At 35.1% G+C, this 509,956-nt stretch overlaps 12 protein-coding genes, 2 long non-coding RNA genes and 4 other non-coding genes across 37 annotated transcripts; 6 read left to right on the forward strand and 12 right to left on the reverse strand.

Annotated features, from left to right (window-relative positions):
* Positions 1-47,058: 47,058 nt before the first annotated feature.
* On the forward strand, positions 47,059-159,508 carry LOC128922086 (uncharacterized). Its single transcript, XR_008471356.1, has 3 exons — positions 47,059-47,084; positions 156,662-157,013; positions 157,071-159,508. It is a non-coding gene; the product is annotated as an uncharacterized LOC128922086 (long non-coding RNA).
* LOC105214666 (paxillin homolog 1) lies at positions 110,498-275,768 on the reverse strand. The gene is made up of 5 exons (XM_011188217.3): positions 275,626-275,768; positions 270,353-270,950; positions 123,630-124,000; positions 123,422-123,547; positions 110,498-114,646 (listed from the first exon to the last, which is right to left on the reverse strand). The coding sequence occupies exons 2-5, from the start codon at positions 270,827-270,829 to the stop codon at positions 114,316-114,318; spliced, it is 1,305 nt and encodes a 434-aa protein (XP_011186519.2). The 5' UTR covers positions 270,830-270,950; positions 275,626-275,768; the 3' UTR covers positions 110,498-114,315.
* Positions 125,991-126,062, forward strand: Trnat-cgu (transfer RNA threonine (anticodon CGU)). Its single transcript has one exon. It is a non-coding gene; the product is annotated as a tRNA-Thr (tRNA).
* Trnap-cgg (transfer RNA proline (anticodon CGG)) lies at positions 127,580-127,651 on the reverse strand. The gene has a single exon. It is a non-coding gene; the product is annotated as a tRNA-Pro (tRNA).
* Positions 128,372-128,443, forward strand: Trnat-cgu (transfer RNA threonine (anticodon CGU)). Its single transcript has one exon. It is a non-coding gene; the product is annotated as a tRNA-Thr (tRNA).
* LOC128922085 (uncharacterized) lies at positions 164,227-243,239 on the reverse strand. 2 transcript variants are annotated; one of them, XR_008471354.1, is made up of 3 exons: positions 241,262-243,237; positions 234,905-235,443; positions 164,227-170,504 (listed from the first exon to the last, which is right to left on the reverse strand). It is a non-coding gene; the product is annotated as an uncharacterized LOC128922085 (long non-coding RNA). The 2 variants fall into 2 exon arrangements; XR_008471355.1 differs by lacking the exon at positions 164,227-170,504 and adding an exon at positions 191,427-191,573 and having other exon boundaries at positions 241,262-243,239.
* On the reverse strand, positions 256,173-257,805 carry LOC105214665 (UV excision repair protein RAD23 homolog B). The gene has a single exon (XM_011188216.3). The coding sequence runs from the start codon at positions 257,545-257,547 to the stop codon at positions 256,609-256,611; it is 939 nt and encodes a 312-aa protein (XP_011186518.1). The 5' UTR covers positions 257,548-257,805; the 3' UTR covers positions 256,173-256,608.
* LOC105214664 (histidine--tRNA ligase, cytoplasmic) lies at positions 271,212-275,779 on the reverse strand. Of its 2 annotated transcripts, none has more exons than XM_011188215.3 (5): positions 275,626-275,779; positions 272,830-273,042; positions 272,333-272,761; positions 271,665-272,267; positions 271,212-271,590 (listed from the first exon to the last, which is right to left on the reverse strand). In XM_011188215.3, the coding sequence occupies exons 1-5, from the start codon at positions 275,716-275,718 to the stop codon at positions 271,387-271,389; spliced, it is 1,542 nt and encodes a 513-aa protein (XP_011186517.2). In that variant the 5' UTR covers positions 275,719-275,779; the 3' UTR covers positions 271,212-271,386. The 2 variants fall into 2 exon arrangements, with proteins under 2 accessions (XP_011186517.2, XP_054087543.1); XM_054231568.1 differs by lacking the exon at positions 275,626-275,779 and adding an exon at positions 273,118-273,437.
* Positions 275,740-279,385, reverse strand: LOC105214667 (protein SPT2 homolog). Its single transcript, XM_011188218.3, has 5 exons — positions 279,136-279,385; positions 278,468-278,818; positions 277,301-278,390; positions 277,108-277,231; positions 275,740-277,044 (listed from the first exon to the last, which is right to left on the reverse strand). Exons 1-5 carry the CDS (start codon positions 279,193-279,195, stop codon positions 276,873-276,875), a joined length of 1,797 nt encoding a protein of 598 aa, XP_011186520.2. The 5' UTR covers positions 279,196-279,385; the 3' UTR covers positions 275,740-276,872.
* A 523-nt stretch (positions 279,386-279,908) lies between these two features.
* On the forward strand, positions 279,909-282,764 carry LOC105214672 (LIM domain-containing protein jub). Its single transcript, XM_011188223.3, has 7 exons — positions 279,909-281,179; positions 281,247-281,637; positions 281,696-281,836; positions 281,908-282,077; positions 282,134-282,196; positions 282,255-282,420; positions 282,477-282,764. The coding sequence occupies exons 1-7, from the start codon at positions 280,181-280,183 to the stop codon at positions 282,725-282,727; spliced, it is 2,181 nt and encodes a 726-aa protein (XP_011186525.2). The 5' UTR covers positions 279,909-280,180; the 3' UTR covers positions 282,728-282,764.
* A 482-nt stretch (positions 282,765-283,246) lies between these two features.
* LOC105214671 (nuclear pore complex protein Nup93-1) lies at positions 283,247-287,810 on the reverse strand. Its single transcript, XM_054231570.1, has 13 exons — positions 287,652-287,810; positions 287,430-287,594; positions 287,189-287,369; positions 286,942-287,121; positions 286,625-286,872; positions 286,326-286,559; positions 286,019-286,160; positions 285,586-285,946; positions 285,269-285,515; positions 285,074-285,197; positions 284,875-285,001; positions 284,501-284,805; positions 283,247-283,470 (listed from the first exon to the last, which is right to left on the reverse strand). The coding sequence occupies exons 2-13, from the start codon at positions 287,588-287,590 to the stop codon at positions 283,351-283,353; spliced, it is 2,430 nt and encodes an 809-aa protein (XP_054087545.1). The 5' UTR covers positions 287,591-287,594; positions 287,652-287,810; the 3' UTR covers positions 283,247-283,350.
* Positions 287,811-288,710: 900 nt separating this feature from the next.
* On the reverse strand, positions 288,711-291,900 carry LOC105214669 (PP2C-like domain-containing protein CG9801). The gene is made up of 3 exons (XM_011188221.3): positions 291,742-291,900; positions 291,547-291,665; positions 288,711-291,484 (listed from the first exon to the last, which is right to left on the reverse strand). The coding sequence occupies exon 3, from the start codon at positions 291,264-291,266 to the stop codon at positions 288,762-288,764; it is 2,505 nt and encodes an 834-aa protein (XP_011186523.1). The 5' UTR covers positions 291,267-291,484; positions 291,547-291,665; positions 291,742-291,900; the 3' UTR covers positions 288,711-288,761.
* A 476-nt stretch (positions 291,901-292,376) lies between these two features.
* Positions 292,377-298,367, forward strand: LOC105214668 (dosage compensation regulator). 2 transcript variants are annotated; one of them, XM_011188219.3, is made up of 5 exons: positions 292,377-292,595; positions 292,669-293,158; positions 294,989-295,310; positions 295,378-296,601; positions 296,676-298,367. In XM_011188219.3, exons 1-5 carry the CDS (start codon positions 292,517-292,519, stop codon positions 298,257-298,259), a joined length of 3,699 nt encoding a protein of 1,232 aa, XP_011186521.1. In that variant the 5' UTR covers positions 292,377-292,516; the 3' UTR covers positions 298,260-298,367. The 2 variants fall into 2 exon arrangements, with proteins under 2 accessions (XP_011186521.1, XP_011186522.1); XM_011188220.3 differs by lacking the exon at positions 292,377-292,595 and adding an exon at positions 293,762-293,863 and having other exon boundaries at positions 293,141-293,158.
* An 894-nt stretch (positions 298,368-299,261) lies between these two features.
* Positions 299,262-432,028, forward strand: LOC105214673 (E3 ubiquitin-protein ligase highwire). 2 transcript variants are annotated; one of them, XM_054231833.1, is made up of 32 exons: positions 299,262-299,729; positions 300,316-301,312; positions 301,368-301,751; positions 301,817-302,264; positions 302,332-302,926; positions 302,987-303,712; positions 303,781-303,920; positions 304,000-304,529; positions 304,592-304,728; positions 304,794-304,963; positions 305,040-305,777; positions 305,860-306,105; positions 308,942-309,069; positions 309,136-309,591; positions 309,656-309,988; positions 310,061-311,020; positions 311,078-311,679; positions 311,785-311,932; positions 311,994-312,096; positions 313,310-313,445; positions 420,990-421,103; positions 421,209-421,317; positions 422,461-425,395; positions 425,459-425,782; positions 426,061-426,227; positions 426,294-427,763; positions 427,965-428,349; positions 428,414-429,444; positions 429,513-429,854; positions 430,048-430,512; positions 430,577-430,770; positions 430,830-432,028. In XM_054231833.1, exons 1-32 carry the CDS (start codon positions 299,659-299,661, stop codon positions 431,311-431,313), a joined length of 16,068 nt encoding a protein of 5,355 aa, XP_054087808.1. In that variant the 5' UTR covers positions 299,262-299,658; the 3' UTR covers positions 431,314-432,028. The 2 variants fall into 2 exon arrangements, with proteins under 2 accessions (XP_054087808.1, XP_054087809.1); XM_054231834.1 differs by having other exon boundaries at positions 309,139-309,591.
* LOC105214674 (uncharacterized) lies at positions 313,469-334,241 on the reverse strand. Of its 3 annotated transcripts, none has more exons than XM_011188228.3 (7): positions 334,177-334,241; positions 317,453-317,906; positions 316,872-317,081; positions 316,620-316,787; positions 315,030-315,189; positions 314,556-314,687; positions 313,469-314,481 (listed from the first exon to the last, which is right to left on the reverse strand). In XM_011188228.3, the coding sequence occupies exons 2-7, from the start codon at positions 317,828-317,830 to the stop codon at positions 313,925-313,927; spliced, it is 1,605 nt and encodes a 534-aa protein (XP_011186530.1). In that variant the 5' UTR covers positions 317,831-317,906; positions 334,177-334,241; the 3' UTR covers positions 313,469-313,924. The 3 variants fall into 3 exon arrangements, with proteins under 3 accessions (XP_011186530.1, XP_011186529.1, XP_054087811.1); XM_011188227.3 differs by having other exon boundaries at positions 334,046-334,188; XM_054231836.1 differs by lacking the exon at positions 334,177-334,241 and adding an exon at positions 332,853-333,584.
* Positions 344,322-387,110, reverse strand: LOC105214675 (uncharacterized). The gene is made up of 7 exons (XM_054231835.1): positions 385,264-387,110; positions 350,751-351,033; positions 350,540-350,682; positions 349,895-350,080; positions 349,728-349,831; positions 348,373-349,661; positions 344,322-346,161 (listed from the first exon to the last, which is right to left on the reverse strand). The coding sequence occupies exons 1-7, from the start codon at positions 386,011-386,013 to the stop codon at positions 345,617-345,619; spliced, it is 3,300 nt and encodes a 1,099-aa protein (XP_054087810.1). The 5' UTR covers positions 386,014-387,110; the 3' UTR covers positions 344,322-345,616.
* A 7,476-nt stretch (positions 432,029-439,504) lies between the features above and the next one.
* Positions 439,505-464,901, reverse strand: LOC105216182 (troponin I). 14 transcript variants are annotated; one of them, XM_011190554.3, is made up of 11 exons: positions 464,749-464,901; positions 459,396-459,438; positions 458,668-458,919; positions 458,338-458,466; positions 458,139-458,262; positions 450,812-450,912; positions 445,563-445,606; positions 445,232-445,373; positions 444,206-444,248; positions 442,086-442,127; positions 439,505-439,951 (listed from the first exon to the last, which is right to left on the reverse strand). In XM_011190554.3, coding segments are annotated over exons 2-10 (852 nt in total). In that variant the 5' UTR covers positions 459,411-459,438; positions 464,749-464,901; the 3' UTR covers positions 439,505-439,951; positions 442,086-442,125. The 14 variants fall into 14 exon arrangements, with proteins under 14 accessions (XP_011188856.1, XP_054086904.1, XP_054086909.1 ...); XM_054230929.1 differs by lacking the exons at positions 444,206-444,248; positions 450,812-450,912 and adding an exon at positions 457,324-457,424 and having other exon boundaries at positions 464,749-464,898; XM_054230934.1 differs by lacking the exons at positions 450,812-450,912; positions 458,668-458,919 and adding an exon at positions 451,955-452,055 and having other exon boundaries at positions 464,749-464,897.
* A 32,531-nt stretch (positions 464,902-497,432) lies between these two features.
* Trnae-cuc (transfer RNA glutamic acid (anticodon CUC)) lies at positions 497,433-497,504 on the reverse strand. The gene has a single exon. It is a non-coding gene; the product is annotated as a tRNA-Glu (tRNA).
* Positions 497,505-509,956: the final 12,452 nt, after the last annotated feature.

The raw sequence follows: 509,956 nt of genomic DNA on the forward strand, positions 1-509,956 counted from the left end.
CCTTTTTTTCTTCTTGACTGGGGCATAGTTACCGCTTACGCGGTATTATTATTTCTCGTTTTGGCAGTTTGGCGCCAATTGATAATGTCAAGTGAAGCCAGGTGCTTCTCCACCTGGTCCTTCCATCGGAGTGGAAGTCTCTCTCTTCCTCGGCTTCCATCAGCGAACTGCATCGAACACTTTCAGAGCTGGGGCGCTTTCGTTCATTCGAACAACATTCCGTCGTCTACGGTATTCGCGGTTGCCAATGTTTAAGGGACCATAAATCTTCCACAAAACCTTTCTCTCGGAAACACCTAGTGCCGTCTCATCGGATGTTGACATCGTCCACGCTTCTGCACCATAAAGAACGGTCGGAAATGATGAGGGACTTGTAGAGTTTGGCACCGTTTCCTTTTCGATAAATTTGTGGTCGAAGATCCATCAAATTCTGGAAAGGTAAATTGTCGAAAATATCTATAAATTAATGGAAATCGTCGAGTTCGACCGAATTTCTTTTTATTAGGCTCTATATTTGGAAATATCGGCCCCGTTCTATGATATTTCCAATAAATACTTGAAGAAGGGCTACAAAATATATAGAGTATATGGGGTTACAGCTCTCTCAGAATATCATTTGAATCCCACGGACACAAATATTTAAGTGAATTGCTTGCAGCCACTGAATAAGATGATCCAGAGCTCTGTTAGTACTTTTAAGTACCCTTAAACGAGGGCTGCTATTTATATTTCTGGCCTAATAATGAAAATAGGAATATTTATCAAAGAAAATGGTTTTATTGTTTTTCAAATATTTTCCATCAAGATTTATACACTATTGCATGCGCGAAATGCAGAGGCATGCCTCTATCTGAAGGTATGTTACATGACGGTCTTGCATTATCAGTTCATGTACGGCATCGATGTTTTCTTGCACAACGGCTGGTTTTGGACGACCTTCACGGAATTCGTCTTTGAGCGAGCGTCAGCCACGATTGAATTCGTTGTACCAGTTTTTCACAGTGTTATAGGATGGTGCCATACAAAGATTTTAGTTCATCGATGCACTCTTGTCGCGATAATCCAAGTCGAAAGTTGTGAAAAATTATCGCACGAAAATGTTCACCAGTTAATTCCATTTTTTGGCCGAAATGAATTTTTTAATTCCCTGTTAATAAAACAATTAACGATTAAATGACAAAACGTTCTGAGTGGTGTTATGCTAAAAAATGTCAAACTTTCCAATGGAAATGTCAGAATGCACCTGGCAACACTTAGTGTTGCCTAGGCCAGAACTATACATAGCAGCCCTCGTACAGTGCCGTGTATTTTTTTGGATATCATTATTGAAGATATCTGATTAAATTTATCTCAAATACTTAACAAATGACGCAACTTCCTAGATATCTTCCAACTAGAATAGGAATAACAAATCCTCTTATATTTTCTAAGTAATAAATTGCCTAGACTAAGCTGAAACATATCTTCTTCTTGGAATGCCGAATATCATGGCGAACTGAATTAGTATTTCCTTTTAGGCTTTTCACTATATAAATAACATCCGACCAACTACTTTTCCATTTATGAATAAAAACTATCCACGAGAGCCCATCTCAAGATAATCGCTGTTTCTTGTAAAATCCTATATTCTCTCCATCTAACTATAAAGATAAATATTCAGAATATCATACCCCGATTTTGGACTAACCTGATCATGATCATCTTTTTGGTTGAATTGAGATAGACAAATCATTTTATCCAAAAGATATATAATTTTTACTGGATGAGATCGTCTAAGAAGAAATTTCCTAGATTTTATTATTAATGGGTTTATTATATGGGAATTGGACTTTATTTTATTTTATTATAAATAATTTATATTTTTTTATTTTATTATAAATAATTTATTTTATTTTTATTTTTCAATAAATTTAACCGTTGCATTAATTTCACGAAAATAATCATTGTGAAATAGTAAATACATTTAAAATGCAAAATATATGTGATTTGATGATTGTTGTTTTTAAGTGTGTTTTGTTCATATTTAATCGGCGCAATATTTAAATAATTAATTGTCCCTCCGTTGCAGCCACTCCACTCGTGCCACAGCGATAATTATTTGCGCGTTGTGTGGCATATTATCTGTTTATGGCAGTAAATATTGCACAATAATCACAAATGCGCACACAAATACATAAATTAATGTGAATTGTTTTTGCGGCTATTGTTGCCATTTTATAACTGTTTATGGCTGTTAGTTGTCAATAAAATTATTATCAAACACTACTAACCAAATATTCATTGGCGGAGAAGGCAGCAACGGCAACACAAAAGCAAAATTAATTCAATTGCCACATTAAATGCATGTAATTAAAATGAGCGCTGTAAAAGTCAGTGTTTGTGTTTGAAAAATTAATTTTGTTATAAATTTAATACCGTTTGAGTAGACAAAAATAAATTAAAATGGCTTTCTGAGCAGCCTTGCCGAATTCCCACAGTACTTAGCCAATATTTTCTTACAATTTGTCGTTTATGGCTTAAGTAGAGGACTTCCTTGCCTCTCTTGTGTGAAAATTTCTAGTTGCTTGGCAATCAACCACTTGAGCAGCGAAAATGTTTCATTCTCTTCATTAAGAGTGCGGTGAAGTGAGTACATAAAAATCCATTAAATCCTTTTTTACTTCAAATCGAATATCCGGCGCTTAAGCTATACGCTCACACTCTTAATTTCAGCGCAGCAACAATTAAACTTGACACCTCCGAGGAAGCTAACAGTTCTCAAATACCACTACTTAAGCTCTTATGCTTTTGTTGCTACAGTTGTGCTTCAAGTCTCGCATATCCTTTACCAACACTTCTACTTACTCACAACCCTTCAGCAAGACTTATTCCCCATCTATAGTTGAGTTCAAAATTTTCGTACTTCTTGCATAAATTATGAGCTTCTTAAAATATCTGCTTCATACTCATCTATTCTCTCTTACCATCTCTCTCTTCATTTCTGTCTTTATACCACACTTACTTCATCAACTTTTGTTTGTTTTTGGAAAAATTGAATCCTTCCACTGTCTCATCAGTTCACACACATATTGCCGCTTCTCACCATAATCAACCATTTTACTCATACTCCAACCCTTCATCGACCTCCTCAGGCGTGTTTTCTTACTAGTGCTGCTCAGCTTTGACTTGCCAGCTTCTTTTGCTCCTCCTTTCCTGAACTTCGCATCCGAACACTTTTAGCTTTTCATATTCTTGCAACATGTGTCGGCAATAATTGACTTTACTTGACTTAAGTGGCAAATTGAAATACCATGTTCGTTACTTATTTCATATCTTCGGGCAACAAAACGGCAGCCGCTTGAGTCGATATCCTTTCGGCAGCGCTTAATGGATGTTATGGAGAAATTTATTAAACTTATTTGAAGGCTATTTAAATTAAATATAAGAAAATTCTAATAGTATTTAATTTTGACTAAAGTTTAGTTTATTAATTGTTTAAATAAAAAAAAAAAACAAAATAAACTCTTCACAATACCATAGCCTCGCACGGCCATACTTCAGCTCCATATTTCTCTTACACCATATTCCTTTTTCTGATCTCTCGTCTCGATCTTCTCGTACAGCTTCAGGACTCACTAATAAAATGACTGTGATGGAAAAATTGTACAGTTGTACAGCAACAAAAGTTGCTTATTTTCACAAAAATTGGTTTAATATCATAATTTTGAGAAAATCCGAAAATTTTAAAATCCAACCAGATTCACATCCACAAATTGCAATAATATACTAAATTTTTCGAATATCTTTATGAAATTTTCGGTGTTATGAAGCTTATCACTTCTAGTTTTTAAAACTTTAAATTTTAACATTTGTTCCAAGTTCAAGAAAGTAGTCAAAAATGCAATAGTATGGAACTTAAACACTTTCAATCTCCGCACTTTATTGCCCCTAGTTCTGTAGAAATTATAGTTACGGGTCTTAAAATGGTACAAAACGGTAGCTGAGAGAATCTACAATGAAACTAAACTAAACCTTGTTTTTTACGTTTTTTTAGAAATTTTATGAAATTTCAGGTAAAACCTAAAATATCAATTTTTTTTTACTATAATAAAGACCAAGTTTGATATTAATTGACCACATGAAAATGTAAGCAATCGAGCTTAATCTCACTTGATAATTACATTGAACTCACATGACCCATCGCTTGTCTCCTAACCAGACTTCACTTGACCTTCTAAAGTATTTAAACAATTCAGCATAACCTCACGTGAATTTAATTTCGATCCTTTACTTATTTCCACCGCTTTACATTAAACCCTCAAAATACAAACAATTTTAGTCTAATATTTTGTGGAAATATAAACAAACTTGAACTCACGTGACCCCTCAAAACAAATTTGATAGCACGTGGCCCCTCAAAATATAAACAAACCTGACAACACGTGATCACTAAAATGTAAACAAACGCAATCGGGGTCAATGACCTTAACCGCGGTTTGTTTACCTTTTGTTCGAGGTCAATGACCTTTGGCTAGGGTTTGTTTACCTTTTGTTCGAGGTCAATGACCTTTGCCTAGGGTTTGTTTACCTTTTGGTCGAGGTCAATGACCTTTGGCCGGTGTTTGTTTACTTTTTGGTCGAGGTCAATGACCTTTGGTCGGGGTTTGTTTACCTTTTGATCGAGGTTAATGACCTTTGGCCGGGGTTTGTTTACATTTCGGTTGAGGTCAGTGACCTTGGTTGGAGTTTGTTTACATTTTGGTTGAGGTCAATTTCCTTTGGCCAGGGTTTGTTTACTTTTTGGTTGAGGTCAATGACATTTTGTCGGAGTTTGTTTACATTTTTTGGGGTAACATGGGAGGTCACCTGGGGTAAAGTTAGTTTTATTTTTGAGGAGTCTCATGAGGTTAGATTTATTAAAATTTTATGCCCATTATTTATTTTCTAAGGTTAGATTTTACGTGCAGTCAAACTGTTCTTTATAGTAGTAATAAAAAGTTAAAAAACAAACATTTTGAAATATCTTAATCTATATAAAATTTTGCAAAATTTCATTAAAAAAAGATTCAGTTTATTTCTATAGTAGATTCTCTCAGCTACCGTTTGGTACCACTTTAAGACCCGTAGCTTTAATTTCTACAGAGTTCTGGGCAACGAAGCTACGAGATTGAAATTGCTTAAATTCCATTATACTGCAAATTTGATTACTTTCGTGAAAGAAAACAAATGGTGAAATTATAACTATTAAAAACAATAAGTAATAAGCTTCATAACACTGAAAATTGCATAAAGATATTCGAAAAATTGTGTATATTATAGCAATTTGTATGAAAGGCGTAGATTAGGCTGAATTTTAAAATTTTCAATTTTTCTCGAAATTTTGATTTTAAATAAATCTGTGTGTAAAAAGCAATAGACTTAAAAAGGCACTTACATCAAAAGATTAATATTATTTGGGCTACTAGGGTTGCCAAGCAACAGAAATGGCAATAAAATGGACAGTCGATAGCCGGTTGTCAGGTTACAAAATTCAAGTTAATATGCAATTTTTTCCGAGTATTTAATAAAATACCCGGGATATGTAAGAAATGTCTTTGAATATTTGTTCATATTAAATTATTGTTGCATACAACATACCTATGCATATTATTGAGATATGTTGCATGTAAAGCAAAAAAATATGTCAGCATTTGTGAAATGCCCTTCAGCTGATGGAGATGGGAGTGATGTGGGAGGAAATCTCGACATTGCTAAGTACATTTCCGAGATGTTTATTGTGCATACATACATATGTGTATGAAAATATGTGGATGTATGTATATATACTGCTGGACACTGGTCAAAGCAATTGACAAATTACTTAAATGCCACACGAAGTTATGAACGTTACTAAGTTATTGTCATGTTGACAATTCAAAGGCAGCAAATCAGGCACAAACACATTTGGAGTGTGGCATATGTGAGGAATAAAGCTGGAGGGGTGTTGCAAGTAGCAATTGCACGCCTACATTTCTCAAATCGACAGTTTGTGCCACATATGTGTGCCCGCTGGCGCTGCTTTGTTGCAAGGGAAAAATCGCTTTCAGCAATTTCTCATAAAAATGTTGCCATGACAGGGAACAGCAGACACACACAAACACACTGCTGTTGCATGAATATGTGGCACTTATGAAGGTAGTCGTTGAAAAAAATCACGTATACTTTGCTGTTTGCGTCTTACGCTTACATTCTTGCTGCTTAGCAGTTGGCAAGAAGTTTGATTTGATTTGTGGCATGCAACTTTGCCGACAGTCATATCAACATAATATTTTTTTCTACTTTTCTTTTGTACTTTGCTTAGCACGTTCATTACGATTTGCTATGCTTGCTTTGTTTTCGACATATCCGTGCAACACTTTCGCCAATTGCCGCAAATACGCACGTTTGTTACGCAAGTTGCAAGTTGCTGTTTGTACGTTGCAAGTTCTTTTGCCGCTACTAAAATGATTTGATAGTTATGACGTGTTTGCTTTCAGCAAGATTAAAAAACTTTTCTTTTTCCAGCACGCCACACTACCGTTGTGGCACATGTGGCACGAACCAGCTACTTGCGTAGCACTTAAAATATATGTATATAACTTGCAACATGCATATATTATGTGTGCACATTAATCCCCATTTAAGTACGCGTCATTCGCCACACCTTCCGGCTAAATACCCCGTAAATAATCGATCCCCATTGAGTCATTAAATGACTTTGCCTGGCTGGCGGTCGGTCAGCAGTGGCTGTGTCATCATAATTTAAAATCTCGCAAAAGGCAATATACACATGTGCTTGGATATTACACTTACAGTTATGCAATCTCATATATGTATGTCTGTACTATATATGTATGAATATGTCCTTACGGCTAATGGCTGAAAATCACATTTAAGTTCATAACTACCAACGCGCTCGCTCATAAAGCAATTATCTGCATGCGGTTAGCGGTCAGCAGTGGTCAGCAACGCTTAAATCCCGGCTAACGGTGGTTCACTTGCATCACACATCCCTGCGCTTGGCAGCGAGCAGCTTACAGTAACGAGCCAAGCATAGTTCCGAGTGTTGCAAGCTGGAGATAAGCTCGAAAGGATAACCATTTTCGCAGATATGTGTGTAAATAATAAAAAAAAAAACAAAATAAAATAAAAGTCTGCAAAAGGCAAACAGGAATGCCCTCAAATATGCAAAAATTCCAGCCGACCGTAAATCACACATATATATATATACACTCACTACATATTATAGTTTATCCCTTTATTAATTACTGTGGCCCACACTTTTGATTTGATTTAGTCCTTTTAATTGAAACTATTACTGTTACCGGATTTCTGGATAGCTACTCGTAATCTATTTTGGGTTCTTACGGGAAATGCAAGAAAATAATTAAATTGTTGGATTTAACTTTTACACTTGAATTCCAAATACGAATGACATTAGGGGAACATTTTCGTTAAATTTTACAAAGATATATCGAGTTTTGACAGATATATACGGTATAAAGCTAACCACTATGGTGGGATGTACATATTTGGACTTCAGGAAGATATTAAAAATTTTCGAGTTTTCAAAATCTTATCATACTAAGAACAACATCCCCAGCTATTTTTATTGACATAAATCATCTATTTACCCGTATACATATACGATATTAACTCAACCAGAAAGACAAGTTATCCGATTTATGGTTAGTGCGCAAAATCTACAAATCGAGTTTAACCATTTTAAAATTATAATCGTCAAGAGAGTTATTTGTGGTAAATTTCTTTCCTCATGCCTTGTCAAAGTTTGAATTACTCGTATCTAGTGAAAAAGATGGATATATTTAATGAAAAGTTCTATCGAATGAAATATGGCCGTGGTCTTAATTAAGTCTTTAATCATCGTAAATATAATCCTGAGATTGATCGATTCATTGTTTTTTTTTAATATTCACACCATCTTTTACTGCCTAAATGTAGTTTCTAAGAGCAAGTTTAAGTAATATGTCTAAATGGTCCACCGAACCGATTTGATGAAACCTGGTTATTTTGATAAATATAATGAGACCATATTTCATTTTTATACTCTCGCAACAAAGTTGCTAAAGAGAGTATTAAAGTTTTGTTCACATAACAATTGTTTGTGTCATCCAGTAATTATAGAGTTAGATATAGGGTTATATAAAAATGATCACGATGACGAGTAGAGTGGAAATCAGCTTGTCTCTCCGTCTGTCTGTCCGTACAAGCGATAACTTGAGTAAAAATTGAGAAAATAGGCAAAATCGGTCCACTGCCACGCCCACAAATTAGCGAACCGAAAACATATAAAGTGTCATAACTAAGACATAAATAAAGTTATAAAAGTAAAATTTTGTACAAAGGATCGCATTAGGGGGGGGGGGCATATTTGGATGCATTTTTTTTTGAGGAAGTGGGCCCACAAATATGTTTATTGTATATATCTCACAAACCAATAAATCTATATGAACCAAATTTATGTAGTTGTTTCCCTTACGTACTCCATCACACACCATTAAAATAGTGGAAATCGGATATTAACCACGCCCACCTCCCATACAAAGGTTATGTTTAAAATTACTAAAAGAGATTTACCTCACTAACGAAAAAGGTCAGAAACACTAAATTTCACATAAGAATTGACAGAAGCTGAACTCAGATTAAAAAAAAAAAATGGAAAATGGGCGTGGCGTCGCCCACTTATGGGTCAAAAACCATATCTGAGAATCTACTCGACCGATTTAAATGAAATTCGGTACATAATATTTTCTTGACACCCTGATAGCACGAATGGAAAATGGGCGAAATCGGTTCACAACCACAGCTACTTCTCATATAACGAAATTTTGTATTCTATCTGATTCCATCACTTTTTAATATATAGTGTACCTTCGTGGTTCAGAAATTACCTCAGCCCTCATATACTATATATTATTCTATTGGATTTAAGTAGGTCAAATTGTGTGTGTGTCGGTTGTACCCGAACTTACTTGTTTTACTATATTTTTTTATTGTTTATAAACAACGGTTGTTTGAAACAAACCCTATTGGTTAAGAAGCCTCAACAATTAGAAAACAGTTATTAGCAAAATTTAAAATTTATTAGAAATTTTGAGATTATAAAAACTGTGTGTCATATAGAATGAAAATGTCGGAAAGTTCTTGTTCGTGGAGTTAATGTCTATGCATAAGTTTTATAGAACGATCTTCCCTTTGACAAGTTTTTTGTTGTGTTATTCGTGAGATAGAAAAAAATTGATGTAAAAATAAACAAGTATTCAGGATACCAGCGAATATAGATTTTAGATTCTCTTTTTTTACCATCTGTGCACATCCATGGAGATCCTTTTGTCTTTGCTTGACAATTTATACATATATTTCAAAACCAATCTAGAAATATAAATTCGTTGGTATTTCATTTATTAATTTTATTGGCGAATGACGTATAAATATATCAACATTATAACTGTCCAAATTTCTAAATTCAATATTTTTAAGAGATTATATGAATTGATCAGTACTTGATACAGTTTGGACCGATATTGGCTAAAGAGAAATCAGTAACAACATTTCTTTATTTTTTATTGTTTTAATACTACTAGTATTTGACAGTGCATCCCCTCTAATTAGTGGAAAATATGCAGCCCTACAAAATTTAGAGCGCTTGTGAAGAGCTCGTTAGACTTTATGAATGCTTTTTCATGGTGGAATTACTCATGGATATTTGACATTACCTACCGAAAGTAACAAATATTGAAAACTGTATTTTATTCCAAGATTTTACTTCTGAGAATCTGAGAATTTCAACTCACGTTGCTTTGAGTAGTAGTCGCGCCTAAACACATTTCACTGAAATTACCAAACTCTTTCCATAAAGTATTTAATTTAGATTTATGCAACTGCCTCTTGCACTCATTTGCTGACTCACTAGTGCTATATGTTCAGTCATACATAAATATTTTCTGTTCACAATATACATAAGTATGTACTAACCATACATTTCGGCTTCCGTTGCGGCACATTTCGCACACTGATAATTTCCTGCATTCGACTGATAACATTTAATTTAATGCCCGAGGTCAGAAATATTCCATTTGTTATTGGATTAACTGTGGCAAGCAAAGTTTTTTTGTACTTAAAACTCACGCCGCAGTGTTGATATGGAGTTGTTGGATGGCGAGCATTTTAAAGAGATTTGTTGGCAGGATAACACGAACTGAAATAATTGTTCTATAAGCAAAACGTAGCTAGAAAAACACACTTATACATATATCGTGGTGTTTCGTATATGTATGTTACAAAAGTATACTCGCAATTTTAATATAGCTTCTCCTTTGCTCTCCAACCCTCCAGAGTTGACTTTTGAATGTCTTATTCTGCGCCTATTTAACATGAAAATTCATTTTTAGCGCTATCCATCTAAAAATTTCGCATACAAATGGTCATATTGTTGCGCCAGAGCAAATTTTCGGTCGCATGTTGCATGCCACATAACCGACGGTCAACTACAGCAAATAAAATTTTACAAAAAGAACGTCGCACAGCCTTCTTCTCGTGCAATAAAACGCATGAAAAATCTATTTGGTTATATATCGCATTCGTAAGGCCAGCTGTTGCCTCGCTGGTCAGTTTGAGTTTGTCGTCCGATAGGGGTCACTACTTGCCTCAGCGGAAGGCCAGACGAGTGCAAATGTTTCTTTTGCCTATATTAATCCTGCCAAAGAGAAAAAAACAAGAGCAAAGTGGGATGTGAAGTTGAAATTTGCATGAGTTGTGATGCTGTCATTGCTGCCACACCCACCAGCGGTCCATATAAACACACACTCACACATAGCAATGTAGCCATAAACCAGCGACGTGTTGCTTTCCGCCGTTTGCTGTGCACACCGCGTTCGGTTGATGGCCAGTTGGTGGCAATAAATTTAGCACGAGAAAAAATCACGGGCTACAAAATGCCCATAAGGGATTAACTGTAAATCGTTTTTTATGCTACCCACACACACACGCTTCGCATGCCGGCGGTAAATTGTCGGCGTACCAGCAAGTCAACCAGTCAACCGGCCAATTGCTACACATTCCTCGCTCTGCATATTCATATACATATGTAGGTACATATATCCTGTGGATCCTGGCATTTAGCTTTTGCACCGCTCTCCCCGCTTTTTGTCGATGATTTGTATTTAGCCGCTGTCACTTTGCCTCCTTTTTATTTTGCATTATTTATTGTTGTTGTTGTTGTTGTTAGCTTGTAAATTGTTACAAAACTCGTTTAACTCGTTGAAGTTGGCTTTGGCGACACACGTCCTTACATCAGCTCAGCATGTGTATCCTTCTCGCTGGAGTCGTGTATGTAAATTGTTTTCAAGCGCTACCGAATATCATCCGTTGGCAGTAAGCAGCAATAACCAACACTCCGTCGGAAATTTACTGACCCATGTCCAGTTCTTGTTTTGTTTATGTTTTGCTTGGACACAAATGTAGTTTTGCGTGGTTGTTTATGTTTTAAGGTAGCTATTTGCTTACTAGATATGTGATATGATATGCTCTAGATATGTGGTTAACCGGTAGCCCCGGGCGTATGAGTGATTGTGATTTTTAATGATTTCGTAATTGTTTTAGACGAAAATGATTAAGGCTTGGTGCTCATATTTTGAATACTTCTTTAATGGATTTATGCTATATTTGTTATTAAATATTAAGGAGCCCATGTATATGGCAGTAGAAATATTTTGTTATGAAGTTATGTAAATGCAAAGAATTGTGCTTTTCGAGTATTAAATATTCAACGTTTTTCATTATCGAATATCGAAGATGTCTGTGATTGAAAGTGCGTAAACATTCCATACATTAAAAGGAAATAAACACTTCATCTACTATGCGTATATTGACAGCGTTGAACGGACTACCATAAATGCTGTTTCAAAAGGCTTCAAAGAATATGTTCCAAGGTTGCCACTTGATTTAAATAAGTTGAACTATTTCGATATCAATATACAGTTGTCCACAATAAATAGGAGTGCGCTCATGAAGAAATCGATCTTTTCTTTATATTTTCTATAATGAAAATGATTTTTATTTAAATTTTTTTACACAATATAATCACTAATGATGTTCTAATATTTTCACAGTCCATTTGTTGCAATTAAACATAATAAAAATTTTTTATCGCGACTTTTGTAAAATAAACTCAAAAACTAGTAAAACACTTTCAAAGCTTTATAGAATAATTAAATAATTAATATTTCATTAAATAGCTTCAAATTTTTAATAGAGATCTACCCGTCCGGGGCATAGAGTCTATAAGATCCAGCCAACGTTTGAATGATCATCCTTCCCAAACCTCCTTCACTACCAGTGACAAATCTCTCAAATTGAATTGTTTCCGTTAAGTAACACTGTTTTTGATATCGGTCCTCATGTTTTCAATGAAGTTGAGATCAAGAGACTAAATAGTCTTGCCCGTAAACTCAACTGCGTGGACACCTAACCATTTATTTACCCACTCTATGATATGTTAAGGAAACTGTGGAACGGCATCTCAAACTCACTGCGTACCGCTGCAGCCGAAACAATTGGTTTTCGGCAACGACAAAAAACAAGCTGGTACGATGAGGAGTGCCGTCTCGCAGCGGAGAGAAAACAGACTGCCTACCTCGCAACATTGCAAACGACCACAACACGTGCGGGATGGGATAGATACCGAGAGCTGAAGAGGGAAGCGAGACGCATTTGCAGACAAAAAAAGAAAGAGGCCGAAATGCGTGAGTACGAAGAGCTTGAGAAGCTGGCAGACAGAGGGAATGCTCGAAAATTTTATGAAAAAATGAAGCGACTTAACGAAGGTTTCAAGACCGGAGCATCCTCATGTAGAGACCAAGGTGGTAATCTGGTAACCGATGTCCAGGGCATACTGGGATTATGGAGGGAACACTTCTCCGACCTGCTGAATGGCAGTGAGAGTACAACACCAGGAGATGGCGAACCCGATCCCCCAATCGATGACGATGGAACAGATGTTCCATTACCCGACCATGAAGAAATTCGAATAGCAATTACCCGCTTGAAGAACAACAAAGCAGCGGGCCGATAGATTACCGGCAGAACTATTCAAATACGGCGGCGAAGAACTGATAAGGTGCATGCATCAGCTTCTTTGCAGAATATGGTCGGAAGAAAGCATGCCTGACGATTGGAATCTCAGTGTGCTCTGCCCAATCCATAAAAAGGGAGATCCCACAATCTGCGCCAATTACCGTGGGATCAGCCTCCTAAATATCGCATACAAGGTTCTATCGAGCGTATTGTGTGAAAGACTAAAGCCCACCGTCAACAAACTGATTGGACCTTATCAGTGTGGCTTTAGACCTGGAATATCGACAACTGACCAGATATTCACCATGCGCCAAATCTTGGAAAAGACCCGAGAAAAGAGGATCGACACACACCACCTTTTTGTCGATTTTAAAGCTGCTTTCGACAGCACGAAAAGGAGTTGTCTTTACGCCGCGATGTCTGAATTTGGTATCCCCGCAAAACTAATACGGCTGTGTAAATTGACGTTGAGCAACACCAAAAGCTCCGTCATGATTGGGAAGGACCTCTCCGAGCCGTTCGATACCAAACGAGGTTTCAGACAAGGTGACTCACTATCGTGCGACTTCTTTAACCTGATGCTGGAAAAAATTATAAGAGCTGCAGAGCTAAACCGAGAAGGTACAATCTTCTACAAGAGTGTACAGCTCCTGGCGTACGCCGATGATATTGATATCATCGGAAGCAACAACCGCGCCGTTTGTTCTGCTTTTTCCCGCATGGATAAGGAGGCGAAGCGAATGGGTCTGGAGGTGAATGAGGACAAGACGAAATATCTCCTGTCATCAAACAAACAGTCGGCGCATTCGCGTCTTGGCTCCCACGTCACTGTTGACAGTCATAACTTCGAGGTCGTAGATAATTTCGTATACCTGGGAACCAGCATCAACAACACGAACAATGTCAGCCTCGAAATCCAGCGCAGAATAACTCTTGCCAACAGGTGCTACTTTGGACTGAGTAGGCAATTGAACAGTAAAGTCCTCTCTCGACGAACCAAAATCAAGCTCTACAAGTCGCTTATCATTCCCGTCCTGCTTTACGGTGCAGAAGCTTGGACGATGTCAACATCAGATGAGACGACACTAGGAGTTTTCGAGAGGAAAATTTTGCGCAAGATTTATGGTCCTCAGAACATTGGCAACGGCGAATACCGCAGACGATGGAACGGTGAGCTGTACGAGTTATACGACGACATTGACATAGTTCAGCGAATAAAAAGACAGCGGCTACGCTGGCTAGGTCATGTTGTCCGAATGGACGAAAACACTCCAGCCCTGAAAGTGTTCGATGCAGTACCCGCCGGAGGAAGCCGAGGAAGGGGAAGGCCTCCACTCCGTTGGAGGGACCAGGTGGAGAGCGACCTGGTTACACTTGGGATCTCCAACTGGCGCCGAACTGCGAAGGAGAGAGACAGGTGGCGCACTATCGTCGATTCGGCTATAACCGGCTAAACGGTTGCAACGCCAATCACATACATACATGATATGTTAATTAATAATGTTGGTGTACTATGAGGGACATGGTAGCAATACTTTTTCTAATATTTTGATATATTCATCAAGCTTTTTTGTGTATAAGGCCTTCTGCAGATGGTTTAAAATAGTGACTAACTCCCGTCTCCCGGGCGATGTCACGAGATGCCACATGCCGGTCTAACTCGATGTTTTCCATGATTTGATCGGTATTCGTCGTCACAGGTCTTCCGCCGGCTGGCTTATCCATGGTGTCGTTTTCACCCGCTCTGAGTCGTCGAAACCATTCCTCCCGCAGCTCGAAGTGATAGATCCCCCAAAACACCATTAATCTCACGGAACGTTTCTCTAGCGGATTTGACTTTAACGAAGGAAAACTTTAAATTAACGCGAATTTCGGCGTTAGTAAACTCCATGTTTACACGTCTACGAGTATAACTGTTGAACGCAATATTCAAAAATCGTGCATAGCGTCGTTTTGTAGGTTAAACCTAAATATTAAAATTAAATCATATCCCCAGTAGAAATCAACACAAGCAAGTTAAACAAAATTTTGTTCAAATACATATCACTAAACCATAACAACTATCAGATTACTATACCAAAAACCCCAAACAGTAGCTATAACAGCAGGAAAATAGTAATTTCAGCAAAGGATAAACACAGAAAAAGAATAAATTTGAATTACAAGTGAGGCGTTAGACAGCAAAGGAACAGTTAAAGTTATACTAACATACATATATATTACAACAATTGCAACAAAACCAAAGAACCAAAAACTGATAGCCCCCAAATGTTGTTTGTGCTAAGGCGGAAGGACACTCACACTCGCCGCTTGTGGTGTAAATGGCAAACAAACCATAAATGCTTAATTCAATCATCTTTGTTTCAACACTGTTTACAGTTCAGGCTACTCAGTACACACTTACTGCTTTTGGTGGATGAGTGTATGTGTCGTTGTATTGCGAGTGTTCGGACTGTTTGACTGGTTAATATGCGGGTTGAATTACCCATGAATAGGGTGGCGGACGGGCTTTACAGTCCACACATATGTAACGGCGCCTTTGATTGCTTTCACACTCAATCAGATAAGAACTTTAAATGGCGAAAGAAAGTTGGCATGTGCCTGAGCAATACTCACATATGTATCATACAACTGTTGGACTGTGAAAATATCAGTTGGTACGTCATTTATGCGGGTTTTACTACATATTTTCACATATCTACTCATATGTAGGTTTATAAATTTGTGCGAGATTTCGCCACAGTGCTTCTTATGAATGCTTCCAATGCAGGCCACAACGTATCGATGTCTGGCATAATTTCACTGTTTTAACCACATTTATTTATCGGTTCAAAGAACATCGAGCACTGACTGCCGCAATGTGGCAATGTCAGTAATGAGACTTTGTCGTGTTCTTGCTTACCACCAGTAGCGGGGAGCAAGGCGTATAAATTGGTTGAAATTTTAATTGAGTCAATTGTATGCGGAGTATGCAAGAATGTGCACAGTTCAACGATGAAGCAAATAGAAATTCAGGCATTTTATTAAAGACCAGAAATGGAGTGGTTTAATTAAGGCTAACGTTACTACGAACATAATGGTTTATATGTAATCAATAATGGCAAGCCTTTGAGAAGCCATTCTCTAACCCTTTGTTGGCCATTATGTAGCGAGTTATCTCAATTAAACTTGTGTGCAACAAATTAGTTACAGATTAGTGGTTCGCATGTCTGAACAGCACTGAAGTTTGGCTCGCGTTGAGGTGTATGTAGCTCCGCGTTGTGCGCTTACTAACAGGGTTGCATTCAAGCTTTAGAAAAGGGGAGCGCGATTAGGGATACCAATTTTTATATCTCGTAGCACAAAAAAATTTATTTTTTGAGTACTTTAACTCTTCAGTATATGTAAGTTCTCTAAGATTCCTCATTTCTAGACTAGACTAGACAGCGTTCCAGAAAATTATTTAAGTCATGTTTTTTGCCGATACAACATCAGCCGCAACAAAAATTCCCGAATTATTTGTACTTGTCACGATTATCATGATCAAGTACGACTGACTCCCAAATCTACCGAGGCGAAATTAATATTTTTTCTTACTTGGTTTTGAGTGTAACCAGAGATATCCAAAGAGTATAAATGGAACAAACGTAGAAGATTAGGGTTCAGTATGTTCCGAAAGATAGAGAGTCTTGTAACATATCTTCGTGCTTAATAGGCGTTACATATATAGGTTTCGTCCCGGGAAATATACCCTAAAAAAGAAGGTACTCAAATTGGTATAAAAAAATTAAAATGGGCCTGGCTCCGCCCCATGAGTCAAAAACCATATCGCCGAAACTACTCGGCCGATATCAATGAAATTTGGTTTATGTTATTTTCCTTGTATCCCAATGTTATGTTGTGAAAATAGGCCAAATCAGTTAACAACCACGCCTACTTCCTATATGCCAGAACTTTGAAGTCGATCTGAATCGATTACTTTACATGATATAAAGCAGGCACTATTGAACATATTGGAACAGAACTTTGCATAACTGCTGCACTTATAGTGTGGCATCGCTCTTCTAAAAATCGTCGAAATTTGACCATAAGTTTTCAAGACCCCATATATCGAATTAGGACCTCAGTTCTTTTATTTTTTTTCCCGAAAATTTAGATAAGTCTCTCAGATATTTCGATTGAATTGCGAGAGTATAAAATGTTCGGTTACAATCGAACTTAGCCCTTCCTAACATGTTAATATAACAAATAAAATATTTGGAACAAACTTTTTATTGTGTTATAAATATACCTTTAATGAGAGATTACTGAAATTTTTAGTGAAAAACATTAAAAACTATGCCTTTGTGGCGTCATTTCCGGCGAGCCCTCGGAAAAAAGTAACATAGTAACATGAGTCTTTTAAGTTATTTCTCTAATAGTTTTCTAAAATTTCAAAGAAAGGTTGAGCAGTTCTCGAGGAAACTTGACAACGAACTTTGAAAATACAGTTTTAGAAAAACGCATTCAAAGTTGTAAGTGACAGTCCAGCTACCCTTGAGCCACCAATTACTTCAGACTCTACATTCAAAACTATTGCTCGGAACGATCTGAAGTTTAAAGACAATATTCTAGAGATGTTACAGAATTTAATAATAAAACCGATTTTCTGAGATCGTGAAACAAATTTTACGCCTTAAGTCTTCTAAACTTTTCCTAAAATCCGCACCTGTACTTCCTTCACAAAATTTCCATCCCTCCGCAGTCGCGATTAAATCAGTTAAAAGCGCCAATTCCAAACTACTTGTTAAGCTTATTTATGTCTTCTGCCCAAATTGGAACGCACTTCATACCCACACCATTCCACACATGAGTCCACACAACTATCGCATATTGTGCTAAAGACAAAGGCCCGTTAGTCGTGGCGCAACCCTTTTCTGTCTGACACGTCTATTCAGGCGCAAAGCATTAAATCGCATACAACACATTTGTTTTGTCAGCTGTAACAGCGGCGATTCACTTCCGCCGCTCCTTCCCCCGCACACACTACCCATGAGCAAACTTTCGAAACGAGGCACTGATAACATCTCACCACCTACACGCAAACCATCGCGCTCCACCAACTGGCGCAGCCTTACAAAGTCACCAATGCAACATGCTTTCGCAATTGTGGCATTTCTTGTACTTCGAGCGTTTATTATCTTGCGACCAGCGTCACAAACTTTGGGCGAGCATAAGAAAAGCAAATTTGTTGCATTCAACGAACATAAAGGTTACTTGTAACCATTCTCACATGTTTACTCCATGAAATGGGGGTACCGTATGTGCCCGACCGACCGGTTGAGATGAATTGTTGTTGTGGACTGAAAACTTCTTAATCGACAGCAGCAGTGAACCCGCACGTCTTGGAGAGTGTGTGCAGTGTAACTGTTGTTTACATTTCGGTCGAGCGGCCGAAAGAGTTGTAAGCTGCTTAAATTTGTACAGCCCACTCTTTCTTCATTTGCTCTTTTCATTTGCGAGTAAACGTCTTGATTTTGCGTTCAGAAAGTTTGCGCCACATTTGCTTCCAACTTGCGGTGTGCTTTTACCCGCTGTCACACTTGATTTAGTGCTCTCTGACCTCAGTTTAAACATAAACAGTTTCGGCTAAGAAATCTCAGCCTCAGTCGAAACTTTGTCAAGATGCTGCTGGTTAGAACGTGTACACAAAATCGGACTTTAAAGTAACGGCAAGTGGTTGGTCATCTTATTGCGTGCGAACGCTTTTATGTGGCGTAAATTTGTAAGAGTTTTTGCTGACTCTCACATGAAAACCCAATAAACCATTCAGCGATGGAAGTTATTAGGCCTGAATGGCGGGATTCACTTAAAATAGTGAAATACGATTTCCTTGGTGACCTTGGGCTGATGATCAATAAGCAGGAACCCTCCAAAATGTCATATTGAATATATTGAGAGTAAGTCGTCTCAGGCCAAACTATCAATATCATTATGCTTTGCACGCTTCCCTCGATCCCATAAAAGTGGAACGACCCGGTGCTACACTGTCATACTTTCTACCGCTGTGGACCTCGAATAAGGCGGTATTTAATGACCAGTACCTGTGTAATTTCGAGATTCTTATGGCTCAAAGAGGATAGTAAGAGGTCTATCGATACACTTGCTCGCTGCAATGGTAGGAGATCTTAATAGACCTTCATGCCATTTTCGCGGATTCTTTGACAATGTTTGAGGGCTTTGTGTTCCATGTCTAGGAGTTTGCGATACAAAGAATTGGCGATTTCACCTGTCCAAGTGAGAACCCTTGTAGCTCTTGTCGCAAAATCAGCTTTTTAATCTAACCTAACTTAGTATTTCTGACCTAGGAGCCAGTAAATACTGATAAGGATACCTAAAGAGCGGAAAGGTTTAGTTGTGAAACCTAGGCCTCTACCGTAGGTCATAACCTACTTGTTTGTTTTTTCGAACTTCTTGGACACTTTGGTGAAATTGGTAAATTTTCCACTTTTCTCTCGTACAATTCTAAATTTAACGAACTCAATAATCCAAAGGTTTCCCGGAAAGTTTTCAACTTTTCGCAGACTTTTCTAGACTCTTCTGGTGTGTCTAGATCTTCAGAGTCCATCCATTTCTCACTTATAAATGGCCTCTTTCTAGACTAGACCAATTAAGAATAAACTTGGATGTATACATAAGTATACTCAACGAGATATTACTATGGTCACTGGGATTACTTTGTAACCTTATGGCTCACTGGGTAATGTGTTATAATGACTTCGTTACCACAAGTCGAAGTATACCCATACTTCAAAGGCTACCATATATTTGTGACTCATTTGAAAAAGGAAGTTTTTAGTCAAAAAAGACATAAATGGGATTATGATCTTATCACATGGAGAGCAGACAAATACCAAAATTGTTAAGGGCACAAAATAAATACATTTTATGGATGTATGTCCTGTACAAAAACACCTTCGGAGAAAATTGTTTAGACCAAAAGACAAATAAGCGGCTCCACACATAGTCTCACTGCTGCTCCGTCAAGATTTATTTCTTAAGTTTCACAGCAAGCAGATACCGAGGGAGTTTGTGTCCACTAATTTATAGAGGTGGAAAGGGTTATCAGCACAGACCAACTAATATTTACCCTGCAGCACACACTAACCACCACTACAAACACAACAAAAACCAAACTATTGAACTAACAACTTCCTCGTAAGTCGAAGAAGTCATAGTAAAATTTTCAATAAGTTTTTGTCCTCAAACATGTATGAAGCGGTATGTGCCTTGCTCTTGCTTAAGAATATTAAAATCAAGCATTAGCTACTCACGCCGGTTTTTGTGCTTGCTTTAATTAAGAGCGGATTAGTTGGACATGGGTTCACTATGGCCAACTTGTGTGTCTTACCAACTCCATCTTACTTACTATAGATGTATATTTTAAGAAGATTTCTAGCCGCACTTTTAGTGTTGCAAGCACTCACTCCGCCCTCTACCACTCACTCTCTCCCGTTTTGTCGCTGATTTGCATCTGTGGTTTTTGGCATTAAATGAACTTTGCGCATTTATTTTCCTTCGACCACAAACCGGCGCTCTGCAGTTGCTTTAAGCGCCTTTGTCGTCGTCGTTATCGGCGTAATGTTCGATTCCGATGTAGACATTTGCCGTTATCCATAATTTCTATTGCTTTCTCCCGTCCTCAATCACCGCCGTTGTGACTGCTGAAAACACTTTTCCGTGTCATTCGCTGCCAACCAGAGAATCTCATTAAATTTTAATGTTTTTCATTTTCTTGTAAAGTACTCGTCAGATTGAATGAAGTGCGGGAGATGAGTGAGTAGGAAGAGTGTGCGTTTCGTGTAGATCAAAGATTATAATGTCGATTTTTCTTATCAAATCACCGGCTGAAATCCGCTGGTTGTTCATTTTCACTGATTCTCTTCTTTTTCATTTTTGATGTTGGTTGAAAATGTGTTTTTTAATGACATGCGGAAGTTTCTTGGCGTTTTCTTGATTCAATCAACTTTCAAATGGTTGTACTTAAATTTTTGCTGAGACGTTGGAGTCGTTTTATTACATTACAGCACTAAACTACCAACTTTTGAGGACTAACTTTTTGAAAATATCGGTGGAATACATAGGCCTTGTAATAGGAAGATGCACAAAGGTCAAAATGCTGTATAAAATTGATTAATATAAAGTTAGTATCACGGTATCATAACCTGATAGCTCGGTTTTTCAAGATTTTGATGATATTTCTGATTACATCTCATAGCTTCTTCTATGATACTGATATTCCTTCACATTCTAATTAATAAAGTTGGATTGTAGAAACGTATATATGTATGTCTAATTAATATCACCACACCTTATGCGAAAATTGTTAGGGCTGTTTCAAAACGAATTCGAGATCAGCTTGTGTTTCACATGATTTTTTTTGGCTCAGTTCGGACTAATTAAGATTAAATCGAAATTTACTGAAATTATATGGTTTTCCAAATTCATTAGGATATGCTTTGAGACTTGTATGAGAAATCAGGTTAGATATTGCGATTTCTAGCCTTGAAATGTTCCAAGAACATACAACTTTTTGTTTTAGGTTTTTTCGTTGTGTGACTAAATTGGTATTTGTGAAAACGAGTTTAGATTTCATTCAAATATTCATTGACTTGAAACATTTCAAGGTAAACAAGCCCTTCGGAGCCTCAGTTTCTAAGCTATGATGTGTTTGGTACTAATGTGTTTACTGATAATATCATCTAGTTTCGTGCCTTTTTGTATGGTTACAACTTTTTTTGGGGTATTGGACCAAACTAATTTTTTCCTGAGCTTCAGGCATATGATCTTCGAAAACAGGTTTTTTTCAAATAATTATTAGTAATTATAGGATAAAGTTACTGAAAAAAACAAAATATGAATATTTGAAATTTACATTTTCCTCTTAATTTAATGGTGTATAAAATATAATTTTTTATACATATACAGTGGAACTTCCATAACTCAAACTTCTATAACTTGAAGTTATCCATAACTCGAACTCTTTAACTGGCAATAGAAGTCAAATTTCATAAAAATTTCCTTCCAGAAATCGAACTGTTCGACCAGGGCATAATACAAAAAATAAAATTTTACTATCGAAGCAGAATTTTAAAGAAGTCCCTATATTCTTATGGAGGCGAACAAAAAATATGATATTACACTTATAGATTTCATAAATCGTGTAACAAAGGCATGAGATACAGATGCCAAAAACCAAACAATATCAAAGTGCAGCAAACAAAATTGCAGAATACTTGTTTTAATGTATTTAAATAAAACTTTTTGCGTAATAAATAAATAAAACAGGGCATAAAATAAAATTTCTATAACTCGAAGTCTCTCTAACTCGTGGATTATGGTGTTTCGAGTTATAGAAGTTCCACCGTATATCAAAAAGATTGGCGGGAAAATTCAGTAATTAACAATAATTAAAAAAGCCTTTTTTCGAACTTCGAAACCAAATCCAGACGAGTGTTGAACAGTGTTATACAGTAGAAACTCGTTTATCCGGCCCGCAGTTATAAGGATTCGCGATTATTCGGATTACCAACCGCGACCAATTTATATGTACCAGAGATCCACATTGAGTACTAATGAAATTAGTGCACTCATGTCTGATGACGAAATCGTAGAAAACATTTTGCAGATAAATGAACAGCAGGAAATGCAAGAAGATGAAACAGAAGAAAACATAAACGTGGAAAATGATACAGGACCGTCACATGATGTAGCATTTCATGCCCTGGAAACAGCTCTCTAGTGGTTTGAAAAACAAACAGAGAGTGATACTGTGAGTTTACTACAACTGAAGCGGATTCGTGATATAGCAGCAATGAAGAGAAACAGTTGCTTACGTCAAATGACAATTACCAAATATTTTAAACCAAATTAATCTTATTACCTACCTACTTATTTCATGATTACCAAATGCAAAATATTGTAAACAAATTATTCGTACATACGTACCTAAATATTTTATTTCATGATTCATGCTGCAGTTTAATATTATGTATGTAATGTAATCTTAGAAAATATATACATACATACATAAGAAAGTGTTCATTTCTTAATAAACATTGATTTTCGTTGATATCTATTTGTTTTTCTTCATACATTCGATTATCCGGATTTTCGATTATCCGAATGCCTATCGACAACAATTAGTCCGGTTAATCGAGTTTCTACTGTACATACATTGAATGTCAAAATGCCCTGTGATGATTAAAAAGTTGAAAATTGTGAATTTTTTAAGCTAGGCGTTCTTTTGAGATACTTCATTCTCTCAACACTAGTGTTTCGGTTTTCTGATAACTTCCTTCTCTCTTAAAAATATCCACTGTAATATATAGTCTGATTAAATTAATTACTAATGTCCAATCAAGTATATCTTAAGTGCTCACAAACAATTTTAAAATCCGTTCCATTCACATTTACTTAATTTATTTCTATATTTCCGAGTTTCTTCAATGGTAACATTTCCAGGTGAGTGGCATTTGTTTACCAACTTATCGCATAACATAAATTCTCACTGAACAGCACAACCTACTCACACACACGCACACTAACGCACTTATCTATATTAACAAAACAAACCGTTAACTCCTGCAATACACCAGCACACACACACTCGGCCTGCTAAGTCTGACCAGCGCTTCGGGCCGTCGGTGCGCACGCTTTGGTCAGTGATTTATGCAATGCCTCCACAACTGGCCATAAATATGCCAAAACTGCTCGGTTTGTGGAATGGCACTTGAGCGCCACTGTTGGCTCACGTTGTTTGCGCAAGCAGTAGCCATATAGCAGTAACACCTGCCGGAGCTGCTGCACAACAACAACACACACACTGCTATACTTATAACATAAGCATTTAAGTAAAATGTTAAGTAAAGGTAGGCGAGCGAGCGAGCGAGTGAGTGAGTGTGCAAATAGATGGAGTGGTCCCAAAGGAGCAACTGACGACCACAAAAAGATCAAGCATGGCAAATATTTAACCCATAAAATACAGGGTTAGCCACCAGCATGGTTGTGGTATGTGTGAGCTTCAAGCTTGCAATTTCGTATGCAGACAACTCAATTAATTTGAGTTGTTTTCATTTCCTTTTTTGCTTAGAGTTTTTGCCAAAACCAACTGACCAACTCACCGCTAACGCTTATTTACAATTATGTGCATGTGTTTATTGTTGTTATTGCTGTATCACTTTAATGTGCAATTTCTTCGCTGTACTAGCAAGTATATAACGGTAATGCGCTCATAACAAAAACTTTCGCTATCAAGAAGTTTTTCTTTATCCTTTTAATGGCGCTTATTGATATGCTAGCGCTCTTTTAAGTCTGTTCTTTTCATTACAACCAGCTGAGATATGTTGTTGTTGTTGATTATATGTTGGCGAAGCGTAGCCAATGTGGAGTGTGCCATTCCAATTCATTTAACACGCGCAAATCCTGTGGCATCAACACGCGCTATTATCATTATCCTTCTGAAGATGAATGAACATGAGGTATTTGTTGGAGGAGAGAGTGAGAGGGATAATCAAGAGAGTAGTATAATTTGAAATGCTGCAGCTGAGCATGATATTGTGGGAATCTTGTTGGGATAACTATAAAATATAAAAAGAAAAAATGAAATATTTATAATCATCAAGTTGTCATGAGTTGGCAAAAAGGATAGTTTCTTTAGTAAATAAAAATGATTTTGTGTTTTTCATTTATACCAACAGAGTCGCAATTTTTGTACCCAAGTTTGAGCTTGCATAGAGAAATTTATAGTTTTGTCACTTTGTTGAATTAGTTGAAAGTTCCAAGCATTTGGACCCATTATAGAGATTCTCTCCATAAAGAAAGAGCTTTCAGCGTTTTATGTATGTATATTGTATACGACAGAACGATTGTTAAATATTGGTCTGATTTCGACCTTCTATGGTCTGTACATAGTATGAATATCAGGTCCTCAAGAATAGTGGCTTAATGGTGACTCTAATACTTGGATACTAGGTATTGGAAGGGAAGCACTAGACTCTTTACTCAATTTCTGTTCATCTAAATTTGATCATATTTTTGAAAGTGTTTGACGTTCGTTGAAACACAATTGAATAATTGAAAAATTGAAAATCGATGAGATTGATCTGGGCTACTGGTGCTTAATTCAGGAACAATAGTTTCAACAAGCATTCCGAAACATATGTAAATATGAATCTGAAGACTAAAGAACAACGACAATTTACAATATTAATTGGCACTGTAATTTGGGGGTAATGGTCATTTTTATACTCTCGCAACAAAAGTTGCTAAGAGAGTATTATAGTTTTGTTCACATAAGTTGTTGTGTTTTTAAGTCATAAAACTAAACGAGTTAGATATAGGGTTATATATATCAAAATGATATTTTGATGAAACTTGGAACGCACGTTCCTTGGGTGAGAGGGTTGCTTTCGAAAATGGGCAAAATCGGACCACTGCCACGCCCACAAAATGGCGAAAACGCGAAAAGTGTCATAACTAAGCCATAAATATAGTTATAAAAGTAAAATTTGGAACAGAAGATCGCACTAGGAAGGGGCATATTTGGATGTAATCTTTTTGGGAAAGTGGGCGTGGCCCCGCCCCCAAATCGGTTATTTGTATATATCTCGCAAACCAATAAAGCTATATAAACCAAACTTTCTGCAGTCAATTCCTTTAGGTACTCCATCACACACCATGAAATTAGTTGAAATCGGATAATAACCACGCCCATCTCCCATACAAAGGTTAGGTTGAAAATTACTAAAAGTGAGTTAACTCAGTAACGAAAAACGCCAGAAACACTAAATTTTACAGAAGAAATGGCAGATGGAAGCTGCACTCAGATTTTTTTACAAAATGAAAAATGGGCGTGGAATCGCCCTCTTATGGGTCAAAAACCATATCTCAGGAACTACTCGACCGATTTAAATGAAACTTGGTTTGTAATAGTTTCCTTACATCCCAATGATATGTTGTGAAAATAGGCCAAATCGCTTCACAACAGCGCCTACTTCCTATATACCAGAACTTTGAAGACCATCTGAATCGTTAACTTTACAATATATAAAGTAAGCACTAGTGAAGATATCGATGCAGAACTTTGCACAAATACTACGTTTATAGTGTGGCAGCCCCATTCTAAAAATCGCCGAAATCGGACCATAGGTTGTCAAGGCCCCATGTATTGAATACGAGGACCTCGGTGCTTCTAACCTAATATTATGGTTTCCAACTTTCAATGGACTTTATACAATATATATAACGCATATGTGTGTCAAATTGTGTATTATATTAATAAAATTAAATATGTAAATTGCGAGAGTATAAAATGTTCGGTTACACCCGAACTTAGCCCTTCCTTACTTGTTATATTTCTCTTCCTTTTCTTACCTATTGCTCTTAATAAGTTTAAGCTCTCTATAAATTTATCAGATTTTCCGCTGGGACTATAGTTGTTCAATTTTATCTGTCTTTTACGTCAAACAGTTTCTATATTTTTCTACCCGAGTTTTATAAGGACCATAATGGTGTCAATTTTTAAATTGTGGGGATTAAACCGAAGCCTTGAAGATACTAATTTCGTAAAGATGAAGCTTTGAGTATTAACAAATCAAATGTTTTCAAAACCAAAACTATGTTAATAGTTGTCTAGGTAACGTGACTTGAAGGTTTGGTATAACTACTTCCTAATTTAAACACTATCCCGACAAGTGGTAATATCTCTTCTAGAAGATAGTCATTGGAATCTTTCGTTTTGTGGAATTTTTAGAAAGTAGTAAACACTACTGGGCAGTATTTTAGTCAATATAAGTTCGCTATGACATCATGGCGCTCAATAAAACCCTACAAAAGTTACTTGCCGGCAGTGATCACTGATTGCAAGCTATTTCAGTTATTTTGTGTAAATTATTTGGTATGTCTTTCAGCTTTTCCATCAGTCCCACGACTTTACATTTCGAGTTAGATTCATTGTTTATTCAAATGGATTGGGATTAGGATTGAACACCGATAACATAGTCACACAAAAAAAAAACCGAGAAACGAGTTTCAAGCAATTCCGCTGAATTTTCAAAACTCCTCCGGATCTACCATTTTGAATTTTGAAACCCGACACCGGGTTCGTACTCTGTGACCCTGAGCACCCTCAAGTAGCGAGTTTCAAGAGATGAATTAAAAACAAGTCAGGAAGGGCTAAGTTCGGGTGTAACAGAACATTTTATACTCTCGCAATTTATTTATTTAACTTTATTTATATTATATAAACCATAATATTAGGTTAGAAGCACCGAGAAGTCCTCGTGTTCGATATATGGGGCCTTAAAAACCCATGGTCAGATTTCGGATATTTTTAGAATAAGGTATACATAGTGAGACCTCTAGGTCAGTACCAAACATTTTTTTTGTGTGACTGTATAATCGTCAAAAGTCCTCAATTTAGTATATTAAGGAATCTGTCTGCGTTTTTTCAAATCCTTCAGATCCAATACGCAATATTATAACCTCTACATTTACAGTACAACTTACCAAAGCAAAAACGATGACAACTATTTTTATGAAACAATTCCAAGTAGCTCATTACCGCATTTGTCGCCGATGGCCAATACACACTAACTATATACGAAGAGTCCATCGCTTTAGCGCGCTTATGGTAGTTACAACCTCATTAAACGATTTGCAACTTTCGTAGAACAAATGCGTGTAACAGAGACTCGGACCGTGTGCAGGAAGCTTATAAAAGTTCCAGGAAGTAAACAAACAAGAGCCGTTAATTTCTTTTTATGAACCAGCTGGGAAACATTTGCTGCAGCCAATTCGCACGCAACTTAAGACGGAAAAAATATCAAAACAAAAAAATCCAAAGGAAAAATGTAGTTAGCGACCCAAAAAATACCGTAAGATAAAAATCATCAACCCCACTTGGTGCTGGCCCGCCGGCACCCACATCCACCCGAAGCAGAGCAACAAATGCTGTAATCAGCAGTTAACAAAATAGATAATCCTTGGAAAAAAAATTAACGAGATAGTAAAGGGACAGTCTAACGAGCAATTAGATTTCATTCCATGTCGGGGAATTAATTGTCTTTCCTGCTTGCTAATGTGCTTCGGCCGTGTGGTCGCACGAAGGCGCTGCTGATGCTTATTTGAAACAGCTTGTGTTTGCTGATTCATTGACAATTGTCCAATTGTTATGGCCTCCATTCGTTCCTGAAGCCGGCCAATTAAATACATAGTGGGGGTATAGAGCTGTAGACACTGTGTATGGTATGAGTGCGTCTTCTTGGACTGTAGGAATGTTGGGGCCTAGTTAATTTTCTCTCTACTTGGCCAACTAATTTCGGCTACAACTGTTGCAATAATGTGCAACTTCACGCCAATTGACAACGTAAGCACCTTCTTGAGTTTCGTGGCAATTAAAGTCAACGACCACAGGCGTTCCTTTTGGTCTACACTTAGGTACGGATGTAGTCATAGTCATATGATTCGTGATTAATTCTTTATTGGAAAACGTGTTCGCCTGTGAATGGTTTGGGTGGCCCCAGTTTAGTAAAACTTCCAGAAGAGGGTTGGGTCCGCTATTGAAATAAAAGTGATGACATCTTTTTAGTATTTATGTTTCTTCTTAAGTTTTGTGTACTTCATCTGTTCTAGATCTACATATGTATGTGAATTTCATAATCTATCTGATGTACAATTGAAATCATTTGACTTCTGCCACTTCATTCCGATTTGTCAACTGTCAACCATCTGCCAACTGTCATCACAGACATTCACAGATTATTGGCACTCCAAATCAAAAAGTTCGGTAACTACTAAGCCAGATTGAATTCCATATGTCTAGATCTTCTGTTCTAATATGAAATAATTTTCAAAACATCTTTAATTGAGCCATCTCAGCTTTCCGAAAATTCCAGTCGAATTCTATTAGAGTATAGTATAGTAAAATGATGTCAACCGATTCTTTACGGATATATGTATATTCAGTGTCACTGCTCTACATCTTGTCATGGCCATTCCTATTGAAAAAACAAGCAAGGAAAGCTAAGTTCGGTTGTGACCGAACGTGTACGATATGTAGGGGCCTTGAAAACCTATGGTCCGATTTCGGCGATTTTTAGAAAGGGGCTACCACAACATAAATGCAGTATTTAACCCTGGACGGTCATCCTTTTTTTTTGTACATTAACGTCATCAACAATTTTGTTGAAAATATCTTTTTTTAATTAAGTGAAAATATTTCGATTATCATTATGCCATCTGAATATAACTATATTAACTATAAACAAAGTTCAATAAATATGTGACCCTAAAAATGTATACAATATGTCACGAGACTCCTCAAAACATTGAAAAAATATAAAAAATTCCGGCGAAAGGTTGTGGACCCAGACTAAAACACCATAATAAACAAGTAAGGAAGGGCTATGTTTGGTTGTAACCGAACATTTTATACTCTCGCAATTTATTTATTTAACTTTATTAATATTATATAATACACAATTTGACCCACATATTCGTCATATATATTGTATAAAGTCCATGGAAAGTTGGAAACCATAATATTAGGTTAGAAGCACCGAGGTCCTCGTGTTCGATATATGGGGCCTTAAAAACCTATGGTCCGATTTCGGCGATTTTTAGAATGGGGCTGCCACGCTATTAACATAGTATTTGTGCAAAGTTCTGTTCCGATATCTTCACTAGTACTAGCTTTATATATTGTAAAGTAAACTATTCAGACCGACTTCAGAGTTCTGGTATATGGGAAGTAGGCGTGGTTGTGAACCGATTTAGACTATTTTCATAACATATCATTGGGAAGGTAGGAAGATATTATGAGTCGAATTTCATTGAAATTGGTCGAGTAGTTTCGGAGATAGGGTTTTTGACCTATAAGTGGGCGGAACCACGCCCATTTAAAATTTTGTATACCATTTTGAGTGCACCTCTTCTGCACCTTCTTTATAATAAAATTTAAGGTTTCTGTTGATTTTCCTTACTGAATTAAAGCATTTTTAGTAGTTTTTAACATAACCTATGTATGGGAGGTGGGTGTGGTTATATTCCAATTTCCTCCATTTTTGGACTGTATAAGGTAGTTCCTAAAATAAACGACTCTAGAAAGTTTCCTTGATATAGCTTTAGTAGTTTGTGAGATATGTATAAAAAACTTAGTAGAGGGCGGGGCCACGCCCACTTCCCCAAAAAAATTACATCCACATATGCCCCTTCATAGTGCGATCCTTCATACCAAATTTAACTTCCATAGCTTTATTTATAGCTTAGTTATGGCAATTTATATGTTTTCGGTTTTCGACATTTTGTGGGCGCGGCAGTGATTTCATTTTCGAATTTAACCTTCTTACGGACAGACGGACTGACAGACAGGCATCCGGGTTTGAACTTCACCCTGATCCCTGATTGGTATATATAACCCTATATCTAACTCGTTTACTTTTGGGTCTTGCAAACAACCGTTATGTGGACAAAACTACTATCGTAGCAATTTTGTTGCAAGAGTATAATAATAGTAAGCAGGCTGTTTTAAGACAATTCAGTTCGAGACATATTACATTCTATGTTTCGCTTTTTAAGAATCAGCTTCAATAGGACTCAAGGAAGAGTCAAGAGTATAATGAACAAACCGCTTACTCTATCATACATACCCTCTATGTTGCTAATGAGAATTACACGTCCTATATCCACTATCTAGTACTAACTCAAGTATGTTTCAAATTTTTTTTGAATAATTAACAGTTAGAATTAATGCAGAAAAATTTACATAAATTGGCGACTTAAAAACTTTTTAGACATTACAACATGGTCGCGCATGTACCATACTTGCATGAGAGCAAAGATAGCAAAACTCCCCAACCTCGTAGAAAGAGCCAACACGCTACTTTTAATTATATTCTTATTTTACTGGGGAGTCTTAGACAACACACAATTTAAATACAACAATGTTTTCAACACTAATTATGCCAGTAACACCCACGACAAGGGGCGCGTGAGTGCAGGATATATCTCTAGAAAGAAGCTCATGGACGAAGCAGTTAAAATTCCACTTGGCATCAATACCACCACAGAGGTAAAGTGAGTTTTTATGAGTGCCACGCGAATACAGTTTGACATATAGATATTAAGGATATATGTATGTGTTTTATTTATATATACGAGGATGGTTGGATAGGTTAGACTCAGAAGCCCAATATACAGAAATAAATCTACTTTCGTCAAAAACCATTCTGCCACTCATGTAATGTTATCGAAGCCCCATGCTCCATCTAGGAACTATGGGAAAATATATGTATGAAATGGTATTAAATGATAACAGAATAAAACAGTCGTTTGGGGGCCTTTTACGAACCACCACTTCCAAATTAACCCCCGATTGTAGCTTTTGAATTTCGGAACCTTATTTAGAGGAAAGTGACCGGCCAAGGGTCTGTATATTATAGTTTAGGATCCGTGATCATTGAAATGTGTTCCGACAAAGGATAACAGATATTAATCGACAGGAAACAGATACAAACTTCTATAGTCTAGAGCTCATTCAACTCCAATGTATCTGGAATAGGTGATACTGAAGCACAGAAACAAAAAGTTTACAATTTTCGTTCCTAACAACATCAGTACGTATTGAATATCGGATCGTCGAGCATTTCTTGACAAATTTTGAACACTAGGACGAGGGTTCACCGAGTTTCTTGGTATCAGGTTAGGTTTGTAAGCAGATCTCTGCAAAAACAGAAGATCTCACTTAGACAGCCTGGCGCTGTCCATTGTGGTACCAATAAAACTCCCTGTGGATCAAAGGCCTTTAAGATTTAGCAAAACTCTTGGAATCCGTTACAAATTTCTTAAGACGGCTAATATTGATTCTAGCCAATTCGCTAGGATCGCCGAAAAAGGCCTTCCGAGGTGTTTGAACCTCAGTCTGGCAAAAGCTGGACAATGTAGAAGGAAATGCTTAGATGATTCCATTTCGACTTCCTCCATACAGCTTTGGCAACTTGCATCTGCCACGATCCCAAGTCTCACCGCATGGGTACCCAATGACAATGTCCAATAAGTACTCAACCCATGATGGCGCTGAGATAGACCTTGCCCAGAGAAAGCAGTTGAAAGGACCGCTTACACTCCACAGAGGGCCAAACGGACCTCGCCACTGCACAAGTACTGGTAGTTGACCAGCGTTTGACGAGCTCATGCGTAGTCTGCATGTCCAGCGCTCTTTCGCAGGTGGACCATGGATTACCAATGCGCTCCTATTCCGACGTCAATGTAGCAAATTTGTCCGCTATACAGTTACCAACGATCCGCGGTGACCGGATACCCACCCTAGTCGGATCGCAAAATAGCTGGAAGCTATTGATAAGGATCTAAGGCACTCCTTAACTAGCACAGAGCGTACTGTCATCGTTTCCAATGTCAGTATTTCCGCCCTGCTGTCGGAGTGAATACATACCTCTCTAAAAGAGGTCACCATACGAAGCAGTGCGTCCACTGCTACTGTGATCGCAGCGACCTCTGCTTGGAAGACACTACAGTGGCCAGGTAGCCTAAAGCTGGTATTGATAGAGAGCTTTCTGCAGAAAACTCCCCTTCCCACCTTTCCCCTTAGCATCGATCCGCTAGCTCACTTTGTATATATTACAAAGTTTCTACACATTCCTCCTACTACTTACAGTTACAAATACGGTTAAATCTGCGAAATAACAATCCTTCTCCGGATAAAATCGGGGTATATTTCGGTAAAGAAAAAACCGGATATTGTAGGAATTCTGCTAAAGGTTAAACTCTTACTCATCCAGACCGAAACCCGACATACTAAACCATTCCCTATATGGCGGTAAAACATCTTTGCATGTCCAATGAAATCTAAATCTTTCTTCCTAAGATCCCATCCCATCGATACAGCTCGTTTCTTGAATCTCTCTTTAGATGACCTTGATGAAAAATAAATTGCTCTTTCCTTCCAAGTAGGATCTAGACCCTCGAGTTATCGAACACTCCTCGTATATTCACTACAATTAGTATGTATTTAAGTCTCTATATAAAAGTTGAAACTGTTCGGCAGAGATTGTCGCTGCTGGGATTAACATGCATAAAAATAAGTTAAAAGTTGTGCTGATGAGCAGCAGCAGAGAAAAAACAGCAGCAACAATAAAACTGAACTCACAGGAACAACAACTTGAAGACAACAGAACAGCACACGTAGAGGAGAAGATTACACCAAATACGAGCAGCACACAACACTAATACGAAATTGGTGTCACCACACAAACGACTATTTCCGTTTCCTATGCACGTTCCATCAGCTCAAAACCGGTGAAGAGTTAAACGAGAGACGCACTCGAGTTGGGAGTGAGGCGGCAGAGACAGAGACATGTCGGAAGAGTTCATGTTAATCAAGTTATGATAATTATTTGTAACAAATTTGTGGGACTAACTGGATGGTGGCACGTGGTTTGCTGAGTTTGAAGGATGGGGTTGCCAGAGTTCTACACAATTAAGTATGTATAAGCGCTGCTGATAAGCACCGAGCGCAAGGCTTTAAAGTGTCTAAATTAACATGCAAAACAGCTATGTGTTGGCCGGAGGAAGGGGTTGCTGCGACACAAACAGGACATCGGCCCACAAATAGACAGGCGACAAACAACCAATCTGCTCCTCAGCACCGAACAGGATGTGTAGTGAGTTCCAGTAATTTCATCGAAACGCAAGTCATTTTACATTTAAACAATTAAAATTTAAACTGGCGTTAAATTAAGCAGACATTAATGTTGTGCATGCAAGCGTTGAGTGTAAAATGAGTGGAAGGGATATGTTTATCTTGTCATTCACTCGATAGTTAAATTTTGATAACCCGCTTCCGTTTTCTTTGCCTGTCGCCTGCGCCAGTCAGTTGGAAAGAAAACTTTCGGGACAAATTCAGTTTCATTTCGTTTCGTTTTGTTTCAAATGTAACTGAGAAACTTTTTCTTATCACTCAGCAGAGTCTAGCAAACTTAGTAGTAGTTTTGTGAGCATACTTAACTGTCTAATATTCTTCGTTGCATATTAAATTATTTATGAAACAAGGTTACCGTAATGGACACCTTACTTGTTTGAGTTGCCGAATTTGCTTGTGATACTCGTCGGGGGAATATTTATAGCGCACAGTGTTCATTTTCGGAAAAGCTTAGTAATATATGTATGTTTTATGTATTTCCAAAATAATAAAATAATAAAATAATGAAACTCTGGACCAGACACTTTATCCTAAAATTTCATAATTTTATTTACATAATATTATATTTAAAGGTAGTCTTATTATCCTCAAAGTTTTACAACAGAGTATCCCAACTTCTTTTGTTCTTCGCTCTAGAAGATATAATAAGTTTAGATATTCTAGGCGAGGTTAAACCCCTAACCGAGAAGCTGTGGTCTTGGAAAGCGGTCATCGAGTAAACTGTAGATGGTATATAATATACCCTTCTAAGCATATTCCATCATTGTAAAGTAGAGATAAAGTAGTTGATTCCGCTTCATCGTCATAATTCTCCGAAATAATTGAGTCGGAACAAATTTAGATAGGGTTCCAACTTGGACTAAGTCTGAATTTAAATATTGAAGGGAAATATTGCTCTGTCAGAAGACCAATTGTTACAAAATTTTTCTAGAATTGTTTTTCAAAACTAAATCTAAATCTTACTATTCTTATTAAACAAACACGAATGTAGAATATTCTATGTAGATATAATACTCGTACCAATCATATGATTTTAAATTATTTTTTTCTGTAGTCATGTGATATTAACAAAGTCAGAACCTATTTATAATATACGATAAATAGTAAATATCTTCGAGTCTTTCGGTAGTAATAACCGATATTATGCAGTCTTCTATGATGTAGTATTAGAGAACTTTTGTAGTCTTGGAATTTTTGCTTTTATCTCCTTCTATATGTATGTAATTAGCGTTGAACCGTTTAGCCGCCTCTCTTTCCTTCGCTGCTCGGCGCCAGTTGGAGATTTCAAGTGTAACCAGGTCGCTCTCCACCTGGTCCCTCCAACGGATCGTCTATATCTCAGTTCAAATTTTGTCCTTTCGAAATCTTTCTTATTAGTCTTAAGTATTTATTTATTTATTTATTTACAAGAATATTGAAGCTATAACTAAATTATAGAACAATATATTAAGTTAAAGCTATGGCATCTGGGGCCTTAAGCTAATATGTATGTGAGGATATATAGTAGTGCAGTTAATTTAGGTGGGATGGAACATGTTAGCGTGAGTGAAAGATGTGAAGGAATAGTAAGTTCATAATTTATTATATAGGTTACAAAACTTTAAATAATTTATTAGTGTTATTAAGTTTTTAGTTGAGGGGTTTTTGAGTAGGTTTGAGGGTGTTGGATCTGGGAGTGACAGTCGGTAGATATCGAAGAATGTGCATGAATCAAGGATGTGTTGGGTACTAATTGTCTGACTATTGCAAAAGTTACATATGTTGGACAGGTTTTTGTCAATTAAGTGTTTATGTGTGAGATTATTGTGTCCTAGTCTTAGTCTTATAATTTTTGTTTGGTCTTTTCTAGTCAGAGAGGTTGTATTAATTTTTAAGTAGTCGTTGACTGTCTTGGAGTTTTGTGATATATTTGAGTACCATTGTGAAGTATTGTTGTTATAGTTTTGGTCTTTTTGGAGGAAGTGAGATTTTAAGAAACATTTTATGTCTGAGAAGAGTAGGTTGGGTGTAATAGTGAGTGGTGCGTTTAGGGCATTTTTAGCTGCCATGTCAGCACATTCGTTGCCGGTTATCTGTACGTGACCTGGGATCCAAATTAATTTTAACTTATTTGGTTTCTCTAGTAGATATCTACGAATTGAGTTGGAGTAAAAGTTTTGGTTGTTAACATTTTTTATCGAGTCAATAGAAGAGAGGGAATCGGTGCAGATTGCGAATTTTCCTGGTAGTTTTGTGGCGTATTTGATAGCTTCGTGAATGGCTATTAGTTCGGCAGAGAAATTTGAGCTGTAAATGGGTAGGTGTGAGATTCTAATAATTTTTTGTTTGTTTACGATTATGCTGTAACTGACTTTGACGTTGATTTTTGAGCCGTCCGTGTATATGAATTTGAAATTTGGGAGTTTTTCTATAATTGCGTAAAATTGCTTTCTATATACTAGTGGAGGGGTATCGTTTTTTTTTAAATGAGCTAGATTTGTGTCTATTGTTGAGTAATCCAGTTTCCAGTGCGGAACTTTAGAGTTTATAGAAGGTTTAAAGTTTAATGGGATATCGAATTGTTTAGCCAAATTTGTTATCCTATTTAGGCAGGATGGTGTTTTGTTGATTTTTTTTGGGGGGATTTTGGATAGGAGCGCGGGAAGGGGGGATTGGTCGTTAATTATGACTGATTTTATAAGTTTCGATGTTATAAAATCTCTATTGATGTTCAACGGTAGGATATCGGCCTCGGAGTATAGGGATATGATTGGAGTTGTTTTGAAAGCGCCAAGGGCAGTGCGTATACTAGAGTTGATGGTTGAATTCAGTTTTCTTATAGTCGATTTTGGCGCGTATGCGTACAGGTATATGCCGTAGTTAATTTTTGATATAATCAACGCTTTTACTGCTAATAGTAATGACACTGTGTTGCAATTGTATTTGGTGCTTGCGAGGCATTTAATGATGTCGAGTCGTTTTTTAAGCGCGGAAACTAGGTAGTCGATGTGACTATTCCATTTATATCTTTTATTAAATATAAGTCCGAGTATTTTTAGGTTGTCAACAGAACTTATGTTGATGTTGTTGCAGAGGGTGTTAACCTGGCAGTTATGTTTTTTACATATGTGGATATGTTTGCATTTTGGTAGTGATAATTGGGCTCCTGAATATTGGGACCAGTTGCTAATGTCGTTATGTAGGTTGCTGAGATCTAGCGGGGTGTTTTTTGATCTATTCATTTTTTTTATAATAATGAAGTCGTCGGCGTATGCAAGAAAGTTTATATCCTTGTGAAGAGAAATGATGTTACTAAGCTTATTGTACGCAATGAGGAAGAGTATAACGGATAATGGTGATCCCTGAGGGATACCATTCTGTAGGGGATATTGTTGAGAGTAGTGGGAATTTATTTTTATTTTGATGGTTCTATTGGTCATAAAGTTCTTTATGTATCGGAAAATTTTTGGACCGATATTCCAGAGTCTAAGTTGATCCAAAATGGAGTGTAATCCCACTTTGTCAAAAGCTTTGGAGAAATCTAGAGAGACGATTGATATATGTTTTTTGGCTGAGAGAGATTGAGTGATCTGATAGTCTAGATATACTAGAGAATCAGACACTGATTTTCCCTTCCTGAAGCCCATCTGGTGACTATGTATGAGTTTGTCTGTGGTGACAAACCACCATAATCTATTGGCGATGATCTTATCTAGTACTTTTGAGCAGCATGGGTTAAGAGAAATAGGTCGGTACGATTTAATTAGAGTTTTATCAAGTTCTGGTTTTAGTAAGGGGATTACCATACTATTTTTATATATCTGAGGTAAGTATTGGTTGAATATATTGAGAAGAGTAAGGAGTCGGTGTTTTACGGTTTTTGGTAAGTGTTGTAACATTTGGTAGGATATGCGGTCATGACCGGGTGTTTTGCCTTTTAGTCTATTTAGTGCAATGTCTAACTCCAAATAGCTGATTTTTTCTTCGATGAAGGAAGCAGATTTGCTTGGTATTAGGGTGAAGGTCTCTTTGAGGGTGACTTGTTTACATTGCTGAAATGTTGAAGAAAAGTTACTGTTTTGAGCGTCTTTCGACCAAGATAGTCCAAACATATTCGCAATTTCCGTTTTATCTGTGGTTGTATTTCCGTTTAAGAGATGCGTATCGATACAATGAATTGACGATCTGGGTTTTAATCCGCAGAAGGAGCGAATGGTTGCCCATACTTTTCCTGGTTGTGTGAGAGGGTTAATAGTTGAGGTGAATTGACTAATAGACTCAGTTTTTGCTAGTTTTAGGTTTCGCCTAAATTTTGCTTGAGCCTTTTTATATTGTATTATATTGTCGTTCGTGATGTTTCTTTTTAGTTTATTCCAATGGTGATTTTTCAATATTTTTAATTCTTGTAGTGTATTATTCCACCACGGGACTGTGTATTTTCTTTTGATTGATGTTTGGGGTATGGATTCGTTGGCAGATTGAAGTAAAATCCTGTGTATGTTTGCGGTTTCTTTGTTGATATTTGAGCTAACCGGTCTGTTGTTGCTGAAATGGCTTGCTAGGAGCTGAAACTGCGTCCAGTTTGCTTTATTTATATTGAAATTTGGGCGGTTAGGGGCTATTTCAGTGTTACTGTCGGAGAAGAGAGATATTATTATAGGGAAATGGTCACTCCCAAAGAGCTGCGACTCTGTTTTCCAATGGCTTTGAATGGCGATGATTGGAGATGCGATTGATAGGTCGATATGTGTGAATGTGTGGTGGGTGGTGAAGTGAGTTGGCGAACCGTCGTTTAGGAGTGTTAGTAACGATTGTGTTATGAATTTAGATATCATTTTCCCCTTTTTATTATTGTTTTTGGCGCCCCAACTAGTGTGATGTGCATTAACGTCACCCGTAATTAGTACAGGTAATCTAGATTGTGGAATTAAGTTTTCAAGGCTATTGTAAGTAAATGGTGTTTTGGGTGGAATGTACGTGGAGTTGATTAAGAATTTCATCTTAGATTGAATGATAACGTTCGTAACATCAAAGTTGTTAATTGTAGAGTTGATATGTTTATGTTGCAGAGAGTTGTGAATAAGAAGAGCGGAGCCACCGAACGCGTTTCGTGTGGGTCCAGATGTATATAAACTGTAGTTGATAGGTATCGGTATATTTTGTTCGTTTTGTATGTGTGTTTCTTGGAGAGAAACTATTTTCGGAGTGTGTGATTTTAACAGTAGTTGTAAGTCGATGTAGTTGTTTGTGTAACCTTTTATATTCCATTGGAGTATGGTAAGTGGCATGTTAGTAGATTATATTAAATACTAAGTAAATATAATAGTAATATAATGAGCAGATATATGATAATATAAAGAAAAGGAAAAAATGAGGGAAATGTTGTAAGAACATTTACTCTTCCATAATGAGACTGTCAAAGTCATCACTATCATCTGAGTTAGAGTTGTTTGTATCTTGTTTATGATTGATCATTTTTAGTTTGTTTTTGCCTATTTGTTCTTTAGCTTTAGCTTTTAGTTGCTTGATAGTACGGTTTGAGGTTGATTTAGGGAATATTTTGATTTTCGTTTCTGTCAGTTGTGAAGACTCGTACTGTTTATTTGATGTTGAAGGGCGATTTATTAGCTCATTAGTGTTGTTGTTTCCTTGGCTGGAGCATTGCTTTGTGTGAGTGGTATTTGTACTTATCTTACTGCGAACCGTTGTTGGAGCGTAAATGGGTTGCGTCGAAGAGCGTTGAGTAGGTAGAGAGGAATTGTTGCTGTGGGGCTGCTTGTTTTGAGAATTGTTGGTTGTCGTGAGAGTTGATGCTAAGAGTTCGTCGCTTGAGCTGTACACCGTAGGTGTTCGTAGAGTACTTGAAAATGTAATAGATTGATGATGCTGTTGTTTGTATATAGTGTGGGCAGTTTTGTAGTCCACTTTTTGCAGTATTTTGATAGCCTGAATTTCTTTTTGCTTAATGAATATAGGGCAGCTTCTAAAGTAAGGTGAGTGGTCGGTGCTGCTGGTACTGTTTTCTCTGCAGTTATTGCAGGCGGATGGGTAATTGCATTTTTCAGCCGAGTCAGATGATGTATGACACCTTTGCGAGCAGTTTGAGCATAGCGCTTGGTTTTTGCAGTGTTTGGTGAGATGTCCGTAGCGGTGACAATTTTTGCACCGTAGAGGGAGGGGTATATAAGGTCGGATGCGTATTTTTTCATAACCAATAGAGATTGAGTCAGGCAGTGAGAGCGTTGCAAATGTAATAATTATTAGGCCGGTTTCGACGAGAGTTGAGCTATTATTGTTATCTTTTCGCATAATTTTTCGCACTTCACTCACGTTTTGATCTTTAAGTTCATCTAGGATTTCGTTTTCGGGTATTCCGCGGAGGTCGTTGCAGTAGACAACACCTTTGGTGAAATTTAGATTTGAGTGCATTATTATATGTACTTGTATATAAGGGGATAAATTTTTTAGTTTTTTAAGTTTCTGTGCTTGTTTTGTATTGTTCTTTGTTTTAATGAGAATATCACCACTTCTGAGTTTTTTACACATGTCGACTTGACCGCATGTACCGTCGATTACTTTTTTTATAAGGAATGGAGAAACACTAGTTAAGGTTAAGTCACTATTTATTCTTTTCATTACTAAGAATTTAGGTCCAGGAGAATTTATTTCCGTAATGTTTTGGGGGTGGAGCGGGGGAGCCCCGTCCATGTCAGGTGGATCGTTCATTGGAATAGGTTTTTTCACCAGTTCGCGATGAGAGTATTAATTGTATTAATTACTTAATTCAACTTTAGTAGATTATTACAACTTTGCGCTTAGACGGTTTGATAACGAACTTACTCGCGAGAGAGCTGTAGTCGAACTGTAGTCTTAAGTATTCTGATACATATATTGGAAACTACTTGATGGAAACTTCTTTCCTTGTTCCTTTTGAACATTCCTTAAAGGCATTGTCAATTATTCTAGGTGGGATACTGTGAAAATTTCAAATCCTTCCGGGGGTTTCTATCAACGACATTTTATGATTTTCGAACCAGTGGTTAACAAAAAGATAGACCTTTTCTTCTTTAGTTTGAAGAATATTCAAAAAAAAACTTCCACTCTAAAAAAGTCCACGGTGGAAACCAGGCGAGGAAAACATCTATCCAAAAACAATGTCTATTCTCCTAAATTTTCGATTGTATTCATATGTTTGAAAATTATCACAGAGATAGACGTATTAGAAATAGTATCAACCCTAAAATTCAGCTTACTTCAGCTTACCAATTGAAATTAACCCAAATGTATGTTTAAGTCTCTTTAAACCCACTTCTGATGTGGGGTCTAGCTTCCGAAAACTCGCATCAAGGAGAGTTTCAGATGAATGTTAACAATTCTTAATATCTTTAAGGACTTTGAATTCTACTTAGGTATTCAGAAACGTATAGGAAATGGTGGTTATCTATAGAAATGAAGAATTCGGTCAGAAGATGCTTTGAACTAAGCGACAAACGATAAATCTTCGTAGCAGAAATGTGGATTTACATTGTAGTAGATTCCACAAAGAAGAAACTATGGGGGTTCTATAAGAAGAAGTTGTTGTTTTCATATTTTTACGTCCCCAGTCTTCCAGAAGAATTTAAGGACAAAATATACCTTTTTTACCCACTGTACACCAACGCTAATAGTAAATTTACTTTGACACTTTCTGAAGACTTATTACTTTACTATTTTTGTCTTCTTATTTACTTGTGGCACTCAAAGATAAGTTAGCAATTTAGCTGCGGCTGTGGCATATTTGAATTGAAATTAACGCCGCAAACCAAAGCTTGATGGCGGCATAAAGAAACCAAAATTTGACTTTTCAACCCCGCAAGTGTCGCAGTCGCACTGAAGCCGCAGCGCACACTGTATGTCATTTAAGATAGTTGATAGTTTACAAAAGTTTCACGCCATAAAACTTTACCTTTACGCCCACGCACACATTGACAATTAAAGAAATTAAGTTGCCACTTAAGCGAGCTGTCAGTTTGACAGGCAGACATCTTGTTTAATGTTTGCATTATCAACAGTCTAACACCTTGGCTTGCCTCCCTCACGCGCCCATAAATGTGAAGCTAGCTATTTGTGGATCACATATGTCTAGTATGTGTTGTTGGTTTTGTTGTTGTTTTTGGCATCGTGGCAGGATATGTACCTGCCACATTATAAATGCCACTCATAATTAAATCAAATGTTTGCCTGCCTCCGCAACGATAGCGCACAACGAGTTGACTCGCTTTCATTTGCTCAAACTCGCTCGGCAAGGTAAAGTTGGCTGTCAGCTGCGTCGCGTGAAAAGCTGGCATTCATTTCGCAAAGCGGAAAACTATACACAACGCGGATTCCGCACACCCGATACCAAGCACGACACGCTGGCAATCAAACAAAAAACTATTCTTCGTACTCACATAATCGAGCCGTGATCCTTTGGGACTTCTATGCATTAATAAGCACTATCGCAAGTATATAAGCATATCAGTGACTCTATGGAAATATGCTCTCATTTCACGCACTCACATCTCTAAAACTTTATTCATTTCAAATTGTGGCATTATTATTGTATTTCACTGGTTGTTTGCTGTTTGGTATCATTATCGCTTGTGGCACGACAGCACCGTTATGCCAAAGTGATGAGTTTATAAACACATATATTATGTATATACATATATAATACCTCTACCTCTCATGCCCACTCATTAATACCCAGCATCCTTTCGTGTCGCCTCGGGCTTGCCATGCCAATTGTACATTAGTCAAACATTAAGTGAGTTTTGTTGAAATTCATTTCGTAATTTTTGGCGGCGCACTTCAGCTGCTTAACTATTTAATAAGCACAGCTATCTATCTGATAATAAACATATTTAGTTAAGTATGCTTATAAGCTTATGTTTAAGCTGCCATGCAAGCATATTTAATTAAACATAGAGGAGTATATTTAAGAGTACACGCTTTTTGCTAGTGTTTAGCTAATGAGGATTATCTAGATGATATAAATATGTGGCATCTTAAAAATAAGCCATATTTAAATATTTAATTTATTTAATGTAATTGTAATATATTTAAGAGCAATTAGACAGTATAAAGAGAATCAAAGATTGAATATGCAAAGTTCCCGGTACCATTTCCAAGAAGCCATGCGTATGATTCATGCATTTCACACACCGGTAAAGATATTAGAAAAATCCAAAAATGACTGTAATTTGTTGAGATATTGTCAAGGAAATAATATTTTCTTTACATTATTGTTCATCTGTGGCAAAAATACTATATACATAGTAATGCGATTTTCTAACTTTTGAATAAACTCAGAAACGACTGTGCCGATTTCAAAAATTCTTTCACCATTGGAAAGTTACATTTCCCCTGAGTAACATAGGCTATATTTATTGCTAGAATCTCAACTTTCTGGAAATAGTTCCCAGATGAGGGTATCAAAAAGACTGAGTGATGGAGAATCTTAATCTGAAACTGAAATACGTCTTGCAAGTCATTCTGTAGCGGTTTGAAGAACAAAATATGAGAAATATACAAGCTCGCACCAGGGAGTCGAACTCTGAGCGTTCCCAACGCCTTCATAATCAAAGAGAAAGACAACAGACATCAAAGATTAGAGGTCCGTAATCAAGTTTTAGCTCATTACAAATAAAATATAATTTCATATTCGAAATTTACTAAAATAAATTTTAATTTAACTTTTTTTTAAATGAACCCACACAAGAAAGGCAAAATTACATTCATATCTATGGGAGAGTGTGTAAAAACTTATAACTTTTGAAATGTTTGTTTAAAACCGTGCGAAGCCATAGCGGTCTGCTAGCTTTGAATATAATGTAGCGAAAATTAGTTAAATCCATTCAGGAATATCTACCTTTATACATAAAATTCTTCTCTGTGTGTGTAAAAAATTGTGTTGGAAATTTTTTTTTGGGAAATGTTTTATAAGTGGATGTCGCTACTGTCGGTGTACCAACCTTCAATTCGTTTGTAGATTAAAGCTAATTAATTTATTATGTGTGTTTCATTTCAAACTTTGTTTGATATCCTAATAGCTTGATTATCATGCAGGACGACGGCTGTCGGATCCGCTAGTATTTCGTTATTTTAGTAAAACAAAATATCGTGGAAACATGTTATTGAATATAGACCTTCCTCTAGCCCCAATATAGTGATGAAATCAATCCCGGCCTGTTCTGTTCTCGCATTTTCGATGATTTTCTTGACTTGACCTAATATACGTATATACTGTAGTGATTTTTGATATTTAGAATGGTTTTGATATAAATATCTCGGACATGAAATGAAATGTAAAGATTAAATTAAGTCAGTCTATGGCTAATTGTGCTAATTAATGTGACACCTATTTCCCCAACTCATGATATATTTTAACGTGACCGCTAACTTACTAAAGTCAACATACCTGACCGGAATCGGACTTCACGTCACCTCTGAAATTGTAAACAAAAATGATCTAACTAGAACATATAAAATGTAGACAATATCGTGAAAATCCACCTCAAAATTATAAGAAAAATGTAAAGAAGTTGAACCTTACATAACGTCTAAAAATGTCGACAATCTTGACGAAACTTTACCCACCAAAATGTAGATAATCCTGACCTAATGTGAACCCATAATCTATCGAAAAAGTTCAATATATAAATATGTGAACTAAAAATACAATACAGACTTCATATGACCGCAAAAAATTTAAACAAACCCGACATCATGTAACCTTTCAAAATGTGAACAATCTTAACGTCACGTGACTCCGCAAAACATTAAACTCGAAAAAATATAAAAAAATCACGGCCAAAGGTTATGGACCTCAACTTAAATGCTATAATAAAAAAAAATTAACATACAACACAATATCAGGACTTTCTAAATATTTTAATAAAAAAGGAAAACAATGAAAACAATCTTTAAAGAAAATGAAAATGACTAGAAATTTATTTATTAACATTTTCGATAAATAGGCGAGGTTTGGACGAAATGTGTACCAACATGTATGATAACCTCGTTCTTTTATGTGGTGTCCAAAACAAAAAAAATGTAAGCTATTAACCAAAAATAATTGTTCAATAAACCCATAAACATCATTGAAATCACTGATCCTTACATACTGCTATCCACATATTTACAACCGCCAAAAAAGCAAAAGCTCATATGCAACCACACTAGCCAGGGTATTTCCATAAATGTATGGGTGAAAAGCAATCGCGTAGAACATTTAACAAAAACAAAACATAACCAAAAATAGATCAACGAATTGGCGTCGTAAAAGCTTTGGCCTTCCCAAAGCGGCGGATGCGATAACCATAGCCAAATGTGGCAATGACCATGCATTGATTTCCGCCTTGACCGACGAAGGCTATAAAATATGACTGCCGACTGCACACAGATACATGGATTGGATACAGATATATTCATAGTGTGTTTTTGTTGTGTGCCATCAAAAGTCGGCTGTACGCCGGCTGGTAGGCCACACTATGCTGGGAAATCGCGATTTTCATGGACGCCGTCATGCCCTCTGGGACCATTAAATGGGAAATCTGGACATTTGCAATTTATGAGTAGGCAAACATAGCGGCCAGATAGAGCGGGAGTGATAGTATTTAAATATTTGATGTTGGTCGGGGGTACTGGCTGAGGTAAATGGATGAGGCTTTCGCTTGGCACTCGCATTTCCGGTCCACTCCGCCGATGCGTGCAATTGGAAGTAACCGAATTTTTGTGATTTTTGTTTATAAAAAGAGACGAGTATTTGTCTTCTGCGCTTTTATTGTCATCTATTATTGAATGAATGTAAAAATTTATAGAAACGCGCATGAATGAACAATATGATATGTGAGAGGGTTTGAGGCATGCCACGCGAAGTTGGTTGACGTTGCAACGCAGCTGTCGCATATTACGAGGATTCTCTGTTTTTTTGCGCTCACCATTATTTACTCTTGCAATTTTCACATATTTTTGCATTTTTAATTTCGCCGACAACATTTCCATGCAATTTCCTTTGCGTCAATATGAAGAATATGGAAAAAATAAAACTTGAAAAAAAAAATGTTCTTCATATGTAAGGTGGCAGTTGGCGCTTTGGTCATTGACTCTTCAGTACATAAATATAAAAATGCTAAAAAATACCAGAAAATATACCAGCAGCTCTGCAAGCCAAGGCGAGTCTCTAAGGAGCTCAACAAGTGCGTTCAAATAAAAAAAATCCTACCAAGCGCATAAATAGAACCCAAGAAGTAAGAAGCGGTGTGGGCGAGTAATTGGAAGATGCAAATCCCGGAAATATTTAACAGCACATAGCTCTGCTGACGGCGAGCGGAAATAACAAAATAAGCAAATTGTCTGGCAAAATAAAAATTACTTCCGTGTGTATGAAAGCACTGAAAGCAAAGTTCGAAAAAATGGGCAAAATCTACACAGAAAATTGTAAAAAAAAATTCTGCCGAAGAAGCTCTTCTGTAAGTACTTTTTAAATATGAACTCCTCCTGCGCCATTAAAGAAGAATTTCATGCAAATAAATCACAGCCAGCAAAAGCCTAACGCCTGCTTCAGCGTTTGATTTCCTCCCGCTATCCTTAAAATCGATAAACTAAAGGACACAGGAGCTCAACTGTAGCTCCTGCTTCTCATCTTGCGACCTGTTGATTTGTCACTTTTAATGGCTGCGTGAAAAAAACACAAAAAGGACAAATTTTTATGGTCCTTTTTCCAATCGCCAGCCGTCAAGTCAGTGTGCGTGGTGGGAGGGGTTGGCGCGATAAATTATGCAGGATTAAATGGGTATTAAGAAACACACAAATTTTATTCAATATTTTAACGGCAATTTTTCTACAATTTTTTTTTTTTGAGATGGTGGGAGGTAAATATTTGCTTCGAATAATTTTCTGTAATGAATTATGATAATTGTGGGCCAAATAATTTATTGCGCTATTAGACGCTTGTTTTACTTCGATATAAATTATGCTAATAAAATTCATTGATGATCTACGTGGTGTTTGGGTTTAAAAAAATGGGTCAAATGATTTATTTATGAGATGCGGTCGAATAATACGACGGACAATCGACTTAAAGTAATTTATTTATTTTTATTTTAAATCATAGAATCTCTTAATAATAATAACAATAATATGTAACGTTTTTAACTTATTATAAAAAATCATTATATTTAATTAATTTGTATACACATTTTTTAACTTTTTTTTTTTAATTTATAATTTCAGATATAAACAAATTGACTAAATTGGGGTAAGTAACATTTTTATAATTTTTATTTACACAAGATTACAATTTTTTTTATTTTTTAAAGACAATTAATTAAGAATCGTCTTTAAGGCGTTAGGGGTAGTCAGAGACACGAAAAAACTACAATTTTCAGTAATTTTTTTTTGCTATTAAATCATGTTATTTTCAGAAGTAATTATATGGCATTTTACACATTGTTTTGACTTGAAGTCACGAAGATTTGAAATAAAAAAATTATTATTTCCTAAGCTGTTTGTGTTGATCCAGTTCCAAAAAAAGATCCTTGCGTTAACAATCATAAGTTCTTGTAGAAATCTAGATCATCTAAAATCAATTGGATAAGAAAAATTTGTTTTATAAATAGATAATACTGGGCCGGATCGAAGCTGTTTTCTTTTTTTTTTTCAAAATTAGAAAAATTTGACTTCAGGACATTTTTTTCTAGATTTTCGGGAAAAAAATCGCCAGTTAATTGGTCTTAAAAATCGAAATGTTTGAAAAAAAAAACTTCCATAAGGCCCAGGATAATAACGTATTCTAAAAGCTGTAGAAATGTCATTAAAATCTACTGAGCGGTTATCGAGTTACAGTTGTCACCAGTTCAAAAAAATGTTTTGAGAAAAACGCATTTAAAGTTTCACACTAGCGTGTTGGACTGCCCGAGCGCTCTTTGTTACTTGTCGAATAACTCGAACAGTAATTATCGCATCAACTTCATATTTTCAGAGAATATTTTTAAGATATTACACTTACTGAAAACCCTGACTACCCCTAGCCCCCTAACTGAAAGCCAAAACTGAGACAATCGTCTCAATTTATACAATTAAACAAAAAATGTACGCTAGTTGTATTATAGAACAAGATTTCAGGCCCATATTTGAATTTAGGTTCGGTGAAAATTATCAGATAGTAGTGTAAGCTTCTTAGAATTCATTAAAACCAGTATATAGTATATTAGATGAAGAGATGACAACTAATATTACACGTGGCTTATGTCTTTATATACTATCAATTTGATGTACTATCAATTTGTGTCAAACCGTCAATTATATTATGGTAATTATGGCTAAAAAATATATGTACATATACAGTGGAACCTCTCTTGGACGGACCTTCACCTTCAAACGATTTTTGTCCGCTTAAGGTGTGTGCTCTTCTCGGCAAAATCTTTTTAAATTTGAGATAGCAATCAAAGCTGTTTCGTTTGAGAAAATTGCATTACTTTCTTCGGTGATAACTTCAGATTCTGTAATATTATCATCAGCAATTTTTAAATTTTCTTTGATTACAAAATCCAACACGAAGTCTGTCTGGGTTTTTGATAATGAATAAATTGAAAAGTCAACGTTGCTAATGACAAATCGTCTTCGAGCTCCAATTCAGGTGTTAGAATGATATTCTTGTGAAATCCTGCTTTTTAAAAGCAATTTTTTTCCGTTTCCGGTTGTTTATTAGTCAAGACTTCTTTCATAAAATTTATGGCTTCTAAAACAGCCATACTGTACTCTACTCCAAGATATCTTCAACCAGAACATTTGAAATGTTGAATAATTTCTTGATCCAAAGACTGACACATTAAAGTCGTGTTACTAGGTAAAAAAAATTATCTTCACCCTTTTGAAACTTATCTCGTGAGGGTAAGAAATTTGAGTCAGCCCTACAAATGTTTTGGTTGGATTTCTTATGAAAAAATAACCCCTTTGTCCGTTGAAAAGAAGTTCGCGTCTTTCCCCTCTTAGTGAATATTTTTTGACCAATGTAATATTAAGTAATTGTCCGCGACCGCCCAAGAGAGGGTAATTGTTCTAAAAGTTTAACTTAAAACTTGGTGTATGAAAAAATGCTCGCTCAAGGGGGGTGTCCGTCTAAGAGAGATGTCGGTTAGGAGAGATTTCTCTGTAACTGATTTCGCAAGTCGAAATGCGCTAGCTTAACGCTACCTCTCCCTGTTTTACTTTCAAAACTTTTATCGCCAAATGGTGACATAGAATTCCGTTAAATCCTTCAAGGTTGTTTAAATTTTATTTATACAGTGTCCAATTACGTTGAGCATTTCTAACTACTAGTTCATTGAGATTTGTGGAAGAAGAAAACACTGTTCAAAGATTTTCCAAAAATGTTTGATTTAATTTTATAATTAGACGCTGAAGTTTTGTTGTCCTTTTTTTCGACCTTGATGAAACCATGCTTCTGTTTTTAGGACTTAAGTCCTACTGAAGTCCTTATCAAATAATTTTTGTCCAATTTATTTATTTGTCTTTTTAAATACTATACTATTTTAATATTTGATAAATAAACTGATTATTATATGATTAGCGTGATTTGATAATGGTGATCTTAATATCAAGAAAAGGACGACTGGTTGAAAATACTTGGCCTCTTATTTTGAGTTTTGTCATCTTTAATAATGTTTGACTAACCTGTTTTAGTTTTTTCAAATTTATTTCTAATAATCCTGCACTGAATTCTCAAATATTGTAAGAAATTAATTTATTAATATATATTACTGAGGCTGAAATAATCCAATTTAAATTTAAATCGCCAATTTTTATTGTAATTTATTATTATTGTAAAAGTTGAGAGATACACAAAAGCTTTTGCAAAACAATTCAATTAAATTTCAAGCACTAAAAGGCTTCCTTTATCATTGCGATAAATACGAAATTATTTTTTCTAATGACATCGAAACCATTTAAACGACTTTGATGTGCGAAATTCTGCAATAAAAAAGCAGAACAAAAACAACAATAATAAGCAAAATGTATGAATGCGCATAGCTATTTACAAGGATATCCATTTTGAGAGACTCACTTACACATAAACATAGAGTCATAATGCGGCTCTAATTTCCAATTAAATATTATTCATTTTTACACTTGATATCCACACTTGTATATATTTCTATATACATATGTATGTTCATTGTCATATTTGTCACATTTATTTCGACTACCCTTAAGGACATACATACAATGCTAAGTAATGAGTAGTAGCTTTGGCTTTGTTAAGCCAAATAAGCATTTACATGTGTACCAACGCCATGATATTGCCAATTCATGTGCAAAAATCCCAGCGCTTTTGTAAAATACTTTCATACATACGAGTATCTATTCAATATGTCAGTATGTATGTGTCAGGGTTTGTTGAACAATGTGCAAATAGAGTCATTTGTAGCTAAGTATGTTTGCCCGGCCCAAAAATTGCTTTGGTTTCCAATTATATTTGTGGTTTTGTGGCTGAGCGATGGTTGGTATTGGCAAATTCAGTTAAATAGAACATAAAAACGCTTACAGCTCATTGACGAACGCTGGAATGCCACACAAGTAAGACATGCCTGGTGTGTGATATCGAGCAGTAAGGATATGTAAATGAATTCATGAGCACACACGACCGCCCGGCCGCCCGCCTATCGACACAAGCTACTGCAACAATTGGGGAGTATCATTATCCACATCCATACATATATGAGAGAGAGTGTATGAACGTGTTTACAAATGTGTCTTTTTGTGTTATTTTTCTGGTTTATTGGGCTAATTCAATAACCAACAAAGCCAGAAATGACTACCACAAAAACAGTGAAGCAACAGCAACAACAAATATATCCAACAACATAAAACCGAATATCCTTGAATACCGTTGAAGCAAACACATATTGGCTGTATGTGTCTATATGTGTGTGATATATAGTATGTTAGTGTAACGCTATCAGCAACCGGCAAACCAACAACAATCAAGTATTCACCACCGGAAGGGGCGAAAGCGTTTAGGCTAAGCAGGAGATATGAATATTTTTGCTATCCACACATGTATATGTATCCATACCTCTACCTCGGTGTGTGTTAGTTCGCCCCACAGGATATCCGTAGTATTTAGATCAACGAACACGACAGGACAGGCCAAGCAGGCGAGCAAGCGATGAATGAAGAGACACATTACGTATGAAAAATCTTCGACCATTTATTCATGAATGACTGCGCCAAAAATACTCAATCCATGCGTGCTTTTGTGTGTATTCAGTCAGTCAGTCTTTGCATGTATGCAGGAGATTCTATTTTCATACACATACGCGCTTGTTAGACAGTTCACACTCAATCAGATAACTTTGTTGTGGTGTTGCAAGCGGAAGGAATTTCATGCCGGTGTGAATGAATAGCCTTGCAAGGGTCCACTGTAATAGATAAAGCGTTGCATAGACCAAACAGGTAGTCCATAAGCTGTAAGGTGAGTGGGATACTTGTAAAATCGCAAACAACAGATAATACTTCTTGAAAGTTCTGGAGTGAACAGAATCTTGATCTAAAATGTGGCTTTGAATCAATAAAATAATAGAGTATTCTTTAGTTCGTACCAACCAGAATTGATATCTTTTTAAATGATAGAAACTGTGATCTCGGAAATCAGTAATTGTTTTTGGTCGATTCTTTTTCTATAAGTTATCTCCCTCATTATTTGAGATATCCACTTTCAAATCTTACCTATCCTAATAGCGTTATCGGTATATAAGTGAATCGTTAGTGAAAGATATAAACCGTTTCGCAAGACTCAAGTCTACATAACTGGAAAGGGCCCTGCTTTTTATCGGATCAAGGAATGATAGGTCGACAGCATTCCTACAATTAGTTTCGTTGACTTTTGAAGGATAGTTTTTCAGCCGTTGCACAAACATCAAAATCCGATGTAACTAATTTTTGGGATAGGGTTGCCACATATAGGTACTAGTATTATACGAGTATATGCTAAATTTCGTCGAGCATTTTTTATTGAAACTTAACCTATCTAGTATACTGGCATGATTCTGCCAGTTGGCATTGTTGTAGTTAGATTTTTGTCTTTCTGTTTTCCAATTAAAAAGTATGTAAATGACCCAATATATTATTTTCCAAATTCTAATATATATTTCATATAATGTTTTTCGAGACTTATCACATTTCTTGGAGTTCTGAAAGGGGATATGGTAATAATATTTCTGTTGAATTTCATTAGGTGGTTTAGGGTATATAAATTTTAACCTCAGGAGATGTTGATACGTATCTATTTTTCGAAAGTTTTTAATGCTCTTATGATCATAACCTCTGTATGTTTTATTTGAACTCTCTATATTTTTGACCATTTTGAATATGGTAATGGTTCGATGAAAAAAAAAGTTTCGTCAAAATATGTCAAATTTAGTTCTAGTTATATTTTGCATGAATGGGTCAAGGGTCGAAGTGACAGATTTGACAAAATCAGTTGTTGTTTTTGTTGTTGTAGCGGTTACCCAGGCCTGCCTGAAACGACAAGCCTTGCCTAATTGTCATCGAAGTCATCTAACGGGAGGCCCATGAAACGAGCTTTTTCGATGGGGTCGGACCAAAGGGAAAGGGGTGTTAGATGAGTAGGGTTAAGGGGGCATGCAAAGAGGTGGTTCGTGTCATGCGGGCAGTCTTTGCATGCAGGACATATGTTGAGTATGTCAGGGTAGGTAGGAGTTTAGTCTGCTACAATATCCAGTGGGCAAAGGTCCCTCTAGTTTCGCGAGGCAACTCGAGCTCTGTGTCTGCAACGGTGGGTGTTGTTTCTCCAAGTACGCCATTCACTGGGAGGGAGTAAATGGTATCTATAGTTAGTCCTGTCGGTATAGTATTTTAAGTCGTCGACCTATTTTAGGAAGGTGCTCTTGAATTCTCTGGGAGGCGGCTTGGTCGGACTAAATCAGTCGTCCAGTTCTGTTCATATAACTATTTAAAGTGTTATAAAAACGTTAGGTGGATACACATATTAGACGCTTGGACTAGCTCTTAAGAGTACAAATAAAACAAATATATTTACAAATTTAAATAAAAAATAAATATTAAATAATTTTTTCTGAAAAATAGACCAAATCAATAACCATACACCATCAACCACATGTGATAAAATACAGCATACCCACATATTCGCATAACAACTCACCACAAATGTGCCGTTATCTAACCACTGTCATCGCGCTTTTGTAGTCAAACACCTGCATGCGCCTTACCACCTTTCCGCATCCCCGTTCCAACCAGGAGACTAACCATAAACGACGATACACAGACTAATCGACTGCTCGTTAACCAACCACCTTCCCCACCAGCCTCATAGACTCACTCACACCACGCTATTTTGGCCTACTTGCACTGTGTGCTTCACAGCGTCCTTATTGCTAAATGGTTTCAACGTGAGTTTATAACTTTATCAGCATAACGACTCCATTATCCTGTCTGTTCGGCTGTTATGCTATTTAAGGATATATCGCTACACTAACCGAAGCAAGGCGCTGCATGAGAATTCCTTTGTTCCTACCTCCCCTTATGCTGAGATGAGTGGATGAATGGCTGGTTGGTTGGCCTGTTTTTGTGGCATTTAAAAATAACTTTAATGGGAAATGTATCGATCATATTTTTGCAAAAGGCAAACGCAAGTCACACACACACACAGCTCTAGTGTATCTCTGCCTCGGAGCTTAGGCAGGCTCGTTTGCAGGAGGCGATGATCCAAACAGGCAGATAAGACGAAACGACAAGCGTAGACAAACCAGAAAAGAAAGGATATCACTTGCTGTTGCCATATATCTCTTCCCCCATATTCTCTTAATGCACGAAGCAAAGGATAAGTGTTAAGAAAACGAGGGCGTTCTAAGCCCATGGATGGCACAAGCCGTGTGAGTGAGGGAAAAATTTTTAACACAAGCATATTAAATGTGTTTGCACACGACAAAAGGATATTAAGACACTTTATAGACGTTTTCACTTCATTAGTTTTGATTTAAAGTAGCCGAGAGCCGTGCGTCGTGTGCCGTGTCGGTGTAAGTGAGTGAGTAGTCAGCTATGTGCCGTTCGAGATATTCAATTTTTAAATAAGATTTTGCAATTTCCACGCCAATTCTCAAATTCGCCTAATGTAATTAAGTTAATGCACTTGACTGGCTGCTGTGCGAAATATGGAAATGGCAAATTATATTTAATACGCAGCTGTGGCCATTTAGTCTGTTGAGATGTGGGAAAATAAGAATTTTAAAGTAGAAGATGTGAAATTGCGAGAATAAAAGAAGAGGTTTTGAAAATAACGAGTGTTAAAAAATAAAGAAATGGAAAATATAGATTGAATGGCAATGTTCAATTCATTCATAGTATAAGGTGACTAATATCCTCCGATGGGGACCGTCAAATATTGGTTCAATTTTCATTTCATTCGAATCGGTCGAGTAGTTCCTGAGATATGGTTTTTGACCCATAAGTGGGCGATGCCACTCCCATTTTCCATTTTGTAAAAAAAATCTGAGTGCAGCTTCCTTCTGCTATTATTTCTGTGAAATTTAGTGTTTCTGACGTTATTCGTTAGTGAGTTAACCCACTTTAGTAATTTTCAAACTAAACTTTGTATGGGAGGTGGGCGTGGTTATTATCCGATTTCAACTATTTTTATGATGTGTGGTAGGGTACCTTCCTAGTTCGATCCTTTATTCCAAATTTTATTATTATTATAATATTACTATAAAATAATATACTATTATAACTTTATTTATAGCGTAGTTATGACACTTTATAGGTTTTTGGTTTTCGCCATTTTGTGGGCGTGTCAACGTGTTCCAAGTTTCGTTGAGATATCTCAATTTTTACTCAAGTTATCCGTTGCACGGACAGATGGACGGACGGACGGACAGACAGACATCCGGATTTCAACTCGTCTCGTCATCCTGATCATTTTGGTATATATAACCCTATATCTAACTCGTTTAGTTTTATGACTTACTAATATGGTACGTACCAATAGTTCGAAACTCGAGAATTGGATTTCGAAAATTCTCAAAATGTATCGAAACTTCCTGATATAATCCCAAGATCTTTCAAAGTTGATTGAATATCGAAATGTTATGAAACCGAGATGCATGTGAGATTTACGCACTTGAAACTAGCACTTCAGTAGTCTGTAATGGTTATAAGACACTACGTCAGAATTGAAATTGAGTAGTATATTTTTTAAATTAAGAGATGACAGATTTCTAGAGTTAGGTGTCACTTTTGGTTTCTCCTTTCAATCACAGTAGCGAGTCTAGAGTATACATATCCAGGTCCTGGTTTTTTTTTCACAGCCTGAAGAACAAAATGGGTTCAACGATTATATATGTAGTATTCACAGATATATATGTGTATACTTTACTTTTATACATTAAAATTCCCGGAAATGCTCGCTAAATATTAAAATTAAGTTGGCCTCAAGGCGCGAATACGTTTCGCTATTAAAAAGTCACTTCAGCGTCATTGAAAGTGATCAAGTAGGATTCACAGTTTGTAAAATAACATTTATTGGCTTAAGTAATGCTTAAAAGCCAACAAAAACACGAACAACAACAACGACAAAACTGACAAAGAACTTAGAGGGGAGAATAAACAAAATTTTCCGTTTACAACACGCGCACAAAACCAAAGTCAAAAGGACAAACTGCCGCTCAGCGAAGAATAGCTCGGGGCGTTGCTGTCCTTTCTTACTTTGCAAAAAAAAAAAACAGCAAAGTAAGAAAAGAAAGCGGTCCATGCTGGCGCACGACGACCGTCAAAGTGAACAAATCACACCCCATTATTCCCAAATGCCGCACAAAAAGATTGCGGCCCACACCACCACCACCAGCCATCCAAACTGAGAATCTTCAGCAGCGAGGAAAGGAACTGGCTTTGTAACAATGCGAAGAAGAGGCAGTCGAGAAGGGCGGCTGTAAGAAAAATACCGCTACGTCACTTTTTCACACAGATTTTCAGCGGCTTATCGCGACTTCATTTGAATATTGCGCCGTTTTTTTTCTTCTTCCTTGCGTACCATTCGGTCGGTGTCTTTCGATGGGGGCTGACGCTCCTTAAGGATTTTTTATGCATTTGTTAATGTTGTAACGGAGATTTGTGTCGAGTATCTTTTAAATAAATGAAAATGGCAATAACAAAAACAATAATAATAATATGAGTGTAGGCGGAAGAAGAGAAGGAAGGAGGGGTGTTATACATGCCGCTATGTCAAAGGAGGTGTACAACAAGCAGTAAACAAGCAACATAATAACAATAATGAAAAGCTATTATGACGCTATGAAAGTCGAAAGCGCTCGCTGTTAGCCCGATGGCATGGCAAGGACCTGCTGCCGACGCGCAGTGAAAAATTATGGGCATTGAAGACGCTGGCGCTGTTATAAGCTACTATTAGGCGCATTACAAGCACTTTTAAGCCGCTGATCTAATTCTTTGGCGATTTTATTTCGGGATTTGCTGCGCATTAGTTACGCCACTTGTGTCCCATTTCTTAGTTAATCCTTATTTTATTTTATGCGTAAGCTGGGAACTTAATTTTACTAACTGGTTTATTTGGAAGTACATAATTGTTGGAATTTTCATGGGAGAATATTTAAATGATGGTCGGGCTCACGATTATATATGTAATATATAGCGAAATACAACAGAACTAGCTGAAAGTAAGAAAATCTGAGAGAAGATTCCACAGGAGATAGGATCAAAATCAAAACTTCTAAAGAACATCGAGCGAGGGAACATTAGAAGACAAACCTATAATTGAGGTCTGAAAGAATTTCTGTAATTTCTCGCATCATAAAAATATCGAAAGCTCTAAGGCGCTATTTGCTGAAACATAGAATGAAAGCCTGTCGGCATGGAATAACTAAAAAACCCTTTTATATTTTTGACTTGGAAAATGACATCAAAAATTCATTAGCCATTGGCCATCGTCTGCGATATGCGCAAAATGTTTCTCTCGAAAACTCCTAATGTCGTCTCATCGAATGTTGACATCGTCCACGCTTCTGCACCACAAAGCGGGACGGGAATGATAAACGTCTTGTGGATTCTAATTTTGGTTCGTCGAGAGAGGACTTTCGCTGGATTTCGAGACTGACATTGTTGGCGTTGTTGAAGCTGGTTCCCAAGTAGACGACATTATCTACGACTCCAAAGCTATGGTTGTCAACTGTGACGTGGGAACCAAGACGCCAGTGCGTTGACTGTTTGTTTGATGACAGGAGATATTTCGTCTCGTCCTCATTCTACTCCAGACCCATTCGCTTCACTTCCTTATCCAGTCTGGAAAAAGCAGAACTAATGGCGCGGTTGTTGCGTACGCCGATTTATAAATTCTAAGTTTTATGTTCAATAAATTTTTTTGTTTTGTTGATTCCGTTCCGTTAATTTTGATGTCAAAGATGGGAACGCTATGGACGTCATATAAATAACGGAATTTCCGAATTGCTGCTGAATCGCTACAAAATCCCAACAAAATCAATATATTTCTGAAGCGAATGGCTACTGCTGGTTTCTGGCTGGACAACTTCAAGGGAAAACTATCGAGGTCGAAACGCGATTAAGAAGGGTTTTCTATGGGTTTGGTGAGGTTGGCAAGTAATTATCTACTATGAGCTGAACCCCAGCGGCCAAACTCTTTATGTGCTGTTAACAATTGGACGGAAGGAATTGTCCAAAAGCTGCAAATTTAGGCCAATAGGAATGAAATTTAGTTAAATCAGGTCCATCAGTCATGTCATATAAATTAATAGTTTACGGACGAGCGTTTCTAGGAGAGTAACATATTAAAATTATCTTCCAAATGACTACAAGTCATCGAAAATAATGGACCTAAATCGGATCACTTTAACTATGCTCACTAAAACCTCCAATTTAATCAAATAATAATTAAATCCAGATCTTTATTCTATTTGCTTTAACATATTTTATTCAAAGTAATACTCTGTGATTGTTATTTATCTAAAGTAAAAATAAAATACGAATCACAATTAAACCCCTTCTATTCTCTATCCCCCGACACAAAAAGTTAAACACTTGAACCTTAACCGCTAAAATAAAGCAAAAGAACAATGCAAACAACAGCTGAATTCCATCATTTGGATGTAGGAACTTCTACAAATGTACGCCATAAAAAATTCAAAGGACTTACTCGCAAGAGTTACCAGAAACAAGCAAACAGGAAGAGGAACTGGAACAGGAAAAGGAAGCTGTGACTTCACGCGAAAAGTAGCAAAAAAAGAAACAAAGGCGATGAAAGAAAACAAAAGAAGAAGTAAAATTCAACTGGAGAACTAACAAACATTAAAATATTTATATCCGTGCACTCCACAGCAAGCAAACGAAATGAAACTAAAAAATGTGACTAAGGAGCAAAAGCAAAAAAAAAAAACAAAAAAAAATCAGCCAAAAACAAAGACGCGAGCAAAACAAATTAGACAACTTAATTATGAATGAAGTGGAAAAGTGGGAAAGTGCGGAAAAGCGCTCATGAAATAAGGAAAACGTTTATACTCCAGCTGTCGTACGTCGGTCACGGAGTGCTGCCAATAACAAAACAAAAACAACCAAAAGCAAATAAAATACAATAATACCAAAAACAATGTTTCGCAGCCAATTGCCAGCAAAACGAAAGCTAAGCAGGATGTCTATAATAATGAGGTTAATACCGACACAAACAAAAACAACAAGAAAAGAAAGCAAACGAATTATTTACTTGCTTAAGTGGCTTTTGTCGCGTCCTTTCGCCAGCAAGAGTTGGAGTTTCCTTATTTATTTATTCTTTTTAATTTCATTTGGAGCTTTTGTTTTTGCTTACGCGTCTTTGACAAACACAGCGAGAATATAAAACAGATTATCAGCCGTCTTAGCGGTACTGACTGTGCTGGCGCTTAACCCCTTCTCTGCCTTCGCATTAGCACATTTGTGTATGAAATTAGGCATAAAAGTCTGCCTTCGAAGTTTAATTGAACGTCTATTCGGCGCATTTTACTTGGTGGAACAATAAAAATTACTCAATACATATATAGATAGGCGGGGAGAGGAGGTAACTTCCGAGAAAGGCTAGAACAAATGAAATTTTCCAATTACTCTGATGCTTATTAAAAACTTTTTAATTTCAATGCGCGCTGAGAAGACAATGGAAAATGTTTTCTGCTATTGTTTTCGGTCTAAGTGCTAGTTCTGGTTTTGTTGTAGACAAACCACAGACTTGATCTTGTACAATGAAGGGCTACTAGGTAAAAATAATGATGAAAATACTGGTACAAAATCTATATCGCAAATCACTTGAAAGTCTTTCGAAAAAAGAGATATATGTATTCAGTTATATGAAATAATGTCTAGTTATACTAATAAATATCTAATGTTATATGCCTTCCAAATAATTTCTATTTGGATTATCATTTCCATGAAATGTATTTGTGAAGATGTTACTCTTGAATTGTCAACAAAATGTAAATAAATTGGTATAAGAAATCTTAAATTTGTGGACAATGCTAGATTTTTCTATAGCGTATGAAATTTCTATACATTTTAAATAGTTTTTCTAAGATCATTCAGAAATATTTAACAAAATGATACCTCTTCATTCACTGTAATTATCTTATAATAACCACAATTTAGTTGAGCTCACCTAATATGTTGAGCGGTTACTTTATTCTTAACATTTTGCCTTAGCGATGGTACACTTATTTTGAAGAGGGAGGTCCTCTTTACTTCTTTCATTCTTCAACTGGTTTTAAATAGGCGTTGGTTCATCTTGGATTATAAATTTCTGTGGGAGAGTCGATATGTATATAGTATAATGCGGTATTTACAAGTTCTTCAAACTTTCAAGCACCATCGTTATCGGTTATCTATAATTTTTTCGTTGCGATAATTGTAGGTAAAAGCATAAGGTTTTTATTCGAACAAATATTTTTTTCTAATAAGAAATTTAAGACAGAGGCAAAGAGTTATCTAGAAGGATACTGCATATAAATTATTTAGTCCAAAAGTAAATTCATATCTAAGGTTATAACGAGAGAACATATTTTAAATATATTCACAACTCGCTTATAATTTTTTAAGAACCGTAAACAAAAAGGTTGAAGTAAATTCAGATATTACTTAGACCAAACTCAGGACAGTGATCAAAAATGTTTAACCCTTTCATGCCCAATGTTGTCTATAGGTACTTATCGGCTTATAATTCTTGTTATTTAAATGTTTTTTACCAGCGGTTTTTTTCAATTATGTAGACTTATGTGTTGTACAAGCTTAAGTGCCTTGGAGACGATCAAATAATTGCGTCAAACACTTTAAGTGTGTTGGTGTCGTCGGCTCTCGTCGGCTACACGTACGCTACACCGACCTGTTGTCGGCTCTGTTTGATGAAAATCAAAAATTTTTGATATTTCTATTTGACGGACGATAATTTGATCGTCTCCACTCATGTTTGACAAGCATAAGCTCATTTGTAGGGAAAATTTCAAGCTGAGAACACATAGAAAAGTGAAGTGAAGCGAAACGGAAAAAATAAAATAAAATAAAATAAAATTAAATTAAATTAAATTAAAAAAAATAAATAAAACAAAAAAAAAAATAAAAAAATAAAATAAAAAAAAATAAAACGAGTAAGGAAGGGCTAAGTTCGGGTATAACCGAACATTTTATACTCTCGCAATTTATTTATTTAACTTAATTAATATTATATAATACACAATTTGACCCACATATTCGTCATATATATTGTATAAAGTCCATTGAAAGTTGGAAACCCTAATATTAGGTTAGAAGCACCGAGGGCCTCATGTTCGATTAATGGGGCCTTGAAAACCTATGGTCCGATTTCGGTGATTTTTAGAAATGGGCTGCCACACTATAAATACAGTATTTGTGCAAAGTTTTGCACCGATATCTTCACTAGTGCTTACTTTATATATTGTAAAGTAAACGATTCAGATCATCTTCTAAGTTCTGGTATATAGGAAGTAAGCGTGGTTGTGAAGCGATTTGGCCAATTTTCACAACTTATTATTGGGAGGTAAGGAAACTATTACAAAACCAAGTTTCATTGAAATCGGTCGAGTAGTTCCAGAGATATGGTTTTTGACCCATAAGTGGGCGACGCCACGCCCATTTTCCATTTTGTAATAAAATCTGAGTGCAGCTTCCATCTGCCATTTCTTATGTGAAATTTAGTGTTTCTGACGTTTTTCGTTAGTGAGTTAACGCACTTTTAGTAATTTTCAACCTAACTTTTGTATGGGAGGTGGGCGTGGTTATTATCCGATTTCTTTCATTGGACTGTATAAGGAAACGGTTAAAAGAAACTACTGCAGAAAGTTTGGTTTATATAGCTTTATTGGTTTGCAAGATATATACAAAAAACCTTTTTGGGGGCGGGGTCACGCCCACTTTTCCAAAAAAATTACATTCAAATGTGCCCCTCCCTAATGCGATCCTATGTTCCAAATTTTATTTTCATAACTTTATTTATGGCTTAGTTATTGCACTTTATGTGTTTTCGGTTTTCGCCATTTTGTGGGCGTGGCAGTGGTCCGATTTTGCTCATTTTCGAAAGCAACCTTCCTATGGTGCCAAGAAATAAGTGTGCTAAGTTTCATCAAGATATCTTAATTTTTACTCAAGTTACAGCTTGCACAGACGGACGGACAGACAGAAATTCGGATTTGAACTCCACTCTTCACCCTGATCACTTTGGTATATATAACCCTATATATAACCCTATATCTAACTCGTTTAGTTTTGGGTGTTACAAACAACCGTTATGTGAACAAAACTATAATACTCTATTTAGCAACATTTGTTGCGAGAGTATAAAAATCAGTCACTGAAAAAGTGTTTAGTTTATTTACAATAATTAAAATGTAGGCCTATAGGCAACATTCTGTAACTAATGAACTAGGATTTCCTAGGACTTGGAAATTTTTATCACTTCATATTTGAGTTAAGACTATACATACATATATCTGTACTAAAAAAATAAACTTTTGAAAAAAAAAACATTTTAATTCGGGCATGAGTGGATTAAGAGGAGAGCTACAGCTTCTTTATTATGCAAACAATCCATAGTTTACTTCTAAAATTACCTATAAACCTATTTGATTTAATGTATTTGCTACTTGGCTTGGTTTTTTTTTTTTATTTTAATTGATATTAATCGAAACTTTTTATCCTCTCCACTGACTCAATTACCACCATTGTTCCATTATTAATTCATTCGTGGTGAATACAGGTGTTTATAACATTAAAATAAAGCTTTATTTGAGTTTTTCTTCAGTTTTAACTTTAATAAATGCCCAATTATTAATAAAATACTTAAAATGTGAAATATTTTGTCTGAAAAATTCTTTCAAATGTCTTTCCTTATTTCCCAATCGCTACATATGAGAGATATTTTATATTAAAGATAAATAAAAACATTGCATTTAGAAAAATTAATTCTGAAGTAATACTTGAGAATTAAAACAAGCCATTACATTTCATGTGAAACGTAATTCATTAATATTTAGAGAATAAAGTTTAAACACAATTTCACAATAAATATTAGTTGTAACCGTAAAAGTTTGCTGCTTTAATTTTGCCATTTTTTCGTATGTCTCCCTAAAATTACATATTTTCAGTACATAAAACTCCCACTTAGCGTTTTATATATACTTGTATTCTCTAACATTATTATCAACAGCTCATGTACAATTATGTACAACAACAGAGATACCAACATAAGTACATTTAGTTGGGCGGAGCCTCGTTTTACGAATGGCAACGCCTACACGGTGCTTTGTTGTTGCTGAAGCCAAAGTGTAACACGAGTACCTAATAAAAGCTTTCAAGCGAAGGCGGAGCTTTTGCATGCTCTTCCATTTACATAGATACATTTATAGGAGTGCCTTTCTAATTGTGGCGACATACAAAATTTGTAGGAGGGTATAATTTATGTGTTAGAAATCATATATATATATATAAACATATACATATATAATGAGGGAATAATGGGTAAAATTTAGAAAAAAACAAAAAATATAATTTCTATGGGTGTGCTTGACAAAGAAGTTTAGAATATATGGTATGCGTGTATACCATCCTTTTATATAACAACACACATATATTGTAGATGTATGAATGTATAAGTATACAAAAATAATACTTGTTCTAACTTGAGTATTTTTCTTAATATGTATTCACAAAGGAAGGATAGGATAACATTCATTATTTCGTTCTTTTGAGCTTGCTCCTTCATAGTTGCGTATACGCCCTGTTGAGCAAAGAAGTATGAAAATAAATGGCTCTTCTGTGACAATTCTGCTTGTAAAAGGCACTTAATTTAAAACTTGGGACATATTTAAATTTGTCAAAGGAGCATTTATTAATATTAATTTTATTTCTGAAATTATTTGAAATTGTGAATGCTTAGCTTAAATAATTGTGTCTCTTTCATATATCGTTGTTGAAAGAAATATGTTGTGGTATTTGTAATATTTAGTCAACAAATCACAATTAATGTGACTACCTCAGAGAGTTTATGTTTTGTATGCTAAAGCTTAGAATTTCTGAATGTTATGTTATGATTATACATACATATATGTATGTATTAGTGAATAAGTAAGGGAATGTGGAGCGGTTTCGTCATAAAATTAAGAATACATAAATCTTTGACCTCTGACCTTTGGAGATTTTCTGAAATATGCAAGACTTTGAATATCTGGCTTTGTTTCAAATCTTAATGGTAATCTGTTATAACAATTTTTTAACTTGCAGTATGTACAAATATAAATTTTTATATATTTGCTTAAATTATTCATTCTAAATATTAATAAATAATTGTTTTCATTAAAAATATGACAAAATTCAAATGAACGTTTTGTGAAGATTTTATTGAAATTGGCCATATCACCAGCGTATTTTAATTATAAAACTGAACAATGTATGATTCTGATATAAGGTTAATCGAAATTGGAAAAATACAACCATGAAAGCTGGTAAATGCAAATCTTCAAGACATTTCGAAAGCATATTTTTGTCAAACCACTTGAACTACTTTAACTACTACTTTAAAGAGGTCTAACGTCTTAAATACTTCTTAAGGGAGTCATCCCATTTGACGGCCTGTTTTTTATTGATTTTTTTTTTAATTTTCTTTTCCTACGACCAGTAAATAGATAGAGCCTTAATTTTAATTTCATTTATTAACATATACATATTTGACAGTATAGATATAAATTGTAAGCTAAAAATATTGCGTAGAACATGAGAACACACCCGCTTCCAAAAAATGTGCTCACACTTCCTCCACGATTGTCTTATCGGAAACAAACAAAATTAGCGTCGTTTTAATCTTTAAGCTTAAATGCATGGAACGCACTACGATCAAGTGAATATGACAAAAATTGGACTTTTCTTATTAGGTCTACAACTTTGATTCCGATAGATGTTTCTAGGGTCAAGCACTGGTCGATTAAATCGATTAACCCAACAAAATATTTGTAGAGATCTGTTTGCATCCCAAACTTATTCTCAACTGAAAATGTCACTTTTTGAGCCGAATTCTCGACATTTGCGGGAAATTTTGTTTTTCTTTTTTAATTCCAAGAAAAGTGCGGTTGAGGTTCATGGACATTTGTAACCATTTTTATACAAAAAAAAACTTGAATTTAATATATTTTTTGCTATAAAAAATGAATTTTTTGGATTTTTTTATTTAATAATGCTGAGTGCACCCAACAAATTTCAAGTCATTCAGTCAAGCCGTTTTTGAGTTACGATGGAGGAAAGTTTGAGAAACACACTTTTGAGAAAACCGTGTTCAAAGTTTTCAATTGCTAACTGAGCTCTTCGGACAGCAACTTCTCTAACTGCTGTATCTTTAACCCAACTTCGAATTTCTAGACATGTTATGAAAGCAATTTGTGATTAAACATTTTTTTTTGAGCCAATCACATGGGATGACCCCTTAAACATTTTTAAACCAAAATTTTCTCCAACGTTTTATATTTAAGGTCTAGAAAATAGTTCTGAGGAACAATTTTATTAACAAAATGTCGGAGAGTTCCACCGTCTTTACCAAAAAAAAATATGGTCACGAAAAACAAACGTAAAAAAGTCGTCCCCGTAATGGTAGCAAAGAAAATTATATGCCCATATTTTATGACAAACCAAAGAATAGACTCTGTTGGATAGTTTATAAATCGCTAACTTGCTATAAAATCTCATTTTCACTAAGCATTTCACAATGTTTAAGTAATGATGGATATTTTGCAGAATATTTGAATAGTAGACCTATATCGTAAGATTTTACGAAGACATTCAATGAATTTATCGAAACATACAGTTACATGCAACCATTATATGTACAAAGTAAATCTTATATAGATAATTTAAATTTGTAGTTATTTAAAAGACATATATTTCAAAGTTCTAAGAAAGCATCACTATTATTCCGCCATATATTTTATTTTTCCAACACATGCATTTAAATATTTTAAATAAATAAATCCAATTGTCACAAAACTTGCACGTGCACTAGTAACAACAATGTCAAAACAATTCAAAGATACTCGCACACAAGAATCTTCAAGACTCAGACAACCATAATAAAGCGACTATGACAGCAATGACTGACTGCAAATGTCTGCAACCAACATGAATGATTTAATAAACAAATAAAGCAAATAAACACATCCATTAAATATGAGCATACATATATACATATATACTTGTGTAGACCTATGCTTAAAAGACTAACATACATACGCAATACAGTTACCCACATGTGAACTAAAGACTTGCAAGTCACATTGTGACTTAAACGCCACAAGAACAAGAACAAAAGCGCTTAGGCCGACCACAAGATGCTTCCGCAATCAAGTGAGACTGCATCATTCTTAAACTCAAACAACAAACTTACAATGCACACTTACAAACATACTTACAACCTTACATGCCAGCATAAGAAGAGGCATACATTTATAGTAAAGAAGACAACTAGCAAAACAAATATTGCCGACTTCACTTCACTTGGCCAAGAATAATCGGAATGTCAGACTTGAGTGAGTGAAGTACTGCAGTAAACAGAGAATCCTTATAACATACATATGTACATCTATACATATCATAGAATACATATGTATGTGCTATGATGACTTACAGGCAGATTCTTGATGACATCGTCATCGTCTTGTTGATGTCTTCTTCCGTTCGTACAAGATTCTGCTGTTGCATAACGCCTCCAACTGTTGCACAGGAATCAAATGATTTGTTAATGCCTCAACATATACATATGTATGTATTTATATGCTTGGCACTTCAAGCAATCCAAGAAACCTTACGAAAGTAATGTGACTTAGACCTCTTGTTATTTACATAAATGATTTGAGTTTACTGTGATACCGATTATGTCCTGTATATGAGGTGTTTATTACGGTAAATGACAATTGAGAAGATGAAATGGTTCGCATTGTGGAATTCCAAATGTTAGTTTACAGTTCCTGGTATAACGATGTAATTTTACGATTTCTCTTATGAAATGTAAAATATTTTTGAACATATACATATATACAGTTAAACATCCATTACTCGAACTTCTATAACTTGAAGTACTCCATAAATCGACCTCTTGAACTGGCAATGGAACTCAAATTTCATATAAATTACGTTCCATAACTAGCAGTCTGTTTAAATCGAAGTGGATTTTTTTGTAGATTATGGTGATTCGAGTAAGGAATGTTGAATTGTATTTATTGTCGGAACCTTTCACTAGTCAATTGGTGTAATAAAAATGTAACTGAAGAAACCGTAGAAGAAACCTCGGTGTTGGTCTAATAAATTTCGGGGTTAATCTATTGAATCAGTTATTTCGTGATGAGCATAACTATTAGAAACATTGTGTGTTGAGCTTATGTACTAGGATCAATCAATGGATGGATAGTAAAGAATAGGTAAATGGATTTATTTAGTCATTTCGATTATTTTTATATGGGAGCAGTATGTGAATATAGCAGTATATATTAAGTATACTCTGAAAATTTTCTCTATTTTCTTTCCCGCTGCAGTTCTTCCACTCTCTATAGAGATAGGAGCGACCAAACTTCGAAAAATACTTTTTTTTTTATAACTAGAACTTCTATAACTCGAAGTTCTGGATAACTTGAACTCTTGAATTGGCAATAGAAGTCAAATTTATACAAATTACCTTCCGTAACTCGGAAGTCTCTCTAACTCGAAGCTTTTTTGTGGATTATGTGAGTTCGAGTTAGTGAAGTACAACTCTATTTTCCGACTGAACTGCTATACCATGAATGACTTCTAAGGACAGTCTTTTGCGAAACCGTAGGCTTATAGTTGGATGCTTTGATGTTTAATTTCTATTCTGGGTTCATTTTAATTCCGGCTAGTTTACCCATGTGACGATCTGTTTTTTAGTGAATTTTTAGAATTTTATTCTACGACCAGTAAATAGATAAAGGTTAATTTAAATTTAAATTATGTCTATTTACATTTATTAACATGTATTGCGACAGTATAAATGAAAACATACTCCCACCTCAAAAAAAAATGTACTCGCACTTCTTCCCCCGATTCCGGCTGATTGACTTATCGAAAACAAAAAAAAAATAAATTTCATCCGTAAGTTTAAATGCATGGTACGCACTACGATCAAGTGAATATACCAAAAATTAAACTTTTGCTAGACATTTGAAAAAAAAAAAATGCATTTTGCTATCAAAAAAAATCGAAGGTTTTTGATTAACAATACATGTTCTCCAACAAATTTCAAGTCATTCGGTCAAGTCGTTTTTGAAATACGATGGAAGCAGAATTTTGAGAAAAACGCTTTCAGTGTTTCCAGCAGCCAACTGAGCGCTTCGAACGATTCGAACTAACGATTCGTCTAACTGTTGTATCTTTAAAACGACTTCGAATTTCTAAAAATCACTTTACTACAATATTCTAGATGATTAAGATAGAAAAACAAATTTTTGAGTCCATCAGGGTGGATGACCCCCTATGGTGTGAGATCCAAGGTGTTTTTGACTTGACCGGACAAAAAGGAAATAGTTAAAAAATGAAAGTTTATCTTTACTTATCTTCTTTCAAAAGCAGGAGAGTAAAAAAAGTGTTGAGATGATTCTTACAAGTCTTTCTAAGGGCATACAACTGACTGCCATAAATATTTTTAATCTTAAATGACCTTAAAGCAGTCCCGTTAATTCTAATTTATTTATACGATGAAAGATTTTAAAAAATATATGCGTAGAAGACAATATTCCACAAATGATAGAAATTCTACTTTGTCAAGATACTAGAGTAGTGTTCTGAAAAAATTCAACATTAAGTGTCTGCAGTTATTTCAGTATATCTAGGATAGTACAATACGAGCCTGGACGTGGTTTAAAAGTTTAATTAACACACTTCGGAAAATGAGATTTTAACAGTTGAAGCAGCCGTATTGTTGATCTAAACGGATTCAATATAAATATATTAGAAATAAAGTGAGCACGGGTAGTGACTTACTCACACAAGCATTCACAGTGATACCTACAGTGACTTATTTGTATTTCCTTTACAAAATCAAATTATTATAAACATTTTGAACTTGAAGTATTGAGTAAATGAATTAGTCAATCCACAATACTATTGTACAAATTTGAAATTTATATATTGAAGTATTAAAATCCATATACGTATGTTAATCCTACATTTAATTAAAGAAACGCTAACTAACGTAATTGTCTTTTGCAACGAAGCGCATAATAACAAATAAATAACATTTATCTAAGCAACCCCTTCACCGCTTCACCCTCAGTCATATATACCAGTTCGTGTGCCACAATTATACATGCGCGTGTAGAAGAACATAATGCAAATGAGACCACTGAAATCGGTGGTGGATTTTTAATTGTCAAAGCATTGATTGTGAAAATGAAAATGTTGCTCGCGTCGCATTAACCCCTTCGGCGTGTGGCAAAGCAGATCATTGTATGCCCCAAGCGACCTGTGTGCTCTATACATACAAACATACATATGTATGGCGCTAAGCAGAGTTGTGTAAGTCAGATTAAGCTGATTGCGAGGTAGGCTAGTAATCTCCTTTGGAAAATCTCTGCCATGCGACGCAAATTAATGTAGAAATAAAAGCGCTGGAAAAACAGGTTGGATTGCTTTCGCTGGCAGTCAGCGCTGGTGGTGGTGGCAGCCTTCCTTCTTCTTCTTCGTTTTTTCGGATTACATTAAATTTCAAAAGCCACATGATGACTCTCTGGGGTACAATAAAAATCGAATTAATAAGGAAATTCAGGTTAAATGAACGCTAGAAATGTCGCTTTAGCTGGCGGCATGGAAATGTTGCACCATGAAGAGTGGTGGAGCATACCAAGGATTAATCATTTGTATAATTTTTTTTTTCTTTTTTTCTAAATGTTATTAATTTGAAGAATCATACGAAATTATCTAATAAATGTTTTAATAAAATGTGACATTAAATTGCTTCAGTAGCACCTTCTATTTCAGTTTATGTCCTTTTGTTGGGTCAGCTTGTGGGTAATTAAAAGATTTGAGTGTTTCTGACACTTGTACGCCACAGGTGCGCACTATGAGGTCCTTAGTATCTCACACAAGCCAATGCTGTGACCAATGATAGTATTTTCATGTATGTACATATATTTATACATACCTATAAACAGTGGAGGATCCAGAAAAATTTTTGGGGGGAGGAAAATGTGGAAACAGCGAACTTCAGGCAAGCATTTTCAGAATGCTCTCGAAGCTTTAGAAGCAGTGAACAAAACGTCTTTTGGGAATGTTTTCAAGATTTTACGCATATTGGCGTTATTGCCTGTTTTAATAGCATCACCGGAAAGAAGTTTTTCAAGTTTAAAGAGAATTAAAACCTACTTACGAAATACGACAGGTCAAGTTAGTCTTAATGGTCTAGCATCAATGAATATTCATAGGGATATTGGCAGTTGATGAAATATTAGAAGAATTCTTTCAAAAACCAAGGAAAATATAAAATGGAATGTGATATCCCGTGTAATCCTCACAGTACTGAGCTTGTAAAAATGTAGAGAAAGTTCAAATTATATGAATAACAACAAAAATCTTGTAACTTATTATTTATTTGATGTGATAACCTCATTCCAAACCCATATTAATAAACATATATTTTTCTCTGAGTTTAGGGGGTGTTTTAGCACCCCCCGTGGATCCGCCACTGCCTATAAACATATACAGTTACACAAATAATATCTATGCATATACATATGAATATTCACAGATGTGCAGAAATGTGGTTGCAAACATCCTCCATGGAGAGATAAATGTTCTTAATATAAGTAAATTATGACAAATGTCCTTGACAGCCACTCAAACCGCTGTCAAAGAGACTAAGGTTTGAATAAAGGAGAATTTATATAAAGGGTTTATCAAGCCGAACGTTTGAATAATTGAAATAAATAAAATTTAATCATAATCTACTAATTGCGTATGGTGTCACATATGCTTAAGATAGCTGGGTTATTTTGTAAGCTGCAATTCTTTGATTTAAGTAAAATTTATTTAGTCTATATTTCCCATTTACATGTTTATTCTAATAAAACCGATCTTTCTTTTATATACCGGGTTCCCAAAAAATGAACTTAACGATTACTACTGATAATATAAAGGTTTCTCACAATATTCCATAAGTTTTTTGATATCATATCAAAAGGTTTAAGTTTCCAAAATTAATAGGTTCAAACTGGGACTCGTTTCATAGGAAGGAATAAGTGGAGATTTCGAAATTATTCATTATCGAAATTATTATATTATATTTATTTGAAATAATATAAAAAAAAAATTAATATGTACCAAATATTGAAGTGAGACACACGACAGAGACTACTATGCTTAAAGGGTTAGGTGGGTTTCAGCGGTTGAAAACGAAAAGGTATTTTTTACTTTTTTTTTTTAATATACGTAATATATTTCATTTAAATACATATTTGAAATGTATTTTTTGATTTTTTTTTATTGAAAAATTCTAGTTAATGAACGAAGGAAAAAAGAAAATATTAAAATTTAAAATTTTTGACAGAATTGAAACAAAGAAACGTTTTTTTGGTTTGTCTCTTTAAACAAAATCGCTAACTTTTCGATAAATCATGTCCAACGACTTCAAAAATTGAGTTCTGAGATAAACGCATTTAAAGTTTTTACATTAAAAATGACGTGGCTTGAAGGGCGGAACTTCCAAAGCGTCTATATATTAGAATTTTACTCGGATCTATTTGATATTTTTGGATAATATTTTAAACATATCGTACTATTTCATATGACAAAACAAATTTTGAAACCCACTTAACCCCTCAATATAAAGAAATTTGTGTTTTGCTGATTTCCCTTCCTCGGCTTCCTCCGGCGGGTACTGCATCGAACACTTTCAGGGCTGGAGTGTTTTCGTCCATTCGGACAACATGACCTAGCCAGCGTAGCCGCTGTCTTTTTATTCGCTGAACTATGTCAATGTCGTCGTATAACTCGTACAGCTCATCGTTCCATCGTCTGCGGTATTCGCCGTTGCCAATGTTCTGAGGACCATAAATCTTGCGCAAAATTTTCCTCTCGAAAACTCCTAGTGTCGTCTCATCTGATGTTGACACCGTCCAAGCTTCTGCACCGTAAAGCAGGACGGGAATGATAAGCGACTTGTAGAGCTTGATTTTGGTTCGTCGAGAGAGGACTTTACTGTTCAATTGCCTACTCAGTCCAAAGTAGCACCTGTTGGCAAGAGTTATTCTGCGCTGGATTTCGAGGCTGACATTGTTCGTGTTGTTGATGCTGGTTCCCAGGTATACGAAATTATCTACGACTTCGAAGTTATGACTGTCAACAGTGACGTGGGAGCCAAGACGCGAATGCGCCGACTGTTTGTTTGATGACAGGAGATATTTCGTCTTGTCCTCATTCACCTCCAGACCCATTCGCTTCGCCTCCTTATCCATGTGGGAAAAAGCAGAACAAACGGCGCGGGTGTTGTTTCCAATGATATCGATATCATCGGCGTACGCCAGTAGCTGTACACTCTTGTAGAAGATTGTACCTTCTCTATTTAGCTCTGCAGCTCTTATAATTTTCTCCAGCATCAAGTTAAAGAAGTCACACGATAGTGAGTCACCTTGTCTGAAACCTCGTTTGGTATCGAACGGCTCGGAGAGGTCCTTCCCAATCATGACGGAGCTTTTGGTGTTGCTCAACGTCAATTTACACAGCCGTATTAGTTTTGCGGGGATACCAAATTCAGACATCGCGGCGTAAAGGCAGCTCCTTTTCGTGCTGTCGAAAGCAGCTTTAAAGGTGGTGTGTGTCGATTCTCTTTCCACGGGTCTTCTCCAAAATTTGGCGCATGGTGAATATCTGGTCAGTTGTCGATTTTCCAGGTCTAAAGCCACACTGATAAGGTCCAATCAGTTTGTTGACGGTGGGCTTTAGTCTCACAGTACGCTCGATAGAACCTTGTATGCGATATTTAGGAGGCTGATCCCACGGTAATTGGCGCAGATTGTGGGATTTCCCTTTTTATGGATTGGGCAGAGCACACTGAGATTCCAATCGTCAGGCATGCTTTCTTCCGACCATATTCTGCAAAGAAGCTGATGCATGCACCTTATCAGTTCTTCGCCGCCGTATTTGAATAGTTCTGCCGGTAATCTATCGGCCCCCGCTGCTAAAATTAGTATCTTGGCTATTCCTCGCTAAGTTTTGTCACATTAACTAACATTTGCAAAAATTCGAGCTTACTTTTCATAATTCGATTCCACAATTTCAAAACACTACGTTAATATGCTCGAAGCACTAAGTACCTTAATTTCAAGCTTTTTTCGAGGGTCTAGCAATTATATAGTCCTTCTGCTTTTAAGCTACATCTTGCAACACCATTTTAGTATTATATGTATATCTAACACAGATCTATTTTATATATAAGGTGATTATACTTTATATCAACTCTTGTGCTGTTTAATTCCATAACATTTTTAAAGTCATCCTAAAACTAATGTTTCAATAATACCCCGATCTTCACGATACTTGAGCGAACCGCCCTAATCTGCGTATGCACTTATATAAATGTTTATGTGTGTGTGTGTGTGTGTGTATGTGACATAGATAAATGGGTGATATCGTGTTGAAGATGCGACACTAAATCCGTGCCCAAATTGATGTGAGCTTTTCCGAGCTTAGTCTCTTTTGAATATTTGTATGTATATATGGATATGACAGCTGTAACTAACAGCAACAAATGAGTTTACACATTCAAACATGCGTACATATAGAGTAAAACAAATTAGCCATTTAACACAGCAGCAACAACGACAACAATTGCAACAAAAACTACAATAACACATAATATGACGATACAAATGACCATAACACGATAACATGTTATGTTATGTTGCAGCAAGTGTTGCCAAAAAACACCGAATTCGTGTTGTTGTTGTTGTTATTGCTGGCATAACTGCTGTTTTGGCTTGTGTTATTACAAATTTGCAAGGCTCGTTAAGTGGCAAAGGCTGTGTAGCCGTTTGCTCTCGTTGTTGTTGTTGTTGTTACTATGCTCTGTCTCTCTGGTCAACATCTGCGTAATTATTCAATTCAATTAATCCCTTTTACGCCTTCATCGCCTTGCCCCTTTCAATACACACACACTCATTCGAAGGTCCTTTGCGCTACTACTGCTGCTCATTCAGCTTTAATTCTTCTCTCGATGTCACTTTGCAATATCACGCTGTAACATAGTCATCTACTTGTCTGCCTTGCTAACTGGTTGGATAACTGTCATTCGGGTCGGTTGTTGACTGCCAGTAGCCATGTCCATCTCCGTTTCCGCTTCCGGTTATGAGTGTAGTCTGCAATGTGAGTAAAATGTGAGAGTTGGAGACTGAAAGCTAAAAGTTAAGACTTTGTTTTTACTGTTCCATTCATCTCGTAAAAGTGATGTCTGTATTAAATTTTGATGAAACCCTGTAATGTTTTCAATTTGTGATAATACTAATCAAATTTTAAAACACTGACGAAATAAAAACAGAAGAAAATAGTCCAAAACATTAAAATTTTGTAGAACCGACCTTCAGATACCTCGTAAGATTTTAAAATTAATATATATAGGTGTAAATGATGTCATGTAATCTCATGATCCGGTTTCGACAACTTTCAGATTCTCGTATTTTATACCATAGTAAAAAAGCTTAAGAATTTCAAAATATTTTATTCATATTTCAAAGAAGTAATAATCACAATCCCTCCTATTTACACCCTGACAGTGTCTATATAAGTTGAATGCTAATAACTAACTCAAATAAAGTCTTCGAAATATTATATGTAGAGTTCTCTGAAGTATATTGAACACGATATCTGATAGTTACCACTTGAAATGCATTCTAAAGCTACCTTCTGACATCCATTTGTCAGCTGGTATATAGCACCCTTTTGGCAACAGCCATCTAGCTTTGATCTGACAACCGTTTGACTGCTGGCATTTGACATTCATCCAATGGTCATTTGAACTCTCATCTCACATTGTCATTCGCGTTTGACATTTGCCATTTAACTTCCATCTGACATAAGTTCAATATTTAAAAAATGGACTTGTATGAGAGCTTCGTTTGACAGCTGCCATCTGACATTTATATTTTGTTGATATTGAGTGGCAACTTGAATCTAGCAAAGATCTTTTAAATTATAATACCAAAAGTTTAGGTTAGGGTCTAAGTTTGATCCCTAAAAAGAGACCGCTAAAGAGCGTGCTTGGTACATCCAGAAGATGTTTATAGTTGGGCGATTTGATCTCTGATTTCCATTCTGGTTGATTGAACCGGATGCCTAAAGGTGTCAGATGTGCTTTTATTGGATCTGTTTTTGGTATTGAAATGAAATGTAGGATCGATCAGCTTGCATGTGAGACTATAACTACAATCTCATCAGATTGCGATAAGCTGGTGTCCTACTATCCTACTGCTTCAGCACATGTGTGACTGCAAGATTCTTCTGGCCTATCCTTTGGAGCGCAGGTATCTACTGAACAATTTGTTCTTATTTTGGAAATTTTCGAATCCTTAATGAACACTCCTCAATGGGCCTACATACCGTGAGACTTACCATCCTGCCGGATGAAATTATCAAAGTTGGATGGAAGAAGGTGGGATTGAGACATCTAAACATTTTCTCATTCCCCGTCCAGCTTTTGCTATACTGAGGCTGAAACATCATGGTAGCACGAACTAACTTCGGCTAACCGGTTGAACTGACTCAAATACATATTAATCGCCTCAAACAAATTTGTAAAAGGCTCAAATCGCTTTGTCGTCTTTTGAGGAGTTATAGCATTCATTTGCGGCATCACAAAGCCCCAGCAACTTTAGCAATCTAAGTGGGATTTCTTGTGGCTTTAACATAACCTAACATAACCCATTGGGTTTTTCAAAAGCAACATATAAAACAGACTGACTTTAATATGTATAATCGGGAGACTCTTACGACAATTACCAGTTAAAACTAAGGAAAGGTAAATGTTATTGAGAATATAGATCTAACCAGATCTTTTATGATATATTAGAAAAAAATACAGAAGTAAAAGATTCAACGACTCAAGTTTTCTGAAACTTTTTTGAGTTCCAACATAAATAGAAATATAATACAATCATATTTTATGTCATACTTGAACATTTGTTCTAATACTCTTCCTTATTTCTATTTATTTATTAAATCATAGACAATTTCATATTTCACTTTTCGGAACTTAGAACGGTTATGCGAGTTTGTAAACAGTTGTTTAATAATTTCATTTTAATTCACTTTTAAATATCCGCTCACATTTCACATCCGTTTCCGGTTGTCCCTTGTCAACTTTACGCCAAAAAGTCCCAACTCAAATAAGCCACCAACAAGGTTTGAGGAACTTACTACATAAGTAATTGTATCAATGTACATATGTATGTATCTGTGTATGTTCACTCATTCAATTACACACTTTGTCTCCTGGTCAAACATTACTTGCTAACGGAAATAAAGGAAAGCACACTTTTTGGGTAAAACAACTGTCAGTTTCCTTACAAGTATGATAACTGATTAAGTAGCTTTCATAGAAAAACTATTCAAAAATGCTTTGAGAGTGTGTATGTCTCTGTGTGAGTTGATTTCAGCAAATGTTTGTTTGTTTTGAGTCGTTGCCTTATCATTTCCGCAATAAATTTAATTTTAGTTCACTTTTCTATCAAAAATAACACACCACAATTCATATGATACGCACGTCTTTATGTGAAATAAAAAAACAAATCTGAAAACAAGCAATTCACCACCGCACCACCACAGCAGACACACATCGTAAATCAAAAATAAATAATATAACAAATAGAAAATGCCTTCCATATCCTCAGTGCAGAGCAAACAAGACATCGAAATACAAAACGCTGCTTGGTGTAATGGCGCATGAATAACAAAAAGGATATCAGGCGCACACTCATACATACTTACATACTTTCATATTTGAATATCCTTTGAGTCCCAGCACACATCTCCTTAAGTCTCTATCGAGCGGCTAGCGCAAGCTGCGTCAAGCGTCCAAATACGTGCCACAAAAGCATGCAAATGTGACTACATTAGCTATTTCAACAACAACCACAGCGCTTATGCAGAAAAAATAGCAACACAAAATTTCACTGAAAACCGCAATAAACTCATTTTTTATCTTTTGCATTTTTTAAACGTATTCCCCTCACGCCCTTACTGCCAGCACACTCGAGCTTCCAGCTGATTCGTGCGCCCGTTAACCTTTGACTTGCCACATAGCCCAACGCTCAATGCAATGTCTCAGCAAACTTTGTAATTTATATATTCTTTTCTCGGAATTTTCGCACGATTTTGACTCTTGTTTGCATTCGAATCGTTTGTCATTATTTAAATTCCACTGTGACATTTATCGCAGGCATGCGAGCATCTTAAATGATATTATCAGCTGTCATGTCTTCATATCACTGGCAGTATTTCTCTGCCTTCTTGCATTCGCATTCAAATGCTCAACAAAAGCACTCATATGTGGATATACTCTATTTAGCCTATCAGCGAAGGGTGTTCTAACATGACTATGCCTACTAGGTTGCGTCCAGGGGGTAGATTAAATTAAATAGCTACTTCAACAGATCCAGTGGTGATAAATGATGTGTAGCGGTTATGCTAAAAAGGTGCACGTATCAGTTCATACATATATACATACCATATGAGTTAAGGTGGAATTCATAATAGAAATATTCATTCTTGTACTATAGTATTATTTACTATTTAAAGCATGATACATGAGATAAATACTATTTTTATTTAGTTTCAAACACCTGTATACACACAAATATTTGTGCGTTTTCCAAAATTCTACATGATTGAATTACTCTATATTATATTTTCTTTATATCTCCTCCGAGATATTCGACACAAAATCAAACTATGAGTAGACTTTGTACTTACTCGATAAGATAAATTATAGTTTCTCCTTTATAGTTTTTCACTTAACGGTATTTCGTCCCTCAATAACATTTTCGAAAATATTCCAAAATATAACTTCGTTGCCTGCAAAACCATTGTTCATATTCACATAAATTAATGTAAAATCAAAATTTCGAGAAAAATTGAGATTTTTAAATTCAATCTGACCAGTATTTTTTAAACAAATTACTGTAATTTACTCAATTTATCGTAAATCTTTATGAAATTTTTAGCGTAAATAAGCTTATCATAATAAGTTTTTAGAACTTGAACTTTCAGCATTTGTTTCCTTTCACGAAAGTAGTCAAAAAAGCAATAGTATGTAGAATAAAGGATTTCAATTTCAGCGCTCCATTCCCCATTGCTTCATAAAAATAAAATCTACGGGTCTTATAGTGGTACCAAACGGTAGCTGAGAGAACGTACTATAGAACTAGACTAAATCTTATTTTTAGGCCATTTTTGGAAAATTTGCACAATTTTAATATGTTTCAGGAAGTTTCTAAAATTTAATTTTTTGATACTAGAATAAAGACCCAGCCTGACCGCCTAAAAAATGTAATCAAACCTGTCCTCGCATTCCCTCAATATTTAAACAAACCTTACTTCACGTGATCGCCCCAAATGTAAACAACGCGTATATAAACGAAACTTCTCAGCATTTACATAATTCTGATCTCGTATGGCCCATCAAAATATAAACAAACCTGACCCCTCATAAAGTAAGCACTTTCGACTCCCTCTAAAAATATCATAATGTAGACAACCCCTTCTAGTTGAACATTCAAAATTAAAAGGGCGATTAGGCCAAATGTAAATAAATTTGACCTCACCCCTACGATCTATAATCTAAACCAAACTAACCCCATGAGAATTCTCGAAATGTAAACAAACTTTACCCCAGGTGATCTCACATGTTAAAATAACCCTGGGCAAAGGTCATTAACCTTGGCCAAAAGGTAAACAAACCCTGGCCAAAGGTCATTGACCTCCACCAAAAGGTAAACAAACACTGACCAAAGGTCATTGACTTCGACCAAAAGTAAACAAACCCCGGCCAAAGGTCATTGACCTCGGTTAAGTTTGTTTACATTTTGGAGATCACATGATGTCAGGTTTTGAGGGATCACGTGTATCCAGGTTTGTTTACATTTTGTGCGGTCATGTGAAGTAAAGTTTCTTTAAATTTTAATGAGGTCAGGAGGAGTTTACATTTGGGGTTCAAGTTTGTTCTCATTATAAGAGATAAGGTTTGTCCGAATTTTTTTTAAATTTTCAGGAGTTGAGTGAGCTTAGTTTTGTTTATATTTTAGTGGGTTTCGAAAAGTCTGGTTTGTTTAAATTAGTAGGGGCTGGTTTGTTTAAATTTTGGAAGACACGTGCTGCCAGGTTTGTTTACATATTGAAGGAGACGTGAGGGTTAAGCTTGTTTACATTTTAGTGTGGAAGCGACAGGTTATGTGGGTTCAAGGTAAGGTGAAGCTCGATTGTTTATATCTAAACTTAGTATATATATTAGGAACATAAAAATACAATTTTAAAAATTTCCTAAATTTTTTAAAATATTTCGAAAAATGTAGTAAAAACAGAATTTAGTTTATTTATATGGTAGATTCTCTTAGCAAGCGTCTGCTACAACTTTCAGTCAAGTAGCTTATATTTCTACAGAGTTAGAAGCAATAGAGCACCGATATTGAAATTGTTTAAATTCCATACTACAGCATTTTTGAATACCTTGTGAAAATGAGATAATGCTAAAGTTTGAAGTTTTAAAAACTATAAGCGATAAGCTTTGCAACACTGAAAATTTCATAAAGATATTGGACAAATTGAGTATATTATAGTAATTTGTATAAAAGATGTTTATCAGCCTGAATTTCAAAATTTTCGATTTTTTCGCAATTTTGATTTCAAATTAATCGATGTGAAAATAAACAATGCTTTTGCGGCCAAGAAAGCTATATTTTGGAAAATTTCGAAAATTTTACTGTTATTAGTTAGTTTCTGTTCAGGGAATAGCATAAGCAAAACTGAATTGGAAATTCTGAATTATTATATAATTGCTTGAAAAACCTATTCTTAAGTATATTAGAGTTAGGGGGAAGTAACGATTTTAACCATTTTGGGTAATTTTACACAAATTTAATTTTCTTAATTTCTATAGAATACGTGAAAGATTTCATAAAAAGAAACAAAAACCGATTTGATCTTCCCTTTTGTTTATGAGATTATCTAGATATAATAAGTCGCGGGATTTATTTTATGAAACATCGTCTAATGACCTGTAAAATCAACTCGATTAAATTTTTCCCAGTTCCGATTGCTTTATGTCTAGCCAAGTTTGTTGTAGCGATTTTCATATTTATCGAATGTAGAATTATTCCTTCTTCGTTCTTCATACAATTTTCATCCCGCTAGTCCGCTACTTTATTAATAAAGAAGCAAATATACATTATACAAAAATCCGCTTGTGTGGCACGTAGAGCAATTTCAAATATTTATGAGTCTATATGGCGATTTAGTAGACTAACTGCATGCCATGGTACAATGGTAACAGCTGGTCCAAGACAATTGCGAAAATGCGAAGCGGCATGTGGAAGGGTGGGAGGCAGTGTGGCTTGTAATAAGTGTTAAAAATATGCCGTTATGAAACTTACTTACTTGTAACGAGAAACAAGAAACAGAAGGTGGTTATATTTGATATATGAACCGATTGTCAATAACACTTACAAGGAATGCGAAACAGAAACACACGCCCGAAGGCATGCAGTACCGGGTGGTAATAATTTTATCGGCGCTGTGAGAGTAATCAGTAGAAGTCATTATTCATAATGAAGGCATTTTTGCAATATTAAAAAAAAACAGAATGCGCGAAATGTGCCTTGCTTTCAACAACTCTTACATGGCGATAAAGAGTGAGAGAGAGCGGTGGAACGGAAGCGCAAGCGGAAGGGTGCGTACACTGGAGTACGATTTGCGACGATCAAAAATGCAATAAAAATGAAATTGTGAAATAAAATGTTTTGCGCGCGAAATGTATTTCTTTATGGCCTGTGAAATTAGTATTTATGGATGGCGAGAAGATGATTTGCAGCGTCGCCACGCGAAATGCCGAAAATCAACGAAGAGAAGGAAGTCAGGTGATGGGAAACAGTTCGCCGATAACGGCGCTGCTCAACTTTTTGTGCTATGATAACACGTGCCAACATGAACGCGACCAGCGCCGCCGCAAAACAACAACAAGCAATTGAAGAATGCTCCCCCTTCTCCAAAAGTGAACTGCGGATATTAGCGGAGATAACAACGGTACCTGTAATGATAGCAATAAAATTGAATTATGTCTTTGAACACAACAAATAACATGAATATTTTGTATGATTTCGCCGCGTGACGGAGGCCATCGGTGCCGAAAAAAACTTTGCCAAAAGTTGTAAACATGTACGCGGCAGAACATTTTAATATTCATAATGTGCGCTGGAGACTCAATTACGTTAGATATGATATAGGTATTACTTGTCTAAATGGCACACTGCGGGTTAATGCGCCAAATGGGCCATTTGGCTTTTACAGCTTTGCTTTTCATAATATCCCAAGTACAAATAACCATTTTCACAACTAATTGAAGATGAACTCGCCATAAAATGACCGAACTTTAAGCGAACTCGCAATTAATTTGCATTTTAAAATATCCTGGAGAGTGACTGGGAAAGGGTTAATAAAGGTGGTTGTTAAAAAGTATCGAAATAAAGTAACAGATTGCAATAATTGCAAATTTTAGTGAAAAGTATGTATAGCGTATCGCGTCGCACAGTAGAATAGTAAAGGCAATTGTGTGGATGAAATATTTTTTGGTTTATATGCGGGGCAATTCAACAAGACGTCAGCATACAAAAAAATCGAACATTTTGGGAAACCTGTTTTACTTCTCAACATAGTCTCATTTTAGTTGATATACTTTACCCAGTGAGGCTCGGTGAATTCCAGGAAAAAGTGGACATAATCTTTCCTGGCTATAAGACAGATTTCGCCTGAGCAGATTGATCAGGTCGCCGTTTCGACTGTTTCTTGAGCTCTGATTCGTACCAATGGATCCATGTTTTAATAGTTACGAAACGATGCAGAAAATCCGTCAAGGATCATCAAAAACTACCTAATATTTAATACAGGACCCTCTGAGATGCTTATCTCATGCAAGGGAGGATCTAAATTTGATTGTCGGTCCTGCTATACTATCTAATTTTAAGATGACAAAAGACCAAAAGGCTGTACTGAATCAGTTTTAAAAAATAACTCGTACTGCCGGCTCTACTGGCCTTACCGTCGCCCATTACTAATTCCAGCATAGTCTTTAACTGCCAGAAGTCACTAAGCTCATTGAAGACAAGTCCCCATCGACTTGATCTGGGTTTCGGAACAATTTCGACAACGTAAAAGCAGACGAGTTGGCAAAGGCAGGAGCTTTTCGAAACGAATCCGAAGCAGGGTTAATACGATGTCCGCTAAGATCGATCAGGAGAGAGCTCAATTTACAATTTCAACAATTAGCAACTAACAGATGAAAACGTACGAAGCAAATTAACTAAACAGATATGGTAAAAATATGTCAAGAAAATAAGTAAGGAAAGGCTAAGTTCGGGTGCAACCGTACATTTTATACTCTCGCAATTTATTGATATATGATATGAGAACTAGTTACACTATTAATAGAAAAATATTTCCTCTAAATTAAATTAAGATACCTGAGAGATTTACCGAAATTTTCGGTGAAAAATTACCATGGGGTACTGTATTCTTCATATTCGATAATCGGGGCTTTGAAAAATTATAGGTCGATTTCGACAATTTTTTCACAAGTGATGCCACAGATCATATACAGTATTTGTGTAATGTTTTATTTCGGTATCTTCATTGGTTCCTTATATATATATATGTATTATAAAGTGAAGGAATAAGATGCAGTTCAAAATTGAGTTACATGGGAAGTTGTCGTGTTTATGAACCGATTTCATCCATTTTCCACACGTGACAGGATGTCAAAAAAATATTATATACCGAATTTCATTCGAATCGGTCGAGTAGTTCCTGAGATATGGTTTTCTACACAGAAGTGGGCGATGCCAAGCCCATTTTCCATTTTATACAAAAATCTGAGTGCAGCATCCTTCTGCAATATTTTCTTTAAAATTTAGTATTTCTGACGTTTTTCGTTAGAGAGATAACCCACTTTTAGTAATTTTCAACCTAACCTTTGTAGGAGGTGGTCGTGGTTATTATCCGATTTCAACTAATTCCATGGTGTGTGGTGGGGTACGTAAGAAAACCGACTGCAGAAAATTTGGTTTATATAGCTTTATTGGTTTGTGAGATATATACAAATAACCGATGGGGGCCGGTTTTCGCCATTTTGTGGGCGTGGCAGTGGTCCGATTTTGTCCATTTTCGAGTTCCATCAAGATATCTCTATTTTTACTCAAGTTATCCGTTGCACGCACGGACGGATGGAGAGACAGACATTCGGATTTTGACTCGTCTCGTCACCCTGAGCATTTTGATACATATAACCCTATATCTACAACCGTTATGTGAACAAAACTATAATACTCTCTTAGCAACTTTTGTTGCGAGAGTCATATCGATAGGAATGTCTGTTTTGTCGTTCTTTAATCAAGAAACGTCCTTATTTGATAGATTTAGACTTTCTGATAAATTCTCACTATTCTCGGAACTGTACTCTTTATGCCACTAATGCATTTAGGGTTCAATTCTCGGTCTTGTCAGGAAGACGGATATAGACCGATAAAGCTTAGAATTAATAGGAAACTTTAATACGAATACGAAATCTAAAAAAAAAAACACTTCATTCTATTCTTTTAACGACCGACATAAAAATAGATTCTATATGTACTTAATTGCAGTCATATTTTTTTGTCGAAATTTTCTCCCCCTCAACCACTGTGCAGCTCTAAAGATACGGTATTACCGACTTAAAAGTTTTGTTTTCGAAATAAGAAGCAGTCACAAATACTTCATAGAAGAGTTACTTTCTCAAATTGCCATTAAGCAAATGGCGCGATTTCTTTTTTATTTTATTTTAAATTCGGTTAATTTAGTTCAAGAGCTGCTTAAAAGAGACTTATTTCCTGCGACGCAGCAGCCGGCAGTGCGTTTGGCATACTTAATGACATTCGCAGCTACTTAGGCATATAAAAGAGAGGCAAGAAAAAAGTGCCCGGAAAAAGGATTGTCTTACGAAACCAAAGGGTTATGGAGACACGTTCCGCACGCATTTAAAAAATTAATGAAAATAAATTGTTGTTTTTTCCACATCAGCGCGCTAATGTGGGGGTTGTTGAAGACAACACGACTCAGAAGTGCATTAGACACATTTCTCTACTTATTATAATAGGAATTTGAAAAATAAAGTAAGAATCAGAAAAGAAATGAGAAAAAAGAGCATCAAATAAATCACATTTCCAGCGACGCGGCGAGTTCTTAAATAACCGCAGTTGGTCGGACAGTTGAAAAGCTTCAAAAGTAATTTCCATAATTAATTTCACTGCTTTCCGCGCATTTTAGCGCATTTCCATAATTCAAGCGGTGAAATTTAAGAGAAAAAGTGGAAAAAAGACGATGCAGCAGAGACCAAGCGAACACAGAGCAAACAGCGCGCATCCATTAATAATCAATTTAATTTTTTCTTAATAGCAAAGAAAAATTATGCAAAAAAATGGAAAATCAGCGCCGAGTGACGGCAATACCCCATCTACCGTGCAACCAAAGCGCGCAACAGCCGCGAAAGCCTTTCAAGGGTGGCAAGCAAATCGCGGCGCTTTAATTAACCGCAATTATGTGGGGGCGCAAGCAGCATTAAAAAGTAGCAACAAAATCAACAAAAAAATTGAGAAAATAGAAAAAATATGCTCGAAACGAAAAAATCCTCCAAACAACCCTTGAGATTTTTTCCTACTTTTTTACAATTTTCCGCTTTCCTTTTTTTAATCCAACGCAACGCGAGTCAATAAAACGCCAAAGTCAAATTGTGTGCTTATGGGTTGCCAGAAGCGCTATTCTTCACTCATCTTCATTCAGCCCATTGTGTAATTGTGCGTCGGCTGTTGATGGAACATCAGTCGTTGCACATGGACGTGGGTCGGTGGTTGGTCCGCACAAATCTCGAAATGATTTACCGTGTCTAATCGCCAACTGTAGTGGCTTTAGAGTATTTGCTAAACGGGCGAGTTTGCTTTGAGTTTTTTTGTTGTCTTTGACTGCAACTGACACTGTTTGCATTTATTTACATTTCCTGAACTTTTTTTCTGGAACTCTTGGAAAGTATTTATAAAAAGATATTCTCACGCAATATAATAAGTTTTTAGTGTTTTGTTTTGCTTGTAATTGAAAATTTTTTCGTATTCTAACTGATACTGTAGCTGCACGCCAGTCGTCCGTTCGTACTGTAAACAAAAGAATGATGCTTTATAGCTTCAAATACATTTTGCGTCTTGATTATTACTCAATCAGAAATACCTCCAACAATTTTGTTGTCTATTGGCTTCGATCGTTTACTATATTCACTGGGCAAGATAAGCTAGGATAACTGTGCTATTATTCAGACCTTATTGAGTTTTTGAGTCGGGGTTCGAGTCGCCTATTTATTCTCAGAAATAATGAGGTTCTACCTTCTATAGCTCAAGTAAACTCTGTACATCAGACACCACCAAAAGTAATATTCGGGCTTGGAAATATTTTGCAAGAACCTTCGCCTTCTGTCAGTCCTTCATACGTCTTACTTTCTTCTCTTTCGTTTGATAAAGACGGCTGATTTCCATTTTCAACCCTCGATACCCTTCCCTTATAGCACCAATTTGTATATTTCACATTTTTTAACCAACTAGCAGATCGCTTCGGCTTCGCACGGGTTTAAGCAAACATTTCAAAAGTTTTAAGTTTTTACAAAGACAAGATGTGTTTGTACTTTCCCGTTTCTTGCGTGGGTTCATTTAAAAAAAAGTAAAATGATGAAAATTCGAAAACGAAATTATATTATATTTGTAATGAGCGACAACTTGATTACGACCTCTAGTCTTTAGCGATGCGAAGAGAATGACTTGCAAAACGATTTTCAATTTCAGAATAACATTCTCCATTACGGAGCATTTTTGATACCTTCACCTGGGACCTATTTCCAGAAAGTTAAGATTCTAGCAATAAATATAGCCTATGTTACTCGGGGTGAATGTAGCTTTCCAATGGTGAAAGAATTTATGAAATCGGCACAGTAGTTTTCGGGTTTATTCATTACAAACATACATACAAATCTTTCCTCTTTATAATAGTAGTATAGATTACTATTCGGAAGACAATTTCACTTCAACCAGTCAATTTCACTTCTCCTTTGTCCTGAAAACTCCCCACCAAAGCATCGTAGTTCATTCCGATAATTTGGTCGAGCCATTTCTATATGCGCATTCTAATCAAAACTCAGTTGAAATACGATAATTTTTAGACTTTCTTCAATATACGTGAATATAGTTCCGTCTACAGTTGGATTTATTTCTCTTCCCGCTAGAATGCTAGTAGATCCAGTAGTTTTGTTCCCTATTCACAAAGAAGGGAAAGTCAAAAAGGATGTACGGAAATGGTTTCGGTCTCTTCCAAGCAACTACTCTCAACAGATGGTAAGACCTTTGATTTTACATATGGCTGATTTTACAACTTGCAAAGTACAAACCTTGTTCTAGCGATTTACATTGCCCCAAAGAGCCCAAAAAGTGCTGTCAGACTCAAGTAAAAGAAAAATTTAGGTATATATCTGTATATCCGGACCAGTTCACATTCTTCTGATAATGAAACTGAAGTGCCTTTCTAGTAATCTTGTCAGCCTTAAAATTTTCTCACATACCTTAACTACTGTTGAGCCCACGGTATTTCAACTGAAGGTTGGTAACATTACCCTTTCATCGAAATGGATAGACATTTCTCTGAAAAAGGCTTGAGTAACAGAACAAGAAATGTACTGGTACCTAAGTTGGCCAGTACTTTTATGAAACCTAAACGAATGATTAAAAACAATCAGACCCGATAGCCGACTTTATTTACTGGCTTGCTGCTTGAGGAACAGAGAATAATTTTTGAACATTCTATTAATATTTGCCACGAGAGACGGCTGTAAATAAGGAAGGTCCTGATGTATGAGTCTACAAGTATCCTTAATATAACATACAATACACAACATCGTCATCAGAGAAATTGTGTTTATATAAATATCGATCACACAAAGAATACGAAATAGCTTGTCTTCAACGAGCACCGTAAAGAATCCCAATATGTGTTCAGGGATATTAATATAGATGTTAGGGTTGTACAAGTTATAGTTTTTAATTTAGTTTTCCTATAAAAGTGTATACAGAGTTCCTGTCTAGTTCCAACAGTTCCCTCGTGCTTAAAATTTGCTCGCTTTAGCGGCACAGAGACACGAACCCCCATATATAAATATGTATGTATGTTCTATATGCAAATTGTATCATATGCCAGATTTTCATGATTAATGACTGCACATACAAACATACAGACATATGTACAAGCTGTTCGCCACGCCGCCATATCACGCGTAATTCACATTCATAAGCGACAAATGTAGGCGGACACGAGAGCACAATTGCCGGGCCCTGTCATCAGGTGCATTTAATTGCGCGTATTTCGCTTAACAATCTCTACGCTTCGGCGGTGTTGACTTTACTGTGGTTGTTGTTGTTGTTGCTGCGAATTGGTGTATGGTATGATCGTAATGCATCTAATTGGCATAATGCGATTGCACATAAATACATAAATTACGCTGGCAAAGGATTAATTATGTAATTTGAAGGGTGGGAGGGGAGAGAGCCTGCACATATGTAAGGAATTTCTGGCGCTCGCGAGTGCAGCTTACAAATGAGAGGAGTGAGCGCCGGTTTGGCCTAAAAGGTTAAATCACTAATTTATGTCGTCTTATAATGACAATTAACGCTGATTTATGATAAGGTATTGTAATAACTCGCGGACATTCATTAAGGAAATTTATGGAGAATTACATTTAATGGTTGAGTGTATGTGTTATTACAGAAGAAAATTATATAAAGATCTTTTAGAGTTGAATGATTTGAGTGGTCTGTAGAAGAGAATATACTTTTTTTAAATAAAAGTTTATATCAAAGCTATATACTTATATGCGGCAAAAAGCTTTTGCCCTTATTTTGACATCGCACCGATCCAATGAATTCTAAAGCCTTGACGGCCGACAAGCGATGTTTTGGGAACTTTGGATGACCTTCACAGGTAAAGAGCCATTCAGCGGACTCCCGATTGAATCAGGTGTAATGATGTATCCTCGTTTTATCAATTCAAATCGAGCAAGAAACGCTTTTTTAATTTCGTAATTGATTTTCTTTTGATCGATGTTCATAACACTCGGCAAAAAGAACGATGAAGTTCACTTTTTTTCAGTCTCACATAATGTGAGATATATCTTTTTTTTAAGTTTTTTCGTAAATAAATTTTTTTCATTTTTGTGAAGGAATATCCTTGTATAACTTCCCAGGCATATCCTCATAACCTCAAATTACACACTTATTATAATTTAAGCATTTCAACCTCAACAATAAAATGAAATGCATATGCATTTACGCAGTTTTCTCCTTTCCAACGGCATTCATATCCACACTATCATTCCGCAATGAAAACGGTATGCGGCCGTAAAGCCTTACATCTGAAATGCCAACAATTGTGGTTGTTGTTGTATATAAAAAATGATAAGAAAATCCCATTTACACAATATGAATATTCACAAGTGTAAATGACTCGTGCAATGATACCGAAAGACACGAATCTCATCGCGTCTACCACCAACAAGCAACACAATTGCCAGCCAACTGCATGGACAGCCGACAGGATATCTTGCCGCCCCGAATACGGATATGCCAACCAGAGCCAGGGCTGCACACTGGATTGCTGTCATTAAAAATGTTGACAAACATCAACAAAAGGTGTAACGGTAAACACAAAAGCCATTTAACGGCATATCTTCATGCAAATAATAACTTCCTTTGATTGTGGCGCATTGTTGTTGTTGCCGTTGATACGCATGGTATTTTTTAAATATTTTTTTTGTTATCTTAACTGTCACTTTTAAGTTTGTCTGGATCATAATTGCTGGTTTAATGACTGCCGTTGCGAATGTGTTAATGTTGCTGGTCGGTTATTTTCAGTTATTTTATTTAAAGTATCATATTATTTTAAGTTTTTCGGGTGGATTGGAAATTAAATATATGTACATATATCGTCCCCTCAGTATAACAATAGCGTATAATTTTTTTTGGGTTTTGAGAAAATCGAGTTTAAAGTTTTTGTCAAATCAGAAATGAAGGAAATTTTTGAACAAGAAATTATACACCATTTTTTCCAATGACATTTTGACCAGACATAGAATCAATGATGGAGATTCTAAATATGCAATAAAAAAATGAGCACATACGCTATTGTTATATTGAGGGGACGATATGATGTATTTTAATAAATATGCAATTTGGTATATTTCAGACTTTTTAGTTTCATACAGACCCATTTTTTGACGAATTCAAAAATCTTAGATTCTTTCAAATTATAACCTCAAAGTATTTTAAACAGCATGTAGCTAGAACACAAAACATTCAATAAAATCGTATTCACTGGAGGGAGTATTTTAAACGTGTATGGCATATATTTCGGATTTTTCTCCGAAAAAAATAACCAAAAATGTTCAGCAGTCCGATCGAACAATCCCTCTTATTGTCGAATAGTTTGTCGATAAAGCTCCAAAAATGGAAATTCTAATATGAAATTATAAACACGAAATTAATAAAAAAAACCTTGCATGAGGGTCATTCTCATCATTCATGCTATCCGTCAATTGGAGGAACCTACCAACTCCCGAAGGAACAGTGATTCCATGGCAGCTATATGTACGTTCAATTGCCATTTTCATTACTTTTTCCCTTTGGGAGGGACCCCGAAATTAAAAAAATGGCACTGTATGGAACTAGGATCAATTAATAATTAAGGGGTTAGGTGGGTTTCAGAGGTTGAAAACAAAGACATTTTTACAATTTTGTTTTAATATATACAATTATATATTAAATTTAATCAATTAATCTATGAAAAATACTTCTTTAAATATTTTGTGAAATTCCTATTGACAAATTCCGAAAACTCAGCCGTTGGCAACTCATTTCAAAAAATTTTCGCAATATATTGGCTCGAAAAAAAAATAGTTGTAAAAAAAATTAAAAAAATCCTTCGTTCATTAACTCGATAATGTTATTCCAAAGATGTGTGCAAAATGTGAACGAAATCGTTTCATAACTTTTCGAGATATCGTGTCCGTCGACTTGAAAAACACCTTAAGACCAAGTTCAGATATAAACTGACTGGCATGGCCTGATGGGCGAAACTTCCAAAAGGTCTATCTCTTGAATTTTACTCCGATTGATTTGATATTTTTGGATAATATTTTAAACGTATTTTACTATTGTATTAAAAAAAATGAAATTTTGAAACCCACCTAACTCCTTAAGATTATTAACATCACATGAAGAAAATTCTGATCGAAAATCGTTGAGAATATTATTAGAATAGATTTTCTTTTTTCTCGGTTAACGAAATTCAATTATAAGCTACGAAGGACGCACTGTCAAGTCGAATAAACTCCCTGAAGAAACTAAAATCAGTACAAAACATGTAAGGAAGGGCTAAGTTCGGTTGTGACCGAACATTTTATACTCTCCCTATTTTTTTATTTAATTTTATTAATATAACACACAATTTGGCCCACATATTCGTCATAAATGTGGGAATCCTAATAATAGGAGCTAGGTGAAGTTATAGCCCGATTTAACCCTTTTTTGGTCTGGAAACATATTATTATAAGAAATATATTCGTTATGAATTTCTTCAAAATATCTTAGAGAAAATATCTGAGATACTTACCTACATTTTCGGTAAAATGAATATTAGAAGCACTGAGGTCCTTATGTTCGATATATGGTGCCTTGAAAACCTATGGTCCGATTTCGGCGATTTTTAGAAAGGGTGTGCCTCACCATAAATGCAGTATTTACACAAAGTTCTTATAAAGTAAACGATTGATTCAGATGGACTTCAAAGTTCTTGTATATAGGAAGTAGGCGTGGTTGAACCAATTTGGTCTATTTTTGCAACATATCATTGGGATGCAAAGAAAATTTGTCAAACCGAATTTCTCTGAAATTGGTCGAGTAGTTTCGGAGATATGGTTTTTTTACCCATACGTTTATTGAGATTTATAAATAGAATAATAATATAATGCTTCCTTCATATATCTACAAAGTTCTTAAACTATTTCTCTACAGTGTTCGTCGCACATATTCTTTAATTATAATTAAGAACTTATATTAAAGAATGCATGTACGAGTATGAAGGCTTAGTTATAACACTGATTATCACATCAGTGAACGATACAAAATTGTCTATTCCTCCTCTTAATTGAGCAGTATTATGCAAAGGAATATTTTAACACCATTTATCCGTTAAAAATCTTCACAATTATAATTACAACCATTTAAAAATCATATAAAATCACACATATACATATGTACTATGTATCTGCATTTGAGTGTAAAAATCTCGCACCAAATTTTGTACGATTTTATAAATTAGCTCTCATTTGTACATGTGTGGTTGAGTCCATAATTTGCTTGCCAGAGCGCCATTCACACTCACTCAAGCACCACTTGATGGCACCAATGCCTAACCTAAGCACACACAACTCAATTGCTTGGCCGCCGTCATCAGACCTTCCGACGTCCTTAAGTGCCCATTTGCTGGCATACAATCCACTTACACTTATGCCTGTGAATATGTAAGCTGCATACACATAATTGGCGTTCAAGTGTGTGTTTTTGGTAATTTAATTTGAATTTGCATGCGTCCTTCTCACACGCACCACCACCCGTCCAACCCAACCCCACCCACTGATGCTCTTACTGAATGGCATCAATTTGCAAACCAGCAGCCCCAGAAGTGCCAAATGTAGACCGAGACCCTTTTCAAGGTGCAACGCCAAATGGAACCCAAAAACGGTAATTAAACTTTTTATGCCTTGTCTTCGGCGAAGAAGGTGTAATTGTGTAGAAGTCAGTTAAATTTTATGCATTTAATTTCCCTCAATGAATGTGTTGGGTCCGTTATCAAGGTGCTTGCTTCTGATTTTAATATTTTGATAAATTTTATGATTTCATATATGATTTTAATGACGCAGTATGTGACGTAATAAAATATTTATTCTCATATATGTATTCATAAAAAGTACTTAACTGTATGGATTTAGTCAGAATGAGAAATTATTACGTCATTCAATCTATGCACGCTCATGTCATAATTACAGTTAATGAGCTGATTATGTCATTTAGGCGGCAGAAGTGAATTTAGTCTGGTCATAATAGGGCATTATACCTTTTTATTCTTTATTCTAATTTTACGAATAATTCTTTATTGCAAATGCCAAACAAAAAAAATACCGCATACATAGGTAAATTATATCGGGTGTCCACCTATAGTAATTGGGTTTTGAGGTTAGAAACGATTTTTATTATTAATCCTGAGAGTTTGTTACTACTATATGAATATCCAGCTTTATTACAATTTAAGTCCTGCTGTATTTCGAAAAATTTAAAGTAGTTTATCTATTATCTTTGGATTCAAAATTCTGATATTCTATTTTAATGGAAATCAAATTTTCTATTGTACATATACTATTGAAAACCCATTATTCGATAATTAAAGGTTTAGAGCCCTTGAAAACGGCCTAATTTCTATAACTTATTAGAATATTATTCTCAAACGACAGATTGGTAAACCGATTCTTGACCGAATAAATTAGCACCAGAAAGAAAACAGTGTACTACTTTTTGTCTGATTTTGTGGGGGGTATGCTCTACATAAGATTTTTTGTTCCTCAAAGGAGTACTATATTTATCGATATATAACTTGTTAATAAGATTTTCTAAGTGATTTCGATGTTAAGATAGTCAAGCGTTAATACCTCTTTCGAGAACTCCTTCTTAATAGATTTGATAGATCACCGAAAAGCTGCAAAATTCACAAAAAATATTATTTAATCTAATCACTGTCTCCATAGTCAGTTAGTACTTCTTCACCACCACATTTGCACGGCACAGCAGAGTCCCTGATGCTTTCCTGCTTTTTATGTACGTCCGTTACTTCTTCTCGTTACCCGTTCATCGCTCATTCTTCAATTCAATCGTTTGTCGTTAATTAGAAAGATTTAAATGTATCTCCTGCTAGAAGTTTAAGGAGTCGCTCCGTCAAAAATTTAGTACTTTCTGATGAACACTCTACCGGTTAGACAGCAAATCAAAATTTTCGAATACCTTGATTTGGTATATTTTTTCTTTCTTCGAAAAATTTCGTTTCATTCTATTTTTAGAGATCTCGGTATACATATGTATAGGAAAGTAGGTAAAATTTTGTTTGGTGTATCGTTGACCAAATCCATGTAATAATACAATGAAATCTATTTGATTAACTTAAAAAAAAACAATTAGTTTTTAGTTTTTTTTGTGAAACAATAACTCCAAACACAAAATATTTTATGAACTGAAAAAATATAAATATAGGAGGATAATATGGACCAGGTAGTTGTAGGGCTCCCAATATGCCTTTTATCATACGCTGACAATATTTGGGATGATTTTGATGGACAAGATTGCTAGCTGAATAATTAAAATGGTCCATTTCCTTTTCAAGGATATCAAAAAATGTATTTACATAATATTTTGTGAAACCTCGTGCTTTTGCCAATGAAGTTCCCGTTGGAGAGCGAAACGCCAAATTTGGGTTCTTCTTTAAAAACAAACCCATCCAATGGATGCATAATATTATTTTTTTCTGCCAGTTGATAGGCTAAGTACTTAATATCCATAGTCCATATTTGCCCCTACCGTTGTAGTCCATAGTAGACTCATTGCCATAAATACGCTTTCCCATGAATACATTCATAGATCCCCTTAAAAGTCTGTCTTATTTCATACCAAGGCACACGTTTAATAAATAATTATAATGGTAAATTTAACAAATTAATTTTAATTAAATTTATTGGATTTTTAATCAGCCTTCAGTCAACCAAACATAAGCTTAAATAGTACGCGGTATATGAGCAATTCTTGCTTTATATAATGACATGCTCTACATTGTTTTTTTTGTATTATGTTAATTATATATGTAAGTTTACGTCATTTATATGTGTATTATTGTGCATGTAGTTATGTATATTATTGTTAGCCATTCACTCGCTTGCCATCACTGTCAATTGCACGCTTCCATAATCAAAGCAACACGAACAACAACAAGCGAACGGCGCGCATTCGAACAGGAAAATGAGGGCTGTTAATTCGATTAATTACAATAATCAACAGCATGTCCGAACAGCCCAAACTCCGCCTATTGGTCAACACCCTCGCACAGGCAGCCAACATACATACTGTGGAGAACGAAGGTAATCATTTGTCAGCCTACAGGCAACAAATATCCATACAAATACATATATGTATATATTTAAGTGAAGTTAAATCGAATATTAGTGAGCTTATAAATACACTCATATGTATTGTATATAATGACATATGCAGATATAGGTTTATACATCCTTTTGTGGCCGCCAACAGCAATAGCCTCAAGAAGTAAGAAATGCATATACTCGTATGTGCGTTTCATGAAGTAGCCCAAGGCAAGCACAATAACTAATCAACCGCATCTTCCAGCTTGAGCCAAGGATAAATCTAGTAAATAGCTATAACGAATACAGAAACACGGACAAGAACTACAACAATAACAACACTAAAGAAATGTACAAAAGGCGTCGAAACAATCGAAGTGTAATGACAATGATAGATTTCCTAATATCTGTCATGTTAATGGGTAAATAAAGAAAAATTAACGAAAATAAGCAGGAAAATGGGCTAAACTATGGCAGACGGTCAGTTTGGGTGGCGGTTACACTACAATTAAGAAAAGAAGTAAGGTAATGCTAAATTCAGCCAGAAGCGTAGTTGTATATTTTTACAAAGTGATAGAAATATTATTAAATATTTCAAGAGGGTTTAAAATAAAACAGAATATTCGCTTAAGTTCTTAAAACGTGGCGAATTCAAAGAAAGCTAGCATTCGAAATCAGTATTTGTTAGGACTCGAACTTATGATCCGTTTATATCCACTTTGGTATCAAAAATATATACCTAGTTTCCCCAAATCATTTAACTTATTGTCTTGCATATCCACAATAAAGTCAATCCTTCCGGGTATGAGTGTACTCGTTTTGCAAAGTCTAAAGAAAAATTATAGTTTTTGGAGTCAAGTGAGGGTCTAAGGGATCTGGTTTAACGGAGTGTCCATTGCCTAATTTATGTATTCGAAGTCAAAGTTGAGTCAAACCAAATGTCTGTGATATAATTCCAATCCAAAAGAAGAAAATACCCTCAAACTCGTTATATATAAGCTAGAGAAAAATATGAACCGATTTCCTCAGTATTTGATCTCATATATTCAGAATTAATTTTGTCATATTCTCAGATTCTGGTTGTCCCATATAGGACGAAAGCGATAGATTGAAAATCATAATTTTTGGCTATATAATATGATATGGATAATAAGATATTAGACTGACTTGATATCTTATTAGGAATGGAATATACATTCAATTTATAAGTGGAAGGAAAGTTTTGTGGCCTTAACAATAGACCGATTAAGTGTATTTAAATGTTTAAACTAATTAAGACAACTGAAGAAATGTGGTCCAATATATTAGATATGTGGTTGTATCGAAGAATGGATGAACAATCAACCATTGCGTTGAAATTTTTTCGAATTGTTGATATTAATGAAATTAAAACAAAATTGATTATTTTTCGTGATGTTAGAAAAAATGCACAAAACCAATGTACTTCGTACAACATGTACCATGGGTATAAATAATATATGTTATATATAAAGCAGTTGTAAATATAATATAAAGATGCAATCGTTTACAGATTGCAAAACGATTGAGCTTCCTTAGTTAATGAGGGGAAGTAACAAAGAAACGTTGCAGAAAATGAAAATCTAATAAAAGCTGTATTCTTATATATGTATGTACTTATGTACACTCAAAAAATTGTATATATTCCTTAAATATCGCCCTTTGGGTCAACTCTCACGCAGTAGTTGTAGGCTGAAGACAACCAACTTTTCAATCTGCCGGCGCAGCACGAACTGCAGGACGAACAGGACGAACAGTACGACTAAACGAAAACAATCAAGTTAATTTGGCGCCCCGTCAAACGTTTGAAGCCCTGCAGCAGATAAATTAAGTCATTAGTTAGCTCGATGCTTGTCAGTGCTATTGATGATGTTATTGTTGTTGTTGTTGTTGGAAGAACTTTTTGTGTACTGTTGTTATTTGTAGCCAAAACGCGACACACAATGAAGAACTCCAGCGACAATGGAGTGAGGAGCAGAGGGAGAGATCCTTTGGAGCGACAGCCAAAGTGGAAAATAAATTGGTGAACGTTTGTTTTGAGATTAACCGCGATTAGTGTATGTAAAGCGCAAATGTTTGCCAGCTGTGTGAGTGCCAACAATAACAAATGCGGCTGCCACCAAAAAACAGCGCCAACAACAAATTAGCAAAGTTGACTACGAGGTATGGGGAGAGGAAATTTTATCCTCGCAAGTAAATGTTGGCGCTTTGATAAGCTTCAAATTCGTGGCAGGCGAAAGTAAGGTTTATGCTTTATGTCCTGTGCTTAGGTGAGATTGGCGCAGAAAAATGGCAAATGCGAGAATAATCGTTTTGGATTAGAAGTTTTCTTCGCCGTTTTCATGTTTACGAGTGTGCACACAGTGAGAGAATGGAGGAAATTAAGTGGTATTAATAAACACGCGAAGGCGCTGCGTCTACCCACTAGGGTGATTAGGTCGCATTTGCTTTTCGCATTAGTCCTTTCGAATGTGTAGAAGTCCTTTTACCGAAGTGTGAGCACATTTCTCTTACTTATTTTAATAAAACGATATATGTATATGTATGCGTGAGCTAAATAAAGACTACCAATCCGTTCTTCAGTTCGAGAAGTCCTACGAAGGTGTTCCCATAATAACAATTTCGTCCGATTTATATATGCTGTACTCAACTTAGACGGTTGAAGAAATCTGAAGAAGAGATATAAATATATTTGATAATTATAATATATGAGACTGACATTGCCGTTAAAAATATATTAAGCGTCAGGGTTCAACGTAGAAGCATCCAACACATCTAGTCTGATGTTGCCAGTTCGTACGAAGTTAAGTAAAGTGCATTTAATACTTGATTCTCAAGTTAAGTCAATATTCCAGGAACCTAGGTACACATCTGGCTCATTTTACACGATAACGATTTTGGATCTCAATGATTCTGGAGAAATAAGAATGAAATTAGTGCACCTGCAGGAATAAAGTACGCTCGGTCGAATCAAGAGCTATACAAACACATCTAATAACCAAGAAGCTAAATATATATTCCGAAACAAGGAAGGTATAGATGCCAGAAAACACGAAGGAAAACTCAGGCACCAGAAGACATACTTGGTAGCTAAAAATTTTAATGAAATACTGCAGTGTTTAATGGGGAGAAAAAAAATTACAAGCGGGCTTGCTGGTTAGTATTCCCTATAATAATACTGTTAAGAAACTTCGAGAATTTCTGAAAAGTATTCTCTAAGAATCATGACAAATTACTCGATACTGAATTTTAAGTTTGAATCCCACATGAAACAAAGTCCGGACTTTGCTCCTATGTCACCAAATATGACTTTGTCTATCTCGAAACATATGTAAATGCGCTCCAGAAAATTCATGAAAATAGGTTAAGATCATAGAAGACAAATCGCATAGGAAATAAATTTTATTTCAAAGGTCAGACGTCAGTTTGAAATACACATTTCGTTTAAGATTTTGAAACCTATCTATATATATACTGTATATAAATATACACATTTTCATGAAGGGATAAAGAAGAGGAACCCATCAGAATTTATAGAAGAAATGAAAAGTTTAAACCTCTTCCCCCTTAGATCTATGAAAAGATCCTGAAAGATCGTGTGTCGCCGCGGTTTATACATATTCCACCTTATTTCCTCAATTTAGTTCACTATTTCTGTTTCTCTTCTAATACTAATTTCAGTCTATATCTGGTCAACTCATACCTCTATAACAATTAATCCTCAAGCATATCTAAAATTCACCCTAACCATAAAACAAAACTTTTCGCTAAAATCTTTCGACGGTTTGATTGATTTCTAAGTAAAATTATCTTTATAACATTTCAGTTGCATGTGGCGAGTTTTATGCCGCACTAAACTTTTCAGCAAATTTGTATGCAAGACCAGAGTAACGGACAATTAATTGCCACAACGCAATCGGAATTAAACTAATCAAACTCGGCTGCAAAGAAATTAACTCGCAAGCTGATTGTAAGTAAAACTAATGAGTTGAAGGGCTGTTGACGAACTGCCTGACAGTTTTGTGGGAGGGGAGGACCAATAAATGCAATACAGTTCACTGCACTCGGTAGTTGTACATATGTATAAGTGAGTGTGTGTTTTCACTGTCGCGGCGACCAACTAAATTGATGACGTTTGCAAATTTGGCTGCCAACATTAGGTTGTCTGAATCAGATAGCAATAACAACAATAGCAGCGCATAACACCAAGAAATGTAACAATAGCTTACAACAACAAATGAAATTCACCCACAATCAAATATTTATCCAGGAAATTCATCCTCGATGCGAACACGTGGGCAAAGAGAGTCGACAAAATGTTATTGTATGAGTTTGCTAAAGGAAAGAGAGCGCAAGAGAGCAGGGTATGAGAGTACACCCACTTGCTTGTCCTCCTGCTGTTGTGGGAAAAGACAAAGCAAACGTGGTCGCTGCTTTCTCCGAACTTTCTTAGCTGCAACTTCTTACCCCACAGCCTTTCTTATTAGTGGCGCATATTCTTATTGGAAGCCCGTCATTCTTACTGGAAATGTGCGGAACTCCTACAGCGTTGAATCCGTAGCTGCGCATATCCTTTGTAGTTGAAACATATAAACTCCACCTCATTTGTTGGTTTTATTCGTGACGACAAAGTGGGGGGTAAGTGGGCGTTGACATTTTCACGCTGTTGAGTTTAATTGAGGCGCGAATGCCGTGACTGGAAAACATTTGGCCACTCCTTCGTAGGGATTTCCTTAACGGTGGGAAATTGTCGCGGCAAGTGTGTGGCAGTGTGGTGTTTTTTTTTTGTGGATTATGTTAAGGGGTCCTACTAATTTAGAATTTTGCTTTTCTATCATTTAACATCGACTTTACTAATTTAAGAGGTTGACAACAAAAGAATATTGTAAATTATTATTACAAAATAATGTTAGAAAGCTTTGTCGAAAATTCTGTCTGAAATTCATATAGTCAGATCTGCTTCTTCCAACTTGAACTCGCTAATAATTCATATTTTATAGAATATGTTTAGATCCTCCTTATAAATCGGTATGAAAACAGGAGCAAGAATTAAGGACCGCATTCGAAAAAGAACTCGTAGCCCGTGCAATTTTTGTAGGTGTAATAGTTATTTTAAAATCTTTAATTGGAAATATTAACATTCAGTATGTTATGCTGCTATGCTATTTTGGAGACTACAATCCACTTTATTGGAAATATATTTCCTTTACTTAAGTTCCCTTTTATCAAGATTATTCAATTTAATATCTAAGGTTTATAGGTCGGGAGGACAAGTTCTATACTGTATTGATACCAATCCAAAGAACTTTTAAGATAATGCGATGTTAAATCTATCTAATAAAGTACTTAGCCACTATATGAATATATTCTAATAAAAGGAAGTACTACTTTCTTCCATCAATTTCTCAGTTTATAACGCCAGCAGTTCCCAAGTAATATTTTTTTCTGTAAATATGATTTTCTCCAAATCATACTTTATGATTTCATAAAGGGTTTTCAATAGGGACACCATTTCTCTTCAGTAAGGTTTGCCATTTCATCATGGAAAGATATACGACCCAACAACGTGTCGAAATTATTGAAATTTACTACCAAAATTCGGAGTCAGTGGCATCAAATTTAAGAGTGCTACGTCCAATTTATAGTCGGCTCATTTCTGGCTGAATGGCTTTGTCAATAAGCAAAATATTCGGTATTGATCAGGCAGCAATCCACGCGTACTCCACGAGTCACAATTGCATCCCGGTTTGGTGCGGTTTATGGGCCGTCGACGTCATTGGGCCGTACTTCTTGCGTAATGATCAAGACCGGCACATTACTCTGAATGGAAATCACTACTGCTCAGTGATAACCGAATATTTTTGGCCCGAATTGTATAATATGGACTTGGACAATATGTGTTTCCAACAGGATGGCCTCACAAGCCACACAGCGAATGACACAATTGATTTATTGAAAACCAAATCTGGTGAACGTGTCATCTCACGAAATGGCATAGTCAATATGCCTCGGTCGTGTGATTTGAGTCAGTTAGAATATTTCCTGGGCTACAAGTCTAGTGACAATTAATGAACTTCGTACGAATATAGAACGTGAAATTGCAGTAGTATCGGCCGATTCGTGCTTGAAAACCGAATTGGGTTCAGGGTTTGGACTTCTGCAAGCGTGCCGTGGTGGCCATGTAAACGTAATCGATTTCCATACTTTTGTAGCGCTCTTATTGAAAACCCCTTTATTTCAAATCATATTCTCTACCATTTACTCTTAACATCGACTTTTCTAATTGTGACGTAATAAGTTTTTAAATCTGTTTAAAATTACAAACAGTAGAACAATAGAAATAATTAGCTTTAGATATGCATATATATGCATATCATCATCATCATGGGGATAATCAACAAATAGTATACTAAATTAACCAATTCTAATTTCCTTGATTTGGTCTCCCAAAAGTACATCTCAATTGTACAATTGTAGAAATCTTTCCCATTCATACTTTTCCGGAGAGTATATTGTATAGGGAGATTATCGTTTCACTCGGGGATAAGTAGGAGCAATATTCTAATGATGTGATATAGAAAAGTTGTCATACTTAACACAGCTCCTGTGGTTCTATTTACGTGGTACTCATTACTAAAAATATTCGTCCAATCAAATATATTAAAACGGCTTTCGTAAAATTATTTTATAGTAAATATTTAGATTTCGTAGTTAGACCATAATTTGTCAATTATGTTTATAATTTAATAAGAGTTTATTGCAGTAGAAATTTAAGCTGTACAGAATTGAATTGAAATTATGACTATGGTAAATGATAAGTCTAATAGTACGAATTATTCAATAATATATCATCGAAGAAGATTGCTATGCAAATATTTTTTTACTTCGAGACAAATTTGTTTTACAAAACATAACTCTTCCTATAAACCTTCCATTTCTACTTCTAAAACGACTCAGTCTCAAGCGATTATTTCAAAACCTAACCGACCAAAGTTGTACTACTCATATTTCAACAAAATTTCATCAAAGGCATTCCACGACGATGCAAATGCCACAAGTTGTTCGCTCTAATTGTCGTGCAGCAACATTTGCGCATAAATAACGGTAAATAACAAAAATCAACAACAACAATAATGAAATGAGGAAAATGACAACAGCAATTATAACTTGCTGCCGCAACAGCAGCTTTTCAAGCAGCTGAGAATTTCGAATATTTGCATAATTAAAAGTGATGAAAGAGGTGAAAATTTCAAAAATTCTCAACCACGCCGCTTCTAACTGCGCTGCTGCTTAATTTATTTAATTAAATTCAAAGTAGAATTTGTCAAGTGTGCCTTTGATATTTTAAACGCGACGCCATTGAGGGGTTGGACGAGACATTGAGTGACTTTGTCTCCTCAGCATCTTTGTTGTGATGAATTTCATTTTATAATTGCTTGCAATTGTAACAACAATCCGCATATTTATGAAACTTTACATAAATGCTAATGACAACAACAACCACAATAACAACTTGAAAAAAGGGTAGTGGGCAGCTGTGCTTCAACAGTTGTGGCTTCGGCAGCGAGTGGAGAAACCGGAAATGACATATTCGAAACTGGTCTGGCCTCCTCGTGCTTGTTGGCAACTAAACAGTGTCGCCAGCAACTGTTGTTGGTTGTCGAAATCCTAAAATATTAGTCACCGAAGCTTTTCGAGACGGACTGAGTGAAGCAGCGCCTTCTGCGATTGCTGACTGATTGGCTTAATAAATTGCCAAGCAAAATTTTGTTGTATATAAATATCACAATAAGTTTGGCGGAGCGAAGGGAGAGAGCGAGGTTGGCGGTTGCGCCGGCTGTCAATTGTTGTCAGTCAATCAGCCGCGCAATGTTGCGTTTCCGTTTGGTGAGTGTCGAACAACGTTGAATATTGCGTATCGCTGACAACTGTTAAACAGCGTTGTTGTTGTTGCCTCCGCATTTATTGACAGCATAATTGTTGTTGTTGACTTTTGTTTTGACAATCATTAATCACGTGTCATAGCCGCTTAATATCTTTTGTTACAGCTGGCAACCTGTTTTTATTGTGGCTTTTTATGCGCTGTTTGTTATTGTTATTGTTTGCTGACAATTGAGCCGATTAAAAATGTCACCAATGTCAGCAGACATCATTTTTCTCGGCCAATCAATGGCGGTACTCATTGCGGAGGAACAAACGCCACCGCTCGACAGCGCTTTAAATGGAATTTAGCATTAAGTCCACATACAGTGGGTCGATAGAGAATTATATAGAGATGACAATGCTAGATATACCTAAATTCAACAAACTTAATATTTATATGAGTATTCATGAGATTTTGAGATTACAAATTATAATATGAGACAACTAGTCTCTAAAAAGCTTGTAAAGTCTAAAATGTGTTTTTATATCGGTATTTTCCCACAATTTCAAAGCTCCCGTAAATCAAGAAATATGATGCCAATGTATTAAGAAAAAATAACCATTCTGTGTCCATTTTCATGTTTTACAACGTTAGCCTGAAGTTAAATCATTGTTCGATAACTCATTGACATATTTTTTTCTTGAAACAAATTTTTCATCAGCAAAATCATTCACTTTATGAGATGCACAAAAACCTTCAAACCAAGATCCTGTCCAAGATCTTCCGCCTGGTTATCATCGATGTATGTGACCTTGCGTTGTCCTGACGGAACACAACTCTTCTACTATTGGCCAAAGCAGCCGTCCTTGCCGTCAATCCTGGCTTGGCCGCCGTTTGTGGGGTCTAACCGCTATTCGACATGTCTTGCTTGACATTGTCGTGAGTCTCTTTTCAACTGCAGTAACAAACCACTTAAGAAACGCTTTGGTTTTGTTGTGATTCAGCAGCGATCCGATTATAATTCGGACCATGATGTTTTTTTTTCAAAAAAAAATTGTGAAATATATCGTATGAATAGATCTAACGAATGAATAGATACTGGAACAAGTAGGGATGCAATCGAACATTATATACTCTCGCAATTTATTGCTATAGTTTTATTAAGATATCACACAATTTGGCCCATGTGTTGGCATAAAGTCCAATAGAATAACGAAAATCATCATACAAGATTTATAAGGGCTGAGGTAATTCCTGAATCAATTTCACTAATTTTCACCACCAACATTTACTTTTATAAGAAAAAAGACCTCTGAATTACATTAATTTATTTGAGGGATTTACCGATATTTTCGGTGAAAAATTACCCTTATGCACTCAGTTCTTCTTGTTCGATATCCGGGGTCTTGAAAAGTTATTGTCCGATTTCTGGAATTTTTTCACAAGTAGTGCCACAGATGATATACAGTATTTGTGCAAAGTTTTTTCACGCTATCTTAATTGAGATTGAATTCAAAATTAAGTTATAAGGAAAGTAGTCGTGGTTGTGTACCGATTTCACCCATTTTAAACACGTGTCATCAGGATGTCAAGAAAATGTTATATACCGAATTTCATTGAAATCGGGCGAACAGTTCTTGAGATGTGGTTTTTGACCCATAAATGGGCGACGCCACGCCCATTTTCCATTTTGTAAATCTGAGTGCAGTTTCCATCTGCCATTTCTCATGTAAAATTTAGTGTTTCTGATGTTATTGGTTAGTGAGTTAACGCACTTTTAGTAATTTTCAACCTAACCTTTGTATGGGAGATGGGCGTGGTTACTATCTGATTTATTTAATTTTTGGACTGTAAGTAAGAAGTAGCCAAAATAAACGACTGCAGAAAGTTTGGTTTATATAGCTTTATTGGTTTTCGAGATATATACATACAAAAACCTATTTGGAGCCGGGGCCACACCTACTTCCCCAAAAAAATTACACCCAAATATGCACCTCCCTAATGTGATCCTCTGTACTAAATTTTACTTTCATAGCTTTATTTATGGCTTAGTTATGACGCTTGACGCGTGGCAATGGTCCGATTTCGCCAAGGAATATGTGTTCCAAGTTTCATGAAGATATCTCAATTTTTACTCAAGTTGTCACTTGCACGGACAGACGGACAGACATCCGGATTTGAACTCTACTCGTCATCCTGATCATTTCGATATACATAACCCTATATCTAAGACTTTTATTTCTGGATGGCACAAACAACCGTTATGTGAACAAAACTATGATACTCTCTTTAGCAACTTTGTTGCGAGAGTATAAAAACATTACACTGAATTGTTACTAAGTTACAGTGAACAATGACCACTGACAATGAAGAACGGCTCGAACCAGCGGAAATGCTAATCTCATCCATTTAGACCACCCTACGCAGGGTAACCCTTAAGAACGTTCCTGAGAGTTGAAAAAGAAACCATAGCTCTAACAAAGAAAGGAGGAGATTAAAATAATAGGGGCGAGGTACTCGATGCCCAAAACATAAATGACTGATTTTATATACTTTTATATCCATGAGTACAATATAGCTCTATCTCCAAACATTCTATCAGATTCATTTTGCTAGAGGAAAAGTGGAAGTTTCTGGCGGTGATGTCTACAGTACATATAGTATTTAGTCTATTAAAAAGAAATCCATGATTTGTGTCATTCAATTGATGGTTTTATTTAGCATAGTTAGTATGATCCGGTCTAATATGTACCGTTTTTTCCGATAACTCGTTGACATATTTACTCTTCTTCCAATTACCAAAAAACAGAGTCGAGTCGAGTTTCGCCAGCTTCTCTTGAAATACATTTTTCATTAGGAAAACCATTCGGTATATGAGAGACACAAAAACCTCCATACCAAGATCTCGGCCGCTTCTGGCGGGTTATCATTGATATGTGTGACTTCGCGTTGTTAACATTGTTAACAGCACACGATTCTTTCACTATTGGCCGAAGCTATCTGCATCTCGGCGATTGTTTTCTTCAGGCGGTCCAATTGTTTATAGTACATGACCCAATTAATACTTTGGCGTTGGCTAACAACTCATCGTAGATAATTCTTTGCCAACACGACCACTTAGACAAACTATCATATTCGACCACAACACTTTTCGCTTAACACTTAAGAAACGAGTTGATTTTGTTGCGCATATGGTAAATCGGACCATAAGGTTCGTTTCGAAGAAAAATTGTGAAATATATCGTATTCTCTCTACATAATGTTATAATACTAACGATATATAGCTTTATCTGATCACACTTATGAGTACACTTATAGAATACACTTATATTCTCTAAGCGAAAATAATAAATTAAACTCAATGATTAATGGAATTTCATATTTTGTCAGAAAAAATCGGTCAACATCAGTATGTTTTTATGTATGTATGAAAACTCAAATATAGAAGTGGGTTTTCAATCAGGGATGAACAAAAATAAGTATTTATGTCTACGGTGTAATCTGCTTAGGGCTGTTAAGAGTTTTTTTGTTGCATCTTTCGATATTCACTCAATTTCATTCACGGAAGAGATTTCAATTCGTATGATTAATGAAAATTGTAAGTCATTTTAAAAACAAAGGAAAGTTTTACCACTACTTGGAATATACATAAACTTTGGTCTGTATTTGAAAATGACGTCAACGCATTTGCCGTTCCTTATTTTGACAAAACCACAAAACTTCTATCTATTCTATTCAAACTTAAATATGTCTATAAACAAAAATATAAAAATAATCTTTATTGCGCCGCCGTCAGTGGCGTTCAATTTTAAGTTTTCTCGTAAGAATAAATTGCGAATTTCTATTACAATTCGATAAGATCTATTCAATAACGTTGACATGTCGAAAAATAGAAAATGGGAAATTAGAAATAGAAAGGCATGAAACTTATTGGAAAACTATCCTAAATCGTTGTCATACAACATATAGTAAATGAGTGTGTGCGTCACTCAGCCGCCTGCCAAAGCCATAATAATAAAAGTCATTTTAACAGCTCCTTCGGCGCATTCACCACGCCTGATGCCGAGCCGAAAGTTTCAGCTAAAAACAATCGCTGATGAGACCGTTGTTTTTGTTGCTGTTGGCTGCGGTTACCATAGATTACAACAGCATTCAATATTGTTTAATATTGTAACTCATGCCACTGATACACTTTATGATAAAGTTGTTTCAGCTACGTTCATTCATTATTACTTTAGGCCAAAGATCTACAAAGTCTATCTGTACCATATATGAGCTCTCGCATATGTGTGTAGTGATATGTGCAATTTCTAATCGCCTCAAGCCGTTGTACAAGTTTTCCACTTCACCACCCGTCCGACCAAACACTTCAGTCAGCATTTGTTGGTGGCGCACGAGTTTGCTTCGTCAATTTTCGCGCTTCAAGGAAAATTTCTGTTTCCCCTCACTTCGCTTCGCACTTCACTCACACACTCATACACAATTTCCCAGTGGCATTACTATAACTTCTTATCAGCGTTTTTCTTTTATTACACTTATTGTTGTTGTTGTTACTTTTTGTTCGCATTTATTATTGCTGTTCGGGCAGAATCGGCGCTTTATGCGCGTCGGTTGCCTTTGTTTTGCTTCGAATGGCGCGCAATAAAGATGCCATCGGTCTTGCGGGTCTTCTCTTTGTTAACTTTATCTCCACCCCTTTTCTGTGGGAGGGACACAAGGGTGTTTACTTTGTTTTTCGCCTTGGCTTGGTGCCATAATCAACATTATGCTTATGAAAATGTCATTTCATTGCTCTTATCAATGAAGCTCTTTTAATGAATTCAATATAAATAGTAATGTGGTTTTGTTTTTGTTCGTAGGTACTAACTGTGCCCATTTGATAAATAACTTTTTGAATAAGAAAACATGAGATACAAGAATATTTGGGTGGATATCAAATTTGCTTTACTATATGCAAACCTTAAAACACTTTTAAACGTTTGATGAATCTCATGAGAAGCTATATTATGTCAGAATCTTCTTTCATTCCTTCATTCAAAGCCTTTACCTCTGGTCCAAAAAGCCAAGATAAAATATGTCAACCGTTAAGAATTTCCGAATTGACCTAATATTTACTGCAGTTAGTCCAACAGAGAGAAATTGGCTAGCAAATGGCGCTTGATTGCTATAGGACTTTAATCCAATGATCTTAATCGAAACAAAGTAAAATAATTTGTTCTCAAATGACAGTCTAAAGACCGTTTATATTGCCGTATCTCAAAATAATGTTGATGGAGTACTGTTCAGATTATGGTTATGAACTGTTCAATGCTTATTATGAATCCGCGCTACTGGCTCCCTAGGCTTTCTGTCGTAGAGTATAAGAGGCTTTTGTTTAATGCGGTTCTAAACCAATTACAGGAAAACCTGATATCTGTTCTGTTAGAAATATTTGTATTCTTTCCAGCAAACATTCATTAGATGACCCCAACTTGTTCTACGCCTTTTAATACTCCGTCATACATACAGTGCTCCGTAGCTAAATTCTCAGTAATCCTTCGTAGTGAAGAGGTCCCATTAAGTCTACAAAAAACAGTAGGCGTTTTAAATACCATATATTAGTAGTATCTTTCTTCTCATATCATCAACCGATTTTTTAATTTGATCTCTCGACATCTAAAATACTGTTACCTTGTTGTATTCAAATTTTCTTGATTTAGTTGAAACTACAACTACCCGGTAGAGATTACTCCAATGACTAATGACGATACATAAATGCCACTTAATTTTTTGTTAAGATCAATACTGTCTCATGGCAAATCATAAATTTACATCGATCGATCAGCATAAAGATGTGACAGCCTTCTCTATCTTGTTTTGCTACCTAGTTAATGACTATTCTCATATTAATTCACGCTTGGCGCTGTCCACCCGAAAAGAAATTCCAAAAATATAATTCAGAATGTTCCAAAAGATCCTGATACACATACACATAGATATGTATTTTCCCAAATTTCCTAGGTGGGGCACAGGGCCACATAAGATGTTATAAAAACATAAATTTTGAATGCTTTAAACTGCTTGATTTATTCTCTTCATTCTTTAAAATGAGTTTTCTAACTTAATTCGGGCCGATAATAAGGCGTAGGGGCCTGCTACACCTTCAATATGTATCGTGATATTTGGATCGCGATCTATATTGAATATTGATGGATTACTTCGTGACTGCTAGACGTTCAATATATATTACGTCAATATTTATACGATGTTGTTAGTGTTTTCATAAGAAAAAATATTTAAAAAATTTATTTGTTTATTTTTTCGTACATTTTTTCATAAAATTTCGGAAGAAAACCTAAGAAAATCATGTCTGGCTATTGTTTTTGCTCTCACAGCAATTCCTTATATGTATCTAATATTTGGACGTTATCAAAAACCCTTTGGCAGATGAGTTGGATAGCTCTGGCAAAGATTCTATTGTAAACAGTATAATTCATGTTCATTTATTAGAATAAAGTTAATTTTAAAATTTTGGCACTGTTGTATTTCACCAATTCGGACTTGTAAATCACAAAATATGCTACACATTTAATATTTATCTCGCGATCCACGATCCGCGATCTGGATTTCAAAATATTTAAATATTTTGTGATATGGAGCGTGATCCATCAATATTGCATGCTAAACGTTCAATAAATATCGCGATACAGGAAGTATCACGATAAATACTGAACGTGTAGCAGGCGCCATAGGAATATGTTCGTATAGTACACTTGATTCGTTTTGTTGTTATACAAAAACACAGAAAATTCCATATTAATGGGAATGGTTATTATCATTCGAAGGAACATTATTTGGCATTTATTTTTAAAGGATAATTTTTCTAATGTTGGTCCCGGCTATATCTCAGATAGTCCATAGGTTGAGTCCAATTTTCGGTGACTCGTTCGATCATTTCGACTGTTAACTGGCGAATGAGACGCGAGATGTTTTGCATCGAAGCGGGATTGTCCGCATAGATTTTAGTCTTTACATATCCCCACTGGAAAAAGTCTAACGGTGTGATATCACACGATCTTTGTGACCAATCAACCTGTCCAAAACGTGAAATTATCTGCTCACTGAAGTGTTCTCTCCATAAATCCATTGATTGATGCGATGTGAGGAAATGTGGCGCCGTCTTGTTGAAACCAAATGTCGATGAGATCATGAGTCTCAATTTCAGGCTTCAAATAGTCGGTAAACATGGCGCGATAAAGGTCGCCATTGACGGTTACATTCTCATCGGCATAATTTTTGAAGAAATATGGACAGATGATTCCACCGGCTCTCGACTCTACATTCTTAGCTACGGCTGCTAATTTTTCTTCACTACGTGGACTATTTGGTCGAATATTACCCAATAATGAATGCTGGGTCTCAAAATGGATGATGGTGTTCCGAATAGTACGCTCAGAAGGCCAATTATGTTGATCATAAGATGAGCGAAGCGCGTGAAACACATTCTTCACAGAATACTAATTTTCGTAATAAAATTGTTCAGGCGTAAGTGTTTCCATGATGAAATGCCAAACAATACTGAACAAAAATAACATGACAGCTTGACACGACTCACGAGTGATCTGTCAAGAAAAAGCTATTGAAAAAAGTATCTCTACTTAGATCTCCCGTTACTTATAAAATGTTTCCTAAATTTATTTCTATAAATTTCCGCTGCCAGAATTTGAAAAACTCAATATACCTAAAAAGATTCCACGAAGACTAATTTCTACAACACACATATGCATTTTTAATATTCCAGAGAGCTTGTGCTCCTTAAAGTAGGCAACAATTATTAATACTCACGCTCTCATTTATATGTAGACATCTGTTTTGAAAAAACGATGTATATATGATCTAATTGATCCAAGGGAAATTGCCATTATATAAGCCCAATTTTTTCATATTAGAAATCAACATTTGTAGTTTATACCGATGAATAAATGTCAAGTTCCAGGGTCAAATTATGAAAGATTTCCATAATGAAATAAAACGCATTGCATTACATCCATATTTTCTTTTTTTAATAATGATGTTTTTTTATTAATATCTTAGTATTTTTTTTTCATAATATTGTGTATTATTTATATATTTTCTAAGTATTAATTTGTTCATCGTCTGCATTGTATTTTTCATTTTCTTTTTGTTTTTTTTTTGTTTTTCTTCACTTGCTACAACTCAATATTCACCGTTATCAATATCAGTTTTATGTAATATTTTGATTTTTGATTGGATTTCCTTAGAATTCTTTTAGCTTTTATGCTCTTCTTACTTAATTACACAATAATAATAATATATGTATGTATGGATGTAGTAGTTGGAGAGTAGTTACACACTCGAGCGGCTACAAAATACTCTCGAATTTTTTTACAGTTTTATATTTGATTTTTTATTGTAATTGTTGTATATTTTACTGCGCACTTCACTAACTTTGGTTTTAACTGGCTTTCGCTGTGGCTCACAGCTCACAGCTGCGCTTTAAATATATGCAATTTACAGTTACAGTTTAATAAAAATTTGCATACTCTTTGTAGCTTTGTGTGTGTGTGTTTCTTGGACTTTTTGAGTGTTTTTTCATTAGAGTGTTTCTGAGATTTGCTTGGAGTCATTACTTTCTTGTGGCTTGGCGATTATTGCTGAAACTGAGTTTATACTATTTGATTTTTGTTGGTTTATTTTAAGCTATAACTGTTTTGTAATTTTTTTTATTTTTTTCATAATCTGAAAAGTATATAGTCCACTCTTCGGCTGTTCCGTAGCACACCCACACAAATAAATCTGCGCCTACAATATATTGAGATTTCTTGTTCTTTCTTTACAATTCCTGTTATTATTCGCATATATTGCTAGTTTTTTATGTTTAAAATTTCTTTACAGTTATTCATACGGCATATATATTATGAAGTAATTAATTAATTATATTTTGAAAAATACAACAAAGAACTGTAATATGTATGTATGTATGTATTGTAGTTTTGCTCTTCGCTACTGTCACATAACTTTCGCTCATACTCATTTATAATTAATATTATAATTTTATATTTTTCATAAATTATACACACACTTATAGCATAAATATTTAAAAATAGTTGTTTCTTCTTCCATATTAATATTCGCACACATGACAGTTCGTTTTCATTCATCTTTATGTATGAATGTTTTGTATTGTGTAATTGTTGTTGTTTGTTTTTTTTTTGTTTTGTTCTCAAACTATGCTCGCATACAATTTATTTAGCCTCACACTAAACTAAACTTAAAAAATAATCAACAATTCATTTGCAATTCCTCGCTTCACATAACATTCGTACACAATGCAAAAGTAGGCGTGAAAGTTTTTTTTTTATAGCAAAATTTCAGTGTTATTTATATAATTGTTTATATAATAGTTAATAAATCATATGGTCTCATACCAGCCGTGCTTAATTTATGTTTTATATACAGTTGAATTTTTAAATATTTTTTGTTTTTTTTTTCATTTTCTTGTAATACTTAATAATAGAAAACAGCTCACTTAGCCTTTAAACAATATAATTTAACTTAAATTAGTTATTGAATATTATTATTTTTTGTATAAATAAATTTACAAATTTAATTGTAAATCAACTAAGCTTGAGTCGATACAGTTCGGTGGGGATGACTAAAAAACAACATTTTGTTTGCATTTTCATATACATATGCAGTTGTGAGATTAGATTGGATATTTTTTATTAACTTAGTAACAAACTGAACGATTTCTAGAAATCTGATAAGTGATATAGTGAAATTGGAGTTGCCGATGGAAATTAATAATTTTTTTTTTTAATAAAACGCTTTAAGTTTAAATTAACTAAATATCGATGAGTCCACGATCAAAAAATCTTCTAGTTTATTTTTTTTTTTTAATTTCTTATAAAAGTAGTTCGAGCTTGCATAAGCAACATGTTGCTAGGAAAAAGTTTTGCCAGAAATAAAATTACTGAATTGTTAAATAACAAAAAAATGTTGTTGCTTAATAAAAATGTTTAGCAAAATTGTTGTTGATATATTGAAAATGTTGCGCAACATTGTTGCTTACATTAATGAAAATGTTGCGCAACATTGTTGCTTATATTATTGAAAATGTTATGCAACATTGTGGTTTATATTCTTAAAAACGTTGCTTATATCTTGGAAAGCGTGCAAAATTGTTGCTTATATTATCGAAAATATTGTGCAACATTGTTGCTGGAAAACATATTTAAAGTGCTGTTGCCAGAAAAAAAATTACTGAATGGTTGCAGAACGAAAATGTTGCGAATATTTTTTGCTAGTATTATTGAAAATGCTGCGCAGCATTATTACTGGAAAAATTAATTAAATTGCTGTTGCAGAAATAATATAACTAATTTGTTGCAAAATGCGATAATGTTGCGAAACATTGCTGCTTATATTTATTATCGAAAATTTATACTTCATTGTTGCTGCTACCAAATATTTAAAGTGTTTTTGTCAGAAATAAAATTACTAAAATGTTGCAAAACTCCGTTGCTTTTATTATCGAAAATATTGCACAGCATTGTTGCTGGAAAGAATATGTATAGTGCTGTTGCTAGAAATAAAATTACTTAATTATTGCAACACGAAATGTTGAGCAACTTTATTGCTTATATTGTTGATAATGTTGTGCAACATTGTTGTTGGGAAAAAATATTTATAGCGCTGTTGCCAGAAATAATATTACTGAATAGTTGCAAAACGAAAATGTTGCGAAACATTGTTGCTAGTATTATTGGCAATGTTGCGCAACACTGTTGCTGGAAAATATATTTAAAATGCTGTTGCCAGAAATAAATTTACTGAATGGTAGCAGAACGAAAATGTTGCGACTTATTTTGCTCGTATTATTGAAAATGTTGCGCAGCATTGTTGCTGGGAACAAATATTTAAATTGCTGTTGCTATAAATGAAATTACTGAATTATTGAAGAACAAAAAATTTTGTTAAACATTGCTGCTTATATTTACTATCGAAAATGTTGCCCAGCATTGTTACTGGAAACAAATGTTTAAAGTGCTGTTGCCAGAAATAAAATTACTAACTTTTTGCAGAAACTAAAATGTTACGAAACATTACTGTTTATATTATCGAAAATGTTGTGCAACATTGTAGCTGAGCAAAATATTTGTAGTACTGTTGCCAAAAATAAAATTGCTGAAATATTGCGAAACATTGTTGCTACTATTAATGAAAATGTTGTGCAACATTGTTACTGGAAAAAATAATTAAAAATTCAGAAATAGAATCACTGAATTATTTCATAACACAAAAATGTTGCGAAACTTTGTTGCTTATATTATTAAAAATGTTTCAGTGAACCTAGTATAATAAAAGGCATACATATGTTTTATACAATAATGTTGTGTAGGAAAATCATGTGCAACATTTGTCTAACAATATTGAATGAGCTAAATATTTTATTGTGAATTTTTTGCAAGAATAACAAAAATACTAGGACAATAAAAAATAAAAATAATTTAAAATTCAAATAAATTAAAAAATCAGAAAATAAAAAATAGAAAAATTAAAAAAAAAAATGTAAACCAAAATATAGAAGTTGAATTCTAAAACGATACTCAAAAAAGTTTTTTTTTAATGATATAAACTAAAAAAATAATTAATTTTAAAATTTTAATTTATTTTAAAATATTTTTGGCACACTTTTCTCTTATTCATCAAACAATTTTGTCCAAAAGAAATTTCTTTAACACTTTCTGGTTTCTCAAAATCTCCAATCTCACATTGCACTAACAAATATTTTTGCAAACTCCATGTTAAAGCACACCGAATATTTTCCATTTTGCTGCTGTTTCTTTTTCAAATTATATTAATGTAATACATATGCAATATTAAAACTAACAATAATAGCTAAATTATATTTTAAATTAAAATTAAATATTGTCCTGCTAAGTATTTAACTTAAAAACTAAATTCTTTGCTAAGCACACTTTCCACTTCATGCTACATAACGGTTAAAAGGAAAGTGTGCGCGTTAAATAATAACTGAGTCAATAAAATTACAAACACACACACACACACATGTCTCAACAACCACGCATAGTCAGCACATACACACACACCACTTACATGTGTACTCGTATGTATGTGGCATTAAATTATACTTTTTAGCTATGTCGCTTCACAACTTCACTGATTTCTGCTGCTTTTGACACAACCGCCCGCCCGTCCACCCACACCATTCAGTCAATTTATGTCGTAGTATTTTCTTTGGTAGCTTTTACAGCCGCCGTCCACACCAACGCCGCCAGGGCCACCGAGACCGCCGATACCAACACCGGGTCCTCCGCTACCGCTGCTGCCACCACCGCCACCAACACCATTCAAACCATTGTTATAATAGCACCCACTGACGCTGGTGGCTCCGACGTTGGCACCGATGCCGACGCTGCTGCCGCCGCCACTGCCACCGCCGGCAATCATGGCCAAAGCTTTATTTTAGCTAGACGCGCCCAGCGAGTTCTTCATATGCGCTGCTGCGGCCGCCTGCACGCCGAACGGTGAACCGCCTGGGCCGGTTTGTGGACCGTTGTTGTTGTTGTGATCACCCGGTGTACGCGGTCCGTTCTGCACCACACTGCCCGGCCCACCGGGACTACCGCCGCCCATCAAGCCACCCGCACCGGTCGGTGAGCCCTGTCCAATGGCGCTGGCATGTCGCTTCAACATCGGATGATTGGCCATTGAGGCGAAGACGAGCCGTTCCTCATAGTCATATTCGCAGAGAATCTTATTCTCGCACAGGTAGAAACGATCGCCAACACAGAATCTGCAAAGAGAGGAAAGAAAGAGAGTCAGTTAAGTGTATCTAAAGAGTAGCTGTACAAAGAAAAAGTTTTTTTTTTGTTTTTACGCAAAGTTAAATGTCGTCAGTGAAGGATACAATCCTTCCACTCGCTTGACTCGCAAATCGAGGGCAATCAAGCCCGCAAAGTCAAGTCATAGCCGCCGTTTGTCATGTCATATGCGAGAGTGGTTTAGAACAAAGCGATGACACTCTTGTCTGTAGCAATAAGTACTGTTATGTGTGCACTTTGTAATTTTCTCCTTCGCTTCCTTTCAACGTCAGACAATTCTCTGCATTTTACCTTCGTTGACAATTGTCTTTCATTCATTGAGTTGACAGTTTTCGATGTCTGTACGTATACGAATAGGTTGTAGTGAATGCAAATGGCCTTAATTTTATTTCAATTATTAAGAAGAGATTGTAAAGATGACACACGAGTTCAACTGGTTCTGCTAACATCCTTTGTCATACAAAAGTCATTCATATGGAAACTCGGAATTTATTTGTGTCTTTCTTCTCAACTTGAGAGTCTCATGTTTTTTGTTGCTTCATAATAACTATATTCTTATGATATAAATAATAGGTAAGGATGCTAATGTCGGTCGAAGCTCAAAATTAGATATTCTTACAATTTATTAGGAAAGTGGACATGTTAATTCCATATACTTTGGTAGCTGTTGAAATCATATCCGTAGTGCCGCTAGAGCCTAGTGGCTTTAGAATTAGTTCCTAATAACTGACTTATATGCTTGTATATGGACTAAATAGATACAATTTAATAAAAAGGAGTAGGAGTGGTTGTTCAGATTTAGATTGATCAGATTAATCGAGCGGTTTAGGAGTTTATTGTTTGAAAAATAGCCAATACCTTGATCCTTATTCAATATATTGAATTTATGACAATTAATATCATTTCTATTATAAATGTCACTATGTTGAAGGAAGATGTAGTTCTGTTATAATTTTACTTTTTACAAAATTATGTTGGAACAGTCAGTGTTCACTTTGCAAAATTTTTACAATCCTCTTATTTTTACCAATTAGTCTACATTTCTCTAAAGGGATCAAGTGCATCTAGTTTCAGGATACTCTTAACTTTAGTTTACTAAAATTTACACATCTTTTCGTCTATTATTAATGAGAATTTGATAAATAGCTTTATTTATCAGTTTTCTCAAACTTTCCTCGAATATTCGTAAAGCGAAAGATTTGTAGTATCAAAAGCTTAAGTTGATAGCGAATCTGTCCAATTTTTTGTTGTTTTGTATTAGTACTTTATAATTAGATTTATATAGTGTAAGTTCCATTATTTTTGAAGATTCTAATCTCTCTGAGGAAAAATATCGCATAATGAAAGATTAAATATAAATATTGTTTATATGTCACTGCATAAATCATGTGTTGCCTATGGAATCGGCGTATTTTAGAATTTTGCTTTATGTTCCGGAGAGCTATTAGAGATCTCATTATATAACTGGTGTTCGAGGGATGCTAATAAATATTATTTCGGCGTTTTATGTGGTTCCTACGAGTAGAAATTTATAAATTCTTTTTATTCATGAATTTTTTAAATGTATTTTTTTATGTTACTAGTCGTTCCTTGAGGTCTCATTGAGTAGATGGTATTCGAGGGATCTCAATAAATAGCTTGTCATCGTCTTTAGTGTTTTGTTTTAAGTCATTATGGCTATAGCTTCTTAATTTGTGTCCTTCTATTCTCTTTGGAACGATGTAATATATGTGGTAATATGAAGACTGAAAGAACACGTATAGATAAACTAGAACAGCGAGTGGTTATAGCTTATGTGTCGTCGAATGTTTTTGAGTTCATTTACAGTCTTGAAGAGAGTTAGATTCCTAACATAATAAAAAGTGAGAAGCGTCGAAGCATTATCTGTTTAGACATTTAAGTATGGAGATTGAGGAAGTTGAAAAGTACAAAAAGTCAATTGTGGGGATCTCATTATTTCTCAAAAAAAATGTTTAAAAATTCTTAAATTAATGTGTTTTAAAATATTGTACATACATTGTTTGCAACAACAAATATTGAAGCACCATCAGTTAAATCAGCGCAGCTTACAAAGGAATTACAAAAATGTGTGCATACAGGCACCAAAAACAACACAAAGAAACCATGGACCACACCAAAAAGGGTGCACCGCCATGATTTATGCAACATTTTCACCAACCAACTGCCCACTCGCACATTTATTTCGACAATGCCACACAGCAAAGTACAGCGATCGACAGTTTATTTGCAGATAACAAAAATGAAGGCGACAAGCAACTGCTGCTGTTACAACACAACAACAATAACAACAAATCACTGGTTAAACGAAAAGTTTGGCAGAAAAAAATTCATGTTTATCTTGCAAAAACAACAACATATGAAAAATCGCTTCAAACAGTTACGAAAAAAGGTAACAACATCAACTAGCGCAGCACCTGCACCTGTGCCACGGGAAAAAAAACTGAGAGAGAGGTGCTACTCATGGTACCACTGATAAGCACACACATCTGAGTGAGCGTATGGGTGTGTTCATAAGCCAACATATCACTGCTCACACCGCGCAGCTGTCAGTGTATAATCGCCGGCAGCGTCTGATGAATGTCGCTTGTCGCCCGCCTACCACGACTAACGGCACTATTTCGTTTTTTTTTTTGTTTTGCTGCTAGACCCGGTATGTTGCTGTTGGGGGCTTTGAAACCAATCTGTGATTTTTAACTCTGCGTCGATGGAAAAAAATCAAACAAAAATAGTGCGCCGAAAAGTAGAGCTGGAAAAAATGTCATAAATTTCAACAACAAAAAATCCAAGCTGAGTGGGTGTATCCAGGCAGAATACCACAAAAATGCAAACAGTTCAGTTGACAAGCAGCGAGGGTCGCAGGGGTACTCCATACATAGTTGTGGCATGTGGCATGTGGCACATACAAATGGTAAACGGTAAATGTTTTGCGACAGAAGCTGCGGGCACTTCCGGGCAACACTGACTGAGCTTTGCTTCCACTGGAGACCAAAGACTCCAAACAACACCAGAACTCCAACAGGCAGTCGCACCAACAATCAACCAATGGCCACATACAAAAAATATTTTCATAAAAAAATATAACAAAAACAATGCCAAACAACAGCGACAATTCTCGGACATTCATATCAACACATCAACGAGCGCCAATATCGATGACGACAGGAAATTATGCAAACTTTATGCTGAAGGCACCAAAAGGCATAAAAAAATTAAAAAAGAAAAAAACTTTTATGAAAAATTAACAGTAAAAACAATGGCTGCAAGCACGCGTTTACTTCCTTTTTTCTCTCGATTTTAATTTCAATTTTCTTTTTGCGCCTCAGTGTTTTTTATTGTTTCACTTGTAGTGCTGCAACTGAAGACCCGCATGTTAAATTAACACAAACGTTACATTTCCGCTTGAACAAAAGCCACAGAAATTTTTCCACCGAACGCAGCAAGAAAAAAGCAACAGCATCGGAATTATATTCACAACACAAATATGGCGATCGGCCGGCGGCTGTCAACGCCACTGTAAAGTGGCCGCGTCTCTCACGCGTGAGCGCTGTGCTGTGGTTGAGTGACAGTTCGTGGTGGAGTATATGTTGGGGGAGGAGGGGCAGGCAGTGTAAATTGCATGGCTCAATGATTTTTTGGCAATTGAATTAATTTTTAAAAAATTTATTAGCCGCCACCCTACAGCGGAGTGAAGTGAAGTGAAGTGCGTGAATTGTAAATTAATAGCGAATTGTATGGAAAAGCTACGGAAATTAATTGAAATTGACACTAGGACTTAATAATTTTTAAAGTACAGCATTTTATGGAATTGTAGCTAGGATGTTATGTATGATTTTATTGATATTCCAGAATAGCAAAACGCTCAATGTTCGTAGAAGGAAAAATTCTTAGAGAAGTGAGAAAGGTGTTGTGAATGATATATTTAGTGATTCTTCTATTATTTTTAAGCAATCAAATCACTTTAGAAGATAGAAAATATCCTTGAACAATAAAACAAATCAGACAAAAAGAAGTTTTAATTGATAAAATGTCCACTTCCACTCCATTGATTTTAGGGAATTGACGAAAGCGACTTTTAGAAGGTTTATTTTATAAGCCTAACTGAATCTTGTATCATTTCGAGACACTTGACTAAGGTTGTTCTCCAATTTGAAGTGTGCTGATTGATATTAATGAGCAATGAATTTATAAGAAGATTTTCCAAAGCAGTTATTCGCTCAGAAGTTTTCCATTGCTTTTTAATAGTTGAATGTATTTAAAAAACTCGGCTTTTGGACTGATCCAAGGAACTTTTACTCTCCATTTTTAGCACAAACACTGTTTACTACTTTCAGAGTTGCTTCCGGGTTGTTTCATTCTGATTAAACCTTTCTTTCATCAATTTTAAAATAATTACATCCAACTTGAATTAAATTTTCTATTCCCTACATAATCTATATAAATATCCTTGAATGCCTGACAAGTGTTCGTCGAATTTAACGCTTTCTGTGATAGATTGTATAGTACCCAGCGTTTCTAAGAGCGGTCACCACACCATAAGTTTTGTAGTAGGACCAAATTCTCAAAAGAAACAAATATAAATTTCACAGCAAAGCGAACAGCCGATTCCTGATGAACCCAGTAAACGTTTAGAAGAGATAACTACGGACGAAAATATAAAAAATTCCACAAATAGATTTTGAATCAACATAAAATGAAGTTGATCGACTTTACTAATATTCTACAGAGGCCAAGAAACGTGTTGGACATATCGTTCCTGATATTTTGGATATTTCAGAGCTCCGCGGTGCGAGCTCACAATCAATACAATGTATAGTTTCACAAATCAATGAAAATGATGTCAAAATTGCAGCAATTGATCTTCGCTTCCCCATCCATCGTAATCTCAAGATCTAACCCCAAGTTGGTTTTTCTTTAACTCAGTCCTCAAGAAAAAGCTCGCTGGAAAGAGATTTAGCAGCAATGAAGAGGTAATCGCCGAGACTGAGATCCATTTTGTATGAAAAGACAAATCGTATTTCAAAAATATGGGGAAAGCTGTTAAAAGGGATCTATCAACCCCAATTGCAATTTTGTCTAAAAAACTAATTTCAAAATCAAGCCTTTTAGACCATAATACACATAACTTTGCAAAGCCATACATATTTCGCCTATCATTAAACAATTCCCGGAGAAGTGAAAAGTGAAGTAAAATTTCGTATGCATTACATTTTCGCCTCTACCCGGTGCAATTCCCCAAACAAAAAGCGGCGAATTGAAAAAGAAATCATAACGGATTGATGCACGCAGAACAATGGCCTAAAACGTTTGTAGACGCAATTGGCAATTTAAATATTTTATTTAGTGGAAAAATTGGAAAATGCATTTTAAAAATGCGCCTCAACATTTCACAACAATGTGGCCAAACAATTGAGGCCAGTAGCGGCCTACGCTTGAACCTCTCTGTGTGTGTGTTTTGGGTATGAAGAGGGGAACATGTGTATATGTAAGTTCCCTCTCGGCGCCTATTGTGGCTCTCGCCACAGTGAAGAAAATCATATTAATAATGCATGCAATAACGGCATATTGTTTTTATTTTGTAAGCGAAAAATACGCCTCAACAACAAAAACAACACACACATACAAAATGCTTAACAAAAGGGTTATGCGCGCGTATAATCAATGAATATAAAGGAATGTGGCCCACACAAAAAAGAAGAAGAAATATGGTTGCGCCCAAAAATATGCCTCACACAACACAATTGAAACGGAAATGGAGCTGCGGCGGCACACGACGGCCATGAATTGCAAATAGGGAAAAATCAAATTTAACTTGCGAGGCAACAATTGTTGGTAGTTGTTGTTGTAATGGTGGTGTAGTGCAACAAATACACTGACATGTCGACAGATGTGTGAGTTGATTTGTTATATATGTGTGTGTGTGCGCTTGTGGTTATAATACTGTCCGTCTGTTGGTATTTACAAGCTTCGCAGCAGCATTCGAAGTCTCTTGAGTGACATTTCAAGAATTGGCCAAATGCTATAAATTCGGCGATTTTCCATTAGTGCACCCCTGTTGATGCTGGGAATGCAAAATTGCCACAGAAGCCAAGCTGATTGACAATAAAAAGTAATATAAATACAAATAATAAAGAAAGAAAGGCATCGAAGGCATGCTTAGCCCCGCCAACGCAGAAGACAACCCTTTGCTGTTGCATTATAAATATGCTTATGCAACAAACATGCATATTGTTGCTGCCACAATACACAAAACAACAATAAACACATAAAACGGTAAATAGTAAGCATCCCAATAAGCAAACGAGCGAAAGTCAACGAGCTAAGCCCTTTTTCGCACACAAGAAGCGTTCATATTGTTTTTGTTGTTTTTATTATTGTTGTTCTCTGCATTTGCCGCTGATTTGTATTCGCTTATTGTATATTTTGCATTTATTTGCCACACTTATGTACATATTCATGTGTGTATGTCATCCTTTCTTTCCTTTTTCATTCGCATTTTTATTGCCCCATTTATTATTATTGTTGTTGTGTTGTTGGTAGTGTCGATTGCAATTTTGTTATAATAAAATTTAAACAGCCATTTTGGGTATTATTTGATGCGAGATTAAAAAGAGATTTACTTTTGGCACTTGAGGGCAACCAGAAAGCGGGGATAAACAACAAAAAGCACCGCAAGGTGGAGAGCATTGTAGTTGTATGTGGGTGTGAATGGTAAAAAGGGTTGCTTTTTTGCACTCTTTGGTGGGAGATATTTATGGCTTAGTATCGATAATTGATCATTGAAATAAATTTTTAATAAAGCAAACTACTTAACACGCCATAAAAATGGACATAAGTGTGCAAATTTAATGTAAAGTAGGTTAGTAAATGGTGGTTGGAAATGGGGTGGAAGGCAGAAAAAATGGAACAGTTTTTTTTCATTGTTTCTTTTTTTAATATTCACTCAAATGTCTGCTTTATTTTTATAATGCTCGCCTCTAGAGTTTTTTTTCATCGAAATCATTTGAACAGATGACCAAACAGAAATTTTTTTTTTGAAATTTTGAAATTAATTAATTTTAATTTTTAAATTAAATAATTTCATTTGAAAATAATTTTCGTAATTTTTAGGTACTGTATTTTAATATTTGTTTAATTTTTAATTTCAAAATAGTTTTAGTTTTAATTTTCATTGACTTCATACTAGATCGGATGTTTTTTTTTTTAGATTTTTCCTGTACAGCCACATATTCTAGAACAAATTAATTGTATAATGAAAATTTGAGGTTAGGTTCATCCTTTATCTTTTATTACAAGAATATCAAAATATACATTGACTAACGGTACTCTTACCCATGCATGAGATTAATAGCGTTCGCAACAAAAACAAACAATTCTATTTTGTTCCCAATTCTTTTCTTCTATCTATCTTAAATTTTATTTTTAGTTTACTTATGTCAAATTCTAATTTCACAGGCGATTATATATTCATAGTTATCCTGTGAACTTGGAAATTAGTGTAATTTTTCAAAGGTTGAAAATCAACATTTTTCGAAGTTCTTGAGATTATTGATTTCAAAAATGATTTTTATAGAATATAAGCGTCTACAAATCAATTCAATTCCTTAAGCTAAGATTTTGTGGTATGGGAAACATTTATCAAAGATAATCATTGAGGAATATATAGAACTAATTCTATTTATTTGCGAAAATAAGCTCTATATTTCAAATTAAAATCTCACCATTTCAGCGCTGTTACCGCGTTACAATTTTGTCAGATCAGTCAAATTTTTCCTGATTATGCAAAAAATTTCCGAAAGATTGAGGTATTCTTCCACTTTAACAAAAATTAAAAACATGTTCATGAACTCTTCTCAGTAAATTAAGTCTGATCTAGTTAAATTTGACAATATTTGTCGAGAACTCAATCATAAAATCATTTGAATTTGTGCAAACATTGCTTCAAAACTCAATTGAAACTCGTCTACAGTAACAGTCAACCGTCTTAGTGCCTAAAAATAAACTAAGGCTCAACCCACACCGGCTAAGTCCAGACGTATTTTCTTATCTGACACGAAAACTGTCCATTGCTTCATATGTGACAACCCTCGCCAAACAAGACGAGACAAATGCATGTTCTTTTGCTTTGGGTTAGAGCAAATACGTTTTTGTGTCTTATTAGTCAAAGACGTTTTTGACTAATCCGGTATGGGTTGAGCCTAAATCTAGCAAAATTTAATGTGTCAAGGTTAAATAGAATAGAACTTGAAGTCTTCTTTCACCAAGTTTAATTCCAGTTCCCTCACATCACTTTGCTAAATTGACAATGTGAAGGTTTCTTCTTCAATATAATCCATCACACAACTCCTTCCTATTATCTTTGTTTTTAATACTAGGAAATGCCTCTGAGAGAATTCAATATCACGTTTCAAATCAAATTCCCATGTAGACAAACGTTTCGTAAATAAATTTTAGGAATATAAAAACTGATCGATCTTTATGAAATGTGTTTTTGTCGTAGATTTGGTTCAGGATCATAATTTTTTTGATAGTTGAATTGCTTTGAATTAAATTACTAAACTCAAATGTTTCATTCCATGAGTTTCATATTAACGAGAGGGACTTAACTATTCTGATAAAATTTTTCACAACCCACATAAAGCTTCAATGCTTAGTACATCTCTTATTTCATTAAAAAATAATATTTTAGGTCACAATTTCCAAATATTATCTAATAAACCCAAACTTACCTGTGATTACATTGCTGACAAGCGAAACATTCCAAGTGATAGACATTTGTGCGCGCTCGCATGACCATCTCGAAGGCCGGAATGACTTTACTGCAGGCTGCACAATAGCCAGTGTTGCCAAATAATCTAAAAGCACAACATTCCATTAATATTATAAACAAAATCATATAAGAAATAAGTGTAAACCATTGCCAACGAGCACACATACCTCAAGTAATCGCGTTTACACAACATCAGATTGCCTTTGGTGTAGAGCGTAGAGCCCACCTCACCGAGACGGCAATCACAACAACCACATTTGAGGCAATCCTCATGCCACAGCATATCCAGGGCGCGCAACAAATAACGGTCCTGTATATGTTTGCCACAACCGGCGCACAACTGACTGCCATTGCCGTTGTTATTGTTGTTGGCATTGCTATTCGCATTGCCGACAGCGCTAACGGTGGTGAGGCCATTGTTGTTGCCATTCGGATTACCAATATTGGGATTGCCATTGCCGTTGTTGGGATTTTGCGCGCTCTGTGGATTGTTTGGACCCATGTTGGGTTCCGTTTTGGTGATGTCCATAGTCATCATCTGCAAGAGGAAAAAAGAAAAGAATGGATGGAAGAGTTATAGCAAAATAGAAAAATAATTAAAAATGACATGAAAAGGGATACTTAGTCTAATAATTAATGGGTTAAGGTTTTAGCGCATGCATGAGTGGCTAATCTAAAGCGAAATAAATCTGTGCGGCATTCTTCCAGCAACGCTAAAAAGTTTGTAGCGTCCTGATAAAAAAATTTAAATAAATAAATTGGTGCAAAAGATTTATCACCGCATCAAAAGTGAGCGCATAGCGTAGTTGTTGTTGTTGTTGTTGTTACTTTTCAGTTTTTAATCTATGATTATAAGCTTCTTTTATTTATTTGCATTTTGTTGCTGTTTAAGTTTTACGCCTAATAAATTAGCCGAGCTGATACTTTGCATTGCACCAAGGCTGGCGTGTCGCTGTCATGATCCCACGCATTTTTCGTGGAGCCACTGCAGATATCTCTTTGAAAAAGTCATCATTGAATTAATTGCCACCACTTGACCGCACTTTGCAGGCGCGCAATTGAGAAGGGTTGTTATCAACGGCATCGCCAGCAAGGTGTTCATGGTGGAAATGGTAGTGAGAGCTCTCTATGAGATTTTTTCTTTTAAAGACGAAAATTAAAACAGAGAGTTGAGCATAGTTTGAGGTTAGGCAGCGCACGTGACAAGTCGTCATATTATAATGGAAGAAAGGAGTTTACAATTTAAAAATGAGTTCTAGATGACTAAGTGAAAGGGTTAAAGTTTGGAATAAAAAAATCGCAGTAACCATATTCCAATAGTTAAATCCAGATATTCTTACGAAAAATTCTTGATAATAAATTCTTTACGATTTTTCTATTTTTTCATGCTATTTCCATCAACAACACATTGCATAGACATCTCGAACGTCAAAATCCCCAAAACTAGAAATATTAATTAATAATTGATCTGGCTTTTCAAGTGACCCAATTAAAACGCACAATCTGGGGAAAAATTTTTAAATATTTATTACTACATAAAATGCAGGCTTCAGAAGAACTTCACCTATTCTATAATTCTCTCCTAACTATATAATTTTCAAACTATATTTCTAAAATTTAAGCCCAAACTGAACGAAATTCATAAAAAAAAATCCCTGTATACAGCTTAAAATTTATTTTTTCTTTTATTTTTCCCTTCACCAAACTATTAATTATGGTTCCGCACAAAAAATGTTTCAAACACGACCAACAGACGCCCACTTGTTTTCCTGTTCTTCTATTTTTCTTTTCTTTTTGTTTGTGTTTGGCAGCAGATTTGCTCACTTTGAAATCCGCTCGCGCGCAACAAGGATATTTTGTTGCCAAAGGTTAGTCACTCATACATTCAACCACTATAATACGCGCTTTATGGCAAGAAGTGACCGGACAACAACATAAAGAAACCCAAAAAATAAAAATAAATACCAAAACAATAAACTAGAAAAATCCTACAAACACAACAACTGCTCTTTGTTATTGTACTTATGTTGAAATTGTATAGCAACAATTGCATTTATTTCCAATAACAACAACAACCCTCTCCTGAGTCTAGTTTTACTATTTTTTACTGCTTCTATGAAAAAAAGACATAAATGAAGGAACCTATTTCACAACGAATACGGCGAGCAAACCACGACTGTGCTGTGAATATTTGCCAAAATCGCACAGCTACATGCTTCATATTTGTGAAAGTCCAACGGTAGAATTATTGTTGCAGTTTTGGTTGTTTAGTTTCTTGTCGCATTTTTCCTATTTTGTTGTTTTCATGTTTGTTTGCGGATTTTCACTTTGCATTCTTCTTTTTGCCCTCAAATTGTTTGTTCTTCTTCAATACATTTCTCTTTCAAAACTGTAACAACAATTCGAATGCCTCCAAGGTTCTTAATGCATCGTAGCACAGTTTTATATAACAAATCGCAAGGATCTGTTTAGGATTAGTTAATGAAAATTCTATTGAGATTAGCTTAATGCAAGGATACGTTCAATTCGTCCCTTTAGCTCAGTGGTAGAGCACTGGTCTCGTAAACCAGGGGTCGTGAGTTCAACCCTCACAGGGGGCAATTAAAAGCGTTAAATGCGCTAATAAATCTTTTAATTTTGAAAGTAATGCAAGGAAATTAAGGATTATTAGATGTGTGAACATTTGTAAATATTCATAATTTTATAAAAAACAAATCTATGTGGTTTGTTCTACATGTATTTACAAATGGGTATAAGAAGCTGCTGATAATTAATTGTAGCTTTTTAACTTGATAAGTGATTGTAATGGTAGAAAAAATAGTTCCGTGCGCATGATCACCATTTAATAATAAAAAAATAATAATTTCCTTTTTTCTTTTAAATTTCATTTTTCGTTAATTTAGCACAATAATATTTAAGAAGAGCTTAGGAAATTAAATTAGTTATGGCTTAAATAATAAACAAATTCATTTCATTAAACGAAAAAAGTGGCAGAAATTAATAAATCTATGAAATAGTGGAATGTGGTATTGGCTATACGAATATTATACATTTCTATTCACGAGCGATTTTTGCAATTTTTTAAATAAATAATTGAGTATATAATTAGTATAAATTTAAAATAACAAATTAATTTCTCTAGCAAAAAAAAAATCTCCTTAAGTAATTCCTAGAAATATTTACAAGTATCTAACCCAATTACACGATAAATTCTTAGAAAACTATGGAAATTTTCCTCGAAAAAATATCCTTAATTAGTTAAAAAGGTCGTGTGGATTTATTAAATTAGTGTAATTCTCAGACAACCCCTGAATTAAGTCAATTAGCAGCTTTACCAAACTACTTCGTACACAAACGATATAGTGAAATTCCTAAATACGGATAGTGGTCCTTATAAAGGGACTGCCCCCATAGCTAAAAACACTGCGACAGTATTTGTCCGATATGAGGAATTTCACTGTATTATTTGATAAACTCAAATAGGTAAAGGCTTTCTGGTCAGAACTGTGTATTTAAATAAACCACAATTAACAGGAAAGTCTACTCTATCCTTCTACTTATTTTTAAATCAAATTAACGAAATTGAAAAAACAAATAAATTCTTAATCATAACTGAACATTTTTTATGCAGTTTACATATGCTTGACAATGATTATTCCTAGAAATATTTGTTAACAATGACATAATAAGCAATGAAATTAGAATAATCATGGAAGGTAATCTCTGACTGCCTCATAGCACAATGCGTCGACAAAGCAGTGCATCCAGTATTCTTACTTATCTATAAACACATATAAACAAAATTATAGCGCCTTCTATGCAATACAAAATCAACCGTCACACAACTGTAGCATACTTTGCTGCGCATGATTTAATGCAACGTTCTAATCTCAATTGGGACTGTATTACCGACAACAACGGCCTCGAACTTGATGCGATAAACCATGGACAAATGATTTTTAATGCCACAGCTTGGGTTCACTGACTTCAAATGAGGTGAGGGACGACAGAAAATTAATCATTGACTCTTCAATTAGTAACTTAACTCAATAACTGAGAATTATGAATATTCAAAATGAAAAAAACATAATTTTTGCTTGTAGTTAAGCAACCGCGAGGGCTTGTTCGGGAATTGAACCCGAGACCTCTCGCACCCGAAGCGAGAATCATACCACTAGACCAACAAGCCGTTGTCACGTCGATCGCCAAAAGCCGCAATTCAGAGCTGCCAAGACCTCAAGTGAGCCGATAAATGTGTGAAAGTGATAAAGCAACGAGAACAAAGAACCCTCAAAGTATACATACACAATGTATTGTTGTTGGTGGTTGCTGAACTGCCGGAGCATGTGCAAAACAAAAGCAATGCAGCGCAATGGAAGCGCAGCTATTTTTAGCACCGCGGTGCGCGGTCAAATTGCGAAATGAGAATTTAAAAATAAATAACTAAATAAAATTCGCAAACTAAGGGAGCGATAAGAAAGTGGAGTGCGGAGAGAGAGCAGCAAAGCGGCTGATGAGATGAGTCAGTGTAGTGTGTAGACTTTCAATGATTTTTTGCACGCATATGTTTGTATGTATGTTCTCTACAGCCTAAATTAGCAAATTAGCGGGCTCATTTTGCTTTCTTTTTTTTAGTTCTTTACACACATTGTACAATCCCTCACTTGCTATCACTTGCTTTAACTGAACTGCTTTACCATTTTATTTTATTCAATTCTCCACTTTTTGCTTTCTTTGTTATTCTCGCTGGCCTCATTTAACGTTCTGCGGCAGCGCACATGTTTATAGAATACACATCGTATGCTAGATAAGAACAACATTCGCGCGCAACAACAATGCGCATATCAGCACGAATGAGACAGCGTGTGTGTGGTGTTGTTGTTCGGCATGTGTCGGCTGTAGTGTGTGAGCCTCTTTAGCTCAGTGGTAGAGCACTGGTCTCGTAAACCAGGGGTCGTGAGTTCAAACCTCACAGGAGGCAGGGAAACAAAATTTAATTTTATTGGATTTTTTAAATGAAGAAATTAAGAATATTAGGGAGGAGTATATTAAAGAAATTAATATTAATTAATGAAAGTTGGGAATTGTTTGTGGGCATGAGTTAGAAAAAATCGCATGCTAGAAATTTTGTGCTAGATTTGTATATCATGCTAATTATACATATTTAAAGAATTTTATTGGAGTGGAGAGGTAATTTGGTGTAAGTTTTTCTCATTCAGTTAAATATTAGTGCAATATTAGGCATTTTTTGAAAATGTTCAATTTTCTAATATATCAGAAGAAATACTTAAAGCATTAAAAAAAAACAATAATTAAATATATTAAAATAAAGAATTTTTGTAAGGATTAGTATCTTTAGCGCTTTTAACCCATAATTTAGGCTTCTAAAATTAACATTTTTGTAAAACATGGTTTATAACTGCAAATTTATAAACCGAATTATATAAAACGGAAATATTGCTATTTTATGCTTTTTTCTCATGAAATAGTAATCAAGATCTTGTATTGAAGTATTCTTGAAAGGTTCTTTGATACCAAAAATATAGAATAGTAAAGAAGACATATACAATAGTAAAGAATAGAAGTTTCGAAAGAGAGTGATTTGTGATCTTCAGCTGACTAATATTCAGTATTTAATGCAAAGCAAAAGGTTAATTGCCACTAAATAACATAATGAGAGGATAGTTAGGAGGTTTTCTGATGCTCAGAAAAGCTGTTTATAAAATATTACCACTGGTTGTTGTACCGATGTATTAACCGAATAAGCAATTAGGTTTCAAATAAACTGAATTTTGGTTGAGCATTTCCGCTCTTTATCGATCACCACCATTCCAATGAAAAGGGAAATAAAATAAGGTATATCCAAATTTCTTTAGCTTTTTGAAATAATTAATTTCCTGAATTTGTAGATCTGAGATTTTTAACCTAACTCATAATGTTAGAATAGAGAAGGGGTGAAAGAAAATTATGATAAAAATATTTAGAATTTATTTGCAGAGCGGCCCAGTTATTATTATTAATATTAAGCCATGGGTTTTCTATAATGTACTGCTTCAAGCTGATGTCGGACAAATATCTGGAGAAGTATAGAGTTTTTGAAGTTACATAAACTAGCGATATTGGTAGGGAAAGAGCAGTTATAGAAATTAAGAGGGAATCATGGTAGTTACAAATGCATGTGCAAATGTGAAAAATTTAAATTACTTTGACAAAAATTAGGGTTATTTCCCGTTTTCATAAAAAATTGTATACCTTTTTTTAAGTCGGTCGAAGATATATACTATTTTTTTGAAACCATAATTGTATCAACTCAAATTAAAAATTAAAAATGGGATACTTAATAGTGATTGTTTTTGAAGAAATAATATTTTTAAATAAAATAAGTTTGCAATTTATATAATTTAAATTTAATTTAAGTAATAAATAATTTAACCAAATTTAAAAAACAAATAATTTACATTTTTTTAAATTAAGTTAAATTTAAATTAAACAAGTAAATTAAAAAATATATATTTTTATAATAAATAATTTAACTAAATATAAATAATAAATAAATACAATTTTTTTAAATTTAATTTAAATTTAATTTATTTATTTGTGATTTAAATTTGGTTAAATTATTTATTGTTTAAAATTTAAATTTAATTTAATTATTAGGAATATAGTTAATGTATGAAGAGTAAAAGAAATGCTCAGAATAATAACAATAATTGTTTCAACAACACTGTTTCATATATCGCCGCTCCACTGTAGCACTTAAAAGCCACTAACTGCAGCTGTAGCTTCTAATGACATTTTAAATGCCTCAAAACTTATTGCCGCACAAACAAAGAAAGTTTAAATGCTTAAATTAAATTTAATCTATATTTTTCTACATTACAATTTTTGTTTGTCTTTAAATGTTAATGACTGACTATGAATGATAAGGGCTGGGGCTTTAAAACGAATTTATTATCGAAAAAAATTAATGCAAATGTACATTTATAAATTGCACATTACTAATCTTTGGAAGTTACTGGGTTTTGTATAGCAAATCCCCAAAAAGCAGCGTGGCTACATTTCTAATCAAGTAGAATTGAACGGCGTGTGTGTCGAGTGAATGGGCAGAAATGTACCATGCTTGTTTAGTACAAACACTTGTTTTTTTTTTGTTAACATTACCGGTTTCGTTTCACACCTGTCAGTTCATTAGCGGCACCGCAGCACACCGCTGGAGCTTTTAAAAATGTCTTTAATGCTCTAATTAGGGGAGTAGCCGACAAGCAATGAATTTTGCGCGCTTTGCAAGAACGCGCAGCCCATTTGGGTATTCGATCAGTGAGTGGCGACAAGCGCGCGCGCACCACTTATGTATGGCTTACATATGTACACGGCGCATAGTTACACACATGCCAACAACAAAAGCGCGCGACTCATAACTGACTAATTAACTTAACCATTTTGGACGATTTATGAGACGTGCGACGACGGTGCGGAGGGTGTTCGTGTGTGCTTGAGTTTGTTAGAAGGCGACCATACGAGTGAGTGATGAAGTGGCAAGGTGGCGATTCGAGTGAATTTAGTGCCAAAGTTGTACATTTTAATGGTTAGTAAACATTGCACAAAGTGATACTAGGTGAGTTAGTGCAGCGGCTAGTAGTGTTGTTGTAAATTGTTTTAGTGCGCGTTTTGAGGTTGTTATTATCTTTTTGTTTGAAATCAAAGAAAATAAAAACATATTATTGGTGACGTAGGTAGCGCTAATGGGCAATTAAGCGCTGAAAGTACAGCAGACTAGCTCTAATTATATTAGAAATATATATCTAGCTGATGATCTATCTAAAACGGCAATTAAATTTAATGGTTTGCAGTTTTGCGTAAATCACAAAGATCTCATTTTTCAAATTTAACACAAATAATTGACCAAAAATCATTAATTAATTGCTCGTTCTACACGCTTTGGGCACTGATTCTTATTCATTAATTTGCGCAGCATTTTTTTTCGCCACTTGAAACTCAATTAAAGTCTATGACTTTGAGGTAAATGATCTGGCTTGCGCGCTTGACAGCCGCCATGTTTGTGCGCTGGCGGAATTCGGCGCGCGCATTTATCGCTGCGCTGATTTTAGCGCTGATAGCGTTGCGCATTTTACGCGCCTTTAAAGTGTCGGAGAAAACAAAAAAAAAAAAATAAACAAATCAAAATGTACAGCTGTCAAATAGGCGCGCGCACCCACAGTCTACATCTATCTACACAGAGTGTGACAAGCGAGGCGCCACACAGTGGCGTAAAATGGAAAATGTTGCCAAAAACAAAGCACACACACTTTGGGCAACCGCTGTGTAATAAAGTAATAAAGTTGCTACAACAACAACAACAGATACTTTGTAGCAACATTTCGATTTCCTTTCGCTAACGCGCAACTTTTTGCTTTCATGGAGTTTGCGAAAAATACGCGCGGCATTCCAATGTGTGGCACACGATGCACTTGCAACACGAAAAGTGCAATAACAACATTTCTTTATCGCATACTTTTTGCAGTTTTTATTTGGAATTTGAGCACTGATAACGCGAACACACATTCTATGACTTGAACACCCTCCCACACAAGTAGTTGGGTATGCAAAGCGCTGTGTTGTAGCATACTTTTTGGCGTGCAACATATTAAACGTGTAACTTTAGGTCTCCATAACGCATATATTTGAACTTTATCCTTCGTTCCTACATTTACCGCAGGGCACCAGCTGCAGTTGCACTATCTCCCAATATTGATGGGTGTTTATTGTTGCGGTTTTTCTGGCGGATAAAGTTTCTTTTGCGGTTGGTGTGAAGCATATTTATAGGGTTCGTAGAATAAAGTAGTAAATGGTTAAAACAATACTTTAAAAGTGAATTATTTCCAAAATTGTTGGCGTAGTTTTTACTAAAGTATACTTCAAATAGTCAGCGGCCTCCAATCTCAAGTATATTGAAACCTTCTCTCATGGAAATTAATTTCCAATATGGCTTTGTATTCAAGTTTTACTTCGTTTGTGTATTTCTGTTTATTTTTTGGTTTCGAAAATAGTTAGAAAATATTTTCACCTTTTATCTGTCCTTAAATAGCTAACTTTTTAAAAGTGACCAATCGAACAAACAAGACGCTTAAAGCTGATGCATTGATATAGGAAAGTGGAAAAATAATAATAAATAATTTTCAAACTTTAAGGAGGGATCCTTATATAAGTCTAATCAATCCAATGTAATCTCTTATATTTAATTTCGATTTTTTGAATTCTAAAGGATTACTTTGGAAAAGAGAACAGACAAACTTTGTTACCTTGGTTATATCTTTTAAGGAATTCTATATTTCTTTTTACTGACTTTTGGAGCTTCACATTCACAATAGTTAAATCAGTTGTCCAGATACCGAATAAAAGAAAATTTTCAATAATTATAGAGTCTTATAACCCTTTCACACAGCCAACTTAATTGATCAATTAAAATTTTGATTGAGAAACCAGTTTTTGCCCTTCACACTGACGGCTACTTGAGAACCGATCAGCTGTTCTACATTTTTGTTTTTGCTTTTCATAAGAAGTTGGTAAGTTTCATCAGCTGATTAATATTTTTAGCAGCGACATCTACAGTAGCTTTTTATATAAAAAAATTCAGCCAATCGCAGACATTTGCATTTGAGTTGCATTTGATTTTCAGGTCGATTCAATTAAAAATAAATGTAGTAGATTTTATTTTGAATGGTAAATCGATCTTAATAAGCGTTTTAATCGAGCAGAGGCCGGTTAATTGATCAATTAGCTCCTGTCTAAAAACCGCTATTAGGTCTTAAAGCATATTATTCAAATACTGCTGGGCTTTAACCACTTTTTTCGTATAGAGACCGTACTCTGCATTAGGTCTATTGAAGATTCCGGTGTTCTGAGCAACATTCTTCATGACCAACTGAAAGTAAATACTTTACAGATGGTGGTTTTACCTATATAATTGCCAAAATTAGGTCAATGCGTGGAAATTGAGTGCTCGACTTCCACTAAAACAATTCAATTCAATTCGGCAGTTTTGCTCTAAATTTATACTACAATTTAATTTTAACAATAAATCCATTGTTTATATTTATTTAATTTCAATAAATCTGTAACAAAATAGTAAATCACTCAATCGCTTAAATAAATAACTCACTCAAACATGCAACAAACAATGCATAAATATCGCCAACAACGCCAACAATTAATTTCAATGCCAATGGATGACTAAACTACTATCGAATAGCGAATGCTAAACATCAAAACAATGCCGGCGAATGCGGGCAACAGCGACAGACAAATTCAAAAATCCATAAATTTCCGCATAAATGGAAAGTAAATTGATTAGAAATTTACAAGCGTAGAAAAATTCCAAAAATAAAGCGCGCGCGAGCAGAGAATATTCACTTTTTATTGTTATGTAAATCGGCGCACAGCAACACACATCCATCATACATGAATATATAAAAGCACATGTGTCGCTTTGTATGGACGATTATGTCCAAATTGAGTGGATGACCTAGCGTTGCAGGTGTGCTTGCTGTTAGTAGCACATTGCCCACATGAACGTTGTTGGAGCTGTTGTTGGAACTGAGGTGGAGGATATGATTTCATGAATATTTTTAAATTTCCATTTCAACGGCGAAATTGAAAACAAAAGGCCGCATTTGGTGGTAGTGGTAGTGGCAACAGTGGCGGGGAGTAATGAAAAGCAGGGTCGCTTCCAAAATCTCATGTGAGGCTATTTGGGTTTATAATATTTATATAAATTTGTGAAAAGGCGTTGCATTTTCGTGGAACAAGAAAGTCCTTTCAAAAATACCGAAACTGTTTATACAAAGCTCCAAAATTCGATCCGATTTTTAATTTATTGATCCCCTTCAACTATAGGCTTATGAAAAAGTTTTATGGAGGCTACTTGCTTCGGTAATTTTTTTTTTTAATGAGAAACAAAGCTTTCACCACAGTGTCACTTCATTAAGATTGGGAAAAGAAACCAGAGGAAAACCATGAAAGCTCTGGTGAAAGCTCAGGAATACACATTTTCGCTCTGGGAGTAAAAATAAAGGATCCATAAATCCCTCGTAAGGACCTTCTTGATAAGTGGAAATTTTGGATATATTTTAGCAGAAACTGACCTATATTCTTTGACCTAGATTTTTTTTAATTTTTTGCGGGTGCTGGACAACCTATAATCATTTTTGAAAATAACTGGATGGGTAACACCTTCTTCGTCAGATCTTTTATAAGGACCGTTGAGTTATTTTGCAAATATCGGTCTTCTTAGTCTGAATTAAAAAAATTCACGATCCTATCACACATCCCTCGCACGCACCATAATTTTATATGAACTCACAGATATGCTAAACTCTTGACCAATTTTGGCCACACGCGACTAAACTCGTTTGGCGGCTCAGGGTGTGGAACAGCCAAATTGGCCGCTTGGCGGAATGCGTTGATGTTTATGGAATTGAATTTTTGGAAAGTGATGGCTTGTGAGCGCTGAAACACCAGAATGAGTGAACGCCTGAACGGAAGGGCGAGCGCGACTACTACTGCCCAATTGGTGCTAGGAGTCTAGGAGGATGATGGCATGAAGTTTCGCTGCCATATCGAGTTACAAACGATTTCCGCCGCGTTAAATTTACATAAAGTGATTTGATTTGATTTTGATTGAATTTTTATGAGGCGCACACAATTGCTGCCGCCGCCGCCAAATGCACATTACGAGTGCGAGCGGGCGGCTGACGGACGGTGGACATGATTTGGTGTATTTTGGTGGCAGTCGAGTCAATACAATGAACTAACTGTTGCCACGGATGGACGACAACGCTTGGTAAACAATGCGCGCAATTCGTTGGAGGCGGATGCGTCACTGCTATACAGAGAGTCCATGGCTAGGTCTGGTCAACAAAAGTAAAGGAAATAAAATCGAAATGCCTAAATAGCCATTTGCAACAGACTGACCCGAATGACTGACTGACTTTCAATACCGAAATGTTTGTTAACGGCGCTATTTTGTATATTGCTGCGAATTTTCATTGGCATCGAATGCGCAATTATGGATTAACGAGGCAATGCTTAAATATACCATTTGCCTTGCTGTACTATTGGCATATAAACTTATCTGCTAGGCACACAATATTCAATATTATTGCGCTCGTTTTGTATTTTAAGCATTCGAAATTGTGACAGTTTTGGAAATTTTAGCGCATAATTTACGCAACACCGCACACTCGGTCATCAGTGTAACGGAAATATTTTTATTTTTCATTTATGTCAGTGTTGTAATGGATATTGTTGATGGTGGTATACCCTTTCGTGTGTGACATAAACAGTAGCATTTCCTTGTTGGTATTTGAGGTTATGGTGGATGTGGATTTTATGATTCTAGTTTGTTGAAGTGAGTGTTTCGGGATTTGTGACTAAAAAAATAACATGTAAATGTAATAATTGAATCCGAAGTTCCTCAGTACTTTTTCTGTTTTTATAAATTTTTAAATGTCAGCTGTTGAAATTCTTTCTGTAGCTGAGCAGTTTGAGAACTGGACGCTTAAAAATCTCTTGCCTTTCTAGATTCGCCAAATTCCGCTCGTATGCGGACTGCAACCCACTAGACCCACACACCTGAACTTAGTTCCTTCATACTTTTGGAAATTACAAGAAAAAATACTGATTATATCTACTTTTTTACTAGAATTGGAGAAGAATCTACGTAGGTAAGCACACAATGTAATGATTTTTTTTCAAAGATGCCTGATGTTTATTATTATATAAATAAGGAGAATTTTCCAAGAATTTATAGAACCAATAAACCAGCCCTCAAACAGCAATGTTTTGAGGTCCTATGAGATATTATTTATTTAAAGTAATGAATGCTCTCGTAGATAAAATGTTATTAGTGATATATATATGCCATCGAGGCTTTTTTTTCCATATTGAAGAATTTAAACAGAGGAAAATTTTTTTGAGCTTAGCAATAATATTTTTAATAATCTAATTATTTGAAAGGCAATATGCCATTACTATTTCATGAAATTATGAGAATTATTTATGTCATGTCCAAAAGAGATATATATATATCTAATATGACCAAATATATATTCGGAGAATTTCTTTTTACCTGGTTTAATCGATCCACGAGCTCATTTGCATATACATTTTAAAATAGTATTTAATGAATCTAATCTGTCTCTTTTCTCTTTTAGTATAGATACTCTCAAACAACGGATCGTAGTGACTGAATCATGTTATACTAATAAAAGGCATAAAACAGTCAAACAACTACAGCAAGCGATTTTCAGTATTTTATTTACGCAAACGACAGCTGAGCGCTTTAATTGGAAATTAATATTTTTTAATTGCTTAGAAAAAACCACATAAATCTTAATTTCTTTGAGTTTAATTCAATTATTTTAATTTATGAAAATACTTTAGCTTTTATGAACAGTACAATTTGCGCTATAATCGTTACGCTTGTCGAACCATATGACTTATATGTACAAAAGATATATGGATATATATCTTATATAGAAATATACGTAGACTGGCCATAATTAACCCTTAATTGCTTGAAGTCAAATGGAAAATAGAAACAGCAACAACAATAACCACAATCACAACAAAAAACAATTAGCTACTCAATTAAAGTGACAGCAGGTGGTCGGCCGTTGGACACTAAACGCTGGACGCCAAACGCTGAACGGCAATTGGTGACTGCCATTCGACATTCGCCAATTTTAAAATGCCAAAAACGAAGTGAACAACTACTCAAGCCAATAGCCAACCAACTGTCCAAAATTGTCTGTGTGCAGTTAAGAGACGACCAAATGGCTTTAGCTGCCATTAACTGTCATTAACCAATTTTAATCGCTTAAATAGCAAAAACAACAATAATTACAATAACAGTAATAGTAACAATAGCAAGAAAATATCGTCGGCACAAAGCATAAATAAAGTGAATGCGATTGCAATGATTTGTATGCCCCGGAATCGCTCATCCGCTCGCTTGCCACAAATGAGCCGCCAATCAAATTATTTATGTATGCATCCGTCGTGACTCCACCGATTGCTGGCCGGTTGGCAGCACTGCCTAGTAACTGTTGTTGCGCCTATTTAGTGCTTCGCATTTATATTTTATTGGCTGACATTAATTTTAGACTTTAGACTCGATTTGCTTTCGACGCTTGACATATGGTGAACCGCGAATTGTCAAACGTCGAGGCTGACATTCGTATCATTCAAGCACTCTTTGGATCCCGCCATTATTATGCGTTTTATTCAAAAATCCCGGATTTTTACCTAATCCGAATGATTTTCCTCGAATAACCCCAAAACCAGTGGACCGATAGGGGCACTTAAGGGGTCTATGGAAAGAGGAACGCTTGCTGTACGTTCCTACCAATTTTTAACTGGATCCATCCAATATTTTGCGTTTTATTAAAAAATCCCGGATTTTTTACCTAATCCGAATGATTTTCCTCGAATAACCCCCAAACCAGTGGACCGATAGGGGCATTTGAGGGGTCTATGGAAAGAGGAACGCTTGCTGCACGTTCCTACCAATTTTTAACTGGATCCATCCATTATTTTGCGTTTTATTCGAAAATCCCGGATTTTTTACCTAATCCGAATGATTTTCCTCGAATAACCCCCAAACCAGTGGACCGATAGGGGCATTTGAGGGGTCTATGGAAAGAGGGACGCTTGCTGCACGTTCCTACCAATTTTTAACTGGATCCATCCATTATTTTGCGTTTTATTCAAAAATCCCGGATTTTTTACCTAATCCGAATGATTTTCCTCGAATAACCGCCAAACCAGTGGACCGATAGGGGCATTTGAGGGGTCTATGGAAAGAGGGACGCTTGCTGCACGTTCCTACCAATTTTTAACTGGATCCATCCATTATTTTGCGTTTTATTCGAAAATCCCGGATTTTTTACCTAATCCGAATGATTTTCCTCGAATAACCCCCAAACCAGTGGACCGATAGGGGCATTTGAGGGGTCTATGGAAAGAGGAACGCTTGCTGCACGTTCCTACCAATTTTTAACTGGATCCATCCATTATTGCGCGTTTTATTCGAAAATCCCGGATTTTTTACCTAATCCGAATGATTTTCCTCGAATACCCCCAAACCAGTGGACCGATAGGGGCATTTGAGGGGTCTATGGAAAGAGGAACGCTTGCTGCACGTTCCTACCAATTTTTCACTGGATCCATCCAATATTTTGCGTTTTATTCAAAAATCCCGGATTTTTTACCTAATCCGAATGATTTTCCTCGAATAACCCCCAAACCAGTGGACCGATAGGGGCATTTGAGGGGTCTATAGAAAGAGGGACGCTTGCTGCACGTTCCTACCAATTTTTAACTGGATCCATCCATTATTTTGCGTTTTATTCAAAAATCCCGGATTTTTTACCTAATCCGAATGATTTTCCTCGAATAACCCCCAAACCAGTGGACCGATAGGGGCATTTGAGGGGTCTATGGAAAGAGGAACGCTTGCTGCACGTTCCTACCAATTTTTAACTGGATCCATCCATTATTGCGCGTTTTATTCGAAAATCCCGGATTTTTTACCTAATCCGAATGATTTTCCTCGAATAACCCCCAAACCAGTGGACCGATAGGGGCATTTGAGGGGTCTATGGAAAGAGGAACGCTTGCTGCACGTTCCTACCAATTTTTAACTGGATCCATCCATTATTTTGCGTTTTATTCGAAAATCCCGGATTTTTTACCTAATCCGAATGATTTTCCTCGAATAACCCCCAAACCAGTGGACCGATAGGGGCATTTGAGGGGTCTATGGAAAGAGGAACGCTTGCTGCACGTTCCTACCAATTTTTAACTGGATCCATCCATTATTTTGCGTTTTATTCAAAAATCCCGGATTTTTTACCTAATCCGAATGATTTTCCTCGAATAACCCCCAAACCAGTGGACCGATAGGGGCATTTGAGGGGTCTATGGAAAGAGGAACGCTTGCTGCACGTTCCTACCAATTTTTAACTGGATCCATCCATTATTGCGCGTTTTATTCGAAAATCCCGGATTTTTTACCTAAGCCGAATGATTTTCCTCGAATAACCCCCAAACCAGTGGACCGATAGGGGCATTTGAGGGGTCTATGGAAAGAGGGACGCTTGCTGCACGTTCCTACCAATTTTTAACTGGATCCATCCATTATTTTGCGTTTTATTCGAAAATCCCGGATTTTTTACCTAATCCGAATGATTTTCCTCGAATAACCCCCAAACCAGTGGACCGATAGGGGCATTTGAGGGGTCTATGGAAAGAGGAACGCTTGCTGCACGTTCCTACCAATTTTTAACTGGATCCATCCATTATTGCGCGTTTTATTCGAAAATCTCGGATTTTTTACCTAATCCGAATGATTTTCCTCGAATAACCCCCAAACCAGTGGACCGATAGGGGCATTTGAGGGGTCTATGGAAAGAGGAACGCTTGCTGCACGTTCCTACCAATTTTTAACTGGATCCATCCATTATTGCGCGTTTTATTCAAAAATCCCGGATTTTTTACCTAATCCGAATGATTTTCCTCGAATAACCCCCAAACCAGTGGACCGATAGGGGCATTTGAGGGGTCTATGGAAAGAGGGACGCTTGCTGCACGTTCCTACCAATTTTTAACTGGATCCATCCATTATTTTGCGTTTTATTCAAAAATCCTAATCCGAATGATTTTCCTCGAATAACCCCCAAACCAAAGGACCGATAGGGGCATTTGAGGGGTCTATGGGAAGAGGAACGCTTGCTGCACGTTCCTACCAATTTTTAACTGGATCCATCCATTATTTGGCGTTTTATTCGAAAATCCCGGATTTTTTACCTAATCCGTATGATTTTCCTCGAATAAGACCCTGTCGGTCCACTGGTTTGGGGGTTATTCGAGGAAAATCATTCGGATTAGGTAAAAAATCCGAGATTTTTCAATAAAACGCAAAATAATGGATGGATCCAGTTAAAAATTGGTAGGAACGTGCAGTAAGCGTTCCTCTTTCCATACACCCCCCAAATGCCCCTATCGGTCCACTGGTTTGAGGGTTTTTCGAGGAAAATCATACGGATTAGGTAAAAAATCCGGGATTTTCGAATAAAACGCCAAATAATGGATGGATCCAGTTAAAAATTGGTAGGAACGTGCAGCAAGCGTTCCTCTTTCCATATACCCCTCAAATGACCCCGTCGGTCCACTGGTTTGGGGGTTATTCGAGGAAAATCATTCGGATTAGGTAAAAAATCCGGGATTTTCGAATAAAACGCCATATAATGGATGGATCCAGTTAAAAATTGGTAGGAACGTGCAGTAAGCGTTCCTCTTTCCATAGACCCCTCAAATGCCCCTATCGGTCCACTGGTTTCGGAGTTATTCGAGGAAAATCATTCGGATTAGGTAAAAAATCCGGGATTTTCGAATAAAACGCAAAATAATGGATGGATCCAGTTAAAAATTGGTAGGAACGTGCAGCAAGCGTTCCTCTTTCCATATACCCCTCAAATGATCCTGTCTGTCCACTGGTTTGGGGGTTATTCGAGGAAAATCATTCGGATTAGGTAAAAAATCCGGGATTTTCGAATAAAACGCAAAATAATGGATGGATCCAGTTAAAAATTGGTAGGAACGTGCAGTAAGCGTTCCTCTTTCCATAGACCCCTCAAATGCCCCTATCGGTCCACTGGTTTCGGGGTTATTCGAGGAAAATCATTCGGATTAGGTAAAAAATCCGGGATTTTCGAATAAAACGTAACATAATGGATGGATCCAGTTAAAAATTGGTAGGAACGTGCAGCAAGCGTTCCTCTTTCCATATACCCCTCAAATGACCCTGTCGGTCCACTGGTTTGGGGGTTATTCGAGGAAAATCATTCGGATTAGGTAAAAAATCCCGGATTTTCGAATAAAACGCAAAATAATGGATGGATCCAGTTAAAAATTGGTAGGAACGTGCAGAAAGCGTTCCTCTTTCCATACGACCCTGAAATACATCTATTGGTCCACCGGTTTAGGGGTTTTTCGAGGAAAATCATTCGGATTAGGTAAAAAATTCGGGATTTTTGAATAAAACGCAAAATAATGGATGGATCCAGTTAAAAATTGGTAGGAACATGCAGCAAGCGTTCCTCTTTCCATATACCCCTCAAATGACCCTGTCGGTCCACTGGTTTGGGGGTTATTCGAGGAAAATCATTCGGATTAGGTAAAAAATCCCGGATTTTCGAATAAAACGCCAAATAATGGATGGATCCAGTTAAAAATTGGTAGGAACGTGCAGAAAGCGTTCCTCTTTCCATACGACCCTGAAATACATCTATTGGTCCACCGGTTTAGGGGTTTTTCGAGGAAAATCATTCGGATTAGGTAAAAAATTCGGGATTTTTGAATAAAACGCAAAATAATGGATGGATCCAGTTAAAAATTGGTAGGAACATGCAGCAAGCGTTCCTCTTTCCATAGACCCCTCAAATGTCCCTATCGGTCCACTGGTTTGGGGGTTATTCGAGGAAAATCATTCGGATTAGGTAAAAAATCCGGGATTTTCGAATAAAACGTAAAATAATGGATGGCTCCAGTTAAAAATTGGTAGGAACGTGCAGCAAGCGTTCCTCTTTCCATATACCCCTCAAATGACCCTGTCGGTCCACTGGTTTGGGGGTTATTCGAGGAAAACCATTCGGATTAGGTAAAAAATCCCGGATTTTCGAATAAAACGCAAAATAATGGATGGATCTAGTTAAAAATTGGTAGGAACGTGCAGAAAGCGTTCCTCTTTCCATACGACCCTGAAATACATCTATTGGTCCACCGGTTTAGGGGTTTTTCGAGGAAAATCATTCGGATTAGGTAAAAAATTCGGGATTTTTGAATAAAACGCAAAATAATGTATGGATCCAGTTAAAAATTATTAGGAACATGCAGCAAGGGTTCCTCTTTCCATAGACCCCTCAAATGTCCCTATCGGTCCACTGGTTTGGGGGTTATTCGAGGAAAATCATTCGGATTAGGTAAAAAATCCGGGATTTTCGAATAAAACGTAAAATAATGGATGGATCCAGTTAAAAATTGGTAGGAACGTGCAGCAAGCGTTCCTCTTTCCATATACCCCTCAAATGACCCTGTCGGTCCACTGGTTTGGGGCTTATTCAAGGAAAATCATTCGGATTAGGTAAAAAATCCCGGATTTTCGAATAAAACGCAAAATAATGGATGGATCCAGTCCAAAATTGGTTGGTACGTGCAGCAAGCGTCCCTCATTCCATACACACCTGAAATACCTCTATCGGTCCACTGGTTTGGGGGTTCTTCAAGGAAAATCATTCGGATTAGGTAAAAATCCGGGATTTTTGAATAAAACGCAAAATAATGGATGGATCCAGTCCAAAATTGGTTGGTACGTGCAGCAAAAGTCCCTCTTTCCATACATCCCTCAAATATTCCTATCGGTCCACTGGTTTGGGGGTTATTCGAGGAAAATCATTCGGATTAGGTAAAAAATCCGGGATTTTTGAATAAAACGCAAAATAATGAATGTATCCAGTTAAAAATTGGTCCCTCAAATGACCGAATTGGTGGATTTATTAAAAAAAAAACCCGAATTCCTCAATGTATGCAATGGCGAGTAATGCATTCTTATCGGTGAGTATATGTGATGTGCTGCAGAAATTTTGCAATCCCAGATATCTACTAGTGGCCCATAATCGAGCTGTAGTGGTCTTGTCGACGGTTTTCCTTGAATAACTACCAGACCTGTGGACCGACTGATTTAGTACAAGATCTAATGTGTGTTTTGGACTTCTGTCCGTCCTCAATAGTAACGAGTGTGAAACGCTCAAGCACATTTGCAGTCATCATCATTAGTCAACCAGAGGAAGGCAATGAAACGCTCGAAAAATGCAACTCATGCAAGTCTTTTAAGCTTCGCACATTCTCTTGCGCAGCGATTCTGGCACACAGCTGTCATTAAGCTATTTAACCGCAGTAATGATTACAATTGCCGGCAACGGTTGTTGTTGTTGTTGTTGCAAAGAGCAGTGATGGCATTTAAAAGCTGAAAAATTGCATACGAAACCGTTTAACGAGCCACTGTAGCACAAAACTACACACGCAAGCGCACAAATACATACATATTTATCACTCTGTATATATATATATCTCCATAAGTATGTGCAACGTTATTAAATCAGCGGCTTGATTGCATTAGCGGCGCAACGCGGCATACTGTGGTGGCGCTGTGCGGTTGCTGTTGCAGCGATTTTAGTGATCATTAGCGCATGCATTGGCTTTACGAGTGGCAACTAAAAGCTGTCGGCTGTCGATATTTGCTTTTGTTGTTTTTTTCACAGTTGTTTTTTTTTTTTTTTTTGGTTTTATAACTGCCGCTATTTGCCTTTCGTTTCATTTGCGCTCGTAGCAGTTGAGCCGATAGAACTGTTAGTGCCGTAGTTGTTCTTCTTGTTGTTGCCGTTGCTAGTCTCGTGAGTTGTTGCACCTTTTGGCATTTGTGTGGCAATTGTCAGTAAATTTATAATTGAACAAACGCGATTTTGACAGATTTCAAAGATAATAGTGCAAACGCGCGATACATTGCGCGAGCGCCGCTCTACAGCTAAACGCGAACTTTATTGACAGCCAAGCGGCCGACACAAAAGACACCAATGAAAAAATGAGTATAAACTCTGGAGTGGCAGTAATCAACACCCCGCAATGTGTGGTGGCACAAAGTAAACAAAAGAGAAACGCGCTGATTGGCAAATACAATAAGCGCGCGCTCCACACAACTCAGCGCGCGCCGCGCAACTTCTACAACCACTGCGGCGCGCAACTCCAGTAAGCGCCTTGACGCGCCGCGCACCGCACGCCATCTATCGGCGCACCGCGTCACCTTGCTCACACCGCTCCACACTAAATCATAATCATGTGTAATATTTTCAATAAGAGGCAATTATCGTGAGACAGTAAGCGGCACAGCGCGCGGCATGGTGCTGCGCGGCAACTTCCGCGAATCGCCGCCAAGCGCTGAGAAACGCTGCTGGTTGTCAGCGCATAGACGCCAGCTGGCGCTGCTGCCATTGCTACTGTAGTTGCTACTGTAGTTGCAGCTGGGAAGCAAAACTAGTGGCGTGACAAGTAACTGGTTTCCAACACAAGCGCGCGCAAATACAGTTATGCCACATGTAAGTATGTATGACGCGCCGCCAACAATAATTCGGTTAATTGCCATGCCTGTTGCTGCCAATGTTGTTAAAAGCGCTTCTGTAAATATTGACTGACTGTCTTCGACAGCACATAAAACGTAACAAATGCAACAATGTTGCAGACTTGCTGAAGAAAGCGTTTTCCCAGCGCTCAAGCGCTAATGACAAATTGTTACACTACGCCTTGAATAACTATTTGACTTTCCCTCACTTTTTCATGTGGAACATATTTTTTTTTATCAATTATTATTCCGCGCATTACGCATGCCAGTCATGCGACATGCGCTCAGTTGCCACTTGTCGCCGTGGCATAATTAATTTCGCATTTGTTGCATGCGAATTTATGCGCGTTTTATTTAAAATGCATATCAAAATGAAATTAATAAAATAAATCAATGCAAAAGCAGTTGTACACACACAGTAGTAATAGCAATTGCTTCAACAACAACAACAACAACAGCTGTCAACAACATATGCGTCCAAAGTCGGGCACTTTGCAGTTTGCGCGCACTGTGGGTATGTTTGTACGTGCCGCATCGCGGGCGCACGTAGCATCGCAAGCGCGAAAATCACATCGCCACTTTATTACAAAAATATGTTGCATATATTCACGTTTACACTGCTGCGCGCCTGTACAGCCGTATTTATGTGCTCAAAAATGTCGTTTGAATAGCCAAATCACAGCTCAGTCGCAGCTTTCGATATGTCAGCGGCCATCGCGCGACTTGTAAAGGAATTGTTGTGCTTCAGTTGGTATTTTCAATTTTTGTAAATAATTTCTCATTTCCATATTAAATTTCAAATTTCCTTGGCTACTCCTTTTTAAGTCTATTGGTTCTTTAACCTCTTAACATCCAGGAATCCACCAGATCGTAACGACTGATTTTTCGATTCACGACGATACTTTTCAGCAAACCACTTGGACCTCGGCTCCTGTTAAAAAGGTCCTTCGAACTGCTTTCCCTCAGCAAGGTCCATCTCGGCGCGATCTTTTCTTGTGCTGACTGTACATTGTCCGATAGGTACGCATGCGTTGAGACTATGGATTCTGACAGATGCAAGTTGCCAAAGCAGTTTGGAGGAAGGTGAGGTGGAATAATCTAAGCATTTCCTCCTCCAATGTCCAGCTTTTGCCAGACTGAGGTTGAAACACCATGGAAGGCTCATTTTCGGCGAACCTAGCGAATTGTCTAGAATAGACATGAGCCGGCTATCAAGTAATTAGAAGTTCCAAGCGCTTTGCAGAATCATACGGATATTTTTGATCCATTAGGAGTTTATTAGAATTGCAAAGGACAGCGCTCAAAACTGTCGAAGTAAGATCTTCCTGCATACGCAAAGATCTGACTACTAACCAAACCTAACCTGTTATCACAAACAGCTACAACTGGTATTGGAGCTTGAAAGGCTTTATTTGTAACATTTACTGATATTCATTAGTTCACGTGATCTCTTCTTTGAAAAATGTAATAAAATGGAATATCAAAAGAAAATCACTTAACCTTATGTAAGTATCTTAGACCGGAAATGAATCACATTATGGATATCCAGACAAGAACTAACAAACACGGTTAGATTTAAGAACACTATTTGGAAAACATTTTATGGCATTATAACTATGAAAATTAGACCTTAGGGCGTCTCACCCGTTTATTTGATATCGAAGTTCGTTTTTAGAACTAAGAAAAGGTCTTGGGAAAGACTTAAACTCTTAAAGCAAAAACAGGGAACCCCGGACAGCTAATAAAAGTTCTGATACTAACAGTCGATGGGTGTTTTCGTGTTTCGGGGTTCAAACCACGAACCAAAGATCGATAGGGAGACGGATGCTATGTAGGTTGAAGGTCGTAGAGGTTGAGGTTAGAGGTCGCTCTATTAAATTTTCTACTTATCGAGAGTTAACTTAAAATGGATTCGAGATCATCGAGAAATGTGAAGGCTTGTTTTTGATAAGTAAATAAGATAACAGAGTAAATAAGATAACAAGCCTGTAAGTAAATAAGTACCATAAACGTGCCCAGTGTGTCACCCACATCAACGACCTCACATTGACAGTTACAAAACATCCGCTTTGCATGCCAGAAATTATGCAAAATAAATTAACAACCAATTAGCGGGGGACTCAAATTATGCATAACTGCACACTTCGCTTGATATATGTATGTATGTATATTTTTATGACGGTACATATTATAAATTTTCAACACGATTTTGTACACTTCATTGCCAGCTGTGCTGACAGTTTTTGTTCAGGTGTTGATAATGTGTTTAATGCAAGCGCTTTAATAATAGATTTTAATTGCAGATAACGGTCAATATCGTGATAGATACGAAATTAATCAGCGCTATTTTACAGTTATACGCGGAACTAGTTTTGTGAGTAAACTAACGGCACTAATAAGAATCGAAAATATGGAAAACGTTTTATCGTTTTAGGTTAGAGGGGTTAGAGAAGAAACTACAATGGATCAACTTCAAATGGGTTTCTGCGAACAGTTTGGAAACCACAGTACCTGATTTTCCACATAAAATTTTACTAAACTAAAATATTACAATAAAAATTCATTAAACGAAAAACGATGGCGCCTAGTTCAATGACAGCGTTGCAATTGCAATATTCCGCCAGCATTTTAAACCCGCCTGACAAGTGCAACGCACGTGTTGCATGAATTTTCACACATTTTCAACGCAGCACTTTCTCACACACACGCACACATTGAAATAAAGACCCTTCAAAATTTAAAACTCAACAAACAGTGGAGGCCCACGCAAAATTGTTGCAAGTGTCATATGCGGTAAACATGCAACACAGGCGACGGAACGTCAACGCGTAATGTGTGTAAAATAATTAAAACGGCACACTCAGCCCACGCATTTGCAGAGGCAGGCATAGTATGTGGCAATGCGTTTTTTTTCCAGTGCCACACTCAGCGCTAACGAAAATACGACACCACAACGCGGTAAATGCCACATTTGCCACGCGCATACACACATGCAACAAACAGAGTAGCACCTTTAATGCGCCAGCAAACACAACCCACACAACGCCCACACACACACACAGACCCCCACTCGGTACTGAAAACACTTGCCACACAAATTCCACAAATTCCGGCGATGCGCCACACCAATCAACATGCCACGCTGAGGCAGCTGTTGCAACGGCCGCTGTGGCAGCGACGCGCAATTTCGGCAGCAAATCGTGTTTTCCGCCATCAACATTACAGCGTAACGGTACAACAACAACACACATTTGATGTTGCCAACAGACTGACGCCTACAATGCAACAACGACAACGATCGCTGTGTGCTGTAGTGCGCCTGCTGTTGACGTTTGTCATATGAAACTCACCACTAATTAGTGTCATTACACACGCTCCATATGACGTTGCGACAATTTTCCATTACCAACACCCAAAGTGCCAGCAACAGCAACAGCAACAGCATGAGACAGCAGCAACAGTGCGAGCTGGCTGGAGCAGAGACAAACCTCGGTTTGAAAAACCAAAAATCAGAGGCCACACCAACAGCACAACACTTTCACCAATGTTGCTGCCGCCACCAACGCCAACACGACACAGCCATCGGATGCCTTGTAGTCATAATCACCGTTCGCAACCAAAGAGCAGCCGTCATTTGCAGGCAAGCAGGCCCTGGCAATGCGCGCTGATCACCGTCTGCTTTGCCGACATTTCGTTGTGAAACCCTATACTTTTAGGCGCATTGCAAAAACATTCGTATGCTAAATGACGCTGGCGTTGGCATTTGTGGTGGCATTTTTGGCGTTCGGCCGTGGTTTGAGCGCCGGTAAATGCATGTGGCCAAGCTGTTGTCATAGACAAATTCAATTCGAGCCGTCACAAATGTGATAGGATTTGTGTCCGTCCGGCGCTCGTAAATTGGTGCGAAAAATTACGCTTTGCAAACACCTACATGGATACATGCATACATAAAAGAACATATGATTATGTGGATATGCAGCGTTGTATGGTGAGAGCATTGTAAATTGAGCGAGGGAAATCAACTCTGTTTTTTCTGTGCTTTGATCAAAATTTAACAGGATTGTATTTCTATGCAAAACGGGGTATTAGAATTTAATGTGCCGCCAATATACGGGAATTTGGATTGAAAATTTAAGAGGATCTTTAACCAGGTTTCAAAGAAATATTAAAAAAATATAGAGTAAATAAAGATCACCAGTTGCAGTTATTCATTATAAAAAGAATGTTGATAAATATGTATTGTTAAAATAAATCGATAAATGTATATCGAAAAATTTCGAAATTTATTTAATTTATATTTTAGTTATAATTTTTAATTTCGAGTTAATTTAATTTTCGTAATTATCGATAAATGGTTAAAATAAATCGATAAATGTATATCGAAAAATATCGAAATTTATTTTTAAATGTATCGAATTTATATATATTTCATTATTTGATTAATTTCAATTTGTTATTTATCGATAAATATTGTAAAAATAAATCGATAAATCTATATCGAAAGATATCGAAATTTATTAAGTTTGCAAAGAGTAATTTTTTTTCTGTGATACGATAGTGTGATAAATAGAAAAAATTTTAAAACGTAGTCAAATTAATAAGATTCGATTGAAGAATGTCGATTATCCGATATTCTTTGTGTGGTTATAAAAAGGGAACATATAATGTCAGATATGGTAGATATGAGTCAAAAATACGTAATTTTTGTTCTAAACGGACTTCTTCTAAGACTAATGCTTACGATACTATTATACTACATTAAGCTGTCTCACTTGCTGTAATGAGAAGGTAGCTATGGTATGGAGGAGATCTCACTCGAATTTGTCTCAAGTTCGAAGATTCAGAATACTAAATATCCTAATATGGGAGTAATTTTTGGAAAAATTCAATAAATCTAGTCTGATTGGCTCCAAAATTCTATAAACAGGGGAAGTCCGAGGCCTGAACTTTAGTTTTTGTTTTCAAGTCAAACCTTGAGAATCCTATAAGATGGCTTATATTCTTAACAGATACAGACAGATAGTCTAGACTTATATCTATGATTTCACTCATCATTCTCTATATTATATAAAAATAGAAAAACCTATAAATCAAGGAAACGGAACAGTCCCTACATCTCTGAAAAGCAGAATTTAATCTGGGTTTTGAGATTCAGATATGGAGATGTTCAATGACAGCAGTCAAATCATTAAATTTAAAAGAAATTATTAAGAACTTTCAACAACTTTCGCTTTCTTTTCCCCACCACAGTGCTCATTTAACCACTATGTGCCCAATCCAAGCTACATGGACCTATGCCACGAACAGCTAGCGATGCATGATAACTCGACATGAACCAAACTCGATAATTATGCCTTAATGATTAAATTAAATAAAAACTCGTTAAATTATTTACTAAACACTCGCAACAAAATAAAAACTATATATACACCCTTCATGGTTTCGAATTAATTACCACCTTCTTCAAGAAGAAAACCAACAACTCGAAGGCGTACATTGCAGACAAACGACGTTGTAAAAGTGCCCACTCATTACTCAACTGGCACAAAGTTAAATAAAAACAAGCCAACAGTCAGCCAGCCAGTCAAAGGCCAATCATCAATCTTAGCAGGGATCCCTTTCATTCATAAAACATGACATAAAATTACACCTGGCTTGGTCGCAGTAAGCCAGCGCAAGGGTGTCTCCGGCGATTTGTGGCCGACGTACGGACGGACGGACAACAGCACGTTAGGTACTCATTGGCAATTACCACATAAAAAGTTATGAGCACACTCTCACGCCTACTTCCATCGACTAATTTTGGTAGCAAATGCTACTAAGTAACTGTGTGACCCCTTCAGAAATGATTCTTCGTCTATGTGTGTGAAACTATGCGACAATTTTCTAGTAAAATCCTGCACGAAACGGATTTAAAAGTAACAAACTTCCGTTAAAAATAGCGTGCAATATGGCAATTTTACCGGTCACTTTAATTGTATGCCGTCCAAAGGGGGTGTCGGGGTAAAAGTTTCGCAAGTTCGACCAAATTACAGGTTGATTGCAAGACGCTCAATCGAGGTAGCGCAGTTAAAAAGGGTTTAAAGGAGTCAACGACGAACGGTCTCAATGCGACAGCAGGCGTACGAGTCATAACGACGGCGCAAAACGGTATAATTAAGGGTTACATGCGCTGATGGAATTACCGTAAGGAAGACGAGTGGTTTAAGTGAGGGCATGAGCGGTAAATTAGGTACAACTATATATATGTAAGTATGGGAGTAGCGTGCGGTTAAGCGAGTGTCGCTAGTTAACGAACTAAACTGTGAAAGAATTAAATGAGAGCAATCCAAGTAGGTGGAAGAGAGAGAGGGGCACAACTAATGAATAGCTGGGTATGAGTGGCATGTGTATGACGGGTTTAAGTAGTATTATTAAAATAATGAAGTGTACACGGCAAATCGGAATATTGATTACAGTTAATGAGACACAACTACCGCACAGGTATTCTTATAAACAGGTGTATACGGTTTTGGGCAGCAAAATAGGGAAGTTTATATGAAATGGTAATATTATTGAGAGAGAATGTAGATAGTATTGATTATTCCAATATTCGAGATTTTTGGCAGAGCTCTTTAAAAAGTATAGATTCTAATATCGGTCTTAAAATAGCAATGGAAAATACCCGAAAATTCGAAGTAAGCTCTTTTATTGCACACCACTGTGATTTTAAAGTCATCCATCTATGTTGGTACTCTCGTTTTACTAAAATTTTTAAGAATCACTAAAGACTAAGACTCGGAATAGACGGTACTCAACAAAAATCATTTGCATATATGCGACTTTGACGCATTCCTTCCAGCTCTAACGGTAAATGCGAATTATGAGTAGAAACGCAAGCCAGTTCTCGAGCAACAGACTAAGCTACTATAATAAGTTAGACTGAGGTAGCTGGCATTTGTAAATGTCGAGTTCGACGGAAACGGAAATACAAACGCAAAGCACGCAGCCGTCATCGTCAGTCAAATGGGCGCGTACAGAAATCTACAACCGGACTTCAGTTTCAAGCAGTTGTGTAAACATTTAAATTGCATTTCATTTAAATTATAAGCACGAGTGGAAGACTTAGAGACGGTGGCAGGGATTTCGAGGTGAAGAAAGGATTTGAGGCAAATAAATTATGGGAAGAGTGAAAAGACTAGAGAAAGAGAGAGAAATGCTACAAGAATTAAAGCAAAAATATTATAATAATAAAAATGTTCAGCCCGTGAATTGTGAATGTGTGCTTTCGTATGAGAAGGTAAGTGCCACATTTGCATATTGGACATGTGCTTGGGCAGTTGAACCGAGAGTGAGTCAAGTGCTGTGTAGGCAAGCAATAAAATGTAATTTAAAAACAAATATGTAAGGCTTCAGTGAAAACAATTAAATAAAAACTACAAGTGGAATAAAAAAACAAACAAACGACAACAAGAAAGCAAGCAAATATAATAAATAAAGGAGAACAGCATTGGGAGGAGTGAGAAAATTGAAGAAAAAAATTATATGCAAATGGCCAACAATTAAAGAGAGAAACGTGAGTCAAACGCAGCTTAGTTGAAAACCTAGCTGCTGGCTCACCTTGTGTGGCAACAACAGGCAGGCAGTAAATATTGAAGGAGGAGGGAGGAAAAAAAGCAAGAAAACAATTTGAAAGAATAGACCACATAATTCATTTTTAATTTTTTTCGGTATATTTTCTGCCGTTTTGCTTTGCGTTTGTTGTTTTAAATATGCAAACAACGTCCAGTTCTGCTGACAAATGTCATACTAATGGCGCCTCAAACGTGTAATGCTTCTTGCATAACAACTACTTGGACTTTTTCATATTTTATTCTTGGTTTATATTTTTTCATGCGCGCCATTGTTGCCATTGCACCCACTGAACACTCATTACGGCCAATTTGCCGCTGACAGTGAAACCTGCTAAAAATCTTATGTTGCTGGGGTGAGACACTTCAAGTTTTGAAACAATATATGTGGGTACATCGTATGAAGGTAAATATAAAAAGAATAGAAAATTGTTTTACTATTAAATAACATTCAGTAAGGAGCCCTTAACCACTAACTACAAAAACTCACAATAAACAAAAATTGTTTTAACGTTACCTTGGTTGTGAAACTGTTTAGGTTTGAGAATAAAAAGTTATACTTTGCCTTATATGAACCGTCTTATAAAGTCGACAAATGTTGTCATTTCAAAATTTAAAGGTCAAAGACAAAAATAAGATTATAGGTTTCGGAAAAATATAATATAATAACATATGATAACTGAAGAATAGAATATAGTCGAGCCAATAAGATCGGTTTTCAAATAATATGGGCGACTGTCAGTTATTCTGTCTATAGAAGTCACATAAAAGATGCCCGAACTGATAAATTTGTTATGAATTTTTGTAAATGGATAATCTTCCAAAGAAAAGATAATCAAACTACCAAAGAACTGATGATCAAACTTACAATTTACAGACGATAAGTTCTGTTAAACAAGATTTATAGCAAAATCAAAAATCTTTTTAAAATAATAAAGCTATACATATAGAAATTGGATGGATGGATTGTTCTAAAACAACATAGAGTTTATAATAAATGGAAATCAACTCTCGAAGGAAGAGCTTATGTATCATATTGAGAGAATATGTTCGGAAGATTACGTATAATATTACTAAAATAAACGACAAATTACTGTAAGAAGTAAATTCCCTTTTTAAGTAATGAAAGTTGGTAGTTCTGCTAAACACTTAGTCATCTGATCGTTTATGGTTCTCTCAGCCAAGACGTGAAATTATCAAATTATAAAAAGGTTTAAAGTCATAAGTTAGCTTCCAGTGTTGTAATCGTTAGCTAAAGAAACGACAATTCTAAGAATTAATGTGTGTTCCGTGTTGATTCAAAAGACAACAGTCATCCCCCACATGGTTTTGTAATGGATAATTACTTGCATTTTTAAACAATCTAATCAATGAGTTGCAGCGGTACTCGCCTTAATTGTAACGTAAGGTACATATGGTTGAAAGCTGACTGCCAACAAGATCAACAACAACAAGAACAATATATTCTTAAAAAAAAAGAGGATCACATAATCTGGAAAAATCATTTTTAGAGAAAAATGAATTTGGTGCTGTGGTCTACTGGTAAGATACTATATTGAAAGCCAATTGAAAAATGGAAAAAATCATCTAAGATTTCTTTTTCGTTCAATATTTGAAACAGGAAGGCACATATTGTTCAACAATTTATGCCAGATCTTTATGAAATAACTGTAAATCAAACAATTTTAGCAAATCTAATATAAAAAGTATGTAATAAAGGGATGAAAAGGAAATCTTAGATACAACAACAACAAGGGAATGTGCTATAATTGCGCAAGAATGCAATAAGGCACAAGCAAACACACAGCGCCACATGTGTTGCCGCTTCATAACTCAACAAAAACATACTTCCGTTTGTCGAAAATATTTGTACAACTACAACACATACATACACATACCTACATGTGTGTGTGAATATACAAATACAATTGTAATAAAAAAAGTTAAACTGCAAAATTTATTACTATTTGGTGTGGAAAGTAATAAAGCAGCAAACAATAACAAGCGCTAAAAAATCGAAAAAAAGGAAAAGAAGAGTGGAAGTGCGAAATAAAGCACAAAGGCACTTATGAGCACATGTATGTATGTGTATGTGTGAGTATTATTACACTAGCGCAAATTGAGCGCAAACGAAGGAGATTTATATTATTCTGCCCATTTTTTTCGCAGCTTACAACCTTTGAGCACTTGTGTGTGTGTGTGTGTGTGTGTGTCTGTATATGATTGGGTGCTGGTATGTTTTTCGTGGTTGTGTTGGCGTGCGACATGTGTCGTTGATTGGTATTTATGGGTGTTTAAGTGCTCTCATTCAGCACTCATATTGTTAGTGCTAAATTGCACTTATGCGAATAGTAGTTCATTGGTTTGTTGTTGTTCAGCAATTCACATGCAATTGACAGCAGTAAATGTCAAGCGCTCCACACAGCTAGCTGAAATATAGAAATTTATATGTATGTAGGCATGTTTGTATGCGTGTGTGCCGTCATAGTTTATCCCTGCCGCACTTGAAGCGAAGCCAACTTCAACTGCTACTACAACTTTGAAGTGCCTTTCAGCGTACAAGCTTTTTAGTATTTGCCAAAGCTTCATGCAGCAGCGAGTGTGACTGATGTTGGCAAATAAACGCGGTAGCACACAGGCGGACGGATGATTTTCATTTAGATATATATGTATGTAGGTATATAAGTATGTATGTATGTATCTTTATATATATGTATGTCAAAGTACACATGTACCCACATATCGACAACATTTGGTGTCAGCTTGCAACACGCCACTAAAGTGTCTACCTTTCTCCCCCACTCTTCGATAGTCAGCAGCTTAAAATTCAAGCTTACGTACCAATACATACATATGTACGTATATATGTATATTTATTTACTAACGTTTGTCAGTTTGCTTGCCTCATAGCTGTCTAAGCGCGCTGTGTGTGATTTCTATACAATCCCTACTATGCTATTGGCTCTGGCCCCACTGTCAATTCCACGCCACTTAACGATTTCTATTCGACTGTCAAGCACTTGAGCGTACATACATACATAATATATATATGTATATATATATATATGTATGTATGTATGTATATTTATATACCAAAAGGTAGCTCGGTGTGTGCAATGCACAAATCGCTGCGAATCAACGCATTTCGCATTAGTTTCAATTCAATACAATGCTGCTAGCTAGTATTGTTGCTATTGATATTTACGGCTTTAGCTGCCGTTGTTGCAGTGGTTGTTGTTGTTGTTGTTGTTGTTGCCACACACTCATGTTTTACACATCATTGGAATTTTTATTAAGTTGTTTGCAATATGTTGCTGCTGCCACGCTACCGCTGACTGCTGCATGACTGATATAACAATGAAGTTTAGTGCGCGGAAAAAGGAAAAGCATAAAAAACATAAAAAACAGCACAAAAAAAGCGACAAACAACAACAAATCTTATGTGCGCCACTGTCAACAACTGGGCTGTTTTGTATGCCACATTTCCTTTCGCAAATAAATAAATGTGCGTATATCTTCCGTTTATTCGCCAAGTGTGTTGTTGTTGCTATTGTTAAGCTACCGCTTTGTCACAGCCATTGTCGTCTTATTTTTCTGCGTAAACAATTACGACAAATTGCGCTTTTATGGAGTTCAAGCTCGGTTGCAAAGCATGTGTGTGGCAACATCAGCAGCAGCAACAACAACAACAACAACAAGCACACGCACTAACTCTGTTAGAGATAGGATAACTCAGGTCTAAGGTTGATCCCGATTTTGAGCAAGAATGTTAGAGAGATCTTTGAAGTTTCACTGATGATGAATAAAAAAGGCCTCGAACCAGCTCGTGGTATGATGAGATGGGCTTGGGAACGATAACTCGGTTTTGAGGGTATTGGAACTTTATAATATAAATCCAGTCCCCTATTTGTCTCCATATTTAGTATCAAAAACGCGGCACTAATCCCAGTCGGCGCTTGCCTTCAGACCAAAACTGATTTTTGGGAATCTTACGTATAGCACCCGGTGAACCAGGCGAAGCACATGCAATCTACCATTCAAAGAGTCATTTTCGCATTCTCTCCATGTCAATATGATATACTGCCATCTTAAGTTTGAAAATCTACACTTGATCTATCGTACTTAGAGGTGCTAGATCTACTTCATCTATCACTCCTAGAGGCTCCAGAGGATCAGCTGTCTTAACCTGGTTAGATAAATTAACGCTGATTTAGATACATTTCCCAGGGATTTTTAATAACATCGGTCATTTGGTCTGACTGACTTCCTAAAGTTCTATGTATAGACCCTGCTCTGGCTTTCTAAACCTTCGAGCTCTGATCTGTGCTCCACTTTAATTATTTCCTATTTTTTTCAGGTTAAAACCAGAGATCCCGAGAGTGAAGTCCCGAGTTTTCCCAAAAGCTCATCTCATCTCTAACTAACACACATGACCAACAGCCTCCAAACAATCCCATTGTCTGCATTTCAGGCATACGAGTCAGCGCTGCTTAAATACTTAAGACAACTGTTGTTCACTGACCCACCGTGTGACAGCTGCTGTTCGCGGCGAGAGTATTTGACAGAGTAAACTTGTCAGAATTAACTTTACATTGATGTGACAAAGTAAAAAGGCGAGGATGTGGAAAAACAACTGCAAATACATACGCACTATAAAAGTTCGCACAACAACACTACCACTACAACAACAACAACTACTTCCACTACAGGTATTTGTATTCGGTATTTCTATTTGTACAACTCAATTCTCTAAGCGGTAATTTCAGACAGTTAGACGCACTTTTTTCAGACACAACAACCGCCGATTCCAGCGGGTGCTATTGACACCGGCATTGATATGCGCTACGCGTCGCTATGTGGCCAAGTGATAAACAGATGTACATCCAGTTGCAGCTGTTGTCGCTGATATTTAGTTAGTTGCACGTTTCCGTGAATAAATCCTACTTGAGGTTGATATAAACACCAATAAGGTTGCGGTTAATTAGTTAACAGCAAGCAAGAAATGGAGAAGAGTCATAGTCGCTTTCCGGATTTGGTGCACTGCTGGTGTTCTCAGCGCATATTAATTGAGTAAACATAAATGTTGTTTAAAATTTAAATGAGTTTCGAACTTTTTGGGATCTGTTACTAACTTAACCGAGTTTTTATGAAGAATCTCGAAGATAGAAAATTATCAGAGGTTGCTTCTGAACAAAGAAAGCAAGGAGTTTACTCTGAGGTTATTACAAATCGTTCTTAACATTTTTTTATGAACTTGTGAAACAGTTATGAGTTTTAGTGGACAACCAAGTCTAAAGGCGGTTTTCTTTAATTTAATTGCTGTTTTTAACTGTATTTTTTATATTTTTGGATCTATTACTAAATCAACGAGTTTGTAAATATAAAGAATGGAGAGGAAAGAAATTATTAGAGGCTACGTCTGAACAAAGAAAGTAAGGACAGAGTAATTAGAAATCGTTCTTAAAATTTTTTATGAACTTGTGGAACTAGACAACCAAGTCTAAAGGTGAGTACACGCCTCTCTCCATTCCTCTCCATTCTTTATATTTACAAACTCATTGATTTAGGAATAGAATCAATTCAAAGATATGTCAAACTTTAAGGCTTTGAAATATTATTTTTCATCCCATCTGTCGTCGTTTTTGAAAATGAGTACAGGTAGATTTCATATTTATCAAACTTCGGACATTTTCAGATCTATCTTTACCTAAGATATGAATGATAAGAACCTTTCGTTTTACAACTACAATACTATGTAAGAGAATACTATGTACAACTGAGAGACGAGTTCTGATTGATTCTGATTCTGAAGCTATTAAAAACGATTTTATAACAAAGGTGCTGAAACTCTGATCTTATAAATCAAGATTAGCAATCCATTGAGTAACTCAGAAGAGGTACGACCTATTGGTAGATAAACATGTGAAGAGAATGTAAGCTAAAATCTTAAAGAAAAAGATATCCTACATAACCTATATATAGATCTAAGCTTTGTAAGAAAATGAAAGAGACATCCTACAGACCCTTTATATAGATTTAAGCTTGGTAGTAAGTGCGAATCCCAGTTGCATTGTTTAAATCAAGTTTGCGTAGAATAAATTAGACTAAACAATTCCTATAGGTAGTAGGGAACTTCATCCGAAGAATCAGTAGTAAATAATTATATATCAACATATTTCTAACCTCACTTTCAGACTCAAATATAATCTTCAACAATTTTTTGTAAAGGTTTGCCCAGAGAGTGCATTTACTGGGCGTTGCAAACACAGCTACTGAGAAAAGATTGACATAAATATCACCACGAACCAACTAAATTACAATAAGACTACACAAATAGCTGAATATATTTAGCAAACCGCAAAAAAACTTAAATGAAATCACATTAGTTCGCTGTGCTTATGAATGAGAGAGATCATTTGGATTTCTACCCGTAATTAGGCACGTTTTGCAAATTGAAGATCGCGACAATAAACTATGCTAACAAGTTTAACACTCCCCAATAAGCCAATAAATGCCAATTAAAAATCACAACCGTACAAAAAACAACAGCCAACAAAACGTCACGTCTACCAATATAACAACAAAAACAAAGTTTTAAGTTTATTTACAACAAATAGAAGCAAGTTTTTAGAGCGCTTTGTGGCGCATTGAATGCAAAAGTCATGTCAATTGAGCAGCTGCGCAGCGGCAACAAGGCGCGACATTTACATATTTAAGCCGTACAATAATTAAACAAATAATTAAATATGGTTGAGGCGACAACAAATATTAAAAACACCAACTAGTGGCATTTTGAGTTGTCGTGAAAAGCAATTAACGCGCAGCCACTTGGTGCACAGACAGGGAGAGAGGCATTGTAGAGAGGAGGGGGAAAATACAAAATAAATATATTTAAACGAGTTAGTTGGTAGCGATTTGTGTAAATATTAGTAGTAACTGTCTAAACATGTAAATTCGCTTATGTCGAGCGCTAGGCACTTACTGCATAAATAATAGTATGAGCTGTACATTGTTGTTGACTATTATAGTTAATGTACATAAATCACTTGAAAGTACGTGGAGATAAGTTGGTAAATATATTACATCCCTGTTTGCTTTAATAATTATCAAATACAACTCTGTATACTAAACCAAAATTTTCAAAAATGGAAATAAACTATTTTTGTTTAGAAAAAATATCAAAAGTAATAAATTAGATACAAAAAAACAATTTACTTCGCCTTTTTTGTATATATTTTTATTTATAAAAAAATATTGGTATGATAAAAAATTTTTGAAATTTGTTGCATAGTGTCACTGAAAAAATTTAAATGTAAGCTTATTCGACGAGTTAAACGAAATTTATTTACTATCACTTATTAAAAATTAAAGACTTTTTAAGAATTTTAATTTAAAAAATTTTAATTCAAAAAAATATAATTATTGCAATTTTTGTGTAGCTCCAATAAAAAAATATTTCGAGAAAAATAATAAAATTAGAAAAATATAACTGAATTAATTTTTCTAACAGTAAGAAGTGTTTAAATTAATATTAGAAAAATAAAAAAAAAATGTAGATGCTTTTTTAACAGTACCGGAAATGTGAAACGAAAACGGAGAAAATTTAAAATGATGAAAAAATTAATTCATTATTTTTGATAACACTAAAAAACGCTTAAGTTGACATTAGAAATTTTAGAAAATACATTCAGAAATTATTTATAACTCTACAAAATTAAGCGATTTTGAAAACAAAAATATTTAAAAAAATTCTGTTTTTGAATGAAAAGATATGCATAAAATAATTTGTTTACTGGGTTATTTTCAACAACTACATAAATAACAATAAATACATACATACATATGTATGTATATAATAAATTCACTTATTAACATATTTACAAATATAGTATGACTAATGATAAATATGCATATACATATTTATGATTTACCTACATTTGTATATGTATGTATGATGCGTAATTATTTTTGCCGTCTGTTTGCTTAGCAATCTTGACGTACCCCTCATGCGGCAAGTATTAATTACCGATTCGCAAATAATAAATACAATAAATGCCAATAGGCAATCATTATTAACAAATATCAAATTAAATGGCAATGCTTATTGCGAAAAAACTGTGTGGTAATTGCAAAAATTAAATAAAAAAATATAAAAATAAAAAATAAAATAAAAATAAAAGACTGTATCAAGAAAACAGTCGCGCTAATGACAACAGACCTCAATTGGAATTACAGAAGTTGCTACATAAACATTGAGAAATGAAATGATTAGTGAAACAAAAATGCAATTATAGAATAATGAGAGTCTGAAATGAAAATCATTAATATTAATCGAAAAAATAAAAAAAAATTATATGAAAATCGGGTCTTGAGATGAAGCTGTAAGTTTCAAGCTATTGCTAATAATTTATAAAAAAAATATAAAAGTATATATAATATTTTAAAAATATGTATGTGCACAGGCACCTTTTCATACATATTAACAGAAAAATGCTGATACAATTAAGTTAATAATTAGGCTTATGCCAAATGCGGTCACACATATCAAATTTAATTAACAGCTGTAATGCATCTAAATTGGCTGTCAAGACGCAGCCGTAACCGTGAGTAAGCACAGCATGCGAAATTAAAATTGCACGATTAAGGCATATTGAAAATTCGAATAATTTGAAATTGAATGAATTCAAGAATTGTCGGTGTTCAGACTATTTTTAAGACAAAGACTAGTAAAGCAATGAGGTCATAAGACCATAAATAATATAGATTATTTACAATAAATTAATTACTATAAACTTATATTTTTTCTGTTGTCCAGGAAAAGTCGCTAATGAAATTCGAAAGTTGTTTCTCGTTGAATTTATATTCTTGGCGACCACCTTATCGAAACCAGATTTTTAGCCAAGTTCTTCGTACCGGCATAAGAAAATCATAAATCTCCTTAACTGTTCGAAAGCTGTTTATGGCTTATAAGACCCTATATCTGTGCGGGAAATAAATCAAGAACGCCTTTGAGAAGGGATAATACTCACATTCTTAACTTTTAGTTTGAGTTTTTACGACAATAAGAATACATTTCTAAACCATTCCGGATGGTCAGAAGTCCATGAGTTCTATGTGGTATAAAATTTGTTATTATAATATCGGTGACACCATCTGATTCTGAAGTATGAATATGGCGCTGAGGGGTATTGGTTATAAGTGATTACTTCTTTAACATGAAGCGAAGTTGGAAACATGATCTGACAAAAACTGTCCACTTTCTAATCCTTGATATAGAAGATTCCATAAGGTGATGTACCTCGTTTAGTAGATGGTTCTTCCGACTTAACAAACCATAATTTTGATAGTAATAGATAGAAATCAATTAAGTCAGCTGTTTCAATAATTCTAATCAACAAATAAAAGATGACGGACCCAGTTTTGCATCCGAAGTAACTATCCAGTAAATAACATCTCAAAGAGACTGAACTCAACTGGATTTTGAGATATAAATTAACTACTTACTAGTCTAGAAGTCTAACATCTTCAATTCGATAATTATTTTTTGTTTTGTGTGAGACGATATGTTTAGCGATGGTTTCTCAGGAGATTCTCCAACATTTGAGAATAGATGAAAGTTCTAATTATCTTAAAATTCTCAAATATATTAATAATGATTTCCTGGGGTCCCCGGCAACCATTATTGCTATAAGGTCACCCAAATTACACCGCCCTCTCACAAACAAATAACTGTAAATACATATGTACATATATTTCTCATTAAAGCGAATTACTGTTTACAGCATAGAATGCATGTTGATCAAACACTTCACACAAGAAGTTAATAAGAAGAGACCGACTTTAGAAAACTATAATTAAATCAAACTGTATATAGTGGCATACAACTAAATATAAACAAACAAACATACATACATACATACATACATGCATACATACATACATACATACATATGTATGTAAGAGAGCGCACACAAGTGTTTTGCACTAATTAGTGTATTTTTCAAGCGAGATGTCGGATGTCGGTTTTGATTTGATATGAATGCAGAGCAAAAATAATCATAAAAAAATCGCCTGCCAATTGTGGCAATAAGCAGCAGCAGCGGCGGCGGCCAACCGGTTGCATGAACAGTGAATGTTGCTGAACGCCGTGTCCGTGGACATTCACCGCCGTTGGCCGTTACTAACTACTCTAGTAGCCGACACTCTACAACTAACTTGACCGCAAGCACACAATTAATTAAGTTTCAACTGCTATCTTTCAATTAAAAACCAAATAGAATCACCATTATTAGTGCTGGTGGTGATTGTGACTGATACCCGAGTTGGTCACCATTACGTCGGGTAGGCAGGCAGTACAGCCAATGCCACCAATTTGCGAGCCGTGGAGCCGTTAATGTGCACCGATAAGCACCGATTGCAAAAGAAAGCGGCAATAACTCAAATGGACATGTGAACACCATGGACATACAGACAAGCATATATATACATACATATATAGAGATATACTTATGCACATATAAGTAGCGTACTAGCTGCGCCACGCCTAGCGCAATTTGCTTCGGTCACTTCCATATTTCCCTACATGTTGAACGACAGCTGGCCATAAGCGGCATTCGTATGCTACAAATATGCTTTGATTATGCCTCAGCATTCCAGTGATGCGCATTTATTTAATTATTAAGTAGCGCATATCCTGAAGCCACCCATACATAAGCACGTACGTTCGCTCTGTGTGTGTGTGTGTGAGTGAGTATGGTAGGCGAGTTCAAGGGAAATCGCATGATTATAGTGTCTTTAATATGTGTGTATGTGTTGTGCGCGGTGTCTTGAAGTGTCTGCAATTGCCGTTTGTTGCTGGTGTTAATAACGGTAGTATTTACATGGCACTTGAGGCGCGCATACCAACATACATACATACTCACATATATATTATTACAATTTTGCTCAAACCCCTCAAGTCACAAATCGCAAATCGCAAATCAATCAGTGCGATCGGTGCACCGGTTTTAATTATGATTTGTGTGCGCTCGGATTGATTAGTATTGCAACAGCACTGGTTGTTGTTGTTGCTGTTGTGCCAGTGCGCTGTCAATAAGCACGCCTGCGCCTTGCTTGTCCGCTACTACTGGTGGCCACATGCCATTCGCCTTATATCGACAGTCTCGAGAAAATTTTTAAGAGGTGCGGCCATGCCCATTTTGCGGCCGGACGAGCGCAGAAATTAGTTGTAATCGTCACCAATTAGTGCAGGCGATTTTCATTCGATAATCCATTTTTGTCATATCTCAAATATATACATTAGCGCATGCTGCTACTCCAATGAATTGCCGTGTAAAAAGTTAAAAATCACTTAATTACACTTAAAAGGATGTGCTTCATGTATGCATATGTACATATGTATGATATTTATATACATATATATTTGCATTTTGTTTTGAATTTCAAAAAGCTAAAGATGCATTAGGCAGTTAATTAGTAGAAAATGAGCGTAGACATAAGCGAACGCAAGCAAATTAAAAAACAATTTTCGATTCAGGCTATAATACAAATACAGTAGGCAAGTGTTTATTTAATTAGAATTTAATGTGACCACATGGGGTGTCGACTAGAATAGCTAACAAAGTCATCGCTTAAATTTAGAGATCACACGAAAAAAATCATAGAACAGCGAATGAAATCGTCTAGTTCATTAGCAAATATGAAAAAAAGAAAACAAAAGGCATCAATGTCTACTCCAAAATCTCAAATTTTTTACCTTAGATAAAATTTGTATTCAAGTACGAATACGGCTTGGTATTAGAGTGAATTTTTAAGTCGTAATAACTTCAAGTTCAACGAAACAATCACCTTACATACATATCTATTAACAATTGATAATGAAAAAAAAATAATTTTTTTTTTTTCGTTAACAAAACCTTTTTTCTCATAAGAAAACTATCATAGAAACAAAGCAAACACTTGAGAAACCTATAAGACTCCATAGTATTGGATTCCATACTTAAAACAGTCATATATTCCAGGAAAATGTAATATGTTGGGAACTAATGTGGGAACTCAACTAAGATGCAAAACATTCACACTGTAACCACGACAGATGAGTTTATAAATCCGAAACCAGCCAGATTATAATACGGTCGAGAACTATCAACATGGTATCATTTCACAAAACTTTTTGGAGAATGTTTTCTGTCGATACAACAAACAACAACTACTACAAAAACAACATTGGAAAGTAATAAGGGCAATTACGAGAAAGACTTCAAATGGAAAGTATAGAAAAAGGCAAAGAATGCAACTATACAGCCCCAAAAAACAAATAAAAGAAAATCGATTATCGCCCCCCAATTAACAACGGGGGGACAAATTTTTCGTATTCATCATCACTAACATAGATACTTCTCCTCTAAATCTATCAGGCTCAGTAAGAGAATGGTTAAAGACTCTTAAACATCAAGAACTTAAACTCATAAAATTAGGAATCTTTTATTTTATCCCCAATTCAAACATTTAGCGAATCAATACAATATATTCCTTTAAAATCCTTTCTAATGAAAATCCATATAATTGTCATAGTTTTATTAAACAGTGTTTGGTAATGTCTTGAGTTCATTACCCACATCGATAAAAAACAGAAAATATATATGGCAACCGATCATCTCTGGTGTGAATCTTCATTGAAACAAAAACGAAAATCTTAGTTAAAAACAAGAAATAACGTTAACTTCGGCTGTACCGGAGCTAATATACCCTTCATAGGTGCATTTCTTGTAGTAACTATGTGTTTAAGCAAATTTAAAGACGTAAGAAAAAGTAAGTAAAAAACAAGCCCTTGATTCCGATCGTTCAGTTTGTATGGCAGCTATATGCTATAGTGAACCGATCTGAACAATTTTTTCGGAGATTAAATTATTTCTATGAACAATAACTCACACCAAATTTCGTGAAGATATGTAGTAGAATGCGGAAGTTGTCCATACAAGCCCTTGATTCCGATCGTTCAGTTTGTATGGCAGCTATATGCTGTAGTGAACCGATCTGAACAATTTTTTCGGAGATTAAATTATTTCAATGAGCAATAACTCACACCAAATTTCGTGAAGATATGTAGTAGAATGCGGAAGTTTTCCATACAAGCCCTTGATTCCGATCGTTCAGTTTGTATGGCAGCTATATTATATAGTGGTCCGATATCGGCAGTTCCGACAAATGAGCAGCTTCTTGAAGAAAAAATAATATCTGCAAAATTTCAAAACGATATCTTAACAAGTAAGGAAGGGCTAAGTTCGGGTGCAACCGAACATTTTATACTCTCGCAATTTATATATTTAACTTTATTTATATTTTATAATACACAATTTGATCCACATATTCGTCATATATATTGTATAAAGTCCATTGAAAGTTGGAAACCATAATATTAGGTTAGAAGCACCGAGGTCCTGATGTTCGATTAATGGGGCCTTGAAAACCTATGGTCCGATTTCGGCGATTTTTAGAATGCGGCTGCCACACTATAAAGGTAGTACAGACGGACAGACAGACATTCGGATTTTAACTCGTCTCGTCACCCTGATCATTTTGATATATTTAACCCTATATCTAACTCGTTTAGTTTTATGACTCACAAACAACCGTTATGTGAACAAAACTATAATACTCTCTTAGCAACTTTTGTTGCGAGAGTATAAAAACTCGAATATCGTACCCCAATCAACAACGGATAACAATTTTTCGTCTTCATCGTCAACATCATCGATACATCGCAATCGAACATTCAGAATATCAGTAAGAAAGAGGGAGATATACATACCTATGTATGTAGTTTTATCCGGAAAGCATATAAGAAATAGAAGAGAGACGCTTAGTCATTAAAAATTCACAAAACTATAGATCCTTTATTTTATATCTCAACTCCAACATTTAGTGAATCACCACGAGTTAGTTCCCTGAAAAATTCTTTCTTACGAAAAAATATTTCGGTAATGTCTAGAGTTCATTGTCTACCCAATGTCTTAAAAAACAAGAAACCTTGATCTAACAATATATATGATTCAAGATGATCTCTGGTGTGAGTCTTCTCCAAACCAAAAAAAAAATAAAATCTTAGTTTGAAGCAAAAAGTTAAGGCCTCTACCCTTATGGAGGTGTATTAAAATCAGTAAGAGCATGCCCACCAGATTTAGCAAAGGAACTCTTCCGAAACCCTAGTGAAAACTAAGCACAGCTGAACACTGAATAACCAAATGAGAGATCACCTAAGATACACACCACAAACTACGCGAGAAACTCGTCCGAACCTATATGAAGTTTAAAAACCTTTTATAAATTGAAGCCTAAGTAGGAACTAATATATTTCCGAAGGAGTAAATTATATGCGCCGTGTCCTTGTCCACATTGCGGCAGGTTGCACGTTCTCAGGATTGTGGCAAACAGTTGCATATGTAATTACAAAAGTTATTGACTTTGCGGTTTCATTTGTGCAACGCGATGATGAAAATGCAGTTAAACGCATTTAAAAAGCAATCACAGTGCACAAATATATGCACGGCTGAGAGCATACGGAGTAATCATTACCATTATTTAAATATTAAATAATGAGAATTATGTGAAAAGAGAGCAAAGGTGCGCTGGTTGCCGAAAGTCCAACGGTGGTGACAGTGCATTTTTTCAAAGAAGAGTTCATAGTGGCGACAGTGAGGTATGGTGAGTGAGTGCATAAATATGCGCACAGCAATGCGGCACAGATTGCTGTGCATTCGATTTCAATGCGGCGGCGGCGGCATGAATCGCATTTGTTGCATGAACCGATTGCATGAACCATGTTTGTGTGGCATGCATTTAACGCAAGAATTATTATCAGCACTTTACACTGTATTTACTTCATTTTAATAAAATTTCATGTGATTTACACTGGAGGGAAGCGAGGCGAGATGTAGCGCGTAGTGAATTCGAGCGCGAATGCCGCAAAAAAAGTGTGCATTCAACATACAAACAACAATGTTGCAACATGAACGCAGAATGGACGCGCGGACGACCTCGGTGCCGGCGCTGGACGCTTTGCTGGGCACCTAGCAGCGGCTACAACCAAAGTGGGATAATGCGTGAGTTAAGGCTGAGGCAAGTGAGGATGATTGTTGGGGTCCTTCGAAATGCACAATTGCTCATTCGAATGGAAATTATTTACTTACAGTCGTGTTGCATGATGTTGATTTACAGTGTAGCCGACACTTGTGCAACATGCACACACACACACACATGTGTTTATTTGTATTTACATTTGCATAGCGGTGGTTGTGTGTGTGCGTGTATGCGGTTTATGCGTCAGTTTATTAATATCCTTTCATTCAGGTGCACTCGAGTGTACATTCTACCTTGTATGCATTTTATACTTGTTGTTGTTGTTTGCAATATTTTTTTTCGCATTTAAAGCAGCAGTAATTGTCATATGCCATGTGTTGTTGTTGTGCGCTTTGTTTGCTTTTGTAATTTTTTGCACATACACAATGTTTTTCTTATTATTAATTTTTATATATAATTTTTCGCAAATTTAATTTCACATTTGTTTGCTTATTTGTTTGCCATTTTTCGCTTCACATTTCGGCGCTGTTCGGTTGTTTTTCTCGCCATTCTATGTAAATGAGTCACATATTTGTAGGCGTCTGTGCCGGTTATGGCCGATTGCAGGCGTATAAACGCATTCACAGTTGTTTGTTGGTGTTGTTGTATGTTTGTTTGTTTGTATTTGCATGACCACAAGTGTTTAATAATTTCCACTTAACTAAGCGTAAAATCTGTTGTTTGCAAATGAAGCAAACCGAAATGTTGATTTCATTCGCATTTCACCTGATACATATGCACATAGACACAGTTCTACATACTTCCATGTGTAAGTGAAAATAGCAAACGGGAAAGTCAGAACATTATTTTATAAAAATATTGTATTATATACAAATTAGTTTTGTACTAAATTTCAGAAATGTGAATTTTCTAAAGCTAACCTAATGAATACTATCATCGAACTAGTACAAAAGCCACTTATCATCCCCATTTGAAATATTTTATACCGAAATCGAGTTGGAACGATAAGAAAGAAGCCTTAATGGATAGCGAAGCAGCTGAAGTATTGGCAAGTATGCCACCCATAGACATCCAGGGTGACGAATTCGCAAGATTAAGCGAATTATCAGAACCAACAGAAATAAGAAAGAGAGAAATAAGAGCACAACAATGTGGCAAAAGCGGTGGCAAACCTCAACCAAAGGACGGTGGACACACAGACTTATCCCTGACATTCATTCATGGATAAATAGACAGCATGACTTATCCCTGACATCCATTCATGGATAAATAGACAGCATGGGGACCTGAATTTCCATCTGACACAAATATTAAGTGGACATGGGTGCTTTAGAAGCTATCTCCATAAATTATATCACGACTCTGAACACGTATTTTTTCACTGCCCTCGATTTTTGAACGTAAGGGACAGGTTAGAAACTGCACTTGGTGGTAGTTTTTCGGTGGAAAACTTGACTGTCAGTCCGTGCCATAGAGGAGACTTAAGAATGTCTTGTCACTCCCACGAAGTAATACTTAATCTGGTGGTTCCGTGGGAGCGTCTTGAGTTGGGAGTAGGTTAGGTTTAGCGGATTAAAGTTCCGCACTCCGGCTTTCGATGTTTCCCCCTACTATACAAAAAAAAAAAAAAGTTCTACATACTTCCAGATGTAAGTAAAAATAGCAAAAAGTGGAGCCAGAGTATTTTGTTTATATACTGTATTATAATAATAAATTTTGTACTCAATTTAAGAAAATGTGAATTTTCTAAAGCTAACCTAACGAATACTATCATCGAACTAGTACAAAAGCCACCTGTCGTCACCATTTGAAACATTTGAAAAAAAATATACCGAAATCGAGTTGGAACGATAAGAAAGAAGCTTTAATGGATAAAAAATGCAAAAAATTCCTTTCCTATGACACCAAAAATATTAATTGTCTTACATTGTCTTTACCTATGTAAACTCATCGGCCTCAAAGCCAGAATAATGTTTTTGGAATGTACTTCATATCATTTATTTTTAAGTAGATAATCTACACATAACAGCAGATCCCAGTGATGGGCTGAAAATATTGATCCTATATAGTTAAAAAAGGTATTATGTTTCAAGATTTTTAGGTTAGATAAGGTTTGATACCAAAAAGTAGAAAATATGTGAGAAAACTTCATAGTTACTTTAATGAAGATGAGACATAAATATGTAAGAATTTTTACACCGTTCTCCAGGCTTAATAAGAAAATTGTTGGAATCCATTGATACAAAAAATACTATCATCTCGCTGGAAAGAGCCCTAGTATTCAAAGGATCTCTATTTTATCGGAAAATCACAAAATACAGAGAATAATGGAAAGATAAAAGAAGTCACTATAATGAAAATATGAAATCGTTGCTCTATTATATAATATCTGGCTAGCTTTACTCCAAAGTTCACTACGTCTGCAGCTTTAGATTGCAGTAGTAATAGATCGACATTATTTGGTAGTAAACTTCATAATCAGTTTTAATAAAATATCAGGAACTGTAGTTCTAGAGAAGTAGAAGAAGAAGTAGTAGAAATATTAGCAGGTCTAAAACATATTTCTAAAATAGTAATGTAAGAAACATTACTTTCACAAAGTGAATCCGTTGTTGCATGTATGAACGGCATTGCCTTGAAAAAAAAGAGCCAAAAATACAGGAATTCACTCGAAAATGAAAGGAGTCTTCGAAATTGTGCTTTCAATTTCATTAACTAAAAAATGTATATTGAACATGGCAGATCTCACTATAAAAAAAATTCTCTCAGAGAAAGAAGAACATAATTAGAAGATAATCAAGAAATCTAGACTAACAGAGGCTTACTATTTATAGTAAGTATTTTAATGAGAAGAATTATATTTATGCAATAGTGTTTAGAATAATAGACCTGATTTTGTTCTGAAATTTTCAACAGTTCGATAAAATCGTCACTCTTTTTCTGACTACTAGTGAATATATAACTTACCGCCAAAGCAGTTTCAACCATTTACAAATCTGAATTATATAGCTTTTTAGTTGTGAATAAAGTGTTCCCAATTGCTCTTAAGACTTACAACTTTTACATCAGATTTCTCAACCGCATAATGATATTGAGAGAATGAATATTGAATATTTGCTTACCTGTAAAGAGAAAAATTTAAAAAAAATTATTAGAAAATTAGTAAAAAAAATTGTTTAATTCATAGATTTCCAATTATAATATAAAACTAGTTTTGCTTAACTATAAGTACATATATACTTTGATTCCCCAAATAATATAGTAAATCTGAGCACCCATTTAGAATTCTCAAATTATGCACAATTGCGTTTTCGAAACATGACAATCAGTAAACTCACAACCGAATAATGCGCTGTAACACAAAAAGAGTCTAATTTGAAATTTCACAAAAGGGAATGCAAATTTTTACGGTGCTAATTGGCGAACATATTGACAAAAGAATGCACGAGGAGTTGTGTATGAATATTCAGTTGGTATTTCGGTGTTTCGTAATTACCGAGGCATTGTAGAATTGCTAATTGCGGCCATAATAATAATTGATCATTAAACAAAGTGACTGCAGTCAGTCGGTTAACAAACAAATAATCAACACTTTATCATATTATTGATGGCAATTGAAACACCTTTTGGGCCTTCATGAATAAATACATTGCAAAATGGTTGTCTATGTATGTGTAATAAGTGTCTTGGAACCAAATAGAATAAAATAATAATAATTTAGCACCTAATTATGTAAGTTATTATAAAATGATAAGAAATTACTGCAAAATAATTTGCGAATCTAACAGTTATTTAAGGAATTACGTATGTATGTGGTTTGCGTTGGCATTTCAACTTGTCCTTTAATTGAGTCAATTTGTTATATTAAGGCTTCCTAATTGACTTAATTAATGAAATTTTTGTATGTTATTATAATTACGTATGTAGTTTACGATGACATTACTTAAGAATATTATATGGTGTTTCAATTAGTCCCTAAAGTGAGTCAATTAGCTAATTGTTTACATTAACACTTGCTAATTGACTTAATTAAGGAAATTTTTGAATATTATTATAATTACGTATGTAGTTTGCGATGACATTACTTAGAATATTATATGGTGTTTCAATTAGTCCCTAAAGTGAGTCAATTAGCTAATTGTTTACATTAAGACTTGCTAATTGAGTTAATTAAGGAAATTTTTGAATATTATTATAATTACGTATGTAGTTTGCGATGACATTAATTAAGAATATTATATGGTGTTTCAATTAGTCCCTAAAGTGAGTCAATTACCTAATTGTTTACATTAAAACTTGCTAATTGACTCAGTTAAGGAAATTTTTGGACATTATTATTTTTCAAGTGTGATCTAGCCTATATGAGATTGCAAGCAAGAACGAAAGCGACAAAAAGTTGTGCTTTGCTTTGGACTTGTTACACTAGGAATTTATGGGAGGTGTATTGTCTTGATATATCTATAAAGTTTGATATAGTTACTAAAACAAGGCCATACACACACATGTACATACGTTTACAAACGACAGAATTTGTCGTGATAAACTAGCTGAGAATAGCAGTTATAATTGAATGAAATAGTCACAACTGAAAAGTAATTGGTAACCTTAAGACAGTTACAGTCAATTAAAAAATGAGAATATTCACCGCGTACGCCACAGTTTCGAGCAATTAAAAAGCCGAACAAATTCAATTGACTCATAATACTGAAGGGGAGGGTAAGAGTGCGAGAGGGGTTTGTACAATTACAGAGCATAATCGCAATTAAAATTAGTTCGCTGTAAGAAAGAACACACGCTGTGCTTATGTTATTAACGGTGATATTGAGATTATTATTGTTGTTTTTTTGCTCAAAACTTGCTGGCTTTCGAATATGCATGCGTATGTATATGAATGTTTATCGATTTATTTTATAGCGAAATCAATTTACTTGCAAATCAGCTTGGCAATAACTGCCAATTATTCAAATGTCAAACGTGCGCTGACCACAAACAACAAATCAGCGCTTGCTTGAACAAAAAAACCATAAATAATATGAAAACAGTGCGAAATGAGTTTTTAATTAAAATTTAATTTCCACATTTCATGTATGCAAGTGTTTACTTAGTTATTTTAATAATTAATTTTTTTTCCATTTTTTTCACCATTCACAGTTTTTATGGTTTCTTGCGATTTGCACCACATGATTTCGCTTGGAATTTGTGCTTTAGCATCATTAAGCGGAGAGACAGAGGAAGTGAAAAAAGCGAACGCGCCGACACAAACTGCTGGTGCAAATGAGATGAAAACCAAATCAGACAAACATAACATAATTGGAAAGCAACAACAACATAAGGGCGATCGCATAAAAAAATCAGCGCAAAATAAAGAACAACAACAACAACAGTAACAAATAATTGTGAAGAAATCTGTGGGCAACGCGCAACATGACTCAATTTATTTTTAAATGCCAATTAAGCGCACTTTAACTCGAAATGACAAACAGTTGGGGGGCGCATAATGCAGAGGCAAACAAAAACCAACAAACATACAAAGAATTACTTACATACATATACATAGGGGTCCAAACATACATTAACGACGGCAAATCAGAGTGACCACTTAAAGCGATCGACTGACTGACCTGCCAGCCAATCAGCCAGCCGAACGAACGACCAGCAAACCGAGAGAGACGACGACGAAAAAAAATCAGTTGTCTTCCAACGAGTCTCAAAACATTTTTCGCGCCGAATGATCGAGGGATTGTCGGTCCATACACACATATATACACAGGGGTCTTCGTACGAGGCCTGACGGAAAGTTAGTGGATAGTAAAGTGATTGCCTTAATTCAAATTTACGCAACATATGGACAAATGTGAGCGGACAACAAAGCATTAAAAGCCGTATAGGAAATATACAGAAGGAATATGCATAAAAAGAATTAAAGACGAAGTGAAAGAGCAACAGCAAAAGCGAATGAAACGAAATCAGTAATAGTAAACGATAATTAAAAGGACATTTTTAATTGCACGACTTTTATGTGACTTGACAGTTTAATTAGACTGACAGCGCCAATCAGTAAGCGACATGAGTGGGCAGTGGACACTTGGTCTTGGATCGCTGTGCGGCTGAGATCTAAGGAAAAACGCCACACATTGCTGTGGCTATTTATAGTATAGTAAACCGTGTAATCTATTTGGTGGCAGTTATAAATAAAAGAGGTTATGACGCGAATATGTATAGCAGAATTGCAACTGACAAGATCAGATGATGACGTCCGTATGGAAATATGACAAAATTAAAAAAAAAAAAATTACAAAAAAGTTCTCGAATGAGTGTAAATATTAAAATGGCTAATAGTAAAATCGGCAAAAGTGAGATATCATGCAAAGATTCTTCAATTCATGGATGAGATCACATTGAGGCAATATCACATCAACAATTGTGATACGATCAGTAAGATTATGTATGATCACGTTAATAGTTATAATCAGATTATTTCCTATACACAAATTACAATTGAAATGTATGAAGATCACTTTTTATTATACGCATCGGATCAGATCAGATCACATCATTGCTAAGGTCTGACAATTCAGCTCATAATATATCTGTTAGGGCCAGATCAGATATTTTCATAATAGTTGAATAATATTTTTATATGCAATTTAGCAAAGAAAGCTTGGCAAAGACGGCTCAAACAATCCAAAAAAAAGGATCACCCGGTTAAGGGGTTAGGAGTAGTCAGGATTTTCAAAAAATCAATTTCATTTTTTAGTGTCTCTGACTACCCCCAACACCTTAAGCGAGTTAAGAAAAAACCCCTATAAATTCAGATCGGTTGAAAATGAGATGAAGTGTTCAAATTGATCAGTTAATACTCGAGGTAATCAGTTCACATGATACCGTTAGTTCATACAAAAGTATTTGGAGAATGTGACTTTCTTGGTATGAAACGATGATATGGAAAAGGTCATGAGAAAGATAAATGATATGGTCTACAAAAAATCCGTTCAATTTACTGAGGGCATATAAAATCAAATGGATTAATAAGATAACAAGTGAAAGGATTGCTTGGATGGGGTCATATTAGGTAAGTACAAGTGAAATTATGTTGGTTAAAGCAGATGTCATCTCAGAACAGATGAGTTTCAGTGCAATTTCAAGAAATGACATAAAATCGTATTAGTTATTTACAATTGAGATCAGTTGAAGACAATTAAGAACCATTCCAGTAAGATTAAAATAAGAAGAAAAATTTGCTGATTACTTAATTATAAAAAAAAATAAATAATCACATCAGATTAAGAACACTTGAGATCAGATCAGATTTGATCGACATCATAGGTATGATCACAAATACTGAAACCAGATATGACTCCATAAATAGATAATAAACGGATAAAGTAAGAACAAAACTAACATGTTGGCGTAAAAAAACGAAAAATAAAGGGAAAGAAAAATGGAAAGACCTTAAGTAATCAAGGAATAATAGAAAAGTCTGTCTGTATTCAAAACTTTTCCACGGAAAGACCCCGATTGTATAAAATATTATTAAAATACATCACCTAACAGCCAATTACTCTAGTTAATAACATATTAACTACTACTGGATAAGCCAAGACAACGCGATTAGACAACTTAATTTAGCACGCAATTTAAAGAAACAGTGAAGAACTAATTTTACATAAGTGCAGCACATAAAAGAATATTACCACTTCGTTATAATTTTCAGTGGCTAACGAATCAATTAACCTAAACAAATAATTGTGAGAAGAAGAAAATAAAGATAAACTGATCGCTCTAATTTTATGACATTATTATGCGCCTAATGATCCACTTCCCACAATGTTTACATGTTTATGTTTCCGCACCCCTTCGGTGCACAAACAGCTTAAAAGCATGTCGAGCTTTCATTTGGATTCTTTTTTTCCCTCCTAACGTATCTTCTGCATTATTATGCTGCGGCTTAATTGTCACACTCTGCCAACAACAACAAGAGCGGGTAAACCAAATAAGGCGTTCACTCATTGGCTACATACGAAAAACGTTTAGAAATAACAATCACACATAATTGGCAAGTAAAGTGAACACGATGTTGCACAGTGGCATACACTTTCAGCGGTGTGAGCAAACCACAAGCGCAACCTTAAAACTCAAAACTTCACTCAAGCTCCGCTTTAGCTGCTGCTTCTTCTTCTTCTTCGCAACCCAAGCCAACCGCAATTGCAGCCTCATTCTCATTCTCAACTTTCAACACCGCTGTGCCGCAATCTGTGGCACATATGCCGTACATACAAGCGCACACTTGCATACTCATATGTATGTATAGTGTTTCCTGCCTTGGCACATTTACTCTATTTATTAGCCGACCTCATACACTTATGGATTACCTCTTCTTCTTGCTTTTGTCTGCATTTTCAGTTTTATTTCTCAGTGTTGCTCGGTGTTGTTGTTGTTGGATCTGCTGTTGGCAGCATTCTTTTGGCTCCAATCAATTGCTGCGCTTCGACTTTGGCTACTGTGTTACTTAATTGTTTTTGTATCTACATATGGTAGAAGTTGTGCAAGGGAACCCTTTTGCTTTGTTATTTATGTATTTTAATTGGTTGTTTATTTAGTTGGTCTCCTCATTTGACCGTAATTGCAATTTGCAACATATACTTATTTTGTAGTAAGCAAGATATTTGACTTTGAGCATAACAACGAGTTGGCAGAATTTGATGGTGAAGTGGACGTTGAGTAAATTTTCAGAAAAAATTGGGAGTGATGACCAAAAATTGTATGTATGTATAAGTATAAAATGATACTATATCTCAAATTATTTTTTTGTAAATCAGGTTGCCATATTTTAGAAATTTTATGATTTGTTCCCTATATAATAAAATTTTGAACTTTGTATTTCTATCTCTAGTTTCTCAAATACCTTTCAATTGATGGCAACATTATTATATAGAATAAATTCTGCTCGTATATATATTTTCAACAAGTGGCAACTCTTCTCAAAAATATTTTCGCCATGAAAAATTTTATAAACCAGTTCCGGTTAAAGTCTATGCTATAACATCTCAATTTCAACTTTTTTATTAAAATTTATAAAGAGGTGGCAACCCTCCAAAAATAATTTAAAATTTTTAACTTTCTTTAACATCTATATTTGTGCAATTATTTATCTGATGCGTCTTTTTAACTTAAAAATAAATGTAAGAACTATATATGTGGCAACCTTATAACAATTTTCTGGTTTAAATAATTTTTACGAAATCTACTGTGAGTTTTATTACAAATATTTTTCAACCTAGCTAAACAATAAATTTAGTATCTTATCTTCACATCTTCTTTAAACCACATTTTAGAAAAAACAAGTAAGGAAGGGCTAAGTTCGGGTGTAACCGAACATTTTATACTCTCGCAATTTATTTATTTAACTTTATTTATATTTTATAATATACAATTTTACCCACATATTCGTCATATATATTGTATAACGCCCATTGAAAGTTGGAAACCATAATATTAGCACCGAGGTCCTCGTGTTCGATATATGGGGCCTTAAAAACCTATGGTCCGATTTCGGCGATTTTTAGAATGGGACTGCCACACTATTAACATAGTATTTGTGCAAAGTTCTGCACCGATATCTTCACTAGTACTTACTTTATATATTGTAAAGTAAACGATTCAGATTGTCTTCAAAGTTCTGGTATATAGGAAGTAGGCGTGGTTGTGAAGCGATTTGGCCTATTTTCACAACATATCATTGGGATGTAAGGAAACTATTACAAACCAAGTTTTATTGAAATCGGTCGAGTAGTTCCTGAGATATGGTTTTTGACGCATAAGTGGGCGACGCCACGCCCATTTTCCATTTTGTAAAAAAAATCTCAGTGCAGCTTTCATCTGCCATTTCTTAAGTGAAATTTAGTGTTTCTGACGTTTTTCGTTATTGAGTTAACCCACTTTTAGTAATTTTCAACCTAACTTTTGTATGGGAGGTGGGCGTGGTTATGATCCGATTTCTTTCATTTTTGGACTGTAATAGGAAGTGGCTAAAAAAACGACGGCAGAAAGTTTGGTTTATATAGCTCTATTGGTTTGCGAGATATGGACCAAAAACTTAGTAGGGGGCGGGGCCACGCCCACTTCCCCAAAAAAATTACATCCAAATATGCCCCTTCATAGTACGATCCTTCATACCAAATTTTATTTCCATAGCTTTATTTATGGCTTAGTTATGACACTTTATGTGTTTTCGGTTTTCGCCATTTTGTTGGCGTGGCAGTGGTCCGATTTTGCTCATTTTCGAAAGCAACCTTCCTATGGTGCCAAGAAATAAGTGTGCCAAGTTTCATCAAGATATCTTAATTTTTACTCAAGTTACAGCTTGCACATTCGGATTTGAACTCCACTCTTCACCCTGATCACTTTGGTATATATGTATAACCCTATATCTAACTCGTTTAGTTTTGGGTGTTACAAACAACCGTTATGTGAACAAAACTATAATACTCTCTTTAGCAACATTTGTTGCGAGAGTATAAAAAAACGGATCTTACATAGTTCTACTATCGTATCTCGTCTGAGCCGAATTTCGACAGTATCTACGAAACCTATCAAACAAGTTTTTCTGGAACTTTTCTTTTGTGGAAATCTTTATTAATTTATTTACACTTTTTGTCAATAATTGGTTTCTCATAATTTTCTTTTCATTTATCATTTTATTTTCTCTCATTAGTCTCTTCCTTCTATTTGTTATGATCCATGATCTTCCATAGCAACAACATGGGATTGCAACAACATTTCCCGAAGTTGTTAATTAAGTAAAAGAATTATGTTGCATGAGCGTCAAATAGCAAGAGAAGAAATTACAAGGAATTGCATGCATTTTTTACATGCATTACTACAGGCAAGAGCAGAAAAATTGCAACGGCCAACAGCTTTTGCACAAAACCACTGCGGCAAAGCTAAAAACCACCTTATTATACTCGGCTAATGACTAAGCTGAGCCCTTTAGTACATACCAATTCCCACTTCTCTGCTCTTCTATCCTACACCTCCTCATTATCTCATACGATTGCGCCTTAACTTCTCCAGTTTGTGACATAAAATTGCTCATTATCACATATTTTACTTTATGACGGTTTTTACATTGTTGTAATGCATTGTTATTGTAATGACACAGCCCTTTTACTTTAGCTGTTGTTGCATTTTTGTAATCCCCATTGGCGGTGCTATTATTGCTGTTGTTCAACTTGTCAGCGGACATCATTAAAATACCTCAATTGTCGCCCATACTTTTGCGAACGCATTATTGCGATAATTCATTGTTGCATATATGCTCTTTTGCTCTTTTAATTGATTCTTCGAGAATGTTTCTTTAAACCTGTTTTGAGGTTATGTTGGTTTCAGCAGTGAAGCTAGAAACTTTCTTAATGAGTAAATTACTCGTCCAAATGAGGTTAGGAGATGTATATTTATAAGAAATAAAGATGTTACCGCCTCTCTGGATCATTTCATTTATAAAGTTTAACCTTCGTATCCCAAAATATTGATCCTAAAGGCACCATAAATAATTTCAAAAGATCATCAAAGATAAGTTAACACGATCAATAAAGCTTAACATCAAATAGATTTAGTTCCTAAAAGGTCACTTAGGATATTGAAATGAATATCGACTTATCACTGCTTTAAGATAAGATTAGTGGATAATAAAGGCTCTAGATCTTTAAAAGGTGTAACGCATTCGGCTACAGTAGTATACCCTTTAAGTGATCATCATTAATGAATATCGAATAATCTAAAAGGTATGAATTTTTTTAGCAAATTTGTACTTAAATCATGACAGTGTCAAAAAAATATTTACTCCAGCCTCTTAATCCTAAAAATAAAACTTAGAAACAAGCTCCAGAGATAACCCATCACACCACATTTAATATACATATCATAAAATATCTTTCCATATCTAATCTCAATTAATCTCCTTTCAGCTGTACCACTCTTTATCAAATCACATCACATCTCATCTCATCACACTACCCACATGATATACTCAGCACTAATCTAATCTAAAACCTTAATTTAATCTCAAAACAAAGAAACTACCGTTAAATAAATAAAGATATGTGAATTGTATTTATCAAGATATAGCAATATTTAAACCAGGTTAAACTTTGAATAAAAATATATTTATATTAACTTCGTCCCTCCGGTAATTTTTGCACCACCTAAAAACCTACATATAATTAGGTACATATAAATAACCTCACTTTTTTGCTACAGTTATCAACATTACGGTAGTTTTTGTTTTTTTGTTGTTTTTTCGTGACGTCTTTCACAACATGTTAATTAACGCAATTACGGTTCTTTAACAATTTCCGTTCGACCATTTTAAGTACTTGCACTTGTTAACTTGTGCTCGTTTAATTGATACTTGTTACCAGTGCAATTTTTTCAAGTTATTTAGTATGCTCATATGTATATATGTAGATACTTAGTTGCCGCTGACTTGCGCCTTTTTGTTGCTGATAATCATTAAAACAAAAACCAAACAGTGTTTAACAATGTTTTACGTAATTAACTACATTTTTAGAGCGAAGTACATTGGACATTCAATTCATAAGTGAGTTTAGTACCGGCGAGTGGGAAATGTTGTATGGGCAGCATATATTTGAGTAAGCAGATATATTTAGATATAGTAGTAGCAGTGTATATATAGGAGAGTGCAATGTTTTACTATGCTTTTTAGAATTTTAAGTTTTCAGCGCTTATTCAGCTTAAGGGAATGGTAGCTGAATATAGCTTAATATTGACTTCTTGATAGTTTTGCAAAAAATATATCAATATTTTATACTCGATAAGAGAATCTTATATATTCTATTACTGTTCAAATTCAAAAATTTCTTCGGACGAATCTATGCTTCAAGTAGTCGGGTGTCTATCTAGATTTTTTTTATGGAAACAGTTTGTATGGACATTCGTTTGATCTTCACTAGTCTATAGATCATAATTAAATACTTTCGAAATTGCTTATAAAATAGAATAAACTCCTTAAACAGGTTATAAACCAGACCCGTATTTATATTCATCAAAAACTATCAGCACGCAGAATTTTTCTTAAAATTTTTTGGGGAATATGTCCAACTATACCAAAGCAACAACCACAGAATCTAAAACTCATCTATAGAGCACTAGAGTCCATATTTTTCCAGATCATTATAATGAGACAGACTGGAAAATCAATTAAAGAAAAAATTTATTATTAAAATAGTGTGCTAGGTCAATACATATATCTATAGGGGGATTGCCGATCAAATGATAAAGGTATCTGGAAAAACAAGGTCTCTCTTCATATTATTATATTATACGATAGCGATACAAAAGAAACACAAAAAAAGCAATTTAATTGTTTGCTACCGAGTATCCAGAGAATCAGAAGACCTTCCTTTGGCATATATACTCGTATCGTAGCAGTAAACTAGGCTGTTCAGCTTCTCAGAAGGACCAATATAATTGTGAAAACTGAATTGTTAAGACAAACGACGTTTAAAGAAAAATATACAAAACACCCAAAGACCCCAAAGTCTTCCAAAAAAAATACCAAGATTTCTGAAAATAAAAAACTACGTGTTTTTTATTCGTTCTTGAATTCTCGTTACTTGAATTCTCTTCAAATCTCTAAAAGACGAGCACGAGAGAAATAATTATGAAAGGAAGTATACTAATAAGTAAGAAAACAATGAATACGAGTATTAAAAATCGATTTCGAAGCAATAAATTAAAATTATGAGTGTTTCGATCACACATACCCTACACGGTTCTATTTAAAATCGTATTAGTTGTGAAAGTCTAAATTATGTGGCATGACAATTGAATATTATATACCTCGAGGAGAGTGTATGTATTAGAAACATAAGACGCCAAGCGAAGCACGCCCACACAGAAGCCGAAAATAAGCATATGAAACTGCTTAAGGGAAAAATAATAATCCTTACTAAAAATTCGAAAATTCTTGTACGCACATAATTTGGGAATTTTCATTACAACAACAACAGTAATAAGCAATAATTTATCTAGCATAAAGCATAAAATACAAATTTGAAATGAAACAAAAGCAAAACGTGAGAGGCGTGTAAGCGCATAGCTACCCCTAGTAAGGTATTTAAACACACAAAAATACATACCTGCATAACACATTTGTCGAAAACACACACTGCAAGCGTATGTTACGGATTAAATTAGAGAAAAAATAAAGACTGTGAAAGGCAGCATTGTGTTAGATTTTAGATTTAGTATCGTGATTATGACTTAACACGTAGCTATTTAAAAACAGTGAAGAATAGAAAGCAAAGTATGTACATATATAAGTAGAAACAGCAGCAGCGCCAGCAAACAATGCAGAGTTAAATAAAGAAAACAAAATCAGCCACTTATCTATAACTTATTTAAGAAATATGTCATTTGCATATATGCGCGTGTCACGTTGCCTTTTAACCCTTCACTTATGTACTTACTCGAGATTCAGTAAATTGCCTGCAGCAAAAGCATTTTCCACACAAAAACTGTCACTTGCGCTGTCATATAAATACACTTGTGTGTGAAAATATACAGAGAGAAACATACATATATCCCTTCTGAAGTTAAATATATTTTTCTTCTCTGCCACTCAGCCCACCATTAAGTGCTTTTATATTTAATTTTTGCATGCCTTTGTTGTGACTTAATTGTGTGTAAATATTTTATAGCATTTCAAAACTGTCAACATCAGTGCAATTGTCAAGTACATTTAGACAATGATTCCATCACACATACACACACTCAAATTTTGACACACAAAGTGCCTGTCACTTTTAGTTGAAGTTTCTTTTTAGTGCAAGACGTCACCGATTTTTAATTGAATTATTCCACTAAGTGTATTTACCCTTTCAAGCTCACATGAATTTGTGCGAGAATTAAAAGAGAAAATACTTTCATTTATTGTTGAATTATGTCCGCGATAGTACTTCGTGAAATTATAGACGAAGTGTCCGTTATTAAGAAAGTCCTGACCGGTCCCACGGCAGTAGAACCAGAACGGACCACAGTGCTCCTACTACTTTCTCTATTATTTTCTCGTAATTTATTGTTGAGAAATTAATCCGAAGTCCTGTTAATTTAGCCAGTTCGATATAATGGGCCTAAAGGTGTTGAAACATTTTCTCGAATATATTTAGATCTGGAAGGTTATCACTTTATATAGCCTAAAAAACCATAATCATATATTTTATACGACTCTTTCAGTTTAAGCATAGAATAGCCAGAGAAAGACGCCCGAAGACCTTTCTTTGTCATATATACTTGTATAATAGCACTCAATCCAGCGTCCAGAACTAGGACTGATATAGTTTCAAAGGCTCTACTGGTAAGACTCTGCTGACGTGCCAATAACCATTAAAGCTAAATATAGCAGTTAGATTCTCAAAACTTGAACTTAAAACTTGAATACTTCGAGGATAAACGAAGATTTCTGATACTAAGAAAGTTCGTCTTCTTTACTCTTCTTTATATTATCATTCTCAAGACTTTACTGCTGACAAAACTTTCTTAGAAATCCACTACAAAAATATTCATCAAATCTGTAAAGTGCTCTATGTCGAACAAATTATTTAAGACCGACTTGAGTACAGTTTTAGGCTTAACCAACATTTTATAATGAATTCTGATTTAAGTAGTACTAAATAAAAGTATAAAATTTCGAAAAAAAATTTCTCAAAGAATGAAGAAAGCAACTAATGCCAACATTGACATGCGGCAAATCTTCGGAAGCGAGGCAGACCTACCTACATATATGAAAGGCCAAGAGCACACATCCACCTGTATATAAGTGCATTTCACATCAACTTGACATATTGACAACGAATGTGACAGTTGATGTGACAGTTAGTGTTGATGTTGTGGTCAAGCAGCTTGTATTTTAGTTCAATGGCAGCCCGTTGCGGTAGCGTGTGAATTGATCGATGAAGCGTGAAAAGCACGATAAGAATTGCGCGTATATTTTGTGTCGTTGCTATATTTAAGTGATTTCCATGTGAAATCTATATTAACTAAAGCATATTATGTAAGGATAGATAATACTTTAGCAATGTATGTAGGAGAGATGAATTTTGAGACTCTATTGATGAGAAAATATGTAATAGATAGTAGAGAATACAAATACTAAGCCACACTTTAGTAGAATGCTGTTAGTGGAACTCGATTCTAATGAGAATATCGTAGTAACAGTTAAAGTGCTACAGAACGAGGAAAACTGAGAACTGAAAGACATTTTTAAAATCTAAAACAAGATCAATAGTTAGGTTCTTGATTAAAACTTGAAGAATCTATTTTGGAAGGATTTGAAATAATGACTTTCTACCAGACCAGAACCAGTCTGTGAAATAAAATATCTCTACCTTCTCACCAATCAATAACAAGGACGATATTTCATCTCAAAGGCAGATCTAGTTAGGATATCATAAGAAGTCGTACACCATTGTGGGAGGGTAGATGAATTGATTAGGTTAGAATGTTGATTCTTGCATTGTACGGGTCGTGGGTCTACACTGTATCTGTACCAAACATATTATTTAAGTTCTCAATTGTCCGTACAGGAATTAAGCAAGGCTTAAACAGGTAAAATGTCTAGGTAAAAATCGGAAGAATATACATTTAAGACATCCCTGACATATTTCTTAGCACCGAGTTCGACAACGTTTTTGTTGAAAGCTACGTTGGACAGGTCCCTAATACCTAAACCTATGTAATATTAGGATCTCAAATTTTTTCCAAATCTCTACTTTTTAATCTGAACTCGGAGAAGATCAAAAAGTTTGTAGAAGATAATGCTATCCTGTATGTTCGAATATAAGGAAGATTTAGATCCCCAATTCTCTACTTTTTGAGCTCAACTCGGAAAAGATCTAAAATCTTGAAGACGATAACGATATTTATTTTCTAGATTAACCTAGAAGCGCTTAAAGGCTTTTAAAGATCTACAAATCAAATCTGCGTTAGAATAATGTTCCGAAAGACCTAAAAACTGTACCGTTTAAGACTCGTAAACTTGTTTCAATCACTGAAAACGGCTATTTCCAATAAAGAAACAAGAAACACGATAAATTTGTTGCAAATTTCGTGCGCTAACTAACGGTGTATAGCAACTGGCTAGAACACACTTCTGAACCAAAGCCATGTGTGCGCCATCAACTAATCGCCCGGCTGTCAATAGCAACGCACACATTTTCTGGGGCAAGAATGTGCAATAATGCACACACACACAGACACATGCTCAAGAAGTGGCTACTAGAGCAAGAGAACGTGTGTACAGTTGTGTAGAGTAGCACGCGTAATGACACTAAATTATTAAGCAGCAGCGGCCAAACCAAATCAAATCAATTAAAAGCAATTCATTTCGATACAGTTACGCCACCGTAAAATTTTCAAGATTTTCGTTTTAATTTTTGTGTTTGTTTGTTGTTTTTGGTTTGGTTGCTTTCCTGAATGCCGCCACTTGGCGAATATAAATTGCCACTTTGCATTTGGCAGCCGCACAAACAAAACTGTCAAACGCTGTTAATGACAGACAGACAGTGTGTGGCAGAGCGCGGCGCGGCAATGTGCAACGCAGCGAATGAGCAGGCAAAGCGAGAAGAGAACTTGGCTGCGAAGAGGGGAGCGGGGTGTAGAAGGTGCGGTGCTTTTGTGCAGTGTAACGAATTAATTTCTTAAAACTAAATTTCTCAATCAACTTCATGCGAGACGCGGGCGAAGAACCCGAGGAGAGGAGGTGAAAGCAGAAAAGTGAGAAAAGATTGTGAGAGAAGGAGCAAGTCGCAGAAGTGCATTTCGTATGATTCTAAAAATATGCGAAAATAAAAACAATAACAAAGCAAATGGAATAAAAGAAGGATGAAGGAGTGCAAAAGAAGCAATGAGTGTGATGTACTCAAGCGCACACAAAGTGTCAGCAACAGACACAAGCATAGCAGCAGGCAACAACATCAGCAACAACAACACAGTAAACGCAGCGTTTGCGCAATCTCCTAACACTATATACTATATTTTTATTGGTCTAAACCGGCAAACGATTGAATGATGGAAGCAGCGAGCTAACTTAGCAACCAAGCAACTCGCTGGCTCATTGTTGTATACAGAACCCTGAAGGAAATCGAAGAAGTAATACAATAATCAAATTATATTCTCCAAGCTTTCTATTCTCTAAACAGGATTAGATCGTCTCTCATCCGAAATCTATTTTAGATAATCTAAGCCACTTCGGAGCTAGAGACACACTTACGTCAATCTTCCTAGATAATCTAATCCAGTTCGGCTCTGGAGACTCACTTTCGTCATTCATCCGAGCACTATCATAGTATTCTAAGCCAGTTCGGAGCTAGAGACACACTTACGTCAATCTTCCTAGCTCTAGCTTAGATAATCTAATCCAGTTCGGATCTGGAGACTCATTTTCGTCACTCATCCGAGCGAGCTCTATCTTAGATAATCTAAGCCAGTTCGGAGCTAGAGACACGCTTACGTCAATCTTCCTAGCTTTATTTCCTATAATCTAAACTAGTTCGGAGCTTGAGACACACTTTCATCACTCATCCGAGCTCTAACTTAGATAATATAATACCGTTCGAATCTGGAGACTCACTTTCGTCACTCAACCGAGCTCTAGCTTAGATAATCTAAGCCAGTTCGGAGCTTGAGACACACTTTCATCACTCATCCGAACTCCAGCTTAGATAATCTCAGCCAGTTCGGAGCTGGAGACTCACTTGTGTCACTCATCGGAGCTCTAGCTAAGATAATCTAAACCAGTTTCTAGCTGGAGACATATTTTCGTCACATAATCGAAATCATTTCAGATATAGAGACACTTCATCACTCTTCGTCTATAACTTATCATATTTTTTACCAAAGTTCCGACTTAAACAAAAGTAATGCAGAGATTCCATCGATTCGATGGTATGAGTAATAGTGCTAAAAATACTAGAACTGAACCAACTCAAAACAATCGAATTTTCCTACTGGGTATACACACACCAACTAACATTTGTACCACGACTATACGAAGTGCACGCTTCGTCGCAAGGCTGGTTGGCTGCACTATTAAATTATGCTGATGCAGCTAATCACTTTGACAGCAACGGCATTTGGAATAAGCGAAACGAAGACAAAAAAGACGTAGATAAATACAATAAAAAAGAAGAATCACACACAAAAACCCAACGAGATGTGGAGGAGCCGTCAAGCGAAAGCAACAAATTGCTGTGAAAAAAGTGTGAGTGAGTGCACACACTGTGGTTGTAGTGTTGTTGTTGCACACATCTTCTATGTATTTATTCATAAAATTATGTCTAAGCCATGTCACAGGACAATTTAGCAAACAAACTGTCAGAAACATGACAACTCAACATGTGCTACTGTACGCAGCAGACAGACGAGTGAAATATATCAACATACATATAGCCGCAAGCGAGATGCGCACTAAGCGAAGCATACACACAGGCGCACAACCGCGCACATTCATGCCTGTGAAAGAGTGACGTTTCGCTGGAAGGGGAGGTCGTCTTGCTTTACAAAAGTGTAATTGTGTAGAAACGATTTGAAGTAGAGACAACAATTAGCATTTTGAGTGGGCAGTATTGCTGGAACTTGGTATTTGCATAATGCTTGAGTTGAAATAGTACCAAAAGATCCTTAACGCCTACGCAGAGTTAAAAGTGAAAAATATAAATATTCTGGTAGAATATACATAAGAACAAAGGAACGAGGTTGTTTAAGGAGAGGACAATAATTTTATGGACGAAAAAAAATATGTAAAAAATTATATTTTTCAAAAAAAAGGTGCTGCCACCTATTTTTATTTTTAAATTTAAATGAAAAATAATAATTATTTAAGTTAATTTATTATAGTCATTTTATTATAGGTGTCTACTAAAAGATTCCGAAAAAACCAAATTTTCAAATATCATAAAAGAGTGTTGCCACTTTAATAATTTCTAATTAGATATGTATACCCAATAATGACAATTTACCCCGAATGAATCTCGAAAATCTACCATGTCGGTCTAACTCGAGAAATATTGAAAATAACTTTTTTCGATAATTGAAAATCATTAAAGAAAGAGTTGCCACCTTTTCAATAAATTTACTCATTTATTAGCGAAAGGTGCTCTCAATAAAAATTTCGAAACAGAATTAACAACCAGCATTTTTTATTAACAAAAAATATATATATGTCAATATTAAAAAAACAAGTAAGGAATGACCAAATTCAGGTGCAAGCAAACATTTTATACTCTCGACATTTATTTATGTAATTTTATTAAGATAACTCACAAATGACCGACATATTCGGTATAACTTCCATTAAAATAACGAAAATCATTATATATAGTATATGGGGCTGGGGTAATTCATGGACCGATTATAACTATTTTTGTCACCTAGACCAGCTTCTATCCAAGATTATATGCCCACTACATTTTGCTGAGATATCTCACTTATTAACTGACACCTATGGTATATGGTATAAAGCCAATTGAAAGCTTGAAAACCTTAATATTTGGTATATGGGTGCTAGGGAAAGTTATGACTAATGTTTGGCACGGAGACATTTTTAGAAAAAGATTCCCTCTAAAATTCTTTAAAATATCTGGAATCCTTACCTACCTATATTTTCTGTAAAAAAATGTATTAGAAGCCCTGACGGACAGACAGACATCCGGATTCCAAATCTACTCGTCGCCATGATCACTTTGGTATATATAACTCCATATCTAACTCGTGAGAATATAATAAAAGAAGGAATAGATTTCAATAGATCAAGATATGTTCGTTAGTTTTAGGTAGTCGGTAATCTTTCATTAGCTAAACAAAAATGTGTAATATATATTTGACAAAAATTAATCACAGTTCAATAAAGATCTACCGTAAGGACTATTGGATCAATTCTATGCACGAAAAACATCAGTTTAAGTTATAACACTTTAATACATTTTGAAATAATCTGTTATAAGATGTATGGTTTTGATAGATCAATCGGAAGAAGAACCTAATAGTTTTGAAAAACTTTGAATATTATTGACTTTATATACATAAGTTTTGGGAACTCAAGTAGAAAATGCGTTGCATATAACCGTCATCTCACAAACAAACCTATAACATTATAGAGGTTAAGATCAGGTCGGTGATCGATAATCATTTGTTTCAAAGATCTTTTCGGTAAATGCAAATTGAAAATAATGAAATCTATTAATTTAGAAACCAAAGGAATTCTAAATGATGTCTTTAAAAGCCACGAAAAATATGTTTTCGAATTGAAATACTGAATGTTATCGAGTATATTTGACAGAATTTATAGGAATAAATATAAAATTTTACACTAACAAGTGTCTAAGTGGCATTGAAATACAATAATAATCACTTTCATCTTTTTAATTAGTTTTGTACATATTGAATACTTAGTTACAGTGTCTTATCAATAAACTAGAAACCCAAATAATGAAATATTGTGGAATAGACACTTATAGACATAATAAAATATACTAAATTTCGTAAGAAAGTGTTTACTTGTGGGTTAAATTAAATTACTTTGACATTGTTTACAAAAAAAATAAAATAAATAAATATATAAAAAAAAAAAAAAATATATATATAAAAAAATATAAAAAAAAAATATAAAAAAAATAAAAAAAAAAACAAAAAAAAAGTATATAATAAAAATAATGAAATAAATTATGTCTGACATACTAAATATATGTAAACAACAAATATAATATGTAATTTCGAAATCATTCTAAGTATGTGCACTTGTGATCATTTCATTCAATGCGTGTTCTTTTTGTCTTATCAGAGAGATGAATACTAACATAAATATGTATGTATGTATTCAATACTATTATAGTATTTTTCAAATGCCCAGACATTTGGTGATTTTCTTTTTGTAATAAATTGTGTTGACAATTTTAAGTGGTCTTTTAGAAATCCCAATTAAAAATATATTTTAGAATATAAGACAAACGCACAACACGAGGGGAGCGAAATGAGGAATAAATGTGTTAAAATAAAAAGAAAATGAAAAGTAGCGTGAAATTTTTAAATCTCAAATATATACGAGAAATATATATTTCAACTGACAGCAGGTAGTTAATAACTATTAGTGTATCACATAAAATTTTCGTTGGGAAAAAATTTAAAACGAAACTAAATAGTAATGACTGGTCCGTGCTTGGATTTCATTATCATAAATCATGGGGACTTAACAAAGTGCTAACATGAGCAGTAGTAAAGTGTGTGGCTGATTTGTTGTAGAGAGATTTGTTATAGAAAAATAAGTATTTTGAGGAGATGGAATAATCTCGAGTTTTCGGAATTAAGTAAAACATATATTTTAGAAAATCTTAGCTGATATTAGATAAGATTAGATAAAAGCATGAATATTTTGTAAAAAAATTTAAATAAAAATACAATAATTAATAAAAAAAAAAATTAATAAAAAAAATTAATAAAAAAAATTACTTATTTAAAAAAATAGTAATTTTAAAAAAATTAGAAAAAAATAATTAAAAAAAAAAATTAAAAAAATAATAATAAAAAAAATTAATAAAAATAACAATTAAAAAAAAAATAATAAAAAAATTTAATAATTTTTTTTATTTAATAAAAAAAATATATACATATAATAATTAATTATAGTAACTAACAATATATAATTATATATATTCTTACAAGTAAGATAAAAACAACGTACAACAAAAACAACAACGCAACCAAACCCAAACAATATATAACAGTACCCTCGGCGGGGCCAAAAGGGGTGTGTCATAGTGATAAGATCCGTGATCCGCTTACTTAGTAGCGCAAATGCTTATCAGCCAGTGACGCCACTTTACGAGCACAACAAAAATAAGCAAACACAACAACAAGCATGGTATAACAACCACAATGGCTTTATATTATTAATCAGTTCACAAAGTACTCAATTAAGCAGTCAATGGCTGGTGTGGCAGTGGGGGAAAAAAGAAATAAAATAATAAATGAAAAACCCAACAATAAAAAAAAAAATAAAAAACAACAAAGACCACATTGTACAGTTATCGATTGCACTATTTTTAGTCGCACAAAGTAGCTAATTATTTTTCTGATTTTTCTACTTTAATTAGCATAAATTTCGAAATTTAGAATTTATTGTCAATTTAATTTAATATTTCACTTCCACACTTTATTTATATTGTTTATGCGTGTTTTGTCACGTTTCAATTTACCGAATGAATTATGTTTGTTATTGAAGTATTTTAATGTGCTGCCACGCAGTTGTTTCTTTAAGATTTCTGCTTTTCTACGCTTAATTGCCTGCACGAGCGCCTCATATACACAGCGCGCTTTTTATAAATATGTAAATAAATTATTGCTGTGATTACTAATTAACTATAAATGTGTATATTTATTTGTCGTTGTTGTTGTTGCTTGTCAATTAAAATTGACTGTTGCGTTGTGCTCAATCTGGCTCGACTGCCCATTTAATAAATGATCGATTACCGTTAATTATTTGAATACAAAATTATATTCTTAATTACTTAGTAATTTCATAATAAAAATTATTAAAGGTAACAACTCGTTTTACCGGTAATAGCTGATACTTGCTTACATTTGCTTGCACAGCAACACTTAAAATAATTTGCTAATTGTTAATGAATGAACTCTTAATGATGCAATCAGTTGATTTAGAATATAATAGCTGCCACCTTAGATTCTCTTCTAATGGGCTCGCTAATGCTTGAGTATAATAGAGAATATAACTGTTGAAAAAAAATTATATTGAGAAACAATAACACAGTTAAGGAGATAATGAAATAAAAGAAAGTATTTGCATAGCATCTTGAAGTGGTCTCTTTTTCTATTTATGCCAGTTTATGCGATTTATACCAAATGCTCGTTCGATTCGCGACTTTCTAAATTCTCATAATTCGAGGATTGCTAATGGTTTCAAATAAGTAAATATAGTTTTATGATAAATTAAGCATTAATTATCCAATGTTATGCGGTAGAAAACCGAAAACCTAGAAAAGATTACGGACTTACGTATTTAGTGAGATATTTTACGATGGTTATATCAAGTTTTACGCCCGCTCAGTACCATATAACTAGTTTATATATAATTGCCATATAAAAGCAGAGATTTTGCTTACCTGCAATGAAAAAGAGAATAAAAATATAATTTGCATATAATAATTTAATGATTTATTATTACAAGCAATTATGAAAGTAGTCATAAAAATGTAGAGAAATATTTTCTAATTCAGGTAATCAATAAAATTATAATTTCAGTAATTCAAAGCTGATCGAAATGGTTTATTCTCAATTAATGGATCAATTGCCGATGTCGTGCGAAAATTAATAAAAAGAATGGACCAAATTTGCAAACGGCTCGAAAAAAAACTTAAATAAAAGGAAATGTAGTCTGAAATTATATAGAAAATTTGATAAATGAAGTCACCGACGTATTTTAGAGTGACTGAAGTCCACTTCAAAAGCTTTTTATAAGGACAGTTGTCTTCAAGGAAGTCGCCTGGCTGGCCATTGGTAAAAATAGGTCCCTATTAGTCGGATCAAAGTGCAGCCGGGTATACGATAAGGAGGTTATAAGAAATATGAATTTTACAGTATTAGTGTTTAAACTCTGAGTAAATGTTAACTGAAAAATCCATAATAGCCTTTACGCACAGAAGTTAATTGATCAATTAACCGGTCTTTGCTCGATTAAAGCGCTGATTTAGAAGTATAACAGCTGATCGTTAATCGAGTGCGAAAGACAAAAAACTGGTTTCTCAATTGAAGCCTTAATGTATTAAATTAATTAGGTTGTGCGCAAATGCTATAAATAGACTATTTAGTTTTTTAACTGGCTTTGTTATCTTTAAGTTTCTTAGGGATTTGAAGAACAATATAATGTGAATTACTTTCATTACCATTCACTATAATACTTTATTTATTTTATTTACCTCCATTCTCTTGAGTTAATTTTTTTGTAATATTATAAAATTTTATAAAAAAAAAATTAAGTAATTATAAATTATTTTATTTTTTTATATTACATTATTTTTTATAATTAATAAAAAAATTAAATTATTTTATTTTTATATCTACATTTCATTATATTCTATGTTTTTTCTTTAATTTTTATAATTTATAATTTTTTTTTGCATTTTTCGATATTTTTATTTGAATAAATTAAATAATATTTTTCTTTAATTTTTTTTTTATTTTATACATGTCTCTTAATTTATTATAATTATTTTTCTTAATTTTTTTTAAATTTTTTCTTAATTTATTTTAATTTTTTCTCAATTTATCTTATTTTACCAGAATTAATATATCAATTTAGCATCCTCACTTCACATTCGACCACCAAAACCCCCACCAACTCACTCCCCAACCACTAATATGCATACAGTCACGCTAAATCGCCCCGTTGCGCTTCACATGTATTTTTAATTATTTTCAAATATTAATTAATAACACATTTTTTGTTTGTTGCAAATATGCACAACCTTTGAATGATTCAATTAGCGCTCGCCAATTGCTGCTTTTGCTATTTCACATTTTATTGGATATACTAAATGTACTATATGTATGTATATATCTATAATATCTGCAGCAAGAGCACTTTGCCATTTAATTAATAAATCAATTTCATTGGTGGCAACAAAGCGCAATAAACATTTTAATTAAAACTTATAATAAAAATAAATGCAAAGATAAAAATAATAAAAAATACAAAAAATATGTAATTAAAATAAATAAATCTTACGAATCACTTTAATTGCAAATCACATGCTCATGCACACATTTATACGGGTGTAAATATGTAAATAGTGATATAAGAAAGCATATGCTTAGGCGCAGAGCAAGCGGAGCAACATGTGCGCGTGACGCTGACGAACAGCGCCGAGCGGCAGTGAACGGCTAACGGCGAACAGTGACAGCAGTGACAGCAGCGACAGCGAGAACGATGAATAGCAGCACTAATTAGTTTGTTATTCCATTTAAATTAGACAAACGGCTTGGCTAGCTGGCTAGGTAGCAACCACAAACAACAACTAACAAACAACAATAGCCAGTCAGCTTATTCAGTCTATTCAGACACAGCCATAAGCAGCGCACACGAATTGCTGCTGTCAGTGCAGTACAGCGGCAGCTAAGGCGTTTTTATTTATGATCATTAGCGCAAAAAATGTACAAAATACACAAAATAAAAATAGTAAAAAAATAAGAAAAAAAAACAACAACAAAAAATAGCAAATAAATATTTTAATTGTTTTGCTGAAATCCTTCATTTTCACTGTTTCAGCGCTTACTGCTTACTAGTGCTAGCTAGCTATCACACTAGCACTTGTTATTGTTTTTATTGTTGTTGTCTGTAGATATGTATGTGCTTTTTCGTTAATTGCATAAAATGTAGAAAAACTCATAAATTTTAATGAGGTCTCTTTAATTAAACTGCAAATTGTTGTTGCTGTTATTATAGCGTCGGTTTAGTTGAGTGACATGACTGCCCACTCGCGCCGCCATCCATCGCCCATGCCAAGTGAGCGCGCTAATGGAGTGGCACAGAGTGATTGCTTGGACAAATATGTCCAATACTGCTGCCGCAGCCAGGAATCACGACGTCACATAACTCCGTTTCAGTTCTAAGTTATTTTAATGAGTTGGATAGTGGCAAGTGAATGCGATTTTCAGCGAAAAGTTTAAATTGTACTGAGAAAAATTGCTATAAATAACTAGTTGAGCTTAAAATTAAGTAGAAAGAATCGGTTTTTATTTTTATTTTTAGTAATAATAATAATCACAGGGTATACACATCGTTTTAACAACGGTAGATGGCGCTGGTGTCAATTTTTCATAAAATTTAGGTTTTTACACATTCTAAGGTTCTTTGTTAGGAAGTACCTTTTGGTTTTCAATATTAATGATACAGTGGTACCTCGACATACGAGTGCCCCAACATACGAGTTTTTCGAGATACGAGCCGACGAGCAAGTGATTTTTTGCTTTTAGTTACGAGCGAAATTCGAGATACGTGTCCTGTTCGGAACTGACGACTGAGGAGATACAAGAGTTACAGTCACAGCAGCATACTGAGGTTATGCAAGAAATTGGTTTTGAGGATTCAGAAGAGGAGGTTATTTCTACAAGTGAGATAAAGGTGATCTTAGGAATGTGGAAGAGAGTTTCACAGTTCGTGGAAAAAAACACACAGAAAAAGTTGCAACAGGTCGTGCATCTGACCATTTTAATGACACTTGCCTAACTCATTTCCGGAAGATTCTGAGAGGGAGGAAGAACCAAACCTCCTTGGACATGTTTTTTTCTAAACGGCCTACAGGTGAAAGCGAGAAAAATGTAGCGAAAAAGGCAAAGACCAGTGAGTATATCTAATTTATTTCTTTACATTCTCTTTTTTGTTTTTGTGTTATAAATATTTGATATTTATAAATACGTTTTTATTAAGCAAAATCATGTAACAAAAATAACTGGGGTGACATTTTGGAAGTCGGAACGGATTAATGGTAGTTCAATTGTTTTGTATGAGGAAATTTGCTTCGAGATACGAGTAATTCAAGATACGAGCAATCGTATGTCGAGGTACCACTGTACTTTGAATCCCATTCCGAACCCCCCAATCATTGCTTTTCATAATATCTGTGAGTTTAAGTAACCACAAACCTATGCATCGTACTCAACGAATCTCAGTCGAATGTATGAAGAAACTGAGTCACTTCTGGAAACCGGTTTACTATCAAAAAAATCGGAGTTGAAATTTTTTCACTAATTGGTATCCTACACATTTTTTCTCCAAAAAATATTTAATTTCAGTAATCGGTTCTATTGAAGTAATATTTATACCTTCCAACATTGCACCGATTTCCGGTGAACGGTAAATAAAATGTACAAAAAATCTTTGTCGAAGCATAGTTAAAGTAATCTATATTTTTCTAATTGGTATACATGAAATTGTATATTAAAGTCGTACGATCTGGTTGGATCTGGCTGAATTTCGACCAGACGGAAATTGTCCTTTAAATTCATTTTGACTTCTAGATCCCCTCTAAAGTCTCTAAATGCATTTTTGCATTAATATTAATTTTCTTGGTACGACTTTGAGCGCTCAAAAGTAGGCAACAAAAATTTTTCACCTATTGAAATCTGACAAAAATGTTGCCTACATTTAGGAGTGAATGCAACTTTACTCGGAAAACGTATACAGTTGTATAGGGTAAAAATTATATCCGATTTCTCGATAATTTAGTCCATCATCTTAGCTCAGCAGCTTCCATTACTCCAAACTTCCCCTCTAACTCATCCTAATTACCTTCCTTCCACGCACATTAGCTGCTACAGCTTAGAAAAAAGAGAGAAAAAACCTTCAACACCATGACAGAAGCGTGCAATTAAACGTCAAAGCAGCACACACCAAAGAAGGCTAACCAAAAGAACAACAACAATAAACAAAGTATTTGCCAACCAATGCAGTTGACACACCTTCACGCCAAAAACCGTCCAGCGAATGCCACTGCGAAACGGATAAATTTTTTCCGCAGTGCACTCATTACGCTACGCTCACGGAATTCAAGCACACGCATAACGAACAAAAAAAAATAAAAAATATGATAAAATGTAGAGGACAACTAAAAATAAAAATATGAAACGAAATGACAAAATAATAAAATTCAATAAACAAGAAGGAGATGCATAAGAATGACGAAAGAGAGAGAGAGGCCGACTGGCACGCAGCGCCGTATGTGGCTGGCTGCTGGTGTCGCGCATTTATTTTATAATGTCAACTAATAAGTGCATCAATTGCAATGTAAACGTGGCTAACTGGCCGCACCGCGCCAACCACCGACCGCACCACGCACCAGCAAACCGTACGAACAGTGCCGACTGCCGCAGCAATGTTAGTTGGCCATTAGCCATGGTCGTCGCGGCTGCTGCGAAATCACACAATGTTGCCGCCCAGCACTCACTAACGACTGTTGCCATGGCCAAGTTCGTGGTTGTTGCTGTCCGCCACCTTACTTAGGCAATGGCTGCGCGAAATGCGTGCGCGCATGCGCAGAAACGCTGTTGTTTATTGGACAGCATAAGAGTGCGTACGAATATTGATGTGTGTGGGTATGTGTGCTGGTATGCTTGTGCAATTTAATGAAAATAATGAATTGCGTTGTTGATCGAAAGGAACGCTTATGAGACATGTCAGTGCGGCGATTCCCAATTCTGTACGAAATGTAGCGAAAAAATAAATAAAAATATGAGACTCGATTGCTTGCAGGTGAATGGGTGCACACAAGTGCTCGATGTGAGGCAACTCATTCGCTGTTGCTATTGTTGCTTTTGCTATTAAATACCTCCGTATTTGTTGCAATTTATGATGAGCGAGCGCGGAAACCACAAATACGCGGCAGAACTCCAGTTTCAATTGCCAGTAGACACATCTTCGCGGAGTAGAGGACAAGCTAGTGGACGCAGGCTCAGATTCTGTGGCCTGCCAAACTATGTGTTTGCTCGTTTGGTGACACTGATTAATCCGCATTCCGGATTTCGGTGCTTTTTACTCGTCTTTCAGGGTATTTCAAACGTAGCTTCATATATATACATGCTTTATGCGAGCGACGATAAGCGAAAAGACACAGTAATTGTGTGTTAAGATAATGCATAAATCAAAGTGTATTTGGGGCAATGCTAAGCGGACTTGCTTTAGAGTATCTTAAGTGCAACACTTTATTTTGGATTTTGCATAGCGGGAAGACAAACAAATTATGGAGGCACGCTCGTTTTTAGAGAACGTGGAAGTTGGCTGCAGCTGTTATTCGATATGCAGTTTGATTGAAGACTTATGGAAGCTTTCAGAAGATAAATAACAAGTTGAAAAGTATTGAAAAATATTTTTGAAATTCATTTTCAACGTATTCCGAAACCTTTGAAAGCTTTCAAACAGCTGAAAGCTTTCAACCAGCTGAAAGCTTCAAAAGTAAGTGCAAGATTTGAAACAACAATTTTAGTAGCAGCTGAAAGTTTTAAATGAAGTGAAAGCTTGAAAACTACAGAAAGCTTTTAATATTAATGAAAGCTACAAAGCAGCTGAAAGCTTTAAAAACAAGTGCAAGCTTCAATGAAGCAAAAAGCTTTAATAGTGAGTAAAAGCTTCAAACAATCGGTGAAAGCTTCAAAGCTTAACATTATGAAAGCTTCGAAAACGTTAAAAGCTTTTACATACCTCAAAAAGTCATGGAGCTACTAAAATCAATAACTGATATTATTGAGCTCGATAAAAAGGATATAATATAATCAGAAGTATCACATGACTTAACGTATATCTAAAGTTAAGTGATTTCTATAAGAACTTATTAACAAGATCCTCTAAGTTTAGAATAATCCTTGAGAGGTATATCCCTGTCTCATTAGCAAGATCTGAGTACACTTCGGCTTACGTTTAAACAAATTTCAGCAGCAACTCATATTTTTCACCACACACGCAAGTTATCATCTAATGACTAAAAGTAGTCATCATTAAAATTCCAACTAATAACGTTCACGCATTCGGCCCAACACTTCAACAGCACTTATAGCCGGCCTACATACAAGACATATTGACATTCAGTGAAAGAATGCATTCTAGTTATGTCGGAGACGTAGACACAATTAGTGGATGGCCGTGATCGCGCACAATGCCAGACTTTATAGGCGCAAAAGTAAAAGAAACAGAAGCAGAAGCAGAGCAAACAATGCATTTACGTTAATTATATTTAAAATGCTCATTATACGAGTTGGAATGGGTTAACGTAGCAAATTGGCTGAGACTGAGGCTTCTTTGGTGCTTTTGTGCGCTTATTTTTGTATTCTTTTTTTTCAGCGCTGCGGAACTCCCAAAGGAAAGGCTGCTGCAGCAATAGCAGTGATCTCTTATTGAGAAACTGACTGAAAAGCAAGAGAAGACAATAAAAGCTTCGAAAGGAGTGCGTGTTAAAAGTGAGGTTTTTTGCGAAATAAAAGAACAACTCAATGGAGCATTGAGAACACCACTTTGGAAAGAAGTCCAGCGCAAAACAAATAATGAGCAGATCATTGTAGCAAAAAAATGTAAGAACGATGAATGAAGGAATAAAGGAAATAATGGCAAGCGCAAGCTCAAACAAAAAAGGAATTTTGCGACGAATATTAATTAACTTAATGGGGTTGTGCACACTCGCAATGTTGATATGTACTCTTCTATATAGAGATGATATTTCATATAGAAACATACATATATATATGGGGCATCTAAGGTATGTAAAGGAGAGTGATCGCATGCGCGCACTGCGTATAGTTCAGTGATCAGCTCTGCCTTGAAATTTGCAAGAATCAATTATACTGCGTTTGTGTAGAATCAGCTTTGGGCATAAATGGCACTGGGCCATATCTATATAAGGAAAAATTAAGTAGAAAGTGTTCGAACAATGTTTGCAAAGCTACAAATTGCTGAGAGCGCATGCAATGTAGGCATCAAAGCAAGTAACACAAAAGGCACAAGGTTGCATTTTTGCTACAGTCAGTCCAAAAAGTAGAGAGTTCGAGAGCTTAAGTACTAATCCACGGACGCCTATTTTAATGGGTAAGAATCGAGCATCTGTAGATCGGACTCTGTTCGTAGAGAACCGAATTTTGAAGTAGATTTGGGGAAGGACTTTCTCTTTGAAGATGTATATAAAAATCCTATCCTAAAAATCCAACCTATAATGGTTGGACTAATTTCTGGGATTTCTCGAAACACCAACGTTTTGTGGATAAGGAGTTATGGCTATTAATCAAATAGAGTAAGAACTCTTTAGTAACATCTTCGAAGCTATTGGATATGATTTTGGTAGTGATGAAGATCTCTAAACAATCTATTATTAAGCCCTAGTAGAGAAAAAAAAACCCCAAACCCGTAAAATCAAAATCTTGATTCCAAAAAACTATATATTCTGTATATATTATAGGTCATCGTTTTGTGTATAAAATTTCTTCGAGTACAAAGACTAAAATCCTATAAAATTCCATACTGAAACACTGTAGACCCTTCAATCTAAATCCCGAACCAAACCCGGAACATCACAAAAGGCAAACAGAGCAAATTAGGCAGCAAAGAGAGCCGCGAGTAAGCGGTGTAGGAAGGCAAAGTGACCTTAAGGCGCATAAATATGCCATCTTCTAGGCCTTTATACTTTCTTTAAGTTTTTATTTTTATTTTCCACTTCTTCGATCTTCTAATGAGCTCAATGGTTAGCCAGCCAACAAATAGCGGCTAACGGCTGAAGCAATGCGTGACAGATTTATGGCAACACTGACAAATGTCAAGCGCGTTGCAATGGCAATCGCTGCAACAACAACAACAAGCGCAACAACAACAATAGGCGCAAGCACATTAATAGCGAGAACAAGGAGCGCACATTAGTGACAATTGTCGCATGCGTGGGCTGCCACCGCTTGTTGTAGTCGCTGACATGCAACATCTTTAATTGAGTCGCGCGCATGCAAAGCCCCGAGTCAGCGGCGGCGACGGCGGCGGTTGTGTTTAGTGAAGAGGTTATGTGGCATTTTAATTAGCAAACGTTTAGACGGGCAATGTGTTGTAGTAAATCTTGCCGTTGCAAAGGCGAAGGCAAAGCAGGCACGATTAAATTTATAGTGTGTGTAAGAAATAAATGTGGGCGCGGCCAGCGCAGTTGAAAAGTTGTTGTAGCTGAAATGTTGTTGTTGTAGCTCATTAAGTGGCAAAAACGCGGCGCGCTTGACGTTACAAGGCGCAGCTAGTCACGTGGTTTAAAGTGCAATATGCAAAGTGAATCACAAGCAAAATGACAACAACAACAACAACAACAACTGCATAATACTAGTTTTTGTTGTAATTTATTCATTGTCATTACAGCTGTATATGTTGTTGCTCATTCGCGCTGATTTCACAAATTCTATGATTTCATAATTTAATAAAAATTAAAAATTGCAAACGCTCAACAGTCACACACCACACAGACCTTGCCCTCTAAAAGTCTTCATTAATTTGCTGTCTAACACTTCAACCCACACTTCGGCCCACTCGCAAGTATTTTTATTTCTTATTGTTGTTGTATTTCAATGTTGTATTTTTATTTTTTTAATTGCTGCTTACTTGCTATTAATATATTCCATTAGCTGCAGCAATAACAACAACAACAAGGCAAAATCCAGCCAACACTAACGGTGCTAATGACGGCAACAGTTGTTGCTGCCTCAGCTGCTGCCGCTTCCTACTTAATAAGGGCGCAACAAGCTTGTTAACAACGCAAACAACTAATGATCGATCGCGCTTAACGTTCACTGGCAGCGCCGCTAAAAGCGCTCCATGCGCACAAGTAGCAACACACACACATGTATACATACATATAGCGACTGCTGCGCATTGGTTGCTTTGGCTTTTAATTAAATGTGATTAATATTAAAAGGCAAGCAAACCAACGAATATAGCTTGGCGGCCAAGCGTACAAACAGGCGATCGAGCGGAGCGACGGTATAGCACCAAGGCGGCAAGACAAGCAGTCAGGTTGGCAGGCTGAGTGGCGCGCTGCGGCTGTGTGCGACGTCAGCGATCGCCTAGACAACGAGCAAGCATTCGTAAGTGGCAATTAAGAAATGCTTTTGCTACTTTTCTGCGTTAGTCGTTTAATTAAGTTGGAAAAATCGCACTAAAAACAATATAGACATACAACAACAACAACAACAACAACAGCTGCATACATGCAAAATGCCGTTCACTCGGCGGCATGTGGCGCACACCGCTGCACTACCCCCCTTCACTCACTTTGTGCGCCCCCTGCGCCGCCACAGCCTTCATCACCAGCGCTAGCGCTGTTTGCGCCCCTTCACTGCTCCACTTAATTGATACATTTCGGCGATAAGTTAAATTGTTGCACTTTTAATAACAGCACATAGCAAACACACACTGCCATATATATATATATATATACTACACATTCATATATTAACGGCATTCAGTGATCGTTAGTCGGGCATTTGGCGCGAATAATTGCAATATTTGCACGTTCTAATCATAAATTGTGCGATACAATAATCAGCGCGAATGGCAAATGAAAACAACACAACAACACGACGCGACGCGACACACACAAAGTCACTGCCCAGCGCCAATTAATTTTGCGCGCAAAAAAGTGCAATAACAACTAATTAATAAATAGCAATTAAAAGTATTTATAAATAACTCATAAATAGAAATAAAAATTAATAAGCAGAATAGGAAAAATATATGAAATATTATATGCGATGACTATGAAGATGCTAGCAGCTACTGACTTCAGTTCATTAAGAAGGTGACGGAACTAATTAAAAAGCATTGCCATCAAAAATGCATAACCATAGAAAAAAACATAGCATAACACCGCATAATATAGCATAGCATGACATGGCATAACTTAACATATCATTGCATAACATAATTTAATTAAAATACGTATATATAATTACAAATACTGTCTTTGTCGCAGAGTTGCATTTCATTTTTAAGTCGATTAGAATTCAATTAAAAATAAATGTAGATTTTATTTTGTATGGTAAATCGATCTTAATCAGCGTTTTAATCGAAGAGAGGCCGGTTAATCGAACAATTAGTTCCTGTGTAAAAAGGCTATAAGGAGAACTTAACATAACATAATCAAACATTACCCTACACTTACTGGAGATCTAGCAACTGTATGACAAGTCTTAGGCCCGGATTGCTGAACACCGAGGTAAAAAGTTCTTAAGGGGTTATACCAGTGCGACAATTTCAAAAAACCTATTTTTTTTTTTTGCTTATTTGATAGTTTATACTTTCAAAAATATCCTGTATATAATATTCAAATTTAAACTGAGTGTTCTAGAATATATTTCTGCTCCCGCATGGATAAGGAGGCGAAACGAATGGGTCTGGAGGTGAATGAGGACAAGACGAAATATCTCCTGTCATGAAGCAAACAGTCGGCGCACTCGCGTCTTGGCTCCCACGTAATTGTTGACAGTCATAACTTCGAAGTTGTAGATAATTTCGTATACCTGGGAACCAGTATCAACAACACGAACAATGTCAGCCTCGAAATCCAGCGCAGAATTACTCACACCAACTGGTGCTACTTTGGACTGAGTAGGCAATTGAAAAGTAAAGTCCTTTCTCGACGAGCCAAAATCAAACTCTACAAGTCGCTTATGATTCCCGTCCTTCTTTATGGCACAGAAGCTTGGACGATGTCAAATATACCTTATTATGTCAAAAAAAACTTCGAAACATTCGATTGAGAAAAAAATTCACGAAAATCGGCTAAATTTTAACAGGTCACAGCAGATCTCAATGGGACATCTTATCTTAATGGATCAAAAAGACCCCTTCCGACCTTAGTCCAGTAAAACCTGGAGTGAGAACTACTGATAGCTTTCATAGATTTAAATATTTCGCACGCTTTACACCTCTTAAAAACATAACTCTATAATGCTTAAGGAGGCGTAATAGAACATAACATAATTCATGCTTTCACGGCTTCAAAGCATATTCAACAATAGTTCTAGAATATTGTCTTTAAATTTCAAGGAGATCCGAGTAATAGTTTTTGAGATACACTATGTAGAAGTGGCATGTTTCAGAGCAGCTGGGCTGTCACTCAAAACTTGAAACGCGTTCTTCGAAAAACTATATTTTTAAAGTCGGTTGCTAAGATTTTTCAAGAACTGCTCCACCGATCTTGTTGAAATTTAAAAAAGGGCTTAGACGAAGGAATTTTTTATTGTTCGAGGGCTTAATCGAATGACATCAGGGTCAAAAAGAGCACAGTTCTACTAAATATTTATGTGTCATAATGCCACTGGACACCTTAAGCTACTTGAAATTGCGAGGATGACAGATCTACCAGTTCAAGCAGAATATCAATAGAAATCCCACTTTTAATTCACACTCCCCAGTGCTCCCAGTACATTCCTAGTATTATTCACAAATATCTTTCGATTATTTTCGAGCGCTCGCATTTTTTTGTTTGCTAATCACTTTGGTATTTTATTTGCGCAATTATTTTTTGTTTATTTTTGCCAATTATACGTATGTACATATTGGACTACCCAGAGGTTGTCCATTCGGACAACATGACCTAGCCAGCGTAGCCGCTGTCTTTTTATTCGCTGAACTATGTCAATGTCGTCGTATAACTCGTACAGCTCATCGTTCCATCGTCTGCGGTATTCGCCGTTGCCAATGTTCTGAGGACCATAAATCTTGCGCAAAATTTTCCTCTCGAAAACTCCTAGTGTCGTCTCATCTGATGTTGACATCGTCCAAGCTTCTGCACCGTAAAGCAGGACGGGAATGATAAGTGACTTGTAGAGCTTGATTTTGGTTCGTCGAGAGAGGACTTTACTGTTCAATTGCCTACTCAGTCCAAAGTAGCACCTGTTGGCAAGAGTTATTCTGCGCTGGATTTCGAGGCTGACATTGTTCGTGTTGTTGATGCTGGTTCCCAGGTATACGAAATTATCTACGACCTCGAAGTTATGACTGTCAACAGTGACGTGGGAGCCAAGACGCGAATGCGCCGACTGTTTGTTTGATGACAGGAGATATTTCGTCTTGTCCTCATTCACCTCCAGACCCATTCGCTTCGCCTCCTTATCCATGCGGGAAAAAGCAGAACAAACGGCGCGGTTGTTGCTTCCGATGATATCAATATCATCGGCGTACGCCAGAAGCTGTACACTCTTGTAGAAGATTGTACCTTCTCGGTTTAGCTCTGCAGCTCTTATAATTTTTTCCAGCATCAGGTTAAAGAAGTCGCACGATAGTGAGTCACCTTGTCTGAAACCTCGTTTGGTATCGAACGGCTCGGAGAGGTCCTTCCCAATCATGACGGAGCTTTTGGTGTTGCTCAACGTCAATTTACACAGCCGTATTAGTTTTGCGGGGATACCAAATTCAGACATCGCGGCGTAAAGGCAACTCCTTTTCGTGCTGTCGAAATCAGCTTTAAAATCGACAAAAAGGTGGTGTGTGTCGATCCTCTTTTCTCGGGTCTTTTCCAAGATTTGGCGCATGGTGAATATCTGGTCAGTTGTCGATTTTCCAGGTCTAAAGCCACACTGATAAGGTCCAATCAGTTTGTTGACGGTGGGCTTTAGTCTTTCACACAATACGCTCGATAGAACCTTGTATGCGATATTTAGGAGGCTGATCCCACGGTAATTGGCGCAGATTGTGGGATCTCCCTTTTTATGGATTGGGCAGAGCACACTGAGATTCCAATCGTCAGGCATGCTTTCTTCCGACCATATTCTGCAAAGAAGCTGATGCATGCACCTTATCAGTTCTTCGCCGCCGTATTTGAATAGTTCTGCCGGTAATCTATCGGCCCCCGCTGCTTTGTTGTTCTTCAAGCGGGTAATTGCTATTCGAATTTCTTCATGGTCGGGTAATGGAACATCTGTTCCATCGTCATCGATTGGGGGATCGGGTTCGCCATCTCCTGGTGTTGTACTCTCACTGCCATTCAGCAGGTCGGAGAAGTGTTCCCTCCATAATCCCAGTATACCCTGGACATCGGTTACCAGATTACCACCTTGGTCTCTACATGAGGATGCTCCGGTCTTGAAACCTTCGTTAAGTCGCTTCATTTTTTCATAAAATTTTCGAGCATTCCCTCTGTCTGCCAGCTTCTCAAGCTCTTCGTACTCACGCATTTCGGCCTCTTTCTTTTTTTGTCTGCAAATGCGTCTCGCTTCCCTCTTCAGCTCTCGGTATCTATCCCATCCCGCACGTGTTGTGGTCGTTTGCAATGTTGCGAGGTAGGCAGTCTGTTTTCTCTCCGCTGCGAGACGGCACTCCTCATCGTACCAGCTTGTTTTTTGTCGTTGCCGAAAACCAATTGTTTCGGCTGCAGCGGTACGCAGTGAGTTTGAGATGCCGTTCCACAGTTCCCTTATACCGAGATGCTGATGAGTGCTCTCAGAGAGCAGGAGTGCAAGTCGAGTAGAGTATTTCGTGGCTGTCTGTTGCGATTGCAGCTTTTCGACGTCGAACCTTCCTTGTGTTTGTTGACGGGCATTCTTTGCTGCACAGAGGCGGGTGCGTATCTTCGCTGCGACCAGATAATGGTCCGAGTCTATATTTGGTCCTCGGAGCGTACGCACGTCTAAAACACAGGAGACATGTCTTCCGTCTATCACAACGTGATCGATTTGGTTCCGCGTGTTTCGATCAGGAGACAGCCAAGTAGCTTGATGTATTTTCTTATGCTGGAATCTGGTACTACAGACGACCATATTTCGGGCCCCAGCGAAGTCGATCAGCCTCAGGCCGTTTGGCGATGTTTCGTCATGGAGGCTGAATTTTCCGACTGTTGTGCCAAAGACACCTTCTTTACCCACCCTGGCGTTAAAATCACCAAGCACGACTTTTACATCGTGGCGGGGGCAGCGCTCATAGGTGCGTTCAAGGCGCTCATAGAAAGCATCTTTGGTCACATCGTCCTTCTCTTCCGTTGGGGCGTGGGCGCAAATCAGCGATATGTTGAAGAACCTCGCTTTGATGCGGATTGTGGCTAGACGTTCATCCACCGGGGTGAATGCCAGGACTCTGCGACGGAGTCTCTCTCCCACCACAAATCCAACACCAAATTTGCGCTCCTTTATATGGCCGCTGTAGTAGATGTCACAAGGACCCACCTTCTTCCGTCCTTGTCCCTTCCATCGCACTTCTTGGATGGCGGTGATGTCAGCCTTAAGTCGTATGAGGACATCAACCAGCTGGGCAGAGGCACCTTCCCAATTAAGGGTCCGGACATTCCAGGTGCATGCCCTTATATCATTATCCTTAAAACGTTTGCAGGGGTCGTCATCAAAAGTGGGGTGTCTCATCCGAGGCTTTCGTAGATTTTTCATTGGGGGGTGTTTTTATGTGGTGGGTCCCAAACCCTACGCACAACCGCATAAGCGGGCTTCGCCTTCTCACTTTAGCTCGCCTTCAAACGGATGTCTGTTGGCTACCCAGAGGATACTTGGTCTAAAACCGGAAGTCGTGAGCTGCTTGAACCATGTGGAGAAGAATCGTTTCTGGCCACTCCCAAGTGAGTGACAATCAATGGACGAAAACACTCCAGCCCTGAAAGTGTTCGATGCAGTACCCGCCGGAGGAAGCCGAGGAAGGGGAAGGCCTCCACTCCGTTGGAGGGACCAGGTGGAGAGCGACCTGGTTACACTTGGGATCTCCAACTGGCGCCGAACTGCAAAGGAGAGAGACAGGTGGCGCACTATCGTCGATTCGGCTATAACCGGCTAAACGGTTGCAACGCCAATCACATACATACATACATACAAACACACTCGTTGACTCGGCGTGGCAATTAATTTATTTAATGAATGAATTGCAAGTGTTATAAATGTTGTAAATTAAGTCAATGTACTCATTATCTAATGAGTTTGTGAGTATTGATGTTTTGCTCTTTATCAGCATTGTTATTGACACTTGTTGTTTTTGTAGCGTTTGTTGCGTTTCAATTGAAGGTGACAACTGATTAGTTAATATTAAATACATACATATGTATGTACTCGTGTGTTTCTAAGGTGTGGAACTAATATTCTCATTAGCAGCGAATGCATTGCAAGTACTTTTGCTTGTTTGTGTGTAGATTGGAAAGGCAAAACTAATGAATTTAACAAATAATGTGTAAATAATTATGGAAACAACTGCGGTAATGCAATTATAGCTCAATATCTTTAACTAATTACATCAGAACTACAAGTATAAATATGGCTACATATTTCTTGTAATAAATATTATTTTTTCCGAATATGCTTTGATGTCTTTTTTTCGAAAATAAAGTAATAAATGAACTATTCGTTAAAATAATTTTTTTTTAAATATAATATTTTTAATATATATTTTTTTTATATATATAATAAGTTTTTTTTTTTAATTTTTATCGAATTTCTATAGCAATGTCTATATTGGCTTCATTGCGAATGGATTTTATATAGCAATTTCTTTTCCAAAAAAACAAACAAACTCATTCAAATCTGTAATAACATAATATATAATATAATTCAGAACATTCCATGAAAATTTAAACGTATAGGGTTGCCAACTTGTGAAAATTCATTCAAAAACTAAAACTGAAGACAAAATATACAGAAATAAACCAATTTATTTTCTGAATTCTACCTATTGTATTAGTTTTATAATAAATATTTATATATAACTAAAAAAATTAAAAAATTAATTATGTGGCAACCTTATTAAAACACGTATCTGTAAAATTTATAGCAACAGTTAACCACATATGAACTTTTTATTGTATTTATTCTAAGTCCATTTTAGTCGCTCAATGTATAAAAATATAATAAAAACAAGTAAGGAAGGGCTAAGTTCGGGTGTAACCGAACATTTTATACTCTCGCAATTTATTTATTTAACTTTCCTTATATTATATAATACACAATTTGACCCACATATTCGTCATATATATTGTATAAAGTCCATTGAAAGTTGGAAACCATAATATTAGGTTAGAAGCACCGAGGTCCTCGTGTTCGATATATGGGGCATTGAAAACCTATGGTCCGATTTTGGCAATTTTTAGAATGGGGCTGCCACACAATAAACGTAGTATTTGTGCAAAATTCTGCACCGATATCTTCACTAGTGCTTACTTTATATATTGTAAAGTAAACGACTCGGATCGTCTTCAAAGTTCTGGTATATAGGAAGTAGGCGTGCTTGTGAAGCGATTTGGCCTATTTTCACAACATATCATTGGGATGTAAGGAAACTATTACAAACCAAGTTTCATTGCAATCGGTCGAGTAGTTCCTGAGAAGGGGGTTTTACCCATAAGTGGGCGACGCCCATTTTCCATTTTGTAAAAAAATCTGAGTGCAGCTTTCATCTGCTATTTCTTATGTGAAATTAAGTGTTTCTGACGTATTTCGTTAGTGAGTTAACCCACTTTTAGTAATTTTCAACCTAACTTTTGTATGGAATGTGGGCGTGATTATTATCCGATTTCTGTCATTTTTGGACTGTATTAGGAAGTGGCTAAAAAAAACTGCAAAGACTGCAGAAATTTTGGTTTATACAGCTCTATTGGTTTGCGAGATATGTACAAAAAACTTAGTAGGGGGCGGGGCGACGCCCACTTCCCCAAAAAAATTACATCCAAATATGCCCCTTCATAGTGCGATCCTTCATACCAAATTTTATTTCCATAGCTTTATTTATGGCTTAGTTATGGCACTTTATGTGTTTTCGGTTTTCGCCATTTTGTGGGCGTGGCAGTAGTCCGATTTTGCTCATTTTCGAAAGCAACCTTCCTATGGTGCCAAGAAATAAGTGTGCAAAGTTTCATCAAGATATCTTAATTTTTACTCAAGTTACAGCTTGCACAGACGGACGGACAGACAGACATTCGGATTTGAACTCCACTCTTCACCCTGATCACTTTGGTATATATAACCCTATATCTAACTCGTTTAGTTTTGGGTGTTAAAAACAACCGTTATGTGAACAAAACTATAATACTGTCTTTAGCAACATTTGTTGCGAGAGTATGAAAATAGTTGGCAACCCTACTTTACAAAATACGTATTCTATAATTTTTTAAGTTATATAGGCAAATAATCATTAAAATCCATTATAGTTACTATGTTGGAAATAACAGTTTTTTTTTCAAATCTTTCAATATAACTCCAGAACTCAATAAATTTATATAAAAAATATGAAATTAAAAACATATAGCTTGGCAACACTATCAAAAATGTGTATGCCTACAATTTGTGAAATCAATTAAGCATATTTCTTAGACTTTCCCGTCAAAGTGAGAAATTGTATTATACTATCTGAATGTTTTCAGAATAATAATAATGACTGGCAACCCTACTGAAAAAAAATAATATTTTGATATCTTAAAATATATATCTACGTCTTTATAAACTATTTGGTACGAAAAAATTGTCTGTTAGTTCAATAGGACACCACAAGTCAAGAATTATATATCCAAGGAATGCAGTAAGTTTGGCAACCCTTTTAAAATGTGTTACGCTTACAATTTGTGGGATTTACTCTAAAAATGTCTAGGAATTTAGCGTTAAAGGCTTAAAGAAATAGATTTTAGTAGCTGAAAGTTAAAAAAATTTATTATATTCGGCTGGCAACCCTACAGAAAGGTAATTTTTCTTTTTCTAAAAATTGTGTGTATATGTATTATATGGTATTAGCGAACCTTGTCAATAGTAAAATATGGCAAGCAAAATTAATAACCTCTAAGATGATGCAACTATGTAAAATAGTATTTAATACAATAGTAAAAATACTTAACGCTGAACTAGAATTAGCAGAATGGAGCTAACGGTAAAAATAATATGAACTACGTTTATAAATTATATTTTTTTAGTATTAACTACTATTTTTTATTAATTAATTAATTTTTTTCATTTTTTTTTTATAATAATTATTTTTTTTTCTAATATTATTTTCAACGCCACTGTACACTATTCCAACTAGAAAATTATTAATTTCTCGAATACCACGAATTTGCTACACATAAGAGAGCATGGATATTATAGAAATTTAATTAATATAAATTTCTTATGGTAATAAAACCGTAATGGAAACCGATGCATGTGATTCAGCTGAATTCATTGCTGAAGTGCTTTACAATGGTCGGTTATACGGTGTTGAGGTTATATAATTATTTTTTTTATTGCATATCTTTGGCGATTTTATTAATATGCGGAAAACAAATAGCGCTAATATGAAGATAAGATGGGAAGACAGCAAATAATATTAATTTTCGAACAACTATATTAGACTTTTCGAAGATTTATATAATTTATCTGAAACAACTAATTATGGCTGAAAGGCTTGCGGCCGACACATGACGAACGATTGACGATTGACAGCAACAATTCAATTAGAAATTGAATTTCGCATTTCATACAAACTAATTTCGAACACATGTAGCGGTGTAAGCATAGAAGTAGATCACTGCTGGTCGCTTTGACGATCGCTTGTCGGCGGCCGTTGCAGTGAAAACGAAAGCGCACAAGAAGTCGAGCAATAAGGCTAATTAAAAATGTCAAACGTGGCCAAATTGCAGCTAATTAAAAATATATACAAACACACGCTCACGTACATACTGTAGTAAGAATGTGCAGTTCGAAAGCAACAACAACAACAATAGCAAAAAAAAAGGCGGCATGTAATAATGTATGATACGTGCAGTAATTGCATGCGGACGACGGACGATCGTCGCTTTGTTCGAGCACGGCGGCGACAGTTTCTTTAATTAATGCAATCAAATTTCGTTGCAACAACAATAACAAAGACAATTGCAATAACAACAAAAGCAACAGCAGCGGCAGCAAGCAGAAGGCAATGCATGAATTTGCTGCATGCAACGGACGACAAAAGCTGCCACAGCAAGCGCACACATATATATAAATACATATATACATACAATCACATATACTATATGTACTTGCATGCAACACTTGTGAGTGACTGACAGGCAACTAGCCGCTTGATCGCGCGACAGCCGAAATTCCCCTGCAACGCCGCGTTGCGCTGTTGCCGCTTGCTGAAAAGCCTGGCAAATTGGCAAATGACAGCGTGCAACAACAACAACAACAGCAGCAGCAGCAAGATCGGCGACAACAAGTGATGAGCAGCAAGCAATGCTCATAGTAAGCAACAGCACCAACAAAAACAATAGCAACACCAAACAACAGTAGCTGCTCATCCACCAGCGCCTTTACATCCATACATACATACATACATATTATGTATATATAAGTATCTGGCTCGCGGCAACAACGTGCGGTGCCAACGATCGACAACAATGGCGCAAGCAATTATGGTGAATAAAATTAAATTATGCGCTTGGTTTACTGCATTTTCGCTAATTTAGTTTAATTTCCTTTTGGCATTGTCATTTATTGTGCTGTTGACTATAATTTAGTTGCTGCTACTGCTGTTGTTGTTGCTCGGTATTGGTAGCTCATTGCATACTCTTGTATGCACTTTGTACATTTGCCAAATGCTTTTAATTGAAATTAGTGAAATTGCTGATTTTAAATGATTTTCATGAATTTGTCTCTTATTTAGTTTCAATCAGCGGTTAAGCAGAGCACGCAAGAAAAGGCAGTGGACAGCTGTTATAGTAAATATAGTTGACCAGAAGTAAATACGAATAGACTAAAGTGATGATATAATTTATGGCAGCCATTTTGAATTAGTTTATTTTATTGCTTGATATATTAATTGAGACAAAATACCGTTAACAGTAACGTTAAGAAAATTAAGTACACGAATTATCAAGTTTAGTACACTCAGAAACGTCAGTTAACCATGAGCGAGAGGCAGAATCAGTGAAAGCTTTGTGAAACCATTCTGTCATATTTCACTTGAGGCTTTAAGACTAAGACTGAAAGCTTCTGCTCACTAATAGTTGTTTTTGTGAATGGTTGTCTGTCTTGAACTAAGCAGTTTGCTATAGTATATCGTTCAAAAAGCACAATTGCACCATCACATAGCTAGGTTATCAGCTAAGTTTGAAAACCACACTATAAAATAGCAATAAATATGAAAGCTCTCAAAGAGCTTTCGATAAAAGTCGATCAAATTGTAAAGACGAGGATAAAGGGGTTGTGCTAATAATGCAACGGTAGCGTATTTTAGGAGTCTGCACGATCATCTACGAAAATAGAGTTTCTTGATTCGGAAGACTAAATAATATAAAAACAAAGAAGTATGAAAAGCTATGTATTAGTACACGACTAAACTCTGAGAAATGTATGTACGTATATCCTACCCAAAAGTTAAAGTCGATAAAATCAGAGATAAACCCGGAAATTTACATTAGGCATCCTTAATATGATAAATTGGAACGAAAATCCATTAAAAATAGCAAAAGTGCGGAAATCATAGTGAAAATATTCATGTACTCAGGGGTGGCATGTATGTTATGAAGTGTTTATAAGCTTTATCGTAATCGAGCGGCCAAATAGATTATGTTATTCGAAGATACTCAGACGTTGTAGCACAAAACCCTTTTCAATATGGTGGTAGTGTAAGGAGAAGCTGATCTATTCAGAGTTATAACTTGGAAGGGTTAAAGATTCAGTGACATAAAAAGAATAACTAGACATATATCAAGGAGATTTACTAAAATATGTGCAAAAATATACAAAAGAAGTCAAAGTTAAATGGCCGATGAGTAACGTTCTAAGGTATAGGTGAGGTGAATGATTTAGAGATCGGTTAATATCGATTAGGATGGAACGATCGCCAAAGGCGAAATTATCACAATGAACGAATTAGAACTAAAGAAATAATGAACATGTCATTCGAAGTGCTGCAGACACAACAGACGTGAAATTGATCAACAACTAATCAGTTAATGAAGCAGAACTAGATGAAGATCTTCTGCGCGTTGAAAAGATCAGAGCAGAAGCAGGAGTGTGAATGAGGGAGGCATGACTTGGGGTTTTGAATTCATATCATTGCGAAATGGAAGCAAAATATATGGTTTAGGAAATATTTACATGGAAAAATATACATGCAACAACAACAATATTACAAACATCGAAAAATTACAGTAAAATAATTTTCAATTCCCTCTACCCCTCCTTCGTTAAATATTGTATCTATTGTTTTGAAGCAAATATTTTAAACCCCCACTATTTGTACATATATTTGTATTTATGACTTTATTGTTGCCAGTTGTGGTAAGTGCTTGCTTATGTGTGCAGTATTTGAGGCTTGCAGTGGAATACATTTTTCCCCCGACTGTCTAATTTGAGTTTTATTTGCGGCAACTTTGTCAGTTGCAAGTCTAATGCTAATGTGTGGCGGCTGTCAGCTAAATTCACATTTGCCACAACAGCAATTGTTGCCACAATACGAATGGAAAGCATTACAATTGCAATACACATTGCTATGGCATTTGCCATTTGTTGCATGCCATTTGGGGTGCGCATTGCAAATGCAATTTATTTGCATTGTTTTATTTTAACTTTATTGCAATGGTTGTAGTAATGATGGTGGCAACAACAACAACAACAACAACAGTAGCAACAACTTGCATTTTAGCCACACAATTAATACGTTAAAAAATGCGAACGCGGCATTTGTTAGCAATTGCTGTTGCTGCTGCCAGTTTATTGCTGTTGTTATTGTTGTTGTTTTTGCATTTGTTTATTTGCTGTTTTCACAATTATGGCTAGTCAATTAATTCTAATGAGTTTGCTGTGTAATTTCCATTTTTGCGCTTTGCAACTTAATTTAATGCGTTCATGCCCATGCAACAACAACAACAATAACAAAAACAACATTCAAAAGCAACAACATAAACAGCGTGATATGTGCAACTGGTGGGCAACTGGTAGTAAAAACAACTGTGCTGTGTAGGCGCTGAAATATTACCCCGTTTAAAATGCAGCAACTGTTGTTGTTTTTGTTGTTGCAACAACATGTTGCATATAGCAATATATGCATGTGTGTGCTATTGGCTATTGCAATGCGTTTTCTGTTACACTCGCTGCACGCATGCGCCTCGTTGTTGTTTACTGTATTGCTTATAATTAAATTGTTGTTGTTGTTGTTTCATTGTTTTGTCTACTTTCTGTTTGCCATTTTTCGCCTTGTAGCCGCCTGCATAATTAGCAGGCACTTTTCTTTTTAATTACGTTCTTGTTACACATTGTTGTGTGTCGATATGATTGCACTTGTTTTAATTGCATTTGTTGTTGTTGTTGTTATTGCTACTGTTACTGTTACTGTTGCTACCTTCCAAGCAGCAGCATGTGTTGTCTTTAGGTATTTCGCTAATTAATTTCTTACGTTGTTGTAATTAATTTCATGCAAACTCATATTTATGTACTTGCGTATCGCAGACGTAGCTACGTATTGTACGTAAGAGAGAGCGGAGCGTGTATGCATTTGTGCAACTTGCAGTGTGCAACAGTCACATGCAACAGCTGCCAACACCACCAGCGGTGCTGCCATCGCTGTAATTTACACTATTAATGTAGTCGAGTGGTAATTGCTTGTTGTTGTTGTTATTGTTGAATTTGTTGTTGTTGTTTTTTCATGTTTTCCGTGTTAGCTGTGTCTGCGGGCGGTATTCGCCAATTAGGCGCAAAAGCATTAAACTCGCCTAGGCGGCCGCATTACGATGCTACGCCTCCTCGTTGTAGTTTCTTTGGGTTACTACTTTCTTGGTTTCTTTTTTATTGTATATTTTCTTCACACTTTTGTGCACAGAAATTTCATACTTACTAGACAATTACCTTAATAAAGAGCATTAACTAAGATGCTTCTGTAGATTGTTAGGCAATTTAGCCGTAGACACAAGGAAGGTGCTCGCTGGAGAGATCGGAAGACTACATTTTTAGGAAATATAGGAGCGAATTTCATATATATAAGATGTCTAGCAGTCCTATCTCTTAAGATCAGTCTCTTTAGTATACTTTGGTCGGAACACATTTGATATTAATATTTGATCGATGTGAAAGATGACCTTCGAAAAAATCAACCCGTTTCCAGTTTTAGTCACATAAATAACAAGCGACAAAATGAATAGTTAGGAGCAAGGCATTTTTCAAACCGCATTTGGTCCAAGAAAAAAAAATGAGGTTCCATGAAAAGATAAAAAACAAACCCAAAAACCACTTTGATCGTCGTTGGAAACATTAAACACTGATCTGAACTGCAGATAATGCTGGAATCAACAGTTGGAAATGAACAAAATTGGATCATTAGATACCAAGTTTCTGACGGAACTAGAAGTTACTCCTGATTTAGAACCCACGATGAATCTTTGTTTCCAAAACCGAGGAAATAATTCAGCCGAACAAGTGTGGAGTCGAAAAAGAACGTGAAAATAAGAGAGTACATAAAAAACCATAAGAAAAAATTTGAGAAAGCATGAGACTGTTGAGGAAATCTTGTTCTAAGAGCATCTGACTAAAGAAAAAGTTATAAATAAAGCTTGTCGACCAGAAAATGGTGAATTTTAGGAATCAGTTGGGTGTTTCTACTACAATATTGTAATTTAAAAAAAATCTTGGAAAATGGGTAACGAATTTTTGAATATATTGAAATGAGATCACATTTCAAACGATTTCGCTTAGTTCGACTAATACTGAAAAGGTCCAGTCTTAAATGGTGTATAAAACTATTGATGGAATTTTATCGGTGTTTTCGAAAAGATCGTCAGATCTTCAATACCCGAAAAACTGCATTCGAATACAGAGGATTATTATACAACAATATTCGAGAAAAGTCGTTTACGCACGTAGAAAATCAAAGAATGATTGGAATAACCGTGCTCAAAAGGTGGATGATACTGAAACTAATTTCTGCGGAAGTAAACGGAGAGCTAAGAGAAACCAGAGAAGATGGATCTACTAGATCTAGAAAGGCATATTGAATTATGGTTCAATAGCTGACCAGTTCCAATCAAAAATAAATTGTGAGGTAAATGATTTCTTAAATGAGTTCAACCACATAAAAAGTGTGATGATCTTCATTGAGAACTTCATTAGCAACTAGTGAATGATTTCTGATATTTCATTCACAGTTTGAAGTCGTTGAAGACTATGAATATCTAACATCACTATTTTCGATTCTAAAAATTATTCCACGTTTTTAATTTTTTTTTACCGCATTATGCCTTATTTACACATATATCTCGAGACAAAAAGTTCTCATGACCAAAATATATATGCATAGTTTCTTTGCGAAACCTTAAGTGATTCGCATACATTTTTGCATAATTTCTGCTGCGTTCACAAGGAATTTTAACAAGTACGAAAATATTTTTTATACGCTCAAACGCACAGGCAATGAGCCGTTAAAAAGGCAAATGCGGCAAGGCGAGAAGAGGAGTAACGGGAAGCGAGAAGCGCGCGCGCAGTACGTACATATGTGGCTATGCGTATATGGTTGGCTTTCTCGACATAATCACGAGTAATGCCACATCAACACTAAAATTTCAATTAAAATCAGCAAATCACGCTTGGAGACACGAAAGCACGCTGCAAAGTTTTCGAAAGAAAAAAGTGAATTAAGTCAAGCATTTTTTTGAGCGCGCGAAAAAAATTAAGAATTCTACAAATGCGCGCAACTACATAAACATAAACACAAATGAAGAATTTAACCGATGAATTTTAACGAATTAATATCACAGCAAATAAAAGCGCGCTATGCGATCAGCGCGGTTGGCGAGCGAGCGTAGCGCGGCGTGGTGTGGAGGCGGCGCAGGCAAATGGGTGGCGGCGCGACGCGGCGTAGGCCATAATGAGGCGGCTCGTGTATGCGCTTGTCAGCGGCAGCCCGCGCGATTCCCTCGAGTGTGTACGCCGGAGTGAGCCAACCAGCCAGGAAGGCAGCTCATTAAAAAATTCCAAAATCTCAACTCAATGAATGTGACAAAATTTTTAAATCACCTCTAGACGACTGCGACTGACTGATGAGCAACGCGGACAACGGCAACGCATAGAACGTATGAAGGATGAATGCTTGTCTGCAGGGATATGGCAGGCAACAACAACAAATAACTGTTGGTGCTGGTGCTGTGCTAAGAATGTGACGCGCATACACATATTTGGTAGGCAGCGGCGGCGCGGCGCACAAAAGCAAATATAAAACATAAATGCGCGCATACGAAACGCACGTATAACAATGACAAACAGCAATCAGAACAAACAGCAAACGCTGAAAAAACCATAGTTAAAGCATAAATAAGTACGCGCTGGAGCAATGTCGATGAAATCGAAACGCCAAAATGATTATGTATGTGGAAAAAGTGCAAGTGATGCGCGGCGCAGCGCGGCTTGATGGCGGCGCAACATTTTTAGAACAACGCGGCATGTGTATCAGTATGTAGCGCTCAGCTTCAGGGACCAAAATGCGGAGGCTTGACTGTGCAGCAACAAAATTGAGGTATTACTGCCTTCTACCTCTGGCTGATTATTTCGATCTCCTTGCGCGTCGCGCCGCGTGCCGCCGAACACAGAATTTCTTGGTTGCTTTGGTTGTTGTTGCGCCAACCGTTGATTGGTTCAGGCGCGCTTATAGATATTTTTAATGAGGCTCTAATTGACATCTGCATTTATTTGCGCTGCAACAAACTGTCAGAACAGCGAGGCAACAACACCAACACAGCCAAGCCAGCAGAAAGACAGGAAGAAGCCAATAACTGACGAAACGAAGAGACAAACTCGTGTATGTATGGCAGTGTATGTAGCGCTTGGCGGCACAGCGAGCTCATCGATCACCGAAATGACGGCGACCGCGAAAAACTGCCGATCTTGCGGTGTGGCTCCACAACTACAAATAGCACGAAAATAAAAGCAATAAAGTAGAAATGGAGAAAAAAACTACACTTCGCCGCTGGCTGCCACATGAGGAGAAGCGCTTTGCAGGCAGCATATAAGCGAGGAAGCGCAACGAAGATATTTTAATTGGCATTTTAACTAAAAGTGTTTAGGCTTTAGTTAAAATTGTTCACTGCCGCTTTGCTACTGCAACTAGTAGCAGTAGTTGTTGGCGGCTTGTGGCAGGCAATTGGCAGTAGTCGCATCGCAACGCTTCGTTCGCTGCGCCTCATTATACAATAACAATGCAAAGGTACGTTCAACCCAATTAACAGATTTTTTGCTTGTTTGCCGCTTCAAAACTGCAGAGGCAGCAGCCAACTGCGCTCGAAGCAACCGGCATAACAGCGAAGAAGCCGCCAAGAAAACTAGCAAACCAACAACAACAAACGAAGTAACAGTCATCCAAACAACCAACAGCAACAACAACGCAAAATAAAGCAATGCAAAGCAAGCAAAGTCAGTCAGCAAGTCGTCGGCAAAAAGCAACAACAACAAATCACGAAATGCGGCCGGCAGTTATTGCTTGGCGGCATGCTGCACACACAGTGTTGCATACATCGCCATTGGCGCTGCTACTTAGTTAGTAACTCATATGTTGCTACAATTCTTCGATTTTTTGCGGTGTTTTTTATTGCTTTTTTGTTGCCCCTCGCCTCGTTTTGGGCTTGTCACGGCAACTAAAAATCACAAAATAATGATGAAACACGCAAAAATCTCAAATAAAACACAATGCACGCGGCAAACGCGGCAGCAGCACGTCAATAAGCTTCAAACAATCGCCTCGATCGCGTCACACAATTGCCATTTCGGCATCACATCTCAACATCGGCTAGCAACAACAGCAAACGTATATGTGATCGTCAATTATTGTCGGGTGTTTGGAATCTGTTGTTTAAATGACATTCTTGTCACCCACCCACCCAGATGGGAGTTCCTTTATAATACAGTAACGAAGAGACAGTTAGTGAAATTGTTTGTTTTTAGGGTTAGGTTGAATATATTTTCTAGGTTAGATTTAGTTACGAAAACGGTTCTGCTCAAAGTCAAAGTGGTGGGCTGCCCTCTGAAAGAAATTCTGGCATTGGAGAACCTTCATTTTATTCACTCTTCTTTGAATAATTCTCTATCCTTTTTTTTTTTTGAGAGCCTTAACTATCAAACAAATATGATACGAGACTGAAAAAATTATGAGATATAAGAATAATACTCATATAGTAATTCAAATAGGTAAATCAGGTCAATAATGACCGTTACCCCAATCCCAATCAATATCCTTAATATATTTTCTTTGTTTGAAACTTATTTGTTCGACCAGTTTAAAGACTGTTTTCTTCATAACACCCTAAACTAATTTCAAAATAGGCAAAATCAGCATAGAGCTCTCGGTTTGACTTCATACTAATTTCATCTGATATACAAACTGATGAAACTACTTCAGATAAAGACAAATGTCCAAATTCTCTGACTTCTCTATTGCTTTCATAAGTAAGATTTGCACAGTCTTCAAGACTAAATCAAAACAATAACGTCCCGAAATACATCCAGAGATATTACCAAGAGGCAAGCTATGCCTAAAATTTATAATTTGAAAAATAGTTCTAAAATGTTTCCAAGGTTTTTTTAAGGTTTTCAAAGTAGTTTCTTAAAAGCTCTGTAAAGTTGTTTCCAAGTCTCCAAATGTTTCCAGGAATATTACACAGAGAGAATTCTCTTGCGTTGTTCAAATAGTTTAGGAACCGCAATTGGGACGATAATATAAACTAATGTTCCCAGAATGAAACTAAGCTGAACTTAATTACTGTTATATTTGAGTTAATTGTCGGAATAGTAACCTTAATCTGTTAAGATACTTATATTGAAGACATTTTGGAGATTAAAAATCAAGCTTTGAAAACTGAATACTATCCAAGGAAAATACTACAAAAACATTTGTCGGACTAACATGGTCCTAGAAACATATGATGGGAAATTTTCAGCGAGAGAACAATATTGTCCAACAAAAATTGGAAACAATGTTGGAATCCCTCCACTAAGAGATCTATTATTTCAAACTAAAATTCTGAAAACATATAATGGGAAATTTTCAGTGAACGAGCAATATTATCTACCAAGAATTGGAAACATGAGCTGGACTCCCTCTTCTAAAAGAACTACTATTTCAAACTAAAATTCTAAAAATATTTTACCACAAAAGTAAGAGACTTCGCTTACCATACAAGCGCACAGAAAACAATTACCAATTAGTCTCCACTGAAGAAACTTCAAATAATTTCCAGTCGCCTAATAGCCGTAAACGTTACCACAATTTTTGACCATAAAGATTTGTTATTTCCATCATTTCAACGCGCATGAAATGCCAATCAAATAGCAATAATGATGAGACGTTTAACAACAACAGCAACGCAGCAACAGCAACAGCAACAACAATAGCAACAGCAATTTGCGCGACAAGTGCAACAAAAATGACACGTGTGCACTGCTAGTGGAAATGCAATGAGACACAGCTGAGACAGGCCTGCGACAAAATGTTGCCACATTATTAAATTTCTATAACGATGCAATCAGTACGGAAAGAACACACAGCAAACGCACGAACAACAAGCAACTAAGTATAATAGCAATAACAGACAGACGATAAGGACAATACGAGTACAACAAGCGCGTATAATAAGCGGCGGCGGAGGCGAGCAGAAATTTTATGCGTAACAATAAAATAAACAGAACACCTTCCAGTGGAGACAACGAAGATGACGACGTCGCGGCAACAACATGTAGTCGGCTGACCACCAGCGGTTGGAAGAATCATAATAACAACAACAACAAACACGAAGTACGTACTTCAGTTGCGTTCACGCATGCCAACAGCTCGCGGCAGTCGAAAAGGTACACGCCGCCGCCGCCGCCGCCGCAGAGATCGCGATCGCGTATGGCTTGATGATCGCGTAATGATGTGCCACTGATCGGTGGTTCATTGGTTGCGGCGCGCTGACTGTGGCTGTGTGGTGTAAAGAGTGATCAATGCGAATTGATGCTGTTTCTGTGACAACAACAACGGAGCAGCAACATTTCAGTTGGCATTAACAACACTATTCGCCAAATGGACTGTCTACGCCGTGCGCACTCTCCAAGACTCGCTCAACTCGCGAGTTTTGAGTTGTTGGTGCGCTCGCTTCCTTTGCGTTCGTTACTGTTGGTATTTTCTACACTTTTCGCTTTTCTCTACTCATTCTAGGCCGGTTTAGAGTGCGTCCCGCCAAATTGCCTACAAACACACACAGCGACACACATGGATCTCATAAGAAAGCTTGAAAAGGAGGAGTGCGCCCCAATTAAATGTGAGATCGTGTAATTGGCAAATTAATTTCAAACCAATTATCGTTTGTGTGCAAAAGCAAATGCGCAAATTTGTTGCTATTGCAGTCGTTGTTGTTGTCGAAGTAGGAAGCTGACAAAGCAAGCGGCATCCAGTAAAGTATGGAGTAAAAATCGGTAGCTCTTTCTTCGAGTCGAGGTGGGAAATGGGTGTTGTTGGTTGCAGATTTGTAAAATGTTGCTAATAAATATGTAATACGAGTGCTTTGTATTTTTTTTTTGTTTTTGCGAAAATGTGCGAAATAGCGTTGAAATGTATAGCGTAATTAGCAGTTAGCATGCCGTGGAGCTTTAGTGCTTTCGTAGATGCGTCTCATGCTAAATTTATTTGACTATAAACAATGACTGTAAGTGCTTTAAAGCAAATGGGCGCCTTCTCTGGAAATAATTCCTCGGTTGCTATTTGTAATGAACATGGTATAATGGCAAGGTACATAAGATCAGTGGAATATCTTTGATACAAGAAGATGTGGTAAATAACATTAATATCTTTTCCTTTTGTTGTTGTAATGGAACTTTAGAGGTAGAGAGGAATCACATGATGTTAGAACTGCGTACTGGAGTGGTTAGAGTATTCTTAGAATTAGAGATAGACGTAGGATCTAAAGGACGATTTCTTCTAAAATTTTGGAGGTGAAACGAATAAAGCTACCTCTGGCGAAAAAATTTAATTAGACCTGGACGTGGAACCTAACAAATAGATGGATGTTGGAATGAGACATGGACGTGGGACCTAACAAATAAATGGATGTTGGAATGAGACATGGACATGGAGCCTAACAAATATATGGATGTTGGAATCATGGACGTGGGCCTATCAAATAAAAGAATGCTGAAATTCGACATGAAGGTGGGACCTAACAAATATATGGACGTTGGAATTATACATGGACGTGGGACATAACAAATAGATGGATATTGGATTAGACATGAACGTGGGACCTAACAAATAAATGGATGTTGGAATGAGACATGGACGTGGGGCCTAACAAATAGATTCATGTTGGAGTTAGACATGGACCTGGATGGTGGATTTTGGAATTAAGCATTCACTTAGGTCTTATGAGATTAAGATCACCTCAATCAGCAATTTGAGAGCAACGAATCAAAAATACCACTTCTGACAAAACCGTTGAAATTGCTTCAAAAACAAATTAAAGAAAATATTCTATATTTGAGATAAATCAAAAATAATAAATTTTCGTCGTTCCCTACCTCACAGAAAAGAACATTTAGTGGAAATAAGGACAGTTTTACTTGGAAAACACATTTTCGAAAAAAATATTTTTATCCATAGCACCCTCAAGACCCACAAGGTCTCGGGACAAACTTTAAAACGTCAAGGTGAGCGTGATCTTTACTAAATATTCAGTTCCAACACAATATCCATTTGGAACGCTGCTAAAAGATATTGTATGAGTAATCCTCTCTGGGGTCACCAATTAATCACAAGATTTACGAAGTATCAGTATTGACAAACCTACATTTTTTCGAATTGTCATGGCGACTACCACAATTTCGCGAAATACCTGCAATGTTTTATAGTTGTATTTGTTGTTGTTTTTTACTTGAATTTAGCTTGAAATCACCTCCGTGGCCATATAAAATGCGATTTCATGTTGAACACAACACGCGGTAAGTGCAAGGAAATTAGCGCACCAGGTGGGAAATACACGAAATTTCCATTCAAATGACACATTACGCAAATCGACACACACACACATATAAACAATTCACGAGCGCAGACCACGGAACCGCAGCTCGAAATTCGATTGCCAACGAATTGCTGCAGCCAAATGAAATATAATACCAGAAAGCACACACATACATACAAACAAACACGATATGAAGTCAACTTAGGCGCAATAAAACAACAACATATCTACAAACATATGCATATTTCTTATTGCAAATGCAGTTCCAGCGCCTTGCGCAGCCACCAGCGTCGTTAAAGCATATGCCATTGGTGCTTTTGTTGTTGTTGTTGCTGCTTTAGCTCTTGCATTTACGAGGCATAATTTTAATAATAATTAATAAAAATGTAATGTGCGTGCACTTCATTATTCATTTTCGCCCCTGTCGTTCAACGGCCGTACGCGAAGGTAGGCCAAACATGTGGACGGACACAGGCAGGCAGCGCATGGGTGTCTGTATGTTTGTCGGTGTTTGAGTGTATGTATTAAGCTGTCCGCCACCAAAAGCGTCATATAAATTCAAATAAATGGCTTTTATGGAGACGCATATGCTTGTATGTATGTACGCTTAGGCGTATGCGCGTGAGGACAGACAGAAGTTTGGTTGACCGGCCAGTTGACTGGCTGCTTGGCCGGTTGTTTGGCGTGGCCTTTGCTGCATTTCGCGCTTTTACACGCTGTCCGCCTTCCAGTCAGCACGACCAGCAGTCAGCAAGTTACAGCGCGCAAGTAGTACCTGCCACAAACGCGCGGCGGACAGCCTCTCCGAACCGCCGCCGCGTGCATTTTTCTACATTTTTATTATGATTTTTGCTTTGCCACTTTTATTTTTCATTTTTTCTGTTTTTTTTTTGCATTTATGCCTACGCTCTTAATTATTAATAAAACGTATTGCGAACGCCGCGTCATTCGGCAAGTCAAAGTGTAAAGGCGGCGCGGCGCGGCGTGGCGTTGGAAACAGGCGGCATTTTGCGGCACTGCCACTCACACCCTTCGCCGGCGTTGGACGGCAATGTAGAGTGTATGTTAACTTTTTAATTAACGAGTTTTCTTTTCGATTTCAATTTGCCAAGCGACGTGTGCACCACCGCATACATATGGACACAAACCCATATATATATATAGGAAGTTACCAATACAAATGCATTTGTATTGCAATAATCATAAAGCCATGGTCTCAGTTATTCGATATGTACAAAACGCGCAGCGGCAACCCTCATATATTTATGACTTTTTATACGTCAACCACCAACCCCCTCTCGCACACTTCAGCTCACCTACCTCACCTTCCTTCAACTAAGCTGCGATTCTTTCCTTTTAACGCCGATTTATTGCTTTGTAGCGCAAATCTCGCTTAACTACTACCGTTTGTTGTTGTTGTTGTTGTTGTTGTTGCGGTGCTGCGTAAATCTTTTTTATAATCCCCTTTCAATTTTCTTCATTGTTGGCTGCTGTCTTTTTTATGACTAATTCAATTAAATACGGGCGAATCCCGAATGTCGCCGCTTACAATAACAATATGCAATAGTTTTACGGCATTGTTGTTGTTGTATTTATAGTTGTTATTGGTATTGCTATTGAATTGTAAGCGGCGTTGTTGTTGTTGGCGCTAATTAATTTGGTATGGCGCGCTCACAAAAAAAAAATTAAAAAAAAAAGAAAAAAATACAAAAGAACAAACGAACAAACGAAATAGATATAACAAAAATAAAAGTAAAAAAGAACGAAACAGCGTGTGATTGAGAATTAAAAAAAAATAGCGCACAAACAGTTTAAGCAGCATCCAAGAAATCCAATTCAATGGCAAATCCACAGCAGCCATCAAATTGTAATAAAAACAACAACAACAGCTTTGCAGCAGCTACCACACTAGCACGCCGCGCCGCACCGCACTGTTGCAATTTATTAATAGTATATGCAATTTGTAGCCGCCTGCCTGCAATTGCTGCTTCGGCGCTTCTGTTTTCTGTGCGCTGTCCGCCTCGAGCGGCAAGTGCTCCTTTTGCGAGATGAGAGACGGAGACGAGCTACGTCGCATGGTGTCGCGATCGTTCGCGCGCTGTAGTCTAGCCAGGAGGCAAGCAGCACTTAGTCGGTATGTTCATATTTATTACATTGTTGCATGCAACGTGAGGTTTCGTATTTGCGCCACATACACTCGTAGGCCTATCTGAAACTGCACACTTTGCATTCCGATTCGCAATGCTGAACGGTTTGATATTCATGTGTTTATGTGTGTGTAAAGTTGTCAAGTTTTCGATGCAACACTGTGCAACAAATTTTTAATTTTTTTTTTAATAATAATATTTTTTGACGAAATTTTGAAATTTTTTTTGGATTTTTATTTTTCAATTTTTTTTTTTACTTTTTTGAAATTTTTTTTTAAATCTTTTTTGAAATTTATTTTTAAATCTTTTTTGAAATTTTTTTTTTAAATATTTTTTGAAATTTTAATAAAAAAATTCGGTAAAAATATTTTTTATTCTCTTTGAAAACGTTTTAAAATTTTAATTTGATAATTTTTATTTTTAAATATCAAATCTGAAGTATTTATGCGAATAAAGAGTGGCGAAATGAACGAGCACATGGCATACTACATTGAATTCTGATGGCTAACTTTTTTGTTGCTTTCGCTTAGAATTACTATGGACCCGATTCCTTAATTCGAACTAGATATACATAAGAAATATAAACAGTTCAGTTTATGGTTTTAAAGATACCTTAGGGTGCTTTATTAAATTATTCCGGAAATGAAGTAGACTTCATAACATCAATAACGACCCCTTATTGATAACAAAATGAGATATTATCTCGTTGGGTGAGCTTTAATGTAGTTCTTTATGTAACTTGAAAGGTCCAAGAGACTGCGCAAGAGGAGTAAAATTGTCTCTAAGTATATGAAGAAAAGATTATTTCACTTTTACTAGACTCTGAAGATCTTCCAAAAATTATATATCAGCTATAAAAACACAACACAGTAACTACCGTTATAAAATCTTATAACTAACACGATCTCTAACAATAAACTTCCAACGCTACACAAAGTATCTTTCATTTCTCAGAGTAGCTATGAACTTTGTTAACCACTGTAATTTCAATCAAGCAGCGACAACGGCACCTACCTCCATACACACCGACAAACATACAGGTATTTGACTTGATTTCATGTAGCCAATGATTTAAGTGTGACTATTGCAATCTGTCCAATTAGCAGTAATGTGCGGAGGACGAACACTTTGAAGTCGGCCGACTCAAGACGAAAAATTAAAGTGACTGGATCGACCACGTTGATGTGAGGAGGCGGAAAACACTTTGTTGTAAATTGGATGTAAAGTTGAAAGCGAAATAGACATACATACATACAATCAAAGATATATATCTATTTATATGAAGAACTGACGAGGCTTTTTAAATTTTACCTTTGCAAAATGATAAGACACCAAGAGGAACTAAACTAATTGGCAAGAGTTTATGATAGTTTTTGAGCAAATATTGATTAATAGAAGAATATCAAGCATTAAAAACAACTAGACACGAATGAAAATTATCCAAAGAGAGTTAAAATAACAAAAACCACAAGAAGCACGTTCAGAACCGCATTATATGGTAGAGATCCCACGAAAAACGATAGCACAAATGGAGCTTATATAACAATAATAACAAGAGGAATAACAACTATGAGAAAATAAATAAGAATGAAGAAAAAGAAAAAGAAACTATCTTCTGTGCCAAAACCAAGAACAAAAATAAAACAAAATTTTGAAGTGAGAACCAGTAGAGACAGCAAGATCACGAATCAACTAAAAAAAAATATATGTACAACAAAATTAAAAACTCGAAGAACACCAAGCAAGGTGTCAACAGTGAGCAGTCAATTAACACAGACAAAATAACAACAATAACAACTTCCAGATTCGCGATGAGGCATATTTTTTACAACAGAGCAAGGTTGCCAGTTCTTTATATACAACTTTAAGATAATTGGCTTCAATATTACTAAAAATAAAATACAAATTCAAATAATCTGGCAACACAGTAGGCACTAAAAGCAGCACTAAAAAGCAGCAACAGCTTCAATACCTTGACTTTACAGCCACTTGCTAACTTTCAACCGATTTGAATGGCTGTCTACAGAGACTACACTAGCTCTACCCATCACTTCCACGCGCATTTACAGCAGCAAATGAGAATACAAATAAAATGATTATGCCATATTTATTAGCTGTTAGCCAATTACAATTGCATCTTTTTGAGTTACAACAACCATTAACATTTATTATCATCAGTTGCATTATCTGCAAGCCATGTATGAATATTTTAATGCTTTTTTTCGCCACCTTCCTATCGTCGCTTTGGGGAATTGCGAATGCGCTGCACGCAGCACGCTCATTTCGAACAACACAGATATTTTTTTTATATATGCATAATTAATTTATTGTTTAAATGCTAATTAATACGAATTGCAATTAAATTACGTTTGTTGCTGTTGTTGCACAGACAGTGCAACTTGTTCCTGCGCTATCTGTATCTACACTTTGTTGCTGTTGTCATTGTTGATAGCAAACTTACATAAATGGGAAAAAAAATAAAATTTAATTGAAATAAAATTCATGAAAGTGGCAATTGCATGCAATACCAACAACAACAACAACAACAGGAACATTGCAACAATGTTGCACAATGTGAATTTTTAACAACTCAAGAGACGCGCAAATCGCATAATTAGCAGCCGTTTGTAAGTGCAAAAAATCAGCTAAAAATATACAGAAATATTGAAGAAGCTGCTGCAAAAAATATTTAAATATTTAATAAGTTGCGCGGGAATATCATCGGGAACTAAAAATATATGAGAATGTGATTTTTTATACATTGTTGCAATCGTGTCGTCAACATAATTGCTGTTTTAGGATTTTGAACCCTCAGCAGAGAAATATTTGAAATCTTTGAAATTGGCATATGCAGTCAAGTGCAGCTAATTAGAAACTAGATGTCGCTGTATGCGTTATGGTCTCTTTTGTAGACTGCTTGCGTTTTAAAATGAAAAATTTCACATAAATCTTTTCACTTAAATGTATATTTCAATTTAGTTGTAGAAAAATTTGTTTCAAGTTAATTTTTCGAAAAGAAAAATCGGGTATGAATGGCAACCCTATGAACATTTTATTTCACAAAGTGAAAACTGCTTATAGTATATATAGAAATAGCTTGAAATGGGGTTAGCAGATTGAACAGACTTCTATTAAGAATGTTTTCAGAATGAAAAATAATTATTGGCAGCCCTGTTTTATTTAAAATTATCAGTAAATAATTGCTTCAATATCAAATAGTTTTTTTATAACTTCCACTTACTTTTTATATATATTTCTTTAAATTTTAGCATTATAAAATTCTTTGAGGTTAATTCTAACAGATGTTAGAATGTCATGTTAACAGCATTACCGTTATTATAAGTAAATTTTGGTACAGCATAGACGGGAAATGTGAAAAAATCATAAAAAAATAAAAAATTAAAGTAAAAACTAAATTCGAAATTTAAAAACAAAAATTAAAAAATAAAAAAAAAATTCAAAAAATTACAAAAAAAAATAATATTAAGAAATGAAAATATTACAAACTAAAAATATTATTTAAAATATATATTTAAGCAAACAATGTAAACTTTGTCAAACAAATATTTAAAAAAGTAAAAAAAAAAAGCCGAAAACAAAATTAAAAAAAAACTAACACTTTTTTCATTTTTTTAGCATTTTTTTTTTCAATGGATGCTAGGGGAACATCTCAGGTCCTGAAACATGTGCAACACGGGTCGTACCACAAAACTACCATGGGGTAGTGTTGACACTGGACAGATCAAACAACTTCTTACTTTAAGAACTACAAAAGAGAACTAAGCTGTATTACAGGGATCATAACGGGGCATCTATCTCTAAGAGGCCACCTGCAGAGACTTGGCATAGTTGAATCGGCTAAATGCAGGGCGTGCGCGGAAGATGATGAGACACTAAAGCATTATCTCTGCGAATGCCCGGCCTTCTGTCGGTTAAGAAGAGATACCTTCCAAGGCTCCCATTACTCTAATCTGAGAGAAATTGGGCAGCAGGGATGGAATATACTCAGAAGCGATCGACCGAGTTGTTCAGATGACGCTTATCAGGGTACCTTCAGGGAGCACATTGGGCCTAATAATGTCCTAAGTGCGGCCGCCAACCAACCGACCAACACAACAATTTAAAAAATTATAAAAAAAAAAATTATTATAAAAAAATAAAAAAAATAAATAAATAAATAAAAAATTAAAATTTAAAAAATGTTATTATTATATTTTTACGTAAAAAAATTCATAAAATAGGCAATTTTTTAAATATGTCAAAAATTATTATTGACCCTTGGTCATAAATTTTCTGTTAAATATTATTGTATTATATAGTTTAAAATATATTTAAAACAATAAAAGTGAAGAGTAGGGTCCAACATAATTTTTTTTATTTAAATTTTCGAAAACAATTTTATTCATTTCAAAAAAGACCTGCTAAGATCGTGTTTATGCCGAGAATATACATATTAACGAACCTAAAATCAAAGAGTTGTTGAAAGCGTATTCTAACGATTAAACACAGTTTCGGCTTTTTGTGTACGAAAACTCGTGAGAAGAACACCAGATTAGATACTAAATACAAGGCAACAACAAATTATGCATGGACATACTGTATGTATAAAGCATAAAAATAATGTTTTCAACCTCCATATTTAAGATTGCTGCATGCATTTGAAAGCTTCTTGTTATTTTTGTTGTTACAAGCGGCTTCTACTGATTGGCTGGCCGACTGGCTGCCTGCTTGCAATCGCTTTTCGCTGCAATTATACAATATAAATATGTAAAGCAATAAAGAAAACACAAAAACAACAGAAAACACAAGTTGCTACTCAACTTATTTTCATGGCATTGTTGCACTTGCTTGTTGCTGCTGTTGTTGTTGTGTTACAAGAAAATTTTGTTAAAGAAAAAATCGTTAATTAGTGGAAATAACTTGGTTTAAGTGTTAATTAAGTTTAGTTTAAATGAGCTCGTTAAGAAGAAAAATATTACAACAATATATGCATTGAGCACATACAAACACACAACAAACATACACAAGTGCAGGCATGAAGAGAAAGAACTGCATTGTGTTGTTGTTGCAGGCAGGCAGTCAACAGCAATAGCAGCAACATGTGTGCGCAATCAATCGACAGTCTGGCTCATGACGAGACTGTTCGACAGCAAGCGAGACAGCTGCTGCGGCAGCATGCGGTAGGCAGCAACAATTTTCTTTAGTCACACAGATGAATGTGTGTATGTGTGTGTGTGCTTATGAGTTGGGTGTAAGTGGTTGTAAAAATAGCAATAGTACACGGTGGAAAATTATACACATAGGTTGTTTAAACAAATATTAAAATTATAAATTAAAAAAATTAAATTTTACATTTGAAAAATCATGAAATTATATTATGTTAATAAAAAATACAAAAAAATATTATTATGAATAAGAAATAAAAAAATAATAATTTAAAAAATATATAAAAATTTAAAAAATAAGAAATTAAATTTAAAAAAATATTGAAAAAAAAAAATAAAAAAATATAAATAAAATTTATTAAAAAATAAATAATATTAATATTAATTTGAAATTATAAATTATAAATTTAATATAAAAATATTATATATGAAAAATTATGAAATGTATTATTTTAATAAAAAAATAAGGAAAAAAATTATAAAAATTAAGAATGTAAACAATTACAAGATAAAAAAACAAATAAATAAATAGAAATAAAAATACAAATAAAAAAATAAAAGTTAAAATTAAAAAAAAAAATAAAAATAAATAAAAAAATAAAAATAAATAAAAAAATAAAAGTTAAAATTAAAAAATAAATGAATAAAAGTTAAAATTAAAATAAAAAAAAATAAAAGTTAAAATTAAAAATTAAAATTAAAAGATAAAAGAATATAAATTAAAAAATAATTAAAAACTATTTTAAAATAATAATTATTTTTTATATTTAAAAATTAATTCGCTTTAAACATACAAAATTATTTAAATCATAAATAAAACTATGTAAAAATAGTGAAGAAAAAATTTTAATGAATAAATTAAAAAATAAATAAATAAAGAAAAGTATAAAAAATATATTTAAAAATATTTTTAATTGAAAAAATAAATATTCAAAAATTAAATAGTCAAACTAAAGCACCAATTATTAAATTAATGACCGTTGACCACAACATTTTTTCGAAATTTAAATATCAGTATTTTCAGAACAATTAATACATTGTTGCTCTTCTTATCAATTTGTTGAAAAAAAATAATGTCCAAATCGTTTTAAATGAACAATATGGGGAAATGACAATAAATAATTAAAAATTTATTTTTAAGCGACAAATGCTAAAAATATATAAATTTTTATATGCATTATCAGCAAGTATTAATAATTTATTTTTAAAAACATCACAATGAATATAATGAATGAAAAACAAAGCATACTCGTATACAGCACGCACGAGGCGACAAACTGTAGGAGTCGATAACCTGTCATCGATAAGAAGTGGTTTGACAATAGCTCAGAAATACTCAACTCATCATAATACTATTTATGTTGTATTTTGGAACTTTTCTTTCATCAATGAACGAAAATGAAATATACAAATTTTGGAAGTTTTAATATTTTTTATAATTTTATAGAAATCCGACTTTTTTTTGATAAAGATGCATTAGAATATCGCTCAAAACTACATTTCTTCTATAATTTGACACAGTGTTGGACATTTAAAATAAATTTCCAAATTCACCACGTTGAATTTTAGTGGTAAACTAAGTTTAATGGCGGGTTGTAGATAGTTTTTGGGATTGTTTGAGCAAAAAGGTGGTCAAAATTAACAAAAAACTCGACAAATTACTGAATTTACAAATCAAATCTCTAAGATCTAGTAAATCCTAAAATTATAATTTTTTTTTAATATCAACAAAGCTGTGCATCTATAGGTGGTGAATTAAAACTCAACATAAGCTTTTCAAAGAGACTTATAACATATCTTAGGGTATTCTTTTTATTATTTTTTATTATAAAATTTTCACAGTGTACCTTTCACGTCTTTATTTATATAGAAACATATGTACTATGCACATATAACCAGGTCCGTATAGGGAACTTTGTTTACTCTGCTTATTATTTTCCACTTCTGTGCGCACACAAACGATTCGGGGCCCCAGCAATTATTTAAATCTTTACAATATTATTAATTATTTTTAATTAGTGCGCAAATTTATTGATAGCAAATGCTTGGCCGCAAACAACAAACGAGGGAAGAAGAAATAATTGACGCAATTTCTTTAAAGAAAACACATGCTGCCACACACACACACAAACACAGATACATATACATAAAATATAAATATATATTATGCAAGTATGTGCTTCAAAGAGAATGAAGCGAGAGTTGAGCAGCAAAGAAAACGGACAGAAAAAAGCACAGCGCCAATCAGTGAGACAACTTGGAACGGCAGCAGACCACATGTGCTTCCTGGCGGCAACCGGCAACCGACTGCTGAGTGCAACTGCAACTGCAAAATGCAACAACAAGAGCAAAGCAGTGCAGCCACTTGGCCCCCCACCAGCCGCCGGCGTCCACACTTTGCAGCGACGTGCGGGTGGCATATTTAGGAAGCAATTAACGAAGAAAACGGCCAATTGTATGCGATTTTTGTAGTGCATACTTGGTGTTGTTGTTATTGTTGTTGCTTACACACTTAGAGCGCCAACACAGAAACAGGCCGCGGCAAAGCCTAAACCAGCAGCCGCAATCATTCACATTCGCTCGCTGTTGATACTGATGTTGTTGTTAATATTTAGTGCCAGCTTCTGTGGCTCGACGCTGTGTGAGCAAAACTGTGAAGTATGTGGTGTTTAGCTGTTGCTCGCGCACCGCCCACCATGCACAGCAGCCAACAACCACTAGAGCCACCATCCGCATCGCCCATCGTCTGTCGCCTTTGCGGCTGTCTCTCGGTGAGTAATTGCCGGTGGTGCGTGGCGCACTCGAAATGGCGGTGAAGCGACGAGGGACGAAGGGAGACACTCTACGGCAGAAAGCGGAAATTTTAGCTAAAGAAAAACATTAATTGGCAATTATTGCTGCTGCTGGCTGAGCAAACACATGCCATACATACAGAGAAATATATGTATGTAGCTCTTGGGGCTGCCTACATATTTTGCATGCAACCGAACAGACAGACAGACAACGGTGTGCGAAATGGTTGCGAAAAAACGTGTGAGAGACGCTTGAAGACACACACACACGCTCAAACAAAGATATCTACAAGCAAAATTTGTACAACAAAGTAAAACAAAAAAGGAGAAAATTGAAAAAAAAAATTAAAAAAAAGTTGCCAGCCGATCGTGGAAAAATCGCAAAGATCAGACGCTGCGCAAAACAGGAGCAGCAATGGTTCGAGAGTATGTACATATGTATGGCTCACGAGCGGGTGGCGGCTTGACTTTTATAGCGCGTATAGTGGAAGGTAATCACTTGCTATATGTTTATTGTTTACTTTTGTGTTTACACAGCCTGTTTGCACTGGAGCAACCACCGGTGCATGGCAATATATTGTCATACACTCATACACACCTACAGTTGTTGGCAGCTGTTTGCTGCTTTATGTGCCGGGCAATTATTGTCGCTAGCATGGCTAGCTAGCCAGTCTAGTTGGCTAGCGCAACAATTCAATTAACTCGCTGAGTAATGCAGATTGATTAGAATCTGTCTGTCGACGCAGCGCACAAAGAGAAGAAAAAAATAATGACTTGCTCTAATGGCTAAGAATTTTCAAAATACATTTTTGCGCGCTAAAAGCTATATTATTGATATTTAAATTTTATTTAGTTTTTTGCTTTTTTGTTTTCTCATTAAACTGTCACTGATTGTTAAATATTGTCGGAAAACATGCAGTAGAATGCTCTTATGTCAGCCACACCCACTCGAATGAATATTTCAATGTGGAACCCATTAAAATATGGGGCACAGCAGCATAATAGTATGTTCGTGTGACTGACAATGAGTTAATAATATGTTCAAAATTCCAATAAAACTGATAACATTTAAAAAATCTAAATTAAATGATCATTTCTACCATCTCTTTCAAGAATTTTCTTCTTGATAGTATCAATAATTTGTAATTGAAATAATAAATTTGAAAAGCTTTTCAAAAGCATTTTTCCCTCTCATGACTCAAACTATACATATTTATTAGAAAAAAATAGTAATGTTTCCTAATTTCTTCTTTAAAAACTGTCTCAAATTATTTTTCAGAAACAAAATAAAATAATTTAATAAATTTCATCCGAAGCTTTCACTGTTTTCAACCAGTTTTGGCATTTTATATGCGACCATATTCAAAGCGATGAAAGCTCTGAGAAATGAAAAGGAGGAGCTTTTACAAAACTTTAGTTAAATTTTATTTTATCAGAGCCTCCGATGTTTTAACATGCTCCAAGCTCAGCAATTCAGTGAAAGCTCGTAATTTTAAAATATTATTTTGAAGTTTTGTTAGAAGCTCATGTATTAGTCTTTCATGTTTAATAAAGATCATATAATTTTCAAGCTATGTAAGTATATGTTATATAATATATTCAGAGCCTTGAAGAAATCAATAAGTTTTTATAAACTTTTCAGAAATTTAAAGCTTGTGGAGCTTTGAATAGTCTCACAAGTGCTTAACTTGTTTAAAAGCATAAAAGTAGAAGTAACAGTGAAGCTTTGGAAGATGAAAGCTTTTTTTAAAGCTTTTTGGTATGTGAAATGCGACGATCAGTTTTAATAGCTGCGATTAAAAGATCATTATGACATTTATCATGGAAAAGTACTTATGCGGATACATATTTCTCAAAATGACTTAAAAGCTTTTTTTTATAAACCCCTTAATAGCGAGATTTTGAATATTTTATTGATTTTGAAAACTTACATATGCGAATTTGTCCGTGTGACGCCTTCCTTTCGTACTGCAATAAATTTTCAACACACAAGGAAAATGCCGTAGCAACTATGTATGTGTGAAAACCGTTGAAAACTGCGTGAAACTTTTATGGCGCTTTTGTTGCGCACTCTGCCGCGTTGTTTATAATAAATATTTAGCAAAATGCGTGAAATATGCTAACGATGATTTATTTATTTTTTTTCTTACTTTTTCTTTTTTGTTATTTCTTGACTATCTGTGTTGTTGTTTAATTTGATGACTTTTTCTTAATTTCTCCGTAGTAAATTTTCTTGCACTAAATTATATATTTTTTTTTCTACGCAAACTGTTGCTATTAAATTTAATGTTTGTTTTTATATTTCTTTGTTTAGTACTAATTTTTATTTTGCTTTTCACGCGAATTTTATAAACACTATTTAACGCCACAGCGAATTGGTGTGTTGATTAGTAGATGAAAGATGCTACTTTTGATTGTTGAATTTTTTGGAATTATCTATTTTAGTTCCGATGAACACTTTCTTCTCAGGCTGTAAATATTTTAAAAGCAAATTAATTAATTTGAATTGGTTTTTAAATATTTTTCAACAACTTCGTTAGCAAACCAACGAACGTTCAACGGCAGAGATTTGAGTTGGTCATTTGTTGCGCTAGCTGCCCCACTGAGTGCCAAGTGCAAAGAACTGATATAAACACAAATCAATTTTTTTACATACATATTAAAAAATATATATTCTGCTTAATTATTAGCCATAGTGTCTGGCTCATTCGCTTTAACGCCTAACTTTTAGCCTCCAAGCTTATTTTATAGCACATTTATTGTGACTATTTTATGTTTGCTCATGAAATATAATTGGCAAATGCATACATATGGATCTTTGAAATTGTGTATATTTGTATTACCAACACAATTGAGTCTGTTTATATTACGAAAATGCAAAAGAATTCGCAGCTGTGGGTGGTATATAGGCCAAACAAGTGATTAGAAAAATATAAGTAAACAAACAAATTTAATTTAATAGTAGCAAATGCTATTACAATTAAGTAAATAAACGTGAAAAAAAAATTAAAAAATAAAAGAAAATTAAATTTGAAAATTATTCTTTAAACTTTGCGAAAATGTTTTTTTTTACTTCATTATTTATTTACAATCTATCTACATTAAGATATTCAGTAAATCAGATCTAGTAGGTAATGGCAGAGGTAGATTTGTCCTTGAGCAAATCTACATAAAGGATTACTTTTTTTACATATACATAAGTAAAATATAATTAACTTAGGTTATTAAATACATTCATCAAAAATTCATTTTCATTTACATTTTTTTTTTTTGCCAGACTTAAATATAAGATAGTTTTAGAGAAATGATAAATTTAATATATGAGAACGTTAACTATACGGCTAAGTTTCATAAGTCTAACAGACAAACAGCAATTGGGTTTATATGGTTTGAGAGACGTGCAGTATATCTAGCACTGTATTTTGGGATCTCATTTTTTATAAAGGGAATACCTAGGTCGTTATGGATAGCTTCATTGGTAACAAACCATGGGGCGTTAATAAGTGAAAATTTATTACAAAGTAAAAATTTAGTATAAATGTGTTGAGAATTAATAAATTAATAATAATGAAACATTCGATTTATAGCCTTTTCACACAGCCAAATTAATTGAACAATTAAAATTTTAATTGAGAAACCAGTTTTTGCTCTTCGCACTGGCGGCTACTCGATAACCGATCAGCTGTTATACATTTTTGTTTTTGCTTTTCAGGTAAGTTGGTAAATTTCAACAGCCGATTGCTATTTTTAGCAGCGACATCTACCGTCTAATAGCGTGAACAACAACTCGCAGACAAAGAACGTATAAATAATTACAAAAATGGTCTTTATCGCAGAGTTGCATTTCATTTTCAAGTCGATTAATTGAACAATTAGCTCCTCCTATGGTAAATAGATCTCAATCAGCATTTTAATCGAGCAGAGGCCGGTTAATTGATCAATTAGCTCCTATGTGATATGGCTATTAGATTTTGTTAAAATTAGCTCAAAATAATTTTTATATAATTTAATAATTAAAAATTAAAAAAAAAAATATTTTATTCTTAATTTCATTTTATTCTACTTATTTTTTGAAATTTATTTAAATTGAATTCAACAAAAAATAACCAGCACTCAACAGACTTAAATATTTGTATGACTTCGTTTTTAAGTTTTAATAGTTTTGAAAAATGATTTGAAATTATATGTATTCAGACAATAAATTTCCTCATCTTAATATGAAGAGTATACACTGAGTGCTCAGCCTAAGACATCAAGCATAATACGCGACATTCTGTTTTATATTTATTACCGTTTTTTATTATACAAAGCATTAGTGAGGCATTAAAATAATTTTCGCATTTTTTAGCATTAGCAGAGTCCACACACAAATATTTTCTTGGAAATTTATCACACAAAAGCTTTCAAGTTTTCCTGCCACATTGCGTCCATAGCTGATCTGATCTCAACAAATCCCTTTAGGAGCAAAGCCAACAAGAATATTTATTATTTAGATGGCAAAGTGAACGCTGAAGATCAACAAACATTGGTGGCTGATAGCTTGTTGTTGGCGCGCTGTGACACAACACACAACAAGTACCGTTGTGAACATGTTGTTGACACTTCAAGGCGTCGTCGCCAAGCAACATATGTATATAGCAAATATAGGTGCGTGACACCCATACTATGGCATGCATTCTACACTTGACAAATTTTCAGCGCGTGCTTTGCTCACTAAACCAATCAGCCAGCCAAGATGTAGGCAGACAGACAGCTTTAGCTCTAGCCAACCGGAAAAGTCGGCAAGCAGGCGGCTAAGCGAAATGAGCAACAATCTAATGGCCAAACAATTCAAACAAAGTGGTAAAACACGTCACTTGTCAGCGAAAAATTAAAAAAAAAAAATGACAAAAATAGCAACAACATTTGTACGCACATGTCATTAGAAAACAACAACAACAATATGAAAATAGTTTTGTATTTTTTTGTGTAGGCGCTAAATACGTTTATAAACAAATGACAGGCGCCTGACGTATTATTTGTGAACACACACACACACATGGAAGAAAAAAATAACAGTTTTTCATTGTTATTTCGTAGACGCACTTTTTCTAAACCAAAGACAGACAAATAGACTACACTTGCTGCTTAAATAAACCGGCCTTTGCTTAGCCGGTAAGCGCTTTCGGTCACACTTACTGTCGTCGTCGTCCAGGAGATTGTTGCAAACACATTTGTTGCTGTCAACGCGCGTTAACGGTTTTTACGTACACTAAGTGGCTGTCTCTCCACTCCTCAGATATGTCGCTCACGTGTCGCACGGCTGACACGACTTGTCAAGCAGTCAGTCAGTCCGACTGTCAGTCACTCAGTCATTCAGTCTGCTAGTTAGTCAGCCCGTTAGTCAGTTGACCAATCTGCTATTCACCTTTTCTAAACAAAATGTCTTTCAAGTGCTTTGTTGTTCTTGCTGTTGTTTTTGTTACGTGTTCATAATGCCCGTTGAAGCTGCTACTGTCATTGTCACTACTGTTTATAATGTTTAGTGTTATTGCTGTTGTTGTTGGTTTAGTTGATGTTGCTGATAGTGTCAGCGTCAGTAGTAGTAGCTGTGTGTTGATTGCGATCGCAGCGTCACGTCTCTTAACAGTCTGATCACATTTCACACGCTTGCTGCTGTTGTTGTTCTTGTTGTTTTTGTATATAATATGCGTCGTTTACTGTTGTTGTTGTTGTTGTGTTTTTGTTGTTTTTCTTAATATAATACTTTTGCCGGCGACAGTTTGTTAATGAAGTTGTTGAAATTGTAATGTGTTGCTGACACTTGTTGTCAGTTGACAGTTTGACACAAGTTTAAGTATTTTGCGCTTTATTTTTTTGCGTTCCGTTATTATTATTAGCAGTAGTAGCAGTTTTTATTAAATTACTGCATTTGACTTAATTTGCAAGCTTGTTGTTTTATGAGTACTTATTATTGTGTTTTAATTAATTTTTTGGTTTTTTATTTATTAATTTTTAGTGTTATTAACTTAATAATTACAAATAGAAGATAAACAGTTGACATTAGATTAAATGTATGTTAAATTTATTCACACACTTTATAGGCAATACTTAATATTAATAGGGGCACAATAGACCTTAGGTCGCGGTGCAATCCTCACTATATAATCTGATCTAATATTAATAGAAAATCGTAAATATTTAGTTTTTGAAACTAATCATTTTTAATTTTAATGAAAAAATATTTTTAAAAATTGTATATATATTTTTTCCAATTTATTAATTGATTAATTAATAAAAAAAATTATTTAGTATTTTATTAACATTAATTATCAAACTTTAAATGATTTTAATAGAGATTTAACAAAAAGATTGCCTTGAACTGTTTTCAAGTGTCTTTTTTCGTGTTAAAATAATCAGGTGTTTACTGTAGTTATTTTAGAAAATGTTATTAATTATGTATTTGTTTATTTTGTGGCCATTATTTTAGATTAAATTTAGACAAACGTTGCTATTCATTTTGCGCGCTTTCATTTGACAGTTGTCAAGCATAACTGCGATTTCTTAAATAAGCAGATCCATCAAGATCAGCGAATTAGACACAATTAATTAATTTAATTTTCTATTATTATATTAAATAACATATTTTTATGGATATGTCGCCAATTCAGTACTATATTTGATACGAAAACAACAACAACATATGGAATACAACTCAAAGTGTGTTTTAATAGTAAATGATCTAATGTCAAATCTCTTTGATAACAAAAAAACAGCATTCTTGTGTATTTTATTTAAACAAAATTGAAATGATTAACTCTGTTCACTCTTATATTTTTTATTGATTTATTTATTTATATTATGATTAATTTTTTTATTGAATTTAATATGTAAGAATAATTTTTTTTTTCGCTCTTAATTTTTTATTGATTTATTTCTTTTTTTTTTAATTATTATTTTTATTTAATTTAATAAATAAGAATAAATTAATTTTTTACGCTATTAATTTTTTATTGATTTTTTTATTTAATTTAATATATAGGAATAAATAATTTTTTTTATTTTTTTTTACTTTTATTAATTTTTTATGTAATAAGTATGAAGAAATTAATTTTTTTTTAGTATTATTTTTTTATTTTTTTTTTACTTCTTATCGTTCATATTTTATTTTTTTTTACAGAAACATTATAATTTATTCTTTATCTGTACATTTATCTATAACACTAAAACGTTTGCTATATTGTTTTATATGCTTTTATTACTTAAATTAATTTCTAACTGTCATAATATGTTATTTCCAGCTACTATTATAGTTTATCTTCATTTTAATGATTTATTTAATAAATTTTTATTAGTATAACAACTTTTTTGCATTAAATACAACAATTTTTTTACAAATAGCAGCAATTATAAACAATTATTGTTATTTTTAATAATTATCATCATCATTTCATAGTAAACAAAAAATCAACATTATCAACAATTTGAGACAAACAAAAATGAAAAAAATATATAATGTTTTCGTTCAGTATTTTTTAATTTTATTAAAACATTTTTATTTTATATTATCGCAGTATTTTTTAATTACACTAAATTGTTTATTATATTGTTCTTTATTTATTTATTTTTTGTTGTTAATGAAATTAATTACTTTTTATTCATTAATTGCAGTAAATTGTTTATATTTTTGTTTTTTTTTTTTATATATTTATCTATTTTTATTAATGTTTTTTGTTTGTTTATAACAAATAATGGTTTATTTTATTATTTTTTTATTTTATTTTACTTCATTAATTATATTTTATTAGAATTTAATTTTATTAAAGCAATTTTATTTTATCTTATTAATTGTATTTCAATTTTACTAAATTGTTTATTGTATTGTTCTTCTTTTTATTTATATTTTATTTTTTTTTTATATTATATTATTTATTTTTGTTAATGAAATGAATTCCTTTTTTCCTTTTATTTTATTGTTATATTATAGATTTTATTTATTTATTTAGTCATTAATTGCAGTAAAATGTTTATATTATTGTGTTTTATTATTATTTATATTTTTAATTATTATTATTTTGTTTATTAAATTTTATATCGATTTGCTTCCAATATTAATATTAATATTTTATTTGTTTTTTGTTTTTTTAAATTAATTAATTTTTTTAATAAATCATAAATAATAATTTTTAATAAATTTTTTACTTTATTTATAATTTTTTTATTATTATTCCTTTTTCCATCAAACACTTGTATCAAACTGCCATTTTTATAAAAAAAAAAATCATCTTCATTCCACAACAATGTTTTACCTGCTTTTTCTAAACAATTAACGTTGCATGCACTTTTTTCACACTTCTCGCGCACGTTACTGTTACAAATTATTATTATTATTATTTTTTTTTTATAATTTATATTCACTAGTATGCATTCGCACTATACGCTACTCACTGAGTGTTGTGTTAATTTGTTACACGAAATAAAGATTTTCTGCTTTGCTATTTTCTGCACAATGCCTGTTGTTGTTGTTGGCTGATTTTTCTCAAACAAACTTATGCGGTGGCATGTAATATACAATGTTGTTGTTATTTAATTAACGCGTAGTCGCAATTGTGATTTCTCAATTATTCGTTATTTGCTTTTAATTTGCGCTCTTTCGCTTTTGTGCTTATTGCCGGTGCCGTTACCACTGCCACTGCTATGCTATGCTTTTGCTGCCACTGTATTTGTTATTATTGTTGTTTGTTGTAGATTTGCTGCCGATGCCACAATTCAATTTTAATTAACTTTGATTTTTGTAGACAAACACATACAAACAAACATTCATATATGTATGTATGTATGTGTAAGTGTGTTGTTGCACTACAATTATAATTGGTTGGCTTTATGATATTGCTTTTGGCAAAACGTTTGTTGATTGATTGAAAACGCACTTTCGCGGCGTAAAATCACAAATCACAAATTATAAATTACAAATCACAAAACCAACAGCAAACAACGCGCCGCTCCCACAATTAGAAAACCGGCTTAATGTCGAGTATTACACGCTCCAAAAGCACCGATTCGCTACGATTATTTTTTTTTTTCAATTTTGTAATTAATTTTGTTTCCTCGATTAGAGCGGCCAAATTGCCAAATTGCAATTAGCGCCACGCAAAAACCGCACAATTTTTTTTTTCTTATTTATTTATTTATTTTTGCTACTAATTAGTATCGCTCGCGCACCTTGTTGCCGTTGCCGCTTAAAAGATCACTTGAGCTCGCTGCTGCTATACAATCGAAGTGATAAAATTCTTTAACTTTTTATTTCACTAGTCAAATAAAACTCGCGAAAATTTGCGTCTCTATGAACCGACAGCGTCGACGTTTATTCGACGAATGAATGAAAAATCTGAGTAGTTGAAAAATGAATCGCCCGCCTGGCCTGGCTACCACCAAAAGAGTCTCTGTTCTGTCTCTGCTCTGTTGTTATCGTTGCTCTGTGTACACGCCGCGCATACCAACAAACAAACCAACGAACGAACGAGCGCATAAACCCGCTTGGTGGTTGCCGACTCGGCGGCCTTTGTTTTGACTTTGTTATCGTTATTGTTGTTGGTGCCGTTTGGTCCACCCCTTTGCCTTGCGCACTTTTCAAATTTCCCACAAAAGGCACACACACCAACCAACAATATGTTGCTGAGAGCTGTTTGGCCAGCCCAACTGGGACTTTCCATGCATGTGAGACCGCGGTGAGACCGGCTTTTTCACTATGCTCTGCAGCAGTACACACATATGTATGTGCGTATGTGTGTATGTATTTTCTCAGCTACTCAAGTGCTCCATCACACCACTTCCAGGCGCCTACCGTGTGCTGCTCGCTTGCTCACTTTCTCAGATGCTCTCTCTCCTTCACTTGCTTGTTGCTGCTCCACTTAATGGGTGCTCTGCTCTGCTTTGTGGTGGGGTTGCTTTTGTGGTCGGCCGTTGTTGTTGTTATTGTTAGTGTTACATAGCAGCTTTTGCGCACATTCCGTTGTCGCTTTGTCCTTTAGCTGTGTTTTTGTTGTTTTTATTTTTTTTACAAAAGTATCTTTTTTGTTTGTGGACAGATTCGCAGCTGATACGCTATTGGACAGTGTCGTCCTTGACGTGCACAGGTATATAAAGACACCCCACTCCACACCACGTATACGAAGTTACATATTTACGTATAACAGTATATTCACAAGGTAGTTTTTTAGTTGGGGTTACATAAGTGGAGGTTTTTGGAGAATAGTTTTCTATGCTTCGGTATACATAGGTATGTACGTAGAATTAATCTATTTTCTATTAATCTTTAATTTATTTTTTTTGCAAATTCTGCATCTAATTTTAAAGTCTACCATTTTCCGAAAATAAATTATATTAATTTAAGGGTTTGCATAGATTTAAATATAGATAAATGGACAATGTTTCATTGAAGTAAAGCGGATATAGAAATACAAACTTCTAAGGACCTTATCGGTGTTGTCAGTTTACCATCCAAGGATAATTATTGATAACCAAGATGAGTTCTTGACAATCAATAGAGAAATACAGTTGAACTTCCATAACTCGACCTCAAAGTTCTCCATAACTGGAACACTTGAATTGGCAATATAACTCAAATTTCATACAAATTACCTTCCGTAATTTGGAAGTCTTGGAAGTCTGTCAAACTCGAAGTCTTTTTGTGGATTATGGTGATTCGAGTTAGGGAAGTTCAACTGTATTTAATTCATAGGTTTCAATACTAACCGTCAGGACTTCAGGATTTAGGACTTTAGTTTATTTTGAGTTTTGGAGCATAGAAATGCCATAGAATAGAATAGAAGTTGTAGAGGAATATACTGCAGCCTGTCTACATCAACTTCATCAGTCCCAGCACTCTTATTAATTTCAGAATGGTTGTCAATGCGTTCCTCAGTTGGACTGCTATGTTCCAAAATTTTACACCTGCTACTGTGAAGTGCCATACATTCTATTAGCAGGTGTATGGGGGTTCCGGCTCCAAGTCACAGAAGCGACAACTTTCTAATGAGACTATGCCCAGTTTGTATACATAGGTGATTCCAGAACTTACAGTGACATCAGGGTTCTTAGTTTGATTTTTGAGACGTTTATTACACACTTAAATCTTTTGGTGTTGTAGACTCGCTGTTTGCCGCTAGTGTTCTTCCCTATTTATAGTTAGTTTCCTCTTTTCGGAACATCTCCCTAATTGAGTATGGCCCCACTGCTACAAATTGTTCTCAGACAATACTGTAAAATCTAATTTGGACTCGGTAACTAAATTTTAACAATTTAATTTATATATATTAGTATATGTGTGACTGCAGAGACAGTTGGGCTTAAAATGGTAGACGGAGAATATCATTGTTCGAGAACTAACTCAATAAACTCATATGATCGTTGATTGCACTGTTGCGCAAATATTGAAAATGTGGTACTGGTAAATATAACGATAAATGTTATACCTCTTGAAACCTATGAAATCTTTGTTACTCGATTACAAAAAGATTCTAAGACATATACATTCGAAATGCATTCAATCCATATCTTAAAAGGCATTATTGAGCTGATGATAGGAGTCTTCATGGAGGTAATTGATCGCGATTTTCACATTTTTGCAATTAATAGAAGATATTATTAACGAAAAAGCTGTTCAAAGTTGGCATATTATAAAAGCTCTTGGCTTAAAATTGGTAACTCCGAAATAAAGAATAAAACATATTGAAAATTTATAAAAAGTTTAGTAGAGAAAAAGTTCGCCACAAGGGGCGACCACCATCAGAACTGTTTTCGAATAACTTTCAGGCATCAAAGATAGAGGAACAGGCAGAGGATACATTCTTTTATTCAAATATTAATAAAATATATGTAACTAGTATGTTTAATTTTCTTTTAAATTATCAGAATTATTAAAATTTATAGAAATACCGTCGCCACAACAATTTACTAAGGCATCAATCTCCTACAGCTCCAGCTACCCCTCATGCGCTGACCATGATTTGTTTATGGAAACTCAAGAGCTAAATAAATAACAGCTGATGCATTCCAGTGAGAGCGCAACGGATGAATACCAAAATAAAATACGAGTAGCACGTGTGCTAACAGGAATTGCTCTCCACAGAATGAACGTAAACAAGAAAACTGTAAAGTGACTGTTAGCAACAACAGCGAACTGTAAACAACTGCATATAAAATGTAAACCAGTTTTATGGGGACAGAGGTGAGTATAATTAGATTTTGTTTGTTGACAAGTGATGGATATTGGATATTAGCAGTGAGCATATAAATAAAAAAGTAAATAAAACAAAAAAAATTTAAATAAATATTTTTTTTATAATTAAACAAAAAAAAAATAATTTAAAATAAAAAAATATAAAAAAATAATAAAAAAAAATTAAACAAAAATAAAAATAAATTAGTAAAATAAAAATTAAAAAATTAAAATATTAGTGCATTAATGAGCGAAATTAGGTTTCAAGTTTTACTTGGAAATTCGACACACCTCTCTTGTTAACTGTGAGAAATTAGCTTGAGGGTGTAACAATTAACTTTGTAGGCGGTCGCCTAAACCTCCCAGCAAGTGGGTGGAGCAATGTGCATAATAACGGGTGATTTTTTTGAGGTTAGGATTTTCATGCATTAGTATTTGACAGATCACGTGGGATTTCAGACATGGTGTCAAAGAGAAAGATGCTCAGTATGCTTTGACATTTCATCATGAATAGACTTACTAACGAGCAACGCTTGCAAATCATTGAATTTTATTACCAAAATCAGTGTTCGGTTCGAAATGTGTTTATCGACAAATTTTGTTCAGCGATGAGGCTCATTTCTGGTTGAATGGCTACGTAAATAAGCAAAATTGCCGCATTTGGGGTGAAGAGCAACCAGAAGCCGTTCAAGAACTGCCCATGCATCCCGAAAAATGCACTGTTTGGTGTGGTTTGTACGCTGGTGGAATCATTGGACCGTATTTTTTCAAAGATGCTGTTGGACGCAACGTTACGGTGAATGGCGATCGCTATCGTTCGATGCTAACAAACTTTTTGTTGCCAAAAATGGAAGAACTGAACTTGGTTGACATGTGGTTTCAACAAGATGGCGCTACATGCCACACAGCTCGCGATTCTATGGCCATTTTGAGGGAAAACTTCGGAGAACAATTCATCTCAAGAAATGGACCCGTAAGTTGGCCACCAAGATCATGCGATTTAACGCCTTTAGACTATTTTTTGTGGGGCTACGTCAAGTCTAAAGTCTACAGAAATAAGCCAGCAACTATTCCAGCTTTGGAAGACAACATTTCCGAAGAAATTCGGGCTATTCCGGCCGAAATGCTTGAAAAAGTTGCCCAAAATTGGACTTTCCGAATGGACCACCTAAGACGCAGCCGCGGTCAACATTTAAATGAAATTATCTTCAAAAAGTAAATGTCATGAACCAATCTAACGTTTCAAATAAAGAACCGATGAGATTTTGCAAATTTTATGCGTTTTTTTTTTTTAAAAAGTTATCAAGCTCTTAAAAAATCACCCTTTATAAAAACAAAATCAGAGACAAATGTAGTTATAAATAAATACAAGCATATAAAGTATGTAAAAATATATTTCTTCATAGAAATTAGGGGTGTACGTAGAGTTTAGACACAGGTAAACAACAGTGTAAATGAATTAGTGAGTGATTTTTAGCATCAAAAGCTTATTGGAACCACATGCACACCTCCCAGCTTCTAGAAAAGACCAGCGCTTTAGTTACAAGTAATAAATAGGTAACTATATATATAAGTAGGAGTATGAGAAGGTCGCTAACGAATGAAAAAAGTTGTGATCGGACATTGCTCTGTTTGAAATGAACGCTAGTAAAGGGTGCACATTTTTAATTAAATGATAAATAGTTTTTTTCGGCAATGACAACAAAGGTAGCATAAAGGCAGGGATGGAGGAAAAGCGGCACACAGTAAGCAACTACAATACTTCATCATGCCGTTAGTAGCTGGAAAAGTAGCGGTTACATTTTGACAGCCATGTAACCCCTTTTTTGTTTGTGCGTAAACGTTGTCATTTTTTAGCATTGCACCCCTTTTTAGTGACAGTACAAAGGTTGCCAAAGAAATGCTTTCTTGCTTTATTTTTCACAAATACTGCGTGTTGGAAAATTGAAAAATGTAAAACGAAATAAAAAAAATAGCAATAAAGTCGCCGTGTGCGCACTGTGAAGATTTGCTGCCGTTGGACGCGTGTTTTTTGAAGGTGTTGACGCACTTTGTGGTCCATTCTTGTTTTTTTTTTTGTTTTTTGCACTAATGATTAGGGTCTTTAATGGCCATCATGCATCTAATGAATGAGTTGACAGAATGTCATTTTTTATTTTTGACAGTTTTAAGATTGCGCTGGTGAAGGCGGAGTGAAAGTGGTTGAGCGTTAAGTAGTCGGTGGAAGCTGCAACCCGTTTGTTTATTTTTGTTATGTGGTTTGATACGGTGGTTTGCTTGAGCAAACAAATAAATTGACTTTTGTTTTGAATTACTAAAAATACTCCAGAAATCAGTTATAATAACGGTATTCATTATTTTTAATCACTCTGATCCTCTACGATAATGACATATGATGAATTGAATTATTGTACGCAATTTTATACTGAAGAGTGGTGGGTTTTGAGATATTCCCATTTGGAAAACATTTCGATCGATGCCAAATAATCGTTATGCGTGGTTTTGATCTCTTCTACTCACATACACCTAAAGAATCTAGAAGTAGAAAAATCAGATGTATACATTCTTCAGAAACTTTTCAATTGATATCCGGAATCGTAAAGGGAGCATCAGAAGGGACGTGAGAGTCATCTCGAATGATTTCTAGTAAGCGTCTTGAGAAGTAGAGGCATAAAACGAACAATATCCCATCAAAGGACCTCTGTACAAAGTGAAAATACAACCCCACATCACGAGTACCACCTCTTAAACCCATGTAATCCACCCACAGCCTCGGCTGTGTTAGGGGTACGAATTCTGGAAGCCCGAACCCTTCTCACAGACGAATGAAAAAGTTCATAGAACGGTACGACAGCACGGAGGGAACCCTGACTGAAGGTCTGGTAAACGTTCCGGGGCCGCTAGACGCTTAACGCGCAAACAGTGATTGCAGGCAGACTAGTGGAGCTCACTCCGAAAGAAATAAAGTACCTTTCGCGTCAGTAAAACTAATAGGAACTCCTGAGGTTGCAAAAATCTAGAAGAGAACTAAACATCATGCCTCTTGCAAAATGCCGTCTTTGTGGAGAGAGTACGTCACCGGAGGAATAGATTCTGTTTAAGGCGATGTTCACCGAGGTCTAATCGTCGTCGTCTTCAAAACAGGTTAGTCTTAAAGATCGGCCTAGCCATCATTTCCGTAGAAGGCATTAAAGTCATCCGGTCCATGGTGGAGGATCTGAAGCTAACGGACAACTTCGAGCTATGTAAAGACCTACGGACTCCATTTTAAAGATGCTGGTCAAGTAGAATATGGGTTGAAGACGAATCTATGGGAGATATCTTTGAAAAAGGGGACTGATGGGTAATGACCAGAATCCAACTCATTCCTATAATCTGATTTTGATATATGTAAGTAGTTGGTTGAATAATGAGGTTTACCGGTCCAAAACCGGTTTACGCCTTTGTTGTTGCTTCTCTGCACCCACGACTCCATAAATTGACCTTTAAAAACTAAATATAGATCGCCAGAACTAGATCGGAAAATTTATTATAGAAATAATGGAATCCAGAATTGAAGACAAATAAAAAATTGTAATCTAAGTATCACTCAAGCAAAATTAGATTCTCCATAAGCTTATTCCTCATAATAATTAATTCAAGATACAGAGCGGCGACCATAACCTTAACATCAACGGCAAATTATACATAAAATATAATAATAAACATTTCAATTAAAATAATTAATACAATGCGTTGTTGTTGTTGGTGTGCGGCCTCGTGAAATGAGTGGCCAGTTGTTTGGCGCTTTGTGTGAGTATGTGTTTGTATGTCTGTATGTTAAAATGTGTGAGCTAAGCACTCAATTAACCATTTTAATGATTAGAGGGCAGAAGGCCACGCAGCCAGCACACACACGCGCATGCAAAATAATGTGGCATGCAACCACCCTCTTTTTTTGCTGAATTGCTTTGCTTTCTTTACAGCGTGCTTTCCAATTATAAATAAACATGCGAGTTTGAGTTGTTGTGAGCAAAGAAATATCGTCGGTTGCATGATAGCGTTGTAACTCCCCAACAAGGACGCCGCATATTTATTAACATATACTCGTACACACATGTAATTGCTGGTTGAAATGCATGAGTGTGAGTGTGTAGAGAAGCTGCTCTTCACCCACATTATTGAGCACTCATCATCAACCATACAGCGAGTGGTAATCATTTAGAAAGCTTTAATGCTGCCAATGAAGCAACCGACAAGGCCATGCCACACAATGTTGCATGCCACACTATGGATGTAGATGTATGTATGTATGTGCTTCTATTTAAAATTAATCCAACAAAAGTGCGTTTTGATGGATAAACACGTGGCGGCAGCATAAAATCTTCACAGCACTCAAATGGAGAAACTTCCGACTGGCGCATCCACCATTCGAGCGAGTGAAGGGTGCATGTGTAGGTTGGCATTGTCCTTGTCGCATTTTATGTATGTTGCATTAGAAAATTCATTAAATTGAATTTCACGAAATTCAACCACCAACGGTGCTAGTGCTCCTCATATGTGGCAGGAGTCTGCATGCTGCTATAACAAGTACAAGACTCCCACCTCATACTCAACGCAAGCAAATAAATTGCACGCTAATTGCTCGGGTTCAATTAAAAACGCTCTTCAAGTGCTACCCAAACCCGGTCGTGGTGGCAAAAATAGAAAATAATACACGAAATATATAAATAAATAATGAGCAAGGACTTGGGAGAGCAAGCCTCTTTTTTTTAAGTGATAGAGAGAGAGAGAGAGAGAGAGTCCTTGCGTGCTAAATGCAATCATATTTTGCACAATTATCGCAATTACATTTGCATAACAGCGAGTTTATAAAAGATTCCTACTTGCCACACCCACCTCCCTCCCTCCCGGAAGCAGCACAAAAGCAAGTAGACGCGTGTTTTTTGTTTTCACTTGTATTTTTACATCAAATTCAAACTTTTTTACAAAAAATTATTTTTTATAGAACTTCAGCTGCATAAATTCCTTCTAGCCACCCTTCGTACCCCTCTCATCGCATAAGCGGCGGTTGAGTCTGATCTGTTGCAAGCATTTGTACAATCAAGTTGCAAGTGACACACAAAGAGACATCAACTTCAGCCACAAAAGCAGCGTACGGCAATTGCTTATGTTTATCCTTTGTGCAAATAATTTCCTAATTATTGACATACATACATACAAACACAATCGTGTGTAAATGAATTATTTGAGCGTTGAGTACAGCTGTGTGGTGGACTGGTTACTCTCATTTGTTCGGTGCTAATTGGCATATATCAATAGGAGGTACAAAGAAGATACATATAATTATACCAATGTTTGCACGTCTTCGTAGTGGAATGATATATACAGGGTGTACCAACAGGACTAGATACATAGATTGAAAGTGAGTGGTGGTAAAGGCAGTAATGCTCTTTTCAGCTTTTAATATTTCCATTTAATGCAACAAGAACGATATCGAAGTGGAGAACTATTCAAAGGAACAGAATAACACTATGGAAGAACCCAGCAGCTGACTCAGAAAAATGTCTTAATTTGGTCAATAGAATGAAAAATCTACTGAAAATTCATGGATATAAATTTAAACCATATATTTGAGAAGAATCTTGATCCAACACACAGTCAAAAATATATAGAAGCTTTTATTCATGTCTTCTAAAAATAAATCGTCCCATTTTAAAGGCTGCCTTCGAAAGAAATTGTAAGCTTTATATAACACTACCTCTATGGTTAAAATGATTTTTTGAAAATAAATGCCTTTATGGCTAGTCATGATTTTCAAAAAAAAACAGTTTTTTGATTTTTGCATTTTCGTTAAGTGCAATATTTTATAAAGATTCTCTGAAAACTTTAAGTCGATCCGATAATTACTTTTCGAGTTATTCGACAAATAAAGAGCGCTCCGGCACTCCAAAACGCTAGTATGAAACTTTAAATGCGTTTTTCTCAAAACTATGTTTTTCGAACTGGTGACAACTGTAACTCGAAAACCGCTCAGTAGATTATTAGGAAATTTATATAACTTTTAGAATACATATTAAACTCAGACCTGACGAAAAATTTTTTTTTTCAAAAATTTCGGTTTTTAGAGAATTGATTTTTCGGAAATCTAGAAAAAGATTTCCTGAGCCCGCAATTTTGTTAATTTTTGAAAAAATAAATAAATTTAAATTTAAAATAAAAAAGATTATCTATTTATAAAACTAATTTTTCTTATCTGATTGATTTTAGATGAATCTCCAAGGACTTATGATTGTCACCGCAAAAACCTTTTTTTGAAACTGGGACAACACAGACAGCTATTATATAACTTTGGAAATTATAAATTTTTATTTTTAATTTTCGTGACTTCAAGACAAAACATTGCGTAATAATGCCATCATATTACTTTTGTAAAATAACATGATTTAATAGCAAAAACAATTACTGAAAATTCAAATTTTTTCGTGTCTCTGGCTAACCTAACCTCTTAAAGCTCTTGCATTCACAACTTTTCCTTCATTCCTTCTTGTTTCCTGAGCAGCAATTCTATAACTTTATTCGTTCGATTTATGAGAAATAGAATACCCATTTATTTAACAAGTGCTTCGGCATTTCTCACTATTGAGAAGATATCGTAAATATACCCATTTAGACGGCTTTGTTAGAAGTACAAAATCTATACAAGGACCCACAGACACCGCGTTCTTAATCCAAGGATAATTCGATGAAAACACGAATATCGATAACTGGTTAAATAGGCATAATTCAAGATTTCTTTTATATATTAAATAAATATATGTGTATATTTCCTATAAAATCAATTCAATTCAATCCTATATTATAAACTCAACGAATGCATTACTATATACTCAAGAGTTATATGAGCCTACTTCCTTTCGCTTTTAATCCAAACACCGAATCAAATTAAAGAAATCTAGGCTAACCCGTCAGATAGGTGAACATTACCTCTTCATATATACCATACATACAATTCAACATAAGGACTAAACACCAGGTGGTATTCATGAAATCCATTGGAGGCCCCAACCCTGCTCACAGACGACCAACATATTTAATCAAATGGTACAGCAGCGCGAGAATGTAATCCTGAACGAAAACGTTCTGGGACCGCTAGACGCCCAACGCACAGCATCGAAGGTAATTAACCGAAAGACCGAAGCAAGTTAAACCCAAAGAAAACAAGTTTACCGGGTCGGACCATTCATGAAAGGACATACTTATGTACGAATAGGTCGAACAAATAGATACTATATACTCGATCAAGCGAAGACCAAAGTCATTTTGGACTCCGTCATCGTAAACTTCATGGGACATCTGCGGAATGGGTCATATCATATTATCACAAGATATTTAGGCACACCCTTTAAAAAGAGTTTACCAACTGACTCAATTTCACCATGTCCAAGTTCAGAAGAACACCTCTTACAAACGTACAAACATACAAACAACCTTCGTTCCCGTTATAATTTCATTTCTTCTAACGCAAATTAATCAGTTGTGTAAATACTCAAACGCCGGTAACGTAATGCCTTACTAAAATAAACAAATTTGTAGAATTTCACATTTAAGGCCATGCAACGGAGAACGCATTTTCATATAAACAACAACAACAAGCTGCTCAAATACTGTCATCAATGCAGCTCATAGCTTCGCAGGCGAGTATGAGTTGATTGCGGAAAACTTTTACTTGCGCCCCGCTCCATTGGTATGCGTTAGGGGAGGAGGAAATCTCCCGTCGATTTCGCTCACTGGACACTGTGGGAATGTGCACAGATCCATATTTGCACAATTTTCGTGGCAATTCGATTATTTGTTTGAGTTCACTTTCTTCTTGGCTGGATGTCAATGCATTAACCTTATTCAATTCGCAATTTCGCAAACTGAAATATTCATGTATTTGTGTGTGCATACATTTGTGTAGTTGAAGCAATGCGTGTGAAAGTTCATTCGACGCGAATCACTTGAAATGTTTGACGGTCAATTGCATGCAACACAATATGAATCCTTAACACAACACACACACAGACACCCAAGCACCAACTCAAGTAAGCATCTCTGGTGCATGTGTTTGCATAATGGCTCATCCTTATCAGTTACACGCATTGCCCGCTGAAATAATCTGCAATTTGTTTGCTTTTGTTTTAAAACGCGATAAATCTCGGGTGTAGTGAGTGTGTGTGTGATGACTCAACTGCCTTGACAGCTTGCCACTGGCCAAGCATGTGGTAAGGGGGTGTGGCTGGAGTGATGATATCGGCATTGTGGCTAATATATAATTGGGTCTTTCTTGGCGGCGAGCGCCTGCAAGTGATGGTCTATGCCTGCAGCGGAAACAATGGTCCTTGCCACACCCACCCGCAAATATTTCGGAATTGTGAGGCAAATGGCTGAAGAAGGGGGTAATTACAAGCATATGTTTAGTGGTTGGCATAGCTGATTAATTTTAAATAGTATCCTTTTGATGCTAAGCAAAAGTGACCATATCTATGTATGTACTTGGCTCAATCGAAAGATAGGGGTATGAATTGGAAATAATTTGGAATTGGAATAGAAAATTTCACTGATATTATAAACATATTGAATATACATATGTATGCGTAAATAGCTAGGTTCGGGTGAATCACCAGTAGTAGACTCCGTGTTGTATCTTTGTTATTAATTGAAGAAACTAAAAGCAAGAAACTCCAAACATGCAAGAATAGCGCTCTTTTAACTCTTACTTGGGAAGTTTCTTCAAGTACACCCACATAATGCGCCCCATTAAAGAACAGTCTTATGAAGAACTTCTACTTTTTCAGACTCTACCATACTTCAGCTGAACAATCATAGTCCCCATATGACCGTAACCGCCATTTTGCCTTTAAAATCAACTCTGTTAACAGCCCTTTGCATACGATCCGCTCTCGTCAAAACTAGCTGTTTCCCGGTCCTTCCGTTCCTTTCCCAAGGATTGTTGAACTGATCAGTTTAAACCTGAGAGATTCTGTCAAGTTGCTAGATATATAGTATACTGGCTATATGACTGAAAGAGGAAGGGGCAGTTGATTCACAAAGTCATCTCTAAATACAGCTATCACCGTGAGGATCAGAAGCAATGTTTAGTCTTACTCCAAAATTTGGTTTAGATTACAGCAGCAGGTCCCAGTAAGAACAAACTTCCCCCTAAACTTTCAGCTATGGCCTATAGAAATTTTTTCGAAATACTCAAACTTGTACCTTAATTTCTATCTAAAAGTGGAAAACTTTGTAGTGCTAGGCCTTAATTTGCCATTAATGAAAATCCTTTCTACTATCGTTGTTTCTATCGAGAATTGTTTTAAATTTTTAGTGTTTAGGGTAAGAATGAAACCCTTCACCCACTCAATAAAAATCACTTATAGAGGCGACAACTTCGTATTACCTCTGGAGATTCAAAATAACCTTCTAAATACGTCAACGACATACAGGACTATACCGACCAGACTTCGCACGCGACAGACTTTCGAACGCAGAAGAGCCATTAACACCTTCACCGACTCCCTCTCCTTGAATGGTGTACTTGAAGATAAAACACCACCTATCGCTGACACAGAGCTCGAGTTGTCTCCGCGCAGCTTCGTTATGGATACTGCAGCAGGTTAAATTCCTACCTAACCAAACTGAACAGCGACATAATTAATATATGTCCTTCATGCAAATAGTTCCCGCATGGCACTAATCACCTCTTTGCATGCCCCCTAAACCATACTTATTTAACACGCCTTTCTCTTTGGTCCCACCTTGTCGAAACAGTTTCCTGATCCTAAGGTTAGATAACTTCGATGACAATTAATTAAGGTTTGCCGGTTCAGGCAGGTTTGGGTAACCGTTACAACAACAACTTATGAAATTTTAGTACAATACTGACTCCACTAACCATCTCAGACATCTACACTATTGGATTCAAACTAATTAAAACGGCTTCGTACTGAATTAATCATTACTTTACTTCAAGAGGATACAAAAGTAACGGATTTTGAGTATATAGAACACGAACGATACCGAATATACATATATGTAAATGGTCTAAGCCTATCACCAGAACAGAAATTGACAAAAACAATTAATGTAACAATTGCTGCAGCAAAACCAGTAAAAGAAACCGTTACATATACATACGTACATATGTATGTAAAATATATATTAAAAAATAAGAACAAAATCTCTTTCTTTTATAAAATAAGTAAACTATTTCAAAATCTAAAACTATTGTCAACTGCTAAAACTAAAAGTATGTTACCATTGTGATCAACATGCCCATTCATCACAAAACAACAAATTGAGTTTTAAGTTGAAAAATTTCGCAGGAAATCTCAAATTCCATTTCATATGGCTTCACATAAATAAACTCATTAACGCCATTTTTATTATTAAATCCTTCAAAACTACAAATTTGAGAAACTCGTTAAAAGCGAATACATGCTGATTATGAGAGTACATGAAGAAAGGTTCATAGACCCCTTGGTGTTAATTTTATTGAATGCTGTCGCACAGCTTTCAACACCAAGGGGTGTCACATTAATTGCGCAATTGTGGCGACTATGAGAACTACACATTTGAATCTCATACATGTGATCTTGCAATCAATGCACAACAATTACAAATATATGTATCGTATTACCCAATAAAAATTATACAAGAAAATAAATAAATACGTAAAACTCAATCTACTGTTCTCTTTAGTTATAAAGCAATGTGATGCATACATAACAAATGCGTGTGATTACATACACATTCCAAAAAAAATGTGAGCTTTTTCAAAAAATAACAATACAAGTTTTTTAGAAGACACTATTTTAAAGGAAGCATGCCTTCGCTATGACTGTGATCCTTTCAGCAAGTTCATGAAAGCATCAATCAAAATTGTAATTAAGTTCGGTGTACAGCTGAGCAGGAAAAGCAGCCTGGTTACGATAAATAAGTGACTCTTGGAATTATAAAAAGCTGTGCACACATAAGTATTTCGTTTAAAGTATGTTTATTTATTTTGCAATTCAGTTCAGAAACTACCAACATTTTTCTCGTAAACATCGAATCGTATGTATATATGTACATGCGTATGTACATACATATATGTGCATATAATGAAATTGAATTCTATTTATTGTAGCAGCAAATGTTCTTGTGAAACAGGTCGCAAGTGAATAGCATTTTAATTAAAGAAATATTTTTTGGTATACCAGACAATGGCGCTCAAATTTCTTACATACATACATATGTGCAGATAGTTGAAAAATAAGAATCGTATTTTTTTTTATACTATTCATTCAAACCGGCCTTATACAGTCCTTTCCCTGTTTTTATAATGTAACCAGTACAATGTCATGAGTTTACAATTTAAATAATTTTTTATATATATATATAAGTTTATGTATATTCAGAACTGTTGGTTCATATTTAGTTGGTGCCGCCACCGGGTGCCCCCTCATCGTCATCGTCATCATCGTCGGAGCCCTCAATCAGTGAGCTGAGAAATTCCTGTTGATTTTCGTTGATTAGTTGTAGTATGGCTGGATTAGCTTCGCCAACACGTTGTATGGCGTCGTTGATGAGGTCGGGATGCTGCTGTATGGCGCGACGCAAATTACGGAACAACGGATCACTGCGAAACATTTCAAATGGTGACATACCAACATCAGCATCACTCTCTCCACCATAGAGCAATGCATTTTCTGGTTGCATCAACACCGATTCGGGTATACCCTCAATTAAATATTCGATAGCGCGTTCTGGATTATTGAAACTAGCGGCCAATGCACGACGTACTTCTACCTCTGGATAACCCATGCAAACGATATTCGCCACCATTTCATCATTTACGCCACTCGTTGGCCGTGTAGGTTGTGGTTGCTGTACTGTTGCAGTTGCTGTACGCTGTGGTGTTGTGACCTGAGCCTCAGCAGCAGCAGCTGTCACTGTTGGAGTAGGCGCTGGTGTTTGTGGTGATGGTGGTTTCACCTCAGCTGGTGGTGGTGGTGGTGTTTCTTTAACTGCTTCAGTTGCTTTAGCTGTTGGAGTGCCAGCTGCAGCTCTGGCTACGGCAGCCTCACCAGCCGCGGAAGTTGCTGCACCAGAAGTTGTCGAAGTCTCAACACCAACTTCTTCGGGCTGCTTCAATACCATCACGACAAGGAATTTCTTAGCATCTATATTGTAAGCACTTAATGGCTGCTCATTAAATAGTATTTTACCGGCATAGATGAGTTTTTGCAGCTCAGGCTTAACACCAACGTCTGGATATAGCGACAACTCCTTTTTCAATTCATACACAGTCTTTGACAAATCGATATCGACCATCAGCGATTTCTGACTCAATGTTTTAATTTGCAGCTTCATTTTTTGACTTTATTCAATAAGTTAATAACAAAAAAATAATAGGAAATGAAATTCTAGCACACGAGAATATCCTATACTTTTGTTTTTACACATCAAAAAATCTGACATTTGCCGACTCATGCCTAGAGATGTAAATTTATAAACATCCGCACTCGTAATGCACAAGTATTTGGTTTTTTAAAATCGATATTCGTTGTTAGCGTATATAAAAAAGAATATTCGTTGCAAAATTGGTGGTTGAATGTCAAACAAGTCAAAGGCATGTGTATGCCGTTATCGACGGCACTAGGCGAATGCGAAGAAGTAGAGAATGAAAGAAGTGTGAACAAAATGACTTGCGCAGAGAAATGTCAAAAGTGACCTCAACGTGGTTGTGTATGTTGCACACAGCGCTGCCATATGTGCTTAATTAACATTTGTAACGATTTTTAACATTTTATTGATTTAGTACTTGTAAATAAAATATATATTTTTTTTTATATTATATAAATGATTTCTTTAAATTAATTTAAATAATAATTAATAAATAATGATGGAAGTTGAAATTCTTTATATTTAATAAATATTTCGACGTATTTTAAACCTATTTTAGGCAGTAGCAAATTAATTGCATCACATGTACAGTAGCGAAAAAAATTATATGTAGTTTTCGAGTGGAACTTATAAGGACAACAACTTTTAGCACACAAAACACGGTTTAATGCGCCAACTGATATAAAGGGGGTTCCAAAACGAGCGCTACAACTTTTTTTTAAATAATGAAATTATATTTTCCTGTGGAAGTACATTCGATGTCATTATGTATGAAACGCGATTTCTTTTGCATGGCCACTATGGGCACGTTTGCAGAAGTCCAGACGCTGAACCCAATCTTCGACGGTTTTCAAGCATAACGGCGTTAAATCGTACGACCGAGGCGGCCAGTTGACCGGGCCATTTCGAGAGATAACACGTTCACCAAACTTGGTTTTCAATAAATCAATTGTGACATTCGCTGTATGGCTTGTGGCGCCGTCCTGTTTGAACCACATATTGTCCAAGTCCATATCATCCAAAAATATTCGGTTATCATTGAGCGGTAGCGATTTTCATTCACAGTAACGTGCCAGTCTGGATCATCACGGAAGAAGTATGGCCCAATTTTTGGGATGCAATGGTGACTTATGGAGTTCGTGTGGATTGCTGCCTGTCCAATAACAAATATTTTGTTTATTGGCGAAGACATTCAGCCAGAAATGAACATCATTATAAATTGAATATAGCGCTATTAAATTTGAGGCCACTGACTCCGAATTTCGGTAGTAAATTTCAAGAATTTCGACTCGTTGTTGGAGCGTATATCTATCCATAATGAAATCAGTCTATTTTTGTAGCGTACCTATTGCAAACCCCTTTATATTGGCGTAGGCTTACGCGATTTTAGCCAAATTCGTCTCTTATTCTCTCAATTTCGCACCTCCGAGCTGGAGCGAAATCGATACGCCTAAAAATGGTTGATAATGGAACTGTCCTATAAAATAATAATTATAAGCTTCTCGAGAGTCGCATACAAGGTCCCCGGTCTTCCATTTGTATCAATATCCATCGCCTCTTCAACTCAAACCGAGAAGCAAATGGGTTTGAGCATTCCGACTTCCTACTATCAACCCATACTTGAACACGGCATATGTACATCGCGTAAAGCGACCCAGCTGTACACTAATCACATCATTATATGTCCACCAAAGCTAGCTGACCTTATAACACCGATCTCCCAATGGTCTAAACACGTCGAACCAACACATACTTTGGTTATGCCAATAGATTACACAGATGAATGCCATTATAAATCACACAGAAGTGAGACTTAGTAAGCTTCTGCTACAACTACAACACAACAAAAACAATAACTCATTACGCCTGTTATCAAAACTAATATGCATGCATCGCCCAGGCATCTTGTCGCAACAAAACTATTGCAAAAGTAGTTACAACATTGTTACAGCCACTAATAGTACCCGGCTGCATTTCAGCTGCTTACAATTTTAAATAATCACCCCATTGGGAAATCGCCGAAAGTAAACCCTTTCGCAGAGGAAAATTACAACAGAACTCGGCTCTAATCTGGTGAACCGGTTTGATTACGAATGCAGCCCGTTCGCCGGTTGTGTTTGTTGTTTGAACACTGATTTATTGCTTTGGTCACTACACGAGGCGGATTTCGGACAGCCCCGTTACGGCAACGCAGCGGCGACCCTCATCTATCACAATTTTCCTAATAACTTCCGTTGTTTTTCTAAGCATTCGCCTGTTTTTTGCTGGACTGCACGAGCGTTTCCTTGGTGAATTTGGTAATTGAAGTTTTTAGTTTTCATTAAAATGCTATTTTTTGGGCTAAAATAATATGTTAATTTAGATGAAGAGAAATTACGAAACATTATTTGGATTTTACGGTGGAACACGAGAAAATAAGTTGAAAATTGTGTAAAAGTTGTAAGTTTGTATGTCATTGTTGTGGTGATGGTGGTGGGGGTGTAGTGACTGCATTAATGCTGATTTATTTCGCAACTTTCACAGTTTTCAATTAAACCGGAAATTATGTGCTTGGCGACAAGCGTGAAAATATAAGATTTCCAACACTTTCTTTTCAACCTACGTTAGTATTACATTTTATTGTTGTAGTTGTTGTTTTTTCACAACCGGAAATCTCACAGTTACGCCAATTGAAAAAACACGTGCAAAATTTTAAAATTGCCAAAATCTATGGCACCCAGCGCAGCAAAGTCAAGCTGAGCAGTAAAGAGTGTGTGAGTGAGAGCGCGAGAACGCGAGTTGAGCTGAGTAAATCATATGAAATATGTGGAAAACGTGTTGCAGATACTTATCTCTATCGATTTATCGCCAGCGAGCGCGTTGCTTGCACGACGCACGGTGACTTGAACAAAAGGCAAAGTGATTTTCGAAAATACCGACTGCAAACTCACGAGCGAATGGGGGTGGGGTAGGGTGGTAAAAAGTGATTCGAAATCATTTAGCACAACCGTTAACACCCACATTAGGTACACATGAGTGCATCTCGTAGTCGAGCGGCCAAATGAGTAAATGCATATGCATACATACATGTATAAACGTGTTCATGCGTGTATGTGCGTGCATACATATGAATAACAAAATGCACAACTTGCTCATAATTAAAAGCACACAGAAAAATATACGAGCCTTTTCTACTTCGAAGCAACCCTTCATTCATCGCACTTATGTATGTGCATACCCCCCTCACTCTGCTGAGTATACTCCTTCACACTTGAGGTTTATTGAAAATTATGCCGTAATCGAATTAAATGCAGCGGCCAACGCGATCAACTCATAATCAATGTCAGCGTGTTGCAACTACAAATGCCGCACGAAGCCACCGAAAATATGATGTGAACAAAAAAAAACCATGCGTCTTCCACGCAAATTTGCTGGTTTCCGTTGTGGCGCACAAATACAACAACACACAAATAAATCGCATAACATCATATGTGTGTGTAGTCTACTTCTAGGGGTTGGCCACACCGATTAGTGCTGTGCAAATAGTAACCTGAATGTGCAACAACGCCAATGTCACGTGTCAGTCGCGCCAATGTATCATTATTGTATTCTCTGCTGCGATTTTTTTTTTTCATTGGTGACCCGAGATAAGAAACAAGCGACACGCGGTCACTGACGAACTGCCAATGCCATTGCAAGTGCTGCATGTGAGCGTGTGTGTATGGCGGTGTGCGGATTTTTTGTTGTAACATAGCAATGTGAAGCAACGTGAAATTGTCAACAACATTGATTGCTTTGTTGTTAAGTAGGTGGCAGGCGATTGATTGTGTTGCAGACAATGGGGAAATGACTTTTCGGCGTGCACGCGCTGCCCGGGTTTGCCAAGGCAGCTAATGACATCACTGCTTATTGCCGCTGCCGGACGGTTGTTATTGGTCGGTGTCATATTTAATAGTTTAAAATTTTTATGTTGCGCTTGTGATATAAATCAATTGAAGGCAGTAGAAAGGGATTGAAGAACGGTCGGTTTTACAGCAGCTAAGCATAGATTTTACGGCGATTATGGAAAAAGAGAAATAAACTCAAAACTGCTTAAGTTCCGGTAAAAAGTTCGATAAATCAATGCGACACTACTATGCTAATTCTGAGGCATATGAGACAATCATCAAGCATAATATGATCCCAAACGGTTGCTATTAATACGAATGCAATGTAGAATACAATTGCATGATATGAGGTCCAGCTTGGCAATGAGTTCGGAGTAAGATTATAGAAAGAGCTTATTCTCATTTAACTTTCACTCAAATCAACAAGGCCAGGAATATGGGACTACACTTCTACAGCTGTCACCCGAAAAAGTGATCGACATTGGCAAACCCATACATGGTCATTACACAGATATATAAACAGGTGTCTGACAAGGATAATCAAAACGCGTTGGAATAATCTATCTGCTTGCAAAACCACAAAGATTATATGCAAAGAGGTATATCAGAAAGATACAAGTTTCCTACTAGCACTCGAAAGAAAAGGTTGTAGGACCATGGTTGGCATGCTTACTGGTCACAACATAGTAGTAGGTCTTATAATATGGGGTTGTCAGATCGGGAGGAATACTGTGGAGCATCTCTTATGCGTTTGTGCTGCGCTAGCAATATAACACTTCAGTTATCTAGAGGCCCTACAGTACGAAAGGTTGGAGGAGATATCGTCAAGTGAGGCCTCATAACCTCTTAAAATTCTCGTCAAGCGCTGGTTTCCTAAACGATAACTGCTACTCAGGGTATACGTGACGGCACTCCATCTGGTATTGCCAAGGATTATAACTGGCCTATGTGGGGTCTGTTGGCCCACCAGAATAACCTAACCTAAATTAATAAGTTGCGATTTCTATACTTTGACAAAAAGAAAGTGAATGTGTTTACTGAAATTTCAAATGGAGTTCTAGGTTCCTAAGTGAGCTTATATATATGTGTAAAAGCTTCTTACTACTAACGAATAATTGAAACTTTAAACCAGTTATTAAACTTTCCTGACCAGGACAGCGTAGGTCCCCAAGATAAGAACAAACTCTGCATTCAACACCATTGAGGAGTTTGTCGGGTGAGGCACATCGGCGACAATATTTACTCCAGCGAATTCCTATTTGCCATTATCTGCTCTTAGATAAATAGAGCCCACAGTTGGTAATAACCGAAATGTAATCATAATTAATTTTCAAAGCAACAGTGCCGACAAGAAGAAACGCAGCAGATATAAAGTTGTGATCTCACTTTTCGACAGCACTTCTTGGAATTATCAAAAAAAAAACCTACTTACAATACAGCTGGAATTAATCAACACTAAACCTATCTGGGTCGTCGCAAGTAGCGAAAGCCGTCGTGATTTTACTAGATTTCCAAATGCTCCACTTTTCATTCCGACCCTGAATGCTCCTTATGATCTCAGAGTAGTATTTACAAAATAAGCTCAATACTCATAATAAAATATATGGAAAAGTTGAGAAGACACCGTAAAGAGGGATTCCTATTTAGAAAGACCTAAAGCCGTTCAAGACGAAATATCTCCCGTCATCAAACAAACATTCAGCACATTCGCGTCTTAGCTCCCACGTCACTGTCGACAGTCTCTGTTGAAGTTGTAAATAATTTCGTCTATCTGGGAACCACACCAATAACAATGTCAGCCTAGAAATCCAACGCAGAATCAGTTTTGCCAACAGGTGCTACTATGGACTGAGTAGGCAATTGAAAAGAAAAGTCCTCCCTCGACGAACAAAAACCGAACTCTACGATTCCCTCATCATTAAAGTCCAACTTTATGGTGCAGAAGCGTGGATGATATCAACATCCAATGAGACGGCACTATGAGTTTTCGAGAAAGAAAGGTTTTGCTAAGATTTATGATCCCTTAAACATTGGCATCGGCGAATACCGCAGTTGATGGACTAATGAGCTGTATATGTTATTCGACGACATTGACATAGTTCAGCGAATACAAAGACAGCGGCTACAGTGTTTGGGTCATGTTGTACGAATGGACGAAAACACTCCAGCTTTGAAAGTGTTCGATGCAATACCCGCTGGTGCCAAAGGTGAGGAACGAATGGCGCGCTCTTGTAAACTTGGCTATAACCACGAAAACAGTTCCTACGCCAGTTAGGAAGAAGAAGGAAGTTTACGTGAAAATATAGACCAAATAAATCCATTAAATAAAAACCAATTATTTAGGCTAAACAATAAACAGTTTAAAGTACTACATTTCGCTCAATATCACCTCTCTACACCTAAAACTCACTCGATATCAAAATGGAAACTTTTTCAGTGTCGGATCTCCTTTAAATTGAAATCATATCGTTGAGTTTCAATTTTATATGCGCTCTTTCAATATAGATTTTAATAAAGCCGAAATATTATGGAATATATACAAAAATCGTTGTATCAGTCCCGAAACCTAACCGAATCTATACATTTTATACTTATACAGGACACGCAGTTCACCAGTCTCACATAAACGAGCATAGCTTCATATATTAGATTAAGATATGGAAGATCGCAGCTTTATATGCATATGTATACTTTTTAAAGGAAGCAATCAAACTAGATTGATTGACCGCAACGGTAGATATAAATGAGTATTCCTAAGGGTAAGCAAATACACACTTAATGCGATCCCACATATAATTACTTTCGCTGAATATATGAACTTTACCACCACGACCTTGAGAGCGGCGATGCACGATAAGCATCAGCGAACTTATTAAATAAATATACCCGCACATTTGGTCACTTAGTTGTCCGCTAAACAGGCTTAACCGTCACTGAGCTTGACAAATCCCAAATTTATGACTTAATCCAAATTCGATATAGTTTACCGCAAAATCTACAACACATTGCGGTGGGGATGAAATACAGGCTTCTAGCTCTCAGACGATTGCACTAGACTCAAAACTAAAGACGAGAAACGCTTCCCACGCTCGGCCGAGAGTACAGCTTTGACACCTCATTAATCCACAAGGCGAACAAAACTATTCTTAGCAGCGAACTACAATGGACCAAGTGTCGACAAAAAGACGAGCAACTGGCATCTCGTATGTTATGCATTATGAATAAATATTATTGATATTATGTGTTGGCAACAAGCATAGAGAGGTCGCATACAGTCATATGCACGGTATTGGTGCTGAAAGAACCCCTCCTCTTAGAATATGGACCATAAACTTATTGAGTTCAAATGGAAATCAGTCAACCCCTAATTGCAGTTATGCAACGGTCGGTAAAAGTCGTATGAAGCTGCGCACTGGAAACTGGAGTATTTTTACAATTTAAATGGCATGAACGGATAAACACATGAAGCGAGCAAAAAAAAGGAGAATATAAAAAATACCAACCATAACGAATGCAGAGACAAAACCCACATTAAACGAATAAAAAGGCAGAATTAGAGAAACAGTAAAAAAAGAGGGAAATTAATATTAAATTTGAATTTAGCCAAAATGATTGCACAGTGAGTGGTGGGCAAGTCCAAGCGTTCAAAGGGGAGGGGAATAAAGGTGGTGCACGCTATAGTAAAGCTGTCAACTGCAGTTGTGCAATGGACCAACGAGAAATATCTACATACATATAAACTTTTATATGCATATATTATATTTATATGGGATTTCTCAGGAAACTCGATGCTACTTTGAACTCCAACTGTTTGAAATCAAACGTATGCATTCAAGCATGACAAATTCATTCAGAAATTTATCCAAATCAACGCACACGCTAACCGCGCAGTCAATTACATGACTATAAATGTGTGACGTATCTTTGTACTATAGAGACTCAAGAATACGTTTGAAGGTCAGCGATTATGTTGAAAGGAGTAAAGGGCTGTAGAACAGCCGATGTTTATAATAAGATGACGAATACAATGCGATGTAAATTGAATTACCTCTTAGAAACAATACAAAAGGCGTTTGTAAGAGTGCCTAGAGATTAACAAAATTACAACACATTCTCGAATCAAGTTTTTGCGTATTCGAAAAGCACTTAGCCTTACCGCCCAATTATAGAATCTACATATATGTATATGTACAGCTACTGTCAAAATCTGTAATCGAACGATCGCGATTTTCAATATGTTTCGAAGGATTTTCAGGCAATTATCTATTTTAAGCTGCACCCCTAAGTCCAGACTTTCAATTGGGCCGTGTGAAAGAAGAAATCACGTAGAAGCGACCAGCTTGCCCAATAGGAAATGAATTGTGTTCCAGCTGTATAGCGTCAGGACACACACATCGATAGTGACTTGCCAGAAGCTCTGAAAGCTTGATTGTAATTTAAAGTATTTTTCAATAAGAACGCTTCAAAATATATATAAACAAGAACGGTTTGAGATATCAATGAAATTCTTTATTCCTGTAATAGTACATTTGATGCCATTATGTATGGAACTAGATTTCTTTGGCATGGTCACCACGGGCACGCTTAGAGAGTTCATTCGGTGAACGCAACGGTTCTACGGTTTTCAAGCCTAAATCGGCCGATACTGACCATAGACTTAACGTAGCCCCACAGGAAATAGTCTACGAACGAAACGAAACACACACATTGTGACAATCGCTGTGTGACTTGTGGTGCCGTCCTGTTGGAACCACGTATTGTTCAAGTCCATATCATCCAAAAATATTTGGTTATCATTGACCGGTAATGACACCGACGGCCCATAAACCGCATTAAAGCGGGATGCATGGAGGACGTGTGGATTACTGCCTGACCAGTAATGTATATTTTGCTTATTGACCTAGCCATTCAGCCAGAAATGAGCCTCATCGCTGAAGATGATTTTTCAATGAATATCTGGTCGTCAACCCGATTCAGTTCTTGCGTCAATTTGATCTTGTAAGAATGTAGGCCAAGATCTTTTCGCAAAATTCGCCACAACTACGAGATGCCCAAATCTTGAGAACGACGTGTGAAAGACTGATTTGTGTCGTCCTCTGCGCTAGCGGCAACAATATTCTCGACACTACGGGGCGGGAAAAATATGGCGTCTTTTCCGTTACCATAATTACAGTTATTTAAAATAAAAAATGAAATTGACAACCCTGCTGTACTTTTGACTAACAGAGTTTCCAACGTTCCCCTTCATGTTGAGTTGGCATTAATCTGCTTGGCCATGCTTCGGCTGTATGGTTTACAGACATATTTTCAAATTTTTTTTGTATTTGTAACGATTTCGGTTAAAAAATTCAAAATCAATTGTGAAAAATTTGTGTAGAAAATGAAACTTACAATTAAAAACTTAGATCAGAAGAATTTCGTAATCAACACCTACGGCTTGAAAACAGTTTCCGATTTAAAACGTAAGCTCTACAACGTAGCCGTTACAAATCTGCTACCCGAACGACAGCAACTACTCTACGCGGGGCGTGTGCTGAAGGACAGCAAATTGCTCTCTTCCTACTCCATAGATGAGCGTAAGTTTTTGTTGGTGATGGCAAGAAAGCCGTGGCGAACGTCGAACCCTGAAGAACCTATACAACAAACCAGCAACAACAATAATAACAACAAAGTCAAATGGATGACAGAGAAAACTGGACAAAAGCATGTGAATATTGGCCAAGGTGATGAATTAAACCCAAAAGGAACCGCAAAATATATGAATGAGCAAAGAAAAGTTCGAATAAAAATCCCGAAAAGGAAGCGAAACGGTACAATTTTGACGGCGCATAGTTCGGTGCATATAAGAGAACCCAAAGGTGTGGTAAAGCCAAAACCTAAGTTACAGAATAAGTTTAAAACCACAACATCTTCAAGCACTTCCTTATCGCACGAAGATTGCCGAGTTAACCATAAAAAACGACGAGATTCCATGAGTTCTATAGAATCAACCGACTCACAGTACACACGACGGTGTTGCAAACGAGTCAAGGCAACAACTAATAGCAAACCACTCAAGCCCGCAAAATCCTTGCTGAGCACTTCCAGACTACGCGCAACGAAGAAGGCCAGTAAAATGCATGTAGCGAAGCGAAAATCGAAATCAAAGAAATCGGCACAAAATCAAGTTTGCGATGAGCACGTACTGCGACGCATTGTGGCGATGGGCTATAATGAGATTGATGTACGACGCGCTCTAATCGCTAGCTTCAACAATCCCAACGAAGCTGTCGATTACCTTATACAGCAGGTGCAAGAGCGCGTCGGATACCAAACCGAAGCCAAACGGCAGCAGCAGCAGAGGCAGCAACACGCACATCACCATAAAACTAAAACCGCAGAGCAGACGACGTCCAATCAGGCGAACGCCTTGGCGTTTCTGCGCCAGGATCCAGACTTTAAGAATCTACGACGTCTATTGCGTAAGCGACCGAATGTGCTGCAGGACGTTATAATGCGTATCGACGAAACTCAGCCAGAGTTGCTGTTAATGCTGAAGGAGCACGAGAGTGAATTCTTGCAGCTGTTGCACGAAAGCAGTGTGGAGTCGGAGGATGAGCAGTGCAAACATTGTAACTACAATGCCATGCACATCTCGCCCGAGGAGGAGAAACATATATCGCGTTTGGTGCGCATGGGTTTCAAACGTCAGATGGTGATACTAGCCTTTATCGCTTGCGATCGTAATGTCGAGCGGGCTGTAGACTATCTCTGTCGTATCGATGACTTACACATTTAATAGATGAAACCGGTGCGGTGAGATTTTAGAGTATACTACATTTAAACTCAGATTTAGTGGAAAATAATTCTTATACTTAATTTATTTTAATTTGGATTTCTTAAATTTCTTGTATTTTTACTATTTAAGTATTTTTAACTCAATAAATTTTAGGTCGCACAACTTAACCTAAAAACATTACATCAAAATAAATGCAATGAACACAAAAAAAAGCGAATAAAACCCAGCAACAACAATAGAAAAAATAAAATTTATGCAGTTATTCAGCTATTTACACTGTAACCTTAATTGGCTGATAGACTCGTGGCGCGTAATGTTCATTAATCCTATTTATTTTATCGTTTTCACTTTTTATTGCATCGCTTTAGCGAAAAGGGATGGGTTATATCAGCCCTTTGTATTATCATTGCATCTAAGCTAGCGTTCCACGTTTTTGTTGTTGTAGTGCGGATATACATTTTGATAGTTTTGTTTGATTTTTAAGCCCAAAGTCAAATAGAAGAAATATACAGTTTACTAAGAGATCGCAAGGGTTACTGCACTGTTAACGGGCACTCTAACTGCTAGAATTGTTGTTGTATATACTTAGGAGCTTCAACACAGTCAACATCATCCTGAATGTTGGCAATATAAACAGACAATACAGACATGGAAATTAAACGTTGCCTACAATTAGGCAGATTCAAAGGTAATTTTCTCCTGTCTTCATTAAAAAGAGCGCTAGGCTATTTTGGGCGAATTTATGCTTTGGAAATAAAAATTATTCTTATTGAAAACTGAAAGCGAAGCTCAACTGTTAATGACAAATGGTACAACTTAAATTTTCTCAACACATGAGGTCTCGATTTACGATTATTAACAATTTTTTGTTAACAATTAATTTTGGACACTATGTGGGATGATTTAAACACATTTTTAGTAAGAGCTTCAGATTATGAAGACTCGATTGTTAGGGAAGTGGTTTTAGTTTTTCTAAAATCTATTACGAGGAAAGGTAAGACAGTTGTCATGGATGTCGTCTAACGGTCAATCAAGAAAACGGCATGTCTCGATGGGATTGGACCACAGAGAACGGGAAGTTAGATGAGAGGATTTTACAGTGCGTGCAAAGAGTTGGTTTCTGGATCTAAGCATGTTTTGAACGGTTGTTGTTGATCTAGGCAAATAATTTAGAGAAATATAGTCGAATTGACAATTCTTGGTCGGATAAAAAAACGGGTCCGTTTCGGTTACATAGACCTGCGGGTTGAGGCAACAGACAAACTACTGACGGGAGAATAAAAACTGGAAACCAACTAATTGAACAACTAATTCCAAATGAGTTCTAAACTAAACTCCAGTGAGCAGTTGGAACCATAACTTCAGTATAAAATGTCACTCCTAATGGTCTGGATGCCAATTATTACGGGCCTTGCCATGTCTGGTGTTCGAAATGTGATAATCAAGTATACGGGAAATTTGGAGAGCTAACCTTTACTGTATTTACCAGTCATCGGATGAAATATGCTCAATGGGTCAGATTTCCACCCCAAGTTTTAAGACACTATTTGTTGACATCGAAGAAATCTAAAGTAGGTACAGAAAACGAATTGTCTCGACGGGTTCGGATGTTAGATAAGTGGGTTTCACAGGTTAATTGTCTGTTTTTGATTGCCGGAACTACATATACAATTCACAGGTAAGTTGGCTGGAAGGCTATTATTGTGCGTTTTTCGGACTCTATATTGAATAGGACTCTAAATCCGTGGTATAGATAATGGCTACGAAATTTTCAACGTTTAAAACGAAGGTTAATAATTTGAAGACAAAGTTGTAGGTATCTACTACCTTGGAAAACCAAATTAAGGACACGAATTCAATAAAAGTTGAGAATTTACGCAACAACGTAGACTCGGCAAAAATACCTTATTCCTTCATAGATTCAATAAAAATAAGGGTGAACAGAGATAGAATAGATAATCCGTTTATTGATTCCCACAGAACAGCCGGTCCTACGCTACCAGAGTTAACACGGATTTTATCCGGTCAAGGGCTTTAATTTCGACGATCTAACCCAATTGTACAACATTGTAAATATATATCGGATAATCAACTACTTAGAATAACCGCAAAATCAATTACCACTTACCTTAAAGCTCATTTGTACATTCGGCGAATTCGCGATCGACGGCATTTGCATTGCTTTGGTATTTGTTGTGGCTGCTGCACCAGTTGTTGCTTGCGATTTCTCGTTGTTTTGCTGTTTAGTTGGTGTTGTTTTATTTTTTCTTTTCGTATAAGTGCGTTTGGTGCGTTTGTAGCGTCTGGGACGACAATTGAGAAACTCAATTTCATGCTCATTCACCGCCGCTGGTGGGGGAACCGGTGCCGATACCGGCGCATAACCCATATAATCGAAAGTATTCACATTCGGCATGACATTGCCCATATTTTGCGGTTGTAATTCTAGTTGCGGATATTGTGGTTGGTATTGTTGTGTTTGTTGCATGGTCTCGTAGATCATTGTGCTCGCATCGAAGGGTGCCGGCGGTGTTACCGTTGTAACACCACCACTGGCATTGGCATTCTTAAAACGACCGGTCATGGCATTTAAATATTCCGGCATGCTGTCTTCACTTTACTGTTATTGTTGTTGTTGTTTTTGTCTATTAATTGTTAATTTACACAGTTGTTGGGGTAGGTAAAGGATTTGTTGTTTTGGAATAGTTTTGAATTTTGCTGTTTAGCTGCAATAAAATTTATAATTTCTCGTTATAAAATCTATTGTGATATTTAATTTGAGACAAAAAAAAACTATAACAAATATTTTTAAAGTAAATAATAGTAAATAAAATAAATAATTATTATAAAATTTATTAAAAAAAAATATTTTTATAAATTTTTTTATAAAAACATTATTTTTATAATTATATATTTTTTTTATAAATCATTTTTTTTAAGATTTTTTTTACTAATTCCCTTAGCAAAAGATGAGAAAAAAACAACAATTTTCATTATAGCCCAGTAAATGCGTTTTTTTTATTTATGAATTCATTTAATGTTTATTTTAACCGTTTATATCGCTTCATTTCTAATTTACTTGTAATTATACTTTGTGATAAATAAATAATTCAATCTATTGTAAGCCTGCTTATAGTAATCACGCTAGTAGCTCCAAGCAATTTAATTGTTCAAACGTTTCTTGATCTCATTTCCCAGTTCGGCCAGTGGTACTTCCTCCTCCTTGCGTGTAGTAACCTCACGTAACTTCACAACGCCTTTGGACAATTCCGAATCACCAAACACCACTGCGAAGGGTATTTGATTTTCCTCGCAGTATTGCAACTGCACTAACAACTTCGGATTCAGTTTATAAGAATGTTCAGCCTTAAGAAAAATAGCAGAAAAAAATTAGTCTTCAAATGTCAACACATTTAGTGGTTGATAAACCACTACCCTACCTTAATGCCTTGGTCCCACAGGCTATTTAAAATGCTCAAACGCTTCTCGTGCAAACCTTTATGAGCCGATGCGACATACACTTGCACCTCGTTGGTGCGCGTTTTTACGCCAGCTGCAGCATTCTTAGCTTCCAATACCGAAAAAATACGTTCCACACCGATTGAGACGCCAACGCATGGCACCTGCTTGCCCTTGGGATCGAACATGCCGACAAGGTTGTCATAGCGACCACCACCAGCCACCGAACCGACAGCGCCCTGCTCCTCCGCAGCCTCTGCAGCACCATTCTGCACAATCTTCGGCTCGGCTTTTAGCACACATTCATAAATCACACCGGTATAGTAGTCCAGACCGCGTGCCAGACTCAAATCGAAGCTAATCTTTGGCGACAAACCCATTGCATCGCAGTACTTAAGCAGCAGTTGCATGCTTTCCAAGCCTTTTACGGCGCTGGACACAGCTTTGAGCTTTTCATCAGCCAGCAGTTGGGCGACAAGTTCAATGCCACCACTCAGTTGCACATATTCACCAATTTTATCAGCAGCGGCAGCATCCAGGCCCTTCTCATCAATCATTTCCTTACGCACTTCAGCCCAAGGAGTCTAATGGTGGAAACATGAATGAAATTTATGCAAAGTCAAATTTTGTATGATTTATATATACATACCTTATCCAACTTATCTACGGCAGAGCAAATCGTACGGAACTTATCGGCAGGTACACCACACGCCTCGAACATGCCATCCAATAATTGCCGATGATTGATTTTAATCACATATTCGCCAATATCCAAGGTATCCAACACTTCAGAGACAATTTTCACGCACTCCGCATCGGGCAGCATGGGATCAAAGGTGCCGGCAATATCAAAATCGCATTGATAGAATTCACGATAACGACCGCGTGTCATAGCGGGATTATCACGCCGATACACTTTGGCGATATGGTAGCGTTTTAGCGAAGAAATCTTGCTCATGGCTAGATAACGTGCGAGGGGCACGGTCAAATCATAGCGTAGCGACAAAATTTCACCACCTTGATCTTTGAGATCGTAAATGAGTTTGGAATCCTCACCATACTTGCCGGTGAGCACCTCCTGAAAATTTAAAGCAAAATAAAGAAATTTATTTAAAAATACCGTTAGTTAGTTTTTCGCTTACTAACCTTCAACTCAAATACAGGCGTATCGATAGCTTCACCGCCATGCTTCTTAAAAACCTCCACAATCTTATCCAACACACCTTGCCGCAACATCATCTGCTGTGGTGAATAATCGCGTGTACCTTTTGGCGTCTTCAGCGTAAACTTCTGTGGCGTTGCAGGGCCATCACCAAGCTTCGCCTTCAAAGCTAGCAAACGTGCTACCTCTTCATCGATCTGTAAATTCAATGAAAATAATACAGTTTTCGTATGGCAAATTTAACATTATTTAATGTAAGTACTAAAGCTAACCTGTGCCAGTTGTTGTTCTAGCAGAGTTGCCTCTTCATCAGTCTCATTATTGCTGTTGATTGTGTGGCTTTTCTTTTTTCTATGTGAAATTTCATTTGTTGTAGCACTTTCGAATTGCCCCACCTTATGGCTGGTGGCGCAGTGACGACACGATTGCTGATCTGCGGGCCCGAATTTACGCTCACCGCCGCTGAACGTTGTACACACAAATGTGGACCAATTTGTTATTGGCCGACTTTTTGTATGACCAATTAAGTAAGCAGTTTGACGGCCAATCGAACGCAACATTTTTTTTTTCTTTATTTTCTTTTTTCCTTTAAATCGTTAATAAGATTCTAGAGTTTTTACTGATTATCTCGTTTACAAAATTTTACTCAATATGAGTACGAATAATCATGTGTGGAGAATTTAACTTTTGGTAATTATTTAATAAAACGCGCCGATTTGTTTAAACCTAAACAACAACAATAATGAAACTGATTAGAAATTGTCTCCGAGTGGAATAAAAAAAAACAAATATTTTCTTAGTGAAATTCGTAACTTACGAAGCTACTTGTTTTTGTTGTTTTTACTATTAATAGTTGACGCGCATAAACAACAACAGAGACTATTAACAAACATATTAAGCAAAATTATTGATTGATTGATGAAAATGAAGCATTACCAAGCGTGAAGTTAATGGTAGAAGTGTGAATGAAGTTGATGTGTTATGTGAACGGATATGTAATAGTTAAAACAAGGATATATGTATATAAGGAATTAGTTTACAAAAATTAAGGTGCGCCTAAAATCAAAATGCATGAAAAACAAATTAAATTTGGAGGTTATTTTGTAATATGAAATCGTTTGTGCTTTAGTAAAATTTAGCTCGAATTTAATATTTTCTTGGATATAATTGAACATTCAGTAAAATGAGCATGATTCAGCGTTATGGGTGAAAATTAGTTTTTGCAAAAGACAATAATGAAATGAAAATGAGTTTATTTTAACTTACAAAACTATGTATTCTACGAAGGGACACTATTTAGCATTTTTTTTTCTAAAATATTGCATTCCATCGGCCACAAATTGCTGCTTTGGAACACTTCAATATGTTTGTATATTTACAATTTAAATGTTGTTTAAATATTATCTGCTTATACGATAAAATTTAAGATTGTTTTGTGAAATGTACAACTACATACCTACCTTTAATATTAAAAAAAAAAATTTAAAGTTGAGTTTTTATAAAACAAACTAAATTTTTTTTATAAATTTTCATAATACAAAAAGCATTCTACATTTCAGTTGATATTGAAAAAAAAAAAAACATTTTAATAATTTCCCCAAAACTTTTATCAATATAATAGGATTCAAAAATAAAATACAACTCAACTGTAATATACTAGAATGAAGATGCATTTGTGAAAATGTATGTGCCACCTAATAGTACTAAAACCGCAGTTTAATTGCATATAGATATGTATATTCCCATTGTAATATAATATGTGTCTGCGTTTTTCAAGGTAATTGGCGCACCAGCTTAAGCATCAAGCATCATAACCAATCCAGAAATATTCACGTGAGTTTAAATACATTCTTGCATTCAAGTTCAAAATAAAAAAATATTCCAGTAATTGCGCAAAAATCAAAGCCAGTTTAGAGGCATGAAACAAGTTGATTTGTAGCTTATGGCTGCATGAGGCAAGCCTCTAAAAATGCATACCCACGATACCGTTATACGTAACCACAGTTTCCATAAAAGCGACATTACTTTTGCTTGCAATGCATAGTTGTATGCGTGTGTGTGTGTTAGTATTTTATAATACAACAAAAAATTGCCATTAGTGCTTTGGACCAGTTGCTGGGAACACTACAAACCGGTCCATAGCACTATAGACTGTTATACAAGGTGGCTCAGCAATAACAATAGACATTACTTATTTTCGTTGCTGGCGAATTTGATTTGAAAGTGAATGTTTGACGAAAATCTGCCAGCACTACAGTCTTGTATTGTAATTTTTTGGTGTAATTATCGGTAGGCACGTAGCCAGGCAAGCAGTCTGCACAACCACAATGCAGTAGGCTAACACCTCCCTCCCTCCCCACGCATGAAACGCTCTATTACATGCATTATTAATTATGGTAGACGCGAGTCAATGCTGCTGCTGCAGCAATGAATCACCCGAAGACAGTAGTTACCCTGTCAAAAACCAACAACAGTAAAGTAAAGAGTTTTTGGTTTGAAGGTTTTTGCAAGACACTCTATTAGTCTGATGAAATCTCTAAATGATTTAACGAATAGTTTTTAATTTCATAAATGAGTTTTAAATGTTATATACACCTACAATTAAATATATATATATATATATGTAGTATGTACATATAAAGCATGATGAAGTATTTTGTTTTAGTAAATAAACTTATGCTATTTGACTTAAATATGGTTTTAATAATAAGAAAATGATAACAAATAAAACACCAATAATGATTCGAGTCTCGGGGGGAAAACAGCTGAAGTGAGCTTACCCTTTCTTTGGTTTCCTTGGCCGCTTTAAGTTTACGAACTAAATCGCCCTGATTTTTAATTTCTTCAAGTATCTGTTCACGCGTCTCACTCATTCTATTCTACACAGGTGTTAGGTTTTTCTAATGCACAATTTTAATGTATATGTTTTTTTTTTTTTGGTGTAAAGTACCGTTTTTTAGTTCACTTGAATCAATTTATTTCTCACTAAAAATTTACACACACTATTCACACTACTCTAATTATCGAGTTAGTCTAACGCTATTTGTATTGTTTCATTCAAAATTCACTTATTTTATTTATATAAAATAAAGATGCAGGAAAATGTATTACCAAGCACAAAACGCACACGCGGTGGAAAATGCAAGTTGAACGAATACGTTGCTGCTGCGGAAAAGGTAAATTATTTGACAGTTCATTTTGACATTCCGTTTGCTGATTGGCTTCGCAAAAAGGCTGAGAGTTGCCCAATTGTGAAATAGAAATAAATAATGAAAATGTTAGAGTATTGGGCCGAGCTTACAACAAATTGTTGTTGCTAATGAAGTTAACTATTTTTATAGAATTTTCTTTGCAATGTAATGTTTTAATTAATAAATAAATAATTTATTTCTCAGCATGTACCAAAAGTCAAATCAAAGTGCTGGTTCCCATGACAGTTGGGTTGCTAATGGAAATTTTTCTGACCGGAATATTATGCAAGTTAGAACAACAACAACAAAGTAAACTGTAGATTAACAACAACAACCCACCCCTCCGAAATTATCGTAATTATGTGCTTAGCAATGTCAGCAACAATTGTTGCTGTCACTATGGATAGTAATTTATATGCATGCTCCCTTCTTATGGGTGTGCTTGTATGTTCTCCTTGTATACCAGATATTAATAATAATGCATTAAATATTATTACGTTATTGCGGTAATAATTTCAAAAATTTATTTCTTATTTTCTATAGTTGTATTTACGTATACAATTGAAATCAACTTTTCGCGAAAATATTAAATAAACGTACATATATAAATGTTTATGTACTGTATGAATATGTAAAAATATTGTGGCTAGATTATACTAATTGAAAGCAATTCACACAATGAAAACAAATAAAAATTGTAACAAAATTTGTATAAATTGAGAAAAGATGCAAAAACAACCAATCAACCGAATGAAATTTAAATTGCAGTTACATAATAATTAAGATGAACGCATACTATTTTAACGAGTACACTCAAGCACTCATTTTGCGCGAACTTAAAGTTTACGCTTTTTCGCCAACATTTTGCGACGTTTTTCGATTGCCTCCAATTTCATGTCCTCCAAATCTTCTTGTATTCCAATCTTTTTACTAATATATTCCTCACGCTGTACCTGAGCAAAGTTGGATTCCATAGCAGCGTCATCATCATCATCTAAATGACGATACCTACAAAATACGGTAAAATAGAATTAGTTCAATGCTTTTACAGCGCATATTGTTGTTACGTACTTTTGTTTATCGTAGCCAAATATAGCGCGTATATGTGATGAATAATCCTCTTCTTCATCGCCATCGTCAATAAAATCGTCCATCTCCGAATCGTACTCCGAATCATCATCTTCAATACGCAGTCCTGTAAAAAGAAAACAACAAATGTAAATTAATGTTTATCCATTAGGTTTTAGAATTTTCAAAAACGCACTTTTATTTGGTTGTGGCTTCTTTGTTTCCCTGCCGCGGTTGCGTTGCACATCAGGTGGCGGAAACTGTCTTGTCTTTTGTACATCTGGAGGCGGAAATTGTCGCGGTTTCACTGTTTTCATATCACGGGGTGGAAATTCGCGAGTTGCACCATTATATGGATTCTTACTGGACGAACTGCCATAAGGATTCTTATTGCTGCTGCTGCTACTACTGGTTGAGGCACTGGTTGATGACGCCGATTTTGTACTAACTGACGAAGGCTTATATGCAGAGGAATGAGATTGTTTGGCACTTGTAGAAGAAACGGCTGAGGATGTTGAACTCTTCGCATGTGAGCTCAATGTGTCTTTTTGCGACGATGAAGTCGATGCCGTTGAAGTAGATGGCTTTTTAATACCATTAGTCCCGCTAACAATAGTCGAAGGTTTACCAGTATTACTCTTGCTACTCGTTGATTGTGCTGTCGTTGTAGGAATAGATTTAGTTGCTTGATTTAATTTTGGTATACGTCCATTTGGTTCCATGCGAGCAGGTGCACTGATCGCTGTGCTACCGTTTTCTCGACGTTCTTTTCCCGAACTTCCACCAAGTGTACGTTCCTTTTCACGTTCTCGATCTCTGCGTTCGCGTGCTTCCTTTGCACGCTGTCGCTCCTCCATTTCCTTTTTCTCCTTCAATGTCAACAAACGTTCGGGTTCTTTTTTCTTAACAACTGGCAATATTTCAACGGGTTCATGTTGTTTTTGTTCGGCTAATTTCAGTAAAGCTTTAAAGTCCATTGGAGGTGGTGGCGGTTTTCGATTCTTTTTGCGATTTTGTTCCTCTTCTCGTTTCTTACGTTCCTCATCCCGTCGCTCAGCTTCGGGATCATACAGAGGTTTGGAAGAACTTGATCGGCTTATACTCGACTCCTTAATACTGCTAGATGAACTAGTGTTACTGTGTGATATCCTTTGTCCTTTTGTACCTCTCTTTTCTTCAATTTCACGTGTAATGGCAGCTTTTACACGCTCCTTTGTTCCTGAGAGATCCCTAAGCGATTGAGGTCTACTTGGTGCAAATCCTTTGTCATCCTTTACGTCTTTGACCTATATGTAACATTTTGGTTTCACAAAAACAAACCTTATTTTTACATCAGAAGTATTAACAAAAGTATAGTGCATACCTTCTCGATATATTTGGCATAAAAAGCGTTTGCCTCTGTTGAAACATATCCATAATCATCCTGATCGGGCTGTTCGGGTCCCGTCATTGTAACAGCAGTATGATCTGTATTTATTGCATCGTCTAACACAGACTTGTTGGCAGATTTTGTGACTTTGAGCATTTTTCTTATCTTATTTTTGGATTTTTCATCTCGCATTGCCAATAAATTCGCTAGTTTTTGCTGCTTTTCCTTTTCCCGTTCACGCTCCTCCTGCTCACGTTTTTGCAAAAACTTCTGTATATTCGCTGACAATTTCTTTTCCTTCGATTCTTTTTTTGGTGGAGCGAATTTAGTACTATAATATTTACCCTAAAAATAAAAATATTTAGATATAAAAATATATTATTTTGGTAATCCCAAGCAGTTGAGTCACGAATATACTAATATGGCAGTTAATGAATCCATCAATCCTTCCGACTCTTACTATGTATGTACCATTCTTAAGCAGTTGTATTGTTAGAATATTCTTATTTTTTCGATTGATTTCACTTTTTAGAAAAGTAGAATAATAAATTGTAATTTTTCCGAACGAATAATAAATAATCCTGCCACGTATTATTCATTTTTAATCACTTATATTTTGGGTGGTATTGAACCCATTGAACAGCTGTTGACCCTTTTCTTACCTCATTTTTACTGTTTTCACTATTTTTCTTTGCCACATGCAGCAAAGTTCCGAAATCCATTTTAACAACCTGGTCTATAGATTTTTACTATCTTTTCTTTTGAAATTGCATTAAATACTGTGTACTATTGTATGTTTATAAAAATTGTCGCGTTACTTTTAAGATTTTGCAAAATTCGAGAACACTGAAATCTAGACTAATTTTTTACGAAGACTGACAGTTTTTATTACGATCCGATAAATAATTGAAAAAAAAATTCCCCAGAGTTGTTTTTTGAACCCACAATAAAGAAAGGGGATTTTATTGTTAAGCACAGGGTTGCATTGGGTGCTGCCAGAAAGTGAATAGATAGACATATAAAATTTTCTTTGCTGTATTAAAACATTTTGTTGGCTTACTAGCTTATTCTGTTAAAACTAATATTATTTATAGATTTAATAATTATTAGAGTGATATTCGAGTTCTTGTCTTACATGATGAGTTTTCTTTTAAAATTTCTTTATGGTGCTACAACTCGTTGTTATGTATATCGATAACAATACCGATAACTGAAATAGTTTATAATATAGCTAAAGGTTTATACACAGAAGGATGTTATTATTTAATTTATACTTAGTTGTTCAATGATATTAAAAAAAACTACAAATATATAAATAATGTTTTAAAAGTAAATGTGTATATTTTTTATACACACCACAGCAACTCTGTTATTATTTCTCTTTGTAGCTGATAAATCGTTCTCTTTGATCTCTTTGATAGCTCCAAGCTGGGGAGCCTATTTTTCATCTTTAGTGGCAACTCCAAGGAGCGATTTCATTTCATTCTTTCGTATTATTCATCATTGTCTCCCAAAAAAAATTCCGGAAATTCCTTCGTAGATTCCGTCATTATTTTATCAAACTTATTGTAGTATATTTCATAACCATTCATAAATTTATGAGTAGCATAAAAGTTTAATTTGTGTGTGTGTGGTACCGGTATATTGAGGCATATACTTTGAATAGCCTCAGCACAACAAAGCAAATCGAACTTCAGAGTTTAATCGATGGCTGGTCAACGCCGCAATGAAAACCTCAGTGAAGCAATGCAACGTTTACAAATGGGGGAGGATACAAGTGGGCTTAATTCACCCAAATACCCTGCAGTTGCGAATTATATGCGACAGCATGTCGGTAATACTCCTACACAACAACAATCTGCAGAGGAGTATAAGTTATACGAGCGTACAAATATAATTGCTTCTTCTAAGTATGCCACACCCCGTCCAATTGAACAGTTGGCAGCTGATTCTAATATAAACAATGTTCCACTTTGCCTACCGGCGTCTAATGGTATGGGCACGACAGTTGGCAATAGCCCACTATATGCTGGACGCAATGTTATGTATGAGAAAAAGTTATCAACAAAGCAATCTCCAGTATATGAAAATCTCGAATTTTGCGGTGGTGCTGTTGGTGTACCAACAGATCCGTACTTTGAATCAACACTTAAACGCGCACAACCGCAAAGTCCCACTGCAAATCCATCGCGCGGTCAATATATGATAATGCATGCCAGCACGAGCAGTGGGCGCTTTGCACATACGCCAATACCGGATCATCATGCGGACACGGCGCCTATCTATGAAAATATTATACCACATTCCGGACAACGTGCGCAGCCGCAAGCCTCACCGGCAACTGCAACAATTTATCAACATGCCGAGATATCACCACAATTGATGGGTGCTGGTAATGGTGCCGTTACGCCACTAGCACCACATCATATACGCGAGAATTCGGGACTGGATATGTCGGCTGTCTTGGCATCACCAATGCATCGGCGTAGCACATCGAATTCGTCATTGAAAACGGCGGCATCTAATAGTACTGCTGCTGCTACTGGTGGTGGCAGCGGTTTATCATCCCCCACACAACGTTATCGCAATCTTTCCTTGCCCAGTCACTCGAACAGTATACAAACATCGCCGGCAAAATCTTTGGCATCTAGTACAGCTAGCAGCAACGATTACAAGCTGCTGCAGCACACACCAATTAAAAATGCGGTAAATAAATGAAAAATTGGCATATATTTCAGATATATTATTTTTTTCTTTTTGTTTTTGGAAATAGCATCACATTCCCACACATCATCCCATCATCAACGTATCCGTTAATCCGAATTACATTGAAGAGATCAACAGTTCCGATTATGTTTGCATGACAGCCAACTTGCATCGCCAACCAGCTAGAAGTCCAACAGGCGGCGCACAATCACTGCGTTCCAATACAACAGCGCTCGCTTCAAGCAGTAGTGGTTACCGTAAGCTGTGCAATGAGTCGCCCGTTTATGTGGGCAGCAGTAGCGCCGGTAGTGAGCTCGACAAGCAGGCTGCACGCAAAATTTCGCCAATGAGCGAACGCAAGTTCACACAATCACCACTTGCTATACCACAGCGTCCTATGTCAACGGGTGGTGGTGTAGCATCATCCATATCACCAACACCATCGCAAAACAGCACCGGTAAGTTCTCGTCTTACAGTTGTGGATAAGTAACACATTTTATTTGCTTACCTTCTAGGGCTCTCAAAGAATCTGCTACCGTATAGCGTAACACCACCACGTCCCACCGGCCCCACCGAAGCGCAGCGCAAAATTGACGAACTCACACGCCAATTGGAGGAGGAAATTGAGCAAAGCGAAGAGCAAGGGGAGTACTTTGGTAAGTTAAAGGATACGTGTTGTTTTTGTTGTTTTCTACAGCTTTATACTACTCATTATTGCTATTTGCAGGCATTTGCCACACGTGCGGTGATAAGGTGAAAGGTGCTGGGCAGGCCTGTCAGGCTATGGGCAATTTGTATCACACGAATTGCTTTATTTGTTGCTCTTGCGGACGCGCGTTGCGCGGCAAAGCGTTTTACAATGTGCATGGACGTGTGTACTGTGAGGAGGACTACATGGTAGGGATAATGTTGTGCTTCATTATTTGAGTTATTTACCATAATTTTATTTATAGTATTCAGGTTTCCAGCAAACGGCAGAAAAGTGTGCAATATGCGGACATTTAATAATGGAGATGGTAATTTCCACATTTTGTTTTAATGTCTTTTAATCTACTTTTAATATCTAAATCACAGATTCTACAAGCGATGGGCAAGTCTTATCATCCCGGCTGCTTTCGTTGCTGCATCTGCAACGAATGCTTGGATGGTGTACCCTTTACTGTGGATGTGGATCATAAGATTTACTGTGTAAACGACTATCATCGCATGTTTGCGCCCAAGTGCGCTAGTTGTGGCAAAGGTAACTGAATAAATTTTGTTTTTGTATTTTGTAAATAAAAATATTATATTCTTCAGGCATAACACCCGTAGAGGGTACTGACGAAACAGTGCGTGTCGTCTCTATGGATAAGGACTTTCACGTCGATTGTTATATCTGTGAAGAGTGTGGCATGCAGTTAACCGATGAGCCGGACAAGCGCTGTTATCCCTTAGATGGACGTCTATTGTGTCGTTCATGTCATTTGCAATGTTTGGCCATGCAACAGTCTTCGCCACACGTACGACATCAGGAGCCAGTGTGCGCATCATATCAATACATGGGTTAATGGGCGTTGTGAGAATTGTGTGCACACAACTTACACATATTATGCATTCCTAAATATTATATATATGTACGTGAATGAAAGCATCAGAAATTAGTACATAAGTCATACAGTTGAACGCACAATTTTTCGACTATAAAGTGAAATAACGGTAAAATTTATTGCTTTTGAAAATGATATTTAATGTGAGTGGAAAAAAAGACACACGCTGCCACACACAGAGGGGACTCAAGTGTGACACAGCGAGTTACATACATATACAACAACGTGAACTTTACTAGTTGTGTGTCGCTTTATAATCCTCAAAATACATACATACAACTATCTAATGTGTACTCTTTACATACATAATTACATACATACATGCAATATGCAATTGTGGAATTTATCGTATTAGTGGTTTTGGATGCGCTTTGTTGTAATGCTCACGCAACTGCATTTACATACATAACACATATATGTATGCATATTTAAAAAAAATATTAAATAAAGGAACACGACGTTGCATTTAAATATATATATAAATTAAAACCTATGCAGTTTTTAACTTTTATTGAGTGAAAAATATTTTTTCTTTTTTTATTTTTAATGCTTAAATAATCTAAAAACATACTAAATACATAAATTCAGTGCATTAATATTTCCGTTTGTACCAGACGTTTATTTGTGTCACCTGGCATGCGATAAGGTACTGTGGCCGCCATATTTGTGATAGCCTTCGCTTTTTCACGCAAGTGTTGTAGTTGCTGCAAGAAAAAAGTCAAAAAAATAAAATTATTTTAATATTTTGTTATAAAAAAATAATATATTAAAAAAAAAATTATTAAAAAAAAAAATAATTAAATAAAAAAAATAAAATAGTTTGTATAAAAAAAAATATAATTTTTATAAAAAAAAAATAAAATTATTTTAATATCTTTTTATATAAAAAAAATATATTAAAAAAAAACATTTAATAAAAAAATATATATATTTAAAAAAAATAATTAAATAAAAATAATAAAATAGGTTTGAGTAAAAAAATATAATTTTTATAAAAAAAAGTAAAATATTTTTTATAAAAAAAAATAAAACAATTTTATTTTAGAAAAAAAAGAAAATAATTTTTATAAAAAAATGAAATATTTTTTATAAAAAAAATAAAATATTAAAATAAAAATATAATATTAAAAAAAAAATAAACTTAAAAAAAAAATTAAATAATAAAAAAAATTAAATATTTTTTATAAAAAAAAATAAAACAATTTTATTTAAAAAAAAAAATAAAATAATTTTTAAAAAAATAAAACAATTTTATTTTATAAAAAAAAAATAATTTTTATGAAAAAATGAAATATTTTTTATAAAAAAACATGAAATAATTATAAAAAAAATAAAATAATTTTTATAAAAAAAAATAAAATAATTAAAAAAAAAGTTAAATATTATTTATAAAAAAAATTAAAATAATAAAAAAAAAATAAAATATTATAAAAATAAAATAAAATAATTTTTATTAAAAAAAAATAAAAAATTTTTATAAAAAAAAATAAAAAATTTTTATAAAAAAAAAATAAAAAAATTTTATAAAAAAAAATAAAATAATTATAAAAAAAAATAAAATATTTTTATAAAAAAAAAAATAAAATTATAAAAAAAATAATAAAAAAAAATAAAATAATTTAAAAAAATTAAATAATTAAAAAATAAAATAATTTTTATATTGTTTATAAAGAAAATATTTTTTTTATATAAAAGTTTTTAATTATTAATAATTTTCCGGCAATTAACACTTACGCGATCACGTCCCGTATCCACAATGCCCGTATCACGTCCTTTAACACTTTTATACTGCGCATATAGTATATCCATTGCGGCCAATAATATATCCGGATACACTTTGCAAATCTCACCGCCCAAACGCTTGAAATTATTTATGCATTCCTCCAGGTCGCTCATTGACAATGGCACCAATTTGGTGTTGGCGAGCACTTCCAAAGCCAATTGATATTTCTGCTCGTGATAATAATCGAAGAAGGAAACCAGCTCACAGAGCAAATTGAAGGTGGAAATAACTTGTGGATCGCAGTCAATGCGATTGCCTGTAAACAGAAAAATGGAATGAAATTATTTGTGAAAAAATACGCTAAATGAAAACATGTTAGCTTTACCGCGCATGCGTTCACGGAAATCAGCCGCCATAATGGTCAAACGTTCACGCAACGAATCCTTTTTGGAGCTTTGATGCACGACTTGCGAAAGCAGTATGGCCAAGTAGCGCAAAGATTGATTTTGCATCTGTGGAGGGAAAGCAAGGAAAAATTTTCAATAAAAATTTAAGAATTTTAATTAAAATGTTAATGCACTTACGCTAGCAATATCGAACAATTTGATTGCGTCCTCGAACATGCCCTTATTCACCAACTCCTCAGCGGCCATGCCAGCAGCTGTGCGTGTATCAAATTCAACGCAGTCGAATTGTTCAAACAGACCGCTAATTTTAATGAAAAGTAAAATAAATAACAGTAATACACATACATATAATATGAAAATAGTGTCACTCACCCAGACATAATGCCATTCGGTTGCATTTTACCAAATATCAAATCATAATTACGACATTCAATAGCCAAATCACTGACGCAAACCAAAAACAAATTACGGCCTTCGGGATCTTTAAGATTACGCAGGAAAAAGTAGTACTGCAGAGCTTCGGCGGGATCGGTAATTTCAAACTTCTTCACATACAACATCACCAAGCGTGCAATATTCAAGCGACGCATTGGCATTGGATCCTCAATGTCAACAGACACTAAAAATGAAAAAAAAAAAAACAATAAATATAAAAAATCGGTAAATTGAAGCAAGTTTTCTGCACTCACATAACGGCTCTTGCACATTACGCGGCCCACCGATGAGGAACAACTCGTTCAAGGCGAGTGCAATATGCACTGCATGCGCACGATATTGTTCGGTACGCGCTAAAAATTCAATGGCTGCCTCAAATTGACCGGTTAGCGCCAGCACTTGGAAGTACAGATGACGCTGTTCACTGGCATTGAAATGCTTCTCACCATATTTTTCGAGTATCATCGTTTGCAGACCAGAGTACGTCAGCACTTCGGTATTGTCATGCGATTCGGGGCGCAGTAGGGAGAGTTGTATCCATAGGAAATCATCAGTGGTCTTGGCAACTTCCAAGTGTTGTTCGTTTATGTCGCAGCCGGCGATGATGCAGTAAACCTGGCAATAAATAAATTAAGTAATGTAATGTAAGATAACCATTAATTAATAAGTTATTAAAAGTGTATTTACCGCTTTCTTGTACGGGTCCGTTGAGTTCTTAATTTTATTGCAATAGTGCAATTTGAGTTGTCCCTCCAATTTGGAATTGATCTTTTGCTCTGGCTTGTTTATTTTGTCTTCAAGCACCTGTATGAAGTCCTCATGACCGGCACTATAAATAATTGATATATGTATATTATAATAAAAATAAAAAAATAATAATAAAAATAAACATAAAAATAAATAATAAAAAAAAATAATAAAAAAAAATAAAAAAAAAATAATAAAAAAAAATAATAAAAAAAATAATAATAAAAACAAAACGCCATTTGCTTACCCGCCCATTTGCATGCAACGCAGCGCCGACTGCACATCACCGCAACGCAGACAGTAGTAAACCATTGGCCAGAGTGGTTTATTATCAATACTTGCATCTTGTAAACCAAAACAGTTCGACTGGTTGAAAGTCAAGCCCACAAAGGAGGAAACTAAATTAAAGGTGCTTGGCACACCACCACGTTGTGCTTCACGCAAATTACTGCTGATGATTGTTGACATGTATAATTTATAACTGCAAGAGGCACATTAGACATCACACATTTTTCAAGAATTACTCTATTTTCACTCGCAACTTACCGATTTTCCAAATATTTTTTAGCTTGATCAATGAATTGTGTTATTTGCGTGCGATTTTGTATGGGGTCACGATTACGCGAAACTGGTGCTATATTGACCATATATTTCATAATTTCCCAAATTTCAGTGACTTTTTGATCCTCAAAACTTTGCGCAACCTTGGCAAATTTCTGCACGAGATTTGGACGATAGCCACCCTTCATGATGGCAGTGCTATATTCGTACACTTCACGTGCATATGCCATTTCCTATAAATGTGGAAGTTTTCAACTTATTTTTTTTTTGTTTACATTCACAAATATATAATAAATACTTACAATTCGATTGAGGCATGAACGTGTGCCAAAGGTCTCATTGAGTACTGTTTGCTCTGGCAGTTTTTGTATGTCTATCCAATTCTGCGATGGTCCAATTAAAGAATTCAGCAATTTCACTTTCTCTTGTTGCCACTCATTGCGCACACACTCCCAACGTCGTTTTTCCGCCGCCTCGAATGTCTGTATATAAAATAGTAAATGCCATTAAATAAATGTTTACTAATATGCGCTACTTTCCATTACTCACACTTCTATTCACTTCCTCAATCATAGACAATATAGCATTCTCCTTTTCGTTTTTCAAAAAACTACGCACATCGGTGTCCGCAATGGGATCAAGTGGCTCAAAGGTTTTTCGCGCATTTAATGCTTCTAATTTCTGCGATATTTTCGGTAGATCAATACCCTTAGAGCCGAGTAAAATATGCCTGAAAGTTTCGTTAAAACTTTAATTGATTACACCGTAAGCTGTTGACGCTGAGACTTACGCTTGTATGTCCTGTGCGCCGGTTTGTGTAACACGTGTGTGCAATTCCTGCGTCGCTTGCAAAACTTGCGAAATCGTACGTTCAACGCGCGGCAGCTCCTCAGAATTCTGTGTTTCGTTGGTCAAGCGTTGTGCTTGTTGCAGCAATGAGTTAAAATCCATGTTGCTTTAGGAATACAGTTGAAGTTAGCACTAATTTTTATTTAACTTTTAATTTACAAACTAGAAATGAAACTATTCTAAAGTTGTTGTAGTTTTTGGCGGCAGTGACTGTTTGACGGCTACAGCTGTATGTCATGCAGATTTTGGTGATGCCATGCACAATTCTTTATTTAGGTACATAATTACAAATTTATATAAAAGTTCTTTGAAATTTGCTATAAATTTTTGAAATTTCACAATTTGAGTATGTAAAGAACTTTAATTTAGTACAATTTTTTTTATTTACTATTTTAAGATGTAAAAATATGCGTTTCACAATGTCTATGTAATTTCCTTATATTTGTAATACGGTAACACCATACATATTTTAAAGAGAAATCAAGCACAACGAAGAGTAGATGCAACAACATATCCTTTTAATAACTCTTAAATGAGTATAGGAAATGTTTTAGTACGGATTTTAAATAAAAATATTTTTAACTATAATCTCAAAGCAATCAACAAATGCATTAAATACAATAAAAAAACGGATATTTATATTTTTTTTTGCTTATACTATTGCAGTACTTTATTAAAAAAATATTGGTTTATATCAAAGTGATGAGTACATATACATATATACCATTCCAATTGTTTTCCAAAATTTTCAAAGTAACGGACTGTTTCGGGCACTGGGTATTAAAATGCTGGTATTCCAACCTTTTCAAACACTATTGCATTCCTCTGCATGCTCCTGATAATAACTTCACATGCTTGACTTGATTCAATCTTTACTGTGATTTTGTAAATTATTCGAGTTATATGACACATTAAAATACGTACTACATTACAAATTAGTTATTCGAGTAAAATTTATAGTTTTTTTTTAGTTTAGCGTTAAGATTAATTGGCCGCATTTGAAGCTCGGGTAATTGCATCAAGCCACATGTAGTATGTATGTATGTATGTATATTATATTTAATAAATAAAGCATTGGTATAAAATCCGCCATATGTTTAAAAATCTGCAGGTCACATAATACTTATCATTCTCAATTGTGCTTAATTCCTTCATTTACGAAAATATTACCACTGCACTTTTCAAATACAGCACCACAAGCACTACATTACGCCTATATATATATATATGTATGTATATTGTGATGGTAAATTGTGTGATTCTCATAGAATGTTTAAAAATTAGTTTCATTAAAATTTTTTGATTGCAATAAGGCTGCAGCAGCAGTTGAAGTAGAAGCGTTCATTTGCTCACTTTTGCTACTGTCATCTTCATGAGTACTACTATTGCGTCCAATTCCTACTGTATAAGCCACTACGGTAGCATGATCCAACTTCCCCGGCAGAGCGGAGAATGCACTACTGTCTACAACACGTTTTCGTGCCGCACGATGCTGCATACGATTGAGTTCGACTTCACGTTTAATGCCATCCGGGCCCGTTGCTAACTTGTAAAATAGTTCACGTTGTTCCAGTGTCTTCCGACGGGCCGATGTGATCATACGAGCAAAATCAATTAATAAATGGCACAGTCGACGAGCAGATGTACAGGGCGAAAATGTGCCATTTATACCAAAGCTCAGCAGATCCTCTAGGCGGTAGAGTGTGAGCGCATGCCTTTGTGGTCCAGTCACTAAAGGAAGGCCCGAAATTGATTTTGGTATCTTTGGTAAAATGGTGGGAGCAATATGCTGCTGTCTCCCGGTAGTGGGTCCAGCCGTGGAAAGACGTCTTGGTTCAATCACAGTATGCGAACGCATATATTTGGGTCGACTTGGTGCACTCGGTGCCGTACTTACATTGACTACTTCCGGAGATGGTGATTTTTTGGTGCGTGGTGGTCGCGTTGGTGCATTAGCTGGTGATGTTGGCAGTGATTCAGTCTCGCTCCTAGTTTGATTGTGATGTCCATGATGTAGACGTGCATAGATAGAAGAAGCACTTTTATTTTGTCTTTTTGGTGCCAAATGATGTTGTCCTTGTGCTGAAGTGCTTGGCATAAGTTTTACATCTGGCGTCCAAGCTTCAGCAAATTTTCCCACAACTGGATCGAAATTGTCGCTAATACCGTCTGATGTTAAGAATACAATATCACCCTTCTCAATAACCGTCATAGATAGTGTTAAATTGCCAAGTTCAGGTTTATTGCCATCGGCTGGACCAAGTGCGCCCAATGCGTCGCGCATGTCGCGCATTGACGTTATATCATGTGATGCTTGTGTAAATTCGCGGACGCCATATTTTTTCGAATATATATAACCCAATGAGTCACCAACATTGCATGCGCATACAACGTATTTACCATCATCAGCTAGTGGTAGTATCACGGCTATTGTTAGCGTACTTAATGAACCACCCACTTCGAGAATGCAGCCGTGTCCTTCCCATAAACTACGAAGAAGACTTACAAATACTTCCGTGGTGGCTGTTGCCATACACTCGCGTGCGAGCCCGAAAATAGCACGATCCAAATAGTCGAGGCAACCATGCACAGCTGAGCGAGCTGCCAGGCGTGCACCATCACCCCAATTAACGCCATCAGCAAGTGCCATGGCTGCTGCATCGCCCCGCACAACTATGCCATAGCAATCAGCTATAGGGCTGCCCATCGGCTCTTTTGTTAACATGTTGTTTTCATACAGGGACACGGAAATTCCATAAGCATAATCAGTTTCCATATGCCAGTCAGATACGCCAGCAATAGCATCGCCCATAAAGTTATTGATTTCCTTGCAACTAGTCACTTCACTTTGATTGGAAACCGCTTCACGAAGTAAACGTTCTGTCGTATTATCTAATACTACCTTTGTGGTATTACCAACTTCTGTGGAAGTATTCTTGGTATCATTTTCTTTGGAATCCTTAATATCTGCAGTTGTTGTTAATGCCTTCGCTTTTGTTATACCATCTGTCAAAGACGAATTTAATATGTTCTTGTTGTTTTGATCATTTGCTGCATCATTAGTGGTAAATTTGGTGCTCACTAAGCTCACTACAATTGTTGTGGACTTGTTTGCATTTTCTGTAGTTTTTTTGCTATCCGCATTAGTCAATGTTGGTTTCGGTGTGGTCTCACACACCTTTGACGTGTTTACATCGCTGGGTATGTTTTCCGAATGTGTGTTGCTCGTAATTTTATTTGCATTTCCGATACTAGTACGAGAGTTTTTGCGTGAACGCATTCCCGCTGGCTTATTTGCATTTTGATCGCTGTTTGTAGTGATGGCACTGTTACTTAATTTACGTGGCGTACCACCATAACGATTGAATTTATTTTGATTTCGGTTATTCGTGGTGATGCTTTTGCGTACCTCGAAGCAGTCATTTTCCTGAGTAGTATCAATGAAATCTATATCGTCTGCATAACTTGCACTTAAATGCAATTTTGAGCGCTTGATACCAGTAAGGCCCTCATCAGGACCTGTACAGGCGGCAGTTATAGTGGTGGGACCAGTCGAATAGACACCAATTTTCAGGTCAGGCAAGTCAGTTGGATTTTGTCCATTTGAAATTTGAGGACCAGGAACAAACTGACGTTCCATGCGTCCTTCTAAATATTTAACAATGAAATTTCCATCATCATCTGAAGTTTTACGCACTCCTCTTGGGCTATCGCGTGGCTCAGCAATAAAACTTAATTGACGGAAATATGTTGTGACCTTTTGACGTAGTGAGGGCATCTTTATGCTTCTTAATTTACTGATTTCTTTTAAATTACTCCGTATAAACTTTGTAAGTTGGTGCGCTGGTGGAAAATTCTAATTGGTCTGAGATCAATTTAACGTCATTGCACTCTCACTAATTACTACAATTAAGAAAACAAATGCGTCAAAGAGGGTTGGTGATGTTCGAAAGTCTTTTGTCTGCAAAGCTGTTGTGCTCCATATGATAATTACGACTGTAATAAGAAGTTCGTTATTTTCAACCGTTACATATATATAAATACACTTTGAGTTATACCTGTATTGTGTGTATGTATGGAGAGAAAACAAAGGTTGGATTCATTCGCAAGGCCAAGTTTTATTTTCTTTGTAAAACATTGTTTTCGAAATTCCAATGGAGTGGGCGGCGTATTTCATCTGAATATCAATGTTTTATATAAAACTGGAAAGTTTAAGCATTTGGCACGACATCAGACACTAAATCAATACTCACTGATTATAAATTGGTTTCCAAAAATAGCTTTTATATATTCTATTAATAATTTATTTCCAATTACGTTATTATCGATTGTTTTTAGTAGCTCACTACACGACCAGCTTATTATGAATAAGCTAACTTCCGCCAGTGTTGCCGTTGCGCGGTAATAATTTCATGCAATATTTTTTTACCGAGATATACCCTACATACTCACATATTTACAAATATTGCTTTTGAAATATCATAAAATACATAATTAAAAACTACTTTTGACCTGAATTTTGTATAGATACTTCAGAAAGCGTAAAATTTTAACGTAATTCACCAAATACTGCTTATAAATCAACATGAGTAAACAATGATAAAAGAATACATGAGCCGTGATTAAAACATCTGGCATCACTAAACCGAGCTTTCAGCTGTTTCTGATATTATAGTGAAAACAATAAAAAATTTGAATAAAATCAATCTAATCAAATCAAATCTAACGTTTCAATATAATGCTATCTTGTGACTGTATGCTTAACACTGCAATATTAACAACATTTTACGATCTCTTAAAGTTTAGCTTGTCAAAATGAATGTCATAAAAAAATAAGTTCTTAGCATTTATAATCATCATTAAATGCAAAAAATAACCAATCTGGCAACTCCTCCAATACTAATAATTTTCATTGTACTTGATTTTGTGCGCCGGTTGTAAGTTTTTGTGAAGTATTTTAGTTTTTAGTTGCAAAACAGTATAAAAAGTTTTATTATAAACGATTTTGGAAGTATTTGCCCTCTTACAATGGCTGATATGAAATCTGTTTTCCATGAGTGGTGCACAAAGAACAAAGTAGAACCGAAATTCGAGGTTCGACCGACTGGTAAGTTGCATTACTATAGAAAATCGATATTTGCATATATGTAAATGATTACATGTATTATACATATTATTAGGACCGAAACATCGCCAACGTTTTTTGTGCGAAGTGCGCGTTCCGAATTACCCCTACGTGGCGGCTGGAAATTCTACGAACAAAAAAGATGCAGAACGCAATGCAGCACGAGATTTCATGAGTTTCTTGGTACGTACCGGCAAAGTAAATGCGTCTGATATACCCGGGGATGCAGGAATAGCTGCCATAGCACCGCAAACGAACAATGAAGGCGGTGGTGATAGATATGGTTCGCAACGCAAGTTCTTTGATGGTGGTATGGGGCCACAAGATTTGGGTCAGGCTTACCAACCTATAGAGCGTGAAATCAATCCAGTGGATAGAGCACGTGAACAACTGGAAATGAAGGAAGCTGAATCTGTAGACGTAAACGCCGCCATACATGGTAATTGGACGATTGAGAATGCCAAGGCAAAGCTGCATCAGTTTATGCAGATGAACAAAATAACGGCGGATTATAAGTATACGCCAGTTGGTCCTGATCACGCCAGGTAAAATTTTGCACATTTTTATTAACATATAAATTCATGATTTGGAATTATTTCAAATGAGCTCATCTCTTCGATTTTCAATCAATAAATCAAAGAGGAAAGCTACGAATGTTTACCGAGTATGTAAATAGTACCTGTGGCAAATTGATGACATGGTGCAATGTTAGTAACGGCAAATGTAACAAAAAAAAGTGATAAAAACATTTTACGTATGTGTGGCAGTGTGCGTTAATTTGCAAATCTATGGTTTTATTTGAATTTAGTTCATACGAGAGAGACGAGTATTTTCAACCCTATTTAAGTTGAAAGTTTTCGCCAAGGTTTTTTTGATTAAAAATTCGCATAACCTCTGTATCATCGATTATTACTATTATATTACAAATAATTGTCTTAATTAATTGAAAAAATTTATATTATTCCTTGTATTTATGTGATTACTATATTAGATACTTTTTCTTAACTGCGAAAAAGTAACCAATATAATATAATATAATATATATAATATCTAAAGTAAATATGTCCACTTGCATTTTTTTATACCAAAACTGTTTACTCTTAATACCAATTTAGATTATGCTTTATGATTTTTTATAATCCATGTAGCCTTCGGGTGTATTAAGTTTGCAAAGTAACGCACAATGCCACAATAATTGAAAGATATTCTTCTAAGGCCTGTACTCATTTCACCACAGTAAATTGCCATTGGTAAGTAAATTACAAAAATTTAAATTTATATAAGAAAATTTTAAAGAAAAAGTCATCGGTGTTGGAGCTTCATAACATTTTACGTATTAAATATATATTTATGGTTTTAAAAGTAAAATATTTTAAAAATATAATACATACTTTACTAATTATGTAATTTACGATCCTTTTATAATTTTTGTTTTAGTGGCAAATAGGTTACGTAGTCTGTCCTAACAATCCGAAGATACAATTTCCGGTTTATTACACTCTCGCAACAAAGTTGCTAAGAGAGAACGTATAAAGTCCCATAACTAAGCCATAAATAAAGCTATACAAAATTTGATACAAGGGATCGCACTGGCAAGGGGCGTATTTGAATGTAATTTTTTTGGGAAAGTGGGCGTGGCCCGCCCTCAAATAGTTTTTTTTTGTATATATCTCGCAAAACAATAAAGCTTATATAAACCAGTCTTTTTGCAGTCTCTTCCCTTACGTACCCAAATTACTAAAAGTGGGTTAACTAACTAACGAAAAACGTCAGAAAGACTGAATTTTACACAAAAATGACGGAGGAAAGCTACACTCTTTTTTTTAAATAGAAAATGGGCGTGTCGTCGCTCACTTATGAGTCAAAAACCATGTATGAGGTACTACTGGACCGATTTCAATGAAATTCAAATGAGCGAAATTGTTTGACAACCACGTCTACTCCTCATATAACTCAATTTTGAATTCCATCTGATTCCTTCACTTTACACAAATACTGTATTTGAGCTGCGGCATCACTTGTGGAAAAATTGTCGAAATCGGACTATAACTTCTCAATGCCCTAGATATCGAACATGAAGAACTCAGTGCCTAAGAGTAATTTTCAGTTATTAGTTTGGTGGTGAAAATGAGTGAAATCGGTTCAGGAATTACCTCAGCCCTCATACTATATATGATGAGTTTCGTTATTCAATAAATTGCGAGACTATAAAATGTTCGGTTGCACCCGTGCTTAGCCTTTCCTTACTTGTTTTATTTATTTTGAATTTTTATTAGAGATAACAGTAATAAAACTGCCCTACTTTTCATAATCTAACCTAAAAAGGGAAATATAAATATCTTAATTTATTTCCTCATTTCAATCAATTTGCTTAGGAGCTTTATGGCTGAAATGCACATTTTCGTGCGCCAACTGAAACGTACAGTTACTGCACGTGAAACTGGTTCCAACAAGCAATCGGCGAGTAAATCTTGCGCCTTGTCTTTGGTACGACAGCTCTACCATTTAGGCGTAATTGAGGCTTTTAGTGGCACACTGAAGCAGCGCAAAGACGATGCGGATATGAAACCGTATCCCGTAAAAATTTCCGCCGATCTAATGCATAAAGTAGACGAATGTATACGTGAACTTGACCTACCGGTTATTAATCCTTACAATATAAAACCTGAAAATGAAAATGCTGGTGTCAGCTTACTGGTAAGTGTAATATAAATAATGAAAAACGTTTATTGATATTAATTTATGTTTTATTTTCCATATCAAGATCCCTACCAATAGGGAGACAAGAAGTCAAAATGACGATTGCGCACAAATGCAGGGTTCGGTTATACCATGGGCGCCGCCACAACCAAATTGGAATGCATGGAATGCTTGTAACATAGACGAGGGTTATTTGGCGACAGCCACTTTAGATGATCTCTGCGAGGATCTTGAGACTACTTCGAAAGAGAAACGTATGAATAATGCCGAACTACATAAATTCATTGAATTTCGTGAATGTCTACCCATCGCTGCTATGCGCAATGAAATAATGTCGAATATACATGAACATCCCGTGGTAATCATACGTGGCAACACTGGTTGCGGAAAGACCACACAAATTGCCCAATATATATTGGAGGATTACATAGCATCCGGTCAGGGTGCCTTCTGTAATATTTATGTGACACAACCACGTCGTATTTCCGCCATTTCGGTGGCTGAGCGCGTAGCCGCCGAACGTTGTGAAAACCTAGGCGAAGCGGTTGGTTACTCGGTGCGTTTTGAAACAGTGACACCACGCCCCTACGGCGCAATCTTATTCTGCACTGTCGGTGTGCTCTTGCGCAAATTGGAAGGTGGCTTACGCGGTATCTCACACATTATTGTCGATGAAATTCACGAGCGTGATGTGAATAGCGACTTTCTATTGGTCATACTACGTGATATGGTGCACACATATCCCGATCTGCATATCATACTGATGTCTGCTACAATTGATACAACACTATTTTCCGAGTATTTCGGTAAATGTCCAGTGCTAGAAATTCCCGGACGTGCTTTTCCCGTGCAACAATTTTTCTTAGAAGATTGTGTAGAAATGACTAAGTTTATGCCAACACCTGAATCACGCAAGAAGAACAAGGACCGTGATGATGAGGAGAAGTCTGTTATTGCTGATAATGGCGAGGATGCGAGTGATCAAAACTTGAATAAAGTTTGCGACGCAAAGTATTCACAGCAGACCAAGACGGCAATGGCGATGTTGTCCGAATCCGAATGTTCGTTTGAATTGATCGATGCGCTTTTAGTGCACATTAAATCGAAGAATATACCAGGAGCGGTGCTTATCTTTTTGCCCGGCTGGAATCTGATTTTCGCTTTGATGAAGTATTTGCAGAATTCACAGTTCGGCGGTTCACAATATCGCATTCTGCCATGCCATTCGCAAATTCCACGCGAAGATCAACGAAAAGTATTCGAGCCAGTGCCAGATGGTGTAACAAAGGTAACAGTTGTCTTTGAAAAAATCTTTTAAAAAGTTTTTTTGTGGATTATTAATGTGAATATTAATTCTTACAGATCATACTGTCCACCAATATCGCTGAAACATCTATAACAATTGACGATATTGTCTTCGTTATCGATATCTGCAAGGCGCGCATGAAGATGTTCACCTCACACAATAACCTCACCAGCTATGCCACCGTCTGGGCGGCCAGATCGAATCTGGAGCAACGTAAGGGTCGTGCTGGTCGCGTACGACCGGGTTTCTGTTTTACGCTTTGCTCTCGTGCACGTTTTCAGCGACTTGAGGAGAGCATGACACCGGAGATATTCCGTACACCCTTGCATGAGTTGGCACTCTCCATCAAACTATTGCGTCTCGGTTCGATACATCAGTTTTTATCAAAGGCTTTGGAGCCACCACCACTTGATGCGGTCATTGAAGCTGAAGTGCTACTACGCGATATGCGTTGTTTGGATGATAATGATGAGTTGACGCCGTTGGGGCGCATTTTGGCACGTCTGCCTATTGAACCCCGTCTGGGTAAAATGTTGATATTGGGCTCAGTGTTTGGTTGCGCTGACATATTGGGCAACATGGCCTCGTACTCGAGCACTTTCTCCGAGATATTTGCTTTGGACATTGGCCAACGTCGTTTGGCAAATCACCAAAAACTATTGGGCGGCCGTAAATGTTCGGATCATGTGGCGATGATAGTCGCTACACAGATGTGGGAAAACGCACGGAATCGTGGCGAAGAGGAGGAGATCAAGTTTTGCGAGTGGAAAGGTCTGCAATTGTCCACCATGCGCGTTATGTCCGAGGCAAAGGGACAACTTTTAGATTTGTTGCAGCAAACGGGTTTTCCGGAGGAGTCAATGATTTCATATAAAGTGGATGCGAATAATGATGATCCGGTTTTGGATATGGCCACTGCATTGCTTTGTTTGGGTTTGTATCCAAACGTTTGCGTACACAAGGAGAAACGCAAGGTTTTGACAACCGAATCGAAGGCCGCACTTTTACATAAGACTTCCGTAAATTGCAGCAACTTAGCTGTAACTTTCCCTTATCCGTTCTTTGTATTTGGCGAGAAGATACGAACTCGTGCTGTCTCCTGCAAACAGTTGACAATGGTGGCGCCATTACATTTGCTGCTCTTCGGTTGTCGTAAAGTGGACTATATCAAAGATAATGTAATTCGGCTAGATAATTGGCTGAACTTCGAAATGGATCCACAACATGCTGCCGCATTGGCTGCGCTGAAACCAGCTATTGAAACACTAATAACTATAGCGTGTGATAGACCAGATGAAATTGGTCAACTCGTAGAGCCGCAACAGAAACTTATAAATGTTGTGAAGGAGTTATGCATTATGAATGCTGGCGATTACAACATTACCAGGGAGGCAGGTGTGTTACCATTTCAAAGCCGTCAAGGCGGGGGTGGCGGCAGCGGTGGTGGGCCACCCAACAAGCGTGGGCGTTTTGATGGCGGTGGCAGTGGTTATAGTGGCTGGAATCGTGGTAACGGAGGCAGCAATTGGGGCTCAGGTGGTGGAGGCGGCGGCGGCAACTGGGGACGCGGTAGCTATGGACGTAATAGCGGCACTGGTCAATGGGGCCGCTACGGCGGTGGTGGTAGAGGCAGATTTTAAGATTTTATATATTTTGTAAAAAAACATTTGATATAACGTTAATATACATATATTATATGATAGATATAACTAATAAAAGTATATGCGCTATATACTAAAATACACTAATTTAATGAACAATATTTTTATGTGACAAATGATAACGGTAAATTATTTAAATTTACTTCAGTTGATTGACATTTTATATTGCTGATTTCGCATGAGCCCAAACTTTTCTTCACAATATCCACTGCAATAGAAGCGTTTGGCATGCATGTATGTCGCCTCTCGCTGACAATTGCGGCACCAACGTTTTCTTTTGATTTCCACCTCCTCGACCTGTAGCTGTCGCAGACGCTGTTGCAGTTGAGCAATTTCCGCTTCGAGTTCCATAGTTTGTTGCTGACACCGTGGCCATAAATGGTATACCACTCGTGATTGATCATTGATAGCTTCAATCAATGCTCGCGTTTGTTTCAAATTTAAGTTGGGCGTTCGACGAATCTTTAAACGATAACGATGTAACCTTAAACGTGGTCCTCTCATAATGAAGGGGTTATGTTTCATCACTTCCTTAGATGTTAATTTTTTTGTCTTTAACGTTCTGGCTTGGCGTCTGGGGAATGCGGAGATTGTGTTTCTTCTTTTTGGCTTCTTTTTAACCGGTTTGGACCAATTAGAAGCGGTATCCGTGGAAGTGACTAGAGAGGATTCACTTAAATCAGTGTCGTAGTAATGCATTTTCAGTTTTTTTTTGTTAAAAACATAATCTATTTAAATTTTAAAAGTATTTTGCAAGGTTTACTATTTGAATTTTTTAAGGTAATGAGTTGCCAATAATGATTTGTTAACGATTGAGAATGGCCAACCATGGAAATTATAATTTTGAAATGTAACTGTAAAAATATTAACTGATTTCTTTAATGTTAATTGCAACCTATGATTTTCCAGTTAGGTTGTATTGTAATTTTTAATAAACAATTCTAATAAGGCACTTATATCACTTTTCTACTGTTTTCCTCAATTTTTTACACTATTAAACAGTTTGAATGAAATTGAGACAAAAGGATTATTGTGGTATTTTCTTTTAACATAGCTGGCAACATCGAAACGGTTTTTGCAATTCCTTTTCAGTTTCTGCTTTGATCTAATTGCAGTGCTTGGAAAATAATACGACTGGCAGGAAGTCTATTCAATTGTGCAGTGAAAATTTATTTAAAAAGCGGTTTATTCTCGGTAAAAATGTTGTAAAAAGTTTACACGCGATGTAAAACGTTATAGTGCTTTGAAAATATACAAAAAATTTAGTGAAATTAGTTGAATAAGGTGAAAAATTAGTGTCTCCCGTCGGCAGGACGAAAAATCGATAGTTACAGACGGTGATTTTGAAAATTAATTTTGTAGTGCATTTAACCACAGAATGGTAGGCCTACTGGATCCTTTGAAATATGGAGAGCATTTTTATGAGTTATACACTAGTAATACACGTCGGTAAGTAAAATTTAACCAAATATTCGCAAAGAAAATTTTTTGGGGCTGCGCTGACGCTACATTGGGCGGTAAAATATCGATTTTTCCATGAGTGCAGTGACAGTCAACCCTTAAATTACGTCAAGGCTATTGACATCTGCCAGTCAGCTGTAGCGCCGAGCAGCTGCCAACTGGAATGTAAGAAAATGGTCAAAACAAAGAGACGCCGATAAGTGGTTTGTAGGTCAAAAAGCCGGGAAATCGTACACAGCTGTTTCTGTTTACTCTTTCGACGGCATAACTGGGTTATGGTTGCCGGGCTGATTGTTTATGTTTACATTTGCATTCAAGGTCACGAACGGACATTGACACGATTTTTTGCATGTGCGCACATGTCGTCATAATGAAAAGTAAAAGTAGAGATTTTATATACGTTTGTATTACGTACACATGTATTACGTAGGATATTGATTTTTTTTGTACATGTAATTAAATTTTATGAGTAATAAAAATTGGTAAAGTGAAATGAGAAGTTTTATTATAAATTAAATTAAAAACAATTTTGCATGTTTGTGGTTAATATTAATAAATGCATATTTATTTCTAGAAAACTACAAAATGATCGCAAATCATTGTCTAAGCGAAAAAGTAAAGATAAGAAGGCCGCCGCACTCGCTGCTGCGGCGGCGGTACTTGAGGGCAACGCTGGTGCCATTGTGAATCCCATGGATCCACCGATTATAAAAGATCAATTGCTATTATTTCCTACATTTCCGGTGGCACATATAGAACTGGAAGCTAATGCGTCGAAATTCGCCATTTTCGCCGTGATACGCTCCACCGTACTGGAAGCAGAGACACGTTATGCACTCTTTCAAGATAGCAGGGGCACTTTGCGTCGCCTACACAATTTAAGTTCCTCTTGCTGTCTTGTTTGTGCTGGCACATGTATGACAACAAATCTGCTTGATTGTTCCTGTCACAGCATGTTGTCAGCAGCAATTGGTGGCGCTAATGGTGGCAATGGTTTGCTGGTGGAAAAACGTTCACGACATGATTCGGCGAACAGTGATGCCGAGAGTGAGTCGGAAGAAGCTACTGAGAAGGAATTCACGCTTGTACGCGTACCACTGATTGTGGGTGCGGGTTTGCGCAGTCTTTTCGAGTTAATCGCTGAAGCGCGTCACATACAACCCATGTTATGTACGAAAGCACTTAAGGCATTACTCGATGTCATACAAGGACAACAACCGGAATCATTTAAATTGGAACCTGATGATTTGATAAATCCATTATATGATTTACTATTGGATTTAACAACTATGCCAGCAGCGCTCGTTGCCAATGCGACCACTGAAGCCAATTGGTCGGCAATGGCTTGTGCCGCGCTAATTGGACTTTGTATTGCACGCGGTGATACGGGAAAAATATTGAAGGCCATTGCGGCCATGTTGATGTCACCCAAACAGTTGTCTACACAAATAATACAATTGCCTGCCGTGCTATCATCACTGCAGCGGACTGTAATGAGTGCCGCACTGAATAAGCCCACAAGACCGGATTTTCACACACACGGTATACCCGTAAACTCACTTATCGATGAGGTTGGTTAATTTCCAATACAATTGATTATAGATTTCATGTGTCTTTTATTTACAGTTCAGTTTAAAAACATCTGCCGCTGCCAGTGGCAATCTCTACACGCAACCCGCCATGGCGTCAGATGGCACCTATCTATATCTTTTGCTTGGTAGTTCGTTGCTTAAAATCGGAACTGGATTTAGCGGCTCCTTTAAGGGGCATATTTACGCGCAAAATGATGAATTTACCAAGGAAAAAACAGGTTGGTTAGGTCATTTTGGCGGCAACCTCTATTTTCGACGCAATGTGAAGCGTTCAGCAGATCACTTGCACCTAGTTAATAAAGACACGCTGACCATTAAGGGCATAAACTCCGTTAATCTTGTACCCATACGTGAGGGATTCAATTATGTGCTTTTCACCGATGAAGACTCAATCAACGCGATCTGCACTAATCGAGATGTGAGTTGAGAATATATATTTATGCATTTTATACGATTAATTAATTCCATTTATTTTTCCACTAGGATACACTTGTTGTGAAAAAACTCAATTTCAACAATTCCAATACTTATGGCAGCGACTCGTCGCCACCTTTCGAGCTGCCCCTTAAGCTGGCACGTAAAAAGTTTCGTACACTCGGTTATGCCGCTTTCGAAGATGAAGTGCTCAATCAAAATCAAATACAAAAAATACAATCCTCATATAATATTTTCGAGCCGAAATTACCCAGTGACGTTGAGATACACGGTGTCGTATGTGGCAAAGAGTTCGGTCTCGTGCGTGCATCGAATGGCAAGGTGTACTACTACGGCAAATCGGCGTCGTTGGGACTGAAATCAATTGGACGCACGCCCACCATGAAAATGACCGAGTTGATAATTTCGAAAGTTTCGAATATTGTGCACATCGCCGTCGGTCATGATGGTATACACGCATTGTTGGTAAACGATGACGGTACTGTTTACTTTACAGGTCAGTAAATCATTCATCTATTAACTTAATACAGTTATAAAATAATTATTTAAATATATGTACACAGGTACCGCACGCCGTGGCGAAGATGGCGACTCTTCGAAGAATCGACGACAACCGAAAGCTGTGAAGCCGAAAAAAATGTCCAAAATCGACGGGCATGTAGTCATACATGCGGCCTGTAATAACGGCACATCCGCTTTTGTCACCAAAACGGGCAAATTAATTATGTTCGGCAAGGATACGGCGCATTGTGATGCCAGCGGCTGTGTCAGCGACTTCATTGATCAGCACATAACGAAGGTGGCACTGGGTAAGGCGCATTGTGTGGCGCTAAATTCAAAGGGACAACTCTTCACGTTCGGTCTGAATAATAAAGGCCAATGCGGGCGTGTATTCAGCAAATCTGGCAAAGACAATTGTGTAACCTTACAAAGTGGCGTTGGTGCTTTGAATGTGGCTACAACTGCTGACGCAGATAGCAAGTGCCTGTTGGCCGCCAAGAAGTTAAAGTTCGATTTTTCCACGCTCTGTGATTACGACGATCATCAGTTGGTGCAGGGGCAGTGTCGTGTTTGTGTGATGTGCCGTGAATGCACCGGCTACAATGTCTCGTGTGTGTCGACGCTGAATGTGCCCGTTGAGGAACGTTTACCGGGCGCGTAAGTGCATGCAAATATCTACATTTTATAAATTTATGATTAACTGTAATGTTCTCTTAGCATTTGTCCTTGTGGCCACGGTGATGCCGGCTGCTCCAAATGTGGACTCTGCTCCACATGCATTTCGCTGCAGGAGGCGGAAAACGACGCCAACAAGGATAATAAACAGCTGCAAAGCGAATTGAATCGTCAACGTTCGAAGAGCTTGATAATGCGTCGCAAGGAAAAGAAAACCGTTGTCGAAGAGCATACGGGCTCACAAGCAACCGACACCGACAAAGATCCACCACGCGTTGCACCGCTAGCGCCACAAATGCTCAATTTGCCGAGCAGCTCGCCGGTGGTGCAAGTGTCGTGTGGCCTTCACCACACCGTCGTACTCACGCTGGCCGGTGAGGTGTACACATTTGGCAGTAATCAATATGGCCAGTTGGGCACAGGCGACTTGCAGCCGGTTAACGGTCCGGTTAAGGTGCATGTGCAAGGCGCGATTAGTCAGGTGTGCGCCGGCAGTAATCATACGGTGCTGATGACCTACAAGGGTATGGTCTACACTTTTGGTAATTACCAAAAAGGTCAGTTGGGCCGACTGCCCAATGATTTTCCACGCGACAAAGCAGCTGGTGTGGGTGGTGAGGATGCGTGCGCAACAACAAATAAAACAGCGTGTGGTGAGCACGGTGTTGCCAACACAGGCATTAGTGGTGGCGCAAAGGATGGCTGCATTGCGAATTTGCTGACACAGCGCCAGAAATTCTTATGGCACTGTGCGCCAGGCGCGGTTTTGTGAGTATATAATTTTAAATTTATTTGAATTTCGAAAAATAAATATTTGTTTTTTTTGTGATTTACAGCGGTTTGGGTCCGAGTTTCGGCAAGAAAGCTACCTGGATTGGCGCCAGCGGTGATCAGACATTTATTAAAATTGACGAGTCGCTTATCACGACACACATATTGCCGAAAGTAAATGTGGTTGCCAATAAGAAAACTATTTGTGAGTGAATGCAGTGATTTATATTTTCAATTTGTCTCTAAATCAATTTTTCTCTTACCACTCTCTTTTGTACAAATAGTGCTCATACCAACTATACCGCTTACATTCCACACGCTCTCCATTAATCGCCGTGATGGCAGCTGCACTGCGCACTATCGCAATCAGATCAATTTCGTGCAGCTCATACAGAATAGCAATGCCAAAGTAATGCCTGAGCTAAATCAAAATATTGCCGCAAGCGCTGGTCCTACAGCGTTGGCCAGTAGCGCACCCGGTGTGGCGGCGTCACCTCTCCAACCGGCCGTTGCTGGCGCCATCAATGAGCAGATGTCACGTAGCATGCATGAGGCGCGTAATCAAATCTTCGATTTGCACGACAATCAGCTGGGCGAGCAGCAGCAACAGCGGCGACGTCAACGTGCGCGCGAGCAGGCGAAGAGTCCTGCTGCCGGCGCATCGGCAAGTGGCAGTGTTGTGCTGGACAAGCCGCAGCCGCAAATCGCATTCGCGCTGGATCCACACTACAATGTTTTGTGGGTGTACGACGGGGGTGCGCGGAAGCTGCAGTGCTACAATGTGTTGGCCAGTGAGATCGCCAATTGTGGTGCTGTAAGTTGTGAAGTGTTTTTAAAAAAATTTTGAACAATTTTGAATTTTTGTTTCTTTTGCAGAATTCATCGAATTTCCGTGCCATATTATCGCCGGAATTGGCATTACCGAACAAGGTCGAGGCGCGTATATCTCGCTCGCAAGCTTCACTGAATCTGCTGGCCTGTCTGGACATACTCACCTCAGCACAGGATGCCATGTAAGTTAATTTTATTACATTATCAATTTTATTTACAAATCTTATTCACTTTAAAATCTCTACAGTCCGACTTGTTTCGAGGAGTCCGCCCCCAAGCAACAAAATCAAACCAAAGAGTCTTTGAATAACGAGTATCAGATTGTCAATCGTTTTGACAATTTCGGCGGCGGCTGGGGCTACTCTGGGCACAGCGTTGAATCTATACGCTTCTCTGCCGATACCGATGTCATGATTTGTGAGTACTTGAATCTTCTTTCTTTCTTACTCAATAAAATTCATTCTAACCTCAAAATCTTCTTATTCAACTTCAGGTGGCTTTGGCATGTTTGGCGGCCGTGGTGAATATACTTGCAAATTGAAACTTTTCGATTTGGGCACCGACGGTGGTGGCTACGAGAAAGAGGGCGTACTCATTAGTGAAACCAAAGAGGTACCTTTTGAGTGTGCCGCACGCAGCAAACATCACATTATGTTGCCCAAACCGATCAATGCGGCGGCTGGTCGTTGGTATTTAATATGGGCACGCATCGCTGGCCCCTCCTCCGATTGTGGTTCGTGCGGTCAGGCTTCGGTGACCACCGAAGATCAAGTTGTATTTACATTCAAGTCATCGAAGAAGGCCAATAATGGCACTGATGTGAATTCCGGTCAAATACCATGCATACTCTATCGCCTCATAACGCAGGAATCGAAGCAGCCCACAGCACCGGTCGATGTGGACCCGGTGCAGAAGATTACAAAATCCTTTGCAAACACTGTCAGCAAAGAGTGCTTTGAGAGTTTAGTCGTGCTGCTCAATTGGTCGTGGGAGACATTTAAAACGAATTTGCGCGAACAACGCGAAAAGGGCCGCCAACTGCAGGTGAAGCAATCGTTGGCCTATTTGATTTATGTGAACAAGTCCTGTTTGCGTTTACTGCGCAAATACACCAATGAGATTTATCCACAACGCGCCTCGGCAACATTTGCCAATACGCTGACCGCGACGAGCATTGCGAATGCGCTCACGAAGCTACAAACGCGCTCGGGAAAATCGGGTGATGCGAAAGGTGTGTGGGTTTTGAGTTTTGAAACTGTATTCTAAATCAAAATGACCTCTAAACAATATTATTTTGTTCAAATTAATTACAGATAAAAATTCCAAAACAGCGCTGAGTAACTCTACCTCCACGGTGATTGCGAATAATGTCGCCAAGTATTTTGGTGAGACCTCTGCCGCCGCGTCTTCATCGCTATCAGGTGCTGCAAATGGTCTATCGTCCACGCGCAAGCCCAATATGGAGAATATCCAGTTAGCCGAGTGTATTGGAAATGTCCGTGCGCTTCTGATTAGCATATTTTGTGATGACATCTTCAAGGATATTTGCAACGAGCGCGGTGAGTGTATTTTATATTTCAACTCTCGTAAGTTGTCGTGAAGAACAAACAATGAAATCGTCATCTGTTAACAAGTAGGAAAAGGCAAAGTTCGGGTGCAACCGAACATTTTATACTCTCGCAATTTATTTATGAAATTTTATAAAGATAATCACAATCTGACCCATATATTCGGCATAAAGTCCAATAGAATAACGAAAATCCTCATATATAGTATATGAGGGCTGAGGTAATTCCTGAACCGATTTCTCTCATTTTCACCACCAAGGAATAATATACAAGACTATACACTCATTTAAGTTTAGATAGTTTAAATAAAGATATCTCATATATTAAACGATGTATGCGCAATAAAGCCCTCGTATTTTTGAAAAAACCTATAATTAGGTACATGGTAGCTAGGGGAAGTTATTGCCCGATTTTTACCATTTCTGGTACAGAGACACACTATTAGAAGAAAAAGATTCCCTCTAAATTAAATTGAGATATCTGAGAGATTTACCGATATCCGGGGCATTGAAAAATTATAATCCGATTTCGACAATTTTTCCACAAATACAGTACGTTACGTTTTATTCCGTTATCTTCATTGAATCCCGATGTATACATTATAAAGTGTACGATTCAGATGGAATTCAATATTCCGTCCGTGTCATCAGGGTGTCAAGAAAATATTATGTAGCGAGTTTTATTGAAATTTGTCGAGTAGTTTTGGAGATGTGGGTTATGAGTCATAAGTGGGTGACGCCACGCCCATTTTGCATTTAAAAAAAAATCCGATTTCACCTATTTTTATGGTGTGCGATGGGCATAAGGAAGAGACTACAGAACATTTGGTTTATATAGCTTTATTGGTTTTCGAAATACATATATACAAAAACCTATATGGGGCCGGAGCCACGCCCATTTTATTATTTATTACATCAAAATATGCGCTTCCCTAGTGTGATCCTCTATACCAAATTCCACTTTCATAACTTTATTTATGACACTTTATAGGATTTTACCATTTTGTGGGCGTGGAAATGGGCCGATTTCGCCCATTTTTAATAGCAACCCTCTCACAGTCTCAAGGAACAAGATCGTCAAGATATCTTAATTTTTACTCAAGTTATCCGTTGTGCGGACAGACGGACGGACAGACAGTTTATATGACAGTTTTATGACTTACAAAGAACTGTTATCTGAACAAAATTATAATAATCGCTGTTGCGAGAGTACAAAAAATGTTATTAAAGAGGGTTTGTTTAGTGGTAGGAAATCAGAAGTAGGGTCTATGATAGATAGATAGATAGATAGATAGATAGATAGATAGGTATTGAGGAAAGCACCGCGACCAGTGGTCTATTGTGCCCTCTCCAAGTCTACAGCGACTCCATAAGACCCAGTACCCTGAAAAACTCCAGGATAGTACTAGGTCCAAGGGAGACGATGCGCCCCTCTGTTGGGATGGTATAACCCAAGACTTTGCTCCTGGTTCTGTGAAGAGCTGCACATTTCAGTAGTAAGTGCAGGGGAGTTTCGTCCTCCATGTCACAGAAGCGACAGGTCCGCGACGAGACCAAGCCCAGATTGTTAAGATGTGTTCTGAGCTTACAGTGGCCCGTGTATATACCCACCAATACCCTCAGTTTGCATCTTGGGAGGTTTATTAAGCATTTGAATCTTTTGGTATTGTAACCTCCCAATAGACCTTTTGACTGGCGCAATCCAGCTGAATGGCGCCAAAGCTCCTCCCTAACCCTTCTTTCCTCTGCCCGGAACATATCCCTGATAGTGTGGGGACCCACTGCTAGAAAAGAGTTCTGGCCCAGTAGGTATAGTTACAGCAGCTGTGCGAGCCAGCTCGTCTGCAATTTCGTTCCCTTCTATCCCCTTATGTCCCGGCACCCAGATCAGGTGAACTTTGTTACACGCTGATAGGTAATTTAGCCTATCCATACACTCTCTGACTAGGCGGGACTTCGTTTCGTATGAGGAAAGCGCTTTTAGTGCCGCCTGGCTATCTCTCATGATGACAATTCTCTCGTTATGATACCTGCGCTGAATGTTTATTTCAGCGCACCGATAAATTGCATAAACTTCAGCCTGGAATATGCTTGGAAAAGCACCCAGTGGCACAGAGAGTTTAGTGCGAGGGCCTGTTATTCCCGCACCTATGCCCTCAGATGTCTTGGAACCGTCAGTGTACCAGTGCAGCGAGTTGCTTTTCAATAAAGCTTCGAAGGCCTGACTGTCCCAGTTGTCTATTTTTCCTAGGGTGATCGTGAAACTCCTAGTGAAGTTGGTCTCTCGGATAGTATCATCTCTAGGAAGGAGTGCTAGAGGGATTCTCTCGCCAATCTCCATCATGTTCCTGGATGATATTACTTTGCCTTTTCCGTACCCATCCGCTGTCATTTGCAGAATGGTCTGGTCGGCGCAGTGTTTGATCACAAAGTGCAGTGGGGTGAGGTTTAGGTTTTATGCACACGCAGGCTAGCCTTTGCAGTTTGGCCAGTTTTAGCTTCACTACAGAAAGGGAAGCCTTGTCTGCCCATGCCACCGCTCCATAAGTGATAATTGGTCTAACTATCATGGGGTTAAAAAAAGTGTTTTTGTCGTTTTAACGGTGGAAAAGATTGCCCAAATTATTTTGAGGTCCTCGGCCAGATAAAAAATTTCGAGTCTCGTAAACCCAACTGTCTACAGGGAACAGACTAGATAATTTTGTAAAAAATGGGTGTATTTGTTATCCCTTCAATTTCCGAAAGCAACCAACTTTCGGTTTCACCCGAATATTATCTCCCTTACATATTTCATTACTTCTTTTTCATACTACTTTTTGAATTTTCAGGTTTCGCTATGGTTTTGGAAATATTAGAGGAATGTCACATTAGCTTTGTGGCCTGTTTTGATGCTTTCTATCCCACGTCCTCTTTGAAATGGAACTGTCTATGCGATCTGCTCTCACAAATGGATAAAGTACGTTCTTATACTAAATAACATTTCTTTTGCTAAGCTAATTTATATTCTAATTTCTCAAACCAGCAGCAGGGCACCTTACATTCCCGCTTACTCAGCGCAATACTTGCTGGTCTTTGCTCACCGTCAGTGAAGTTGCGCACCACATTCTCACTACTCAATCCGGGCAATGAGCGTCAATCAATAATCAGTCCCAGCGACAATTCGGGGCTGCCCATGTTGTCATCCACAGAAGCGCATCAGTATCCCATACTCGTTGAACAAATGATCTATCGTACACAACAGGAGAAAGCTGATTTCCTCAGCAATTCGTGGACATTCAAAGATGTGCTCGTGCGACTGCTGGACATTATAGCGAATCCGATACGTGCACGAATCGAGAATATATACAATCGTAGTGTTCAATTCAATTATGCCGGCGCATATGGTGGCAAGGACACCAATCAGGGCTTAATTGATAACTGCTGTCACCTGCTGGCGCGTGTGCTGGCCGAAATTGTCTATCAGACCGCGCTGGGCGATGTGAGTAATGCGTGGAGGGAGTGTGGAACGTAACTTAAAGTTTTGTATTTTTTTTTACTTTTAGTACGACAAAATGTTCATGCCGCCACGTAGCCTGCACTCGACTGGTTCACGCTTTGCGCGTTGCGATCAGAGTCGCACCTGGAACACTGGCAATTTTGGACCGGATGCTATTGGATTCACCGTCGATCGACCGGGTATTGCCATTGCAGGCGCTATGGTGTTCTCCGGCTCCGGTTCGTACGATTACCAATTGGAATTGCTGTACGACAACACTGTCGACTTGCAGTCACAACACAAGTGGGAAACGCTCGAATCGGTTTCGGGCTCATACGACCAGGATGTGGTGCACAATGACATGACCGAAGTCAAATTCGAACGGCCGGTGCATATTAAGGTGCCTTAGTGTTTTTTATTTATTACAAAAAAAAAAAATAAATATTTATGTTGCTTTTGTGTTTATTCTCAGGAAAACGCACGCTATGCGCTCCGTCTATGCTCACAAGGCGCACGCACATGTTCCGGCGATGCAGGCATGCCGTCAATACGCGGTCCTTGCGGCACCACATTCCAATTCTATTCGTGCGATTTGAGTTTCAATGGCACGACGCCACAACGCGGCCAAATACCGTGCATACTCTACTACAGCACGCCACTCAAGAGTGACGCGTCGGTAGGTGGTAGTGGTGCTGGTGGTGGCAGCTGTAGCAATGCACCGGCAACCAATGAGGTCACCACACGCGACACGGCTTTACAAATCGCCAGTGATATCACGAAGAAATGCACCGAATTGTTGATTTTGGCGCGCAATGCTTTGGCCGCCTCGCTTTCGCCGTCCGACAACTCATCGAATCACACGCAAACCATTGATTCGGAGCATAATATCACGCCGATTGAGGAGCACATGGACATCAATTGGGCGAATAATTCGCGCACCTCGGTGTTGCCTGTTGATGGCAATATCTCGACGGCGCGTGATATAACTAAGCGCATTGAATCGTTTTCGAAGGGCATCATTGAGACGTTGAAGTTTGATAAGCGCTCCACGAACCCATTCGAAATGGAGATCGAAATCGGCGCTACCGAAATTCATCCCAAAGATTTGATGATTGAGGAGACCACAGGCGTGCAGGATTTGAATTTCCGCAATGGTCAGATAGCCAAATTGAATGGCAATGAACGTGTGGCTGATGAAGACGAAGTGGCTGAAGAGTTTGTTAATGTGCAGCATCACCACAATCATCAGCAGCAGAACAATCAGATTGGTGTTGGCGGCATGTTGCGCTCCGAGTCGGAAGATGTGCCCGCGACGCAACTGACGGTAGTGCAGATCATGGAAGTTTTCAATATGGCATCTTCGAATATGTTCCACACGTTGCTGCCGCTGGTTTATGCGCATGTCGCCAATCTGGCTTGTAGCGACCCGAAGGTGAGTATTTTCATTAAATTTTTGTGGTTATATTGAATTTATTTCACCTCCTAACAGAGCTCCGTGCAAATACTTGGCATGATTAAGGAGATTCTGCCGCACATCGCCGCTCTTAATCAATTGTACGCTACGAAAGATCAAAGCGCTAACGCCGGCGCTGTTACCATTAGTCCTGCCGCGGCGGCGCAGAGTTTACGCAACGCGATGGCCGTCGATAATCGTGAATTTCGTTCACGTAAGAAGAGTGAAAGTGAGGCGCAAATGTTGGGCGATCGCAATGGCAGCGAAAGCATAACGACTAGCAATCATTACTGTGTGGTGGAGAGCGAGCATCCATACCGTAGCGCCACCATTAGCTGCCAGCGTGTCGAATTCCCACCTTGTGTGCAGTGGCTAACCATCGAGTTCGATCCACAATGCGGCACCGCGCAGCTAGAGGATTATCTATTGCTCTCTATACCAATGCGTCCGACCGTTACGGAGCCGTGTCCGACGAATGAGGACTACTTCGATATGCTCGACAATAATGTACGGCGTGCGCAGAGTTGCACGGGCAATGCGTTGATTAGTAGTTGTTATAAGAGCGCCGGCGCGAAGGATGAACGGGAAAGTGGCGCAAGTGCGGATCGCGATTGGATTGTGGTGAAGAAATTCAACACGTGAGTTTACTTAGTTGCTGTTAATGTATTTTCGAATATTGAAACTAAGGGTTTCTATACATATTTTCGATATTAAATTTGTTATTTTAATATTTTGTATCTCAGTTCCTCAAATTGGATGCAAAATGTTATGATTTTACCCGGTAATTGTATTGAGTTTTCTTTGGAAACATCTTCATTGTATGCCCAAGATCCACATATTAATCGCTATGGCTTTAAATGCCTTGTCGTCGGCTATGATAATCCTTCAACTGTAAGTTTTTAGGTTTTCTAAATTTACAGTAATTTAATGTTAACCTTAAATTTTATTATAGCTGAGTGCAACAAATTCCTGCCTGATACGTCTCGAGCAGGAATTGGCATATTTAGGTGGAATGTGCAGTGCAAATCTGATGAAGAAGGATCTAAATCTACCAGGTAATTTATGAGCATCATTACACTATACGACAAAATAGATTTTTTTCTGGGTATTGGATCAAATTAATTTTTTCTATGAGATGGAGAAAAAAATGTATTCTCCGATTTTCGAAGTTAGCCTCTAATATATAAATATTTGGATCCAAGTGTTCGAAAAATCCAAAATATAGATGTAGTCTACATTTTAGTCTGAATTCAATTGTGTATAAAGCTTTTCGGTCAAGCATATTTGACAGATGCTCTGAAGGGTCAAAGTTCGATCTTCGAAAAAAATAAAAAAGTTATATATTGAAAAAATAATGGACCCCATATACAATCTGACACATAAACTTTACGAAAATGTTTTATATACTTTTGAATTAAGAAGAAAATTTATATTTTAGCTATGTTTTGGATTTTTTAATATGTGTATACTGTGATTAATAATAATTTTTTAAGAAGTCCTATTTTCAAACTTCGAATCCAAATATTTCGATTTTGGAAGCTATGTTCGAAAATCGAGGAATACACTCTTTTTTACTTATCACTCAATCTCCCGGAAAATTATAGTTTGGTCCGAGTGTTGTACATTGTTATTAGCGTTTGGTTATATTTTATTAACTCTAATCCTTATACTGTACAGTACTCGGCTGGAGTGATTAAAGAATAAGTAAACAATTAATTTTCGAATTCCAATTCCGAAATTGAGTTTAAAAGTAATTTCTCAATTTTTCGAAGTAATTCAAAAAGTTATTTCTAAATTTTTCGAACTCCAAAATATAAATATCTGACTTCGAATTTCGAAAATGAGCTAAAAAGTAAAATCTTTATTTTTCGAACTTAGTCTCGAAAACCGAATTATCTGACTTCGAATTTGGAAATCGATGTTATTGTAATCATCCTTATTAATTCTAGTATACAAGTTACTGAGAAACTAAAAAATTGATATCGTGTACGTTTTTCACAGACCTTCGAAAAAATAAAAGTTATATATTTCAAAAAATGCTGGCTCCTGGTTTCGAAATTTTGGCATAGTTGGAACAAATCGAAGAACCAATTTTGATGTTATCCAATTGGATTGCAATTAAACTAAAAATAAATAATTTCGTTCATGATTTTATTTCTTTTAATGAAGTTATAAGTTATAGTCGTATATAGATTACTTAATTATTTAATTTAAATTTACATTACTATATACAAATATTTATTATTTAATTTCTAATCTTTTCTTCAGATGACAAAGATATGGAGGATCTTGGCGGCGTCGAGGATACAATAAATGCACATCATGCGCTCTTGTCAAAAGGATTTGCGCTTTCTGAACCAGTTTTAACTGTACATCAAGCACTAGAGTCGTATCTACCAATTGGGTAAGTGGAAAAAAACAATTTACAAATTATTAAAAAAAAAAGAATAATAGCCTTCGAGAGACTATAAAAGTGTATGCCAAAAGCACAATTTGGTAGTGGAGACATTTCGATTCGGTTTTAACCTCAAATTTGGATATGCATTACATAACTTATATATTTATTTATCTTATTTATACACCTATCTATATATACATACATAACCTCAATAATTTACAACTACAAAACTTAAGCGTACAATTTGGTAAAACAGCGTATTTGGATTTCTTGTAATTCCTAACAATATACTCCCCTTACTTTTCCTCCACATATTCGTATACACATTTATATATATATATTACTGTACTCTATATCATAACTGTATATATTAGAATTTGTTTTTGGCGTGGCAAAGAATTTGCATAGCTTCTCTAAAATAACACTCCACTGCTTAGTCAGTCTCAGCCTCAGCCTCAGCCTCCGCTACTGGCTAGCACACTCACTCACAGATCAGTCTTTAGGAGTCCCGCATTTTCGATCTGATAGACGATTTGCGTTTCCTTGTATGTGCGTGGCTCGGGCAATACAACGTCCAATTTGCGTTTCTTTCGCCGCTTAGCCACTTGCAGCCACACCACGATGCCAATCACTAGCAGCAGCAGCACCAGCGCTAGCACGCCTAAAAGTATGTATATCAAATAGGAACGCGGCTGACAATTCGCTTCGATGTATTTGTTCAACAAGATAAATTCGTTGTTGCTACGACTAGCTGCGATCATTCGTCCGTTCATTGGTGTTGCGCCCACTTTGACTGGCTTGGCCAGCACATAAATGTTGTCGACATTGTTGCGAAAGAATGCCTGTTTGGGTATCGGTGGTTTCTGTGCGGTGTCCAAGTCGCTGCAGCCATAGGTGTTCTCGTAGCGTAGTTGTTTGATGTTGAGCGCAAAGCGTTCGTTGAATTCCAGCGGACGCGTTTCCAACGGTAGTTGTATGGTGTTGTTGTTGAATTGCAGCTCGAGCAGTTCGCTGTGCATGTAATCGCGGTGTATGTGTATGCCTGGAATTTGTGTTAATTTTGTGATTTTTTTTTCCTATAATATTATTAAATATATATATAAAGCGGTCGCTTACCTTTGAAGGCTATCGGACTAGTGAGACCAAAATAATTATCGCGTATTATCACGCTTTCACGCACGTAGGCTTCAATCCACTCAGCATCGACGGCCGCGAAATAGTTCTCTGTGATCATGAGTTTGTTGATAACTGAAAATGAAGAGCGCAGGGTTTTTTATCTTTTTGAAAAGAGTTACATGGTGTGCGACTTTGGTAAAATATCAGTAATTAGCAGTGTTTCTTAATTTATTTTGTTTACATGACAAAAATGGATTTTTCAAAAAATAAAATTTTTGAAAATACTGCAGTTTACATTTCAAAAATACTCAATAATATCATTTATATCGATTTAGGTGTGCGTCTTCGATAAATTGTCAGTATACGACTCTCATTGTCTTGAAATACTCTTAAATTAAACACGACCACGATTGATACACTTTTTTTATTCGAAAATTCTACAAATTCATATATTTTCCACAAATTAATACTCACTTTTAAAGGAGAATGCATGCGAATGCACTTCTTGAAAATTGTTGTTGTGTATACGTAGTGTATTGAGCACTTCAAGTTCATAAAATGCTTTCGATGGCACATTTGTGTTGAACACACAATTACGGATTTCCAATTGTTCAACGGCGAACTTCTTGAAGGCCTGTAATGAAAAGAAATTTAATGTCGACCAAATTGCATAGAAATAGTTGGAATGTTGGTGGAACGGAACGAAAATGGAACAATTTATATATTGGTTAACCGATTTTCACATAAATACATCCAAAATGTGTCGGTTAGGATGATATTAGGCGAACAAATAAACTCCCCAACTCAAAAACTTAGTGAATTGATTGTCAAGTTAAGTAAATATTTTTTCCGAAAGCTTATAGATTACAGTTCTTAGTATTAATCGCGGAAAATTGTAAGGCTTGCAAGGTCAGGAACGTCAGACTCACTATTAGTAGCATGGAAACATGTAGGAGCACCGTTGACCTATTGCGGTTTGCTAATGGATAGAAGGGCCTCGGCTGAGCTGGGCAAGCGTTGGGTCAGTCACTAGCACTTTCGCAGTCACAAGATCCTTCTGTCCTAAGGAAACTGCGGGAGGTCTACTGAGCTCTTCGCAGGGGTTCTTACTTGTAAGGGTAAAAATCTTTCCGAATGCTATCTATAGAAGCTGCATGGAGGAGGATAAGGTGGAATCATCTCACCACTTTCTTCTGGAATGTCCCGCCTTTGCGAGATCAAGAAAAAAATTTATTGGATCTAACTTTTTCGAAGAAGCTCGCGAAATAGCGAATATAGAAGTTAAAAATCTCTGCATATTTGTGGTAGGTTCATGGTGATTTTTCGACTTCTAATTGCTAATCTAGGGCGATCCAAGCTTCACTGTCTTTTGAAGTCTACGTGTGTTTCCCTTTGGGGAACAACCTTACCACCTAACCTAATCTAACTGCCCATGTATCAAGGTTTGTAGTGGATATATTTCCCAAAATAATATAGTTAATTGTCCTTGCTTGGATATAAATCCGAGTCAGTTCCGGTTATATAGAACCTACTGCCGTAGGAATTTCCTCATTAGCGAATGAGGTGATGTGAGCTATCACTAAACTCAAGCTTCGGTCCTATTAATTTATTCTTAGTTGTCTGATGCTAATGGAAAATACTTGTCCGATTTTGTCCCCATTTTCGAAAGCAACCCTCTCACTGACCCAAGGAACATATGTTCCAAGTTTCATCGAGATATCTCAATTTTTACTCAAGTTATCCGTTGCACGGACGGACGAACAGACAGACATTCGGATTTTGACTCGTCTCGTCACCCTGATCATTTTGATATATATAACCCTATATCTAGCTCGTTTAGTTTTATGACTTACAAATAACCGTTATGTAAACAAAGCTATAATACTCTCTTTGCAACTTTTGTAGCGAGAGTATAAAAACAGAGACATTTAATTTATAATCTACTCATCACTGAGCCTCATTAAACTCCAGATAAAATGCTTCCTTCAGTTCTCTCACTTAACTAACCTAGAGATACGTCTAACAACTATCGAAAATTTGAGTCTTGTTGTTTCATCTTCTTACCTGTGGTTCAATACGCTTAACCAGCACATTATCCATTTTCAATAACATGGCACGATCTTTGATCGTCGTAAAACCGAATGGATGTATAACATCGATGCGTCCACCGATAAATGAGATCTCTTCAATATTACCATTGATCGCATGCGAATCGATCAACTCGAAATTCACCTGAAAAATGCATACACATAAACATACCATTAGTTATGTATAATATTTCTTTGTTCGCAAGGGAAAGTAACCTTGTCAACATACCCGTTCGAATTCGATAATGAGCGGCGTATTGCTGGCGTAGCGTGGAAATGCCAACGCATACTTGTGTAATATCAAATTTTCCACATTCTTGAAATTGATTTTACGCAAACCTTGCGTATCTTCGAGTGCATTGGCCTCGATGGTTAAGGATCTGCAATTGCTTATTTCTACTTGGAACACGTAGCCGATCAGGTGAGGCAGTTGTAGGCGCTGAGTAATGAAAAGGTAATGAAAAGAGAGATATGTAATAGTGTGGCAGAGAGCGGAATGTGTAAGAGTAATGCATAATTAAAGGAAATTTATAAAATAACGGTAGATATGAGTCATCATTAGATAAACTATTAGTTACAATGTGAAGGGTGGTGCAAAATTTTTTTTTTCAATTAAAAATTTAATTTATTTTGTTTTGGCTTAAATTTGCGCAGCGTTTATCAGTGATATTTTAGTGTTTGGTGCTTAAAAAGTTGTCCCAACATTAAATCATGCAATTTTACTTTAGAACCACCCTTTATTATATGAAATTGCTTATAAATTCCTACATTAGTGCGTAATGCCGTTAGATGTTATATGTTTGCACTTACCTGATTCACATACTGGCAATCACAAGTGAATTTCGTGTCATGCGCTATACAAGTGACATTCTGTAAGGTACCCAAAGGCGGTGGGATGGGTTGAAGTGGTGGTATCATTGGCTGTGGTGGCTGCCAGATGCCGCTATTACTATAGTAATCGGCACGACTGTAGGATGCACAGAGTGTGAGCAATGTCGTCACCAACAGCCAATACATTGCTGTGCCAAACTCTGGCTGGTTGCTCCCCCGACAATTCCGCCATAGCCAATTGTTTTGTCTCTTACATGTATAATTTAATAATATTTGTTGTTGATTTTTGCATTTTTTATTATATTCTGTTCTTTGTGGCGGATTTATATCCGCTGTAATCAGCGATGCGGCGGCCATTGTAACGTTTTATGTTGCATGCAATTGCTCATAGTTTTTTCATGTATCAGCACTTAAACACTGCTTTAGCACTTTTCTAGATACATTTAATTCAAAAAGAAAAAAAATCAATTTAAGCTTCTTCTAACTATTAGTAAGTGTAACACTGTTTCACTCGAGCTCCTCACGCCAACTGGCAAACTGATAAGATTGCATGGGCTGGCTTACGCTCTGTCACATTGCTATTACTAAATACCTACAAGTAGTACCTATTGTTGTTTTTGTTATTCGATATCATTTCGCGCGCGCACACACACACGCATACACGTATCTATAGCATCTGTATTGGTTTTGCGGCAGTTGAAATGCTCCATTTAAAGTAAGTAAAATATACATACATACATACATATATTCGTAGCTTAAAAATTGTATCATTATTTACCTACTAATACATATGTATGCATTCATGTGTTCATATATGCACATTAACCGTTAATTTCTTATCTTATCGCTCAACTGTTTTTCGCTGAATTAACCCTAATGAAATACGGGGAAATATTGCTTGCTTTTATTATTTTCAATTTTTTTTTTTATCAAAAACTTTATTTGTTTGTGTATTTTCTTTATGATTATTGACGTCGAATATAGATCAGTTTAATATTGCTTGCAGTAAGTAGTCTATAGCTCGAACAACTCTTGGTCATATTAAAGAGATAGTTGGATTACACTGTACAACACTCGACTGGGTATTGAACCAAATTAACTTTTTCCAGGAGATTGAGTGATAAGTAAAAAAGTGTATTTTTTCGATTTTCGAATTTAGCCTCCAAAATCGAAATATTCGGTTTCGAAGTTCGAAAAACAGTTTATAAAAAATGGATATAGCTATTAAAAAATCCAAAATTTAGATATCGAATGTTTCTTCTTAATTCAATGTTGTATAAAATTTTTCCGCCAAGCTTATATGACAAATGTTATATGGGGTCCAGTATTTTACGATATACATATAATTTTATTTTTCGAAGATCAAACTTTGACCCTCTTAGACCGAAAATTAATATATATTTTTTTTAATCTGTTTTTCGAACTTCGAAATATTTCGATTTTTAAGGCTAACTTCGAAAATCGGAGAATACAATTTTTTACATACGACTCAATCTCATGGCAAAAATTTGTTTGTCCCAATACCCAGAAAAAAGTCGATTTTGTCATATATAGTCTTATTTTCGAAGCTCTTATATAGGCTTTTTATAGTAAGTCAACTCTTAAACAATTTTGAATTGAATTATTTTTTCTTAATCTTAATCAAATCTTATTCATCGTCAGTTATTTCCCCAAACCTGATTCGAGCATTAAACTAAGGAATGCAGTCCATTTTTTTCGATTCTTTAGACATTTTAATTCGGATGTATTCCTCTGTTATTCGAAGGTTTCTCTAGTTTAATACTATAATTTTTTTTTAATTTTCGAAAAATATTCAACACTCAATAGAGATAATTGTCTTAAACCCAAGTGTTCTAAAAACCTTCGGTTTGTGTATGTCTGACTGCAATTTTGCGCCTAGATTTAAAATCAGATATGCACAACAAAATCAGATTCAATGGCATCGAAAGAAGATCTCTGTAGCTAGAGTTTGAACAGGTTAGCATTATTCAAAGCTCCATTCCTATAGTATGTTTTTTGATAAAAACGTATTACGCTGACCTTGATATGCAAACTGATCACGTTGAAAGGTTTCCAGCAAATTTTCTGCCATGACAGTTTGATAGACACATATCAGAGGAATTTTTATACAACACAAATTGTGACAGCCTGAATGTCTAAGAACAATTTTAAAGACGATGATTCGTATGAGTCAAGTAGTCCAACTACAACTACAAGACTTCGTTAACACTTAGCAATTTTATCACTCGCTTATTTATATACCTTTTTTCTAGGAATCTAGTATCATAAATAATACGCCACATGCTGTTCTGTTTCTGTTTCAGTTTCTGTTCATGAGCTTTAATTGTTTTGATTTATTTGATTTCTTTGAAAGTCATTTGTCACTTAGGCAAGCCACACGCGCTGAACTTATTTTGATTTTAAATAAACATCCCTATGAGATACAGTTACATATTTTGAGTATACCGTAATATTTCTGTTTCTGTCAGATAGGTACGCTTTTATGAAGGAATGTCTGGATTTCTGGAGACTGAGTTGAAATAAAAAGACCTTCTGTGAAAACAGATGGAACAAAAATTGATAATATATTTATCTACTGGTTTTGCAAGGCGAGAAGCCATAACATTCCCATTCGATCTCTTATGCGAAGGCAAAAGAGATCGCCCAAAAGATCGCCGTCAACGAAATTCTGGCTTCAAATGACTGGCTTCAAAAATGGAGACCTAGACATAACATAAGTTTTCGGTTCATTTCTTTCTCATAATCGAAGTTATGGTTTCAAATTCTTACGGGTCTTCTTTGTACTTGTGCTAACTTTTCTTTCTTAGGTAAGTGCTTTTTATTTTTTTTTTGCTTCACCCTGACTTTGTTTCGATATCACCAGTATATACATATGTATGTATGTATGTATGTTTGCGAGTGCATACTTTTCCGTTCATCATTTCTAAACGAACAATTAAATAACTTCATCAGCAGCGCAAAGAATGCGGCAAGCTCATGATCACTGTACAAAATCGGCAAAGCACAAACTCTTCCTCTCTAATGGGCTTAATTGAATTCGAGGCCTTTCGCGGAGTGTAGAAGCACAGCTTTGTAGCTGCCATTGACAATCAGCGGGTCCCCTATATAACTAACTATAACGATCTGTGATTTTTTCGTTTGCATTGCATTTATTTATTTATTTATTCATTTATAGATTTGTTTGTTGTATCAGTTCATTTCAGCTGTTACTATAGTCATTATTCCATACTTGTTTATATGTACAATACAAACCTTGTAGGAAAAATAGTTAGATAATTTTTATTTTCTTTGTGTTTCTTCTTTTTGAATTTGTTGTGTGAAAAATTTTATAATTTTTGTTAAGAATAATTCGAGAGTGGACTAGCAATTTGAAAAAAAAAATCTAAAAACACTTGAAGAATAATATTTAGAATAATCGATGTCTAGTCGAATTCAGCCAACAGAATTCCTCAAAAATTGGCATAGACTTAATGGATCTAAAAGATGTAGAGAGAGAGTTTTACTAGATCATCCGATTCAAGAATGAGTACAATTGGACAAATTTGTATACCCTGACGATCTTTTTCTCATTAGGTTCCGTCGAAATTACACCTGTTGTAAACTATAAATACATATTAAAATCTTTAGAACGAGAAGATGGATCCCTTTAGACCAGTTTATGTTTCATTTATCACTTGTAATGTATACATTGAAATAATAAGTTACGTTTTGTCTTAATTAAATATTAGACTCGTCTTTATCTCAGATGAAAAGTGTTAGATTAAGGTAGTCAGAGTTTATATAATACCTTCCACACAATAATGCTCATTATTTAATCAACAGTTTATCAATTTATCCACCTTTTCTCATAGATGAAATACTATTGGGATTAATCTGCCGATTACCTGTTCTAAACCTAGTTATAGAAGAAAGTATTTTTTCCCTATAAATGTTATTGATATAAAGTCCGGCATTAATTGGTCCAATTATTATTTTATTTAAAAGAAAATTAGCAATTAGCACTTTTGACTCACTCACTCAAGGCGTTAGATTCCTACGGGAAATTTGTTGAACCTTAGAATGTCATTGGTATTGTGTTAAACCATACATTTTGAGACATTGGCTATTGTTTGTAGAAAGTTTCATAAATGCTCGATTTTGTTCTTAAAAAAAAAGCCAGACATTTAGAGGAATCCTTTAATTTGTCCGTTCGTTTCGATAGTTTGCAAGGTCTTTTAGAATTGATGACATATCATGATCATACAGTTCTTTAAACAATTGATCGAATGTTTGCAACAGATGTTAACTTATTCATGGATAAAAGACAAAATAAAACCAAAATCAAATCGAAACATTTGTTATTAGCAAAAATGGAGGTTAGCATTTTCAAAAACCAGAACGTATTTCATTCAAAAAGTGGAACAAAACAAAGCCACCAAATTTTAGGTTTGGCCTTACGTGCCTTGACGATAGTGATCACTGCCTACCATCTGATCCAAATCGATTTATTTTGGTCTCGTCGGATCAGATCTCTGGAATGGAATCTCACCGGTTTATTGAATAGACTTAGAGTTACCCAGACCTAATAGTCTCTTTTAATCTAAGTGCCTTCTTCGAACAAGTGGTCCCAGCGGTATTTATAATGAAGATCATTGGGTTGAACCATTCAGAAAAAAAATAAGAAAAAAAAAACAATATGAAAATAAGAAAAAACATTAACTTCGGCTGTACCGAAGCTAATATACCCTTCACAGGTGCATTTCTTTTAGTAACTATGTGTTTCAGCAAATCTAAAGATGTAAGAAAAAGTAAGTAAAAAAAAAGAAAACATTTTACTAATTCTTTTTAGCCGGGTTGTTTGTTAGAAACATTAAGGTTATATAGTTAACCCATCTGAACAATTTCTTCATGTCAAATTTCGTGAAGATACCACGTCAAATGCGAAAATTTTCCATACAAGCCCTTGATTCCGATCGTTCAGTTTGTATGGCAGCTATATGCTATAGTGAACCGATCTGAACAATTCTTTCGGAGATTAAATTATTTCTATGAGCAATAACTGACACCAAATTTCGTGAAGATATGTAGTAAAATGCGGAAGTTTTCCATACAAGCCCTTTATTCTGATCGTTCAGTTTGTATGGCAGCTATATGATATAGTGGTCTGATATCGGCAGTTCCGACAAATGAGCAGCTTCTTGAAGAGAAAATAACATCTGCAAAATTTCAAAACGATATCTTGAAAACTTAACATACTGATCATTTTTATATATACTTTATAGGGCCTCCGACGCTTCCTTCTGGGTGTTACGAACTCCGTGACGAACTTAATATACCCTGTTCAGGGTATAAAAAAACCTCTGTCGATGAAATTTTTGTCATTACCGAATATTTTCATAAACCAATATACCAATAGTTATGTGCGACCCATAACACACGTCTGTATATTGAATTTAGGTCACAACATGAAAGGGAAATTTTCTTATGGGACGCCGCACTTTAAAATGCATTTATGATTGCGTCATATTTATGGGAACCATTGTACCAATTTCTTCTTCCATCCCATTCAGCTTGCGTGAAGATTTGCTTAAACTTTTTTCAAGTCAAAATGAGTTTTGTAAATATTTGTTCTCGAATTACCAGCTTTCGGTATATATATATGTATGTATGTGTGACAGTGTAGTGGTTTTTGTGATGGCTTGTCAATAAGCGCCACGAAAATATTTATCTACTTTTAAAATTTACATACATAATATGTCTACAACAACCAAGATATGATTAATACAAAGTTTGTTGTCTGTCACACACAGTTGTTTTTGCTGAAAGCTAAGATTAAGCATTTAAGTGATCATCACTGCTTTGTGGCTAAGTAGCATGGATCACTGACCGCACGTCGATCAAAAGAAAAGTTTTTTAAAATTAATAAAGAGTCACCACACGACACCATACTGCACTTTACAGATACACACACACACACATACAATCCAACAACATTTTTGTATAAACAAATTAACGGTTTGTGGTATGTGACTGTTGCTTTGGAAGGCGTATGGCAAATGTGGTGGGCGGAAGGCGGTTAACATGCCTGCGGTTAACAAGCCTCAGACCTCATTTAAAGTGCAACGTTATTTTCACTTACTCTGATTACATTTACTGTTGAAGTGCCCTGACTGACTGAGTGGCTGACGTACTGTGTGTGACGACGCATCCGTCAACGGTCCCTTGCTTTGCTAGCAATGTGTCTCTTCAACATTGTGCAGCGATTTGATGATTGGAGGAAATTAAATTAACGCGAATTTTGTGTTGTTGCATTGCATTTCCTGTATGCCAACCGCAATCATAAACTGTGGCATGCTAGAGTTCTTCTGCAACATGTTGATGAGATCTACATCTCTGTCAACTAGCCGGTAGTTTGTCTAAAATTAAACTAGTAGAACTCTAGCCATGATTATTATCAACAGCTTACGGTTGTTTTTGGGTACAATCGAGCTTCCTTGATCATTATGATTCTTTCTAGTTTTTTACCGCTTCAGACTTTAATTGACTACTGATTAGACGATTAAACCCCATTTGCTTGTCAGAATCGGAACATCATCTTTGTTAATGGTAACTGAATACTATTATCTAAGATATCTTCCTATATTTTCGTTAAAAAATGGGTCACAAGCACGGAGATTCTAATGTTCGGTATCTGGGGCCTTGAACACATATAGTCCGATTTCGTCGACTTTTGGACAGGCGATATCACTAGTGCTTACTTTATGTATTGCAAAGTAAACGATTCTGATGGACTTCAAAATTGTGGTATATGGGAAGTAGGCGAGGTTGCAAACCGATGGGACCGATTTTCAAACCATATCATTGGGATACCAAGAAAAAGAAAATGTTGTGAACCGAATTTCGGTTGAAAGTTGGTCGAGTAGTTATTCAGATTTGGTTTTTTACCCATTAGTGGGTGGTCCCAAGCCCATTTTCCATTTTTTATAAAACTCTGAGTTGCAGCTCCTTTTTGTAATTTCTTCTGTAAAATTTAGTGCTTCCGACGATTTTCGTTAATGAGTTAACGCACATTTAGCTGTTTTCATCATAATCTTTGTATGGGAGGAGAGCGTGGTTATTATCCGATTTCAACCATTTTCATGGTGTATAATCGAACATAAATGGGAAATATGTCTAGTAAGTTTGGTTTATATAGCTTTAGTAGTTTATAAGATATAAAATTAATAGGGGTGGGCCCACTGCCACTTTCCGAAAAAAACCTTCATCCAAATATGCCCTTCCCTAGTGATATCGTCTGACCCAAATTTTGTTTTCATAACTTTCTTTGTGACTTAGCTGTAGCACTTTATAGCTTTTCGTTTATCGCCATCCTATTTCGTCCGTTTACTATACCATCCGGAAGTTGGAAGTTTATCCAAGTAAATATGGTGCTTCTGATATCAAGTTGTATTATCTCAGTGGTCAGTGTTCCTGCGTCATACGACCTCAGATTTCTCAATTATTTACCTAAGCCCAAACATCTTGAATAATTTTGACATGACTCAGTCTTTAGTTGGATTACATGAAATTTATTTAGCGATGACTATTAAAATAGGCCTTTTTGTTGTGAAGTCAATATAGGATGGTATTTTTGGAGCATTTTAGAGGTTTAATTCCCCACGACATAAAATGTTGATTGAATTTTTAGCGACTACCATAGTGGAATGAACTCAGAAATCAGAGGTTCCAATCTTGGTTCAGGAAAAATCGTAAATTTTGTAGAAAGCTTACTTACAATGGAGGATTATTTGTGAGAGTGCTAAGTGAGTGGGCTAAGAGAGTGCTAAGCCTCGATTATGACAGACAAACGCTTTAATTGTTTTTTTTTTATTGTTTAAAATACAGTCCTCTCTATACATGTGCAACTTAGTATATATCTAACGATCTTTATTTTTTTCCTCACAGCTGATTGTCTTAATTGAGTTGTTTAAATTGTTGCTTGCTTACGCCAAACTGCCATATTTACTTTGACAAACATAACTTAATCAATTGTTGCGAATTTAAAGTAATTATTTTTTAATTGTAGAAACGCGAACAAAGCAAGCAAATAAATAAGTAAAAATACTGCGAAATGCAAAATGCAAAAAGTCTAATTTGTCAGGCATGCTTTGAATTTAATTATGGCATACTTTGCGGTTGCAATAAAAAAATGCAAATAAACATTTGCATAACAACAATTTCTAATTGAAGCGTAGTTTCACTGTGTCGGCGTTAATTTAGTTATATTCAATGCATGTGCACCGTAAAAAAATCAAATAATTTGCAAATATTTTGCAATGACAGACGTCATGCGAGAGTTCGCAATTTGATGGGGGAAAGTGCCAAAAATAAAAATTTGTCTATTGTAATGGTTATTTTGTGAGGTTTTTTATACTGTAATAAATTTTTTACTATCACTAGTCTTTGAAATTTCTTTGGCAAAAATATGATCTCTTGGAGAAACTAATATTCTACAAATAGTTCTATAGAGAAATATATTATAGGTATAAATACATATAATTTGTTTTTAGAATCTTGATAAATATGTATTTAGCCCTGTTTTTTCTATGTGCTTTGATATTGTCTTAAAATATTTAGGGACCGAGTCTGCCTGACTAAAGCTTCTCCTAGCTACATATTTCAGTTCAAAATACGCTCAGAGTTGCAAAACTCTTGCCTTCCGATAGGCGAACGTTATTAGAAAAAACTTTAAGAGTTCAGAACGAATCTTGAGTGTCTACCTCAAATCACTATACTGAGTTGACCGCCAAAGACTTATACAGACACCTAAATTGAACGATTGGATTGACATATTACCGGTGGTAGAAGTATTATCGATTTATTTACTACAAAATAGAGCTAATACGTTCTAGAAAAGTTCTCATGATATTTTATAGAATATTGAATGGTGTTATATGAAATAGTTACAAAATTCAAAAGGATCCATTAGCAGTTCAAGAATATGTTGTGGTAAAATTAAGAATCTTGAATCACATGCAACCCTGTTGTGTATTTGGTTCTATGACTCATTGGACGCATTTTCAAGCACATTTGATTTGATAATGAAATGATGCAAAAGCAACTGTCGTGACACTTGGATGTTTCTGTCATGGGTTTTTTCTTTGATAACGTCAGAGCCTTACATAGCCTATGATGGATCTTTATCTACCTTTTTTCAGAGGTTGTGTATGGGGATCTATGTATAAATTTTCGATATATGTTAATACACGTATATTTCACGAACAATCGGTGCCACTTCGGTTCTGGACTTACTACAATTATAGGTTTCTATCGTAAAGTAGTTTATCCTTGATTAGCATGATATTTGAATTTTTCCGAAAAGAGACTCTAGAGGTTTGACCAGCTAGTCAACTCCCTTATTACTGGTTATATAAAAGATCGATACCTTTCCCGTCGGGGCAGTTGTCTTTAAGTTAAACTTTCACTTTCAATTTTTGACCTCAAGTTTCATTAACGATTCCATTCTATTATATCCCATTCCAAGAAAAATTTAATGGTTATAGTGAGGGCAATATGTTTCTAGATTTCAATGATGGAGACTTGAAGCTCGTTGTGACAGTACTTGGTCGTACATAAATTTGCTCAATTTCGATTGTGTAGATCTCATTTTCTTTGGAATAGTAATGCTATAATTTGCGTATTGTGTAAAAAATCTCTTATTGCCACCTTCAATATATTTTCTCAGTGTACTTTTTCAGCAACGCCCACACATTTTGCAAATATAGAAAATGTATTTGAATTGCTAACGGCAATTGTCAAGCACTTTCTTGCCTTATACGTCAGACAACACAAGTCTGTTTTCAATGAAATTTCGCGCACTGTACTCATACTCTCTTCGCTTGCGACCCCGCACACCTTTGGCACACGTTCAACGCTTTGTCCACACTAGCTTTTTTAGCTTTAGCCGACTTGTTGCTTGTTTGCCGCGCATTATTGATATTTAATAGTAGTAAAGAAATATTCGCAAAACAACCACACAACAACTCTAAATGCTGAATGAAAACCAGCTTTGCGTTAATTAGAAATCGAAGTTCGTAAATATTTTCGTTTGTCAAACAATTAATATTTATTTGTAAGAAGCTCACCGCTGCCCAAAGTCAGTGCCACTGTGCGACGCGCGTTAATAATTTGCCGCCGTTAACCCGAACCCGAGCAGCACCTTCGTCACCCGCCCTCCAACTGGTTTATATTTTTTTGCCACAATTTGTTTTTGTTTTTTTTTTTCGCCGTTTGGCGACGCTTTTAACCTTCAATTTCTAAGTTTGCTTTGTTTTCATTTCAAATTTAGCATGTCTATTTTGCATGTGTGTCTTACATATATATTATATTTACGTTTGCTATATTTAAATATGATCGCTTATACATAGCCGTATGTCGTACAATGAGCGCGGGTATAATACTCATATATCAATGGTGTCACTTTTAATGTTGGAATCAATGTTACTGTAGTCAGTATTTGGATCATATGTTTTTATATATGTACCGACTTTACTTTGAGTTGAATATGAAACATTTTTTATGAAACCCTTGAGAATACCCAAATATTTTCTGGAAGATTTCTTCCAAAATTTTGAATGTAGTATGATAAAAGATAAACTCGAAAATTGACACTGTCCCACACTAATATTCAGTATTAGGAGTCTTTACGGTCTTAATCCTAACAAACAATTTGTTCTGAAAATTTTCGTGATTTAAAAAAAACGAACAACTACTACTCGTACTTATAATATTTAATAGCAATAACATACCAAACATTTCTGTCGTTTATACCTTTGGCCATGAAAAAAAAATCATACTACATATATTTTTTGAATCATCATTTTTGTGAATCGATTTTCTTCGAAAATTCAATTCTTAAAAATATGTTAAGGTTAGAGTACCTTGTAGGGCGGTGCTTACGTGGAGAAGAAAGGATTATTTGCTGAAAATTTCTGAATATAAAATATGTTGGAATTTATATGAATATTTTGAGTATTTTTTTTATTTCGGAAAATCCTTTTGGTTCACATTTTTAAATTATAATTCCTGTACTAATTATTAAACATTTTTCAAAATGTATTAAAATTAGTATTATTGATCTAATATATATCAGATATATGTAGGACTCTGAGTGAGTTTTATTAAGTATTTTCAAAGTTTGGTATTTAAATATTTTGAACTTGTAGTATATATTAACCTCCTAAAGGGTCCACAGCTAGCACCTACAAGAACAACGCAGTCATTTTTTTTAATTATAGTTTCATTGCCAATATAATTCTTTTTGTTTGATATAATCAAAAGCTATGAAGTAAATTGATGATGATCTGGAGAGAGGCATGACAAGAAAAATCCTAACACGTTGGACAAATATACCGAGGTGTAAAACCGCTAAAGCCATGTGTAAAACGGTAGACCAGAAGTACACCAAACTCATACTGTCACTCGATAGAAGGGACAGTAGGAGTTTGGTGGGAATACTCACAGCCCACTGTCTGGTGGCGGCACATGCCTACAAAATGGGACGTACAGATCGAGATGACTGCAGGAAACGTCAAGAGCAAGGTGCAATAGAAACAATGAAGCATCTCCTGTGTCTCTGCCCTGCATTGTCAAGGTAACTTTTTCGCTACTTGGGGCCTTCACAATATGAGAATCTGGAAGAGGTATCGAAAGTGAAGCCACAAAAACTTTTAAAATTCGTGTCAAGCGCAGTCATCCTAAAGGATGACTACTCCTCGTGGACAACATGACGGCACTCCATCTGGTATCGCAAAGGACCTAAATGGTCTATGTGTGGCATATTGGCTTACCAGTATAACCTAACCTAACCTAATTAAAAGTTATGTGTATACTATTCTTTATATAATTATGATTAAGCAGTATTTACTGAATCTATTCTGTCACCTTATTCCAGGAGATTCAGTGGGCCACGATAGAACGTTACATTTGCCATCTAGATATCGGATCCTAATTGTCGTACACTATTTTCAAAATTGTTTATGATATGGCACTATATAAACTCTTGTGGTATCAGTTAGTTAGAGTTAACCTTTTAGAACTAGCTTAGTTCCCGTTTTGATCATGATCTCAACTTAAAATAAGCTGCAGTAATTTGAGCTTAAACATGAAGAGCATGACTTTTATCAAATTCATATCAGTAATAATCATGTTTTCGGAAATTTAAACACCTTGCACTAACCAGTAGATATAGACTTGGACCAAAGATTCTTGCCATAAGAAGATCTTTATCTGTCATTTGATGTTCTTTGCTTTTTTTTTGAAATATTTAGGTGAATATAATATGCTATGTTACACCCTAATTTTAATAAAGGATTTTTGCACAGTTTTAAAGAGTCGGCTGGGGCTTTTTGGAGCCGTTTGACATCAGTGGAATAAAATAGTGCTGATCTAAGAGATAAGTGCATAGTATTGAAGGTTGTAATGTATATATATATACATACAATTGTATGTATACATTACAATTGTGTGGGCGTGACACTAAGCTGAGTTGTTATGCATTATTTTGAGTTATTTTTAGTGTTATTTTTTTGCCAATCCACTACAATTCAATTACATTGTATTGAATCACCTTTGCGTCTATTAAGGTATATATGTAGATCTGCTTGCAAATATACACGGCCATGATCATATAGTATATATACATATTTATGTAAATATGTTTGTTATGTAAATATGTATATTGCTGGCTTGCATAATTTCAGAATTTTAAAAGTGATTTCAGCTTTTTTCATGGGCGACCCATCAATATTCCATATTTCCAGCATCATGACATGCGCTCATCGCCATTCAAATAAATTTTGAAATGCTGACTCTCGCCGTGACGGATACATTTTATTGTATGTACATAAGTGTCGGTCTACAAATATGTACTGATCGACTTATTAAAGTGTCATAAAATTGCAATTTGTTTCTATAAATGAAAGTGACACCTTAGTTGGCTGCAATCAAAGTCATTGCATAAACCTACAGTGACACTGGCCACCCAACTGCGCCCTCACTTATCCCCCCTTCCGACCCTCATCATCACCTTCTCCCTGTAAATTTCATTCTGCAATTGCATAAATAGCAAACACATGGTTAGTTAGTTCGTCAAACAGTCTAACTGGCCCACTAGGTGTGCTCGTGTGTGTGTGTGTCAATAAAAACATCTTGTTTGCCATATTTTACGCTCGTTTTGTTTACGTAATGAGCCAACGAGCGTGGCACTTTTTTCAAGCTTGCACATAGCTACATATGCATTTCATCAATTGGTGTTTTTAGCGGCCCGACGAGGTGAATTGTGTGCACTGATTGCAATCGTAATCGCATTTTCACTGCGTTGCCTGTTCGCTTTGTTTTTGTGAATTTAATTGCGAATCTTTTTTATTTTTTTGTTTTTGGCGTTCGCATTCAATTGCGCCGTTAGTAGAGTCACAAATTTTGGGGGTGTGTTTTACGTAAATAGTAAAATGAGTGCAAATAGCTTGCAAAGGCGGAAAAGAATCACGGAACATAGCAAAAATGCCAGACAGCACGTTTCGGCTGAAAAAGATGCCCACATTCATACATATGTATGAATTCAATGGTGTTGTTGTGATTTTCAAATACTTTAACCTCGCAATATTTCACATTCTTTCGTTTTTATTTTGCCATAAATTTCAATATTCACTCACTATTTATTTTTATAAATGCATGAGAAATGCGGAAAGCATAAACTTGCAGCATGCTCGTCGGATCGCTGGATTGTCTGATCGTTTACCCTGCTGCATTCTGCATGGACCTCCTGCAATCCTTTGCTTTGCTTATAGCCTCACCTCTCATCCCCCCTTTCACTTGTCAGCGCCTCAAATGCGAAAATAATGAAATCAAGCGCGAAAGTGAATACCAAACACAGTTGCACTTGCAGTTGCAGCCCGCAAAGACAAAGGCTAAATAAGCAAAAATTCTGAGATTTGCCATATAGACGTGACTTCTAAGCGCTTTCGCATAAACACCATATGGCTTGATGAAGCGGCAAGCTGCAGCCAACTGTTGGCGATCATGTGTGTGTTTGTTGTTGGAACGCATTCCAGGAATATTGAAACCCAGCAGGAAGTTGAAGAGGTTTAACTTGTGAAAGAAGTAAAGAAAGATAATGTTCAAGTTGGAGCGAAAATCGGGACATATTATTGTTCTGATTGAAGAAGGCATTCTTAATATTGTCCTTGCCTTTTTTGTCTTCTCTTGTTTTAGTTCTATAAATATTGTTCTTGACATAATATCCTTTTCCTTTTTTTGGAATTGTATACATCGGTTGTTATTTTTGGTCAAGCACCACGGGAAGGTTAAAAAACTTGTTCCAAAATAAGCAGGTCTACCTAACCAATCTAACGGATCCACGTATGCTCGGTTACAGGTCCCAAAGTATTCTATTATAAATCAACAACATCAGGTTTAAAGGAAAGGGTCATGTCAATTGGGACATATTATTGTTATGGGTGAGGAACTCTGTTTAAGTTTTCCTAAGAATCCCCTTGTTGGAAGAATCTCGTTTTAAATCTATAAATATTGTTCTTGACATAAATCCTTCCTGACCTTGGGATCGGCTGGAGACTATAGGTTAGGTTAGGTCAAGTGGTTGGCAATCGATGCACCTAGGGAGGCCCATTGGGACACCCTTGGGACTAGGATCACCCCTGGACTTAAAAACCCCCATTTTTTGATGATACTCATAAAAATAGCTGGACAATATTAATTTTCCTCTTATGTCCGAAAGAAATTTAGCTTTGACCTTTTAGCCAATGATAAGATTTCGTCCGCTGGCATATTCAAACCTATAAATTCACTACTTCGAAGATTCTTTAGTAACTGTTGCTTTTCGGCTTTTATACGGGAAATACTTTACTTCGAAAGTTTAAGAATTTCACAAGGATCTTCGTATGTTGTAGGTAAGACCGAGATTAGTGACATGCCCACGGGCTTACCGGAAACAGGTCTACCACGGGTAACAGGAAATGTCCCGGTTTTATACGACCAAGTAGTGTCAACTCGGCAGAATTCTTTTAATTGTTTGATGAATATTTTTAACCGCAACAACAACAACGATTCTGGGCGAATTCGGGAAAAGTATGACCTTCATGACAGGTCGAGCTCAGTGATTGCTCTACAGTAAGCGGCGTCAAATTTTCTAGTATCTTATCCATTGTAAACCGTTATATTACTCCGGTACTTCTCAGTTAGAATATATTTTAGTTTTGGTTCGATACTCGTCTAAACTTGTGCGCAAACATATTCCTACAGAACCATACGTATCTATGTATATTACTTGTGTATTGTTTTTTTTACATTCCAACATCCACTTGCTGTGGCCAGACATACATACCCATGTACACAAATCACTGGAATACCAGCGGCGCATGCGGATTCTTTAGTCGTGGCGAACTTTGCGGGAGCAGACGCAGACGTATACGTCCACAACGAACCTTATGAACTTTTCTTCCGCATAAAGTGTTGCCTCGTTGTGTGCCTTCTGCGCTTCTCAGTTGCTTTTCTAATTTGTTTAACCTGCTGTGTGTTTGCGCTTTGTTGAAAATGCGAAATAAAATCTGTGCTTGTGGCAAACTTGGCTAGACAGTGGTGGCTTGAACTGTGGCGACCGCCAGCCGCAGCCTCACAAGCATTTAAAATACAACAACACCAGCCAGTAGTGGCTTGGGGCATGCGTCGTTGTTGGCTGTGCGCAACGAATTTGCATCTCAACTTGGGCTTTGATTACAGTCAGGGAGCAGTGTTTGAGTGTGAATGTTTATATGTATGTGTATCTATATATGGCTTGCAAGTAGCAGCAGCAGCTTGTTGATTTTCTCAATACGCGCTTATTTGCTTGCTGTTCTTCTATGTTTTTTTTTCAAACACTGTCTCATTAACGGTTCGCTTTATTAACTTATTGTCGCTGCTTAGTTTGCCCTATTGCCTTTGCTCTTTTATACGTATTCCTTTAGAAAAATTTATTATTAAGTATTTTTCGCATTTAATTTAAATTATTTTTTGTTTTTTTTGCGTCGTTTTGTTTACTTGTGGCCTTCTCTCGGTAATTAAATATAGAAATTTACGCTCATAACATTGACCGTTTCACCGTTGGCTGTTTGCTGTTTGCTAATGTCGGAACGTAAGTAAATATGATTGATTGTATTCTCATAAGAGTCTACAATATAATTGTATAGCTAGCTGGATGTCTGTTTGCCTCTTTATGAGTATTTTATTTTATTTTTTTTGCTATTTTAGTTGCCAATTGGCTCGTGCTTTATGCGTTTTAGAAATTCATTTTAATGATTTTTTGCACATATTAAAGTACATACATATGTATGTTTGTGTTGTACATATATTTATTTTTAATTTTTGTTGCTTCCAGCTGGCCATTTTTATGACTTCCTTGAGTTTTATTCACTTTTTGTATTTATTTTTGTAATTTTTTATTACTTATGCTTATATTTTGCGCACGAGTGTGATTTTCATTATTTAATTGAATTATTCTTGTAACACATAATATATTTCTATATATTTCTAAACACATACCTTAATTTAATTTAATTTTTTTTTTCAAAAATTTTATCATTCTAATATCACTTTAGTTTTTAAAAAATAAATAAATTCTGACACGCGCACAATTCTTCCACACTTATATAGTGTACTACGTATACACTCACAACACTTGTCATTTGCCCGCTCTCGAAACCGCTTGATCTACCGGTCGCAACGTCAGATTCTATACTGATCGCATACCAAAGCCCACCACCAACAGCTAGTGAGCGCGTCAAGTGAGTCGCAGCATACACGCATACTTACTCACAGGCTCACTTGTGTTCATCATTTGGCGCGCTTCAAAGCTACTATATAGCAGCTAGCCCAGCAATGGTGTTGGAGCCACTGCCAGTGCCTACACTTTGGCCCACAACCAACCTCTTCTATACTTCACGCTATATAAAACAGTGTTTTAAAACACTCTTGTGACTTAGAGCGTCGCTCAGCGTAGTCTCCACACGCTCTAACGCTCTCAGCGATCAATGTACCCCGCTTTCGTTTGTTTATTTATCGCTTGCTGCATTTTGTGCTTGCATTTATTGATTTTGTTTACATTTATCGCGTGTTTTGTGTGCTCTCATGTTGTTTGCCTTCCACTTTAGCTTCGCCGCTCTTTCCATACACTTAACCTCACTCCAATCAGTGTTTCTTAATGCAAACAAAAAACAAAACAACTTTTCAATGTTTCCACTTTGTTTAGTAGCGCTCCGCGTCCACTCTGGTTTCCGCTCATTCTACATTCAACACTATTCTCTTGCCACTTTGCGGTTGCGTTGCGGTTTTACTTGTGTTTGTTGCTTGTTTGATTCCCTATTACACAATAGATTGAATAGACTTGTCTGACATTCCACTAATCTGTACTATTATGCTAAGGCATAATAAATAAGATAGTAAGGTGATAGAGTAGACGGGGCAATGGGTGCGGGGGATGTGCTAGAATGTTGTGTTGCCGCCCAGGTGAGCAATTAATTCGATTGACGTATGTATGTTGCTCAGGGAGGGAAGAGCTGCGGTAACACATTTCAACACTTTACGTGCAACACCTTAGAAACACTTTTTTATAGGCGGTGATGAAAATAAAACAAAAAAATAATTTCACTCTGTTGATCTTTAGATATACTGAGAAAAATTTGTAAGTTAAATTCGTTCTTCATGTAGATTTGGGTATGTTTTAAGAGTTTTCTAACAAGCCTTTGAAAATATTCAGAATGTCTATGTAAAGTAATATTTTATTTGATAGTAATTTGAATTTTCCTATGTCCAAGATCAAATATTTCCTTCTTTATAAACTCGTTGAGAAGAGCATGTGAAATTGAGACTATTTTGAGTTCTCATTATAAGAAATTTTTTGACTCCATTTCTTGAAATCATATTATTTACAAACGCCTTGTCGAATTTGGGCACATTTGGATGTAATTTTGAGAAAGTGAGCATGGCGCCGCCCCTACTAAGTTTTTTGTACATATCTCGTATACTACTAAAGCTATATCAACCAAATGATCTAGAGTCGTGTCCTTTAGGCACTTCTTTATACAGGATTATAACCATGCCCACCTCCCATACAGAGGTTATGTTGAAAACTACTAAAAATGCTTTCATTCAGTAAGGAAAACCATCAGAAACCTTAAATTTCATTTAATGATGGCATAGAAGACTCAAATTTCTATACAAGCTCCGCCCACTTATGGGTTAAAAACTATATCTCAGAAACTCGACCAATTTCAACAAAATTCGGTTCGAAACATTTGTTTGGCATTCTACTTTCCTACTTTTCTTATACCACAATTTTAAGGCCTATTCGATTCACTTACTTAGTGATCTATAAATTATGCACCAGTGTGATATCTCTGTCTTGACTGGCGTAGACACCGTTTACATGGTTATAGCCGAGTCCACAACAGCGCGCCATTCATTCCTCGTTTCGGCAGTTTGGCGCCAATTGGTTGGTGAATCCAGGTTTTTCTCCACCTAGTCCTTCCAAACGGATGTCTGTTGGCTACTCAGAGGATACTTGGTCTCAGACCGGAAGTCGTAAGCTGCTTGAGCAACATGCAAAAGAGTCATTCCTAGTCACTTCCAAGTGAATGCAAATCAGGAACTTTCCTCACTTCCGTGAACTTCTAGACATGAACCCATCCGTCAAGTATGTGACATTATCCAAGCTAAGTGGTAACATCACCCATCTTAAAATCACTGAAATCTGACTATAACAATTCAAGGTCCCGGATACCGAACAGGGGGACCTCAGTGTTTGTGACCTATTTTTTTTTACCGAAAATATACTTAAATGTTTGTTGCTTGTTTGATTCCCTATTACACAATAGATTGAATAGACTTGTCTGACATTCCACTAATCTGTACTATTATGCTAAGGCATAATAAATAAGATAGTAAGGTGATAGAGTAGACGGGGCAATGGGTGCGGGGGATGTGCTAGAATGTTGTGTTGCCGCCCAGGTGAGCAATTAATTCGATTGACGTATGTATGTTGCTCAGGGAGGGAAGAGCTGCGGTAACACATTTCAACACTTTACGTGCAACACCTTAGAAACACTTTTTTATAGGCGGTGATGAAAATAAAACAAAAAAATAATTTCACTCTGTTGATCTTTAGATATACTGAGAAAAATTTGTAAGTTAAATTCGTTCTTCATGTAGATTTGGGTATGTTTTAAGAGTTTTCTAACAAGCCTTTGAAAATATTCAGAATGTCTATGTAAAGTAATATTTTATTTGATAGTAATTTGAATTTTCCTATGTCCAAGATCAAATATTTCCTTCTTTATAAACTCGTTGAGAAGAGCATGTGAAATTGAGACTATTTTGAGTTCTCATTATAAGAAATTTTTTGACTCCATTTCTTGAAATCATATTATTTACAAACGCCTTGTCGAATTTGGGCACATTTGGATGTAATTTTGAGAAAGTGAGCATGGCGCCGCCCCTACTAAGTTTTTTGTACATATCTCGTATACTACTAAAGCTATATCAACCAAATGATCTAGAGTCGTGTCCTTTAGGCACTTCTTTATACAGGATTATAACCATGCCCACCTCCCATACAGAGGTTATGTTGAAAACTACTAAAAATGCTTTCATTCAGTAAGGAAAACCATCAGAAACCTTAAATTTCATTTAATGATGGCATAGAAGACTCAAATTTCTATACAAGCTCCGCCCACTTATGGGTTAAAAACTATATCTCAGAAACTCGACCAATTTCAACAAAATTCGGTTCGAAACATTTGTTTGGCATTCTACTTTCCTACTTTTCTTATACCACAATTTTAAGGCCTATTCGATTCACTTACTTAGTGATCTATAAATTATGCACCAGTGTGATATCTCTGTCTTGACTGGCGTAGACACCGTTTACATGGTTATAGCCGAGTCCACAACAGCGCGCCATTCATTCCTCGTTTCGGCAGTTTGGCGCCAATTGGTTGGTGAATCCAGGTTTTTCTCCACCTAGTCCTTCCAAACGGATGTCTGTTGGCTACTCAGAGGATACTTGGTCTCAGACCGGAAGTCGTAAGCTGCTTGAGCAACATGCAAAAGAGTCATTCCTAGTCACTTCCAAGTGAATGCAAATCAGGAACTTTCCTCACTTCCGTGAACTTCTAGACATGAACCCATCCGTCAAGTATGTGACATTATCCAAGCTAAGTGGTAACATCACCCATCTTAAAATCACTGAAATCTGACTATAACAATTCAAGGTCCCGGATACCGAACAGGGGGACCTCAGTGTTTGTGACCTATTTTTTTTTACCGAAAATATACTTAAATCTCTCAAATATTCTAAAGAAATGTAACGGATATACATATGTTTTTTCTATCAGTGTGCCTCTGTGCCAAAATTGGGTAAAATCGGGTCAATACGGATTTTCAAATTTACGGTGGGCTTTAAACCATATATATCTGTCAGAATGTGAGAAATCTTAGCAAAATTATGTGAACATATAATCTTGGATATGATGTATGTAGGTGAGTGATGAAAATGAGCAAAAAGGGTCCAGGTTATCCCAGCCCCATATACTTTATATAGTGATTCTCGTTATTCTAGTGGACTTTATGCCGAATATATAGGTCGAATTGTGTGTTATCTTAATAAAACTGTATCAATAAATTGCGAGAGTATAAAATGTTCGGTTACACTCGAACTTAGCCCATCGTAACTTGTTTTTTTTTTCAATTTTAATCCAATTAAAAATGTTTACACACAACTAAAACTATTTTTCTATAATCGTGATTTACTTTCATCTCGATAAAAATAATGATGACGTGCACAGATTTTGTTTCTTGATTTTTTTTTGTAAACATTTGTGGTAACGGTAAACATTAACTTATTGTCATGTGCTTTGAAGTTCTGCCTTCTAAATACTAAGCCCCATAGCTCACCAATTCGATGATGTAAACAAACTACTAAAGTGCTCGCCAACCACATGACTATAGTGTAAACAACAACTACAAAAATTTATATTTTTACATACACCTTGATATGAGCATATCTACGGGGACAAAGACAGGCAATTTGGCTACCTGACACCACATGTTGTATGATTCATTCATAATTTTATTATGATTACTTTTGCAATACTCATTTTTTCTACTGTAATCGAATACAAATTGAAAACCATTAAGTAAACATAAATAAATTAAATGATAAAAAGCGTTGCTGACGCTTAAAGCAATGTAGAAGTACGACCGCCAATGGTGAATAGAAGTACTAGTCAGCAAAAGTTGCTTTTAAAATTGAATATTGCAAAAAAACATATGAATATGTTAAAACTATGTCTTGGCTATTAAACCCGTTATTTTTTGTTTATGAATTCGTTTTTGCTTTTATGCTTGCAAATCAAAATTTGTAATGGAACTCAGGAAAAATTGTGTGCGCAACATTCATATTGCTTTAAATTTGAAATTGGTCAGAAGATGGTTTCGAAAATACAAAATTAAGTTTAGAAAAAATCGGTGGCTTTAAAAATATTAATTCTCCTGTTCAAGAGTAATAATACCTCAAACTATGTGACATCTTCTTTTGATTCGGTCCAAATCACTTTCTTAGTAATCTATTTTAATTTGGAATAGTGTTAAAACATATGTGATTCTCCTGATCGAATGCTTTGAATACTTGACGTTCACCCAAAAAAGTTAAAAATTCTATTGAGTTCAATTCTAAAATTATAGGAAAATAGCTGTAAAGCTATAATAGACAATGCTATAAAACCGTGACTGCATTGGGCCTTTCTTAACCTCTGATGTAAGTTGAAAATTTGTTCGATAAAAATCACCAGCTTTGGTCGAAGATAATATTGTAGTATTCGTCAACAATTGATCCCTTTCGTATAAATTCTTTAATCATTTCATTCATTTTCATTTTTTCTTTGTCGAATGTCTTTTATTGGATCTTGTCTTCTTTTAAGGGAGTGACAACCCGTTCAGATTTTCTCCATTGTGTGTAGTTCAATAGATTTTAGTAATTTAGGAAGATTTCTGAAGAACACTAACTGGCTTTATTTTATAAGAAATATAAATAATGGAAATTTAAGTTACATTACTAAAGTTTAGTATTAACACTTGAGCTAGTATCTAAAACATGTTCAAGTTTATTAGTCTTAAAATCAACAAGGATAGGTTAGGTTAGGTTACTCTGGTAGGCTATAAAGCCACACATAGACCAGTTTTGGTCCTTTGCGATACCAGATGGACTGCCGTCACGTACTTAATGAGGTGTAATCATCCTTTAGGATGCCTGTCCTTGTTGCGAATTTCAAAAGGCTTTGTGGCTTCGAAATCTCTACCAGATTAACGTAAAGTGTAGTCCCCAAATGCTGAAGCCGTTGTCTTGATAATGCAGTGCATTCACAGAAGAGGTGCTCCATTGTTTCTCTGATGCCTTGCTCTTGACATTTCCTACAGTCTTTGCGATCTATCTGTCCCATCTCGTAGGCGTGCGCCGTCACCAGTGAGTATGCCGACCATATTCCTACATTTGTTTCTATCGAGCGTCGATAGAAATCTCGTGTACTTCTTATCCACCGCCTTACACATAACTTTTGCGGTTTTGCATCCCGGTATATTCTTCCAGCGCGCTTTGAACTTTTTTTACCAAGTTTCTGTCTAGATCATCATATACAAAATCAACAAGCACTGGGTATAAAAATTTCCGATTCGCCGCGCCGTACATCAATTTCGCAAAGTTGATTTATCAGCAGTAGCTAAAAGTATTTAGTTTGCAATTTGTGCCACTAAATCCATTAAACACTTGTGTTTTCCAATAGAATATCGCTGTGCGCTGATACTTAAAAGTTTGCCGAACACCTTGCTTTCTGACCACTTTGCCTGCTTGTCTTACATACCTATACAACATTCTGTGCAACAAGTTCTGAAAGAATGCAAAACAAAACTCTAAACTTTGCTCAATTTTCTGCTACTTTACTACTTTAATAGTTTTTTTTGCTAAATTTTTGGAGTTTTAAACAAGTTTTTGGGTATTAGGGCTTCGTAAGGGGCTATACCAGTGTAATCTGTGAAAAATTAGGGGATTTTCATTGAAATTTTTTAAGGGATTTTACTCGATCGATTGTTTCGATGTTTATTGCACATAATATTTTTAGCTACATTTCAAATTTCTTTTTTACAAAAATATTGAAAAATAACGGAGTTATATGCTATCTTCGGAGATGCCAAAAAAAAAAGTTCCCTTACTGCTGACATGATTCCGGTCGAATGAGTTGCTGAAACAAAAAAAAATCAGAAAGGATATTAAAGTTAATTAATTAATCCTATACAATGAACTACGTTTTTTGAAAAAAAAAAACAGCAAAACATTTTGTAAATTTAAGGATTTCTTTGTATAAAAACGGTTACAAATTTCGATGAGCCTCAGCCGCACTTTTCTTAGAATTAAAAAAGAAAAGCAAAATTTCTTGCAAACATCGAGAATTCGGCTCAAAAAGTCACATTTTCAGTTGAGAATAAGTTTGGAATGCAAACACATCTCTACAAAATTTTGTTGGGCTAATCTTGACACAAATGTCCAAGATCGATATAAAACGATTTAATCGATTTAATCGACCAGTGCTTGACCCTAGAGACATCTATTGAAAAACGGCGGAATCGATTTTATGAAAATGTCACACTGGTGAAGCAATTTGGGATCTTTCAATTAATCGCTATGATTACGGGAAGTTTGATCCTTAAATATGTATGGTATATTCGTTGGCGATCTATTAAGTCAAAGGACATCCTTCTAACCCTACGGATTCGGATAGTTATTGTGGTATTTGAGTTTTTCTATCCAATATATGTTAGATATAGAGTCTTTGTTCGGAGGTCATGATTTTTACGAAAGTGTCCGATCATGGATGATGTTATTATATGATTTAAATAATACATAAATGCCTGTCTTCAATAATATTATCAGCCAGAATCTTTTGATAACCATATACTCAAGTGAACCTACTAATGTTTGACATTTTTAAACGCCTTATATGTATATAGATAAGATTTAAACTTAGGATCCTATATATTTTTTGACTTATTCGTACTTGTGTACGCCCTCAACTTCAAGTCGCAACACACAATTGAAAATTAAATTTGTTCATCAGCTGTGTCGGATATTTCATAAGCGTTATGACACCCTAAATCCAAAATTGGCCCATGAAAAAATCTTACAATAGTCTCAAGTACTGTGATCTAAGATCGTCAAAGTAATTCTCACATCTCATCTTCGGACTGGTGACTTTGGTTTCTATGGAATTTTATTTTTCCTTTACTTAGTGAATTGAAACTTGTGGATACTTTTTATATAGACTGTTAATATATGTACTTACAACCACTCTATACATACTCTTATATACATATGTATATTCGAAGTTATTTTATTCAACGCGTGTGTTAAATGAATGAATGCTACATTTAACGTCACGTCATTTGCAACGTTTCTCATGGTGTTGCATGCAAAATGCTCGCGGTATCTTTTAACGACGCTGATTTATCTGTGTATATGAGTACATTCGCATTCTCAATGGCGCCGTTCTGGACCAAAGTTTTGAATTTATATGGTGGCTGGTGTGAGTTAGTACACGTCAAATGTACTGTGGCGAAGTATAATATAAGTTATAAGAATTGACTGCTCTCAACTATTTATTACTCGTTACTGGTTGACTACTGCTAACTACTGCAGAAGGTTAACCAGCTACAAATGGGTACAGATTACTCAGCGATATGAAAATCACTTCACGAAATTGTTAATCAATTAACGGAAGCCGACAAGTAAATTTTGAATATTTCTAACAACAAACTGGCGTTGGGTAAACACTTGTTTGTGCAAGTTTTATATTATAAGCCTTTAGTGACATGTAAATTGCCATGGTTATTAGCAGTAAATTTCAAATTCACTTAAGACCCATTGCAGTTAATTGTAAGCGTTAATCTCATAAAAAATCTAATTTTCGAAAAATGGGTAGAGTAGAATGAAAAAAATATACATAGTTAGATATTTTGGTTTAATAGTTTATGAGCCTATCAGGCGTTGTCTAAGTTTTGAACATTGAAACCAATAACTTCAACTAGCCTGCGAGTACTGATTCTGTTGTTTCTAGTAGTTGTAAAGTTAAAATTCAATTATATCTAAGCCGGTGGGCTGATATCATGTTATGCTGTGTATTTTTTCTCGTGGCTATGAGATATCTTTTATGGGAAGAAAATATCTTTTATGGGCGATTCTAATGAGGGATGGGGGCTGCATGACTACAGGATTACCAAAGCAACATACTGTAAGTTTTTGTTGGTAACCGTCGAGTTCGAGCTTTAAAAGAGAAAAGTTGATAGGTTTGGACCCAAGTTATTGATAATATAATTATTTTTCTGACGATACCGATGAGCTTATTACAATACCAGTATGACTGTTATAAAACAGTTTGATTATTGTTAATCTGATTTTTAGTCGGTATGAAGATATTCGAGCTTACAAAATATTAAGGTTAACTATAGTGTAACCTTCTTGGGTATTAAACTATCCCATCTCAAGTGTACAAACAGTTATTTAAATGGGTTATGAGGTTTGGGATATGAGTACTTTGAGTCGGTATAAATATATGCTATGCATTATTTCCAAAATACACGAACATTGCTATTTTTGGTATGAAACCTCGGTCGGAATGGCTTTTGGTCCTTATGTAAGGTCTCATGTTTGAGTTTGGTTAAAAAATTGTTTCCATAATGTTATTTCTGCCATTTTAGCGGACGAAATTCAATGAATGCTTTATTCCACTGAAATACTTTCGTTCTCGATCAAGGTCTATCCAGTCATATTTTCAATCTAGGAGTAAAATCCAAATTTCTAGCCTCAACAGTGGTTCTATAAATCGTTTAGAACATTTGAAAGCGATTCCTTCTTTCCGATTCTAGATTAAGTAAACTAGAAAAACCTACGAAGTGATCGCTCTTGTCAATAAAACACTCTTTATTTCTCTCATTATTATATCGTAGTTTTTTTTTCGAGATTTATTTATTTTTGTGAAATATGTTTCAATATTATCGAAATAAAAAATTATTAACATACATACATACCTATACAAAATAGATTATTTTACATCAGTTACCAATTGCTAATACTCTTACTAAATACATATATACAGTGGCATAAGCCTCGTTGTTTATCGTTTTATTATTTAATTTACATTTTTATTGCTAATTTATTGCAATTATGTGTCTATAGTATACAAATATAATTTTACTGTTATGTTACTTACAGTCTATAAAGCAAAAAACAGTTTGGTCGTTAGAAATTCTTATAAATAATTTATATACATACATCTACTAATTCGTCTTAATTTTCTTAAGATATTAGGTCTACAACTTTGCTTCCACCGTTTTCCAATAGATGTCTCTAGGGTCAAGCACTGGTCGATTAAATCGATTAAATCGTTTTATATCGATCTTGAACATTTGTGTCAACATTAACCCAACAAAATATTGTAGAGATCTGTATGCATTCCAAACTTATTCTCAACTGTAAAAATGTGACTTTTTGAGCCGAATTCTCGACATTTTTGCTTTTCTTTTTTAATTCCAAGAAAAGTGCGGCTGAGGCTCATCGACATTTGTAACCGTTTTTATCAAAAAAAAACTTCAATTTACAAAAAAAAAAAAAACGGCGGAAGCAAAGTTGTAGACCTAATATTATTATTTTTTATATAAATTATTATCAATTAATCACAAGCCATTGGTGTGTGCGCGTTCGAAAATGCCAACATTTAGAATGTTCGTATTTATATTATATAGTAATTTATTATACTTTTCTATGCTATGTATGGAAGTGTTAGTAGTTTTCTTGTTTTTAGTTTTCATTTAAAAGTATTTTATCAGATTTTGTTAGGTTTGTAGTGTTATTGATTGTTCATTGTATAGGTAATTGCGTTATGAAAGCGCTCTTTCTAATAATTTTTCGAGTAATTTTCTTACAATATTTGTTCTGAAACTTTTTGATTTCTAAAAATATTCGTTCTTTGTTAAAAATCGTTTGAAATTTGTCCGAAAGTTAATAAATAACGAGTGTTTCACTTGTTCAGAAAAATACTGCTTCTTGAGTGTAATCAAGTAATATGAATGAGTGTTCAACTTGTTCAGCAAAATACTTCTTTTTGAGTGTAAACAAGCAATGTGAATGAGTGTTTCACTAGTTCAAAAAATGTTTAAATCGAGAAATCAGTCAAAGTGAAAAAGTGTTTCACTTGTTCAGTGAATTTTTGTCGTAAAATGAATAAGTGATGTTTCTCTCGAGATTACTATTTTCTTAAACATTTTTTATAATTTTTTAATTGTGTACATATTGTTTTAGATATTTCCGATATATTTTTTACTTTTTTTTTCTTAAACTTTTGGCAATATTACAATATACAATATAACATGATTAAGTACCTTTGTTTTTTGAAATGCCTTATTATTTGTGAATAAAAAAAATTAGTAAATTTAAAAAAAGAAGAATAAAAAAATCGCTATTTCACGAGCTTTCTGTAATTTTTTTTTAATTTTTTATATTAAAGTAAAGATGAAGCGCTCACGAATAATATTTTTTTATGAAATTATATTACAGTTATATATAACTTAGCTACTAAAACATTTAAAATGTATAAATAACATTTAACGTGGCATATTTTTAGGCGCCCAAGCAAATTTTATTCTTCGTACTTAGCTGATATTCACTGTAATATATTTACCTTTGCTAAAGCATATTTTAAAAAATATTTTGTGATAAATTTCTGAGTGCCTAGCTTAAAATGAACAGGTCGTCAACACACCTACTCTTGTTTACACTTTCAAATTAATCGTCTCAGTTACAGTATGTGAGTTAATGCCTTCGTCAAGTCTAAATGGATTTCTGCCAATGCAATATATATAATCATCATTGTCACTATAATATCACGCTCATAAGTTTGCTTTAGATCAGCAGCGTTAAGCGTGTTTTGGACGAAAATATCTCTTTCAGTTCCACTTCCACTTTTGGTATGGCATAGTTGTAGGATAATCGCATTATATTTTATTCACCCCTTTCGCTCAGGCATCTGCATACACTATAACATCATCGATCAGTACAGTCTCATTACTACCACCCGAATGATCCGAACCCGTGTCGGGTGGCAAGGCTCTAGCGCCACGCATATCCAGCTCAGTCTCGTCCACTTCAGGCGTAGCCAGACGTGCGAAAGTGGAGGCCGGTGTTGGCATTGGACGCTTATGCGTAATATCCGGTGCCGTATAGACAGGCGGTGCAACTAGATGCTTATTGGCCGGGTGATCAGCAGCGTTGGGCAGTTGGAAATTGAGACGATTTTCCAGGTCGTGCGCCTTACGTTTGACATTCGACGGTGGCAAAGCTGGACGATTATCGCCACCATATGCAGGCAATGCATTTAACTTGCTAACTTGATACAGTGGATGCGCGTTGTTGTTGTTATTGTTGTTGCTATTATTATTATTATTAAAATTAGTGGGCGGTAGATGTGTACGCGGCGCTGCTGTGGGCGCTCTCATGGACGGTTGTGTGGGCAGTCTGTTGGTCATTGGCACGGCATAGGGCGGCAAGCGGTGTGCATAGTCGGCTGTGAGTGAGAGAGAGAGAGAGAGAGTAATATGTTATTAATTACAAAAAATAGTGTTTAAATTAATTTCAAAGCAATCAATAGTTTCAGTACGATTGTGTTTGAGAAGTGTTTTGCAGTGTTTGTTATCTACAGTCATCAAAGTAGGTTCAGAAGAGAGGCTCACAAAGAAATAAGTACCGACACCAACTTAGTATTACGCTAGTACAACAGATTTTTTTTAGACTTACTATATAACTATTAGTAACTAGAGCTACAACTACAAATACAATGCATAGGGAAACGTGTTGTTGTTTTGTATACCTGATGTGCAAATGTTTTCTTTTGTTTTTGCTGTGCTTTTTGGCTGCCAATTTTTGTCCACTTATAGCCAGATAGATAGTGCTAACTTAGTTTGGGAATGAATTTTAAAGTGCTTAAAATTGAGATATTTTTGTATTATTTCAAAAAAAAATTTTGATTTTTTTAAATATTTTTTTCCATTTTTTTATCCAAAATTATTTGGAAATAATTTTGTGTTTAACCGCAACTTCCGCTAATAAAACTTTTATAAAAAACTATAAACTCAATGAATTTTGAAACTTTATAAAAGTAAAAAGAAGAAAAATTAAATAAAAAAAAATAAATATAAATAAAAAAAAGTTAAAAAAAATTAAATACAAATAAAAAAAAAGTTGAAATAAATTAGAATAAACAAAAAAAAAATTTAAAAAATATAAATATTAAGTGAAGTCACATCATATACTAAAAATTAAATATTTTTCTCTTAAATAAAAAAAACGCATTTTTATTTATATTTTTATCTTAACCATGAATAAATTTACAGTTTTTTATTTTTGTTTTTAATTTAAATTCATATTTTATAATTATAATTTTTTTTGTTTCTAGTTAAATAACTTAAGTTAAGGAAAATATCTAAATAATATTTCAAATAGCACGTCAATAACATTGAACCATACGTACAAATTCATACCTTTAAACAAATCGAATCAAAAACATATTATTATTTACAAAACCACAAATAAACAACAAAAAATAGTATACAAAATAACGTAAAAGGAAATACATAAATGAATTAAATGTACAGATATAACAAAAAAATACACGAACTACTTTACAAATATACTGCGTTTTGTGTGTCATAAGTATTGCATTTAAAAGCTTTCGATGTGGAAAGTTCAAAGGTGCTTCAGTATCAATTAAATATATTTTATTTGAAATCTTACAATATGCTATAAGATGGATAGAAAATATGAGATTTTGAATGTACCAATCGATTAAGTACAGGGTAATTATCCAAAAAAAAGCAGCTTCCACTGTCTAAATTAAAATTTGCCTGAACAAATTATTTTTTGAGATCCGAGCATGTATTATATATGGGTAAAGGTGACGCGATTTAAATTTGTTTTAAGAATCATAATTTTTCTATTGTTTCCCAGAGCTTATTCTACGCAAAAAGTTTAACATTTTGTGTTAGAATGTTTTAAGCTTGTTAAACATATACATTTAGAATGAAAGCTCAGGGCACAAAAAATTCAAAATGCAGCTAACAGCTTAGCTTTCACTCAAATAGGCACTTGAATAACTATTTAGACATAGTGAAAGCTTCACTAGTATACAAATACAAATGAATATTCAAAAGCGCGAGCTTTTCTTTTTCTAGCTTTCACATAAATAGAAAAATACATAAATGTAGGCATAAAAGCTTTAAGAAAAGCGTTATGAATATTATAATTACTAGGTTTATTTAAACAAAAAAATTGCGTGTGAAAATGAAAAATTATGTCTCGAGAATTGGCACGTTTCCTGCATAAAAGCTTTAGCTTAAACTTTATTAAATTGAAAAGCTTCGATTTAAGCTTTCGAATAACTAAATAAGTATGAAAGCTTTGCCTGCCTGGTTAAGAGCTTTCACCAAAATGTTGGCTCCTATATACGGTTTTCTATACCCATTTCATTATACGCACTTCTTAAAAATTTGAGAGGTTCACAGCCTACAATTTAAACTAAATTTAAAGGGTTTGAGGCAAAACTAAAATAACCCAACATTTTTATGATAACTTAAAATTTCTATATCTGCAGTTGGCTCTTGGTGTTGGAGACACACACACACACACACAATGGTGCAGTATTTGTTTGTGCTTCTTGTGTAATGTGTCGTGGACCAGTTGTTTCGGTTTCGTTTTAGTTTTTGCTAGTACATTAATTTACCTCGATTATTGACGGGTTCCGCATACTCCAGTTCAGCATTTATACCCAATGCCATATCATGTGGTGTAGCATAAACACGACCATCCGCTGGCGATGCATAATCCGGCAACAATGGTTGACCCAACTCCTCGTAGAAAGGTTCATTTGGCATATTGAGTGGTTCGCCGTTACGTGCGGTATCTATACCATTGATACGTTCCCGTTCTCTCTCGCGTTCGCGTTCACGTTCACGCTCGCGTTCCAAGCATGCCGCCTCGCGGCTAGCTATAATGTGAGTCGCATCAATGCACCCAGCATAGTGTGGTCCATCGTAATTCTCACGTTGTACACGTGTAAAACTCTCCGTCCGGCAGATGGCGTTCGTTGTGAGTTGCAACGTTTGCGTTGGCGGTTGCAGATGTTGCACCAAAACTTGAGAGAATTCCTTGAGCACCTGACAATGGTTAACTTTGTTTAGTAGATTCTCGATTTTCGTTATAGTCTTAATGCATTGCTTGTCGGTGCGATTCGTTTGCAAGAGTTCTTCGCATAAACGCTTGATTTGTGGTTGTATCTGTGGATGTCGCTTCTCGATGATCTCTTGCGCACGCCTGATAATATCATGTTCAGCTGACGCGAATTGATGCAAATGATTGTGTGCCGCATTAGCACCACGACTGCCCTTACGCTGTTGACACAAGCAACGCAATACCAACACTAAAATTATGATAAGCACCAAAGCCAACAAAACGGCAGCGCTGAGGTAGATGATATACATGATATTTGTAGCTTGCTGTGCAAGCTCGTCGTCTGTAAAGAATTTACCATTCACCTTCTTGAGATTACGATTGGCGCCACAATCTAATGTGGTCTTCGTTTCGTCACACACTTCATTCTCGTATTTGAGCATATTGAAGGTGGTCGCATTGAAGCAAGCACCCAATTTCCGATCGATCGTGCAATAGGTTTCCGAGCGCAAATCACGTTGTGAGTAATTGGCAAGCCAATCGGGATTACAGCGACACGGCAAATCTACAATGATCTCACGCAATATGCAATGACGATTGGTTATATTCAAACTGCCCGGCTTCGGTTTGGTCAGCGAGTTACTTTCGAAGCGGCAAACCACTGGTTTCTTTGTCTCCTCCAATACAATGCCACCGAATTCGCCAAAACTATTCTTCACAATCACAATATTCGACCATTCCTTGATGCGCAACCAATTCTGGCCCAAATGTTTGATGTGATTGTCTTCGATGGTCGCATTGATCGTATTCACATGTATGGCATTCTCGTAGATGGTGTCAATCCTGTTTTAGAATGAGTACATTAGTAAATTTACCGTTTGTATTGTTCGTATTTATGCAGTTACTTACTTGTTGTTTCGCAAAATCAGCTCGTTGATGCCACTGCCATGTATGGCCTCGCCCTCGATGTAGCCAATGACGCCGCCAATAAAGGACACATGCATGCTGAATAGCTGTAATTGTTCGGGTTTAAGTTTTTAAATTCGTTTTTTGGATTAATATATTAGTTCACTCACCTTCTCGGTAATCGCACGCGATTTGATTACATCAATGCGACTATTTAAGAATGCAATAAATGCAATATTATTGACATCGAAAGAGCCACTATTGATGGTGCCGATGCTGCAATTGTTGAATCTTATCTCACGCAATGAGGCTTCGAAGCGATAGATGTTGTCGATATGTGAATTCTCGATGTGTAACTGAAAGTTAGAAAGACATTTTTTATATAAAAAATTATGAAATACTGTTTTCGAAAATGCAGGGTTGCATTTTGGTATTTTCAAATAAGGTTTGATATGGTCTTTAATACTGTGTTCCAAGAAACTCACTTAAAAAATTTACTCCAAATCTAAAATTCCAAATTTTGGGAGTTCAAACTACAATAAAAGTCACAGGAACTATGAAGCATAAATAAAATCAGTATCGTGGTATCTACAAGTTTATCTCAAGACTAATATTCATTTTAGTTTCGAAGAAGATATTGAATCTGTAACAAGATTGAAAGACCAGATATTCTTCCACCTTATTTTTGACTTTTTCTTCTCTTTATAAGTTTAGTCTAACATAAATCTCACAATTATTTATTCAACTTCAGTTCATTCAGACCTCTATACTGAGAAAGCTCTCTGCTCTTTAACACCCTCTTTACTCGCACTCACCTTGGCATTGGCTGAATTGAACGCCTTCTCTTCGATACGCAAATCAGCTACACCAACAAATCGTCCATTAATTTCGGCTTTCTTGAAAGCATTTGAATACAAAATTAAGTCGTTACTGTTGCGCACAGTGAATTTCTTATTGCCTGTGAAAAATAAAATAAAATAAAAGTCATAATAATCATACCAAACACACCAAAGCAACAGAACTTACCAGAAAAAGCGCCTTCGCGCACCACCACCGAAAATACATCACGCATTAAAATTTCGGGATATGGCCCCATGGTGCCATCATCACCCGGAAATGCACCGGTTGTGATCTCCACTTGTTCGCCATCCCGAAACGAACCATCAATCGTGAAGCTATTCATAAGCGAATTATTGACAAATAGATCCTTTTCCAAGCGGAAATGTGTATTTGGTGCCAATTTAATTGTAAGTGATCTCGCCGTAGTTGGTATGCGGTAATTCGTGCCGAAAATTTCATTCAACGGTGTCTGTGGAAGGAAAGAAAAATTATTGTAAATTAGTTAATTAAGTTTAAAATAGTTTGGAAAAGCTGTTGAATCTTATATAAAATACATTTTTATATAGTTTGAGTCAAAACAAGACTCGGAGAGATTCCCCTAAATATTGAATAGTTGAGCTTCTGATCCATAGGTAGATTATACTATCGATACAACTGCCGAATACTGTCATTGAAAACCCAATATTGTCTGAAACCATCTGTCTAAATCACTAGTTTTGGAAACATCCTAAAATTAACATTGATATCAATGATGTTAGACCTCTGAACCCTCTCGTTAAGATGTAAATATCAAATTTGCCATCTTAACTGTAATTTCTCGCATTGTAAATTCGTCATTGTTAAGTTAAATATGCCACACAATAGCTATCCAGTTAATCAGCAAATAGGTTGATCGTGTTTCATATTATAGAATAACAAAGATATGTATAGGTGCCTCACTTGTTCTTTTGATGATTCATACTTGACATACAAATGATATGGTATTACGAACATTTAGTAGTTATAATACCTTCTGTACTGAAATATTACCATGTCTGACAGTGTGTCAAGTCCAAAGTACACTTATTGAGTTTCAAGAAACCTTAATGAAATATGTGCTTGGAAATATGAGAAATTATTACAAAAAAAATAAACAAATAAAATAAATTAAATAAAGAATAAAATAACATATAAAATGTGTCAATAACATGTAGAGACAAACAAATAAAATATATGCACATATTCATATAAATATAGACAGTTTGATCCATTAACAGATTTATAAATCAAGATAAAAATCATAGATCGGTTTATGGAACACGTACACTTTTGGATCTTCTTGAAAATAATTTTGCACATGTTTACTTGACTAACAGAAATTAGTCTTATTGATGGACCGGTTACTTTCATTTATTCCAAATGAGTAATATCATGTTTGGAAAGTTTTACTTCGATACCATTTTGATTAACTGATAATATCATCTCATCAAAGTTGGAGAACAACATTCTTTATTATTTTCTAAATAACTCCAGAGTAGAATTCAAATTGGAAACCTAATGGCATTTTAATTGATCAATTAAACGGTCGTTGCTCGATTAAAGTGCTGATTTAGATCGATTTACCATAGAAAATAAAAAACTACATTAGTTTTTCATAGTATTTTAATCGAGTTGAATTGAATCTGCGACAAAGAACATATTAGTAATTACATATATGTTCCTTGGCTGTGAGTTGGCTTTATTATACCTTGAACAGGGTATATTAAGTTTGTCACGAAGTTTGTAACACTCAGAGGGAAGCGTCGGAGGCCCTATAAAGTATATGTATAAATTATCAGTATGTTGTACTGAGTCGATTTAGCCATGTCCGTCTGTCTGTCCGTCCGTCCGTCTGTCTGTATATATACGAACTAGTCCTTCAGTTTTGAAGATATCGTTTTGAAATTTTGCAGATGTTATTTTCTCTTCAAGAAGCTGCTCATTTGTCGGAACTGCCGATATCGGACCACTATATCATATAGCTGCCATATAAACTGAACGATCGGAATCAAGGGCTTGTATGGAAAATTTTCGCATTTTACTACATATCTTCACGAAATTTGGTGTGAGTTATTGTTCATAGAAATAATTTAATCTCCGAAAAATTGTTCAGATCGGTTCACTATAGCATATAGCTGCCCTACAAAGCGAACGATCGGAATCAATGGCTTGTATGGAAAATTTTCGCATTTGACGTGGTATCTTCACGAAATTTGACATGGATTACTGCTTAAGGTAATAATATTATCTCCGAAAAAATTGTTCAGATCGCTTAACTATGTAACCTTAATGTTTCTAGCAAACAACCCGGCTAAAAAGAATTAGAAATGTTTTCTTTTTTCTACTTACTTTTTCTTACGTCTTTAGATTTGCTTAAACACATAGTTACTAAAAGAAATGCACCTGTGAAGGGTAGATATAATGAATTCGGTACAGCCGAAATTAACTTTTTTTCTTGTTTTTTGATAAAATAGCAATTATGGTGGTTATTGCGAAAATATATTTTCTTATGAGAAGCAAAAATAAAAATTTTTAACAGCTGATCGATTATCGACTAGTCGCCAGTGCGAAGAGCCAAAACTGGTTTCTCAATTAAAATTTTAATTAATTAATTTGGCTGTGCGAAAAGGTTATAATGGTTCAAGTTTATTTATCCTAATATAAGTCTCGAGATCTCATTTTGGCTGACTAACTAATAACTCTAACTTGCTGGAACTTAGTGGGATTGATCATCTGAAAAATAAATACTGTTGGAGTGTAATTTGTTCCCATTATATTTACCAAACTTTGATCAATATATGGTTTATAGTTAGGCTATATATTTGATCTATATATGGTTTATAGTTAAACTATATATTTTGGAAAGAAAATTATGCGTTCACTAAAATATGTAAAGCGTTTCGAATTATTTATTAATTCAGAAATTATAGCCATACATTAGTATACTCACATACATTAATAAATTGGCGCATGTTTATATCTTTTACTTTGATTCATTCAATTATGAAAGCAAATTTATTAATTCATTGAAAAATTTATTAATTTTTATGACCATATGCCGATGTTTACAACTACAAAGCAATAAAGTACTTAAATATATGGATTTAAAGTACTTCTACTCTAGAATTATGTGCAATTAACTTATACATGAATTGTAAAGAACACAAATCACACAAGAATTCATTCTAATATTTTTAATTTTATTTTCAAAACCATTTGTTTAAACCGCAATAAAATTACTTTAAATTATCAGTAGTTTATTTATTCATTTAATTTGCTCAACAATTAGTTCAATTTCCTTTGCTGTGATGAATAATAATGAAAAATAAGACGGTGGAAAAAATTACACAACGCATGTACCTATAATATAGTATTTACATAGATAACGCTACGTGTAGAATCATTTCTTGCTTTCTTTCTCAGTGAGTCATCGTGTTCGCACTTGTCGACATCTCGCCTAGTGCATGACCGTGTCGCATACGTTCGCCTATTTGCCATTTTCATTATGTTACCTCGTCTTTAACACTCGGCCAAATTTTGAAAACGCCACCCATCAAATATTGTTTCTTCAAATTTTCTTATTTGTTTGCTTGTTTTTCGAACTTAATATTATTTATTTCAATTAGTTTTCAGTTGTTTTTCTTTCGTTTAAGCATCTGCTTTGTTTTGCTTTTGATTCCATTTGATGTTCTTCAATATTTTGATTGTTTTCGAAAAATATTTGTACTGTGTATATACATAAGTATATATGTATGTAGGTCTGATTTGATGTGTTTATGAATGATATATATGCATTTACTAGGCGTGAAACAATTTTGTATTATATATTAGCTGTTGTAGACATTTTTTGAGCGCATGCATAATTTTTAATTTCACAAATAAAATAATAATACTAGGAATTTAATTGTTTTAAGAATATATATACAAAACTAAGATATGAATAATCGATAATGATTCTAAGAACCTTATCAGTCAGTAAATTTTTAATTGAGACCATTAGCTATGAATACTACACTTTGTTGTTTTGATGTGAACAATTTTGGCAAAATACTATTAGATATGTAGATATTTCTAGATCCCATATTCGTTTGAACGTGAGTTCTTTGTCGAAATGTTTTCTCTTTTAATATTACTTGATGAGTATTTTAACATCGGCGGGTCTATATTTCACTCAAAATAACTAAATATAAATTTGTTATCATATATAAAAAAAGAAAAAAAAAAAAGACGGTTTGTGACGGTCTCAAACTGTTCATTACTTCTTTGAAAATATTATTATGTGACGTCAGTTTAGCGATTGAGTGTAAAGAAATTGCGAAGAATTTGGCTACTAACTTTAGCTAATATATGAAAGTTAATTTTTTATTAGGTCTACAACTTTGCTTCCGCCGTTTTCCAATAGATGTCTTTAGGATCAAGCACTGGTTGATTAAATCGATTTTTTTTTAAACGATCTTGGACATTTGTGTCGACATTAACCCAACAAAATTTTGTAGAGATCTGTTTGCATTCCAAATTTATTCTCAACTGAAAATAAAACAATTAAATCGATTAAATCGTTTTATATCGATTTTGGACATTTGTGTCAACATTAACCCAACAAAATTTTGTAGAGATCTGTTTGCATTCCAAACTTATTCTCAACTGTAAAAATGTGACTTTTTGAGCCGAATTCTCGACATTTGCAAGAAATTTTGCTTTTCTTTTTTAATTCCAAGATAAGTGCGGGTGAGGCTCATCAACATTTGTAACCGTTTTTATGCAAAAAAAAACTTAAATTTACAAAAAAACGGCGGAAACAAAGTTGTAGACCTAATAACAAAACGAATATTCAAAAAGTTTCAGTATATAATTGCAGTTCTATACATACGTATGTATATTAAAGCTTACTCTTAATAATTTATGTACTAAGAATTGATAAGCCATACAGAGAATATTTACACATATTTTCTTAATTATGATTCAGTGTTTCTTTTAATGTTTATTTTCATTGGAATTATACTTGCTTTTATTTTTAAAGAAGCGTCGAAAGAATTCTCGTGGAAACAGTAAAAAATGCGTAAAAAAAATGTTCGAAACTTTTCATTTGGTTTAAAAAATGTACGATTTTATTTGTATCTATTTTATTTAGCATTTACTAATTCTTTGTTGCAGGTCTATTGTAAACGGTTTTTTTTTAATAAATAAAAGAGTATTATTTTGTACAGAAAATTAATAATATCTCGATGAATATCGATCAAAAAAGTGTATCATTTGAAATGCTTCTTGTTTTCATTTTCAAATCATCTGAAAAGCTGAAGTAAGCAAGAAGGTCATCCAACATTTGCTTGCGAGATTTAGATTTTAGATTGTTAGATTATCGATAGTTCTCAATATCCAGTTATGAACTTTCATTCGATTCGCTACGCTTCTACTCGTTAAGTTTAAACTATTATAACCGAATAGCTAAATAATATTAAGAGGTTCTAACATGATGCTTAAGATCTCACACCTTTTTCGGATATCATTAACTATATATGTTTGTTCGATTCGTCACTCTCTAAATTATCTCGATTTAGGAAAGTAGATTAATTCCAGTCAATATATTTAAGACAGTTTTAATTGTTAGATTTGTTTGATTTCATGGTGTTCTTATTTGAAATTCTATTGCGATACATCCGTTTTCACTTGATTATCGAGTCACTGATGGACAGATTAGCATATGCTAATGCTGTTCTTAAACCCATGTACATCGTACCGCAGTAGGGGTGTACTGAAAACAACGAGCAAAGAGCGAAAGTAAAAACAAAGAATTAGCAAATCACTAAAATTGTCTAGACTACGGGCTGTGACGGTTGAACGATTGACGGCGTTGCCTAGCGCACATATGGATGAGTGTGCTGGTGTTTGTGATGGTGTTATTAGCTTTAGCTGATATTGTGGCGGAGTTAACGCGCTCCGCTTGGTGTTATTTTGCGTGCGAGGAATGCTGAAATTTTCCAAGTGCACACATGTGTTCGAAAACGTAACACGAATGCGATGCGAACTTGCATATGTGTGTATTTTATTTATAAATGTGCTCTCCACTCTCTGCGATCCTCACCGCCTATGACGCGCACTTCACATTAAAAAGCCGTTGAAATATTTTTGATTTTTTTTATTTTTTTTTTCAAAACGAAAAAGGCAAGCATTTATTTTAAATTTTTTTTTTTATTATTTAAAATTATTATTTAATTTGCGTTTATTTTTTCTCTAACACTATTATCATTTATTTACTTATAATTGTTGCTTATGCCGGCGCTGTTGCCCCAAAAATGGGGAAGTAAATATCAGCGCAGGTGTGCTTTCAGCAAAACGCTCACGCACACTTTGGCGTTTAGTAATATCAATTGAAAAGAATTGCTTTGTTTTTAGTTGTTGACTTCCCAAAAGGTGCGACAAACATAATTTATACTTGAGTTTTTTTTCTTAACACCTTCCGAAATTGTATAGCTAATAAATTAGGTGTAAAGTAAGAACGCGTAATGCTTATAACGTCTCATTTAATATTATAATTTCATATATTTTTGGTATACGTGAGTTTTAAGCGATAAGTTTTCCATGCGACACAAGTTTGATATTGTTGGTGTTAGGGGCGTTCATTTTAGTTTTTTGGTTTTTATACTCTCGCAACAAAGTTGCTAGAGAGTATTATAGTTTTGTTCACATAAATAAAGCTATGGAAAAAATTAATTAAAATTTGGCATGAAGGATCGCACTATGAAGGGGTATATTTGGATGTAATTTTTTTGGGGAGGTGGGAGTGACCCTGTCCCGAAATAGGTTTTTTGTACATATCTCGGAAACCAATGGAGCTATATAAACCAAACTTTCTGTAGACGTTTTTTTAGCCACTTCTTAATACAGTCCAAAAATGAAAGAAATCGGATAATAACCACGCCCACCTCCCATACAAAAGTTAGGTTAAAAATTACTAAAAGTGGGTTAACTCACTGACGAAAGACGTCAGAAACACTAAAATTCACATAAGAAATGGCAGATGGAAGCTGCACTCAGATTTTTTTACAAAATGGAAAATGGGCGTGGCGTCGCCCACTTATGGAACAAAAACCATATCTCAGGAACTACTCGACCGATTTCAATGAAACTTGGTTTATAATAGTTTCCTTACATCTCAATGATATGTTGTGAAAATAGGCCATATCGCTTCACAACCACGCCTATTTGCTATATACCAGAACTTTGAAGACGATCTGAATCGTTTACTTTACAATATATAAAGTAAGCACTAGTGAAGATATCGGTGTAGAACTTTGCACAAATACTATGTTTATAGTGTGGCAGCCCCATTCTAAAAATCGCCGAAATCGGACCATAGGTTTTTAAGGCCCCATATATCTAACACGAGGACCTCGGTGCTTCTAACCTAATATTATGGTTTCCAACATTCAATGGACTTTATACAATATATATGACGAATATGTGGCTCAAATAGTTATTTGATATAAATATAAATAAAGCTAAATAAATAAATTGCGAGAGTATAAAATGTTCGGTTACACCAGAACTTAGCCCTTCCTTACTTGTTTATTTATTCAATTATTTTTTTACATACATACGTACATTTTTCATTTCAATATAGAGAAATGAAACTCTAAAAAGAAATGTGTGAATTATATTATTTTCGAGGTTATAGCTTAATAAAATTACTTTGAATTGCACAATGGCAATGCCTCTAGATGATAGTACTTAGTAGGTAACCATTTTTGAAGTGAATAATTTTTTTTTGAACTGGCATGATGATTTTTGTGGAAAAATAATTTATTTTTGAGGTTATATTTAACCATATATTAGTATAATTGTAGAAATTTGGACCTAAATAGACGTGGAGATATTACATGGTTAAGTAACCATTCTTGCAACGAAGCAAAAGTCAGATGACACTTGATATTTGTTTAACAACTGACTTACAACACAAATTGTATCTGATTTTCAGAAATTAGTGCTCTGGATTCTTAGAAATCTTGCTTTGAAAGTGAAGGAAATTTATTGAGGGATAGTAGATGCGCTCAATATCTATGTAGCAGTTAATCCACTCATATTCCACTGGTATGAGCAGGAAATTTATACAATTTGTAGAGTGCAGTGATACCTCGACATACGAGTGCCCCAACATACGAGTTTTTCGAGGTACGAGCCGACGAGCAAGTGATTTTTTGCCTTTAGTTACGAGCGAAATTCGAGATACGAGTCCAGTTCGGTTCGGTTTCGGATTGTATCTCTGGGGAAATCCATGGGTCTAGAGGTGGAAGAGAGAGACGTGAACGAGCTCATCGAGGAGCACAACCAGGAACTGACGACTGAGGAGATACAAGAGTTACAGTCACAGCAGCATACTGAGGTTATGCAAGAAATTGGTTTTGAGAAGTCAGAGGAGGAGGTTATTTCTACAAGTGAGATAAAGGTGATCTTAGGAATGTGGGAGAGAGTTTCACAGTTCGTGGCTTCTTTTGCCACGAGATACGAGTAATTCAAGATACGAGCAAGGTTGCGGAACGAATTAAACTCGTATGTTGAGGTACCACTGTAGTTGAATTGAATATTTTTCGATTTCCGAGAAATTATGGAGCTTTTCAAAGCTACAGAGATTTTTTTTAATATTTTGAAAAAAAAAAAATTATTTTCATGTGTTAAAAAAAATTAATACAACCCTAATACACATACATATGTATGCTCGTATGTGTATATCCACCTTTCCGAATGCGGAAATTCCGCAGACAGCACAATTTAAATATCTACTATTTACATTGTCACCAATTTTGGTTTTGTCGCATGTAAAATTGATATGATGGAAGTGTTGATGGGAGCAAGCATATAGCAAATATTCGCGTTTAAGAAAGCGCACATACATACATACATAAATAATTTAAGAAAAATAAATAAGTCAACGCAAATGAGCTTTTTTCCACCAGTCTGACGTGCAGTTAGTTTATCAGCTCAAGTAGCAAAACCACAAAAAATAACAGTTTATGTTGTATGCGCGCAGCAAACAAGCCTGAAATGAAGTTGTTGTGAAAATGACAAAAGATTTTTTGAAGATGTCAGCAAAGTTGAGCAACAACAAACACAAAAGAAAGGAAGAAAGTAAATAAATAAATTAAATAAGTCCCCACTTTAATTTGAATTTAATTAAAAGATTGCACTCGACACTTGTCGACGACCCAACAGTGCGACGGCGACGGCGACATAAGGCACACAATACAAATATGGATTCCATATACATTTCCACACAAATACATGCAGACATGTGTATGTATGTGTAAGCAGCTGTGTGTTCGTCGCACTACGTCTGGGCTGCCAAATGGAATGAAGACTGCGCACAGTGGGTGTAAGTAAACACGTGAAAACTTCAATTTTTGATATTTTATAGTTCTAAATTTTTTTTGATATTTTTAATTTTTTTATGTATTTTGTGTATTTTTTTTAATTTTCATAATTTTTATTTCCAATTATTTTTTTTAATTTTTTTTTGATATTTTATTTTTAATTCTTTTTAAATTATTTTATTAAAATTTTTATAATTTAGTTTTATAATTTTTTATTTTTTAATAATTTTAAATTATTTTTTTCCTTTTTTTAAACTTAAGGGAGGTGTAAGGTTTGACAACTTTTTTTATATTTTTTTTATTTTTTTCTGAACCATCAACATCTCAAGAATATTGTGTTAAAGTTTTAGGTCATTCGGAGAAAAACTAACGAAGTTACAGCAGGTTGAATAACAGTACCTCCAGCTACCTGCGCTGAGTGTACAAAACATTGAATCGTTTTTCCCAAATATGTAATTTTTAAAGTCGGTGACCAGCCTACAGAAAAAACTATTACATCGATCGTTTTGAAATTTTGAACAAATATTCTACATATGTATATATAGCTCTCGAATGACGTTTTCCAAAAATTTTAATTACTAACAATTTTACAATAACAAAGAGTTCGATTTTTTCGTCTAAATCATTTTGGCTTGAAAATGGTACCAAAAATTTAAAATAAAAAAAAACTCGACGTCAATTGTAAGATAAACTAATAAACTAAAGAAAGCATTTTGATTTTTTTGGTTTCGGATGATCTAGTGATGCTGTAGGCTGGTCACCGCACAAAAACTTCTTTTCGAGGTGCCTGCAGAGATCGACGATAAATCCATATATCCGTTATTTCTCGCTTACTTTTTTTAAGTATCCCTCAAATGTTGTACTTGCATATAATAATAACTTGCATATAAAAAAATCATGAAATCGACGAAAAATTTGAAGAAGAACAGCCTAGAAGAACCTAGTACTGACGTTTCATCTCATTAGAATGTTAAGAACATAATGCTGACTGAGCGTTTTATAGTAATTTGGAAATTTGATCAATTGGTTTCTTTCATTTTAATGTATTACACTGTAAAACACTCACTCGGCTGAGTATTGTAACAAAATAATTTCTTCCTGGAGATTAAGTCATAAGTAGAAAAGTGTATTCTTCGATTTTCGAAGTTAGCCTCCAAAAACAAAATATTTTTTTTTCGAAGTGCGAAAAAAGGACTTTTTAAAAGAATTATTAGATGAAACGTTTAACCTTTCATAGCATCAATCATATAGGCATGATTGAAAAGTGATATACACCATTGAAATAAGAGGAAAATGTAGATTATATCCATATTTTGGATTCTTTAGTGGCTATAACTTGTATTTAAGTCCTTTTTTCGAACTTCGAATTTCAATATTTGAATTTGTGAGACTAATTACGAAAATCAAAGAATACGCTTTTTTCCTCATGACCCCCTGAAAAAAAATGATTTTGCCATATAGTGTAATTTAAGCAACTACCATATGGTTTTCTCTGAGAAGTTTCCGCTTTTTTTTATCTAAACCTGAACTGCACCACTGTGCACAGTCGTTGTTACAGCAACAGTTCATGCCGCCGTCGTCATTAGTATCGTACAATGCCTCGTTGACTCCTTTGACTGACTACTTTGGACTACTGACTACCGACTGCTTGATTGTCGTCGATTGCTGTTGGCTGATTATTGCTATTGCCATTTTGCGGTTGCATTTGCAATGCGTTTTGTCGTGCGTGTCGTCTGGAGTTTGCTTTGTTGGCTTTTTTTCATTATTTTTTCTCATATTTTTTTTCACCATGATATACTGTTCTTAAATATCAATCCTGGTGAAACGTATGATCATTCGGTTGACCGGATAAGCACAAATAAATGATAAAAAGTCACAGTAGTGCAAAGAGCAATGTAATATGTGGCCTCACAAAGTATAAAGTATACTAATATGTTTAACTGGCTGTATACGAGTGGCTCAATATGAAAATACGCCGTGTAGAGTATCTGAAGAGTAGCTAGTTTTTGTGCTATAGAATTGAAGTGCTTGTCATTTGCTGTGTCTTCTGCGCTAATAGCGCGACAAGTTGGAGCGTGACTTGTACCATGTTCTTGTACGCATTTGTGTGTTTGTATTGTAAGCATATTGAATTATGTAAGTAAATGATTATGCCTGGGTGTCGCATCTTGGAGCCTGTCGACCCGTTAGTGCTGTGGAATACTATAGTCCACGATATGCTTGGTTACCAGCTCAAATTATTTTTCTTTCTTTTGACCCTTTTGTTTCATTTAATCTTGCACTTACGCATACCCTTACATATGTACATATGTGTGTATGTATGTTTATATGAGTGTTTCATATAAAGCCTGTAACCGCACTTTCCATGGAGTTTGCCCCACCAGCTGAGCTATCGTCACTTCAGTAAGTCTTGTAGAACTGCTTCTGTGGCATATTACGAAATTCAATATGTGATCCACACTGTTGTAAAAACACTTTGATATATCATATGTATGTACGTATGTATGTATGTAAATATAAATATACAAAATATAATAAAATGAAGTGAGTGTGGTACAAAAGTCCGCAGATAAGGTTTTGTATTGCATAAAAATATACACAAAACAATCATAGCACGTATGCCACAGCCTTACTTATAAATTTACATATCTCACGCCATATATTGTAAGTATGTATGTATGTATGTATGTATATGTCTATTGTATCAAAAGTAGCATTTTAACATCTTGTAGATACTTGAATTACACCACTTTTAGAAATTCTACAAGCTTCGCTACCACTCTTTTGCAATTAACGCAATTATACACTAAAATGTTTGTCATACATACAGGCACACACACACTCACACATACGAATACTTTCTTGTGCATTGACTTTCTCAACAGCCCAACAGCTGTGTACCATAGAAGCCATAAACAATTTCTAAGCGCTTCGTTGCGTTTGTTCTGCTAGCAGCAGTTATGTGTCAGGAAAATCGTAGAGAAAATGTCTTTCAAATCATAGTTGGTATTTCGAGACTCTTATATGCATACATCCATACATACATATTTACAATCCAAAGTGTGGAGAAAGGCAGCCAGCGCAATTGGCATTTGTTTGGCTTTCAACTGATTTCCACTTAGCAGGGAAATAGGGCGAAAATAGGATTTCCACTTAAGTGCCTCGCCATTATATACATTAAAACTAGACTTCTTCAATTTAATTTATATACATACATACCTACAAACATATGTTTTTATATTGAAGTTTGAAGTAGGACTAAAATAGAATATCTGAGAGTAAATGACAGCAATAATTAAGAAAACTGTTTGTTTCAGCTACAAATAAGCATTTTATTTTAAATGCAGGCATACCTCAGTCAAATAATTATATGTGCATGAACTTTTTGCAAAAAAAAAAAAATTAAAGATTACAAAATTGCAAAATATTTCTGAGCATGCAGATTTGTTATTATTAATGTATACGATATAAAAAACAAAAAAATAACAAATTTCAAAACTATAAAACAGAATTAAAGTTTAGGTTAATAGTAAATATTTATATGTGCATTTTACTATTTTTACCAGTAAAGCCTATACATTTGGGTTAAACTGAAAGAAATGTGTTTTTTAATAGTCAGTACAATTGTCCTTTAATTTTAAAACAAAATTATGCCGCTTAACCAGAGAATTAACTACTGATTGTATAATAGTTATGTAAATATTGGCAAATTCTTGCTTTATGGCTAATTTAAGGTGACGTACTGTCTCAAACTGCTTTCCGTTTTGGAAAACAGGAGCAGAGAGGTGGTATTTATTTGCAAACCTCAAATGTGCTTTATTGTGTCTTTCTTTAGCGTTGGTTTAGGTGCCATGGAGGTGTGTTTCAGAAACTGATTTCTATGTATAATTGGAAAAATTACATTTATTGTGATTTTCTGTCTTAACTAGGTCCATATTTGATCGCTGCTTATCAAGTTCGCAACTACTAACCGTCGAATCATCCTTTTGCACCGCTCATCAATGTTGTTTTTCGTGCGCTGCGTCGCACTCTACCATAATTAGTGGGGTTTTTAAGAAATTTTGTGATACAGTTCCGAGGTCGCTTTGGTCTAGAGCCATTTTGGAACCGCTTTTATGCATTCCGATGATTATTACTTGTTCCTCGGCTCATAAACTAGTATCACGAGGTATTTTAGTTAAATAAATGTAATAAAATTTTTAATAATTCATTAAGTTAACGCACCTACAATAATTTTGAAAACTAATTTTAGCAAAAAAAGTTTTTGCTGCGACACTATCAGTAAGAAAGATCCGCTAAACTGATTTTGCACATATAAATATTTACTATGCAAAACCCAATTCACAAGCACATTCTTAATGTAACTGTACAACGAACGAGAAAAGTATGAAACAATTTTCATTGCATAGTAACGGTAACATATCAACCTTTTATTCCACATTTACCGAAATCCAGAAAATAACAGTGAATAAGAAATATAAACAAAAGCAGAAATGCACATATAATTATTTGACTGGGGTACGTACTCTTATGGAAATTTCGTAACAGATTCCAAGCGTTTTGCTGAAGCTTAAGGTTCTTTAATCCATCAGGAGTTTATTGGCAGCGCTCAAAACTGTCTAAGTGAGATCTTCCATATTTACAGAGATCTGTCTACAAAGCTAAACTAGTTTTTATGAACAGAAAATTGTGCTAAACAACTGCTTCCTTTAAAACTGTCCGTGTTTTCCGGCCTTTTTAATAAAATATCATGCAATATATGGTCGGACACTGATTAAGCTTAAGTGCAATTGCTCTTCGCTTACTTATTTTGTCTTTGTCTTTGATCAGGTATATAATTAGTTAGATAAACTTTGAAATTCTATTACAGTGTAATCTATATTACCTTTGTGAGATCGTTTATCTATGCACATTACTAGTTGGATTAACTTGGAAATTCTGTTACAGTGATCTATCTACATGAGATAGTTCCACGTATTACCATGGCTGCAGCAGAACCCTGTGTTAATGAATCACGAAAATTTCAGCTTAAGCCAATGTATTTTTTTTTCGATTTCATTCGATGAAATATGTTATGTGAGGTGTGTTCAAAAAATAACGGGAATTTTAAAATTTCCAAAATGTAAATTTTTTTTTATAATTGTATTATATTGCTATACAAACATACCACTGAAGTACGCTCAAATTTTCAGCTGTGTTCAATGCTTACTTTGTCCGTAGCAGCCGCTAAGGTCGATTTTTATTTATTAGAAGCTCACACTTCGTTGCTTCTTCGTGAAATCTTGGCCAAAAACAATAATTTTACGATGCCGTTGCCGCTATATTTGGCTTCTTGTGACTTTTTCCAAAAATAAAGATAACCTTAAAAGGCCGTCATATTACAATCATTCAAGAAATCGCTGAAAGTGCCAAAGGCTATGCTAAAATCGAGTTGGAAAAGATTTTCGACAATTTTATGACAATATTTTTGAAGAACAAACTTTGTCCTTTCATAGCATCTGTCATATAAGCTTGTCGAAAAAGTTGTATATACCATTGAATTAAGGAGAACATTTAGATTTTATCTATGGATTTTAGAGTTTTATTAACTATATCCTGTAATTAATACTATTTTTTTTTTAAATTCCTTTTTTCGAACTTCGAATCCAAATATTTCGATATTGGAGGCTAACATTGCAAATCGAAGAATACAATTATTTTACTTATGACTCAATCTCCCATTGTTCTGATATTACAGACTTGCAATAGAGGTTTTTGCTCAGACTTTAGCACTGACGCAGCGTAATTCAAAACTTCACATTTTGTGAAAAGTCAACGACGTCAATATCCTATATATATATTATATACATATGTATGTATGTATGCATGTTGTTGCAATGATTATACAGCTTCTTTGCTATTGTTGTTGTTGCTTTTTTGTTCTTTAGATGCATTGCGTGTGATCACTTCCTGTGTAGATTTTTCTCTACAGTCTGCTGCTTTTACGGTAGCTCTAAGTTTATTTTACTTTAACGCATTTGCCACAATGGAATTTCACAGTTGCGTGGTGTAAACTTGTGGTTTGTCATGCCATAAAAGCATTATTATCTGTTTGGGCTGCAGCAGTTCTGGTGTAATGTACTATATAGTGAGTGTGAAGGGGAAAGGTGTAAACGCATTATAAGCACTTGTATGTAAGTATGTATGTGTGTTTTGGAGGTTAGTTCGTTTCAAGTGTCATTAACAAATCGACAATTTTTATTGGTGAACACACGCCCACATTGCGCGTTAGTGCCGTTAGAACGTCAAATGTGTCACTTTTTTGAGTTTTATTTCCTTTTGAGTTGCTCTTAAATGACACCGGCGATGAGTTGACGAATATGTCCGCCACAGCAGCAGCAATGTGTTGATTGATTGCGTAAGTTTGCAAGTGTGCATTTAATTCAAGCTAACGAACAACAACGCTGTCTTCTGTGTGATAAGTCAGCTACTGGCGAGCAGTTCATTCAAGCTTTTGACACTCAGGGCACTTGCTTGGGTGCCGCGTGCAGTCAGCTGTTTATGTATATCAAATGCGCTTTAAAATTTTCACAATGCAAATGTATTGGTGCGCATAATCTTGCATTAGCATACATGCATATATGTATGCTTGCTGTTTGCACTTGTTTAGTCGCCTCTTCACATTTGTGCGTTTCTCTGTGTGTGTGTGTTTGTAAAGCATTGCACTTCCACTGCGCCTATGTTGCTGTTGTTGGTGTTGGTGTTGTTGTAAGCAAAGTCAAAACCATAACAGGAAATGCTTTGTCTGTAAAGCAAACTCGCCGCTTCGATTCCAATTATTTATATCTACGTGTATGTGTGTGTGTGTGTGTGTTTGCAGCGCCATTTGTTTATGTGCACATTCCCTTCAATACATACATGCATAGACATGTGGCTATATGCGTTTCTGTAAATATGTATGTACATACATATACTCAAAAGCATGCTTGGTGGGTGGGGCGTTTATGTTTAAAAAAAATGGTGAAAATGAAAAAAAAAGCAAAAACAAAAACAAGCAAGTGAACTGTTGCATGAAAGCTCGCATTGAAGGTCGATGTCAATGAACAGTTATAATGCGTTATAGGGAGTGTTTGGAAATTGATTTATCCAATATTGTACTATGATGTGTGTGGAAATCAATTGAAGCCATGCTTTGCGGTTTTGGAAAATGTTTTTGGGTTTATATGGAACTTATTTTTGTGAAAAATGTGTCTTGAATTAATTCCATTTATAAATTATTCACAAAAGGAGTTCTTAGAAAAATTCTAATAAGTAACTAACTTAATTAATGGGGTACTGCAAGATTTTATTTCTGAAAATTGCTCTATTTTAAGCTTTTTTGATACGTTGCATCAATTTCCTATTTAAATATTTTTTAAATTTACAATTCCGATATTCTTCAGAAAGATTAGTTGTAATATTTATTTAATATAATAACAAAATCCTATGCTTCAAGTCGCCTCCCTTTATTTTATTTATTTATAAATAAAGCGCAAACCATTTCGAATAATGTTTCGTGACTATAACACTACAAAACGTTGCTAATAATTTAATTTTAAATTGAGCGTGAAATGTCACTTTCAAGCAATACTTGTTTCTGGTTTAGATCTCTTAGTTTTCAGTGTATTTTGAAATTTTATATTTTTACAACAAAAACAATATATTTTACTTTCCTTTATTTTATTTTATTTTATTTTTTTATTTTATTTAATTTTATTTAATTTTATTCTATTTTATTTTATTTTTTTATTTTATTTATTTTATTTTATTTTATTTTTTTATTTTATTTATTTTATTTTATTTTTTTATTTTATTTTATTTTATTTTACTTTTATTTTATTTTTTTATTTTATTTTATTTTTATTTTATTTTACTTTTATTTTATTTTATTTTATTTTATTTTATTTTATTTTATTTTATTTTTTTATTTTATTTCCTTTTATTTTATTTTATTTTTATTTTATTTTATTTCATTTTACTTTTATTTTATTTTTATTTTATTTTATTTTATTTTTATTTTATTTTATTTAATTTTATTTTACCTTTATTTTATTTTATTTTACTTTTATTTTATTTTTATTTTATTTTATTTTATTTTATTTTATTTTATTTTATTTTATTTTTTTATTTTATTTTTATTTTATTTTATTTTATTTTATTTTACTTTTATTTTATTTTTATTTTATTTTATTTTATTTTATTTTATTTTATTTTATTTTATTTTTTTATTTTATTTTTATTTTATTTTATTTTATTTTTATTTTATTTTATTTAATTTTATTTTACCTTTATTTTATTTTATTTTACTTTTATTTTATTTTTATTTTATTTTATTTTATTTTATTTTATTTTTATTTTACTTTTATTTTATTTTTATTTTATTTTATTTTATTTTATTTTATTTTATTTTATTTTATTTTATTTTACTTTTATTTTATTTTTGTTTTATTTTATTTTATTTTTTTATTTTATTTTATTTTTATTTTATTTTGTTTTATTTTTATTTTTATTTTATTTTATTTTACTTTCATTTTTTTATTTTATTTTATTTTACTTTATTTAATTTCTTTCCTTTTATTTTATTTTTATTTTATTTTATTTTTATTTTATTTTTATTTTATTTTATTTTATTTGATTTTACTTTTATTTCACTTTTATTTTATTTTATTTTTTTATTTCACTTTTATTTTATTTTATTTTTTTATTTTATTTTATTTCCTTTTAATTTATTTTTATTTTATTTTTGTTTCATTTTATTTTTATTTTATTTTATTTTATTAAATATTATTCTTTAGATATTATCATTTTGTTGCCTCTGCTTTATTTCATTAATGTTTGCAAAAACAACATTATTAAATGTAGAAAGATACTTCAATATATGCCTCTACACATTCGTAAAAAAACTCTAACGAAATCTCTCCAGAATTTTCACGCCATGGTTCCTCTACTTTAGCCGCCGCCGCGTTCAGGCACAGCACAGGCATTTTGTCACTCTACTTCCGCTGCGTATACACATACAAACATACATGCATGTGTGTGTGTGTGAATCTGAAGCGACGACCATCGAACGCTCGCACTTAACACACACGCATCCAAACATATATCCAAGAGTGCATTTGTATGTGTTTGTATGTGTATATGTATGCTGTGGTTCAAATTTTCGGAATTTATTCTCAAATAAATGTGCATATTTTGTGTCTATTAAGTTGGAAATTTGAAAGAGCACTTTTTTCGGTTAATAATAGCATTTTAGTGCTTTCATAAATTGTGAAATTTGTTTTTGTTGTTGTATACGAAAATATGAAATGCAGCTGTTTAACGTTCATAAAAATATTTGAACGAGATATTTGAGAGTATCTACAATAGAGTATGAATGCATATAAGAAGGATTAAGTAAATGGGTGTGGTTTTCCGTCATTTTGGACTTCAAAGCGCAGATTTTCCTTCGCATACAAGTGAATATTTTCCGATAAATGCAGTTATTATTGGTTTTTATCATATGAACCATGTAAGAGTGAAAGAAGCAAACATCTCCTATATGTACATTCATATGTATGTATTTACACTGTTTATATGATTCATTGCTAATCAATCAAACGGAAACAAATGTTTGTGTAAAGTTTAAATAAAGGTCAAGCTTAGCTTATCTTATCTATATCGTATTTAATTTTAGGCAGCTACAAACAACAAGAAGGTAACAATCTCCAGCTGTATATACACACATGCGACATATGTTCGATCTATATACTTATAGGTGCAAATGCATATGTACATATGTAAATAAATGTGATCCTAAGTTCAGACACAATGTCACATTTATTTAGTTACATAGTATGTACACATATTTTATCACATATTTACTAGGTTGCCCAAATATTAGTTTAGAGCTACTGGTTAAGTGAAAAAAGTGAAAAAAATGAGTTATTCTTCCCATTTGAATGCATTCACAAGTCCATATGTGTTATATGTAAATATTTATCTGCAGTTAAACTATCGTATTGTATGCCAGCGTGTGCTAAATTTCATAAGTGACACAGAATTTCGATATTTCTATTACATAAGTGTCGAATTGAATCTAACGAGCTGCATATGCAAACATTCATATCTATAATTCGACAAATAGTGTGAATGTCACGTTCCTAGAACATACATTTAGTTCAGTTGTTGCTAAATCATATTTCTAAAACATGAAAATGCATGTAAAATTTGCTTATGCTCATTAGAGCTGTCATAAAGTTCTGAATCGATATATTTTTATACTCTCGCAACAAAAGTTGATAAGAGAGTATTATAGTTTTGTTCACATAACGGTTGTTTGTAACACATAAAACTAAAAGAGTTAGATATAGGGTTATATATACCAAAATGATCAGGATGACGAGAAATTTGAGATATCTTACCGAAACTTGGAACATAAATAAAGTTATAAAAATTTGGAATAAAGGATCGCACCAGGAAGGGGCATATTTGGATGTAGTTTTTTGGGGAAGTGGGCGTGGCCCGCCCCCAAATCGGTTATTTGTATATATCTCTCAAACCAATGAAGCTATATAAACCAAATTTTCTGCAGTCGGTTCTCTTACGTACCCCACCACACACCATGAAAATAGTTGAAATCGGTTAATAACCACGCCCACCTCCCATACAAAGGTTAGGTTGAAAATTACTAAAAGTGGATTATCTCACTAATGAAAAACGTCAGAAACACTAATTTTTACAGAAGAAATAGCAGAAGGAAGCTGCACTTAGATTTTTTACAAAATGGAAAATGGGCGTGACAGCCCACTTATGGGTCAAAAACCAAATCTCAAAAACTACTCGACAGATTTCAATGAAATTCGGTATAGAATATTTTCTAAACACCCAGATAACACGGACTAAAAATGGGCGAAATCGGTTCACAACCACGACTACTTTCCTTATAACTCAATTTTAAATTCCATATGATTCCTTCACTTCATAATGTATAAATAAGGAACCAATGAATATAGCGGAATAAAACTTTACACAATTAGTGCATATCATATCTGGCTTCACTTGTGAAAAAATTGTCGAAAACGGACCATAACTTTTCAAGGCCCCAGATATCGAACATGTTGAACTCAGCGCCTAAGGATAAATTTTAACCGAAAATATGGGTAAATCTCTCAGATAATTTAATGTAATTCAGAGGAAATTGTTTTCTTCTAATAGTGTGTCTCTGTTCTAAAAATTATTAAAATCGGGTCATAACATTTTCAAAAATACCGTGGGCTTTATTCCGCATATATGTATACATATTAACCAATATATGTGAGATATCTTAACAAAATTAGGTGAGCGTATAGTCTTGTATATAGTGTATCTTGCTGGTGAAAATGAATGAAATCGGTTCAGGAATTACCTCCGCCCTCATATACTATATATGAGGATTTTCGTTATTCTATTGGACTTACTGCCGAATTTTACTTTAAAGCAGTAGGCAAGTCTGGTCTGCAGTATATTTTAAATAATTAACCCTGATATTAGCTCAATAAAACTATCATTTGTATTTTTCAAAAGAATTAAATATTTACATATTTAGGATTTCCTGTGCAAGAGCATTATATTTTAACTTCTCACACTTAACCCTCTAGTGACTGAAGATCTTGCTGTTTATCAACATCATTACCTGCTTGCTTAAATATCCTATGAATGCGGTTATCTAAGATATGCTTTTATCATAAAAAAAAATACATAAAGATAACAATATGAAACAAATTTTGAGAAAAAAATTGGTCATCAGAGGGTTAATTTCAAATAGTTTTCCAAACTTTTTTTAATTTTGAGTTTTTAACAATAATATGTTTTTTTTTTGTTTTTTAAACAACCTTTTTGTGTCTAAATTATTAGCTGCTCTCACTCGTGCATACATAAATGAGGGCTCGATCACATTATTTAATTCATGTATAATATGTACATAGGACCTATGTGAAAATTGTCAATCACATTAGTTGAATTTGTGAATTCACGAATTTCGTAACAAAGTCACGTTTCAACATGTTGTTGCCACACACGTTTGACTGCTGCAAACACATGACGAACTACATATAAACATGCAGACAGACAGGCATAGACCGTACTCGTATATAACATGAGTATTCTTATGAATCTCAAACTGGCATACAAAAACAATTAACTTAGAGATTTTTCATAATTAGATAAAAGTCAGCGCTGAGCACGCACTCTCACCCGCAGCGACACTGTGGCATACATACATATGCTAAATATGCGCCGCCAATTGTTGCATGCAGTCAGTCGAGCAGACACTTGGAAAATCCTTTCTTCCGAAGTCAGGCCGCTGTTGCTGTAGCTGCGACTAGCGGGCGATTTCCTCTGTTTACATTTGAAATGCACGAATGTGAACCTCCTTAGGTCCTAAACACCAGCAACAAGCTGTGTTGTTGTTGTTGTCAAAGTGTGTCTTCTGCTTTTTTAATTGCTTTTGTTGTTTATGTGTGTGGCGTTATTTGTTTGTAGTACGTGCGTTTGCGCCGCGTGTGAATGCATTTCAAACACTTTGAACGGACGGACGGACGGACGGACGGGCGGACCGTCGGATCAGGCGGGCAACCGTTGTTGGCTCGTACTCGTACTTACTTTGCGGCATGTTAATCACATGTTGAAAGACTGTGGGAAAGGCAAAGCCAGAAGCCGTGTGGGCAGACAGTCGAAAGAGCAATCACTCACAGCACATACTTAGACACATACATATATGTATAGTATGTACATACGTAGGCAGCAGTAGAGCTCTTAGCAGCCTAAAAGCATACTACTTCAGCAGGTAGCCGTCATAAACGCTATTTTGCTGTTGCATGTGTGTAGAGTGGAATGCGTGGTATTTACGACTTGTCTAAATATAAAATTTAGTTTTAAGTATGTAAATTGGAATGTCTCCCATACTTTTCAATTGTATGTGTGTCCGTTTGTATGCATTTGCATCGTGGTGCAATCAACTTTTATGAATGATTGCATTCACATTAACCATAACGCATGCTTGATGCTTGTTTGCTGCTTTGGTGCACACTTAGTCTCAAATTGATTTTTAATTTACAACAAATATTTGTTGTTGTAACTCTAATGGCATTTATGACTGGTTGTTGTCTGAGTTATTTAGTGTGGCGTTGTTTGCTAAAAATAACCAAAAAACAATTTTTTTGCCATAATTGAATTTAAGTTTGGGTCGAAAAAATCAATATTTATGACTGTAAAGCTATAAAACTGCTTTGTGTGTGTATGTATATATAGTGCCTAACACACTGCGCGTCAATTGAACGTTTACGCGAAGTAATTTTTGTATATTATTAGTAGCGGTTCGTTACTTCTCTGCTTCTCGCTGAGGTTGAGGTTTAGCGCTCTCTAACGTGTAAAGCAACAACAAAGTTGTCCTATAAGATATCTTACAAGAGACCATATCATATAATACATTTGAGTTCATGGGTAGAAAACCTTTGTCTTCCATTTATATCTTATTATACCAATTTATTGCATTTAAATAAGTTTTTAGCTTTTATACCAGTTTTTTATTCGATTCGCAACTCTCTAAATTTGGCGAATCCAACATTTGTTGGTTTGAAAATTTATTCTTAGGAATTAATTCCATTTTAAAGAGATTTGAACTTTATTAGAGTGCAGATCAACTGTATTACCTATCATTTTGGCCGATTAGTCGCTTGTGTAGTACAAGGTGAGAACTTTTCAATTACTTTTGAGTCATATTTGAACAAAAATATTCGGTGGTGGTATTCGGTTTTCTGTAGTAACTAAAAGGCAACTACTACTAGCCAGTAATTTAAAAAAATTAAAAATATTTTTTTTTCATTAACAAATTGTGGAACTGTAAACTTTTTGGTTTAATTCAAATAAGTGACTTCAAACTTTATTTGGTTCCTTAGTGTATGATGGCGAATATATACTTTAATTGATTGAAAGCAATTGACATAGCCATTTTAAGTTATAAAAAAAAGAACAGCGTATTAGATTTTGTAAATTTAAGGAGGGTGGATAGATCTCCGCAACTGCAGAAAGTCTCACTTTCAAAGGTTGGACTGTCCTTGGCCACACTCAAATACTCCTGACTTCTGACGGATCACCAAGATCCTTATGATTCGACAAGCGTTTTCACTCTCTTATAAAGTTCTTAAGTCGGCTAGGTTCATCGAAGGTAGGCACATACCGAGATGTTTTAGCCTAAGACTGGCGAATGCTGGATATTGACGGAGGAAGTGCTTGAATGATTTCTCTTCGTCTCCCTCCAAGCAGTTTTGGCAACTATCGTCTGGTCTCAACCTCACCGCATGTCTGCCTAGTAATCACACCAATAATTGCGGCGAAATGAGCCTTCCAAGCGACAGCAGCTTTAACCGACCGTTTCCGATTTACTGCGGGCCAGAAAGACCTCGCTACAGCACAGGTGCTGGCTGTTTTTTGCAGCGTTTGGCGAGATCACACGAAGTCAGTGCGCTATAGCGCAAGTGGACAGCGGACTACCCACCCTCACCCACTCTGGCGTAAATGTTGCTAGAGTACCCTCTCTTGCAAGCTGGTCCGCTTTGCAGTTTCCAAGGGTTCCGAGGTGACTGGATACCCACACAATTCACACGAAGACAGAAGTAATCATTGGTTTTGTCGTTATGAGGAGAAAGAGCTACTGTTACGATATTCAGGTTCAGAGTTAGGTCTGTTATACCACGAAGTTGATTGTAAAGTTTAAAATTAACTTTGTTGTTTGAAGGAAGTGGTGACACCCAAACTGGGATCTCTACCAGATTCTCATGGTTTGCGGATCTCACAATGAACTATTTAGCTACTTTTCTCGTGCAATAAATTATACGTTATTTACGAAAACTATCTCTCTGCATTCAACCCCCCTCTTAACGCAACCCTTTGTGCAGAGTAAATATTTTTCGGCTTTACTTCTCGACGCGCTTTTTGAATATGCTTCATGACTAGCGCGTAACCATCTTCTAAATTAGTAAATACATTCTGTCTATCCCGCTTTCTCCTCCATTTATTTTTTTGTTTTTGCACTTAATTCCATTATTTATTTTTAATAACAACAAAAGCCTTTCGCGCCCACAGTGCAATGGACGCACAAGCCGATGCTCAACCATTCCGTCAATCATTTAATTAAAAGCTTTTAGTTCTACAAATATATTCACAGCACTTTATGCTAATATTCTTTCAAATACTTCTAATTGATCTTTGAGCATACGTAAGATACGTAAAATGGAATTTCGACAAATTTCCACAATTCCACCGCAATGCAATGTGCAGTCAGACAACAACAAACATGAAACGTGTGCAATTGATTCGAATGCCGTAAGCGCTGCGAGGGCTGGAAACGTTTGTACGCTCTATAGCCAGCCGTCAGACGCCCGACAAACGTGCGCGTTCCGATGCTCGACATTCGATTGCTCGTTCGTTCCAATGTGTCCCAAACGAACTAATCCATAATTTATTTTTAATTATCCCACAAACAGACGACAGACGCGCGAGCATTCACAGTCCATTTTGGATGTGAGTGTGTGTTTGACACTTTTGTGCACATAAATATCGCTGGATATTTCCACTTTTGTTCAACTTTTTGGCTTTTAGCAGATTCCTGTTGGCTTTAATGTTTCCGGTGTGCCCGATTCGGTGTTTTCGGAAAATTTGAATGGCATGGAAATGTTTCCAAAAATAGTGTTATACACTAGTATGGACCGCTCAGAAATACATATGTATATACTTCAGAATGAAATTTGAAAACTAAAAAATTAAGAAAAAAATTAGACTAAACTCTGCGACGATCCGAGGGATACATGAAAAGTTGTTACTTCATACATCACTTTTGACAAAGTCAATGCTTTTGGGTGGGTGTGTATTTATGGTGGCGGGTGTAAGGCACGACATGCGTCTGCTATAAACTTAAAGGCAACAAAAATAGACGTACTTTTGTCTAAACTTTTGAGTTACAACAGAGCGAGCCCAAATACATTTAGTTCCTTTATGGCACTACAATTAGAAGGCAGACAGCAGTCCAAAAAGTGAAATGATCCGACAGCGGCCGCACACTTACAAATTAACAAACAAAAAAAAAAAGAAATTGACAGAAAGCACAAGTCCATGTAGCGGTGGATAGTTTGTAGAAGCTAAGGCATGCCTAGTGTTTCTATGCCACAAGGCACATGGAAAATATTCAAAACAGACACCGTTAAGCATTTGACACCGTTAAGGTCAAAACGAGACGCCCAAAGTGTGAACAACAAAAGTGGCCTTGTAACGCCAATCCAAGAAGTCTCCTACAAAATCTTACCGCTACAAATACGTGAACTCTCCATTTGTTGTTGCTGCATAAAAAAATCAAGCAAGAAAGCAATTAATGTGAGGAGATCTATAAATTTAAGTTGCATTAAATTGCTTTTGAATACAAAACTCGTATTTGTACGCTTTATAAATGCTCTGAGTGCTCGCATTTGATTCGTAAATAGTTTGTATAAATCTTTCGAGAAAACAGCTAAATCAAAGCTAAAAAATGTGCTCGCTGCGTAATCTTGAATTTTAATTAATCACTTTATTTACAGCAAATATAAATAATTCTTTGTGTGTTTTGTCGATTGTTGAAATCTTAAAGGTGTGCTCTACTAATTCATGTTTCTAGGTCAGATGGTGAAACTAAAATATTTTGTAGTTGTGTAAATTTCTAATTTTGTGCGTTCGTTTCGAAGTTGCTTAAGTGCAATAGAGCTCTTTTTTTCTTGAGAGCATTATAAGTAATGCAGATGATTTTTTAATATAAATCTACTTATAAGTAAGATACAATATATTTTCCGAGGGATGCAAACGATGTATTGATGTTTTTGAAACATCGATGTTTTCGTCAAAAAGCATCGTTGTTAGCCATCGATGTCTCGAATCTAAAAACATCGATGCATCGATGTCACTTTCAATGATGTTTTATGTCGATGTTTTATATAAAAAATTTGACTTCACACCTTCACACTTTTTCGGGTATTAACTCGAAACCCTCTATTTGGATACGCTTTATTACATTGGAATTCGATTTTTGTAAAATACGGAGAATTCGGTAAGGGAATGTGCGCTTGGACAATACTGCGGTTACTTTTATGATTTATTTATACAATTTATTATTCTGGCGTAGTCTACTGTGTTAGATAAGAGATTCAAATTACTGCATTTTAAAGATGCTGTTGCTAAAAGAAATGCTTTTTTTGTTTCATAATAAATTCAAAGAATCGCGCTGATACAGCGGAATCTTCGGATGTGTGTGAAACAGAATACTCGTTTGATATTTGGCACCAGAATATACATTTGGTCCACCAAAAGGTGAAATGTAAGCTGTCAAATTTATCTACAATTACAGGGACGATAAGGCACAGGTATATACTCCGAGGATCTTAACTATTCACGCTCCTTCCGACTACCGAACTTGGCTAGCATCTTCCAAGCAGAAGTACTGGGCATAGAGAAGGCCTGTGAAGCTCTATTGGTTAACTACCAGAGGATACAAAAAGCAATTATTTATACAGATAGTCAAGCGGCGCTCCTGGCCTTGTCGACGCCACTAACTAACTCCAGCGTAGTCCACAACTGCAAGAAGGCATTGAGCAATCTGAAAAGCAAAGTACAATTAGACTTAGTCTGGGTTCCCGGCCATAGGAACATCTTCGGTAACGAAAGGGCAGACGAGTTGGCAAAAGCAGGAGCCGTTCTAGACGAATCCGAAGCTGAGCCAATTCTATGCCCTCTAGGAACGATCAAAAGAGAGCTCAACATTCAATTGGAACAATTAGCAGAGAACAGATGGAAGAATACAACAAAATATGAAATAGCTAACCAGACATGGCCAAAATATCATAAGGCTAGATCTACGGTATTATTAAATAGGTCCAGGAAAAGTATTTTCAGACTTACAGCTACTCTAACAGGTCATTGACCATTTAGAGAACATGCAATGAAAATGGGTATACCCTATAATAACATTTGTCGAGGCTGTGAACTGGAGGGAAATAAGGAAACAATTTTCCATTTTCTCTGTGAATGTCCAGCCCTATCGCAGATACGACACAAGACACTAGGAAGCCATCAGGCATTAAGCCTTGAATGGATATCAACTAAAAACATATCGGATATAAGTAGTTTCATCGAAAACACAAAGTGGTTTGAACGGAAAGATGAAACGGGACAACAGTAAATTATAAGGTCTGCGGACAGTGTATCAAAATGGCACATCTAGTGCTAATTGGGCCATAAAATGATATGGCAGCACTCATACCTAACCTAACCTAACAGGGACGAAGGTTGAAGAGATAGTGTATCTCGGCTGTTACTCCCACCAATCAGAAGCCAATAGAGTTTGGGTTGACATGAATACTGTGTTTCCGGTGTTGTATACATAGGCTTATTAATATTTACACATTGTGCCCACTTCAGTGCCAAGTAAATGACCGTTTTCTAAACCAAGGGCAACTATAACGCAGAAGTAAAATCGAAAAGAAATGACAGTGAAACAACTTTCCATGTCGTTGTTTTGAAAATCTGTTATTTATTGAGAAAAAACTTTAACAGACACATAGTGAATTAAAATGTATCAACTTAAGACGTACCTTAGCTTTTCACACTTAATTTAAAATAAATTAAAAAAGTTCAAAAATACATCGATGTTTGGATGTATCGATGTTTTAATGGCCGATGTTTTTGATTTCGATGGGTTTTGAAGAAATATCGATACATCGAACCATCGATGTTTCATTTCACGATGTTTGCATCCCTAGTGGGACCTCATGATTTCGTCGAAGCGATCAGCCTCAAGATCTAAACTTATAGTTCCCATTGAAATCATAGTTGAAATTAAAGGTGTTTCTTTATTGGGTCCGAACCGTAAATATATTTTTATTATTTGTTCTTGAAGAACTGTTGTGAATTGATTCAATGATTTTTGAGAAATATGGTACTGAATTTGAAATTTGTCGAACCACAGAAATTTAATTGTGGAACATAACTTTTTCTTCGATTAAAAACACAATATTTTTTATATAATGTGCCAACATACAAATGACTTCACTAAAAAAATGTAATTGCCTCCATCAATTTTTAGATGCATATATATTAAATATATGTATGCATTCATATCTCTTGGTAGTTATAAAAGATCTTCTTTCCTCCTAAAGGCACCAATTTTCGATATAGTTTTTCTTATGTACATACTTACTTAAGTATAAATTCGTCACGCTTTTATCGTCATATTTCTATATGGATGTAGGTCGTATACTCACATACTCATGCATTGGAATTCACTTCCAAGTAAGAATGACATTTTTTTAATTTAATTTAACAACATAATGAAATTATGATAAAAATGCGCCCACACAATCGTTGAGCATGTGGTGGTTCGTGCACTGGTTTATACATATAGCTGGTGCTTTCGTTAAAACAATTTGAATTAAAAATATTTTTAAATATTTAAATTCTGTATGAAAGTTAAAAAAAATATTTTTTTTATTAATGAGTTGGTGAATTGGATTTCAAAGTAATAATTATAATAGGAAATAAAATTAATAAACAAAAAAAAATATTTATACCCTGAACAGGGTATATTAAGTTTGTCACGAAGTTTGTAACACCCAGAAGGAAGCGTCGGAGGCCTTATAAAGTATATATATAAATAATCTGTATGTTGAACTGAGTCAATTTAGCCATGTCCGTCCGTCTGTCTGTCTGTATATATTCGAACTAGTCCTTCAGTTTTTAAGATATCGTTTTGAAATTTTGCAGATGTTATTTGCTCTTCAAGTAGCTGCTTATTTGTCGGAGCTGCTGATATCGGACCCTTTATATCATATAGCTACCATACAAACTGAACGATCGGAATCAAGGGCTTGTATGGAAAACTTCCGCATTTTATTACATATCTTCACGAAATTTGGAGTGAGTTATTGTTCATAGAAATAATTTAATCTCCGAAAAAATTGTTAATTTATTACTAAAAGAAATGCCCCTATGAAGGGTATATTAGCTTCGGTAAAGCCGAAGTTAACGTTTTTTCTTGTTTTTTTTTACTTTTATTATTCTACAGTGGCTGATTATTTTTCAAATGTCTTGCTATATACTCGTAATATGTGTTTAATTTCGATTTATCTTTTTCATAAATGGTGCAACAAAATGCGCATTAAACACCGGCTACTAGTATTATATTAGTCAGCAGCAGAGTGCTGAAGCGTTTCTTTTTACATTTTGCAATTTATTTATTTATTTAAGTTGCATTTTTTTATATACTTTATCGTTTGAGTTGGGTGTACATGTGTGCACGTTTGGCTACTTCTTCCGTCCGTCAAAGACTATGCACCCCAGAATATCCATAAAATAATACTTTATATGTGTATACACCGGCGCTTACATGAAAAGCATCGCAAAATTTTTTTTTAATAGAGATAGAATGTTTATTATTCGGTTTATTTATTGACAATTTTTTTGATTATTTAATTTTTTTATTTTTTTAAATTAATTATTATTATTTTATTTAGTTTTTTTTTTAGTTTTTTCTAAATTATTTTTTTTTTTTATATTTTAAACTTTTTTTGTAATTTAATATTTTTAATTCATAATTTTTGTTTCTTCATTCATTTATAATATTTATATATCATATATCATGGTTTATTGTTCAATTTATTCACTTTTTTTAACTGTATCTTTTGGGTTTCTTAATTTTTTTATTTTTTAAATTAATTATTATAATTATTTTTAAATTAATTATTTTTTATTTTTTTTTATATTTTAAACTTTTTTTGTAATTTAATTTTTTTTCATTCATAATTTTTGTTTCTTCATTCATATATTTTATTATTTGGTTTATTATTCAATTTATTCACTTTTTTAACTGTATCTTTTGGGTTTCTTAATTTTTTGTTTCATATTTTTTTAAGTAATTAATTTTTATAATTTTTAATTTAATTTCTATTAATTTTTATTATTTTTTATTAATACTTTTTTTTAAATAATCATTTTTGTTTCTGCTACCAAATATAATTCTTCTTCAATAATCACATTGTTTGATTTAATTATTTATTATTTTCTTTTGTTTGATTTTCTTTTTTTTCGATTTTTTATTATTTGTGTTGTGTTTTTTTTTTAACTTTTGCTGGCATGCAATTTTCACATACAACTACGATAATTACACGCAAAGTGGAGCCACTCCTTAAAATCCATATAATTATTGACTTCAATGTTAAGAGTATTCATTCATATACACATTTGGCTATAGACATGCCAAAATATATATTTATGGCTTTATAAGAAGTAAATAAACAAAATAGCTATAGACTTTGATTGCCATTCGCACATACAGAAAAACATACGATCTTCTGTAGCCGGCTTGTTTTCATTATATACACATACATATATGTATATTATATATTAAGCTCTCATAGTACGCGTATTTATTTAGAGTTGTGCTGACGCCACTTTTACTCATTGCTAATTTTGTCAACAAACCAATGCTATACATATACATATGTATACATTCTATACATATGTATATACAAACAAAAATATATACATATATGCACGTGTACCTATATACCCGACAAACTGGTTAAGTCTGTTCACCAATTGTCCGGTTAGCATGTTAGTTAGTCAGCTAGTCGGTTGTTTGCGCTAGCAACTTAGCTACTAGCTAGTTGTTGGCTTTTTAACGCACACGCAATACGCAACAGATGTTCAAGCCGAAATGTACAGCGGTCCAACTATTCTACTACTCTTTAATGAACTATGCATTGCCCCAATGAACGCATTTTGGCGCACCAAACTCGTCCATTTATTGTCATTATACATTTGTGTATGTTTGTAAATATTACTCAATGGTAATTGTTGTTATTGTTACGTGTTAACTGTGCTTAATTTACTTCACAAATTAACACAATGATTGCGTAGAAGCTAACGATGATTGTTTTTTTTGCGTAATTCAAATTACATTAAAAATTAGTGAAAAAGTGGAGCGCTAACAAGCATTGGCACAGATGGTACAGTTTAAAAAGCTTTTGTTTTGAAAAAAAAAAAAGAAACAACAATAGTAATGAAATAAAATGTTTGCATTTAAGTTATCGTAATATATGTAACGAGTAAAAAGGTGTTGACAAATTGTTGTTGTTGGCGTGTATTTATCACTGTGCTGTGTCTACATAATCCAATTTGTCATAGTAATTGCGTATCACAGCGACGGCAGAGTCACCTCCCTTTTGCGATAAAAAAATATAAATTCTGATGTGTTATCTTTATAATTATCGGTTACTGTTGTGCAAAATTAAATCAATCAAATCAAAAAATTTGTGGACAAAAGATTATAAATAATTTAATTTTTAAATTTAAATATATAATTTTATTTTTTTTATTTAAATAAATAATTTAATTTTTAAATTTAAATATATAATTTTATTTTTTTTTTATTTAAATAAATACTTTAATTTCTAAATTTAAATAAATAATTTTATTTTTTTTTTATTTAAATAAATAATTTAATTTTTAAATTTAAATATATCATTTTATTTTTTTATTTAAATAAATAATTTAATTTCTAAATTTAAATAAATAATTTTATTTTTTTTTATTTAAATAAATAATTTAATTTTTAAATTTAAATATATAATTTTATTTTTTTTTATTTAAATAAATAATTTAATTTCTAAATTTAAACAAATAATTTTATTTTTTTTTTTTATTTAAATAAAAACTTTTTTTTAATTCAAATAAATAATTGTTTTTATAATTCATATTTTTTTCCAAATTTCAATTTTTATCTAATTTTTTCATTTCTAAAAACTTTTTTAAACAATTTTATTTTAATTTTCAAAAACATGTATTCATTTTTTTAAGTATTTTATAGTTTTACTTTTTAAATGCTTTAATTAATTAATACTTTTAGTAGACATTAATGATAATAGCGTCTATTATTATTGAAGATGTATTATAATCTGTTGGTAGTGGTTTCTATTTCACAAAATAATTCAATAAACTTATTGCTCATACTCATACCCAAGTCTAAGAAATTATCCACCAAACAACCCAATTTTTATTGAAATAATTTTTCGCTATTCAAAGTTTCTCCGTACTAAATATGTTTTTATTAATTAACAAGAAAAAACGTTAACTTCGGTTGTACCGAAGCTAATATACCCTTCACAGTTGCATTTCTTTTATTAATAAATGAACAATTTTTTCGGATAATAAATTATTTCTATGAACAATAACTCACACTAAATTTCGTGAAGATCGTGAAGTAGTAAAATGCGGAAGTTTTCCATACAAGCCCTTGATTTCGATCGTTCAGTTTATATGGCAGCTATATGATATAGTGGTCCGATATCGGCAGCTCCGACAAATGAGCAGCTTCCTGAAGAGAAAATAACATCTGCAAATTTTCAAAACGATATCTTAAAAACTGAAGGACTAGTTCGTATATATACAGACAAACAGACGGACGAACGGACAGACAGGCGGACATGGCTAAATCGACTTAGTTCAACATACTGATCCTTTATATATATACTTTATAGGGCCTCCAACGCTTCCTTCTGGGTGTTACAAACTTCGTGACAAACTTAATATACCCTATTCAGGGTATAAAAATAGCTGTTGCTATTATTTTGTTTATTACTGTATGTAGAAGTAACTACATATGCATTGCTGTATACCACTAATTTTTAATCTTCTACTTATTGATAAACTATTATATTTTGGGCTCATTTCTAAGTATATAAATATATTTTTGTATGTGTGTGAGTTAACGAAAGATATGAGCAATTGTATAAAAAAAAACTTTTCATTTTTTATTAATTGCATTTATGTATATATGTATGTATTAAAGTATATACATATTTCACAAACATCGACTAATCGCTATGTAGAATTGTAGAAACCTGTCGATTAGTCAGAGCTGATCAAGTTAACATATATAAATACATATGTCTGTATATTTACATATGTTTGCATGTTAATACAAAGTTGTTAATTGAAGTTGCGATTCGCAGGAAATCTGCTGAGGTGATCATGTCACTGATTTATTTTTAAAATCAATTTGATTTTACTTATGGTACATTTGCAAATAATTGTTTTTCTTTGTGCGGCAATTAAATTGATTTCGAAACATGAATTTTTCAAATAGATCTCTCATTTATTTGCGATTCACGTGTTTACAGATCGATATTTTAGACGTTGTTGAACGAGTTATAATGAAACTTTAGATACATTAATATTATAAATAACGAATTAGTTCCGAAAGCCTCTCCTGCATTTCAGTGTTTCCAAAAAAAAAAATTTTTTGTTCAAAATGATTTTTAATATCGCTTCCATACTGCTGGTACATAAAAAGTATTGTTTCGCATATCAAAGTCTATAAATAATTTATAAATGATAACAAACCCACGAAATAATTTTTGTGATAATAACAATAACTCGTATGTACTATTGCAGAGCAAATACTGTAAAATGTAACAATTTATGTAAAAGCCATAATTTATTCTGCTGTGAAATTTCTATATGCAAACATTCTTCCAGTATAAAAAAAATAATTTACAGTAACAGGTTTATTGTCGGCTTTTTGACTTTTTCTCAAGCCATACTACTCATCGAGGTGTCAACTGGTTTATTATTGTTGTTGTAACGAAATAAAAAATTTCCTAATATTTATGCTAGGGGTCCACAATCAAAAGCTGGTCATAAATCCCATTTATTTCTGGCTTTGGAGACCCCACTGTCTTTGGAACGTTCTTTTATAGCCGGCTCTCTCAGTTCCTTTAACCTCCAGTTTTGTACCTCACGGAGAGCACTTTAAGCAAATACAAAATTTTGAAACAAAGTCCGAACTAATAACTTACTGAGAGTCGAAATTTATAAAATCGAAAGAATGACTTTTACGCAAATCACTGAAAGCAACTTTCATGTTTCTTCTAACTAAATGCTCTGTCTCTTTCGGTTTTTGTTTAACCGTTGTTTACTATAGATTAAACTAAATCTATTATTGTTGAAAAAACAAAGAATAAAAAGAGTTTTGACAAATAAATGTGTTTAAAGTAGATACCGTTGCTTAGTTTTCGAAAAAAATATTTAGTTATGACGTGTTCCAAACAGTCGATATATAAAATCGATATTTCAATGATAATGATAAGTAAATTTCAATAAAAAAAAACCCAAAAAAAAGCTATTTTTGGCGTATATCACACAGACCTTATTAACTAAAATTTAATTTTTCAAATTTATCTAAAAAAATTCAACAATTTTTCACTCACCCTCGAATTTCGTTGATTATAATCACAAGTGATAGCCACATAGGCATTTCTAACGCAGCTACACACATCACAGATATCCATGCGTCGCTCCTTATCCATTAAACTCCATACGGATAAATCATTATTGACCCGTGCGGCCATTGTCGGCTGTTCATTGTTGGGGCGTGCAAGATGCACGCCAGCAACATTAGACTTGTCTTCCAAAGCGTTTGCAACCATTTGTTGTGTATAGAATTGTTGTGGTTTAATTTTAGTGCCATCATAACCGAAACGTGCGGTTGGCGCTACGTCTTGATGACGCCGCTGACGACCACTCACATTTTCGCTACCATTTCCGGCGTCAGCAATAGACTCTTCCTCCTCCTCCTCGTCATAATAGTCATCGTCGATATCTGTGCTGGCCGCTGCAGCAACAGGGTCTTGAAACGTCATAAGCGGTGAGCGTTTAAAGTGGCGTTTTGCCGCGGCTTGGTGGTCAACGACCACAGCATTTAGTGACGTTGGTGTGGGTGGTTGAGAGGCGCGTAATGCTGGTGATGGCGCAGGAACACAGGTGACGGCAGAGAGTAGGCAACAGAGTGTTAATAACAACAAAAGCAACGCTTTGCAGCACATTTTGTTGGTGTATGGCAAGTTTTGGTGAATTTTTGTGTTGTTGCTGCTGTTGCTGTTGGCGGTTGTGTTGTTGGTGGTGGGCGGAGTTGTTAAGGCGCAAGCGCGGAGGGCTTCGTTGTGTTGTTGTTGAGTCATTTCGTTAATACTTAAGCGTCGCTTTATGTTAAAGTTTGGATGTTTTGGCTGTGTGTTTGTTGTTAAGAAATAAACTCTTTAAAAAATTTTTAATTTAGTTTGGTTTTCACAATATTACAATTTATTTGCCTTTAAAATTTTATTGTGTTTTGAGTTAATTAAAACTGGTTTGAGTACACTCAGGGCAGCAGTAGGTCAGCAATCAAAATTGTAGACTAAAATTTAATATATATATTTATGTAATTTTTTTTTAAATTATATCTCACACTTCTTCATTAAATTTATTGTTTTTTTATGTATTTTTTCACTTCACTTTTTGGTCGTTTTCCAGCTCGTAATCACACTCACTTTTTAAACCGGCACTAAAAATAAACTCGTGCGTAATTTTCATAAATTTTTGCTTTGCAACTATTTTACGCCCTTTTCAACTGTTTATTTAATTTTGCACTGCCAAGTAATATTCTTTTTTATTATTAGTTAAAATATTTTACACTAACACTTGCATTTCATTGCTTGCTTTGACCCGCATTCGCGTGTATTTCTTAATTATTATTTTTCTTTAATTTCCACAATTCTGTACACAGTAGCAACAATAACAACACACTGTTTAAGCACTGGCAAACATCGCAAAAGATTTTATTTTGTTATTTTCTTGGTTTAGTTAAGTTTGCTTTCACTGCATACTAACAACAAAAAACAAACACACGAACTTCTATTTTTTTCTTCTTCTTTTCTTTTTTTCCCCTCTTTGAAAGCTTCTTGCGCTAGTAACTTCAATTTCCGCTCGTTATTTGTAAATTGTTTTCACGCTCTAATTTAGGCTAATTGATTCTTTTGTTGTTCGTCTACGAGAATTAAATTTGCTTAATTCTTTGACATTCATTTTTGTATATCTTTTTCTATATGTATACGATATACGACTGACTGGCTGTCAGTATTCACATAGTTATTATATTATATATTTTGACTATAAATATATACACAAATGTAAGTCACCAGCTAGCCAAACGAACCGCACACGCACTTTACCGTCTGCTTAAAGCGCTTATTAAACGAACTAAACCGCTTCCCACGACAGTTCAACAATATCTGAGAAAAATTTCACGATCGTGCTTGTAATTTTCATTCAGTTTCAGCAAAATACTGCGCGCTCTTGAGTGCAACAAATCGAGTGGAGTGTGCGCACTAAGCGCTGCTCTTCACTTGTTGGTTGAACTGTTATCGCAACTGTGATTATGTTGGTGAGCGTGAAAGCAATGCATACCCAGTGAGAACTCTCTGACTCAGTATTAAAAGATTCTCAAACATAAAAACTTTAGCGTAGTGCTCTTCGTTGCTCTCTTAAGCAGTTGGGTGGGTTTCAGAGGCTGAAAACAAGGGTATTTTTACAATTTTTTTTTTAATATACAATCATATATTTCATTGAAATAATTCACAATATCAAATATACGTATTTAAACAACATATTTCGATAGTAAATGCATAAATCTAGTTAATGAGCGAAACAAAAAAAGAAAATGTTAAAATTTGTATTTTTGACAGATTTTTTACCAAAAATACTCACTTTTTTGTCAAAATTTTCTGCATATATTGGGTTGAAAAAATAGTTATAATAATAATAAAGATCGTTCCTTCATTAAGGGGGGGGGGGGGCTGTGATCGTAAGGTTTGTTTCGTCGAAAAAAGACCATTTTTCATGATTTTTTTTAGAAAAAAATGATTGCTGTAGGTTTATTTTACTTATTATTATATTAAAGTACAATATTTGAAGGATACTTAAAAAAAAGTTTTATCGAAAAATAGCGAGGAATAACGGATTTATCGTCGATCTCTGCAGGCATCTCGAAAAAAAGTTGTTGTGCGGTGACCAGTCTACAGCAACACTGGATCATCCGAAACCAAAAAATCAAAATGATTTCTTTAGTTTATTAGTTTGTCTTTCAACTGACGTCGAGTTTTTTTTTATTTTTAAATTTTTCAATTTTTGGTACCATTTTCAAACCAAAATGACGATTTTAGACGAAAAATCGACCTATTTGTTATTGTAAAATTGTTAGTAATTAAAACTTTTGGAAAAACTCGACTTCATTCGAGAGCTATATATATGTAGAATATATGTTCAAAATTTCAAAACGATCGATGAAGTAGTTTTTTCTGTAGGCTGGTCACCGACTTTAAAAATGACATATTTGGGAAAATCGATTCAAAGTTTTGTACACTCAGCGTAGATAGCTGGAGGTACCGTTATTCAACCTGCTGTAACTTCGTTAGTTTTTCTCCGAATGACCTGAAACTTTAACACAATATTCTTGAGATGTTGATGGTTCAGAAAAAAAAATAAAAACAAAATGAAAAAAAAGTTGTCAAACCTTACCCCCCCCCCCCCCCTAAACTAGATAATGTTATTCGAAAGATGTATGCAAAATTCATAACTTTTCGAAATATGGTGTGCATTGACTTAAAAAAATTAGTTTTGAGATAAACGCTTTTAAAGTTTTACATTTAAACTGCCGTGACCTTGAACTGACCGGAACTTCCAAATTTCTCTTAGTATTTTACTGGGACTGATTTGATATTTTTGGATAAAATTTTAAGCACGAATCCGATTAAATCCTTCAATTCTAGATTGACAGTTATTTATTATTTATAAATTCTATTTAATTTTTTTCTTCTTAAAGAGACCACTCTTGTTAAAAATATTACAGTAAAAAACCTTTATTTTGTTGTAATATTTAAGAAAAGAGAATAGACATTAACCCAACAAAGTACGTCTACACCAAGTATCGAAATGATAATTTAACCTCAAATTTTAACTTATTTTTCTTAAAACCAATTTCTCAAAAAGAAAACAAGCCACTTCCGAAGGTAGTAAATCCGTATGAATATTTTTTAGAGTATGAATATTATTTAGATTATACTCAAATCAGGTAACTCTGCCTTTCCAACTGCACACATTTCCATAAGTATTTCGGTACTAACGAGTAACGAAAGAGCAAAATCATATTGAGTAATTTCTCTCTCTCTCTCTCTCTCTCTCTTATCTTTCTCTATGTCTGAGCGCTTCACCAGTTTTCTGATCAGTTCTGGACACTCATACAAGCCATACAATACTTATTGGATTTGCTCACCCGTTTTCTCGTTCTCTGCGGCAACAAACAACCTTCGTTGCAGTAAGGCAGTGCATTCGTGTATATTGATATACGAGTTAACACAAACACACATACAGGCATACATATGCACATATATACAATAATTACAGCTGATCTTGTTTATGCTCTATTTGTTGTTGCTTTCTATGTTTTGATTATGGCTTTGTAAACGTTTTCAACGTTGGCCAAGTTTGAAAACTTGTTTTTGTACGATACATACAACCTCACATACTACTTCTTAAATATACATATGTATTTGTATGGTTAGTCGCCACTAGCAAGCGCCTCACTTTACAGCTAGTTTACATTTATATATGTGTATGTATGTATGTACATCAATATGTATATGTTGGGGCCTATAACGTCAATTCACTTGACTTCTTGTGGCAGCCTTTGTTCAAACCGGTAGTGTGGCTCATTCGCTTAGCTAGCTGACGTTTAAAGAGCGAGCGACAGTGTGTGAGAGATCAAGAGACGAATTGACGGTTTAATTGAATGCAACTTAAAAGTGTTTGCATGCAATTAAAATTTCCTTCTTTTCATATAATTTATTGCATTTGAGAGTGTCGATAATTGGAATTGAATGTGAATACATATAAATATAATTATGTATGTATGTATTTATGTACAGATGGTACATAAGCTTTGAAGTACGACAACATTATTTATAAATTATACAATTTTAAATTTTAATCTTTAACCTTCAAATTGGCTTCGATCTCGTTGATTACCTGGTTATTATAGCGAATTTTCTTTTTGGCGAGTATTCTCTTGTGATTTCAGAACAAGAACTAGCCACTGGGATCCAGATCCGGAGTATCCGGACCAATTTAAAATTCGAATTTCGTCATAATTTTAATTGCTTTGGCACCCACTCTATTCAGAGGTTTCGTTCTTATCTTATCATGCGAGCGTCAGCTTTGTATTTCAATTAATCTAAATTTGCCATCCAGTATTAGTTTAGAGACCTTATATATATATATTTTTTTTTTTTTTTTACTTTAGTATGTACGTGATGTGTTCAAAAAATAACGGGAATTGTAAAATTTAAATTTTCACGGGTTTGGAAAGTCCAATAGTCATACGTTTCGCTTCCTTATCCAGTCTGGAGAAAGCAGAACTAACGGCGCGGGTGTTGTTTCCAATGATATCGATATCATCGGCGTACGCCAGTAGCTGTACACTCTTATAGAAGATTGTACCTTCTCTGTTTAGCTCTGCAGCTCGTATTATTTTCTCCAGCATCAGGTTAAAGAAATCACACGAGAGTGAGGTCTTGAAACCTTCAGTTAGTCGCCGGATCTTTTCGTAAAATTTTCGAGCATTACCCCTGTCGGCCAGCTTGTCAAGCTCTTCATACTCACGCATTTCGGCCTCTTTCTTTTTTTGTCTGCAAATGCGTCTCGCTTCCCTCTTCAGCTCTCGGTATCTTTCCCATCCCGCTCTTGTTGCGGTCGATCGCAACATTGCGAGGTAGGCAGTCTGTTTTCTCTCCACTGCGAGACGACAATCCTCATCATACTGACTGTTTTTTTGACTTTTCCGAAAACCAATGGTTTCGGTTGCAGCTGTACGTAAGGAGTTTGATATGCCGTCCCATCCCTTATACCGAGATGCTGATGAGTGCTCTCAGAGAGCAGGAGTGCAAGTCGAGTAGAAAATCGTTCGGCTGTCGGTTGTGATTGCAGCTTCTCGATGTCGAACCTTCCTTGTGTTTGTTGACGTGTGCGCTTTTCTACACAGAGGCGGGTGCGTATCTTAGCTGCTACAAGATAGTGGTCCGAGTCGATGTTGGGACCACGAAGCGTACGCACATCAAAAACACTGGAGACATGTCGTCCATCTATCACAACATGATCGATCTGGTTGCGAGTGATTCGATCCGGGGACAGCCAAGTAGCTTGATGGATTTTCTTATGCTGGAATCTAGTACTACAGACGACCATATTTCGGGCCCCGGCGAAGTCGATCAGCCTCAGACCGTTTGGTGATGATTCGTCATGGAGGCTGAATTTTCCGACTGTTGTGCCAAAGACACCTTCTTTACCCACCCTAGCGTTGAAATCGCCAAGCACGATTTTGACATCGTGGCGGGGGCAGCGCTCATAGGTACGTTCTAGGCGCTCATAGAAGGTATCTTTGATCACTTCGTCCTTCTCTTCCGTCGGGGCGTGGGCGCAAATCAGCGATATGTTGAAGAACCTCGCTTTGATGCGGATTGTGGCTAGACGTTCATCCACCGGAGTGAATGCCAGGACTCGACGACGGAGTCTCTCTCCCACCACGAATCCCACACCGAATTTGCGCTCCTTTATATGGCCGCTGTAGTAGATGTCACAAGGACCCACCTTCTTCCGTCCTTGTCCCGTCCATCGCATTTCTTGGATTGCGGTTATGTCAGCCTTTACTCTTACGAGAACATCAACCAGCTGGGCAGAGGCACCTTCCCAATTAAGGGTCCGGACATTCCAGGTGCATGCCCTTATTTCGTAGTCCTTTAAACGTTTGCAGTGGTCGTCATCAAAATTGGGGTCTCTCATCCGAGGCTGTTTTTTCTTTTTCATTGGGGGGTGTTTTTATGTGGTGGGTCCCAAACCCTACGCACAACCGCAAAGGCGGGTTTCGCCTTCTCACTTTAGCTCGCCTCCAAACGGATGTCTGTTGGCTACCCAGAGGATACTTGGTCTAAGACCGGAAGTCGTGAGCTGCTTGAGCCACATGTAAAAGAATCGTTCCTCGCCACTCCTAAGTGAATGACAGTCAGAAACTTTCCTCACTTACGTGAACTTCTACATATGACTCCATCCTTAAACATTTTACGTTTACTTTATTAACCTCAAATTATTTTCTAATTTCGGTCGATGTTGATAATTATACCCTGAACAGGGTATATTAAGTTTGTCACGAAGTTTGTAACACCCAAAAGGAAGCGTCGGAGGTCCTATAAAGTATATATATAAATGATCAGTATGTTGAACTGAGTCGATGTCCGTCTGTCTGTCCGTCCGTCTGTCTGTCTGTATATATACGAACTAGTCCTTCAGTTTTTAAGATATCGTTTTGAAATTTTGCAGATGTTATTTTCTTTTCAAGAAGCTGCTCATTTGTCGGAACTGCCGATAACGGACCACTAAATCATATAGCTGCCATATAAATCGAACGACCGGAATCAATGGCTTGTATGGAAAACTTCCGCATTTTACTACACATCTTCACGAAATTTGGTGTGAGTTATTGTTCATAGTTTTTTAGTTTTTTTAGTTGTTAAACTACCTATTAAAATTCTCACTTTTCCTACAATAAATATATTGCATATTTCACTTAAATGCGACGACTCTCATGTTTAAATTCCATATTGTGCCTCAACCACTTTCATTCTACATTTCATTAGCAGCGAGACAACTTATGTACATACATATGTATGTCCCAGCTACTGGTTGGCCTATAAATAGAATTGCACTCATTTATTTTTACAAAGTTAAAGTCGAAGAGATAACCAAAAAGAAAAATGAAATAAAACATAAATAAATAAGAAATTATTTGCTGAAATGCCGAAGCAACGCATGCCGGTTGTTTACACATTTGCCTGCCAGCTGCGGCGCAGATAAAATCAAAATCGCTGTAACGCGCTAACGCTAATCTGCACTGGAGCACTTAATACCAATCAGCAAGCACCCGCTGGGAGGAAAGGCAGGCAGGCAGAGAAGGCACAAATTAAACGAAAAGAAATGTGAAAATGTGTTTAGCGAGCAGATATGCAGTCAGCCATTAAGATGCATAAAATATTTGATGCTACACGCTACTCGCTACTCTTACAAACTTACATGCCATTTGGTAATGCAAAGTGACTGAAGCAAGCGCATATTGTAGATATGTTTGTATTTTTTGAAATTTGAATATATGCATCTTCATGTATTAGAATATCCAAAGTGCATATTCGCACATCCTATAGCACCAACACTTGAATTTAGTTATGCTAGTGTGTGCGTGTGTATGTATGTCTGTAATGCGGAGATCTATAATTTTGTGCCTCTAGGTGCTTACTCTTGACTAAAATTGTGGCAATATAAAAGGTCCATAAGTTCGAGTATCATTATAATTCACGAACAGTTAGTTGAACTCAGACGCAAAGAAGACATACAAGACACTTACAGATATTTACAATAAATGAATATGTGTCATTTTATAATATACCCTGTAGGAAAATTCATATACCCGATTCAGTGTGCCTGTAACCTTATTGGCATCACACCCATATCTCACGCTTTCATTTAAAAATATAATTTGAGAAATGCAGCCGATTTGGCAGGTCGAAAATCCGAATCTCTTTGGGTTTCGTAGATCGCACTCTTGTGAAAACGCGTATTGGTATAACACACTTTCTTATGATTATCGTTGGTTCTATCAAATTGTTTATCAGCTGCTTGACATCGAGTCTTCTGACCCCGCTATATAATATAATTAATTTTCTTAAATTTAATTTTTAGTAGAAACTCATCCTCTAGTGCATCAGTATTTTACCAACAAAGCTTTCTTGCTTTAATCAATACGTATTTCCAATATTATTTTAGGTTATTCCTCGATTCTAGTGCCAATTGGTGGTATAGTTTTGTTTCATTATCTTTGACCAGCTCAGGAAATTTCGAAAATTGTCACGATCAAGTGTTGAATAAGCGATCTATCGGTATCATAATTTTTTTCGATCTAACTCATGTAATATGTCAAAGGATTGGTTTTGACCTTATAAAGACATTTTATGAATTACGAAGTGATGCGTTTTCACTGATCAACAATGAGATCAGGTTTCTCATAATGATCAGATAGATATCGCTTGATAAGTATAGGATTTTTTGACTAGCTGTCATATTAAGGGATTGCCTTCAATTCGATTTTTCAAATATATTTTTAAAGATGGTCAAAACTGTAGTATAAAGTTCTACAGTTGAATAGGATGAAGAAGAGCTATATTGAAGAAATATTGAAAGTCAATATGGGTTTGCGATGTATTCATATTGTGTTACTTTCACTTCTAGAATATAATTCTTGATTTAAAAATTTAAAGAACAAGTGAACATTTCTTACAGGGCTTGCATTTGATTTCTTCCAGAGGGTGGTGCTCCTAAACTAAATATTCGCTAGTGTGAAGACACAACAACGCAGCAACAATGCAAAGGCAAAAATAAATAAATCTTCTACCTAGATAGTCTATGGCTGGCAAGCACAGACAGTTGCTTACTGCAATAGTTTTGCTTCCATATGGGTACAGTGGTGTGCGCTTAAATGGCATTTTTACAAAATTATGTAGGCGATGAAGTGTTTCAAAATAAGATTTTTACTGCGTGCGACAAGTTTCCATTTCCAATTCGATTACTATATAACGGTATTTGGTTTGGAAGAGAATACAATTACATATATAATATTTTCACCCTTTTTACTATTTTGAGTTTTTGAGACAAATTAATATTTAATGGTGTCACCTTTGGTATTTCAGATTAACCGTAAATGTTAAATTCCTTTCGAGATACTACAGTTAAACTTCCATAACTCGAAGATCTCCATACCTCGAAGTCTTAAATTGACAGTAGCGTTTGGGAGTTAAATTTCATACAGATTCGAAAACTGTGTATAAATCTATATTTTACAGCTTTTAGAAAAATTATATGTTTTAATGAAAACTTGCATAACTCGAAGTCTGTCTAACTCGAAGGTTTTTCGTGGATTATGGTGATTGGAGTGTGGTAAATTTAACTGTATTTTTTTTTTTCAAATTAAGCATCGCTACTTTTTATGGCATATTATTTAAAACCAATTTGATCAAATTAAGAAGTATATCTGAAAAAAAAACGATACGCCGGGAAGGTTCAGAAAAATTAAAAAGAAGTAAATTTTGAAAATATCACATAACGATAGTATCGAACAATTTCCGTTTCATTCCTATGTTGGAAGACTGTTCTATGGCGAAATTAAATTGTAAAAAAAAAAAAATTGGAATGGTGAAATAATAATTTATATACTAAAAAAGTTCGATTTCGTCAATGATTGGAGGCAATTTAAAAGAGATTCATATAAAAATATAATCAAAGTTTTTCAATCTAGTCGCGATATTGTTGGTTTATTCAGTTTTTTTTACATAAAAATATGTCTGATTTCTTTAGTTCAAACTCGAAATATATGCACTTTCAACTTTCGCTATGCTATTTATTTGCACATCACTGTGCATATTTCGTATTATTCATATCTGTGTACTTTGAAAAAAAGGAAAGTGGTGCCGGCTTGTTTACGAACTGACGGCATTTTATTCAACACATGTACATACATATGAGTACAATGCATTTGCAGCGTTGATTTCTTAATCGCACTGACCGAGCACACAATAAATGTGCATACATACATATATACTGACATACAAATGTGTTTATGCGCACGCACAAAAGTTGAAATGCGTTTGACTTGAGCATTTTGTCATCGAAATTGTTTTCATATAAAAATACTGAAATTACTGTGCGTGTAATTGCGGAAAAGCAAGAAAATGATTTCTTAAAATCCAAAGAAAACAACATTTATTGTTATACTGTATGTATTTATTCTATTGTTATTGTTTTAATATTGTAATTTATATAAACATTAAAATCTCCATTTGCCAGTCAGTAGTTATGTATGCGGTTAGGCTATTTATGGTGGCTGATTCTGCTTATCAGTTAGTTTGTGATTTTGTTGTTGTGGTTTATGTGTGTGTGTGTATATGTGTATGGGTCACTTTAGTTGTGTTATTCAACTGTTGTGATAATGTTGTTTTTAGCGCCGCAGAGTTTATCTACTAGCAAATGCATTCAGAGTCAGGCACAAATGCATACCTACTTGCAATATACTATATATGAACATATGTTTGCAGGCTTGTTTTCCTTATCAGCATTATGGTATTGCATTCCTAGCATAACGTTCTCATGTGGAAATATGTATGTATATACGAGGTCCTTATCGCATTCTTTTGTGCATTGAACCAATGGTTTTTTCGCTAATTTTAATTTTGATCTTTTGTCACTAGATTCCTATCTGCTACTATGCATGTATTTTGTCCCTTTTATGTATCGCTTTAACGGTTTTAATAACATCATTATCTCATCCATATTGTTTGTATTACATCTCAAGTTAAAGTATGATGAGAGGTGTATATAATGTTTAGCCAATGCCAGTCCTTCAAAGATACAGTAACTGATAAATGTACCTTTTGTTAAAATCAGTGGATGTATTTCCATGTTTTACATATGTATGTGATGACATTAAATTATTGACTTACAAAAAAAAAAAATAAAAAAAACTCTCATATTTACTTGTTAGATTTTGTTCTGGAATTGATTTCATGTATTTTCTATATAAACCTAAATTGATTAGTGGAGATCCCAATATACATTGTCCAGGTCGCTGATCTTTCCAACGGCGTGGAGGTCTTTGTCTTCCACCTGCGGGTACTGTATCAATCACTTTCAAAGCTGAAGTGATTCCGTGAATTCGGACAACATGACCTAGCCAGCCTAGCGCTGCTTCTTGATTCGCTGATATCCCATACAGCTCAGAGTTCCATTGAATGTTGTCGCTAATGCGCAAAGGATCATGAGTCCTCCACAAAACCTTCCTCTCGAAAACTCTTAACGCGAACTCATCTGTAGTTGACATTGCCCATGCCTCTGCTTCATGAAACAGGACGGGAATGGTGAGTGACTTGTAGAATTTGGTCTTTGTTCGTTGAGAGAGGACTTTACATTTCAGTTGCCTACTTAGTCCATAAGACTGATGGATTTCAAGGCTGACATTGTTTTTGCCAATTGATTGAAGAGAATTAAATAATATTATGTGACTAATTACAAGGAGAAACGGATCCAATACTAGCGTCGAACAATCGGATGTATTTCCCCGCTTTCAAGCTCTTTTGGTTTTCTGATGAGTAAGGTTTCGTAAGTGTTTGTCATGCATTCGTTTACTTGTTTGTCGATTTTTGTACTTTTCGATTTTGTTGTAACAGAAACCAAGTTAAATTTCATCAATCGAGGATATTTTTTCAAATGACACGTTACAAATTGGTGTACAAAAACTTAAATCTTAAAAATTCCTGATCTTAAGTGTAAATGAATAATATTTATTGAGTTGATTTCGATGGAGAATAAGTTTGGATTCCCCATAAAATTTCCCAGTATGGTAAAATCCTCACAGGAGATTTTCACATCAGTTTTATACTTCAAGAATCACGCAGAAATAAGATCGGGTTTGTTACATGTGCTCGTATGAGATTGTTTAAAAAAACCAATGTGAATGTGGTAGGTCCACTCATTATCATGATTATATTATGATATTTATAAGAGATTTTACGTTAAGTATTAAGTTATTAAGTTGGTATTAAAATACATACGAGTTTCTAGAGTAATGAACGGAGTCTCCCGCATTCGGGTTATCGGCTTATGAAAAACTAATTATATACGCCTGTAGAATTTAATGATTAGTATTTTTTCTGAATTAACGTCGTATTTAAGCGAGGGTACAGTGCTTGAATTCAAAGCAATAATTTTTTTTTATAAGAAATATATCAAATACTCCCTCATATACGAATGTTCAAATATGTACTTAAAGAATGAGTTTACTGTAACCAGAAAGTGTATTGAATCCACATATGTGTGTATGTAAATAATTTTCAATTTAATGGAAAATTGCGGCTTCGGTGACTATTACGAGAAGTCACTGATAACCACTACACGTTTGAAAAAAAGCTACGTGTATGACGGAATGTGTGTATTTATAAGGCGATCAAATGAAAATACATATGTAAGCCTATGTGTTAGTAATCAATATCAAAGCAAAACAACAACTAAAGCGCCAACAACAAGCTGCGCTTACTAAAATATCCTTAGCAGTGCACTTAACACAAAACAACAACAATAATAATGAAAGTCAATGCCTTTTCATTCGTCCATGTATTTAAATGTGTACAAGTGTATTTGTATTTGTATTTGTATTATTTATATATGAAAATGCATTGACTTACTCTCTTTGTATAATCGCATATGTGCCTGTGTGCTTACTAAGCAGTGAAAATATTAATTGTTTAGTGAATCCCGTTGCTCTTATCGTCGCTTGAATTCTTTTGTTATGTGTGCAGTCTATTCTATTATGAAATCATTTCAGCGTGTAATGACCAGCCTGCAGAATTACAACCACATATCTCCATATATGTACATATGTACATCTAATGCTACATATACAACTACATATCCATGCTAATATGTAGTGCACTTGTTGTATGCGTATGAGTATTGTAAGTACATACATAAGTATGTATGTCCATAGAAAACAAAACATTTAGGTTTCAAAGTACATACGCACTCAGATATTCCTATCTATGTATAAAAGTATGTATGTCTGTTGTGAATTTTCATTTTAAATCGGTTGGCAAATGAAAGGAAAAGCCTTATTAAACTGTTTGCAGTCAATGCTTTGCTGTGGACTATTTTGTTTGATTTCCAAATGAAAATACAATGGAGTAATTAAGCGCAGGTTTGAACGCATGGGAGTATATCTGCATAAGGGTGGTCAGATTTTGGTGTTTGGATAAAGGTCAAATAAAAATCAAATATTAAATATGTTGCACACTGAAAGTGAGAAAAAAAATGTATTTAATGTAATGTATGTCCACTAATTCCTAAACCGATTTCCGTAAATGTCGGTATCAAACTACATTCTATTCAGGATTATACGTTCACTTAATTTCGACATGATATCTCAGTTATTAACCGTTATATATGTTGTAAAGTCCTCCGGAAGTTTGATAGTTCTAATATTATATATATGGAAGCTGGTGGAAGGAAGTAATGACCCGATTTGACCCATTTTTGGCACGTTTATAGATGAAACAAGTAAGGAAGGGGTAAGTTCGGGTGTAACCGAACATTTTATACTCTCGCAATTTATTTATTTAACTTTCCTTATATTATATAATACACAATTTGACCCACATATTCGTCATATATATTGTATAAAGTTCATTGAAAGTTGGAAACCATAATATTAGGATAGAGGTCCTCGTGTTCGATATATGGGGCCTTAAAGACCTATGGTCCGATTTCGGCGATTTTTAGAATGGAGCTGCCACACAATAAACATAGTGCAAAGTTCTGCACCGATATCTTTACTAGTGCTTACATTATACATACATATATTGTAATGTAAACGATTCAGATCGTTTTCAAAGTTCTGGTATATAGGAAGTAGGCGTGGTTGTGAAGCGATTTGGCCAATTTTCACAACATATTATTGTGAGGTAAGGAAACTATTATAAACCAAGTTTCATTGAAATCGGTCGAGTAGTTCCTGAGATATGTTTTTTTACCCATAAGTTGGCGACGCCACACCCATTTTCCATTTTGTAAAAAAAATCTGTGTGCAGCTTCCATCTGCCATTTCTTATTTTAGTGTTTCTGACGTTTATCGTTAGTGAGTTAACTAACTTTTAGTAATTTTCAACCTAACCTTTGTATGGGAGGTGGGCGTGGTTATGGTTTGGTATAAGTTTGGTTTGGATAAGCTTCATTGGTTTGCGAGATATATACAAATAACCGATTTGGGGGCGGGGCCACGCCCACTACCCCAAAAAAATTACATTCAAATATGCCCCTTCCTAGTGGCATCGTTGCCACATGTTGCGAGAGTATAAAAATTTACTTTGTTTTTTTTTCGAGTCACACGTGCGCATTTCAATTATGGTGAAATATATTTTATACTGGTTTATTTCGAAAATAGTCTACCGATCGCTAGACGGTCACTGTGTATCCAAGCTACATTTCCCCTTATTTAAATAACTTCATTTGCACTTGCGTTGTTTCTTTGCTTTGAGGGGGTCCCAGTAAATTCTTCCCTGTTTTTTTTTTCCTGATGTTTTGTTCACCCTCTTCTCTTGCCAACTGATATGCAACCAATTATTTTAAAAAGTGAAAACCCCAAAACTTTGATTAGTTGCATCAATATGCGTGTAAATCACTCACAATTGATTTAGAGCGCCCACTTAGCGCTGAAAGTATTTCATTTGCGCCGCTACAACAACCTCGGTCTTCATGCGAAATCGGTACGCTACCGGGGCACACTTCTTGCTTGGAGAATTTCCGCTTGTGGCGACACAATGCAATATAAACTGCAACCAACTGCAAAAAGCCGAGACATTTCAATCAACCCCTTTAAATAAATACAAGTTTATTGCAAATTTTTATTGTTGTTGTTTTTCGCATTATTTTTCGCAAAGTGCCCCGCTATTTTTAGCATTTGCCAATGCAAATGTCAATTTTCTGTTTAGGGAAGTCAATTAAATTTCGCTAGAAGTGCACCGCAAATGCGGGTTTATGTTGTTGTTTTTATTGTTGAATTTTAATTTAATTGCAGTATTTGTTGACGTGGGGGTCTGCCGTTTCGCGGCGCAAAGAGTACGAACGCGTGCTCCACCACAAAGTTTGGTTAATTTATTAAGTCTGTCAATTTTATTTTTTTATTTTTGTTTTATACATATATACATATATGTACATATGTATATGGATTTGAATATATGCTTTATTTCCGAGTGATGAACTACCACACACTCAGTAATGACACATTGACGTGTCATGAATTTCAAATTCCATCCTTGAATGCTCGGCGCGTTCACTTCGCTGGCATCGCCTTCTGCCATAGTTGGTCTATGAAGCTTCCAGTGGCTGCCGAATGCCCGGTTGTCTATTATAAAGTCATTGTGTGTGGTTGCAACGGCTTGTAGACGTTCGACTTTGCAATGCCAGTAAAGCCCTACTGCATTCCGCAAGTTATATGTATGAAATACAATGACTTAAACGCACGTATATACATATATACAGTGACGGACGTGTTAATAAAGTCATTTAGTATTAATTATATTTTATTGTAAATTCTAAAAGTGAATTTTTCTTGTAAAAAATTAATTCTGTGTCTGAACATCCATAACAATGTCAAAAATAATTTTAAAGCTTCGTAACAAAATTTAGAGAAAGACAACCAACATTATGATGTCCGAGTTCAAAGTAGAGAAATAAATAAAGGGTGTTTATTTAGACATTTCATATTATGACAAAGAATTTAGCTTTATTATAAAGATAAGGGTTTGGCATTATGTTTTAAAATGATTGCGGCCAAATGACTGTCGCGGCTAGCTCGTATACCAGCAGAGACTCACAATATTCGACCACTTTTTGCAGAAATTGGGGCCGTAAACGAGCAATAAACGTTATTCCGGAGTAAGTCTGTTCATTTTATTGAAATGACAAACTAAATTGAGTATAAATTAAGTAACAGCTATCAAAAAGACCAACTCCGAGAAAAGTATTGCCGCACTGAAACCCTACACCCATCATTAATAACCTACCGTTTCGTAAGATCAACACCTGACTATCGTCACATTTACCAATAATCTGATGAATATTTTAATGAATAATAAATGAACATTAGGTGCAAAGGACTCCCATCTCCATGTTTATAGCACATCTTTCTGAAACTTGTGCATATTTCACTTTATAAGGTATCGGTTTAAATTTTTTTTATTAACTCAAACGAACCGGATTCGGAATTTTAACTGTCTATAGACAGGTCAACTGGTCAACATTAATTAGAATAAAACCTCTCAAAACACCGCTACCAAGAAACAAAGTGAATAATTAATTTTCTCCCAGAAAAGTTAGCGCCACTTCGAAATAAACCTAATCTGTTTGTCAGACCTTATTGACAAAAAGCTCAATCAAGTTATTGCTGTTGAGTAGTTTTTGACGGAAGGTCTCAATATCTGTTCTTAATACTTTCTTGAGTGTACTTGGTTTCATTTGCCATATTTATTTCTGATCTGTGATATAAAATAAATTCTGAAATATTCCTAAATAGGTGTTGGCCATTGATACTATATAAGCACTCACTTAAATGTCTATGTTTGAGATCATCTTGTTTATTTGCTTCAGTTTTCTTTAGTTTTTAATCTTATATTGCCATTAATGAGTTTGATTTTTTTCCAAAAGTGTTTCTTGGTCCAAGACCATATTAACATTTTCTATCGATTTTTTGTAAATTTGCTCACAATTATATGACCATTACTGTTTACAACTAGGTTTATGAACAAGTGTTCTTTGTGTGTCAAAGACCTGCTAATAATTATATATTCTATATTAGCAGTTAAAATCAATAATACACGCTGCATTCTTAGCAAAAAACAATACAACAGATCTGTGATTGTGTCTTGTTTGTTTTCATGGCCATTGGCATTAAGGCGGAAAACAGATTTCTGGTAAATGTATGTATAAATTACAATTACTAAGTGCTTGCGCGCTATATAAATATAAAAAGAATATTTGCAATTTTAATTCTAAGAAACGTAGTGACTAAAGTTAATTTCATTTGAGAGAACCAAGAAATGGCTAAGCGTGTGAAGATAGATAACATATAAATATGTGTCCTCTGATTGGCATAAAATATATTGAATATTGATTCAGTGGTGAATCGAGTTATCTGGTATCATACTATTAACTATAACTAAATTAAATGAGAGGGTTTGTTTGTTTTAAACTCTTCATAATGAAGCGCTCTTTGATGTGTACACATTCTAGTACACTCTTGTTGTATTCACTTTTTCGAGTCTGTTTATAATCTTATCTATAATAACTGATAATAAGTAATGTTGAAATAACTAGCTATGTATGTGTATATTTGTATAATAACAATGTTAGTACAAATCAATCGCTAAACTATCGATAAATAAATCGCAACTGTCATAATTCGGTCATTGAACTGCACGTTTTTCCGTATATCCTTTATTCACTTAACAAATTAGAAAACAATTGGGAGCAATAACCCTATAGTGATTATAAGAGCTCCTTCAAAAGCCATGAAATAGTTAAAATTTTATAAATAATTTTTCTAAATAAGAGTGCTACAAAAGCAGAAGTACAACCGCTTTTCAATAAATCGATTGTGACATTCGCTGTGTGGCTTGAGGCGCCGTCCTGTTGGAACCACATTTTGTCCAAGTCCATATCATCCAATGTGGTTCAAAAATATTCTTATCGGTTATCATGGAGTGGTAGAGATTCACAGTAACGTGTCGGTCTTGATCATCATGGAAAAAGTACGGTTTGGTCGCATCAAAACGTAATTTTTTCGTGATACCATGCTGACTCATGGAGTACATTGGATGGATTGCTGCCTGACAAATAACGAATATTTTCTTTATTGACGAAGCCATTCAGTCAGAAATGACCCTCATCATAAAGATGAGGCCACTGGCTCCGAATTTGGCTAGTACATTTTAATAATTTGGACACGTTGTTGGATCCTATGCATGATGAGGTTTACTTTTGTAGCTGCCCTATTGAGAAACCTTTTAAAATGTAAAGTAATTAACTTTCGATTATTTTTAGATGTCATTTCTTGTTATAAGACTAATCTTTAGTCAATACAAGATTAAAACAATAAAGATTAATCTCTTTCCGCACACATACCGTATTTTAAGCGTCGATTGAAATGGACCACTCATGATAGACTTCGAATTAGGAGAAATGGCAAAAATCCGACCAAGCCAAATATGACAAATGCATTGTTTGAGCTATAAGTTTAATATATGTATAGTTCATTGGCAGAAATATCTTTAGTAATCCCTATTCGACGATCTTTTAACGACGAGATTTAAAAATAACAGTCCGGATCAAATTTGATCAGATCGTAATCCCCTCTTACTAATATAACAAATATAACGGCGGTAGTTAGAGACTGTATTTCAGACTCAGTTTGGGTTCTGTGGGAATAACTTAACCTAAGAACAGATCAGATAAACAGGCGCTTTCCAAAATGTTGAACACAGATATGGATTTTTTAAGTTGGGATTGAAAGCTAAAGTGATCCAGTATCATGCGGGGTTTCTTGCAGATAACGAACCGTACTTTTTCGCTTTTCACTCTTTGGTTATCTCAAATATCAAATATTGACTTGGATTATTTTCGATCCGTTGAGACTACTAAGGAAATATTTATATTTATTTGGAGTCGATACTATCAATTTTTAGATGTTCTTATGATTTGTGTTAGATAAAGTAAATTAGATAATGGAGGGAGCTATGGAATATCTTCATGATTTTGTTATTTGCATATAAATTTTCCTACAATATAGCTAAGTTTAAGAACAGCGAACGTAGCTTGTTGATGATGTACGCTATTTTTACATTTACCTCGAGGGTGAATTATCCAGATAGGCTCATGATTCACAGTGTTAATATTGCTTGCGTATAAGAGTTTACATATATATTTCAAAAGTAATTCTCAAACATATTTCAAGATTTTTATTGTAATTGATTTATCAATTAAACGAAAGTGTGCTATCTTTCGGTGGTACGCCTCAATGCCTTCATACTTGCCAGGCATTTACATACTTATGGCAACACATACATAAATATGATATACCATGCGGTTTCACTTTCAGGGTGGTTTTCGTTGCACCAAATTGATATATTTTTCCTGCTTTAAATTGAATTAATAGTTAAATATTGTGCTGTACATATCTGCATTCCAATTCAAATTACTTTGATAGCAAGAAACTAATAAAAAATCCAGCAAAACCAAAATTGGTAATGCGCTGATGAAAATGCGGCATGAAGCGTGTGCGCATGACTGTATGTGTGTTTATTTGTGCCTTCGATTCTCACTGCAATAAAAATTATAAAAAAAACTTTCGACGAGATAAGACTGTTTAAAGGTGAAGGAGGGTGTACGACGGTGGCGAGTCATAGTCAGAAGTGTGTCATTTTGGGGTTGTTGGGTAATTGAAAATAAAAACTCAACAATTAAATAAATAAATAAATGTAATAAATGCATTCAATTGATTACTAGACACTACATAGTGTCTTCCAGGCGTCGCCAAGCTAAGCCGCACTGTAAATCTTGTGGAATTATTGAAAATTCGTCAATCGCTTACGACAATGAGTGGCATTCATTCATTCATGCAGCGGTTCATTCATATTGAGATGTGCCTGTAATGTATCATCTGTCTATTTATTTTTGTCTTGTGCAGATACATATACATGCATACATACTATATATATATTTGTACATGTTGCTGGTGGTCGGTCGTCTGGAGCGCTTCAGCTACTCTCCAGTGGGTTGTGTTCGCTGGTACATTGACCGTGACAGTGACGTAGTAAATGCATAGCAATGCTGTACATACATTTGTATATAAATGTATATATGTATATATATATAGCTCATAAAAGGGCATATATCGAATGCATGAGGTTGTTTGTAATATTCAGTTGCCTTTTAACGCCGCTGAAAATGGGTTAATTAACGCTTATGTATGTAAATACGCATACATATTTATGCTGTTGCATGCAACAACCGGTTTTCGACGCGTACATGGAGTAGAGACACACACATACACAGTTGTTTTGTTTTATTAATTTTCGTTGTGAGATATTATGCAATTGTTTGCTTTCATGCTTCGAGACATTTATTTATATTGAAGCTTTTCTCTAACATGTGTGTTTTGTATTTGTATTTTAAGCCGATTTCGTTTTGCTGCGAGAAAATTTGTATTTCAATGTGGTTTGGAGGTTTTGTATTTTTGTAGTTTTCGTATACACAAGTTAAAATTTTCAATAATTTTAACTAAACTAAGCTGAAATTATTCTTTTTGAATCACAAAATATGTTTTAAGCTTACTTTATTGGTTAGTAAAGTATACTAGTTTATGATGGTAAGGCGATTGAGCAAGAGATCACCACTCGGTAGGTGGTGCTTTTAAATATTCATCGAGACAAAATTTTAAATAATAACAATATTTCTACGAATTTAACGTTTCCTCGTAAAATCTTATAGCATGCCGTTTATCAAGAGCAATGTAAAAGCACTTTGAATGAAGTTTTATTTCTTCTTGCTTTTCATAACCAATATTTTCTTTACTTCGTTTTGATGAAAAACAAGTAAGGAAAGGCTAAGTTCGGACATTTTATGCTCTCGCAAATTACTGATCTAGTTTTATTAAGGGGGGGAGGGGTAAGGTTTGACAACTTCTTTTTTATTTTTTTTTTCTGAACCATCAACATCTCAAGAATATTGTGTTAAAGTTTTAGGTCATTCGGAGAAAAACTAACGAAGTTACAGCAGGTTGAATAACGGTACCTCCAGCAGGTAGCGTTGAGTGTACAAAACTTTGAATCGATTTTCCCAAAAATGTAATTTTTAAAGTCGGTGACCAGCCTCCGGGAAAAACTACTCCATCGATCGTTGTGAAATTTTGAACAAATATTCTACATATACATATATAGCTTTTTTTCCAAAAATTTTAATTACTAACAATTTTACAATAACAAATAGGTCGATTTTTATACTCTCGCAACAAAAGTTGCTGAAGAGAGTATTATAGTTTTGTTCACATAACGGTTGTTTATAACACCCAAAACTAAACGAGTTAGATATAGGGTTATATATACCAAAGTGATCAGAGTGGAGTTCAAATCCGAATGTCTGTCTGTCCGTCCGTCCGTCTGTGTAAGCTGTAATTTGAGTAAAAATTAAGATATCTTGATGAAACACACACTTGGCACACTTACTTCTTGGCACCATAGGAAGGTTGCTTTCGAAAATGAGCAAAATCGGACCACTGCCACGCCTACAAAATGGCGAAAACCGAAAACACATAAAGTGTCATAACTAAGCCATAAATAAAGCTATGGGAATAAAATTTGGTATGAAGGATCGCACTATGAAGGGGCATATTTGGATGTAATTTTTTTGGGGAAGTGGGCGTGGCCCCGCCCCCTACTAAGTTTTTTGTACATATCTCGCAAACCAATAGAGCCATATAAGCCAAACTTTCTGCAGTCGTTTTTTTAGCCACTTCTTAATACAGTCCAAAAATGAAAGAAATCGGATCATAACCACGCCCACCTCCCATACAAAGGTTAGGTTGAAAATGACTAAAAGTGGGTTAACTCACTAACGAAAAACGTCAGAAACACTAAATTTCACATAAGAAATGGCAGATGGAAGCTACACTCAGATTTTTTTACGAAATGGAAAATGGGCGTGGCGTCGACCACTTATGGGTCAAAAACCATATCTCAGGAACTACTCGACCGATTTCAATGAAACTTGGTTTGTAATCGCTTCACAACCACGCTTACTTTTTATATACCAGAACTTTGAAGACGATCTAAATCGCTGACTTTACAATATATAAAGTAAGTACTAGTGAAGATATCGGGGTGGAACTTTGCACAAAAACTATGTTTATAGTGTGGCAGCCCCATTCTAAAAATCACTGAAATCGGACCATTAGTTTTTAAGGTCCCATATATCGAACACGAGGGCCTCGGTGCTTCTAACCTAATATTATGGTTTCCAACTTTCAATGGACTTTATGCACTATATATGACGCATATGTGGGTCAAATTGTATATTATATAATATAAATAAAGTTAAATAAATAAATTGCGAGAGTATAAAATGTTCGGTTACACCCGAACTTAGCCCTACCTTACTTGTTTTGTCTAAAATCGTCATTTTGGCTTGAATATGGTACCAAAAATTGAAAAATTGAAAAATTAAAAAAAAACTCGACGTCAATTGAAAGATAAACTAATAAACTAAAGAAAGCATTTTGATTTTTTGGTTTCGGATGATCCAGCGATGCTGTAGGCTGGTAACCGCATAAACACTTCTTTTCGAGGTGCCTGCAGAGATCGACGATAAATCCGTTATTCCTCGCTATTTTTCGATAAAACTTTTTTTAAGTATCCTTCAAATGTTGTACTTTCATATAATAATAAGTAAAATAAACCTACAGGAATAATTTTTTCTAAAAAAATTCATGAAAAAAGATCTTTTTTCGACGAAACAAACCTTAGCCCCCCCCCCCCCCCCCTGAAGATAATAATTTTGCTACGATATCTCATATATTAACCAATATATATATGCGGAATAAAGCCCACCGTATTTTTGAAAAACCTTTAATTTGCTATATGGGAGCTAGGGGAAGTTATGACCCGATTTAAATAAGTTTTCGATTAGAGACACGCTATTAAAAGTATAAAATTGTCTCTGGATTACATTAAAATATCTGAGTACCCGCTGGAGGAAGCCGCGGAAAAGGACGACCTCCACTCCGGTGGAAAGACCAAGTGCAAAGTAACCTGGCTTCACTTGGTGTTTCCAGTTGGCGCCAAAAAGCAAAAAGGAGGAACGAGTGGCGCGCTCTGGTGGATTCGGCTATAATCGCTTAAAGCGGTTTCTACGCCAAAAATACATATATATATATCTGAGAGATTTACCGATATTTTCCGTAAACATTACCCTTAGACACTGAGTTCTTCATGTTCGATATCCGGGCCTTGAAAAGTTATAGTCCGATTTCGAAAATTTTTCCACAAGTGCAGCCACAGATGATATACAGTATTTGTGTACAGATTTATTCCGGTATTTTTATTGGTTTCTTATGTATACATTATAAAGTGAAGGAATCAGTTGGAATTCAAAATTGAGTTATATGGAAAATAGTCGTGGTTTTGACTACCATATTCTATCAGTGTTATCAGGATGTCCGGAAAGTATTATGTACCAAATTCCATTGAAATCGGTCGAGTAGTTTTTGAGATATGGTTTTTGAACCATAATCTAAGTGCAGCTCTCTTCTGCCATTTCTTCTGAAAAATTTAGTGTTTCTGACGTTTTCGCACTAACGCACTATTAGTAATTTTCAATCTAACCTTAGTGTGAGAGGTGAGCGTGCCTATTATTCGATTATATCAAGTTTGGTGTATAGAGCTTTATTGGTTTGCGAGATATTCACAAAATACTTATTAGCAACTTTTGTTGACTTTTAGTCTTAAGGTGGATGTTTTACACAACTTACAGCCTTTGATCGCTGTGGCTTGTGGAAGGGCTAAGTTCGGGTGTAACCGAACATTTTATACTCTCGAAATTTATTTATTTAACTTTATTTATATTATATAATACACAATTTGACCCACATATTCGTCATATATATTGTATAAAGCCTATTAAAAGTTGGAAACCCTAATATTATATTAGAAGCACCGAGGTCCTCATGTTCGATATATGGGGTCTTGAAAACCTATGGACCGACTTCGGCGCTTTTTAGAAAGGGGCTGCCACACTATAAATGCAGAATTTATGCAAAGTTCTGCACCGATATCTTCACTAGTGCTTACTTTATATATTGTAATGTAAACGATTCAGATGGACTTCAAAGTTCTGGTATATAGGAAGTAGGCGTGGTTGTGAAGCGATTTTGCCTATTTTCACAACATATCATTGGGATGTAAGGAAACTATTACAAACCAAGTTTCATTGAAATCGGTCGAGTATTTACTGAGATATGGTTTTTACCCATAAGTGGGCGACGCCACGCCCATTTTCCATTTTGTAAAAAAAGCTGAGTGTAGATTCCATCTGCCATTTCTTATGTGAAATTTAGTGTTTCTAACGTTTTTCGTTAGTGAGTTAACCCACTTTTAGTAATTTTCAACCTAACCTTTGTATGGGAGGTGGGCGAGGTTATTACCCGATTTCTTTCATTTTTGGACTGTATTAAGAAGTGGCTAAAAAACACGACCGCAGAAAGTTTGGTTTATATAGCTCTCTTGGTTTCCGAGGTATGTTTAAAAAAATCTATTTGGGGGCGGGGCCATGCCCACCTCCCCAAAAACTTTGCAACTTTGTTGCGAGAGTATAAATATATATTATATAAAAAATGTATAGCTTTTTAAATATATTTAATAGCGGTAATTGTATGTTCAAAAATGGGCGTGGAAGCATAAATATGCATTCTCTACTCATGTACATACATACATACATATTTAAATATAATTTTTTTGCATTTACATATATAAACAAACAAGTGAATAAATAAAAGTAAAACCTCGTGCATGCATGTCTAGTGGCATTTGGCATTCAAAAAGAGCTTTTTTTCCCCCTGCAATTAAATGTGTACATTGTTATTTACATAAAAGCACATACATCCATGTATATGTACATATGTATGTATGTTTGTATTGTTGTGGCAACGCGGGAGCACTGTCCGATAGCTGCATATGGCGCACTTTGAGACCACAAACCACGCCGACTACATTGTTATCCCCCCTTCTCCGACAGCAGGCATTTGTTGCATGAAGTGTTTTGTTTTAGAGTTTTGCATGATTCAAGGCTTACAACAACGATAACAAAACAGTGAAAAATACATAGATATTACAAACATAAAGCCACACTAACACAGCTTAGTGGTGGCATTACTTTTTTTGTTTTTAATTTTATACTGATTTTCATATTGTTGTTGCCCTTCCTGAATCGAACGCAAAGCGCAGCGAGAGTTAGTAAGGGGGCACTGTGGAGTGCTCTACATATTTAACATGGCAACAGTTGTTAGCAAGCAGTGAGGCGTTGATTCCCCCATTTTTACCAACTGAAAATGCATGCAGACTCATATAAAATACTTTCATAAACATACAAACAAACAAACACACATGCTTGGAAGTCAATGTTATTGTTGAGCACCCTCTTCCCCATTCAAAAAAATTGTATTTTCTTGTAGTTTCTCTGCATTCATATGTATATACGTAGGTATGTCTATTTGTACCTGCATAAGATAAGATTATTGAATTAGTTACATACTGCAGTGAATCTTCCATAACTTGAACTTTTGAATTGGCAATAGCGTTTAGAAGCCAAATTCCATACAATTTCCTACCATAACTCGAACTCTTGAAGTGGCTTTTAAAGGCAAATTCTTCTAACTTGAAGTTATTTTGTGGATAATGGTGATTCGAGTTAGAGAAGTTCCACTGTACTTCACAACTAGTATTAACCGCAAGTGCAACTAGTAAGCCTTTTTTCAAATAACTTTTTAACATATTTTCGAAAAGTCAATTGAAAAATTTTTAGTTATAATTTACTAGTATTATACTGATTCAAAAGAGCTATATAATCGCCTAGTTCAATTTATAATTTTAATAATATTTTTAAATTGATGTTTGTTCAATTTTTGTGTGTGTGTGTGTTATTGAAAAGATTAGATACTCACACTCTCATTATACCTTCCTCTCTTTTTGTACCAAATTTCTACAATAAATTAGATTAGATTCTGGTACGAAATATACTAATTATACCCTGAACAGGGTATACTAAGTTTGTCACGGAGTTTGTAACACCCAGAAGGAAGCGTCGGAGGCCCTATAAAGTATATATATAATTGATCAGTATGTTGAACTGAGTCGATTTAGCCATGTCCGTCTGTATATATACGAACTAGTCCTTCAGTTTTTAAGATATCGTTTTGAAATTTTGCAGATGTTATTTTCTCTGCAAGAAGCTGATCATTTGTCGGAACTGCCGATATCGGACCACTAAATCATATAGCTGCCATACAAACTGAACGATCGGAATCAAGGGCTTGTATGGAAAACTTCCGCATTTTACTACATATCTTCGCGAAATTTGGTGTGAGTTATTGCTCATAGAAAGTATTTAATCTCCGAAAAAATTGTTCAGATCGGTTCACTATAGCATATAGCTGCCATACAAACCGAACGATCGGAGTCAATGGCTTGTATGGAAAATTTTCGCATTTGACGTGGTATCTTCACGAAATTTGACATGGATTACTGCTTAAGGTAATAATATTATCGCCGAAGAAATTGTTCAGATCGCTTAACTATGTAACCTTAATGTTTCTAGCAAACAACTCGGCTAAAAAGAATTAGTAAAATGTTTTCTTTTTTTTACTTAGACGTAAGATCTTTAGATTTGCTTAAACATATAGTTATTAAAAGAAATGCACCTGTGAAGGGTATATTAGCTTCGGTACAGTCGAAGTTAAAGTTTTTTCTGGTTTTATACTCAGTTCAAAAAAGTTACTAAGATCTTGCATGTTTCTCATTGAATAAATAATGACAATTTCTACGTCCATTACTGTCTAATCCAAATTTTCTAAAAAATACTAAAAATTTAATACTTCTCTGGCTAGTTTGTATCATGTCAGGAATTGTTGTTGGAAGCTTATATTTTTTCTCACCTGTTTGTATACTCATAAATATCAGTATAATATATCCCCACTCACATGGTGGATCAGATATTTAAATATTTGTGTGTAAATGTATGAAACATATTGATAAGTATGTACTTTCATAATCTTATACATATATACATACGTAGATACATACATAGTGGATATATACCATATAAACCAAAACGACTGCAATCTCAATGTGTCATCTGAGATTTTGTTGTGGTAATTTTTAAGCCAATAATTCCGGGAAATCTCTTCAAAATATAAATAGGAAAGATTGTTATAAAGGTAAAAGAAGTGAAATATGCGGAAAATTCACTTGCTAGCTTCTTCAGTTGCTCATAGAAAATAAATGCCTGTTGCTTAATAGGGAATACGAAATAGACAAAAATATATTTATGTATATATGTACATATGTACATACACATGCGCGACGCACTCCAATATAATTCCAATCAGATATGCGCATTAGGTGGATATTTGACAAACATATACTTGCAACTATGCACCTACTCATTCCGATGTTCATGAACCCAGCAGTATATTCGACTAGATCATCATCTATAATATCTGAGGAAGCTAATGTCTTATATTGTACGATTTAGTAAGGTTGCTTGAGTACGTGGCTGATCTCGAAAAAATGTAATACATTAGATACTACTGTTTTTCTCAAACTTTTGACTTGGTATTCCGCTTCAAAAGGATTTTATAAAGTTTGCAAATTTAATGATCTCCGAAGGCAATTTTGTATGCTCGTTACTATGATACATCTATAATTAAGTACCACCTCATTACATCATAATGGTTGAGTACAGGTCAACTGTCTGACAGCTTATAGACTCCTCAAACACTCAAATCATATCCATATGTATTTACCCACGTATTTGATCTTACAAGAAATTGGTGATATTGAAATATCTGATAAGCCAAAGAGCAATGTAATGTGTAGAGAATGTGAAAGAAATTATTATTTTTATATCTTTAAAATAGAGTGAAGTGAACATTGCCGCTCAAACACTCAATTAAAGTGTGCTCTTATAAACACTCTCCACATCTCTCTTTCTCTCTCTGCCGGTAATATTACAAATCACTCAATTGTTAACGCTCTCTTAGTTCATGAAATTCGTGTTCTTCATTTGTGATTCCAAACCGAAAGCCACTATTATATACAAACTTACAATTGTATAAATATTATATATAGATATGTAAATATGTAAATGAACCACAGACTATAACGCTTTTGTTATTCGGTTCTTATGGCTCATTAAAATTCAAGACGTGTGCTCTTCGTCGAGTTATCCTGATAACAGGTGCCACGTATAATAAAATCTAATGAGATTTTATGGTAAATGCGGAAACCATTTAGTGAATTGCTTTCTTTTGTATTATTTATACTGGAATTTTTGTGGTATATAGCTTTTAGAGAAATGTCTAGCTATTGTGCGACGTTTAAACAAGTTGTTTTGATACTAACAACATTTATTTATTGTACCATATCTTAAATGAATGCGTGAGTATCATAGACCTGCTCAAAAGACTTTTGTGCTGTTAATACACGTTTCAAGTTAGGGTTCTTATGCTAGCTTCACTTAAGCTGCTTACATTTAAGACAAATAAGAAAGGCGAGAACGAAAATCAAAAACCTAGTGCACTTTTACCATAGATAACAATTCTAATAATAAATACAAATTGTAGCGACAAGGCGGATGGGCGACTCGAAAAAAACTGTATTTTACAATATTTGCTACGTTTCTTCAAACGATTATTAACTCATTACAAATTATACAATACAATACTTTATTATTATATCAGCCTATTGTATAAACATTAGCTCAAATATCATTCGTATTTTATTAGTTTAAAAGATGTCATGTTAGGAGCTTTCTGTTGATCTTTGCTTTTATTATAGTGAAAGCTTATTTTTTCGGTAATCTCGCAATTCTGAAACAATTCTCAAATCTAGAATATCATTGGTTTCATATAATACATACTTATTTGGTATCACACCTTTAAGACTAATTTGACAATTTGAAATCAACTTGAATATATTATTGCTTTTAACGTTTTTATATTAGGATTGAGTTTTAAATCACCTACTTTATAATACTTTACAATTTTTGCCATGTAACAACTAATTTGTATGTTTACTTTTTTTGTTCATCACTAAGTATTCTTTGATTGAGAATGTTGTCTAAAAACAATGCTTCAGGAAGACTAGTTGACTAATATTATCATAGACTAGACCAATATAACTCTGGCGCTTCGAATTGAAATTTTCCTTAATCGACGCGGACGCTTAAAAATCTCTTACCTTTCTAGACTCGGCAAATTCCGCTCGTATGCGGACTGCGCCCCACGCGTCGGTTGGGCGGGAGGAGGGTAATCCTTTGGGTTAATAATAATAATTATGTTGAAATCTCTTTGGACGGCCTTTGGTCTATTGTGCTGGAAAAATCTATTGTATTCAAACTTCAACTACACTCTGCAATGCTTTAGTAAGAGCATTGAAATATCATAAATATCGTGCGGTCAATATATTAACTATCTGGCGGAATTTTTTTTTGCATGTGTAATTCTTTCCTCCTTGTCACTATATCTCTCAAGTGTGAACCAAATCGGTTTTGACTATCGCGCCACCGGCCTGTTAATGAAATTTGGTCGAATTTTAATAAATTGAATGGCTCATATATAGCAGTGCATGAAATTATCGTTTTATTCGATATTTTGAATATTTTAAGACTAACCTCGAGACTTTGATTTGGCTTGGTAATCGAAATGATTTAGTAACTGACAGCTCATTATATTAAAAATATTTAGTAGTTTTTTTTTTTTAGAATGGTTAAAATATGAATACTTATTAGGTCCACAACTTTGCTTCCACCGTTTTCCAATAGATGTCTCTAGGGTCAAGCACTGGTCGATTAAATCGTTTTATATCGATCTTGGACATTTGTGTCAACATTAACTCAACAAAATATTTGAAAAGATCTGTTTGCATCCCAAACTTATTCTCAACTTTTTGAGCCGAATTCTCGACATTTGCGTGAAATTTTGCTTTTCTTTTTTTAATTCCAAGAAAAGTGCGGCTGAGGCTTATCGAATGCTTTCGCATACGTACGGTGAGGTTGCCCTAACTGAAAAAAGCCTTAAATTTACAAAAAAACGGCGGAAGCAAAGTTGTAGACCTTATAAATTGAAGGCGTTTTTATTTGTAGATACATTAAATGTTAACAAACAGAGAAAAGTCAACGATTTGAATATTTTCGACTCTAACAAAGTGAAAAACCGACTTTCATTAAATCTTCTATATATATATATATACATATGTATCTTTATGAACGCTATCACACCGTAATTATAGATTTGCCCTTTTAGTAACAACTCGTAAATAAAAATAAGAACACAGATTTGTTATGTCCATCTCCAGCTGAGTGAGTTCAGCCACAGTTACGCACACGATCGCACATTTCTACTTCATTCATGCATTCATTGTCTGGTTTACTGTTTTTCAAGGCGGTTGCCTTGTCTACAATGCACAGAGAGGCGCTCGTATAACTGCTCCTGCTATTGTGGCTATCACGTTTTTTTCGTGTTTTATTGCCCTTCTCCACTGTTTAGTCGCTTTGTACGCGCACGTACGACACGTTCCCACATCGCCGACTGATCATTTGAGGCATAACTTGGCGTTTTGCGCCGCGTTGATGAGCAAAACGTCAATGCACTGGCTGGAGGGTACGCATACACATACATATATATACGCATAGGTATGTGTGTGTATGTGTACGAGATGATTATAAAAGATGCGAGCGCCTGCGCACGCCGGGATACATGCCGCATTTATCGATTCGTGCGTTTCAACTGCATTCACTTTGTGACGTACGAGCAGCCATAAGGCTACCAACAATTCTTCTGGCATATGTATGTATCTACATATGTGTAGGTCTTTTGTGTGTTTGTTTATAACTACCAATTTGTAGACAGTCAACGGCTTTACCGATGTTTTATTAATTACCGCCTGCGATCGCTGGAAAAGCACGAAACAACGGCGTGTAGACAGTTTGACGGGGCTCACAGTGCAGTAATTGTTATGAAATGAGGAGGCGGCTTAAAACAGTGTGGCCATATGTATTTTTTTCTACTTATCATAATTAGTAGCTTTTGGTTTTAAGTTTTGGTAGTTTGATCGTAAAGAAATTAGTTTTAACAAGTAAGGAAGGGCTAAGTTCGGGTGTAACCGAACATTTTATACTCTCGCAATTTATTGATGTAATTTTATAAAGACAACACAATTCGACCCATATATTCGGCATAAAGTTCAATAGAATAACGAAAATCATCATAAATAGTATATGGGGACTGAGGTAATTCCTAAACCGATTTCACTCGTTTTCACCACCAAGATACAACGTATCGAAGACTATACGCTCACTTAATTTAATATTACTTATAATTAGGTATATGGGATCTGGGGGAAGTTATGACCCAATTTTTACCATTTCAGGTACAGAGAGAAACTGTTATAAGAAAAAAATTCAGAGGGAATGAATTACATTAAAATATCTGAGGGATTTACCTATATTTTCGGTGAAAAATTAACCTTAGGCACTGAGTTCTTCATGTTTGATATCAGGGGCCTTGAAAAGTCATGGTTCGATTTTGACAATTTTTCCACAAGTGATGTCACAGCTCAAATACAGTATTTGTGTAAAGTTTTATTCCGCTAGCTTCATTGGTTCCTTATGAATACATTATAAAGTGAACGAATCAGATGGAATTCAAAATTGGGTTATATGGGAAGTAGACGTAGTTGTGAACCGATTTCGCCCATATTCCACCCGTGTCATCAGGGTGTCAAGAAAGTGTTATGTACCGAATTTCATTGAAATCGGTCGAATAGTTCTTGAGATATGGTTTTTGACCCATAAGTGGGCGACGCCACGCCCATTTTCCATTTTGTAAAAAAATCTCAGTGCAGCTTTCTTCTGCCTTTTCTTATGTAAAATTTGGTGTTTCTGACGTTTTTCGTTAGGGAGTTAACCCACTTTTAGTAATTTTCAACCTAACCTTTGTATGGGAGGTGGGCGTGGTTATTATCCGATTTCTTTCATTTTTGGACTGTATAAGGAAATGGCTAAAAGAAACGACTGCAGAAAGTTTGGCTTATATAGCTTTATTGGTTTGCGAGTTATATACAAAAAACCTATTTGGGGGCGGGGTCACGCCCACTTTTCCAAAAAAATTACATCCAAATGTGCCCCTCCCTAATGGGATCCTATGTTCCAAATTTCATTTTCATAACTTTATTTATGGCTTAGTTATGACACTGTATAGGTTTTCGGTTTCCTCCATTTTGTGGGCGTGGCAGTGGACCGATTTTGCCCATTTTCGAAAGCAACCTCCTCAGGGTGCCAAGGAACATGCGTTCCAAGTTTCATTAAGATATCTTAATTTTTACTCAAGTTATCGCTTGCACGGACAGACGGACAGACGGACAGACGGACGGACAGACATCCGGATTTCAAATCTACTCGTCATCCTGATCATTTATGTATATATAACCCCATATCTAACTCTTATATTTCTTGGTGACACAAACAACCGTTATGTGAACAAAACTATGATACTCTGTGCAACAGGTTGCGAGAGTATAAAAAGTCATTTGACACTGCGAGAACGCAGGAGCAGAATAGAGCACCAGCTCATTCCCAACCTGATGAGATTTCAGCTGAAGCGCCGTTGCATTTGACCTCATCAGCTCTGCAGTTCGCAGCGATACCACTGTGACCCAGCCCCATACGGGTCTAATTGTAAAGTAGTCTGATATTGATAGTGCTATTGATAGTGACTACCTCACTAGGCACCTATTGACCAGATTTGAGTGCACAGAGTGAATACATACATACCTCCCTGAATGAAGCCGCAGCCGCACTTCGGATCAGTTTGTCTGCTACAACCTTGATGGCAATTTCTGCTTGAAACACAATGCAGTGGTCCGATAGCCTAAAGTTGTCATGGATGACAAGTTCCTTTCAGAAAACTCCTCCATCAACCATCTCTCTGGACTTCTATTTATCCGTAAAAAAGTTCATAGCCTTTCTTCTCAATTGGCTTCGCCCCGCCCACATATCCAGTGTAGTAATGTGAATGGAGAAATAATGGCATAGAATAAGTTCCGTGGCGCAGTGATCCAAGTTTTCAGAGACTCCTTCGAATTTCCTTTTGGGATCATTCATATACCCAGCCTCTCTGAGTCTGATAGCCACCTTCGAGGTGGCAATACTCCTATCCGCTATGCTAATGAGGGCTTCTATATACATATATTTTCATATATTTAACTATTCGGTTGAAGCCAGTCATATTTATTTCCCTATAGAATTTTGGGCGTTTGATATTGTCTAACAAAGTGAGTGTCCCTACTAGCATTAAACACTCTCGGATTGAGCGCTTGAGGTTTAATATTGTCTTCGTATATTTTTCTCTTTATCCCTTACAGAGAGTGTTCTGCCCTAAAACTTTTAAAAGCTCCCCGGTTAATTCCCTCAAATGCCCTCTTTTGTCAGAACACTGATCTCTGAGATATTTAGTTCTTGACTTATCCTCCTTAACATAAATGTAGAGACCGACCGATTAATCGGCCTTGGTATCGGCATCGGCCAGTATCGGCCACAAAATTCAGCATCGGCATCGGTATCGGCATCGGCCAAATTTGGTCGATCCTTAGCCGATTCTTTCCTCTTCTTTCGGATTAGACTAGAATACATTTTTTAACTTTTTTGATTTTTTTAAGCATAAAATTTGAATTACTATGTTTATGGTAAACAATATAACACAGTGATTCACATTTGACTAAACTAATAATTCATCACGGTGATAATTTAAGTTTGTATATAGAAATCCAATAATTTTGCATTAAATTGAAGGTTTTATTTAGCACTGCTAGAATGATTCGATATATGTATGTCAAATATTCACAGTTTTGATTAACAACTTGTTGAGATTTGGAAATACAGTTGAACTTCTCTAACTCGAATCACCATAATCCACAAAAAAACTTCGAGTTAGAGAGACTTCGAGTTATAGAAATTTCATTAAAACATATACATTTTCAAAAAGCTGTAAAATATAGATTTACATATACACAGTTTTATTTATTTGCCACGAATAAAGTTTTATTTAAATACTTTTATGCATGGTTCCTGTAATTTTGTTTGTTGCTGTTTGCTATTGTTTGGCTCTTGACGTCTGTATCCCATGCCCTTGTTACATGATTTATACAATCCATAAGTGTAATATCATATTTTTTATTCGCCTCAATACGATATAGAGAAACTTATTTAAAATTCTACATCGATAGAAAAATTTGAAATGTTGTATTCTGCCCTGGTCGAAAAGTTCGATTTATGGAAGGAAATTTGTATGAAATTTGACTTCTATTCAATTCAAGAGTTCGACTTATGGAGATCTTCGAGTTATAAAAGTTCGAGTTATGGAAGTTCCACTATATTGTCATAAAGCCACTATTATGGAAGCATTCGTAACTAGGAGAGTCAATTTTTAAAACGTTGCCATAGACAGGATCACGTAATAATCACTTGGTGCTGGCCTGGACTATAATGTGCATGCAAAAGAAAGTCCCAAACAAGCATCCGAAGTTCCTATCGAGTCACTATCACTATGTGACGCCTTTCACAATGCGAGATATAAATGACAAAAGTCATCTCTTTGAAAATAACGGATTCTTTTTACTAGACCTACTATTTTCGAATATTGGCCTTAATGCTCATATTTGTTCTTAAAGGAAAAAAGCTATATTGCTGATTCGTTTTGAGAAAACGCGAATAACTCATTTTTCTATCAACATATCTATATATTATAATAATAATTTATTTAGTTTAGAATATTAATTAAATGAATAAACAGCTTCATATTTACATATGAAATGAGTTGTTTACTTATTTCGAGATGATATTTGTCTTCGTTTTTCTTTAGCTACTATACTAATTTTCGGCATCGGCATCGGCCAAAAATTTGGTATCGGTCGGACACTACATAAATGTGAAGCAATAACAAGCGAAGTCTTCATCGTAAAAATCAAAATTAGATTTTTGTATATAGCTTCGAGGATTAAATTTTAGTGACTCCTCATTTAAAAATGTTACCATTTAATTTTGATTTTTGTAAAATTATACACCTACTAAATAAACGGCAACACTGGCTAAGAACACTGACTTTTATTTTCTCACAATCCAGAGCTACATACATACCGACGAACCTTAAAGGCTTAAAATCAAATCAAACCTAAGCAAGAAAAGCCATAAAGAACAAAGGCAAAAGCCGCCGAAAACCAGTTAAAAGAAATGGTCTTCAAATTATTTGTTCATAATGATTGCTGCAAACGCACTTTGAATTATAAATGGATTTTCATTTCCCCGTAGAACTTCTAATTCTAATTCGAAGATTTTCCACTATCAGCGGCTTCTTAATGGCTAAGTGCTTTTCTAAAAAATTTATTGCCCTGCTTGCTTTAGCGTGTCATGGTACTGATACATTAAATAAATGTCTACTGCTACCAATGCTTCTCCGCTCCACCTGTTAAATGAAAAATGATTAGATTACTTAATTCGCGCTCAACAAGTAAACTCAACTGTAAACACACGTAATTTGTGTGTAGCATTTTCCGAAATACATACATACATTAAATTCTTGTTTTCCATTTCCTTTTTTATGCCATTTCAGTTCTCAATCAAATGAACGTCAATTTCTCAAAGATTTCATTAGCGGCGCACCGGGTTCGTCTGGCGCTCGTTTGGCTGCTTGGTTGCAACCGGAATCACGTCTTGATCCAAATAAGTAAGTTGAATTGTTAATCACGTAATTTGTTGTTGTTGTATTTGTTGTGTTCGTATACTTCATATTGATTTCTTTATTACATAATTTCCAATTCATTCCAATTAGATGCGAATTAAATACAATAACCGAACCGTTGCGTTATGGCTGGCCAACTCAGATCACTGTGACCATACGCGATCAATATGGCGATGCTGTGCTGGTGCCGGAATTGAAGGTGAGTTGGCATTTTGTATTACTTGTGTACTATATATTAATTAGGAGAGCATCACATCTAAGGGTTTTCTCAAAACAAATTTAACTTTTATAAATACATAAACATCTTGATGTGGAAGGGTATTTTTGATCAAAAATCTTTTATGATATTATTTTTTAGTCATTAATTAGTTTTCTAGCCTATTATACTTACTTCAAATACTTCAACATTATTCACTCAGAGTCTACAATTACTTATGAATCCCACAGGTTAGCTACCCATCTCGACTCTCGGTAATTAGGCTATTAGAAATAAATTGGCATTTTAGTCCCATACCATACCGATTATTATTATTCCTAACTTTAGATATATCTCGGAGTGGAGTTCTCTCCTATCGGAAAAATTAAAATTTAAAATATTACAAAACGAGTACCAAACCCAGGTTATATTAGGTTAGAAGGCTGATCTTTGCGTCAGGGGTTGCAAAGGTTCCCAATTAGACAGCTGTTAAAGCTGGTCTTTTGTGTTACCTACTCAAAGCAATACGCTACAAAAATGAAAAAAAGAGGAAAATGTTTGAGAATATCTTCCAGAAAGTCTTCGCGAAGGCTTAAATTTAATTTTTACTTTTTTTAACATCAACGATTCGATCCATCGTACGAGTTAATAATTTCCGATTCGATATTGGCCCACCGGTTATATGCTTTAAAGAATTTTTGGGGAGAAGTAACCTTATCTCATTCTCATTTTTCGATATGGTGACGAAAAAATAGTATTACTTGGTAGTTTTTCCTGTAATATTTTAACAATTGTCACCATAAAAAGCAACTTGTCCACAGCTCAGATGTTAGTTTGGGTACTTCTGTGAGAGCTGCATCTGTATTTTTAAAGAAATCAATTCTAATTAGTGTCTAACGTGTCCAGCAAGAGAACTTCAAATAGATTCTTCTGTAACGCTCAATATAGTATGGGATTTATTTGACTGTTTGATCGGAGTACACTCATTCGGAGAGATCCATCATCAGAAATGCAACTGATAAAACTATTTATGACTACTTAAAACTACTTCTCCAATCATATTATAATTAGTCCCTCTCACCTCACTTCTCTTCACCTCACTTTGAATTATTACCTATAGTGTTTAACTGTATTTTCCCCTTGCAGGTGGAAATCAAAGCAATACCAACCGGCGCTTCTGGCAATGGCAACATCAAAATGCGACGAGGTTCTTATACGGATAACACCTCATATGGTGGTGTGCCGCCGCCACCTCGCCTCAATTATGAACCGACAATTAAAGAGAAAATGTGTTTCAAAGCCATAACATTCATGAAACCTTACGGCAATTACTCGTTTGAAGAGTTGCGCTTTAGCAGTCCCATACAGACGCGCATCACTGAGACGCTCTACGCGCAAGACATGGAAGATGGCACGTTCAGCGTACACTGGACGCCCAATTCCGTCGGCAGTTATTGTCTCACAGTCAACATTGATGGCATACTGTTGGAAGAGGTTTATCGCGTGGAGGTGAAGGAAGGCGGTTTACCGCCGCCCTCACACAAACAAGCGCTGAAGAAGCCACAACCGCCGAATAAGTTGCGTAAATTCTTCACCAAAAACACAGCTGGTTTGCGCATACGCTCACACCCCACACTGCAGTCGGAGCAGGTGGGCATTATCAAGCTGAATGGTGTTATTTCATTCATCGATGAGATTGAGAATGATGATGGTGTATGGTTGCGGCTTTCAACCGAGTCGATACGTCAACATTGCACTATGGGTTGGTATCCGACGGAGGCGTGGTGTTTGCAATATAATCAGCATTTCGGGCGGACTCTACTACATCCAGTAGCAGAGACAAGTACGACCACGGCTGGGCTGACTACTACGACGACAACAAGCACCACTACTGGCACCAGTACCACGGATGCATCAGTTGGTGTTGGCACTGCGATGTTAGTTGGTGGTGGAGGCGGTAGTGGAAAGTCCGCTTCTAAGCCGCGTCATAAAGTTTTGCTCGATAACGTTGAATCGCCCGTTTCACCGGTACCAATTGAATCACCTTCGAAGGTAAAATCCGTGTCCCCGAACAAGAAGATCTTCGACTTCTCGCAAGATCGTTTCACGCCACCAAAATCATCTGAATTGTCGTCACATACTTCCACAAATCCATTTCTATTTCCGAGTGTGACCAAATCTGAGTCAGAAGATAGTGAAATACAAAAAGTGTTCGATATGCAGTCTTCAACGCAAACTAACAGCACTTCATCGTCGCAACAACAACAGCAAGCCGATCTACTGTCTTTGCATTCATTACAAAATACCAGTCCCTCACAAATCGGTTCGGCTATTGCGGGTGTCGTCGGCGGTGGCGCTATCAAACTACAAGCTCTACAGAAATGGTTCAAAGGTGACACTTTGGATGGTCCGGGTTCTGGCGCAGCTGCCGGACCACCCTCGCCGGCCAAGGAACATCAACGTAAGCGCTCAGATGTAACTGAAGTAATGTCTACGGTTTCTGTACGTGAGCTGGTGCGCGTAATGGGTGGACAAGATACGCGCTGTAATGGTAACAGTGCACATGCGCAAGGCAGTGTGCCACGAAGCTCCAGCCCCGTACAAATACCAGCAACAGGCAAAAGTTCTACGGAGTCAACGAGCGTTAGCATAAAATCTACTGAAGCCTCAGAAACTTCTGGACTCTTCAGCTCACTTACGCAGGATTCCAGCTCGAAGGAATTGGACCATGTGCCTCCGTCGGCTGCGGCCACTTTTGATATATCAACAATACGTGTGACCAGCTTCACGGCATCACAGACAGCTGCTTTACTCTCCACACCTAAGCATTCGCCACGTAAATTGATGACAAGTCTGCGACGCACCACCTCTCCTTCGAGTCGTGGTGTCGATGCCGCTACAGTGCTTAAGGAGCCCGATTTGACACAACTTGAAGATGATATGAGCATGTTGCAAATTACAACAACCACCACAGGTGGTGGCGTCACAACACAAGATCAAATCTTATTTGGCGAGATGAAGACAGCCAGCACTACAGCAAGCACTGATGATTCGAGCCCACCAGTTTGGCCGCCACCACTTAATCAGACTAACGTCGCATTGAATACCGCAACGACAGCGTTACCAAAATCATCGCCCAGCAAACGTAATGCTATTGGACCCATCAAACGTGCAATGCCGCCATCGTTAGCCGAAAGTATACGTGCGGTCTTCGCGGCTTTTCTCTGGCACGAAGGACTCGTACATGATGCCATGGCGTGCGCTAGTTTTCTAAAATTCCATCCATCACTACCGAAAGAGGGCGCCACAGTTGTGACTAGGCGTGATTCCAAAGATAGTCGTCTCCAATTGTCACGTGAACAAAAGGCGCAACAACGACATTCCGTCGAGGTGGCAAATGCGGGTACCTATCTGAATATCAGACCGTCCACCCTCGAGACGCTTACAAAGAGCGGCAATTCGTCGCTAAACAATCGCAAGCATCGCAAAAATTTGACGTCCAGTTCGGGTGCAGGTAGCGGTGAAGAGTCGGAAGGTGGTGAAAAGCAAAAGTTGCACACTCTGCCCGAAGTGGTGACTGTGCTGCCGCCAGCGCTGCGTTGTCTTGTCTACCTGTGGGAGCAGGTGTGCACTAATTGTGTGCAAGTGATGCAATCGAATATAATGGAACGTGAAAAGAGCGGTGGCGGTGCCGGCGCTGGAGTTGGTGGTAATGGTACGCCCACACGTGAGGCAAGCGTGGATGCGAAAGAAAAGCAAGATTCAAACGATCGTGAGCTAGCGAAGAAGATACGTCGTAAGAAGAAAGACGACGGTTCGTGGTGTGAGATCTGCGAGGTATTTCTACCAATACCCGTAACATATCACATGCGCATCGTACATCCTGGCTGTGGGAAATCTGCCAAAGGCAAAGGTTATAATTCTGTGGGCATTTTCTGCGAAGGTTGGGCCGGCAATTGCGGCGAAGGTGGTAAGGGCGCGTCCAGTTGGTTCTTAATGTGTGATGAGTGCCGCGAAAAGTACATGACGGCAAATAAGAATGTAAACAATGTAAATAGCGCACCGGGCGTGGCGCATTCCGGTAAGTGTGCTATGAAATGTTATTTAGGTTCCCTCTCTAATGTATATGTAAACTTTTTTGCAGCAAACGAGCTAAATTTATTCGGCGTAAAGACCACGACACTAATCGCCAATTCTGAGATTTACACAACAATGCGTGAAAATGCCACTTTCTTGCTTGAACTCTCATCAAGCGCGTCTACTTTGAATGCTCCGGGTAGTAACACTGCCGTTACTGCCACGAATCCACTCAATATGATTTCCTCAAGCAAGCGATCGCCTCAGCAAATGCCCGTCGTGGTGGAACATCAACACTTTAATATGCCCGATTTGAATAAGCCGAGCACAAGTCGTGGCGATTCGGCGCGTAATAGTCGCATTAGCTTGCGTATGAGCGGAAAATTCGGAAGTAAGTATCCTATGAATATTATAATAAGTTCTCGCATGAATTATGGAGACTATGTAGAGATATATAAGTGAGAACAATAGGTTTCAATGAACTGGAACAGTTTGGTCTATGTAACCGGAGCGTAACCAACCGTATACGGCCAAACACTCTGCAACATTTTTCAAAATTATGATGATTTTATAGGTTTTATAAGAAGTTCTTTCACGAAAATACTTATCGAAGCCCCGTTTAAAAGACACTGTATTGTTTTACAAATTCGCTCTTTATTTACTTCACAGGCTCAACACCTTACCGTAAGAGTTTTGTTGGTAGCTCTGTCTCCCCGGAGCATATTTGGTTGGCGCCCGAAACATTTGCTTGTTTGGAATCACTTGGTGTGGCGAATAACGAAGATTTGCCTTATGAGATGTTCGGCTTAAATGCCACCGAAAATGGGTTTGATAGGGTAAGTGCAATGATGAAACTAAATAATAGCTTTTCTCTAATTATTATTATTATTCGACTCCGCCAGCCACTCTCGGAAATGTCTTACGAATCGTGCGATCCAAATAATTACGAAATCATGACGGGCTCAATGAGCGCACAGCAAGGCGGTGGTGGTGTTGGCTCAAATACCGGTACGCTATCAAAATTCCATCGTAGTTTCTCGATGGGTCAAGGTTGGGCCTTGGCTCAACAGCAGGGTACATTCCAGTTGAAGAATCTCGCCGCCAACGCAGACGAAACGCAACAGACCAAAGTCGTGTTTAGGCGACGCAATAACTCGACCAGTGAAGGCGATGGCGCCTTACTCATTTGTTATCCCTCGGAGAACTTGCGTCGTCTGGTGCCGGAGAATATATTGAACAGCAGCATTGTGCATCCAGCTGTGCAGCGTTTGGCTAACGCGGATGGCGGCATGAGTGGCACAAAAGCGCACTCGCACTCTGTAGACCAACCGGAAGGTAATGACAATGATGAGAAACTGAAGACAGCAGAAATGGGTGGTGTTAAGACGAAGGAATATGATTACTCGAGTGTCAGCAACTTGTTGCGCACGAACGCTGTGCGTGATAAGGACACATCAAACACACTGCTCGAACTGGAGTTATCCTCACAGGTCAATGCGCTGCTACAGCGTCCCGCTATGGCATTCATAACGCAAAAGCACGATCTCGAGAAGCTGCGCTACGCTATGAAACGCAGTCTACGCATTGCCGCCTGTCGCATTTACTCGTTGCAGGCGCTCAATTGGTTGTTGCGTTCGGTCACACAGAGCATCTGCCTACACGATCTTATGTGGTGGTTCGTGAGTTCGCTAACTATTTCCGCTGTCGAGATGATAGATGGCAAGTACGAGGATGTGGAACCGGCGCTGGAACACCCTGTCACCTACACGCAGATTAGCGGTCGTTTCTCACATTTGATAACACAAAGCTTACATGTATTCCTGCAGTCTGTGGCCGATCTTACGCTCTACTTGCCACTCGGTTCACCCTTGCAACGCATCGCCATACAATGCTTCGGCATACGTTTTCGCCAAACCGATCATCAATTTCTGCACAACTCTCATGTGTTCGGCAATATTTCGAAAATACTTTCGAAATCCGATGAGCAAGATGATGTTATGGCGGTGTCGAGCATGGGCATGGCGGGTGCGTCAGCCGTGGAGAGTGGTTTTGGCGGTGGCAATTCTGCGGGCATGCATGATGTGGAGCATAATTTCCAGAGTGTTGGTGGTGCGGCAGTTGCCATTGCAGGTGGTGCTGCACCTGCGGGTGCTAAAATCGTGTGCTATTCCGACTTGAATGGCATGTTTGAGGTGACAGTGTCATCACGTCAGGCCATGGCCGAATCGCTGACGGACAACTCAACTGAGACTTTCTGGGAAAGTGATGAGGAGGATCGCAATAAATGTAAGATCATTGAGATCTCAATGACTAAGCTGACATACACGTGTAAGGTGGTTTTGGTGCACATCGATAATAGTCGGGACATACAGGTTAGTCCTAAAATAACATTCATATTGATAACTTTACTTTAATATTTCGTAATTTTTATTACTTTAATAAGTTTTCGGTTATAAAAAGCCTTTCCTTCAGACTGGTGCCGATAACTTTCAATAATCAAACCACATAAATGTTTTTCATTAAAATAAGTCCCTATGATCTTCTAAAATAATATTACATATTTTTTCTTTTAGAACAAAGTGCTAAACGTGGTCTTCTACGCGGGCCAATCGTTGGGCGATACGAACCTTATCAAATCAGTGGACGTGGATCCAAAAGCTTGCGCCTGGATATCCGCGAAAATCACCAACGAGTCTTACACGCACTTCCGCCTGGAGTTCCACGGTCCGGAGAATACATTGCGCGTGCGACAAATCAAATTACTCGGCCTGCCGAGCGTCATGAGCGGACTGGACGACCAGTTCAATGAGCAATTCGGCGGTGCGCAAGCTGCTGCCGGTGCGAGCGCTAATGGAGGCTTACACACACTCAAATCGAATTTGAAACTCACCAATGCCTTACGCATACAGCAACAGATCTGCGAGTCTGAAACACTGCGTGTCTTCCGACTAATAACAGGTGGGTGCAAAGAGATAAATCAATAAATAAAATATTTTTTTATGTTTGACACATTCCTTTGCAGGTCAAGTCTTTGGCAAATTGATCAGCAATGTCGTCAGTGATGCCGGTCACCAATCGATACTCGGCATGGATTCAAGTGGCGCTTCAATGCTCGCCGATTCGCTGGATCTGCGCGAACACATGGTTGGCATACTCTTCTCACGCAGCAAGCTGTCACACCTGCAGAAGCAGGTGATCGTGCATATTGTGCATGCGATCAAAAAGGAAGCGCATCGCGCTAAAGAAGATTGGGAGATTGTGAATTTGGCGAATTGCTTTAAGGAAGCGCACGCCAACACCACATCCGCAACCTCGACCGGCGATCCAAAGAGTGAGTCCAGTTCGGAGCGCTATCGTGCGCCGGATACTTACTGCTTCGAGATGCTCAGCATGGTGTTAGCGCTTTCTGGCAGTGTTGTCGGCCGTTCATATCTCTCACATCAGTATGGATTGCTGAAGGATCTGCTAACGCTGCTACATACGGGTAGTGATCGCGTTCAACGGCAGGTGACTGCGCTGTTGCGCCGCATCTTACCCGAAATTTCGCCAGAGAGCTTTGCGGAGCTGATGGGCGTGCAGCGATTACCGCCAGCCGATTATAATATTGCGCATCAGAGTGCGGCCGACTTCGATATGAATCGCTTGGGTTTGTTGGATATATTTCTAGCTGTCATCGCCAAGGCACTACAACTACAAGTCAAAGTCAAGTCCACTTCGAGCAAATCGAGTCTGGAGAAGACACCCTCATTCGTGCGTCTCTGCAATTCGCTGGATCTATCCGTGCACCTATTGAAGCAGACGCAGAAGACAAAGACAGATGCCGAGTGCGAACAAAGCGTTGACGCAGGTGAAGCCGTTGAGTTTTCAACCAAAACACATCCCTTCCGTTTCGATCAGCAAGTGGAGGGTGGTGAATATGAGCTGGGACGTTCGACACTGAAAGCGAGTAAGAAGGAGCATAAAAAGAATCTCAATCAACGTTGGTTCTTGAATGGTGTCATCTCCACCAAACAGGCAGAGAGCATCATCAGTCTCGTGCGCGATTTAGCCAGCGTGAGTATTCGGGCTTATTTGCTAGTAAATGCAGAGTCTTTTATATTTCAATTTTTCTTTCCGCACAGGGTAAATTGAGCGAAAAATGGTCGCAGATCACCAAAGCCGCCATCGCTGAGTCGGTATTGAATCTAACGCGTTTGGATGAGATTTTCCGTAATCCGGAGCATTGCGTCAAAACCGCATCCATGTGGTTGGCACTCGCCAGTCTCTGTGTGCTCGATCGTGATCATGTGGAGAAGTTGTCGTCCGGTCAATGGTCGAAAGTATCCGATACCCGTCCCATGTGCACCAATCACGATGATGGTGAGACTGCTGCCATAATCCAGTGTGAGACTTGTGGTTCCCTCTGTGGTGATTGTGATCGATTCTTGCATTTAAATCGCAAAACACGAATGCATAAGCGAACGGTAAGTGGAAAAATGAAAAAATAACTTAACCCTTTTTTCCTCTAAATCTCCAAGAGTTCGATTCCTACTTACTCTTTCCTTTAACCCCCACAACCCATTTCGTGTCCAATAAAGTAGGCAGTGTCTATCGGGTACTTAGTCTACAATTTTCGATCTCTAAAGTATTTATAACTAACATATTTTTCCTTTCCAGGTCTGCAAGGAAGAAGAGGAAGCCATACGCGTGGAGTTACACGAGTCCTGTGGACGCACCAAACTCTTCTGGCTACTCGCCTTAGCCGATTCGAAGACCCTCAAGGCAATGGTGGAATTCCGCGATGGCAGTCACACAATAATATCCGGTCCACAAGAGGCGGTGGGACGTTGCCGTTTCTGTGGCATTACCGGCAACTCGGGGCTGCTTGAGATCGGTAACGTTTGCGCCGATGCGCAGTGTCAAGAGCACGCGGCCAATTCGTGTATGAAGGTGAAGTCGTGTGATCACCCGTGCGGCGGTGTGGCCAATGAGAAGAAATGCTTGCCCTGTCTGCAGCATGTGTGTCACGCGCGTGAAAATAAGATCGCCGAAGAGTTGCACGAACCAAAATTGACGCAAGATGCAGACGATATGTGCATGATATGCTTTGTGGAGGCGCTCTCGTGTGCGCCATCCATACAGGTGTGTAAGAAATTGGCTAAAAAATTTGTGTTATTTTCTAATTCCTTATTTGTGTAATCTGCAGCTTGAGTGTGGCCATGTGTTCCACTATCATTGCAGTAAAGCAGTCATCGAGAAACGTTGGAGTGGACCACGCATCACATTTGGCTTCTCGCTGTGTCCCATTTGCAAAGCTGATATACAACACGCGCTGCTCGCCGATATTTTGGAGCCCATTAATGCGCTCAAGCAGGACGTCAAGCGCAAAGCGTTGATGCGGTGAGTTTCAACGGCTCAAATATTAAGTTTTTATCATTAAAACTTGTCCAATTTTGCAGGCTCAAATACGAGGGCATCGTCAAGGACACCGACTCCAAGGATGTCACCAATTTGGCCATGGACCGTTACGCATACTATGTGTGCTACAAGTGTCAGAAGGCCTACTATGGTGGTGAGGCGCGTTGTGATGCCGAAATTGGCGAGAAATTTGATCCGCAGGAATTAGTCTGTGGCGGCTGTTCGGATGTGGCGCGTGCGCAAATGTGTCCCAAACATGGTACCGACTTTCTGGAATACAAATGTCGCTACTGCTGCTCGGTGGCGGTATTCTTCTGCTTCGGCACCACACACTTTTGCGACACCTGCCACGATGATTTCCAACGTCTCACGAATATACCGAAGAATAAGCTGCCACAATGTCCGGCCGGGCCGAAGGCCAAACAACTGATGGGCGACGAGTGTCCATTGCACGTCATACATCCACCCACGGGCGAGGAGTTCGCGCTGGGGTGTGGCGTGTGTCGCAATGCGCAAACGTTTTAGCATGATGCTGCGTTGCAGGAGCCACGCGGTGGCGCTGTGGAGGCGGCGGCGGCGGCCGCAGTGCAGCGACGCCAATTGGATGCGCAAGCAGCGGCGGCGGGCTTAATGCCGCTGGAGGAGTGGATTGAGGTGGAGATGTTGGATTTGGATAATGAACGCAGCTTTGAGGTGGTGCTGCGTGACGCTGACGAGCATGAGGGCAATCGCAATGAATAGAAGCAGCTAAAGAGATATGTGTATTTGTAGGCATTCTTTATTTTTAACCCACACGAATGGTATTTTTATTTGATCTCAAAATTCGATTTTTACCAGAAATCTGAATGTTAGCCATAAGTTAAAATTTTAGCAACTCACGTACACTCTTCAACATACACATACGTATACACTTACATGATTGTACTCGTAAAAAATCGCGTATATTTAGATTACTGTTGCGCTGCTTAGAATACTCAACATTTTAAAAAGGCATGCGCAACACTTGCAATATTTAATGTGCTAAAATTAACACTAAGTTACATATAATACATTCATATATAAACACTAAAATATAACTATTAAATATATATTATACATACATTTATGCGTAGTTATAGACATGAATATGTAGCGAAACTCGAATATGGCGTATGTGCTAATAATACTATATGTAAACGAAATTTCAAAAGAAACAATTGCAATAACATTTTGTGTACACTAAATAAATATATAAATAATATGCACACAAAACTATTTCATAAGAGTTGTTTAATTCAAAACGGTGAAAAAATGTAAAAAAAATCGGTAGCTCAAAAGAGCTAAAAAAATTACAAAAATCGTTTTGTAAAAAAAGTTTTTATTGACATGTCTTTATAAAAAAGTGAATTGAATGCGTCAATGTTATGGATGTTGAAATTTCCTTTCATAATCCACAAAAATCATCGAAATTGGTTCAGATTTACCGGAGTTATGGTCATTCAAAGTGTTGGTGTCACAAGAAGGCGAATTCTCATGTCCGATTTCCTCGCATTTGGAGCCGCATAAAAACGTCAATTAAGCTGGAATTCGGGAATATTTTTTGCTCTTAACTAAATTTGGATATCCATTAATCCAAAACATGTTAAAAAAATTTGTGTATTTTGAAAAATTCTATAAGAAACTTCAATTTCAAATACCTCATATACAAATTTTATTTTCCAAATTGCGACCACTTCCGTTCTCCTAAGTATATACATATATACTTATATGCTAAAGGCTTATAGCTAAAATATTTGAAGATTTGAATTCTGCAAAGTATCCCAGAAGATGCGCAATTCCCCCAACATAAAGTGCGCAAAAAAATTCCATCAAAATTCGTATTAAAACCTCTGTTTTACGCAATTTTCACTTTGAAATTCAAAATACAAGTCGCAAATTTGAAGGCCAATGGAAAACCATTAATTTTTTCGAAATTTATGCCCACGTGCATATGCTACACTTTCCACTCGCCCCAGACTGTGTGTTGGCTGGTGTGCACGTATGTGGCCTGTGTGTTGGCTGGTGTGCATGTGTGTGGCCTATGAGTGGTGTATGTGAAAAGTGTAGCATATGCACGTGGGCATAAATTTCGTAAAAATTAATGGTTTTCCATTGGCATTCAAATTTGCGACTTGTATTTTGAACTTAAAAGGGAAAATTGCAAAGAACTGCGGTTTTAATGCGAATTTTGATGAATTTTTTTTTGCTAACGGTATCTTCAGAGAGTGCGCATCTTCTGAGATACTTTGCGGAATTCTAACTTTTCAACTATTTAAATTATTAACACTTTTTTCCGACAGTTTGAAAGTCAATTTCGTGTTTTTTGGCAATAAAATTTGACCATGCCCATAAGTTAGTAAAAACGTTTATATATTCTTGTAGCCTGAAGAATTCTACACCAATTTCATGTATATATCTATATGATTTGGAGAACGGAAGTGGGCGCAATTTTGAAAATAAAATTCGTATAACAGGTTTTGAAATCGAAATTTTTTAAAGAATTTTCCAAAATTAACACATTTCCTAATTTGTTTCGCATTAATCGATGTCCAAATTAACCCTTTATAGCATCATGTGACAGATATGTTACAAACCCTTTTAGAGGGCACAAAACATAGGAAAATTAATTTTTCTCTTTTAAGTATGATATACCAGCACTGTCACACTCCGTATTTTTCAATTTTAAAATTCTCTGGTTTTTTATGTATTGGCATCATTTATAAAACGGTACTTTCTTTTTCGCTGTGGTAAAGTTAGTGAATGCACGTGCTTGCAATTACCGAAAAGATAAAAATAAGAAAATTTTCAGTGTTTTAATAAAATATTTAGTGGAAAAGTTCAGGTACGTTCACTATTATGTTTAATTTCTATAAGATAATTCGAAAAATGTTCACTAATACAATATATAGTGAAGTTTAGGTTTGTACCATTTCTGTAACATTGAGTAATAAGGTAATAAGCAAGCGATGGCACGTTCGTCTATTTTATCACTTTTTAGACCTTGCAGTGTCTAATGCTTGGCTCTTATACAAAAGAGCTCATAAAGACAAAAAATTAGAGGGCAGTCAGTTGTCATCTGCTGATTTTCGTTTAGAAGTTGCCACGGTGTTGTGCAAATTGGGTACAAAGTCCCCTATGAAACGAAATTCAATTCCTCTTCGTTTCAAGATACAATCTAAAAAGCATAAGGGCCCAGCCCAACATGTTCCAACTATGGCAGTTTGGCAAGATCAAGTTGGACACTGGCCGGTATGGGCAGAAAAACGAATTCGTTGCAAGCATCCAGGATGTGTTGGAGTATCACAAACGGTATGTGAAAAATGTGTTGTGACTTTATGCTACAACAAGCAAAACAACTGCTTCAAAGAATTTCACACTTCTTAAAAACATGTAAATATTCACAAAATACAAATATTATTATTGAGCTTAGAGACGTTGTTACATAACGTGACATATCTGTCACATACCCTTTTTTGTTGTTTTTCACCCAAAAAAAAAAAAAATTGTTTAAACTATAAAACACGTATTTCATTTCTATCCGAAATCTATTAGAAACGATACAGTTTTTCCGTTTTTACTTAGTTGAGTTATAAAGGGTTAAATTAAGAGCAAAAAATGTACTAATCTTCCAGCTTAATTGACGTTTTTATGCGCATCCAAATGCGTGGAATTCGGGCATGAGACAATATACATATATATACAATAAACGCAATATTCTGTTGTTTGAACGAATGTTTTGGTTTGCTACACAATGAATAATCATTTTCTACTTTAGTTTTATATTCGTCTTTTCTGCTATGCACGTACAAGCGCTGGTTGATGCACCGAAATGTGATGGATATTGGTGTTACCATATCGTTAATTCTTGAAATATTTCATAGAATTGTATGCGCTCACTTAATGTAGGAAAGCATGTAGTTTCTATATTTGCAAGTTAGAACTCGAAATTCCGACGTTTTAGCCACTTTTTCGCTGAATGTTTGCTATTTGACGCATATTTTTAATTTTATAAACTCGTTGGTAATTCCAAGTATAAATCTTCTTAGCTAGGATCGTAGCGCATGCGATTCTGCAAATTTTGGCATTTTTAGTTTTCCGCTACGACCACTGGTTCAAAAGTTATAAGCGATTTTGTGTTCGGCAGCTACCTACTGCCTGCTCCTGGTCGCCTGGTAGAAATCCCAATTTTTCGCACCAAATTAAAATGCATTTTTTGCAGTGGCGCCGGCAGAGCGGCAGAGCTGCCCGATGGTGTTGCATATGCAAAGGGGCAAATTTGAATTAACGAAAGCGGGAAGTGGCGGGACCGGAAAATGTCACCGGGCGGAAACCGGATGTGACCCAATTCCGGTTTCCGGTCCCCAACTTCCGGTCTGAACCCCAAACCGGAAATGGGAGACCGTTATTTTTCATTTCCGGTTTCCGGTCCGGGTCGACTTCCGGCCTCGCCATTTCCCACTTCCGTTAATTCAAATTTGCCCCTTTGCATATGCAGCACCATCGGGCAGCTCTGCCGTTCTGCCGGCGCCGCTGCCAAAAAACAGCATTTCAATTTGGTGCGAAAAATTGGGATTTCTACTAGGCGACCAGGAGCAGGCAGTAGGTGGCTGCCGAACACAAAAACGCTTATAACTTTTGAACGGCTGCTCGTAGCGTAGAACTAAAAATGCCAAAATTTGCAGAATCGCATGCTCTATAATCCTATTTAATAAGAATCTATCTTGCAATAACCAGCGAATTTAGAGAAATAAAAATATTTTGCTAATCGCAAACTTTCAGCGAAAAATTTGTTAAAACACCGGAATTTCGAGTTCTAACTTGCAAACATAGAAACTAGATGATTTTTTACCTTAAATAAGCATATAAAGTTATATGAAATATTTCAAACGAGGAAGAAATGGTAACATCAAAAACGAACACATTTGGGTGCAACAACCAGCGTTTGCAGATGCAGAGAAGAAAAGGGAAGATTAAAATACAAAAAAAATTAGTAATTATTGTGTAGCAAACCAAAACAATCAATATAAAACAGCTTATAATCAATAAATTGTGCAACAAATTATGCAAATTAGGGCACACATTAAAAAGAACACAATATATAAAAAATATTGTTTTATTGAACAAGTGAGGCATTCAATGGATGGCTAATGACACGGAGTTACCACTAACACCATTTTCTGAAACATATTTAAGCAAACGAATGCATATTGTGTGTAATATCCATGAAAATTCGCGATTTACATCACATTTTTAATTTTAGTAATTCGCGGGTAATTCCAACATGGAATCCACTTATTTAGGATTATAGTCCATGCGATTCTGTGAAATTCAAAATTTAGATCACCCAAATCCGACCTCTAGTTCAAAAGTTAGAAACATTTGCGTTTCGCTGCTGTCCGGCGCTGCCGACGTCGGCTGCGAAAAAATGCATTTCAACTTGATGCCAAAAATTGGGATTTCTACTAGGCGACCAGGAGCAGGCAGTAGGTGGCTGTGAAATAGAAAAATGCGAATTGTGGCCAAACGGAGGCACTTAGAGCCATACGGTTTTTACTGGTCTCTTCAGAATCGCATGGCCCACAAGTGTATAAAAAAATGGTTGTTGTTGTTGCACTGTAAACATTTATAAAAAAATAAAATATGTTGCAATCGGCAACAAATATGAGAAAACTGCATCAAACACCAGCAAATGTTAACTTTAGTTGGACATTATGGGCATAGAAAGTTGCAGGAAGGCTTGCAGATTATTCTGAGTACCATTAATTTTAAGTAGCTCCATTTTTTGTAAAAGTTTGAAAGCCTACTAACAGCAAAGATAGTACTATGTCATATTATTAAATATTTATTTAATTTTAATCACTTTGCCATGGAATTTGTTCTTATAATTTAGCGCCAAATAAATGCAACAATTTAAAGAAAAAAACATCGAAAAAGATTAAGAAACCACGAAGTTTTGGCAAAAATTGTGATTACATGATTTCTGCACACTTTGCAGTGGCTTAACATGTACAATAACATTCGACTGTCCGCTAACATAACAGTCTTAGGCAATAACATTCTACTGTCCGCTAACATAACAGTCTGCACAGTTAACAGTGCGTTAACAGTATCAGGCAGAAATCCACCTACTGCCTGCTCCTGGTCGCCTGGTAGAAATCCCAAATTTTCGCATCAAATTGAAATGCAGTTTTTTGGCAGCGGCGCCGGCAGAGCTGCCTGATGGTGTTGCATATGCAAAGGGGCAAATTTGAATTAACGGAAGTGGGAAGTGGCGGGACCGGAAAATGCCACCGGGTGGAAACCGGATATGGCCCACTTCCGGTTTCCGGTCCCCCACTTCCGGTCTGGACCCCAAACCGGAAATGGGAGACCGTTATTTTCCACTTCCGGTTTCCGGTCCGGGTCGGCTTCCGGCCCCGCCACTTCCCGCTTCCGTTAATTCAAATTTGCCCCTTTGCATATGCAACACCATCGGGCAGCTCTGCCGCTCTGCCGGCGCCGCTGCCAAAAACCTGCATTTCAATTTGGTGCGAAAATTTGGGATTTCTACCAGGCGACCAGGAGCAGGCAGTAGGTAGCTGCCGAACACAAAATCGCTTATAACTTTTGAACCAGTGGTCGTAGCGGAAAACTAAAAATGCCAAAATTTGCAGAATCGCATGCGCTACGATCCTAGCTAAGAAGATTTATACTTGGAATTACCAACGAGTTTATAAAATTCGAAATATGCGTCAAATAGCAAACTTTCAGCGAAAAAGTGGCTAAAACGTCGGAATTTCGAGTTCTAACTTACAACTATAGAAACTACATGATTTTCTACATTAAGTGAGCACATACAATTCTTTGAAATATTTCAAGAATAAACGATATGGTAACACCAACATCGACCACATTTCGGTGCATCAACCAGCGTTTGAACGTGCATAGCAGAAGAGACGAATATAAAATTAAAGTAGAAAATGCTTATTCATTGTGTAGCAAACCAAAACATTCGTTCAAACAACAGAATATTGCGTTTATTGTATATATATGTATATTGTCTCATGCCCGAATTCCACGCATTTGGATGCGCATAAAAACGTTAATTAAGCTGGAAGATGAGTATATTTTTTGCTCTTAATTTAATTTAGACATCGATTAATGGAAAGCAAGTTAAAAAATGTGCTAATTTTGGAAAATTCTTTAAGAAATTTCGATTTCAAAAACCTCTTATATGAATTATATTTTCCAAATTTCGACCATTTCCGTTCTCCAAAACATATACATATATACATGAAATTAGTGTAGAATTCTTCAGGCTACAAGAATATATAAACGTTTTTACTAACTTATGGGCATGGTCAAATTTTATTGCCAAAAAACACGAAATTGACTCTCAAACTGTCGGAAAAAAGTGTTAATAATTTAAATAGTTGAAAAGTTAGAATTCTGCAAAGTATCTCAGAAGATGCGCAATTCTCTGAAGATACCGTTAGCAAAAAAAAAATTCATCAAAATTCGCATTAAAACCGCTGTTTTTTGCAATTTTCCCTTTTAAGTTCAAAATACAAGTCGCAAATTTGAATGCCAATAGAAAACCATTAATTTTTACGTAATTTATGCCCACGTGCATATGCTACACTTTCCACACGCCCCAGCCTGTGTGTTGGCTGGTGTGCACGTATGTGGCCTGTGTGCTGGCTGGTGTGCATGTGTGTGGCCTGTGTGTGGTGCATGTGAAAATTGTAGCATATGCACGTGGGCATAAATTTCGCAAAAATTAATGGTTTTCCATTGGCATTCAAATTTGCGACTTGTATTTTGAATTTCAAATTGAAAATTGCGTAAAACAGCGGTTTTAATGCGAATTTTGGTGAAATTTTTTTTGCTAACTTTATCTTGGGGGAATTGCGCATCTTCTGAGATACTTTGCAGAATTCTAACTCTTCAAATATTTTTGCTATAAGCCCTTGTTTCCGACAGTTTGAGAGTCAATTTCGTGTTTTTTGGCAATAAAATTTGACCATGCCCATAAGTTAGTAAAAGCGTTTGTATATTCTTGTAGCCTGAAGAATTCTACACCAAATCAATGTATATATGTATATACTTAGGAAAACGGAAGTGGTCGCAATTTGGAAAATAAAATTCGTATATGAGGTATTTGAAATTGAAGTTTCTTATAGAATTTTTCAAAATGCACAAATTTTTTAACATGTTTTGGATAAATGGATATTCAAATTTAGTTAAGAGCAAAAAATATTCAAAAATTCCAGCTTAGTTGACGTTTTTTTGCGCATCCAAATGCGAGGAAATCGGCCATCAGAATTCCCCTTCAGTTGACACCAACACTTTGAATGGCCATAACTCCGGTAAATCTTAACCGATTTTGATGATTTCTGATTTGAAAGGAAATTTCAACATCTACAGCAATAAGTTGAAAATTACTAAAAGTAAATAAATAAATCCACCTTAATAAAAACACATTTGTTTTTTGGCTTTGTTGTATTTCGCCAACAATTTATGAAATTCACTTTTATTGCTTAACACTTTTGTTTACATTCAGTAAGTTGTTGCAATGTGGTTGCATCAACCACATTTACAATAAACACAATTGAATACAAATAGAAATTGAATAATTAAAGAAGATACCATTCAAAAACCACAATAAGCCGAAATTGCCTACGATCGTTATTAAGATAAATTGTCATTATTAATAATATTTTATATTTTTTTTAACTAAATTCATTTGTATCGTTTTTTGGTTGTTGTATGTAATTTATGTCTACACTTGCGCTTTCGCGTCTATATCCAAAGGAATTCGCTTGTTTTTAAGCCTTCTACTGCATTCGTGTCTCATTCCCATTGTTGTTGTTGCTGTTGCCAGTGCCAATTTTTTGTTCGGCGTTGTTCTTGTTATTATTATTGTTATAAATAATTATAATACAAATCGGATTTTTATTTTCATTTTTTTGGTTTGTTTTTTTTTTTGCTTTTTCCACTTAATAAACATATAACTTTATATTTAAAAATATTTGTTGTTGTTGGTATTGTTCTAACTTCGTTGCTGCTCGGCTAAAAACAACACCCGTGCCGATGTTGCAAAAGTACTCGTACATAATGGACGTCAAATTAGCTGATTTTATGCTGGTGTTTCTGGAGCGTGTTCCTAGAAGAAGCGTTTAGAATTATATTTTATATGTGTGTGAGTGTGTGTTTGTAGAAAATCTTTAGGGCACTCAGGTTGGCGTATGATGACACCTTCGTGGGGACGCATAAAATTTGGTGGAGTTCGGTTGGCTCTTTGGTTGGGGTGCTCATGACTCATATGTACAGATGTATGTATGCATATCATTCCATACAACACGTGCGGGTAGTTGAGTAATTGATTATGTAGTAAGTACGCTGTGGACACAGTTCAAACCAAAAATGTGTATAAAAAATCAACGAGGAAATCGCCGAGTGAAAACAGCCAAAAATAACGCATGACTAAGAATATTTACAATTGTAAGCAAATTGGTTGTGTCTGGGTGGCAGTTTGGAAAAATTTGGAACCGCGTTTTAGGAAAGAATATACAAAAATTTAATTAAATATAATAAAAACTTTGGAGAAAATTGAAATGAAATAAAAAATGAAAATGTATAAAATAAATAAAAAATAGGTATGAAAAAATAATAAAAAAAAAAGTTAAAAAATTAATAAAAAAAATAAAAAAAAAATTAAATTTAAGGATTAATATAATTAAAAATAAATTACAAATCAATTAAAAAATTATAATAAAATAAAATCATAAATAATAATAAAAATAATCTAATTTTAATTGATTTAATGTAAAATAATTAAAAATAAATAAATATTGAATATAAAAAATTTAATATTAAAAAATATTATCAATTAAAAAAAATTTGAATTAAAATAAATAATCAAAAATAGAAAAATTTAAGAAATAAAAATAAAAATATTAAAAAAAATTAAAAAAATTAATATAAAAAAATAAAAAAATTGATGGATTATTATAATTAAAAATAATTAACAAAACAATTAAAAAATAATAATAAATTAAACGCATAAATAATATAGTATTATTATAAAAATAAGATAATTTTAACTGATTTAATGTAAAATAATTAAAAATAAAAAAATATTGAATATTAAATACTACTAATAAAACTCATAAGAAGCTGAAATTAATATAAAAAATATTATCAATTTAAAAAATCTGAATTAAAAAAAAAAAAAAAATAAAAAATTCATAAAAAAATATCAAAAAAAAAAATAAAAAAAAATTAAGGATTAATATAATTAAAAACAAATTACAAAACAATTAAAAAATTATAATAAAATAAAATCATAAATAATAATAATAAAAATAATAGAATAATATAATAAAATAAATAAATATTGAATAAAAAATACTACTAATAAAACTCATAAGAATCTGAAATTAATATTAAAAAATATTATCAATTTAAAAAATCTGAATTTAAACAAAAATAGAAAAATTTAAGAAATAAAAAATAAAAATATTAAAAAAATAATAATCATAAAAAATATAAAAAATTTAATAATTTTCGTGGAAAATCGCAAATTAGTTTAAAAATAATAATTTAAAAATATCAAATCAAAAAAGTATAGAAAAATTAATAATTTTCGTGGAAAATCGCAAATTAATTAAATAAAAAAATATAAAAAAAAATTAAAAATATAAATTGACAACCGCAAATGCATGAAAATCACTTGAAAAATCAAAAAAGTTACAACAAAAAATCTTGTTGGTGTTTTTAAATTTTTTTTTGGTGTTTTTTCTTTTTTAATTTTTTGTTTTGTTTATATATTAGATATACAATTAAAAAAGTTTGCTTGCGTAAATTTTTGATAATTTTTTTGTTTAATTTTTTTTTTTAATGTTTTTCTTTGTTGTTATTAACTAACACAATAATTTTCTAGTACTGCATTTTGAGTAGCTGTTTGCAAATTGCATTGCTTTTAATTAAGTATTTCTATACAATTGCTTTTCTTTCATTTTTTGTTTTTGCATTTGCTGTTTTGAGAATTTAGAGAAGGCGATTTAAAGTGTAGCTTTGTAGTGCTTCTGCTCTTATGTTTTTGTTTGTTTTTGGGGTATGTGTAACAATTAAAATTACTTTTTAAAAAATATATATTTGTAAATAATGAAGTATATTCATAATTCTCTGATGTTGTTTGAATGAATAAAAAACTTTAAATAAAATTTATAATTAGGGCGGGAGTCACACACAGGTCGGGAACGAGCTTAGGCTTCGGCTTCAACTTCCTCCTTTACCTTAGCATCACCGGGTTTGCCCTTGGACCAGTCGGGTTTTTTCTGCAGATAAGAATTGAGAAAATGTTTATATTATTATATATATTGTAAATAGCAGTACATTACAGTCACAAGTGACACATTAAAGACTAAACGAACATAGACATATGCATATTTGCAATAAAAAAAAAAAAAATTAAAAATAAAAATAAATACAAATTATTTGCTATACATAAATCACTAACGAATACAGTGCCACTACATTTTAGCATTTGCCTGGTGGAGTTTAAAGTTGGAGCAGTTGCAAAGGGTGGCAATACAAAGGTGAAAGGTGACAGTGGGCGATTGCAGTACAAAACAAGTGTAAAATTTTTGAAGATAAAACGGTAAAAATTTAGCATAAAAATATGAATATCTCAAAAATATATTTTTTTGCTTTTAAATATTTTTAAATTTATTTTTAACGTCAAAAGCCGGTTCTAATTTGAGTACAGTGGTTTCAAATGACATTGTAAAAAATCATAAGTCTACATTAATTACTTCACTAATTACTTTTTTTCATACTTTTTTCAAATATTCTTATTTCTTATACAGTTTATATATTAGCAGTATTTATGTTCAAAAGTATAGAGTTCAGACTTCAAGTGTTTTACTATCAAATAATAAATTCTCTAAATAGATAATGTAGAGAACACATGCTTGTATAGAAATTTCCTTTAAAATAGAGAAAATGTCTTTAAAATATTTCGAATATTCTTTTCACGGAAGTAGTCTGCAGCAATACGAAGTCTAAGCTTAAAAAAAATCCTCAATTAATCAAAAATTCACATAAGTAAATAACCAACAACTATCTGCGGTCATATACTATTTTTTATACGAAAATTTCACGGAATATCTATGAAACTGAAATAAAATTTACTTTCAATTACGAAATATTAATAAGCAAAAATAAAAACATGTTACATTTTCTCTAAGACCAGAGACATATCGGACAGTTAAAATAAACCATGTACTAGTACCCCAAGCGAATGAAGTAACTGATCTTGGGATTCATCTGGATCGAAGGCTTACGTGGCGGAAACATATAACGAGTAAAGTAACTTGCATGAAGTTAAGAGCAGCAAATTTAAATTGGCTTCTAAAAAAAAATTTTAAACTTAGCCTAGACAACAAAGTCCTGTTATACAATGCAATCATAAAATCGATTTGGATGTAAGGTATTCAACTGTGGGGTACGACCTGTGCAACCAACATCGATATAATTCAGAGATTCCCTTCTAAAATGCTTAGAACAATCACGGGTTCACCATGGTACATCCTATGGTAAAGAAGGAGATAAAGGACAGCAGAAGTGAAGTGAACATCCAAATCCATTGGCTAATGCTTTGGTACATTTCTGCAATCAAACATGTCTAAAAAGAAGTGATCTACCTGCCTACTAAAGAGCAACGTTCTACCAAAAAAGCTCAACCACATTCTTGAGCTTACTTAGTTGTAAATAGATTTAAGATTTGAATACTTTTTAGGCTTTAAATAAAGCAGATTCAATAAATAAAGAATTATTGAAGGAAAAAATAAGAAATTACAAAATCTACGTTCAAATATGCATGTAAATTGCTACTTTTTCATCAACTCTTCTCAAAATACTGTATAAAAATATTTTAGGTTAAATTGGAACTAGATTTAAAAAATCACATTCATTTTGTATAAAAAAAAAATAAAAACATTAAATTCAATTAAAAAATTTTTTTTGTCTAACTAAATACTTCAATGAAACCACTGTGCGCTAGCTATATAACATTATTTAGCTTATTTAGCCTGCTTCTGAACGCCATTACTACTACATATTACATAAGTGTCACATGCCAAATACATTTATGGACATACAATAAATGCTCAGCAATCAAATACAATAATAATTTCAGTTTTCATTAAATTTTTTGGTGCTCAGATGTTGCATGAGTGTGCAATTTTCAAACCAAAAAGAAAAAAAACAAAGAAATTTTGCAACACAATTACTGTGTACATATGTATGTATGTATGCTTGTGAACATATATGTATCTCTTCCAATGGCACACTACAAATTGACATTAAACAATTATATTTCTGAATTTTGCTAATTTATACACAAATCTCTTACACTTCTTGACTGTTGTCTTTAATAGAGCATCTTTTATCTTTTTCTATATAGATCGTAGCAGTAGTTGGTTAGCGTTGGAAAAGAAAGCATTAGATTTTTGTTTTTATAAAAACCAATAGTGTTTTATGTACATTATATAGTATATAGTGTAATATAATCATAATATTAAAAAAAAAATAAAAATAAAATAATATTATTCGTAAAATTATTTAATTAAATATATTTTAAAAATATTTAATGTGCTGCCTACCTATCTTTGACGAATAATAAGTAAGTAAGAATTGAAAGTAAAGTTTGATTATATCAAGACACGACTAAAGTGTCAACTACAGCAAGTATGACTCCAGCAATATTCTAATTTCACACTTTCACAAAATTTTCGAAAGCTTTCATGAATATATTTCCCAAAAATTTCGAAAGCTCTTACATATTAAAACTTTTACGAAAGCTTAAAGCTTAATTTTGATAGAAACAATTCCGAAGTATTTAAATGGTCCTGATATACATATATTTCATAAGTATATTTTCCAAAAATTTTGAAAGCTCTTACATATTAAAACTTTTACGAAAGCTTAAAGCTTAATTTTGTTAGAAACTATTACGAAGTATTTAAATGGTCCTGATATACATATATGTCATGAATATATTTCCAAAAAATTTCGAAAGCTCTTACATATTAAAACTTTTACGAAAGCTTTAAGCTTAATTTTGTAAGAAACTATTACGAAGTATTTAAATGGTCCTGATATACATACATATATGACAAAAAGAAAAAAATAAAATTTTTTAGGTAATCGATTATTTTTTAGCTGCATATATCAGTTTCTGGAAAATTCTCTAGATATGGGTTCTAAAGAGCAAATCCATATATGTAGAAAGAAATATTTCCATAGAATATAAACGAGAAATTTTGCACCTAAACTTCAACTATAATTATAGATTTTTATATGTATTTTTAAAAATATAATTATCTATCTACACTTATAATACGAAGAATTAAGTATTAATTATAAATTTCCAACTCACCTCCTTCTCTTCTTCCTCCAATGTGAATTCCTTCTTCTTAACAACCTTAAGTTGATTACGGAAGTTGAATTCGGCGGCCTTCTTTTGGAGCTTGGCGAATTTGTTTTCATATTTGGAGACCTTCTTCAAGGCTGGTTTCACGCTAAAAATTGAAGAGAGTAAAAATTAAAAATTATGAATAGAAAGAAGAAATTTATATAATATAAGCAACGGTCTATATTTGTTGATACAGTTGCTGTAGAGTTCTTATGACTGGCATAATAAATGTCATATATTGTTTTGGAATAATAATAAAATAATTAAAATGAATAATAATATTAATTATACTTACAACTTGCCACGCAGATCGTTGACTTGGGCATTGAGATCGTTGATCTATAGTACATAATAGTTGCCATAACATCAACCAATACAGCGAACAGCAGTCAATGAATATTTGAAGATGGGAAAGAAGCGAAAAAATAAGACATTAATATCACAATTCAACAGCTTTCAAAATACATCAAAGCACTGTGCTAGCTAAACTTAATAAGTCAAATTGGGTTAGTCATTTCTTTCATAGAAGAGAACAATACAGCATTAGTTACATAACAAATATACATAGGTACATACATACATTTTTAGCGAGTGTGTTAATTTTTTATTTATTTCTTAATACTTAGAAGGCGCTTTTTTTTTACAACGTAGCACAAGCCTGCAAGTTATACGACAGCATTTCCGGCTATACGAAGGTGGCTCCATACAGCTTTTGGTTTTAGTAAATTTCAATAGAGAAGTAGGCGGAGATAGAGATAGATAGATAGATAGAGATAGACAGACAGCGGTTGGTAAAATTAAAAATTTTTATTGTTGTTATTACTTCCAAGTTTTTTGCCGTTTAATTTTGGTTAGCACGCTTGAGTTTAATTATTTTCTTTTTTAATATTTTTTCTATGATTATGCTTTTGTGATAGAAAAGTATGAGCTGTTTTTTTTTTAGTTCAGAATCGTTATAGCTGATTCGTTGCTAGGATCAGAAGTAGTAAAGTGTTACTTTACAAATGTATAGTTTCGAAATTAAGAATTATATTAATAGTTTCGAGTTTGTTTTTAGAAAGCATCTGAACAACATAACATCCAAATGTCGATTTTTTCGATTTTCGGTTTTCGATTTTCTACAACTTCAATTAAGTTGTTTACCGCTGATGTTGAATTTATATAATATGTGGTTTGGAGTTAGAGAGTAAAATTGGATTTTTTTTCCAATAAATTTTTTCAAAATTATTTTTGTCAATAAAATTTTTCAAAATTATTTTTTGAAATATTTTAATTTTTATTTAAATTTTATAAAATAATTAATATTTTATTTTTAAAAAATGTTGTTTTTTTATTTAAATTTAATATAAATTATGTGCTTTAATTACAGTACTGTATATTTATCGTTAGAACACTCTACACGCTCTCACTTGAAGTTAGTTGTCGTAGCAAGTGAGCATGCAATGCAAGTGAGAGCGAGCACAGTGGTGGCTAACGTAATGTTCATATTGTCATATTACAATATATGACTTGAAGTGAGTTGCAATCACTGAAATTTCTGCTACCAATACTAATAAGAGTAGTAGAGTATATTTCAAAATTTATATAGTACGAAAAGTATTTAGACCGTGATTTTTCAAATATTTTCGTAGTGAATATTTTTTAACTGTAAATTTTTTTTAAATTGTTTAAATTAATTTCTTATAAAATTGTTGAAATCTAATTCTCTTTCAACTCTACATTTAGCTATTTATTTTTTAAAGGTTTCTCTCACCAGCTAATCTCCTTACTCCAAACCACTTTAACATTACTTTTCATAACTTTTCAAAACAAAAAAAAAAAAATACATTTCCATAATCTCTATAAAAAAAAACCTTTCATTTTGTACTTGATCACTTTTCGAATCGAATTACAAGTAATCTAACTGAGGTACTGCACAGTATGGCACACAATTTGTGTTTCACATATTTCTCCTTTTACCGTAGATATAGATTATATATGTTTACATATATTTTCGGGCGACAAATAATATTACAAAAATATTTCATTACACAAAAATAAATATGTATGTAATTGCATGAGTGTTTTGAAAGTATAAAAATATAAAAAATAAACAATTGCATTAAAAATGTTTGTGTTTTTTATTTGTTGTAAATAATTTCAAATGTAAATGGAGCAGAGTACAAAAATATGCGATATTAAAGGAGTAAAAAGTTGTTAGAGAAATGTATTATACTTCTCAATTAATTGTTATTGTATGTATACAATTAAAGCAGGGTGTATGGTAGATAAAAAAAATGCAGCAAAATGATAAAAATTGAACTTTCAAATTGCATAGACAATTAAATAGATTGTAGAAACAAAGAGTTAGCGCTGGTTTAGAGAAGTGAGAGAGAGTAGAGAGAGAACTAGTACTTAACGAGTACTAAGAGAATATTTTTTGTAAGAAATTGTGACAATAATGTGGCAAAGAGTTTATAAACTTAGAGTTTAGTTGAGAACTATGCAAAAAGAGCTGTTAGAAAACAGTTACGTTATGTATTGTTGAAAAAATTCTAAAATAACGTACTTTAGATTTTTGAGAAAATTATTAAGTGTTTTTGACATAGAAAATCTAAATATATATTTATTTATTCCAACTATCCAGCAGTAGAAGTTAAAATTTAATAAAATAACCAATAAATGGCGCAAATTTATATTCGGCTCGACACATAGTGGTATGAAGAGCAAACTATCGCAGAGAAAATCGTGTAAAAAAGAGAAATCAAAAATATCTGAAGTCGTATTGTAGTTTTGGGGGCTATTATGTGTTTAGCCTTACTTCAGAGTACTTTTAACTCAAACTTCAAATTTTTAAAAGAGTCATTTGAACATTTTAAGAGTAAAGAAAATTGAAATTGAAGAGTAAATAAACAAGAAATTTTGAAGAATAACACATACTAATTTTTTAGAAGCATGCAATGCTTACAAAAATTTATAAAAATTTTACAAAAACTGAGTTAAAATCCCTTCAAAGAGTGTAAGAGTAAGACGAAAGAGAGAGAGAGAGAGTAATATAAAAGAGATATACAAAGTAAGAGTATAAAGACTATTAAGAGTGACTCATTGGAGCGCTTAAAAAATGAGTGAATAGATTTAAGGAATTTAAATTTTCGAGTTTGGTTAGCGATAGAAATGGGTAACACATTTATATTTGTATGTATTTAGAGATAATTTAGTTAATAATTTAGTTGTACATTAAGCTATGCAATTTGTGTGTATATGAAACGAATATTTATTCAAAAAGATTTTTTTTTGTACTCGAATTGGTTGCAGCATTGTTAAAACGTATTATTTTTTTGGCGTATTTGGTGTGTGTTGATTTTAAAAGTAACGGAGTCCACAATGATTAAAAAAAGTTATGACTGATTAATGGCGGCAATTTGCTAAATTCACAAAATACAACACTAATTTTTGATAACTGTCACTTTTTCAAAAATTTTTTTGTTTTTATTATACCACATTATGGTTAGAGTGTCACTGACTGATATGTTTACAAATCTTATGTGCCATACTGATGCTTGATCATACACGAATTTTTAGTGGAAAATTACAAATTAGATAATTGTTTTCGAATTTCATTTTGTTTTGACTTTAAACCTTCGTAAATTTTTCTATAAAACTACAAAATCGACTTTTTTTGTTTTTACAATTTGTTGTTGTATGTATGTACGTTCAGAACACTTTCATTCAATATACTTTTTGAGAGATTTGGCGTAACGTTCGAATTTCAGCATGTCACAAACGAGGCAACATGTTTCGCATTTCGCACGAATTCATCGATGGCATAATTTTGTTATTTATTCATTTTTTTTCGGGTGCATTGTTGTGGATCCTATGTGGATTTTATTTGAATTTGTACGCGCTTGCATTTGAATACTATTTACAGATGCTGTTGTTACTGTTTTTGTTGCTTTAGCGCATTTTTAGATTTAGATTTTAGATTTTTTTTACGTTTTTTGGATTGGCTTCAATAGCGGGGTTGTGGGTGGTGGTGGTGCTGGTGCTGGTGCAGTGGAACATAAAATATTATAGTAAGGAGGGCGAGCGAGCGTGCTACAGAGATAGCAGAGACAGAACGCTATACATTTTTTTTTTTTTTTGGTTTCAGTGTACTGTGTAACGGGTTTAAGCCGCATTAATGGTGTATGTGCGCTACTACGGTACTTGTAAGGTACAAAGTGTGGAACGTAATAATTTTTTCGGTTATCGGAAATGTACAGTTTCGAGTACAGCGTGTGCGGAGCGGGAGCTAACGGTGCTTGTGTGTGTGGGTGTGTGTTTTGAGGTTGGAACGTACACAGGCGCCAAGAAGTATGCTTCAAACAGTTAGAAACATGTGCTAGCTCTAATTACTAGCTGGTTTTTAGTAACTACATACAATTTTAGCATATTTTAAACAAAATTTATAGTTTTTTTTTTTTGGTTTGTTTCTGTTTGTTTTTCGGGTTTTAGATAAGTGTTGGGTAGAACAAATAAAAAACACAAAACATAATTAATTTCACTTGCTTGCGTTTTTTTGTTTTTCATTAACAGTAATATTCAAATAATTGTTTTTAAGTGAAAAAAAAATGTTTGTACGTGTGTGCAATGATCATTGTGGAGTTGCAAATTAAAATAATACAATTCAAGATATAGCAATATTTTTTCTACTAAAAAGAGTAAAGTATGTGCAAATTTTCAAATCTAACGGTGGTTTATGACAACATTGTAGTGGTTTATGGGTGTTTCGAAATGCGTACGAGTGCCGAAAGCTAGTGAGATCGTGTGTACTACGAAGGTTGATGTGCCTAAAAGCTACTAATTGTGTTGAATTTATTTACAAAATGAATTTAATCTTCTAGGGAGTCTAAATATGCGAGAATTATCACAGTGCGGCCTTTAATAGTTCAACAAACTAAATAAGGCTTGCCACATAGTGGCACAGTGATGCATGATAGGAGAAAAGTATCAAAAATAAAAGACAACAACATAAGAACAATGAAGTGTATGTGTGAGAAAATGCACTGCTATGTATTTTTTTGTCTCAAGTGCTGCTTTGCTGCACTATGTATGCAGTCTAAGGGTTGCTTGACTATAGCTTGTAGCGTGTATGGCTAATGCTTGACTATGTGATTGGGGAAAAACTTTCTTTTTTGTATAATTTGTTGTAATGAATTCATGTAAATTGATTTCTTGGGATTATACTCTTTACGAGCATCAGCAATAATGCGATTTCTTATGCTTTAGCTGCGTGTATGTGTGTGATTTTTATGTATTTTAAATGTTGTTGTTGTCACAAACTTTACACTTTTTTTTCAAAAACACTAAAAATAAAGAAACTTTTTAACAAGAATCATGAATTTCCAATGCAATTAACCACAAGGAATGTAACTGTTTGTTGTTGTGTTGATGTGTTTTGTGTTTTGTTTTTTGGTTTTTTAATTAACTCTCACATTATGTAGAGAGCACAAACAACAAAAAAATTGATTTTAACGTTTTTTTTTTTTTGATTATTTGAACACGTTTTGACTAATTTTGCAGTACCTCCCAGTCTTTTTTCCTGACTTCGTATTCCAGATCCCATTTCTGGCCTTCGCATATATACATACGCTCGTAATACTCTTCACAAATCTCTTGTAATTCGCCTGTAAATATGTGTTTTGATATACATATATAGATATATATTTTTTAAATTGTATAACATACAAGTGCACACACATAGCAGTTAAAGAGAGAGAGAAAGATATAATGCTATGTGTGTGTGTGTGAGCGTTAAACTGAACGAGAGAGAGAGAGAGTGTGAGAAAGAGAAGGAGAGAATGAGTGATAAAACTGTGCTAACTACTAGCTAAACTAACTGTCTCTTTCTCGATCAATACCATTTACCGTTTGTTTTAATTAGCAAATGTCAAAAAATCTTCATGATGTTATGTGTTCAAGTGTGAGTTTTGCGTTTTTACTTTTTCAACATTGTAAATTGATAAACATATATATAAAATAATTGTTGTTGTTTTTTTTTATAATATTTTAAAAAGAGGAGGACACGCCGGGTTCAGTTGCACCAATGTTTTTAATTTAATATTTTCTTTTGGTTTGGTGGCAAGGTTGGCAAGTACAAAAATGAATTTCTCGCAAAATTATTATAAAATGCTATTAAATGCATTTAATTACACTTATAATTTATGTTTAACTCAGTTTTAAATGTTATAATTTTACAAAAATCAAAAATTCCAGAAAAATCATTATAAATTAGAGATCGATTCTTTAACTGTACAAAAATTACTCAGTGACAAATTTCACGTACCAAAACGTATTAATTTAAAAAAATATTTAACTTTAATTTCAGTCAATCTCAATGGAAAAATAAAATTAAAAAAAAATTTATCTAAATTTTGAGTTACACAAAATAGTTAGTTATCACTTAATTGTAATTCACAATATTTAATAATTTAAAATTTTTAAGTAACTGTTGCACGTTCTTCTTCTTTTTTCAATTTTCAATTATATTTGCTGTATTTTCTTCTTGCTTGCGCATGACAATTTGAAGAAAAAAATACATTCAGCGTAAGTAGGTTTTAAAATATTTGTTGTTGTTGTTTTGGTTTTTTTTTTAATTTCAAAATAATTGTTGTTGCATTTTTTATGGTTTATTTTCTTATTTGTCAAATAGCAGCCTTTATTATTTACCTCTTGTGCTTTGACTTTTTCTATATGCTCTAAATCAAATTTGTCCCCCTCCAAATTGAAAAGACGTTTCCAATATTGTTTGCAAATTGTTTGTAGTTCGGCTGAATCACGTGACATTTATCATAAAACAATGTAATGCCATACATATACAGATATAGAGATAAATTTGTAATGCAATTGTTATTGTTATGTTTGTAATATTTATTAGATTAAAAAAAAAAAAATTGATTGTATTTGTTTTTGTATTTGTAATATTTTTATGCATGTAAGAATGTGAAATTAACCGTTTTTTTCATGTGTCTACTACTGTTTCTACTACTACTCTTGGAAAACTAAAAAGTGTTTGTGATATTTACTGGCAATTTATTGTTGATTGAATTAAATGGGGAGATATATTGTATTGGGGAGTATTTTATATAAGAAGTGTATTTTTAATATAGTTTTTTTAATTATAGTAAAAAATTATATTTCAAATGTGAATTTTCAAAATAGAAATACAAGTTTCTCATCGTGTATCAACACTGACTAAAAAGCACTAAAAAGCTCGAAAGCTCTACCTACAACCTTTATCTCCGTATAACTACTGAACACCCAAGGGAAGACAACCGGGATGTTAAAAAGGTGTCTTTATGTGTTCATAACTGCTCTCAATAGAAACAGAATACAAGGAAGCTTTTTGGAAGCTGGTAAGCCCCTTAGTAATTTCTTTCAGCTTAATTCTATTATATTTTCGAAGCTCAGTTAAATAACAAATTTTAACTATACGGACATTACAAATAAAGCTTTGTAAAGCTTTCGAAATTAAGGGATATTTGTTCAATAATCTATCTTAAAAGCACACCGTGATATCTTTACAGTATAATAAAATTATGCGCAGTTCTACTCCATACACACGATAGCCGTTAGAAATATAAATATTATGAAAAGAAAGAAAAAAGTATAAGCTTTCACTAGCTATTAAACCGAATTCCTGCAGTGTCTTTTTGTGGAAATTTCAATGTTCCCACTTTGAAGTGCTGATAAGCTTTGATCAACTCATGGATTTGTTTATAACTATGATTATTATAATTTTTTTAAATATGAGCGGACAAAAAATGTAAGGAAAACCTCTTGTAAAAAAATATTTATTGAAAAGCTTTTTCAGCATTCTTCGAAGCTTTCATATTTTATACCACTTGGAACTAAAAATAATAACAACGAGAAATTATATTCATTCAATTTACTACTTTCAGAAAACTTTTATATTTTTGTGCTTAAACTGTATTGTAGTGTCACAGAAAAGCTTTCGGAAATAAAATAAATGTTTTCAGGTTTAAATAACTAAGTAACTTTGTGTAAAATCTGGTTGATAATTTCTAAATTCTATTACTTAAATGTGACTCTGTCAATTATGTGTGAAATCAAATGTTTATAGTGGTAAAAGCAACACGTTGTCAGAGCTTTCACTAAGCTTTCGAGTAAAATAAATCTAAACCTTAAATTATACAACTTGATGATTTGGTGTTAAGAAAAAATGTATGTGTTACATTATTGGAGAATTGTATAAGTAACAATTTAAGAAAATAATTATTAAAAAAATAAATTTCAACTGAACTACAACGCTTAAAACTACGCCTGTTAGTAAACACTTTCTATGACGTGAAAAGCTTTTATTTCGCTTTTTTTATAAATTATTTCTAAGAGAATACCATCGATGCGAAATACCAAATTTTGAACGTAACGGGAAAAATATATGTAGTATTTTCATAAAAAAAAAATCATATGAAGGACGGAAACTACAGATATGACAAGAGAGGCATGGAAATGATATGAAGTAGGATTATTTCATACACGTACAAGTTTATTTAGTAAAAGCTTCGGCAAAAAACAAAATTCTCAGCTTCCACAAAATATTAAATTGTAGTGCGTATAAAAAATGTGTTTAATTGTGTTGTTTGTGGTTGTTGTTGTATTTAGCAATTATAGACAAATTAGATTGCTTGGCAAAAATCAAACCAGGTACCAGGAACAAAACGAAAATAAACAAAAAAAAGTTGTTAAAAAAATAATATTGACCGTATTGTTGTTGTTGCTGCTCTTCAAATTAATTTCATTACACTGTTAAGTGGGGTGGGGTGTTGCATTTTGAGGTTAATAAACTAATTAAATATTGCTATGCCACCGCATGAAGCATTAGCTGAGCAATAAAAGGAGAAACAACAAATAAAAAATAGAAAAAATAAATAATACAAAAAGCCGATTTTAGACGGGAGAAATTGTAAATATTTTTGCAACAAAAGTTATGCAGGAGTCTACTGCACGCATTTAGTGCAAAAAGTTCGAACTAAATTTTATAAAAAATTTCAATTATTTAAATTGGAAATATTTTTCTACAGAAAAAAAATATTTTTTAACTCATAAAATTGGTTTTAAACTACAAAATACCAAAGTGCTAGCGTGTGTAGTTGCAAAATTTTAGTTACAAATTTAGCATTTAAAGTTACTGCTAAGAAAAAAATTTCAAAACTACTTGTGTTTAATTAAAAAAAAATATAATATTATTTAGCACTTTTTTATTTACATAATTTGGTCAATTGTTATAAAATCAAATACTACGTATTGCATACAACAAGTAATACAGGGTGAGCACCAACAACGAGAACCTTTGCAGTGGTTGTTTTTCGTTTCGGTTCTTTACTTTCAGCTATACTGCTAGTACTTTTTACGTTTTTATCAAAAAAAAAAAAGAGAACAAAAAAAAAACAAAACTACGAAAGAAACACAAAAGATTAATACTCAAAATACATAAGAGCGCACAACGTCAACTAAAAAGCCTGGTCCAAAAAATAAACGCTTCGTCATTGTCTACTTTTTTTGTTTTTCTTTTTTAGATACAACTATATATGTGAGTGTGTTTTTGTTTTTATAATATAATAGTGGTAGTACTTTGCAGTGTTACCAATAACAAAATTCAAACTAACTACAATCAAAAATACAAGTCTCATTTAGATTTTTAGAATACAAAATTTTCTAAAAAAGCGCAAAAATCATATAGAAACTTCTTCAATCAGTTAGGAAAAAGTTTTGCAAAAAAGTAAGTGAAAAAAAATATATGGGCAATGGAAAAAAAAAACAATATTCATTTCTTGCCTCCAATTCCTTGCGGGCAACCTGATATTCAACGTCATATTTCTGATCCTCCAATTTCAGTATTTTAGCATAATAATCCTGTACAACTTTTTTAAGTGTTTCTGCGGGCAGAAAGTGCAATTAAAAAGTGAGAAAAACGGTTAATACGGAACGTTTTCGTTTGTGCCGTTTGTGTGTGTTGTGCTGGGATTGAGTTGTGTGTATGCGTGTCTATGTGTGTGTGTGTGTGTATATATATAAGTGACTGGGGGGGTGTGCCATGGATGTGGAGCGAATGGAAGAAATGGAGAGGGACAGATTTTTTTCTGTTTCTTCTACTTGTACGCTTAAAATTTATATTTGCTGATTTCACAAAAAAACTCCTTAAAATATATATTTTATGTGTCGATAATTGGTGCAGTTATGTAGTTTAAAAAAATAATTTATTGGAAAAAAGATATAATATATAAAAAATAATAATAAAAACTTGTGATTGTTTTGTTGTGATTTCGGGAGTCTAAGGAAACTAAAAATGGGGTGGTGTTTTTTCTAAAATTTTTTTTTATGCATTTTTATGCATACACTACAAAATTTTTTGAATTTCTGCAGTTACGAAAATGTTGTAAATTGAGAGATAAGTGAATAAATGAAAATAAAAAAAACGTATGGCGGCTATAAAAAATATGTTATTGTATATTTTAAAAAAATTCCAGATCTTCTAATTATACCAGCTTATTTGCTTGCTGTATTGATTTACGAAAATATGTTTGTATTTCGAAAATTTCAACTTTAATCGACACTTATTTACGGAAAATGTAGCATACATTTAGGATTGAAAATTGTAATAGAAAAAAAACTGAGAAATTCTTCCGAGGATTGATTTGAAAATATTTTAATAATAAAATTTTCAAACATTTATTTTTAAATCTATATTCGAAAATATTTGAAATTAAATTTCAAGTGAATTTCATCGGAAAAAAATCTTGCTAAAAAGCCTAATACACACACTGCAATGAAATTTATACATATTATCTAATAATACACTGCAGGTAGTACGAGGAAGTTGGAAACTTGGATCGGGTAGAATATAAGGACATTCCCTATAATTAAAATTTTACGTCTAACTTTGATTACACATACTATTAAGGTTATAAAACTGGTAAATTCAAGAATTAACTGGTCTATACTTCAAATCATAAACAAAGAGTGTCTAAATCGGAGTAAATCTAGGTCTATACCCAGTAAGAAAAAATTGTAAATTATTAATTCTAGAAATTTATAAGTTTCTAGCGATTGAAAAAAATTATTATTTTTTATTAAAAAAAATATTTAATAATATTTACTCTACAGTTTAAAAAAAAATAAATCATTTCTATGTATTTTTCCCTAATTGTTTTCGTTGTTGTTGCAAGTTGTTGTATTCAGCTATTTAGACAAGTGCAGTAATTTCAATACGCATTATAAAGTGTATTAAAACATTTTACAAAAAATACTACTATATTTATAGTATATATGTATAAGTAAATTTTATAGAAATTGTGTGCAAAAAACGTGAGCATTAAAAAAACTTGGTGAGTGAGTTGAGTTTAGAGTAAAAAAAATATAATATAATATATATTTTTATAAGTATTAAAGTGTAAAACAAAGTAAAAAAAATATATATATATATTTATAAAGAGAGAAAGAGATAGAGAAAGTGTTGTATTAAAAGTTTAAAGTTTTCAAAAGCGTTTGGTTTAGTGTTTCTAGTTTTGTTGTTGTACTTTCTTTATACAAAACAGATTAATTGCGGCATTTGCAGCGACCTCCGCTACACGGCGTCACAGTGTTGCTGAATTTGTCGCTGGGCAGCTAGTAGATAACTAAACTACAACAAAAATGCTGAATTGTCTTTTTTTGGGTGAATTTTGTATGGCTGCCACTTCGACAAGCTCAGCGCACACAGCGCACCGCAGCGGAGTGTGCGTTTGAGTGTGTGTGTATTTAGAAAAAAAAAAATAAATTAAACTGCTTTAAATTGTTGTTGTTGTGAATGCACGCATTAAGTGTTTGAGTTAAAAAAAGAAACTGGCAAAGAAAATGCGTTTTTTTGTTTGTTTGTTTAAAATTAAAATTAAGTTTTGACTAATTATTTTTTTTTTGTTTGCCTGAGCGCAGTTAAGTGCTTGAAATAATAATAAAAAAAAACTTTGTGTTTGCTGATTTACAGTTTTCAAAAATGAAAAACAGTAATCAAAAGTATGTTTTTAATATGTGTGTACCTCAACATCCTTGCGTTTAACAACATACTCAAGGTCATATTTCTGGTCCTCCAATTTACAAATCCTGTCATAGTGTTGCTTGATAAGATTTTTAAGTGTTTCTGCAGATAAGTGGAAGTTAATGAAATGCGTTGTTTTTCAACAAAAATTAACACAATTTCATATTTTCTATTTGTTTGTTTTTTTTTCAAATTTTTCTTTTTTGTTTTCGTGCTCAAAACAAAGATGGTATGTATAATAAAACACAAAAAAAAAAAACAAGGTTTAAATAAAAAATAATATAATATGGGAAATCAAAATGAATGTAATAAAAATGTTGGAACATAAAGTACAAATGGCTTTTAAAAACTTAAGCGATAAGGGTCGGATTTTATACACAAAAAAAATTTCATAAAAAAAATTTATAAAAAAAATTTTGTAAAAAAAAATTTATAAAAAAATCTTCTAAATTCTAAACAAAAACAATTAAACAAAAAATTTGCTATTGTTTTCAAATATCGTTTAACGAATTTCGTGACAGGCCAGTAAAATGTGTGCATGAGTGCTGCTGAGCATGTATATGTGTGGGTGTGCGTGTTTTGATTTTTGATTTTTCATTTATATAAAAAATGTGGGTAAATGTTTTTGCTAATACTTGCTAATTATACCAGATTTTCTTTTTGAAAAAACTTTAATTTTTTTTTTTAAAACTTCACTAAAAAATTTTGAGTTTGCTTTGAAACGACTACTTTCTGCTAATTTCATTACTTTTCAAATTAAATTTCTTCGAAATGTAGACATGTGTAAATATGTAGAAATATAGTCAGAAATGTTACCTTCGCTGGCGTCACTGAGATTTCTGGGGCTACCGCAACGCTCTTCAATGATGCGTCTACGTTCAGCGGCTTTGCGTTCCTGTTCCTTCTTCAACTCCTCAGCGGCTTTCTTACGGAGCAACAACTGTATATTGGCAGAGCGAAAAGTATGCATGCATGAGTTTTATGAATATGGATGCGTTCTTAATTTCGTACTCACCCTAAGTTTCTTCTTCCTTTCTGGTGTCATGAAACCTTTCTTGGCCTTCTTAGCCTTGGAGGCTTCCTCCATACGCTTGCGCACCTCAGCACGCTTGCGCTCAATCTCGGCCTGTTTAGCCTTCTTTGCCTACAAAAAATAGCCAACATATGTATCACATAACTGTTAAATGCGACACATATGAACACATGAACACAACGAATGAGACACAGCAGCCACATTGCACTACACAGCGTGTAACAAAGATCTTGTATACCGCACGAAGTTGGATAACAGCAACAAAACACACATTTAACGGTTTCACCACATATAATTGTGTGTGTTGAGTACCTCCTCTTTGGGATCGACTGGCTTTGCTGGCTTGGCGGGTGCAGCAGCAGCAGCTGGAGCAGCGCCTGCTGCGGGCGCAGCACCGTTGGCTGGTGCGGCAGCGGGAGCAGCTCCCGCGGCAGGTGCGGCCGCTGGTGCCGCTGCTGCGGCTGGTGCAGCTGCCGGTGCAGGCGCTGCTGCTGCTGCTGGTGCTGGAGCGGCGGCTGCGGGTGCCGCTGCAGGCGCGGGTGCTGGTGCAGCAGCTGCTTTCTTCTAAAAAATAGAGATGGAAAAGAGAAAAGAAAATTATTAGTAAAATGCAGTAATTTTTAGTTATAAAAATGGCGGCATGCAATAAAATTTTGTAAATAACGTTGTTAGGCGTGGCAATTAAAGTATATTATTTTTTTCGCAAATAATTTCAAAATACTATACAGCTATTGTATAGTTAGCTCAGCATTAGCGTTGCAATTTTTCTTAATACATCAGCATTTACTTAGAAGCCAAAGTGTTTGAAATTTAGCTAAAAGCAGAGGTTCAATATTAAAGCTTAGAGAAATGGCAAATTGCTAGTTTAGAAGCATCATATTTGGAAATTAAAATATTCACCTTCGTTGTGTCCATATGTCAATGCCGTCAGTGTCACATTGTTTCAAGCGTATTTACTGTAAATATAAAGAAAATAAAACATTAGTTGTTGTTTCATATGCGGTAATTAAGGGTTGCTGCATGAGCGATACTTACCTCACCTCTTCATCAGCCATTTTGGATTTGTGTTTTTGGATTTAGTAACTGAAATGAGATAAGTAAAAATTGATAATTAATACAATATTACAAAGTATATAAATATAAATAGTTTTTCAGATAGACTTAATTAATTTTTCATGTCGAGAGTGTGCTATGGTTAGGTTCAAAGGCTGACCCTCGCGACATCGATATGTCGTAATGAGAGAGTTCTTGGCAAAGTATTAGGTCTACAACTTTGCTGGTCTATTAAATCGATTTTTTTTATATCGATCTTGGACATTTGTGTCAACATTAACCCAACAAAAAATTTGTAGAGATCAGTTTGCATCCCAAACTGATTCTCAATTAAAAATATCACTTTTTGAGCCGAATTCTCGACATTTGCGCGAAATTTTGCTTTTCTTTTTTAATTCCAAGAAAAGTGCGGCTGAGGTTCATCGACATTTGTAACCGTTTTTATACAAAAAAAAACTTATATTTACAAAAAAACAGCGGAAACAAAGTTGTAGACCTAATATTATTATTTATTTGTGCTGAATTATTTGATAATCTACTTTGTTTACATTATTTCTGCGATAAAGGAGAAAAAATATGTATAGAATTTGTAAAAACTCGAATCTACTACCAATCAAGATATAACACAAAAACTATATGTAAAGATGAAAAACTTAATTATAAGTATATTTTGATTAAATTGAATTAATTTATTTAATTTTAAATTAAAATGTCAGACTTTTTAAGAAAAATACTTGAGATATTGACAAAACTTTAGCAAATATCGATATATCTATGTAATAAATTTTATGATTTTTGAAAAAATATACCAAAAATTTAAATTTTGTTTAAATATATATTTTACAATAAAATATAATTATAATTAAAAAATGTTTAAAATTGTACTCTGAATAAATTTAAAATAAAAAATAAATATTTCTGTCTAAATCGAAATGGAAAGTCTAATGTAAAAATCATAACCAGAGAATTATTGTACCAATCAAGTCAAATGAAACCCTGTAATTGTTATACAGAAATCGTGAAAAACCATATTTTTTAAATAGCGGGACTATTTGTAACTATAACTCTAAGTTTGCATTAAAAATTTTCAAAATTTACGATATTTCAACAAAATAAAGTTCTAAATCATTATAAAAAATTTACTCTATACAAATACATATTCATATAATATACGCACAGAGATTTTCCATATCCTCTACCACTCAATGCATATATACTGAAAGACATAAGCAGCTGTCTCTTTGATTTTGATGTTTATATCTTTTATGTATACACACCTAAAAAACCCCTCCCGCTACCATTTGAGTATTGGAACGGAAATTTTCAATTTTCCACGCATCATTTCTGATTTCAACGAAACAAAACAAAAACAACCATGCAGCAGTGCTTTGGTGCGCACAAGTTTTTTAGCAAACCGTATATGGGCGCTGCTTGGCACACAAAACAGCGAAAACAACGAGTGGGATTGCTAGCTAACGAGCAACCGATTGGAGGTAACGTATACGCCATGGTGGCGCACTCACTTATAAAAGCGATCAGACAAAGTGTATTTTACTATGTGTATGTGTGTGTAATACACATTTATTTTGGACACATATACATATATATACGCTATATATACTATATGTATTTATTAGTATGAATATATGCATGTGTATGTATTTAGTAAAAAGGTAGATAAATACGCAAAGCATATGCGCAATTGACTCATTCAGCCATTAATTTGCTTTTAATCTGTTAACAGCCAGCGGGTGGGTGAGTGAGTGAGTACACACTAGTGTGTTGGCAGCAGCTAGTGTGTGGGTGGTTGGCATGTTGCAGTTGTATTGGTCACAGAGCGCAGAAATACAGCGCGCAATCATATCCGATTTCAAGTGATTACGACGCGTGAATGTTTATAGTTGGACTGGAAGTAAGCTAATTTTTGTTGTTGTTTGTTTTTTTCTACTTTATTAAGAGAGTTTAAAGCATATTTATGTATGAGTATACATTTGGAAAGAATTCCTAAAATGCAAATCTGTGTGACGCGGCCTTCTAACGATCGCATATTGTGCTAGTAAATATATATATAAATATGTATTGTTGCTGCTTTGATACATATAGTATTTTTCTTTTGCTGTATGTGTGTGTATACATATTCGTAAATAGCTACATGTTGCTTTTTGCAGTTTTTTTATAAACAAAATACGATCTTTCCTGTTGCTTTATATTGAACAGATGTTGTGATAGAACTCAAATTTGAAAGGGAAGTAATTTAATAAAAGTTTTTTTATTTTTAAAATAGTATTCATGGATTTCCCTTTTTGTTCTTCATTATATTACTTTGTGACTTCAATTTTAATTTTTAATTTTTTTTTTTCATTAAATAAATTTTAATTTTGAAAAATCAAATTAATTTTCATTCATTTATATTAATTTTTAAACAAAAAAAATTGGATTTTCATTCAATTAAATTTTTTTTATTAAAAAAATTTAAAACTTTCCAAAATTGAAAATTTGCATATTTAATTAATTTCAAAAAAATATATATATTTATCATTAATTATAATAGCAACTAAAACTTTCAGTTAAATACAATTTTAATTTCGCAATTTATTTGTCGCTGAAATATCCCAAAAATTTTATTTTTATTACTGACACTGACGAATATGTGCCGCACACAAAAATTATTTCAACAACACAAACATATGTATGCCGCCTTATTGTTATATATATAGCCATGAAAATAATAAATAACATATGTACGTGTTGTTTGTGAAATCTTTTGTTTAAATTATTTGCTTTAAAAGTGAGCACAGTGGCTGTAGGAATTTATAGGCCAAAAATAAATTTGGCTTATTTCCTTGAAGAAAGTATGAAATTCGCCCGGTGTTTTGCTAACGTCACCTAACACCTACTCACCTACGAGTAGCTGCATATATATGTGGATTGCTAATATTATTTTTTTTACCTTCAATTAATTTGTCTGAGAAAATGAAAATTTTAGCACGTAAGCATATGAATTGAAAGAATTTTGTTTTTCAAATAGGTAGATATGTATGTATGTATATGTACATATTTAATCAGAAAAGTAAGATAAAGGCCATTGGTTTGCCAAAAAATATAGACATTTTAAATACTATTAATTCTTGAAAAGAACAATATAATATAAAATGTGTAAAATATATTTAAAAATAAAAACATTATTTGCGTATTTGAATATTGCAGTATTCGTAATAAATTAAATCTTGTGATTATATTATAATATTATTTTCGTAGCAGCTACAAGTATGATTGTTGTTCTCAAACAGTGGTTCGAGATACTTGCGCGCTGAAAAGTATGCAACATATGCCTACGGTGTTATTTGCACCGCTACTTGTTTTGATGTAGCATCCTTTAGATGTAAGATAATTTTGTAAAAAAATTTAGTTTTATTCTGTTAAAATTTTGTTTTAATTAGTGATAAAAAAATTAAATGACAGAATTAAGGTCTAAATTTATACATATATGTAGGTCATGTGTGAAATGTAGCATATCAGTGAAGTTCAGCGTAAAATTCAAAAATATACTAACGATCTTCTTTCTCCATATAATACAAACCGGCTTTCAAAAAATATAAAATTTTTGCCTTTTTGGCTTTCTGATATCAAGTCAAATGCTAGGTGGTTTAACCATTTGCAACTTGTATGCAATATTTTGCTGCCATTGCAAATCAAAATAATGTCCAATAGTCGATTTACTTGGCACTTGAGACGGTGAGTGAGAATAGCAACAATTTTTGTAAAGTTCTATTATGGATTGGACATTGATGAAGAAAGGTTGGAAGAAGTACTGGTAAAGTGTTTCTCAATTTCTCAAAACCTCTCATCGTACTTTAGTTACTATTCAAAAGAGTAGAGAATTAGTTACAAGCATTACATACAATAAATAAATAATGCTAATAACTGAGGTCTAATTAGAGTAGTACTCAACAGCTTAAAATAATTTTGGAATCTCGTATAAAAAAATATTGTGTACACCACATATGTTGTTAAAAGGCTGCCTTTTCCATTTTAATTTCCAAAAAATTGTAAAACAATTTATTTAAATTATAAAAAAAAAAATCCAATAAATTATTAATCATATTTTTTGTACTATAAATTTTACAAAAAAATTGGTATGGTTGATAAATTTTAAATATAATATAATTTTGAAATTTTTTTTTTCATTCGGAGAATTTTCGAAAAATTCCAAGATTAAGAAGCGTGAGGTGGGTAAATCTCACTTGACTATTTTATAGCCGAGAGTAGTCCTTCTTATTACTACAACGCTGTCATTGTAGTTGACATATCAGATATTTGCACCAAGATCAAGACTTCAAAAAAAAAAAAAAATGTTGAAAATTCAGCTAAATATTATACTTTCAATTGAAGTAAATAAGCATGTACATATGTATGTAAGTAAGTGTGTGAGTTGGTAAAATTTAAAAAAATTCTTAGCATTTCCTCAAATTCACACAATTTACTATGTTGGCACACACACGATCGGCTTACGTCGCTTGTGCTCGTATGCTTTGGGTGGAAGCCACCATACTGGCATGTAGAGAAATGTTCTATTTTCAGATATAGTTGCATATACATACATACATATGTGCACACACATTTGAACCGATTTTTCGTTGCTACTAATGCTTTGTTTTAATTTAACTTTTTTTATAAAAAAATCTATGATTTTACGTTTTTATTTTTATTTTCGTAAATGACTTACTTGAGTGCGTTAAATGTGTGTCTATACAGTTTGAATGTATGTATATATTTTAAGTATATTTATGTATGTGACTAAGTTAATATATTTGTGTGAAGCTTTCAAGGTATGTGTGTGCTTTTTATATGTATGTATGTATTGCCTTGTAAGTGTGTGTGTGTATATCCTTCAACGTAACCGAACCGCAATTTCGTATGCTCACCCAAACGCATTCGCTTATATTTTTATATTGAAAGAGGGTTATGTAATTATTATGATATACGATCGTAGAACACTTAAATAGTTGAATTTATATATAAATAACAGATACACTGAATTTTTGATTTAATATAGTCTTTTTAATTTATTAATTTAATTTAATTTTTTTTTTTTTAATTTTTTCACTTCACTTAAAATGTTAATTTGCATTGCAGTTTATGCATTTTCCTCTATATAATTACACACTTGCTCCTTTTCTTTCTGGTTTAATAATTGTAAATATTATATATATTTTTCCATTTGCGTTGCCACACAGCTCAAAAAAAATATATTCGTTTTTGGAAAAATATTAAAGTTCCAGCACCTGCAACACTCCTTCTTTTATCTTCTATACAGCGACAGCAGTCGTTAGCACTCACCTTAAAGGAATTAAAAAATAGGTGTGCGAGCAACCTCACAGATCGGAGAACACTGTTCGAACGGAAAAAGACTGAACGGTCCGACGATCCACGGCAGACTATATTTCGAACGGAATTCGCTCACCAGATCATTTTTCTTGCGTAGGCTTGGCCAACAGCGTATGCGAGTGTTGTCGAAACGAACACAAAGCAAAAACAATAGCAAAAACAAAAACAAAAGCAACAATAAAAATAAAAATAAAACTAAAAAAACGAAAAAAAACAAAAACATTCTTGTATTAGCCAACTGCATAGCATTTTATGTTGAGGCGAAATCGGCGAAATTCGCCGCGCTCTCACGTTCCACACTCGCATATGCAATTATATGTGCCTATATGCATGGCTAGCTAATGCCTAATATAATACGTGGGCTGTGAGCAACGGTAAACTTCTCGGTAAACTATGGAATACGTTGGAAATCACTCGTTGTTGCACTAATACCGCAGCCGAACTCTAACGAATGAAATACGAATGTTAAACTTCGATCGTCGGTCCATCATATCTTCTTTAGATTTGCTTCATTTTACGGTTAGCATTTGGTCTCTAGTATCTTAGCGAATTGGACATACATATGCTAGCCATCATTTATATATATATATATACATACATATATACTAAATTTGTTATATGTGAGAACGACAGTCAAATGCACACATTCTGTGCGTTTGGTATCTGGGCACGTCGGCTAAAAATAGCGAATACACCGAAATAGATGTCGAACATTTTATTTTGTGTGAATTCATTTAAATGAAAGAAAAACTCGCAGGAAAAAATTAAGATTCTGCAATGAAAGATATTTAATATATACATATACTCGTATGTATGTTGGTATATAAAATATTTTATATATTGAGTCTATGGTAGCCGCGAAGTAAATACATTTTATGCATTAAAAACAGAATTTGTTTGTTTTCTTATTCTCACTGTGTGTGAACTAACTACAAAGCATAGTTCTAAGAAAATTAAAAAAAAAATTAAACAATTTAAAAATGTAAGGAAGGACAAAGTTCGGATGGAACAGAATATTTTAAATATTTGCGTATTGAAAATCATTCTTAATAAAAAATGTATTTCAATTTAACTAAACACTAATCTACGCAGTTCGTGCGACAAGAAAAAATACCATTATACCATTCGAAGAATTATAATCTGTTATCTTTTTTCAAATTCGTTGACGACTAGGTGTACATTCTGATCAGTGGACAACATCGAGAAAGTATCCAGTCGGATGTAATCTACAGATTTGACCGGGATATACCCATTTAAAATGATTGCGTAGCTCTGATTTGTATGAGGACAAAGACAATCAGTAAACACTATAAGCAACCGGTTAAACTTTGACGTTTTATACGTATTTATCTTTAAGCTTCGATTATGATATTATCACGTCCCTTCTGCTAATTTCCCTCTGTTTATAAAAATTATTAAAATGGTAATTATTTGGCTTCATTGGTTCGAGGATATCATTCATGAGCAGAATTGCGGATACATTACTATCGTGGCTGCGTCTGACTAACTGATTTCACTAAAATGTTGCAGTTATTTCGAAATATTTCGCTCCTTGTATGTATGTGATTGACGTTGCAACCGTTTAGCCGGTTATAGCCGAATCGATGATAGTGCGCCATTTCTCTCTTTCTTTCACAGTTCGGTGCCAGTTGGAGATCCTAAGTGTAACCAGGTCGCTCTCCACCTGGTCCCTCCAACGGAGTGGAGGCCTTCCCCTTCATCGGCTTCCTCCGGCGGGTACTGCATCGAACACTTTCAGGGCTGGAGTGTTTTCGTCCATTCGGACAACATGACCTAGCCAGCGTAGCCGCTGTCTTTTTATTCGCTGAACTATGTCAATGTCGTCGTATAAATCGTACAGCTCATCGTTCCATCGTCTGCGGTATTCGCCGTTGCCAATGTTCTGAGGACCATAAATCTTGCGCAAAATTTTCCTCTCGAAAACTCCTAGTGTCGTCTCATCTGATGTTGATATCGTCCAAGCTTCTGCACCGTAAAGTAGGACGGGAATGATGAGAGACTTGTAGAGTTTGGTTTTTGTTCGTCGAGAGAGGACTTTACTTTTCAATTGCGTACTCAGTCCAAAGTAGCAACTGTTGGCATGAGTGATTCTGTGCTGGATTTCGAGGCTGACATTGTTCGTGTTGTTGATGCTGCTTACGCACCTTATCGGTGTAATTTTGCAATACCTTTTTCACGATACCCTAACTAATCTCTCAAAAACCTCGCCGGTTGTTGTTTTCCAACTGCTGGATATGATCTAGGTGGTCATTTTTTTAACCATCCCGATAAGTATTCTGTGTACTAGAGAACTTCACGACTACATATCTCAGAATATTTGCACCCCTAATGTGATAATCTTTTATTAACATAACCTCAAATAGATTTTCAGAATTTTTTAAAGTTCTGTGAACAAACCCTATCGAAATATATGAACCTTGGGCATACATTTAAATCAATATGACACAACTATTAGGGTAATACCGATATGAATATAAATAGTAACGGAAATCAATCAGAATCAAAATCCATCACTATTTGTTAAACTTATATTTTGTATTGAAGTAGGAAGCTCTACGACCCAATAAAAAATTGGCAAGCTACTTGGCTCATATTCGACAGATATCAATAAATTCATGACGGTGGGGCTTATAACCAAGGCCACACATGTTTTGAGATAACAGTATGGTTACGAGTATACCATATTATATATAAAACAATTCCGAGATGTGAAACACCCTAGTAATCGTATTATTTTATATACCAGCTACATATAGAGATATAACACTACAAACGTATGAGTAAAGATTTAGATTTGTATATGAAATGCTGCAGTTTTCAACATCTCACAAATATGTACTATACATATATCCCTCTCATTAACAATAAAATGTGGAGTGATTTGACATCAAGTGCATGATTATACATATACGAGTATGTATGTAAGTAGAATGAACGATCTTAGGTGAAAGCTAAAAATGTTGCCAGTGTTGCTGGCCAATTTGTAGCAGCTCATTAGCATTTAATGCATATTGCATAGAGATTATTGAAAAAATATTATTGTACATACACAGACATACATATATGAATGTAAGAGTGTGTATAGTATCTTTCTTGCGACGCAAACTAATTGCCACACAGGTGGGTGGTACGAATTTAATTCCATTCAAAATGAGATGGCATATTTACCGAAATGAATAAAAATAACATATTTGTAAATTTATATGAGTGAGATAGAATAAATACAAAACTACATATAATTATATAGTATATACATTTTAATATACCTATAATACTAATATATAAAAACATGATCTATGTATATCTTTAATTGTTTAAATTCATAAAATACCTATTACACTATACAACACTCGTCCAAATTAATTTTTTCCTGTCAGAGAGTCATAAGTTAAAAAAGTGTATTCGTAGAATTAGAAAAGTGTATTCGAATTTAGCCTACAAAATCCAAATATTTGGATTCGAAGTTCGAAAAAATGACTTTTTAAAAAAATATATTATTAATTACATGATAACTACTATAATATTCAAAATATAAATATAGAAAATTTTTTCGGTATGCTTTTAAGACAGATGTTGTAGGGTGTAAATTTAAGGCTTTTTTCGCTTAGGACAGCCTTACCGGCATTCGATGAGCCTCAGCCGCACTTTTCTTGGAGTTAAAAAAGAAAAGCAAAATTTCCCGCAAATGTCAAGAATTCGGCTCAAAAAGTGACATTTTCAGTTGAGAATAAGTTTGGGATCTCTACAAATATTTTGTTGGGTTAATGTTGACACAAATGTCTAAGATCGATATAAAAAAAATCGATTTAATCGACCAGTTCTTGACCCTAGAGACATCTATTGGAAAACGGCGGAAGCAAAGTTTTAGAATAATTTTCATTTTTTTTTCGAAGATCAAACTTTGACCCTTTATAGCATTTGTCATATAAGGATGGCCGAATAATTGTACACACAATTGAATTAAGAGGCAAATATAAATTATATTCATATTTTGAATTTTTGAGTAGCTATATCCTGTAATTGATCATATGTTTTTAAGTCCTTTTTTTCAAACTATGAATCCAAATATTTATACTGTGGAACTTCCATAACTCGAACTCTTGAATTGGTAATAGAAGAAAAAATTTCATACAAATTTCCTTCCAGGGCATAACAAAAAATTTAAAATTTTACTATTGAGGTAGAATTTTAAAAGAGTCCATCTATATGGTATGGAGGTGAACAAAAAATATTGTATTACACTTATGGATTGCATAAATCATGTAACAAAGACATGGAATATATGTACATACATATACGTCTTATACCAAACAATAGCAAACTCAAACTTACAAAATAAAAATTACATGCTTTAAAGACTAGACATAAGACTCTATGCGAAGCAAATAAATAAAACTGTGTATATGTAAATCTATATTTTACAGCTTTTTGAAAAAAATTGTATGTTTTAATGAAAATTCTATAACACGAAGTCTCTCTAACTCGTAGTTTTTTTGTGGATTATGGTGATTCGAGTTAATTTAAGTTCCACTGTATATAGGATTTTATCAATATATTAGGTCTACAACTTTGCTTCCGCCGTTTTCCAGTAGATGTCTCTAGGGTCAAGCACTGGTCGATTAAATCTATTTTTTTATATCGATCTTGGACATTTGTGGCAACATTAATCCAACAAAATATTTGTAGAGATCTGTTTGCATCCCAAACTTAATCTCAACTGAAAATAAAACAATTAAATCGATTAAATCGTTTTATATCGATCTTGGACATTTGTGTCAACATTAACCCCACAAATTTTTGGAGAGATCTGTTTGCATCCTAAACTTATTCTCAACTGAAAATGTCATTTTTTGAGCCAAATTCTCGACATTTGCGTGAAATTTTTCTTTTCTTTTTTAATTCCAAGAAAAGTGCGGCTGAGGCTCATCGACATTTGTAACCGTTTTTATAAAAAAAACTTAAATTTACAAAAAAAAAAAACGGCGGAAGCAAAGTTGTAGACCTAATAAATAAAATAATTGTTAAAAACTGAGTTGACAGGATCCGCTTTATATTATTAGTAAATAATGTACGGAGAGTTTGTGAAAGTGAATGATATTTTATGTCACTTTGACCTTTACTAATAATATAATTTTATTGGACATATTTTTGATTTTATTTTATTTTCGAGATTTATGAACCCCATTGTAGGATAAAAAATTAATTATTTAGCAGGCGTTTGAAAAAAATAATAATTTGCTAAAATTTATCAAGCAATAATAAAGAGCCAATGGAAATAAATATCGATAGAAGTTGGATAAAGTCCTACTGCAATTGCGTCGAAAACACCTTTCGTTTACTAGTTTCAACATGATGGCACACTGCGAAACAACTATTCAGTTTCTGCAACAAAAATTAGGTGGTCGTCTAAATTAAAAAATGGGTCATATTAACAGTTCACTCAGATATAATATTAGATAGAGTTCAATAACTCCTTTGAATTAATTTGGTAGGATTTTGTGTCTTTTTAAAGGGCACACCTAGTGTGAAATTTCAAAAAAATAAATTTTTTTTGGTTCATATTTCGGTAGATTACACCTTTAAAAATAACATATTAAAATTTCAAATCGATATCTCAAATAGTTTTTGAGTTATAGCAATTTATAGAGCAGCCGCTCGGTAACAGTGAAAACGATCATTTTATCTTTAAACTCGTTTTTCTCGAAACATCATTTTCCGCATTTGCTGCAGTGATTACTCAAAAACAAATGATCCGATCACTATCGAGTTTTTTTGTACATGTTGTTTATATAGTTCTCCGTACAATGACCTATCGATTTTTGATCTGATCAAAAAATCGAATTTTGGCACGCCAAAAACGACCAAAATTTTGGGTAAAATTCACTATTTTTTTTAAAAGCCCATATTGTCAATTTTTGATTTTTTTTATATTAGGTCATTGTACAGACAACATTATCTAGTTTAAGGATAATTTTTTTTTAGATTTCATCCACGGTGAAGCCCGGAATCACTGTAGCAGTGAAGGATCTTTTTTCGCGCCGTTGGAGGTCGACTATAACTTAAAAAATATTTAATTTTTTTCTTCAAAATTTCACTGTATATTCTTGAAACATGTATAAATATATTCTTAAAATTTTGAAATAATTGATAAAGTAGTTTTTTTTAATAAAAATTCCCAAAAATCGCCTTTTTTTAGGCTTTTTTAGTGTAACTAGCTGTGCCCCTTAAATGTCATCGAAATCATCGCTATACTGCACGCAAAGGTAATGGAAACGCAGCAAAAGATATAAAAATTTCACCGGTATACAAATTATAATTCAAATAGTCAACTTGTCTAAGTGCATAAAGTGAGAAAGCTTCTTTTCTATCAAATATTTTTTAATTAAGTCAAAGAAACCAAAAGGAATTGAAAGGAATTGAAATAGTAGAACAATTACTTAAACAAATACACTTATGCATTTAAAATTTCATAAAATAATATTTAAGTTTTCTATTATTTTTTGTATTATACTTTATTAAGTCGGGCGTAGCCCCATTTCACTATGCTAGATACGAATAAAATGTTTTTGAATTTTTTCAATAAGAATTTTCACGCGTAGGCGGTAATATACCACAAATTTGTATACAGGTATGTGTGTAAGTGTATGTTCTTGCTATAAATACGAATTGTTTAAATAAACAACGAAACCACTTGCACATAATGGAATACATGCACTAAACGTACATACATGTATGTATGTATGTAAAATGTAAGTATTTTTAAATTTCTGTATGCTTTTCACGACACACATATAGATATGTATGTATGTATGTATGTACATTAATGTGAATATAGAACTTAAAAAAAAATTTTGAAACAACAGCACAATCACATATACATATATAGCACATCCTCACATACATTCCACAGCAGCGCACTCAAAGGAAAGTTGTTGTCTTCGAAAAGTGAAAGAAAATTAAATTGTTATTGGTTTAAAATATTGGTCCATAATATTTACATACTTTTTCTAATCTAATATGGATGTAAATAGAATTTGACGTACGTAGCATCCATCTCTGACCGTGTTATCGGCGCATTCACTCTGATAAGGTGGGGAGAAAAGTTTGTGGAGCGTATTTTAAACGACAATTGCCTGCCGTCACTCTGTACCCCTTCAGGTGGAGGAGGAGAGTGTGAGATGTTTGTATTGAAAATCATTTGACCTAGTTCACTACAACTCATATGTATGTATGTATGTACGAGTATACATATGTATATGTGTGTATGTATGAATTTGTGGATGGCGTTGCAGTTGTGACGTCATAGTTTTGACGTCATCAGCCGTTTAATTGACTCACGTATGGGGTTAAGGCCAACAAGATGCCAGTACACTTAAGCAACTCATGGTTCAGTGGAAATAATGGATGCGCAGTTGCAGTAGCAGATATTTTTGGGATGCTCTGGATTAAAGCTTTTAAATATATGCACTCTGATGCAAACTTTCCCTACTTTCAATTAGACGAAATTTCTAACACATTTGCCTATCATTGTGTACATTTGGTATATAGAACTCAAGTCCAAAATGGGTCCATATGTATAATCATCTCAACTTTGTTAGCTTTTCAGTATCTTTGGTTATTAAATCATTGATTTTATAATAAGTTCGCAGTAAGCAGTTCTTAGGGGAATACCGATCTCGCATGGTGTGGATGTTTCCTCTCAAGAAACTATCCATTCATCAGATTGTTTCATTTCAGATTACGTTCCAGAAACACGAAAGTTGTTAAGTAGCTATTCTTTCAAATTGGATTATTTTCAGTTTTTAGGAAATGAAGATTTCTACTCTCCCAGATTTTGTTGTAAAATTTTCCAAGGGTTAAATTATTATGGTTTATTATTTACTTGGTTGTAAGTTATGACATATCCTGTGGTTTAGGACCACAATCGCAATGAAAATATGTATAAACTGTTAAAGTTCTCTGATGATAATTTTAATAAGAGATCAAGGTATATAACCCCCACTCCTTTCCATATAATTGTGGTACTACTTACTTTTAGTGGTGTAAGCACTACTGTGGTACTACTTACTCCTGGTGTTGTAAGCACTACTGTGGTACTACTTACTTCTAGAGGTGTAAATATTTCCTTCTGGTAGTGTAAATACTATCATGAGGTTATTAGTAGTACTTACTCCTAGTGGAATTGTATAGGCGAATCCGAAAAAATTAATGGAATCCCTGATAGTTGTACAACTTTACCTTAAAATTTTTTACTAAAAATTGTAGCTTCATACGCATACAAAAAACAATGCGTAATTTACTGAAACTTCGCCATTGAGATTCTTTCAATCAATTCAAGCATTTCGGATATAAAACAAGGTGAAATAATGAAGCAAAACGACACATGACCTTCTGTACAACTGGCCATCGAATATCATCAAACAGTATTCTATCTCCAAAATCTCTATAGAAGGTTTATAATTTCAAACCAGATGTAGAGTTATTATACTCTCGCAACAAAAGTTGCTAAGAGACTATTATAGTTTTGCCACATAACGTTTGTCTGTAAGTCATAAAACTAAACGAGTTAGATACATATAAGGTTATATATATCAAAATGATCAGGATGACGAGACGAGTTGAAATCTGTCTGGCTGTTCATCCGTGCAACGGATAAATTGAGTAAAAACTAAGATATCTTGACGAATCTTGGTGCACATGTTCCTTGGGTCCGTCAGAGGGTTGCTAGTGAAAATGGGCGAAATCGGTCCACTGCTACGGCCACAAAATGGCGAAAACTGAAAACACATAAAATGTCATAACTAAACCATAAATATAGTTATAACAGTAAAATTTGGTACCAAGGATCGTATTAGGGAGGGCATATTTGGATGTAATTATTAGGGAGCCCCGCCCCCAAATAGATCTTTGTGAATATCTCGTATACCAATAAAGCTATATAAACCGAACTTTCTGTAGTCACTTCCTTTACATACCCCACTATATACCATGAAAATAGTTGAAATCGGATAATAATCACGTCCACCTCCCATACAAAAGTTGGGTTGAAAATGACTAAAAGTGCGTTAACTCACTAACGAGAAACACTAAATTTTACAGAATAAATTGCAAAAGCTCCACTCAGTTTTTTTTACGTAATGGAAAATGAGCTGGGCCTCGCGCACTTGTGGGTCAAAAACCATATCTCAGGAATTACTCCGCCGATTTCAATGAAATTCGGTATATAATATTTTGTTGACACCCTGATAACACGGAGAAAAAATGGGCGAAATCGGTTCACAACCACGACTACTTCCTCTATAACTCAATTTTGAATTCCATCACATTCCTTTCCAACTTTATAATATATACATAAGGAACCAGTATATGTTCTGTGGCATCACTTGTGAAAAAATTTTCGAAATCGGACTATAACTTTTCAATGCTCCGGATATCGAATATGAAGAACTCAGTGCTTTATGGTAATTTTTCAACGAAAATATCGGTAAATCTCTCAGATATCTTAATTTAATGAATTCAGAAGGAAGCTTTTTCTTTTAATAGTGTGTCTCTGTACCAGAAATGGTTAAAATCGGGTCATAACTTCCCCTAGCTCTCATATACCTAATTATAGGAGTTTCAAAAATATGATGGGTTCAATAACTTATAAATCAGTTAATATGTGAAATATCTTAGCCAAATACTTATCTTAGATATAGTGTACCGAATTTCGTTTTCCATATATTCTGTTTTTAGTCTTTATATCGATATTCTGAGCATACCCACACTACCGCGATGCTGAGAGCTGCCTTTAATTACCACACAGCAACAACAAAATCGATGGTTGCAATTTGTGAATGAAATTACATTTGTTGTGGTGGAAACCAACGGACCAACAACTAACCCACAATCATTCAGCCTCAAATACAGGATTTGTGTCTCGGTTGTGAAAAACGAGTTCACTACAAATATTCTGCAAATGCAAGATGCAGCTATAGCCTCCACGACCCACGCTTCTACAATGGTTAGCGCACACTGGCATGGCTTTGAATAACGGTGTGTGAGTGGTGTGCGTGCGTGTGTGTGTGTGTGTACGAAGGTGAATGGTGACAGCGACAATGTTGCTGCTGCTGCTAACGCTGGCTTTGGCTTTGACGGCGCTTATTTTTAGCTTTCAATGTGAAATTGCTTTATTTATCATAACGAAAAATAGACGACCTTTAAACCTTCTCATTTCATCGTTTTCCTCATCAGTTTTCATGTTGGGTTTCATTTGGTTTGAAAATCGTTTGCTAATTAAATTATTGTAAAAATACTGCATTAAAGGCTAGTTGATAATTTATATTGGAGGTCTAAGTTTAAATCAATTGCGTTTATCTATACTACTATTATAAAGAGGAAAGATTTGTATGTATGTTTGTAATGAATAAACTCAAACACTACTGTGCTGATTTCAAAAATTCTTTCACCATTGGAAAGCTACATTAACCCCGAGTATATAGGCTATTATTTCTAGAATCTCAACTATCTGGAAATAGTTCCCAGGTGAGGGTATCAAAAAGACTTCGTGATGGAGAATCTTAATCTGAAACCGAAAATCGTCTTGCAAGTCATTCTCTTCGCATCGCAATCGCGTGGCAGAAAGTCGAGTAACGAGCGCTCGCAGCTGCTTGCTAGAAAAAATTTCAAAACCACCCGCGTGCAGCGGCTTGAAGAATAAAAAATTAGACACATAAAAGTTCGCACTAGGGCGTCGAACTCTGAGCGTTCCCAACGTCTTCATAATCAGAAAGAAATACATCGGGCACCAAAGACCAGAGGTCGTAATCAAGTTTTAGCTCATTGTAAATAAAATATAATTTTATGTTCGAATTTTTACTTTTTTAAAATGAACCCACGCAAGGAACGGGAAAGTACATACATATGTATATAAGTATGTAAAAACTTATAACCTCCGTGCGAAGCCGGAGTGGTCTGCTAGTAAATCATAAAACAAATAAATTTTGTGTAAACCACTGAATATCGTCGTTTGTATTTTTCTATCAAATGGATTTAGTAATCATTTACGCTATATGGTTTTAGAAAGATAAGACTTCAGACTTTGTTTGCCAGTTTTGTGATTGGTTCCCTTAATGTTTTTGGAGCAAGTGTCTAAATGGACTCCAGTTAACAGAAAAATACAAAATATTCTTCGAAATATTGAACAACCCAAGCCATGCAGCTGGACATTTTAAGGGGCTATACCAATATGACATTTTCAAACATGTAAGGAAGGGCGCGTGTCATCGAACATTTTATACTCTCGCAATTTATTTATTTAAATTTATTAATATAACAAACAATTTGACTCACATATTCGGCATGGTATAAAATCCATTGAAAGTTTGAAAACCCTAATATTAGGTATATAGGAGATAGATGAAGTTATGACCCGATTTCACTCATTTTTGGCACGGAGACATATTATTAGAAGAAAAATATTCCCTCTGAATTTATTCAAAATATCAGAGAGATTTACCAATATTTTCGGTAAAAAATTTGTTAGAAGTACTGAGGTCCTCATATTCGATAATAGGGTCTTGAAAACTTTTGGACTGTTTTCGACGATTTTTAGAAGGGCTATGGCACTCTTTAAATACAGTATTTCAGCGAAGTTCTGTTCCGATATCTTCACCTTCACTAATTTTATATTTTGTAAAGTAAACTATTCAGACCGACTTCAGAATTCTCATTGTTTCAATTTCATTAAAATTGGTCGAGTAGTTTCGGAGATATGGCTTTTGACCCATAAGTGGGCGGAACGACGCCCATTTGTGTATACCATTTTGAGTGCAGCTCTTCTGTACCATCTATATAATAAAATTTAAGGTTTCTGTTGGTTTTCCTTACTGAATTAAAACATTTTTAGTAGTTTTCCATATAACCTTTGTATGGGAGGTGGGCGTGGTTATAATCCGATTTTCTCCATTTTCGAACTGTATAAGGTAGTACCTAAAAGAAACGACTCTAGAAAGTTTCCTTGATATAGCTTCAGTAGTTTACGAGATATGTACAAAAAACTTAGTAGGGGCGGGGCGACGCCCACTTCCCCAAAAAAATTGCATCCAGATATGCCCCTTCATAGTGCCGAAGCTCTTATAGTCGAAATTTTAAACGCGTTTTTCGCGAAACGACATTTCTCAAAATTGCTGGCATCATAACTCAACGAAAAGTTTACCGATCGACTTCAATTTTAAAATAAGTATTCTTGAATATATTTACTATACAATGATTTACGAACTTTTTATTTGTTGACAAATGTAAATTTTACATTAAAAAAGCGACCAGCGAATTTCCATCTATGAATTACTGAATAGTAACACATTTGACAAATTTCAATAGTTACAAATTGAAGTGGATGGTTACTGCTGAAGAAATGTGGGTCACTTACGACTACAACAACATCAGGATTGAAAATCAGTGAGGTTTCAATATTTTTGTTTACAGTATTTGGTGGGATTGGCTGGAATTATCTACCCGCCTCGAAGCAGGCAACTTTAGCTAATAGTGAGTGGTGTGGTTGGGAGGTTCTTATGCATCCACCTTATAGTCCGGGCCTGACAACATGTCATTACTATATGTTACCGTGTATGGCGACTGATTTTGCCGGAAAATGTTTATGAAAATAGACTGTTATTGGTTTTTGGCAATAGGGGCGCGAGGAGAGTGCCATTCATTTTCTTTGAAATGACAATAAGTTATCAAACAAAACGATGTATACACATAAAATTTGAACAAAATATACACATCTTGCTATATGGAGTTATTTTTACTATAGGGTATATTATTTTAAAAATAAAAAAAGTTAACAGAGAACAGTTATATGAGTAGTATATCTGGAGTCATAAACCTTTTTCGAAATTAAAAGAAAAATTATTAAAACATTATTTGTAATATATTTTTTACACTACTTTCTGAAAAATATAATTAATTTAAAGACTCTTGCTGAATTTTTTTTAGCTTTACAGTTCAAACAGACTTTTATATATGTATGTATCGCATCGCTTTAAACAAAGGATACACTCAATGCTGTGGCACCTTTGACGTCACAATTGTGGAAAATCAACAACAAATGCACCAAAAACAAAAACAAAAACAATAATGGTAGTTATAAGTAAGAGTGCATTTATTTGGTGTAGAAACCTTACTGTTCCTGCGTCATCGAATACTAACTCTATACATATATGTACATACATACTACAATGGCTATATATGGCACATACATATATATATATTTATGTACAGTATAAGTTAAAACAAAAAAAAGCAAAAACTATGAATTAAAAGTAGTATACAGACAAGACCAGCGGCGGCAACGTCGGCGACTCAATATATATAAATAGTATGATCCAAAATAGCATTAACAGTATGACTAACAGAGCAGTGACAACGAACAGTGACATAACAGAGAGTGTTAACATAAACAGCAGCAGTAGCAGCGCGCTGCAGCAGTCACGACTGTTAACAGAGACAACAATGCTGGCGACAGCCGCATGCTTGCCTCGCGCTTTCTTAATGGCTGTAGCAGAAGTGCCGCCCGAGAAGTGGAGCGCAGCATTTTGAGGGGAAAAGTAAGAGCGCGCGGCAGAAATGTTGGTGTAATGCAATGAAATTACGACGCTAACGGGGAGAGTGAGCGTGAACTGGCGGCAGAGCATAAAGTAAATCATCAACGTCAGCATGAATATGCAACAACAACAACAACAACAAACAGTAACATAAGCAATGTAAAAATAGATTGACCTCAATTTGCACGCTGACGACGAGTCGCAGCGCAACGAAAATAGCTGCAACAACAAAAACAACAACAACTACAAGAAAGGTGCTAAGAAAAAAGTCCTGCGCCAAATGGCGGCCGATGATGCCATGTGGCAAAATGTCAGCAGCCACATGGCCATTGCTGTCGCCAATGCCGCCGTTGCCGCCACCGCTGTTATTGCCTTCGCACCCGCTCCTCCCCTTGCCCTCACATACACACTCATATATTATATATGAATGCGAAATTTTCTTGAATGAAAATGCTGAACGCTTTGCAGCCAAAAGCTGGCGCTTCAAACAGCCATTGAGAAAATCACACAGAGCTCTGAGCAACAACAACAACAATCGATCGAGGTGTACAGCGTACAGCAATCAGTGTCAGTCTGCAAAGGCGGCATCTCGGTCTTATACCGCTACACATATGTATTACAGCAACAACGTTGTTAACGTCATCAGCGGCAACAATTGCAATAGCAATAACAACAACAGCAGCAGCAGCAATAACAACAACAATAGCAGCAGCAATAGCAACAGCGCTGCTGCAATGCAGCGGCACGGCACACAGCAACAGTCGTTGAAAATTTAGTGAACAGTTGAGTGGCGCAAGTGGCTCAATGCCATCAACTACGCAAAAGCAGAAGCGGAGCCATGCACCTACACAAACACACAAACACTCAGATATATATATATATATATATAGATGCATAAACACAGGCGCTTGAAACAACACACACACACACACACTTAAACACATAACGCATAATATACTATATGCATTCGGTATATAAGATATATGTTAACCTATATACAATTACCATAGACACACACAGACACACATACATATATAAATATTGCTTGTCGGTATACAAGCTCTATTATGTTGCAGCTTTGCTGTCGTCGGTGGTCCGCATCAGCGTCATCCAGCTGCTCTGTTGCGGGGCGCAAAACGTTTCGTCAACGTGCGGCATTTGAGCGCTCGCCGTGTTTATATTTCAAAGGCCGCTTGCGAATTTAGCAAGTGCAAGTGCACTCAGCCAACGTCAACGTTTGGTATACGAGCATCTTGTATGTGTGTGTGTTTTTGCACAGAAATGACCCTCGGCATTTAAGCACTCAACTCTAATGTTGTGCTACGGAAATAGAATTCAGTTTTGAATTTAAAGCTCTTTAAAATTCAGAATTTGTGGAGTTGAATTAATTTATAAGCGAATAGGATTTCTAAGTAGGAGAAAAAAGCTGCATAAAAATTCGCTCCTAAGCTTATAACTATCTAACCCTTTTTGACTAAGTATTGAATTACAAGTTGACATCCCACATATCCATCCATAGGAAAAAGACACCCACACTCTAGATTTATTCAAAACAAGTAAGGAAGAGCTAAGTTCAGGTGTAACCGAACATTTTATACTCCCGCAATTAATTTATTTAATTTTATTTATATACAAAAAACTTAGTAGGGGCGAGGCCATGCCCACTTTCCAAAAAAAATTACATCCAAATATGCCCCTTCCGTTTGTATCAAATTTTACTTCAATAGCTTAATTTATGGCTGAGTAATAGCTTTTTATATGTTTTCGGTTATTGTCATTTTGTGGGCGTGGCAGTATTCTTCACCCTGATCATTTTGATATATATAACCCTATATCTAATTCGTTTAGTTTTAGGACTTACAAACAACCGTTACGTGGACAAAACTTATAATACTCTCTTAGCAACTTTTGTTGCGAGAGTATAAAAATCGAGCAACCAAATATTATAGAGAAAATATTGCACCATGAAACATAATTCAACTAAAACTTGCATAGCAATTACATGCGTTCATGACGTCAGGAACCAAGCAAATATTCAGCTACAATTCTTTCAAAAAATAAAATAAAATGGCCAAGCCAATGTAGCCGCTGTCTTTTTATTCGCCGCACTATGTCGATGTCGTCGAATAACTCATACAGCTCAACATTCCATCGTCTGCGATATTCGCCGTTTCCAAGGTCTAAGGGACCGTAAATCTTCCGCAAAACCTTTCTCTCAAAAACTTCTAATGCCGTCTCATCGGATCTTCCACGCTTCTGCATCATAAAGTAGGACGGGAATGATAAGGGACTTATAGAGTTTACTTTTCAATTGCATACTCAGTCCATAGTAGCACCTGTTGGCAAGAGTGATTCTGTGTTGGATTTCATGGCTGATCATATTATTTATTATTGGTGTTAATGCTGGTTCCAAGATAGATGAAATTATCTACGACTTCAAAGTTATGACTGTCAACAGTGATGTGGTAGCCAAGTCGCGAATACGCTGATTGTTTGTTTGATGACAGGGGATATTTCGTCTTGTCCTCGTTCACTACCAGACCCATACGCTCCGCTCCGCTATCCAGTCTGAAAAAAGCAAAACTAACGGCTCCTTATCTCTATATCTATCATGCTAATTACGAAACGACTTAACCGATGATGAAACCTCGAAATGTACGTTGAGTTCTATTTGCTGTACGAAAATTAGATCCAGGACTATGAAGTATGATCACAAACATAACCATTCTACATACATATAATTTTATGTATCATAAAATAACAACATTTAACAATTTATATTAGTTTTGAAGAACCCTGTCTGCGTTCAGATCTTCTGGAATAAAATTTTTTGACCAAAGATCAATCTGTTAAATATAGAATTGAGCCGAAATATTTTCAGAAATCATATTTTCTACCCGATTCTACATATCCAGGTCACATACAAATTCGAAGAATACATATAACCGATTATATCACTGGAGCCGATATATTTATTAGATCCTATTTACATATGCTCACATGTATTCTCCTAAAATTAACATAGCGGATCTTGGTTTGGCGTAATAATGATTTCCAAGCGCGTTTCGGGATAAGATCTCCCTCCAAGGCTTTTATGCCTTATATATTAAAGGGTTATCCTTTGTTAGATTTTCCAAAAAATCGATTTTCATTTTCGTAATGTACATGTATTCAAGTAAACACTCTGAAATTTTCAAATCAATTCGACGGTTATTTTTGAAGTTACACGCATAATTGTAAAGGCGCCTTAGGGCATTTGAAAGTAGTAAGCCGGATTTTAACCTTGTTTTTCTCAAAAACTGTGTTTAAAATTTCGGTGACCAAGATTTCTCGAAAGCTCCGTCAGGATCGGGAAGGACCTCTCCGAGCCGTTCGATACCAGACGAGGTTTCAGACAAGGTGACTCACTCTCGTGTGATTTCTTTAACCTGATGCTGGAGAAAATAATACGAGCTGCAGAGCTAAACAGAGAAGGTACAATCTTCTATAAGAGTGTACAGCTACTGGCGTACGCCGATGATATCGATATCATTGGAAAGAACACCCGCGCCGTTAGTTCTGCTTTCTCCAGACTGGATAAGGAAGCGAAGCGTATGGGTCTGGTGGTGAACGAGGACAAGACGAAATATCTCCTGTCGTCAAACAAACAGTCAGCGCATTCGCGTCTTGGCTCCCACGTCACTGTTGACAGTCATAACTTTGAAGTTGTAGATAATTTCGTCTACCTGGGAACCAGCATTAACAGCAATAACAATGTCAGCCTGGAAATCCAACGCAGAATCACTCTTGCCAACAGGTGCTACTATGGACTAAGTAGGCAATTGAAAAGTAAAGTCCTCTCTCGACGAACAAAAACCAAACTCTACAAGTCTCTCATCATTCCCGTCCTACTTTACGGTGCAGAAGCGTGGACGATGTCAACATCCAATGAGACGGCACTAGGAGTTTTCGAGAGAAAGGTTTTGCGGAAGATTTATGGTCCCTTAAGAATTGGCAACGGCGAATACCGCAGACGATGGAACGATGAGCTGTATGTGTTATTCGACGACATAGACATAGTCCAGCGAATAAAAAAACAGCGGCTACGCTGGCTAGGACATGTTGTTCGAATGGATGAAGGTGCTCCAGCTCTGAAAGTATTCGATGCAGTACCCGCTGGTGGAAGCAGAGGAAGAGGGAGACCTCCACTCCGATGGAAGGACCAGGTGGAGAGAGACCTGGCTTCGCTTGGAATAACCAATTGGCGCCAAACTGCCAGAAGGAGGGATACGTGGCGCGCTGTTTTGGACTCGGCTATAACCGCGTAAACGCTGTCTACGCCAGTCAAGAAGAAGAAGACCAAGATTTCTCGAAAATGGCTGAACCGATTAGTCTCAAAGTTTTACACCGACTTCTAAACTATATTTTCTGGAACTTAATCGAAGCTTTTTTATTACCGATATAAATTTTGTCTTTTATACACAATTTAAGGCCAAACTTATGGCAAAAAATCGATTTATTTTTGCGTATTCCATCGGATTCATTACGAAATTATACATTACTTTAACGAAATCAGTTTGATTTTTTCATTTCATAGGATTCACTTCAGAGATACATAGATACACTGTTTTGGGAGGGCTGCAGAAGATCTGCTGGCAATATGGCAATGACTGTCATTAAGTTTGACAGAATGGAAACCGCATGTACTCGTAATTTCGCTGGAAGGTCAAGGTCCGAAAGCAGAACGGTTGAGATAAATACCCTAATACTACGTTCGGACCGACATTGAAAACATCTTGAAAACACAATTTGTGGATTGTGGAACTAAATTCGTTCTGACCGACATTTTGTGTTTTCGATGCGTTTTCATTGATAATTCACAAATTTATTTGTTTGATTACATTTGAGCATTTTTATACTCCCGCAACGTCATAAAAAGCAAAGTCATAAAAACTAAACGATAAAGGGTTATAAATATCAAAATGATCAGGATGACGAGACGAGTTAAAATCCATCTGTCCGTACAAGCGTTTACTTGAGTAAAACATCTGATATATTAATGAAACTTCAGGAATTACACCATCTTTCATATAATGATTTTTGTTTTCTAGTGGACTTTGTGCCCAATACATGAGTCGAGTTGGATGTAATTTTAAAGCGCTTTTTTTCTCAAAAAATTTTTGAATTTATTGTGCCCTGTACTCTAGTTATCAAATTGTCAGTGAGAAATGACCAGCATAATAGGGTGACATTTTTTTGTTCTTTAATCATGTAAAAAATGGACCACATTCAAAAAGGTAATACAGCATGTGTATAATGTTGAAATATAAAAACTCAGCATTCGAGAAAAGAAAACGCGCTTAATAACATTAAACTTAAAATTTTAAATTGCGAGAGTATAAAATGTTCGGTCACACGCGAACTTAGCCTCTTCTCTTCTTCCTTTCTTATTTTTATTTCTGTTTCTCCATTATTTTGACAAAGTAGTGGAATTTGTTTACAATAACAAATGACAATTTAGAGCTGACAAAATATGTCTTCCAATAATATCGACTAAACTAGAGCAGGCACCGATTATAATGAGTGGAATGTAATTTTTCAAATAGTTTCCAGCGAAAACTGTGATTTCGTTTGACAGATTTTGCATGGATGAAAACACAAGTTTTCGTACGAAAACCCATTTTTTCTGTGAAAACATGTTTTCAATGTCGGTCCGAACATAGTATAACATATTGCAAAAATCGCCATTATATCATATTTATATATTCGGAAAACAATAATTTCTAATTAATAAATACAATGTTAAACGTTTCTTTTCGATGCAAATGATTTCTTACGGTAAGTCTCATCCATCTTATCACTAAACCACTAGTCCCTTACACTGACTTCTATATTCATAATAAAGGATTTCGGCATGCGATCAAATATAAAAAAAAAGTTTAAATATTGTTATTCATTCAGGAATTTAAATTTCAACTCGAATTATTTTCAATAAAACTATTTGAATAAAGGAAAGTGCAAAACTTTTGGCACCGAATACATAAATAAATATATCGAAATGAAAACAAACAACTTTAAACCCTAACCATCGTTTTCGCCAATGTAAATATGTGGTGAGGGAAAATCATCAAATACCCAAACAGCTGAAAAGTGAATTTTCCCCCAAAACGTTGGGTGTTGGTTTGCAGGCAATTGGGCTGATTTTTTGGGGTGGCTGCTTTTTCTGTATCCATGTACTGACCCCGGGTTATATTTAGTACAATCTAAAAATAGAATCGAAGGTCAACACAATTGCTCACGAATACGAAGCCGAAGTGCCACGACACAGAGACACACATTCGGAGTGTATCGTCGTTCGGCATTCGTCGTTTTGCAACAACAAAAATAGCGAAATGTAGGACTCTTTCATTTAGCAGTGATGACGCCGCCAAATGACGCCAACAGCGCTGCTACTAACAACAGCTGGCAGCAACTGTAAACTTCGAAAAAGGCTGCTGTGGTGCGTCAAGCGCGAAATTATCAAATACACACACACAGACATACTCACATATGGGCACATACATATGCATATGTATGGACAGAAGGATAAATATATATTTGTATTACAGAGCATAGCACATTCAACAGAGCATTTGCGGAACGAAAACTTTCGTCAAAGCATGGCACTCGTGCAACGAATGGTGGACGGTTGGTAGGTAAGGAATTGTTGTCGCAAGAGCTTTTGCATGCTTTAAGTTGGGTCAAAAGTTCGTCAACCTAGTCGAGGTTGTTGAACCAATACCAAATTTATGACGTACGCATGCACTCAGTGAACATATCTATATGATATTGATATTAAAGATCTTCTGAATTTATAAAAAAATAAATATTTTTTATTTCTTTTAAAACATTGAAAACAACCTCAAATCTAATCTCCGAAAGTTCCTTAAGCATTAAACGATTTATAGTGGTTCCAATTGATAGATAGCATAATTTACAACAATGATTTCAGAAGACTACCAAATTAAGGGGTTATATACAGCTAAGATTTTCAAAAAATCGATTTTTTTGCGTTTTCTTAATATATATATATTTCAAGTCGATCCGACGAATATTTTCGATGTTATAGACACATTAGTGAAGGCGCGCCGAGGGATCTCGCAGTAGGGGACAAAACTTTAAACTTGTTTTTCTTGAAACATTGTTTTCAAAATCGGTGAGCAAGATTTCTCAGAAACGGCTGAACCGATCGAAATTTTTACACAAGCTTCTTAACCATATTTTTTAGTAATTAATCGAAGGATTTCCCCATCTGAAGAAAATTTATTATTTTTATAAACAATTAAAGACCCGAATTTTGATCGAAAATCGAACCTTTTGCTTTGAGTAACCGCCATTTTGTCAAAAGAAAATTTTTTGCTAATTCCTTCGATCAATCACTAGATTCTTTATTATATTAATGAAATTTATTTGGTTTTTGCATTTTAGATGATCCAGTCCAATGATATCGTGCTCACCGCAAGTGGCCCTTTTTTGCGGACCTTTGCAAAATTGGCAATATCAACGTTCCCGATAATTATTTTTGGCAATAAAAAATATGTGAATATAGTTTAAGGTTGTCATAATATACCTGCCAAGTTTCAAATCAATAAACCAAATAGTTTGCTTAGAAAAAATTCTTGAAAATGCCTTTTTTTCGACCTCCTAACTGTATATAAACCCTTAAAACAACATGGATACGGATATTGAATATGTTCTTTCCTCCAACATATTATTGAATTTTTAAAAGTAAATTAAAACATAATTAAAAAAACTGCTCTGAGACATAATATGTTCGAGAATAATATAAATATTATACACTATATCGTTGGCATCTTCTGTAATATTTGGAAAAATGCAAAGAGTAGAGTTTATTATAATCTCGGAATATCGGTCACCTCAGACGCTTTACACATTAAAATTACGTTCAGGGATTGGTATTATGCCTCGTTAGAAATAAGATACTTGAAAGAGGGCCCTAACATTTTGGATAATCGAAATTACTTTACTAAAATATCCAAAACATTTCTAAACGCGCCTTGCATATATCGCACCCAAGACGAGATGCTTCAGATATAGTCTTTCTTTCATTTAAATTTTTAATTCAAAACTTGCTAATCAGTTTTATAAGATTTATGGATCCACGCGTAGGCCAACATATCACATGGAGGAAATAACACTTTGTGAAACTGATAACTTAACTGTTAAAGGAACATCGGTTTGATCTCAGTCTCCAAATAGAACAAATCGGTAATTTTTCGGCAGAAAATATTAATCTTCGAATATTTCATATAAACGATACACAGTTCGGATTTCGGTGAAAATAATTATATAAAAGTATAGGAGGTGCGTTCAAAAAATATCGGGAATATTAAAATTAATAATTGTAATTTTTTTTTATAATAATTTTTCATTATGTTAAGATAAGCCCCTGAAGATTGAAAAATTTCCAGCCGTATTCATTGGTTACTTTGTCTGTAGCAGCCGGTTGGGTTAGACGTGATTTTAACAGATTGTCAATTTTCGTTTATTAAAAGCACAGGCCTCAGCCTCCATATACGCCACACAAGACTCCGTGTGATCTTTTTATATTTTCAAAAACAAAAGAGAATCTTTAAGTGCTGTCGAAAGAGCTGAAAGAGCCTATCCCAAAAATCTAGTTTGAGAAGTGTTTTGAAGATTGTAAGAAGCGATGGCTTAAGTTCTAATATTGAATGGCGACTATTTTGACGACGATAACATTAATTATATTTTTTTTTTCAAAAATTAAAATTCCCGTTATTTTTTGAACACACATCGTACAACAAATATTTTGTAGGGACTTTGGTTAATATGCCTATTTAACAGATTGTCTATTAAATATCTATATATTGACAATTCAACTTGGCAACCTAATTGATTTTAGCACTTTAAATGTTCAATAAGTGAAAAGACTGTCCACATATAATTTTTTATAATTAACTATTAATTAATTAGACATTATTCTATGCGAATTTTTGTCAGCTTTTCCAAGCGATTGCAAAATAATTACTTCAAAACTATTATTTCAAAAAAATTTAAGCAATTTGTTGCTATCCAAATAACAACAAAATCTACAAGGCCACATTTTTAATTTGTATGTACGTTTTAGCGCTTTAAAGTCAGTTGATGACGACTTAAGCTAAAGCAATTGCATTTAACACACACACACACATACATCCACCGATATCACACTATTAACACATTGACCTAGAAAAATTTAAACGAGTATAACTCGGCTTGCTTGCACTCCGAAATTCCGAATTCAATGCAAATGCAAATACTCGTGGCAACGAACGAGCTTTTATTTAGTTTAAATGCCAAGCACACCTACATATATGAAAGCACACAAGTCGTGACGTCACCATTGGCATTCATTCACAGGATACATATGTATGTATGTTGGCAGTGCGACGCAGCAGCAGCATTGAAGACAATAGCAGCAATAGCTTTTGTATGTATATGTATATGTGTGCTTCGACAACGCAGACTAACACATCAATGAAAATTTGTATGCAGCGCAGGCTACAGCCAACCGAAGGACCTTCCACAAGCGCAGCACTAGAGAATTCATTGAGGAAATCAACACGGGCAGCGACTAGCAACAGCATATAGTCACGCCGCAGCTGCGCAGGACCATTAGTGAAAGCGACAGCGACGCCAGCGTTTGTAGAGCCTTGCTTGCCACACACACACACACATTTATACTCTTTTATATGTACATTTGAACAGTAAGCGCCACGGTTAGCAGCGTTGACGCGTTCGTCAGCCGTTTATATCCCATACAGATTTTTCTTCTCGTTACCAGCTTTTTTTCAGCTTGTGGCTGGTTATGGTAGAAGTGAAGTTTGCGTTGCAGCACATTTCTGAATTCAGTTGAATAGTCGTCCTCAAGCTAAACAGTCGAAATTCGCTCCTCGTAGCGCCAATGCTTACGGTCTTTGAAGCCAGTGTCAATGGTTATATATCACCGTTTGAATAACGGTGAAAGTTTTAAGAAAAGCGTGGAAAAATCTAAATCTTGTGTGTTGAAGTTGTGAAAAATTCAGGTGCAACTTGAAAAATTTGCTTTAAAACATGCTTGAATTTCCGCGTATGCTATAAGCTTCGTATGTAGCTAGAAAGATTTGTTTATGTTTACACGCCCACGCAGTATTCTTCAAGTTGTTGTGCACGTGCAACATCTCAAAAGCTGAATTATTTGCGAAATGTGTGTTTGAAGTGTTGCAGTGAATACAAGAAAAAAATTAAAAATTTGAATTTTTTGCATATTTTTTTAACAGTTTTAAATTAAAGAAAATAGTATTTTTAAAGACATGTGTCTGTTAAATTAGGGAACCAACACATAATTATATATAGAGATTCTATGTATGTGTTTGAAAAAAAAATTATGTGATGCTTAAATAAATATATATAATATACAAAGTGCCACTTACTTTGAGCAGCAAATCCATTGCGTGTTGGCCTTCAAAGTCAATGAAAAATGTGTTGACTGCGTAAATGGAAGTTTCCTCAGTGGAATTAAGGTATATTAGCACAGCATTTTCATTTTATTTTAATTTATTAAATTCACTTCACTTGATTTTATTATTTTTTTAATTTAATTTCATTTAATTTTGAAGCTGTAATGAAAAAGAGAAAAATAAAATAAATATGAATACATTTATTAAATAATATAATATAATAAAAATGTATAAGTAATTAATATCTATTTCATAATAAATTTGAAACAAGTGCACATGCACTAATGATAAATTGTGGTAAAGGAAGGACTCCTGAATAAAATCATGAGTTTTCTTCACTACTTTTTATGCAATTATACTTTTTGTAATTAAATTCTTATTTTCACTATAATTTTCTAATTTTCGTTTTCATTATTTTTTTATCTATTCATTTCGTGTGCTTATTTAGAGTAAGCCAAACAAATGCTCCAAATTAAGAAATTATCAAAGACCAATTATTATTTTTAATTTATTTTAAAATATTAAATTTTTTTTAAATTATTTTATAGTAAAAAAAATTGTAAACATGTTTTATTTTTTTAATTTATTTGAGAATAATATTTTTTATCGAACTTAAATTCCACATATTTTAAGAAAGTGTTCTTTTTAATGATAGATATATTTAATTTTTATTATTTGGATGATTTATTTTAAAATTCCTTATTTTAATGTTTGTTTTTTTGTTATTGTATAAACTTTCTTAAATTTACATTTTTCATTCATTCAGAAATTTTTAATATTTTTACTAAAAAAAATTATTTTTGTGTTTTTTTAATACAATTCAACAGTTACAGTTCAAGATTTATATAATAGTAAATTTAGTTTTTACTCTATAAAGATTGTACTAAGTCAAATATTATTTTTAAATTATTTTAATTTTCTCAATTGGTTTATGCTTAAAATTATTTAAATAAATAAAAAAAATTTAAAAAAATATTTTTTTTTTTATATTTTACTTTAACTGCAATTATTACAATACTTTATTATGTTTCATAAATTTTTTTTTTTTTTAAGTTATGAATCATATGTATTTAATCAAACTAGGCCTGGTCATAGAATTGTATATAAATTTAATTTAAAAATTAAATATATATAAAAAAATATATTGAAAGTAAATTATGAATTTATAAATAATATTTATATATATTTCCAATGCTACCACAAAAATTTGGAAAAAATCTCAAAGCATCAGACTAAAAGCAAGTATGCTAATTCTAAAAACCAAATTATTATTATTTTTAGTGGAAATAAGAAAGCGTCCGAAACTTATTTTCATCAAAGAACTACATACATATACCATACCATATAATTCCGAAACAAAATTACGACAATTTTTTATTCTTTTTATATTATCCTTCAACAAAAAATTAAAAATAAATTTGAAAAAAAATATAAAAAAATAAAAACAAATATTGAAATAAACTCTTGTGAAGAATAAGATTCGCTTAAAATATGATGTTATCAAAATATTGGGTTTAAGAACAAAATTTAGAAAATTTGTGTAATAAAAAGCATAATTCTTTCTACAAACAAATTATTATTTTTATTGTATTAAAGGAAATCAATGAAAAAACTCACTGAATTAAAAAAAAAAAAAATAATTTATTTTTACAAAAATATAATTTTTTAAACCTCAATTATTTTTGTTATTTATTTCAAGAAAAAGGTTTAAAAAATTTTATTAAATTTATTATTTTGTTAAATTCTTATGAAAACCTCTAGCGAAATATACTTATATTCAATCAACACAAATATCTAATCAAAATAAAGGCATTTCCAACGCAGAAATGTTTCATTTTCTCCTCCTCAATCTTAAATTCCTTTAAATTATAAACACTTCAACACAACAAAAACTCCTTTACTTATGACGTCACAGTTGGCAATGTACCAACACACAGTACATACATACATATAGATAACAGTGAGTACAAGCGCAAGCACACATACATACATACAAGCTTTTCAGAACATGAAACATATACAGGCAATTTAATTTAAAATGTTATATATATATATATATATATATATGTATATATACATAGCAAAATCACATGTATGTATGTATATATAAACATTGTAATGTAAAACTCAAGCTGCTGCTGCATTCCTCGACAAATTTTATATCAATATTTTGGTTATTATCCACCCACTCTTTCTTCATCTACAGCTTTTTTAATAACCCCGACACTCTTAAAACATTGAATGCCAAAGCGCGCCAACATTTGCGTAAGGGCTGCGCAAGGGCACAGCACAGCAGAATCCACCAAACACTAACCAACCGCAGCCTCAACTGCCGCTCCTTTCCACCCAACGATCATATTGATTTTATTACACAAACAACTACAATACAGGCTACATGAATAAAACGCAGCGTCTCGTCATACAAATCAAACTGTCTCACAGCGAAATGTGTAGGACACACCTGACGTATGAGTGATATTTATTTATTTGCTCTGCCAGCGAGTGTGTGTGTGCTCAATATTAAAAAAGTTGCGCATACGCAATGGTGTACCAACGCTTCAAGTGGTGAACCGTGACGTATAAGTGATATTTTTATCATACTGCATCAAAGCGCCATTTTCAATAATCCTTTCTTTTTGAGAGTTTACTAAAATTAACTTCACTAAAATAGTAGAAGATGCTGAAAATAGATCTTTTGTACGTAATTCCTCTTTGTAATATGTACGTAAATGCAAGCCATCAGCTGCTAAGCGTATACGTGACGAACGTATTTCAAACACACTCTGCCTTCAAGCAGCACGTAAGCTTTTGTCGTCATAGCTTTTATAGGCCAAACTTCGACATTTGCTACATATAAACACACAATTATTTCGTTTATTTTTGTATTTATTATGTTATATGAGCGCTCTGTGGAATGCAAGCGAAATTTTATTTTTACTTTGAATTCAATTGTAATTACTTTGTTTAAAATTAATAAAAAAACAATATTTTAAGAATATTGAAACAATAATATTTAAGTGAAAAAACGAAATGAAATAATTTAAGGCAGTAGTCTGCTTTAGAAGCCGAAAAAAAGCGTTTTTTTAGCTATTTATATTTGAAAGGGAAGGAAATGATTGCGGTAAACGGAATTTTAAGACGATAGTGTACTATATTTAAGGCTTAAAAAACAATATTTATTATTAAAAAATATTGATATTTTTTTAAAGTTGTAAGTATTTTTCTGGAGCGCCTGGAGTCTGCACTTGTAAATCGGTGCCGGTGCGATGCATCTGAAACAGTCGAACCAATTTTTTTTAATTTTTAAATGTTTCTTTTCTTTATGAACTACAAAACTACCGGAGAAGTTATAAAATTCCAAATTTTTTCGAAATTTGAAAAAAAAATCACTTTTTTAAGAAAAAAATTAACTTTAAGTTGTACAACAAGTAGTTTAAATAATACATTTGTCCAACTTCAACTACTTTTGTCTAGTTTAAATAGAAGATAATTTAATACTGAAGCTAGATCACTTTGATCGGATTCTAACAATTGTGAAAATGAAAACTCGAGAAAACGCGCTTTAAAGTTCTGCCTGAGCATTCGCACCTGCTCGACGCTCGGCTACGAAAACTGCTCTAGCATCGAAAGTATGTCGAATTGGCCTCCGGAATTTTAAAGACATATGCTTGGATAGTTTTGGAAGAGATTTAAAACAAAACAAAAAAATCGATTTTTTGAAGCCTGTAAAGCAGACTACTGCCTTAATAATATAATAGAAACCTATTTATAAAAATAATAATAATAACTATATTTATCTTTGCAATTTGGAAGATTGGTGGTAAACGGTTGGACAATCAACCCTTAGAAATTTTGAAAAATATATTTATTTTTTTAGAATTCGAGTATAAATATGTTAACAATATATTGTTAAAAGGAAAAATCGAAATATTGAATCCAAATGGAGCTATTCCCAGAAGGGTCAGCGCCCTCATGCCGTCATAATATGTACACCGTATCAAAACTATGGACGGCATTATCTCGAAACTGTATTTTCAAAAATGTTTCGTGTTTTAAATTAAAAGGTTTTTGACCGATTAGGCTGAAATTTGCAGAAGTTTCTCTTTATAGTAGTATCAGAAAGATGATTTAAGGATATCAAGTTTATAAATAATTTTGGGGACAAAACGGTTGAAAAATAGTCGAGCCTATGTATATTTCATTAAACTGTCAATATATTCAAATTTTATTTTTTTAAATATTTTTACATATATCTAATTGAAAAAGAAACACTATTTTCTTAAACTATAAAAACGATAATATTTATAGCCTCAGCTGATGAAATATTTTGCAATGCAGCCATTTAGAAAAAAAAATAAACAAATCATATTATTTTATACCGAATGAATTAATAAATGATCAAATTATTTTATCACCTTGAAAAAAAAATTAGAATTTACCGATTTTTTCGTTCTAAAGGTATCTTAACCCTTTAGGGGTTAGGTGGGTTTCAATATTTGAAAGAAAGAAATCTTATTAAATAGTGTAATATATTTAAAATATTTCCAAAAATATCAAATCAGTCCGAGTAATATTCAAAGAGGAAGTTACGCCCATCAGGCCACGTCAGTATGAATGTAAAACTTTAAACGCATTTATCTCAAACTCAATTTTTCAAGTCGGTGGATAAAAGTTATGAAGCGATTTTGTTCAAATTTCGCACACATCTTTAGAATAACAGTATCTAGGTTATGAACGAAGGATTTATTTCGAGCCAATATTTGCTGAAAATTTGACTAAAATAATGAGTTTTTTTTTAATTCTGTCAAAAATTTTAATTGTAATTTTTTCTTCCTTCCTTCGTTCATTAACTAGATTTATCCATTTACAATCGAAATATTTTTGGTTTATTGATTTTAGATGAACCAATCATGAGTTATGATGTCCACGGCAAGACCTTTTTTTGGACACGCCAACGGTCGAGTTTTCGGAATTTTTAAATAAAAATATCACAAAATTCTGTTTAAATATGTATCTTTGATACGCTGAATTGTTCAAATGAAATATATGATTATATATAGTATATTAAAAAATTCTAAAAATACCCTTGTTTTTAGCCACTGAAACCCACCTAACCCGTTAACATTCACTCCTTCAAAGTTACCGGTGCGTATGAGTAACATTTAATACAATAGAATACAGAAAACAAATAATTTTCGATATTTACTTTATTTGATTTCGATTAAATTGATGTTATTCGGTATTATTATTATTTTTTATGATTTTAAATATATAAAATTTATAATGACCATTTTTATCATTATTTTAATAAACAAAATTAGTTAATATTGAGTATTTCATTCTCAATCTCTCATTTTATACTAAATTTAATTTTCCATTTCCTTCCTTAAATTTATATTTCCCAAAACATTCCTTACTTTCATTTCCGAGTGTATCCAGCCCTTTTGGGCTCGTTTGTTTGCCTGCTTTTTATTTCTTTCATCATAGAAGCAACTACTCCCCTCCTCAACGATAGAGCTTCGGAGGCCATTTACCCTGCTGACGTCATTAAAAGGCATGCGAAATGCATATATGTATATAAAGCATTTTACAACAACACACCCATATGCTTTGCCTTGTTATTGTTGTTAGGCTGCCATTTTGCCAAAAATCAAGTGAAAGTATATTCCTGCCCACTTTTGTACAATTTTGGCTACCTCCATCATTTGACTGTTCGGCTGAAGCACTTCTACAACTAGTTGTTGTTGTTGCTTTTAGATTTATCGAATTCTGTTGCTGCAGCTGTCGTTCTTCTACGTTGTTTTTGTATTATACAAAATTTTACCCAGTAACCTAGTGAGTGGCAAACACAGCAGTTATTCCTTTCGTGAGACGAACTCAGCAAAATCAAAGCTTTCGCTTTCACTTTCGTACACCACGCTCATAAGCGCTCTCTGCTCTACTCTCATCTTTGATTCGTCATTATTTGTTTGGCTAGTTGTTGTTGGTAGGGTGCTTTTATTTGGCTTGTATTTTGTTGTTTTGTTTTTTACTGGTTTTTGTTTTTGCTCCCGCCAAATTTCATTTCAATTCTGTATTTTTTATTTTTATTTCAATTTATTTTCGTCACATTTTGCATTTGCATCGGCTACCCACGTTCGTCTCGCGTCCTAGTGTCCTAGTTTGGCAGACACTCGATTCGTGTGAATAAAATGGATATGCATACATACAACAACACACTCTTTGCTGATATATTTAATTTATTATTAAAGTTAAAATATATTTTTTAGTATTTTTTTTTTTGAAAAATTAAATAGAATAAAAAAATAATTGGTTCGCATTTTTTTAATGATATGACCGTGAATGCGAAAAAATTCTGAAGATATCCCTTATATCACTACTTAACCGAAATTCAGTCTATTTTAAATTTAAATGATTTATCGGGTTTGGATTGAAAGTTCTGAGATCCAAAGACATTCTCTTAGAGATAAATATGGAAATAAATTTGTAAATAAAATAAATTAACATTTGTTGTTGGAGAAAACATTCCTCAATTAATTTTGGATAATACTGCCAATTTGACAATCTTTGTCCGATGAAAATCCGAGTTAGTTCCGCTTTCGTCGAACGACCTGTCGTGGGAGCAACATAAATAACAGTTATCTCCATTCTGTTCCCTTTATAATTTCCTTATTCTGGTGAACGCAATGCGGTAATCATTAGAAGTGGATACCACCACTGGAGCTGGGTGCGATTGGCATTCAGATCAATATTAAATTTTCGAATATTTGACCTCTGACATGCGACAAAAAAAAAAACAAAATACTGAGAGTAATCTTTTCATGAATAAGCTTTTCTTGAAATTATAAATTAGATCAGACAAAGTATCAGTTTACTGTTCATCTTACTTCCACTTTTAAAGTGAAGACAACCGCTCCATCTATCGTCACGTTTTGATGGCTCGATATAGATGTTTAGATCAAAATTTCTGTTATTGTCTGAGAAAATTAAGACAATTAAAAACAAACGCCTGAAAATACGAAGTATCCATACAAAAATGATTTTCGTTCCAAATTTGGCGACCCAATATTTGTACCGAGTTGTCAAACCCATGACTGGGTTCAGAAAGATTCATAGCATTCGCCTATATTGTCACACTTTATTTTTTTAGTTAGAGTATGAGCGAATGTCATTCTTCGACTATTCAATCCCTTCCTTACTGTTTATTAACGATTAAGCTCATTAGGAATTGGTTAACTAAAACATTAATTTTAACAAATTTTCAAATCAATTAATATTCCACTCTGCTTCCGCCGTTTTCCAATAGATGTCTTTAGGGTCAAGCACTGGTCTTGGACATTTGTGTCAACATAAACCCAACAAAGTATTTGTAGAAATCTATTTGCATCCCAAATTATTCTCAACTGAAAATGTCACTTTTTGAGTCGAATTTTCGACATTTGCGGTAATCTAGTGTCTAGTGTCGATTAAATCGATTAAATCGTTTTATATCTTTATATTGCGGGAAATTTTGCTTTTCTTTTTTAATTCCAAGAAAAGTGCGGATGAGGCTCATCAAATGCTTTCGGATACGTACGGTGAGGCTGTCCTAAGTGAAAAAAGCCTTACATTCACAAAAAAACGGCGGAAGCAAAGTTGTAGACCTAATATACTATCGAACAAAGAATTGTCAAGTAGTTGTCGAGATACCTAAACTATTTTTAATATACTCAACATTTTAGGTTTCTTCAAAATGCTCTAAAATATGTATGTAAGAAGATATTTGCTGTTGCATGAAATTATCACCTGTGCGGGGGATCTAGCACTGCATAAGTGAGTATTGCAAGCGGCATCGGATACCGACCTCTTCGACTGTGACGTATGACAAACGAAGGACGAAAGTAAATGGCATTGACTATACATCACTTAATAATCGTTACCCCAACACCCGTGCCGCAGCGCTTCAACCCCTCATGTTAGCGCTAGCGAATTTTTCAATGAACTGTAGTCATCAGTGTTGTTGCAACGCAGTTATATAAGAATATATGTACTTCTATCTATATATGTACACATATAAATGTATGTATTAGTGCATCAATGACTTTTATTATACAGACATATGTACATATACATGGCCTTCTCCGCTCCCTTTACTTCAGCATATACACACATATAAGAGCAACGGTTAACTGCTGCATATATGTACATTTACAGTTACCGCCATCCTTTCGTGACGCTTCAACTGCCCTTAGTGCATCTACATTATCGGTATACATATATCTTAGTTATATATACCTCTACGTGTATGCATCTATATGCGCACGAATTATAGAGGACATGAGTGACGTACGAAATGTTTTCAAGTAAATGTGTACGTACGAGTATATAGGTATATACAAATATACATGCTGAAATCTACGTGCAAAATTCCTATCAATAAAAGATATTTGTATTTTATCTATGGAAGGAATATCTCAATTTTACCTAAACTAATTTCACCCAAAAAATTTAAGTCATCGTTTAATCAGAAATATAAATTAACCAAATTAAATTAACAATTAAAAAAATGTTTTTCCCATACCGGGAATCGAACCCGGGCCTCCCGGGTGAGAGCCGGGTATCCTAACCACTAGACAATATGGGACACTTGGCTTTGCTTTAGGAAAACTCTAGCAATAAGCAAGCGAGAGGAATGTTTTAAAGAACTATTTTAGGTTATTATATTTAGAAATATGAATATATAAGAAATGCGTGTGTTAATATTTAAACTTAATTAGAAATGTGTTGAGATGTTGAGATATACACGATAGTCAAAAATTTAAGTGCATTAATATATTTTCACGGAAAATTTCTTCAGAAAATGTATTTAAATTAATATAATGCAGCCTGAACTGAAATAAATAAATGAGCATAGGAATACGCGCGTCAGAAAAGAAATTTTCATATATGTATCAAAAGCATTTAATAAGAGGGATAAATATTTTGGAAAATTTTGGAAATATTTTTTAGTTATTAAAATTATATTGAATAAATTAATTAAAAATTAATAATAAAAATTAAATAATAAAAATTAATTAATTAATTACGAATACTATAATATCTTCTAGGAATAATATGATTGGCATGAGCGAGTCATAAATGACCAATTCTACTGAAGATATTTCAAAACAATGCAAAAGTTTCGCATGTACTTTTCATATGATACAAATATAATTACATATAGGTAATTTAATGAATAAATGTGAATTTAATCTTATAAAAAAAATATTAAGCAAAAACATTTTAATTAGAATTATTAACTTCTTAAAATTAGAATTTTATTACTAAATTTTCACATCAAATAACACAATATTGGTATCAAACAGAAGACATTTGAGAAAATTTAAGGCTTAAAAGTTCAATGTTTTTTTTTTTTATTTTGGATGAATCAATAATGAATTGTTCTATGTGACGTTACGGGAGATGCGGTGCCAACGGCTGAGTTTTCGGAATTTTTACACTCTCGCAAGAAAAGATACTAAAGAGAGTATTATAGTTTTGTTCACATAAAGGTTCTTTGTGTCATCCATAAATAAAAGAGTTAGATATAGGGTTATTTATATCAAAATGATCAGGGTGACGAGTAGAGTTGAAATCCGGCTGTCTGTCCGTCCGTTTGTCTGCCCGTCTGTCCGTGTAAGCGATAACTTTTTTTTTGGGAAGTGGGCGTGGCCCCACCCCAAATAGATTTTTCGTATATATCTCGCAAACCAATTAAGCTATACAAACCAAACTTTCTGCAGTCGGTTCCCTTACGTACCCCACCATACACCACGCAAATAGTTGAAATCGGATAATAACCAGGCCCACCTCCCATGCAAAGGTTAGGTTGAAAATTACTAAAAGTGCGTTAACTCGCTAATGAAAAACGCCAGAAACACTAAATTTTACAGAAGAAATATCAGAAAGAAGCTGCACTCTTTTTTACAAAATGGAAAATGGGCGTGGCGTCGCCCACTTATGGGTCAAAAACCATATCTCAGGAACTACTCGACCGATTTCAATGAAGGTCGGTATATAATATTTTCGTGACACCATGACACACGTGTGGAAAATGGATGAAATTTGATCACACCAACGACAACTTCCCATATAACTCTATTTTGAGTTCCATTTTATTCCTTCACTTTATAATATATAGATAAGGAACTAATGAAGATAGCGAAATGAATCTTTGCGCAAATATTGGACTTTATGCCGAATATATGGGTCGCTTTGTGTTGTCTTTATAAAATTACATCAATAAATTGCGAGAGTGTAAAATGTTCGGTTGCACCCGAACTTAGCCTTTCCTTATATGTTTTCTCTAATTTGTATTTGTGATTTTAATATAATATATATTTTTTGTTTACTTTATGAGGCAACGTTTTATAATGCATTTTGGAAACATTTAGTGTACATTTTTCCTCAGTAATCCTATGCAGTATCTCGTGTAGCATGAATTAGTTGGAAAATCAGGAAAATCATAGCAAAACATACTTTCAATTCAGGTTACAGCAAATTTAAAATATTTCATATTAATTTTTAATGGTACCGATTTTGCTAAATTATCAGAATTGCTTAATCAGATCGAAGAAATTGAAATATTTACAAAATAGTACCTCCTTATCAAAACAACATGAATACGAATATTACATACGAGTACATGAAATAAATAAATTATTAAACAAAAATATATTAATTAGAAAAATCAACTTCTTAAAACATTAATGTAATTTATTAATTATAAATTTCACATCAATTAAGGGGTTAGGTGGGTTTTAGAGGCTATAAACAAGGTTATTTTTACATTTTTAATTCTTAATATATACACTCTTATATATTTTAATTAAACAATTCAGCGTATCAAAGATACATATTTAAACAGTATTTTGTGAAATTTTTATTTAAAAATTCTGAAAACTTAGCTTTTGACGTCATAACTCATTTTTGGTTCATTTAAAACCAATAAACCAAAAATATTTCGATAGTACACGGATAAATCTAGTTAATGAAAAATAATAATTATAAACCAAGAACTCACTTTTTTAGTCCAAAATTCGCCATATATTGGCTCGAAAAGAATAGTTACAATAAAAATAAAAAATTTATGCTTCGTTCATTAACTAGTTAATGTTATCCCAAAGATGTGTGCAAAATTTTAATAAAATCGGTTCATGACTTTTTTAGTTATCCTGTACACTGACTTGTAAAATTGCGTTTTGAGATAATATGCGTTTAAAGTTTTACATTCGTACTGACCTGTTGCGCGGAACTTCCAAAGGATATATCTCGTGAAATATTACACGGATTGATTTGATATTTTTGGATAATATTTTAAACGTATTTCAGATTCAAATTTTGAAACCCACCTAACCCCTTTACACAAATTGGTATCAAACAGAAGACATTTGAGAAAATTTACAGCTCATGTATTTGAGGATTGTTGTCTTATTATATAGTCATATATGTTGAAAATATACTCCTAAAATTTCAAATCGTAAAATTCTAAGAGATAGACGTCTTGGAAGTTCCGGCCATCAGGCCGCGTCAGTTTCAATTTAAAACTTTAAACGCGTTTATCTCAGAACTCTATTTTTCAAGTCGGCGAAGACGAATTCTCGAAAATTTATGAAGCGATTTTGTACACATCTTTGAAAGGAAGAATTTAGCTAATTTTTTTCGAGACGAAATTATTTCGAAAAAAATGTAGTTTATTAATAAGAGAAATGGAAAAATACGATATTGGGTTTGGTGATTGACTGAGATTTTTTTCATACTCTAAATTTATGAGCAACGAGATTCTAAAACTAAAAAAATTCCAAAATAATTGTCTCCGAAAGAAATTTAGGTAGCTCTGTGACGGAGAGTACTTTTAACTTTCGGAAAACTCAACTCATCAGATGTGTATGTAACAGTAAATATAAGTAATGTGTTTTCAATGCGTGCAGCAATTGCGTCAGTTCGATGCCATACAAGTGAGTCCCTTTGCGCGTCCTTTATATGCAATTTCTACATATAATACATACCTTGATGTATGAGTACATTAGTGCAATGAAGAAATGCAGGTTTTATTCAATGCATTTTTCTTCACACTCAGTAGAAATATCGTAATTAAAAACAAGTAAGGAAAGGCTAAGTTCGGGTGCAACCGAACATTTTATACTCTCGCAATTTATTGAAGAAATTTAACCAATACATATATGCGGAATAAAGCTCACCGTATTTTTGAAAAACCTATAATTAGGTATATGGGAGCTAGGAGAAGATACTTTTGAAAAACCTACAATGAGGTATATGGAAATGTTATGACCCGATTTTAATAATTTTTGGAACAGAGACACACAATTAGAAGAAAACAATTTCCTTTGAATTAAATTGAGATATCTGAGAGATTTACCCATATTTTCGATTAAAATTTAGCCTTAGGCGCTGAGTTCAACATGTTCGATATCTGGGGCCTTGAAAAGTTATGGTCCGTTTTCGACAATTTTTTCACAAGTGAAGCCAGAGATTATATGCACTAATTGTGAAAAGTTTTATTCCGTTATCTTCAATGGTTCCTTATGTTTACATTATAAAGTGAAGGAATCAGATGGAGTTCAAAATTAAGTTATAAGGAAAGTAGTAGTGGTTGTGAACCGATTTCGCCCATTTTTTGTCCGTGTTATCAGGGTATCAAGGAAATATTATATACCGAATTTCATTCGAATCGGTCCAGTAGTTCCTGAGATATGGTTTTTGACCAATAAGTGGGCTATGCCACGCCCATTTTCCATTTTGTAAAAAAATCTGAGTACAGCTCCCTTCTGCTATTTCTTCTGCAAAATTTAGTGTTTCTGACGTTTTTCGTTAGTTAGTTAACCCACTTTTAGTAATTTTCAACCTTACCTTTGTATGGGAGGTGGGCGTGGTTATTATCCGATTTCAACTATTTTCATGGTGTGTGGTGGGGTATGTAAGAGGCCCGATTGCAGAAAGTTTGGTTTATATAGCTTTATTAGTTTGCGAGTTAAATACAAATAACCGATTTGTGGGGGGGGGGGGGGCACGCCCACTTCCCCAAAAAAATTACATCCAAATATGCCCCCTCCTAGTGCTATCCTTTATTCCAAATTTTACTTCTATATCTTCATTTATGGCTTAGTTATGACACTTTATGTGTTTTTGGTTTTCGCCAGTTTGTGGGCGTGGCAATGGTCCGATTCTGCCCATTTTCGAACTTGACCTTCTTATGGTGCCAAGGAATATTTGTGCCAAGTTTCGTCAAGATATCTTAATTTTTACTCAAGTTACAGCTTGCCCAGACGGACAGACGGACAGACATCCGGATTTCAAATCTACTCGTCATCCTGATCACTTTGGTATGTATGACTCTATATCTAACTCTTTTAGTTTTAGGTGTTACAAACAACCGTTATGTGAACAAAACTATAATACTCTCTTTAGCAACTTTTGTAGCGAGAGTATAATAAGTATATTTATACATATATGCAGAGTAAGTAGCCAAATCGGTAGTGATAGTGGCCTTTTTGGTTGCTCATTTTGGTGTGGCTTGGGCACAACCACTCCTCACCACGTGACGAATAACAACAAAAACAATAAGTCAAGACAATAATTGCCGATATTTGGCAGGATATATTACATAAATGTAAAAAAGTAGTGCCAATGTGTGTATTTATGTTTACATATATATAAGTGTTTGTAGCGGTTCTTGTGTGTATGTGTGCCTATATGAGATTGGAAGCGACCCCTATTGCAATTGCACATTTTGGGTCGTATTACAATTGGCTTCTTTTGCGGCGACTGTCGCTTGACAACACACTTTTCACATTTACACAGTTGAATTGTTGGTAAAGGTTTGCTACTCTCCCTACACCCCACCTACGCTCTTTGACTTATATAACTGTTCAAAATAGTGGAATTAAAAAGTGTATATTATCCATATTCCGTATGGAAATAGTAGATATAAACACAACAATCGCTAGAATTTATGATCAGCATACAAAATATGTGAAACTTATTGGCAAACTCACGACTCGAGTTTAAGCTTTCGTGTTTATGAAAAACTAGAAAAATACTCTGAGTTCAATTTATCAAAAAAATTTTAATTTTTTTTTTTCAAAAGTTAAATTTTCACTCTAAAAAATGTGTTGTAGACGAGTTAAAGCGCAATTGCATAGTATTTGAAAAATCCGTGTTCTTAAATATTCTTTAATGTCAAACCATAAACTCGAGTTTCTTCGGCAATATAGAAACATTACAACTTGCATGTTTCCTAAAACAAAATTAATATTTACTATTCACAGTTAGTTCCTCCATTCCGTGGCGCTTACATAACAAACAGATAGACGCCCATCCACATATGCGAACCAATCAGCTGTGTATTGTCTGCTTCCGCTCGAAATGTGTCATTGGAAGCGAATTAGGCACGAATTCCTCTAATTTAATCGCCGCTCATATTCACCAGCGGCAGTGGTAGCGGTAGCGTTAACGCCGACGATTGTGTCATAGCGCACGCCACAACACAGCCATGGCTTCGGCGACCGATTTTAAATACCCTCGATAATTGTCATAGAGCCGTTTGAAGGCGAGCGGAACAGATTGTACCACTACTACTACTTAGGTGTTGTGGTTCACTATGCAAAATGAGGTGTCATGAGTTGGTTTTGGTGTACGCGCATATGCCCCATATGACGTTAATATGTTTTCTAAAACTCACTACATGAATTTTGTACGTTTTCATTTGTATTCTTAGAATGCAGAATACTGGAGAAACCTTTCCATGTTTGTGCGCTATTGTTTTAGAAAGAATGAGATCTATGAAACAGGTATAGTAAAGGTGCAAGGTAAACAGGGTGCTGTAACTCGTTCGATAGTTCGAAACAAAATGTATGTAGGTCTACCTTAAAGAGTAAAAATAAAGATCCATTCTCACTAGAGACTACATAGAGAAAACTTCAACATTTATTTGAAAATTTCAAGGGATCAGAGATACTATCTCTTAGAGCCAGTAACAGTAGTAAAGTTGCGGCGTTTCATTCTGGAAGATGAGACGTTTTTGTACTTTTCATTTGCCTAATATGCCTTCGCTAAGAATAGTTTAGAGGCTTTTGAAGAGTCTGAACGAAGAGTTTCAAAGTTTCTTTCTGTCCTTAGAGGTGCTTTTGAACTAACCTATATTGAGAAATTACAACTGGCGCTTATGTTTGGTAGAGCTTCTGCACTTCTTTTTTGGGCCTCCTGTTTCCAGAAATGAGATTTATCATAATATGTCGAGGAATATTTTTTGTCACCGAGAGCTGGAATCGAACCCCGTTAAGCTACGGCCTCCGATTTTGTATAAATATTAATATATTTAGGACCATATTGAGACTAAGAAATATTTCACGGAAGCCACCGGGCTATGACCATTTCTGAGCCCTGTATTATTATTTTAATTTTCATCTCTAGTTTGAAAATTCAAGGTCTCTAATATTACTGATTTCTTTGACATCGAAGTGAATTTCAAGGTTCTCATCAAAGGCTAGGTACCCTATTTTTATTTTCAAGCAGACCTCGAATTGACAGACTCTAACATTAGAATTTATTTGCAACATTGCCATTGTTAGGACTGTTCAACTGAACCCCAATTTGATATTTTTAGAGTTGAAATACCGTTTCATAGAAAAACGATCAAAGAAATCACAAGATGATGAGCACATGGGATTTCTTGAAAAACTATAGTTTATGTCGTAAGATCAACAAATAAGCCAACATTTCTTCATTTCTTAGATTAAAATGATATTAGTGAAAGCCTTCTCAGTCCTTTTAGTTTCTTATAAATACGTGAAAACATTTTAAACACCCTGTAAACACTGAGGTGTCACACACGAACTCAACCCCCTTGAAGCACACTTATTGGCTGAATATTGGTAACAACTTTGGTAATTCAGCACTCGTAATAAGTATCGGCTAATGTTATTACAACAACAATAGCGAAATAAGTACATTTGTACGTAGTATGATTTGGTTTTGGTTTGCGACGAGCGACGAGCGGCGTCGGGCGTTATGTCAATTTGAGCGATGGTCTTCTTTTGTCAAAGCAGCTTTAAAGTATTTTAAAATAAACGCCAACAAAGCGAAGAAGCAACAACAACGGCGCAAACACACCGACAGAGGGTGTAAAAATACAAAAACATAAAAAAACAAAAAACAAAAGGAAACAAAACGTGTAACCAAATGCAATAAACGCAGCACGCCATCTCCAAGGTGGTAGCATGTGGCATATGAGTAGGTGCGTGTGTATGCGTGCATGCACATGGAGGGTAGGGCAAGGTACACCTATGAGGGTGTATTGGCATGCAAGTGTGCACCTTTGGACTCTAAGTGACTGCCTTGCACCTGTACAACTTTCTTGTCTTCTTTTTCCCCATACTTGTTTTTTATACCCGAGCACAATGTGGTGCAATAAGGTACAGAACCTTTTTTGACTTTAATATAATATTATTAGGTCTACAACTTCCGCCGTTTCTTTATAAATTTAAGGCTTTTTTCACTTAGGACAGCCTCACCGTACGTATTGGAAAGCATTCGATGAGCCTCAGCCGCACTTTTATTGGAATTAAAAAAGAAAAGCAAAATTTCACGCAAATGTCGAGAATTCGGCTCAAAAAAGTGACATTTTCAGTTGAGAATAAGTTTGGGATGCAAACAGATCTCTACAAATATTTTGTTGGGTTAATGTTGACACAAATGGCCAAGATCGATATACAACCATTTAATCGATTTAATCGACCAGTGCTTGACACTAGAGACATCTATTGGAAAACGACGGAAGCAAAATTGTAGACCTAATAATTTTACGGCTTACTGCTTGATTTCTTGTTTTTATTATTAATAAAAGACACTTGGAAATACCAGGCAGACTAAGAAGCTTCTATCGTTTCTATAAGAGAGCGCCAACAGATTTGAACTAAAAGTTTTAAAATTAGACCTAACCTTCAAAAAACGAGGAAAACATTCGGCAAAATGATTTCGGAGTACTTTGTCATTAGGTTGATTGAGATATCAAAGAAAGGTATTGTACATATCGTCTACTAATATAGACGGGCAATATTATAATCGATCGATTCATCATACCATAATCAGAAACGAAACTTAAAATGTCCGAATTGTGCTTCAAATTACTTCCGAATCCACCGAATTTCCGGCTCAGACACCTAGCAACGTTTTCCGGTCCTCAGAACTCACGAGTTTGGTCGATGGAATTAAATTTAGCAACAATATATAGACCAGACAATGGTTTCATACAAATTTATTTTTTATTACTACCAAGATTTCTTCACGATTCTCTCATAACAATGATTTTCTTACTTAATGGTGAACATATAAATATAGTTATAGGTTATATACCTTAGTCCTGCCTTTATACTGGAAGTGTGCCATAGTAGGCTAGACTTAGTGTCACCATTAAAATCATTAGAATTTATTTGATTTCACTAAAAAGACGAAGACTACTGTGAATGCTTGGACAGGTAGAAAATAATAGCACTCTTCTAATTTACTCCGTAGCACGGATAGACTTATATATGTACTTATACCATGAAGGTTTTGGAATCATCTCGTAATTATTGTCTAAGATTATTTTCGAACCGAACCGAACTCTTTGGATTTCATTACCAATTTATACGAAGCCTTAAGATGGGTTCCGAGGGCTATTTTAGAATTATGCGGCAAAAGTTAACGATTGTGGAAAATCCTTTTATTCGCAATTCTTTTGGAAACTTGTATGGTGAGCTTAAGGAGTAACCTTCCTAGATTGTTGAAGCCTATATAGATAGAATAACGGCTGAAATTAGTTTTCTAATCACTTCTCCTCAACTGTCCGACTCAGATTGAAGCATATTGATAAGATCTTACGGATTTAGTTCTATTCTCTTATTTTAGTTACTATAGTCTAATCTATCCCTGCAAAACTAATACGGCTATGTAAACTGATGTTGAGCAACACCAAAAGCTCCGTCAGGATCGGGAAGGACCGTACTAAACGAGGCTTCAGACAGGGTGACTCACTATCATGCGACTTCTTCAATCTATTACTGGAAAAAATAATACGAGCTGCAGAGCTAAATAGAGAAGGTACAATATTCTACAAAAGTGTACAGCTGCTGGCGTAAGACGATGATATGGATATCATCGAAAGCAACAACCGCGCCGTTTGTTCTGTTTTTTCCAGACTAGATAAAGAAGCGAAGCGTATGAGTCTGGTGGTGAATGAGGACAAGACGAAATATCTCCTGTCATCAAACAAACAGTCAGCGCAATCGCGTCTTGGCTCCCACGTCACTGTTGACAGTCATACATTTGAAGTAGTAGATAGTTTCGTCTACTTGGGAACCAGCGTTAATAACACCAACAATGTCAGCCTTGAAATCCAACGCAGAATCACTCTTGCCAACAGGTGTTACCTTGGACTGAGTAGGCAATTGCAAAGTAAAGTCCTCTCTCGACGAACAAAAATCAAACTCTACAAGTCGCTCATTATTCCCGTCCTGATGTATGGCGCCGAAGCGTGGACGATGACAACATCCGATGAGACGACTCTTGGGTTTTCGAGAGAAAGGTTTTGCGTAAGATTTATGATCCTCTGAACATTGGCAACGGCGAATATCGCAGACGATGGAACGATGAGCTGTACGATTTATACGACGACATTGACATCAGCGAATAAAAAGACAGCGGCTACGCTGGCTAGGTCATGTTGTACGAATGGATGAAAACACTCCAGCTCTGAAAGTGTTTGATGCAGTACCCGCTGGAGGAAGCCGCGGAAGAGGACGACCTCCACTCCGTTGGAAAGACCAAGTGCAAAGTGACCTGGCTTCACTTGGTGTTTCCAGTTGGCGCTAAAAAGCAAAATGGAGGAACGAGTGGCGCGCTCTGGTGGATTCGGCTATAATCGTTTAAAGCGGTTTCTACGCCAAATATATATACAGAATTTACATAATAATAATAATAATCATAAAACAAAAACTACGTTGAAGTATTGTATGAGGGTAAAAGATGTTCGGTTCGGTTGACTTCTCAGCCCTCCCTCATTAGCTTTCCATTTTTTTTTGTCATTCTCTTTAACTCATGCCACCAATTGCGGTTACCATTTAGAAGGCTGCTTGCTGGCCAATAGGCCGCCATTGATGAGGTATAAAAGAAGAATACCAACGTGGACAGTGCTTCAGTCAGTTAAATGTTGTTAATTATAGACAAACGACAACGACAACGTGACGGTAACGGTAAAAATGCATAAAACGATTTCGAAACGATATTTGACAAAACTGAATATTATTCTAACCTCAAAATTACCAAAAATTGAGGAAAAGTGTTTCATATGCAACTAATAGACTTCAGTGAAGATTAATATAACGATATAACAGTTAATGCATAAGCTGATCAAATATAAGACAATGATAAGTGTGATAAGCGTTGGCGCGCAAATAAAGGACAAGGACACACGCTAAAATCAAATGCTGCAAAGTCATGAGAATAATAAAATGCGTGAGCGTGTTGTACGAAATAAATAACTTTTAATTACTGACAATTGAATCATATGTGTTATGATACATGTATGCATATAAATAAATGTTTAAGGATATTAAGTAGTGCGAGGGTATATTATATGGTGTCTGATGCTTTGTAATTGATAGAAGGCGTCATGCACTGCATTTCATGACGTTTACATTTTCATTTTTTTCGTTTGTTCCAAATTGACTTTGGCTTGCCCCAACGCGAATCCATAGTAATGCCGAAGTGTTAGTTGCGTGCGAAGTCTTATGGGGCGCATAGTAAAGCCTATTAAGGATTTTAACGCTTCAGTTACTAAACCACCCACACTCATATCAGTTAATACAAATGCATAATAGGACTGTCTATGCAGGGCTTCAGTGCCTGGTGTCGTTTCTTTGCTGGGTCTAATCTTTGGCATTATGCTTTGAATGATTTCTCATTGTCGTTTTGGATTACTTGCTTGTCGTATAAGTGATTTTCTTAATATTTTACAATTTAGTTTGAACTGAAATATGTTCCGATAAGATACTCTTCAATAATAAATAAATAAATTAATGAAATAAAATGGAACTAACAAAATCCAGAATTACTCGTCTTTAGAGACTTTGCTCTCTAATTTTAACTATATTATCATAACCTTACAGCTAGTATCCATAATTGTATGGTTGACTAGATCTCTTTAAAAATTCCAAATAAGTACAGAGAGAGGATAAGTACGTATAGCCATGTCTTTTAGCTGTAATCCAAATTACTTCCAGCTTATAAAAACTCTGCGTCTGAAATTGAGTGCTTGAAAGGTTTAAGCTTCCATATAACCAATCGCTTAGACATGAAATAATTTCATGGGCCCGAATTAAAAAAGAAGAATATATCTGTCTTGCCGCTAAAATTGCTTTGAATAAGGTGATTAGGAACTATTGCTAGACTAAGGCTGAAACATCTCGGTAGCACGAACTTCAGCGAACCAGATGAACTGCCCCGACTACCTTAAACAACAAATTTGCGAAAGGCTCAAAGCGCGCTGTCGACTCTTGAGGGTCTATGCCATCCATTTCTAGAAGTTTCTGTTATTAAAAAGGACCGACAACTTAAAAGTGGGATCTCTTATGGCTCTGTCACAAGGATTAACTCTATAACAAAACCTAACTTAGCTCAATAGGACAATATAAATCCTGCAGAGTTTAAGAATTCGTCGCTTAAAATAGTATCAACGGCAAAAATGTTAATACATTAATACTAAAATTTGGAAATGTCGCAAAAACATGTTGATTTGGAAGAACTTAATAGATCTCTAATAAGATAAAATAGTACGGGGACTATTTGGAGAATTATGTTAAAACTATTTGGAATAATATAAGGAAACAATAATAATATAATATTCCCTATTAAATTAATCTCGAGATTTCTTAAACACCACAATGAGATCACTCGAGTTTTTGGAACAAGCCAACAGCATGATTTGAAAACTAATTTTTTATTTAAAATTGTGAGAAGATATTCTTAGTTTTGAGAACTCTTAAGTTAAGAATAGCAAAT

This window comes from Zeugodacus cucurbitae, chromosome 5 (assembly GCF_028554725.1).
Source record: "Zeugodacus cucurbitae isolate PBARC_wt_2022May chromosome 5, idZeuCucr1.2, whole genome shotgun sequence".
In the NCBI taxonomy this organism is placed as follows: domain Eukaryota; kingdom Metazoa; phylum Arthropoda; class Insecta; order Diptera; family Tephritidae; genus Zeugodacus; species Zeugodacus cucurbitae.

Excerpts from the sequence above, each read along its gene's own strand:
- LOC105214673 (XM_054231833.1), top strand. The coding sequence starts at position 299,659 with ATGGTAGGCCTACTGGATCCTTTGAAATATGGAGAGCATTTTTATGAG. Across the intron at positions 421,104-421,208 it reads TCACGTCTTGATCCAAATAA|ATGCGAATTAAATACAATAA; the intron begins GTAAGTTGAATT and ends CATTCCAATTAG. Across the intron at positions 430,513-430,576 it reads CGTGTGCGCCATCCATACAG|CTTGAGTGTGGCCATGTGTT; the intron begins GTGTGTAAGAAA and ends TGTAATCTGCAG.
- LOC105214669 (XM_011188221.3), bottom strand. The coding sequence starts at position 291,266 with ATGCCCTCACTACGTCAAAAGGTCACAACATATTTCCGTCAATTAAGT.
- LOC105214672 (XM_011188223.3), top strand. The coding sequence starts at position 280,181 with ATGGCTGGTCAACGCCGCAATGAAAACCTCAGTGAAGCAATGCAACGT. Across the intron at positions 281,180-281,246 it reads ACACACCAATTAAAAATGCG|CATCACATTCCCACACATCA; the intron begins GTAAATAAATGA and ends TTTTGGAAATAG. Across the intron at positions 282,078-282,133 it reads ACTGTGAGGAGGACTACATG|TATTCAGGTTTCCAGCAAAC; the intron begins GTAGGGATAATG and ends TTTTATTTATAG.
- LOC105214664 (XM_054231568.1), bottom strand. The coding sequence starts at position 273,405 with ATGTTGCGTTCGATTGGCCGTCAAACTGCTTACTTAATTGGTCATACA. Across the intron at positions 273,043-273,117 it reads TAGAACAACAACTGGCACAG|ATCGATGAAGAGGTAGCACG; the intron begins GTTAGCTTTAGT and ends TTGAATTTACAG. Across the intron at positions 272,268-272,332 it reads CCGTAGATAAGTTGGATAAG|ACTCCTTGGGCTGAAGTGCG; the intron begins GTATGTATATAT and ends TTCCACCATTAG.
- LOC105216182 (XM_054230928.1), bottom strand. Across the intron at positions 458,467-458,667 it reads CAGTCGATCCCAAAGAGGAG|GCAAAGAAGGCTAAACAGGC; the intron begins GTACTCAACACA and ends TATTTTTTGTAG. Across the intron at positions 452,056-458,138 it reads TCTCAGTGACGCCAGCGAAG|CCGAACTACAAACAATTTGC; the intron begins GTAACATTTCTG and ends CACGTGATTCAG.
- LOC105214675 (XM_054231835.1), bottom strand. The coding sequence starts at position 386,013 with ATGACTCAACAACAACACAACGAAGCCCTCCGCGCTTGCGCCTTAACA. Across the intron at positions 350,683-350,750 it reads GCGCGAAGGCGCTTTTTCTG|GCAATAAGAAATTCACTGTG; the intron begins GTAAGTTCTGTT and ends TATTTTTCACAG. Across the intron at positions 350,081-350,539 it reads TCAATTCAGCCAATGCCAAG|TTACACATCGAGAATTCACA; the intron begins GTGAGTGCGAGT and ends TCTAACTTTCAG.
- LOC105214666 (XM_011188217.3), bottom strand. The coding sequence starts at position 270,829 with ATGCCGGAATATTTAAATGCCATGACCGGTCGTTTTAAGAATGCCAAT. Across the intron at positions 123,548-123,629 it reads TGTAAACGCGATTACTTGAG|ATTATTTGGCAACACTGGCT; the intron begins GTATGTGTGCTC and ends TTGTGCTTTTAG. Across the intron at positions 114,647-123,421 it reads TGTCAGCAATGTAATCACAG|ATTCTGTGTTGGCGATCGTT; the intron begins GTAAGTTTGGGT and ends CTCTCTTTGCAG.
- LOC105214668 (XM_011188219.3), top strand. The coding sequence starts at position 292,517 with ATGGCTGATATGAAATCTGTTTTCCATGAGTGGTGCACAAAGAACAAA. Across the intron at positions 292,596-292,668 it reads ATTCGAGGTTCGACCGACTG|GACCGAAACATCGCCAACGT; the intron begins GTAAGTTGCATT and ends ACATATTATTAG. Across the intron at positions 296,602-296,675 it reads TGCCAGATGGTGTAACAAAG|ATCATACTGTCCACCAATAT; the intron begins GTAACAGTTGTC and ends TAATTCTTACAG.
- LOC105214674 (XM_011188228.3), bottom strand. The coding sequence starts at position 317,830 with ATGGCCGCCGCATCGCTGATTACAGCGGATATAAATCCGCCACAAAGA. Across the intron at positions 315,190-316,619 it reads TTAAGCGTATTGAACCACAG|GCCTTCAAGAAGTTCGCCGT; the intron begins GTAAGAAGATGA and ends TTTTCATTACAG. Across the intron at positions 314,482-314,555 it reads TAGTCCGATAGCCTTCAAAG|GCATACACATACACCGCGAT; the intron begins GTAAGCGACCGC and ends CACAAATTCCAG.
- LOC105214667 (XM_011188218.3), bottom strand. The coding sequence starts at position 279,195 with ATGGATTTCGGAACTTTGCTGCATGTGGCAAAGAAAAATAGTGAAAAC. Across the intron at positions 278,391-278,467 it reads ATGCCAAATATATCGAGAAG|GTCAAAGACGTAAAGGATGA; the intron begins GTATGCACTATA and ends TGTTACATATAG. Across the intron at positions 277,232-277,300 it reads GAAGCCACAACCAAATAAAA|GACTGCGTATTGAAGATGAT; the intron begins GTGCGTTTTTGA and ends TTCTTTTTACAG.
- LOC105214671 (XM_054231570.1), bottom strand. The coding sequence starts at position 287,590 with ATGGATTTTAACTCATTGCTGCAACAAGCACAACGCTTGACCAACGAA. Across the intron at positions 285,516-285,585 it reads TAATGTGCAAGAGCCGTTAT|TGTCTGTTGACATTGAGGAT; the intron begins GTGAGTGCAGAA and ends TTTCATTTTTAG. Across the intron at positions 283,471-284,500 it reads TGGATACGGGACGTGATCGC|CAACTACAACACTTGCGTGA; the intron begins GTAAGTGTTAAT and ends TTTTTCTTGCAG.
- LOC105214665 (XM_011188216.3), bottom strand. The coding sequence starts at position 257,547 with ATGAAGCTGCAAATTAAAACATTGAGTCAGAAATCGCTGATGGTCGAT.